Source organism: Bactrocera dorsalis, chromosome 1 (assembly GCF_023373825.1).
Source record: "Bactrocera dorsalis isolate Fly_Bdor chromosome 1, ASM2337382v1, whole genome shotgun sequence".
Classification (NCBI taxonomy): Eukaryota; Metazoa; Arthropoda; class Insecta; order Diptera; family Tephritidae; genus Bactrocera; species Bactrocera dorsalis.
The window spans coordinates 7,808,421-8,340,980 of record NC_064303.1 but is presented as its reverse complement, the minus strand read 5'-3'; the positions used below and the strand labels follow the sequence as shown (position 1 = coordinate 8,340,980).

Genomic DNA, 532,560 nt, shown 5'->3' with positions numbered 1-532,560 from the left:
CTTAAAACATAGTGTGTAAAAATTTGTGCCACACGTAAATATATCTATACTTATTAAAATGCATTATATTGCATACTAGCACTCGACTCTTGCCAACGTCTTACGTACAAAGAATCTTAAGCTTCACAGGGTGTACCTTTGATGAGCTCGCGATTGTTGCCACTCAAAACGCGATAGTTCACTGCTGAGGGATCTAATTCTTTGTACAAATATGTTGGCATCTTATCCGACAACACCCACACAGTACCTTCATTATCGATTTTCATGTCGTTGGGGAATACGAGTGCGTGTGAATCGGAATCGATAAGGCCTTGTGATTCCAAATCATATGGGCGTTTCACATTCCAACATGCAATAGCATCCTTATTGACTTGTGTATAAAATATAACACCGGTATCTTTGTCATACACTTCCGCGGTGGATTGTCCATTCATGCCACGGTCGCCAACAAATTCGAAGTCATAATAAGCTGCTGGACTCGTTACATGTGTTTCATTTTGTAGGACGCGATTTGAGACTTTGAATTCTTTGGTGCTGGCTAAAGCGTGGAAATAAATATCTTTTGTGTGATCAGCTTTCAATGGACCAACCGCCAGACCGAATACACCATCTGTCCATTGGAAGTTGACGCCGCCAACATTGAAGTCACCTTGTAGCGGATCGAAATGGAAGAAATTGTGCTTAACACGATATGAGCGATCGTCGCGGAATGAGTAAACCACCAGCCCGTAAGCGCCTAAATCGGGTATGTATGCGTAGGCGTCGTTGCATTCCGTGCGTTCGGCATCAATCACCTTAAAGTAATGTAATGTATGTGTTGTGTTAAGCCTTAGCAATCTGCTCTTATGTATTCACTTACAATATTTGCGAAGAAACTGTCGTCCTTTATCTGATCTTTTGGTATCGGGAAACGGCGCAACACTTTGTCAGTTTTTAAGTCGAAAATAACAATGGAATTGGGCGTGATTTGCTTGGGATTGCCCAGAATGTCTGCTAGTCCAGTATCCAAAACCCATAAACGATCACAGACGTCGGCTTGTATGCGGAAAGTCGAAATAATTGTGGCATTATCCGTCAATGTGGTTTCTACCGATTGCGGCTTGTCAGCATCCAAACGACCACCAGCTGAAGGTTTGGCTTCTTGTGGTTCTACATCGATGGGTAGTGTATTTGCTTCCCAGCTTGGATAGGGACGCAATTTCGGAGATTTATCCGTAGTCTTAAGATCAACGTAGTTGAGTGAAGCTGCTACTCCGGCCCTCCATCTAGAAATATAATAGGAAGCTTTTATGACTACCCTTATATATAAAATATTATATGGTACGTAATGCTTTTGCAATTTTTTATTATTTATTAATACCCATTGGTTGTTTTTTTTTTAATATTTAGTGTTTTTATATGCTTGTAAATTGTATAGGAAACCGTTATTTTATTAAAAAATTGTGAAACAAGTCATTTAAAATTTTATATTAAAATCAATAGATGTCACTCAGCACAGGGTGATTACAAATACTGACAACAGAAATCGGAAGTATAATTATAGCATAAAATAAAATTTTAATGAACAAAATATTGAAAATAAAGTTTTAATGTGTATGTGTTTCAACTTTTTTTTATAAATCTTCATATTAAGCTACTAAATATAATATTTTTGTATTTTAAAATTTTATAAATTAATTTAAATTTATATGTACATGTATTACTGGACTGTTTAAAATAATTGTATATAGTTAAATATTAAATAAAAAAATTAAAAATGAAGATTAAACTTTTAAATATTAAAGATATTTTTATAAAATATTATTAATTAAAAATATATTATTTTATATAATATTAAAAAAAATAATAATTTTCAATTCGCTAAATCCTCCATTGAGAAGAAAAAAAAACAACTATTAACACGCTTCACACAAATAAATCACGTTTCCAACGAACTCTTTCGCAACCAAAAGAAAAAAACTCAAAGTCACTACAAATTAACCTCAAATCGGTTGATTATTTCGCGCCGCAATTGAGTTGCCCATCAGATTGAGAGCTGCCAATAGTATAATTAACTGTTTACGGCGATTGACTTGGTAGTTTTTGTATTTATGTGTGTACTTGTAACGTTATGTAATTTGCCATTGTAAGCTATTACAAGAAAGAATCGCTTGCAAAAAGCTTCGGTAATATCTACTTTGCATAATTACAGTTAGAATGTTGCAATTTAATGCGCACAGCAACAAATTGCTTTAAGCCGCGTAGCCAAAACCACGAAAATCAAATTAGTTGGTACCAAGCTGGCAGCTAAACTACATAAACGTTTCTTCACTCAAACATAGGGTCTGCCTAAAATTTCGGTTAAATGGGGCATCAATGGTAAAGTGGGTCAAAACATGTTTCCCATTAAGTTCAATTACATTGAACTAAGCTCACTTACGCTGTCACGATGATAATTAGAAATTTAACGGTAATTGAATATAATATTACATTACTTTTGACAACATTGGTAATGGCGTTGAAAATTGTTTAAATGGATTTGTTGAATGAATAAATGCCATAACTGAAGCTGATTATAAAAGATATAGGCGAATTAATCGCAAAAGCCCTCAAGCATGTTAAATAAAGTTTGAATAATGTATGAAATAACAAAGCAACAATTGATTTGACAGAAATATGCAATATGTACATACATGTGTATGTACATGCACATGCATGCATATACATACATATGTAGGTCCTGTTATGTTTGTTATGAATGCTCGTAATGACTCAGCCATTTTATATACATATATGTAGATGCCTTTTAATTTATAATATAACGCCAAAATACAAGTAAATGTGGAAAAAGTACTCAAATATATTTAATATATGCATAATGAAATTTTTTCCCATTTAATTTAAATTAAAATTCTCTGTTAAATTTGTATTTACTTTTAATAACTACCGTTTCCTCTGTTGAGAGAGCGTAGCCATCAAAATAAACAAACAAACAGTTATTAGAACTCGTTAATCTCTGTTTACTAGTTATGATTTTGCTTTGCGGCATTTTGACAGTTCGAAATTAAATTCAACAAGAACGCGTAAACAAATGCAACTGCAGTTGGATTTCAATAATTTAGTGATAAAAAGTGTGCATATTACAAAATAATATGCTAAAACATAAACGCAAGCCCTCAGCACTGTTTTAAACTTAAAAGTTGGAAGCAATTAATGTAGGTGATAACGTTCACAAGACTGCATTTCTTGCAGCGGCGCAAGTGCCACATTTTTAGATTGAACCTTGTTTAGGGACGCGGAGTGGTGGTTAAACTTTACTAACCACAGGCAGGCGATAAACATCAATTCTTGTGTTGAAATTAAGTAGTATAACGACGAGTTTCTAACAACAAAATAACCTAATATAAGACGTACACGTTTGGTTGCTATAATCGGAAATCCGTGTGTGTGCGGGCATCTGTGACGCTTAGAACGGAAATGTCGAAGTGTAAATTCGAATGTACATGTGTATGTATGTAGACATCTGGGTAGCAATTACATACATATGTGAAATATGCGTAAGGCGTTGCTTCTCATCTCTCGCTCTGTTTTCAGTTCGCGCTTTGCATTTGAAATTTTGGCAAAAAATATTAAGCAAGTGAATGCTATGAAAAATAATTTGGATAAAAGTGCAAAAAAGTGGTGTTTTTAGATAAATATGTATAAAATGTGACGTGCTTCATGTTTATACTCCAATAGGGGTCAGGATTTGATTGTGGAGAAAAGTTTTAACTTAGCTTAAAAAAGTAATGGTTACCTGTGTGAGCTTTAAATGTGACGTTCAAAAGTAATTAAAAAACGTAATTAAGTAGTGTTCACATTATAGCTATACAAATGTAATTGTATACGGCTAAATTGATTATGAGGCATTCTAAATGTGATAATTGCTCTGCGCACAACAAGGTGAATGTTATAAATAAATACATGTATATAAATAAATAAGAAGTTAAAACCTAATTGATAATATATCGAAAAAATAAGTTCAGCCGTATACAAATAAAATAAAAGCGTCATAATTTCTAGCTCCTGCGGCATAATAGAAAAAGCGGTTAGAAAGCCGAAGAATGTGCTGGTTTTTGTTTCGAGTAGAATTCCGGTATTTTTTTCTACAATGCGTTATGAACAGAAAAGAGAAATCTAGTTACTAAAGAGAAAGCCAAATTCTAGTAAAGGAAAACTTCAAATACTTAGTAAAAGTAGTGCAGCAGGCAAATTTGCGTTGCTAATATACATACATATATACGTACATCCATTTTTTTCAAACGACAAACAAACTTTTCTAAACAGACAGACATCAACACACTAAAAGACATAGTAAGAGCAAACTTCTCACGAACATAAAAAATATTATACTTATTTGGAGAAAAAATGTTTATCGATTCGGTGTGATCATAAATAAGAAATGTGTGAAAGTCAAAATTAATTGGAAATTTTGTTATCTAAAAAATAAACTAAACACAATGAGGGACTCACAACTTGTCATGACGCATCGTAAAATCATAAAATCATGAATTTTTACACTTGTTTAAAAAAATTGTTGTTGGATTACATACAAAAATGAGTTTACACAATTACAATTCCTAACGCTATCTTTTCGGCTCAGTATAACTTACAACTTTATGAGACTACCATAAAAATATATAAGTGAGAAAATAAAATAAAGCGCAAAAAGTGTTCTCAAAGCATTTAATCTTAAATACATGCAAATTTTAGCTGTGCAAGTTTGTGTAAACGATATGTTTGAAATGCAGAGAAAAATGAAGTTGTTAGGTGTTAAAGTTTCACAAAATGCCCTTACATATAAAAGAAGGCACTTAAAGCCTTAATTAATCTTAGATAAGAGAAATTTATAAAGAAGTCTGCCGAAATTATTAAAAAGTGAAATGTTTAAAATAAAATTATTTGATTTTTTTTCCTAAATATCTAAAATACATATTTTATGTATAAGTCTGAAGTATACATACATATGTACGAAATATGCAATTTGAAGCCTCCCGTATGCTAAAATATATGCAAATTTTGGTGGGAAATTGTGTGTTAAAATAAAAAGAAGTTAAAAATGCAATGAGAAAAAATAGGACAGTTCGAAAAAATATCTACAGAAAAAATATTTACAGAAAAGATATCGCGAGAACCAGTTACAGATATATTAATATAAAAAGCAGGAAATGGGTAAGTGAGGAATATTTTTTTGTACAAATTTATTATTTTTATTTCATAAACATATTAGTTTATCCCCTCTAATTCACTATGTTTTTGAAACATATTTGATTAAAAATTATTAAACTAAATGAAATTTGCAATAACAAGAAAAAATGTTAACTTCAGATGCATCGAAGCTATAATATTGATCGATCAATACTGACAAATGAGTAGCTCTTCGAGAAAAGAATGAATGCAAAATTTCAGATCGATATCTCAAAAACTAAATAATTACTACACATGTATACAGACGGACATTTTTAAATCAACTCGGCTCGTCACGCTGATCATTTATAAATGTACTTTCTAGAGTCTCCCATGTTACCTTCAGGGATTTACAATCTTCATAGAAACCTTAGCCCTCTGCTTATTATAAACTGTAAAATGTTTGCCCATATTTACCGAATCATTGATATACCCGCATACATATGTATATAGGCTAACTGTTACATATAATTACATATATATAGGTGCGGTTCTTACTGCTTTGCTTATCATGAACTTGACAAACTAAATCTATGACAAAAAACCGGTAGTGAAAACTAGTTGGTTTACATTTCTGGCTTTCGGTTAGTTGCTTTTTTGCATAAATTAAAACCGTTTGGTATTAAGAGATTTCGCCAAACATTTGTTGTATGTGTCATAAAAATTACCGTAGAAAACAATGACAAATAATAAAACAAGCTTTAAATTAAAGCAGCACGCTTTTATAATTTTACTTAGAAAGCAGATAACTATTATTTGCAAACAAAAACCGCAAACAATTAAATCAATGCACCTTATTAAATGGTAAACAAAGCTAGTTTCCTTTTTTATATTCTGTTGATACAACCAACCTGCAATTAAATTCTATACACAATTGCAGTTTGAATTTATTCAGAATTCATTTACTTTTAAAATTTCTCTTCATATTCAAGGCACACAAAATCTAAGCACAACCACACCAATGTTGCCCATATTGCACAATGCGTCATTGACGTAATATTTGTATGTCTTTCAATTAGTGATATAATTTAGTGTGATTTCACCTTTTGTGTAACCATTACCTTGGCACAGTGACAAACAATTTGTCATTCCAACGCTCCAAGCCCAAAGGCAAATTATTCTCGGGCACATATTGACCCTTGCTGATAGCCTCTTGTTCAGCTTGTGCATTTGGCCATTCAAACTCCAGTTGTTTCCACGAAAATTTCTCCTCTAACTTAGCTTTACAGGAGATTATGCCTGCACAGAGCAGTGTGGCGAAAAATAGATACTTCATTATATTTTTTTGTCAAACAATTTAACGTATACAATTGATTTTGTTTTTTTTCCGCAAATTGCTCTGAGTATTCGTAAATTCAAGCAAGCCGTTGCCGTTGAAATACACGCTGTTATCGTCACTCGCGCCGCTTTTACACTGCGTTCGATTTAAGCTTGACTTTGGCTTTTTATTAATTGATCGGTTTGGTGCTGTTGGCTCGGTCAGCCTATTGCAAAACATTTAAAATGAGACAGAACTTGTTGGTTAGCACAAAACCGTTTGTCGGCTAATGCTTTTCCGAAGTACTCATCTCGTATTACTTGTTTGTTCTGCAACATTGTCACTTGAGGCTGTCAACATGTTGCTTGGCTTTATTGTTGGCATTAAAGAGGCTGGAATACATGCATTTTTATATGTTGTAAGTTAGGTTATGTTACGTTATATTCTACGCTTGATCTCCGAGGCTGGGCTCATATATAGATAGATCTGAAGCTATGTTGTCAGAAAACTCTTGAAGTTGGATCTCATGTAAACGATAAGTGCATTGAACCCAACACAAATTTCGAAGATCATATATTTTGATTCCAATTCTTTTAAAGGTGTAGACATATTTGAAAAATGGCAAATGGTTCATAGTGGAAAAGTGACCCTTGGTATAGTGCCTAAATTCAGTACCCCTAAAAGTCTTACAACCAAGTTAAATTGCCAGCTTAGAGGTCTTGCTGGAATTACATCTTTAACATAGCTTAGAATTTTGCAAAGTTTCCACCATTTAATTAATCAGTTACTGGTGAGATTTTAAGCTTCATATAACCAAAAAAAATTCGGGGTAGTTGAAAAAAAATTACAGCTGTTCAAAAATTAGTGAAAATAATGAAGAAATTTTTTATATTTTGAAATTTTTGTATAAAAAAGGGAAGAATACCACGCAAGCCACTAATGAAATTTTTGAAGTTTACGGAGACCAAGCTAAGTATATCAGTTCGTTTAGCACAACAACGGTTCACTCGCTTTCGTTCTGGAAATTTAGATGTTAAAGATGCACCTTGCTCTGGTTGACCTATCGTTGAAAAAATCGATGAAATTATGGAAAATATTGACCGGAATCGCCACATAAGTAGCCATGACATCGCTAAGGAACTTAACATTCATCATCAAATGGTTTTGAACCCTTTAAAAAAGGCTGGCTACAGAAAGATTTTTGGGTACCACATCAATTGTTTGAGAAAAATTTAATGGACCGAATTAAATCTGCGATTCTTTGCTGAAACGAAATGAAATCGAATCATTTCTGAAACGAATGGTAACAGGGGACGAAAAGTGGATCAAATACGACAATAATGTGTGAAAAAGAGCATGGTCCAAGCGTGGTGAAGCTCAACAAATGGTCGCAAAGCCAGGATTGACGCCTCGAAAAGTTATGCTGAGTGTTTGGTGGGATTGGAAAGAAATCATCCACTATGAGCTGCTCCAGCATGGTCGAACGATTGATTCTACATTTTACTGTCAACTATTGATGAGATTGAAGCAAGCAATCGAATAAAAACAACCAGACGGCCAGAACTGATCAACAGAAAGGGCTTCGTCTTCCATCAGCACAACGCTAGACCACACACATCTTTGATGACTCGGCAGAAGCTGGGAGAGTTTGGTTGGGAAGTGTTGATGCACCTACCATATAGTCCTGACCTTGCACCATCGGACTACCATTTGTTTCAGTCAATGCAGAATGCCCTTAATGAAGTAAAGTTGGCTTCAAGAGAAGTCTGTGAAAATTACTTGTCGCAGTTTTTCGCCGAGAAACCAGAACAATTTTAAACTGATGGAATAATGTCTCTAGCGGAAAAATGGCAAAAAGTGGTTGACCAAAGTGGTACATATTTGGTTCATTATAAATGTAAAAAAAAATAAGTTGAAGTTTGATTAAAAATACCTAAAGACTTTTTCGACTACCCAAGAACTGCCGATGAGACAGGGGTTTATGAGATTGACATACAAAAAGTCAACAATCATCGAAATGGAACACGTTTTCAGTTGATTGAAGAGATAACAAAATTCGCTGATGAGGCTGAAGGCTATCACAGAAAGTGCTTAAAAAGAATGTTGTCATAAGTGTATTACATCTGGTGGGACTACTTTGAAGGCGACAAAATAAATATTGATGAATAATTAAATATTTTACGTTTACAATTTCTGGGTACTTTTTTGTCATAATGTATATTTCTACAACTAACACATCACCGCCTTAAATTCACTTCTCCAGACATTATACTTGGTTGACAGTTTTGGCTTTAATTGGTTAAAAAAAGGTAAATTATACAATTTTACAGTATTTGTCGCTCATTATGTAATTACAAAACGGTTCTGCTTACAAATATAGTATGCACAGAAAATAATTTGCATATTAAATGCACCTTTTTACATTACACTAATTTTAGTATTATTAACTTTTGCTTTTGTGTGACACTTGGTGAGCTTAAATACTGCTGTCAGTCAGTTCAATTTTAACTTTCGATATTCAATTTTATTTTAATTTCATTTTATTAATGATTACCAAGCGCGTTTTTTTCGGTCTGTCTGAGCTGTCGCGGTTTTTGTTCTTGTGCAGTCAATGAAATCGCACAAACAAAACATAACAAATATAAAGCGGCTAATAATATGACAAACTGATGGCATCATTTGTACGGAGTGTGCTGTTTACTGTCCGAATGACAGCGGTAACGTTCTATTTGTGGAGCGAACCATAAATTTTGGCATGAGCAGCGACCGTCAGAGTTGATTTCGTTTATGTAAATTATATGATTTGCCAGTCTTTTATGTAAATTAATATTTTTTTTTGCACGAAAGTTAGTCAAATGATAACCAAATGTACGATAAATTACATTTATAGTAATTTGAATTTGATTGACAAGTGAAATCAAATTGATTTATTTTTTTTTTTTGTTTCCGTGAAAACAGTAACTTTAGTTCTTTGTCCGATGTTGGTTTTATAATGTTTCATTATAATATTCATTTAAACATGATTTTATTTGATAATAGTTATGAAATTTCAGCAATAAAAAGTAATGTAGCGGAAATTCATATGAATTAATGGAAATAATTATTTTCTGTGGGAATTTATTTTCTATAATAAATATGCTTTTTATGTCTCTACCCTTTTTTATTTTCGTTTTTTAATATTTGATACGCAAATATTGCCAAGGGATATTGTTGACATTATCATACATAAAGGGTCTACCAACAAGAGCGACGTGACGTTAAAATTAAATAAAACAGTCAAACTTCATCAAAATATCATCTGTTGTTTTTGTTATCCAGATAATTTGAACAAAATGTCAGCCAAATGGTCACCACAGCTTCGTTTGCATATCTCCACCCATTTTCGATGACCCGGAGCAGCATCGGAGATGGACTTCTCCGAGCCATTCGATATCAAGCGAGGATTCAAACAAGGATGCTACCTATCGTGTGCCTTCTTCAATTTATTGATGGAAAAAATATTGCGAGTTGCAGAGCTAAATAGATAAATAAGATGAAGACTTCCACCCCGTTGGGAAGACATGGTGAAGAAGGATATGGCTACACTTGGGACCTCGAATTGGCGCAAAAAGGAAGAACTATTGGCGTGCTGTTGTAAATTCGGCTATAACCACGTAAGTGATGTCTAGGTCAATAAAGAAGACGAAGGCAAGAGAACGCGAATTTCAAAAGGCACAAAGATCAGAATATTCTACAACTGCTTGCGAATCATATGTAGAATATTCTCTTCCGAAACTATAAGAAATCAAGCGCTTTGAAGTTTAACGAAAGAGGAACCTGTACTGAAGCAAATTTAGCGCATAATATGCCATGATCTAAGGGAGGTTTCAGACAGTCTTGAAAGAATGTCGCTTAACTGGAATCCACAAAGAAATCGCATTCGATTAAAAGAACAAATATCGAACTTATCGATTGGACTATCACAGTATATATCGAACTATTTTAATCGACCTTTCGGTTGGATTACTGAGTTCTTTGAGTTTGTTCAAAAAATTCGAATTTTGTAACTTCATTTCGAAGACCTTGTTTTAGAACTATCCTTTCAATGTTTGATAATGTAAAATTTGCATAGTTTTTTTTTATAAAAATAAGCGAATTATAAGTAATACATAATAATAGCTAATCAAACGCAATCTCTAATACTACTCGTAATAAACTGTTTAATCTGTACATTTTCGTTTCCGAGTCTCCAATAACGGTAATAATACCACTATAAAGCTTTGGTTTTGATTACCAAATTTTCCGTAGTTTACTTCCCAATCCATTTAGACTTTTTGAAAGAAAAACCAGTTTGGCTATTGAAAAAAACACTTTCATTTCGCGAACAAACAGCACAACAAACATCATACAAAGTCAGACACCATTAACTTTGTTGTTTATTATTCTTTGAAATCGCTTGTGCTCGCGCTTCTTTGTTTATATTTTTGAATGCGGCATTTAAAGCTCAAATCGTATGCATGACTCACACTTGAAACTGTATGGAATTTCTTTTTGATTGGCTTCCTTATTTACAATTCTGGTTAGTCTATTTGTAATGAATTTAACGCGCTCGTAACGCTTGTTTTTGTTTGACGTTTTTACGTGTCGTCAATTTTACTAATAAACGGTAATCAAAACTCGAAATAATGACTGAGGTATAAAAGTGTGTAATATTGTTGTTTGGTTTTTAGGGGGTTTCCAAACAAAATGTGTTAAGCAAGCTTATGCCAAATATTTTTTGCTTTTCATTGATTCGGAATAAAGTTTTCTACAGTTCGACCAGTTATGCTAATTTCATTCATTCTAATTCTTTGTATGCAACATTGTGGTTTGGTTTTTTGGTATATATAGTATATTGATTAAGTAATTCAGATGTTTATGAACTTTGCAATTGATTTGGAGTAATTTTGGGGTTAAATTGCCACAAGTGTAAATGAAATTTTCTATCCATAATAAACCTCTGGTGTATCTTATTTCGATTTTCTTACTACAAATTCGAGTTGCCGAACTTCTCCGTAGAATTCCATCCCATATAAACCTCAGCAAGATACTATAATTCTCAATTCCATCTTGCATCTATTTAATCTCTTTCTAGAACTAATCGGAAAAGCCTTATAATTAATCTACATACAGCCGATGTTTTATTTAATCAGATACTGGGACAAGACGATTGTGTCCAAATCGTCTATATTTTTCTTCGTAGGTAGGTTAGGTTGGATTAGATGGCTGATCGAAGATCACCCATAGGCTGGTATATGTAGTACTTTGTGAAGCCATTAAAAAAAGAACTTTTATGTTCGGACTTATAGATTAGCAAAACGCTTAGTAAGCAATGCATGTTTGCATAGCCGTTTAATTTCACCTTCTGCCAGTTTGGCGGGATGTCTGAAGGTATGCGCTTTCAAGTGTTTAAGTCTTGACCTTCCAAACGCGGGACATTCAAGATGGAAATGTTGAGTTGTTTCCACCGAATCTTCTTCCATACAGCTTTTGCAAATGCGGTCTGGTAAGATTCCAACCTAACAACATGGGCACCAACAGCTCCTTAAGCCCTCTCGTATTCCGGCCCCTCTTCAATGCTGTGCAGGTTATTTTTAAAGCTACCGGTTCCTTGTTTTGCTTCCAAAATACATTGTAGTATGAAACATGCATCCGGTATGTTTTGAAAGCTAACGTGAAGATATAAAATCAACTTGTTTTGAAATAATATTAAGTACATAAGCGGTTCTGCATTATCCGAATCAAGTTTACATATCATATGTATTTTATGTTATTTTTGTTATTAATTCTTTTATGAATATTTATATGTTTTAAGTGCAGGCAAGTGTTACAAAAAATATAATTTACGGTGTTTTAATGTGAATCGCGTGTCGATATCTCAAAATAATTTACTGCAGTTAAAAACCTTTAGAAGTACTGACAATAAGAAATGAGAAAGAACTTGACACTTGCTTCATGTAGATACTAATACATATCTTATTAATATGTATAACTGATTCCTAATCTATATATTTTTGTTTTTATCTATCTTTGATTAACCATTATTCAGCTTGCTATCTTTGCGTATTACTCTTTTTATAAGAAAATACACCTAAAAGTAATAACAAAGTTCCAAACTAAAAAACAAGGTGCGAGGTGGGGTATTCTCTGCAAAACTAGATACCAGAATCGCCTTCCACCTACCAAACCACTACAATATGTTCCAAGCGGAGATCACAGTAATTAGAGAAAGCCTTTTTGTTCATACAAGAAGTGTGCTCACAACAATGAATATTTTTCATTATTATTATTAGTATTATTTCATATATACAGACAGTCAGGCGGCTTTGAGATCACTAATATTTCAAAGGTTCTTGTCTATGGTAAGATAGTGAAGGCATATTTTGATCTCTTTGTGGAACAAGTGTCCTACTCCACGATCAACCTGCAAACTGTTTTCAGAACACAGTGATATTCCTACAAACTGTCATCTGCTTCACAGTCTGTAAGAATTAGCCAGAAGAGGCAAAGTAGACTTCGGAAAAGAGGAACTTATATGTCTCTGGCTATTTGTAGATATTGAATTGACAAATATCTTATAAATATAGATGAGTCATGGTGGAAACAATGCTTGACTTGCTCAACAAGCAGGCAGACGTGGCATGAATGGAATATAGCCGCATATGCCGACTATTAAAATTTAAAAGAAATTATATAAGAAGTAGGAGTGCTAAAAGGTCACTGTCTAATTAGTAGACGTGCCAATAGACTAGGAACGAACTATTATGGAAGATGTCAGAAGGTAGAAGAGGAGGAGACCATTCAGCATCTTCTATGCGATTGTAAGGCTATATATAGGAAAATAATCGCAACTATCGGTTCCTTGTTTTGCTTCCAAAACATTTTGTAGTACATGCATCCGGTATGTTTTGAAAGATTGCAGAGTTCAAAGCAGAGAATATATAAAGTCGTATCTTGTTTTGATTTATAATTATTTACATATAAGTATACATTATCTGAATCAAGTTTACAAATCATATGAATTTTATGTTATTTTTATTAATAATGCTTTTATGAATATTTATGTGTTTTTAAGTGCAGGCAAGTGTTGCTAAAATTATAATTTACGGTGTTTTAATATGAATCGCGTGTCGATATCTCAAAATAATGTTCCGCAGTTAAAAACCTTTAGAAGCTATTAACATTTAAGGTACAAAAACTGCTAGCTCTAAACGCGTCATAAAATTATCTTTTGTCAGAATTGCCATCACCTTTCTCCAATATTTGTATTATTCTTTTGTTTGGGCGTCGAACTGAAATAGTAATTATTGCGCAATCTAAGATGCGACAAGGTGAAAAGCCGAAAGGAAATGATGACATTGTAATGCAGGCAATGCACCAGCAGTAATTGTAACGATAATAATAGAAGCGGCAAAGTGAGAAAGGTGAAAATATTGAGTTCATTTTGTATACAAATCGCAAGAGAAAAGAGAATAGGAATGTTGGTAGCGACGAAGGTGAAAATGTCTAGAATAACAAAGTAATACTTGTACAATAGACTCTTTAGTGGCGAAGGGCATCTAATTGTGGTGTTGCTGTTTTAAATATTAATTCACAGATAATTGAAACAAAGTTGTTATTTATAAGCTCCTTCTTCGCCTTTAAATATGTAGATATTGAATTCTAAAAAAAAATCATATTGAATTGTAGATATTCTCTTCTGTCGCGTCGTTGTAGGCATGACAGCTCTTCGATTTTTTCCATTCTGTGGAGGTACTTTTTGAAGTATCCGTGGCCGGATAGCAGTTGGGTTCGTGTCTCGTTTAGGCTTTTATTAGTCTCCTGTCAATTCATGCTTATTAATATTCATCTTGTGTTATGCCATCTGTGCGTGCTTCTACGGCGGATTTCAATGACTCTGTTGTCGTTAGGAGCTTTTATAGTTGGCCATTAGTCTACTAAGTTGGCAGGTGATTTTGCGGTGTACTGGATTTGTACCCAGAAGGTTAGTCTGGGCTCCACTCTTACGTCTAGATAGTTTACTGCTTTTTGTGTCCTTAGAATTTTCGTATTTGTTCGCATACATATTTCGGAAGATACATATGTGCTTATTTGTTAGCAGTAGAAGCTCTGTTTTTCGTTAGAGAGCTGGATGTTGTGTGAGTTGAGCCATGCTTGCTTCCGTATCTAGCATGCATGGTGGGCGGTATGCTGATGACAAGTTGGGATCTCCTTTTCTCTTACTGATTAGTATTAACCGTTGCTGTTTCCAGGGTTTAGGGAATATTCCGGCTTCGATTCAGGCGTGGTACATATTATTGCCAATCACTCTGCAACGATTATTTTCAGGATTTCTGCTGGGATCCCGTACGGGCCTGATGATTTGTTGGCCTTGAGCTTGCCAGTGTTTAGTGACAGCTCTTCTAGGGTAAACTGGGGGATTTGCAGAAATCTTAGAGTCTGTTCTGGCTCACTAATCATTATTTCATGTGGGGAGAAGAGTGTATTTACGAAGTGATTAATTTTGCCTGCAGTTGAATCAGCTGGCTTTGCTCGAACACGTAGTTTCTTCATTACTAATTTATACCCAAGTCCCAGAGGTTTTTGTTAATATCCTCGGGTAGTTCTTTCCACTGTGTCTTTTTGCTATCATCGGTGGCACGTTTCAGCTCTTTTTTTGCTACTTGGCATTGCTCGGCTTCTCGGGATGCGGCTCTTCTGTGCCTGGATATCGTGTAGGATCTGTAAAGGCGGAGGCCTGTGCGTCTGAGTTGGGCGATATTTTCTGTCCGCCAGTAAACTGCTGCTTTATGTTTGCTGAGGGAAGCCTTGGGCATTGATTTGAAAGGCTCTTGTGTTATTAAGTATTGTGTGTTCGACAATTTTCCTTGCATTTTTTGTGGAGCTGCTAGATGCGTTCTGGTTATCTATGGCGGATATTATTTTCGAAGTATTTAGTTTCGAAATGTTCCACTATCGTGTTCCAATTCCTGTGGGGTTTAGCTTTTGTTTCGATGTCGATCGTGAAAGAAATGTACTGATGATTACTGCTAGTGTAAGCTTTTAGGACTCTCCATTTCTTTATTGAGCCTGCCATCGCGTCCCGGTCTTCTAAACATATCATTCGTATTAATCACTATTAGACCAAGCTCTTGAGTCCTTTTATGGCATACCCCATTCTACGGCTTTCGAATTTAGGTCTCCGGCGATAATTAATTGAGTTTCTATAGACCTGCCTGTTTCCTGAATATTGTCGAGCTTTTCTTGAAATTCTTGTATGCTGTCGCTTGGTGCCAAGTCGCTGCTAATTACTGTGAAAAGGTCGCATCTGGCCCAAACGAAACCGTTAACGTTCCTTTTGTTTATAGTGTCAGCGTTACTGAATGGTGGTAGCCACATACCGGCGGTTGAGCTGCTATCTTTTAGCCGGGTATCCCTCTCATTCATTTTATGTTGCTCACTTATGATAATTCAATCGCAGCCGTTCTGTATCACCACTTGCGAGAGTAGTACGTCAGCAGCCTTGTCAACGATCGGTAAACCATCAAAAAGTGGAAGAAGATTGCACACTTATTTCATTCTGTGTACAATTGCAAGGTTTGAGTATGTCTTACTCCATGTAAATCTCGTAAGACTTTCTGACTTATGAACAAGCTTTCGTGCACAAACTTGTTATTCACTCACCCAATCCAAGCATTTGGGTAATTGAGTAATAAGCTTTAAAGCATCCTGGGTGCTTTTCCCCTTATGCCTCGTGTCAAATGGCTATACGTTTCCTTTCTTATTGATGCAGTATTCAGTGTGATAAGGCAACCGCCGCCGCTCACTGCACATAAATTAAGAATTCATATTGACTACATTTTCGTTTGTTTGCCCGTACGCCGAAGTGCATGTTAAAAGCTTGCAACGAGACTAAAGCAATAAATTTGATTTATGATTGCCCACGATTTTCAAAAATCAAACTTATGCATATGCTCGTCGCACACATGCACACACGAACTCTTACAGACAGCCTCTCTTTCCGTATCATCCATGTAGTTTGGTTTGGCTCTAAAAAAAAATATGCAAAAGCTCACAGGCACTATCAAACTAACGACGTTTTGGCATACACTCAAGTGATTTATTTTATGCACTTTTCCCTCCTGTTATTATTTGATAGTTGCATTGTTATGATTGTTGTTATGCCGCTTGCTTGCCGGCTGGTTATTGCCGCTGATGCTCATATTTATGATGATGATGATGATGCCTTTGCTGCTTATGTGCGCTTCAGACATTCTTATGATGTGATGATGCGCATGTGTATGTGCGTGTGTATTTGTTCTTTCTAGGTTTGTAGGTTGCATTGTGGCAAATATGAATATGCAAGTTGTTATGTGCTGATAGATATTTGAGTACTTGACGTAACTTCGAATTTGCTTACGCTCTTCACTTTAACGTTTCTTTTTATCGCTGCCAAAGCGCTGATTTGGGAAATAAGTGATTTTTCTTCAACGGCGCATTATTTTGAAATTTTTGTGGAAATATTGAATGCTGCTGTGCTTTGTGTCGGTATAAATTGATGGTATCCTTGATTAACTACTTGCTTTAAGTGTGTGATTTGTTCGAAATGTTATGATGTGCAGATTGAATTTACGGTTGCTTGAATTTTATGATTTCTATATATTCGTATAGTCTCATTTGATGGTTAGAATTGTTAAAATTTAGTCTCCAGGGAATGACTTTTTATGGCATCGAGAACATTTCAGACATAGCGGCGGAAAGGAAGAATAATTCGGCTATAATCGAGGTGTCTACGCCAATGAAGAAGAAGAAGAACAAGAAAGATGATTTTCAGTTTCGAAAACAGAAGTCTCAGGGACCCAATCCTGGCGAGTACGGTTGCTGAGCATTGGCGCTCGTTTTGTGTTTGGCGTGTTATCGTGGTGGAAAATCTGCCCACAAATTTGGTTTACGATGGGTTGCTTAACGTAGACGCCTCAAAACGGCCAAGTGTTTATTTACCATTTGATCCTGTGGCATAAATTCGAGGCAAACCACTCTACGATAATCAAAGATAACGCTGAGCTTTCTCTGAAGCTGGAACGAACTCGGATTTTTATCCGGCCAAGGACTGTCAACTCGGCAAAATTCTGTTACAACACCGACAAATAACCTTCCTCTTGATTTTTCACCGAATGTGACGCATTTTTTCGGTTTCGCCGCATTTTTTGGAGCTCTAATTGCTGGATTGTTAGACAGTTTCGTTGTTATATCCATAAACCGAAGTTTCGCCTACAGTTATTATCCGTTTGATAAGTGTACATCCTCAACTATGTTGTCATGCATCTCTGTGGCGACCTTTAGGTTAGGTTAGATGGTTGATCAAAGGTCGCACGTGGTCTTTAATTTCCATTCTCGCCAGCTTGGTGGCTGTCTGAAGGTCTACGCCTTCAAGTGTTTAAGTCTTGACCTCCCAAACTCGGGACAGTCAAGAAGGAAGTGTTGAGTTGTTTCCACCTCATCTTCTTCCATACAGCTTCGGCAGATGGCGTCTGGTAAGATTCGCAGCCTAACTACGTGGACACCAATGAGACAAGGGTCCGTTAAAAACCCCAAAACTAGGGAGAGGTTAGCAAAGAGATCACTACATCTCTTGCGAACGATCTTTCGGCCAAAAGGCTTTCGCGATAGCGTATGTACTGACGGTGGCTTAGCATTGGCCTAGCTTTCGCGAAAGCGCAGCTATCTAGTAGTAGAACAAGAGAGGATACGGCATTCTACCGATAGCGGTTCTCGGGCGCTTTACAGTTTCCAGCGATTCTGCAGTGGCTGTTGCTATTGATAGCGAAGTTAGGCACTCTTTGATCAGCCCTGAACGTACTGGTAATGAGTTCAAGGCTAGTATCGCCGCTCTGCTATTTGAGTGGATGGTAATTTCTCTGAAGGAGGATTGCAATAGTCAGAAAGTCTGAAATTCGAGTTGGTAGAGAGCTAACCCCTCTATCAACCTTCACTCTAAGCTTTGATCCTTCAATGAAGAATCTCGCTACCTCTCTCCTTCTACGGCTTCTACCCACCCACAACACCCTCGCCGGTATATGGGTAGAGAAGGAGCCGCCAGAGTTCGGTTTGGCGACTCCTTGATCCAAGTGATCCGGTATGAAGTCAAAGAGAGTGAGAATTTCCGAGGGTTCAGACACGAGTTCTTTTAGAAACCCAGACACTCTGAGTCTGAAAGAAACTTTCGCAGGCTAACCTCCTTTTTGCAAATAAACCTAAGGTCTATTATACCGTTTCATCTGTCAAATATATTCACAAGGTCCAGCACTCTGTTTAATACTATGTGTTCTAGGAACTTGCGGGCGGCTATTGAGGTTATGTGATCCTATTCACATAAAAGGATCCAAGGTTGCATTGCTGTGCAATCTAGAATCAGGTGCTTAGGAATTTCTGTTTCCATGTTTTAAAACCAGCAGTTTGCATAAGAAGCCATTCCTATGTTGTTGAGCCTGCAGTGCCCAGCAACTCCTTTATGGTGTGGGATCCCACCGTAATACAGAGTTTTGTACTCATCATACAGAAGCCTCGTCAGAGCGGGCGGATCAGGTATACACGGTTGCAAACTGAGAGGCCGTTCAGTCTTCTCTTCACTAGTTGCGATAGTTGTGTTGGAGATTTATTTCTGTTAGGTAATTAAGAACCGGTCGCCTGATTGCCTTGTATGTTGTTAACAACGTTTTTTTTGTCTTTCCTCTTTTGCTACCGGTTAGTGACTTGAAGATTTTGTTTCGGCTCTGTACTTTGGCAATAAATGCGGTCGTGTGAGGAGTGAAGGAGCACAGGCTGTCGAATGCCACACCGAAGAGCTTAGGGTTGTTGATAGTCGGAATTTTAACGCCATCGAGTGCAATACGAAGGTCAAGTCTCTACTCCTTCGTCGTATCGTCGTTGTGGATTTAGTGGCGAAAAGTGTTAGGATCCTTGCAGCGATTAAGCGAGAAAGGTCGGAGAGATAGCCATTTAGGTTTGTTCATATGACATTGATTTCATTGCCGACGTCATTATCATGCAATTATCATAATAAAAATACACTCTAGTGGTTGAGAAAGTTTCGATTCGTTTGATTTAAACGGCAACGGGGAGAGGATTTTCTCAATTTATAATTTTGTACCTCGAAATAGTTAGGATGATTGCCGAACGGTCAGGTAGTTCGTAGTCCACCTCTTCAGTCTTGGAGAGAGCGTACATTTTTCGAAGTCCTCAAGTAGCGTTTTGTGATTTACTAAGTCAGAGGCTTTTGATAAGTCGTCGTCCGTCGAGTCTAGGGCTTTAGTATCAACATGTTAATTCCATTAGGGCGAATGGATTTGGAAGATGTTGCCTTGTTGATGACACACTTGGAATCCAATTTAGTCAACATGACTCCTCTGATTAGACAAAGCCTTAACAGTAATCGAAACTTAATCACGCCGGTGGAGAGGTTGCAAGACTTCAGGTGCTCTATCCATTTTGTCCGCTTGTGTTGATTTAAGATTTGCTGAAACTCCAAATTGTGATCCCTTATTTGGGGATCACAGGAATCGGCATGGCGTAAGGTGTCTTCCGAATATTTATACTTTAACTATGATATGATGGAAGTTTCCTCCACACTAAAATATATGTGTAATTATAATAAGCCAAGAACTCACCTCCCCACGTAGACATGTACCCGCATACTGGTATATAATAAAGAGATTATATACCAGCTATATTTATCGGCTACAAACCTATACACACCTGTGAAATGCTATGTGAGAGTACATGCTCGTATATCCTCTATTGCCCACAGCCACGCTGACCGTGAGCAACACGTGTGCATGTTCGCAAGTCAATTAGAGTAGACCCTGAAGTTGGCATTGCTGAGAATAAATGACACACAAAAAAACTTATAAATTTCACTAATATAATCATATCCATTATACATATCGAAACATAGTGTAAATAGACTTATGGTTACCATGTCACTAAGCTGCTCACTCGGCTAGTGGCCGGCTCATTGTGCCGTCAACACGAACAACCCGGCAAATTTAAGTGGAGCCAAACCCGATTGCAACGAAACGAGTACACATCTACACATACATATGTATATGCCTGTATGTGTACACCTGAATTTATGTGTTAACGGTGTATGTATTTCAATATCCTTGTAAATTACTGTACTCATATATTATTATTACTGGCTGCCATTGTCAGTGCCGCAGCCGAGTGAACCGTTGTTATAGTCATAGTGGCAACCATAACCGAATGCCACAAGTGGGACCAGACTGTACGGTAATGATTTCAACCTACCGCAACACTAGCAGCAACAATAAGGACTACAACAACACATACTCATATTACTTACTTCGATGAGTTTGTATGTGTTGCTTAAGTAGGTTTGAGTTGCCACAGTTTAAGGTAGGTTATGCTTAGGTAAACACCTTCATGCCGCACTAAGAAGCACACATACACTTGGCGACATAAATATACGTACAAAGTTGTATAAAGTACCTTCATATACATATACATATGCCACTGCTCCTACTGGTGGCAATTGCCAACTTGTGGCAAGTACATGTTAGCAAGCGTTGTGACGATATTTCCTGCTTAAGTAGACTTTAATGACACTCGGGCACATACGAGGCGTATGCCGTGCATACATACGCGACTATTTATCTCTGTACATACATATAGTATTACTATACTTACCACCAACATGCTAAAACCAGTCGAACCTATGAGAGTACAAGTAGTTTGACTTGCAAGTTATTTCTACTTCTTATTTTGAAGTGTCGCCACGGGAAGCGCAAAGTTACGCCAATGTGTTGCTTTCGAAGTTGTTTTTGAAAGTTTCTCAAGTGTAGCACACCAACACACACATGTGTCTTCGCTACACGTTAAAAATATTGCTGTACTTTGGCGCGGTGGCGTGTAAAAAATAATGGGCGCTGAGCGAGTGGTGTTGGTTGAAATTTAAATAGAATAGTTAACACAACAAACACGATAGGATAATTGCCGAGATGCGGAAAGTGAATTTCGAATGTTGCAAGTTCAACTACGCAAATTTACCTTGTAAACTTTTAGCGCATTAAATCATGTGGCATGCTTATTTGTTGACATTTAAGTATATCAGGAGAAAGAAAGAGTTAGTAAGTAAATTCGTTCATTGCAACGTTATTATACAACCAAGAACATGTTGCCACATGAAGAATTAGTTGCTACTATGACTAAAAGGCTCATATAATTTCCGTTTATCATTTTAAAAGTTATAAAGTTCTACCACCGAGGTAAAAATTATAATGCATGTCAGACAAAGTCAAGCAAAAACAAAACGAATGCTGTTATTGGGCCAACGGGTGTCCACAGAGGGGTTCTGCGTCAAATTCTCTCAGAGCAGGAGTAATTTCGTTCATTCTCTTTCTCTTAATTCGCCGAACTATATCAATGCCGCAGCTCATCGTTCCGTCGACTGCGGTAATCGCCGTTCCCAACGCGCAAAAGACCATAAATCTTCCACAGAATCTTGAAAACTCGTAACGGCGACTCATCAGATGTTGTCATCGTCCACGCCTCTGCGCCACATACCATAACGGTGACTTGAATGAACAATAAACTTCTTCAAATTGAATTGACCAAAAATCAAAAGCTGGTTGTAGAACCTAAAGGTACTCAGCACGTTTCCGATATATCATCTGATTAAATTAGTCCCAGACTGACAAAAAAACACTAACATTTTGTTTAATAACAATCTTTATTATCGCCTTCAAATAGGCTCCTGAACCAACACTAAATTCTTATTATCCAATGACTGGATATACATAAATCTCGGCTGCGGTGGCTTTCGATGCCTTGTGGGACTTTTGATTTTTTTTCAGGTTTGGATTATTTTTGGAGCGCCATTCGTTAGGTTGTTACACACTTTCAACCCAGTCTAGTAAAAGCTGGGTGAAATAAGAAGAAACCTTGCTGCACAGAGGCGGGTACGAATCTTGGCTGCAACGTGATAGCGGTCCGAGTCGATGTTAGGACCTCGGAGCGTATGCACGTCTAAAACGCTTCTTCCATCTATAACAACAAGATCGATCTGGTTGGTAGCTTTTCGATCCGGAGACAGCCAGGTAGCTTGGTGAATTTTTCTATGCTGGAATCTAGTACTACAGTTAACCATTTTCGGGTCCCGGCGAAGTCAGTCAGCCTCAACCCATTCGGGGATGTTTCCTCGTGGAGCCTGAATTCACCAACTCTTGTGCCAAAGATATCTTCCTTGCCCACCCTGGCGTTAAAATCGCCAAGCACGATTTTGACATCGTTGCGGGGACAGCTCATATAAGTGCGCTCCAAGCGCTCATAGAAGGCATCTTTGGTCACATCGTCCTTCTCTTCTGTCGGGGCTTAGGTGCAAATGAGCGATATGTTGAAGAACTTCGCTTTGATGTGGATTGTGGTTAGACTTTCATCCACCGGGTTGAATGAGAGTACTCGGCGACAGAGCCTCTCTCCCACCACGACTCGCACACCGAATTTGAGCTATTTTATATGGCCACTATAGTAAATGCCACAAGAACGTACTCGCCTCAGTTCTGATGATTTGAGCCTTTGCTCTAACGAGGACATTAATAAGCTGGGCAACGGAACCTTCCCAATTTAAGGGGCCGGACATTCCAGGTGTAAGCCCTCAAATCGTAGTCCCTATTTCGTTTGCCATGGACGTTATCAAAAGGGGGCCTCTCATCCGAGGTTGTGGATTAGTTCTCATTAGTACTGTTTTTTTTTACCCAAACTCAGTGTACAAACACGGATGTTCTTAGGCTACCCAGTGGAAACTTGGTCAAAGACTGGAGGTCGAGAGCTGTTTGAGCCATATGTAAAAGAATCGTTTCTGGCCACTCCCAAGTGAATGGCGATCAGAAAACTTTCCTCACTTGCGTGAACTTCTACACGTGACTCCATCCTCCACAGGGATGCAATTTAAGTATATTTAGAAAGCCCTTGACTCTCTTCGGTAACTAGTAACTCAACTCACACGCAAGTAATCACCTAAAACTCTATGTTCGGAACTGAATGGGCGTTACTAAGTATTGTTGACACTAAAAAGCTTTAACGTACGAATCCATTACCGTACTTAAGAAACTATTTCTACCAATAATTCTCAACAGATTTAGAAAATTTGCATTTCAAATAAAAACTGCAAGTAAATTTAGTCACACCAAGCGTCCTATCTACCCAATATTACTTTATTTAAGTCAAGCAGACACAGGCATACCAGCATCGACAACCGACAAGCGTTGACTTAAGAGTGTTACTGCAACTGTACTTGAGTAGATTTTGACTTAAATATTTCATTTCCATTAATTCGGAGAAACTTGGCAAAGCGCATCCATCAGAGCTGACCACAAACTGCAGACACTTCTTCTTCTTACTACTTCTACTTCTTCAAGTAGGTCGGTAAGTGCACGATGGATTGTGGCACATAAAGCGCGGATGAGTGAGATGAAGCGGGTTTAAGCGGGTTGATACTTGGCCCTTTGACATTAGACACATATTGACACAGACATTGAGCGTAGTATGAGCTATGTTTGTATAAGGTGTGTGTGTGCCAGCTCGTTAGACTGCACTAGATGTGTAAACAGCAGAAAACCGCATACAAATTAAACCTAAATGTCAATATACACATACCAGCAGAGCCTTGAGAACTGCTCGGTTGGAGGAATTCGTCACAGAGACATATATATACATGTGCACAAATGCAATCACTCTTGTGAGCGAGCGCCGGCAAGCAGTTAATGCGAGAAGCGTGAAATTATCCTTTTTTAATAGCAAACACATGAGAAGAACAAAGCAAATGAGAATGAAAGTCAGGCGAAGAAAAGCCCTCAGCTGAGCAGCAGAGTGGGTGGATAAATTTTCCAAAGTCATGACAGCGTATAAATTGAGGAAGCATCGGATGCAAAACTTAAACTTAAAGCGGAACCAAAATAACTAAAGGACTCGAACACACACACACACATTTATATATAAGTATACTTATATAATATATGAGTTAGAGCCAAGTAAGCCACATGCGCTATATCCACGGTAAGCAACTGCAAAATGACTAAAAATAAGCTTGGCAAGCTGCTAGCGGTACGTCGACACGCAACGCCGGATAAATGACAACGGTTGTCAAATTAGTCAAGTTGCATAAAGGAGCTCGTGCTAAGCGCGCACCGAGCGTGGAGAGTAAACGCCGCAAGTGACAGCCATAATTAGCAGTCAGATCACTTGCAATTAGTGCTGACAATTTGAGTAATTTAAATTGGTGCAACATAATGAGAGCGACAAACAATGCGAAGAATGTCAAGGGTACCCAAGCCGCCAAAAGCGACTCGACGACACTGACGACAGACTACAAAAGTGCATTTATTTTTAATTGCCACAAAAGTGCTGAGCGCGTAGGGGAATTCCTTGGGAAAACTATTTAAAGGTGCATATATTTGCTTTAGTAGATACCGATGTGCGTATATGGCGGTGTGTCATTGAAAATACATACCAAGGTGCTTGAGTGAAGTGGTGGATTTGTGTGTATGGACTTAAGCAAATATGGCAAATCCTTCATGGCTTATGATTTACTCTTAAGAGTAGAGCGTATGAGCAGAATAAAAGAGATTGAAATTAGAATTGTTGAGGCATGTTGAAAGAATAGATGCTTCTAAGGACTGGGAAGTTATTGCCAAGCTAATTGTTTTAGCGTTAGAGGTCGTTAGTTAAAAACAGTGAATTTCATGTGGTTTCTTAGGGTTCGGTGATAATGAAACTTCGATAATATATCCAATTCGAAATAATCAATTTGTTTAAAGTACAAACACAGAATCTTCAAATTTAATGGGAAATGTTTATTTTATTCGAAGAACATTTTTGCATTAATTAATTTTTGAAGATTATCAGCTTCTCAGTTGATCCATCTGTTGAGTTCAATTTTCGATGTTTCGTTCGAGCATTTCGACTGGTAACTAGCCAATGACACGCGAGATGTTTTGCTCCAAGGCTTAAATCGTAGCGGGATTGTCCGCATAGACATTAGACTTTACATATCCCTACAGGCAAAAGTGGACTGAGCGGGTACACCATATCATTCACGAATATTTATGTATGAGAATACTCTAAGCAAGGTGGGTGCCACGCGAGCTCACTTTTGACCAAAAACGATGACGATTTGGAGCAGCGTTTGGAGATGTTCCAGCGTAATAAATCAGAGTTTTTTGCGGTGATATGTGACAATGGATTAAATATGACTTCATCAATTCAGTCCGAAGTCTAATCGACAGACACCGCTTCAAAGCGTGGAAAAACTCAACAGTCGGCTGGCAAGGTTACGGCGTGTTGGTGGTGTTAATGCTGGTTCTAAATAGACGAAATTATCTACAACTTCAAAGTTATGACTGTCAGTGACGTGAGTGCCAAGTCGCGAGTGCGACGACTGTTTGTTTGATGACAGGAGATATTTCGTCTTGCCCTCGTTCACTGCCAGATCCATTTGCGTTGTGCTTTCCTTGTTCAGTCTGGAGAAAGCAGAACTAACGGCGCGGGTGTTGAGACCGATGATATCAATATCATCGGCATACGCCAGCAGCTGTACACTCTTATAAAAGATTGTACCAGCTCGATTCAGTTCTGCAGCTCTAATAATTTTCTCCAGCAGCAGATTGAAAAAGTCGCACGATAGGGAGTCGCCTGTCTGAAACCTCGTTTGGTATCGAACGTTTCGGAGACGTCCTTCCCGATCCTGACGGAGCTTTTCGTGTTGCTCAACGTCAGTTTACACAGCCGTATTAATTTTGCGGGGAAATTCAGACATCGCGGCATAAAGGCAGCTCCTTTTCGTGCTGTCGAAAGCAGCTTTGAAATCGACGAATAGGTGGTGAGTGTCGATTCTCCTTTCACGGGTCTTTTCCAAGATTTGGCGCATGGTGAATATCTGGTCGGTTGTTGATTTACCAGGTCTGAAGCCACACTGATAAGGTCCAATCAGTTTGTTGACGGTGGGCTTTAATCTTTCACACAATACGCTCGATAGAACCTTGTACGCGATGTTGAGGAGGCTAATCCCACGGTAGTTGGCGCAGATTGTGGGGTCTCCTTTTTTATGGATTGGGCATAGCACACTTAAATTCCAATCGTTGGGCATGCTCTCATCCGACCATATTTTGCAAAGAAGCTGATGCATGCTCCTTATCAGTTCTTCGCCGCCGTGTTCGAATAGCTCGGCCGGCAATCCGTCGGCCCCTGCCGCTTTGTTGTTCTTCAGGCGGGCAACTGCTATTCGAACTTCGTCATGGCCGGGCAATGGAACGTCTGCTCCATCGTCATCGATTGGGGAATCGGGTTCGCCTTCTCCTGGTGCTATGTTCACTGCCATTCAGCAGGCTGGAGAAGTGTTCCCTCCATAATCTAAGTATGCTCTGGGCATCGGTGGCTAGATCACCTTTGGGGGTTTTACAGGAGTATGCTCCGGTCTTGAAACCTTCTGTAAGTCGCCGCATTTTTTCGCAGAATTTTCGAGCATTACCCCTGTCGGCCAGCTTATCAAGTTGTTCGTACTCACGCATTTCGGCCTCATTTTTCTTCTGTCTGCAAATGCGTCTCGCTTCCCTCTTCAACTCTCGGTATCTATCCCATCCCGCACGTTTGTGGTCGATCGTAACGTTGCGAGGTAGGCATATTGCTTCCATATAAACTGAACACATATGTAGTTACTAAAAGAAATGTATCTGTGAAGGGGTATATTAGCTTCGGTGCAGCCGAAGTAAACGTTTTTTCTTGTTTAAATAAACAAATTTTTTACAGTCAAAAGTTGAACGATTTGTAAAAGTTGTTCAGGCATGTCTCTACCTACAATGCTTAATATTGCGTATTCAAGTTACTGCGCATCTGAGTCACCCTGTATATTTAGAATATAACTTTGTTACTAAGCACCTATCAAATATGCTTACACTTATGCATACTCTGTATCAAATCATATTTAATATGCTTGAACAGCCGCAATTATTTACATTATAAGCGCATTCAGGCAGGCATAAAATACACGATGTAATCTTAATTATAGCAAATTTGCAAACATAAATCCCATGTAAGCGCATATATAACAAGCGGATGCATTCTATATATGTATGTACATATAACATACATATACTATATGTTGGCATGTTTGCTTATACAAGCTGAACAGCAGCTGTTTCTCTATGAAATTAGTTAACGGTAACAAAACATAAATATGTATGTATGCATGTTAGTAACGGTATTTAAGTAAATAGCCTAGAACATACTTATGTAGGCTGGTACTATATTACAACAGCAAACTAAGCGCAAGTCAATATTTGGGCGACGCTTGTGGCATTGTCTCGGCCATAGTTAAAGTGCATAATAAACATCCGTACTAATACCTTATGATAGCTGCTTATGCAATCGATAATATTTTAAAGACAAGAACACCAAGCGAATATACATATATGCAGTACCGACACTCTTTTGTATATGTGTATGTGTGCGGGCGACCGCATAGCCTGCTGACATTGTTTTCATTGCCTATACACATTCGCCCGTTCGTTTATTGTTGTTGTTGTAGTTGTTTAATTCAACTACGAGCCATAATTAACAGTAGCCGGTAGTAGTAACTGCAAGCTAACCACAACAGCCACCATACACCTACTAACACACACGCATGCCTACAAAGCTCTCTACCACACACACACACAGAGCCATTTCTGCTTGACAATGAATCGAGTTAAGGAAGTTTGGCTTAGGCATTGGCCTTGCTCGCTGTAATTTACTATGCAAATACTATGTTGTATACATAAACATACATACATACACCTATGTACATATATGTGTGATATTATATATAGTATATATACAAGTGCATTGCAATTGCTGTTGTGGTGTGATGTTTGGCGTCAATGTGTGGATGCATCCTTAGTTTGCCAATTCAAACGGAGTGATATACATACACACATATGTAAACATGTATATATGTATGTCTTTAAATAATGGCAACGGAAACGGATGTGGAAGTCATTAATAAGGAAAATCAACGTACATTTATTTGCGGTTACTCATATGCTTCTATGCAATAAATAAAACAACAACAACAACAATGCAACACAGTGTTGCGTTTAAGTATGACACATAACGGTATTAGTTTTTTGATTTCTTGGGTTTAAACCAGACCGGAAGTCCTCAAAAATTTTTTTGTAATGTAGATTGTTCATGTAATAAATATGTTACTTAAATGGGCTAGACCTCGACTGAGAAGAAGTATAGCTTATGTCGAAGAAACTGAGCTGTTCTGTATTGCAGTTTGATGATGTAATATGCCACTTAGCTGGGCTGAACCACTTCTGAGAGAGATTATAGCTTATATATAAGCACCTGAGCTTTCTTTAACAGCTGATCAAAATTGACCCGGACTAAAAACATTATATTTATTATTATCAACTTCAAAATAAGTTTCTTTTGAGCCAATGATTGATGTTGTAATATGTATGTCACTTAGCTGGACTAGCCCTCGACTGAGAGAATGTATAACTATCTAAGCACTTGAGTTTTCTTTACCAGCTGATCAAATTCATCATCATTGACCCGGACTACAAATATTTACTATTATCGCCTTCAAATAAGTTCTTTTTGGGCCAATGATTTGTGATGTAATATGTATGTCACTTAGCAGGACTAGACCTCGACTGAGAGGATGTATCTATCTAACTATCTAAGCACTCTATCTTTCTTTACCAGCTGATCAAAATTGACCCGGATTAAAAATATTATATTTATTATTATCACCTTCAAAATAAGCTTCTTTTAAGCCAATGATTGGTGATGTAATATGTATGCCACTTAGCTGGACTAGACCTCGACTAAGAGGATGTATCTATCTAACTATCTAAGCACTTGAGTTTTCTTTACCAGCTGATCAAAATTGACCCGGACTACAAATATTTACTATTATCGCCTTCAAAATAGGCTTCTTTTGAGCCATTGCAAGCATGGCAACAATTATAACCAATTTCCCTGCAGCCTCAACTAAGATGGCCTTCAGTGCCTCCAACGAATTATGGTTTAGCGGGTTTCGCTCATTTTTCGGATTGCAATTCGTTAGATAGACAAGTGCCTTTGAAAATGCTAAAAAGTGAAAAAATATAATATTAGGTTGAAACATATCGGAAACGAAAGCTAAAATAACATGAAAAGAAAAATAATTTACGAGCAATCTAGAAGAGGAAGTGGGCAAAGATCTAGAAGGGAAAGGGGAGGAGGTGTGTGGTTGAATTTTTAAGAGTTAAAAACGGTTTATGTGGCTTTATGGCAAAACTACAAGTTCTATTGAAAAAAGTTATGTGACAAAGTTGTAGGTAATGAAAAGATCTACAATATTTGTATCAAAACTTTTTAGATATAATGTCAAAATTTAAGTGAAAAGTTCAAATAACCAAGTTAATAAGTCTTTTATTTAGATAACATTAAATTTTATATTTTTTGCTTTCAGGAAATTTAGTGTAAACTCGCTTTTCTATGTCACTGGAAAACTATAATTTTTTAAACTTAAAATATTGCTTTTTGTTTTCAAAAATTATGTACCCGTATCTAAGATTACTATACAGTTTCGATGTCGTATTCATAAACTCTTCAGTTACATTGTCAGTTATCCCTTTTGTGATCTCTACTCGACGTGATATTTGCAAAGTATTCAGATTCATAGAGTATATGTAGTATTTACCCAAAACATTAACCAATACGTTAACCTGTACATTAATCAATACATTAACCAAAACATTAACCGAAACATTAACCAATACATTAACCTATACAATAACCAATACATTAATCTATACATTAACCAATTCATTAATCAATACATTAACAACAACATTAATCTGGCCTCAACAGCTCTTATGAATCGATTTAACACATTTCGGTTAATATTTGCTATATGTTTGGTGCCAACACGATGCTTTTCAAGCACTGTTTCTTTAACTTTTTCGCTGTTATTGTCATTAACAGAGATGGGTGAACGACTGGCTTGAGGCAAGTTTTTGTTGACTTCACGACCCTCCCTGAATGTTTCATGCAGCTTAAATAGTAGTTTACATGATAAAGTAGACTTCTCAAAACTCTCCGGCAATATTTTCATCGATAGTGTAGCCTTAAATCCATTCTCCCCACAAAATTTCAAGTAAACTGGTGGTAAAATTTTTCCTTTATGTTCAAAATCGCTTTTTGCGGCGTAAATAAACAACTGTGAAACACTTACTACCTGAGTTATGGAGATCAAATATCACACGAATACTTAAAAATGCTGTATTAATTTAGGAACAAACTCCTTATCGACCAGTCCGGTTCAAATTTGATCATGTGGCGCTGACATCAATTATGTTTACCATATGCTATTTATAAAACTCTTCTTGATAGTCAAATGACAGAAAACAGAAGATAAAGCTGAACGATTTGTAAATGTGGTTCAAGCATTAGTCTTTTTATGATGAAATGTCAAATAATGCTGAACAAAAATAACATGACAGCTTGACACGACTCACACGTGATATGTCATAAAAAGGCTATTGAAAAAGTAACTCTAGTTGGATAACCCATTAATTGGTTACAGTGTGAAAAAACAAAAACCTTTTAATGCGGCTAATAGTGAATGAATACTTTTTTTTGGAATTACCCTTGAAAAATATGCGCACAATTTAACTTACATACATATGTATCAATTTATTAAATAATTATAACAGTTTATGCTTCCGTTTTTTGTTTCCGCACGCATTTCATATCAACAATCGAAAAACACACACAAATCACCAGCATTTTGTTCAAACCAACCACTTTGCGCCTTCGGCTGCCATAAGTACTCGTGCATTATGCTCGTTTACAAAATTGGCGCTGCGGTCTGCGGTCATATTTTGCACTGTTTTAATTGTCTTTAATATGATTTTTTTCTAACGCATAATTCCATATAACCTTCATATTTTTATATTATATATATGTATATATTATATAATATTCGAGTTCATATATTTAATCTATATTTTTTAACTCCATACTTTGTAAAACCACTGCAAGTTCAAGCCTTTTGTTTTTGTGCATTCCATTTTGCTTTTGCTATGCGTAGTCTCTGCTCTTTGGTGCTTTTTAATTAATTGGTGTGTACAACAACAAAAAAATTATGGTTTGCCTTACCCATTCGTTTGCACTGAACGTTGGGGTTTCCTCGCTTTAATTTGATTCGCACTTGTTTTTTGTTATTTTATTTTTCGTTTTTATATTATTTTTGTTTTTTTTTTTTTGTGTTGTTTCGTAGTTACATTTGAGTTTTGCGGTTTTCATGTACGTAAGCCGTGACCGACTGATGACTCTAACTAATTGCATTTATTAATTCCGTTATTTAATGAGCCGATAATGTAAAAATTTCAAAAAGATGAGGGGTGAAAGAGAAGTGGCAGCGTTGATTTTGCAATAATCCGCTATAAACAAGTTAAGTTGAGTATCAGCGTTAAGTACAAAAGGGATTAAGTAATGTAAATATGCAAACGTATTGCATAATTATTTTTTATTAATCAAAAAATTATATTTCACAATATGTAAATGAACTCTTGAATGAAAGCTTTGTGAGGTCAACACAAAATTACATGCAACTATCAATTATTTTTAATGGATCTCCAAAAGGTATTGTTTGTAACAACTAAAAGTAAAGAAGTTATTTAAGAGATATTTAAGAGAATGACGAAGGGTGGTTGAAATCAGCAGAACTATGGACATAGTGGAATCCTAAACAAGCTCAACGTTAATAAATCAGACTACATTCTCCCAATGCTGGATTTCAATAGACACTTCCAGGTGAGGATACCCTCTAGACGAGAAAGGAGAAGAGTCTATACCGTCTATACCGAAGGGTCCAAAATGGACTGCGGAGCAAACACGTGGGTATTTTCCGTTGATCTAGACATTTTTCTCTCTATCCGTCTACCGATTTCGGCTAGCATCTTCCCAGCGGCAGTACTGTGCATAGAAATACCTGCGAAGCTCTATTGGAAAACCACGAGACTATACGTAAAGCAGCAATATTAACAGAGAGCCAGGCGGCGCTCCTGGCCTTCTCTTCGCCCATGACAATTTCAAGTATAGTCCACCATTGCAAGAAAGCAATAAAAGACAAGCTCCACCTAGACTTGATATGGGTTCCCAGCCATAGAAACATTTTCGGCAACTAAAAATCGGACGAATTGGCAAAGGCAGGAGCTTTCCTTAACGAATCCGAGGTGGAGCTAATACCAAGCCCGCTAGGATCGATCAAGAATGCGATCAATAGACAATTTCAACAAGTTGCAAATAACAGATGGAAAAAAAAAAATGCAACTTAACTACACAATTATGGCCAACATATGACAAGAAAAGAACTAACGACTTATGAAATAGGTTTAGGAAAAGTATCTACAGAGTAACAGCTACCATAACAGGGCACTGGCCATTTGGAGAACATGCGTCCAAAATGGGTATGCCCTACATACATATGCCGAGGCAGGGAACAAGGAAACAATTTTCCACTTTTTCTGTGCATGCTTAGCCCTATCACAGATCAGACACAGAACACGTGGAGTCCATCAAGCACCAAACCTTGAATGGATTTCTACTAAAAGCATATCGGACATAAGTAGCTTCATCGAAACCTCAAAATGGTTTCAAAGAGAAGGTGAAATGTGATAGTAGAAACAAAAGGTCTACGAATAGTGTATCAAAATGGTACAGTCAGTGCTAATTGAGCCCGAAAGACAACAGGGCTGCACTCCTACCGACCTATCTAGAATGACAAAACGTATTGAATATCGGATTTCTGTTCGTCTTGAGCTCTGTTTTACCGTCTTGATTCTTTGCTTAATCACAGCATAAAGTCTCTTGATACCTAGCTTGACTTTCTTTGCTTCGCTTCACTTAATTTGATTTAAAACTTTAACTAACACAATCTTGTTGGTTCATTGATTTGATCTAGTACTCCTAACTTGAACTTTCATAAAATCTAACTTTTCCTTGCTTGACTCTAGCTTGACCTGCCTTGACTTGCAGCTTGTCCTACCTTGATCTTTACCTTCAACTCCCCTGATTTCTAACTTGACCTCGCTTGACTAGAACTAAGTTCATCAACTCTTTAACCCTAGTTTAATCTCATAAGACCATTGGCCTCATGAGCCTCCAACTTGAGCTCCCTTGAGTTAGGTTAGATAGCTGATCAAAGATCGTAAGTGGACTGCTATATGTAGTCCTTTCTGAAGCCAAAGAAAAGAAGTGCTTCTGTGTTCGAACTTATAAATTAGCAAAATGCTTTGGAACCAATACAAATTTGCACAAACGTTTAATTTGCACTCCGCCAGTTTAGTAGGATGTCTGAAGGTATGCGTTCCCAAGTGTTTCAGTATTGACCTAAACGCAGGACAGCCAACAAGGAAGTGTTGCGCTGTTCGAAGTATCTACAGATGGTGTCTGGATTCCCAGCCTTACAGCATAGACACTAATAGTATAAGGACCTGTTAAAACCCCTTTTACCGGGGAGAGGCTAGCCTTACTTAAGACAAAGAGATAACTAGATCTCTTGCGATCGATCTTGGGCCAAAAGGATTTTGCGACAGAGCATGTACCAATGGCGGCCCAGCCCTGGCTAAGCTCCCGCGAAGTCCAGCTATTTAGTAGTAGAGCACAAGATGATACGAGAGCACCGATCCGCTCCCATTCTACTGATTACAGTTCTAGGGTGCCTTTTCTTGCTAACTGATCAGCTTTACAATTTCCTGCGATTCCGCTGTGGCCTGACACCCATACCAGTCTTATCACAACACAACCCTGAATGCACTGTTGATGAGTTGAAGGCTAGTATCGCCGCTCTGCTATCTGAGTGGATGAACGCTTTTCTGAAGGTGGCTTGAACTTCTTTAACCCTTAGCTTTATCTTGCTTCACCCTTAGCTGGATTTTCTTGGCCTTGCACTTTGACCTACTTTGACCTTTAACCTAAGCTTCCGCTTGACTGATTTGAAATAATTTGAACTCGTATCTTGCCAAACGTTTGATCCCTAGCTTAATCTTGATAACCTCTTGACTTGACCTCGCTTGCTCGGAAGTTGAACTCCATAACCTCTATCTTTTCCTATTTCAAGTTTCTTCACTGCTTCTTCTATTTGGTTTCTCCAGCGCAGACATGGTCTACTTCTACGTATTTTATCACCGACTCTCGCAATGAAAACTGTTGCAAATGGAGCGTATTACAGCATCAACAAAACAAACTAGCGCTTCCGCTAGATATTTATTGGCTGGTTAATGTCAATGTTTGGTTAAATGGTCAAAAAGATCCCACTTTGACCGTAAAATAAAAGTCCTTTGGGAACCCAGAAACCTACTCCGGTTAGATTTCATGTATCGAGAACTTGTACTCTTCATTCATTTTCATTCATTTTCTCAAAGTTCTTGCAAGCTCATGAGCTTTCTTATTACCCGAGATCCTGCTTTAATCAGGCGCCCATACTACTCTTCACTTATATGGAGCGTACGGTACGGGCACCTGACTGGGCTGGGAAGGAAAGGTTTTTACAATTGATTTATTGACTTCATATACTTTCGTAGTAATTGCAGATATGTTTCAACTTTTTTTCTCAATATTTAATACTTACATTTTCATGAGCATCACGAGCATCACGACTAGCTAAAATAACACACCTGCCTCTGTGCACGAAGTTTCATTTGCGTTGCACTAATTTAAGTACTACTTGCGTATACTAGCAATCAATGAGTATCAAGCATACATACATATATGTGCATGAATTTGCATATACGAATATTTACTTATGTCAACTATTATAATTATATTTAAATAATGGCATAACAACCTGTGGCGCTAATTAGCACAGCTGCGGCGTTGATATGTGGCGAATTGAAGCGCGACCACCTGCGGTTCGTGTGTGGGCTTTTGCTGTAATTTGATTTTACATAAATGCTTTATATCACATTTAATTACACATCGCTTCATTAATATACTTAAATATTTGTAAACACATACAACACTACAAATTGAATGTGGTTGGCATGCTAAGAATTTGTAAGTCAACCGCGATAACGAAGGTAGGGAGTTTGGGGTGCGATCTACAAAGGGGAAGAAATTTGGCAAAGATGCGGCATTTGATTGAATGAAAGAAATATTTTTATTTTAAGAATACTCAAATCATACTTTGCTTCTCAACACACTTTGAATTGAATTTGCAGAGTTTCATATAGCAGAAAGGATTTCCAGTCACTTCAAACACATAAGTTGATATTCTCTGTAACAGAGCTAGCATTTGATATTGCTCAAAGCATTTTCTCTCGATATATATTTGAAGAGTATTCGATGATTCAATTATGAAATGCCTACTGGAAAGTCAGCGAAGAGTAATAGCCATAGAATACGCTACAAAATATTTGTGACTTTACCTTTGGTTCCCGGATACCATGTAGTATTTTTAGCTAAACACATTCTTCTTCTCTTTTACAACGCTTGCACGGTTATAGCCGAGTTTACAACAGCAAGTCAGTCGTACTTCCTTTTCACTATTTGGCGCCAACTGGAGATTTCAAGTGAGGCCATGTCCTTCTCCACCTGGTCTTTCCAACGGAGTGGAAGTCATCCTTTTGCTCTCTTGCTTCTCCCGGCGGTTACTGAGTCGAATACTCTCAGAGCTGGAGAGCTGGCTTTTCATCCATTCGGACGACAAGAACTAGCCAGCGTACCCGCTGTCTCTTAATTCGTAGAACTATGTCAATGTCGTCGTATATCTTGTACAACTCCTCGTTCCATCGACTGCGGTATTCGCCGTTTCCAATGCGCGAAGAACCATAAATCCTCCGCAGAACCTTTCTCTCGAAAACTCGTAAAGCCGATTCATAAGATGTTGTCATCTGCATTATATAGCAGGACGGGGATGATGAGTGACTTGTAAAGTTTGGTTTTTGTTCGTTGAGAGACGTGCTACAGAGTGGTAACCAATTAGACTTTATCTTGCTTGGCAGTAGATTTGGGAAAATACTCCAGCTGCACAATGTCTCTTAAGTTGGAGTAATGAAGAAGATGGAAGATATTCCATCTGAATCAGCTAAAGGCTGAGTATTCCCAAAATTGTAGTCCGCAGATTTCATTTTACAAATTTTTGAAGGCGTGTGGCACTGTGGTGAGCTCTATAATGTTTCTTAGTTGCCTCTTCCTCAAAAATAGAAGCTTTCTAGTTTTTACCCCATCGCCACTACCCCAAAATACGTTGGTAGCATGCCCTGTGTAGCTAGTACAAAGACCTATGAGTAGCTGTAGGGTTCATTGTTTCGAGCAATCCTTGAATTAGTTGAATGGTCTAGGGCAACTTAATGATTAAAATTCTCTTTCTTGGTGCCGATAAACACGTCTGCATTTTCTACTTACTGCCTTCTATACTTAGATGACCTAGATGATTTTGACCGAGATTCCGGCTGAGAGTTTAGTTTGTGCCTTCCCAGTAACACTTAGTCCTACGGATCTACGGTTCTACGGATTCGGATTACTACTTGGCTGTCCAACACACACACATTGGTATATTCTGTAATGCCAACAATTTCGGCCTAAAAGACTGAACTGTAGTCACTAAGTTCAAAGCTAGCTGGAAGACTACAGAAGAAGTTCGCTCTTATTCCTATTACACCCTTTGATCCATTGGTGAATACAGAGCTTTCGCCATTGGAACTCTTCATCACAGAACTATTGGTCCATTTTGCTTTACTGGCAAATAAAAACGTTGTGTTTAATTCTTCATGGGCCTTCTTTTTTCGTTCGCATGGCAAATTAGCTCGAGTTCCAGACCTTGTCTTTTATATCTGTTTCTATATATATTATAATACCCTCAGAGACGAAGAGCTAAGTTCCAATGGTCTAAAATCTTTAGCTGGCTCGCCGTAAGCATTGCATCTTGCTGCCTAATTTCACTTGAATAGGTATTATCCGGGAATTACTAATATCGAGGATAATCTCTAGAGTCTTTGTTGAGTTAGTTTTTAATGCGTCCGTAATCCCCAGCAAAAATACCCGCTGCTGTTTTTCCAGGCCTTTAATTCCGATTGTACCATAAATTGGTTACTTGGAATTTAAAAATATTTCTTCCTAATAAATTCGCTACCCGGCACAGTTGCGGTCTATTCTGAAACTATTTTGCTTTAATTAATTTGTCCGCTCACTTTGCTGGTGTTCGCCAAAAGAATTTCAAACAAATTTGAGTTCAAACCCAGCCACGCATTACATTGGTTAAAAGCGTCTTAAGTTTGCCAGTAGGCAAAGCGCCAACACACACACACACACATTCGCGTGCCATGCAGAGCCATTCGAATAAACAGTTATTCGTACATATGTAAACAAATTCACACTGCAAGGGTCAGAAAATCGGCTGGAGGCAAGCGAAAGTGCGCTTGCAGCGCCAAACAGTGCCAGCAGCTGACGCATATACACACATATACAGGCATACAAGTGTAGAAAAACATGTGCTTACATAAACTTGTGCAAAGGACATGCCACAAAATAAAAAAGTGAAAATGGTTCGTGGCAATTGTAAACGCTGCAGGACGTTTACTTTTGTGTGTGTGTCTGTAAGCCAGCGGCTTTGTGTACACGCACATTTTTATGCCCTTGCCACACGTTGCTACAGGGTATAATAGTTTAACGGTTGACTGTCTGTCTGTCCGTCCGTCTGTGCAAGCTGTAAATTGAATAAATATTGAGATATCTCGATGAAACTTGGTAGACGTGTTCCTTGGTGTAAGGCGAAGTTCATATATGGGTGTATTACAAGAACTCCTTCCGACAATCTGAAAATGAAAGAAATCGGAAGAAAACACCACTCACTTCCCACATAAGTTCCTTAGTACCGTATATGAGTTGAGTCAAGGTATCTCAGCGTCGTAATAAATTGGGCAGTCGGAAGTGGTCTCGCCATCAACCCAAAAAAACCGAGTTAGTTTTATTCACTAGAAGATACAAGATCCCGGTGCCACCGTTGCCACAAATGCGAGACATCCGTCTGCAATCGGGGGATAGAGTGAAATATTTAGGGTTCGTCGTGGATGGGAAGCAAAAAAGGCATGGTTCACTGTAGAGGAGTCATTGGAAAAATGTGGAGTCTCTTATCGAAAGTGGTCCTCTGGCTCCATGACACCATAGTCAAGCCCATTATGTTCAACGGAGTGTTTATGTGGTGAAAGGGCTCTAAAAAGACCACACTTGCAAATAAACTTGAGAGCGTTCAACGGGTGGCGCTCATCAGGATGTGTGGTGTATTAAGGTCCACGACATCTTGCAGTTAGTGCCCGTAAATATTTTCAGAAGGTGTATGCCTGCGAAAGTTACTATCAGACTCAGAGAAGCTGAGTTTATAAAAGAATACGTGTTCGAATACTCGGAAACCATCACACAATTTGACTTCCTACCAGATAACTTAGATCACGAAGTCACCAAACTGAACTCTGGCGGTTCCTTCTATACCCATATACCGGGGAGGGAGTTTTGTGTGGTAAGAAGCCGTGCCAGGAGAGGCTCAGTGAGTTTCTTTATGGATGGATCACAGCTTGGTGGAAGGTTGGTGGAGGGGTTTACTGTCAGCAGCTCTCTATCCACTCCAGCTTTAGACTTCCTGACTATTGTAGTGATTTCCAAGCCGAGGTTGCAACCATTAAGGTATATTAAGTATGTATATTTACAACGTCGGAGTGCAGCCTCCTCCAGAAAAGTGACCATCCACTCAGATAGCGGGGCGGGGATATCAATAAACTCATTAACAGTGCATTCAGGGTTGGTCAAGCAGTGCCTAACCTCACTGCCAATAGCACCGAGTCTTTTTGTGATAAGACTGGTATGAGTGTCAGGCCACAGCGGATATACAGGAAAGTTGATAAACAAGCAAAGAAAGGCGCCCTAAAATCGTTATCAGTAGAATGGGAGCGGGTCGGTGCTCGCGTATCATCTTTTGTCTGCTACTAGATAGTTGGGCTTCTCGGTGGAATATGGCCAGAGCTGGGCCACCATCGTTACATGCGCTGTCGCAAAATCCTTTTGGCCCAAGAGCGATTGAAAGAGATCTCGTGATCTCTCGGTAAGGCTTGTCTCTCCCTAGTTGTGTTGCTTTTAACAGGCCATTGCCCTATTGACATCCATGTGGTAAGGTTGGGAATCTTACCAGACACCATCTGCAGCAGCTGTATGGAAGAAAACGAGCTGGAAACAACTCAATACTTCTTTCCACTAAGTGTTATGCCAATTTATAAGTTCGAAAACAGAAATTCTTCCTTTCTTCTCCGATTCTCTGGTAGACGTTTTACATCTCAAGGTATTTCCCAGGTTTTGATTCCTGCAAGTTGCAAGAGTATAAAATGTCCGTTTGCACTCGTACTCAATCCTTCCTTACTTGTTTACTTTTGCATGCGTGTGTTTGCATGAAGTACCCGCTTGATTGTTGCTGGCCAGCGGCAGCCGGAATGTGGTGCAACAACAATAAAAAGTGCTAAGTTTAAAGTTGAAGGCTAATTTTGCAGCAGCAAGCGACCAAGGGAGTTCTGCGTAAGTGCCACAGCGCTTGTGGGTGACGGTGCACGGGGAGTTGAACTACTTGGGCTATTGTTTATGTGTGTGTGTGTATATGACTGCTTTATGCAAAATAAACTTTAATACTATTTATGCGGTAGTAGCTGTATCCCTTTGTGAATATATATATGTGTGTGTGTGTCTGCCATTGTTTCGCAGCAGTCAAGGACTGTTTGTCGAGTTTCAATGTTGCATGTTGAATATGGCACGCACGCACTCATACTTAGCATATGGCTATTTGCTGGACTCATAATGCCTTGCAAAAGTACGTACCGCGCAAACATAGCAATAAAATAAAGAATGGAAATTAATGAGCATGTGTGAGTGCGAGGTTATGCACTTTGATTTGATGGCTCAGCTGAGCGGCTAGTGGTGCATACCAACTATTAATGTTTAACTTTGAAAGTTAAGGCAGAAGTGCATACACTCTTTTATATTAAAGTTACAGGGTTATATAAGATTATATGAGTAATTAGAAATTTACAAGCAGACATATATACACAATATATAAACTTGTTGCAAGCTTAGTCATTAAGACCACTATAAAGCATAAAATATCTAAGCGTCAATGTGTTACCGTTATATTTTACTTTCATCATACATATTTTTTTTAATCACGTCCAGTTGCTTCCCAGAACTGTCCTAGCGCATAAAATAAGCTTTCTGTCAACATAGCAGACACCTAACCTCAAACTAGTATGCCACATTTTGTTGCAAGCTCAGTGCAATGTGTGCATACCTTCATCCTTTCTATTCTCACACAGCAATTGAACTTAATCCTTATTATGTTGTGCTTATGTGACTACTTACGGGCTTAAATTTATCCATAAACATGACTTAGCATACGTTGCATGCCACACATGAACTTTTTTTTATGTGTTGCTGTAAAAATGTCCTGCAGTTGCCATTGAAATTTGCTGCTATTGCAGAAATTTATAGTGTTGCACATATGTTTTTGCATAATTGTGGTCAAGTTGGACGAAAGACATTGTTGGAAGATGTAAATGACTGCCACATAACAAGTCAATTGAAAAGTTCCCGGTTTACTATGGTAAAACACATTTTTTTGGCAAAACTCGTTTTCTTCCTTCATTTGAATCATGATTATAGCGACCCTCCGAAACCATTTGTGTTTTACGATTTGTCTCTGGCTTCAAAAGAGGCCTCAGTTTCAGCGATCTCCTCTTAATTCGACGAAAATTTCTGCTCAGCGAGCATTATTTTGGGATCTGAGGGATTTCCTGCCCTCTCGTTGAAGGCCAGTTTTGGAAAATAAAGTGAATCCCGCAGTAATTTGAAGCCGAATTCATGGGTTTTTGCTATAGTTTTTACTGACTTACAGCATTGTTGTTGTTATAGCGGGTACCTAAGTCCCCTTTAGGATAGAAAGGATTAGCTAGGTTGTCGTCGACGTCATCAACCGGAAGGTGCAAGAAACGTGCTGTTTCGACGTGGTCGGACCAAATGTTGAGGGGTGTCAGATGAGTAGAGTTGGTGGGGCATGCAAAGAGGTGGCCAGTGTTATGCGGGGACTCATTGCACGCAGGATGTATATTGGATATGTCTGTCTAGTCTGTTCTGGATAAGTAGCAGTTTTACCTGCTACAGAGCGAAGCTGCGCAGAGAGCACTTTGGTTTCTCGCGGCACTCGAGCTTTTCGTCTGCAATTTGTGGTGGTTTGACTCCGAGTAAGCCATTTACTGAAAGTGAGTCGGTGAAGGTGTTGATGGCTCCATTGTGAATTACGGCATTGCATGTCGGAAGTTAATTGTATCCGAAGTCTGTTCGACGAATTCTAATTTCGTCCACGTAGTTGAGGAATGACCTCTTGATACTTCTAGGAGGCAGTTCCGCTCCAAGCAGGTGACTGCCTGGAGAAGATTTCATTATGCTCCTTAACTGGGAGCATACGGGCCTAACTCTGCAGGTGTTCGATAGTAGACATCAAAAGACATCTTGTCGTAGTTCGGAGTGTAGGTCTGGAGCTTCCTCCTCTGCGTTTCACTGCATCCAGGCGACCATATTGGTGCGGCGTAGTTAAGGACCGACTGGCCGATTGCCCTGTAAGTTGCCAACAACGTGTCCATTTCCTATGTGCTGCCGGCTAGCGAGGAGGATTTTATTGCGGCTCTGTACTTTGGCGATTATCGCGGGTCGTATGAGAAGCAAAGGAGCACATACAGTCAAAAGTCACACCTAAAATTTTAGGATTATTGAAAGTCGGAATCTTGACGCCATCGACAGCAATATTAAGATCAAGTTTGTACTCCTTCGTTCAGTTTGTAAATATGGTCGCTGTGAATTTAGTGGGGGAGAGTGTTAAGTTCCGTGCAAAGAGGAAGCGAAAGAGAGATATCTGTACGAGGTGATAGAAACCCCTCTGTTGACTGTGAGAGTTTCGTGACATGAAGTTATTCAATAGCGGGGAGAGAACACGACCCTGCAAAACCCATTGTTTAATTCCTCTCAGTTTTGAGTTTTTTCCTTGAAATAGTACGGATGATTGACGACCGCTCATGTAGTTTACAGTCCACCTCTTCAGTCCTGGAGGAAGCGTGGTTTTTTCGATGTCCTGCAGTAGCATTGTATGACTGACTGTGTCAAAGGCTTTTGATAAGTCCAACATACGAGGATCGTTCTTTCACAGGGTGCTTTCTGGTTTAGGCCACGAACTATATGGACGTTTATGACGCTATGTGCTAAGTTGGTACTGTGCACTTTTTGGAAGCCATGCTGGTGGTTTGCTAGGATCAGGTAGTGAGTGAAAGTCGGGAGTAGCAAAGCCTTAAAGTGTTTTCAATACTGGGGAGAGGAGAGTTATCGGACGATAGGACTCTCCTCTGTTGTTGGGTTTCCCAGGTTTCAGTAAAGCGACCACTCTTCCGACTTTTCACACATCGGGTGTTTGAAGAGTGGTCAGCAACAGGTTGAGGATCTGTGGGCGAGATAACTTACTCTCGTCGAGTCTAGATACTTTAGCATCAGCATATTGAATCCAACAGGGCGAATGGATTTGGATGATTTCTTTCTAGCCGACTGTGGCGAAAAACACCACACGCTTCGGAGCGGGCACTTGCGCGGTACCCACTTTGCACAGAGTTTTCTCATACTCCGATATTCGTGAATAATGTAATATACAAGTTCAGTTGATATCTTTAGAGTGTCTACTAACTCGAAGAGCTTAACGTTCGGGTAACTCAAAATTAATGTGGACTTTTTCTTATGTTTTCGTTAATAACAACCCATTTAGGCGTCCACTACATTCACCGTCTTCGGCGATCATTTCAACACGTCTAAACTTAGCATACCAATCCTTGATGGATGTTTTCCTATGGCAATGTCCGGAAACTCGTCATAAAGCCAAGTTTTTGCTTCAACTCTATTTTTTCCCTTCAAAAAGCAATATTATAGTAGCTCCACCTATGTGTTTGGCCGGGGCGTTTGCATTAAAGTGAAAATTTCATATAAAGTCGGTGAATGGTAAGTTGCGTGTTCCAGGGTTAATTCTTTAATGAATTATCCAACATTACATGTATCTATTGTCGACAGTGGAATCTCTCGGGAATTACGTCATCGAAGTTCCGCTTTACGAAGGGTTTGTAATTACTTCCTATATCGAGACTTACTTAATCTTAAAGTAAGCTTAAAGCTTTCATAAAGTTAATACGGATACTATGAGGATGGTCAAATCGGAACCTTGATAACCAGAACAGTTTTTGAAAAACCAATTTCATGTCATCAAGACTTGTAATTATTAAAAAGAAAAAAGTTCATGAAGTAATCTTCGTACTTCCGGAAATTGAAGACTTTTCCACTATACTTCCGGAAACTGAAGATATTCATTAACCACATATACTTTATAAATCTAGAATACACATCAGCCAAAGCGTCGCCTATGTCTGACGGCAAATGGACAAAAAGGCGTTACTCTTTTTTCTAAATAAAACTTCAGCGAGTCTGTTGTATAAAGCAGTCGTGAAACTAACAATGTTCGCAATCTGACAAGAAGTGGTTTTGAAATGTCAGAAGGCAACAAAAAAAGCAACAACAAGCAAATAACATGAATTAACGTCACTGCAGCAATAGGGCGGTTGGCGGCAAAAGTGGCAACTATAGCCCAAGCTGGGAGGCAAAAACGAAAGTAAAAAACAACATCAACAACAATTAACAGGTAAAAGGCTACAGCAAAACATTGCCAAGGAAAAATCACTACACTTTTATTTGTCACTTCCATTTGTTGGACACAACGTGTGACCGCAGCGAAAAGAAAAGCGCGCATATGGCGGCAAAAAGGCTATAAAATAGCAGACAGCAAAGAGTCAGCAAAAAGTCGAAACAAGGTAGATAAGAGTATGCGCAAAGGTAGAAAAATGCGCATAAAAAAAACAAGAAAAAACAGGAAAAAATTTAACTTCGCCTTATACCATTCACAAGTATGATGATTACTTACAACTGTGGTCGGATAGTTTGTATGGCAGCTATATGCTATAGTGATCTGATTTGAACAATTTTTATGGATATTGCAGCGTTGCTCAGGGTAATCATCCAAGCCAAATTTTGTGAAAATATCTTCTCAAATGAAAAAGTTTTCCATACAAGCACTTTATCCCGAACGTTCAGTTTGTATGGCAGCTATATGCTATAGTGCTCCGATCTGAACAATTTTTGCGAAGATTGCATCAATAGCTTAAAAAGTAATTCCTGCGAAATTTCGTGAAAATATCTTGTCAAATGAAAAAGTTTTCCATACAAGCTCTTTATCCCGAACGTTCAGTTTGTATGGCAGCTATATGCTATCTTGATCCGATCTGAATAATTTCTTCGAATTTTGCATTAATAGCTTAGATAGTAACCCATGCAAAATTTTGTGAAAATATCTACTTAAATGAAAAAGTTTTTCATACAAGCACTTTATTCCGATCATTCAGTTTGTATAGCAGCTATATGCTATAGTGGTCGGATATCGGTGTTCAGACAAATAAGCAGCTTCTTGTGAATAAAAAGACGTGTGTATAATTTCAGGCTAATATCTCAAAAACCCTGTTCAGGGTATATAAAATAGTTTGATATGTCGAATTGAAGGCACACGTGAAGGTGAGGTATACGCCATGGCGGCAAAAGCGGGATATTGCTGAGAAGAGCAACAAAAACGCATATGTAAGGATATGTACATGCACTTAGACGTATATATGTATCGTAGTACGGACACACATACATATTTACACACACCTATACAAGTAAGTGCCCCACTAGTGGCCGTTAGAGTAGTGCTTTCCGCCGAAACCTAGTGACATGCAAATAACTCGCAACAAATAGGCGTGTCAGCGGATGTGAGTGCTTGTTGCACTCACTTGTGTGCCGTTTTTTTGTTCTAGCAATTTTATTTTTTTTTAAGTATTTTTTTTAGCACTTTTTATTTTTTTTTTAGCACTTTTTATTTTTTTGTATTGTTGGTTTTGTTTTTGTTGCGCGCACTCTTAGTTGACATTTTAAATTTCTGTGTTGATGTCATGTCAGTTGAAAACTGCCCTCATCGCGTTCGCTTCCAAAAGCTCGCATGGATGTGCGTGTGCACACATATACATACGTATCACATGTACATACATATATATGTACATATATATATGATGGCGCAGTGCCATGTTAGTATGTTTGAATGCATGTTAGTCACTGCCTGGCATCTTAATGCACTTTTAGTTGATGTGCGTTCTGATATGTTGTTGTTTGTTGTTGTTGCGTTTTTTGTTTTGTTTTTGCTAAAGCTTTCGAGTGCAGAGTCATTTCCTCTGACATTATTCGGACACAACGGATGCATTTGTGAACACGCGTCAGCGTTGATGGCATGAGACGGATGAGAATAAAAATGTGTTGCATTCAAAAGATTTCGCTCGCAATGCGTTTTATCTGTGGTTGTCTCCAAAAAGTGGAAGGTGTAATGGAGTCGAAGGAAATTTTTCGTATTATTTTATTATTTAATTTTGTTACTTTAATATTAAAAAATAATAAAAAGAAATCCAATATTTTTCCAACAAATGACTTTAGTCATCACGATGAACCGGCGAAAACCGGCGGTGATCAAGCTGGGATTGGCGGTCAGGAAGGTTTTTCCAAGTCGGTTTTTGTTGGCTCGGCTATTGCTCCTCTACCGCTAGACACATAAATCGGGCCAGTTCTGTTAACGATTGGACGTCTGAAGGAAAAAATTGCCCAACACTGCCAGCTTTGGCTAATGGGATATGAATTATGTTCCATCAGAATAACGCCAGGCCACACATATCGATAGTCACTAGTTAGAAATTTCGGGAACTTCGTTGCAAAGTCCTAATGTATCTACCTTATGTCTGGGCTTCGTTCCGAGTGATTATTATCTCTTTCTGCTTATGGCGAATGAATTTGCGGGTAAAATTTCGTCTTAAAAGATGTGAAAATCGACTGTGCCAGTCTTTTTGATAATAGAGGAAAGGTTTCGAAGAGTAATTCTTTGTTTTCGAAAATACACTCCATAAAGCCAAATAAGACAGATAGTTGTGCTAATGTTACCTTCACGCTGCCTGTTGAGCTATGACAGTTTGTCCTTAGCCTTATAATTAATGCTCATTAACCATTTGAATTGACTACAATAAGTTGGTGCACAGGACAAGCGAAAATCCTGGAAAAACTCTTATATTGGATTTGAAAAGACCTATGAGGTGGCGAGTCTTAGGAAATTGTTAAGGCCCTCCTCGCCCGGTCTAATACGCAAAAGTAGCGGAGAGTGGATGGACAAGTACCAGGACTCATTGCAAGACCTAGTTAGTGTGCACTTTCCAGGCTATAAGAACGACGGAAGTCCTACCTATGAAGAGAGTAGTGCGGAAACGTTGCCGATTACATCTTTACGGAGAATAAAATAGAATTGGCAATCCGCTCATTCGACCAATTTAAATCTTTTGGTATGGACGGAATAATTCAAGCAATGCTACAGAATATAAAACTTAACAGCTGAAAACGCTAGAGAAAATCTTGGACGCGCACATTAGTGCCGCAGCGCCTCCTAGAAGCTTGTCCAAGTCGCATACACGAAGGGCAGATCAGTAGAGACCGCACTCCATGCACTGTCATTTTACATTGAAAAGGCTCTTGAATGTATGGAATACGCTCTTGGAGCATTCCTGGACATTTTTGGAATGTTCAACACCATCTTTACAGAATCTCTTCGGAATAGTATTCCGTCAATAGGTGTTGATACCGGTATGCAACGCCGGATCGGAAGCCTCTTGACCTCCAGACAGATAAGAGAAGAATGGAACGACGCTAAAATTACCAAGGAAGTCCGTCAAGGTATTCCGCAAGGTGGAGGGCTATCTCCGCTTCTATGGACATTGTTGGTGAATAAATTGGTAAGGAACCGGAATGGCAAAATAGCTAAGGTATTGGCATATGCGAACATTGGGGCTCTCCTCCTCTCTTAAGTACTGGTGTTACACAGCTATTGTAAGACAAATCTGCTCTACGGTGCAATAGTATGATAGGCAGGAAATCCACTAATCGGAAGTCAATAGAAAGCGTTCAATGGCTCGCTGCGCTGCGGCGGCTCCTGAATTGGTACCAAACCAGCTATCTATAGACTTCTTCGCTGAAAACTGCGCAGCAAAATCGGTGGGACGACTACTGGCTGCAGGAGAATTTACATAAAGAACCTTTGCGCACAGCTCGGTGGGTAATGGCGGTTGGGCAAACACCGACTACATGATCCCACTTTTCAACTGGGAAAACAGGTTCAGAGGTGAAATAGAATAAGATGGCTGGTGTAAAGTTGGCTCTAAAATGGACGACAGAGTTTGTGCGGAAATATATTGTACACAGTTAGGCATAAAGCAGCCTTTTAAGTTGACGGATCACTGCAGTATATAGTATTTCAAGATGGGGTTTTTGCTTTTGTGAAATCCGCGGCGTTGGCCTCTAATGTATCTGGCGGCAAATCCAAAGTAAACTGATACGTAGACAGCCAACCAGCAATCAAGGAAGTTACTTGACAGATTGAGTAGACTGGAAATGTTTTGAGCAAAGTACCAGGGAAGCAAGGTATCGTATTAGCAAGACTACGCTTTAAGCATCTGTGGTTCCCACGGTGTAATACACTTGAGGAGGTATCGATAATGAGGCCGCAAAGTCTGTTAAAATTCGCGTCAAGCGCAGCCATCCTAAAGAATGACTACTCCTCATGGATCTAGCAACTGAACTGCTAGTTCACTGCTTGTGTGAAAATTATTAAAGATCTCTTATAGGCCGGATACTATTATTTGGTACTAGTTAGTTAAAAGAGCTGCTGTATCTTTGAAGTGATGAGCCGTTACTCGTTTAGCGCTCGTTTTTCTTAATGATAAGTTTCGTAAACTGTCGGCCTAGCGGTTTCTTAATATTTCTTTTGTTCAGTTTGTGAAAGAACTGACCTTAATTTTCCGTGGAAGCGAAACTCACTAAAGAACTGTTCATTTTTCAATCAGAACAGTCTGTTTAAACTGAAGAACTTCAATAATATTCACGTGCGCATTCCGCAAAAGCGATAGGAATTTTTATTTACTCGTACTCTCTGCTGCAGGGCATGCAACTTACCGACGCAGACGGCGCTGCCAGCGCTTCATTGTGTGCGACATTGCTCGCATTTTTGAAATATTTATCGCTCAACACTCATTTCGGCGGTGGTCCCATATCATTCACGCTGACATTTGGCATTTTCACATTTTCCCCATTTTCACTTTTGACATTTGGCGACATTCGCTCGCATTGAGCTCATTAGCATTACACGCTCGGCGATGGCGGCGGTTTCGGCGAGTTTCACGAGTGCACATTGCATAGAATGCGGTGCTTTACGACCGCCAGCCAACGCCGTTGACCCGCCGCCAGCAAATACCGCGTGTGCGTTGCAAATTGCGCTAAATTGTAATGAATGTGGTGTGGTGAGTTGTGGTGTATTGTGGTGGCAGCGGCTCGGCTTGGTGGAATGACGCAAAGGCGGTTCATTTCGCTACGTCGGCCACGGAAATCATTTAACTTTGCGAAATTGAAATTGGAAATTTGTGCGACCACAATTGCTGCAGTTTCTAAACTCCAGCACCACGCTGACGTGACACGAACTTGCACATAGCTGTGGCAACATTATCATATTTGCATTATTAACTTTTGCCGGGTTCACCATTGTCGCAGTTGTTGTCGGTGTTTGTTGTTGTGCGCACACCTGTTTGACAAATTATCGAATGCAAACAGCAGTAGCTTTACCATAAATGTATACATATCTATATATTTATGCATATATGTAGGTACGCAGGTATGTATGTATAGCTACTTCACTGCCGCAATCGTGAGTTTATTACGTTCTCGACTCCGTCTCAGTTGTGCGAATGACTTTATTGCCGTTCGCCGTTTTAACTGGCTCTATTATATGTAAATATGTATGTATGTAGGTATATGCTCTCAATTTTTATATAGAGCGCACTTTAACTTTCGCTTTAATTTACTAGACACCTTCTTGCTGCACTTGCATATTAATTAACCTCGTCACCGGCAATATTCCATTATGTCGTATATACAGTCATGCTAATTAGTATGTCGACTAAAATGTTTTTAGAATTGATTTATTATTGTATGTACCCACCTGATTGGATAGATTGAATTTCTAGCTCATGAAATTTGAATTTCGTGTACTCGGACGGAAGCATGAATGAGATAAAAAATCATATCTTTGGAATGTATTGCAACTAAAAACAAGTAAGGAAGGGCTAAGTTCGGGTGTCACCGAACATTTTATACTCTCGCATGAGAGATTTACCGATATTTTCGTTGAAAAATTAGGTTAGGTTAGGTTAGGCACTGAGTTCTTCGTGTTCGATATAAGTGACCTTGAAAAGTTATAGTCCGTTCACGACAATTTTTCCACAAGGGATACCTCAGCTCAAATACCGTATTTGTGTAAAGTTTTATTCCGCTATCATCATTGGTTTCTAATGTATATATTATATAGAGAAGGCATCAGATAGAATTCAAAATAGCGTTATATTGGAAGAAGGCGTGGTTGTCAACCGATTTCGCACATATTTCGTAAATGTCATCAGGGTGCTAAGAAAATATTATATATCGAATTTAATTGAAATCGGTAGAGTAGTTCCTGAGATAGGGTTTTTGGTCCATAAGTGAGCGACGCCACGCCCATTTTCAATTTTTAAAAAAGCCTGGGTGCAGCTTCCTTCTGCCATTTCTTCTGTAAAAATTAGTGTTTCTGACGTTTCTTGTTAGTCGGTTAACGCACTTTTAGTGATTTTCAACATAAGCTTTGTATGGAAGATGGGCGTGGTTATTATCCGATTTCCTCCATTTTTTAACTGTATATGGAAATGCCTGAAGGAAACGACTCTATAGAGTTTGGTAGACATAGCTATAGTAGTTTCCGAGATATGTACAAAAAGCTTAGTAGGGGGCGGGGCCACGCCCACTTTTCCAAAAACATTAGGTTCAAATATGCCCCTCCCTAATGTGATCCTTTGTGCCAAATTTCACTTTAATATCTTTATTTATGGCTTAGTTGTGACACTTTATAGGTTTTCGGTTTCCGCCATTTTGTGGACGTGGCAGTGGGCCGATTTTGCCCATCTTCGAACTTAACTTTCTTATGGAGCCAAGAAATATGTGTACCAAGTTTCATCATGATATCTCAATTTTTACTCAAGTTACAGCTTGCACGGACGGATGGACAGACGGACGGACGGACAGACAGACATCCGGATTTCAACTCTACTCGTCACCCTGATCACTTTGGTATATATAACCCCATATCTGACACTTTTAGTTTTTAGCAACTTTGTTGCGAGGGTATAAAAAGATGTTAGCTCGAGAGGGAGCCTAATCAGAATGATCGCTTAAAGCAATACAAACAATGTGGATCTTCAAAAAAATATATTTTTTCTTGTTTTTTTTTTTTTTGTCAAAAAGATCGTAGCTCAACAAAGATAACATATTTAGATTGGTCAATAAGCCTATTTTGCATTTATTTCTTTGGCACATACATTAAATTTCAAATTTATCTCACACCTTTAACAATTCTTACTTCTTTGTCGATATTTTCAAATCTGGTTCGTCAAATAGTTCATATGATGTTTCTGGCTGCAATAGGCCCTGCGGTACCGGGCCTACATCGCGACCAGAAAGTACTGGTGGCGGCATATCTTATGGTCATTCAAATATTTCTTCATCATCATTATAAGTAGAACTCCAGAACTCTGATCGCTCGCTTCGACCACAATAAATTATAACCGCTTTGCACTGTTTCTCGCCTTCCTAAAAATGTGGTTTTCATAATTTTATCTTGAAGACTATACAATCTTCTCGGTCAGACTTTATTGGTTTAAAGTGTGGTGCAGAAATGTCCACACCTGTCCAATAAAGGGTTAAAGTTTTTTATTAATGATCTACCGTGATGAAAATAATTCATTTTTAACGGCTAAAATTATGAAGTTTATCACAAACTTTTTTTAGACATGTAAACCACGGTAAACTTTATAAAACATTGAATAATTGTTCCATATATCATTATCGATTCATAGTTGTTTTACATCGAAACAAAATTATCTAAAACGAAGTAGTGAATAATTATGCAGAAACGGATATTATCCTTGCTTGTAGCCATTGTGGTTATTCAGGTATATACATAAGTTATTGACCTAAAAATTAGGCTTATAGCCTTTCCTCTTAACAGTTGGTAGCTGCACAGTTTTACAACTATGGATACCGAAATGAGCCACCGCCTCCTTTACCAATGACAGAAAGACCAACAACCTACTCACAGGAAGGACTACCACCACCAAGAAAACCATATCCCTACTATAATGATGAACTAGCGGCTGCAGAAGTATTTGATTGAGCACAAGAAATGTCGTTACCAGAACTTTCTGGACTATTGTTCTCAGAAACATCATATGAACCATTTGACAAACCAGATTTAAAAATATTTACGAAGAAGTGGGGCAAGTAAAAAGTGTGAAATAAATTTGAAATTTAATGTATGTGCCAAAACTAAATGCAATATAGACTTTTAGACCAATGTAAAAATAAAATTCTTTCTTTGAGCTATGATCTGTTTGACAAAAAAAAAAAAAAAACAAGAAAAAAATATTTTTTTTAAGATCTATATTATTTGTATCCGGGGCTGTTTTCTACATTTCATTGTGCGTGTTTTTACGTGGCGGGTCCCAAATCCAGCGTACAATCCTGGGGAGGAATGTTCGCCTTCTCACTTTACCTTGCTTCAAACGGATGTTTTTTTGGCTACCCTGAGAATACTTGGTCTAAGACCGGAAGTCGTCATATGTACAAGAATCGTGTCTGACCATTCCCAAGTGAATGGCGCTCAGAGAACTTTCCTTACTTGCTTGAACTTCTATACATGACTTTATTCTCGCAAATAAGGTTCTATCGTACTGTGGGAGAGATTAAAGCCCAAAGTCAACAAATTGAGTGGACGTTATCAGTATGGCTTTAGGCCTGGAAAATCAATCAACATCACCATGAGCCAAATCTTGGAAAAGACTCGTGAAAAGAGGTGTCTACGAGTACGACAGTAAAGAAAAAGAAGATTTCCAAAGTAAACAAATAAATCTAAAGAAATAGTCTTAGCTTCACAAAGTGTGATGTAAAATAACGAAGTTCCAATACAGAAATACTATAATTGTATGACAACTGACGACATGAAATTCCAGACGCCAACCAAAGGATTAAATAGTGGAGTTTTATTTCATTACATGTAGCGCCATCCTTTCCTTTTACATAGTTTTTTGCTTACTAAAATATTGTGTAGAACATGAGTTACAGCGTTGTGAACAACCTCACCTTGAAAAAAATGAGTTCTTGCTTCCTGTACTAATCTGGCTGATTGGTTTTTTTAGAAACAAAAAAGCATAAGTGGGGCTTTAATCTGTAAAGCTAAGTGCACGGAATACATTATTATCAACAATTTTGGTAGACATTTGCGTTTTGTTTTTTGTGTTTTTCTAAAACTTCCCTCGATACGATTACTTGCTCGCTCACGACTGCCGCGATTCGGGCCCTGGAAAATCAACAAACGGCCAAATATTCACAGCTTCTTAAAAAAAGGCGTGTTTAAATGTGTAGAATGATCCACCATTTGCCATAATTGTTGCAAAATTAATTCAAGAATCGAATTTTTCGAGTTATGAACTCAATTACCCAGCTCAAAAGCTGGGGCTCTCTATTGAAGAGAATATTTCTTAACTGCTTCAGCACGCTACATTCTTTTCGAGTTATGGCTTTCTTACTTGAAAGCAATAAAAATTAATGAACGGCTTATTTTATACGAATATTGATATACTTCGTAGCTAATTCTATTAAATGTCTAATTATATATGCTCAACATCCTACTTTACTTTTAACCCTTGTAAAATATTCACATAAAATATACATGATGTTGCTGAAAGATTACAAGTAGGAATATCAGACGTGATTAAATGAACTCAGTCTAAAAAGAATATCGTTACGAATATATTTTTTAGAATGCGCACTGACTCAGCAATGTCCTGAAAATTTTGATAGTTTTTATAGTCCTCAAAGGCAGTTAGATGGTCCGAGCTCTGATCGCTTTTCGTCGTCTACAATAAATTTTTAACGTTTCACATTCTTTTCATAGCGCAGGCATCATCAGATCAACATCTGAAGTAATTCCAATTTCAAAAATCTCTCTCAAGTTGGATCTCCATGGGTGAGTCGAAAACTACTTAAATACTTGTACATATATAGCAATCAATGCCTCTCTCACTCTTTTCTCAAAATTCAACTTCTAAGTAATTCACGTCACAGAGCAAGTCGAGAGCCTTCTAATGTAGGAAGGGGGCATAACCGGTTATTTACTCGTATACCTCCTAGTAAATAAAAGCAATTTAGTTTTATTTGTATGGACAGCGAAGCCGTTCGTTTCCGCACAGCTAACAACTACATACATTGAGAAGGTAAACGGTAGTTAGGAATTTTCCTTTAACCGTGAGAGCAGCATCATCTGCATAAGCTATCACTCGACAGTCTCGTCCTTCGAATTATCTTTGCAGACCATTTACAACTATGATCCAAAGTAAAGGAGACTGTGTCTATTACGTTGTCAAATTTGAATAGGAAATGTATACACCCATGCGATAAAGGGTTAAAGTTTTCATTGGTGACCTAACGTTATGAAACAAATTTAATTTTAATGGTTATGAACTATGGAAAAATATATAAAATGCTGTTCTTTGTAAATAACTGTTTCATTATCGAAAACGCAAAAGTCATAATGATGCAGAAGATATTATACTTGCTCGTAGCCATGGTGATTATTCAGGTAGATAAATTATTCACTTAAAAACTAAGTTTATAGCCTTTCTTCTTTCCAGTTAGTAACTGCTCAGGATAGGGGAGGAGCCAAGGGCTGGCCCATAATACCAGTAGAACATATTAAGATACTTGAATCATGATAACAAGCTGTTTTAATTCTTGTATCTATTTCAAAACTGAATAAATAATCTTACGAAAAATATCGAAGTTTTAATATAAAATTTCAGTCAATGCCAATTATAGGTTATGCGTGTGCTGAAAAAAGAAAGAAAACAAAAATTCATTGTGCAGTCCTTTTAGTTATCAAACCCGCTAGTGACAGAATCGAGATTCTCGATCAATTGCCTTGTAACCAAAACATTTGAGGATCTCTAAGTTCTAACGCCACTGCAGTTAAATTAGGATTTATTTTATGAGAAACTTTTCGTTGACCAGCTTTTGTGCGACTACGAGATCCTTCTGATCTAGAGTAGAACGCAGGAGATCTATTGAACAACTTGCCCTGATCACAGTTCATCTCACCACTACTAGGAGTTTTTACTAAACATTGTCCAATAGATATTACAGCCGTAAGGCTAAAAGTTTTGTTGGACCTTAGTCGACAACATTGTATGGATGAAGGTAAGGTGGAAACAGCTCGACACTTTCTCCTCCATTGTGAAGCCTTTGCATGACTGAGGCTGAAACATCTCGGTAATATTACTTTCAGCAAACCATAAGGCATCGACTATGTCTATGTGATATAAAGCCTACAAAGGTGGTCCAGAGATCCTTATTAAAAACGTAAAAGATGTGGTGCTTGAAAATCGTAAGAAAAGTGCTAGAGCTCGACACCTCTAGCGAATCTGTTTAAATGATTTTGGTGGATAATTTCTGCATGAAATACGTTCTTGCTCGATTTGTCCAAATAAAGCTGCCGGTAAACAGGTCTCTTTGAACATGCCTGACCATTCAATCCCACTTTCAGTTGACCGAATCTAAAGCCAACAAGTAGGGAAGGGCTAAGTTCGGGTGTCACCGAACATTTTATACTCTCGCATGATAAAGTGATAATCGAGATTTCCTTATCCGTCATTTACATATTTTTTTATTTTTTTGCTGTAAAATTAATTAGAATTACATAAATTCTGAGAGATTTACCGATATTTTCGGTGATAAATTTTTTCCAAAAAAATTACGTCCAAATATGCTCCTCCCTAATGCGATCCTTTGTGCCAAATTTCACTTTAATATCTTTATTTATGGCTTAGTTATTACACTTTATAAGTTTTCGATTTCCGCCATTTTGTGGGCGTGGCAGTGGGCCGATTTTTTCCATCTTCGAACTTAACCTTCTTATGGAGCCAAGAAATATGTGTCCCCTATATCTGACTCTTTTATTTTTTGGACTTACAAACAACCGTTATGTGAACAAAACTATAATACTCTCCTTAGCAACTTTGTTGCCAGAGTATAAAAACAATATCGTTACAAAAGCATCTTCTAAAAGACCTAATACTATACAATAACTGAAAAATATTGGTTGCTTTTATATTCTTAAAGCCACTAAGTCGTTCTCGTCGACCATAATAAATGGCGTACAAAATGTGGTCTAAAGTTTTAGAAATAATTCTCTCTCTCTCTCTTCTCAAGTTGGATCTCCTCATATCAGTTAAAAATGTATGCTTGAATTTGAATAGCGGTGCAGAAATGTCCACTCCTAAGCGATAAAGGGTTAACGTTATCATAAGTGACCTACCGTCATGAAACAAATCTAATTTGAACGGTTAAAATTTTGAAATCGACCATAAACACTTCTACGAGATGTGAACTGTGGAGAAACGTATAAAATGCTGAATAAGTTACCTATAGATGTTAGTACCAGTTTATCACTATTATATATATTTACAAAACCATCTAAAACGTAGAAGTGTATAATGATGCAGAATGCGATATTAGCCTTGGTCGTAGCCATGATGGTTATTCAGGTAGATATACTATATTACGCGACTAAAATTTAAGTTTATAGTCTTTCCTCTTTACAGTCAGTAGCCGCGCAATTTATACAAAGTGACGATCAATTCATACCGATAAAGATGTAAAAAACCAAGACCACAATCCCAAGAAATGGAAACCAGACATTCTACTCACAAGAAGGACTATCACCAATAAGAAAAAAAACACACACAAAAAAACCTAAATGATGACTTAGCGACGGAAGATGTGTTTGATGGACCAGATTTAATAATTATAAAGTAAAACTTTAAATTCATTGTATGTGCATAATAAACTGATGAACATTATAAGTATAGACTTTATTGTATTATATATGGAACAGATAAATTTCAAGGATCATAGAAACATCTTAAATGCAAAAGAGTTAAGAGGAAATGCCTTAACAACCCTATTCGGTACGAGATGAAAGTTTGAAAAGCGTCTTTAGCTATTATCGCATAAAATTAGAATCAACGGGTAAGAAAGACTAAATTCGGGTGTAAACGCACATTTTATACTCCCTCAATCTTTAAAGATCAATTTCGGAAAATATTTACAGGTACTGACACAACTCTATATTAAATAATAGCATACATTGTTTTATTCCATATATTGGTGCTATAACTCAGACTAAAGAATGCTCAAGATGAGCCAATTCAAAAACAGACATCACCAGCGATAGTGTCATGGAGTGTAATGGGGTATAATCGTGCTATAGTTATTGGGCTATACCCAATTCCTACTCTTGCGTACTCACCGTGCACCCTGCAAACGTAAGAAATCCTTGTGAAAGTAAAAGCGGCGGTGATGTCCAAGAAATGCACGGGACGAGCACGAAGCTGAGTAGGTCTTGTAACATTTACTAAAGCGGCCTTATAAAGGAGCGCAAATTGGGTGTGGGAATCGTGGTGGGACAAAGACTCAGTCATCGAGTCCTGGCATTCATTCTGGTGGATCAACATAACATTGATTTGAGATATAGGACGATATGATCAAAAATGCCTATTATGAACGTCTGGACCGAGCTTATGACGGTTGCCCTCGTAAAGATGTCAAAATTGTGTTTGGCGACTTTAACGCCAGGGTGGGCAAAGAAGGTAACTTTGCTCTGATCGACTTCGCAGGGACCCGAAATATGGTTGTCTGTTCTATTAGATTCGAGCACAAGAAAATTCATAAAGCTACTTGGCTGTGTTCATGATGCGACAGATGGACGACATGTCTCCGGTGTCCCTGACGTGTATACGCTCCGAGCACCTAACTTCGACTCGGACCATTGTCTTGCTGTATCGAAGATACGCGCGTCTCTGTACAGCAATGCACGCTAGTCAACAAACGATGTCTAGAAGCTAGAATCACAACTAAACGGGAGATGACGAACCAGATTCCCCAGTCGATGTTGATGGAATAGTTGTTCCATTGCCCGACTATGATGAGGCTCAGCGGCAGGGTTCGATAGATTACCGGCCGAGCTATTCAAACACGGCGTCGAAGAACTGGCAAGATACGTGTATCAGCTTCTTTGCTAAATGTGGTCGGATGAAAGCATTCCGAACGTTTGGAACCTAAGAGCGCTCTACCCAAAATGTGGACCCCATCATCTTGCCAATTATCGTGGGATAAGCCTCCATAATATCGCATATAAGATCTCGAGCGTAGTGTGTAACAAACTGAAGCCCACGGTCAACAGTATGGCGTGGAAAACATCCATGAAAGGAAGATCGACACACATCACCTCTTCTTCGATTTTTAAGCCCCCTTCGACAGCACGAAAACGAACTGCCACTTTTCCGCTATATCTGAACTTGGTAGCCCCGCAAAGTTAATACGGCTGTGTAAACTGACATGGTGCAATACGAAAAGCTCCGTCAGGATCGGGAAGATACAATCTTCTATAAGGGTGTACAGATATTGATATCATTGGCCTCAACAAACGCACCGTTAGTTCTACTTTTTCCACGTTGAACGAAGCAGCAAAGCAATTGGATCTGATAATGAATGAGTGCTGGACGAAATATCTCCTGTCATCAATCAAACTGCCAACGCATTCGCTTCTATCCTTGAACCAGGATTAATACTTGTACCAACAACAACGTCAGCCTTGAAATAAAAGGCATAATAATTCTTGCTAACAGGTGCTATTTCAGACTAAGTAGGCAATTGAGAAGTAAAGTCCTCTCTGGACGAACAAAGACCAAATACTACAAGTCACTCATCATCGCCGTCCTGCTAGTTGAGGCCAAATTGATAATATTCGCTGGAACCTTTCACTTTCTGCTGAATTTTCTTTATCAGTTTTGTCACTACTCCCTGAAATAATAATTATTCCTGACAATTTGATTTCCCAAATGCGCAAATTGTCAGTGTTATTTTACTTAGCCACTGACGACATTGTTTCGTTTTAGAGCAGAACACACTCCATTGTTGCTGCCGAAATGTTTGTTACCGATATGCATTTGTCTCAACAACCTGCTCCTCCAACACACGACCAACAGAACTCTCTCCGATACTACTTTTAATTTGCAACCATCGTACACCACTTTTTCTCAGCTTCAGTGTTACCACCCGCAACGCTTGTCGGTCAGCACTCAGCACTGAGCAGTCGTTAACATATTTGCATACGATTTTAATGGCACTTTTCACTACCATCGCCTTAATGCTGCACTTGCCGTCATCGCCTTCACCGATTATTTCACCGATTGCTTTGTCACTGTGTTTGTTGCTGTCGTTGTTTTAGTTATTTTGTTGCCGCTGTCATGGTAGTGATTTGCATTGGTCGCCCAGCCGTCCAGTCAGTCGGTTTTTCTTTTATTGTTCCGGTTGTTTGTTGCTGCTGCTGCTGCTGTTGTTCGGTTGCTTTGTGCCACTTTGGTGAGTTACAAGCAGTTTGGTGTTCTTGCACTTGTTCCGGGTTTGGTATTGCTCTTCCACTTGTCGCTTGTTTTGCCATGTGTTGCTGCGCTTAACAATGCTTTTGCAAATCCAATTGCGCTTCTCCCATGTTGCCACTTTTTCCGGCAATGACATTCATTAAAAATTTCGTCTCTCTCCGGTAATGATGTTAATTGAATTTGATTTGATATGCTGCCCTCTATTCATTTTGTTCTCTTGTTGTAGCGTTTGTCAGCGTCGTTTTGTTATTGCTTTTGCCTTCTTTACTTTGTTATTGTGCACAGCTCTCTTTTATTGTGTTTTTGTTTTTGGTTTTGTATTTGCTTTTGGTCATGTTCACTCGTGCCATTTGCATTTTTCCATTTGCCATTACGGTTCGGAAATTTGTATGCATTTCTTGCAAATTGCGCCATTCATTCGGGTGTTAAATTTAATTGTCGTCCTTCACGTTTGCCAACTCAGTGACTGTCGCTCTCGTGCGAAGGTGTACTCGCTGTGACAGTTGGGAAATTTATGATCGCACCAATTTGTTTAACTTGACACAATGCAAAATAGTAGTTGACATTGATTGGTGTTTGGCCAATGCTTTGCTGCTTGCAAAGAAATTTGAATAATTCATTGCTTGTTCTTCTTCTTTTGAAATTTACAACTCTTCGTGTTGATTGGTTGTGTTGCGAAAGCGCATTGCTTTTGACAGCAAGCGGATTATAGAAGGTTTTGAGAGTGCCAGCTGCTTTTGAATTGCAAACTTAAGATATTTTTGGTTTTATTTCTTTGTGAAATAAAATCGATTGCCGCGTGAAGTTGCTTGTTAGGCAGTAGCTTTGAATAAACGCCTTAAATTCAAATTAAATGCGTGGGCTTTGAACCTGAGTAATGGTGAAAAGTTATCGGGAAAGAAATTGACGACATTTTGTTGGGTGTAAAGAGATTGTGTGAAATGTAGATCTGATCTGAACGATGGTTCAAAACATAGGCATTAAAACTCTCTATGTATTGAAAGTTAGGGTTCGGAACTTAGGTAATAATACTCTCTATGAACTATTCTAGTTCTAAAGTCTTCTCATATTTCTTGAAATTTGTAGATTCCCTTTCAAAAGAAATGCGCTGTTTTGGCGTTCACGAATGAATCAACTAATTTTTGATACTCTATTTTGATGGCACTATGAACGGAGTAGGGTGCTCCTATGGACTGTGTAGGCAATTGAAAAGTAAAGTCCTCTACCGACGAACAAAGGCCAAACTCTACAAGTTCCTCATCATTCCTGTCCTGCTATATCGTGCAGAGGCATGGATAATGACATCAAGTGATGAGTCGTCCTTGGAAGTTTTTGAGCGCAAAGATTTATGGCAACGGCGAGTACCGCAATCGATTGAACGAAGAGCTTTGCATCGAGATATATGGCGACATTCATATGTCGTTCGCTAGGTCATCTCGTCCCGACGAAAAAGAAGACTCCAGTTATGAAGATTCTCGATTCAGCAACCCGCCGCTGGATGCAGATGAAGACATCCGCATCGATCGGAACAAAGAGAGAGAGAATCGGAGTCAGTAAGGGCATTAGGTGAGTGAGACAAAACTTCTCAACCGCAGTTTACAAATTTCCCATTAGTATATTCGCACGTTTTTAGAAGCTTATAATACAGCACGCCCTACTGATTGGTATAAAGATCGATCGACCAAAAGAAAATGAAAATATAGACTAACTGACAGTTGCCTACGATCAGTAAGATAAGATAATATAAATAGATGAGGATTGTACCGCGACCTTAGCTCATATTGATAGAGTCCAATAAACTGCTAGGTGCTAGTGAGGCGACGTGATCCCTATTTGGAAATATGGATCCCAAAACATTTATTCTGCGTCTGCATACTGCATATTTAAGCATGCTGAGATTATAACTGCTCATTAGCAAGTTGATGTGGCGCACACTCCTAGCGAATTGACTTCACAAGCAGGGGTGCTGTAAGTGCCGCTGGACTACCACTTGATTGTACTAACCTTAAGCAGTAGCTCGAGAGGGGAATCATTCCATTCAGCCTTCTTGTTGAAGTTTACGCTTTTGATAATGTTGTCTCTTGGGAGAAGATACACAGATACAATATTACACAACTTAATTCTTTCATCCGCTGATATGAGATTACCTTACCCTTTCCACATCCCTCTGATATCATTTGGAGCAGTGTGATCCCTGACCGATTACTACGCGAAGTGGTGTGAGCTCAAGCATGACTTAAAGTGCTGACGTCGATCATGTGTACGAAGCTTTTGAGGCCCAATCCACCGCCTCATACGTGATTATTGATCCCACGGTTAGTGCTTTACTTGTTTTGACCATGATCAGATCGACATGTTGCTTATATAGAAAAATGAATTCCAGCATGAGACTAAGATATTTGACCATTGGTCAGCTCTACCTCTCTGTCACCGAAGGCTAGGTTCCTGAGGCCGGGCAGTGACCTTCGTCTCGTAAACGGGACGATGGTCCTCTTAGAGGGATTGATGTTTAGCTCAACCTCTATACACTATCCTTTAGCCAGGTTTAAACCCCTTTGTATTAAGTCAAAGAGAGTGATCTGCCTGCTCTGTAAGCATGTTGGTTCACATGCACGGATGTAATTTTCAGCGCCTTCGACCTTAATTAATGATGCTCGGTATTTTCCATACTTTTTAGCAAAGAGGAAGTTTGACTAAATTACCCTTCCTTCCTAACTTGGGTATAAAGATCACATTCGCGATCCTTCATTTTTCGGGAATATACACCAGTAAGAGGCTATCCCTCATCAGCCGAACAAATTATGGCAGTAGAACTTACTCTTCCTGTTGTAAGAGTGCTGGAAAGATACCATCCAATCCCGGAAACTTGAATATCATGAACGAAACCACAGCCCGCTTGATTGAATCCGCAGTAAACTGTTGACTTGGGACTACCCAATCTATTCGGGATGCCTTTTGTTCGACTGCAGATAGATCTTCCCGAATTCTTTACGGGAAATGCGCCCGCAGAAGTACCGTAGCTCTTTCTTCCGCGCTGGTCGTATAAGACCCGTCGCATCTTTTGATTGCCAATACTGTACGATTAGTAGCTATTTGTCATGTAAAATGGAAACTTTGGTGTATATAGTTGCCTAATGGCTAATATTAATGGTCAATAGATGAGTCAAAATGGAACGGCTGTTGTGAGCTTTACAGGTTTTAGATATTTACGGAAATTTTTTAGAAAATTTAAGTCCAATTCCAGAATTCACTTTTCACAATGCGCTCTGAGCAAATCACGTAAGAGAGCTCAAGGTCAAAGCCAACATAACCAAGTTTTAAGCTCAAACTAATAGCCGTTTATAAAAAATCTGAATTGCGCAACGATTTAGTTGCCTTATCGTAGTAAGGATTATTAATAGTAGAAATTTTGTCTGTTTGAGAGCCATGTTATCTTTCAAATGATATCACAAAGTCAATTGCGGAAAATTTCACCCCTTCACAGCCACATATGTCAGTATAATTAAGAAAAGTTGTTTCCCTCAAATAAGTTCCACATACAAATTGTTTCCCGCTCATACTCGTCGACGCTTTGGAAACTTTGTTCAACCATATTTCGAACCCCATATTGCCAGAGGGTCCACAAATACACACAAACTTACACGAGCTCTCGACTGCCTGTTTTTGAATCCCTTCAGCTCAAATATGCTTTCCTCACTATCTCTAACAATGGCCATTAAAAAAAAAACGTATATTAGCAAGCAAATTAATATGTGCTCATACACATGATTTCCCCCATTTTGCTGTGCTTGAAGATGCTCTTCATATAACTGTACTTTTTTCCACCAGCGGCATGCAGATTGTATTGCAGCGCATGAGACTACTTTTGCTTTTGTAGTAAAGTTTTTGATATTGGCAGAATATTAACCAGCCACCAGTACCAGTTTATATTATATATACAAATACCCCTTCCCCTACCAAGTATATTATGAGCATTCTTCCTCCTCTTAAACACGAAACATGAACTTCGAAGTATGAAAATAAATTTTAGTTATAGCATCGATTAAGTAAGTTTGTATGCGTCTCTAAGGGCACGAATATCAAAAACAACATATGCAGACACAACAACAACAAATCCACCAACACGCTTACTATACTCGTATAGTGTATGCTCGCAAATGATGGCTGCTTAGCAGCTTCTAGCTGCTACAGACCCCTTACATACATAAATGTTATGGCGTCGGTTCTCTCTGTGGGATTAAAAGGAAAAGAAGAAGATAAATGTTTTTGTTGTTGCCGTATGTGGTTGTGGTATAAAATAAAAATAAATTACCATTTAATTTGGTAGCATTGCCCTCGCTTGCCATGAAGTTAGCTAATTCCCATGAATTTGTAGTAGCTTTTGGCAAAATAATCGCGGAGAGACGTCAGACGCTGAACGACGCAAACTATTTCCATTTTTATGGGCTTAAAATTAAATTTCATACCCTTTTTATCCGAGGAATGTAGGTCTTTTAGTCCTTTAAGCTGTCTAAAGATTACTTATATATTTTTGTGAGCAGTTGTTTTGACCCAGAAATATACGCAGCAGCTTAATAATGTGGGGCGATGGTTGTTTGTTGCTTAAAAAAGCACACAAAGCTCCATAATCACCAATTAATTCCATCCAGAGAAATTTCTCCGTTACAATACTCGTAGTACATAAGCTGAAGAGTTATTTGAGCCTAAGAAGCACACAGACATTAATTAGATGCTTTATTGGGAACTACATAGTACGAGTATATCGACGACGTTGCTTGGTCGTGTTTTCAAAGATCAATATAAAGATGATTAAGGAATTATATCCACTTGTGAGTCAAAAATCTGTATGGTAGATAATGTTCTTGGATCACCGGCGATTCATTTTAAAAAATTTTGTATTACCGTGGTCCCGTAGATGATCTCCTGGACTCATAAACAATCTGTAATGGATTTCCGTGATCCAATAGCTGATCTCCTTGAGAACCTTTGAAAAATGTGTCTGGTGGTTCGAACGTTTTTCCTGCTAGAAATGAACTCAAATCCAAAAACAAAAATTGTTTGGCTACTTTTTTTATATATTCTTAATAAAGGGCTTAGTAAAACATCAGTCTTAATGGTTAAAATGCGTTCTCTCAACGGATTTACTGGCTCCATAGCCTGACTCCTTCTTGTCATTGCGGGGACGACGTTCTCTGTTGTCTCTGATATTTGGTAATGAAAGCGATACAGACCCGTGGAGCAGTACCCTAATACCTGCAGATGATACCGGAGCCTGAGGTGACCTATATGAAATCACACAAGTCGTCTAAGTTTGTTTCCGGCAAATCCGCCTGTTGAAGATCAGACTCTTGATTACAGTGACGTTTCTGACTGGTCCTTTTCTCTTTCCATAGCACTTCTCGTAAAGTGGAAAGTGTTTTATATCGAACTCTTCTCGAATCAGCCTCGCCTGTCGGAGCTCAGGCACTTGATTCCAGCAACTTTTCTTAATAGTCCTTTCCTCTATCCATAGAACCCTCGTAAAGTGAAGATGACGTCTCTAGAAAAGAGACTCTCTCCAATGACACTCTAGTTTTGAGCGCTTAGAGATTGTCTCCACAACGCTGTGGAGCGAACTGAGGTTCAGAATCAGCTCTAGTGTGGCGGTTAGGCACGTGCACATGGCACCGGTGATATAAATGCATGCCAGATTCTGCAGTTTCGTCAGCTGTTTCTCTCCATAAGTCACCATTGGTATGACTATCCTGGTGTTTATCAGACCATTGATCTGACTATCAAGCGGGGTATGCCTGGTTCGTAAACCCAGATTCTATCTACTAGGCGGTTGCACACCATGAAAGCTTTCATGGCTTTCGAAATCGTGGCATTTTATTTCATCAAAGGTGACAGCATTGCTCCCTGACGGTATCTCTTTGTTGTTCCGACCTGAAAGTTACGTGAGCTTATATTCAGCGATCCTCGTTCTGAAAACTGCGTCCACCCACCCTAAATGCTTCTTCTATGTCAAAATAGATATGGTATCACTCCTCTTTTACAAAAGAAAGAATCCTCAATGTCGGTAACCAGATTATATAGAGCAGTGTCCGTGGATGTATCAGCTCTTTACGGGTGCCGGTTGGATTTTTTTTTAAACGCATTTGTTCTGATGAAGATACCAACTAGCTTCTCTATGCCGTTGAGTAGAAAGAAAGTAAAACTAATCGGCCTGTAGGTTTTGTCAAGAGAATAGTCTCACCTCCCTACTTTCGGTATGAAAATAACTAAAACATTTCTCCACTTCTGTGAACTATATTCCAACGTAAGGCCCTCCATCAATTTTATAAAGTGCATTCGAATCTACTACCCCTTCTGGAGTAAGGCTGAAAAGCTCCATTGGCACCTGGTGCTTTAAGCTTGGTGAACATGCTAATAGTCCATCTTACCAAGTTGTTAGTGAAGTTACTCCTAGCCAGTTTCCAGTCCGCTGGACCGGGTCTATAATCGGTGGTAATGATTGCTTGTTCCTCAGGGACAGAGATAGGGTAGTGCTTTAATAGAGCTTTCGCGCTGTTTTTACAAAAACGCTCGTATTTCCTCTAATGTACTATGCATTAGTTGGATCAACTCCAAATTTTCGAATAATAGTTCCAAATATATAAACGTTCGATAAAATAATCGATTTTTTGAACTTCACAAGTCGATTAAATCCTTTAAGGTAGTCGAGACGTTAAAATGGCTATTGTAAAGCTTAGGTAAAGTTCTCAGTTTTATCGTTAGCTGAGCAAAATCGTCATTAATGAAGAGCTTAGTCATCTGAGACTGTTTACATGTTCTAGACCTAATCATGACAATATTTTTACCTACATGTGACACTTGATAAGTAACACCCTACTAACTTTGACACTTCTATCATTCTTAATTTTCTTCTTTCCTTATTTTTTTCGCATGACATTAACACTCACTTTACAAGTTGTCGAAGAAACTGTAGTACACAGCTCTCTTTTCAATATTGTACACAAAAAGTTATATCGCACTTTGCAAGTCACGTTCTACTCACTCTCTTTTTCATTTATTTGCCGAATGCACACGCTGACATCACTTAATTACCGCCTGTGTACATGGCGAATGTAATTCGGTAGTTTTGATTTTCGCACGTGTTTCGATTACAACAAATTACCTGTATTGTATAAATACTTGTACTTTGATAGTTCAGGAATTACTACGCTGTCAAGGGAACAGTAGTGACAGTATCTTGGAACTGGTACTAACGATTCGCAAGCTCAATGACGGTAAAGTGTAACCAGATGACAACTGACAGATTTAAGTCAAATATACTAGTTCAAACAAGTTCACAAAGGCTTCAGGAAATTTAGTGGAAAGGGTCATAGAACTGGATTGGAACTATAATCTGTAAGAAAATCATGGCATATTACTTAGTATGTATCTTTCTTCTAGATTTTCCGAGCAAAAAAAAGATTTCACTTCAATGCAAAAAACCTGGATGAGAAAATTTGTTTCTAACATCAAATATACATCAGCCTAGACCTTTTCGAACTAGTCCATTTTTACTCCGGAATGTCCAATTGTAAACCTGTATTCACTCTGACTGGCTTCATATTTCACTATATGGTACATTTGAAGAAGCTTACAACTATTATTGCCAAAGTCGCAAGTTGATCATTTAATAAATATACTCATATACTCATATATACATACAAATATATATATATACATACTCGTATATGATTTTTTTATAATAGGATTTTCATGCATTAGTATTTGACAGATCACGTGGGATTTCAGACATGGTGTCAAAGAGAAAGATGCTCAGTATGCTTTGACATTTCATCATGAATAGACTTACTAACGAGCAACGCTTGCAAATCATTGAATTTTATTACCAAAATCAGTGTTCGGTTCGAAATGTGTTTCGCGCGCGTGTTTTTTTCAGCGATGAGGCTCATTTCTGGTTGAATGGCTACGTAAATAAGCAAATTGCCGCATTTGGGGTGAAGAGCAACCAGAAGCCGTTCAAGAACTGCCCATGCATCCCGAAAAATGCACTGTTTGGTGTGGTTTGTACGCTGGTGGAATCATTGGACCGTATTTTTTCAAAGATGCTGTTGGACGCAACGTTACGGTGAATGGCGATCGCTATCGTTCGATGCTAACAAACTTTTTGTTGCCAAAAATGGAAGAACTGAACTTGGTTGACATGTGGTTTCAACAAGATGGCGCTACATGCCACACAGCTCGCGATTCTATGGCCATTTTGAGGGAAAACTTCGGACAACAATTCATCTCAAGAAATGGACCCGTAAGTTGGCCACCAAGATCATGCGATTTAACGCCTTTAGACTATTTTTTGTGGGGCTACGTCAAGTCTAAAGTCTACAGAAATAAGCCAGCAACTATTCCAGCTTTGGAAGACAACATTTCCGAAGAAATTCGGGCTATTCCGGCCGAAATGCTCGAAAAAGTTGCCCAAAATTGGACTTTCCGAATGGACCACCTAAGACGCAGCCGCGGTCAACATTTAAATGAAATTATCTTCAAAAAGTAAATGTCATGAACCAATCTAACGTTTCAAATAAAGAACCGATGAGATTTTGCAAATTTTATGCGTTTTTTTTTAAAAAAAAGTTATCAAGCTCTTAAAAATCACCCTTTATATGCACATATTTATAATATATATACATACATATAATTACGTATACTTATATCTACTCATTTTATGGAAATATAATTTTATGGTAATAGTTTGTGATGCGAATCGACTCTTTGGGAAAGAAAGGAGCAAGGAAAGCAATAAAAACTCGTTACTAACTTAATGTTCTAACTAACTACATTTATGGGTGTGCTGATGTCACCCTCACCACTGCATTGTATGCAATAAAAAGCTGAATCAGCACTGCTTGAAGAAATTCCACTTAAATATAATATTATACAAATACGATATTTAGTATTCCAGGTAGCGCTAATATTACAGGGAAAGTCCGCTTGTTGTATTTTTAGAACGCGTTCGTAATAAAAATCTCTTTGACGAATATCAAAGGCCTTACAACGGCAATGATAAAGCTCTCAGCGTATTACAATCATGAAAAAGCTTCTTGTTTGACATAACAGCAGTTCAGTGGTGTCTTAAATGAGCTCTCGGCGTTTTACTACTTGTGTGCTCGGGGTGTTTGGGTTTCTCTTTCAATAGTAAAGATTTTCAGCTCAAAATAAAATGTAGAAACCCACGCTAACAAATGTACATATCGTCACCTGAAATGCAAAATAACGTATCATCAAAAAATCCGAAATTGAGTGTCTTTTTGATTACACTTCACTACTTCAAATTACACACATAATATTACATATGTTCAACATTTTCAGGTTCTGCGGTCAGATATAAACCAGTTTTAACCAATATTAAAATTTTGTTTCACTCATGTTCCATTTTATTTCGTGTTTCATTCATGCCACTTTAAATTTCCGAAAATGTTGTTACGTTATTTTGCATTTCAGGTGACGATATATACTATACTATACGAAAGTTGATATTTTTGCAAAAATTCGACCGAAGGTGGCTTTAGTTTTACAAATATTTTTTAGATATAGTTTTGAACGCGGACCTTTTGAGCCAGTTTTACTTTCACTACACTATATTAAACATGGATTCCAATCAGAAGCACCATTTTTTTCCAAGTGCAGCACTGTTTATCAACAAATAGTTTGGATATCAGTCCAATCTATCCAGAAACACAATGTTTTCAACGTTGTTCCCTCTCCAAACGCAGTTCTCTTTCTCTAGACTTACAAGTAGTTTGAAGCCAAGTACAATCGAGCAAAGTACGCGCTAAAGTTTAGGGCAGCTGAGCATATGAAGAGGTCTGATCGAGAATACGCAAAAATTCCCTCCTCCTTCACCGCATTCATGAAAATTTGGATTACTGCGTCGCAGAGGCTATTCGTGGCGGCTTTTTCTCAGCCCATATTCGACGATAGATACAGGTATCTGGATATGGAAAGGAGTCGCTGGAGAAGCGGTGAGTTTTTTCACGGATGGGTCGAAACTAAGAGGGAAAGTTTTATGGGGAGTTTTCTGTAAGGAGCTCTACGTAAAGTCTTTAGCCTGTTGAACTACTGTAATGTATTTCAGGCAGAAGTGGCTGTTATAAGGGTGGCGGTAGGCGGTAGATGTACTGTTAGTAAGTACAGACACTTTTATGGAGGGAGCGTTCACTCCGACAGCAGAGAGACATTATTAAGGAGGTGAGCTTTCACTTCGACAACAGAGGCAATATTAGCGCGAAGTACGTTAACTGTGCGCCCTAGGCTAGTCAAGGAGTGTCTGTCCCGTTAGATATAGCATCAAGGTATTTCATCATCCGACTCTTTTGGTAGTGGAATCGCTGGCCATTGTAAAGCCGATGAGCTAGTCATAAAGGCACCCTTGCCCCGCTCACATCGGAACAGGACCAATGGGTCTCGCTTATTCTTAGCAGCCGCTGGTCGACGATCAACTCCTGAGCAATATGCTGTTGGCCTAGAATAGATTGCAGGAGATCTGCTGAACTACCGAGGTTGAAACAACTCGACAATCCCACCTTCGGCGAACTAGGAGACTTAGCCAAAACTGACATTAGTCATGTCAACAAATTTGTAATTGGCTAAAAGGACTTTGTTCACTTGTAAGGGTTTTATGATCTATTATGAGTATAGGAGTTTCAGGTAACAAAACGGACCGCATTCTAAGTTATAGAAGTGAGATCCCTGTTAGGATCGACCTCTTAACCTAACATAATCTAACACTCGAAGCACAAACCCAATTTTTGGGCATGATCTAGCTACAGTTAATTATTATTTGGATTACAACAACCATTATTAGAATACCAAACATTTAAAGTAAATAGGTTTTGGAGTCATTAGGAATTCTTTATATAAATATGTCATTGTAACCCTAATTTTCAGCATTTTAATGTGATGAGTGGATATATTAACTATGCCAGTTGGTTGTTCGATCCATTCCTTTCAAGTGAACTGTAGACAGCCATAGAAAATCGTTAAAAAAAAGGCATGGAAATTGTTAAATTAAATTCTCAGACTGATGGCATCTCTAACAAAAATGACACCGTCTTAACTACATAAAAATGATAATATGACCTTGCGTATCATTCAATGTTTGTTTCGAAGTTTGTTTAATGTTCTTTTGTTTCAATTGATGCTCTGCAAATATTGTCTGTGTCCCTTTTTGACTACTTGCTGAATCAGTAATAAGAATAGTAAGCAAAAGATGTTATTTTAGCTAAAAATAGAAAACCAATTTATATGAGTATTAACATAAGTAGAGACAAAAACGGTTAGCCGTTTATAAGAGAGTAAAAGTATTTTTTTAATGAGAAAATAAAAATATGTAAAACATATTAATAGTAAATTGGAGATAAAGCGGTTTTATTGTGAATAGTGAGAAGAGTTATGATTTTATATCCACTTTTCGTGATTTTTGTTTAAAGAAGTATTTAGTGTAATAAATAAAAATAATTTCTAACAAAAGCGTTGCTTAAAAAAGCCGTTTTTTGTATAAAAAATAATACTTCAGAGTGGTTTGGAAAGTCGAAATAATTATCAGAAATATTTAAAATTAAATCGATGATCTGACGCATACATACTACTGTGATCAAAAATAAGGTGGAGCCGTCAAATAAATTCAGGTAGTTTTTTTTCTAGGTTAGTAGAATTGCCTATAACATTTGCCAAATATTAAACGTGTTTTTAAAGGGGTTTTTCAGTAGGGCACTACAAAAGTAGACCGATAGGGATAGCAAACAGCACCATATTTCACTCGCTCTTTTGACATTTCTCTTCAGTAAAGTTTGCTATTTCAAGATGTATGCCATGAAGAGATATACAATCCACAACGAGTCGAAATTATTAAAATTGACTACCGAAATTCAAAGTCAGTGGTTTCAACTTTAAGACAAATGAACAATCAAAAGCGATTTTATTTTTAGAATGGTAGATTTTGTTGAGAAATGAACTTCTATTAAACTTAATGCCTTTGTTCGATGTGGCATAAAGAAACGTTTAAAAGTGGTACAACGAGTTTAAAGAGGAGCGAGAACGCATTAAAGCAAATCGTGCTCTGGTGAACCATAAACTTCTATCGACAACAGCCACGTTCAAAAAATCAAATATGTGGTGTTTGAAAATCGTCGATTGCCATTTAGAAACTTTGCGGATAGCGTTCGAATATCATTTGGCTCGGCTCAAACCATTTTGAAGAATGTTTTCTGAATGGTTCTATCATTATGATAGTGCATACTGTATTGGTTTCTTCACGACTTTTTGATAAAAATTTGACTAATATCGTTTCACTATAACTCTAATCGCTTCACTTGGCTTTAACTGAATCGAAGAATGTCTTGAAGACTATACCGGAAAAAAATTATTTCCACTGTTTCGAAGATTGGAAAAAGCTTTGGAAAAAGTGCGTTTTTTATAGACGGAGACGGAGGGAATGAAATTGATTTAGCAGAATAAATAAAGAGTTCATATTTTATAAACAAATTCACCGATTCGATTTTTATTCTCTGAACAGGATATATTAAGGCTCTTTTTACGAATAGCATTAAACACAAAAACACTCAAGTAGTATTTCTTGTTGACAGTTTGGCCGGTTGGAAGGAATACGGAGTGCACTACATCTCGATAATCGAAGAAAACTGTCAACATAACCTTGATTTTTGACCTGCTTGCTGTGACATGATTTTAACGGCTTCGGCTCACCTTTGCTACGAAATTCGGCCGATTGATCATCTGTTTCCGGGTCGTAAGCATAGATCCAAGACTCATCGCCAGTAATAATATGTTTCATGACAACCTGGTTGTCGGAAAGCATTGTTCCACCGAAGTTAACGCGTCGCTGTTTTTTGAAAAAATTGAGTGATTTTGAAACCAACCGACTGTCATCTTTCTTAGGCCCAAATGATCTTTCAAAATGGTTTTCAATGATCCTTACGATATTCCAACGATGCCAGTAAGATCTCTGACTATTAATCGTCGATTCTCAAGCACCAATTCCTTTATTTTGTTGATGTGTTGATCATCAGTTAATGTTGATTGCCGTCCTGGACGTGGTTCGCCATCAACGCGTTTTCGACCCGCTTAGAATATTTTCAACCAATCAAAAACACTTGTTCGCGGCAAACAATTATCACCAAAGACTTTTACAACATTCTGAATTTTCGGCATGTATTTCAGAAAGGCAAATGTATATAAAATGTCTTCTTCTTTACTGGCGTAGACACTCCTTACGCGGTAATAACTAAGTTAACAACAGCCCGTCAGTCGTTTTTTCGTCATATGGTGCCTCTCGGAGATTCCAAGCGAAGTCAGGTTCTTATCCACCTGGTCTTTCCAGCGGAGTGGAGGTCTTCCTTTTTCTTTAATGATTACTTTGATACGGAATTTAGTACAGATGTCCGCCACAGTCATATCAAACCAGAAAAAAAAATATTTCGACAAATGGGTTTAGGTGTGAAATTTAAATTAAAAAGTCTTACTATTTTTTGCCCACAGTAGTATGTTCAAAGTTGATTTAATTTCTTAAGTGCTTATTAGTAATAATTGCGAATTCAATAAAGTGTGGTTAAAATTTGGAATTATAATGATATTTAAGAGAAAAATTCAGCTTGAAGTACTTTTTGAAATATACATTGTCTCTCTGAACAGGAAAAAATGATCACTTTAATAACAACCTTTAACATTAGTATATATGTATGTAGGTATTTAATTTTTGATTTTTTTGTTTTATCTCTGGCAATGTTTACTTGGCAAACATATAATTTCCTAGGCGCAAATAAAAATATATGCACCTTTTATTTTACATGAAGCAATAAAACGTGACGTGACTGTTAAACGAGAGCGCCTAGTGCGGTTGGAGATAAAGCTAATATGTATAGACGCGCTTGAGAGCGGAAATTCCTCTACTCGTAGTGTGAGAAAACGTGCGACGGTATTTAAATATACACGCTAATTTTAATGCTCATTTTACCAATTAAAAAGCGTTGATTAATTTAAAGCAATAAAAGTGGCTGTGCCGTGATTTTATGTATGAGATTTCGTAACATTTTTCATTAAAACGTATTTTAATTCCGATGGTGCTTTTAAATAAAATGCGTTTTAATGAAAATTGTTACAAAATTTCATGAATAAAATCACAGCACATCCACTTAATTGCTTTAAATTAATCAAGCGTCTTAAAAATTAACTTGAATTATGTTATTACCAGTTATTTCTACTACTGCTCTGCTCTCTCCATAAAATAAAGTGAAAATATTCAATTTTATTCAGAGTCTACTTACTTTTAGCCCACCCTAGTATGCATAAATCCATATTTTTATCACAGATTTCATATATTTTGCTGGCAACTACTTCAACTCATGTAAGCAGCTTTTTGTGGTTGCATTAAGCGCCTTAAAAATATATGCAAACATGACGTTTTTCAAAAATATAAAATTTTTATTCAACACTTTCCCCTTTTCAACGCCTTTTAGTGCTTATAAATAAACTGTGAGCGTAAAAAATAATTATCACACAAATATAACACTTAAAAGCGGCAAAACTTGCAAAGCTCCCTTTTGCAAAGATTTTCCGAGAAGAAAAAAGATTTCGCTACAAAGCAAAAACCTTGGATGAGAAAAACTTTTTCTAACAGCAGCACTTGCAAGCAAAACTAACGGCATATAGTTACATATATTTAGCATGCCACAACCTACGCGCTTCCGCAGCGCCACTCAGCGTCCACTACTTGTCTTTAGTGAGTGTGCGAAAAATTAGCAGCGGCTATTGTTGTGGCAGATAAATAGACTTCGGACTGACTTTGTGTGCGTGAAAGTAAAAGAAAAGTAAAGTAAAAAAAAATAATATCCTTCATGTGGGCGCTTCAAGGCTTCACAACAAATAGCAAAAGATTAAAATAAAAAGTTGCAAATGAATGTGTGGTAAATTCTCAAGCACTTGGGCATGTGTGTTTATGCTTGTGCCTCGTTGAAAGTTAGCTCACTCATTCTTATGCGTTTTTTATTGTTTCCTTCCTTTCCTTGCGGTGGTTATTTGTTAAGTGCAGCAAACATTTAAAATAATCCCTTTTTCGCCTTTTAGAGAATACTTAAAAGTGCGCTAAGTTATGCCTCAGCTGACTTACATTAAGCTTAGTGGCTTATTAAAAAATAATTTTTTTGTGGCAATCTAAAAAGAAACTGTATGCATAGAAAAATGTTGTTAAAACACGTGTGTATATGTAGGAATGTACTTTTTCTAGCAGCTCAATTTAAAAGTACTCGGCCTGACACATAGATGGCGCTACTAGAATTAAATTCACATGATTTTTAGTTAGTCCCAACTTTCAAAAGGCTTGTGTATATATTTGACAACCGTTGGATCATTAGTTTGTAAATTATATCATTTTGATTGAAGCATCTTTTGTTATTGAGAAAAAATGGTTACAAAGGAATTTCTCGCGTTGATAAAATATTATTTTTTGAAGGAAAAAAATACAAACGAAGCAAAAACTTAGTTTGATGACGAGTTTCCGAACACTTCCCCAGGAAAATCAACCATCAAGGATTGGTATGCTAAATTTAGATGTGGGGAATGAGCAGCGAAGACAGTGCATCGGACGCACCAAAGACAAGGATTGTTGCCGACGAAAGCATCAAAAAGTCCACAAAATAATTTTGGATGACCACAAAGTAAATTTGTTTGACATAGCAGGCACTCTAAGGATATCAACTGATGTGTCCAACCTGTCATTCACGAATATTTGGGCATGAGAAAGCTCTGTGAAAGCTGAATGCCACGCGAGCTCAGACATGTTGTTGATTCGAGGCAGTGTTTGGAGATGTTAAAACGTAATAAAACCGAATTTCTGCATCGGTATGTGACAATAGATAAAACACGGCTTTACTCCAAAGTCCAATCAACAGTCATCCGAGTAAACTGTACACGACGAATTCGCTCCGAAGAGTGAAAAATTCAATTGTCAGCTGGCAGTATTACTGCGCCTGCACTTTGGGATGCGCATAGAATAATTTTTATTGACTACGTTGAAAAATGAAGGATTATCAGCAGCGACTTTTACATAGTGTTATTGGACCGTTAGAAATCGCCGAAAATCGGTTACATTTGAAGAAAAAGCAAGTGTCTCATAAGTCAGTGAAAATAATGGCAAAAATCCATGACTTGGGCTTCGAATTGCTTCAGCATCCACCGTACTTTCAAGATGTGGTCCCCAGCGACTACTTTCTGTTCTAAGATATCAAAAGAATGCTCGTTGTGAAGAAATTTTCGTCGAGAGAATTGTGATAGTCGTAACTGAGATCTATTTTGAAGCAAACCACAAGTTGTGCCACAAAAATGGTATTGAAGAGTTGAGAGGTCGCTATAATCAGTGTATTACCATTGAAGGGAACTATGTTGATTAAAAATAAAGAAATTTAGCCAAAACGATATATTTAACTATGATAGGCTGGGGACAATCTCTCAGAAATGCCAGCTTCATCGTGAACTAATGAAAATTATTATATGTAATTTAATCCCGCGAGACCGTTCGAATTATTTTTGTGGATATTTTGGGCATAAAACGCATTCTTGTTGATTCGTCCCGATGAAGCTGATTTTTTCAAAAATAAATCGTAAACTGATCTCTTTAGACATGCTTGATCGTGCGAGTTTCGATCCCACCTTCATGGATAGCATTATAACTGCCGATGAGACATGGGTTTATGAGTTTGTCATGCAAACAAGTCAACAATCATTGGAATGGGAATGAGAAAAAAAGAGCCGAAACAAAAAAAAAAATCACGCCAAAGCCGCCCCAAAATCAAGGAGATGCACATTGTTTTTTCCTTATTCCTAATTTGGTGCATCATGAATTTCTTCCGGGGAGACAGACACCACGACAAAGCAGGTCAAAAATGAATGTTATGCTGCAGGTTTCCTTCGATTATCGAAGTGTGGTGCACTCCGAATTTCTTGCGACCGGCCAACCTGTCAACAAGGAATACAATGAGTGTTATGCGACATTTTCGAGAAGGTATTCGTAAGAAGAGGCCGGAATTATGGGCCGATAAGGCACAGCTGCTTACTGCATTGATTTTTCGTTATTTTGTTCTCCAAAATTTTAACCAACATCTTGTCGAAAGCACCGTATTCGCTTGATTTCTCTCCGTGAGACTTCTAGCTATTCAGCAACTCAAACGTTGAATCAAGTGAATACATTAAATGTGAATCGCTACGCGGATTGAAGGCTATTCGGGAAATTTGCTTTAATAACTGTGTCGAGGACTGGAAAAAACGTTGGTCAACAGTGTATTGGGGCCAAGGGAGATTACTTTGAAGGCGACGATATTGATTTTTAACATTATGAACAAAGTCTCGCTATTTTTTGCTCATATTAAGTATATATTATATTCCGAGATATTATGCTGCGAGAATAGAAAAAATCTTGTTTTAGTTTTTGAAATCTTTGTGTTGAATTAAAATTAGCAATCTCGGAAAATCACAGCACATTAAGTTATACTAATTTGTACTTGTATATATGCTACTTTCCTTATATGTTCTTCTTCTTTATAAATATCATAAACTACCAGAAATGTAAGTTAGAATATTATCCAAAATTACAAGTACATATGTCACTTTAAAAGCACAAAAGCATATAAAACACATTAAATGAAAGCATTCATCAAAATTTAATACGTGAAAGCATAAAATATATCAATTTATAATATGTGTGTAGGTACTCATATACTTGTATATATTTGCATGTGTACCTGTTTGCTGGTATTTTAAGCTACTTCCAGGTACACGTGTAAATTTTCTTATCTCTCCAAGGAAATAAGTTCAAATTTTGTTTTGAGACATGCACATATATCACAAACATCCAGGCACCTATATATGCATGTTAAATACAGGGTTTTTCAATAGGGATGATATGATTTATAAGTGTCGTTTCGACCATTTTTAATATGAAGTAACATTTTTTTGGTTGTTTTCAGTCCTGTTTCCTATTTTATCATGGAGAAATATACGCCAGAATAACGTTTATAAATTAGATGAGGCTTTCACTCTCAACTGAGTTAAGTGAACAAAACTGTCGATTATAGTGCGAAGAAAATCCACAAACTATTCATGAACAACCATTACAGTTAACTAAATTGTGTCATTGAATAGCCTCCAAGAAGTTGTGATTGACATCACTAGACTACTTCTTGTGGAGTTATTTGAACTCATTTGTCTTTATCCATAAACCAGACTCTCTTCAAGCTTTAGAAGTCAATAATGAAAGCGATATTCATGGCAGATGACTTGATTTAGTGGAAAAGGTACTCCAAAATTGGGTTCATCGAGTTCGTTCCTGCAAAATTAATAGTGGAGGTCATTAGAAAGATGTTATATTCAGCACTTCATTGTATCGATTGTGAATTAAAGAAAAAAACATTTGAATTTCCTTAACAATTCGTATGTTTTTTTTTAACAGAAATTATATCACTCTTATTGGAAAACCCTGTGCATATCTCTCAAACACATTTCTAGTATTGACTGCTTCTCTCTTCCACTTCCACATCCCACATTTTGTCAGCTAAACTCACTGCTTGTTTATATTTTTATGCCGCTCATCTTAATGCATATTCATAATCCCCGAAACATTTTTATTTACACTTGTGTATATGCCCACGTGCTTACGTTGTAGCAGGTCTTAAAGACACAATGTCGACGTGTAACTAAATTGAGAACTTTTTGTAAGTGTTGCCTTAAGAAAATGCGTGTTTGGTATGCTATACTCACAGGTTTTGTTGTCAAATGTGAAATAACAAAAGTTTTCGCCTCAACTATATTCACACATACAATCACATATAGAATAGTGCTTGCTATTCGTTTCTGTCGAAAGAAATTATAAACTTTTATTAGCAAAACTTTTCGCAATAGACGCATTGGTCATAAACCGCCTACTTGGATTGGAATAGGCTAATGTAGATATACATAAGTGGCTTTTGAAACACATACTTGTTTTCTTAAAGCCTAAGGTCAATGAACTAAGGCTGTAGTTATAGATATAAATTATCCGTTTTGTGAAAAAAATTTGTTGAAAAACTTAAAAATGTTCATAAATTAGATTTGTGCTTAGTTTGTGTTCTCTTGAAATTCCGCTTGATTCTCTTTCACATAGCTGGTGATTGCGAAAAGTAGTTTATTTTTATATGGTTGTGGATAAAAGTGGTGAGATTTTGAAAAAGATTGAAAAAATTATTTTCAAATTATTTAAAAAAAAAAATCGATAAAATAGTAAAAATCAAAATCGATAAGTAGTATCGAAAATATTAACATTGTTAATCGAATTATAAACTTTTACACTATATTTTGAAAAAAAAATGAGAAAAACGATTTTCAAAAACGTTTTGAAAAAAATCGATAAAATGTATTATCGAAAACATTGAATGTTGTATATCGAACTATCAACTTTTACATCATAAAGGGTGATTTTTTAAGAGCTTGATAACTTTTTTAAAAAAAAAAACGCATAAAATTTGCAAAATCTCATCGGTTCTTTATTTGAAACGTTAGATTGGTTCATGACATTTACTTTTTGAAGATAATTTCATTTAAATGTTGACCGCGGCTGCGTCTTAGGTGGTCCATTCGGAAAGTCCAATTTTGGGCAACTTTTTCGAGCATTTCGGCCGGAATAGCCCGAATTTCTTCGGAAATGTTGTCTTCCAAAGCTGGAATAGTTGCTGGCTTATTTCTGTAGACTTTAGACTTGACGTAGCCCCACAAAAAATAGTCTAAATGCGTTAAATCGCATGATCTTGGTGGCCAACTTACGGGTCCATTTCTTGAGATGAATTGTTGTCCGAAGTTTTCCCTCAAAATGGCCATAGAATCGCGAGCTGTGTGGCATGTAGCGCCATCTTGTTGAAACCACATGTCAACCAAGTTCAGTTCTTCCATTTTTGGCAACAAAAAGTTTGTTAGCATCGAACGATAGCGATCGCCATTCACCGTAACGTTGCGTCCAACAGCATCTTTGAAAAAATACGGTCCAATGATTCCACCAGCGTACAAACCACACCAAACAGTGCATTTTTCGGGATGCATGGGCAGTTCTTGAACGGCTTCTGGTTGCTCTTCACCCCAAATGCGGCAATTTTGCTTATTTACGTAGCCATTCAACCAGAAATGAGCCTCATCGCTGAACAAAACACGCGCGCGAAACACATTTCGAACCGAACACTGATTTTGGTAATAAAATTCAAAGATTTGCAAGCGTTGCTCGTTAGTAAGTCTATTCATGATGAAATGTCAAAGCATACTGAGCATCTTTCTCTTTGACACCATGTCTGAAATCCCACGTGATCTGTCAAATACTAATGCATGAAAATCCTAACCTCAAAAAAATACACCATATTTGTGTTTATTAATTTTAACGCGCACAAAATTTAAAAATGCTTTGCTATTTATTGACTATTACCTCCCAATATATCGAAATAATAATATCAGTAACCAAGATTATCGGCAGTTATCGATTTTACAAAAACGAAATGTCGACTTTTGTAATAGATATAATCGGATATATTCTAACGTTTGATTTTTTTCTTATTTGCGAAAAATGCTGAAATTTAAATGGAAACGATTTAAGGAACGATTTTTGTCGATAATTAATGGAATATTTATATATTATGAATTTTTCATCGGAAAACAGTGTTATCGATAGTAATTGAACATACATACATTAATAATTTTACATACATACATAATTTTATATATCCACAGTAATAATATGGTATTATCGATACTTTGGTTGCAATATGTTCAGACTGTCACTTTTTTCCTTAAAAAATACTATCGGTGATATTCATCAAGTAAAATTTATCGATATATTTGGTTTAAGTATTTATCGAATAATATTTTGATACTAAGAAAATAGCAATATTTTTTTATTATTATCGATAGTTATCGAACTTAATGTGTCTATATATCGACTTAGTAATGATCGAAATTTTTCAGACGGTATATTCACACAGCGATATTTTATCGTGATATGTTCTATGAATGATATTCATCAAGTAAAATTTATCGAAATATCTGCTTTAAGAATTTATCGAATAATATTTTGATACTAAGAAAATTAGCAAACATTTTTTATTATTATCGATAGTTATCGAATGGTATTATTGAAATATTTCAGGCGGTATATATGTACATACACACAGTCACTTTTTATCTTGATATATTTTATTGATGATATTCATCGAAATATCTACTCTTAACATTTATCCAACAATATTTTGGTACTAAAAAAGTTAGTATAGTATATTTAGAAAAGTATAGATATTAAATGTTCTTTATTTCTGTAAAATGCATGTTATAACACTTAAACTTTCGATTAAAGTATTCATCGAGTAATCGAAATTTTAAAAATATATATATCAATCGATAATTTATTTCTTAAAATTGGAATAATAAGTCATAAGATTTCCGTTTTCTCATAAATTGTTTTTTATGAGTTATCGATATTTCGATAAAACGAATTTTTCCAACTGATTCTAAGGCTAAAGTGATCGGATTTGGAGCGACTTTCTTGCACAAAGATTTATTAACGAACGAACTGAGTTTAATAACTTGTATTTTAATTTTTAATAACTTTAATTGAAAATCGATAAATCGATTAAAATATTCCTCGAGGAATCGAAAATTTCAAAACTTATATCTATCGATAATTTTTTTACATCTGTATTGATAAGTCTTAAGATGTCCATATTCTCGTACAAAGAAAATTTCATAAGTTATCGATAAAACGATTTTTTCACATGATTTTAAAGCTGGAGTGACAGGTTAAATTTATTTGAATAATTTCTTATTATAGATAGAAATTTATTACTTGTGTTAGCATTTTTAATAACGAGATAAAAAGTAATTGAAAATCGATAAACCGATTAAAATATTCATCGAGTAATCGAAATTTAAAAAAATATAAATTCATCGATAATTTTTTTTTTTTTAAACTGGAATGATAAGTCTTTAAATACTTATATTGTCGTAAAAATTACTTTTTTTCATAAATTATCGATAAAAAGATTTTTTTTCACTTGATTTTAAAGCTAAAGTAATAATTGAAAAATAAAATTTTAACTTCTTGCAACTCTTTTTCTTAAATTCCATCACGACTAAATTTACAAAAGAACCTTAGCGACACAAATCTTCGTCAATTTTAAAATGTTATTTGCTCCTTCAACAAACTAAGTTGTCCTCAATTAAGTTTTTCCAAAGTACCCTCTTGAATTAGCTGCCATTGTTAAGAAAAACTGGTAACACTTGAAAGTCAAATGGAAAATTGAGAAAAATTTTCATAATTCAATTTAAGAAATTCTGTAAACTTAATAAGCACTTGAAGAACTCATGCCACGCGCACACCAATACACTTACACAAACGACAATTGCGACATTATGAAACCCCAAAAAGCATTTAAATGAAGGAAAAATACAATTTCACGATTGCCAAAGATTTTATATAAAATATATTTTAACCAAACATAAATTTACATATTTGCATATTTCATTGCCTGCTTTGTTTGTGTATACAGGCGTATGTGTGTATGTGCGTGGGTTAAAGTCGGCGGCGTGAAAGTGTTGACAGTAGACAACCGCAATAATATTTTCTGCGCTCGACTTGGCGTGGCGGTTTGCGGTGACGCCTAAAAGCAGACTTCACGCATTTGCATATATACGCTGTGAACTTGCTTGCTGCTTCACCGTCGTTTTTTGTTGTTGTTGTGGTTTACACTCGTTTGCCTTCTTCACGCGGCTGCCTGCTTGATTGAAATGAAGCGAAAATCCCGAAATAACATTTGCCTTGGTTTTGATGTGATTGCAAAGCGTCTGTAGGCAGGAAAGTTGTGCCAAATACACACACAGATACACACATACACACGTACTAACCACACCAAAATATATATAAATGCCTACGTTTGTAAATGTCTAAACATCGCCATATTTATCGTGCTTACTCGTGTGCGTACCGCTCTTTAATTGCGCGCCCTAACCTCATATGCGCCCAAATGTATGCTACAAAAATTGAAAATAACTCGAAATTGCGCAAAAGACAAACATTCAGACATTTCGCTGTTTACCGGTTTTCCCTTTCGAGTTAATACTTTTCAATTCAAACTCGTTGCCAACACATATACATACACACATACACTTACAGACAAAAATATATATTTATATGTAAACGCGCCATGTAATTGCAAGTCAAATTGTGTAGCTTTCGCATATTCGGCGGCTTTTATCACTTTTGTGCCACAAATATGCTTACATAAAGAGCACATGAAAACCGGTTTGTAGACGGTGATGTTGCTCTTTCAATTTAGTACCGCTTGGCGGCGTGTGCTTTTTCAAAATTCAATAGCTGCCATATTGAAAGCGTCACTGAGCGAAGTCAAAAAGGTAAGGGAATATAAAAAATGGAAATAAATACATAAAACTCAAATAAATATATAAAAAATATAATATATAAAGAAGATATATAAAAAACATATTGAAATAAACCAAAATGGATTTGTGTGGCGGTCAAAGTGTGTAACTGCTTTTGAGCGCACGTGCACATTGATTGCGGCTGCAAATTTTGTATTGAAAATCTACTTATTTATGCTCATGAAAGCGAAAGTTAACACAATATGTCTTTTGATTTTCATATTATTATTATTGTATTTGCACGATCGCAAGCTTAAGGAATGGGGTTGGGTAAAAAAATCGTAAAGAGTATATAGGGGGTATAAGGGGTTCAACCCATTTTTGACATATGTACATACCATTATAAGAGAAGGATTATACCTTAACTTCAATTACACATCTCACACATTGACCGATATTTCTGGTGAAAAGTCAACTATAGGCCTTGGAGTCCACATATTCGGTACCTAAAGGCTGAAACAGTTTTTGTTGGACTTGAACAACTTTTGGTCACAAGGTGGCTTACTCTAAAGGGATTATTCGTGCTAAGTTTTATCCCGTTATATTAATTGCTTCTTGATTTGTACACGAGAGTCCTTTAAACTACTCCTTGATTCTCACTTTCCAAGGAAGCAATCTACTGACGAAATGCCGCTCGAAGGGCTTCAAGTAGCCGGTATAACTTTCTTAGATCTTCTGGACGAGCGCCACTTCACATGAGCGTTAAATTCGTAAAAACCGTTCAAGTCTTCGGGACCTGATGGCATCAAACCTGCGCAACTTCAACGCATGGTAACCATGTCATGCAGCTGATTGGCGCCATTTATATGAGCTATGTTAGATAAGACCATATTGCCTGGGATTGGAAACAGGTGAGGGCGACGATCATTCACAAGGCTGGTAAGAGCCCTCATGCGATTATCAAGGATTTAGGTCTATTAGGCCTATTAGCTATATCCTTCCTCCTTTATGGAACATTTTTCGACATTCAACAATGTGAGGCTGGAAGCAGTCATTTGTGCCCTGGATGGATTTGAGATTGAAACGAACCTCAAGCAACTCATACACTGTCCTCTCTCCGACAGCATTGTTGTGGCAGAGTGCAGCAGGGTTCACGCCATACGAAAGGTCACTAGGTTCATCCGTAAGGTAGGCTTCAGTCTCCTTTACTTTAGATTTTCGTAGAAAGTGATCTATCAAAAGATTTCGAGGGATGGGGCTGCCAAGTAATAGCTTATGCAGATGATGTTGCTATCATGATTAACAAAATATTCTGAAATACCGTTTATCACCTCAATGTGGTTATTAGCTGAATGGAAGGAAATGGCTTCGCTGTCCATATAAATAAAAAAAATCTGCATTTATTTCCCAGTAGGTATAAAATATCGGATGTACCCCTACCCTCATTGGAGTGGTCTCGACCTACCCTGTCGAAAAGGTGAAGTACTTACTTAGTCCTCATTCTTAATAGAATGATATAATGGAAGCCTAATGCTGAGGAGAAAGTGAGGAAGCATATCTCCTTTACAATAACATGGTTGACTTATGGTTGCCTTATGTTGTTGTAAAGGAGATATTGGGAAGTGGTGGGATCAGTACTTTTCTGTGTTTAGTGGAGGGCATTCGGTAAGACCATACTCGCTAAAAAGTGGGTTATAATAGGCATCTATTCTGCGTACAACACTAACGATGTTGATTAATTCCATTCTACATCTAGCATCCGTGGACATTACCGGAGAATATGTTGCTGAGAAGGTTGCTATCGGATTCCGGGAAGCCGAACACCTTATGGGTTTCAGAGTGGGATATTCCGAGATCCTTTTGCTTTTCGTTGGAATCTCTGATAACTTGGACCACTGCGCAGCGAGACCTGCACCTAGCGGCATTTTCTCTGCACTCATATGTACTTTCGAGAGATATGTGGATAGGACGCAGTCACTTGTCTGGGTGGTTGGCCGCAGTGGAATCGTCGGAGTTCGTAAGGATGGGAACTTGCAGGTGTTAACCTGTATTCGTACATTCGGGCACTGAATCTATGGACCTCGCATGACGTCGGTAAGCGTTAGTCAGCAATCAGCACTTGTGGTGTTGCGATTGCCTTCTGATCCAGAGGTCCATGGAACTACTATCCCATAGCGAGATAGGTGTTCTAACAGGACACTGTCACATTGCATTCACGCGCTGAAGCTAAAGACTGCGGAGTACACAACTCGCCAAAGTTGCAGGGAGGAAGATAGAGTGGAAACATCTAGAGACTTTCTCTTTCCAGCTGTCGCTAGACTATGGTTCAAACATCTTGGTTGCCATAGTTTCTAAGAAGCCATCGAATTGGCTAGAGGAGGTATTTTGCAGATATACGACGGTACCTTTGAGCCGTACCGTAGGAGTTGTGGGCATCACAACGAACAAGCGTCTCTAGCGTAGGTAGCGAATGGCGATCCAAAATTGAGTCGAAACCGAAAAATCCACATCAAAGTTAATCAAAAATCAAGTGCAGTGCATATTTGTATTGTTGTTGAAGGGTTTTATTAAAATACGTTATAAAATTTGTCGGTCCGGGTCAAATTTGATCAGATGGTAAAAAACAAAAGCCTCGAAAATTTTTGAGATTGTAGAAAAAACAAAGTACGATTTTTGTATTGTTGTTAAAGATTTGTATTAAAATATGAGAAAATGTGTGTTTTTAGTCAGTCCGGGTCAAATTTGATCAGATGGTAAAGAACAATTTTCGAAAAGCTTCGAGAAATTTTGAGAATATAGAAGAAATATAATAATAATTTAACATTGCTTACACTGTTGTTAAAGAATTGTATCAGTCCGGGTCAAACTTGATCAGATGGTGAAGAACAATTTTCGAAAAGCCTCGAAAATTTTTTAGATTATAGCGTAATAATGGTACGGTATAAATGAGGTTTGCTCGACTGCAACAGATTTCGGGTGCTCTTTAGCTGCAAGCAATTTTTATTATTTTTTTTGTGAATATCTTCTCATCAATATACAGTATTCTCCTAAAATTCGAAACTCCATACTAGAAAATTCTTGCTTATTTCCACAGCGACTCCATTAAATTTGTATGTGAGTTCCTTCCCACCCGGTCCGCTCGTTCCTTCCGTTATCGCTGTCGCATACATTTTCCGCTCTCCCATTTATCCTTAACCTTTTGCCAGCGCATTTCTCAAGTGTTGACACATAGCTACAATACCGCACTTACACCAGCACATGAATGTACATTTATATGGCTGTACGTGTCTATGTATGCATTTCCGTGTATACTCGTATGTGTGGCTTTGCTTGCCGTGCGCATTCAAGAATGTTGGTTTGGAAAACTTTTCCTGCTCTTTTCCATTCCATATGCAAGCACACATATTTGAGTTCCCACTTTGCACGTACCTTTTTTGTTGCAGCACATTCGTAAACATTTTGTTTTGTTGCATTTTCTATGCACACACACATACACTTCTTAGCATAGAAAGTGTGCTTCACACGCACACACATATTATTTGCATAGAAAATCCGTTAGCATGAAAGTGCAGTCGTGATTTAGTTGCGAGCAATTCCTGTAGCAACAAAAACAACACAACAACAAAAGCAGCAAAGCAACCAGAGTGTGGATTGCTTTTGCATTTTCAATGCGTCAGAAGTCCGTTTTTCATTTCCGTTGCAGCGTCCATGTGCTCGTCTGACCAGCAAAGCGAGCAAAGTGAGTTAGGCGAAGCGAAGGCGAATGGCGAGTGGTGAGCGCATTCATTTATTTGGCACAGCAGCGCATGGAATGGCATGGCACCGCACAGCACGCGGCGTATGTGAATGCGAAAGCGCAAGCAATGGAAAGTGAATGCGTTTTGTGTAGCTATATACTATGTATATATGGATTGAATGTATATATATAGTGGCTGTATGCATCTGTACACCTTCAGCAGGATATTAATTTTGGTCAGGTAGAAAGTGTTGTTGGCAAACAAAAAACATTGAAACACTAGAGTGTGAGGAATTTGAAACGAAAGTATGTGCCGGTGCCCATGCATACTTATTAGGGTGTCCATTATGTTGCACGTTGATTTTTTATTCCCTGATCAGAGAATACGAGTATTTAGTTTGCCACGAAGTTAGTAATACCCAGATTGAAACTTGGGAGACACTATAAAATGTATCTTCTTCTTCTTGACTTGCGTAGACAACGCTTACATGGTTCTAGCCGAGTTAACAATAGCGCGCCAGTCGCTTCTCCTTTTTGTAATGTAGCGCCAATTCGATACCAAGTGCAGCCGGGTCCTTCTCCACCTGATCTCTCCAACAGAATGGAGGTCTTCTACCGACTGAATACAAAACCTTTAAAGCTGGAGTGTTTTATTCCATCCGGACAACATGATTTATCCATCGCAACCGCAGTCTCTTAATTCGCTGAACTATGTCAATGTCCTCGTATATCTCATACAGCTCATCGTTCCATGCGGTATTCGCCGTTGCCAATGCGCAAAGGACCATAAATCTTCCGCAGAACCTTTCACTAGAAAACTCGCAACGTCGACTCATCAGATGCCATCGTCCACGCTTCGCTTTCTTATCCAGTCTGGAGAAAGCAGAATCAAAGGCGCCATAGATTGAAGAAGTCATACACTAGGGAGCCCCCTTGTCTGAAAACTTGCTTGGTATCGAACGACTCGGAGAGGTCCTTCCCGATCCTGACGGAGCTTTTGTTGTAGCCCAACATCTGGTTATACAGCCGTATTAGATTTGCGCGGATAGTGACATAGAAGCAGCTTCCTTTCGTGCTCCTAAGACCTTTTATGCGATATTAAATCGGCTTATCCCACGGTAGGCGCAGATTGTGAGGTCTCCTTGTTTGTAGATTGGGCAGAGCCCACTTAGATTCCAATCGTCGATCATGCTTTCATCCGATCATATTTTGCAAAAAAGCTGTATTGGAATAGCTCGGCCGGGTAATTTCTATTCGAACCTCATTATAACCGGGCAACAGAACATTTATTCCGCCATCACCAATTGGGGAATCCTGTCCGTCATTTCCAGATTTTTCACTTTCACATCGTTCAGCTGGCTAGAGAAGTGTTCTCTACACAATTTTAGTATGCTCTGGAAATCGTTTATTAGAACACCTTTGGAGGTTCTACAATAGTATGCTCCGGTCTTGAAACCTTCTGTTAGTCGAAGCAATTTTCGTTGAATTTTCAAGCATTATCCTTGTCGGCCAGCTTGTCAACCTCTTCGTACTCCCGCATTTCGCTTCCCTCTTCAACTCTCGGTACCTATCCCATTTCGCACGTGTTGTGGTTGATTGCAACGCTGCGAGGTAGGCAGTCTGTTTTCTCTCCGCTGCGACACGGCACTCCTCGTCGTACTAGCTGTGCATTTTCCGAAAACCAATGGACGCCACAGAGGCGGGTGCGTATCTTGGCTGCAACAAAATAGTGGTCTGAGTCGATTTTGGAACGGACGTCTAAAACACTGGAGATGTGTGTTCCGCCTAACACAACATGATCGATCTGGTTGGTGGCTTTTCGATCCGAAAACAGCCAGACGTCCATCCACCGTGGTGAATGACAGTACTCCCACACCGAATTAGTCGCCTCAGTCCTTGTCCCGTCCAACGTATTTCTTAGACGGTGGTGATGGTTGCCTTCACTCTAACGAGGACATTAACCAGCTGGGCAATGGTGCCTTCCCAATTAAGGCACCGGACATTCCAAGTAAATGCCTTTAAAGTGTTATCCTTGGTGCGTTTGCCATAGTCGTCACTAGTAAAAGGGGAGTCTCCCATCCGAGGCTGTTTTTTAATTTTCATTGGGGGCGTTCTTAAGTGGCGGGTCTCAAACCCAGCGCACAACCATGTGTAGGGGACTTTTCGCCTTTTCACTTTAGCTCGCCTTCAAACGGATGTTCTTAGGCTACCCAGAGGATACTTGGTCTAGGACCAGGAGTCATGAGCTGCTTGAGCCATATCTAAAAGAATCTTCTTATGTCACATACATGGAAATATGCTAAATAATTTAAAGATTTAAATTGAAAATAGAGAGTTTGTTCACATTGAATAATATTTTTCTAGGCAAAACATCGAAATTTCAGGTTTTTCAGGTTTTTGAAAAATAGTTCAACTTGTGAAATAAGGGTCACCCATATACTCATACACATATATACACGAAATGCATCGTATGCACCGTTTCGTTTGCTCGTAATAGCGTTGTGCTATTATTTCATTTTGCTGTTTGTTTTGACTTTGGCGCACTTCAATATTTCAACACGTTGATTTGCCGTTAGCCGACGCAACTAAATGCTAAGTGTTGGCCACTTGCATATGCAAAGCATTTTTTCACGCGCTGCTATCTGCGTCATGCGAGAAAAACTCCACAAAACACGCTACAACACACGAAAAAACTTTGGCTGAAGCGCTGAGAAGGGGTTGGCCAGCTTGTACTTTGGTTGACCTCGCCTAATTTCGCGTACCGCTTCACGTACATCAGGGCGCTGCTTCGCTTTGCATCATTTGTTTTATTACAAAGCATTCTTAACATTTCATACCCGAAATTTGGTGTAAAAGGAGGGTTGTTTTTAAGTGAAATGTGAATGCTCATTTGGGTTAAATAACTAATGTGCTGAGAATTTTTTAGTCCCCTTATTCCTTTAATTTTGGCTCTCGTAAACATCCATTTAAACCTTGTTTTATTGCAAGACTACAATAAAGTCAAAATACGTTGCCTACAATTGGGCGCTTTATTTTAATTTCATCACAGTCGCACACCTGGTGGTTGTTCATGCTGGAAGCTAGTGGGAAGCACGATCTGCTTAATTAATTTATAATGTTTGAATGGATTTGATGATTGTAAATATAGAAATCTATTAAGTCAAAAATACCGAAAGTGATTTCATATCTATAATTTAACAAATAATGAAGGGTTAAGTTCAGGCTTAACCGTACTTTTGTATCTTCGCAATTTGATAGGATCTTAGATGAAGAAATACTTCTAGCTATTGCCAAAATCTTGTCCGAAAATCTCATATTATTTCCGCTCTTTTACACTCTATTCAAAAGTCACAATGAATAGAAATTAGTATATGGGCTATATAGGGGACTAGAGGAAGTAGTAAATCAATTTTGACCATTTTGGTTTCAAAACATATTATTTCTATGACTCGGATGTTTTAGAATCTTTATATTAGATATCTGGCAGTTATGGGAAGTTTTGGCCAAAATTGAGCCAGAGATATATATTTAAATAATATATCTCACGGATTGACATTTTCGGTAAAAAGTAGGTCATAGGTAATGTGGTCTATGTATTCTGTATACTGAAGACTTGAAGAGTTATTGTCTGGTTTCGTCTACATTTGAATATAAGATGGCATAACTTAGAGACACTGCATACAACAGGTCATCTAAAAAGTCCCTGGCCTGACACATAGATGGCGCTACTAGAATTTAATCTATATGATTATAAGCGCTAACCTTCAAATTATAAATTTGACAGCTGTTCGATCATTAGTTTGTGAATGTTATCAGTTTGAGTGAAGGAACTTTTGTTATTGTGAAAAAAATGAATCCAAAGGCAACATGCTTCACTATGTGACAATGAATGAAACATAGCTCTATAATTTTACTCCGAAGACCAATGAATAGCTGTTTCCCCAAAACAATGCATCGTGTCACAAGTCAGTGGAAATGATGGCAAAAATCCATGCATTGGGCTTCGAGTTGCCTTCGCATTCCTAGATCTGGTCTTCAGCTGTCAGATCTCAAAAGAATTCTGGCCGGGATGGAATTTTTGTCGAAACTAAGATCTATTTTGAAGCAAAGGTCAAATCGTGCAACAAAAATGGTATCAAAAAGTTCAAATCGGTGTGAAGAGAACTTCTGTGTTGAATAAGAAACTCGAATTTTGCCAAAAAAAAAAGTGTTTTACTATAGTAGACCGGGGAAATTTCAATTGACTTACTACAAATTCTACTAGTGCTTGATTTATATTCTATAAAATGAGAAGTAGACGTGGTTTTAGTCCGAATGTTTCCGCGCCAGTGAGACAAAGAAATGCTCGTAGAGTCGACAATATTGCTGCCGGTAGCGCATCAATTGAGAAAGACCAAATAAGTCTCTCACACGTCATTCTCAAGCGTTGGGCATATCTCTGACGTCGTTGTGGCAAATTTTTAGAAAAAATCTTAGCCTACATCCTTACGAGATCAAATTGATGCAAGAACTGAAGCTGCTTGACCATCAGAATCGTCGTATGGTCGTGAATTGGGCTGAGCAATAACTTGAAAATTATCCGGTTTTTTATCGAAAAATCATCTTCAGCGATGAGGCTCATTTCTGGCTGAATGGCTTCGTCAATAAGCAAAATATGTGTTGTTGGTAGTTACCATCGCACCTCGAAAAAATTACGGTTTTGTGCGGTTTATTGGATGATGTGGACTTGGACAATATGCGGTTCCACCAGAACGGCGCCACAAGCCACGCAGCGAATGTCAAAATCGATTAACTGAAAACGAAGTTTGGTGAACGAAATGGCCCGGTCAATTGGCCGCCTCGGTCGTGCGATTTGACGTCGTTAGATTATTTCCTGTGGGACTACGTCAAGTCTATGGTCTATGCCAACAAGCCAGCGACGATTGATGAACTTCGTACGAATATCGAAGGTGAAATTGTAGCAGTATCGGCCGATTTATGCTTGAAAATCGTCGAAAATTGGGTTCAGCTTCTTGACTTCTGAAAGAGCGCCCGTGGTGGTCCCGCAAAAGAAGTAGAGTTCCATACATAATGACATCGAATGTACTTTCACAGAATTTCATTGATATCCCAAATTGTTTTTGTTTTATTTTAAAAAAACTTTTGTAGCCCACTTATTAAAATATATTATTTGGCGGGTCAATGCCTAATTTTTTAACTCATACAGCCCCCTCTACCGCCATCCCTTGGTGTCCTAATTTAGAGATTAGTTATAAAATTTTATAATTTTTCGACTACCGGAGTTTTTTTGGGGCGCGTCAGTGGTCGGTGTCCGCCAATGAAGACGTTAATTAGGATATCTTCATTTTTATTCAAGTTATAGCTTATATAGATGGATATACGGACGGGCCCGAACAGGCAGTTACCCGGATTTCAACTCGTATCATCAGCTTGTCATTTACACAGATACAGGTATAAGACAATTAACCGTTAGGTTACCAAAGTAAAGTAAAAAAAGTAAAAAAAATGTCCCTGCTGTGCGGTGAACGCACAAACCATCGAGTGGTAATCACGTTTTCGTCAACGACGTGTCACATAAACATTCCCAACTAGATATTTAAATTTTCGCAACTATGTTACGAATACAAATAACGATATTTAACATAAACATCGCAAATGAAGTTAACTAAGAAGGAGTACGAAATTTTGCCGCAAACCGCCGGAAATATTATCAACATAACTAAAAGTTCAAAGCACCAATCTGTTTATTTGCTTAGGAACCTGCAATTTTGGCGACTGCGTGAGTAAGTGAAATGGGGCCAGAGCAAATTAGCAGCGCTGCGCAAAGTTTCTTCACCTTTCGTCGCACTTTCGGCAAACAAAACACACAGCAGCGAGCGCACGTCGTTGCGCCGAACAATAATGCAATTTACTTACTTTGACATTCTGTTTGTGTTGTTTGTGTTGCGGATGAGCACGCAGTTGTGCGCATTAACATATTTACATAAGCATGAATATTTTCTGAGTTGCCAGCATACAGGCTTATGTACATCATATGTATGTACATGAGTATTGGTCGCTTAGTGTGCTGTGAGTGTGTAAGTGCCTGGGCGTAGGGACAATGCGCTAGAAGCAATCAGCTCAACGCGTTATACAAACAAAACTATGTGCGTGTGGTGAATTGAAATAATTTTGAAAATCGCATGTTTTCACATAAGGAAATCATTTTTAAAATACTTATGTGAGTGAGCTAGAGTCATTGAGCGGAAATTCGCAGGTACGCTTTTGTGGTTAATTAACAAAAGGTATTCTACTCTATAAATTAAAAAAAACCGAAGTCTGATTTTTCAACTGTTTCGAAACTCAAAAATACATCTAGCAGTGCAGAAAATATAGCAGTCATAGCTGAGAGATTCGGCTCCGTTTTTAGCAACTTGGACTGGCGTATGGAACGACTTGGCGCATTTTTCATCGAGATCCTAAATGAAAGCGTACAAACAGCAGCTTGTGCAAGAACTGAAGCCGCTCGACCTGCCTAAGCGACCTCGATTCGCTCTATAGGCTCTTGAAAAGTTCCAAAAAAAGTTTCAAAGGATGAGACCAATTTCTGCCTCAATTGGTATGCAAACAAGTAAATTGCGCCATTTGGGGCGAAGGGCAACCTGAAGAGCTCCAAGAACTGACATTTCATCCAACAACAGTTTGATGTGGTTTATGGTGGAATCATCGGCTCATATTTCTTCAAAAATGATGCCGGTGTGAACGTAACCCTCAATGGCGACCATTATGTCGCCTTGATAACCGACCATTTGATGCCTAAAATTGAAGCTCGTGATCTTGGCGACATTTGGTTTCGACAAGACGGCGCCACTTCCCACACATTGCATCAATCAATGGATTTACTGAGAGAACACTTCGGGGAGCAGATAATTTTACGTTTTGTGCCCGTCAATTGGCCACCAATATCGGGGGATATCACACCGCTAGACATTTTCCGCTTCGATTCAGTCTTTGGATCATAATATCACGCATGTCATCCGCCAGTTATCAGTCAAAATACTCGAAAGAGTCATCGAAAATTAGACTCAACTGCTTGGGATATAAGCAAATACATTTCTAACTAATTTTGGGTATAAGATAAAATTAAGAAACCCATAATAACTTGTTTATTTGCATTTTTCACATAAATTTTAAGCTTATATGAAAAAAGCCTGTAGACAAAAGTTATAGACCATTTTATTACCTACAACATTGCCATACAACATTTTTCTATAGGACTCATAGTTTTGTCAGAAATCAGGCTAAACCTTTCTTAAGCCTTAAAAATTCAGCCACGCTCTTCTTCTTTGTTTCCTCGTCCTCAGATCGGCTATAAATTATTTTTTCCTGAACACTTGTTGTTTTTATTTTTCTCTTCTGATGGGTTTCAGCCTAGAATGATTTTTTTATTTTCAAAAATTATCTACTCTGGCCTAATATGATATTGATGAGGCCGCATAACTTAATGAAAATTTATTTAATGATATTTTTGTGTTTTTTTTTTGTTTTTTTAAATACACTGTTGGTACCCTTGAGGTGTGAATAAACAAATGACAAAAGAATTAATAGTAAAAGTACCGAAAGATTTTCTTTTCATCAACTGCCAGAAAGGGTTGAAATTCGGACCTATAGTTTATAATATTCCCTTAAGGAATGAAAATTATAATTTGCATAGGCTTTAGGCTAGTCTAGAATCTCTAACAATTCAATTATTAATTTCTGGCTCAAAGTATACTTGAAGGTTCAAAAAACATTGCTTGATTGGTAGAATAAAGAAAAGAGAAGTTTTCATGTTCAATTCGTTGTATTGTCGAAACGTCCGTGTTAGTCTTCTTCAACACGTAAAACTTTTCAAATGATGTTCGAAGACTATAGCAGGTATCCACATGATATTGGAAGACTCATTGGTGTTTCTGTTGGCGTGATTTCGAAAATAAGAAAATCAATGAGCATTTTATCCATAAACAAACACTCCTGGACGAAAGTTCATTTTGAATGCTACACTGGAAAGGCGCATTGTTAAGCAGATGAAGTTTGCAGTTTGGATGAATAAAAAAAACACTTTTGACAAAACGACATCGCAATTTGAGTCTCCTATTTGTAAAAAACTATAAGACCTATACCCAAAAGGGCAGGATGCGAGTCATATGTTCTGATGAAACAAAAATAAATCGTCTGGAAAAATATGCGCTGCAATGGATTTGGAGAAAACTGCGTGAACCTTTGACTAGCTGTAATGTTCAACCAACGTTGAAGTTTAGAGAGGGTACTGTAATAACATGGAGATGAATGAGGATGGAGGGGGTAGGAGAGTATATAAGAATTGACTGATTAATGGATACCAATCAATATGTTGATATCCTTCAATAAGGTGTTTCGGTTTCTAGAATTATGGGGCAAGAATGTGTCTGACGTCATTTTCCAGCAAAAAATGATGCGAAACACTCTTCTCGTGTAACTAAAACTTGCGTTCAAAACAACGGATTTGAAGTACTCAAATGGCTTTCTCAAGACCTTAAGCCAATAGAAAATACTTGGGATGAGCCTCGTGGTGAAATGTGTGGCGAAAACGGTGAACGGCCAAAAGAGGTTGTTACAGACGAAAAGATCAAAAAAGACCACAAAATAATTTTGAATGACTTTAAAGTGAAGTTGTTCGAGATATGCTAGCAGGAACTCCAGAGATATCAACTGAATATATCCATCCTATCATTCACGAATACTTGGGTATTAGAAAGCTCTGTGCAAACTGAATGCCGCGCACACTCACTTTTGACTAAAACCACGACGAACTGATGACACGAAGCAGTGTTTGGAAATGTTCAAGCGTTTTATAATCGTGTTCCTAATTTAATGGATGAAACATGTCTCCATCATTTTACTATGAAGTCCAATCGACAGTCCTCCGAGTGGACTGCACACGATGAACCTGCCCCAAAGTTTGGAAAACACGCAAAAGCAGGCTGGCAAGGTTATGTTGTTTAAATTTTGGGATACTCATGGTATAATTTTTATTGACTACCTTGAAAAGGAAGGATCCTCAGTAGCGACTACTACCTAGCATTATTGGACCGCTTCAAGGATGAAATCGCCGAAAAACAGTGGCGTTTGAAGAGAAAGAAAGTGCTATTTCGGCAAAACACTGCACCGTGTCATAAAACTGTGAAAACGATGGCAAAAATCCATGAAATAGGCTTCGAATTGCTTCTGCATCCGCTCAGTGTTGGCCCCTAGCGATTATTTCCTGTTCTCAGATCTCAAAAGGATGCTTAATGGGCAGACATTTTCGTTGGCTGAATAGGTGATCGCCAAAACTGAAGTCTATTTTGAAGTAAACTACTAATTTTACTACAAAAATGGTATCGAAAAGTTGGAGGGTCACTAAAACTTTCTGATTAATAAAGTTCACATTTTATTTGCTTCGTAATTATCAAATATAATCCCCATTAAAGTCACTGAACTCATTACTTAGAAGTTACAGCAAAAAGTAATAATTTTCATACATAACTACACAAACAAATACTGGCCAAATGCCAAATAAATGGCCTTAAGCCCATACATATGCACTGTTTGCCAATAAATGAAGTAGTTTTGTAGTTGTCAACCTATTTTACATTTTCCAAGCATTTATTTTATCAAATTTACATTGGCAGTTGTTGAATTTGGGCTTAAAGGCTTTTAGTGGCAGCTTGCTAGAATTTGCAAATATTTTCGACTTTTGTTTCATAATATATATTGGGCTTACTTAAGGCTAAATTTAGCATTTGATTTTTGTAATAGTGTAAACGCAGAGAAGCCATTTACTGACTGGCTGCCAATTATTTTGTTTGCTTATGGCATTAAATAACGAAAATTTGCTTTAGTGGCATTAATAAATATTTTTGAATGAAATTTAATTTTATTGAGCTAATAATATATTGCAAAATATATCTAAAACCATAAAATATACAAGTTGTAATTAATATATTCAATAACTATTTGATTTTTTTTCTCACATATTAACTTCCTCATTGTGAAGGAGGTGTAGTAGAAGAAATTATGTATACATAGAAATATAAATTCCATATTAAAATATCTTCATTCCACTCTTGTAAAGTCACTCTAAAAGTAACTCCGACCCCACTCTTCAGCATCTATCTTTATCTTTATTCACCGCTACCCTCAACCTTCATTCCCACCGTCCTCATTACTGTCAATTCACTTACTGTGTTTTTAGCCAAGTCGCACACCTGCCATCGTTACGCTGCATTGCCGCTCATTTGCAATTCAACTAAAAATAGTTTTCAGTTTTAACTTTCGCGTTTTAAGCTTTATTTGCGTCACATCTACTTTGCAAAATTTCTATTTACTTAACTGACAAATTGTTTTTGCTGGCATTTTTCATATTTTATTGACGCGATTCTGTGGTGTAACAGCTGCGGTTCGCCATCATATACAGTTAAAACTCAAAGTTTCCAAAAAAATAATAATATTGGCGAAAGTTCAATTAATTCTTTCCAGTACATCCATTTCGAGGTTATTTACTTTTTTAAGAAAAAATACACAAAAACTTCAATTTTAATTAGTAATATTTATTAGCATTCGAAGGCACATGCTTTGGCATTTATTTTTAGAAGATTCTCTCTTTAAAAGTTGGTCTCAGCGGCCCATCCGTTGAGTCTAATATTCGATGACTCGTTCGAGTATTTCGACTGTTAGCTGGCGAATGATATGAATGATATTTCGCTCAAAGATCTGAAACGAAGCGGGATTGCCCGCATAGACTTTGGACTTTACATATCTCCACAGAAAAAAGTCTCACGATGTGATATCACATGATCTTGATGGTCAATTGACCAGCCCAAAACATGAAATTATCTGTTCACCACAGTAATCTCTCAATAAATCCATTGATTGATGCAATGTGTGGGAAGTGGCGGCGTCCTGTTGAAATCAAATGTCGCCGAGATTACTAAAGAGTTCTATTGCTCAAACTATGGAGGAATACTTCATGAATTTTTCACAATGATAATGCACCATCGCACGTTTCTGACCGAATTTGAAGCCAAAAACGCAATGAACACCAGCGGTCAACCACTGTATTTGATTCCGTGTGATTTTTTCTTGTTCTCCAAACTGAAATTGCTTCGCTGTGGAATCCGTTTTCAGTCGATCGAAGAGATAAAACAACATTCGCAAAAGATGCTGAAGGCCATCCGAAAAAGTGCTTCTGAAAAGTGTTTCCAGGACTAGAAAAATCCCTGACATAAACTGGTATTTTTTTGATAGAAAAATCTTTCTCACCGCAAAGAACATTTTTCAAAGGTCCTTTTGGACCGACTACGGAATCAAGGGAATCCAAATCTTTTTCAAAATGAGTCCCTAATTATTAAAGTACATGGAATTCGGTATATACGAGTATACATTTTTATAATTTATTAATTAAACATTCTGCCTTTTTAAAAAAATAATAAAAAATTTGTTTTTCTGACTTGCAAGTGTATATGTATAACCCCTTATTGAATCCATTTAGCTGGCCGCGCCGACGAAACGAATTCAGATCTTTCTGCAGTCATTTGCATGCGGCTTTCAACATATGAGTATGTTTGTGTGCACAAAAAGCTTACAAGGTAATATTAAGAAACATGTAATCCAATTTCCACACATGCACATACATTTTGCATATATGAGTAAAAAAATAAACATTTACAAATACATGCATAAATATGCATATATGTTGGTATGTACACCGACTTAATTAGGCCGCTGCAGATCTGGCAATACTGGCAGGTGGATAATCGAATGTCAGCATGGCAAGGAAGGCAACGAAACGAATATTGCAGATAGCGCACACACTTATACAAACAAACAAAGACAAATATATGCGCCAATAATAACAACAATGTTGCATAAAATAACCGCCGAAGCAGCGCAAGTTAACTGTAAGGAAATACAAGCGCAACGGTAATGCGGTGATATTGTAAATGCCGACGTTGGTGGCTGCAGGGAAGGCGGTGGCTTGACAGAAAGTAAAATCAGCAAAAGAAATGCAAGCCGGCAAGGTAAAATTTCAGCAAGCAAGCAAGGGATACGCTTGAAATGGCAATTGCGTATGAAATGAGATAACAATGCGCAACTGTATGTATGTATGTCAATAAATGTCGGATAATTTGCACACAAATGCACATACACACACACATGAAAAAAGAAATGTGATGTTAAGACGACAGCAATACATGACAGGCTACGCGATATTAATTTAAAATTATTGCTTGTTCAAGAAATTTCTTTTTTTTTCTCAATTTCAACAGTTGGAATGAAGCGTAAAGCGTGCGTAAGGAGAGACAATAAATGCGAGAACGAAAAATGCTTTATACGCTGCTTTATCACATTACAGTTAAATTTTGTTGCAACTCTTTGTACGCAATTCGCCTTTACTCAACTATTTTTGCTTGGTGGGTGGGATGAAGAAAAACTGAGATTTAAATAAAAATATAACGAAAATATTAATAAATTTTATTACTAAAAATTATTACTTTTATATTGTTGGTGTGTGTAAATATTAAATCTTTCGGTGGTTAACAATATTTTAAAAAATATTGCTAAAAGTAGTTACTCATACGCCCAGGTGGTTGCGAGGTTGTATGAAGACACATACTCAATGCAATTGAAAAGCGCAAATCTGATCGTCTCAAAGATAATTCCTTGACGTTACACACTATACTCATTACAGTAGCGTTCTATAAGTTTATATATTGTGGCAAAAAAGTACCCGTAAATTGTAAATAAAACAGAAAAATTTATGAATAAATTCGCTATATTTTGATTTTTTTTTATAAAAAAGGGAAGAATGCCGCACAAGCCACCAATGAAATTTGTGAAGCTTACGGAGACAATGCTGTATCAGTTCGTGTAGCAGAACAATGGTTCGCTAGCTTCCTTCTGGAAATTTCGATGTGAAAGATGCACTTCGCTCTGGTCGACCTATCGTTGAAAAAGTCGCTGAAATTATGGAAAAGATTGATCAGAACCGTCACATAAGCAGCCATAACATCGCTAAGAAACTTAAAATTCATAATCAAATGGGCTTCAACCATTTAAAAAAGGCTGGCTACAAAAAGCAGCTCGATGTTTGGGTACCACATGAATTGTCTGTGAAAAATTTAATGGACCGAATTAACATCTGCGATTCTTTGCTGAAACGAAATGAAATCGAACCATTTCTGAAGCGAATGGTAACAGGAGATGAAAAGTGGATCAAATACGACAATAATGTGCGAAAAAGATCATGATTAAAGCGTGGTGAAGCTCAACTGGTCGCAAAACCAGGATTGACGCCACGGAAGGTTATGCTGAGTATTTTGGCGGGATTGGAAAGTAATCATCCACTATGAGCTGTTGCAGTCCGGTTGAACGATTGATTCTATAATCTACTGTCAACAACTGATGACAACGAAGTAAGCAATCGAAAAAAAAAACGAACAGAACTGATCAACAGTAGGGCTTCGTCTTTCATCAGGACCACGCTAGACCACACTCATCTTTGATGACTCGAAAAAAAAACTGTTAAATCTTGGCTGGGAAGTTTTGATGCATCCACCATATAGCCTTGACCTTGCACCATCGGACTACCATTTGTTTCGGTCAATGCAGAACTCCCTTAATGGAGTAAAGTTGGTTTCAAGAGAAGCCTGTGAAAATTACTTGTCGCAGTTTTTCGCCGAGAAACCAGAAAAGTTTTACACTGATGGAATAATGTCTCTAGCGGAAAAATGGCAAAAAGTGGTCGACCAAAATGGTACATATTTGGTTCATTAAAGTTCATTATAAATATAAAAAAAAATAAGTTGAAGTTTGATTAGAAATACGAAAAGACTTTTTCGACTTTCCAATATTTGAGATTTTTTCGTGATAATTTCTTGGAAAAAGTCAAAAACACATATTTTTTAAATAAACTGTTACCTCTTCTTCACTTTTCTTGGTTAACCTTTAAGACTCACTTGGTAATTTGCTAAGCTAACTGCTTTCATTCGCTTGTCACTTTATTTATCTTCTTCACGCATTTTTAACTTGCTTGCATTTCTGCAACAAACTCACTGCCTCACGCTGTCGCAAGTTCGAGCTTTATTAATTTCTGTGCTTAGCGCTTGCAAGCTGAAGCCACACGTACGCTCGCGCTCGCTTATTTATGAACACTCATTTCCATGCACACACACACATACATAGATATACATGCTCAATAGCAATTCATTTCCGTTGCAGATTTTTGCTTTTAATTTGTATATGTTGAACTCACACACACATACTCACTTATACATATTTGTAGTATATATATGGATGTATTCATAGTTCAGCTTTCCAGCGCAAAAAAAAAGTAAGAAAACGTAATTTTCGCATTTATTTTCGTCGCAGCACTTAAATGGCAGCTATGCTTTCCCCGCACCCCCAACCGTAACGGTTATTTGTTTGCGCTTTAAAAGTTTTTAATTCACCGTAATAACAGCAAGCAAATGGCAGACAAGCAACAGCGACAGCGCTGAGCACAGCAATAGGCACACATGTATTCCGCTTTGTATATATATTTGCATATATGTTTATGTGTTTATATATATATATGTGTATAACTGTGTGCGCCGCTTCATTTTCACTCCGCACATCCGTTGCGGAGTATCGTTCAGCATCTGGCGGAAACGGAAATTTGTGCGCTGCGCATGTGATTAATGAAGTTTAAACGATGTGCGTACGCGACGTGACTTTGTCGCCGCAAAGCGTCTTAACGCAACGACTCGCGTGCGTCCATACTTACCGTAAAGCGGCAAACACTTTTAACGTTGCCAGCACAGAGTCAGCTGGCAACTGTGTAAACAAAATAGCGGAAAATGCCATTTCGGCGCGCGTATGCTTGAGCTTCGTCAGCAAGTGAAGCGGCGCGCACGAGCATCTTACTTATGCGTGAAAGTTAATTTTGGCGCTCGAAATAAATTTTCCAATTTCCATATTATTCTTCGCCATTTTCCAATGATTTTCTGCGAAATTGTCGGCGTGTAATGGGTGTGTGCGTGTGCCCTTATGCGTAGTCCCTTCAGCCGGAAACGCGTTGAAAATTAACTTTTAGTGATTTTCAGCAGTTATTCGAGAGAAAGGAGCGGCGCATTTTTTCAGGCTTAACTTTGTTGTCAACGACGGTTGGGCGAAGTCGGGTGTCTTTTTCAGTTGAAGTTGTTATTGGGTCTCGTTTATTTTTAATGCTGCTTACGAAAATTGCAAAGGAAATTGATTTTTTACTTAAGTTGTAGTGCGTGCTTCGTGGCAAGTAAGACTTACGATTTATGTGAGTATTTAGCAATTTGGATTCAGACTATTTTAAAGGGTCCTCTTGACTTGTAAATTAAAAAAAAAAATTGATGGTAATTTATATAGGAAGTTTAGTAGAGACGCCGTCACTGAGTCCTGGCGTTCATTCCGGTGCATGAACGTCTAGCCACAATCCGCATCAAAGCGAAGTTCTTCATCATACGACGATGGAAGAGAAGGACGATGTGACCAAAGATGTTTCCAAGAGCACTTAAAGCGCACCTATGAGGAAGACCTTCATTTCTTTAGAGAGAACCTGGCTGCGCTTGGTATATTGTATTGGCGCTAAATAGTGAAAGGAAGGGTCACCTGGTGCGCTGTTGTTAATTCGACTATAGCCACGTAAGCGGTATGTACGCCTGTGAAGAAAAAGAATCTTGACTGAAAATCTGTTGATAGAAAGTAAAGAATTAGCTCATTGACCTTTTTGCTTCTACTTCTCTTTTTAGCATCCCTCCATATACTGGTATTTGATGGGATGGTCTGTTGCAGAAGAATATGATTTTTTCTATTTTTTTGTGATTGAAAACCCTCATTCTTTTTGATTGTTGCTGTTGTTATTGTAATGGTAGTAAATATATCCGAAATAATTTCAGAAAACATCCTTAAAGTCATTTAGAGCAATGCTGCAGAGTTGAAAGTCTTGGACCGGAAAAAAATCCAGGTCCGTTTCCATTACTTAGTGTCGATTGTCATGAGAGCAGGTATAATGCATAAAAATCTCGTTTGTTTTTGTTTCTTAGACCCGACTTAACTGGTATCTGTCAAAGTTCTCGTCTTATTTAATGCTTCTACAATTTCTACACACAGTTTTAGATTCCCAAAAAAGTATGATATCATCAAAAGTCTGGAAGTAGTTTCATTTCGAATTGAAGATTGATGTTCAGTAGTGAACGTTGTTCAGTAGTCACGGAAATTTGTTCACAGTTTGTAAGGTTTTGTCAATCTTTTATCGATGCTACAACTTTGGGCGATCGGAATCTGATATATAGAAATCTAAAAATCTACTAAGATTTTAAAATATAAAGATACTTAACTTAGTTAGGGCCTCTAATTCTAAAATAATTTCTCTTCCATTCAATATGATATCAGCCTTACCGTCTAATTCTTCTCATTTCAGTTAGTTCTTCTAAAATAGTTATCCTTATTTGCAAATATTGAAACTACAGCTTAATAATTTCATATTTAATTTAATTTTATTTATTTATATTTTTTGCTTTCATTTCGTTTAATATTTATTTTTATTGCAAATTTTATTTTCTTTGTTTTCTTATTCTAACATTGTTTTTGTTGTCTGTTTATTTTCAATTCAATAAAATGTGCGATTATTCTCTGTTGATTAGTTTCAGTATTTTTGTAGTTTCTCATTACTCTTTTTTTTCTGTTGACTGTACTCTTTTGTGGCATTTTAATAGTTCATTTAATTACATAATTCGTTTCTTCAATTTGCTGTGGATTCATAAGTTTTCATGCAGTTTATAATATTCGGATTTTTTTCACATTTTTGTTTTAAATTTTCAGTTTTGACTGATAATTGTTGAGTAGCCTATGTTTTATGTTAATGTTTTCAAACGTATTTTAGTTCTTATTATAATTTATATTTTTTTATTTATGTGAGTTTAGTCTAGTTTTCATTTACTATAATACAATAATTAGCTATGCTAATGGTTTTAGTTTTTGGTTCTAACTCTAACGCACGCAATGTTTGGGTTAATTATTTTAAATATATTTATTTCTTTGAAAGAAAATTATAAAAAAGTGGGTTTAAAATAGTTTATTTGAAACAAATTATATAAAGATAACTTTCACAATAATTTTCGGTGAAATATTAGTGGAAAAAAATAGTTAAAATCAATATATTTTTATTTCATTAAAATAAAATAGTTTTGAAACGCAAATAATACTATAAATAGTTATTATATGTTTTTTAATATATCAAGATGTAAGATCAATTGTTTTTAATAAAAATAATATAATATATACAAACTAATTTTTTAATAAAAATATGAACACAAAAATTCAAATTTGCAAACATAAAAAAACATCTTTTTTCATTTTCAATATCACCTATTTTATTTGAATGAAATGCTATTTAAACCTAGACTGGAAGCGGCGATCAACGCAGCTGACGGACATTCCCCCCAGACAGCATCGTTTTAGAGCCGGCAGGTCAACTCTAGAAGCTATTCGAAGCGTTATTGAAAGAGTAGAAGTTGCACAACGTAGATGCCACAAATATCAGGTTCTCCTGTAGGGATGATAAGATTTCAAGGTGTCGTTTCGACTATTTTTAATATGACATGATCTGTTATTTTTTAATTGTATTCAGCAATGTTCACAATTTCATTAGGTAGGATACACGCAAGAACAATGTTTACAAATTATTCGTTTCTCCAGCTGCAACTTTTCGTGCGCTTTTCTTTTTCCGTCCATCTCTACCCGCTATTTGTCGAGTTGTTGAAAATTTCGAGCTTACATTTTCTTTACATAATGTTAAAGTGACAATAAGACAAAGTGTAATGAAACTATTGCTGCCATTCAGGCATGTGTTGCTGAAGACCGCGATTTGTCGACTCCAAGACGTTCTCAAGAATTGGGACTGTCTCAAAATGCAACCTGACGGATTTTGAGAAAGGATTTGATTAGGAACTGAAGCCATTGGACGTAAACGTCGTGAAATTGCTTATTTTTTATTGGAACATGATGTTAATGTTATTTTCTAAACTCAATTGTATCGGTTGTACTTCACACTAAATAAAAATAGAATTTCCTTCAGAAAGTATGCTTTTGTTTTCAGGCGCATACCTGTTGCAGTTATGATGAAATACTTGCAGTGCCAGAGGAATCTTATTTAATAGTTCCGCGGTGACTGTAAACGGTCAAAACGTGTTCATTAGCTCAAGATGGGCGGATATGATCGCCACTCGAGAAAAACAATTAGACTCCCCGATTACCTCAATGCTGTGGTGCGCATCTATCATAGTAACGAGAGTAAAGTTCTGTGACAGACTACAGAAGGATCTCGGCAAATAGAAGTTACGCCAGGAGCTGCACAAGGGTCCATTTCAGGCTCATAACTGTGGAACATAATTTATAATGAAATAATAAAACTTTAACTTTATGGAACAGATATTTGGGTAGAGGTAGGTACTAAAAAGCAAAACTGGCGTAAGGTATTAGCAGCGTATCACAGTCCTCAGAGTTGCAGTAGCTTACCCAACTGTGTCAAGTGACGCGGTATTGCCGCTATCGAGATGAAAATATAGCACAAAACATCATATTTGATTGTTCCAATAAGCAGATTCTTAAACCACTTTCCAAACCGAATAGGTTTTGAACTAAGTCAATATCCGAACCCAAATTTCTCTATATGTTTTATTACTATTAAAAATATATATATAATAAAGAAAAAAATAATAATTCTAAATACTATAAATTTAACAACAAGATAAATTGGGGATATATATTTTATAAAATTTCCTTAAAAAATTGGAAAAAAAATTTTTATAAAAAAATAAGAACATAAAAAAAAAAAAATTAAAGAAAACATTAAAAAATAAAAATTAAGAAAAAATAAAAAAGGAAAAAATTAAGATTTTTTTTATTTTTAAGAATTTTTTTTTTTAAGTTTAGGAAAAGTTTGGGTTTTTTTTTTAAGTGAAAAAGTTGTTCATATACAAAATACTTGAAACTACAAATACGTTTAAAAAAATGAAAAACAAAAATTGTTAGAAAACGAAATTTTAAGAAAACAAAAAAAAAAAATAAAGAAAAAATGCATTAAAAAATAAAAAATTAAGAAATTAAAAAAAAAAAATGTTAAGAAAAACCCAAACAACTTAAGATTTAATTTATTTTATTTAAAAAAAAAATTTGGTTTTTGTTAAAAGTGACATAAAAAATATTTATAACTATAAAACTATAAATATGTTACAAAAAAAAAATAGAAAGCAAAAAAATTAAGAAAATTAACAAAAAAAAAATTAAGAAGGAAATATTTAGGTTTTTTTTTATTTTTTTTTTTTTAAAAAAAATTTTAAGCTATAAATATGTTAATGTCGTATACAAAAAAAAAATTTAAAATATATAAACTTTATTAAAAAAGTTTTATATAATTTAAGAAGTTATAAAATATAAACATATCTGTTCATTATTATAAAAGCCTCTCAAAACAAGAAACAATAATGATCCGGAGGCATTTTTCTTTACTTGTTTCGAAAAGAGTGTAACACTAATTTAAATTCAATTTAAAAGGTTATAAAACTGATCATTAATTATAATACAAATTTATCAAAATTATAAAATAATAATTATAATGCAAAAATAACAAAATATGCTGCGAAAGGACCTTGTTAAAATCAATGAATTGTGGTACTTTTAGTATGAAAAATTTAATTTATCTTATTTTTTTAATTTTTTATCTATGCATAATTGTTCACTCTTGCATATATTTGCCTAATTATATTCACAATTCAATTCAACATTTAACTATACTAATTAAAATTTTAATTTAACTACACAAATTATTTACTCAAACTTTAGGCTAGGCTTAGGACTAATTTAACCATTAAATCTACTAACATCTTGTCACCAGCGCTATTCTTATCATTATGGTATATACTAGTTCTTAAGTTGCCACAGTGTTTATATTATATGTATAATTAGGAGCTAAATTTTAATTAACTGTATTTGGTTATTTACAACATTGTAGTACCCGTGAAGTCGCGTTTATCGTTTGGTCTAAAATTACAATTCTCCTCCGTCTACTCCCTTTTGTTTTTTTTCTTATTTTTGCTATTTTCTCTTTATATTCTCTATGCTATAAATACACGCTCGAAATTTATTTATATATTTTTTTGTTTATGTTTCGTAACTTTCTTTAATTTACATACATGTCCAACAATTTTCGTTTACTTCTTGCATTCATAATTATTTTCAATTCAAAATGCATTTATTTTTAGCGTGAGTGTTGTTTAGCTCACACATTTGCATGTTTTGCTTTAGAATTGTTTAGCAACATTTTCTGCTTTATTTACTTAGCAATGTTCAGATATACATATGTAAGTGTGTTTATATATGTATATCATTTTTGTTTTATGTTTATTTTTATTTTTTTTATTTTTGTATTTACTCAAAGTCTTTCATTTCATAGGAATTTTTATATTTTCATAATTCGCTTTTTTGTGTTATTGCTGTTGTTGTTTTTGTTTGTTGGTTCGCGAGTTTCGAATTTAAATGCTGAAGTTTAGCCAGTTGCTGAATTATTTACATATTTTTTCGTGTTAAATTTTTGTTTTTACTCTGTGGTATAAAAGTCGCAGTATTTTGTGTCTCATGAGTATTAGCATAAAATTTGTGGAAAGTTTCTCCTTTTACTTGCTATTTGTATGGTACATGTTTAGTTACATATATGACAGTTTTTGGCGAAAGTTGTTTGTTAGTATAGTTAAAGAGTAAAATTTTAAGTAAAATAATTAAAAAAGAATTAAAAAAAAATTAATAAAAATTATAAAAAAAATTAAATGAAATTAAAATATAAGAAAATTAAAATCAAAATAAATATAAAAGTAATATTTTAAGAAAAAAATTAAAAAAAATTAATAAAAATTAAAAAAAAAATTTAAATAAAATTAAAATATAAAAAAATTAAAATCAAAATAATTATTAAAGTAATATTTTAAGAAAAAAACTAAAAAAAAATTAATAAAAATTAAAAAAAAAAATTAAATACAATTAAAATATAATAACATTAAAATTGAAATGCAAAAAAAATTAACAAAAACTATTGAAGATGAGGGCTCGGCTTAAAAGACCGGAAACATTCAAAGCATCTCGGCTAACGTGGTGAATAAATGCCTCCTCGGATTAATCATCCACAGCCCTAAGGGGCTGCCTTGAGAGAATACGCTACCTACCTACGAGAGGGAGGCAACAAAGCGACGCGGGATGCTACAACGGAAACCAATATATAAATAAGTTACACTGGCCATATAAGGATTGAGACCACTAAGATCCTGATTAAGGTATACTGGAAGAACTTATATGAACACTGTTATTTCCATCTCGTTAACACCCTGACAGGTCTTCAAGTACGTTCTAAACACGTTATCATAAATTGGCCGTACATGTCCAGTTGAGAGTCCTCCTAATTAACGTCTGGCTAGCTCTGAACACAATCTTTCATGAGGGCTTGTGCCAACACTGACTGACCTACCACATGTGTAGATAACCAAGGGCCCTTCGACAGCGCGACTGTATAACGTATGGCGATAGCGGCTTGAAGCGGAGACTCAATAGAAAAAAGCACACACCAAACAATAAAACCTGAATAGTGACGGACCACCATAGCAAGAAGAACAAAAGCGAGGAAAAAAGCAATGCTTTTCGCAGATGTAGTAGGGTTCTGCGATCACCAGTGTTACGATTAATGTCATGTTACAGGAGAGCGCACCTGCCAAGGAAACATGGTACCGAGCAAATCTGGTAGGATTATTAATGAAACAAAACACATCAGCAAAAACAACCTCCACCCCTGTTGCTCTCATCGATATTATTGAAAGTTACCGAAGGAAGTGGATAATGTCAGTTAACATCAACAACCAATCGATCGCATATATAGGCTACTAATCCAAAGAACACGCCTATCGTTAGTCACAGCTTCTTCCCATCTTTCTGGCAAAACTCGAATACCATTACTACAAAAATCAATACATTTTTCGATGCCGTCTTGTGAGTGGAAATGCTTCTAAGCCAGACCATATGCATCAAACGGAACAAAAAATAATCTGACGTTTTAACGGACTTGGGTCGAGTGCTGGTATGTTGGTATGTTAGGCATAATTACTTTTTCATGCCTGTTCTAGTGTTGGGATCATAAGAAACCCGAAATCCTTCTTTCTGAACCATTTACATCGCATGTAGTCCCTTTGAAGTGAGTTGATGGGCGACTCACAATGTTAAATTAAGATCTTCATGCGTTTGACTCTAATTCATAGTCTTCGAAGGTTATTGGCCTTCTATCAATGGGAAATTAGAGATTAGTACACTTTTAGCGATCGCATTATATTCAAGTTAAATGCTACTCAAACACGACTCCACCTACAGACCCTAAAACATTTGACCCAGACTTCTTTCAAGAAGCTTTTAGATCCGCTACTCTTCTCGCTAACCAAACTGCCTTACTGCGCTTAAAACAGCGATTGTCAGGAACATAGACCCTTTTAGCATCCCTTTATGCATCCAAGAAGGCTGTTTCCCAACAATTTGAAAGAGGCATAAACTAACATTACTGCCAAAACCAAACAATCCACTGACAAACTCGTCTCACTACCGACAACTCTGCTTGTTAGACTCTGCGGGAGAAATTCTGAAGTGGAACATTTACCAACGTTAAATATAGCGATTGATTAAGACGTCGGTCTAACCCCAAACCAATTTAGATTCAGGATTGGATTCGACGCGGCCTACTTCTCACTCATCATTTTCATAATAAACTCTTATCCGTGTTATCTGCTCCGAGTTTCGTACGGTATCTGAAGATGCTGTCCTAGTAATTGCGGGCTTACACCCCCTACACATCTTGGCTAAAGAGCTCATATACCCTTTGAATGATGGATTAACACCCACAACTCTAAAAGAGAAAGCCAGAGCTGATACGGTGAAGTGCTGGCAAAAATAATGAGAAGACTGTTGAAATGGTCGCTGGACATAGAATTAATCGACTAATACCCAATATTGAGCCCTGGCTTAATAGATCGATCGTTAAAGTAGACTTTCACTTTAACCAAATTCTCACAGGGCACGGATGTTTCAAATCATACTTGAAGCGATTCAAACACGAAGCCAACGACCTATGCGATTATTGCGGAGGCAAGACCAGCGAAAATGTAGAGCACACTTTGTTTCATGGGGGGTTATGGGGGGAATGGTACAAGACAATAGGGAGTTTAGTGCGGAGGAAAGAATGGTAAAAAAACTGTATGTGGCAACGCAGCTTCTTTTTCAAATGTCTAGGCAAAGATTTTTCTTGTTTTGCATATATCAAAATGGATTACCACTAACTGCTGAGCCATCTCTAGGCAAACAGTAGGAGCTTAATAGCGGATCTAATAAAAAATTAATAATTAAAAAAATATGAAATAATTAATTTTTCATATTTCAGTAAAACAAAAAAAAAAAAGAAATAATAGTATGAGTTCATATATCTAATTTGTATATTAATTTATTAAAAAAAAAAAAAAAAATTAAACAAAAAAAATTTATGTGTAATAATAAAGTTTATAATAGTATGACTTCATGTATCTAATATTTAGACACTTTTAGTTTAGAAACAGCTTACATTTATTTATTTATTATTTTTAGTTAGTCTACTTAGTTTTCATTGTCTTACAAATGTTTAGAACATTAAGTTATGGCATTTTTGTGTTCATTTTTTGTATAGTTTTTAGTTAGTATTTGGTGGTAGAAAGTTTTGTTTAGAAAAGAGAAAACGCACGATTCCATTTGCTTAACAACTAATGACGCAATTTCCGTTAATAACGCTACTATTACATACAACTCATCTAGTACACTATAATATGCGTCTACATTTACCTAAAATTTATCTAAAACTATTGCCTAGCAACACTAACACTAATACAGACTAACACTAACAATTGCAGAATTGCTTACAACAATTTCGTTAATTTATCTTCATATTTAGCTATTTACCAACTAATATAAATAATATATATATATATACATACATAAATACAGACACAATTCTTTTTGAAAACACACAAATCTTCTGCTTTCCAGCTTTAAACTAAAATTCTGAACTTTTCACGCATTTTTTTTTATAAACTTTCATGCTTTGTTTTAGTTTTGAGTAATTTTTTTCGTTTTTAATATTTTTTTTTTTAATTTTTTAAATATTTTTTAAAATTAATTAACTATATTTTTTTTAGCTTAACACTTTGTGTTTTTCTATTTCTATTTCTGTTTTTCCTTTTCTGTTTTTGTTTTTTTTTTTGTTTTCTGGTTTTCTGCTTTGCTCTCACTTCAATAACTTACATTCGCAACATTTAGTGTAGTTTTAACTCACATATTTATATAGTTAAAGTACTTAAATTTACCGCTACATTAATATCAATTACATACACACATATAATTGCTACTTACTACTAGGCTTACATTTAACTTTACACTTTACTAATTGCAATTAGAATTTGTACAGTAACGTAGTAATAACTAGCTTCAATAAATTTTTTCTTTCGTTTCTCTTGCATATTTAATTTAATTTACATATATTTTACCTATCACGAGAAGGAAATTGACACGTTTTTTCATGTATGATGATCATGGGTATCTGAAAGAGATAGCAGAGGGGTGGGAGAAAAAAATTGAAATCATTAGTATGTATGCAGGTAAAATTTTATTAACAGTACACAGTTAAATATATATAGACTTTTGCACGAAACAATAAAAAATTGTGATTTAAGCGACGTTGTAAGTAGTTTGCTTTAGACATGGACCAAAAATAATGTGATCTAGTCAAAAAGACATTGATAAAGATAGATTTTAAACGCTAGTAGCGCTTTAATAAACATTTATAAGCTTAATGAGCATTGGTTTCAAAAATTATTGATAGACGCGGAATATACCACCACCTTCGGTTTAATGTACCCTAAAATTATCAAAAATTATACCAAATGCTTGTTTTAACTGAACCAGATTCATAAACATATTCCTAAAACATTCCTTGTATAAAAAACCGTAAAATATTGTGCAATCCTGTAACACAATACGAGTCTATAAAACTTGTTATATTGCATAACTCATTCTATTTCTTATCTTCCGTTTTTACCTTCCTGAGTTGGGTCTACCATTTTTGTTTCATCTTAGAAAATTGTATTCTTTCAAAGTCCTCAAAAAATCAATCAGTTACATGGTATATTTCAATCTATGAAGGTTGGAAATACAAATTTTCCTGGAGAGATGGCTGTCAAGTTAGTTGTCAAAGTAAAATGTATATCTTAAACAGAAATGCCATGAGTTCGGTTGTAATATTTGTCAAGTTAGTTGTCAAAGTAAACACATTCTTATCGCTGTTTCATAGTTTAATCTAAGATCATTTTATTCACCCCAAGTTCTCTATAAAACAGTCACAGACATATGTATATTTCAATACTAAATCCACAGAAATACCAGTAGTCGCTTGGAAGTACAAAATTTCATCGGGGATACTTCTCAAATCAGTTGTCAAAGGAAGCCCACCTTTATCGATGTGCCATAGATAATCTAAGAACATTTTATTCACCTCAAGTTCTCAAAATACAGTCACATACATACATATATTTCAATATTAAATGCAATAGAAATGCTAGGAGTCGGTTGGAAGTACAACATTTTTTAGAAGGATACTTGTCATATCAGTTGTCAAAGAAAATTTTGCTGTACCGAGTTCTCAAAAAAATAGTCATATACATATACATATGTATTCAAATCCTAAATGCGACAGAAATGAAATAAGTCGGTTGAAAATACTTATTTTTTTTTGAGGAATACTTGTCATATCAGTTGTCAAACTAAATTAATTCTTATCAATGTCATAATTTCATCCAGTAACATTTTATTTTGTTCAAAACATAAAAAAAAAAACAATTTACTTCTCAACTTTTCATTCAATGCCCCGTAATATAACACCCTTAATTGGGCGGCAGTAATGTTAAGAGTATGTTGACAGTACAAAATTGACCAGAGGGATAGCTGTCATATTAGTTGTCGAAGTAAATACGCCTTTTTCGATAGTTCTTGGTTACATCTCAGAACATTTTATTTGCATTTTTAAGACCGCAAAAACAAGTCACCTACCATACCTCAACTCTTGGTTCAATCCTCCATAATATATGGAATATCCCTTATTTATTGACAGAAATGTCACAAGTCCAAATTTCTTGCTGTGATAGCTGTCAAATTAGTAATAAAATAGTAATTTACTTAATAATGGGTCTTACAAGTTGTTCCTTGTCTGTGTAGATTCGAAGTAGTGGATATTTTAATTACTAAAGCATTTGCTGAGCTTTTAGTTGCTTGAGAAGTATAATCTGGTCTCATAAAATTGCACCGGAAGACCTTCAAATAAGTAATAAGGAATCTAAGAGAATTTTATTTTTTTCAAAGTCCTTAAAAAAGCAGGCATATTCATACATATATCTTCCCTGATGTAGTACTCAAATTTTATAGACAGAAATGCCACAAGAACGTTGGTATTAAACACATTTTTTCTAAAGGACAACTGTCAAATTAAAAGGTGTGTTCCAAACTAAATAGGACTTTTTGAATCTAGCGCCCCCTGATGGTGCCGTCTATATGTCCAGTGAGAATTTCATGACATTACATTGATTGGAAGTGAAGTTATTGCGTTTTAAGTATCACCTCGTAAAAAGTTAATCTTGTGATTTATGACTCATTGAAGTGATGTGATATATCCATATAAATATAACAAATCAATTCGATATAGGACGTTGTGATGTGATTTGCCGTGCGATGTCATGTGATGTGATCTTTAAACAAAATAATGCGAATGATGGCATCGAAAATAAGGTGGTATGTGATTTGTTTTTAATAAAAATATATTTCGATAAGCGATGTGATGTCATGAAATATGATCATATGCATATATGATTATGTAAAATTCTCACATATATGGCGTAATTCTATTATTTACTGAAGTTCTATTGAAAACCACAACGTCTGTAAACATAATTGTTAAAATCAAATCAAATCATCGATATTGAAAATATCATATGATAAATATTATAAAGTGCTGTGCATGTGATATGTTGAAGTGGCTTGCAAGAATAATGTGGCTATGAGATGTAATGGCGATTGATGTTCATAAAATTAATCAATGTAAAATCAAGTTGACGTAACAGTCGTACTTGTGATAATCAAGTCCTCGCAAATATGGTGTGATGTGATTACACGAAGTCCTTGATACACATGATGTGATGTGATGTGATGTAAATATTTTGTGTTCAATAATCGGCTATGTAATGTAATGTCAAGGGATGTAACCATTTGTGATGAAAGTCGATGTAATAATCGATTATGTGATGTGATATCAGGTCATGTGATCATATGTTTAAAATTTAATTAAGTTCTCGCGTAGTCAAATATTGGGAATATGGTTGTTTTGTATTTTTAAAATCGCATATTTGATGTGATGTCATCTGAAGTAATCACATGATCAAAATTAAACAAGCCTTGAGAGTGAATATTTTTGGTTTAATAATAAAGACGATGTAATAATAAAACATGTGATGTGATATTACGTGATGTGATCATATGATCAAATAATCAGAATATAGTGCGATGTGATGGTTTTTTTTATAATCGAATATGTGATCCGTTATTTACATAAATTAAATTAGCATGTGGTAATAATTTTGCTAAATCCATCTCTCAAGCGGTGTAAAGACATGATGTGATCATCTGGTGAAAATTAAATCAAAAGTAAATTAAAAAAAAAAATGTGATTTAAATTTCATTGGAAACCACTTTTATAATGAAATATGAAGAAAATTTGTGAAATATTCAAACAAAATGCAAAGTATTTGAAGAAAAAGTGCGAAAGTGCTATTACTCTAGCTCGTTTTTTCTTAATTTTTCAATACAGTTATGAGTGCCTCAACAACAAAATCAGCGCGACACATTAAAACATGGACTAAGCGCACTTGCAATTCAACTGACAAGGACATTGTGCTTTTTCAGTGTTAGAATATTTTTTGAAAAAATTTACCAATTCCGCAGAAAATTGCAAGTATTTCTAGAAAAAAATAAAAGAAATTACATTTTTTATTAAAAAAAGAAGCACACCATAGAAATTCTAAAATATTTTCATATATTTAGCACAGAACTTTCTGTACCAGCACGCTAAGTGATGCTAAAGCGCAGCCTATGTACACGCCCACAGCTAAAAGCAGCAACAACAATAGTCTACAACAATGAAAGCGCACACCTAGTCATATATACGCGTTTTTGTGCGTTACGCTACCAAAAGTATGCGTACCAAAATTCTCAAACACCCACTTGTGCCGCCCACGGCTATATCAATAGACCTGCCTGCACGACCCACACTCAAAGGTAATTATCGCAGGACTCCAAAGCCATGGTTGGGCTCTTGCGCGTTGCGCGTCGCAGCTGTGTGTAATTACCGCTGGCGCACAAGCCTATGGCATCATCGTGCTTGCTTAACGGCGTCGAGTTCGTCGTATCGACATCGTGGGCCAGCCAAACCAGTGAGTCGCGCTTGATAGCTTTGCAATTGAAAGCTATGAAATTCATTTCCGACATTGATGTGTTTAGCAACATGCGATTTTTATTACTCATGCTATTATTGTTGTTGTTGTTATATTTACCAAATTGACAGCTAGTGCTCGCACTATGTGCGATTGACTTGTGTTGGCAATTACCTTGTGTTATCGCTAATGTGGCGGCAGGTGTGTTGTGCTGTGAGGAGGACGTCGTTGCTTGTAGATTGAGTGAATTGTTGGTGGAACCCGAGCCGGAGCCGGCATTGCCGCCGCCACCACCACCACCCATTAGCGTTGCACTCATGCCACCGCTTAAGGAATTGACGCTCGCCACGGGCTGATGATGTGTGGCAATGCCGCCCATGGAAATGCCGTTTGTGCCGTTGCTGCCGTTCAGCTCGCCGCCCTTATGCGTGGCCTCCCAATCGACTAGGCGTTGCTTGAGTATGCGGATCTTCTCCTCCTTCTGTGGATGGTTGGATGGTGAAATAAGAGAATTAGAAATATTAATAAATTTAAGGGATTATTAAATATTTTGTTGAGTTTTTAAGTTTTTGTGGATGTTGCAAAAATAAAAACCCATGATCGAAAGTAGGCAGACTGGACTGAATAGGAAACCAACTCTAATATGTTATATAAATCCTTCATAAGGAATTTTTGAGATTTTATTGTAGTTTCTTTCATTACACCATAATCCTCAAACCTCGCGACAATGTTTTAAAAGAAGGAGACTTTGGAAACCCTTTAAACTATATATACAAATGATCAGTGTGATGAGCTGAGTTGATTTAGCCATGTCCAGTTTTTCAAATACCAACCTGAAACTTTTCACCGTCCTTTTCTTCTCATTTGACGGAACCGTCGATATCGGACTACTCTATAGCAGCCATACAAACTGACAGACAAAAATTAAGTACTTTTATGGAAAAGATGTCCGAAACGACTCGCTGCTATAGAAAATAGTTCTAATAGTCAGGGATTCGACTACCTCAGAGCTCTGGTGTGGTGCTATCTTAGTAATAGAAAACTGCTAAACCAAATTAAAGAGGGATCACGACAGATGGCGATTGCGTTACATGCAGCACAAGAAACCATTTTAGGCCCAGATCTTTGAAACATCAAGCACTGATACTATAAATAGCACTTAATTACCCCTTGAAATAAGTATGCAATCTACTACGGATACTCCAAGAACACCAAAAGCAGTAAACTACGTAGGCGTAAGACTGGGCCCTGGTTTAACTTTCTGGGTAAAAAGTCCGCACGCCGTAGCAGACTAATGGCCCAATATAGTAGACAGCCAAGAAAAACGATGACGATGGAGCACACGTTTCATTGCCCGGCCATGAAGAAGTTCGAATAGCAATAACCCGTCTGAAGGACAACAAAGCTGCGGGGCCGATGGATTGCCGGTTGAGCTATTCAAACACGGCGGCGAAGAACTGATAAGGAGCATGCATCAGCTTCTTTGTAAAATATGGTCGGATGAAAGCATGCCCAACGATTGGAATTTAAGTGTGCTCTGCCCAATCCACAAAAAGGGAGACCCCACAATCTGCGCCAACTACCGTGGGATAAGTCTCCTCAATATCGCATATAAGGTTCTATCGAGCGTATTGTGTGAAAGATTAAAGCCCACCGTCAACAAACTGATTGCGCCTTATCAGTGTTGCTTCAGACCTGGCAAATCAACAACTGACCAGATGCCACCACCACCATGCGCCAAATAGACCCGTGAAAAGAGAATCGACACACACCACCTCTTCGTCGATTTCAAAGCTGCTTTCGACAGCACGAAAAGGAGCTGCCTTTATGGCGTGATGTCTGAATTTGGTATCCCCGCAAAACTAATACGGCTGTGTAAGCTGACTTTGAGCAACTCCAAAAGCCTCATCAGGATCGGGAAGGACCTCTCCGAGCCGTTTGATACCAAACGAGGTTTCAAATAAGGCGAATCTCTTTCGTTTGACTTCTTCAATCCGCTGCTGGAGAAAATAATTCGAGCTGTAAAGTTAAATAGAGAAGATACAATCTTCTAAATCTGTACAGCTGCTGGAGTACGCCGATGATATTGATATCATTGGCCTCAACAACCGCGCCGTTAGTTCTGCTTCCTCCAGACTGGTTAAAGAAGCGATGCGTATGGGTCTGGTTGTGAACTAGGACAAGATAAAGACTCTTGTCATCAAATCAACAGTCGTCGCAGACGCGACTGGACTCCCACGTCACTGTTGACAGTCATAATTTCGAAGTCGTAGATAATTTCGTCTATCTTGGAACCACCATTAACACCAACAATGTCAGACTCGAAATCTAACGCAGAATAACTCTTGCCAAAAGGTGCTACTTAAAACCAAACTCTATAAGTCACTGTTCGAGAGAAGGCGACATTGACATAGTTCAGCAAATCAAGAGACAACGGCTACGCTGGCTAGTTGATGTTGTCCGGATGGAAGAGAACACTTCAGCTTTCAAGGTTTTCGATTCAGTACCTGCCTGTGGAAGCAGAGGAGGAGGAAGAACTTCACTTCGTTGGAGAGACCCGGTGGAAAGGACCTGGCTGCTATTGGTATCTCGAATTGACGCCAAATATCGAAAGGAAGAAAGAATGGCGCGCTGTTGTTAACTCGGCGGAGTCAACGCCAGTAAAGAAGAAGGAGAAGAAAAAGAAATAACATTTGCCACTAATTTTCAACAAGCACAGCATCAGAACTAGCAACAACGTCAAGCTCAATTGCCAGCTGTTTGTCCAATATCAAGAAAGGAAGGAGAAATAGCCAACCGTCAAGAAGTGCAAATAAGTCACTCTGGAGAGGAGTCCAAAGGCAAGAAGTGATATGTAATACACAAGCCGATACTTTTTTACATGTGTAAGTGTGCATGTATGTGGACGTATTTAGTTCCGTAATATAATATGGAACTTATGTATCCCCTTCAGCAAACCACTCGCCTTTCGTATAGTATGTATGTGCGTGAATGTGGAAAATCTGAGAGCTGCTGTAGTTAATCTTGACTTGTTGGTCCTAAGCGCATACAAGCTTATATAAACACAAATATATAACTACGCCAGTTTACAAGTTTACAAGAGATTTCTCCCGTTTTATTGGTAACAACTTTTCCCCGTTGCACGCGCAAACTCACACTCACACATTTTCATTTTTGTTGGCGCTTTACTGCAGCCGGCTTTTGCCCACGCCACCAGAGTTCCGGAACGCTACAGCTCACTGCCAGCTGCTGCACCGGACATACGAGTTGCACGGTGATATCTCCTCCTCATAGGCTGCATTCTTCTGCGCGTCTCACCCCGCTTCCGACTACAAGCCAATCCCACAACTATCCATTGTGGCATGTAATTGCTATTGCGAACGTTGCTGTCGCGTTGCCAACCATGCTAGCATCAATGGTGCGTTGCCGCGAACGCGCAGAGCAATTCATCTTCCTCTCTTCTGCACAGCGCAACAATCGCTATTGTGGGCAGTAAGCACATATGTCAGTATGTATGTATTTGCAATGGCGAGTGTGGGGGTGTGTGCGCCGATGCAGTTCTGCGTCTGACATGATGACATGGTGTAATCCATATTTGTCAATTCGCACCCTGATGAGCACTAAAAATATTGATTGTATGCGTTGTACACACTACCCCCCACACCCGCACATATACGCACACTCACTTGCATGCGAATTGCCGTTGCAAGCAATGCGGCCACACTTCACTCGTCTCTTGCCATATTTCTCTTTTGCAACTTTGCCTTCTTTTGCGCTGCGCTGTTGTTGTCCAAATGTAATCAGCGAAAATTCTTCAGCCAACAAAAATATACATACGTACGTAACCGTAACGGTACATATTAGTACATCACCGCTGCTGTGATAAGAATTTATTGATTGACTCGTGCATTCATCTGGCGCTCAGTGCGCGCGGCCAAAAATTGATCTCTTAATGTTGCTCGTTTGTAGTTTCGCGTATGAAGTCGAATATTTTTCGTAATTCTCTTCCATCTTCGCACAATTGAATTAAATGCACTTGCCTGCACTGCGGCACTGAGGCGCAATGATTTAATTTAATAACTTTTGAAGAAGCATTCAACTCATTTAATGTGCGAAAGAGATTTAATTGTCGAACATTCAGTCGTGATTGAACTTGTTTGAGTGTATTAAATTAATATTGAATCATTTTGAGTTGTGAAAAAATACAAATTCAATGAAAGCTCAGAGTAGATCCTCGAGAAAGTAGATTTAGCGCTCTTTGGTTATGTATTGTACCACACAAGGAGCGAAATTGAGAGCAAAAGAGAGAGAGAGAGAGAAAAAATGTGGATCGGAAACAAAAAGCTTACAACCATGGAACCCTATCATATCCACTGACTATATGCTGACGGAACTCTAGAAGAATGGAAGCCGTGGAATATATTCCGTCTCAACTAGCAAAAGACTGGGCAGTCGTAAAGGCAATATTTTAGTGTCGCATCAACCTTCGAGCATGCTTTCGATTCTGCCCAATTCTTCTTCTTCTTTATTAGCGTAGATAACGCTTACGCGGTTATTGACGAGTTTAGAACAAGTATAATCAAGTTCTTCTCCACCTGGTTTTTCCAACGGAGTGGAGATCTTCCTCCGCTTTTTCTGGTGGCTACTGCGTCGAATAATTCCAGAGCTGGACTGTTTCGTTCTTTCGGATGACATGATCGTTCAGTGTAGCCGCATGTCTTTTAATTCCCTGAACTTTGTCAATGTCTTCGTATATCTTAGACAGCTCATCGATCCATCGAATGCGATATTAGGAGAATGGAGTCATGTGAGAAGTTCACGCAAATGAGGAAAGTTTTCTGAGTGCCATTCACATGGAAGTGGCCAGAAACGATTATTTTACATATGGCTAAAGCAGCTTATGACTTCCGGCCTTGGACCAAATATCGTAGTCAAAGAACATAAGTTTGAAGGCGAGCTAAAGGGAGAAGGCGAACCATCCCTACCGTTGCGCGCTCGGTTTGTGACCCGCCACATAAAAAACAAGGTGGGATGCCTTGGGTAGATGGCTTGTGGTAACCTCTACCTCGTTACCTCTGTGGTACGAAATGTGTTGCTGCTTGACATAATAATTTTTACCGAACTTTCCACTGAGAGTCTAGTAATTTTCTCCCTCCATAACCTAACACAGTGAGACTTAATATAGACTTTACAGATAGCCTTAATTGCCGCTTGGCTGTCCACCAGAAGGTTAGTGGACATGCTGAATGAAGCAGAAGCCCATTTGACGCCTTTTGTTATGCCAACAATACCTTCACCGACTCCCTCTCAGCGAATGGCGTACTTGGAGTTAAACTGCCCCCCGTTGCAGACGAAGAGCTTTAGTTGTCGCGAGAAACGAGAGTAACCCTTGCGCAGCTTCGTTCTGAGTACAGTAGCGGGCTATACTCCTACTTATCCAGAATAGACCCCAACAAATCTAATATATGTCCTACGTGCAATGAGTATCCGTATGCAACTGTCCACTTCTTCGCGTGACCCACTAGTCCTACTCATCTGACACCCCTCTCTCTTTGGTCCTACCCCGCCGAAACAGCACGTTTCTTAGGCCAACCTATACAAAACTATTTTTAGCTATAGGCTGTTAAAAAGTTCTTTTCCGAAAACAACGAGAGTTTCACGATGAGAAAACTTTATCTCTTCTGTCTGTTTCTAAACTTTTTTCTTCCACTTACCTGTGATATCAGTCGTTGTAGTTCCTCGTTTTCAGTAACCAATTTCTGATAACGCTCCTCATCCTCTTTCGATATACCAGAGTCGGGATTGTACTTTGATTCAGCTTTGTCCTTTGGATGGCGTATCACTTCAATGACCTGTTCGGAGGATAATTAAGTAAAATGTGGTTAAAAGTGGTAATTAGAGTTTCCTATTATCAACTATAATATAATAACTTAGTAGAATAATACGATTTTTGATACATCGATACTAGCGCCATCTACCGTATCATACTTTTCTACACAAATGCTTTGTGCGACACGCCACTCACCTTTGGCACAAATATCAGCAACATACTTAGGAAACAACAAAATATCACAGCCAATGCAACAAATGCAAATGAGGCATCCTGTTGCGATGCGATGACCATGCCCACAGGCGCTGTGATTAAGCACAGCACAACCACATTGTAAATGCTCATGCCTACATAGCGGGAATCATTGATTTGCTTCACCTTAATCGAACGCGTTTCGTAGGCCAGAAAGAGGCCAAACACGAGTATTAGGCCCTTGAAGCCGTAAACGAGGCCTGAAAAGAGGTGGAGGATTGGATATGATTATGGGTTTGAGTATGTCAGCTGAGAGGATATGTGTTTTCTGCTACTCAAATATTTCTACTCACCTAACCACATTGAATTGTGATGACTTTCACAATGTTCCAGTTCTGGACGAATTTTTATATCATCGGATGTTAATACAGGGTCTTCGAGTGGGAATGTTTCAAGTATACGCTGTAACGGATCAAAAATCTGCCAGGCGAATAGTATAACTAAATCTACAGACAACAGGCCGGAGACCATGGTGTAAAGCTTCCATGGTTCGACTTTTTTCTGAAAATAAAAAAGAGCATATATTAATAAAAAAAATAAATAAAAAAAACATTTTTATTTATAGTAGCTTAAGAAATGATTTGCATTTAGTGCCGTTGCCATCTAACACGAAAATGAAATGAAAAAGAATTATTACAGCCTAAGCCATTTCATTGACATTAACAAAAATAATCATGTTGTGATTTAAAAATTTATTTTTTGCAACTTTTTGTAAAAAAGGTTGCCAAATAACTTCAAAGTGAAGACAAATTTAGTAATCATAAAAAATAAAAGCAATATTATTACTGATAAAATTAAAAGAAATGTTTCTTAGGTTTTAGCGTACATTTTTGTAACTAAATTTTTTATAAAGAGTTGCCACATATTCGAAACAAGTCAAAAAATACTGTAACATAATGAATATAAACGTGTTTTGAAGTAAGTGAAGACATTTTTATTAATTTGATAAAAAAATAATTTTTGTAGCGTTGCCATCTATATCGAAAAATAAATTAATATTATTATTATTATTTTTTTTGTTAAAAAATTGAGATTTAAAAATAGATTTTTTGCAATTTTTTGTAAGTAGGTTGCCACTTAATTTCAAAGTGAAGCCAAATTTAGCAATATGTAAATAATTAAAAAAAAATATTATTTTTTGAGTTTTTAAAAAACATGTTTAGGGTAAATTGTAACTAAAAATTTTGTAAAGGGTTGCCATATATTTAAAGCGAGCCAAATAATACTTTAATATAATGAATAGAAAAGTGTTCGAAAATAAAAAAAATATTTGTTTTTTTAATTTGCTAAGACAAAAATTTTAGTGGTGTTGCCATCTATTTCGAAAAATAACGAATCAAAGTATTGAGATTATGCATAAAAAATTATATTTACATAATAAAAAATATAGTAATGCTGTGACTAAAAAATATTTTTGCATTATTGTGTAAAAGGGTTGCCATGTAGCGTCACAGTGAAAACAAAGTAATATGTAAATATGTAAAAAAAAAATTAAAACTAAACATGTTTTTTGATATAAATTGCAATAAATTAAATGAGGTCATAATTTAATATATCGCTAAATTTTTTTTAGCGTTGCCACTGATTTTTATGAATCTGTTTTTTTTAATAATTTCAATATTTCGTATAAATTAAATTATTTTAGTATTAAGCAATATTTTAAAATGTATATTAACATTATATTTAAGTGGTGTTGCCACTTTTTTCTTTGAACTAATTTTTTTATTTTTTTTTTAAAGATTTCAAACCTCTTTTCGAACACCTGACCTTGATTTTTTTTTTTCTCTCGGTTGGCAACTTCAAAGTCCTTTTAGCACAATCGGCCTTGCTTTTTTGTTTTTTTGTTCTTTGGCAACCCCCAAAGGTTAAGCACACCCATGCCTAGCGCCAAATGTGTGTGCATATGAAATGTCATATGTGCCTGCCGGTGCACCTGTTTGTAATTAGCTCGACTGGCTTGCCGCTCGCACGCCCCTTTTGTAATGCGCGCTGATTAATTAGTTTACAGAGTCATCATCATCAGCAGCATTGTCTGCGGGGCCCCTAACACTACTCGCTCGTTCGAATTTCCAACCAGCTATAACCAGGTAATGTAATGCAGTGCTATGTAATTGTAGTTCACACGCATGTTACACATACTAATGCAAGGCTGATTGTCTGTTTGACTACGCATAATGTTTAACCAACTGGCAGGCAGTCAAGCATCAGTCATGTGCCACACACTGCAGGTGCAGTACACATACATACACATGTATAGCTGTGTGGGTTTAACTATACATGTATATATGTGTATATGTATATAGTATGTATGTGTGAAGCACACTTATACGTAGCTCCCTGGTTTGCTAACAATCATAATGCGCATTAGGGAATACTAAATGATTATATGTGTGTGCTTAAGTGCCACGGCTAAGCATTAGTGCGGCATTAATGCAGCATAGTGTATGTGTGTGCGTGTGTGTGGCTTTTACCGGTGGCCCCTGTGCATATTTATGACCTCTAATTGCGGTTTGCCTGCGAGTATATTATGCTGCCTGCCATTGCGGTATTCTATGGACTCAATTGAGCCTATCATCGCAGTTGCTTTGTTTCAGCACACTCATACATCATACATATATAATAGTATGTATATTTAGTAGTGCCGTTATTGCTCAATTGTATAACAATTTGTTTGAAATGAATTTGACGCAATTCTTCATTTGTATTCGCATTGATTGCCTGCGTCTATGTTGCTTCAGCTCTGTTGGCTGCTGAATTCAATTGAAAGTGCTCATTAGCGATCTCATTTCAATGGCAGCTGCTTTGTTGCAATGACAATGAAATTGGCGTCAGCTGAATTTGAAATCTCGCGTGTGCCGTTGAAAGCCAAATAATTTTGACAAACAATGAAATTATGATAATTGCGAAAAAGCTGGCATATTTCATGTTGTCTGACAAGCTTAGAAATAATTTTTAGTCAAATCAGTTTGTAATATATTTCGAACTTTGATCGAAAAAGTGATGATATCTTGCAATCGTGTCCACTTTAAATCGATATTATATGACTTTAAGAGATATGCATCAGTTATTTTCATTAATTTTTCGAAAATGTTGTAGAAAATTGCAATAAATTAGAACTTTTACCAGCGTCATCTGTTGGACACATATTTACGAAGCGTAATGCCACACTAATGCTTTGCAAAAATAAAACTCGAACAAAATTTAGGAGGAGCAAGCCTCAAAAAAAAGTTCGATAGAAACCTATTAATGGAATTTTGTTGAAACGGTTTGATTTTGTAGGATTATTAAAAATATATCGTCACCTAAAATGCCAAACAACGTGTCATCAAAAAAATCGAAATTGAGTTTCTTATTCCTTACGATTCACTACATCATTTTATATATACGCATACATAAAATTTTAGGCTTCCGTTACTATTATAACCGATATATAACCAATATATAACCAACATATAACCTATATATAGGCAATATATAACCATTTTATAACCAATTTATAACCAAAACTCAAATTTTGTTTGAAAATGTGTCGTCTCCATAATATCGTTTCTTTCGACTTTAAACTCATAAAAAGTGAGTTTTCTCAATTTGCATTTTGGGTGACGATATGCAAAAAGATTAGGGACTATGAGCCTTGAAAATATATTCATAAATCTATCCAATGGATTTCGATGTCTGCTTATCCAAATTTGTTTTACTAAAAAAGTGCTTTATGGAGACCACCGTAGAAAAGTACTTGACCAGCTTTTGTGAGGTTATCAGGTTTTATTCCAACCAAAACGGGTGATGTTTTTCTTATAAAAAAGCATAAAGGTGTGGTGAAAAGAGGGAGATTTTGAAATTTTTCTAAACTAAAATGAAAATCTTTTTTATTTTCTGGAAGCACAGATGGTTCTATGAAAGACTCACATTTTAGAGTCAACACGGTAGCGATCTGTAAGCGATCCAATCTTAAAGCTAGAAACCTACTAGCTATTAAAACTATTTTTGTTTTGATCGTACATCGTTTGTATGGTAGCTTTATGATTGCAAAGCTCTGCTACGCTCTCTGGGAATGCCAAAGGTACTGGATTCGCAATGAAAACCAGGTACAGGGCAAAACCCGGTAAACTAGATTGAAGACGAAAGCTATATACAAAGCGGCGATTAAAGTTCATGACAGACTTAGCTGCAAGTCCATTCGGACGAAATAAGAAGGGCAAATGTTGGCTTGGGCTAAGAGAAAAATTGAGGAAAGCCGAGCTTACTAAGCTTCGCAACTGCAATTCTTATCTAAGTATTCGAAGTTTCCGAACCAGATCGAGAAAGTAATCGCGGCCAAAAGGCACCTGTCCACCCAGAGCGAAAATAGGGTCAGCCAAACGGGCGAAGTAACCCCCAGGGCGGCAGAAATATTCTGTAAGGTAGCCAAGAGGTACTTAATGGTGATACTCGTAGAAATCACACAGGAGCAGTAGAGCTGAAAGGGCTGGATCTGCTTTTCGCAAACATGAATAGAGACACGGTCACGCCTATGTTCACTTTTGGGTGTTGGCTGAGTGGAGTCAAAATCTTAAAATATAAGCACGACCCCACTGTATTACGATCATTCCGAAAGTAAATGTACGGCATGATAAAGCTGGGGAATGCACTGTGACTGATGATATCTTGTATAATAACTAGTTTTCTATGCAAGGACTTGATTTTGATCGATCAGTTTGTATGGCAGCTACATCTCTTAGTTTTCCGATGGTTTCGACAAATGAACTGCTACTTGGAGAGACAAGGACGTGTGATTTATCGAAAGGAAGTTAGCAAGTGTCGAAGTTTTTCTGAAGTGGTAATGGGTAATATCGTTAGAAAAAATCGGTTACCCCTTCAAAAAACTATTTCGGTATTCGCTGTAATGTACAGTTCATGCAATAGTTCTGATAATATTTTCTACCATGTGTGCCGCTCTCGGCGTTAAGTGCTTTCATTTGAAATCAATTTAAACTATTTAAGCGCTCGAAATTAAATGAGTGATCTACGCTTTATAGGTGAATTATATGTGAGATTATTGGGCAATGTATTTTGCTTGTTATTGCTGCATTGCGTTTCGCTATATTGAATTGATTGGTTGGTTAAGCACTTGGCCACAACTGCGTGAATTAATTAATATGGAATAAAGCGTTTATATTGGCCAGACTGGAGTTGTATTAATGCGATTTAATCGAGTGACATGCGTGTGACTTATGCGGTGTTATTGTATTTAAATAAATTTGCTCTCGAATGTACATATGTATATGTAAATAAATATTTTTATACATATGTGAAGCAAGTGAGCAGGAATTTGCTAATTTCATGTTCATTTTGCTATAAATTTAGGAATAAAATAAATATATTTAATTTTGTAATATATTTTTGTATAGAAAAATTAGTAAAAAAAATATTTGAGCCTTTTTACTTGGAAATTCAGAGAAAACATTTTTAACTACTTTTTGATATTAAAAATAATACCCGATTGCATTTTAAAAATTTTTAACTAAATCATTTCGTTTACTTGCTGCATTACTTACTTTTGGATCAGTTTTTGCTTTTGTTGTAAAACGATGCACACGCCAGACTTTGCTGAACATAGCACCATAGGCTAATGTAAAACCGGTGGTTAGAAGCCAAGCGCGCGCTTGACATATCTGCAAAGAAGCACAAGAGAGAGAGATAGAGAGTGAGAGAGAGAGAGAAAATATACAGAAATGTTGAAATAATATAATACGTGCGGAACGAAGCTTTTTTATTTTTAAAATTTAATTTTTTTTCTAAAATTTTTTTTACGATATTCTCCAGAAAATAACGATTGAAATTTTAACTACCCTGATCATTAAGTAATTGGTCGCCAGTAAAAGCTCTGGATAGCTTAAATTAAATAAATGAGGAATGCACCGTGACCTTAGGTCTATTGTGTCCTCTCAAAAATCATAAAGACTCACCTATCCCCAGCATATTGATAAAGTCCAATATACTGCTGGGTGCTAGCGAAGCGATATGATCTCTATTTGGAAACATGGATCGAAGGGCTTTTATCTTAAGAGTTTACTAGTAACTTCAAGAAATCCTATATATTTAAGTTCTACCATAAATATGTATATTTCAAACTTTTCAACACTTACTTTTGGATACTCTTGTGGACTGACAAATCGCCCATCCATACCCAAGAGTATGACTGATGCCAGACATATGATGACTCCAAAGAGCATTATGGTATTACATACAGGATGTGATGATTGTATGACTCTGTAAAGATATAGAAACAGAAAACAACAACTTTTTACTAATTCATTAAAAGAATATAAAAAATAGTTTTTAATCATTAAAAAAGTAATTTTTGCTTTGATAAAGCTATTTGCAAATAATTCTCTTAAAATTTGTTTGTAAATTTCTCAACTAGTTTGGGATTGCCGTGGCTTAGATCGAGTTTAACACTAGAAAACAGACTAAGGCCTAATTTTGTAGTAATAAAATGATAACATAGCTTTTGTTAATACTTTTGATTAGGTCTGATATAATTAGTAATCACTATTGATGATAAGAGTTAATTTATCTATTGACAAAATACGAAAAGACTTTTTCGACTACCCAATATATTGCTTAGTCTTCCAAAGTAACCATTATTTCATAGAAATAATAATCAATACAAATTAGAAAAACTGCTCAATCGCACATAATTATTTGCAGCGAAGAATAAGGAAATAATTTTGAGCACAAACAAAAACAAAAAGAAACACTATGCTGCTTAATAATCAGATTAACGCAGCGCCACTCTTTTGTAAGCGGATAAAAAAGCTTAGAAGTAAATGTTTAATTGGCGGAAGAGAGCAGAGAAGAGCGGGTTATAAGTTGATAGGGAGTGAGAAGATTATCTGCTTTTAAGCACACAGGTGAACTTAATTGTCTGTAAGCGAAATTGCAATTAAATGACGATTCAATCAATACAAGCGAAAAATAATTACTTATACCACATGGTGTACTTAATTTGCATTATTAAACGTTTGTGATAGGGTTTTTCATGTAATGTAAATGAGATTTGTAAAAGAAAGGGAGTCAAATTATAATTGATTCGATTTTGGATGAACACAGATTTTTGAAAATATGCTTATGAAATTATTTTAAGAAATATATTCACGAGTAGCAGTTTAACTATAATAAAAAGAAATCTCCTGTATGTAAAACTTTTTTATTTGAAAATTTTTCGCCACGAAATTTGGAACAGCGCGTTCATGAATGAAATGCTATGATCTCTGACAATATTTTTCAGATCGGTCAACTATAGCATATAGCTGCCCTGCAAACTCAACGAACGAAATCAAATACTTCTATGAAGAACTTTTTTCTTTGTCAGTTTACTTTCATAAAATTTCGCTTGGATTACTCGTATTAGCTAAGATAATGCTAAAATTTCCGCACATTTCATTCAGATCGGAGCATTCTAATATATTGCTGTCATATGAACTGACCGAGCGAAATGAAGTTCTTGTACGGAAACATTTTTTAGTTGACAATATATTTTTACGAATTTTGGCATAGATTATTGTGCAAAAGATAAGTACAATCTCCGAGCATACGGTTCAGATCGGACCATTATAGCATATAGTAGCCTTACAAAGTAGTCAATCAAAATTAGGCTAAAATTCTTTTTACACCCTTTTATACTATAATATTGCATCTGTGAAGGGTATTTTTCTTGTTTTATAAAATTTGTAAAATTTTTTGTTGATTAGGATTTTTAGATATTCCCTAGATTGCTTGCTGGAAGCTGAGCGATATTTTGTTTTTGTTCCCTGTGACCCTTTGGTCAATAATTTATATTTCATTATAGATTTTCTTGCTTCGTTACATGCACTTTTGGGAGCTCATGACTCATATATTCTGTAAAATTTTCTCTAAAATTCAAGTGCACGTATCATCAGAAATTTATGCTCTTCCACATTTATACTTCAGTGAAAGCCATTACCACTCTTTTGTCCATTATTCTTGGAAGGACATATCATACAAACTTATATTAAAAAGCTATCTGTGCTAAGAATAAGTAGCTGGTTAAAATGAATATTGCCTTCCTGTATAAAAAATAAGTTCTTTTGATACCTGAAGTGGCCCTGTTAAGTTTATAAGAAAGTCTCGGCAGCTAAGTAAGTCTGAGTAGCTAAGCCAAAGTAAGTGTAGTTTTCTAATTTTGCTAGTAAGTTTTTTCAAATTTTTTTTATTTTTTCGATTTTTTTTATTTTTTTTTGGTACTTTTGCACTTCCATCCTGATACTCTATTCTCGCATTTCGCGCATTTCCTTTTCATCTTTGCTTTCATCCTTTAATGCAATGCCTGCGCGGCGCTTATTCACTCATGCAGTCAACGGAAAGACAATGCTTTCTGACCACAATACTGTCTTACACCCACTAACATACGAGTGGATATATGTACATATATCGTTACATTAAATGCAAAATAACGTAACATCACTTTCCAAAAGTTAAAAAAACACTAATATTGGGACAAAAATTGCATTATGGTTATAAAAGGCTAAATTTCGGTTATTATATCCGACAATTCAATTTTATTTTTTTTTTTGATAATACGTTGTTTTGGTTATGAAACGGTTATATATTGGTTATTATATCTGACAACGATTTTCAGTTTTTTTGAAGATACGTTATTTTGGTTATAAAATGGTTATCGTACATTAATATTTAAACAAAATTGGTTATAAAATGGTTACATATTGGTTATCATACACACATATTGAAACAAAATGGAAGTTTTGGTTATAAAATTGGTTATCATATCTGACAATGAATTAAAATTTTTTTTGATGACACGTTGTTTTGGTTAGAAACAGTTATATATTGGTTAGCAATACGTTATAAAATAGTTACATATCGGTTATCATATTCGTTATTAAATGGTTATATATTGGTTATTATATCTGACAACGATTTTTTGGTTATTATTTTTGGTTATAAAATAGTTATCGTACACTATACTGAATCGAAATTGGTTATAAAATTGTTTAATATTGGTTATCATAAACAAATATTGAAACAAAATGGAATTTTTATTTATAAAATTTGTTATCACATCTGACAATGATTTTCAGTTTTTTTTGAAGATACGTTGTTTTGGTTACAAAATGGTTAAAAATTGGTTACCACACACTCACATTGAAACATTCAAATTTTCGTTATAAAATGGTTATATATTGGTTATTATATCAGACAATGGTTTTCAGTTTTTTTTATGATACGTTGTTTTGCATTTTAGGTGACGATATACCATACTTGTCAGCTTCTTTGCACTTTCTCAGCATTGAATACTTTTACTTCGTATTATCTGCCGCCTTTTGTTATGCTAATTTACTTGGCGCAGTCTTGCTAGAATATCAGTAGAATATAAAGGCAGCGCACTGCGGCGACGGAAGTATAAAAGTAAAATAATCTTCTATGGTTCTCTTTTGGCCGGCAACATCCTGTTGCGCATTGTGTGCGGCTGCTGTCATAATAAAATCGCTTTATTTTCACAAGCAAAGCCCTTGTGACTTTTGTCACAGCAGCGGCCTTACTTCGGCTGCCCACACTCTTTACTTTGTTACAGACACTACGCAATGCCGTTATCCAATATTTACACCCACACACACAAATACATATATGCTTTTGCACTTAAGTCCTGCCGTCGTCACGCCAACTGCACACCTCCATCCGCTTACCAAACATCGTTAGTGGTCGCTCAACAACTTTAGTCCCCGTCGTCGTCGTCGTCGTCATCGTCGTTGCTCTGGTTATCGTTTTTCGTCGTACCTACGTTGACAGACAGCGCCGCACTGGCAATTGGCTTATCTCTGTGTGTCAATCAATTGATGCCATTTAATCCGACAGCTGCTGCCGCCACTTGGGCACTCCTGTCATTCGCCTAGTGCGCTTCGACTATTGTCAGCCGTGTTGGCCTCAATCCCATGGTTGTTGCTTGCTGCTATTGTTTTTGTTGTTGTTGCTACTGCTATTGTTTTTGTTGTTGCTGCTGCTGCTTGAAATATCCTTTGCAATTGTAATATGAATGCTTTCTTCCCTATCAATTCTCTTCGCGCTTTTGTTGCCTGCTTTCAGCGCACTTTGAAGTTCTGTGCAGGATATGAAAGCCAAACGCACACACACATATATACTCGTGTAATTCATGCTGTCAGCCTTTTGGTGCGCTGGGCGCGTCTTGTCAGCTTGCCGCTTGTTTTTGTTGTCGCGCCAGCGCTTTTGTTTATCTACTTTCTTTGGCTTAGCGCGCTAGTCTTTGTTTACATTGACATTTAATGGAAAAAGGTATTGAAATTTTACTATAAACACATATACATTGACACAGCCGCACACATACATTAACTAAGGTTACACATACATATACACATTACCACCTTTCTCGTCGTCAACTGGCTTATCGTCATTTGCGGCGCTCACGCTCAGCTCAGTGCAGCTTGTTTTTCACTTACTAGCCTATATTGAGCGCTTCCCTCACCCACTGTTGCCCACCCTTCAGCTCCATTGTTTGGTTCTCTTTAATGAGTAGTATGTTAAGTAAATTTCCTAACTTGTTGATAGCTATCAATCGTTTGGCTTAGTGAAAATTGTTTAATTGTCTAATTAACTTCAATTGATTTTGTGAGCTTCTAAAAAGTTCGACAATCGTTGGGGCAGCAGAGAAGGCTGTTTGGAGAGGAGTTCAGTTTGTTGTGGGAAGAGTTGAGTGGCGCGCTTTGTGTAAGTCGGCGAGTGACTTCAAAGGCATTTAGCAGATTATGTTATCATTTAATTGTGCTTGTCTTGTCCTTAGGTGATTTTTTGTAACTTCGGAAAGTGTGTGTTGGCGCTTCATTTTGATTAGCTAACTAAAGTAGGTCACTCATTGGAGTGGACAAATGATGGTTGAGTAGAAAAGTGGTGGCGCAGTATTAATAGTAAAAATTGTAATAACAGAAAAAACGTCGAACAGCGGTTAAAAGCGCAAACAGATAATAATACTACGAGGGCTATAACTTTTTGTTCTTTTCATTGGAGGGTTTTTTACGTGGCGGGTTCCAAACCCAACGCGCAACCCTGGTTCTGATAGTGAACGAGGACTAATATGTACCGTCATGAAACAAACAGTCACCGCACTGTTGACAGTCATAACTTTGACGTCGTAGATAATTTTGTCTTAGGCTCAACGGCTAAACCTCAAAATGGCAATGTACATATAAAATGTATTCTCCTTCTTCTTTGACACTACAACGGTGGCTCGGTTTGGGTCGAGAACACAAAATTTTGGACATTGCCTCTATCCTTTGCTAGGTCACGCCAGTCGTCCCAAATGCAGATAGGTCGCTATCCTCTTGGTCTTTTTATTGGATGCTTTTCGCTAGAGCACTTTCTATACGAACCAAAGCACCACATGCCGTCCTACAGCTCAAGCAGTTTGTGGTTCCATCTTCTGCGATATTCATTGAATACGCGGACGGCTTCAAAGATCTTGCATAGAACATGACCGTGGCGCTTTTAAGAAGCATCAAAATGGAAAAGTCTCCAAGCGGTAAGCCTGTATCTAGAAATCCATCTGCTACAGCAGTCCGCTTAACGAATTTAGAAGTGAAAAGTTAATCTACCAATAATAAAATGAATTCTATAGCAGATATGTATATTTAAGGTCAACGCCAAGTTTTACGTTGAAGTCTTCAAGAGACTCAAACGAAGGGTCAATCGGGTCCGACAATACATCGCAGCCGATTGGAAGTTTCACCACGATAACGCCCCGGCTCACACCGCCTTTCTTGTGAACAGCTACCAAACCAAGCATGGCATCCCAACGCTTCTGCAGCCGCCCGACAGCTTCTATGTGGCCTCCCGTACTGTTTTTTGTTTCATTGCCTGAAAAGGCCGATCAAAGGGGATCCATGCAGCATGCACCTCGACTTTCAAGGCTATTCTTCAGAATGCCTTCCGTGACGCCTTTAATGCTTGAAAATCGCGCTGGCAGCGGTACATCGACGTAGAAGCAGCCTTTTTTTGAAAGTGTTTAAAGAATTGTAACGATTGGTTCAATAAATTTTTTGAAATCGACTCAGTCCTATTAATTTCTGAATTTTTGGACAAACCCTGTAGCTATTTTTAACTGCACGACATATTACTTGTAGAAAAAGGTGTTCTCGGAATTTCTTTGGGATTCTCTTATTGATTGGTATATATTATAAAATCAATCGAAAGTACGAGAATTTAAATTGTGATCAACAAGTGCACGGAAATCGTTATTAAATTCATAGTTGAAAATGTTGGAAAAGGCTTACGATGATGCAGTTTTATCAAAAATACAAGCCCACGAGTGGTACAAAGTCTTCAAAGACGGTCTGGAGATCGTTGAAGACATGCCTCGTCCTGGACAACCTACGATCTCTTAAACTGATGAAAACATTAAATACATGAAGGAAATGCTGCTTGGGCAGCAATCATCGGAAGAAAGCCAAAATACCACGCCAAAGTCGCTCAAAAATCAAAGAGATACTTGCTAAAGGAGCTGAAGGCCATCCTAAAAAGTGCTTATGTTGCGAGGACTGGAAAAATCTTTTTTAACACATTTTTTTTAGCTTTTTTTAGACTGAACAGTTTTTTTTCTCAGAAAAGAGAACAATATCTCTGTTATATCAGTATCATGCAGTGTTGTTAAAAAGTATATTTTTAGCTCATAGTGTCTATTTAAAGCCCAGCTTGTGTAGTAACAGCACCTCTGTGAAATATAATGCAACTCACCCTCAAGTCAATCCTCTTCACATCACCATTTTTTCATAATTAACTTGCCTTTTATTGTCTTTTTAATTACTTTAATACCAAAAAGTTAAATGAAAATTATTAAAGTCCATATTTCCGCGCTTCCTCGCTACCTTCACGCATTATGGATTATGAAGATATTGCTTTATTGTTGTTTTCGCTCGCCTCACTCACAAATTTCCTGACATTTTCATTATTCACCAGCGTCATTGCTGTCAACAACGTCCGTTCAATTAAAGGTAATGCCGTTGACAAACGCACACAATGTCTGCACAAACACAAACAAGGCTATGAAATGACGTTAAGCACAAACACACTTACACATAGCGGAAGGATTACAAACACATATGCGAAGACATATAGCATTTTTGTAAATGTGTGTGCGAGCACTGGAAGTAGAGCTGCCTTTAAAGAAAGTGGATGAGGATGAGTATGGAAATTCGATAAACGAGGTATATATATTTGTATATATGTATATGCATACATATGTATGCATATGTAAATGTATGTCTGTACAGACAAACAGCTTTACAATAAATGCAAACATATTGCCCCTTTTGTCCACCTCTGTAACTGTCAAGCAGACTAACAAGCGCACATGCATTTGTTTACTGTATGTATGTTTGTATATATGTGCAGGATATGTGTATGTGTATATGCATGCATATATGCTTGTCTGCCACATTGATAAAGGCTATGACAGTTTTAACACCACAAACAAAATGATTGATTACGAAATTAAATTGCAAGGAAAATATGCATGAGCTCTCACACGTACACACACACTCACGCACACAAAACAACAGCAAAAGGCAAAAAAAAAGAAATTAGCACAAAAGCTTTACAATGCCTGGTTGAGTGTAGCGGAGTGTCATATTGGCTCTGTTTTGAAATGGAGCAAGAATACGTGTCAAGTCATTGTATTAGAAGAGCTAATGTTTAACAAAAGCATCTCGTGCGGTTCGCTGTAGTAAGCAACGGCACGTCGCTGCGTATGTGTGTACATTTGCGCTTAGTGGAGTGCACTGTGTATTGAGCTGGGTGTGACATGGCGTATGAGTGACATGTGATTGTTTTCATTTCGTATGCGTGAGCGTTAATAAAAGTGCGGCGGCAAATAAATTGCCATAAAAAAAGCGGCGATGAAACAATTTTCATGTGTTGATTAAAATACTTTTAGGTCATAAAAGATTTGCATTAGCAATATGCGCGTAATGAAATTTGACAGGTCGCTGGCATAAGTTGAGAATTTTAAGAATTTAAATTAAGCAATTAAAATTTTAAATTTAATTAAATTAATAAATTAAATTATTTAAAATTTAAAATTAATTAATTAATATTTTTAATATCAATTTCAAATTTTTTTGCGCTATTTTAAAATTTTAAAATTAATTAATTAATTTAATTGTAATTAATTTTTTCAAACTTTTTTAATTTTAATTAATTAGTTTTATGCTAATGAAATTAAAAACAATTTTTTAATACAAATCTTATAATATAAATGTTGAATTTTGGGCTTGCACTATTTTTTAGTTTTTTTTATGCTATAAATAATTTAAAATATTAATATTAAAATTTCTCAAAAATGTTCAAAATTAATTAATATTATATAAAATTTAAAATCTTTATTGTAATAAAATAAAAATTTTGTCTTTTCCAAAAATTCTATTTTGAAGATTTTAAATTTTATATAATATCAATTAATTTTTGAAAATTTTTAGTATTAACTCAACTATAATTAAAAAAAAAATTAAAAATAATTAATCATCTCTAAAGCTTTAGAATTTTAATTAATCAATTAAAACAATTTGGCAAAATAAGAATTCCATAATTTAAAAAAAAAACTCTTTAAAAAATTTTATCTATGAAATAAGAATTCCTTAATTAAAAAAACTTTAATTTATGCATATTTAAAAAATATGCAAAATATTTTAATTTAACATTTATATTCATTAAAATTAAAGTTAAAAAAAAATTGATATTCATTAAAATTTTTAAACAATTAATTAATTCGTTAATATTAAAAAAATAATAATTTAAATTTTTTTTAAGAATACATTTTCTTATATTAAAAACTAAAATCTTAAAGAAATTTCTTTTTAACTTTTTAAATTGCTGAAAAAAAAATTATTGAAAGAAATTTAAAATTATGAACGCTCGTTAAAGTTTTAAAATTTGAAATTATTAAAAACAAAAAAAAATATTTTTCAAAAACAAAAATTATTTATTTTAAAAAATCTCAAGTTGGAACTTGAAATGAAAATTTCTTTAATATTTTCTATTCAATAAATTTTAAGCTTAAAAAAATAAAATTTTAAAGTTTAAGAAAAAATTTTAAAATAATTAATATAAAAAAAAAATTAAAATAAAACTTTTTCTTCTGGTCTAAGATTAAGAAAAAAATTTAATATGATTAATATTATTAAAAATTTAAAAACATAATTTTTTTCAAGAATTTCTTAAACTTTGAAGCTTAAATTTTTTTTTTTCAATTTGAGAAAAAATAATAATTTTTAAAAAATATTAATTTCCATTTGAAGTTTTTTAATAATTAATGCAATGCAAATTTTTTAAAGCGGATTTCAGTTAGAAATTAAAAAAAAGGTAAGCCCAAAAATGTAAAAAATCTAATGTTAATTAATATTTAGACCTTTAAATATTTTTTTTTAATTTCATTACAAATAAAAATTTTTAATATATTAATTATAAAATTTAAAAAAAATTTTAAAATTCAATTTTAAAAATTTAAAGTCATTTCAAATTTATTAAGCGCAATTTTCCACTTAGTTTGCGATATACATATAACATAACATTTAACACATGTCAACGCCATTCTCAACTTACACTCATACTTATTGCCTTTCATTTCTCAGCTTTCAAACTTGCATGAGAAATCGCTGATAGCGCACACTCCACACGAGTCATTACCACTTTACTCCAGTTTCAACGCGCTGTTGGCGTTACTCATACGCCCCGCCTCCATTGCAATGGCGAAACTTAAAAGCGCATCAACACGCTTTACCCTACTTTGTGCTACGTGGTGCATGCATGTATGTAGGGGTGTGTGCTTCCTTTGCATTTTCAATTTGCTGCAAATTGTTATTTTTTCCTTTGCGCTTAAATTTTAATTAATTAATTTATTTATCACCACCTGTGGGGCTTTAAGCACCCGCGGTTGTTTGAATTCAATTTTCATGCGGTGCGGCTTGTGGCGAATAACGGTGCGATAAAAGAGAATTTTAAAGCGTTAAAATGATGAGTTTCTTTTTAAAATTAGCGTTCGAAGTGTGGGGTTTCGGTTTTTGGAAAGTCGAAACGAGTCGGGTGTGAACGATATACGCAGAAAGGTGGTGATATTGCAAGCGGGAAGAGATAATTATCGAACAATATTTATGCAGCAAGGCTTAAGTGCCAATTATTGCAAATTACATACCCTTATAGTTAGTTTTCTTGAGCTTAAAGCTATTCGATTTTTCTTTAATTGGCTTTGTGGTTAGTTTAGGTTAGGTATTTTGTTTAGGTTTAACTATAGTAATTGCTTCTAAAGTATTTCTATTACAAAGTTATGTTTAGTTAAGAGAATGTATTTTAAAAAGATAAGTGTTTTTGGTAATGATTTTCAGAATGGAAATATGAAAGGTAGAGATGAAGATTTGCGGAGACGAACAGCTAGACGACGCAAATCATGCCATTTTTTAATTCCGATGATGGAAAGAAGCACGGAGGACATTAGAAAGCAAGATTTGAGGACTCAGCTCGGAAAATGATAATCAGCGAAGAAAACACTGAGCGAAATTGCCTCTTATGTGGAATATATATAGTACTTCTTCTTTATTGACATAGACACGGCTTACGCGGTTATAGCCGACTATGTACTACGCACTAGAAAAGAGAGATGGGCAGTAGGAAATCCAAGCAGCTTGATGCAGGCTACAAAAACGTAGGCATCATTGAATGCAAGAAGAGTAGAAACTAACTTGTAATAGTTTTATCTAGGAAACATTGTCCTGAAGTAATGCGAAAGAGGTCTCGGTCTGGACCAAATTTAATACATTAATCATATAGTGGAGACATATAGATATGTATTAATATTATAGTTTTTTCAAAAAAATTAATCAGAAACTAACCTTTTTAGTGCATTGAGGAAAGTTTCTGTATCAAATTTGTTATAATAATCATTTAGCCGAGACACACACCCCACATAATACATGATATTTCGCTGAAGGCATAGGAAAGTAAATGTAAATATATTATTAATATTGTTGTCCTTGCTACATTGACTAATTTATTATTGAAATTGTTTCAGTTAGAAGAAAAAATTAGCTCCTGAAGTTTATCTTTCAGACATCAATTTGTATGCCAACCTGTTTAGTTAAGACACACTCCAATGGTAAGAAACAAATCAAAGTGTAGAATCTTGATATAATTTTCTTCATATATTTTTCTCTTTGTATGCCCTGAAGAGTTTATTTGAAGTTTTCCATGAAGTTTGTAATTTAGTATAATATATACTATATATCAGTGATTAAGGTGATGAGTTGATACGATATTGCAATGTTCAATCGTCCGTCTGTATATACGTGAGCTGGACCTTACGTTTTCAAGATATCGATCCGAAGTTTTGCATACGTAACTTTTTTCTTAAAACTTGCTCATTTATCGGAACCGCCAATATTGGATGACTATAGGATAGAGTAACCACTAAACTTACCGATGAAATTGAAGTCCTTGTAGGGAAAACTTTTTTATTTGTCAAGATATCTTCATGAAATTTGGCATAGATTATTATCCTATACAGCGCTATGATCTCACAAGAAATTTTTGAGATCGGATCACTATAGCATATAGCTGTCATACAAACTGATAGATAAAATTCAAGTCATTGTATGGGAAAGTTGTTTATTTGTCAAAATATCTTCGAGAAATTTGAAATAGGATGCTCTACAGGTCATCGCTATAATATTCGAATATATTGTACAGATGGAATCATTATACGATATATCTACCATACAAACTAGTGAGACAAAATCAAGTTCTTATATGGACAACTTTTTTATTTGGCGAGATATCTTCACGAATTTTATGCGAATCATTACTTAAATCAACAATGTATTTTCCCCAAGAAACTGATTAGATCGGACCACTATAGCATATATCTGCCATATGAACTGATCGATCAAAATTCAATTCTTTTTTGGAAATCTTTTTTATTTGACGACATATCTGTACGAAATTCGGCGCAGATTATTGTGTATAGCAATGGTAAAGTTTCTGATAAAAATTTTTTATAACGGATCCTATAACATATATCTACCAAACTGATCGAGCAGAATCAAGTCCTTTTATGGAAAACTTTTTGCTTTGACAAGATAATCCTTCAAAATTCAACTCAGATTATTTTCTAGAGAAAAACTACAATTTCTGAATAAATTATTCAGATCGGACCACTATAGCACATAGCTGTTATATAAACCGACCAATTAAAAGCTAGAAAATTATCTTATCATGCCTTTTATGCTTTTGAAAATGCACTTGTGTAGGGTATTATAGCTTCAGCGCATCGAATTTAATGCTTTTTCTTGTCTTCTTTAATGTTGTGTGCCAATATCTTCAACCTTTTAATGAAAATCTTTTCAATACTATTCGATATTCTATTTGCCTGCAGGTGTTACTTTTAATCTGCGGCATGCAACACGAAATAGTGTTAATAAGTGATTAATACTTAAGTGCACAGCGGCGTGTTTAGCAAACTCTAGTTACTGAAAGCATAAGCAACAGGTGTAACAACAATGCGAGCAATCAACTGCCTGTCGGCATAAATCTGCACAAAATTCAATAGAACGCAGAGCTTTTCATTCTTCAATTTGCTGTTTGCCTTGCAGCGACTTGCCTGTACAATAGATGCCACTATGCGCCGGCAGCGAGCGTGCATTAGCTGAGATATTTTGCATTTTTTCATATTTTTTCTTGGATTTTCCATTTTCCATACCTTGCATTTTCATTTTTTTTCTACTCTTCACATTTCCATTTTTTATACGCTCTCCTCATCCGAGCATTTGCTATTGTTTGCATTCATTTCTCTATTTTTTCGCCATTGTTTTGCGCTAACGTTGCAAGTTCATTGCAAAGCAAATTGAGTGCGAAGAGATATGAAATTATGTTGCTGTGAGTGAGTGCGCGCCGGCAGGTAAGCTCGTTATTGTTGTTGTGTGCATGGTCGCAGTAGCTGCCACAGCACCTACAGGTAACTATGCAACATTTTCTTCTCATCTTCACTGCCTTTTGTTCTCCTCGCGCTGCCTGGCTACCTGTTTGGCTCCCCAGCTGCTTAGTTGCCCGCTTTCCGCTCATTTCCGAAACACCCACTGTCATTGTTTGGTTTCCTTTCACGTTTGGTGCGTCGTTTTTTTCAACGTCGGTACATTGTTGCAATGCAACAGGAATTCTCTTGCGCTCAAATGAACCCAAAGTCATAATAACGAGGCTGCAGCTATTCGCGGCGCGTGCGGGTATGCTGTAGTGTGCTCGTCTGTTGCGTGGCGTTTACTTCGTAGATTAAATGCTTGCACGCAGGCATGCACAGACACACATACACTAGTGCATGCACTGAATAGCTGTAATTTGTCGAGCTTTGTGGGTTTCATAAATTTGCTCATGTGCATGAACTTCAGCGCTGCATTTGTGCGTATGTGCCGTTATGTGCTTACTAAAACTATTGTGGTTATTTGAAGCTGTCAAGCTCTTACGTTGCTTGTGTGGTGATTCATTATATGGTTGCATGAATTTTGTTAGTGCTGAAAGTACACGTGCTTTCATCTAGCTATGCTATGTATTGTACTAATTTTGGTTTTCTAATATTTCCATGTTCCTTAAATACCTCCTTTAGATATTTATTTTTTCCTCTAAAGTATTTCCAATATGTAAATATTTTTAAATATTTGTGTTCCTATAAAAATATTAATGAAAAACTTATCCATAAAAACTTTTTTTCTATAAAATGTTTTCCTATAATTTTATTTTGCGTTAAAGTCTAACAAACGTCCATAAAATTTTTTTTACCTTAAACATGTATTCTTTTTTCTAAAGTACAACTGAACTTCCCTAACTCGAATCACCATAATCCGCAAAAACCCTCAATGTGCATAAAATTTGATCTCTATAGCTAGTTCAACAGTTCGAGTTACAGAAATTCATGTTATGGAAAAAAATTATAATCTTCTTAACAAAACTTTGTCTTTTAAACCACTTATTCTACAATTTTAGTTTTCCTATAAAAAATTTTTCTATAAAAACTTTCCTATAAAAGTACTTGTTTATAACTTTTTGTATAAAAGAGCAACAAGCTCCTATTAAGGTTACTTTCTCAACACTTTTTTCCTAGAAAAGTTCTTTTGGAAACAAATTTGTATCTAATTTGACTTTTATAGCAAATTCTGGAGTTCGAATTATTTATAACTTCGAGTTATGGGAGTTCGATTGTATTTATAAAAAAATTATAATTATTTTTAATAAAAAGTTTTTTAATTCAACTATTCGACAATTTTAATTTTCCTATAAAACTTTTTTGCTATAAAAATCTTTCCTATAACTCTTTTTCCTATAAAAAGTTTTAACTAAATCTTTTTTATAAAGGAGCAACAAGCGCTCATAAAATTTGTTATTTCCACACCTTTTTCCCCATAAAAGTTTTATTTTCTCATAATTTTTCAATAAATGTTAAAAGATTTCCTTTCATATTATTTTTTTTTCATATTTTAAATTTTCTTTAAATATGTTGTCTATAAAAACTTCTAGTATGGTTTTTTATTCTTTTCCAAATATATCCTATCCTAAAAACTTTTACGAAAAACAAACAATATTTAAGAAAAATTTATAGACAAAGCTGGTTACCTATAATTTCTTTTTTTTTTATTTAAATAAAGTAAATTTTTTTTTATTTTTTTTTCTTATACTTTTCTATAAAACTTTTTTTTCCTCGTAAAATATTTTTCCTTTTCAAACACTATTTTTCTATAGAAAATTTTTCCATAATTTTGTTTTCTATTAAAAATATAATTTTTTCTTTGAAGGTTGGTTGTTATCATATTTTATGACTTAAGCTTGTCGTCTATTTTTCAATTATTGTAAAAGATGAAAGGAAATCATATGGAAAGTACTTTTTGTATTTACTTGTATGTATAAAAATTGTTATTCTTTGCATAATAGAATTTGCTATAAAAAGGATATTTAGTATCGTGGTATAAAAGTGTTCTCAAAAATGTTATAATAGTCAAATTTTGCAACAATTTTTTCTGTAATGTAAGTTTTATATAATTTTTCTTACAAAAATGTCCTATAATAGTTTTCCTATAAAAGTTTTCTTATCATACTCGTTTACCTTTTACAATTATCAGTATATATCATTAAGTTTGCAACAATTGTTTTTTGTCAAGTAAGTTTTCTATAATTTTTTTAAATGTCCTATAAAAGTTTTCCTATAAAAAATGTTTTCCTTAAAAAACTTCAGAAATATTTTTCTTAAAGTTTTATATTTTGTTGAGTAAACTTTTGTTATAAAATATATTGCAAAATTTATTGAAGTTTTCCTTTAACTTTTTAAGAAATGTTTAAAGATTTGCTTTGAAATACATTTTCTACAATTTAATATACTTTTTTTAATATTGTGGATTACGTACTTATATTTCTGTAAACTCTTTTTCTATAACGTTTTCCTATAATGTTTTTCCTAACATACTATACATGTAATATCAATTGATTTTTACGGATAATATGTTAGTATTGCATTTCGAAACAATTTAACAGTATTTCAAAATTTGATCTGTTCAAAAATGTTAAAAAGAAAGCTTTAATTATCGGTTATTTATATGGAACTACAAATTTAAGTGCTTTGATACTTCATTTTGCTTCCAATAAAATATTACAGCAACAAACTTTTGAATAAAGTGTCTGTTCATAATTGAGAAATCGCTTTTGTTACCATATAACACACATGTGCCAGGCGGCAAGTGCAACATCACAGCTGCGCACCCGTATGCCAAGGCGTATGAGTTACCTGTAACTTGAAAAACTGCTTCACTACTAATTAGTTGGCGTTTAGCTAGAAGTTTATGAGAAGTTGCAGCTATCAAATAACTCTGTTGTAAACAACTATGTACATGGATACAAAAAGGATGTAAATACATATGTATATTATATATATGTATATACTTGTATGTATGTACATACATCTACATGACCACATATGCATGAAGTGTTTCTTGCAAATTAAGGAGCTGCAATTTATGCAACAACTTATAGGAAGTTCAAGCGTATACGCACAGCATGCAGTTATTTTGTTTATTTTCGAAGTAAACGCAAAAGTTTGAATATATACACAAATATATAGATGTATATAAACCTATAAGTAAACAAATAGTTATGCTCAAGTAGGATTGAAAATTACTATTTATTTCAAGTGAGTAAAGTGATAAAGTAATAGGGGGTTTTTGGAGCTGTTTATCTTGATCAGAAGTACCAAAGTTTAATCGAAGTAATACTTCCATTTTTTATAGTAGGAACAGGGTTAGTCAAGTTCGCCATGAAGTTTATTACACCCAGAAGGAAACGTCTGTTCGTCTGTCTGTATATAGGGGATCCAGTCCCTCACTTTTTGAGGTGTCAGCCTGAAACTTTGCCCACATCCTTTTCTCTACAAGAAGTTGCTCCTGTGCGGGAACCGACGATATTTAGCAACTATAGCATATAGCCGCCATACAAACTGAACGTTCGAAATCAAGAGCTTGTATGGTAAACTCTTGCATTTTGCGAGATACCTTCACGAAATTTGACATGGGTGGTTATGTAAAGCAATAATGCAATTTCCGAAGAAATTTTTTAGATCTAACAACTATAGCATATAGTTGTCATACAAAATTAACGATCGGAATCAAGAGCTTGTATGGTAAACTCTTGCATTTTGCGAGATACCTTCACGAAATTTGACATGAATTGTTGTGTAAGACAATAATATAATCTCCGAAGAAATTGTTCCGATCGAAGCACTATAACATATAGCTGCCATACAAACTGAAGGATATTCTAGCTTTGGTGCAACCGAATTTAGCATTTTTTCTTATTTTGAGTATATATGTATATGCGCCATAGTTCCTTTAAAATGTAAAATTAGCTTCCAACCCCAACTACACCACATTATCAGCGCAAAAAGTATGTTACCAATCCAAAATACATGAAAAGTGTACGCACTCAAACCAAAAAAGTGCAACCAAAAGACAACACTTTGGATAAAAGCGATTGTATGCTCACATATCTTCCTAAAAATCAACATATGCATGTGTATGTCTGGTGGTTTTAGAAGCATTTACCAATGTGTTGCTGCTTAACAATAGCTACTCTTGTGGTTTTGTGGTACTCCCCCAACTAGCAACAACAGCTCGCTGAGTGCAACTTAAATGCATGCCAGCGCCAGGCAGGCAAAAGCAGCATAAATGCCCACACATACATATATACAAGCATATGCATAATTTCCCTAAATCTCAGCTGCTCACCCTTGAGCTCACTCTAAATACAGGTGAGCGCTGTAGCACAAAGTAATCCATCGAAGCGTAAATCGTGTTGCTTCGAGTTGACTTTAATAGTGGCAGGTGTTGCAAGCACTCATTTGTTTCATGAATACCGACCACTTTTTGGTTAGAGCTGTGTAGTGCTTATGTACATATGGTTGTTCCTTGCATTTGCGGGGAACTCCTTTGTTTTAACTACAAAATGCTTGTTCATGACATTTGTGCGCTTGTGTGTGTCGTCTGCTCCTTTTCTTTCTGTAATGGGTTTGTTGCTATAATCACTTTTGAGTTACGAACATTTTTGTTCCCCTTTTGTTGTCGGTTGCATATGTTTTTGTTATAAGCTGGTGGGGTTGTCTGTTGAATTCGCGTAAAAAATGCGATACGCTGGAGTTAAGTGTGATTGCTCTTTAATTATTTATTTCTAATTTAAAACTATGTCATATATGAAACCGTACTATATTTCTTTAATATTTAAGAAATATTCAGAATTTCGAAATAAGTTTAGTTTTATATTGAGTTTTCTACACTATTTCACACCTACTCTTATTATATTGACAAAAAACATATTCCTAATTATTTCGGAAGAGTGAAAGAGGGTTATAGGAATAGAGAAAGAGTTTGTGTGAGAGAGAGAGATAATTTTAGAGAAGGAGAGAGATAGAGAAGGTACAAATATAGATATGGAGGGTTGTTAGTGATTAGAGTGAGATCGGGAGGGTGATAATAAAGAGAGGGACAGCATGAAAATAAAAAAAAAACTCCCTCTTCCTTTTTCCCTCTACTTTTCGCTATTTTCATTCTAATTTCATCTTTCTCTTTCAAAAAAGCCCAAATTAACTCATAAGACTTAATATATAGAAAGAGTGTGGTAGAGGGGGAGAGAAATGTTGTGAGACATAAGAAGAGGAAGAGAGATTGGGAGAGTAAGGAAAATTGTCTGTGTGTGAAAAAAAGGAGGTAGAGAGATTGCGATAGTGAGAGACATTGTCTGAGCAAGTGTTAGAGGAGGGGATAACTTTAGGCCAAAAAGAAGATTTTTTATTTACTCGGAAGAGTGAGAAAGAAAAACACAGGGAGTGAGGACGCTAGATAGTGAAAGATCTAAAGAGGCCGTGTGATGAAGAGAAAGAGATCAAGAAAAATAGAGAGAGCGGAAAAAATAGAGAATAAGTAAAGGTGTATGATAGACAAAGAAAGTATGAAAGAGATGGTCTGAGAGACAAAGCAAAGTAGAGATATAGGAATTGTGAGACCAATTGTCAGAGTGTGCCTGTGATGAAGAGAGAGATAGAGTGGAAGACAATTTAAGGGCAAGATTAAGAATTATTATATTAAATCAGAAGAGAGAGAGAGTGTGAGGGAGCGAGGAATAGAAAGTGGCAATAGTGAGCGATAGAGAGACTGAAAAAGAGAGAGGTATAGAAAGCGACGCATCTAAAGAGCAAGTATACCAAAGAGAGGGATATTGAGAAAAATAGAGAATGGGAGAAATAGAGAAATCGGAAGTGAGGGAGATAGATAGAGTGTGGCGGAAACAGACAGTTGAGAGAAAAAGAGAGGGAGAGATAGGGAGATAAATAGTCAGTGTGAACATGAAAGGGACAGAAAGATATTGAGATGTGAGAGATAACGTAAGATAAAATTGAGAGAGAGAAACAGATTGAGAATGATATAGAAAGCTAAAGTGATGGGCAGAGAGACAGTGATCGAGGGGTTGAAAGACGCAGAAGCATTAAGAAATACACAAAGAGAATAAAAAAAAGGGACAGAGAGTTATAACACCAACTTTATCAGATTTACTCAACGTGTAAGGACAGGATCAGGCATAATTTCTCGTCTCCCTTCAATATGAATAAAAAAATGGAGCAGAGAGATTGTGTAGAGGGGTTGAGAGAGGTAAGAAGATTAACAAATACAGAAAGAGAATTGGAAAGGAACAGAGATAACATCAACTTTTCCTCAGTTTTGCTCAACTTGCTGGGACGGGACTGAGGCGTCATTTATGCATAGGTAGACTTCATGCAAATATAAAGGAAATAATTAATTCTTGATTACAACAACAACTTTTTATTTTACTTATTTTTAGCTCAGAATATTTCCACTTAGGATTGATACCATAATTTACCACCTCAATCTTCAGGTTCAATTCTTCATACAGAAATATTCTATGGTTTTCATAATAAAGCTATCTATAACATTTTCAAAGATAAATTCGAAATTCCCAGAGAAATTTTAAATTCAAAACACAAAAATGTGCCTACTTCTAAGCATATACTGAACTTATATTGTCTCCTTGGGCACTCAGCTAAGAGTTCCACACGTCGTATGAGTAACCGCAGTTTCAATAGCGTTCGTCAGCATCTAACTGTATTTGCGGTCTTTATGTGTAGCAAATGCACTCACTGCTTAAGTAAATTGCAAGCAATTACAATCTGGACCTCCTGTACTATACATGTACCTATGCCCCGCAAATAAAGCTGTTGCCCAGTGACTCGCTCCTGCGTGCTACAAAGCTCACAATTCAAGCATACAAATTAAAGTCAAATGCAACAATGTGCTTGTAATTTCTGTCAACATTGTTGCATTACATTTCTATTTCTAGTCTTACTTGCCGCCGGAATTGGCTGCAACATCTGAAGTTAGCAAATATTTCTTTTACTGCGTTCGTTCGTCTTCCTATCACTTGTACGCTTCCATTTAATTAAGCACATCAACGGCAGCGCGCTAATGAAAGGAAACAATTTAAACAGCGTTAAGCATTTGCACTAGTCGCCCTGCCCGGGTGAAATGTAGCTGAGATTAGCTGGAGAATGGAAAAATTACGTTTGTTGTAGAGAAGATGGCTTATTGTGATATGTTACTTGCTGCTTATGGCAAGCGAAGTGGGGGGAGAGAAATCATTGTAGTGAAAGTCTGAAGCAATTTAAGAATTCTTGAAATAGAAATGATCAGTTGAAGGAAGTTTTTATCTAAAATTAAGATGGCAACCCTGTAAGGAGCCGTTCGGTAGAGTAAATGTTCAGAAGATGATATTTATTTAATTTTGTAATTCTACAACACAAAACTTGGCTAGTTTTTGGCGAGCTGGCAACTCTAAGAGAGGTGAAATTTTAGTATCAAGTCCTTCAAGGAATAATAATAATATCTGGGTAGTTCTTAAAGATTTCTTAAATAATTTTTTAGTAGGTGGCAACTCTATTTGCAGACTTTTTCTTATTGAAATTTATGAGACTGAAAACAGCTTTTGAGGAAAACTATTGTTGATACGTTTTTTAATAAGATCTTATATGCTTAATTAAATTCATAATTTTTTTAATAGGTGGCAACTCTACCCGTAACCTTTTTTTTGGTAAAATTTATAAAACTGAAAACAGCTTTTGAGGAACACCATTCGCTTTAAGCTTTTTAATAACATTTTAATTAAATTTAATTTTTTTTTAAGTAATAGGTGGCAACTCTGTTTGCAATTTTTTTTCTAAACAGCCTTACGCAATTTTTTAGAGCTTCTGAGAACATCCCAATCTTTTTAATAATTTTTTTAACATGCATTTTTTTATTCTTTCTTAATTTTTGTAATTCTCCACAGGTTTATGAAATTGCTTACTAAATTATATTATTTTTGGGAGCTGGCAGCTTTCCAAAAAAAAAAAATTCAATGAATAATTGCTAATAACATTGTATATGCTTAATGAAATTTAAATTTTTTATTAAAAGGTGGCAACACTGCTTGAATTTTTTTCTAAGCAGTCTTACTCAATTAAATGGACCTTTTTGGGAAACGCTAATAATAGTTTACATGCTTAATGAAATTAATTTTTAATTGATAGGTGGAAACTCTGTTTAAAATTTTTTTCTACACAGCCTTACGCAAGTTAAAAGAGATTTTTTCGAAATCCCAACCAATTTTGATGTTTTTTTAAATACTTCTTAATTTTTATAATTTTCCATGGGTATAAATGGCTTTGTTGCTCTACAGCAGTTTAGCGAGCGCTTAATTTAAGAACTCGTAGGTTTACTTTTTCTATGTTTACTTTTTATACACTTGGTACTTCTCAGTAGGTAGTATTATGCAGTATAATTTTTTCTTTATAATTTTAGGTCTTAAAAGCTTGCCTTTTAATTCTTTCTTGTTTTTACAAAATTAAAAACAAAAATATTTTTAGAACTTCAACGTCATTTTATATTTATAATTTAATAACATATAATTTAGTGAATAAGCAGACGAAGACATATATTATGTATAATTTAATTATACTAATAAATAATACTAAAATTTCTTTAAGTTTTTAGTATTTTCAGTGCAATAATGAAAAAAATATAAATCCAGCACTCACCTCCTATGCTTATTCCATATGTTGAATACAATGAGTGCTAAGGCTACTAATATACCACAACTTGAAATTGTACACATGCAGACAAATAATGGCAGCGATACTGTGCGTAAGACGCGACGTACAATTGTGCGATCCTGAGGTACCTGGAAGTTGAGAGAAAATATAAAAATATATTAAAAATGTTTTGGAGCTGAAAATGTGAAGAAAATTTGGGAAATATTTTGGAAAATTTATTATATTTATTTATATTTTACATGAAACATCTGATCAATATCTTTTTGGGAAAAATAATTTTGTTTTTTGGATACAACTAGACTTTGCTTATGTGATACTAGCCGTATACGTAACATTCATTGCTATCATTTTTTGCCTATTTAACCCATCATTATTCTCTGTCAAATCACGAAGACTCTCAAAATTCGCATACATTAAAATCAGTTACATATAAACTCATTAAAAATTCATCCAAGCGCCACACTTGAGCATTTGTTCCTCTTCCCAACTAACTGCAGCTCGAATAAAATTTATTGCCTGCCCCAGTTTAGCAAGAAGCAAGAAGAAGAAAGGAAAGCAATCGAGCGAATGCTGCGACCAAAATCAATCAATGCCTGGCGACTTTTGCCATTAAATGTTTTTGCGCAAACTATGCCAGTGAGATTTCCCAAAAAAAAAATAAAAAATGAGAGAGAGCTCTCAAAAATTAAAATGAAAGTGGTGGGGAAAGAGCAAACAAAATACCACACGAATTGGCACAAATTGGCATTCCGCAAAATTAGCATGCAAAGAATTACCTGCGACAGCAATTTAACTGCAATGCCATGCAGTTGTCAACCTTAATACATACACAAACACAAGAACTTGTGCGCAAAGCAAGCGGCAAAGAGTTCGCCAAGTCGCTGAGGTAGAGGCGGTTATGCAATATTTAAATGTGCAGCTGCCAGCAGAGAGAGAACGGCGCAACTTCGTCAGTAATTAAGGCAATCGAACTGTCATTGATGCTGTGGTGCACAAGTTCTCTGCGAAGGCGGACTGAAAAATGCCAAGGCGGCTAGTCAGTGGGGAAAAGTTTTGCACATGCAAAAAGGCAGTAAAGTAGAAGAGGCGATTAATTGCAATGTGCTGGTGACATCATGCGCTTCGTGAGCGCCGGAAGTTTTTAATGAGTGTGTAGTGAGTTGGAGTGAAAGAAGAGAGGATTTACTGTTATTTTCATTTTCTTTTTCAGTAGGCGATGTGGAAAGATTACTAAAGTTGATGTGAATGCATGAGATGTAGGCCAATATTCAATAGTAGCAGCTGAGATTGATAGTATTGAACAATTGTACTTGGAAAAAAAAAAATTCCATGAAAGTTGAAAACCACAAAAAAAAATATTTATTTTTAGTTCGTATATTGAAAATTGTGTTTTTTAAGAAAATCTTTTTTTTTATAGAATCTGTAAAATGTATAAAAAAAATTTCCGAAAAAAAAAAATCCGAAAAAAATTTTTTTCCGAAAAAAAATTTCCGAAATTTTCCGAAAAAATTTTTTTTTTAGTTTGTATATTTATATTTTTATTAACTATTTTTTTTGTGGTAAAAATTAATTTTTTTAAATTGGTAGCATGTATAAAAAATTAATAAAAAAGTTTTATTTTAAGAAATTTTTTTTTATAAAAATTAGTAATATGTGTTAAAAAAATATTAGCAAAAAAATGTGAAACTTTATTAAAAAAATAAAAAAAATTTTAAATAAAAAAAAAAAATTCACAAAAAATTTATTTCCAACAAACTAATAAAAATTATATTTGCAAAAAAAAAAAATAATAACTATACCGTTTTTTATTTGGTTTTAGTGTTCTTTAATAGTTTTTAAAATAATATTTTTATAATTTTTTGCAAAAAATGTATTTAAAAAAAAAATAATTAAGACAATATTTGAAATTATTATTCTTTTTTTTAAATTGTTTGCAAAAAAATATTGTTATAAAAATTATTTGCATACAAATTTGTATAATTTGTTCCATTGTTTATTCTGCATTAGAGTTTTTAATAGTTTTGAAAAAAAAAACGTTTTAATAAAAATTTAAACTATTTTTGTTTGGTGAATTTTATGCGTTGACAAAATTTAGAAAAAACGGCAACTCTCTTAAAAATATTTATTGCTTTGTGCACTATGAATACTGCATTTCAAAATTAAAGAGGGTTTGCTATCGGTTCGGTATAGCTCAGAACATAAAACTATATCGGTATATGGCAACCCTATTCAAATTAAATTTTTTCGAATAACGTCTGAAGAGCTACATAAGTAAGTCGTTTTCATTTCATTGGTACGGAATAACTCACATAACTGACTAATTACTTCGTTTTAAAATTTTTTTTTAATATGACAACCCTTTCCATATCAAAATATTAAGTTTATTCTCTTATTTTACAGATTTTCTGTTTATAGAAAAAATTTCTTCAAACGTTTTTTTTTTCAAATATGGCAACCCTGTTTATATGAAAAAATTAAACTTCTTCATTAATTTAATTGATTTTCGGTAAAGACTCAAAATTTGTTCAACAAAGAGTTTTGTTCCAAATATGGCAACCCTGTTAAAAATCAAAAAAATAAGTTAGTTAGTTTACAGATTTGTCGTTTATAATGAGAAGTATTTTTTAACATTTTTTTTATTAAATATTTTCTTAATATGGCAACCTTGTCCAAATAAAAAAATGAATGAATCTACAGCAGCGTTATTTTACATACTTACTGTTTATACTAAAAAAAAATTTCAAAAAATTATTATTTTTTTCAAAATATGGCAACCCTGTTGAAATAAAAAAGATTTAACCTGCTTATAAATTTAACTGATTTTGTGTTTATAATTCATATTTTGGCATAGCCAGTGCTTTTTGTTATATATAACTGCTCCAAAAAATGTACAGTTACTCTCCAAGTTACTCTCCATTCAACTGCATTTCACCTGTCATGAAGCTATCAATTCCACTGCCCTACCATTCACCGCCAAAACAAACCACATAATAACAATAATTAAAATTCACTCAACAAAAAATTACGTATACGCCCCACCACACCGACTACTAATGCCATCACTGCATTGATGCTCCACTCGTGTGTGCGAATAACCCGCAAAAAGCAATTTGCACCATTTTTCCACTGTAAATATATCATTCACACTCGGCTGCGCCTAACGTGCCACAATCGAGGCATACCCAAATGGAGCAGCATAATTTTTTCACGCCAGCAATTCAAATTCAACGTCAAATGCATGTAAATTGATACACACACACACACACACGTATGTATCACTTGTGCTACGAATAGGTGTGCGCACCACATTTAGTGGGTAAAATGGAAAAAAGTGAGGCATTCACATTTATAAATACGTTTTAGATTGCAGTTGCACACTTGAAATGCTTAACAGTTAGCGAACGATTCGATTTCAAATAACTGGCTAACGCTGCTTTGTGGGTGTGTGCATGTGTGTGTGCGATTCAGTGTGGCGGCGGTGTATGGATGTAATCAATTTTCACTCTGCATGTTCGAGAAGCCATTTTCAGGAACACAGAGGCATGCATACATACACATCTATGAAGATACATATGCACACACATACATCGACACTCAAGCGCCTGCCTGCTTTTCGCAGCAAGCAAGGCATTTCGTAGTCTCTTCGGCTGTCTAACTCTGCGCGCCTATTAAAATATCGACGACAAGCCGAAATGGTGTGTAGTGGAAATAGATAAAATAGGCGAGTGCCAGAGAATGTATATGTGTGTGTGTGTGTGTCTCTAAAATATGTTTGTGTTGGTGTTAGAGTCTACACAACGGCTGACAAATTCAATTCATTGCCCACTGGCGCTTGGTAAAGTGCACTTTTCACATCCATTTGCCGCACGAAATCAAATAATCCTTCAATTTCACGTATACGCCATGGCACACTCCTACTCAGCCAGACTTGTTCGCTCTCTTATACGCTTAGCGGACAGTTGTTGTGATTTCGGCGTACTTATTTTTTTTACATTTTTCAACACAATCTGAAATTGTAATTTTGTTGTTGTTGTTGTTGTAGGTTGGTGAATTTGCCTAAAAAAGCAATGATTTATTCTCAAGCACTTCCGTCAGCAAATCAACAGCGGCAAGTCGGTAGTGAAAAGGCTTTATAAAAGAGCGCCGACTCACTTTAGCAGAGTCACTTTTGGAATATATATGTACACATAAGTATATATGTATATCTGTGTATTCATCTGTCTGTGCGAACATCCTTTCTACCGCCTTAGCTTTGCGCATTGAAGTGAGCTTCATTTTATCACCTGCTCAAGTTAAGCGTTCGGCGCGAAGTGAGTGAGTTGTGAGTGTTGTTGTGAAGTGGCTGAGTGCTGCGCTCGGTCGCCGCCTTTGAGCGACGGTGTGAATTGAGCTGCTGGCTTATTTGAATAATTTTCTTAAATATGCAAGCACATGCGAGTCAAGGACGCCGGCACTTGCCTTTCATACATATTCGTTGTAGGCTGTGGCATTGAAATAACTGTGGACATGGACTTCCAATTGGTTGGCTTGGATGCTGAGTTGTTAAGTCAAAGTGTGGCGCTTTTTATTGCTGTAAGGCTGAGTGGCAGCAACACTAAAGCAAATGGCTAGCGCATATGATTGACTTTCACGTCTCATTTGTGGGTGGATGGAATCCGGTATTTGGAGTTTTTGTTGAAGTAGGTGCTAATGGAGGCTTATAGATTGAAAGGAAATGAAAAGCGAATAGTCCTTGCAGAATGTTTAGAGATTTCAGATAATACTTTAGCTTATTCTAGCTCTTATTAGTAGCCAAGTCAGTTATATTTTTCACAGTTCATCTTCTTGAGAGATTTAGGGAAGTAGCGAGGATATTCTCACATGAAATTTCATTCATTGTCGTAAAGGCTTATGTAGGTTTAGTTTTATCGAAAATACAAGCTTTCGAGTGGCACAAAGCCTTCAACGATGGTCGAGGGATCATAAAGACATACCTCATTCTGAACGACCTTCGATATCTTCAACTGATGAAAATATTAAAAGAGCCAAAAATAATGCTTGAAAATCGTCAACCAAGTGGTAGAGAAATGGCAAGAGAGCTCGACATCTCGTGAGGGTCCGTTCGAATGATTTTGGTGTAAATTTGGCGTATAAGACACGTTCTTTCTCTACTTATACCGATAAACCAGATTTTTCTTTAAAAAGAGTACCGTCAACAAGTCTCTTTCGGACTGGAAAAATTGTTGGCATAAGTGTATTTCACATGGTGGATATATTTTTTTAATTATTCTATTAAAAAGTTTCTATTTCTAGGCTGTTTAGAGCAGTTTTTGGCGGCGAAATGAAGAAAACACATTAAGATATTTTAGGTTGAAGAGTTAATAGTTATAATGTATACTCTTAGGTGGTCGATGTGGGTATTTTTTTCATACATTTAGTTTCTGCTTTTTCTTAGTTCCAATACTCTGCTTTTATGGGTACCTTTTATCATTAATTTGGGTCATGCTTTTTTCCATTGAAGTACATTCCATAGCAATTTTAAGTTCATTGATATGGATTTTTTTCTTAATCGTTGAAGAATTCTCAACTCATAGCTTTTCAGGTGTGGACTAGAAGGGGCATACATACTCCAATAGGGTTTGAAAAATAGTTTATTGAGGGGGGGAAATAGTAAGACATTAAATATAAATTCTCTTAGAGATGTGTATTATAACCTTGTGCCTTTATTCGCAGGGCTTTAGATAATAATAGCATAGGTAGAAGGAAGGAATAGTTTATACAAGATAAAAATCCCAATAAGAGGTAGTAGATTAAATATTTATTTCAAATTAAAAAAAAAACAGTATGAGATAGTCGATATGCATAACAACAACATAGTTCGTAGAGACTTTGTTTTATTTTTTGTCGCTATTTGGCTAACTTATTGAACTTCTGAATCAAAAGTCATATAAAAATTTGTTACGTTCAATAGAATTTTTAAAATAAAAATAGTTCATTTAGGAATTTCATATAATCCAACAACAATTTTTTTTAAACAAGTGTTAAAATTTATAATTTTATGGTTTTACCATGCGTTATGACAAGTTGTGAGTCGCCTAAATGAAAAATCAAATCACAAACAAAATTCATAAGATCTAAATTTTCTGTACTTACTTTTCCACCACTCCACTGCTCCATATTTAACCACGTTAAATTATCCAATTGCGTATCGTAATAACCCAATTTTTCATATTTTCCATTCACCATTTGTTCGATCTGGGTTAAGGCAATACGATCACCTTGCGAGCTGAATGCAACGACGCCCTGTAAAAATATAAAAATATATTTTTTTAGTTAAGAAAGAAATTTGATATATTTTATCTTAAAGTTGAAAAAAATAAGGAAGAGCTAAGTTTGGATATAAAGGAAGAGGTTAAAGCCAGGGGAGTAGCTACAGGTACATAAGCCCTGTTAGTTATATGGGTATAATTTTTTTTTCATAAAAATTATAAGCATTTCATAGATTTTTTTAGAAGGTTGTATGGGCGATTTGGCTCAGGCGATCACCATGATTTATATTAAAATTATTGAAAATATTTTTTTTCCAACTCGGATCAGATGGTATGGTTAAGACCATATAAATGTGAAAAGCCTTCCCATAAAACTTAAAAAATACCAAGTTTTCATAAACATATATATTGTCCTGTACCACTTAAGTGAATATACATCAATAGTATGAGTCAATTCGCCTAAAAGCATGCTATAAATTTGCTGCACATTTGCAGTTGCGAAAGTGAATGCATTAACGCTCGACACCTATATTTTATGCGCCAAACAAACTCGTTTTTATTTTTGCAATATATTTTTTTTTAACTTTTAGTTGCAGCAGCCTTAGTCTACACTATTTTCGCCCCTTTTTTTAGCTGGAAAATGCATTACCGTCATTATTTAGTTGTTAAAGTTACTTTTTATTTGAATATTATAGTTAGTCGAAGCAGTTTTTTTCTTTGTGGCAACTCTGCTTTGCATTCCATGAAAGTGCAAATGGTGTTAGTTGCTCAGGGTAAAAGCACTAACTGCAGCTTGCAGTTACTCAGAGTGGCGGTTAGTTGAGAAAAAAGCACTATTCTATTTAATGGTTGCTCTCTACAGATGAAGTTAATGGCTAACGCATTTTTAGCTCATATTGCTTGAAGGGGAGTATTCAAAAGTGTATATTAAAGTTTGAAAATCTGAAGAAAGTAATAACAAGTTGACCTTTATCGTTCTTTCCAGAACAAAATTCATTTTCGAAATTTTCATATTTTATTTCAAAATTAAAAAGTTCTAATCAGCTGTCTAAAAGAATTACAAGCCAAATATATAGATAAAAATATTCAACGTTTGACTTTTGATCACAGAAGCATCAACCTTAAGTGTGTGAAATTGAAAAAAAATAATATTATTTTTGATGCGCCTAAATGTAGGCCATCTTAAATTACTGCCTTAAGGAGCCCTTCTAGTATGAAAGTAAAAAAGAAAAACAAGTTTTTCTCACAGGTTATACCTATAGTTACTAACATACTGAAATTTTGAACCAATATCTGAACTAGCTCTCAAAAGTCATATTTTTTAAGTTTTCACACCAGGTTCCCTTAATCTACTTGCACTTTCTTCAGTGTCACTTAGAGTTAAGTTTTTAGACGTTCAAAATGAATTTGTGTCTAGCAATTATGCTCCAAAAGATGTTCATTTTAGGGTTAGTGGCTTTGCTAAAAAATCGATAACAAAAAAAATTGCATACTTTTAGGCGTTATGCTCAATTTATGCTTATGAGGAAAATTATTGATTGAATTTTAATTAAAATTTTAATCTAAAAATAAGAAAAATTAAACTTTCAATTAAGTGTTGCCTATTTTCAGGCTAATAGGTAGAACTGATTATGACAAATACATACTTTTAGGCGTGAAAAACATTTTTTTTGTACTTTCGGGTAGACATTGAATGAACCTTAGTACATAGTTTAACATAATAATATGAACATATATATTTTTAATAAAATATTGCCTACTTTTAGGCGCGAAACCCAAATGTTTTATTTCTACGCGAAAATAATGAATGAATCTTAGTACAAATTTACATAATATAAAACACATGTATTTAAAAAATATTTCAAATAAATATTGCCTACTTTTAGGCGAAAACTTTTTTCGAAGGTCTTTATAAATGGTTATACTCTTACTAAAACGGTTTTTGTGTAAAGTAAAGTATACAGAAAAATCATATATGGTATGCTTCACCTCGTTTTCAAAAAACCATTGCCTACTTTTAGGCCGTATAGCCGAGTTTTTAAACGAATTATTGCACTCTGCAGCTCCAGCTGCTTGCATAAAAGCTAACTGCCGAAAATATCAGCGCTGAAAAACACCTACTTTACAGCGCCGAACAATATGCAGCATTTTTAACGCAACACCGCATCTACCGCAGGCACCCGGCTAACAACATCATGTAACCACTAGACACAGCGGCAGCTTTCGACTACTTTAGTGCCTAGCAGAAGCAACGCGCATACAAGCATGCTGCTGTTGTCAGCCGAAAAAAGAAGCTGCTTCCCTGCAATGCCGTAGCGAATTGATAGTCTCGCCCCTTTGGAGCTTTAAGAAAAAACTAAAATAAACGGATGGCAGAAAAAAGAGCGCCATGTGCCACGCAACCGACCATGGGGTCCCGCAGGAGTGTTGGATATGCCAGTCCGTTGCTATGTCAAGCAGGAAACGGCACAGTTATCATTTGTTTGTTGCTATTGCTGTTGCTACTTAGTTAGCTGACTGTGCGGGGTGTTTGCGCGGCGTGGCAAGTGTGCAATTCACAGGGGCGCAAAAAATGTTCTCACTTGTGTATTTACGCATTGCTGACTACTGACTGCTGATTGCCGGTTGCCGGGGCTTCACTAGCCGTTGTTAGCTGCTGCCACTTTTTGAGTATTAACATACGGGGTCCATGCATTCGCATATCCCTCTTTGTGTGTGCATGTGTTTGGTGTTCGTTGCAGCAAATTTTGTTTTTGTGATTTCTCTTCAAAATAGCTGCTGTATGGGGTTTTTCCTAAAATGTTGCAAGCACTTTAACAAGCTCGGAATTTACGGTGCTTTTTCTGGTTTAAACGGTATGGAAACGCCTAGTTTTGGGTAAAATCTTATTTTTCGGTATTTACTCAATTAATTCGAAGCAAACATGATCTATAACCTTTTCTGAAACTCTATGCGATCGGATTAAAATCGCGCCCAATTTCTATTTGATTCAATTTTCAACTACCTGCTATGGCTCTGGTTCGTTTAAAAGATATAAAGCCAAGGTAGGGCTTATAAGGTGTGGCAACTCTAATATGAAAACGATCGAAATCGTATCCTTTCACGGCAGTCTTTCTTCCGCTTAACAGATTGTACTTAAAAAATATCAACAAATTGTGGGGCCGGCCAATGTGCATGGTTAATGGAGATGTCCCTTTAATAGAGCTTTAGATACTTAAGACATGTTCCAGATAGTGCTGCACAAAGAGATTGGATGTGTTCCAGCATCTCTCTTACGTTAACTACTCTGCACTTTCAGCATGTATCGTTATCACTTATGCCCATCCGGCTCGTATGTGATACAAGTAGGTTGTGATATGTAAAGGGGCCAAGATTCGTCCGGCAGTCCTTTCCAGACCGTGTGAGTAAAAAGCAAGCGAATTTTCCTAATGGTATCTTGTTGATCTTGTATGTACTTCAAGCATTCCATCTCACGCTGATCTGCTGCTCAGCACTTTCGGAAATTTCATTGTATATCGTTTTGGCCACTTACGTATTTTATGTGCTTCTTCGGTAGCCAGACGGATGACACTTTTGGCAATTTCATCAGCTGTTTGGTTTTCGGAATTCTTTTGTGGACTAGAATCCAGTACATATTTAGCCCCTTTCCGGCAACCGAAACATCTATTGTTTCCCTGCTTCTAAGGTCATTCTCTGATGCATTGCGATTTGAGAATATTGCTTTAAATGCTGCTTGGCTATCGACGTATATATTTATCTTGTTTATGTTATTTCTTGCGTTGTTAGCTTTCTCGGCCGCTGTCCCAACTGCTACTGTTTCCACCTGCAAGATACTGCTGTAATCCGGAAGCTGGAAGGATCGAGGAAGATCCAGCTTCGAACAATAGATTCCGGCTTCCACTTCATTGGCCATTTTGGATTCATCTGTGTAGATGTTGTTCGTTCCACTAGTGTGTCGCAGGCTTCTGTGCCATCCATCTTCCTTTAGTGTGACGTCTTAGCTTCTCATTCAACCAGAGCGTATGGGTATGTGATCTAATTTGTCCACCAGGCTCCCGCTTATTTTGAGCTATGCTTGAAGATTCTTGTAGAGATCTCACCTAATGCCGCTAAACTTGCAGCTATTTCTACTACAATGTCGATTGGTGGTAAGTTAAGTAACCTTTCTATTGCCGCTATTGGAGTGATTTTAGCGGACCTGTTATGCAGAGAATAGCGAATCGCTGTAGCCGTTCCATCGGTGTCCTGTATGATATTTTCTTCATAGCGATCCACCACACTAGAGCACTATAAAGTCAGATTGGCTTGATTACCGCTGTGTTACACCAATGCATGAGGCCACAAGTTGACTCTAGCATTTTTTATATGTGTATAAGTCATCACTGACCTTTTTCACTCTCTCCTCCACATTGAGTTTCCACATCAGTTTGCTGTCCAAAATTACTCCCAAGTACTTGGTATGCTCCTTAATTGTCAAATCAACTCCGTTGGGTCTCGGGAGTTTTCATGGCGGGATTTTATACTTCCATACCATATCTGACTCATCAGTATTTATTTCATTTTAATCTAACTCCGTCTTTACATTTTTTCATTATCATTATTTGCTTTTGTATTTCTTTTTTCTGCTGTCAGCTACTTCATGACACTTTCTTCATTCAATCGCACTTATTATTCCTGTCTTGTCCCCTTTTATTCACTTTGTTGTTTATGCATGTACTTGATTGCACTTTTGTGGCATCCTAATCGCATTTCACTGCTCAACACTTTGCATTTCTAATCGCTTTACCACTTTTTATTTATCTTTTTTTTTACATTTTCTTTGCGCACAAGGGTGTTTAGCCCTCATGAATACTAAGCGCTCTTAGTGGAGATACAATAAACAAATGTGTTTTTCTTAAGAAAAGTTACTCTTTTCTTTTTTCGTTAGCGCTCGGAGACATTAGATAGCTTCTTTAAGAAAAATAACTGTTAATTATATAAAACTTAAAGTTATGTAGTTTTCAACAAATTGAAGTATGTGTATTATGGGTCTCTGATACATTTCAATTCAGATGTGAAAAGACAATGGCATTTTATAAAATAGTTGGCTTTGTACGATTATGTCTTTTTAAGCAAATTTGTGAAGGTGGAAAAATTTTCATATTTTCCATTCAAGCGCGTTTCAGTTTTAACTCATATTCTTGAAAATAAGCCACATTCACTATTTTACTGATTCGGCTGGAATTCTGCCAGTGCCATTCAAACCGTTCGTAGAATATCAGTGTTTTCTCTTGGTGTCATTGCTATACTCCTCAGCATATTTTAGTCTCCTTTCGAAATCCTTTTACAGAAAATTCCTTCTTGGATTCATTTCTTACTCTGAGAAAGACCAATATTCAGTCTTTGTAGTGAGAATGATAGGTCCAACCATTACACATAGTGCTCATAGTGACAGATGATGTCAGCTGTACGGCTTGGTTCCTAAAAAAACACGTGTCTAAACACTCGGAAATCCTAACACAGTTTGACTTTATACCGAATCACTTGTATCATGGAGTAGCCAAACCGAGCTCTGATGGCTCTTTTCTTGTCCATATACCGGCGAGGGTGGGTGGGAAAAATACGTTAGAAGAAAGGCACAGTGAGCTTCTTTAAGGTTGGTTCAAAGCTTTGGGGGAAAGTGGGTAGAGGAATTTACTTTCAGGAGCTCTGTATCAACTCCAACCTGACTATTGCAGTGCTTTCCAAGCCGAGATTGCAGCCGTTAAGGTAGCAGTAGATTTACTACTCCGGAGTGCAGCTTCATTTAGAGAATTGAGAATTCACTACATATAGCAGGGAGGCGATACTAGCCGTGAACTCAGCTCAGGGTTAGTCAAGTGTCAAACCTTGCTACCAATAGCATCGAGAGTCCTTGTGATAAGACTGGTATGGGTTCCAGGCCACAGCGGTATTTCAGGAAATTGTAAAGCTGATGAGCTAGCACGGAAAGGCACACTTGAAACAGTATTAAGAAAATGCGGCCCGGTGCTACCATATCCTCTTGTGTTCTCTTACTACTACAATCGCAATGTCGCTAAGGACTCCAGACCGATCGCAAGAGATCTAGTGAAAGTGGAGCTTATTCAATAAAAATCGTATGTTCCACTCTGATTAAGAAGCACTCAGCGACCCTAATATATGCGCTGACAGCTTATCAATGGTTGATAAGCTCGTGCGAGCTTCATAGGTTCAACGCCAGAACACAAGAGAACAGAGAAGCATCAGTTTGTTCTGATCCTGAAAAACCTTGGAAAAAAAGTGCTCTTTATTGGCGGCTCATCAGTTTTAGAGGTTCCAGCAATTAAACTGTGCCCAGGCAATCAATCAAGTTTAGTATCGAAATAGCCTGATGTAGTGGGTATGAGGTCATACAATGTTTGACTAGCTTTTGTACGCTATCATTATTTGTTAGTCTAAATAGTCATAATTTTTTCCATGATCACGTCGAGAAGATAAAAGAGGTCAACTCGTTATGATTGCTGAGGAATTTCACAAGATATTTCTAGTACAATCACTTCTATATTAGTAGATCTCATGTAAAATTTTTAGAGTTTTAAAATATCATGACTCTGGGTCTTACATATATGAAGCTGAAAAATAGCTGCATTGGCAACCAAAATGTCTAGTCTTGCTTAAAAGCGGTCTTACTGGCTCCCATTTCCTATAAATTACGATGCGGATGAAGTTTATAATGGTTGATTTTTATTGTGGCGGCATTTACCCAAGAATTATTGAGGCTCCCACTTGAATTACTGAGAAAGAATATTTAATGCGAAATCGGACCTTTTAACTCTTATTTTTTTCAAGAAACTATACACCGGAAACATAGTATAGTTACCGGGACTCATTGGTAAGTCTAATGTAGGTTTCAAAGAAGTCTAGTCTTGCTTTACTTCACAAGACCAGCACACTGTCCGACTACAGTAGCCACACCTTCTCATTAAAACTTAAGCACTGTCCTTACAGAGTCCATTTTTGCAATTAGGTCTCTTGCTTGCCCATGACAGCTTGGCCACAATTTGCATTCACTTCACTTTCAAAGTAAAACAAAAACAAAAGAAGGTAAAAACAGAAAATAAAAAATAGGAAAATAAACACGTTTACCTTTCAAATAAACTTTTTTAAAAGACCAAATCAAAACGAATATTTTTTTATTTAAAAAAAATTGAAATACGAAACTCCAACGGCACTCTCTGACACTCAGCCGATAAGCGGCGTGAAAACTTCTACGTAAAACCACAAAAGTCGAGACCTTAACGCTGTCAAACTTTTCGTAACGAGCGACTACTAAATGCTATCCCTACTAATAAATCAACATTGCACTCGCACAAACCCGCACACATATATGTAAAATGCCATAAGAGGGCGCTGTGTGCATGAAGAAATTCGTTTTACCGCAAATAAAGTTTTGGAAAAGTTCAAAGACACACTTGTATCAGCTGAGGAAATTTGTAAATTTTTAGTGTCAAAGGTGGGCAGTTAAAATTAAGACAAGAAACCATTAAGTCTTCATGTAAATGAGTGAGGGTAAGATGGGTAGAGAGAGAAGGGGAGAGTAGAAGAGTAGGGAGACAGGAGAGACAAGAGAGAGAGAGAAGAAAACTGCTAAGTTTCTTGTGATTGCAAATAAATTACGCAGCGTCGGCCAGGTATTGCTTTGAATATTTTGTAAGAGTGAGTTGTGGTTAACAAAAAAATTTAAATTCTTGGCGATAACTGTACATTGCAAGCAGTACTGTTTCCAATTTGTTAGATTGACATTTAAAATTGTTCGAAAAATTTGTAACTGATACATTGCAAGCAGTGCCGTAGGAGGGCGGTGGTGTTACTGTATTTCCAATTGACACTGAATATATAAGGACTTGAACGAAAATTTCCTAAAAAGCGGCATTTAGGGCACGAACATTGATTCGTTCAATTGATCGTTTACTTTCGAAACCAAACCGCTAAAGTAGCTGGCGTCACTTATAATATGTACGCTAAGCTCCAAAGCCCAAAATCTTACCGCTATGTCCCTATCGTTAATGGTTTCCGTTAGAGGGCGAAGCCAATGAGTGTCCGTGACAAGTCTCTGAAATATTGTGTTTCCTATATCGACCAACACTGAATATATAATGACTTCACACTGAAATCGAAATTAGTTGATGTCAAAAGTTTAAAAAATACCTTTGTGTTTTACATTCAGCTCCTTTGTACGGAAGAGCTAAATTTTGCCAGGCAGTAAATATCGACGAACATTTAGCTTTTCCTAAGCAGATTCTGGCGATGGATACTTATACACAGTGGCCATAAAATCCCAGTCGATTACTTAAAACCGATTAACATTAACATAAACGCAATATTGAAACCAAACTTTCAGAGTTCTAAAGTAGCTAACCATTTGAGATCGTCTTCTCTGCTAAGTTCCAAATTCGTCCATCATAAATTAGACATCATTAGGTTAGGCTTGGTTATGTCGTAGGGGCCGATCCTTGTTACAAAGATCCCACTTGAACAGCTGTGAATGCTGATCCTTTTTGATTCCCAATACTTTTAATATATACTATGACGAAGCGTTAATATCAATATCAACCACATTCTTCGAAGGTCCGCCTATCGAGATTTTTTAATCTTAATATCAAAATCTGCACAGTTGAGGGGGAAGTGTAGATTATTCTAAAGGTTATGTAGCTTCTCAGCGTGTGAAACTATTGACTAAAAATAAGTAGTTTAGAAAACCTCATGCACTACACTTTGGGTCAGAAGGATTTTGTGCCGCAAAAGTTTTGGTGGTTGACCAGAGAACAAGAGAACAATCATATGAAATCGGTGCAAAAGTGCCCTCCTTAGCAAGCTCATCGGTTCATTCCGCTCAATTCCAACGATTCCGTTGTGCCCGGCAGCAAAATAAGTTGTATAACAAAGTAGCTTAATGTTACTGATAAGTAGATCGAATATTACTTAACTACTTTTGAGCACTCTGTCAGCGAACTTAAGGGCAGTATTGCAGTTCTCTTGGCTGAATGAATACACTCTTCGCTGATGAAAGCTGCACTCCAGAGCAATACATCTACTGGTACCTCGATGACAGTTGTCTCCACCATTGCTTTGGTACCCTAAATATGTAGTTGATGGAGAGCTGCCGATAGAACACTTTTCCCCCTACCTACCTTCAATTATCTGCGCAGAGAAGAAACCGCACGGTGAAGTTTCTCCGATGAAGTGGTCTGAGTTATTAGGTATGCGATCGTAGTAGCAGTGGAATTCAGAATGTATCCTCATATAGCCAGCTTCCCCGAGTCCAATAGCAGCTTTCGCCGTCATGCACATACAAGATATGTCACCAGGTGCTACGTATAGAATGGCATTTAGTGCTAATGTTGGTGCTGTCATCAGCCTTTCGTAGCAGCTCAGACTGTCGTATGGAACGACTTGACGCATTTTACGTCGAGATCTTAAATTTAAAAAGTACAAAATACAGCTTTTGCAAGACCTTCCCAAGAGACTCATTTCTGGTTCAATGGATATGTAAAAAAGCCAAATTGTCCCATTTTGGGCGAAGCTGTCATTTCATCCACAAAAGATACCGGTTATCTGTGGTTCGAGGCCCGTTGGAATAATCTGCCCATATTTCTTCAAAAATTAAGTCGGTGAGACCGTAACCGTCACTGACGATCGTTATCGTGCCATGAAAACCGACTATTTCATACGTGAAATTGAAGCTTGTGATCTTGACGATATTTGGTTTCAACAAGACGGCGCCACTTCCCGCATATCGCATCAATCAATTGATTTATTGAGAGAATACTTCGGGAAGAAAATTTCATTTTTCGGGCCGGTCGATTGGCCACCAAGATCGTGTGATATCCCACCATTAGACTTTTTCCTATGGGGATATGTAAAGTTTGAAGTCAATGCGGACAATCCCGCTTCATTTTACGCCTTGGAGAAAAACATTACGCTTGTTATTCGCCAGTTACCAGTCGAAATGCTCGATCGGGTCATCGAAAATTGGACTCGACGGGTGAACCATGTGAAACGTAGCCACTTAGTTTTTTATTATTCTGTAATTAGATGAGCTAAAAGTTGCTGGAGAAAATACCCCTATTTTATTAAAGGGTGTTTAGTAAAAGGTCCAAAACTTCTCTAAGCTTCCAAGTCTCGCATATTTGCTACGACTTTAACTGGTCATCCAGAAACTACTAGCATTCTCATGCATAAATATTACAAAGGTTCTCTTTTACCCAAACGAAGTTGCTTCGCTTTCAACTTCCTCGCCTTGCACAAAGGCCACAAATGACATGTAATTCTCTAATTTGCTGCCAATTTCAAAATTAATTAATACATTGTGTAAATTGCATGCCAAAGGCGCTGCCGTAAGCTTACAAAATGCAAAGCAAACATTGGCATCAAATCGACACATGGAGATACATGGTATAAAGGAGTTAAGCAACTACAAAAACAAATATCTATGCGAAAACTTTAAAGCGGCAAATGGCAACTTAGTGCTAGCTTCATTTGCAAAATTACATAACGTGAAAATATGAGAAGTTATTAGCTTTCGGCATATTCATATTCATTAGTTTCCATACGAATGGCTTTGTCGATGTATGTGAGTTTGCGGAAACTTTGTAAACTCTTGCATGGGAGTTGGAGAATTTTCAACAACACTTAATTGCAATTAGTTGTGCATAAGCATTGACTTTCATTTGCGGTTCGACTTTGTGGAGTCATTGTATACATACATACATATAGTATATGTACATTGCTTTTAATTAATACCGTAAAGTAAATTTTTAAAAAGTTGTAGCCTTTGGTGTATATTTTGAATTAAAAGAGGTTTGCATATGAGTTGAGTCTAAAACTAATGCGGGTTTGATTTTCTATTGTGAATAGCCACTATGATTGCTGGAGCGAAAATGGCTTGTTAACTAAGTTTCATCGAAAAAAATTAATATATTTGAATCCCAAAGTATATTTTGTTACATTGCGCACCAAAAACATTTCGGGATCCCGAAGTGAACAGTCCCGAACTTTCGGATTATTAAGATTATAAAAGTTTAAAGCAAACCAAGTAATTCGAAATGGTGGTTGGAATGAAACATCACTTTCAACCGAAGTTTTCGTGATCCCGAAAATAACCACTCGAAAAAATTCCCAATATTCATCGAAAAAATTCGAATATTTTCAGCCTAAAGTACTTTTGGTTTACGATGCACACGAAAAAATTTCGGGATCCCGAATTTTTCATTCCCGAAGATTCGGGATTATGATGATTATAAAAGTTTAATCAAACCAGATCACGTGTTTGTGTGTCGTAACGTATGTTTAGGTATTACAGTACACCGAAAATTTTCGGGAACTCGAATTCAACAGCCTCACAATTTCGGAACTTTAAGATAATACATATAAGTTGAGATCAAGAAATGAAAATTAGTAATTAGTAGCAAAAGTGCGATCTGACCAAGCAATAGCAGAACAGTAGTGGCAATGTCGGAGATCAAAAGGACGGTTTCAGTACCGAGTATGGATCAATGTTCATCCCTACCGTAAGATTATTACGTCTTCAGTCTAAAAGTAAATTCTTATGCTGTCAGATATTACTATTTCGCACGTAAAAGCAAGAAAAACTTCGGGATCCCGAAGTTCTAATTTTTAAATCCCAAAATTTCGAGATTACTATAAAGCTATGAAGTCAGAAAAGCTGTATTGATCAGAAACATACTAACACTTATAAAGCAAAAATTTCCTTCCTTGTACTTAACCTTCACTGAAGACAAATTTCAATTTTCACCTCAATTCACGACTCAACTTTCCATTCGATTGATTCTCCTCAAACAGCCGCCAGCCGAAGCAGCACAAAAATGAATTGTCTACAAAACCACAGCGATTCAAGTCAACATTGCCTACGGAGCCACTTGCAACAAAGCTAATGCTAACGCTTGCAAATCAATCAACAACAGTCAATATGTAAGTGAGCTCACAAGCTAAAACGCTTGAATATGGACTTTGCTTTGCGTCTCGCAACTGTCTGTGCTGAGTCAAAACTTTCCGTATAGCCCTTCAGCTACATTGTTTGTCTATTTGCAATACCGCTTTCCTGCATTTTAGCTTACTTACCGATATGCCAAGGAACTGTGTAGAATTCATCGCCGCATAAATTTCATCGGCAATTTCCTTGTCTGTGTATGTAAAATCTCGTAAGGATTTCTGTCGTTGCTTGAGGCGTTCCATTGTCTTATTGAATGCCAGCGCCACACTCCAGACAGCATCGTAGGCCAGCGGCGCCTCTTGATAGCCCTCCGGATAGCGATCATGATTGATGTCGTAACCTTCTTCGATAAGCGCATGATTCAGTCGTTGCCTGCAATGAGGTGAAAAAATGATAATAGTCATGGTACGGACAATTTTAAAAGAATATGTAGTAAGCGTTCCTTAAATAAAAACTCAGGTAGAAAGCGGCTGAAACTCTTCCTTTTAGATAAAGAACAGTGTGCTTCGAATTAAAGGAATTTTTGACACGAAAGTAAGAGCAATACGGTATATTTTTGTGTTATGTGAAGAGCTATGTTGCAGAAACTGTGGGTTTGGTTCGGAGTTCATTTCGATTCTGAGGAAGATTGAAGTCGCTTTTTACTCTTTCAAATTTCTGGGACGAAACAAAGCCTGTATTCAAAAGCAGGGTTCTGGGAGTTACGAGCTTGGAACTTTTGGTATGAACTTTCTATTTAATACTTCTTCATTTTCGGACGATCCATACAATATCTAAAGGTAAGACTAGGAGGCCTGGCGGAGCCTTTTCATTAACTGTAAGGCTGGTAGAATAAAAGGTGGTCTCTTGGTGGATTTGGTTTTTCTTTATTTAATTACAACTTGTACTACTGCTGCGATGGATAAGGTTTCTTCAGATAGGTGTGAGATCAAATCGACAGCAGAACTGCCTGGTTTTGATCTTTCTGATAGTACGTTGCAGAATAAGCAAGGTCTGAAATTTTTATCTGTGCCATCAAGCTACTTTGTTATGCGGCCGGGCACCTAGGTCACAGAGAAATTACTGAAAACTGCAAAGTGTTATTGTTGTAGCGGAAAAATTCTTCTCCTTGGCCGGATAAAGGTGCGGTTCCTTTCCGGTTACGTAGACCCGACTGTCATGAGAATGGGAAACTGCAAAGTCGTTGAGCTTGTTGGATAAAGATCCCAATTTTATTAGTTTGACAACGAGTCAGTACTCCGCTATCTTATTGCGCTTTGACTTTGTATCTATAGAGCTCTCGTGAGCTTGAAACCCGTTAATCAACAACCAAAACTTGTGCAGTTAAATATATCTTTCTGATCCAAAGTGAAATGCAAGCAATCCTCTGAACTATTTGATCTTAGCAAGCTTCATTTGGCAGCCATGGAAGTAGACGAGGTGTTAGCTTTTGCCAGACTGAGGTTGTATATATCTGGATGGGATTGATATTAGTCACCTGAAACAATTTTTGGTATGTTCAAAGCGCTTGGTCGATCTATACAATTTTTTGGTGATCCTTGTTTACGAGTTCTGGGATATACAAGAGAACAACTTTCATGGCCTTCCTGTGGTATCCTTTGCTGCGAGGATCTGTGCTACTACCTAACGATCTAACTAAATACTCGATTTTGAACATTTTACTTTAGTTATTGCCAAATCCAATCAGAAGAAAAATTGGCCCTTACATACGATTTTACTGAAAGCAAGGCCTATAAGAAATAGTTAGTCAAAATGGAATGACTGAGATCCTTTTTCTGTGAATTCCTTCAGATTTATGTATATGATTGGACCTAAAATGACCGAAATGTTTTGTCATCCACGATTGGGTCGTGGTTCAGAAAAAATTATGCTTTGATCTTCAGAATGTGAAGGTGGTGGGGGTATTATCTGATACGGTAAAGGTAATCACTGAAGATGCGACTCAAATCTTCTCCGTTTCTGACTTGTTAATGATTACTAATGATTGCGGAGTTTTGGGGTTCCAGAAAGCATTTTGAAAGTCTCATTTTGTATTTTGGTTAAAGCTTCAATTAAATATGGTCAATTTATTTCGAATACTTTCTGAAATAGCAGCGCCATCTAGCGGATTCACTATGTCTACAATTTAATTAATAATTTTAATTAGCAAAAATTTAGTTATTTGAAAACCCCCACGTTTCCTCCAAATACCTCATCAGATTTCTAAGATCTCAACACACGAACCCCTTAAAGATTTAAAACTTTTCTAGCATACTTAGCAACCTGAAACACAGTGCCTCTCGTGAAATAAAAACGCAAACTCACCGAAATTCCTCAGCTGTCATGCCGGAAATTGTCGTTTGATTGTTCTGATTCCACATAAGCGCTTCCGTTGTCAGATGTCCTTCGGCCGCAATGCGCATCTGTTCTATCGTGCAAGTGATACCCTCATTTTCCAAGTTCACCTCGTACCAATTGTCCTCGTACCAGCCTAGAAGTAGATGAAAAGCAGATGATACCCATAAATACCGCCAAAGCATATACATACAAACGTTTACATATACGTATACATACATATATAGTATATGTGAGTATATTTTCTCAAATAGTAGCTCCTTAAGTCCTTAAATAGCGCTAGAGATAAGAAAGTCACCGCAATTGATGCCTTCAAAAGTTCCGTTATTTATTTGTACAAACACATATACAATTCACACAACCCAATACATACATACACTCACACTATTGACTGGTGGCGCAAAGTTTTCGCGAAAAATACGCGCACTTTGCTATTTCCAAAAGTTAAATGCCACACACATACTCATATAGTTGACCGTGAGTGTAGAGGATGCAAAGATTTGCTGCTAGGAAGGAAGTCAGTAAGTGACGGAGCGGTTGGTGTGTAACACAATGACATTTGTAACGAAAAACTTTGCAAAGTTTGCTGATAAATGCTCACACCGCACTTTGGTCTGCATGTGTGTATGTATGTGTATGCTTGTGTGAATGTATGTATATGTATGTGTCTGCTTTTTGTGCGCTTTTCTTCCTGCTTGCGCAAGCATGAGATGATGCTTTTGTTATTGAAATCGAAATTCATGTAACGATTCAATGTGGCAATATGAATATGCGGGCAAATCGTAGCATACACAAAGGCGCATGCATGTGTTATGCCATTAGCAGCGTTTGTAGGGCGGGTGTGCTTGCATGAATGCCGAAATAAATCTTAATAATTTAGTTTTCATGCATGAAATTTAACTTTCAAACTGCTGATCGTTTGTTATTGAGCGAAAAATTGAAAACTTGCTTGCTTACATTTGTGAAATACGGCTTTCGTTACAAATGTTTGTTTTACAATTTGTATTTATTAGCAAATAATAATATTATTACTATTATTATTAAAGTTTTTTTTCATAACAGCTAACTTTTAGCCCTACTATTTGTTTATCTGCCATTGTAAGGTAAAATTTAAAAATAAGAGTTGCCACCTGTATTAATTTTTTTTTAAATAATCTTAATATTTATTAATACATCAAAAAAGGTATTTATGGCGTTTAAAATATCAAGAGTTGCCACCTGTATTTCTAAAACTGAAAAACCAAGAGTTGCCACCTGTATTAATTTTTTTCTTCAGAAACTTAATATTTGTTAATAAATCAAAAAAAGGTATTTCTGGTGTTTAAAAATATCAAGGGTTGCCATATTTATTACATTTTATTCTAGACTGATCTTCATATTTGTTAACGCATCAAAATAAAGTATTTCTAAAATATCAGGGTTGTCACCTATTATAAATTTTTTGCAAGAAAAAATTAAAAAATTTTAAAAAGATAATCGAGGCTTGCCACCTGTTTTTTATTTTTTTAGTAAAAAAAGGCACGGGCAAATCTACTTTCTACCATAACTAATAGGGGGTTGCCATTTTCTGTAAAAACTTATTTCTCGAAGATGAATATCTTCGCAGGATATTTAGCCAAACTAAAAAGCTTAAACATTTTTTTAGACTGTTTTGTAGTTGCCACTGTTTGTTCTAAAATGAATAATAAGCTAAACATTTGTATTAGAAGTTTCGTGGAATGCTGTAGCAAATAATGCTTGAAAATCCGCCATCCGAAGATATTTCTAAAGTTTAAAAAAATAAGGGTTGCCACATGTATTAAATTTTTTTTGTGGAATAAATTGAAAATTTTGGTAAAAAAGGTACGAAAAAACTTCTTTATACTAGTTATATCTCCACATAGAATTCCAAATAATAAAAAACATGAAGTTGCCACCTGTTTTAAATTTATTTTCTTGAAAATTTTGTTTATTTTAGAATGTATGTACATACATATGTACATATTTAGTAAAAACGTGAGAGTTAAAAACTTTTTTTTAGAAAATTTTGTAGTTGCCATTTGGAACCAATTTGTACGTAATATTATTTAACGTCGCTATGAAAAATTTTCATCTTCAGGTTTTTACAATAAAAAGGAGTTCAAAGTTGCCTTCTAGGCACCATTAATATAATTTTTAGTTAAAAAATTTTGAAATGTGGCAACTCTATAAAAAATAGAAAAATTGCAGCCTTTTTGAAAAATGGAAGTTGAAAACTGACTTATCACTTTTATTTTAATATGTACATATGCATGTATGTATGTAAATATATAAATATAAATTCCTGTAATGGATAATCCTTATAAATTAATAGGTGGCAGCTTTTATTGATAGCGGCTCCGATAAAAATGTGTATATTAAATATAGTAAATTTAGTTTGATGTTTTTAAAATGTTTGATTTTTTGTTAAAATATTATTGAAAATTTGATTTGAATAAAGAAATCTGGCAACGCTATTTGAAACTATCAACTGCAAAACTTCTTAAACTTATTTACTTTAATAAAAATATTATAAAATTTGCGTTGCAAGTAATATTCTTTAATTAAAATCAAATTTTTAAAGGTGGCAACATCACTATGATAAACTTTCATCTTCAGGTTTTCACAATAAAATTAGTTCAAAGTTGCCTTTATATACCATTATTAATTTTTCAATAAAAAAATTGTGATAAGTGGCAACGCTGTAAAAAATAAACAATTATGGCCACCTGTTTGAGAAACGAAAGTTGCAAATTTTTATAAAATTTGTGTAGCAAGTAAAATATTTTAATAAAAAATTTTCAAGGGTGGCAACCTCACTATGAAAAATTACCAATTTCAAGTTTTCATGTTACCTTAAAATATTTGTTAATTAAAAAAAAATATCTAAAGAGCCCACATCTTTACAAAAATTTCAGTTTCGTTTTCAGGTCAAGGCGCCAATTTCACTCCAGAAAAGAGAGAGTTTCCTTCTAAGAGGCTATTACCATACATATGTATGTATGTATACAAGTAAGTCCGGCAACTTTTGGCTAACATTTAACTCTGCTAATTTCTTTGCTTTTTGCCTCCAAATGCACCTAGCTAAGGTAGTATGTATGTATGTACTTCCTATGCTTCCTAAAATTAGCTCAGATAAAAAGTAACAATATTTGTATCATCTATAGTTATTTTTATTCAAAATCCATGTTCACAAATCAGATTAACAATTTTCAGCAAACTTTTAAGTTGCTTTACAAGCATTTCTAAGGCTAAGCGTATATTTCAGCTGTAAGTGGAAAAGTGAGGGAAGGAACGCGCAATAAAAATATCGCTGCCTGAAAAAAAAATTTTTGTTTACTTCGTTTCTTTGCACTAAGTATACTCTACTAGGTACTTAGCCTCATATGTCAAAATTCAAATTCGAATTCAATGTTACACGAATTACTTTGAATTACTTTAAACAAATCGGATTAAAATTTTACGTGAAACTTTAAAGTGCTTCAAGTATTAAGAACTAAATTTTATTATTATATATACAGTTGAGTAACTATTTTGTGGCTTTAAGGCCAACGCTGTCAACACATTTCATTCGCTTTACAGCTCAACGAAAAAAATATTGTTCGTTGTCAGCCATTTGCACTGTCGAGTTGCCAAATTGATTAAACACCGAAAATGCATTAGCATTGAAATGATTTTATTTCGAATCTATGCTAAAAATAGAACTTAACTGAACTTATTCACTTTCAGATATTTTCGTACTTAATTCATTTTTCCACCTTTATTGTTGGTGTGGAAGTGTCATTAAAAATAACATTCGTGTTGTTGTGCACTCACAGTGTTACTAATTGCAAATTCCTAGAATTCTTAATGCAAATTTCGTTTGCGGTTTACCGACGCCACAAATTTAGTCAACTGCAAATAACTTAAAGGCCGCAGCAGTCAAATTGCATTTCAGTGACGTCACTGAGCGACGGAAATAGCATTGGTATTTTTGTATATTTGAAATAATGGAAGTAGAGGCTATTTTTTGAATAGTTTTCAATATGCTAAGGATACAAAATTAAAAATTTATCAAAGTAAATTCAGGTTTCAGGTATTTATTATTAGTATAAAGTCTCCAAAATTTTATGGAGGTGTAAGTTTCCTAGAGGGATAGCTGTCAAATAAAATATACTGTCAAAGTTAACTTATGTTTTGGTTATTTATTATCAGTAAAAAATATCCACAACAATTTTTGACAACTTAGAGTCAGCAATAGCAATTGTGTATATTTTTTGTGAAATTTTGGAAATAGAGGGTGTTTTTTGAGCGGTTTGAAATATCGTAAGGAGATAGATAGATGTCTAAGTAAGTCAAAGTGAATTCATGTCATTTTTAATCTCCAAATTTTTTGGAGGTATCAGTTTCCTAGCGGGATAGCTGTCAAATGAACTGTAAAAAGCATGTCATATTTTGGGCTTTGAAATATCGTAAATAGATAGCTGTCAAACGAGCTGTCAAAGTAAACTCATGTTAGTTTTATTATCAGTATAGACCATCTGCAGAAATTTTTGGTCACCGAAAGACAGCAATAGCCACTGTATATATATTTTTTAAATTTTGAAAATATACGGAGTTATATGAGAGCTTTGAAATATACCAAAAGGTTACTTGCTAACTAAGCTGTCAAAATACACTTAAGTTTTCGATATTTTTTATCAGTAATAACTATATAAATGTCCTCAAAGTTGCGGGACAGCTGTCAAACAAGCTTTAGCTGTTTTCTAAGCATATTCTCAGAATATTATAAGACTATCTCCAAAAATCTTACTATTGAGAGTTATATGTATAACCTTATTTCAAATTATAGAAAAATAAACCTTTATTTAATGATATTTCTGTAGAATTTCTTAGAAGGTTAGCTGTCAAACGAGCTGTCAAAGTAGAGTTATGTAATTTTTACTATCAGAATAGACTATCTTCAGAAATTGCTGGCCACCAAGAGTTACAAATAGCTGCTGTATAATTTTTTGAAATTCTGGAAAAATATAGAGCTTTTTTTTAATGATTTTGGTAGAAAATTTCTTAGAGGGATAGCTGTCAAAGTAAATATATAGTCAAAACAAAAATTAATTTCCAAAAATTTTTAGTCATTGAGAGTTAAAAGGATTTCAATTAAGCAATTTTTTTAGTTATAGAAATATGGGCTGCTTCCTGATAAGCTTAGAATATAGAGTGTCAAAATGATCTCAAGTTTTAGGTATTTATTACCATATAAGACTGGTAAAAGGATTCAAAAAATTTGTAGGTATAGCATTTATTTGAGGGGTATCTGCCAAACAAGCTGTCTCAGTAGTATCGATGCGTTAGAAACCTCCACACCTCTATAAAATCACACCATTTTAAAAATATCAAAAAAAAAAATCCTTCAAGCTAGCTGCCTCTCTGTCTCATTTTAGTCTTCAAATCGCGCACTTCATTCCAATTAAATATTTTTTAAGCTGCCTTACAACTTGAGCGCCATAATCCCAGAAAATTCGCTCTACTTACGTTCAGTGCTTTCATGCGCTCAATAAGTTTTCTTGACATGGAAAATAAATCTATTTTATATAGCAAATCCTTTTAAGCCGGATTTCCAGCAATAAAACAGCATTTTTGTACAATTAAAGAAAAGTTTTACATCCGTTTCCCTTTTAGCATCCGCTCGGCTTGTTTGTCAGTTTCTTTGCTTTGCTTTTTGTCTACATTTTATACTGCACACTTTGCCGTCACGCTGCCATCTTACATAGCCGTGAGTTTCTTACACAAATATAACTTGCGTCTAAAATAGGAAAATTTAATCCTTTTAGTGGCATTTCAAATTGTTGGTGAAAGCAAATTTATTAGATATTAATAAGCAGGCACTGGACGGATATTATGAGTTGCAGTCAGCTTAATGGACAGCTGTGTGGACGTACGAAATTATGGTGGAGCAGAGACATGCATACTGTTATAAGAAAGTTGAGGAATGTTAAAGATTTTCTTATAAGAAAGTTGTGGAAAGATGAAGATTGGCTGTAGGAAGTTAATTGGCTGGTTGAGCAAGTAAAAGAACGAGTGAGTTCGCTGACAGGTTTAGAGGTAAGTGGAGTTCATGCAAGAGATTTGCTTTTACGAAGGATCTGTAAGCTTTTTGTGTATGGTCTTTATATGAGAGAATCTCTATCTTTTATCTGATGTGTGAAAGACTTGAATCTTAGAGCTAAGGGAGGACTCTGACTTATTCTCTTCTAATTCGCAGTTACTGCCATGACTATTCTAGAGGAAACAGTGTTTTATTGCGGATGCTCTAAGGTCGGAAAGATCTATTACATCTTCTTCTTTTGTTCCTCCCAAACTTGTTAGGATTTTTCTGCTTACCTATACTCGTACAGGTCTGACAAGGCCAAAATAAATCACTTTCGAACGGATGGAAGCCAGTGGGTATGGCGCCAAAAAGGTGATTGATGAAACACGTAAGGCCAACCTGTAAAATTTTGGGCAGTATGAATTTAAACGTGGTCGCAGGAGCTTGGAAAATGATGAACGTCCTGGGCGTCCAAAAACTGTAACCACTAACGATAACATCGCTAAAGTTCATCAATTGGTACTAGACGACCGCCGGATTAAAGTTAGGGAAATAGCTGAGATTATGAAGATGTCAAAAGAAACTGTTTGTCACATATTAAACCAAGATTTGGGCATGAGAAAGCTGTCCCCGCGTTGGGTGCGGCGTTTTCTTACGCTAGACCACAAAACGTGCGCGCATGAACATTTCCAGCGCTCTGTTGGCTCAGTTTAGAGGCAATAAAACCGAGTTTTGGCGCCGACTGATAACTGTAGGCGAAACTTGGATTCATCATTATACGCCCGAAACAAAAATGCAATCTAAACAGTGGATTGAAAAAGGGAACCAGCCCCAAAAAAACCTAAAGCTGTGTATTCGGCTGGGAAAGTGATGGCGAGTGTTTTTTTTGGGACAGCCATTTTATTTTTTTTATCGACTATCTTGAAAAAGGAAAAACTATAACAGGAGCATACTACGCATCATTATTGGACAAGCTAAAGGAAGAAATTTCGAAAAATCGGCCACATTTGCAAAAAAAGAAAGTCTTGTTCCACCAAGACAACGCACCATCTCACACCTCAACAGTCGCCATGGCGAAAATCCACGAATTGCGGTTCGAACTGCTTGACCATCCACCTTATTCACCGGATCTAGCACCAAGCGACTTTTTTTTGTTTCCTCAACTTAAAACTGCGCTCGGCGGCCAGAGATTTTCGTCAAATGAGGAGGCAATATCTTTCGTGAACTCGTATTTTGCAGACAAAGACGCCAAAGTACTATTTGGAAGGGTTGCAGAGATGGGAACATCGCTGGGAGAAGTGTGTGGAGTTACAAGGACACTATGTAGAAAAATAAAAAAAAAAAAAATTGGGAAAAAAGTCGCGTGCATCATGGTTAGGTCGGTTATTTATCGGACAGCCCTCGTAGCTGTCATACATACTAAGCGCTTAAACTCAAGTCTTTGTATGGAAAACTTTTTTATTGGACAAGATATCTTAACTAAATATGGCACGGTTTATTACTTTAGACAGCGCTACATTTTTCGGATATATTGTTCAGATCGGACTCTATAGCAAGTAGCTGCCATGCAAACTGACTGATAAAATTTAAGTCCCTATAAGGGAAACTGTTTTATTTTACAATGTATCTGTATGAAATTTGGTATAAACTATTATTTTTAGCATCACTACAATCTTTGAAGAAATTGTTCAGATCGGCTTACTGTAGCATGTAGCTGTCATACAAACTGACCGATCCAATTCAAGTTCTTATATAGAAAACTTTTTAGTTTCAGTGGATATTTTTATGAAATTGCGCATGAGTTAATATTTAAAGCTGTGCTATAATCTCTGAACGAATTTATCGAATCGGACCACGTTAGCATATAGCTGGCATACAAATTTGCCGTTGCAAATCAAGTCCTTGTATAGAAAACTTTTTTATTTCAACAGATATCTTAACGAAATTTGGCATGGATGATTATTTAGAAGAATACTACAGTCACTGCATATTTCGCAAAGATCAAATTAATATAGCATATAGCTGTCATATAAATTGATCGATCAAAATAAAGTCCCTGTATGAAAATTTTTTCTATTTCATCAGATATCTTCACAAAATTTAGCCTGAATTATTATCCAAGTCAAAGCTGTAATATGCGAAAATATTGTTAAGATCGGAACACTATAGCATATAGCTGCCATAGAAACTAGTTTGTTTTTTAGTCATAAGTGCTTAGTTTTGAAATTCTGATTAGACAGTAAATATTTTTTCTTTTTCACGCTCTAAATATGTCCTAGAGATCTCTCGAACTTTCATAAAAATCGATTTAGCAGTTGGTATATACTCGTAGATATGTATGTATACGAGAATGTATGAATATGCTATCGAATCCACTTGCATTGTAAACATTTTCATTGAGCGCAACCACAACAACAACCACAAAAACGCACTTTTGACAGTTTTGCACCACAAATTATCGCCATGCCAAAGGCAGCGGCACTTTGAAAAGAAATCACCCAATTGCGGTGTTGCACACAATTGGTGTAAAAGACCGACCCGACCAACACAAACAATTCGACTCGAACAGCGACGCGCCGTCGTGGCCAAAAGTGCTCAAAGAAAAACGGCAAAGTTTAAACAAACAAATTAAAGTTTTCGCCAAGTGAGCAATGAATTTGTATTTATTTGCAGCCGCATACTATTTTACAATCGACACTCGCGACACACAAGCGCACACACCCACACATACGCACAGCGTTGCTTGGTGTGACTTTCGGCGATTTCACTTCCGTTAACTTTGACTTTGTTGCTGCAGCTTAAATTTGATGGCAAATAAACAAAAGTTTGCGCAATGCCGTTGTTGTAGTATGTTATTGTTGTTGTTGTTGCTGTTGACTTTCGACTTGCCGATTGTTCGCAGTCATGGCTACAATTGCCACATTGCTGCTGCTGGCAATATTTGGTTACTACTTGTTGTTGTTGTTTGCCGAATTTACTTTTGTTGTTGGTGCGATTGTTATTGTTGTTTGCGTGTTTGTTGTTGTAACTAAACTTTGCTGCAAGAATTTGGCGCTGCTATCAGCAGCGATTGAGACTTTTGCCACAAATGAGCTGGTTGGCGTTGTTGTTGTTGTTTTGCGCTGATTTTCGTCACCACCACATATACAATATATATATTCACTGTTATACTCTTCTTCTTTAACATGTATATATGCCACTGTTCATCCTTTCAGTTTGCCCCCTTTGACCCCGCCGTCACTTTGCATCACTTCCATTTTAATTATTATATTTTATTGTTGTTGTTATTGCTGTTTTTCTCTTTCTTTTTAGCCTTTCGCTTCGTTTTGTTTCAACTTTTCTACATTTCCTTTTGTATTTCCGTTGTGTTTTTCCGCCAGTTGCAATTGTTGTTTTTGTTGTTGTTGTATGTGTTTTTGTGGTGCAGCTGCTGACTGTCACGTAATTTTGAGGTTAGGGTGAAAGGTTTGATTTCTGGCTTTTGTTAATTTTTGCGCTGCCCCGGCTAAGCGGCGCTGCACATTTCATTTTCTCTTTTTCTTCTTCTACTTCTTCTTCTTTTGTTGCAAAAGTTACTTAAAATTAAATTTCTTCAATGTTTTCATTAAAATTCAGGTGAAACACAATGGAAATTTCATTAACCGTCCTTTGTTTGGCATAAACCGTTATTCGTGTTTATATTTGTAGGTGTCAGAATTTGACATTGTAATCTTTGTTAATGAAAATTAATTTCCTGTGAATGGACCTTTGAGTGCTTTTGTTGTAATAAATGAGACGTAGCGATTTCATAATCGATTTGTGTTTGTTGAGGTGGAAATTTTACACTTATCAGCTGATTTTTCATTATAGTCTCGGATGGAATGCAGGCGCTGAACCCAATTTTTGATGGGTTTTAAGCATAAATCGACCGGTACTGCTGCTATTTCCCGTTCGATATTCGTACGAAGTTCTTCAGTCGTCACTGGCTTGTTGGCATAGACCATAAACTCAACGTAGGCCCATTGAAAATAGTCGAACGGCGTCAAATCGCACGACCGATGCGACCAATTGACAGAATCATTTCGTGAGATAACACGTTCACCAAACTTAGTTTTTAATAAGGTGGCCAAGCGGCTTCAGTTTTTGCGTCAATTTGATCTTTTCAACATGAAGGCCAAGATCTTTTCGCAAAATTCGTCACAACGACATCATAGAGATGCCCAACGATTGAGAACGACGTGTAAGAGACTGATGTGGGACTTCCCAAATTGATGCGCTGGCGGCAGCAATATTCTCGATACTACGGGAACTTCTTTGCCACACTGGCACGGGAACATTTTGTACTGTGCCTGCGGATTTCAATTTTTCCACTATACGCTCAGTTGTTGAGCTGACTGGACGATTATGATGACCAAAAATTGGACATAGCGCTCTTTAAGTTGAGGCTACTGACTCCGAATTTTGGTATTAAATTGTAATAAAATCTATATGAAAAAATTCAAAAATAAGACACACCAACACAAAAGTGATTTATTTTATAAGGAATGTCGTCGAAATTTTGTTTCCAAAACATTACCTTATTTCTTATGCTAAGCCATGAACCGAAGTCCGAGCCACCACTTGAAATATTAGTGATAGCCAGAAGCCATGCCTTTGATAAGAACACTATGGGCAAACATGTACAATGCGTGTTTAGAAGAAGGGATATTCCCCGACGTGCGAAAAATCCAGCGATTGATTCTACTTCCTAAACTAAAAAACGCTTCCGAAGGAACCTTCAGCACATCGATCTCTGTGTGTACTTAACACAGTTGGCAAAATATATGAAAGCATAGTAAGAAACCACTTGGAGTAAACAATTCAGAAAACCGGCGGTTTATCAGAAAGACAATATGGCAATATGAGGTCCACCGTTGACGCACTAAACAATGTCGTTGACACTGCGAAATGCGCAGTAAGTGACAAGTGATGAAAAGGCGGAATAAATAATATTGCGCGCTTATCTCCGTGGATGTGAAGAATGCCTCCAACTCACCAGAGCGACGTAATCTAAGCTCTGATGACATACGCGCTCTTCATTGTCTTATAAAAATTATTATGATTTATTTTGAAGACAGGTGACTATTATTCGGTACTGATGAAGGCACCAAGAGCTCCTTTTCGAGCGTATTACCGCAAGGCTCGGTTCAGAGCCCTCCTCTATGGAACCTTATGTATTATGGTGTGCTAGAGAGGATAATTTCATACACATACGACCATATTGTTGCAGCAGGTCTAGGTATTTATCATCTAGATAAGAAAATGCAATGAGTGCGTAAACGGTCTGCGCCAATGGTTCTCCTCATCGAGTTTAAACCTGGCAGAGCAAAAGACAGAAGTCTTGCTCATCAGTATTAGAAAAGTGGAGGAACGTATATCTATCATCATAGGCACAACTAGAGTATTTGGGAGTAATAATAAACTCAAGGCTCAAATTTACAACAAATAAACACAGTGCAAAAGCTGTCGGCATTAAAAGTTATCAGTTTCTTCCGAACAATATCAAGCGATGCTGCTTAAGTAATAGTCAGTGTGATGCCCATTCCATTGACATCCAAAGTGAGGAATACGAGCGGGTATACACGTTATCAGAGCCGTCTATAGGAGTCATAAGAGAACAGTTAGTCAAAAGCTTAACAATATGACAGCAGCGATGGCAAACCTCATTGAAGCTATTAGTCCGTATTAGGCCGAATTGTCCGACGTCTTTATGGTTCTTTGAAGACTCTTAACATGTATTTTTTTACTGCCCTTGATTTTTGAGTACAAGAGATAAACATAAATCTAAACTTGGTGGTAATAAAGCTGAATTTTTTCAAAATAGTACCGTAAACATGTCTCTATGGGCATACTTGATCGTGGGAATTCCGGTGTCACATTCATGGAGAGCATTATAACTGCCGATGAGACATGAGTTTATGAGTTTGACATTCAAACAAGTCAATAATCATCAGAATGGAAGAAAAAACGAGCCGAAGCCAAAAAAGAGATCAGCCATTGTGTTCACCAGTTTCGGCTCTATGTGATTTTTTCTTGTTCCCCAAACTGAAATTGCCGTTATGTGGAACCTCTTTTTCAGACGATCGAAGATAATCAAACAAAATTCGCTGAAGAAGCTGAAGACCAAAAGTGCTTACAAAAAGTGTTTCGAGGACTCAATTTTGAGACACCGAAACTTTTTTATTTGACAAATTATCTTTACGAAATTCGGCATATATTATTATTTAAGGCAACACTTTAATATCGGAACAAATTGTACATATCGGATTAATGTAGCATATAGCTGCCATATAAACTCAACGGTCAACATGAAGAAAAAGATCTTTTGATGTCCTTTTATGCAATAAAAAAGGCACTGGTGAAGAGTCAGCTCCACCGAAGTTAAAGTTTTTCTTGGTTTTTATACAGATATACGAGTACAGTAATACAAATACAACACGAGTTAAACCGCATACGTTTGAGATAAAATTTTTAGTGTACTTATGTAGTAACTCATCAAATTTATATGTGCAAAACATAAGTAATAATAATCAACATAACGATGATTATATATGAATATACAAGATCGCAATAATAAGCAATACACATACACATGCACATATTTACACACATACACAGCATGATTACTGGCTATAAAAGAGCGAACGACACAAGGTGGGCGAATTATGAGCGGAAACTTGCCGCAATGAGTGCAGTTGGCGATACTGTTATACAAAAGTTAAAGTGAGCATACTTTTATATAGCGCTAATATTATATATACCGTTACAGTTACGTTTGTGGGTAGCTGCCGGCGCGCATATGTGCAGTTGTGAAGTGGAAAAGTTTTGTCTAAGCGAGTAAAACAAACGAAAGAAGTCCCGAGCATACAAAGCGGGCTGATTATGTGGCCTGTTGAGAGTGTGGGGCGAGGTGAGAGTAATTGAGGTGCTTGTGTGTGTGTTGCAGGCGTACAGGGATACATTTGATGGCGTACATGTTATTATTTTATTAGATTATATATAGTAGATACAGATGTTGCTAATATAATGTTGCGATACATATATATGTATACATATATGTTGATATACATTAGTTTCGTTTATTTTATATGTGTAAAGGTGTATATGTGGCATATGATGTGTGTTTTCTGCCAATAAAACTTTCCTAATCCAGAGTTTCGAAACTTTTTACCGCAACCTTGCGCATCTGCCACATTTTAGTGAAGATATTTTGGTGCTACGTAATAATGGCATTTATCTTGTACGCTTTACGCAATTTCTTACACATACATATATAAATGTATGTGAAGAAATTGCACGTAAGAACTGACGAATTTTGGTCTGCGCTTTTTGCTTAGCTTTGAATGGCTCACCAACGGTATGTGAGTTGTTTTACGCGAGAATTTCGTCGATAAAAGTTTTGCGGTTAAACAAAATGTTAGAAATGTTTTTTGAAGTATCTATCAAAATAGAAAAAATAAAAAATAAAAATAAATAAAAACCTAAAACTTAGAAAAAAATAATAAAAAATATATCTAGCAGCCTTGAATTATATTCTTTGCCGAATTTTAAGAAGATATCTTGTCAAAAACGGCGTTCTCGATTCAAGAACTTAACTTTGATCGGTCAGTTTGTATGACAGCTATATGCTATAGTAGTTCAATCAGAATGATATCTGCGGATATTAGAGCATTGTGTAAGTCAATAATCTGTGCAAAGTTTCAAGAAGATATCTCGTCAAATATTAAAGATCTCTATACAAGAACTTAATTGTTATGGATCACTTTGTATGGCAGCTATATGCTATAATAACCCGATCAGAGCAATTTGTTTGGATAATGTTACATTGCTTTGGAAAATACTCCGTACCAAATTTCGTGAAGATATCTTGTCAAATAGTGAAGATCTCCATACAAGAGCTTGATTTTGACTAGTCAGTTTGTATGGCAGCTATATGCTATAGTAGTTCGATCTCAAGAATTTATTGGGAGATTATAGTGTTGCTTTGGGTAATAATTTGTGCCAAATTTGGAGAGGATATCTTGACAAATTGCATAGTTGTTTATATAAGAACTTGACTTTGATTGGTCAGTTTGTATGGCAGCTATATGCTAAAGTAGCCCGATCAGAGCAATTTTTTCGGATAATATTACATTGCTTTGGAAAATACTCCGTACTAAGTTTCGTGAAGATATCTTGTCAAATAGTGAAGATCTCCATACAAGAACTTGATTTTGAGCGGTCAGTTTGTGTGGCAGCTATATGCTATAGTAGCCCGATCAAAACCATTTGTTTGGATATTATAGCGTTTATTTGGAAAATAATTTGTGTCAAGTTTCGTGAAGATATCTTGTAAAATGAAAAAGTTTTCCATACAAGAGATTGATTTTGATCGATCAGTTTGTATGGCAGCTATATGCTATATTAGTTCAATATCAGCAGTTCCGACAAATAAGCTGCTTTTGGGAGAAAAAAAAGACTTATGCAAAATATCAGTGTGATAGCCGAAAAATACACATAAAAATATGACATATATAGAGATAAAAAACGAACTTTTGAATTCACGCTTTAAATCCTTTCTGATTGACCTCTCACAATAACTTAAAAATTTCACTTCAAAACTACATTTACCCTACATACATATATTTCAACAATTTAACATACATCACACAGCATTAAATACTCATAACACACTTTTATGGCGCTGACCTTGCCATCTTATCACCACATTCGCTCTCAATCATTTGCTGCGCATCCCAACGACTCCACCAAAGTTGTAAATTACCCACCACAACACTTAAACTCCACGTAATCCTTTACAATTTTATTTGTTTTCCGAATTATTTATTGCTGCCATTAATGCGAAAATACCTGAAATTACTTTGTCGCCGGCACTAAGTAAAAAACTTGCGGCGAAGGTAGGAAAGTGCGAGAGACAAAAAATAAAGCGTTGGAAAATTGCGAAACAGCCATTTGGCTAACAGCTGGGCTAAAGAGCGCATATTTCACTCTCGCTTAATGGCGGCAAAACAATGAAATCAATTTCTATCGATTTTTTCTTGGCGACTTAAACCATTTGTCGGATTTCGTATTGTTAACTGTGACCCGTGCGCTGTTGTGTCAAACTTGCCCGATGCGTCGGGGTTCAGATGTTAAATGTTTGGCAGCGATCGCTTAAATGTATGGGTGTTTACTTTATTTCAGCGCAGTATGTAAGTGACATTTACAGCGGAATGATCAAGCGGTTAGTAGTTTGGCGTAGAGAGGGCAGAAATGTGTCGAAGAGTGTTAATTGAGACCGGGAAGTTGTGCGAGTGAGAAGTGTACTCCGGAAGGAGTCCATACAGTACTGAATTGGGCATCGCAAGCGGGTCTGGCGTTGAACCTCGGAGAAAACGGATCTGCTTGTCCGATACTACTCTTGAATTTATAAACAGTGCGTTCAGGATTGGTTGATGAGTGCCTAATCTCGCTATCAATACTATCAAGTGTCTTAGTGATGAGACTTGTATGAGTGCTAGACCAAAGCGGTATCGTGAGTCGACTCAGCACTTTTTGGTGATTGTTTTGAGTATGAGGCGTGTCAATATAAGGAATAAAAATTACTTGTACTGAGGACCCTGCAGTCATCAAACGCATGATAACTATTGACGAGGCGTGGATTTATGAATATTTCGTCGAAACTTTTCAACATTCTAATGCATGGCCTTCTAAAGATAAGTCGAAACCGAAAAACCCAAAATCCCTGAATGCTTTTAAGTATTTTTTTTGCCAGTCCGGGTCAATTTTGATCAGCTGGTATTAAATATTTAATATTAAAATTATATCATAAAATAATATTTACTTTCGTAACTAGTTATTAGACAAAATACTTAGTCGAAATCAGCCTGAATATATGCTAAAATCTTTATTTATCATCATTCATATGTAACTTTTTAAACTCGTTGCCTACATTCAGGCAATTTTTAGACTGTTTTACCTTTTCGTTTGACCTTTTTGAAAAATTCGGTTTTTCTGATTGAAAAGTTGAAGTCCTTTTTTATAGCTACCATATAAAATATTATAGCATATGATGTCTGAAAAGGACGATTTGAAGATAAAAGTTTTTCCAATTTTTTGTCGGTTGTTTGAAACCTAAAATTATTGTAGCGCATTGTGCGAAGTCGCAAACCACTTTTGCAATTTATAGTTTCTCTGAGTGAAGAGTGGATGTGATTTTTTAGTAGCTACTGTATTAAAGAATATAACATAAGAAGATTGTAGGGGGTGATTAGAAGTTAAAATTATTACTAGTTTTTTTTTTCTTGTTTAAAATCTAAATTATCATATCACTTTACATTTTGTTCTTCATTAATTTTTTTAGAAAGAAATTTATGTTATTAAAAATTACTTTGAAGACTTCAATGAAGGAAAAAATTTGGCATAATTAAGTACCAATTAATTACTATTGTTAAATAATATTATTAATTTAAGTCTTTTCTTAAATTCTATAAGTACCAAAGTCCTTCTGACTAACCAGTGGTCAAAATTCGAAACCCATCTACTCTAACTTCAGTAGAATTCCGCTACTCAAATGCATATATGTATGTATTAAATTTCTAGCGAATTTGAAACTAATTTACCTGCTCTTGAGCACAAATTGGTAATTTTCTACTACTCATTTGATTAGATTTCAAATAATTTTAAACCGCTTTCAAGTACATCACTCAGGAAGTTCAGCATTTGCTTGCGGTTGCTGCCATTAAAAGGCACTTGAGCTATAACTAGAAACAAATATATACATATATATACATATACATAGATACATACATACAAATATATATAAGTATACTTAGTTATGTTTGTGTGTGCGACTGTGTAACCGCATTTTACCGTTCACTTAAGAGGATTGCCAAATATACATCAATCATGTCACACAAAAAGGTAAATTTATTAGTGAGCAATTTAAGTGAGTTCGAAGAGAATTGAATAAAAGTTTTCGCTTGTTTTTCGAACAACAATAAAAGCAACAACAATCGCACAGGTAGCAGATAGCCAAATATTGTGATATAGCGAATAATAACAATGAAAACAGGACAGTGGAAAGCAGAGCCACACACAGTGAGTAGCAAAAACAAACACAGCAAAAAAATACAATAATAATGGAAAAGGCAAAAAATAATAACAACAACAGGAAAATAATAACAACAACAACAGCAACAGAAAACTATAATAACAACAACAATAACAACAACTTTCATTAGCGTAAAACGACTCAATCCAATAAACGCGGAAAACGAGGTAAAACGATATAATATAGAGAAGTTTAGCTGATAGCCGAAACGAGCTCTGAAATTTAGAGCAAAACAACAAAAAAAAACATGAAAAATGTTAGCTTCGACTGTTACGAAGCTATAATACCCTTCACGGCTGCATTTCTCATATCATAAAAGGGTATAAAGAGATCTTTATTTTGGTTTGGTCGATCAGTTTGTATGACAGCTATAAGCTATAGTAGCCCGATATCGAAGATTTCGACAAATAAGTAGCTTCTTAAGGAGAAATGAAAGTATGCAAAATTTCAGATCGATATCTCTAAAACTGACTGTCTAGTTCGCGTATATACTGGGCGACATCCTTAACGAATTCGGCTCAGCTCGTCATCTCCTAGGGTCTAGGATCTCCGAAGTTTGCTTTTAGATTTTTCAAACCTGGTGACAAATTTAATACATCCTGTATAGTATATAGCGAAAGCAAAAAACTATGATATAAATTGTTAGTAGGAAAAAATGCGAGCTTTTAAAAGCTTACGTCGAGTTTCGGATATTACCCTAATGTAAGTATACATATATATTTAGAGGATAATATCCGAAATATATTGGTTTGCTTATACGAGTATATCTATGCATACATTGTACAGAGATAACTCACTCGCCTCCTCCCTTCCACTGTTTCCCGCGCATAGCAAGGTTAATTTAGAATTTTATGCGAAAAACGTGCGGCACGTGACCAATCGAAAAATTAGTGGAAGCTCCAGTAAAAAATAGAAATTTTAACACTAAAGTTTACCCTTAGCAGCGCAAGTGAAATGAGGCATTACCGGATTGTAATGTCAAGAGCAGTAGCAGCTGGAACGACCCCGGGCAAGGTAGCAGCGAATGTTATCGCAAGCATTTTTCGAACGAAAATAGTTTTCATTATTGCGTCGAGGGCTTCTATTCTTATTGTGCTTTTTATATTTTATTTTGGTTGTTAATTTTATTGTTGTTGCTGTTGTGTAGTATGCTGGAATTGGTGTGTTGTGAAGGTATGTTGTTGGGCATGCCAGCTTTGCACGTCCATTTTCGTTGGACTCGCACACATAGAGTTGCCAATGCTAGTTTTTGAATCGATAAAATGTTGGCTATTAGATTGGCACATTCTTGTTTCATGTTCCCGTGAAAGCTTGAAAATCAACCTCACCTTCGCGCGGTACCCCCTGTTCACTACAAACAAGGCTCAGTCGACCGAGAAAACGCGGTATAACCTTAGCATGCGAGGAGGAAGTTACTACGCTATTGCGGAACTAGGCTCGGATACAGAAGGTTAATCACCTACATTCATTGGACACATCATTATTGAACGTATGGAACGTAGTTTTATGAAAAATAAAAAAAAACCAATGCACGCTGAAGGCACTGAAGGCTATCACAGCCGAGGCTTATACCAAGTGTGTGTAAAATGAGGTTAAGCATGGCTTTGGAACATATTTTGAAGGCGATGGATGATAAGGACTCATATTGAATCATTTGAGAAAGATTTTTTTTGTCAATCCGGGTCAAATTTGATCAAGCCGCAATACATTTTTAATATTAAATTATCTTTACTATCATTTTGGAACTGGCAGATCGATGACATTATTATATCACAATCTGAATATTTTGAAGGCGATGATAAGGACTGTTATTGAAATACGTGAAAATGTTTTTTGTTAATGCGGGTCAAATTTGATCTTTGGTTGATTTCTGTTCTCTCTTAAATAAAGCTAATACTTTAAAGTTTTCACTTCCTTACTTTAGTACGATCATATTCTTTAATCCCGATAATGATTTATATTGAATCACATGAGAAAGAAATTTTTTTATCAATCCGGGTCAAATTTGATCTTATGTTGATTTTTGTTCTCACTTTAATAAAACCTTAAAGTATCAAGTTTTCACTTCCTTACTTTAGTACGATCATATTCTTTAACCTCGCGAGATTTCAGATTTTAGTTTCTGTACTATAAAGGCATTTTTACGTAGAAGAGCTTAGAAAATTCCCACAATAGCCGGTCTTACGTTACCGAAATTGATCCCAGATTTTGTTTTGGAGATCTAACCCCATTTAGGTCTGTAAATCTTAGTCTTAGAAAACTGCCTGTCTTTGAGATGCTCTAAGATAAGGTTTATTAATTTTAAGTTGTGAAAATTCTTTGGATTTCCTTCTTTCTCTTGTGACAAAGATTATTCCATCTAAGCATAATTAGAGGAAACGAATCTGGTCATCAGCGACAGATATTATGTTAGATGAGAGAGTTCATGGCTCTTAAGAAACAATTCTAAGTTATATACGGATAATCTTTGGCCCTGTCAACTGTAAGATTTGATAAAAATGGTAAGTCTTTATCTGGAAGAGGTGCCCTTCCAACATATTCAACTAGACCGACTACATCCATATGAAGTTTCATTATTGATGTTTCTTGACATACTTGAGAGCAATTTGTTTTTAACTAGCTATCTTCAGGTATGATTTCATGATAATAAAAATTGCTGGCAACTCTTCAAATAACAGCACACTCTAAATTCGCGGCGTGAGAGAATGTGCGAGAGGATTAGTGCTCTAAAATGGCATTTACCTGCCAGCTAAACTTAAAATATATGCAAATCGTGGCATGAAGGTTAACTATGCGCTTTCGTATTAAAGTTGGGCATCATAAAAAAAAACAGCAACAACAAATAGTACAGTAAATATAAAGGGTCGTAAGTAGAAAAGGATAAAGTGGAAAATGTGACAAATCAATTTGGCACTGAAGGTATTTCGGGTCATTTGTCATGGCAACAACTGTGGAAGGGAGGGCAAGGGAGCAAAGAGAGCAAGGCAAAAAGTGAAACAGAAAGTGATTGGCAGCGCGTTGTTGGGAAATTAGTAGCTAATGGTTTAGTGGCGATTTAAGGACACACTTTCGCAAAAGCTTAATTGGATTTTGAGTGAGAGCGTAGAGATTAGAGAGGAGAGTTAGAGATACAGATAGGAAGGGTTAATGATTTATTTATGAGAAATGTAGGAATTTTAGTTTAGAAATAAGTTGGCATTTTATAATAATGATGTTTTAATTAGTAGCCAAGTTCAAGTAGAGGAGAGATTTATTTTCCATACAAAAAGGTAAATTGTTATGTGATTTAGAAATTTAAATTTTTATTTTTAATATTTTTTTTTCTATTAAAATTTTTTTATATTCACTTTTATTTATATTTTTTATTTATTTAATTTTTTTTTAAATTTTTTTTTTTTAATTTTTTTCAATTTTTTTTTATTATTTTCTAAAAATATATATTTTTTTATTAATAAGAAATTTTTTTAACTTAAATTAATTTATTTGCCAATTTTTTTAGCTTTTATGACTCACCAATAAAAAACCACACATGCGCTCGTCCATACAGTTGTTGTTTGTACATTTCGCAGAGCACACGTCGCGCGGCTACGACATAGAATAGACCGACTATGATGCGAGCATCTTGTCGGCGTAGGTTGCGTACCGCATCTGTTGGATCGGATAGAAATGATTGTCTTGTGACGATTTCGACGCCCGCTTCCATGCAACGATTTTCGAGATCTTCAACGGTCTGCGAAAGAAAGAAATGAAAATTAAATATTTTTGTATACAAAATTATAAAATAATGAGTTGTATGCATATATAACACATAGGTATAAAGTATTCTTATTATATTAAAAAATAGTTGCCTACTTTTCAGCGCCAACGAACTTTCTTTAAGTTATTTTAGATACGAGTGATAGGAATGTAAGCTGACAGCAAAAGCTCTTTTATTGGTCCGAAAAAATTTGAAATGTTGCATACTTTTGAGCGGCATAAGTATGTTTAGTTATATGAAATTCATAACAATTGATTGAGGTAAGCTTTTAAGCGACTTTATACTATGCAAAATTCTGCTTAAATTATCTCTATCTAACTTTTATATATGTTTCGAGAGACAATTATTTAACTGCCAACAAATTCTATTGTATTTATCTGAAAAAATACATTTGCATACTTTCGGCATTTTCTTCTGAGTGTTATAAAACCTGATGGCAAAAATTGAACACCCCTTTTAGGTTATAAAATAAACGTCGGCTTACTTTAATAACCCTTTTATACCCCTATTAGTCAATATTAGTCACAATATAATAAAGCAACATGTTTAATCTATTATATTAGTGACTTAGCATCACTAGAAATGGCAGTCAAACTATTCCTGTAAATGAATGCCTTCAGCACATAGGCAGTCTTAATCTATCAATTAATATTCGCCAGCCAGCATCTATTGAATCAAGGATTATTGAATTACGCCTAAATGTGTGCTATCAGAGAAAGACTGTTAAGTGCATTGAATATGATTACATGTTTTCGTATTTACCAAGTCAACAAGTAAAGGGATTTATGTGTAAATATGTATATCCATATCTATATATGCGTATTATATATATAGAAATGCTAGGTAGCTCAATTAACTACATTCGGCTTGCTTCAATTGTTCGTTGCCAGCTTTGACGCCTGCGGGTATGCTTTTAACTAGCATAAACCAGATTCATTGTTGCGTTGGTAAAAGTTGCAATTTCCACAAAACGGCTTACAATCAAATCAGCTTGCAATTATGTAACAAAATTAAACAATGCTACAATGGAGATAGGTGAAATTGATAACGTTGAGCCGTAAAGTATGCAAATGCTTAACAGAGATTGAATATAAGCTGACTGATAAATGAAATAAATGAAATGTAGTGTTTGCGCAGAACTCTTCTCGTAGTTAAAATTATAATTTCTATTATATTGTGCATTGAAGTTTTCGCTATATGTGTATACAGCTACTGTTTTATAAATAGGAGCATTCGATAAATAGATACGATTAGAAATACGGGTTGAATTTGAGTAATTTAGTTCGAAAACGGGTATTATGGCATATTTATACCTACACTAGTAAAGATTGTAGAAATAATCTTGCTGAAGGTAATAAAACTTGTTACGATGGAATACAATGGGTGAAGGTTAACCAGAAATGCCAGAAACTGGAAGTGAAAAATCATTGGCCCGCTGCTTCTTACCCAAAAAGGATCTCCTGTAGAAGTTTCAACACGATTTCAATTTCTGCTGGCATCTCAACACTAATTTTTATTTGACTAGGGAACTAAATATAAAACTATCAACTTTTTGAAGAAGTTTGGAAGAAGAGGGCGTGGAAAAGTTATACCCAAAGGGCAACAATACCCTTCTACCTTCTTTTGGAGAAGCTGTTCCTCAGGCCCCACCTTTCCTACACTATATGGCATGACACAATGTGATTGGTAGCTCTGAATATATACGATTTCAACGAAATTTATTGACAAAATACGAAAAGACTTTTTCGACTACCCAATAGTTTGTAAGGAATTAGAGTGAGAAAGGAAGATAGATAGAGAAAGAGAGAGTAGAAGTCACAACGCTGAGTTATGTTATACCTAACTTGAGAGAAAAAAAAATATGTATATTGACGAAGAGAGTGAAAAATATATACTTAATCACCAATAATATATTGAAAGAAAAAGTGTGGAATATACTCAAGGCATCGCAACACTGACTTATCTGTACTTGACTCGAGAGTGATATTATCAGAGAAGATTTCGGAGAAGGTTCTTAAGATTTGGAAAGAGATCAGAAAGAGAGAGAGAAACATATGTATAGAAAGAGACTGGAAAAGATATATGTAGTGAGGTGTATAAGTAATAGGAGGAACTTTCTTGAAGATTTTATTATGGTTCTTGAAATAATTTGGAAGAAGAGAGAGCGAGAAAGATATATGGAGTAATATATTTGAAGAAATTGGGCGAAATATACTCAAACCCTTACACCACTGAATTATATTTGACTGAATAACCAAAAATTTTAGAAAAGATGGTTAGAGCTATTAGAGCTTTGTACAGGAAGGAGAGTGGTAAAGGAGAAAATATTTATAGAGAAAGAGATTGAAAAAGACATACAAGTATTCAAGGTGCAAAAACACTGATTTATAATTATCGGGAATGCTTATTAGAGCCTTGGAAAATGCGAGGGACACATATTAGATACATATTAAATAATATATAGTAGGAGAAAGGAGAGAAGATACTCACGGTTTCTCAATACTGATTTATACATATGTCTCGAGAACTAAACTATCATATTTTAAAAGGTCTTTGCTAATAATTTTAAGGTAATAGAGTATGGGGAGGAAGATATAGAGATAAAGAGTGAAAGAGAAAAATAAATAGAGAAAGAAAGAGGAGGAAATATACTCAAACGATCACAACACTGACTTATGTATATCTGATTCGGGAACTATATGATATTACTGGAAAATTATTCGGAGAAGCTTATTAAGGCTTTGCATTTTTGGAATAAGAGAGAGTGAGAGAAAAATATATAGAATAATAGAGAGCTATTTCTCTTTTATTTCTCAGAAAAAGGAACACTCAAGACTTATTATATTATTTATTATTATTTGAAAATAGTTTGGTACGAGAGAGAGTGGAGAGTGAACGAGAAAGATAATATGGAATCATACAAAAAAGAGAAAAAGGAGGAGATATTCTGTAGGCGTCACAACGCTGACTGAGAGTTAAAGAAAAATATAATCTTGAGTAAAATGTGAGAAGAGAGAGGATATGGGAACGCTGATTTCTAACTGACTCGGGAACGAATTTCATAATAATTCATAATAATTTTCATAATAATTTTTGCGAGGAATTTGTAAGAACTTTCTAAATTGTTTAAGCGAAGAGAGAGTAAGGGAGAATTTATATGGTTTCGAAGAAGAAATAGTTTATAACTCTGGAATTAGTTTGAGAAGAGAGAGAGTAGCAAATAAAGATATATAGAGAAAGAGAGTGAAATATGTATAAAACTCAAGATTTCCTTTATCTCCTTGGGTTTAAACGCTTAGAAGCTTTCCAGATCATATCAGGGTTCTAATTTCTTCAGAGCTCAGATTGGGATCGAGACCACAAAAGTTGAAGATTTCTTTTATGTGACTGTTTTGGCTCTAATGAAGTAATATTCTTGTATTGATATGCCTTTGGAGACTATGAGGATTCTAATGTTCTGGTGATTGATTTTTCAAAAGCATTATATTAGGCGAAAGAAACTGAGTGAAATATTAAAAGAACTAGTTCATCTCACTGCAGTTTAAGAGCCTTAAAAGCTGACACACAGAAACATTTTGTGCTCAAAAACTAATAAAAAGCATCTAAGAAGAATGGGCTCAACACCACACCTATTGTCAAGCCCAATTTCTGTTTATTTTTAATTTTCTTTCTGCTACATTCTTCGCTCTACTACCAGCGCCCATCCCCTGCCTCCAATAGTGAAAAAATAAATCCAAAAATAAGCTTGCAAGATTATACTTCACACTCACGCACACACTACCAGTCAAATATAAAATAATATGAGATTTGCGACACTCCTTAACGGCTGCAAAATGTAGTCGAGCAGAAGTAGCGCAGCTGCTCAAGGACAACGCCTTCAGTTTGACAGTTGCGCCGGCCGAAGTTGAGTGAAGGCTTCAAAGTGAGAAGTTTATGAAATATGCGAAGTGAAAGCCTCACACTCACACACGCCCACGCTAACAGTCAAATATTGTGGTTAAATCTGTGAAAATGTGTGTCTGTCTGTATGTGTGTGTAGCAGATTCTCCTTTTATGGAAATAAGGCAAGCGTAAAACTACCCATAAACCAGCCGAAATCTTTATGATTTCCAATGCTTGAATGCTTGCAAAGCATCAAACGCCAAAGATGTTGGGCGTAAGGGTTTGCCAGCGCTGTAAGATGATACGGAAAGTGCTTGCTATTTGACGCAGCAAGCAGCTTGTCTTGGCCAAGCTGTGAATGAGGAAAAGTTGAGTGAAAGCTGAAGGTTGAATGCCGAATGCCGAATCCTTCAAGTGGTTTAGGAAGTGGTAATGGGAAATGGGACTAAACTGTTGACGTTCAGAAAGTTTATAGATATTTTAAAAAAAGTTGGATGTAATATGAGTATACGCACACAAATACATGTATTTTGTGAATTTGTTTTTATTATGCGGCGCACTTCAATATATATGGAAATCATGTTGCGAAATTGAAAATATCAGCACAATTTTCTATGTTAATGTATTTGAACGATTGACTAAGGTTAAACTCGCATTTATTGTAAAATTTATGTATGCGGTAACATATTAATGCCGATTTTGTTGATAAGCAGGCATACATACATACATATATGTACACATATGTATATGTAAGTTGTTATGTCTGTAAGGGGTTGTACGAAATGCAGGCAATATTAAATTTATATTATTTTGTTTGTAATGAGAGTAGTATTGTTGTTGTTTTAACCCTGCATTTTAGTGTAACCTCAAAAAATTTAACTTATGTCGCATGAAAGTTACTAACCATGTTATTTGAATTAACATGAATATTTTAAACCAAAAAATTTAAAAATTAATATAGAAAATTTTTATGAGAAAATTAATTATAAACTGAAATAAAACAATAATTTAAAGGATTAAAATTAATTAATTAGTTGAAAATCTAAAATTAATTATATTGTATATTTTATAATTTATTAAAATTAATTAATTTTAATAATTTATTAAAAATAAGTAATAAAAATTAATTATAAACTGAAATAAAACAATAATTTAAAGGATTAAAATTAATTAATTAGTTGAAAAATTAAAAATTAATTAATTAGTTTTATAATTAATTAAAAAATTAAAAAAAATTATAATTTTAATTTATTTTCTCATAAAAAATTTTTAAAGTTAAATTTTTTAAATTAATTTTTAATTAATGAATTAATTTAAGTTAATAATGTATTCGTTATAAACTTAAATTATTCAATAAATTAAATAACTAAAAGTTAATTAATTATTTAATAAAAAAATTAAAAATTGGGTAATTAATTTATTTAAATTCATAATTTATTTTCTCATAAAAAATTTATAATTTTAATTTTAAAAAAATTGATCATTAATTAATTAACTAAAAAATTAAAAAGAAATTAATTTTTTTAAATTTATAATTTATATGCTCATAAAAATATTTTAATTTTCATTTTTTAAATTATTTTTAAATAAGTTAATTAATTTAAATTTATAAATTGTAAACTTAAATAAATTAATAAATTAAATACTTAATTAGTTAATTAAAAAATTTAAATTAATTAATTCATTTATTAATTAATTTATTTAAATTTATAATTTATTTAAAAACAGTAAGGAAGGGCTAAGTGTCTGGGTCGATTTTATACTCTCGCATGATAAAGGTGATAATCGAGATTCATTATCCGAATTTACATATTTTATTTATTTTGCTGTAAAATAATTAGAAAAATTCTGAGAGATAACCGATATTTTCGGTGGAAAATTAGGTTAGGTTATAAGGCACTATTCTTCGTGTTCGATATCAGGGACCTTGAAAAGTTATATTCCGATCACGACAATTTTTCCACAAGGATACCTCAGCTCAATACCGTATTTGTGTAAAGTTTTATTCCGCTATCATCATTGGTTCCTAATGTATATATTATACAGAAGGCATCAGATTGAATTAAAACTGAAATAAATCAAGGCGTGGTTTAAAGAATTCGCCCATATTTCGTACATGTTCATCAGGGTGTTAAGGAAATATTATAGAATTTCATTGAAATCGTGGAGTAGTTCCTGAGAATGGTTTTTGGTCCATAAGTGAATTAACACCCATTTTCAATTTTTAAAAAATAAGCTGGTAACAGCTTCCTTATTTCTTCCGTAATTAATTTTGTGAACGTTTTTTGTTAGTCAACGCACTTTTAGTGATTTTCAACATAAAATTTGTATGGGATTATTATCCGATTCTTCCATTTTGAACTGTATATGGAAATTCTTGAAGGAAACGATTCTGTAAATTTCGTTACATAGCTATAGTAGTTTCCAAATGTAAAAAACTTAGTATACTTTTCCAAAAAATTTACGACCAAATATTTAATGCGATCCTTTGTGCCAAAAAGTTCACTTTAATACCTTATTAATTTAAACTTATGACACTTTATAGGTTTTCGGTTTCCGCCATTTTGTGGGCGTGGCAGTGGGCCGATTTTGCCCATCTTCGAACTTAACCTTCTTATGGAGCCATGTACATGTACCAAGTTTCATCATGATAGCTCAATTTTTACTCGAGTTACAGCTTGCACGGTCAGACGGACGGACGGACAGACGGACGGACGGACAGACAGACATCCGGATTTCAACTCTACTCGTCACCCTGATCACTTTTGGTATATATAACCCTATATCTAACTCTTTTAGTTTTAGGACTTACAAACAACCGTTATGTGAACAAAACTATAATACTCTCTTTAGCAACTTTGTTGCGAGAGTATAAAAATTAATTAATTTACATTTATAATTAAATTTTTTAATTAATTAATTAAATTAATTTTTAATTTTTTAAAATTTAAGCAAGAAAATTTTTATGAGGAAATAAATTATAAATTTAAGTAAATTATTTAATAAATTAATACATTAATTTTAAATTTTTTAATTAATTAAAAAATTGATTGATTTAATTAATTTTTCGAATTAATTAAAATTTTTAATTTATATTCTAATCAAAATGTTTAAATTTTAATTTTTTAAATTAACTTTTAATTAATTGATTAATTTAAATTTATAATTTTAATTAAAAAAATTATGCATTGTAACTTTAAATAAGTTTTAGTTTATATTAATATGGAAAATCTTTATGTAAATGAAGTTTTTTTTTAAGAAAAATTAAGGGCATTGGCGTATTTAGTGCTTCAAAAATCGTATTTTTTCGCTTAAACTAATTATGCTTAATAATCAAAAAAATAAGCTTCAACTTAAATTTCATTGCGGAGAATTGTAAGTGAATTTAAGCTTATATTGAAGCCTACTTTCCGGCTCTGCTATAGCTTTTCCAATTGGCATGACAAAAAATTTTGACAACCTGAATCGTTATCCTGCCTGGAAATATCTCTTTGTCCATGTTCGACTCCGAATTTATTTCTACAATTTTGTTTTCGAAGAAAAGAAGGTGAATGGGGAGTCTGTAAGATCGTAGCCTACCTTAGGGAGTCCTACATGAGGTTTGAGTAAATAGTAACATATTTTTAAGCGCGAAATATGAACATTCACATTTACTCTTCATGTTAGTCTAGGAAGTAAGAAACTATTAACGTTGCCTTTACAATAGTAGAGCACTTAAAAGAGTTCTGGTGTTGAAATATTAAAGATGTATTGACCTCTGCTTAAATTTAGGTTTACAAAAATTTAAAACACTGTAATTCCAAGTATATTTTGAGGAGCATATCCAGTATCTGAGTTCCTTATGTGATTCCTGACCTTGCCGCAGTTCTTTTTGAGTGGACCATAGTTTAATATAAACGTACCTCATAGCCTATAGCTTACTTTTAGGCGTTGTCGCTCTTACAAACCTTTTTATTTATCAATTTCATTACTTCAAGGCATTCAATATATTTTAAATTCGCTCTTCTTCATTGCTTTCAACTACAAAAAATGACATATCTTTGTTATTTTTCTCACGCTCTCTTCTTCCCACTTCAAATAAATTGCTGTATCGTTATAAATTACACCCTGTGCTTTGTGTGTCTACTCATTTTTTGCCTTGGCTCGCCACTTTGTCTGTTTGCCGTATGTATCTACTCGCACGAAATCTTCTTCATTTATTACATTTCCGCATGCGTTGTCTCCTGTGTGCTTTGTGCGTGACTAAATGTCCATATACGTCGTTAAGGTGCACATATTCTCCGTAGAATTTCAGCAAGCAACAACTCTGTTGCTTTCTTTGCCTTATCAAATTGCTACCTTAAAGCACAAGTGGTAGTTTGTATATGCTGTTTTTGCTGTAAATGTATAGTATATGTAATGTTTATATAATTTTTTATGCCTTGCCAACGTCTTGTTATACGCCCTCACACACACTTACACACACATGCTCATAACTTTTGACGTCATAATCCACTTTGAAAATGTCGAAATGTGGCAGTTCAGCGCTCTGCTTAGTTATGCACATAACTGTAATCATATACATGTACATATTACACGCACGTCTCTCCAAGCTAATACGTCATATCTTGTCGCCGCCGCAGTCGCTCGCGCTGTCGCATAGTAATTCTTCGCGTTGCCTCCAAGGTGTCTATGCGAACGACAATTTTCTCAACAACATGCCTTGTTATTCTATTTTACAGTTTTTTATTATTGTGTTAAAATTTTTACGTGCACCCTGCAGCGTTACTCTCCAAGGAGCAAGCGACAGTAGCAATACTAAGTTGGGTTACTCATACGCCAACGCACACCAGGTAGATATGATTTATATAGTACTCAGAATGAAGGTGTGTGTGTATGTATGTTTGTGTGAAAAACGTATATCATCTGTCTGTCGGTGAGATAGAGTATTGTTGTTGTAATGCCCTTTACTCTCCGAGGCTGACTTACAAATATTTCCATGATGCTATGAACCTTTTGCTTTTGAGGAAGTTGCAATTTTTAAAGTTCCTTTAATGTGGTACTTTGTAGGTCTCTGTAGGTTTTTGTAGGTAGGTGTATTATTTGGTCTCCTAAGATTTCGATCAACACTTTTCTTATGAAGCAAAGATGTCTTTTTCTGAGAATGAAAGTCACTGGAACACTTGTTAGGTGTGGGGATCTTGCGTTGTCTCATGAGTCGCAGAGAGTTGTGAAATACCATAAAAAATATTCATGTCGAAATCCTGAAAGTGTAACAACTTGGTGAATATCTATTTGAAACTAATCCCTCAACATGAAAAAAAAACTTTAAGATATCTCCTGAAACATCGATGTCTTAGTCTCGATTTCTTAGTCTTTCACCAATAGACAGTGTTACCATTAGAACAAAGAAAATAAAATTTGGAAATCCTAAAAGAATAATGAAATATTGAAATGATGGAAGTACTATACCAAAAGGGATTTCGAAAAGTCCAAAACATTCCCTGAAAAATTGTATAGATATTCAAAATAAGATTCGGTGGCAACCATGGAAGCTACTTCAGTCGTTAAACTTTCTAATGATATGTGTCATTCCTGATTGCCATAAGGACTTCGAAATATCCCTGAATCAAAGCAAATAATTTTAATGACAGTCGGGTCTACGTAACCGGAACAGACCCGGATTTTTGTCCGGTCAAAGACTCTCATTTGGCCATAACTTTTGTGTAAGAAAAGGTAGCGAATGAGGAGAATATATGACTAAAGCATAATATTAGATTAGTTCATAGAATTGATCCAAAATCGATGGATCTCATCAGTTGGATAGATATTCATGCATTGTGTTACCTATAAACTCCGAAAAGATGGATCACCAGGTCTTCAATTGATGGACGCAGCGATTTGTGCTCTTCGCAAAATTTATAAAGGCTGTTAACATCAATCACAGCCACTTCGCTAGATTCGTCAAAAGTATTTCTATTGAAATATTTCAATCTCAGTCTGGCAAAAGCTGGGCATTAGAGAAGGAACTGAAAAGATGATGACACCTCGCCCTCTTCTGTACAGCTTTGGCAAAGAGGGTCCGACAGAATATCTAGACACACCAGGTGACCTGTTATGGTGCAAACAAGGCCAGAAGAATCTCGCAGTCGCAGAAGTTCTAGTCGTTGACCAGCGTCTGCTAATCTCACTGGAAGTATAAGGATCAAAGCCTAGAACGTAAGCAGACATTGGAGAACCGACTCGACTCCAAACGGAGGAAATTGAGGACAATGTGTCCTTCCTAGCCTCTATGAAGAAAGGAAGTCGCACTCTGGAGCAGTCAGCTCCGTTTGAAAGACGCTATAGTGGTCTGGTTGTATACAACTGGAGTTGATGAAGAGCTACTCCACCACCCACTCGATCGAGGAAAGGGTGAATTCTTTAGCCCCCCCTTTTTGAACAAGCGATAGCTGCTTAGTTAGTGTAATTTTTTCAAGCGCCCTTCGCCAGAGAACGACATCATTGGCTTAACTATGGTTTCATATAGCCAGAGAAACATTTTGGGTGAGAGACTCCGTTTCTTTCCAATGGATCATCTGTTAGAGTCTGCAGAGACGGGTACCTTTTTCACTCTATCCTCCATATTTGGCTTCCACGGTTTTATAGAGCTACCACTTTTGTTGAGAAGGCCCGCCTCATCCCAAGTGGTTTTCTACAACAGTATGAGGAGACCGAGGTCGCCATGTTTGGCTTCCATGAAAAATTTCTATCAAAGATAAGCCCAAGATACTTCACAATATCCACCCAAATATCAAAGAAAAGGCCTTCCCATAGAGAGAGGAGAAGCAACTTCAGCAATTTTTTACGCCTAATAAATAAAACTAGTTCACTTTTATTTGGACTTATGGTTAATCCTTTTCTCGCTACCAACTTGGTAACGCCATTAAGATACCCTTGGATCGTAGCCCGGTGTTCAGGTATTTTCCTTTTATCAAAAGGACCTCGTTCATAAAATTCTTAGAAAAGTTATGAAAAAACTTGATAAATGATTGACAGCTGTCAGTTGATTTTCGTTTTTTTCAAAATAAGTTTTTCTAACTTTTACTCTTTTGAGTTTATTTAAATTGTCTAACAACATCATATGAACTTTTTTGTACCAAATGTGTCATACTAATAAAATTTACATGCAAATGAGAAACACCCTAATACACGTACATACAGTTTTTGCTTTTTATTTACTTTAATTGAATTGATTTCAATTTTATAGCAATTGGCTTACTATAACAGAGCAATATTTCAACTACAGGAGCATTAAGAGTTGCGTATACACATATGTACCTACAAACATACACACTATGTAAGTATATCGCACAACCAAACACTCATGTAAAAATACGTCATTCGTCACCTACGCATTCAAGTCGACAACTGTTGGCTGCCAACAACACACCGCAACTCGCATGCTTTACAAAGACAATATTTTATTTTCCTCTCATTTGCCTTCGGGCGTTGTCGGGCTTTTAAATTTTACATATCTGAGATTTAAATTTGCTTTGTTTCCGTTATTTTTTTGCTTTGCTGCAGTCGGTTGGAAGGTGAAAGTTGAATGTACGCCTTAAATGGCAAAGTAAACTGTATGCTTCTACGCTTCAATTCATACATACACATACACACCCAGACACATATGAGAACACACGAGTGTATTGACATCTTCTATTCGCCAATTCATGGCATGAACTGTAATTTGCGAATCCTTTTTGCATGCAAATGCGTCAGTATAGACGAGTTTAATGTGATATCGTTGGCTGCTGCTGCTTCTTCTTCTTCATTTCATGCGCAATGTGCGATAAAAGTATAAATTAGATAAAATGATAAGGATTTGCGATTTGCGCTGCGTAGGAATTACATTTGGCAGCGATTTAAGTGCTTAAGTGGAATTGGAGAGATTTAGAATTTTTTTATTCAAAAAGCTTCAATAAGAATAAAGCTCTAATTATAACAAGCTTTTAAAAATGCTTTTTTTTTAAGGAAAAGTAAAGAAAAATAATCACAAAATTTCTTCACTATAAGAAAAAATTTTGTGGAGACTTTCAAAAATATCAAAAAAGTTTATTCACCACAAGAAAAACTGCTGTGTGGACTTGTAATTATATCAAAGAGCTTTTTTCAATAAAAAAAAATTACAGTGGAGAGTTCGAAAAATATCAAAAAGCTTATTTTCCATAAATAAAAAAAAATTATAGTGTAGACTTTGAAAAATAGCAAAAATGTTTGTTCACCGTAAGAAAAATTACTGTGTGAGCTTTGAATAACATCAAAAAGGTTCCTCAACATAAAAAAATTACAGTGAAAACTTTAAAAAATATCAAAAAGTTTATTCATTATAAAAAAAAGCTGCGGAGACAATGAAAATTTAAAATAAATCTGTATCAACATAAAAAATTAACTATGGAGAGTTTGAAAAATGCACCAAGCAAATAATTTCAAAACTTTGTTGCGAATTGTTTTGTCTCGTTGGTAGCACAGGTATCCTTTTCGAATGCTGAATAAATTTTTAGCAGCCTTAGTTTCCTTTACAATATCAAAGAGCTGTTCGGAGACTTTGCTAAAATAAAACTGATAATTTTATTTAATTTAAAGTATTTAAATTGCAAAAAAATTTCTTCTTCAACATTTTTGTCACCACACAACCCTGATTTTCGCTGCACCTGTGCACCGTAACATTCGCTTTACTTTCTCTCCATTCTTTCTTTACCGTACAGGCCATTCGTTTGCCATCCGCTGAGCTCTGATTGCACATTTCTTTTAACCTCATTTAAGGCAATAAACATTTACTTCTGTTCAACTGACATGGCATTTGGGTAATAAAAAGAAAATGTTACGGAAATTGTATTTTTAATTTCCATTGGGAATTTTCTTACATTGTCTTGCTGACACAAGTTGTTGTAATGTGATTTTTTCCGCTAGCAGTAGGTGGAGTAGTGACAGTAAAATCCGTTAGATTAAAAATAAGAATTAAAATATTTTATTGGTTTTTTATATGGGTGCATGAAAGATTAAATCTCAACCCCTAATTAATTTAAAGAATTTAATATAGTTAAGGAGACATATAAAAAGAAACTTTTTGAATAAACTTGGACTTTTAAATAAATTGTAATTTTGTAGAAGTTCGATTACGAGTTAACCTTAGTGTAATTCGTCTTCATTTTGGCTCTTTCTGCTTTTGGAGACTTTGAAATTGTTTTAAATTAATGAAATATCGCTTTCTGCAAACACTGCTACGTAATAATTTTATTTTATTTAACATTTTCAAAAAGTGGAGACTTTGTAGACTTTTCAAAAAACACTTATAGTTACCTAGTTAATATTGTGATGTCACTTTAATGTGTCCCGAGGGTATATAAGCAACAATTATGTGAATTTTAGCAGCTTGTAGGCATTTTTTTAGCGGTAGGGGCTATGTAGACTTCAGGATGTATATAAATATTTGATAACTAGATTTTTTCAAATTTAAAAATTTAGAAAAATTTTTATATAAAAGCTTCATATGAGGTTATTAGAGACTTATGGTTAAAAAATACTAAATAAAATAGAACAAAATTTTAAGCTTTTCGAATTACATATTAATTTTTATATTAGTTTTCGTATACCCTCAAAAGATCAAAATAAATGATCTAATAGAATTCATAGAACGTATTTAGTAAAGATGGAGACTTTTTGCCAAACCATATTTTCTTTTGAATTGCACGAAAGGTGTTAAAAGTGCTTTAAAAAAGGGTTTAAAAGGTTTTTCAAAATATTTTTAATAAGATATCGTTTTCTGGAGACTTTGTAGACTTTTAGAAAATTATTGAAAAAGCTCGGAAAATATATTTTCACTTGCAGAAAATTTATAACTATATAAAGGTTTTTTTGTGGAGACTTTGTAGACTTTTTGAAAATTTTTTATAAAGGTCCACAAATATATTCCTATTACCAGAAAAATATGTATAATAATTTGTTCAAATTATTTTTTATTTGTGGAGACTTCCAGCAAATCTACCTTTCCACCACAAAACCGTATTCTGTTCCTTTGCCTCGTTAATTTCACTCTGACTGCATTCCAAAGCCATGCCGCATATGACACTTATCACAGGAAGAGCCGCTGACATGTGTTATACATGTCTGTCGCCATGCGCCCAACATGCACACTGTTTTGCCTGCCAAAAACAGCTTTTGCCAGCGCGCATCACCAATAAAGGAGCAGTCAGGCGAGTTGCCGCCTCTATGACCTCTCAGCAGCTGAGCACTTGCGCAGCTGACGCCACATTTGTCAGACAATCTCATGCTTTCAGCAACACACCTCGGTGCATTTTCTACCTGCTGTTTACCTGTCATTGCACGATTCAACCTGGCTTGTCATGCTTCTTCTTCTGCTGCTGCTGCAGCAACTTGTTTCGAGAATGCATATTGCGTTGTGTAGTTGGCCGCAGCTGAGATGTTCAGCCACAAATACATCGAGAAATATGAAAATTTATTTCATCGCATACACACACACACGCACACAGCGGCAATACAGGTAGCACTTGCTGACAGAGTATAAAAATACCTTTGCGTGCTATTTAAGGAGTAAGCAAACTGTGTCTTTTTCGCATTTCGAAGCCTTTCTATGCGCATAATTCAGAAAACTCGGTGCATGTACAATTCGAATGTAGTTGTATGTGTGTTCGCCTCTGTGTGGTGCTTGTTTATCTTTGCGCATATGTGTTTGTCACTGCTGTCATTTATGTTGTCGCAAGTACCACATAACGTGGCACAAATGTCTTTCACCAAAATGTAGATAAAATGCAAAATGAAAACAGTGGCATGTTTGTAGAGATCCGTTTGCTGCTTTGAGTAATTGAGTTACATTGCTGTTTGTGCTGCTTACGCGTCGATGGTTTCATTTGTGTCGTATATGAAGGTGTTTATAGTTATATAAAAGAGATGTGTAAATATGTTGTGTATTGTATATACATATGTACATACATACATACATACATACATACATACATACTAATAACAAAAATTAATATTTTTGATTGTTACACCAAATTCTTCAATATTGCTTGAAAAGTTAAGCATTATTTATGAAAGATATAGAGCGTAAAGCAAAGTTTGTGGAGGTATATGCATATTTTTTAGTGGAGACTTTGTAGAGTTTTCCAAAACCTGCGTTATATTTATTTTTGAAGATTTTTCTTTAATTTATAAACAAATTAATGCTTTTAAGATTTTTTATTGCTTCATATGTATATTCATATTTTAAAAGTGGAGACTTTTAAAAATGTAAAATGTGTATACTACTGACGTGCTAACACTAATTGTATGCTAAAAATATACAATTTAAAGCTGTGGAGACTTTGTAGACTTTTGATGAAAAACTTATAAAATCACTTGTCGTGCTCGTAGATATCAAGATTTTAAGGAAACGCTTTTCTTTAATTTATAGATAAATTAATGTATTGAAAATATTTTGTTGCTTTTTATATCCGTATTGTAGAAGTAAAGAATTTTAGATATGTAGCTATTTACTTCTCACGACACCACGCTACTTTTACGCTAAAAATACAAATTTAAAAGCTGTGAAGACCTTGTAGACTTTTGAAAAAACGTGAAAAACACTTGTGGTGCTAGCAACTAAGACTTTTAAGAAAATGCAACGTTTTCCTGTAATATTTAGATAAGTTAGTACTTTAAAGATACTTTGTGGCTTCATCTATGTATATCCCTTACTTAAAAGTGGAGACTTTAAAAAAGTAAAGCATATACAATTATGACGTTATCACACAAATTTTACTCTAAAAATACAGAATTTAAGGCAGTGGAGGCTTTGGAGACTTTTGAAAAAACTTGCAAAAGTACTTGTCGTGCTAGTAAATACCAAGATTTTTAATAAAATGCAACGTTTTTCATAATTTTTAGATAAATTAATACTTTCAAGCTTATTTAGTTGCTTTATATAACCTTATTTTTGAAGTGGAGACTTTTAAAAATGTAAAGTATGTATACTTCAGACAACACCACACTACTTTTACGGTGAAAATACAGAATTTAGAGCTGTGGAGACTTTGGAGACTTTTGAAAAAACTTGCAAAATTGCTTGTCGTGCTAGTAAATATCAAGGTTTTTAAGAAAACTCAACGTTTTTCTTTAATTTTTAGATAAATTAATACTTTCAAGATATTAGCACAAGCAAAGATTTTTCTTATACACATACAATATCTAGTGTTCGGGTTTACAAAAATGTTTCATACATACGTCATACATATGCACAACATACATATATGTACATATTTTTACTACCACTGAATTATCCAATTACAGCAGTTTGCAGTTTCAATGCATAATCTCGTTTATCAGCATTCCAACCGCAAATTGAAAAACAATCAAGTGACATATTTTAGAAATGCAAATTTCGCTGTCCATATAGTAAATGCAGCTGATAGTGTTTCTAAGGTTCATTGAAACTGAAAATAAATTTGGAATAATTTTTGGGAAAATAAACAACAAAATGTATGCAGTAATGTTTGTAGTTATGCTTGTGCGCAACCAAGCGCGTGCACGTTAATCGCTATTATACAAAATATGTATACGAGTATAAATATATATGTATATATGTATGTGTATATATATGTGAGTAAGCATGTAAGTTGTACATACTATACATATGTATGTTTGGTTGCGTACACGGCGAATGGCTATTTCAGTTCCTGTAATGCAATCAATTCGATCGCCTGAAAACAATAATAAACTGTATAATTGAAAGCCATAAAAACAATATTAAACGGCAATAGTGAATACTAAACGAAATTTAGTACAAATATTGTGTATGTAATAGTAAGTGTTTAGATGATGGAGTAATAATGCAATAGTAGATAAATAAGCGCGGACCGTTAGTCAATAATATGAAATAGTTTTGAAGTTGATGTGTATGAAATTTATAGCAAAGAACAAATATTTTATATATTTAGAACTGAAAGCTTTTGTAAATTTTTTTTTAGATTTTTGGAGACTTTGGAGACTTTTCGGTTTTGATAATTTACGTAATTAATAGGTGAATTCTTTGGATTGAGAAGTTTTTTATATTCAAAATGGATTTAATGTGTATTTTACTGTAGTGTAGAGTTTGGATATGGTTTGATTACACATATTTTGTTGTTCCAGTGAACTTGCAGTGTTGAATTGTCATTTTTAAGTTTTTTGCTGCAGTGGAGACTTTGGAGAGTTTCTCAAAATTCATATTTTAAGTCTTTCATTACGCTATTTTAGTTATAAGTAATTTATTCTTGTATAAGTCATAAAATTTTATGTTTGTAGACTTTTCAAAAATAAATTTTAGCTTCCTCTCACATTTGTTTCATACATAGCAACAGCTTTAATGTTAACTTTGTCCTTTACCTATGCACCTTTACTTCCATCGCAACACATACGCTATACTTTTCGCTTTAAAATTTTATTTCTATCTCTAAGCTACACTTTTCTCCAAATAATTGCTGTTATTTTACATTTCCATATAAAATTTGTCAATTAATTATTTGCTTTTCATTCCGTATTGCTGCACAAAATTCGAAAACAAAAACAATGCATGCAGCAAATATGTAAGCAAAACAAAACTATGGAGCGTAAACACACCAGCACAAAAACGAGTCAACAATCATAACACAAAATTTACTTATACTTATACATATTTAAATATTCATTTCGTTATTTGTAAATAAAAGCAAATTTCGAACATATGCCACACGCGCACACCCGCACAAACATTTATGCAAATATTTAACCGTTATGTGCTTATAACCATTTACATATGCTCAAATTAAAACACATTTTATTGCTGTTGTTGTTGTTGCTGTTGTGCGCATTTTAATAAACATTTGGCAATTGCCAACTTTCCTTGTTTTCACTTTAATACAGTTAACTGTGTGCGGTGGTGCGGTTCCATTGTGTGGCCCAACGCTGCGTATACGTAATTTCTAAATGTGCAAATGGCATGCATGCATGAAAATGCGTTTGTTCATGCATGTGTGGGTGCATGTTGCTCCAAATGCTGACTAGCGACTATTTGTGTTTGCGATTTAAATTTGTTTACATGTTTTCGCATTAAAAGCAAAATAATCAAATCTCGTATTAATATTGATCGATACATTTAATACGCATGATTATGCAGGTCCTTGTTGGCGGAAAGGAGGGCAGTGCAGTATGCATGCAATGCGAAATTATTTAATATTTTCATTGTGCTTTTCGCTAAACGGATTTGCATATTCAATGCAGGGGAGAAAAATTAAATTAATCAGTAGAGAATGGAAATCAATATTTTGAACGGAAAATTTGGGAAATATTTTCGTTGAATTTTCAATATCTTTTTATTTTTTGCTATGATAAAAATATAAATGTAACTATATACAGACCTTAGCTGGTGAAAATTCTATGAAAATATTTTTAAAATTTTTCTTAAAATTATAATTAAAAATAACTTACTTCACACAAAATTTTTCAAATTTTTTGAATATTATTTTTAATTTCTTTGTTATATTTTTAAATATTTAGTTGTTTCTGTCTTTACACACCAACATATTCTCTTTATATTTTCAACAAATTAAAAATATTAGATAATATTAAGGGGAAGAATTAGTGTGAATTTCTTGTAACATCACCATTAATACGTGGTGAACCCGATTCCCCAATCGATGAGGAGTAGCAGACTTTCCATTGCCTGATTATGAAGAGGTTCGAATAGAAATAACCCGCTTGAAGATCAAAAAAGCGTCAGGGCCCGATGGAATGCCCACCGAGCTGTCCAAATAGAACGACGAAGACAAGGTGCATGTATAATCTTCTTTGCAAGATATGGTCGGATGAAAGCAGACCCAGAACCTAAGTGTGCTCTGCCAAATTCACAAAAAGATGAACCTCACAATCTGCGCCAATTACCGTGTGATAAGCCTCTTTAAAATCGCATATAAGGTTTTACCGAGGGTACATATAGGGTATGAAAGACTGAATATTACCGTCAACAGACTGACAGAACCTTACCAGTGTGGCTTTTGAACTGTAAAATCACAATTGAACAGATATTCACTATGCGCCAAATTATGAAAAAGGAAAGTAGGTGGACACACATCATTGATTTTAAATCCCATTTAAGCCTCAACAACAGCGCCTTTAGGGCTGTATAATGAAGCGAAGCATGGGTAAGTTTATGACTCGAACAAGTGAAAATATGTTCCGTCATAAAACAAATAGTCATCGCATTTTCAGTTGGCATACAACTCATTGTTGACAGCTTATCAATATATTAGTACTAATTTTTGTTTTTAATTGCAATTTTAGCGAAAATTGTTATCGTTTTTGGCCTGTCAAATTTTAATTTTTGATCAGTTGAGAGAATTTGTATGTCTTTGTATAGAGAGATTATGGTGTTTTATTTATAGCTCCGCTGTTTCATATGGATGTCCTAAAGTAAGAAATCCGAGGTGTTTTAACCTTGATCTGTTAAAGCTGAAACGTTCAAGGAAAAAGTATTGAGATGATTTTATCTCATATTTTTTCAAACAGCTGATAGTTACAACTGGCTTCAGGTTAAATATTGAATCTTGTCACAGGAATCCTTATTGAATAGTGTCCCGTTAGAACTTCTACAACCACTGAAAAGAGCGAAGAGTTCGTTAGATCTCTTTTAAGTCACCCTAGACTGGAGGGACTTCATTACTGCATAACTGCTAGTAGCTGACCAACACTTGTTGAGATGGTCTGAAGCCCATCAATTCAATAGTGAATCACAAGAAGCCAACGATGTTCCCGCCGGTTCCTATTCGGCAGTTATTGAGACTTTAGTCCTTGTTATAGCAAGCTCATCAACCTTCCGGTTTTCTGCAATACCGCTGTTGTCAAGCAAGCCAGTCTAATCGTATCGTAACTCAATGTTAGATATAAGGAGTCTAGATTTCACTAATCTTGTGCGCACAGGCAGCTGTTCCTATTCTGACAAATGTTGCAATCTGGAGCATTAGATTTTATGACGTTAATTTGCACTTCGGAGACGCTGCAGTGGTGAGAATGCTCAAAGGGTGAGTTGGTAGGTGGTTTCAAACAGTTTACTCCGCTACTAATCCTCCACGCAAGCCTAGATTCAGATTTAGATTTGGAGGAGTTGTTCTTTCTAGTGCCTCAATATAAGTTATATGAGCAGAGATGCGATAGCTGGTGCAATAGACGCGCTTAAAATTAAAATGTTCATAGAGAGTTTAAAAATAATTGAATGGAGCTGATTAAATAGAGCGGCTTAATTTTAGAAGCCTGTAACTCAAAAGTTATTCAAGTTATTCATTTAAAAGTTTAGTATGGTAATTCTAAAGACACATAAATCAGCAATATACTCTGAAGATGGTAAGATTAAATACCAAATATCACTTCATTGTTATCTATAGACCTATATATTATTAAATTTTCTTCCATCTTGATTTTCTCGAAAAAAACTTCCATTAAATTATTGCACCTAATCAACCTTGTTTTTAAAATATTTTGTTATATTTGAGGGTTGAATAATTTACGGTGGCCTACATTTAGGATGATATTCTATTCTGTAGTCGTCGAATGAGACCAACTTTTAGTCTTTATTCTCTAATTCCATTTTCTCAGTTTTCATTCTGTATAGCGAAATCAATACTCTCTAGTATATACATATGCTGCTAGTCGTCAGCTTCTTAACACTTTTCTGTAATATAATAACTGAAGTCTTCAGCATACTGCCTCCACTTTCTATAATTTAATCTGGAATATCTAGTGTCAACTTATTTCTTCTCCTTATAATTTATTCAGTGACAATGTTTAAAGCTAAAGTTTCTACATATCAGTTGCTCTTTCTATTTTCTAGGTTATATTCAATAATCAGTAGTTGCTCTGCTAACTAGTCGGGTATACTTAGAGCGAAATAAATCTTGGTTAGCAAGTCTTTAGCTAACCAAGCGAAAACTGGCAACAGTGATTGCTCAACTATGCTCCAAAAATGTGTAAAGCTCGATTTTCTGCATCTCATCATCTTCTTTTCTTTCTTTTTTCTTGCCTATATCCAATAATCAGTAGTCGTTCTGCTAACTAGTCAGGCATACTTAGAGCGGAATAAATATTATAGAACAAAGTCTTTGGCTAACCAAGCGAAAATTGGCAACAGTGCTCGCACATCTATGCTCTAAATAGGTTATTAATTGCAAGTTCTTGCTTTCAAACTTCAATCCTTAATCTTGGTTATTTCTTCTCTATATTCTACCTTTTCAAACTTCACTACTTTTCCTATTTTACACTTCGATAATGTAATGGAATGTTGCTCTCCAGAACTAATTGCCTCTCATCCTTATTACATATGAAAGAAATTTCATGAATCCCTTCATAATTTCTCGCTGACTCCTAATAAGTACAAACTTTCGCCCATAGCAACAGCTAAAGGCAAAACTTTGATTGCATTTCTGCGGGCAGCTGCGCTCCGGCAACTTGCAACTTGTGGCAAATTAATAGCTTTCCTCAAATTAACAGCTGAACGCTGAAAAGCGCTGCATACAAAGAAAGGAAATGCCGTTACTTTTCATTAATAATTTTGACCTTTCACCGCAGGCTTTTAGAATCGTTTCAATAGCCCATCAAAGTAACTTTGCCGCAAATTTGCAGTGAGGCACCACTGTTGCAAATTTCACTTCAAGCGCTAAACGTTTGTGCGATTGAGTTATAAATCAAACAACAACAACAAACAGCTAAGCATTAGCAGATGTATCAAAAATTGAGTGCCGCTTGGAGGGAATTGCAAAGCTTGCAAAGCTCGAAATGCAAATTAATGCAGGCAACAAAGTGGCGCAACCATATTTGCTTTGAGTATTTTCGCTTGTTGTTGTACGCATTGTTCCAAATTTTCCAGTTTGGCATAGCAACAAAATCGGCAATGAAAACAAAATTTTGCAAATTTCCCCAGCTGCAGTTGATTTTCTAGCCAAAAATTTAAGCATTTCGTTTGCTCGTAACTGTTTTTTGCATACTCTCTCTGGTTGCTGTTGTTGCTGCATTGGTGTATGCCGTGCCGGAACTGCAGCAAACGCAACTGCCGCATTGTTAAGCTGTTTGCATAATCATCTGGGCAACTGAATTGCTATTTTGTATGTGTGTGTGCGTTGCCTTTGAAGAGATAACAAACTACAACAACAATTTTAGGCCTCTGCCAATTTAGAGATTTTGCTGGGATAACATGTGGCGCCTACACATTTTGCTCATTCTGCTTATTCATTGGCTAACATTTTGGTAGCAGAAGTGTTTTTGCAACCTTTTAGCTCATCTGTAGAGATTTATCTCTGCTTAGCCAAATAAAGAACGCTCAATTGAATGCAAAAGGGATTAGCTTGAGATTCTTTTTTGAGAGGCAGGAAATGGTTGGATGAATAGCAGAAAGGTCACAGTTTTGAGGTTTTATTAAGCTTCAAAAGAGGTCCGAAACTTTATGTGGTACATTATGTCGATAAACCAATATATGCAAAATTAATCATCTAAAATTGGGTTGCCAAGTTAGCGTAAAAAAAAAATATATATATAAGAACTATCATACTAATAAGTAGCTATAGTTTTGGTTGTAAAACAACATTTTAGAGCATTTTGTTTTTCAGAGTTGCCAGATTTCTTTTTAACGGAAGCTGCTTTTATTAATGTTTATGCTTTTGTGCACTAATTCTTTCTTAACTTATAATACATAAAAATAAACATAAATTTTTAGGATATAGAGTTGCCATATTGCTTAAAAATAATTTTGAAAAAATATTTCATGAAAGCCAATTTTATATCAATTTTAGTTTTAGTTCTAAAATAAAATTTTAGAACATTTTTATTTTTCAGAGTTGCCACATTTTTGTAATAGCAAGCAGCTCAAAATGAATTTGTAAATGCTTTTAGTTCACTCACTTCCTCTCAGCTGAGAATACATACATATAAATATAAATTTTTAGCACATAGGGATGCCACATTGTTTTAAAAAATGTTTAAAAATTATTTTTCGGGAATTTGGAAATTCCGGATATGAAATTCACTTTATTTTATAAAAAACTGCTTCGAAGAACCCATGAAAAAATGTATTACAGAAGGTCATAGAGCAGAGTTGCCACCTTTTAACAAATATCTAAAAAGAACATGTGAATGAAAAAGAATGTGTGAATGAATTGCATATTGAGGTAAGTTTTGCGACTTCGTTATATGCGGCTGACAAACTTGATTTTTTTGTGGAAAAGGGTTGCCACCCTTCGAGAAAAAATTACATACGCTAATATAATGTATAATAAAATCCTGTCATGAAGTTCACGTTATTTTATAAAGTAAATGCCACGAAGAAGCTACAAAAAAAAAAGAATAAAAAATTATTTTTCCAGAGTTGCCACATTTTAACAAAATATTGGTTAAAGAAAATTGTCTTAAGCAATAATATGTAAAATTTAGTACAACCTTGCCCTTTATTGATTATACAAATTTTTGTTTTTTTTTTCTGGAATAGGGTTGCCAAGTATAAAAGAAAAATATACAAAACAATTACATATGTAAATATAATTTTTTATAAAGCTGCAAAAAAATGCATGATATTTCTTAAAAAAATGCTACACGGAAGCCATGAAAAAAATTATAAAAAATCCCTTAAGTAGAGTTGCCACCTTTTTAATAAATATAAAAAAGAACGCCTTTAAGAATAGTGCAAAAAATTTAATAAAATTTCAATACTTCATAATTAGCGTAAGATAGGTGATGGCATAGAGTTGCCACACCTCTAACGAATACTGAAAACAAAATTAAAATATTGGAGTAGAGTTTTAAACTGCATTATTGATTTGGCGACGAAGTTCAGTTTTGCAGAACACAAATAAGTTTCTAATATTAGAGTTGCCACCCCGCTTTCATTGAGTTAATGATTAAAAGCGTTTTTTGAAAGTTTCCTTAAGATATTATTTCGATAATACATATGTACATATTTAGAATATGTTTAAAGGCCGTACTTCTGAAAAGAGTTGCCACCTATTACAAGCGGTTTTAATTTGACATAAAAATTAAAGGTATTTTTTAACGTTGTAATGGGTTATCATGAGTATTAATAGTTATAATATATTTTAAAGCAAGTCATCTGAAAAGGGTTGCCACCTATTTCAAAAAGTAATAGTTTGACATAAAAATTAAAAATGTTTTTAAACGTTGCAATAGGTTATTTTGAGTCTCAATATTATTTATTTTAAAGCAATGCATCTGAAAAGTGATGCCACCTTTAAAAAAAATTGGTTAATGTAAATAGTGTAGTAATATTCAGACAATAATTTGGAAATATGCCTGTGAATTAGTATAAAATTATTTGGTGTAAAATTTCCATTAGTTTTACTATAGACTGCAAAGAGTTGCCATCTAATGCGTTTTTTTTTTTAAAAAAAGTTATCAAGCTCTTAAAAAATCACCCTTTATAAGCAAAGTTAAAAATAGCATAAATTTAGAAAATAAAAAGAGATAATGGTAATAAATTTAATAATAACGGCAAATTAATCAACGCGCGTTATAACAACTTGGTAACAAAGTGATGAGGTTGCCATATTTTTTTTAATTTCAAACACTTATAATTTGCTTCCGTAAGGTTATTGACTTGAACTGTTCGCTAATAAGCAATTTTGTAATTATCATGCAAGTCTATATATGCTTAGTCAGCCAATTTCGTAAACTTATTATTCCAAAAGATTTAACAATTTACCTGCATTTGCATCTACATATGACTCCCCGCATAGTTCAATAAATAATTTTACTTGACAGAAATATCCGCAAAATACCGGAAAATAGTGAAAATCAAATTATGAAATTTGTGCAGAAAAGCAGCAAAGTTACCTGCCATAAGCACGCGCTAATAAGCAAAAGCAGTCAAGTACTTAGGCGGAAGTCGATGACATGGCGTATACTTGACATTAATTTAATATTTTCAATTTCCAGCGCAAGCGACAGAAGCACACATGCTTAAGTATTATAGAGGTATAAGTAAGTTAGCGATGTGTTAGTATGTGTGCTGGTATGTTTATGTGTGTGCTAGTGTGTTGGTGTGTGTGCTAGTATGTTGGTGTGTGTATGTCAGGCTAACATTTAACCGTTTTGCCGGCATATGAATGATCAAAGGAAATGAGGAAAACGTTGATAACGCACAAACTTTCAGCGCATAAGTAAATGAAGTGAAACGATTAAGCAGAATTGAGTAGAAATGCATTTCACGCACACGCAAACACACGTATATGTATGTGCGAGTATGCAATGCCATGCCACTTGGCTTACCGCTTATGAAATGCCATAAATTATAAGTCGAAAGTTGCGCTTGAACGGCGACACGAAAGGTAAACTAAAAGAATGGTGACAAAGTCAAAGCGTAGAGCGTTAGAAAAGCTAGAGAAAGGATGGGAAAAGAGGCGGTAGAGGGCGTGGAAATAGCAAGCAAACGCTGAATTAATTTGCCGCGCAGTCAGTGGAAATAGTTTTTCATTGAAATTCTTGACAAAAACATAATTGGCCACTTGATGTCAGCGAAAAGACAGCGCGAAAAGGGTGGAGAAAGAAGAAAAGGCTGAAGGAAGAAAAACAAGGTGGAAAAAGAGGAAAAGGCTGAAGGAAGAAAAAACAAGGTGGAGGAAGAAGAAAAGTGTGCAGAAAGAAGAACAAACAGCAGCGCTTGCCTTGGCACATGTAAAGTGAGCTCAACAAATTCTGCCGCCAAGCAGTCAGTCACCGCGCTCATAAAGACCGCCAGCAAGATGTTAGTTTAAAGGTCTTGCCAGCACACACTTGGCTTGCCAATCAACAGCAGCTGCAATAACAACAGCAACAACCACCAACTTAGCGAAAAATTCAATTAGTGGAAACGTTTACATTTGCGGCCAAAAAGGTAAGTGAAAGAAAGTAAAAAGAAACGCGCTGTGTGGTGACAGCTGACGCAGCAAGCAAGTGATTGCCTCGCGCAACCTTCGTGAGTGAACGATATGCCTTTCCGCACGGTAAAACCAATTGACATACGGGGCTCTACTCAGCTTATGGGTATGATGGGCACTACCCGGTGTGATCTCGCTTCGATGTGTTGTGTTTATGTTAGTCAATCAAATGGAATGATAACGAAGTTTTTGTGGTGAGGTTGTGGTGGTGCATGTAATATAGCACGCGAAACCACTAAAAGGTGGTAAAAGTAAAATTGTTGCAATAACTTTTATTAATAATATTAAAAACAGAAATAAACTTAAACCACAGCTGCAAAAGTGCATTTCTTATGGAATAAAAGGGTATCCAAGGATTCTTAATTTGATTTTCATCGGTCAGTTTGTATGGCAGCTATATGCTAGAGTGGTCCGATCCGAACAATATCTTCGGATATAGTAGGGTGGAGTAAGATTGTAGACTATACTAAATTTTGTGAAGATACCTCGTCAAATGAAAAAGTTTTCCATACAAGCATCGAGTTTTGATCGGCCAGTTTGTATGGCAGCTATGTGCTATAGCAGTTCGATTTAAATAATTTCTTCGGAAGTTATAGCACTATTACCGGTAATTTTCTGTGAAAAATTTTGTAAAGATATTTCGGTAAATAAAAAAGTTTTTCTTACAAGTACTTGATTTTGATCTTTCAGTTTGTATGGCAGCTATATCCTATAGTAGTCCTATATCAGCGGTTCCGACATGTAAAGAGCTTCTAGATAAGGAAAAAATGTGTGTGAAATTTCAGATTGATAACTCGAAAACTTAGGGGTTTGTTCGCTTGAATACAGAGGGTTACGGCTCAATTGACTCAGCTCGTCAAGTCGATTATCCATATCAATTTTTATCGAATCGCCGATGTTATTTCTGCATGTTCAAACTGCGTATTACTATTCGCAGCTAGCCTACTTAGCATAGGCCGTCCAGTATCCGCCAGCTGTGATTCTGGTAGTAGTCTGAGCTCAGCCTTACCAACAGAGCCAAATGAATACACCACAATAACAACAGAAAACCCAACAGAAAGAACAACAAAACCAGGATGGTCAAGACGAGGAATACGGAGTGGTCTTCTGTAGAAGCGGTAAGATACTTAGATCCCTTATACTGATCGTCACTCCAATAGAAATTTTTAAACAAGTGGCAGCTTTCCAAATTTGTTTTAAAATTATTAAGCGATGGCAACTCCGTTAAGAAATGTTTTTAAAAATAAATACTCTCAAACTCTTCTATTTAATATCCATATCAATTAAATTTATTTGAAATTTATGACAGGTGGCAAGCTTCGCAAAAATTATTCGATTTTAAACCATCACACAGCTATATTTAGACACCTATGTACATATGTTTGTTGTAGTTTTCATTTTAGATTTTTCATTTCTCTACATTGAAGTTCTTAAACAGGTGGCAACTTTTCAAATTAGTTTTAATATTTTTAAGCGATGGCAACACTGCTCATAAATTTGATTGAAAATAAGCACTTTCAAAACTCTACCACTAGATATCCATATCAATAAATTTTTTACAAAATTTATAACAGGTGGCAACCCTGTCAAAAATTGTGTTATTTTAATCCATTATAAGGCTATGTTTAGAAAACTACATATGTATGTTTGTTATAGCTTTCACTTTAGATTTTTAACTTGTGTACATTAAAATTCATAAACAGGTGGCAACTTTCCAAATTAATGACGTTATATGAGTAGCTATTAACTCGTATACATATGGTTTATTTTTTGAATATTTTCAGTGCTTGTTGCCTTGATTCTAGTATTGAAATACATTTATAAGGGTACTATATACATACACACATACTAATACACCCATACACTCCTACATATTGTACATAGGCCCACATGAGTGCTGCTGGTTTTCCACATCCTTCTTCCGTTTGTGCAATCGTCTGCCTAGAAAACTTGGTAATTAAGCCGAGCTATGTTATCAAGCAGCAGCAACATGCACATGTGAGCACAACAACAGCAACAACAACCGGCAAATGTGGCAAAGGAAATATAGCTGGCGGCCCACTCATTGGAAATGACTAGCCATGCGTAGATATAATGAACAGCAAAGCGGCCACAATAGTGGCACACAACAAGCACAACAACAACACATGTAAGCTAATAGCATTAAACAAAAGGTCAAGAGCATTGATGCGTAGTACAGTTAGCTGTGCACACTCGAAGTGCTCAACCTCTAAATCCAAACACTAAAATGCATGCTAACACACACACAAATACAAATACAATATGAGTACATGTGTTGGTATGTATGTGTGTGTGCTTGAAATTCACTATTTTCGCTTCGCAATGCGAGCTCTTGAGCGCCTTTCGGACCTTACACTTCACTAATAAGGTTTTAGTGTTGTTTTTGTTGTGCCCCAAGTGGCGTTGGCGCTGGCGCTAGTTTTTGATACACGCCTCAACTCAGCGCGCCTGTGTATCCGGCCCTCTCGATAATGCTGCTGTTGATGGCTTATAATTGTCGGCTATGAATGAGTTCGGTTCAGCAGAGTTGAGTGGCGTTAAAGTGTTGGTTTGGCGTTGACTTGCCTTTGATTGAAATTTAAAAGGCGCAAGGCATGGAGCAGCGAATGATTAGCTGTAGCTAGTTGTTATGCCTTTCGAAGTTGGCTGTCTGGCTTGCTATTGCAGGCCGTATTTCGTTGCTGTGCGTTAGAATTGATCTTTGATGATTGCTGGCTGAGTGTGCTGTCTCTTGACTTGTTAGTAGCTAAGGTTGGAATAATTTTGGACACACGCAACATAATTGGCATGCGTCTGGAGTATATCGCATCAGCCTTTTTTATTTTGTGTATTTTGTTATTTGTTCCTTTGATAACAAAATTAAATGTTTTTTACAACTTTTGAACTAGTATTATTTATTAAATTTTTTCATAACTAGTCCGCAACTAGTTACAAAAAGAACAATATCGAACTAGTTACTTTAGGACAAGATTTTATTTATTTAATTTCTTTGAATTTCATATTTATTTTTTCTACAAAGACTCGATACAGTACTTTGAGACAATAGTTTCTTTAAACAATGAAAATTTATTCTATGTAAATACACTAAAATTCTTGAACTGACTATTTGAAAACTAGTTACTTTAGGTCCAGTTTTTTAATTTAACTAATATTAAATTTTTATATATGATCTCGTATTAAAATTTCATAAGTTTTCTGAAACAGTTATTTGAATCCAATATTTAACTAGTTACTTTAGGACCAGTTTTTTATTTAACTAATATTTTTATATATGGTCTTAAATCCATTTAACAGACCGAACTTTATACTACAATTACAGTATCTTTCATAACTAGTTATTAAAGGAACAATAGTGAATTAGTTACCTTAGGAGTTACTTTAGCTTTTATTTATTTAATTCTTTTGAATTTCACATTCTATTTTTCAAGGAAAAGTCAATATTTCTTATTTCCATAAAATTCGCCATAATTAGCACTCTTCAGTAAACACAATGGATTCGTAAATACACACTTGTACGAGTACATATGTATGTATTTATTATATTAAAAAACATCTTTTTTTGTGTTAAAAATATGTCGGGAAGCCGGAAAATTCCCAGTAAAGAACTACAAAGCGGTATTCAAGGTTGTGCTTCATTTGCACTTGACTTCAGAAATTCTGTTGAAAAATTATTTCGCAGAAAAATCGCAATTATTCTCTGATTTACATAATTTTTTCGCAATAAATTCGTTTGAATCGTGCACAGACTTCACAAAAACAAAAGAAATCAAGCAAAGCAATACGTTGAAATTGTATTTTTCTGATAGACAGGCACATCATTAAGATAATAATGTGTCAAAACTGGACACTAAACTGGAGTGACGCAGGGCGGACTGATAGGCGAATGCACAAGTGGAACAAAGTCGCAGTATTGGCAATTAAACGAAAGAGAGGCGTTGAAACAATTCACCGAATTCAATGGAAACGTAAAAGCCTGAATAGACAAAACAAAGAAAATATAACGAAATAGGCACAGGAAATTCGCCTTTATGGTTTGAGTAGCGCAAATTATTCGGCACGTGTCATTAGCAAGATACTAATTTGTGAAAACAATAATTTTTGTTGAACATTGGTAAGGGAAGAGTGTGTTATTTCAGTGAGAAATTTTTAGTAATATATTGTTTACTGCTAGGATTTGGTTTAGTTCAGAGAAAGGCGTAAGAATTACATATTTTATCATAAGTTTTGATTCAAGATATTTTTGAGCCTGTGATATTCCACCTTGTTTCCAGACTTTTTTCTATAGGGGTATGTAAGGTCTAAAGTAAGTATATGCAGACAATCTCGTTTCGATTCACGCCTGTCCTAAAATGGTCGAACGAGTCATCGAAAATTGGACTCAACGAACCATCTGGGACGTAGCTGCGGTTAACAGAGAGAATCCTCAAAAAATGTTCTTTGGAATAATAATAAACATTCACATTGAAATTTGAAGTAAGGGAATCTTGAAATGCATCACTCTTTCCAAAGTCCACTTGTTGTTCGCACTATGCTTCGCCACTGCGTATACGTAATAACTGATTCGTATGCACTAAAATTTTGATTCTTTAAAACTTAATTTAATATGAATAATGCAACAAAATAGTTTCTTATAAATAATAACATAATAATTTACAGTGTTGCCACCTTTTGTAAATTTTGTGTTGTTTAAGCCTTTCGTCTGTCATGCCAGAATCGCTGGTAGTTATTGAAAGAGATAAATTCAAAAAAGTTAAAACCAAGGTTGCCATATTTTTTAAAATAGAGAAAAAATTATGAAAGCTTAGATCAAAAAAACCAAAATAATAGTTATTTAGGTGTCCCAATAATTTTATATAATATTGAAAATAAATATTTTTTGGTTATAATATTATTTACAGTGTTGCCACATTTACCTTTAATACAACTTTTCAATTCTTTAAAGCCTGAGATGTTAGAATCTTTACAGAGATAGTTACTGAAAACGATAAATTCTAAAATGCTAAAACCAATGTTGCCACATTTTTAAAGACATTGAGAAAATTTTTTAAGGTAGGGTACTAAATATTTATTTAGGCGTCACTTTAATGTCATTCAAAGTTGCATATAAAAAATTTGTAAATACATACATACATACATATGTATGTATATGGTAAAATATTTTCTTACGAGGTTGCCACTTGTTTTATTATAAATTTTGCTACTCTTGAATGGTTTCGTTTCAGATGTCAGAACCACTGAAATATCAGTTATTGAAAATGATAAATTTTGAATGTTTAAAAAAGAGTAGCCATCTTATTCATAAGATAGAAAAATTAATCAAAAGTAAGAGTAAAATTACAGAAGATTTTTTGCAGTATTATTTGCCTGTTCTGCCCTACATTCGGAATGTTTTTCAATTTCAGAATAATTTTTTTTTTGAATGGAATGTTAATTATTTATGATTGTGATCAAGATGTTAAAAATTTTAATATGGTATTTTTTAAATTCTAAAATATTTCAAAAATATTTATTTGGAAAAATTATTGCCAAGAAATTTTTTTATTTTATTTTTAATTTAATTTTAATTTTAAATTTAATATTTATTTTAATTTTATTTTTAATTTTAATTTAATTTTAGTTTTTTTTAGATTTAATTTTAATTGTAATTGTTATATAATTTTTGTTTTAATTTAAATTTAGTTTTTAATTTTAATTTTGATTTTATTTACAATATTAATTTTATTTATTAATTTTAATTGTAGTTTCAATTTTAATATTTGGTTTAATTTTAATTATAATTTTAGTTTTAGTATTAATTTTAAAATTAATTATAATACTTTTTTTATTTTTATTTTATTTGCATTTTTGGTTTTATTTTAATTTCAATTTTAATGTTTATTTTAATTTAAAATTTCAATATTTTTCTGTGAAAATTTTACCATAAATCTCAAATACTCTCAATTTGCAATTATGTTTCCACATGTCACTTCTTAGTTTATAAATTTAGCCAATTTATCTTCTCAATAGCTTGCAATGATGACGATACTTTATTATTGTTCTTGTGGCACACTGTCAAAGTGCACAAAATTATTAAACAGCAAATTACTCCGAACACTTAATGCCACTTGAGTTGCAATAAATTACATATTTGTGCACAGTTGATTTGCCGTGAAAGTACTAAATTGAAATAATTAAAACAAGCACGTTGATTCAAATTGAAAATCTCCTGTGGAAAGCACAGGGCGTATACATAATATTTTGCTAGCATTGAAAACATAGCATATATTGCGGTGCTTAGAAGAATTTCGGTGACAGGAAAAGCTTTTACCAAATCTCTCAGACAAACACACACATAAACAGTAATTTAAAATGCACGTGTGGATGTGTGTGTGTGCATTTATGTAATTATAGTTGAAGTGCCTTGGCAGCAATTGCCTTTTTTGCCACATTTCCGAGCTCACTTATTTATTAATTCATTTTGTGGCTGGCACTGCATTCACCTTTGGCATTTTAAGTACTCATTGCATGAGTAAAATGTGTAGACACACACATACATAAACATATATGTGTAAATATATTACATTACGCTTTTGCTATTTCGCTTATTCATTCGCTCTTTCTTTCTCGCCTTGAAACAAATGCCACTGATGGCTATCTACCGTAATGACTGCCATTTCATTATACTCACCGATATGAAGACCTCCTCGGCCTGCTGCAGTATGGCCACACGTGACCAACCGAATTTTTTCATTAATTTTATACGTGTCGGATTGTGTACCGTTGCGGAGGGATGTGTGCGAAATAGTGTTGGAAAGCGACTGCGATCCGAGAGTGCCGGACTCGAGGCACCATAGCAGAGCTGAAATACAGTAGAGAAGAAACATACATATATTTAAAATCTGTGGTGCAAGCGCGTTGTAAAATGTGTGTGTGTTGAATTGTGGTCGAAAGTGGCGAAAAACCACAGAAAATGTTTTTGTTTTTTAATTTATGTTTTTATATATAAAAAAAAAAATTAATAAAATCTTCACGTATCAGCCACTGCATATGTGTTGTTAATGCGCTTGAGTGTGGTTGCTTCGTATATAAATGACATTACTCTGTGCTTTTTGCTCTTACGAACTCTCTTTCACCTCTTTGTTGGCTTTTGTGGCTGCACTTGGCGCTTTTTTTTCACCAGCAGCCACATTGTATATTTTGTGGCCAAAGTGCAGTTAAAAGATTTTCAAGTAATTAATTTTGTTAGACACAAATGGCACGCGAGTGTAAACAAAGATCCCTGTAGGAAAGAATTTTGTGCTGCTGAATTTTTTTCGAATTTTGGTTTATTGGAGTAAGTTTTGGTGTTTTTTCTGTTAATATAGAGGCCTATAGTTGTTTTCAAGTAGTTTAAAAAATAATATTATACTACTCCGAAACTAATTACTTTTGAACTAGTAAGTTTTTACCTAATAATAAACTAGTTTGTTTCGGATTAGTTTCGTTTGCTCCTACAAAGATGAAAAAAACTATTTTTTGTTAGTATTATAGTCAAAAAAACTGTTTTTTATCATTTCAAAACAAATTACTTTGTATCTAGTAAAGTTTTAAGTAGTCTGAAACTGGTATGTATCGACATAGTTTCGGTTGTGCTTACTTAGGTAATAAAAAATAATTTTTCATACTCTTAAATTAATAATACTCTTTTTATGCTACGCCAAAACTAGTTTCTTTTGAACTAGTATATTTTTATATAAACCTAGCTTTTATTACGGTTTAGTTTAGGTTGTGGTTATCAAATAATTTTTAGGTTTTAATATTTTCTGTATTCACTAAAACTTTTTTATACTATATCCTAACTAGTTACTTTTGAACTAGTATATTTTTATGTAGTCTGAAACTAGTTTGCTTGTGATTGGTTTAGTTTGTGTTTACCAAGTTGCTTCCTGAGCAATTAGTGCAAGATTAAATAATTTTACGAAACATTGAAATTTTCGTTTAAATTCGCACAAAACTTTGAATTAACTACCTGAAAACTAGACTTGGATAGTTACTTTCTGAACAGTTTATGGTTTAATAAAGTTTCAAGAATTAATTAAATTAATATTAAATTTCTTTTATAACTAGTTCTCAACTAGTTGCAAAAGGAACAATATCGAACCAGTTACTTTATAACCAGCTTTTATTTGTTTAATTTAGATTTAAATTTCAAATCTTTTCTGAAAGTAGTTACTTGAACCCAACACTGAACTAGTTACTTTAGGACCAGTATTTTTTATTTAATTAATAATAAATTTTTATATGCGGTGTAAAATCTATTTAACATACCGAACTTTCTATTTTCGAATGTTTTCTGAAATTTGATTTTGCCCAACATTGAACTAGTTTCCTTAGGACCAGTTCTTCTTTCTTAATTAATATTAAAATTGTATATATGGTGTTAAAAGATATCAAAGATTTCTGTTCCTTTCATATGCTGGAATGTTTCTCACTCGCTATTCTTACTCGCTATCTTAACGCGCTTATTCCAGTGCTTTTCACTAATTTTTTTTAATTATCCTGTTCCTTGCATATGCATTTTATCTCATTAGCACTAAGCTACTTAAAAATGCTCGCGCTCCCAGTCAGCGTCCATGCGCTTGGAATATGACAGCACTGTCCCGCAGGTGATACTCCGGCGCACATATGCACCGCCATTAGCCTTAATTAGCCCGCAAGTGCAACCAACGGGGAGGCAATATGAAGCATGTAGAGCAAGGCAGTTGGCGAGCGTATATTTAATTCCGGCGCAAATGTAATTATATTCTTCGTTTTGGGAGAAAAACAATTTATTTTAATTCCGGTAATTTCTTCTTCGTCTATTTATAACAATTAGTTAAGCAGTGGCAATGTTTTAAAAATTATGTGTCTACAACACATAAGAACCCGCCGGTGTTAATTTTTAAATTCTGAGGAGAGTAAGCACAAATGAGAGTTAAGAAAATTGTATTGCTTGCCATGAAGAAATGTCAAATACTGGAAAGATTTTTCCGTGCTTCATTTATTTTTAGCTTGTCCTAGCAATTAGACTTCAACTGTTAAAAGTTAAATTGTTTAAATTTCTGGTTGTTAGATATATGGAGATAGGACCTTTCTTAAGTACGAGGTATGGTAAATATTAGGTTAGATCGAAGGCATGATTCTCACAAGGAAGCTAACCTAGACCTTCCGCTTGACCAACTGTGAACTCAGGTCATTTGTGATCCCCAGCATTCATTGCTTTGAATCACCAGACTTTTATAGGTGATTAATATCAAACCTAGACGCTTTGTGAGGTTCAACAAAAGTGAACCATCAAGATAATTTCAATTGAAATTTAGTCTCGATCCGCCGAAAGGAAAAAGTATACAGGGAATAAAAGAGTTAACATTATTAAAATTCCATTCAAATTCTATATCAACAAGGGCAGATTTTGAGGAATTAAAATTGTACGAATACATGCAGCCTTATGGACTATGGGTGCTGAATACAGTACCAGAAAGGTAGTAAAAAAAGTAAAGGGCGGCCTCTTCGTCGAAAAGACCAATAGCAGAGGTATTGAAGTACAATTGTCGTTACGAAGTAGTGCGAGTACTCACTTTTGTAGCGAAAAATGTATGCCATAGTTGTGGTTCGGTCAGAAGCACTAAGAAAACCCGCCGACTTCGAAATAAGGTGCCCGGGAGGATTACGAAACAATCTTTAGCTCATTTGGGCAAAAAACAAACACTTCAGATGTAATGTAAATGTAATATAAATGTAAATGGAATGGATTCAAATATTATCGGTTTTAAGTTTTAAGCCCCTACATCAATAACAGCGAAACAAAGTATGAAAGTCCACTTTAAATGGTTTCAAGCGACAGAAGACTAAACTAGATATACCCCATGAAGTTCCTCAAAGCAAGTATATATGCTAGAAAATACTTTTCAAATACGTAAAGTCTTGAAAAAGGCACAGAGGCATCGCTGGAAACTGCAAAACCGATGAGCTTGCTCGATACCACACCCTTAACTCTAGCCCAACCGATTCGGAACTAATGGGTACTCTGCTGCCCTCTCGTACTCTTTCTTTGTCTCCATGGAGTTCTCTTGAGCTTTACAATAATTAAAACTTGTGCGGATAAGAGAATCTTCTAGTCCAGGGCGGCACGCAAAATGTCCTCTGTACTTATTGTTCTTAGCAAGGTTCATGCCACCGCTATGAAAGATGTTAATACTGGATAATTTCCAGTAGGCCCACCAGCCTTGAGGGTCAATACATTGTGGAATGTAAATTGCAGTATGGGAGGTGAAGTGGAATTATCGAGACACTTTCTGTTGAATTGTCTAGCTTTTGCCACACTAAGGGTGAAACAACTTTGAGTGAACCTAGCAAGTTAGCTGGGATTGAAATTTTCATAAGGGTCTGATCATTCGTGTACAGAAGTTTTGGGAGCTTATAAAAGACCAGCAGTGTTCACATCTGACTCTTATACTCTTAGTGCGAGGATCAGCTCAACGGCCAAACAATGGAAAAGTTAGCTCGGTTCAATCTCAAATTTGGGAGTACGAAGACTTTTCTGGAAAAAACTGGCAAAAGTTCTTTTTGAGACAAAATAGAATGTGTACGGTCACCTTTTTTTACAAATACTTCTTCTTTGTTGGCGTAGACAACGCTTATGCTATTATACCCGAAAGGATGGAGAAATGCGTAGAAGTTCATATAAATAAAGAAAGTTCTTTGAGAGCCCTTCACTTGGGAGTGGCCGGAAATGATTATTTTACATAAGGTTAAAGTAGCTCCCGACTTCCGACCTTAGACTAAGTATCCTCTAAGTAGCGAAAGACCATTTGAAGGCGAGCTAAAGTGAGAAGGCGAACCATCCCTTCCCACGGTTGTGCGCTGGGCTTGGGATCCACCACGTAAAAAAACGCCTTCAATGAAAAGATCAAAACAGCCTCGGATGAGAATTTCTTGGCAAGAATTTCCCTTTCAAAGCTGTTGTGTTCTTTTTACAAAATCCGTGGACCCCAAAACCAAAAGATGAATATATATAAGCTATTAGATTCCAAATTTGTGAAACGCCAGACTTTCTTGCTAAATTTTCTCCCACCGAAGTCAAAAAAATGTAATCTCCAGTTAATAATCTCCACTGATTATTTACGCTCTTCAAAGACGCTGTAAACACTCAGTTGCTTCAGCGCCATTAAAGCCGAAGCCAAGTCTAAACTGTCAACCGGGAATTGACCAGAAGCAGTGAAGCGTAAAGCTATCAGGCTTTATGCACTGCGGCAACAACAAGTACGAGTAAGGCAAGTGATTTAAGCCAGAAAAAGGCAAAAATAATGCAAGAAAACTGTAAATAAGCAAAAATCAAAGACACACACACACGCACGTACACAAGCATAAACCAGCGCATTGGCCAGTGAGCAATTCATTGCCTTCTTATTTGCTGCACACACGCTGTCTGCATTTTTGTTGTTGTTATTACTGTTGGTAGCTGTGTGCACTGACATTGCAATTGTGCCATCACCGTTAACATCTGATTCCAACTGCGATGCTGGCTGCCGCTGACCGCCGTCGGTGCAGTCAAGCAAAGCGCAACAAGCGGATATACAACGGATTGCTGTTGCTGTTGTTGTTGCATTTGTATTGCTGCAGACAGCTGTGTGTCAGCAATAATGTTAGCAACGCATCATCAACATTTGTCGACAGCAATAAGCATTTACAATGCACATGCAACACACACACATACATATACATGAAAGGCCAGTAGCTGTGCGATTATTTGTGTTATTTGCTCAATCGCATTGTGCTTGCGGAGAAAAATCGCAAATGAGCGCAAATATTCGGTTGCACAAAGTATGCCGTTAGCAGTGTGTGAATGAATTGAGAAATTTCAGGAAAAAAACAGGTACAAATGATACTGCTGATGTGTGTGTGTGTGTGCTGCTTTCAATTTTCCACTCTACTGCTTGTATTGGGAAATTGTTGCTGGTGACCCTCTAGGGAATATGTGTGGTAATATAGTGGTTATAAAGTATTATGAAGTGTTTTTGATATTTTAAAAGTAGTTTACTTGAAGTAAGCAAAGTTATCTGAACTAGTTACATTTGAGTCGAAATGCAAACTAGTTGGTAACTGGTTATTTTTTTTACTAGTTTGAAGAAAACTTTCATTTTTAAAATAAAATATTTAAAATTTACTTAAGTTTGCCATTAAATTACAAATTTTGCAGAATTTTTTTATGGAAAATTTTATTAAAAATATTTAATATAAAATATTTTTGCTTTGAAATTTTAATTTTGATTTTTAAGCGATTATATTTAAAACAACAAAAAAAAAATAAATAAATAAAAAAGTAATACTATCTTTTTTTAAATACATATGTATATGGCAACCCTAAAAATTATAAATAATTTTTTTTAATAAAATTATTTTACTGTTAAATTAAATTTTTTTGACATTTGCAGAAAAAATATTTTGAGAGATGCCACATCTTTCAAAAATATCTTTAAAATTTTAAAATTCAATTTTGTAATACGAACTTTATTTAATTTTAAAATGTTATTTTTAATCCTTAAACTAATTTTAATTAAATTTTTTTTTACATTTGGAGAAAAAATATTTTTAGGGATGCCATATGGTTATAATAAATATATATTATAAAGTGTATTTTTATAGTAAAATATATAAAAGTAAATTAGAAAATAATATCTTAACTAGTTCCAATTAGTCAGAAAAGTAAACTAGTTAATAAGTGGTCCTTTTGTTACTAGTTTAGGGGAAAAATCCGCTTTTAAAGTGCAGCGCATTAAATTTAATTTTTTACAAATATTTTATTAAATAGTATTTTACATATTTATTATTTTTTTGTTTAGGAATTTGATATAGATTTTTAAGCGGTTATTTAAAAAAAGGAAATGATATTTTTTATGGGACGAGGGCCTAAGTCGTCAGTTCATTACTTTTCTATCTGTTAATTTTTTCAGAGGTCATACTTAAATAAAATTAAAAAATTTAATTTTTTTATAACCACATGGCAACCCTAACAATTTAAATAACTTTTTTTTAAATTAAATAATTTTTCAGTAAAGTTAATTTTTTTGACATTTGAAGAAAAAATATTTTTAGAGTTGCCATATGATTATAAAAATATTTTGAAAATTGTGAAATTAAAATTTGTTATATTTTAAAATCAAAATTTTTATCGTGAAATTAGTTAAATTTAAATTTTTTTTTTGAACTAGTCAGGAGATGGTTACATTTTAACTAGTTGAAAATGTATACCATGTCGGACTAGTGAGAAATTTGCCAAATTTAAACTAGTTAAATAAATATAAAAAATAAAAACCAAATATTTTTAGAAAAAACTTAAACAAAAATTGCATAATGTTTAGTTTTGTTTATTGTTTTAAGTGAAAGTAGCATTTTTCAAAAAAAAAGAAGAAAATTTAATATTATAATTAAATGTTAGCACATTGGAATTTTTGTATAAAAAGACTATGTTTATTTCGGAAGTCCATTTATTCCCTGCAAGACTCTTTTATTCCGCTCTCTATATGTACATACATATAAACTTGTATGTTTCTTTATGTCTAAATACGTATGTATTCAAGTTAATTTTTTGCCCAACATTGTAGCAGCAACAGCTGTTGCCAATTTTATTTTGCAATTTACAAAGTTGTTCCTGTTCTCAATTACCAAATGTCGTCCATTTTTGTTTTCTGTTGTTTTGTTCGCTTTTTATGTTTTTTTCTCATTTTTTCTTATGTTTGCAGTTGAAGATTTTGTGCTTCGTGCCTCCATTCTGTTTTGTCTTTTTTTTGTTTTTTGATACACTACAAGAAACACTCGATTTGTGTTTTACAAATTGGTCCTGAAGGATATTGCATTTTTTGGTGAAGGTACTGTTATCGCTGATACGTTGATTATTTCACTTCTAGATATGTGCTATACATATATGTATATATGTACGTTATATATACACATGCAAGTGTTTAATTAGTGCTGAGATACTTTCTGGAAAGTATTATATATAATATTAGAGGACCTGTCCATGCTTCACTGTGGCTGATACATAGATAATACTACTACTGCCATCTATATGATTTCTATTAGTTGAATTATAACTATGAGTTAATGAGATATAGCATTTCTGTGAAGCAACTTGTGTTAGTTTACAAAAAAATGGATCATAGAGCATTTCTTGTGTTAATAAATCATTTTTGGAGGAAAATACTGTTGAATTTGGGCTCAGAGAAATCCATCGATGAAAAGATATTTGCTAAGCTGGAAACAGGCGAAATGAGCACCGAGAACAATGACGCCCTAAAGAGTCGAAAGCTCTCTGCAAAGTGGGTGCAAGTTCATAATCCAAAAAAAAAAAAACAACGAATAACTGATTGTGAGAAGTGTTTGAGTGGTCTCTAAACGGAATAAAGACGAATTTTTGCGTCGGTGATAGAAACATAGCTCCATCATTTCCCACTGGAGTCCAATCGACAGTCATTCTAGTGGACTGCACATGATGAACCGGTAAGTATTTTGAAAATCAAGTAAATTGAAATTATTTTTATTGAGTTCCGTCATCCTTTATTAAACAACTGAAAGGCTGGACTAACAAGGAACACTTTTTCAAAAAGAAATTTTCTTCCACGCTGCTTTAAAGCGATGGATGGCGGTTATCTACAACTCTTCTGCTGACAAATTAATTTTGTGTGTGTTTGTCGCTTATGCGTTTGTAGGCGTGTGTCACCTGTCTTCGCTTTCACTTCCGCTCACCATTGGCCATATTTGCTTTTAATTAACTCAGTAACGTAAATATTGTAGCGCTGCCATTATTTTTAACACAAACAGCCACGAAACAAAGGCAAAACGAGTAGCAAACTACAAGCGCGTATGAAAAACAACAACAGCAATAACCATCATCAATCTTGTCAGTGGCATTTATCGCCGCGTCGTTACTTTATGCTTCGTGTTTCCACATGTAAGTGTGTATGTATGCTTGTGCGGCCGTATGTGTATGTGTGATGGCAATTTCCTGCCGGTAGCGATAATTGCAAGCAATTATTTGTAGATCACACTTGCTAACGCACATATGAGTGTGTATATGTGTGGGTTTAATGCTATATTTCTGGTATGTTTAAGTAGGTATATATGTATAGGTATGTACACATTATATTTAATTTAATTTTTTTTTAATTTTTACTCACCACTATTAAGTTCCACATTTTCGCCGCCTCTGCCACGGTGGTGCAGACTGTGCTGCAGCCGGCTAGTAACATTAATTTTTGTGGTCTATTATAGAGTAGATTGTACATAACGCTAGCGCCCAAGCCGGGTTCACACTGCAATGAGAGAGAGAGAGGGGTGGGTGGAGAACCAATTAGTTGGTTTAAAACATTTCAGCAAAATATACATACGTACATTAACGAAAATTAAGAAAACTAACTTCTCAACTTCTCAGTTGATTATAAAAAAATTCGAAAAAATTCGATAGATTGCTATTTATATTGCTCAATTATTAAACAAAATTAATGTCAAACTAAAACAGATATTTTTCTTCATACTCCTAATGAAGTTCTGCGTTCGAATTCATCATTGAGATCAAAATATTTAATATGGCTCCTTCAAAGCAAAATAGTATTTTTAAAAGAATGGTTTAAAAACGGCGTATCTAATTTAAAGTTATGGTCAAGATTTTAGTTTCACTTGTATTATAAAAATAAGAAGTTCTAACATCTTTTATCAACTGACTGCCACGACTTCTTCTTCTGCTTTATTGGCGTAGACACCGTTTACACGGTTATAGCCGACTTGACGACAGAGTGCCAGTCGTTTTTCCTTTCGTTGTTTGGCACCAATTGAAGATTTCAGCCAGGTCCTTCTCCACCTGGTATTCGCAGCATTCGCCATGACCACAAATCTTCCGCAGAGCCTCTCTCTTGAAAACTCTGAAGGTCGATCCATCACATGTTGTCATCGTCCATTCCTCTTCACCATAAAGCAGGGCGGGAATAATGAGTGCTTATTGAGTTTTGTCTTTGTTCGTCGAGAGAGGACTTTACTTCTCAATTGTCTTCACCGACCGAAAAAACACCTGTTGGCAAGAGGATTTCGAGACGTTGTTGTTGCTGTTAATGCTGGTTCCAAGATAGACGAAGTTATCTACAACTTCGAAGTTCTGACTGCCAACAGTGACTGGGGAACCTAGTCGCGAGTGCAACGACTGTTTTTTTGTTGACAGGAGATATTTATTCTTATTTTCGTTTATTACCTGACCCATTTGCTTCACTTCCTTATCCAGTTTAGAGAAAGCCGAACTAACGAAGCGGTGGTGGAGGCTAATGATATCGGTGCATCGGCGTGCGCCAGTATCTGTACACTCTTGTAGAAGATTGTACCATCTCTATTCAGCTCTGCAGCTTGTATTATTTTCTTTAGCAATAGATTGAAGAAAACACACGATAGAGAGTCGCTTTGATTGAAACCTCGTTTGCTATACAAAGGTTCGAAGAGGTCCTTTTAAATAGCTCGTCCGGCAATCCATCGGCCACCGCCGCTTTGTTGTTCCTCAGATCTTCATGGTCGGGTAGTGGAACGTCCGCACATATGTATATCATCGATTTGGGAATCGGGTTGACCACCGCCACAACTAAATTCCAGCCGAGAGGCAAATGTTTTTCCTGCTTTTTGCAGCAATTGGGGCCATATATCAGCAATAACAAATATTATTTTACAAGGCGTCAATCGTCTCGGTGTTATCTGCGTAGACAGTTGACTTCACGGGATCCCGAAAATCGCACAATCTTGAAGGCCACGTCACAATGTCGCAGTCGCCAAAAGTTTTCTTCAGTAAATTGATTATTTCGTTGGTTGAATGTCGATTCGATAACCATGGAAGGTAACGGATGCAAAGGCGACAACGCATCAAATGGATGAACCAAGTGAATACCAACATATACTTGCATCCGTTACCTTCTATAGCTATCGAATCGGAGGATTTGGCTTTTTCCATCATCTTCAATATTCATACTTCTTAGGGAAGGTCTCGGGACTTGGGACATACACCAAGCGTGACCTAGCAACGGACAGAGGCAAATGACGAAGTTAAGTGTTGTCGATTCAGACCGACCAACGGTTGCAGACACAAAAAAGAGACTTGGTAGATAAAGTTTTGATTTAAAAGTTTGGAAAGAATTCGGTCGGAAGGAATCCAGATTGCACCACATCTCGATAGTCGAAGAAAATTAAGACCTGCTTTGATGTGGTTTTTTGGCTTCGGGTCACCTTTGGCACAATATGAGGCCGATTGATCGTCTATTTCTTTACCGTAAGCATAGATGCAAGACTCATCGCTAGTAATAAAATGTTTCATGAGTCCCGGATATTTAGAAGGCATTGTTTCACAGAAATTTACGCGACGCTGTTTTTCGAAAATGTTCAGTGATTTTGGAACTAATCGTGCTTTCACATTTTTTGAAGCTAAATGGTCTTTCAAAATGGTCTTCATTGATCCATTGATTATTGACGTGATGATCATCAGTTGTCGTTGATGGCCGTCTTGGATGTGGTTCGTCGTCAACGCGTTCTCGATACTTTTTGAATAATTTGTACCAATCAAAAACACTTGCTCCCGACAAACAAGTATCACCGGAGGCCTTTTCCAACATTCTGAACGTTGTTATTTTTTCAATTTTAAATTTTGTGTTTTATAAATATATCATATGTATGTACATCAAAAATCTCTTTTTACAATCCTCAACAAAAATCAATAATTTTCGTCCGTACTCTAATCGTGCAATCATTTTTCATCCAAAAATTAATTTAAGCCAATACAGAGAACAACAACACAACAACTGTGCACAAATAATCGTCGGCAACTCGACATTCATATTCGCACATTAAACTAAATGGCCAGTCGGCGTGTTGACAGACATTTAAAGTGCGCAATTTTCATGAATATTTCTATAATAACCGTTAGCAGCGCTAATATGCCCATTTAAAACTGTTATACGAAACTGGCAATTTGCCGCAACAACAACAAAAGCAACAAGCAAAGCAAAACAAGAAATAGGCGAGCATAAAAATTTGCTGAAAATGTGGCAAGCCCAAAAACAAAACCAAAACCAACAAAAAAATAGAAATTAAAAAAATAAATAAAAACAAAGCTAGCGAAAGAGCGGATAAACCGAAAGCGGAAAAGTAAAATAAATAAATGCCGTTAAAAATGGCTACACTGCATGTGTGTGTCTGCATGTTGCATGAAATTAGCACATAACAGGCTAAGTGTTGCTGTTATTGTTATTGTTGTACTTTTTGCACAAAACTTTGCAGTTTTGCTTTAGTCACTCTTGTTGTTGCATATTTGCATGCAAGTGGCAATTTTTCACACATTTAATGTGGCATGCCACTTGCGTGTTGCAACACACAAAGGCGACAAGTTTGCACCAAACGCCACATACTTTAGTTAAAGAGCTGAGCTTTAAGTGCAGGCGACTTTCAAATTGCTGGAATTGCGGTGATTTGTGTTAAATCAAATTGAATGGAGCGGAGTACTTGTGTTTGCCGTGTCCAGCGTGTGGCACGCGAAGGTAACTGGGTTGTCAAGTGAGAAATGGTTGAAATTTTGATTTATCAGTTGATAGGTTGTTTTTGTTGTTGTATTATAATATTATTTAGCTTGAAGTTGTGCTATGGTTGTTGTAAATACTTCAGGCTCAATGAGATAATTCACTAAATGAATACTATGCTGTGCGACGGCTTTATTTACCGTTTATTTACCGTCCTACTGCCTATTTCTCTTCTTCAATTCACATACCGTTGAAGATATCGAAAACGAAGGCACAAATTGTGCCTTTAAGGTACATCAATTTATGTTCATATGTTGTTGAAATCGGACAGTGACTTTTCAAGACCACATATCGTCACTTAAAATATAAAATAACGTAAAATCACTTTTCATAAATTTACAGGCAAAGGAAAAACGATATAATAGAAAGCAGTCATACTATTGAAACAAAATTTGAGTTTTGGTTATAAACTGGTTATATATTGGTTATATTATGGTTATATATTGGCTATATTTCGATACAATAGAAAGCAGTCATATTGAAACAAAATTTGAGTTTTGGTTATAAACTGATTATATATTGGTTATATTATGGTTATATATTGGCTATATCTCGATATAATAGAAAGCAGTCATATTGAAACAAAATTTGAGTTTTGGTTATAAACTGGTTATATATTGGTAAATATTATGGTTATATATCGACTATATCTCGATATAATAAAGGCAGTCATATGAATCAAAATTTGTGTTATGGTTATAAACTGGTTATATATTGGTTATATTATGGTTATATATTGACCATATTTCGATATAATAGAAACAAGTCATATTGAAACAAAATTTGAGTTTTGGTTATAAACTGGTTATATATCGGTTATGTTATGGTTAAATATTGGCTATATCTCGATATAATAGAAAGCAGTCATATTGAAACAAAATTTGAGTTTTGGTTATAAACTGGTTATATATTGGTTATGTTATGGTTATAAACTGGTTATATATTGGTTATAGTGACAGCGGAAGCTGAAAGTTTTATGCTACATATATGAAATAAGATATAGTGAATCGCAAGCAATAAACAACTTAATTTAGATATTTCTAATTATGCGTTGTTTGCATTCTATGTGACGATATACTGAATATATGGACCCCAGTGCATACAGTAGATTCTTTACCAAAAATATATGTCACCTGTGAGGTATCTTAATGAAACTTGGAGAGCATCTTTTTGCCAACAAATTGATAATAACGAGTAAATACTATCTCTAACCAGAGTATACCCGATATCCTTAAGCCGAGTATAACCGATATTGTCCCAGTTAACTTAAACCGATTGTCGCCAATTTCATTCTTCAAAAGGTCCAATAATGCTATGTAATAGTCGCCGTTGATAGTCATTTTTAAGGTAGTCAATCAAAATTATTCCCTGCGCATCCCAAAATACAGATTCTATAACCATGCCAGCCGACCGTCGATAATGGGTAGGGAGAAGCACTGACTCCTCGACATGCGCCATGCTATTGGAATTTATCAATTTTCTGGGGCTAGGTGAGACGTTATAACTTAGGAGAAGGCTAAACAGAGGCTAGGTCGCGGTACAATCTTCATTTACGTATCTAAGCTAATAGGTGGTGCTTCACCGTCTTCCTCTTGTCAACTTTCCTGCACTTTCTTCATCTATGCCATCTAAGAAGGTTGTGAATTGTCAACAGGGCAACCACCGTCCGGCAGGCTTTTCGAGACCGTGTGAGTAAAAATCGTGTTTTTCTTCTGCTCCCTTGCGCAGGATTTGGCGATTCTGTCTGTCCTTAAGGCATTTAATCTCACACTGATCTGTCTGTCAGCTGTTTCGAAAACTTCATTCTGAGTCATTTTAAAAGGCTTTTGTATTTCTTGTAGCTATTCGGCAGCTAAGTTGATAGCACTTTTAACACTCTCATTTTGTTTCCTGGAACCAGTATATATGCAGTCGTTTTCAGGCAACCACTACAACTACTGCCTCCTTGCTTCTATGGACATTCTCTGAGGTCTCACTATCTCCATACATACACCATGAGACACCATTGCATTACGAAAAAGTTTCGCTTTGGTGCGATTTATGCGTCGGCGGCGTCATTGGGCCGTACTCCTTCCGTGTTTATCAAGACCGGCACGTTACTGTAGTGCGATCGACTTCTTCTAGTAGCAATTATGTATTTTACTAAATAGCTCAGCTATGTATCTACAAATACTTTTAATATTACCTTTAATGAACTTTGTTTTTAATTACTGAAATAAGAATTCCTCTAAATCTACAATTTTGCGAAATGAGAACAAAGAGCGCATTACTTCAACCAAATTGTCAACCACAAAATATTTTCGCTCCGTAAACACTTTATCATGACTAAAATTCCACACCACCACTCATCTAACTCAGTGTAGGTCTAGGTCAGTCGCGCCTTTGCCAACATATACTAACACCCACACAAACAGCCACACAGCTGACGAGAAGGCCACCGCATATCGCACATAAAACACACTGAGTAATGAGCAGCGAAGTAATAAAGTGCAAACATAAAGCAAATCGTGCAACAAAGTAGCTTTCACTATTATTTAAAGTGTAGTAGATGTCGGCGCTTATGTAAGAACGCTATGCAAATTAGTTGGCACGAAGGTGAAAGCCACGAAGTTGGCGCGCGAGGACATGGCAACAGTTGTGCAAAGTAAATGAATGCGAAGACGAAGGCAAAGGCGAAGGTTGCGTTTAACCGCCGAAGAGGTGGGGAGAATTGAGTGCTGTAAAGTGCTTCAGCCGCTGTGAGAAGGTGAGTTTTTTTAGTTTTTATACCCTGTATAGGAAATATTAAGGTAGTCATTGAGTTTGAGATAGGCAGACCTCATAAAGTGTATATAATATATGTATGTATATGTAAGTGATCAGCGTGACGTGGCTCTCTGTCATTCAATTTTTGAGATATCGATCTGAAATTATGTATACATCCATTTTAGATCAAGGAGCTGCTTGCTTTTAGAAATCGCTGATATCGGAGCGCTATTACTGTACAAACTGAATGAACCAAAACTAGTCGTTGTAGGGAAAACTTTTTTATTTGAAGAGATATCTGTCCTTGTACGGAAAACTTTTTTTCTTTTAGGAGATATCTTCACATAATTTGGCATGCATTTTTCTCTTTCACAAAGTTAAAATTTCCGAAGAAATTGTTGAGATCGGATCATTATAGCATATAGCTGCCATACAAACTGATCCATCAAAATTAAGTCCTTGTAGGAAAAACTTTTTCATTTGAAGAGATATCTTCGCAAAATTTGGCATGGATTATTTTCTAAAGCAGTTTTACAATCTCCGAATATATGGTTTATATCGGAATACTACAGCATATAGCTGCCATACAAACTGATTGTTCCAAACCAATTCGTTGTAGGGAAAATTTTTTCTTTTTAGAAGATATCTGCCCAAAATTTGACATGTCTTATTGCCTAAGATCACGTTACAATTTCCGATCAAATTGCTGAGATCGGATCACCATAGCATATAGCTGCCATACAAATCCACTGATTAATATTAAGGCAATTGACTTTTATGCTCTTTTTCTTATAAGAAATGCACCTGTAAAGGCCATTATAGTTTCGGTCGAAGCTCATAACACCTTTTGCATTGTTTTATTTTTCTTTTTTCCATTTTGCTTATTTATTTTGTGGCTAAAATAGTGGAGCGCGCCATAAAGTAGGAAGTCATTTGCGTTTCGACGCCCAAAAGTTGGACGCGCATGCAATTTCCTCACCACAATAACAACAATAATAACAGTAGTAGTAACAAATAACGGTACACGTAAAAATACCAAAGGCCCCAACGGTGTCGGAAACAACGGCATTACCTGCACGAGTATGTTTGTATGTAGTAGCGCAAACCAAATGGTGTGGCATACTACTGGGCGCTACTAAAAATGCTAATAAGCACAAAAGCCAAAACGCTTGTAAGCCAATGCGCACACACACACAGCGACTGGGAGCAAGGGCAGAGTAAAGTCAAAGGTGTTGTCTGCGCGGAATTGGCCCCTTGGCTAGCTGACATGGCGCTAATGTGCCAAATATTACCAACGGCGTTATTACAGCTGCATATACATACATATATGTGAGTTGTTGTTGTTGTTATAGCGTTTTACTATTTTTTGTATTTTCTTCGTGTTTACTGCAACTTGTTGTTGTTATGGTGGCTATGCCGCTTTGCTAGCTGCCATTTTCTATGTATGTGTTGGTTTCTGTGTGCATGTATTTGTATATATGTGTGTGTGTGAGTGTGATCAAGTTTATGTTCGCTTGCTTGCGCCTTTCCGTTGCCGCATTTCATAAACAATTTTTTACGCTTTTGAAGGCTTTGAGCAGCGCGTTGACTTTGACGCCTAAATGTATGCAGCGTAATGGTGCTCTACTCTCTAGAGCAATGACTGTAGAAAAGTGTTTACGGTAACAAGTATGCGGTGTTGGCGAAACGAAGTGACCACCAACTGTGTCTGCATTCATTTACATATATACATTACAACAACACTTAAGTACATAACCATAAACAAATACACACACTTCCATGCACTTTGGCGCACACAAAATTACAGCCTTTGGCATATGACGTGACGTAATACTCGCATTACTGCCAACAACAGGTAACGCCATAAAAGAGCAACAACTGGCGACATCCACACGCACTCATACACTCATACGAGCGCGCACTCTCACATACAAGTGGTGTTTATTATTGCCACCGCTATCGCTGTTGCTGTTGTAATCATCATCAAAGTATATGACCATGACCATAACCACGACAATGTTGGCCCATATGACGCCAACAATAACGGTAGTTTTATTGTAGCGGACAAAACGCTCTTAAATGTGTATGTATGTGTGTCGTTTTTAAGGCAAATGTGAAATTGGAAATAGTGTGTTGAACGTAATTTTGTGTTTTTTTTAGTTTGGTTTATTGCCTTAAAAGATGTTGAATTTTGGAATCGATTTTGTGTTTTTGATATGCTTCCTCATTTTTTTTAATATTCTTCAATTAAGACGTGGGTTAGTTTAAAAGGAAATGATAATAAAGCTAGGCAGAAATATTGCGTCTATAAATAATAATGTATGTTTGTATAAAGTAATTAAAATAAACGCAATGAATATAGTTATATAATTTAAAGAAATGTGGCAACAGTGCTTAATCCCGAAACATTAAAAAGGAAAAAAGTACACTCCTCCAAAAAGTCCCAAAAAATACATTAAATACTTCAAATTATAAGGTAGCTGATATAAATACATTGTGTTAAAGAAAATTGGCAACAGTGCTTTTAGGAAAAGTAAAAAGGAATCAAAAGTGGTATACAAACAATAGTATTATTTAAAGTATTGCCCATCTGAAGCTGTAACGCTTTAGCGTCTACAAATTTGTGAAATTGTAACAAAAAAAAAATACGAAACTACTAAGTATTAGTGAAGCCAATTTTTCATTTTTCCCTGTTCTTATGTGAACCATATTTCATTGAGGACGTTCTGCAGCTACCGGACAACGTGTTAGTCAGAAGGGACAAGGTTCGAGATGTACAGCGAATGAAATAAAATTCTGAAGCGCTATTGTTAAAACAGTTGTTAACCGATCTTTTAAAATACAGCTGAGCATTGTCATGATAGAAAAATCTTGCCGCGTGTCTAGTCGCAATTTTTTCTGCAATCGCTCGCTTCAATTTAATGAACTTTTGTCAGTGTGATCGTCATTATTGATATCAGCCAGTTTGAGAAGCTCAAAATACAGTATGCCCTTCTAATTCCAATAAATATAGACGTTTACCTTTGAATAATGAATATTCTGCTGTTGATTTTGCTGGTTGAACAGGTTTCAAATATTGCGTTTTTTATTTGTCGTAATGAAGCCATTTTTCAACAGCCGACACAGAAAATTACATGAAATGATCGACTTTTTCATCACTCGACAAATATTTAAGCTCTGCATTACTATTGAAAATGGATTGGTTTTAAATTCGAACCACTCACCAGTATAATTAATTCTAAATGGCCATCTAAAAGTAATTGACATACCTGCTTATCTTTCTAATAGACATATGGATTGGGAGGATTTCAAAGCTGTGCTCGACAAAAGTATTGATTGATATTGGATATAGTTCATACATTTTCGAAAATTTAAATCTCAACATTCCAGAATCTGTCAAATTCATCGAATAACAAGCATAATAGAAAATGCGATGGAAGAAAAGCACATTTGCCCAGCTGTTTGACTTGACTTAACCCGCGTTCGATAGAGTAGGGCACCATGAGTTGCTACATACGTAAGTTAAGACTTTTTTTTCCACAGTATCTAACTGACCTAAATGCCTTTAACCTGAGCAATCGCTACTTCATAATCAAGCACGGACAATTATATACTACGTTACTGCCAATAAAAGCAGCTACACCCCAAGAAAGTGTCCTGAGACCACTCTTATACATGTTGCTTACTAGCGACATGCCTATCATATTTTCTTTCTATATTTTATCCATATTTTTTCAATTTATTGCAAAGTCTTTTAAAACTTCAATAACCACTTTTTTTATCCGCGAAATGTAGGCAACACTACCTGTTATTTATACACCAACACTCATTAAACTCCCATTGAGCAAACAATTATTGAATTTCCCACTTAAAGTGCTATTGTTATTGTTATTGATCGAACAAGTGCTCTCAATGTATCGGCTGTATCTGTGCTTTAAGCGCAATCCACTCGAATACAAATTTGTATATGCAAATTGTCACAGTTAAAGGCTTAACAGAAACTTTTCTGAACGAACCTCTAGGAAAGTTGTTGCTTCCGGTTAAGTGGACTATACTTTAATGCTGAACTATTTAATTGAACAGACCGAAACCCAAATCATCGTCTTCCGTTGACTCCGACAGTAATAGTCATTTATATATGGATGTTTTCGCATAATATTGTTTTTAAATTTTTTTTTTTATTTTTTATTGATAGTATTTATGGGAAATTTTATAGAAATTCATCTTTCATATAAACCTTAAAGGAATTGATGTAATAATTTTGGAGATATAACATATTGTAAAGAGACAAAGGCAACGGACAAGCAGTCAGCTGAAATTATTTCTGACACGGAAAAGAGAATTTGACATTTCCGAAGGCTAGTTATATTGACTGACAAATTTTCAAGAGTTTGCCAAAGAAAAAAAGTATTTTCTTATATTTCTTTAAATATTTCTATACTTTTTCCACAACAGGGATGATCTTGGCGTATACATAACTAAATTTACTAAATTTTTTTTGGAACTGATATATTTTTTTTTTTTTAGGGAACACCATTCATACTATCCTTGCATTTGCGTGCCAGCGCTTAAATATTTCGTTAATTTAATTTCATTATTTAAATTTGTGCCAACTCGCAGCGTGCATGTTCTCAGCTAATTTCTTGAATTTGTTAAAATATTTACATTTTATTGCGCAATTACCGTAATTACAAAAAATGTATACTATAGGGTGATTTTTTAAGAGCTTGATAACTTTTTAAAAAAAAAAAACGCATAAAATTTGCAAAATCTCATCGGTTCTTTATTTGAAACGTTAGATTGGTTCATGACATTTACTTTTTGAAGATAATTTCATTTAAATGTTGACCGCGGCTGCGTCTTAGGTGGTCCATTCGAAAAGTCCAATTTTGGGCAACTTTTTCGAGCATTTCGGCCGGAATAGCCCGAATTTCTTCGGAAATGTTGTCTTCCAAAGCTGGAATAGTTGCTGGCTTATTTCTGTAGACTTTAGACTTGACGTAGCCCCACAAAAAATAGTCTAAATTCGTTAAATCGCATGATCTTGGTGGCCAACTTACGGGTCCATTTCTTGAGATGAATTGTTGTCCGAAGTTTTCCCTCAAAATGGCCATAGAATCGCGAGCTGTGTGGCATGTAACGCCATCTTGTTGAAACCACATGTCAACCAAGTTCAGTTCTTCCATTTTTGGCAACAAAAAGTTTGTTAGCATCGAACGATAGCGATCGCCATTCACCGTAACGTTGCGTCCAACAGCATCTTTGAAAAAATACGGTCCAATGATTCCACCAGCGTACAAACCACACCAAACAGTGCATTTTTCGGGATGCATGGGCAGTTCTTGAACGGCTTCTGGTTGCTCTTCACCCCAAATGCGGCAATTTTGCTTATTTACGTAGCCATTCAACCAGAAATGAGCCTCATCGCTGAACAAAATTTGTCGATAAAAAAGCGGATTTTCGAACATTTCGACATTTCGAACCGAACACTGATTTTGGTAATAAAATTCAATGATTTGCAAGCGTTGCGTTGTTCATGATGAAATGTCAAAGCATACTGAGCATCTTTCTCTTTGACACCATGTCTGAAATCCCACGTGATCTGTCAAATACTAATGCATGAAAATCCTAACCTCAAAAAAATCACCCGTTATTATACATATTTACAATTACTTGAGTGCCGCTATCAAACATTTAAATACAAGTTCTTGTATGCTTGAAGCTTGCCACTTGCATGTTATTACTAAATTCTGTACCCTTAAGAGCATTAGCTTAACAAAAGAGGCGTGTCGGTGTAAGTATTGTAAAAAAGCTACTAAGTGAGTGGCCTAGACCGGCTATATACATACATATGTGTCACGCAAACATACTGAGACTAGCCGGCTAGAAGGTTTACATATGTGAATATTGTAACTACAAGAACAAAAAATTACTTCGATTATTTTTATTTTGACCTTTCGATTAGGTTAAAAGGTCGATCTAAAAAGGAATCTCATTTGATCAGCTGAAAACGCTGCTCCCTTGAGAAATACGAAGTACTATCGAAATACTAGTAGCTAACTTCACCTAGCGAGATTGTGCGCAGGATTTGGTACCCGCCACGTCGAAACCACTCCCAATGAAAAGGAAACATTAGCCTGGGTTGAAAGACCTCACTTTTGATGACAACCACAGTAAACGTATTAAGGACTACGATTTAAGGGCACGCACTTACAATATCCGGTCCCTCAATTAGTAAGGTGCCGCTGTACAGCTGGTTGATGTCAACGTAGAAGTAAAGGCCGACATCATCGCCGTCAGTGAAATGCGATGGACGGGAAAAGGACTGAGGTGCGTAGGTCCTTCTAGCATTTACCACAGTGGCTATATAAAGGAGGGCAAATTCGGTGTGGCATTCGTGGTGGGAGAGAGATTCCAACGCAGTAAAGAAGAAAAGGATATTCGAAAAGACTATTAAAAAAGAAAAAGTTTGAACTTGCCCCAAATTTTTAAGAGGACTAATATCAATTCGGCATATGACACCAGGTTGGTCTATATTCGCTAAACAGCTGGTACGTGTTCAACGAGCGGATCTTATTGGCATAAGCGGTGCACCACGTGTGATAACAATGACAATACTTATTGCTATTATACATTTCGCACCCGTCGATTTAGCCGGCAAATGCATTGCTGCCAAGGTTCCTATCAGATTTCGGAAAGCCAGGCACATTAAGAGTCACAAAGTGGAATTTTCCGAAACTCTCCTCTCGCACTTCGCGGAACCAACCCCTAGCGATCTCTTCTCTGCACACATACCTCCGAGCGATATGTGGATAGAACGGAGTCGCTGTAGAAGAGGCGCAGTGAGTTTTTTCACGGAAGGATTTGAATACAAGGGGATGATTGGAGGCGGAGTCTTCTGCCGGGAGCTCTCAAACAACTCTTGTTTCAGACTTCCAGCCTCTGTAGTGACTTTCAAGCAGAAGTGGCAGCTCTTCAGGTAGCAGCAGACGTACTTCAACGAAGTGCAGCCTCTTTTAGGGAGGTATTTATCGACTTCAAGAGCACAGCTGCTATACAGGCTTTGGGCTGACTGACAAGGGATGAAGCTATTTCCTTATTAAACTTGTCTGGGTGTCAGTTCAAGCAGGTGCTCACCTATCGTTGTGCACTCGGCCGCTGGATCTATGGGCTCAGCACTTGTGAGACTGCGAGAGACTTCTGGTACAGAGTAAAACGTAAATGATTCATATTAACAAGGTTCACATGGCCACAAAGTTATGTGATCTACTTGGATATTGTGTCTAAAAGTTTTGAGGATGCAACTTGTTGAAGTTCCTAGGAAGAAAATAAGGGGGAAACATCGGGACATTTTCTCCTTCACTGTCCAGCTTTCGCCAGACTAAGGTTGATCATTTTGACTACTATACTGCAGATCTTGATATCTTCAAGAGCTTCAAGTCCACTTTGTTCTCTCTCTATCTATTCGACAACGTTTCAAAGCGGCTTTTTCTTCTCTTTATTATTATTCGATGAATTCTGGTCGTATACTAGATATATGTACTAGATTTTCTCATATATCGTGCTATGACGCATATTTCAATTACAGTTAATTTATTCAAAAATCATGCCATCCCAGCTGATTATTACATACATCAAAATTAAGTACACCGAAGCAATGCAAATATTAACGAGCATAACCGAAAACCCAACTAAGAAATACGAGCGGAATGTCAGCTTATACAAGTGCTTATTCGCCACACCGGCCGTTACAATATTCGCTGAAGCGCCAATCAACGAACCGTTCCCGCCAAAAGCAGCACCCATCACCAGCGCCCACACGAGTGGACCCAACGGCAAGGCCAAAGGTTTAATTTGTGCTATGGACACGACAATGCGCACCATCATCTGCGTAACCGGATTATTGTTGAGAAAGCACGAAGCAAACGCGGTAACCCATAAGATGAGCAACAGCGCCACCAATAGTTGAAAATCGTGTGGCGTACTCTTGATAGCTTTGATAATATTCTCGCCGATCAAGTCTTCAAAGCCCAAACGCGAAAGCACTTCGATCAAAACGAAAAACGACGACAGAAACATCAATGTCGACCATTCGATGCGACATAAAAGACCCTCATAATCATTAATGTCGGCCAAGATGAGCAGCAGTATGGCGCCGAGCAGCGCCGTCCAAGAGAAACCGATAACATTGAAGAAATCAAATGAACGCAACATGAAAATCGACACGATGAATATCAGGACGATGGCGCATTTAATCAACAAAATCTTATCGATTACACCGTGATGCTTCTTCAACTCGGCCAGTGTGTGCTCATAACGAAGTGGATCAGGCTTGGGCTTTTTATAGTTGCCCTTACCAGCCGCACGCATCTTGTCAACCGCACGATTGATAACACCACGCAGCTTACGATCGTCAGCCAAAAAACTACCGATCGCCGACGAGGCACGTTCCCAACGCTTTATGCCACGATTGACTACGTCCTGCTGTATGGTCTGCGATTCATGGTCGAGTAGCTTGGAATGTTCCGTATAGAAACGCAATTGGAAATATGTCTGCAGCAACACTAGAAACGTGCACGGCGCCATATTCAGCACGAATACGCCGAAAGTGATGCCGTGATCTTGCAAAAAACTATTGGTGGTAATAATAACATTCGGTGGACTGCCGAGTGGCGTAAAAGCGGCGCCCACATTCGCACATATCATCAAATAGATGAGCACCGAAACCGGATTCATGCCGGAAACTTCACACAACTTAATCGTAATCGGTGATGAGAGCAACATCGTTGTGCTGTTATTGAGAAAGGCTGACACCAAACTAATGAAGAAGCACAAATTCATGATCAAACGATAAACGCTACCCTTCGATATCTGATAAGCGTAGACGGCGATAAAATCGAACATGCCCGCATCGGATATGATCGCTACAATGATCATCATGCTGAAGAGCAATGCCAACATCGGCATATCGATCCATTCGAGTATGGTATCGAAGCTCGGTTTCGGATTCAATATAGAGAGTATGGCCAAAGCGAATGTGGAGCATATTAACGATGACAGCGTCGGATTGGTTATTTCGAAAATGAAGAGTCCGTAAAGTAGTACGAGTACGAGTAGCGCAAAAAGTAGACCCTTCTCTGTGGGCACCGGTAGCGAGTCGTAATTATACTTGATCGTTACGGTTTCATTGATATCGGTGTGCGCATTTAAAAACATGCGTGTATAATTATCTTTCGAAACATTTTTCCATAAACTTAGCAAAGCCAGACGTTCGCGTGGTTTGATCATGTCGATTTCCATGCTTGTATCCAAATATTCGCGCCACAAGTCGGCAATGTTCACCGTTATAATCTCTGTCATATTCTCATCGTAAAATGTACGCACCGCTTGTATGAAGACGAAATTCGCTTCGCTCTCCCTACCCGCATAGATCAGTTCACCATCTTCGAGAAAGGGTCCCTTGATAGACATTGATATTGCCGTGGCCGTTATAGCGGGCACATTAATTACTACCCGCTCGCCCGCATGTAGTGAGACTAATGTCGGATTACGCGGTAAATCTCTGTAGATAATAAATTGCACGGTGAACATCAACCAAACTAAGGTGAGTCCAATTGGTTTTAACCATGCACGCTTCACTTGTATAATATCTTCAATATGCAATTCTGGGTGCTCCTGTTCATGTTCGGGTTTCTTCATCATCCCTTCGAATTGTCGCAATACCGCCTTTTGTGCTGATGTCAAATGTATGTCCTCTTCAATTATCTTATCTACATTACTTGTGGTTGCCAGCAGACTCACAGTTCTCTTCGACTTTACACTATCTGTGCGTCGTGCCGGTGGCGCTTCTATATCGTCTGGCTGCAGCTGCTTTTCTGCGGACAACGGTAATATTCGAGAGATAGTTCTCTCGGAAGGCGCTGGCGTCGGCAGCCTTGATCTTTCACCCTCTACTTCAATTTTTTCGTGATCAGGCGGCGCTGCGTTGACAAAACTTGCTGTTTCTGTAGGTTCTATGGCAATCGACACATCCGATTCCACTGGTGTGACTTTCATGGTGTGTGGTTTAACGATTTCTTCAAATACTATTGGTGTATCTGCTGGCGACGCTTCTGATTCCACTGGTGTGATTTTCATGGTTTGTGGTTTAACAATTTCTTCAAATAATATTGGCATCTCTGCTGCTTGGGGTGGATTGTATTCTGGGTTTTGATTTTCTTCGGGGTTTTGATTGTTTTCTTGTCTTTGAGTGATCTCCGTGTTTGGATTGTCATCAGGATTTTGATTGTTTTCAGGATTTTGCTTGTTCTCCGTGTCTTGATTGCTTTCTGTGGTCTGATAGTTCCCCGGGTTTTCACCGCTTTCTGTCGTCTGATTATTGTCCTCATCTCTACTGGCAATTTCGTTGGTTGTTTCTTCTCTCACCGCTGGTTTGGGTTGATTTGTGTCTGGATTCTGATTATTTTCGTCAGCCATGTTAGTTTTTTGCTGCTATGATTTGCTGCCAGCTTACAAATTATTCACAGTAATATTTTCTTCAAATTGTAAGAAAGTTTTTTTTACAAATGTAGTTGAAGACAGATAGATCCAGAGTAGATAAGATGCTCAAAATATTCTTAAAGTTTCGAAGTAAAAGTTTTCGGTTTTGCTGATATGACCAGATAGAGGAAGGCCCGGAGTTGTGGCCCACTTGAACTTTGTTCATGGAAAGAAAGTCAGTAATTTGGATTATTTTTCTTGAATAGCAACTTCCTTCAGCTAGTTGATGTCCACTTCGACCCTCGAAGAGATCAGAGGTTTTGAAAAAGGAAACAATTTATTTTTTAGATTACAGTTTGTGGTTTAGGAGAATCTTTGAGCAGTAAGATTTCAGACCTTAGGAACTAGTTGGAATCAGGCTTGGTGTCACAGAAAACTAAATTGGCAATGCAACCAATAAAAAGAGATTTGTGGCAATTTAAATATTGAATGAGAGTACCAATGAAGAAAACTATGTATTCGCCGATGGAACAAAGCGCGAATTAGAAACAAGGGAGGACTGCTTCTGTATTAATATATACACAGAAGGTGCATAGCTTTAAAAGAAATGACTACACTTCAGTCCTTCAGGCCGAAATTGTTGGCATGAAAGAAGGTGCCAAGTGAGCTTCTGCTGTAAACAGCAAGTTCATTGACATTGGGATGGCCAAGCGGCAATTAAGAATATCTGCAGTGCCTATGCTAAGTCTCACCAGATTCAGTTATATAAGAAGGCGAATACAAGATTCTTGGGGAAACTCGGTGAAAATCATTTACATCAAAGTCATATAGGTACCTACGCAGGACTGGAGAGTAATAAGACTGGAGAGACTCATATCGGCAAGCACTGATACTGCGGAGTTCAACGGTCCTCTCAGCAAAACCAAGGCAGCCATAAGCTATGGGTTTGAAAGAGTAGTCCTTAATGTACTCCTGACGAATGCCAGAGTTGATGGCGCCCAAGTTGCAAATGCTATGGGTAAGGCGGACGTGGATGGTAGTGGTCAAACGGTCATGGATAACGATCCGAGTTCCTCGGACGTACTGTGTTCTGGGGTGGTTCGTCAATCGGTGACTCCGTCTTCAGCCTAGAACAACTGTTTGATGAGGTGCTGGTCGAATAAGACATAACCGCTGAACTAGCGCTTCTGGAAGAGAGTTTGAAAGATGAAATTCCTACAGATTAACCTCCTACACGCGAAGGCGGCCTCCGCCAGTTTACTGCTTCATCTAGAGCAAGACGGAGCCGATGTAGTCCTGATCTAGGGACCGTGGCTAACTAGTAACGGGATCTCTGGATTGAGAACGAAGAGCCATAAGCTACTGGTGACCAATGATGCAGGTAGAAACAGAGCCTGTATGATAATCCAAAATGAATTAACAGTATTTCTTTCACTCGATTTCAGCAACACTGACGTAGTGACGGAAAAACTGGAGTGTAATGCCGGAGATGTCTGACTAATTTGTGTACATGCCGCGCGACGGTAGGGTGGAATCGGTTCTTTTATTGTTGAGGAAGACCTTGGCTAAAGCGTCAACAAGAGGAACCGGCGTCGTCATCGGTTCCGACGCCAACTCGCGATATTCAATCTGGGGTAGCTCGGAGACTAATAATAGAGGTGAGGCGCTCTTTTATTTCATTGTTAGCGAAAATCTTTTCATCTGTGAAAGAGAAACTCTCCTACTTTTGTGACTGTAGGCTAGGAGGAGGTTTTTGACCTTAATTTGGCCTCATAAGGGTGGTCCCGTTGATCTCAAACTGGATAAAGAGAACATCTTCTCTTCCAACGACGAACTGAAAGGCAGAAACTGCTTGTGGAACTGTGATCATTTCTTCAGAATTTTTTTCGAGTAAAGACGCAGAAGCTTAATTCGAGAGTTTCTTCGAAGCACATCAACAATTTTGGACCAATAATATTTTATTTACACACACAAATTAATCAACAATAATTACGCAAAAACACTCACTCATACTTCGGCGGATCGTGCCACTCGAAAATCACATGACAAAAAATTAAATACAACGAAGTTACAACAATATTTGTCAACATAATGGGAAAGCCCAAAATAAAGAACGAACAAAAAGAAAAACGATAACCATGTTGATTCGCAATGCCGGCGCTCACCACATTCGCCGAGGCAGCAACAAGTGTGCCATTACCGCCAAAACAAGCGCCCATCGCAAGCGCCCAAACTAAAGGATGCAAGGGCAGCTGCAGCTCACGATCCTGCGCCATCGAAACCACAATTGGCAACATCATCGCAGTCACCGGTATATTATCGAGAAAGGCCGAAGCGACAGCCGAAACCCATAGTATTAGCATAATGGCGAGACACAAACGATATTTCTTATCGACCAACATTATCCAGTCCTGCACCTCCTCGCCAATTATGCCGATCATACCGATCTTGGCCAACACTTCCATGAGTATGAAGAGCGAACCGAAAAATATCAACGTCGACCATTCAATGCGTAGCAGCAACGCTTCAAAATCCGTTATGTCTACTAATGCGAAGGCCAACAGCACGCCGGTGAGAGCAGCCCAACCGAGCGGCAGCTGATGTAAGTTATGAAAACTGTGCGATAGAAATAGCGTGAGCACGAATAGAAAGCAAATAGATAGCTTAATAAGCAACGGTTTGTCCTTAATGCCATACATGGACTTCAGATTGGCCAAGACGCGTGGATATTCCGGTGTATATTTCAATTGACGTTCCAGTTGCATTAAAGCTCTTTCCGATTTACGCTTAACACTTGCGGTATTGAAGTCTTTACCGGCGGCAGAAGCCATCTTCGTCAAACGCTCCGAACGACGTGCCAAACGCTGTATACTGTCAATCAGGGCGCCATGTATATGCAACTTACTCTCATCCCGATATATGTAGCGTAAGAGGAAGTAAGTTTGTAGTGTGACCAATGTGACACATGGTACACAGTGCAACATGAAATTGCCGAATGTGACGCCATTGTCGTGTATATAATCATTCGTAGTTATAATAATGTTCGGTGGATCACCGATGGGTGTGCAGGCGGCGCCAATATTCGAATAGATTACCATCAGTGTCAACATCAAAACGGGATCGAGCGTTAAAGCCTCACACAAACGTATGATGATCGGCGCGACCAGCAGCATCATGGTGACATTATCCAGAAAGGCCGAAACCACTGCGGTAAATAAACAGAGGCTCGTCAAAAGCGGCCAAACGAAACCTTTCGATATTTCGTATGCGTAAACGGCGAAGAAATCAAAAATACCCGAATCAGCGAGCATAGCAATCAATAGCATCATGCTGAAGAGCAGCAACATCGTCTCGATATCGACCCACGACATAATCATGTCCAAATTCACATTATCACCAAGGCTGATTAACAATGCGACAGCGAGTGTGGCACACAACACCGACGCTATGGTGCGATCAATGATTTCCGTCACGATCATGGCGTACATAAGTATCAAAATCAATGCACCCGCCCACATGCCCCGCTCACGGTTCGCAGTATATGCGTCGACTCTCAATTTGATGGTCACTTGTTTGGTTGTCGTCATGACGAGCCACAAATTTGGTCGTTCCTCCGTACTCTTTGATTTCGCATTTCGAAAGACATGTACTTTCTCTATTTTTGTCACTTGCTCGGGATCAGCTGTTTGCAAGTATGTCAGCAAATCTACGCTAGTTTTCTCCTTACCCGCCGCATCACTCGCTACATTCATGGTGACCACATCGGGCACTACACCATTTTTTATTTCCTCTCTATCCGTTTCCTGGAAGGGTCCCCAAATAACGATACCAATGCGTTCGGCCACATGTTGTTGTGGTATCTTATATGTACGCGTTTGATTCGGTTCGAGTGTGAAGAGCCGCGACTCGTCGACTGGTGGCTTTGTTATAATCATAATTACGACAATGACGAGCCAGAGTAGTATGAGGCCAAGTATCTTGATGCTGTTCAACAGCGCTCTCCATGAGAAGTCGACGCCATTATCTGAGGCAATGTAGTTCAGCAATTGTCGTCCAAAAGTAGGCCTTTCGAATGGTTCTCTCTGTAGACCAGCCTCTAATCGGCTGTTTTGTGTATTATGCGTGTTGTCGTTTTTGTTGTTATATTTAACGGAATTCGAATTGAAATTGTTGTTGTGCCGGTCGTGGTTACGCGCTATGCGTATCGTTGTTGTGGGTAGTTCTTGTGTCATTTTCCGTAGTACTTATATGCTCCCAAATTCTTTAGCAGGCCAAAGAGTTTCCAAATTCTTGCGCGCTGCGCAAAAATATTTTCGAAAATATTGAAAATTGTTTTTGAAAAATATTTTTGAAAATATTGAAAATTGTTTTTGAAAATATTGAAAATTGTTTTTGGAAAATATGCTGACTGATTACTTGAAATACGAAGCTTACTGCCTTATGCTTTATGCCATTTGTTCTATATATCGATTGGCTATAGTGTGAAATCAAAAGGAAGAGTACTGTTAAACGGTGAAGTTTCAATAAATAATAATAATAATAAAAATGATTTAAGTTTCTCGTAAGAAATTTGAATTTTAGTGATTCTTGTTTTTTTTGATTTTTTCTCTATCTTGACTTCTAACTCTACTTCTACTTCTACTTCTACTTCTACTTCTACTTCTACTTCTACTTCTACTTCTACTTCTACTTCTACTTCTACTTCTACTTCTACCTCTGTCTCTATCTCTAACTCTATCTCTATCTCCATCTCTATCTCTATCTCTTTCTCTATCTCTATCTCTATCTCTATCTCTATCTCTATCTCTATCTCTATCTCTATCTCTATCTCTATCTATATCTATATCTATATCTATATCTATATCTATATCTATATCTATATCTATATCTATATCTATATCTATATCTATATCTATATCTATATCTATATCTATATCTATATCTATATCTATATCTATATCTATATCTATATCTATATCTATATCTATATCTATATCTATATCTATATCTATATCTCTATCTATATCTATATCTATATCTATATCTATATCTATATCTATATCTATATCTATATCTATATCTATATCTATATCTATATCTATATCTATATCCACCTCTATCTCTTCCTCTCTCCTCTACCTATCTCTGTATCTCTCTCTATGAATCTTTATCTCTCTATCTTTACCTTTATATCTTTAGCTTTATCTTTATTTTCATCTTCCTCTTTATCTTTAATTCATCTTTATCTTTGTTTTTATCTTTGTCTTTATCTTTATCATATTCTTTAGATACGTAAGTCATCATTTAACTCTCGCAATAAATCTTCGACCAACTGACATTGGATTAATGAGAGGCATTCACGCAAAGTATTTAAGGGCGTGTTCGGTTGACGGCGTGTGTTCGTTTCTACTCGTAATTGGAATAAACGCGGATTGTGGATAATGATGGTAAGCACGTCGTGCAATTAAGTGTGAAATGTTAATGAGGTCAATAAGTCAGTGAGGTTTGCTATGACATAGATAATTCATATGGGGTTATACATACCATATGTTTGAATATATGCAAGTATGTTTTTAATTCTTTGACGAATCAAAGGCATAAGTGGAAATGAAAAACTTTTTTAATTCTCGTACATATTAGTGTGAGTTGCATAAGCAATCGCGACAAGTCTGGCATAGTAATTGTGCATTCATGCAGAGGAAGTGCGTTGAAAGAGCTCACTAATGAGCAAGTTGTCTTTGTGGTTTCTGTTCATACATATTATCCATATTATATTTTTTAAAAGTGTGTACACTATTTGTCCAGTATGTCCATACACCCACACATCACTTATCCAGTATGGTCGTAGCACTAACATTTTTGCTGCTCTCTGGTTATTTAAAAAAAAAATATTTATTGTGGCCATAAAGCGTCTTTCCTAGAACAATAATTTAGCATTTACATTACAGTTTTTTGCTATAAACTAACAATTAACTGTCAAAGGTGGAACGTATAATTAAGCAACGAAGGCTCCGATTCACGCAGCTTAAAATCTTCAGCCAAGCTTTACATATTTCAAAGTAGCAAGCCTGAACTCATCAGAAATTGCACTTTTTGAAGCCTAGTTTTTCTGTACACTTTCAAATTCTGGTTTTCTTGAATAAAAATTGTTTATAAGCCCGGATCTGTGTTATCTTAGAAAGTCTGAAGTTCACTTTACTTTCTCAGGATCACAAATAAGGTTCATTCAATTGATTTTGGAGAAAGTGTCGCTGTTCAGCTGTACGAAAATTAGAAAAATCTTGAAATCTGCAGGACTAAAATATTCAAATAGAATATTCTCTCAGTTATATTTTGTGTTGTAACATGTTGTAGATTATGAAAAAGCGGATATGAGTCCCATCATATATCAATAACTTTATTTAGTAATGAGTAAATTTTACCAGATCGCTCGTGATTCATGCCAAGCTGTTAAGCCTGAACAACGTTTACAATTCGTTCAACTTTGTTATGAATCACCCATCTTGCAACCCAGCGTTCATTACCGAATAACATTCGACCGAATAGACCACGTCCAGAACACAGTAAAGAAAATATAGCAGCCGTAGCTACGAGTGTAACTACACGAATACTGTGGAGATTCGATTCGCCAACGTTCGCAGCAACTCAGACTGACGTATGGAACTACTTAGCTCATTTTATCCCGAGATCTTAAATTGAAAGCTAAGAAAATACAGCTTGGAAACAGAACTGAAGTTGCACGACCTTTCCAAGTCATGTCTATGACTATTTGACACTTGAAATTGAAAGCCGTGATTTTAGCGATATTTGGTTTCAATGGATTTATTGAGAGAATACTTTGGTCACCAAGATCGTGTGATATCACTTTTTTCTGTGGACCTATGTAAAGTCTAAAACCTATGCGAACAATCCGGCTTCGATTCAGGCTTTCGATCGAAACATCACGCTTGTCATTCGCCAGTTGTCAGTCGTAATGCTCGAATAAGTCAACGAAAATTGGACTCAACGTTGGACCATCAGAGACGTAGCCATAGCCAACTTTTGAAATAAACAATCTTCAATAAATAAATGCGAAAAAATGTTCTTTCCAATGATAATAAACATTGCCCATTGAATATGAAGTTTTTTTTTTTTTTAATAAGGAAAGTTGGAAATGGATAACCTTTAGTAACTAAATCGATTATAAAATAAATGCTAAATTCAAGTGAAAGTCTGTGAAAGACTCGTCATGAAAACTTTTGACAGTTTATCTTAAACCCAAAAAGTTAAACTCGATTTTTAACAGGACACGAGACTGCTTTCAGTAGGCTAATGGCCCCTTGAATGGCAGATTTTTGGACTTACTGCAACTTGTATCAATTCCGCTGCGTCTTTTCCTCTCTGAGAATTGTTAAACAGAGGTGATGATTATCGGCTTTAAGCCATTTCAAGCTTACTAACTTAAATTCCTCAAATTTAACCAAGTTCCCCTTTTTATTACCATAAAATAAGGCAAATTATCGATTCTTCTTACTCTACCAGTGTAAAATTTTACCCGAAACTATGAAAAATTTGAGCAAGCAAAACAATAAGAAATGGCATAAACTTGCCAACTGGGCCAGCCAAATACAAAATGCGGTAAACATGCTGGTAGGCGTTCGGAAACAATGTCAAGGACATTGTCAGGATACCGTGAGTGCAATGCAATGTCAACAAATACCAACGCGAAAGCAACAAAACAAAAGCCGTAAAAAACAAGCCAACTACCAGCAGCAACAGGAATTAAAGCACAAATAAAGGAGAGTGAGTAAAAGAACAGAGAAAAGCGAAACAACAACAACATATACGAAATAAAAAGTAAAGAACATAAACGGAACTGCACGCCATGACAATGAAAGCGTGGAAAAACATAAACAAAAGTTGCAATGAGTAAAGTGGCAACACCTGGCGGAATTGTACTCGTACACAACTCTTTGCACAGGCGTGTGTGTCTGTGTGTGTGGTGTAGCCTTGCGCTCGTGTACAACTTACAAAATGATACGACGAGCATTGTAATGAAACTGTAAACATGGAATTACAGCGTTGCATGACAAGGAAATAAAAATGCGAGCACAAAAATTACTTGAAATGGATACGCAATTCTGTTGCCAAGCTAAAAACTGTGGCAAATAAAAGTTGAGCACTTTAGTAGCGAGTGGCTGTGTGGAGTGTCTCATACTGGTGGGTCTTTATTTACATAAGTAAGTTTGAGAGTAATGGTAATTATCCTCAAAGTAAATGTAAATGAAATTTCTTATTCAGGTGGCATTGAAGTACATACATGGAGTAATCTGAACTTTATTTGAGGAAAATAATTACCAGGTGGAAAAGGACGCAGCTAATCGAGTGGGATGGTTGTCTTTTCAACAAAAGTAGACAACAAATTGGCGTCAACAAGACCATTTCAGTCTATGCCAAAGAAAAGAAAGCCTTTATATTTTCCACAAGCCTGTATTCTGCGTGCCTTTCATCGGTCTTTTTAGGCAAGCAAATAAAAAAGTCCGTGGGGCACACCTGGACTGAAGGGCGGCTGCGGAAGTGTTCAGATGCCAGCCTCCGCACCGGTCGCGCGAAAAGTTTATCCTGACTCTCCAGGAGCTCGGAGACAACTGACCCGCCGCTCGTTACGCTAGGAACGCCCTCAACAGAATCCAGTCGGTTGCGCGCATGATAAGATGTACAATCGCGGTGGAAGAATATCAGTCCTGCTCGCCAATGTGTTATAAAGCTTTATGCTACTCTCCTAGGGAGGTTGTTGCGCTGGGTTTTGGGACCCGCCCCAAAGAAACATCCTCGGATGAAATATACTCCACTTTTGTTGACGACCAGAGCGCTACATTGGACTGAGTAGGCAATTTAAAAAGTAAAGTCCTCTTCCGACGAGCAAAGACCAAAGATTTATGGTCCTTTGCGCCTTTGAACCTGCGAGTACCGCTGTCGATGGACCTATGGACTATGGAGTCAATTCCTACTTCCTTAGAGCAAATAAACGTGGCATGAATGGTATATGGGCCCGCATATGCCGACCAATACAATTCAATAGGAAATTGACATAAGAACACCAGTAGATGTGCTATCAGGTACTGTGTCATTGGAAGACATAAAGAGAGGCAACTAGAAAAACTATGTGATGGTTATTGTAGAAGTTTTGAGGAGTAGAAGAGAGGAGACTCTAAAGGTCTTTTATGCGAATGTAAAGTTCTGAATAGAAAAATAATCGAAATTATCGGTCGCAGGTTTCTTGAAGATATTTCGTCTGTTGAACAGATAAAAGTTTTTGTACTGATGAACTTCATCAGGAGCACGGAGTAGTTTCAGAGTGGAGATAATATAGCGAGGATTTTAGGATCCGTTCGTTACACAGCATCGTCAGACAGCCACAATACCAACTAATACGGAAAAATATCTTTTGTGAAAAGTCTTGATTTTACTCGGTCATTTTTGTAAGGCTGCTATATACTATAGTGGTGTCGAAAAACATTTTGAAGAATATAATTTTGGCTTGATAAATAGCTATACCAAATTTCGTGAACATATCTTGTCAATACAAGAGTTTTCTATACAGCGATTGTATTTGGATCGATGAGTTTATATAGCAACTATATGTTATAGTGATCCGATTTGAACAGAATCTGTATATGGCGACGAGACATGGCTTGATGATCAAGCTGGACACGCTAATCCATTAATGTATTGTGATCTGAGTTCAAGGTATAAAAATTATAATCAGAAAACCAGTAAAAAATCATTGTGTTGAAAACAAGAGATAAGAAATGTCCTTAAGGTCCAAATATAACTAACGTAAATAAGTATTTGGAAAGGGTTTATCTCTGGCGCTTTGAAAAAATTTTAGAGAGTATATAAATCTGGTAAATACCGGCAGAGCTAATAAAAATTTAGTAAAAGAAACGTTTGAACAGTTCAATGTTTCCAGGACCAGTCCAGGAGTCTTTACTAATTGAATTTTGTATGCAGCCTGAAGGTAGACAAAGTTTCAATTTGGATATTACTTGTTCGGAAATTATTTTGCGATATTACCTTTCAATTTATGTCTTTGAAATTGGTGAGCTGTAATATTTTATAAATTATTCTACAGAAATTTTGGATTATCTTATATTGTTCGCATTTTTATTAAAATACGATTTCAAAAATTGTTACATACAAAACACTAACATGCCCAGTTTTAGTTTTTAAAATATATTTTAGAAACATTCACCTTGTAAGAATCGAAATAATCTTGCTTGGTGTGCGTCTTTGTTAAACTAGCATACGTATTTGCCTAAATGTAGGCAACACTTTCCTGTTTCTTTGTAAATATTTATACACAATTGCATTCATTGCAACATCCTAAAAAACTGCATATTTTTAAACAAATCTGAAATCAAGTGCATTCAATAAATCAAGATTTTGGTCAGCAATTTTCGCTTGCACTCATTCTCTTCCTCACCTCCTGTCTTCATTACCAAAGTACAATGACCGGCTTGTTTCGTAGCACAATTGCAATTTGTATGCAGCCATGTACTCGTTCCACAATCGGTACTTTTATTCGACGAGATCTTCAAATTGCAAGATTGCAGTTTGCCACAAAACAAAAAATAAATAAAAATAACAACAAAATCCGAAATTTATTCGTACACAATTTGCGCGTAATCAGCTTTTCATCTATTCCATATACACACAGACGCACTCATGTCGATTTATTTGGGTGTATGTATGTGTCTCACATCCTTCACCTTTTCAATCTAATCTTTTGATTTGCCCTCAAGCCTCAGCTGGCGAATTGCTTTCCATTCTTGGCGAAGTTTGCAATGCAATTGCGTTCTTTGTTTGTTGTTATTGCTTTATTTTACTTATGTTTTGTGCTGTTGCCAATTTGCTCGGTCCGTTTGGCCACTGAACACTGAACAATGGAGAATTTTATAGCATATTGCAATGCTTTTTGTACTCCAGTAATCAACAATCAAACACAATATTGATAAGCGGATTTTATTGTACGTAGACTGTAGATATATATATGAATATAATTCATAGTATACATATCTTCATAGTATAAATGTATGTATATCTTCAAATTCTTTTTTATATATTTGAAAATATCTCTAGTAAGAGCACAATTTTGCTGCTATTTTACTGCTTTTTTATGCATTCGGTTATTTTTGTGGTTAATGCTCGCAAATTTGAAAAATGCTCTGAATGCAATTTATAGGGTTACCAGCTCTTTGGTTATTTCTAGCAAATAAACGTTATTCAATTTGTAAAACAAAAAAATATAATTTCTCGTTTTGGTAACTTTTTCGGGTGAAAATTGTGCCTGTTCACCCACTGCTCACTGCCTTCATTACATACCGAACAGGGACTTTTTTAGGTTTAGATATACACCAAGCAGTCACTCAGTTTTTGAGTTATCGATATATAATTTTGCAGACTACCTTTTATCGGAGAGAAGCTGCTCATTTATAGCAATTGCTGATATTGGATCACTTTAGCATATAACTGCCACAAGAGCTGATCGATCAAATCCCAGTTCTGGTATGAAAAATCTATGAAAACTAACAACGTAGCATCTTAGGAGGATCTACGTTGTTCCTTTTTTTTAGTTGCGGGTAGTTTTAGGTAGTTTTGAAAATTCACAATGTTGCAATGGAAGATCTGAATCAACTGCCTATATCGAGTCACCATAGCTGATCGATCAAATCTTATTCCTGGTATAAGAAACTTCTCTTTTTGGCAAGATGTCTTTTTATTTGACAAAATATATTCACGAAATTCTTTTATGAGTTTTTTCTTTCTTCATTAACCTTAATTTAAGTAATGTGGATTTTAGATAGTGGACATCGGAATATCTTTTCCATTATTTCTACATGTCTACTATACTTTCTCAAACCCAAAATTTTGTTCAACTTTTGTTTGTTGACATCAATTATTGATATTTTTCTTGACTTTTTGCTTTGTCATAGGACCCAAAATCTATGGAAATTGACAACGTAGCAATGGACGATCTTATTGCTATGCTGTCTCTTTTCCGAGGTTGCAGGGAACTTTGAAAATTGACAACATAGCAATGGGAAGTCCGACTGCTTTGTTGCACATTTTCATAAGCTGTGAATTGTTATGAAAATTGGCAACATTGCATGGGGGGATCTAATTAATCTATTGTACATTTTAGTAAGTTGCGAATTGCTATTAATTTCGAGGTCATATTATAATTTACTGCAATAGAAAAAGTGTATTTAAATTTAGTCTCATTTTCCATAATGTTTCTATTCTAAAAAACGGACAAACTTCACGTAAGCATTACCTCTATTCATAATATCACTTTCTTTATAAATTTTTGATTCTTTAATGAAATTAAATACAAAGTTCTTTAATTTCCAGCAACTTTAAACGAATTGCTACACAAATTAAGTTCCCTCTTGGCATTCGGTGCGCCACAAGCGGTGGCCACAGGAGCGCTCAACCACATAACGTTGTCTCAGATTTTTTTTCGCAATGCAACTCAACCCTACTTAAACAAACAACTGCACAACCAGGCGCACCAGTTCAAATGGGGTCACCCCTCGATGCCTGTTGGCTTTCCGACCAATCTGGCTGCTTCCAGCCGTTTGCTATTTGCTTGTCCGACGCGCTACCTGCTGGCAACTGCTCGCTGCAGCAAGCACAGATCAGTATTATTGTTTTTATTGCTTGCACATCGCTGCCGTTTCTTATTGCTTTGCTGCTCTTTATGCATGTAACATCGTTCTGGGCATTCAACCTCAATATGCGAACGTGCGCTCGAGTGCTGACGTGCAACGCTGTGGCATAGTGTAGTGTAGGGTTGTCTTGTTGCGCCCTGTGGTTGTTCGTTTGCTTGTTGGTTTGGTTGTCTATAGGCCACCAACTATGCGCGCTGTTGTTACTGTCACTCCGCGGCGCTGCTGGCACTTGTCACATTCCCTAAGCAATTTAATCTGCATGCGTTTAAGCGATTAGTATTGCTGCTTTGCAGTTACAGTCTTAATGAGTGTGAATTGCGTGGGTTTGAATAAATTTGTATGCAAAGTGCATAATTTTAAGCTTGAGACAATGATGATTAGGACAGAACTGTTGCCCTCCAAATGTCCTTTATTAAATGAAAGAAAATTTGAACTGCAAAAGACACTGCGGTACTTCATACAAAGAAAACTATTAACTAAGAAAACCACAGAGCACCTTTAGTAAAAAAAAAATGTTTGCCTCTGACTTCGAAAAGAGCCACAACTTAAAAGGACATAGCGATTTTATTTATTTTTGTATATTAAAGAAATCTTAGTTAGGATCTCCATTCGACATTTCGAATTTTCTACAAGTGTGGACCAGTATTCAGATGCTCTCTAAGAAGAAAAATGATTCTCAAATAATAACAATCAGATCCGAAGATTGGAAAGGTCGCATCAGTAGTCCATTTTCTTTTAGCTCACTATGAGAAACTCCAACCCGAGTAGCCAATATTACGTACCAAGTCAGAGCCATGATCCAAACTCTATGTAGTATGAATTTTTCATGAAAACTAACAGCATAGATATCAGATCTCCCATGCTATGTTGCCAATTTTCAAAGCTACCCGCAACTTGGGAAAAAGAGCAACATAGCAATAGGTCTTCCACTGCTACGTTGCCAATTTTCATAGATTTCTGGTTTTTATGGAAAAAGAAAATAGAGAATCTCGAGTTTTCTTAGACATTTAGTTCTTCATAATGAAAGAATATATTATTGAAATTCTTAATACATGCTATTGCATAACGCCTTAAGATATATATTGGAAACTATCGGGAAGAGAAGAACTATGAAGAACATTACATTAAATAAAGAATTACCAAACCAATTTGACCCGACTGATAAAACATATAAATCAGTAATATTGCCTTCCAGATAGCCTTCTATTGAGTACAAGCTTACCAACTTTTATTTCATTTTTGAAATACTAATATCTATATTCATATCAGTATCAGTATATATATATCAGTCTCGACGTCATATTCATAAAGACACGTTTCGTTACCCGTTTTCTGACCTCTACTCGACCTCGTTCCCGCAAAAAATTCAGTTCTTTTCATATGAATTATGGCTTGAACTAGAATTGGCTCACTCGATCCATAAGAAATTGTGAGATCATCTGCTCTTTCTCTGCTGCCAACAGTATCGTATTCAAATCGATATTTTTCGATGTTATCGTTATTAACAAAGTTGGATGCACGAATCGCTTGAGGCAACTCTACGATGTGTCACTTAAATACATGTATTTGTGCTAAAGTAGACTCCATGAGACTCTCCGGTAATATTTTTACCAATTCCGTAGTCTTAATTCCATTGAAAATACAAAATTTCAACGCAACTCGTTGTTACATTTCTTTTCCTTGGTAAAAAATCGCCAGGAAAACTTTTTAACTTTGCGGATCGGCTTCAGTCCTTGCAGAAGTTGGATTTGATAGTGTGGGCTATGAGTACTGGGTGAAACCTTCGTTAATTTTTGATTGATTTTCGTTAAAATTTTTAATTTTTTTTATCAAGAAAATAAATCTGTATAAGAAAAGGCCTTGATTTCAATTTAAGGCAGAAAAACATATGTATACATTCATACCGTGTCTGAACCACCCTGTAAACTGCAAATTACATTTCTTCAATCAGAATAACATATCTATCACACATTAATCAATTTCTGCACCGCCGAACATGTCCAATCAGCCGAACAAGTAGAAATGATTAAAGGGTTTGCAGATTTAAATTCATCAATCACGGCTATGTCAAGGCAACGAAAATAAAAATCCGAACAGCTGTTAAACCGCAAAGGCAACAAATTCAAGGAAACGCCGAAGACAAACGCCAGTTCGACAGTGCGACAGATAAGTATACATACAACTATAGTCAATCGCATTTTCTGCATCAGTGGCCATATTTAAATGAGTTGGGGTGAATACGGTGGATATGTAAAATTATTTCACGAAATGCTTTGTTTCTTGCTGTGCATGTGTGCGTGTGTCCCAACACATGCTCTACTGTCGCAGTGCCGAGTGAAATTACGCACACTCACACACATATATTTACTCTTACCGCCATTTACTCACGGTTGTCAAGCATTCAAGCATTCGAACATACAATACATATATTTCTCAACACTAAATCACAGTTTGACTCGTCAGCTTTTGGATATTCGGGGTTTCTTACTTTTTCTTCTTACTCTGCCACCCCTTCCCTCGTATTTTACGTTATCACTTCTACTCCTACATTTCTTACTCCTTTTTGTTGAATTTAAAATGATTTTAGTTGCTGCGAATTTCCATAAATGATTGAGTGCGTGATTCATTGGAAATTCATCAATCGCACACTTACACAAACTCGAGCACTACCACATATACATACAAATATTTGAATAGGTAGATGTGTCAGTTTCGGTGTTTAAATCTACATTCCACGAAAACTTCTTCCCAGCGAGTATATTTTTGAGATCTGAGAACAAGAATAGTCACTGGGAGCCAAATGTAGGGATTTCGGCGTATGCGGAAGCAATTCGAAGCCCACTTCAGGGAATTTATGACATCTTTTTCACTGACACGGTACGTTGGCTTTCTTTCTTTTTCTTCAAATGCGGCCGTTTTGGGCGATTTTGTCCTTTTGTCGATTTTAATTGTCTATTTTGAAAACGGAACCATATTTTCAAGGTAGACAATAAAAATGATTCTATGCGTTTCCAAAAAACTGACGCCATAACCTTTTCAGCCGTCTCTTGCGTTTTTCCACGCTTTGGTGCGGATTCATCGTGTGCAGTCCACACGGATGACTGTCGATTGGATTTCGGAGTAAATCATTGTTTTTTAATATCGCTAGCTATGTGATCTGTTATTTTCATAAACTTCTTTTGAGGTGAATTTTTCACCAGCAAAAATCATTTGCCATTGACAGGAACCACTTGGTTTGAGGTTTATATTATAAAGAAGATGCCAGTTAATTTTAAAACCTATTTCCCTGAGTTTCTGACGAGGCCTTATCAATGTGTGTATCTTTGATTTTGCTGCTGAAACTTCTATCTCCTTATCGCCAAAGCCGGCGAGTAAAATCATGGTTCGCAACAGTCTACCGCGATTCAGTAACGGCCATTTTCCCGTGACGTTGTCGTAAGAGAAGTACCTTCATCATCAGTTACCATCCGTTGTAGAAATGGATCGTTGGACGATGGGACTCGATGATCTTCATTATTTTGGTATATACATCTTTTATTTTATAAAGACCGGACCTTATTCGAAGAAACCAAAATTGCTCCTGATGGGCTGTCATAGTATAAGGAAAGTAACACTCTTAACATATTAAACACCCACTGAGTCAAGCTACCACAAAACTTTCTGCGGATTTTTTTTTAGTAGAAGAGTTCCTATACCGTATAAAAATTACTAATATCATCTATTGACTAAATCAGGAATTTTCTCACTAGGCCTTATACATGGACGAATATGATATGGAGTTTCGAATCAACTACATAGCTTACACAAGTCATTACAATCAAGTTTATCGATTTCTCTCTTCTCTAACTTAGGAACCTATAAGATGGAAAAGGTTCCAAACTTGATACTTAAGAGTACCTCCCTCAAAGCTCAGAGTAATATTGTTTATTTAGGAACCTGATCAAGGAGGAAAGACCTGTAGCCGTTTATGCTGTCCAACTTAAGTTCTTTAGTCTTCTTATATTAACTTATGCGTACTTCTCCTTACTTTTCTTGGCGAAAGATCACCTCCATCATTCCTTCCCTCCTTTAAGTCATATCCGCCAGCCCCATACTACAATGTTATTGCAGAACTCACAGTCAAATCAACTTTTAGCTGTTATTGCTTGAATTACATTAATAATTACCTAAAGGTATCTGCATAAAATTTCGTATAGGTATACGCAAATATGGCAACTACTAATTAATGAATATTTTAGAAATTCAGAACGCGTTCGCATTCTGTCATTTCGTTAATTATTACTTTGTCCAATTCAACAGGGAAAAGTGCAGCTTTCAACACAATGCATCTCTGGGGACCGTGGCTAGCGCAATATGCAATAAATATTGAAATTTTACAAAAACAACTAAATAAACATACATTTCAGGTTGTGGTGTTAAAGTCGCATCCGGTAATGATGTGCAATTTGCTGCATTCGCTTATTAAATTAATAATTTAGTGCGTCCAGTATGCGATATGAATACTAATTAAAATGCATAATTAAACTTTATGGATATGTATGCTTTAGCGGAAATATGATATTTTAAAGTAATTAAAATAAATAATTGCAAGTGGAATAATGCAGAGAGGGGTTAACTAAATTTCATTTTTTTTTAATGTACCGAATTACGGTACAATATCTAAATTTATCTATTCCTCTCATATATTCACGCTTAATGTTGTTTCACTGAGATTTTTGCATTAAAAGAGTGTACCGAAATACGGTACAATGTTTTAATTCGTCCATTAATATTAAGTACACATTTTTAATGGCTTTCCTTCTGGAATTTGGAAGAAAGAAATGTACCGACTTTCGGTACAAAACCTTAATTGGTCTATATCTCCTATGAATGCACTTTCAGTGATATTCCATTAAAAAATTTTGTAAGAAAAAATGTAGCGGGTTACGGCACAGTATTTTAAATCATATGCACTCTTAATGTTGCTCCATCAAGAATTCTGCATTAAAATAATGTATTGAATTTCGTTACAATATCTGGATTCATCCTTTCCTATCATATACATATGTATATACTATACATATGTACATACATATGTATATGTAGTCGTAATGTTGTTCTACTGTGATTTTCGCACAAAAAAATGTACCGAATTACGGTACAATATCTAAGCTCGTCATTTCTCCCTTATGTGTATTGTAGTAGCATTCCATAAAGAATTTGTAAGAAAAAAATGTACCGAATTTCGGTACAATACCTTAATTCGTCTATATCTCCTATGTATGCACTTTCAGTGATATTCCATTAAAATTTTTTGTAAGAAAAAATGTGGCGAGTTACGGTCTCTTTACATTCATATATTTCTCTATAGTATTTCCATATTTCCTCCAAATTTTATAAATATCTTTCAGTATACGAGTACACATTCTTGGAAAAATGGAAATGTCACTCCTTATTTGCTCAAAATGACAATAGCATAAATTTTCATATAAATCACTTGCAACTATTTATAGCAAATGAATTGTTATGGAAAACCACTTGTCCACTTTATTGGTCATATTCAATTTTTATGGTTATTTATTTCCTTTTTTATTTTATTTCACCCTCATGCCACAGAATGTAGCATGCAACGAGACTTGTGTATACTACATACCACCCAAGCAGTGATTTACAATTTGTACTTCAGCATTTAGTGCTCGTACCTTGCAATTGGTCGCAAGCAATGCAATAAAATATGTCTTCCAATGCTGCCAATATGCTTATTGCTTCAGCTTTAGGGTGGTACTTTAATGTGATTGTTATGTTTTTTAATACCTGCTTCACTCTTCCGATTTGTCTTTTATAACTTGAAATCTTTGATGGCAACTTGCAACTGAATATTTCACATATTCCCCAGGAAGCGACCTGAAAGTATGTTATAGAACTCATACGTATATGAAATATATCTTTGACGCTAATATTCTTAATATTTTGACTTTCATCAAAGCCCAAACATTCTCTAAAGGATTGGCGTCTGGTGACTTAATGGCCAATCTGAAGTAACAATTCGGATTACAGTTTTCTTGCAGTATCCAATCATGGCTATTTTTGACACAAAGATTTTCAGCTGACTTCAGTAAAGACTTTTTGTAGAATTTAATTATTAAAACAGCATTGAGATTTTCTGTGAAGCCCTCAAAATACCAAAACCATTAGGAGAGATTTTGGCGGTGCATTGTATTCTTAGCTAAACACTTTCTGAACTCTCTCCACTGTGTATAACATAAAGCCGACTGTCTTACGGAATATAATATTATGTTGTCATAGAAAAATTCGACGGAACAATGAGCTTATTCGTTCTTGGCAACAGGTATCCATCAGATGAAATGAGTCTTCAAATCCAACTTTTTAAGATTTGGAAAACTGGGAAGCTCCTTTCAACTGAAAACGCCGAAAAGAAGGGAGAAACCTTTCTGGTGTACTATACATAGAACTCTCGGAATCCACAAGGTTGAGTTCTCTTCCTTCTTCTAAGAATCCTGTTTCTTAACGACCTGCTTAAAAAACTTGAAATTCGTGGCTGCCACGAAAAAAAACACGTGTTTGAACACTTGGAAATTCTCACTGATTTTTACTGCATACCGGATCACTTGGATCATCAAGTTGTCAAACCGAACCCTAGCGGCTACCAATATACCGCCGTGTGTGTGGGAAGAAGCCGTTGGAGGAGAAAGACAGCGAGCTACTTCACGGATGGTTCAAACCTTGGGTGGAGGGGTTTACTGTCAGAAGCTCTCTATCAACTCCAGTTTCAGACTTTCTTAGTATTTCAGTATCTTCCAGGCCGAGATTGCAGCCCTTAAGGAAGTAAGGAGTAGATTTACTGCTATGGCGGGCAACCTCCTTCAAAGAAGTGACCATCCATTCAGATAACCAAGCGACGATACTAGCCTTGAGCTCATTTACAGCGCGTTCAATAGCATCGAGTGCCTTTGTGATTAGACTGGTTTGGGTGCCAAGTCACAGCGGAATCGCAGGAAACTGTAAAGCTGATGAGCTCGCAAGAAAATATACCCTAGAATTCCAATTAGTTGAATGGAAGCGGGTCGGTGCTCCCGTGTCCTTTTGTGTTCTACTACTAACTGGTCTTCGTGGAACCTTGGCCAGTGCTGGGCCACTATCAGTATATGTTGTTCCAAAAGCCTTTTGCCCCAAGATCGATCCCAAGAGATCTAGTGATCTCTTGGCCCCCAGTAAGACTAGCCTCTACTTAGTTCTGGTAGTATTAAAGGCCCAATTGGAATCCACACAGTATGGTTAGGAATCTTACCAGCTGCCATCTGCAGAAGCTGTATGGAAGTAGGTGGGGTGGAAACAACTCAACACTTCTTTCTTGGTTGTCTCGCGTTTGGTATGTTAAGCCTTAAACACTTGGGATTGCATACCTTCGTCCCACTGAGCTTATCGGAATGGAAATTGAACGTATAGTATGTGCGAATTTGCATTGTCTGAAAAGCGTTTTGCTATGATCTCACAAAGGAATACATATAGTAGTCTATGTGCGATCTTTGATCATCTAACCTAACCTATGATTTAGGCACATTTCGTCCAAGCTATGGATTAAATAACATTCGAAGCAAATACAATCACCTTCAAGCTTGTAGCTCTCACTTAGAGCCCATAATATCATCATAATTTTCATATATTCCTAATATAGATAACTGAAATGTAGTGGAAAGTGATGCGAAAGCAGTAATAGTAATTTCTTTAGAATATTTTGAAGACCTATATATAATACTAGAGCCTTCTACCAAGTTTTTCGGGAGCTAAAGTTGTCTACTGATATCAACCGATCAAAACAAGAAATTCTCAGGCGTAATCTCTTACTCTTTACTTGAATTACCCAAAAGTCCTTCCGTATCACTATTAAGCTCCTTAAACTGAACACTTTTGTGTAGTTATATCCATCGACATATATTTTTATGTCGTTTAACAAGCACACCTGCCTCTTAGCCGCCGCTCTGCACTGTTATCCGACCTGTTGCAAGCCGCAAACAACCTTAATTGATTTTAAGTCACACAGTCGGCACTTATTTACATGACAATATACGCAATCGGTTACCAGCATTTCCATAAGAAATGAGCAAATGAGAATCGGAAAAAGTAAAGCCAAGCACATGCATTTACACACACATCCTTATACAATATATAAGTATGTACCTGTAAGTAGTGTAAATTTGCAGGCTCGTAAGTGCGCATATGAAAAGGCTTACAAGTAGCCCTACGGCTCTGCTTTCACAAGTATCAACAAGAGCTCTTAAGTGCTTCGACGAATATTCATAAACAAGTGCGCACATACTTACACACATGTACTTACTGACATATGTATATATGTATTGTATATAAACTTTTTGTGGCTTGTAATTAAGTGCACTGCGCTTGAGAACCGCACAACCTGCACATCTTGCAGCAACCACTAATGACTATTTACGATGCAACGAAGTTCAGGTTATTAAAAAATATAAATTTCTCGAGGCTAATGGCATTTTAAATAGCGAAGGATATTGGCAAATGTGTGCAGCTGCAGTGTTTGTGGTTTACGCGAGGTGGAGTGACGTAGGGATGGAGTTAAAAAGCAAGAGAAAGAGGGAGAGAAAGAGTAGTTTGTAGAGAAAGTATAAACATAGTAAGGTTTCGTTTAATCGACTACGTAATCGATTTCATTCAATGGAATTTGTAATAAGTTACAAAGCTCTGAGTTATTGATAACCTCATTCGCTACAAATGTTGTTGTTTCTGGAAGAAAAATAGATGAAGGAGCTTGTTTTCAAGACGCAACAACATTAGAAAGACAGATAGATTGGGCTTGAGTTATAATTATGTGGTTCCTTGGCAGTTAATGCCAAGTTTCTCTTCTTATTTCTGATGGGTAAGATCTTTAAAAAACCAAGCATATAAAAGCTCTGCATAAGAGGTTTCTAGGGTAAAGGTTTCTAGACCATTCTTCGACTCTCGGGTGTCTGCTTCTTGTATAGTCGTTATTGTTGTTAATAAAAATTTAAAATTAATTATAATTATTGTAAACTTCCTGAAAAATAGAACTTTAGTTCGTCTACTCTTTGAATTCTTAAAACTGAGCAATAGAATCGACGCTTTTATCACTAAAAGTCTTGAAATACACGATGGTTTAGGTTGGTAAGCAAAAAAAATAATGAGACAAAAGGAACATTTGTGAATGAATAAAATGAGACAAAAGTAAAATTTAAGTGGTTCTTATCAAAGAAGATCTTACTTTGATTGTCGAAGTACAGATTTGTGAGTCCAATGCTTGTCAACAGAAAAATATTTTCTTAAAATCTTATGAAATGATTATTCAGACAACATGAAGCCCTCCAAAAGTACAGCATAGTACTTTGGAGAATTCGGAGTGTAGCGCGCAAGTCACCTGTGTAGTCAAACATAACTCTTCCAGCAAACCGACGTGCTTAAATCGGACATTTTATCGACTTAATATTCAAAAATCATCTCTACACTTCACATAAGCAATGGAAAGTGAAAGAGAGGAGAATGATATCTACACTCCACGTAAGCTAAGGAAAATATTTTTGATTGATGGATGCAGCACTGTCGAACAGAACCCTTTCAACAAACCAACGTACTTTAACCGGACATTTTTCCGCTTCAAAGTCCAACAAACTTCTCTACATTTCACGTCAGCAAAGGAGCAGTGGCTGCCTAGCAGAACTAGCACTGATGAGTAACAGCTTGCGCCATAATTTAAAGCATTTTTCTGACTGAGAGCCACAAAAAATAATGAAATAGTTTTTCTTGCTGAAGATGCAACTCAATCTCGTTGGGGAGTATTGAACTTCATTAGCTTTAAATTCATTATCGAATAGATTTTTTCTCTGTGGCCTTCAGTGTGCTTATTAACAGTGAGGACGGCATTGTGAATCTAGCATACTTTATATCTTTGGTGATCTAGTCCAGTAAAGGATGAAGATTTTTATCGACCGCTTTAGGAGTAAAAATTCATATTTGTAAGAGAGAGGAAGAGTGGTTGGAATGGAAAAAATAGAAAAGCAAGATTGGTTCAAGTAAATACAGCTAGCGGAAGCTAACCATCTAATAGAGGATGATTGTGAACTATACAAGGTCAGTAGTACATTTTAAAAAGATGTCATCGAATTAGTTATCAATGTTAATTTATCATTAAATTTGCACTTATTGTGACAAAAAGGTACCCGGAAAATATAAATAAAACAAAAGATATTGAACTATATATGGGTTGTATGGATTTTCCCATATACCGTTTGATTGTGACAAAGTCTAATCTACCAAAGAGTTCGGTCATTTGCTAATCACTGACAGATTGGATAAGAATTTACTTAATCGGATTAACTAAACTCATCAATTTAATGGAGTTTGCTTAATAATTTCCGTATGGAAAATACAAGAATAAGAGTGTGTGCATTGCACGCCAGGAAAAGCTCATTTTATCGTGATATTTTTTGTGTTTTTTGAAGAGACATAATATTTTCCTACCCTTGATCTCGTAGCACACATCCAGGAACAGCTTTTTACTATAGATAAATGCAGGTAATAGTCGAAGGGCTGGTCATGATTTGGATTTTTTAAAAAATTAGCGGCTTTTGCCGTTTCTTGTTTAAAAATAAATTAAACTTTTGAGTGACTTAAAAATTGAAATAATTATCAAAAATCACTTTCCGTTTATCATTAGCCGGAAAATATGTCTGAAAAGGTTGTCTAAAAGTATCAAGTTGATCGATGTAGTCATTTCGGGGAAATTTTTCTCACCATCTCTGAAGGCAATGTTTCGAAAAAACGCGTTGAAAGGTTTGGAAGTCGATTCCACTAAGTTAAAAAATGCTCACAAATAGATTCATATTTCCTAACCATCGGCCAAACTTGAACAGAAAACCTAACTTGGACTTGAAATAGGAGAATATTTTCAAATAAAAATTTTCGATTTTTTGAAATTCTCAAGCTATAAATTAAGCAGCACAGATGAATTCATCACCTTTATAGTTCATCACCACCATATCCATAGTGCATTTTCTTGAGAACCCCCCTATTGACAGTAAGAGAGAGAAGGAGTATCAAGTATTATCAAAAAAAATCGAAATCTTAAGCAAAGTTCTACAGAAGAATATTCCACACATATTTACGCGCTTTTTTGGAAAAATAAATCGACCCACTCTAACACACACATATCCAACATACCAACCAATATTACAATTTCACCACGTTTTTACCCAATTTTATTGCAATCGCCATAAAAATAAAAGTTCGGGCAATAAAAATTGGAAATGTCATGAAACAAGTTAAAGGTATTTCGTAGAAAAAGGTGGAGCATACTAAAATGCAAACGTTTTGTGTAGCAAAAACAGCAAAAAGAGGAATAAAAAATGGCAACAAATGGCAACGCCAAGTGACGGAGCTGCTAGAGCATTGAAATTGTGCGCGCAAAATGTACAAGTGACAGCCAGCAACACAACTTCAAAAGAAGTTACAGTAAAAAATGAATTAAGAAAGAAAAAAAACAAAGCAAACAACAACAATAAAATAAGAGCAGGCAACACGCACGGTAAAAGCGCCAAAGCGGCAGCAGCAGCGCAAATCGAACTTTTCGATTTCAATTTTTTATGATGCAGAAAATTAGAGAAAAGTTTGCTGGCGTTGCGCTGCCAAAAAAAATAGAGGCAGGAATTACGAAAAATGTTGAAAAAAATTACTTTTCTTATTTGCGCTGCTTTGAATGTTCAACTGATTTGTTTTTGCTTGCTGCTTTTACACGCTGATCTGTTTCATTTCTGTTTGTTTTTATTTTATTATTTTTTTTTTTTTTCTTTTTTACTTTGTTTTTTCATTTTTATTTTGTATTTTTTTTATTCTTCATTTGTTTTTTTTTTTCATTTTTATTTTATTTTATTTTATTTTTTTCATTTGCTTGTAGTTGTTTTGTATTTGCGCCTGTCACAATATTATTATTATTGTTTCGTTTTGCTGCTGCTGCTCGATTTTGTCATATTCACGCTTTTAACTGCCTGCTGCTGGCTGCCACGGCTTTTGTTCCAATCTGCATTATTCGTCGAAATTGCTTTTCAATTGTTTGCTTTGCACGCCACTCGTGTTTCCGGTTGATTCGCTGAACTTTGCCATTGTTATTGTTGCCATTTGCTAACTGCGATATTTTGTTATTCACGTACAAAGCTTTATTGTTTTGTTTTGCACCTTTTTGCTTCAATATTTTCAGACTTCATTTGACAGCAAGAGCCGACGACGCATTGGCATGCGTAGGCAATAGAACGCCAGCGAAATGCAACAGAAGAAAATTAGAAAGTAAGGCAACCAATTAAGGAGACGTGCCCACATTAGTTTTTATTTTCTATCTGAAACATTCAAGAAAAAATGCGTAAATTTGTCAAAGGAAATAATTTTTTTTCATAAGTGTTTAGCTTTGTTTTTTGTTTGTAGTAAGTAGTAGTAGTAAACATTTTTTCCGAAACTGTTAGCATTTCAGAATTCTTTATTGTTTGTCGAGTTCAGGATTCACTTATATGTATACATCGTTACTTAAAATGCGAAACAACGTAACATTAAAAAAGTCGAAATTGAGTTTTTTATTGCTTATGATCCACTACATCAGATTACATATTATCTCAGACATAACCAATATATAACCATTTCATAACCGGAATTCAAATTTGATTCTTCATGAATGGTTTCTATTTTATCGCCTTTCCTTCACCTGCAAACTTATAAGAAGTGATGTTATGTTATTTTGCATTTTAGCTGACCATTTGTAAGTAATTTGTCAATACGAGCCATTTTGTTTCGCTTTTATGATTCAAAAGTACATTTTTGGAAGATTTCTATGATGATTGATTAATCATATAGAGATTTGTGAGAAATTTGAAAAAAATTGTTACTATTGGTTAAGAAATATTTTTGCAATAAGAAGTAATCCTTCGAGTAACACAACCTTATGAAATCCAGTTTGAGCAAAAGTTCTCAAAAAAGAGTTTCTCACAACGATTTTTCTTCTACAATAGTAATGTTGAATATGGAACAGTGAATTCCTTCACAAAATTCCTATAAGAACCGTTTTTAGTTTACGACCGAACGAAATCTATGAAATATTTACTTCACGAATCCACAGATGCCACAAAAGAAATAAATAAAATCTTATATAAATAGCTCAGCCCAATAGAAGAAAGTGATTAAAAACCTCCAATTGGTATTTGAAATAAACTACAATCATCGCTTTTATCTTTGGAAGATTCTGAAAAATGTAAGATAATTCAGAGCTAACTCTAATAAATTATGTGATTCGGTAATTACTTTTGCTTAATATTTGGCTATTTAGAACAGGGTAGAAAATTTTTGAAAAAAAGTTCTGTGTGGTGAAACCCATTGGAAACGAAAGATTTCAAACAAAATTACGTGGCCTTTGGAAAAAGTTGTATGACAATGTGGTGGGTAATGAAAAGATCAATAACTTTTTTAACCGACTTTTTTCAAATAACCTCAAAATTAATGTCAAAATTTCACATAACCAAGTTTTAGGGTTTTTCAGTTTTATCTCGCAGAAACATGTTTTTCATTCACGAAATTTGGTGGAAACTTGCCTTCTTCTGACTTAAACACACTATATGATTTATAAAGGATATTAACCTTATATCGGAAAAATTCTCATTTTCAATCAAAAAATCGCAAAACTCCGGACACTACAGCAGATCACTAAAAACGTTGAAAGAGTGAATGCAATTGTTAAGACTGATAACACTGTCATGTGTTAATATAGCGAGTAGCTCCTGCCATGAAATTTTTTTAATATTTTGGATATGAAGAGCGTGGCAATTAAATTTGTTTCAAAATTGATGAATTTTGAACAAAAAGCATCCTGACTTATTAAGTCCGAATAAGGCTCGACAAGTGCGTTCGAAAGCGAAGATTATGCTTACGCCTGAACAACATTTACAAATCGTTCAACTTTATTAAGAAAATTCACGTTCTGTAAAGAATGTGTTTCGCGCGCTTCACTCACTCTGTGGTTAACATAATCCGCCTACTTAGCAGACTATTCGCAACACCATCACCAATCTTGAGACCCAACATTCATTATTAGATAATATTCAACCTCATAGATCACGTTCAAAACGCAGTGAAGAAAATATAGCAGCTATAGCTGAGAGTGTACACAAAGACCGTGGAGAGTTGATTGGGCGCCATTCGCAGCAACTCGGACTGAAGTTTGGAACGACGTGGCCCATTTTACGTCGAGATCTTAAATTGAAAGCGTACAAAATAGAGCTTGTACAAGAACTGAAGCCGCTCGACCTTCCCAAGCGACATCGCTTTGCTTCGTAAGCTTTTGAAAAGTTCCAAGAATACGACGCTTTCGAGCTGAATTTGTTCAGTGATGAGGCTCACTTTTGGATCTATGGGTATGTAAGCACGCAAAATTGCCGCATTTTGTACAAAGGGAAATCTGAAAATATTTAAGAGCAGTCATTTCATCCAGATAAAATAATGGTTTGGTGTGGTTTGGAGGCCAATGGCATAATTGGTCAATATTTCTTATTTTTTTTACGTTTTGAGCCAGTCGATTGGCCACCACGATCGTGTGGTAACACACCGGAAGACTTTTTTCTGTAGAGATTTGGAAAGTCTAATGTCTCTGCGGATAATCCCTCTTAGATTTAGGCATTGGAGCAAAACCTCGCGCTCGTCATTCGCCAGTTAACAGTCGAAATTTTCGAAAAAGTTATCGCAAAATTGGACTCAACGGGTGGACTATCTGAGACGTGGCTGCGGTCAACATTTGAAAGAGATAATCTTCAAAAATTGAATGCCAAAGGATGTTCTTTCGAATGAAAGCAAACATTCCGCGTTAAGTTTGAAGTTTCTGTGTTTTTTCTTTAAATATATAAGCGTTCCACACAAGTGCTAATCAAGGACTATATCATATCATGTAAATTTTTACAGAATCGATTAAAAAAAATCATATATTATTTTATAATCATACTACAACTTCCTACTGGTCATGTACCTAACTCAGCATACTGTTAATTTTTCTCTCTGTCTCCCTCTCACCCCCACACTCACTGCATGCTGAAGGCGTCTAACCAAATATAATGCAATAAAATCCCTGACATTTCGAAAGCGATAAAGATTGCTTGTAATAACAACAGCAGCAACAGAAAAAGCAGGAGCAGGAGCAGCAGCAGCTGGGGCATTGCTTAGTCCAACCAACAAGAGTAATAATAAAATAAAATGTTTATATTCCATGCTCGTTTTTCCGACACTCGCTTTGCCCTGCCACAGCATTCCGCTCGATTTTCAGCACCTTTTAATCGGGTTTCGTTTAAGTCGACAAGTCGTAAGTGTTCATTGTACATATGTGCTTTTGATTCCTACACACAAGCGCATGTGTGTGTGTGTATATGATTATGTCTAGATGTGCATTTGCGCTGCTGGGGTTGCATTAGTTGGAAATGCTACAAAACACCTTCGCTTTTGTTTTATAAAAGTCGCAAATTAAATTTCGTTGTAAGTTGCATATGTAAGTGTGTGTGCGTCAGTCGACCTCATAGATGTGTGCGCTTACATGTGTACGTGTGTGCCCCCTATTGGCTTTTAGCTTTATCCTTTGATTCTCTCGTGAAGTTTAGCTGTCTCAAAGCTTGTTAGTGCGCCGAGCGAACACATTTTTCTCCACTTGCTTGTTTCCTTCTGCGTTCGTCTTGTATTTCGTAAGGAGATTAACATTTATTGCGCGCATTTAAATTGCATTTCAATGACTTTTTAATACGTCACAGCTTTTGTGTGTGTATCTGAGTGCGTGTGTGTTATATGCATGTGTGTGTGTGGTGCTTAAATGGCGTGGAATTGCAGCATTCTTTGTCAGCGAAATGCCAAATAAATTGCATTAATTGGAAGCGGGAGAAAAAACGTTGACAGTTAAGGCCAAAAGTTTTGGACGAAAGGGGTGCAGTACACGAAAATGTAATAACGATTAACAGAAGGGGAATATAATTTTGTAACCTATTTTGATTATTGACTTTATCAGTGAGCTGTAATCGAATTGTATGCTGCGTAATCTTCTCATAATCTTGTAGAAGGACGAAAGAGGGTTATTCGAAATATATCGGCACCTATAACTCAAAACAACGTATAATCAAAAAAATTGAAATTGCGTTTTTTATTGCCGGACCCAAACTACGGCAGAGGTTTTGGTTGGCTTCGAACACAATCAAAGTGGTTAGTGTGTCTATTCTATACTGCTAGTTGGTACTGAAAAAAGTCTGGCATTTTCAGGATGCTTATCAACGTATTGATTTGATTCGCTACGCTCTTGAGTGCCGTGGCACTCTCAAATTAGTTAAATAATCCATCGTAGCCCTCAATGGATCAGAAGGACTTCAAAACTTTATTTCACCCCATCGAAAGTAAAAAGTACGGATTTGGCTTTTATCCTGAACAAGAAACGGAAGGTATCCGTTGCTTTATATTGGTGTAAAAGAGCTATTGAGAAGCTGCTTTAGCTTTACGAAAGTGTGGTAAGTGAAGCTATACTTGACAAACAGCAACTAAGCGTTGAACGCGCGGCTTTCACTGGCTTCTGTGGGGCGCTATGTATAACATCAACGATGCCATTCTACAAACAACTCCGGTAAATACAGTCGATATTTGTATGACTTCAAAGGTTGCTTTGAGACTCTAATAAGACGAAATCTTCTGTTTCTTCCTGATGATGTACTGGATCACTACAACTGAGAGCTTACTTCTGGCGATCTCTTTATGGCATTCGTACATATCTGTCAGCTTATTTAAGGACGATTCGAAGCTCAAGAGTTCGAAAGTTCGAGCTGGAGTCTACCGTAGAGAGTTTTAAGCAATTCTTGCCTCAGTCTGATACCGCACTGTAGTGTCTTTCGAAAGAGAAGTGACAGCTATCAATGTAATGTAGTTTAGCAGTAGATGTGGTATATTGCTCGAAAGTGTAGCATCTTTTAGTGGGGATTCAACCTTAATCGATATTAGACATATTTGATGCCTGTTCATACCGAAATCGCTGGGAAATGGAAAGCAGACGAACTCACAAGAAAAGGTACATATATCCCATTCACACAAGGGTGGTAAAGACCTGATTTTTCACTGTTCTCTTCCATTGTAGCGCTGGATCTTTGGACCTCGCGATGGCTTAGCAAGCAAAGCGCTTGTCAGCTACCTTACATATGCTTATCTGAAATGCTTCTGACTTACATATAGTGAAATGCAAGAGGTCTAAAAAATAATAGTGAGAAAAGGTATCTAGTAGAATTTGTGAATTCATGTCATATGAATTTAATTCATTAACGCCAACTGTCAATGTTGATGGAAGTGGGCGAGTTGGAAACGACTTGATACTTTTTCTCTACAGTCCACTTTTCATGAGAGTGATAGTGAAGCACCTCGACGGCCACACATTTAGAGAATTATGTGAATTATGCGAAGTTTTTAAAAGAATTTGAGCCTGGGTGAAGGCACTTTGTTTATTTATTATTTTTTTATTGTTATAAAAATTTTTTTTTTTTTTAATTTTAATATATTTAAATTTTTACAAAAAGTTATTGAAAAATTGTTTTAAAAAAAATTTAAAAATATTAAAAAAAAATTGTTTTAAAAAAATTCGGAAATTTAAAAAAAAAATTTATAATACGCACATACACACATATTATAATTTATAATTATAATTTATAATTTTTTTTAAATTATTTTTATATTAATATTTTTTTTTGTTTTTTCTCATAATAACTTTGCAATAACTACTGAAGCAGCTAATATCAGTAATTAAATCACATCAGCCCCTACATCACTTTCAGCACAACTTTAGCCATATTCTTACGCTAAAGAATGCATAAACTCACTAACTAATCAAATTTGTTAGTTAAAGGCATGCCCGACTAATCACCAACTCGTATGCAAATTAACTGGAAGTACAGGAAAAATTTCTCTCATGACATTTTGCCATATCCAATATCGCAGCCATATACAATATATAATATCTGAATATATCAATGCTTTGCCTTGCATAAATACATGTGTCATGTACTCATATATACATATATACACGCATGACTTAGAAACGAAATAATATTTACACATTTAATTGGCAGTTACGTATACGCAATAACGCACCAAAACACTACAAAGCAGTGCGGAGAACATGAAACCCTACAAATACTATATTGTAGGTAGATTGCAAGGCATGATAATTTATATACACGTGTGTAACGGTAATCTACACACCAACTTCACCGCCGTTAAGCAAAGGCAATACAATGAGAAATGAAAACGGTAAAATGCAAAAGCCAAAAATGAAAATGTGCCATGCGGTGGTAGTTACTGATAGAGATTATGATGAAAATGTTGATGGCTACGCAAGCGGTGGCGGCAAACAAATTAACACAGGTAGAAACAGAGAAATATTAAATAACACGTAAGCACATACACACATATAAATATCTACAAGTGTATATACGTGTATACAAGTGTATATATGCCCCACTGTGTCCCTGCGCATTGTTACTTTCATATATATGCGTGTGTGTATTTGCTTTTGTTTGCTGTTAATTGCTTTTGTATACACAGAGTCAAACAAAATTTTCGTAATCAAATGTTGTGTAGATAAATATTTGCCAAATAACGGTGGTTGCGCACATTGAAATGGGTCGCTGTCAGTTTGATGTGTGTGTGTGTGTAAGCTTATGAAAAGGTCGAATAACACAATAGCAAAACTTATCGCTTGTACTAAATTGTGTATTGGGATTAGTGAGAGCTGTAATCAGCAGTTGATGTGCTGAGATATGCTTCTGTAGTAGTATTGGTGTGGCACTGATTACTAGAACTGCGCTGAGATACGTTCAGGTAGTGCTTGCACTGATTACGGTAAGGCCAACCTCCAGCTTAATTATTATAAATATACCGAGGACACTATACAAATGAGCTGAAGGTATAAACATTTCACTGATGAGCAGGTGAGAGTAAAAGTTACTATATATTGGGTAGTCGAGAAAGTGTTTTCGTATTTTGTCAATAGATGTCGTTGCAGTCGTATAACTCCAGTGCTACCAATCACATTGTGGCATACCACATAATGTTAAAAAGATGAGAATTTAAGCTTCATTTAAATAATGCACCTCGCTTTGGTCGACTTATCGTTGAAAAAGTCGATGAAATTATGGAAAAGAATGACCAGGACCGTCACATAAGCAGCCATGATATCGCTAAAAACTTAACATTCATCCGCAAAAAGTTCTGAACCATTTAAAAAAGGCTAGCCATAAAAAGAAGCTCGATGTTAAGGTATCACAAGAATTGTCTGTAAAAAATTTAATGGGTCGAATTAGCATCTGCGATACTTTGTCGAAACGAAACGAAATCGAACCATTTCTGAAGCGAATGATAATAGAATACGAAAAGTAAATCGAATATGACAGTAATGTGGGAAAAAGATCATGGTCGAAGGGTGCTTATGCTCAAAAAATGGCCAGGATTGACACCTCGAAAGGTTATGCCAAGTGTGTGGTGGGATTAGAGAGAAATCATCCACTATGAGCTGCTCCAGCCTGGACAAACGATTGATTATACATTTTACTGTCAACAACTGATGATGACTGTCAACAACAAGCAATCGAAAAACACGGGCAGAACTAATCACCTGTAAGGGCTTCGTATTCCATCAGGACAACGCTAGACTACACATATCTTTGATGACTCTGCAAAAACTGGGAGAGCTTGGCTGGGAAGATTCGATGCATCCACCATCGGATTACCATTTGTTTCGGCCAATGTAGAACTTTCTTAAACAAGTAAAGTTGGCTTCAAGAGAAGCCTGTGAAAATTACTTGCCGCAGTCTTTCGACCAGAAACCAGAAAAGTTTTACACTGATGTAATAATGTCTCTAGCGGAAAAATGGCAAAAAGTGGTCGACCATATATACCATTTTGATTCATTAAAGTTCATTACAAATATAACAAACATTACAAATAAGTTGAACTTGAAATACGAAAAGACTTTTTCGACTAACCAATATATCGGTTAGTGTATGAGTTATATATAGTATAGCTATATATAAAATACATAATCTACCTTTCGTTGACATTTTACATCATAAGGTATTTTCCTGCCTTTGATTCTTGCAATTTGGAAGAGTATAAAGTGTTCGTTTGTACCCAAACATAGCCCTTTCTTCCGTAATTTTTTTTAATTTTTTTGTACTTAAAATATCTTTTTAAATCAAATCTAAGGAGTTTGAAGAAAATATTATAATTTTAACGTACAAAATTTTTTTTTTATTTAATTTTGTGCTTTTGTTCAACTGCCCGCGTGATGTCTGTCTCTATATACTTGCACTCGACCAACGCACTATTCATTTTATTTTTCAATATTCGTCCTTTTTCAACATTTTTTTATTATTATATTTTTTTTTATTTATGCAGGTATGTACATATATGCATCCAAGCATTTGTCCATTTTGCTTGACACAGACGTGCTCAAGCAGCCGCCAGGCATGTCCTTTTTCAAACCCTCCCATACATTTTATTTGATTATTCGCTTTATTGTTGCTATTCTTATTTTTTCATGCATTTATTTACCTTCCATGTTTGTTTAAGCCACAGATTTATGGCTTAAGCGATAAACACAGGCGGGGATGGTATATGTCTACTAGGGTGTGCATTATTTTCCAAGTTGATTTTCGAGCAAATAGACCTTTAAATTTCTGTTTTGCGCCTTAAATCATTAGCCAACTTAAATAAGTTTCTTCAATTTAAAATTGAAGCGTGCTTAAATCATGATTCTCTGTCCATATATATAACAGTAGACTTTTTGATATTTCGCAATAAATAAGCCAACCTATACACATTTGAAAAAATTTAATTCTGGCACAAAATAGTGAGCTCTTCAAAATGTTTGATTGATTTTTTTCCATAAAAACATTATTTTAAAAGTTATAAGCAAATAAAATTATGCATCAAATGACCTGCACCTTCATTCAAGGTATTCATACAGTATGTGTAGCTCATACGACATGGTGTACCATATGAACATTGTGGATTTGATGCGTAAATTTAACTGCGTATAATTTTTAAAGCAGTGGCTTTATAAAAAAATTGCCTTGACCGTTTTTGTAGTGCAGAAAATTTTTAATTAGAATATCAGCTTTTCAAAATTATTGGTTTATATGTTTCGAAAATATTTTTTTGTTTTTTTTTTGATATGAAATGAAATTTTTTTGCAAAAGCTCAAAAACGACCATATAAAAAATTTGAAAAAATAAAATGAATTAGGCACAGTTTAAGTTGAAAGCAAGGCAACTGAAAATCACGTTTGCAAGAAAAAATTTAGCACACCCTATTGTATACAGACACATAAATATCCATAATTTTTTGCACACAATTTTTATGCGGAAAAAAAGAGTTTCTGTTTACAATGAAATTAATGCGGACAAATAAAACAAATTAAAATGAAAAAAGGGATTAAATAAGGTAAATAAAGATTAACTGCATTGCTGTATATACACAAGGGGTTGGAATACATATACATACATATTTATTTATGCTCGTGTAACTAATGAGGCAGTGGGGAGTATATGAAGTGGCGGCTCATCGAGATTTTTATATTTTCAAATATGCTTGTTTGAAGACTAGTGGTTCATGCCGAAGAGCTGTATATTTTTAAGTAAAAAATAATATTTTTAATAGTTTTATAGTTGGAAGTTTGCAAAAAAAGAATTAAATTTAAATGCGTTTCTTCAAATTAAGCAAAATTACTTTTTGCCACACCAACATATGGATTTCACCCATATTCCATTTAAACTGCGCGCTGAACCCAAACTTATAATCAAAATTTTCCTAAAATGCAACAACATACATATTTGTTGTACGAGCAAGATTCGAAATCCACGTGTTCAAATCAAGCAATTTTTATCATGAAAAAGAAAAATTGAAAAAGGAGTTTGCCTGAAATTGTGTATTTACAATGGAATTGCGGTTAAGCAGTCATTGAAAATGTTGTAGAAGTCTTTTACAGTGTCCACTTTTTCGCAAACATAAGTAGGTGAGTACCTCATAACATTGTATAAAGCACGTGAGGTCATCGAAAACTGAGCTCAAGCGAGCTGTCCATCCATCTCTGCTCATGATAATAACAACGAAAAACTTTAAGGAACACTACTAGTCCTATTGACATCAGAGCAATAGCAAAACATTTCAACTTCTCTCATGAAACGACTCAAGACATTTGGATTAATATTTTGGCTTCATACCCAAAGTAACGATGTATTTAAAAGCATTTTTTAAAGAGAACTCTTAATAAAATTTAAGTTTTGTTCATGAACTTTGATATTAAAGCCTGATTGCGTCTGAATGTGAAAGGAAATACAATACAAAGACTTAGGTGAGGGATGGGTTGTGAACTAGGCTAGGTTGTGAACCGGGCTGAGTAATGAACCATCAGCACTTTTCTCCTCAAATTGAACGATATCTGTCATTATATTTAGCATGAGTCAGTCTTTCTGCTATCGTAATCCTATACAGTCAGATTGCTTTTGACAACGATAGACGTGATATTGACAGTTGATCGCGAAACGTCTTTTGATTATTAGTAAAGTCCAATGTTTTCTCTGATAATCTATTTTTCGAAACAATTTTGATTTTTGGCATATTAAGATTGTGAGTATTTTGTTTTTGACGTTTCTCAAATTGCATCATAGTTGGGTTGTGAACCGTTTTCGTAGCTATGTTGCGAACCACCTTGATAGCTAGGTTATGAACCACTCGTATTTAATGCTAGAGTTATACCAGAACTATCAAATGTCATTGCATATGTTAAAATAAAGTGTATTTATGCAATTTTACTCCATTTGTGTTACGTTCAGGTTTATTTATTTGAATTTTTAACCTTACAAACAACCTCGGCGGCACCAAAAAAGGCTGCCTATTCCAAAGGAAGGAACTTTACTAACTACTATTACTAAAAACAATTTCTTGAAAAAAAAGCAGTAAGAGCAGCTGCCTGTAAATATGTAGCCTATAGGGTTACGCTGACCCGTCACGTGAACAAATTTGTCGACCATTTCACGGATATTTCTACAGTCCGTGATGTTGATTTGTTTGAAACATTTTGTTCACATTGTTGCATTTTAAAGTAATACTCATGCACACACATTTTCATTAGAATTATTGCTATTTATTCTACAATTTATTTGCTTCATTTGTTTCACCAAATCACCGTTAATTATGCGGAAGCTCTTAATGACAAGCGGTTGTGCTTCCTCTTCTCCTAACTTTTTGCTTACATTGAATCTCTAATTATTCATTTGGCATGTAATGAGGCATGCAACATGTGCATATACTACATATATTTATATATATATGTACATATATTTATATGAATTAATTAGATATAAATCATGCATGTATTTGATATTTGCGCGCTTCAAAAGACACACTCGGAAAGTGTTTTGTATTTGCCAGCTGTTTTTAATGCGAAATTGTCATAATAATTGTGAAATCACGCGTTGAAAATAACAAAATTATGAAATATGAGCTTAATGCTTGACATACTTGCTTAAATATTTATGTATGCACGTGTGTATGCTTGAATGAATGAGAATGAAAAGTTTTTGCTGTTTTAGGTAAAATAAATGCAATTAAATAGAATTAGTTTATGCACAGTTTGGTGTTATAACTGTTTATATATTACATATGAACTCTAGTATGTTTTGCTGGCCAAGAGTATAAAAATGTTTAGTTTTGCCATGAGGAAACGAGACTAGAGTAAATCTATGATCTTTATGAACATTAGACAATGGACGATCCCTTTTATATTTTCCTAAAGTGCATAGATTTGCTCTAGTAGTGCACAAGAAAGTCCTAGCAGGCAGCAAAACACGCGTTTTGTGATATTTTTTCGTTTCATGTAATTTTTTTCCTTCTTTTCTGTTTCATATTACCAGAACTCCCGAAGTTACAGTAGCATAAAATTGTTTTTTTTTTGTATTAACATTAGAAAATAAATTACGATTACAGCAGTGGGGTGATATTTAAAATATCATATTTTATACTTCCAAAATTCAACTTTACTAAAAATTAACTTTCGTTAGTTTGTAGGCCCGCCTCTGTTCTTTATGCCACACTTATTATCTCGTGCCATACAATCTGCTATATTTTGGATTATACCAAGAGTAAATACGATGTATCGCACATTTTCCAGAAGTCAAGTCAAGCTTTCCTAGAGTTTTGGCTTTCCCTTTCGTTCTTTAAACTTTGAAATCCTCATCTATTCATCTTAAGTAACTCGATTGGATCAGAGCGACGTTGTTGCCTGAGCAATCCAATCCACCCTTTACTCAAATATTTTATTACAATAATCAGCCAAAAACCAACAAAGATTAAGCTTGGCATAAGCTGAGCGAAACAAATCGGTCAATCAGTTTGTTTACAGCAGCTGCTTAAGTCGGTACACCTCAGTAGTGTGTTGCCATTTTTACAAATGAAAGATATCGCACAAAGAATTTGTCTAAAATTTTGTATTTCTAATTAAATTTTGTTCGCATAATCGTTGGGAATGTCGGAAATGATTTCTGGTGATTCAGTGTTATCAAAACCACAAGCCTACATGTTTTACAAAGCATCCAAACAGGGTCCAGAGATGGTTAAGGACATGCCTCGTTCTGGACGACCTCCTCTTCAACTGAAGAAATTATTAAAAAGTGAAGAATATGGTACTTGGAAAACGCCACGCAAATGTTAGAGAGACGACAGAAGAGCTCGATAGCTTTCTTGAGTTCGTACGAATGTTTTTTTGGTGAATATTTTGGGTATGAAACGCATCTTTGCTCGACTCGTCCCAATAAAGCTAAGATTTTTTTTTTAAATAGTGCGATTGTGACAGAATTTAAAGCCAAAAACGCAATGAATATTATCGATCAACCACCATATTTGTCACTTTTTTGTTACAGTGCATGTACAACAAGAGAAAAATTCACTTCAAAGAACGGTATAAGATTTCCAACCTGCTTTGTTGTCCAGATTTTTTGTGATCTAATCTAATTTACACTCAAATCAGGGTTGAGGAAAAGATATAAAGGTATTATTCACGTGTAAACATAGAGGTTGACTGACGGTCAGTGATACATTATGACAAAAAAGTCCCCGGAAATTGAAAATAAAACGCAAAATGATTAATTATTAATCAATATTTATTTAGTCGCCTCATAGTAATCCCCACCAGATATAATATAGTTATGCTAACGATTATTTCGGTCCTAGAAACACTGTTCATGAATACCTTTTGGGATGGCGTTCAGCTTCTACAGCGAATTTTGTTTTATCTGTTCGGGTGACTATAAACGGGTTCCACGGAGCAGCAATTGCAGGTTGGGGAACAGAAGAAGTTACACGGAGCCAATTCTGGTGGATATAGATCGATGCTATTCATAGCGTTTCGGCTTTAATTTCGGTAACAATCGCAATTTTTTTGAAAAAATTTCGGCTTTCATTTGGCGATGTTTATGCCTTCTGTGATAATTGTTTCTGGCTTGTTCGTATTTGATTGATACCAATCATTCAAAAAGCGTCGAGAATGTGTTGAGGGAGAAACACGTCCAGGACGGTCAGCTGATGATCAACACGTAAATAAAATGAAAGAATTGGAAGAAAAGTGAAAGCACGATTGGTTCTAAAATCACTCAATTTTATCGAAAAGTAACATCGCCTTAAGGTCTGCGAATAATGCCTTCCTAGTACCAGGCTGAAACATTTTATTATAAGCGAGGAGTCTTAGATCTGAGAATCTGACTCGGAAGCAGGCGATCATTCGGCCGAATATCAAGGGAAAGATGAGCCGAAGCCGGAAGTACCACATCAAAACAGATCGAAAATTAAGGTTAAGTTTACAGTTTTCTTCGATTATCGAGATGTGGTGCACTCCAAATTACTTTCGATTGGTCAAACTCTCAACAAGGAATATAATTTGAGTATTTTGTGTAATTTTGCTGAAATGATCACTGCGAGGAAACTGTTTTGAATCAATTTAGGACATTTCTCTAGGATTGAAGAAATCGTTGACTTAGTGTATTGGGATCAAGAAGGGATTATTTTGAGGAGAACGACATAGATTGTTAAGAATAAGTTAAGAGTTTTAAAATTAGTCTTACTATTTTTTGCCCATAGTTGTATCTATTCAATTATACAACCTGTCTTTTAAGGCAAATCAAGTAGTATAAAATGAGATAAATATATATTTAAATCTACCTCCGCAGCATATGTGCTGCTTGTGTGAAGCCAAACAAATAAAAATGTATGCCACAATGAAAAAAAGTATTAAATTTCGAAAAACAACACAAACATAATATTTATTTGATAACAAGCATTGCTTCTGCCAAAGAGAGTTTATGCACACACACAGCTACAATTACCTCCAACATAAACATTTCTGCTAACTCACAGCATACATATATTGTATATATAAATATTTCTGCCAGCTATGGCTTTACCGAGCGAAAATCTCTTGCATGTTAGGCGGCGCATAAGCACAAGCATGCTTTTCCCAACATTTGCACACGGATACACATAAACTTTTTGACGCATATTTGCCGCGTGTAATGCGAGAGCGTGTAGCATACGCACTTTTTATGGCTGCTGCAGATTTTCAAGGACTTCGTTTTGCCTTTGGCTGGCTTGCGAAAAGCAGCTGTTAACAAGTGTGGGTGAATATCTAACTAAAAAAAAGTACGTAAAATAAAAAAATGCTTATACAAAAAAATATATATTTATTATATATATATATTTAAAAGATCCGTATACATATACATATATGTATATAATAATATATATGTTTACCTTATGTATATATGTAGCACGCGAAAGGATTTGCAAAATTATTACCGTATAAAAGCGGGATGAGTGCGGGGCAAAAATGGGTTTATTTCGTTTCCAAGGTTGCGCACACCTGAGCGTACTATTACATGTAAATGTGTAGATAAAGGTAACGGTAGGCACGCAAAAATTGTATTAAATAGCGGCACCGCGACTTTAAGCCTTTCGTATTGGAAAAAGGATATGCGCCACAGAGGAGGCATAAAATTTACATGAAGTGTATACCAAATACGCATGAAATTTAGACGCTGAATAGCTAAGGAGGTGTGTGCGAAATTTTTGCTTCAAAAATATTTCGTACTCTTTTTTAATGCAGTCTAAATGCGTCGCCAGCCATTTAATTTGATATTTTGCCAGTTTGATGCCGCTGATTTGCTTTTTATGCCGTTTTATTTTTATTGTGTTGTGCTTTTTAAGTCGTGTTTTTGTTATTTCTAGCGATTTTCTGATTAATTTTGATGTTTTAAATGACCAAATTGCCTGGATTGAGCATAGATATCCATTGAGTATCATTTTGCTACTTTTATGTTAAGCTTGAAATTTAATTTTCGGGTTTTATGTCAATTTTATTGCGTTTAAATTTTTTTTATTGATTTAAAAATATGCTTATATGTGTGCGTTTTTATTATTTTAGCATCTTTTTCACATTTTTTTATTTAAGTTCAAATTTATTGCGCATGTATTTAATGCAGCACACACCAAGCAAGTTAATATAGAATGGACGCCGTGGCGTATAAGTAACCACTCGTGTTAAATCCTATTAAAAATTTTGAATATAATTTTGTAAATTTTATAATTAATAATTAACATATATAAATATTTAACACTCCTTTAGTACACATATTAACTTTTGTATACAAATTAAACTACAGTTTGAAACTTATACGAGTGAATAGCCTGGCTTATTATACTTGTATATTCTATTATATTGTACTCGTATATAGTGGACTAAGCTCCAAAGCTGGTTTCTGGTAGTGATACTTATTTATAATCAATTTCAACATTAAAATTAAAACTCAAACTTAAATAAATTTTATTAATTTTTCCAGAAAATTTAAAAAAAGGTTGCCACATTTATTTTTTTTTTTGTTACAGTTTCCAAAGAAATTTAAAAATTTTTTAATTAAGTATGTATACAAAGTGAAAGATATTTCTGCACTGTTGCATATGTACATATAATACTGGGTAGTTGCCACCTTGCTTAACACAAATCTATTTTAAAAAGCGCTGCTGAAAGTTAAAACTAAGTCGCAAACAATAATGCTTTAATAATTTTATATCAACTTATCAATTTCTGATAAAGAAAAGTTTGAAGAGAGTTGCCATATTTATTATTTGTGTGACATTTTAAAGTGAAATTTAATAAAATTTCAATTATTTTTATTCAGAAAATATATATATTTTTTTTTATTAAAAAAAAATATTTTGTAGAGTTGCCACCTATCTTCGAAAAAAATTTAAAAAGTTACTTAAAATGAAAAGCAAATATCAAAAGTATGTGTAAAAATTAGCTTTTAACATGATCACTCGAGCTATATGTTGGAGTGGCCACACTTATACAATAAAATAAAATAATTTATTTTATACATTAATGAATTGATTATATTTACATGCATATCTGTATATTTTGTATATTTTATATTACTATATACATACATATGTACATATGTACATATGTAAATGCTCAATTTATTTTGTGGAGTTGCCACTTAACCTTGAAAAATAATTTTTATTTTTAATTTTGAAACAAATAAAAGTAAACATCAATAGCAAGCGTAGAAGCTAAAATTTTTACTTTTTTGGTTGAAATATATTTTGGTATGGCCATATTTATTTAATAAACTTAAGTTATTTACTTTATACATATATTAGAAAAGATAAAAAGTTAACAAAGCATATACAGTTGTGTTCAAAATAATAGGAGTGCATCACAATACAGAATACAAAGTTATGTTTTTCAATAAAAACAAGAATTTTATTAATTTATCTTTTATCCACGAATTGTTCATTTTATGCAGTCTTATTATGCACTTTTAAATTTTTAGTAATACACAGTAAATGAAAAAAAATAAATTATTTAAATAAAAAACTCAAAAATTCGGTGTTCAAAATAATAGGAGTGCATCACAAAATGCAATAAAACTAAAAAAAAATCAAAAAATTGGAAATTATGACTAGTATATAAGTTAGTTTAGTTAATATTTAGTAGAGTAAGCGCGATTTTTTTTATTACTGCAGCAGATCCGCGGAACATGGGATCGATCAGAACACGACCCCTTTTCATCAGGATTGGCTGCCATTCCTCTTTGACTGTGCTCCATAATTCCCTTGGATTTGATGGTCTACGGTCAGCAACAACTTTTTTAATATCTGCCAATAAGTTTTCTTTTGGAATTAAGGTCAGGCGACTGATCAGGCCACGACATAACCTCAACTTTATTGACCAGCAGCTATTCCTTTACAGATTTACTTGTATGTTTCGGGTCGTCATCTTGCTGAAACAGCCACTTTAATGGTATATTCCATTCCGCCTATGGCAGCATAACTTTTTTCAATATATCCACATACACGTACTGCTCCATGGTTTCTTTTATCAGATGGATTGGTGCCACGTCGTTGTACGAGAAACTTTCCCACTATGCACCACCATGTTTGACGGTCTTAAGAGTGTATTGCGGCTTATATTCCGTATTTGGTGGACGACGGATATACTGCCTAGACCCTGTGCCACCAAATAAAACTAACTTACATTCCTCTGTCCACAAAATATTTCTCCATTTCTCCGGTTGTCAGATGCCATGTTCCTTGGCGAATTGGTGCCGTGCTCTAATTATGTTACTTTGTCAACTATGGAACTTTTCGCGGCATCTGCGCAACTAAATTATATTCCAATAAACGTCTACGAACTGTTACGTCACTAACATCGATATCTAGGCGTTTTTTTATTTCTCTAGACGACGTTTTAGGATCTATTTTAAACGACTGGAATATTCGTCGATTGATTTCTTTAGTAGTTTTGCGTTTTCGTCTTTCGGCTTTATTTTTGTAGGATAGGGCATTTAATATGATTTCATCATATCACCTGAGTATTTCTTTAATTTCTCTATAAGTTTTCCCATTATTTTTTTGTATGTATATTACATTATTTTACTCAATACGGCTAATTTATGTTGCGGAGATGCCACCTAACTTCGAAAAAAAATTAAAGTTATTTACTTTATGCACCTGAAAAAAAATTAAAAATGCAAATATATTGCATTATTTTACTTAGTACTACTAATTTGTTTTGCGGAGTTGCCACCTAATTTCGAAAAAAATTGTTTTGAAAACAGTTGTTTGAAGAATCTGAATACATTAAAAACAGCAAACATATCACATTATTGCACTCTAACGGCTAAATTATTTTTTGGTGTTGCCACTATTCTTAAAAATAATTTTTTTTAATTGGTAGTTTGAAAGCACCATAAGCTGCATGTGTTAAAAATGTCTTGAATTACTGACGGAATCTAAACTTGTAGTGCTGCGTTTGAGCTTATGAGTATGGTAATTACACCTTCCAGCGCTTGAAACCCAAATTAATTGGGATAACACAACAATTTTATTGCAATTCAAGTTTACCGCACCCAATTAGTAAAAACTGTATTTGCTAATTGGTTGACTTGACTAAACAAATCATTTATTTTTGAATTGCTAGCGGCAATTTCGTATCTGTGTGGCTATTCTGGAGCAAAATATCTAATGTCCAAAAACAAAAAGCTTCATTGCCTGCCTTTGGGCGTGCTTTGAAGGGGTGTCATAGAGCAACAAGTGGGCAATATTGAAATGTGGACCCAAATGTATAATAAACTTTATTTTAATAAAACACGTTATTTGTGAACTCTTCTTTTCCATTGGTCGGGCCGTGGCGTATGAGTAACTAAAATAAGCCAATACTTCAGCAGCCATCAATCAGTGAATTTCTTGCAGTAAATATTACCAAGACTACGTTGCTGTAATCAATCAGTGTAATGCATCTTTCTTCGCAAATATTTCAAGCTTTTTAAGAAAAATAAGAATCACAAACAACTAAAGTAAAAAGTCACTCATACGCAATGTGCTACCCAAAAATTGTAGATACTACCAAATCTCTGTTTATACGACGCTGCAAAGCTACTAAACGTCAAACTAGTGCATAACTCTCACTTTATACAACCGGCACACCACTTTCCACCATTACTTCATCATATTTCCCCACTCATAATGGAAATTACATTTTTCATACTTCAATCCACTGCACTTAGCAGCGCTCAGCAGTACGACAAGTGCCTGCCAAGCTGGCCAACAATCGGCTGGTCGGCTGCTCGCCTGGCTTGGAAAATGTTTATGAAGCGCAAGCAAATTAGGCAAAATGTTATTACAAGAGATTTTGCATAAGCAGCACACTGGACAAATAGACAGCTTGGCGGCGTAATGGATGCGGCCGGAAAGCAGCAAAGCTGAGTTTGCTATGCAGAAGGCTGGCAAATGCGCTAGATAGTGTTGGAGAGTGCGAGTATGAAGGGTGGTTTGTAAGCTACATATTTTGGCAAGCAAGCAGGCTGGCTGCTAAGAAATATAGAGCGGTTTATGGAAATGTAGAACAGCAATGGTTTGAATAGTGCTTGAATTGGCTTGTTTGGGCTGATTGTTATTGCTTTTGTTGCATATACAAGCATGTGTAGGTATATAGCTATATTTGGTGCAGTCAATTGCGGTGAGCTGCTGGTCAGCATGCAGTCAGCTAGTCTAGCTTTGATGCAAAATTTTAAATTTTCTATTTCTGAGTTACTTTATTTGTACAGCTGATGGAGTTGCCAGGTTATAAAGGGTGATTTTTTAAGAGCTTGATAACTTTTTTTTAAAAAAAAACGCATAAAATTTGCAAAATCTCATCGGTTCTTTATTTGAAACGTTAGATTGGTTCATGACATTTACTTTTTGAAGATAATTTCATTTAAATGTTGACCGCGGCTGCGTCTTAGGTGGTCCATTCGGCAAGTCCAATTTTGGGCAACTTTTTCGAGCATTTCGGCCGGAATAGCCCGAATTTCTTCGGAAATGTTGTCTTCCAAAGCTGGAATATTTTTGCTGGCTTATTTCTGTAGACTTTAGACTTGACGTAGCCCCACAAAAAATAGTCTAAAGGCGTTAAATCGCATGATCTTGGTGGCCAACTTACGGGTCCATTTCTTGAGATGAATTGTTGTCCGAAGTTTTCCCTCAAAATGGCCATAGAATCGCGAGCTGTGTGGCATGTAGCGCCATCTTGTTGAAACCACATGTCAACCAAGTTCAGTTCTTCCATTTTTGGCAACAAAAAGTTTGTTAGCATCGAACGATAGCGATCGCCATTCACCGTAACGTTGCGTCCAACAGCATCTTTGAAAAAATACGGTCCAATGATTCCACCAGCGTACAAACCACACCAAACAGTGCATTTTTCGGGATGCATGGGCAGTTCTTGAACGGCTTCTGGTTGCTCTTCACCCCAAATGCGGCAATTTTGCTTATTTACGTAGCCATTCAACCAGAAATGAGCCTCATCGCTGAACAAAATTTGTCGATAAACACATTTCGAACCGAACACTGATTTTGGTAATAAAATTCAATGATTTGCAAGCGTTGCTCGTTAGTAAGTCTATTCATGATGAAATGTCAAAGCATACTGAGGCATCTTTCTCTTTGACACCATGTCTGAAATCCCACGTGATCTGTCAAATACTAATGCATGAAAATCCTAACCTCAAAAAAATCACCCGTTATATATAGGTTGGTGTAAGCATATATGTATTGTATGAATAAGTATGTTTATTTCCAAGCATATATAGAAGTTGAAAATTAAGATACGAAAAGAGAAAAGTTAACGTATTCATTTCTTATACCAAAAACATACAACACTTTCAGCTTGATTTCGGTAGCTCAGTTTGTATGGCAGCTATATGCTATAGTGGTCCGATCTAGAATTTTTTTCCATGCATTACAGCGTTGCCTAAGGTATCGATTCATATGAATTTTCATGAAGATATCTCGAAATATAAAATAGTTTTCCATACAGGAATTTGATTTGAGCGTTCAGTTTGTATGGCAACTATATGCTATAGTGCTCCGATCGAGAAATTTTTTTCTAAGTATTACATTATTGCCTAAAATATTAATTCTTACCAAATTTGGTGGAGATATCTCAACAAGTAAAAAAGTTTTCCATACAAGCTCTTGATTTCGATCGCTCAGGTTGTATGGCAGCTATATGCTATAGTGATCCGATATCGAAAATTTCCGCCATTAAGCAGCTCCTTGTAGAGAAAAGTACGTGTGCGAAAATTCAGACTGATATCTCAAAGTTGAAGGTCTAGTTCGGGTGTATATAGCCAGAGAACCACAGAGGCGTACCTGGCCAAATCGATTCAGTTCATTACGCTCTTCCTCTATATGCAGTATATATACTTTATAGGGTCTCCAACGATTTCTTTTGCGTACTACCAACTTCGTGACGAGCTCAATATAACCTGTTCATGGCTTAAAAATAGCACTTCCAGTCTGATATAAGACCCATATACCAGAAATTGCAGCAACTTCAAAGGTGAGAGATGAACAAATCTCCAAAATTTCATATCTAAATATGTAGAAAAGAAAATATATTTAAATATACCTCAAATGACAACTTCAAGTGGCGCTGCGCCAATGCCAGCAATTCGCGTACGCTTGAAACCTGATTTAGAAGTAGCCACAAACAAGGAAGAGTAAATAAATGAGAGAAAATGCAAACAAAGCCACGCCGGCAAACAAAAAACATACAACACAAAGAACACACACCTACATACAACTAAGAAAAAAGAACAGTTAATGCAAGCATGAAATTGCAAATGCAAGCAATTGAGTGGGTGACAGCCAGCGAGCGAGAAAGAAAGGCAGTGAAAAAGAAAGTATATTTATAAGTGCATGCGGCAGCGGCAACTAAGGAAGATGAACAGGATAAGGCGTATTCAGCTGCAGCAGATGAAGACGATACTAAAAATACAATACAGCGACACATATATATGTGTGTGTGTGTGCATAGCGCACACTGGCTGCCAGCCACTGCAATTGCGGAGCTAAAAACCCATTAATATCCTGTGACATGACCTCGATAACAGCGCAGTTGCAGCAACAAAGCAGCAGTTGCTGTAGCGGCGACGGCCAACGGGCGTTGGCGGTGTGTACGAAGATGCTGTGCAGAAATGCAAGACAATAGTTGGCAACGCTGAAGGTGGCTGCGGCGCAAAAAATGGAAATAAAATGCAGAAAATCGAGGAAAATGCTGTGCTGAAGCTGGGCAGTTGTCCAACTAAGTCAGCGAGTGCGCACAGTTGTATGGCGCAAATTGTGGGGTATCATGTGATAGTCTGTGATAACGCCTAAAAGTATGCAAATACTGAGCGTCTGCTTGACTGGCGACGTAAATTTAGATTTATATGCAATACAAGCAAACGAATTTATAAGCAGCCAAGGACTGAAGAGCTGGCATGAAGATACGCATATATGTATGTACATATATAAATATGTATATATACAAAAATGTACATATTCCCATAAATATATAAACATATTTATATACAATATATAGCATACAAACATACATTTATGTTAACCAGCGTTGCTAAAGGTTACCTGGACGTAAAGTTGGGTTTGGAGTAGTGAAAAAATATATTTATTTTATGGAAATTTTAAATGAAAGTTTTAAAATGAAGCTGTAGTTTGTAACTGCTGACAGTTATGTACCTGCAAATGTTGGAAAAAATGTCCAAAAACACAGAAACTAAAAATTTTCTATAAAAAAAGACCATTCAGCAAAACTATGTTACAACATGCTGTCTAGCCTGCAGTGCTGGAAATTATTACAGGCGCATTGCGGTTTATTACACACACAGGTTTCACTGCAGAAGAAGATGAAATTGAGTTTCAAATGCAAGGAGAAGTTTGGAGTTCTGAAACATTTATAGTTGAGTGAATTCAAACGTCAACTTCTAAGATGTCGTTACATATTTACAACTTTTATTTGTTTAGCAGGTTTTGGTTTACTTAATTTAAAAGTGTCGTATCGGTTCATAGTAAATTAAATTAAATTAAACTAAATTAAATTAAATAAAATTAAATCAAATTTAATTAATTAAATAAAATAAATTAAGTTAAATTAAATTAAATAAGATTAAATTATAATTAAATAAAATTAATTTAAATAAAATAAAATAAAATTAATTTAAATTAAATTAAATTAAGTTAAATTAAATTAATTTAATAAATTAATTTAAATTAAATTAAATTAAGTTAAATTAAATTAATTAAATAAAATTAATTTATTTTAAATTAATTTAAATTAAATTAAATTAAGTTAAATTAAATTAGATTAAATTAAATTAAGTTAAATTAATATAATTAAATAAATTAAGTTAAGTTAAATTAATTGAATCAAAATTTAATTATTTTCAACCAGTTAGCAAACAATATTGCTGGTATTGCCATTGTGGAGCCCATCCAACGGATCATGCTTGCCAAACTGGCAATTTTATAAGCTCTACAAAATTCTACAGAATGCTGCTGATGAGGAAAGAAAACTAACTGCATATTTTGCAGACCCAAACAAGCATTCAAAATCTTGAACTAATGGCTTGTTGAACTAAATTACTTATTGATGCAATGGCCAGCCCAAAGTCCTGATCTCAATCCGTTTGAGAATTTGTGGTCAAACGTCAAATGAAGGTTAGTGCAACACCGATCAATTCCCACGAATCTGAACGAGTAAAGCTCAAAGACTCAACTCCTATAATCTGTAACTAATCAACAGTCTTTCTCATGTTTGGTGAGGTTTTTTAAGCACCAAGCTGGAACATTTGAAATGCTAAGAGTTCACAAAAAATATTAAAGCACTACGTTCTTTTAAAAAATATGTATATATGTATATTTGTAATATAACAACAAATATTCACAATAAAGTTTCCGGGGAAATTGTCGCTACTACGGTCAGAACTTTTTTTTATTTGTTCTTTTACACAAAGTCAATAAATCGTAATCGGTGTGCAATCAATGGCTGACCGCTTTTTATTTTTCATTACGAAGTTAACGCTGGGAGGCACACCTGACTCCACATGGCAGAATATGGTAGCAATACGCATCAAAATAAATCTATGTGCACTACATTTGTATATTTTCATATATTTTCAGTACATATATATACGTATATACATATATACATTTATATATCTGTCTCTTTGTAGCTTTGTTGCCATACGTACATCCATATTGTTTACGAATTGCCACCAAATGTATGCAGATAAATTGGAATCTCCACACACACTTTCATATGTTTGAGTGCTTGCCCGCTTGCATTCGTATGCAAATGCAGTTCATGCCATGTAACTTCATAAATTTTGAGTTAACGGGTTTTTATTCAACATAGCAAGCAACTAGCTTACCCCATCGAGCACACGGTTTAATGTTTTCTTTGCGTGTTTTTGCTTAAAATAAATGTATTTTTATATTTTATTGATATGTATGGATATACTAAAGGGTGATTTTTTAAGAGCTTGATAACTTTTTTTTAAAAAAAAACGCATAAAATTTGCAAAACCTCATCGGTTCTTTATTTGAAACGTTAGATTGGTTCATGACATTTACTTTTTGAAGATAATTTCATTTAAATGTTGACCGCGGCTGCGTCTTAGGTGGTCCATTCGGAAAGTCCAATTTTGGGCAACTTTTTCGAGCATTTCGGCCGGAATAGCCCGAATTTCTTCGGAAATGTTGTCTTCCAAAGCTGGAATAGTTGCTGGCTTATTTCTGTAGACTTTAGACTTGACGTAGCCCCACAAAAAATAGTCTAAAGGCGTTAAATCGCATGATCTTGGTGGCCAACTTACGGGTCCATTTCTTGAGATGAATTGTTGTCCGAAGTTTTCCCTCAAAATGGCCATAGAATCGCGAGCTGTGTGGCATGTAGCGCCATCTTGTTGAAACCACATGTCAAACAAGTTCAGTTCTTCCATTTTTGGCAACAAAAAGTTTGTTAGCATCGAACGATAGCGATCGCCATTCACCGTAACGTTGCGTCCAACAGCATCTTTGAAAAAATACGGTCCAATGATTCCACCAGCGTACAAACCACACCAAACAGTGCATTTTTCGGGATGCATGGGCAGTTCTTGAACGGCTTCTGGTTGCTCTTCACCCCAAATGCGGCAATTTTGCTTATTTACACAAAACACATTTCGAACCGAACACTGATTTTGGTAATAAAATTCAATGATTTGCAAGCGTTGCTCGTTAGTAAGTCTATTCATGATGAAATGTCAAAGCATACTGAGCATCTTTCTCTTTGACACCATGTCTGAAATCCCACGTGATCTGTCAAATACTAATGCATGAAAATCCTAACCTCAAAAAAATCACCCGTTATAAGCAGATATACGTGTGTACAGTAAGCAAATATTCATACATGTGTGTGTGGGCAACCAAATATATTTACACCACTGATAGCAGCGAGCATGGCTTTTTCTGTTTTATATCCACGAATGCAAATATTTGTTAAAGTTCTGGGTTTGCATGAATGGCGTTAAAAATACTCAACGCGTAGCTTCTTCATGGTATTGAATTTTTATGCATTTTATGCAATTTTTTTGCCCACAATAATTTAATTGCAACATTTTTAAAGAGTGGCAACCCTTTTCAATTCATGTTTTGAATACACAACTCAAAATATCAAAAAAAAATGTAAAGTCAAGCGTTGTGTAGGGCAAACCTTATTGAATTACTAGTATTCTTAACTTTTTTTTAATCTAATAGGTGGCAACCCCTTTTGAAAGTTTCTTTTGTAATTTGCTTAAACTTGTCTTTAAGATTTTTTACAATTAAATCTTGGTTTTAGAATTATCAATGTTGATGGAATATACAAATTCTAACAGGTGGCAACCCTGATCAAAAATATATTAATTTCACTGAAGTTAGTGTTAACCTTATTGAATTAATATTACTTATTATATTTATTAAATAAACAAATTCCAACAGGTGGCAACCATTTTCGAAAATTTATTTTGAATTTTGTTAAAAACTTTTTTAAGATTTTTACTATTGAATTATTGTTTTCGAATTTATAATTTTTGTTGAAAAAAAATTCTAACAGGTGGCAACGCTTCATCAACATTACTCAAAAATATTTAAATTCAACCGCAGTTTGTTGCAAACCTTATTGAATTAATAGTATTTATATCTTTTATTAAAAAAATCCAGCAGGTGGCAACTCTTTGCAAAAAGTTTTTGCATCAACATTTTTGTATAAATCTTCTCTACTATACAATTTTTTGGTTACGAATTTTGAAAATATTTTGAATCATTAATTTATAAAAGCTGGCAACCCTTTTCAAAAAGTTTCTTTTTTATTTTTTTCCCATAAGCCGTTGTTTACCGATTTTTTTTTCTGTAGAATTTTTACGCTTCGAATTTACAATAAAATTAATTTTATCAGGTGGCAACACTCCTTTTAAATTTTTTTTTTTCTATTTTGCCTGGAATTGTTTCTATAGATATTTTTACTATAGAATTTTTTGGTTTGGAATTTCTAAATATGTGGCAATCTCATTTAAAAATAGTATGCAGTTTAACTTAAAAAATACTTCCGATGAACTTTTTCTATTTGAATTTTGAGGTACTCAGCAATTTCATACAAAAAAACTTGTGATTAATTTTCTTCGGACACGTGTTATTGTTTATTAGAAAAAATCACACACTAAAGAAATCTGCAAAGTTCTCTGTCTCCAGTGAATGGCAGTTTAGGTATCTATCGACTAATATGACTGCGTATATACATACACACACTCATACGTAAGAGCGTATATACACTCACATAGACTTAAAAATTTTCTTTCTCCGAGATGTGACATATAAAATTGTAAACAAGCAATTTGTACACCTGAGTAGACACTCGAATGCACTTCACAGCAGTTGAAATAAACAGGAAGCGCACAAAAGTATACTATACATACATATATATATATATTGTATACTATAGAATATATAAATATGTGCTTCATAAATAAGTACAGAGCTAGTAGTCACATTTACACACATGTGCCAGCAAGCAAGAAGTTGAAGTGCAAAGCTTAGCAGCTTCATTTCTCGCAGAGTGAAAGTATCATTGCGGAAGGAAACTGTAGCAAATAACATTGGAAAATCTTAGCAGTTGCCCTTGGAGAGCGTCGTTTGTTTGCTTGTATGTTTGTTTATCTACTTGCTGCTACTTTTTTAAGTATATTTGAGCACAAAATGGCAGCCGATAGCATCACTGGTACATTGACAATAACATTACGGTAATGCACACATACATACAAGTATAGTAAGTAGTAATACATGTCTAGTAAACATGTATGTATATGTTATGCTCATACAAAGCTCACGGCAACATCCTTGTGACAGTTGTAAAGTCATCGTTGACCTTCACTTAACGGTTATTGTTCTTACCTGTAAAGAGAAAAAAGAGAGTAAGTGAATGAAATGTGGAAGTCAATTAGTTAGGGGGTATTTGAGTGGAAAATAGTGGAAGAACTTGTATAAGCACTGGTATATATGTATGTACATACGAAGATAAAATAAAAGGAAAAAAATAATTCAATAAATAGACAGTATACCTTATTTGTAAGTATTGAAAGAGAAACTTCTAATGATTCTTTTACAGGTAATATGCTTTTAAAGCTAGAGTGGAGATTTTTTATGACGTTCATTTTAAGCCTAAGATATATATATAAATCGTCACCTAACATGCCAAACATTGCGTCATAAAAAAATATAAATTGAGTTTTTTATTGCTTACGATTCACTATATCACATTACATATAGATATGTAGCAATAAATTTTCTGCTTCTGCTGTCAGATATAACCAATACATAACCAATATATAACCGATATAACCAATGCATAACCAATACATAACTAAAACATAACCAATATATAACCAATATGTAACCATTTTATAACCAAAACTCAAATTTTGTTTCAATGTGTGCAGTTTCTATTATATCGTTTTTCCTTCGACTATCAACTTATGAAAAGTGATGTCACGATATTTTGCATTTTGGGTGACGAAATATAAGGTTGAGTTCAAAATTTTATACAAAAAAAAGAAATATATATACATATTGATACTATACCGTTCTTCTTTTATTCTTTCCTACTTACAGCAAGCAGTGGTTGATAACCCTGAATAAATTAAGCTAAGATAACTTATAATCAATTAATTTATTTTAAAACACCAATATTCCTACGTAGTATAATCTATTCTATGAAAATACAGACAGTTTTAGCATTATAAGCTGACCCCAACCAGTTTAATTCTAAATACTTGTAAGGTAACATAAATAATTACTCCAGCCACTACCGACAAGACTCGATCTTAACCGCGAGCTCGATTGTGAAGTGCTTCGATGTCTTATGTGCCGTCTCAATGTTTACTCTTGAAAGCTGATATCCACTGAAAATTCAAAAAGGCAAAGGGAATCCACTTGTTGAAAACGGAGCTGACTAAGGTCAACTTCTTCCAACAAGAGACCGTAGAAGTGGCTCTAGTGGCGACCGGACACTGTGTAAGACACTAGTGGCTTTATACAAGTCCGAGTTAAAGAAAGAAGCCGAGGTAAAAGAAGTATAGAGAGCTATTATAAGTTATCAAGATTGAAACACATTCTAGCGAAAAATCCTTTTCCTCTGTGGTATGTAAGAAATACTGATGGTGAATGAATCGTGAGCAGTGAGTAGTCATTAAAACTATTTCCAGACACTCACTTTCCGTTCACCCATTCCGCTGAAGAAGTAATACTGGGAGAAATTCGTGAGGACTGTACAATCTTTCTAGACCTTCTGGACGAACGGCACATCACCTAGACGTTGAGTTCGATCAAGTTTTTTAAGTTCTCGGACTCTAATGGCATCATACCGGCTCAGCAGCAACAGACGGTGTCATCCAGCTAGCTGACCACCATCTACGCGAACTGTATTCAATAAGGCAATGTACCTAAGACTTGAAAATTGGTTGGAGTGTCGTTTTTACCGAAGGCTAGAAAGAGCTCTTACTTCGTTGCTAAAGATTTCAGGTCCACTAGACTATCATAATTTCTGTTAAAAACATTGTAAAGGCTCATGAATTTGTATATTGGGATTAGAATACCGTGGGATAAACTGTTAAGGGCTAACCATGCTTATAGCAAAGGCAAGTTGCTCGACATGCTCTGTTCGCTGTAGTGGCATGGCTGGAAGCAGCACTTATGAATAGGCACTTTTCTTGAAATCGAAGGTATGTTTAAAAATTTGCGATCGGAGGCCGTTAGGAAGATAGTTTAGAAGATGAATTTTGCAAAGAAGAAGTAAGGCAATAGGCCTCTTCCGCTCGATTTGAGTTCGAAAGGATTTCGTTATTGCTTAAACACAAGAGAACAGCGAAGCACCGACTTTTTTCTGTCTGATGAGTTTAGGGTAATGGAGCTTTTTTTTGCGAACTCATCTAGCTTACATTTTCTACCAATTCCGTTATGACCAGACGCTTCTTGAGTAAATTAGATTGCGATAGGAGCAAAAGCCAAATCCATTTAAGGGCAAGTTAAAATAAGAAGGTGAACCATCACTGCACAGGCTTGTGTATGGGCTTTGATGTCCTCGTAACAGTGAAAGCTGGCATTACCGCCGTCCAAGAAATTCGATGGACGGGACAAAGACTAAAGCAAGTAGATCCTTGTCGCATTTAGTACGGTGACACTATAAAGGAGCTGAAAATCGGTGTGGGATACGTGGCGGGAAAGAGACTCCATCACCGAGTACTGGCATTCACCCAGGTGGATGATCGTCTAGACACAATCCGATTCAAAGTGATGTTCAAAGGGTCTTAACTGGTAATGAATCATTGGTTTATGGTTTTGACGTGGAAACCAAAGGTCACTCATCCCAATGGAAGCTACCGAAAAAAGCGCGTAAAGTTCGGTCGAATTTGAAGGTTTTGTTAACAGTATTTTTCAATTTCAGGGGCGTTGTGCATTATGAGTTTTAGCCAAAGTGTCGTACGGTTAATAAAGAATATTACCTGCAAGTTATGCATAATTTGAGTGAAAAATTCAACTAGAAACGCTCGGGCTTGTGGAAAAACAAAAATTGGCTTTTGCACCATGATAAGGCATCGTTGCTTATGAGCGAAGTTTAAAAAAATCTGAACAATCTCTTGTATGGGATGTAAAGATAAAGCTGGCAAATTCTGACAAATGATCAATAGAAGATCAAGATGCACCTACGTATGTTCTATTCGAATATCTCAAAAACTGAACAACGAATTTTTGTAATCCCTAAAAAAATTTGGCTTAAAAGTCGCTGGCTCGATATGGGATTTAGACCCATACTTGTAGTCTCTGAGGCAAAGCTGTTTAAAAAGAGCCATAGAAAATTCCCGCATACTCCATTTTTCCAGTTTTTGGCTCACTGTAAATCGAAACAATCTATTGTATATACTATCTTTATTTTTTATTTATTGTCTTTTTGCTTTTCATTTATTACAAAAATTACACAAAATTTCTTTATTGGAAATATTTTCGCAAATTTGAAAAATAAAAACTTTATCAGTAACGCATAAATTAATGAAATGTATTATTTTCCGCGTGAATGATTTGTTTGCTCATATATCATTCATCGAATACCTTGACATAAGCCAAAAATGTCAAAAAAGAAACCGAAAAAATCCAAAAAAATATTCGCGCATACATTTCACACGCCGAACATATGAAATGGCGCAGCAATGGCAGCAAAGCGGAGCAGCGCAAGTCAAGTTCAAATATTTTTCAAAATTTTGTTATTATTTCACTTGCGTGTGCATTAATCACTTTTATGGCGCGCAAACACACACACATACACAAGAACGCACGAACATTTTGTAGAGCCACGAAATGTAAACGATGTGATCGCTCAATTCGTGGAGCGCTGGAAAAAACGCCCGTAATGTGGCAGCAAATGTGGCAGGCACAGAAATGGAAAAAAAATAGCAGTTAAACTCGCAAAGGACAAAGCGAGGCATAAGAAGCGGAGCGGTGCGCTCCCATTCACTTTCCATTCACATTCACCTTAACCCATAAATAATAAATTCTAACAACGCTGGTGACCCAGTTCGAGGGCGCGTTAGTGTGTAGGGCGCGTGCCCACGCACACAAACACACCCGCAAGCACACACACACACCCTTAAGCACATACATATACAGCTGTGTGTAGGCAAATAAATAGTTGTTAGGGCACAGGCACAGGTTCCTGCAATTCAACTGTAAAGTGGGCAACCAGACGCCTGCAGGCTCGCCATTTGTTCGGTTCAAGTTATGAGGGGAAATGATTGTGTGCACAATGCCGTAACCCCTTTTGCGGTGAATTCAACATTTTTCACAAATTTGCCTTCTTTTGTTCGTCTGGCTGTTCGCGCGAGTAGTGGATGTGGGCGTAGAGCGGCTGGCAAATAGCAACGCAGTCGTGGCAGGTGAGAAGCGTGCGAAGGCGCAAAGCGAAACGTATTGTCATATTTTTCATGCGATTTGTCATTGCTGCCACACACATTTAACGGCAAGGAAATCGGCTCGGCGATGTGGGTTAGTGTGCTCTATGTAGTTGGAAATGGCATGAAATTTGTTGTAACTGCTTAAAGCCGTGAGTTGTTCGCTTGGCATTGGGAAGCAGCGATTTTCGTGGAAATTTGTTTTCTAGACCACTTCAAGTTTCTTTTTGAATGAGATTTAAGATGCGCTGTGTTTAAAAAGTTTGTGTATATTTAATTAAATGCTATTCATTAAAATTATAATGCTTTTAAAATTAATCAAAATTATTAAAATAAATTAAGAATTAACATTAGAGATCCAAATACGAACTCGGAATATGATTAAGTCTGTTATAAATAAGGCTCAAGCAGCGCACGGGTTCCGGCCTTAGACCAAGTATCCTCTGAGTAGCCACAAAACGTCTGTTTGAAGACGAACTAAAGTGAGAAGGCGAACGATACCTCCACAGGGTTATGTACTGAGTTTGGGATCCGCCACGTTAAAAACACTCCCATTGAAAAGGCTCGGCTATAGCCACGTAAGCGGTGTCTACGCCAATATAGAAGAAGCAGATAAATTAAACGTGTGGCAAGGTTGCCGAGTTGCATTAAAATATTTGAACTATTTAAAATAATATGCAACAAAATTTTTTGCGCTGCCATCTTTTCGCAAAAAAAATTATTCAAACAAATATAGTGTTTGGAATTTTTTTTGAAACAGAAATATTTTTTTAAATTTTATATAAATAATTATTTTAAGGCGTTGCCATCTGTTTGTATAAAAAAATTTTTATGCGCAAAAATTTAGGTCTTTATTTATTCAAACAAATATAGCCTTTTGAATTTTTTTTTTAAACAGAAATATTTTTTTTTAAATTTTATATAAATAATTATTTTAAGGCGTTGCCATCTGTTTGTATAATTTTTTTTTACGCAAAAATTTAGCTCTTTAAAGAATTTTTAGAAAATAAATAAATTTGGAATAGTATGTTAATTGTTACAAGATTTTTTGGCGTTGCCATCTTTTCACGAAAAAAATGCTTTTTTAACGCAAAATAATAGATTTTTGAAAATTCCTTGACAAAACTTAAATTTTAATAATTTAATAAACTTAAACTTAAATGCAAATAAATTTTCGTGGCGTTGCCATCTTTTTCTTAAGCAAAAAATTGTTTTACCACACGAATATAAGTTTTTGATTTTTTTTTTCCTTTGTAACAGACATTTTTTTAAATTTCATATAAAAAATTAATATAAGGTATTGCCACCTTTTTGTATAAAACATGTTATTTTGCTCAAAAATGTAACTATTTGAAAATTTTCAGACAAAAATTAAATTTGAATATGTACCTGTTTTGCAAAATTATGCTATAAAATTTTTGCGCCGTTGCCGTCATTTTGTATAGAAAACTGTTTTTCTCTTCAAAATAAATCTTGATAATATGTATTAAAGACTTATGTTTGGCTAAATTAAAAATGCATAATTAAAATTAAGGGGCTGCCATTTTCTTATTTAAAAAAAAATGCAGTTCTAGCGAATTTTATATTTTTAAATATTACGTCAAAACATTTTTATGGCAGTGCCAACTTTTTGTAATTTTTTTTAGTTTTTGCGCCAAAAAGTATACCTTTTTGAAAATTTCTTGTCAAGAGCTAGCAATGCTAGAGATGCATGAATAAATATTACAAATAAATTAGTTGCCACCTTAAAAAATATTAATTTTGTCAAATTCAAAATTTTTTTCCAGTTCTTGTAAAATAATTAATTGACTTATTTAAATTATTTTAAAATTTTACGCTACTAAGTTTTTTTTTGGCGTTGCCACCTTTTTGCGTAAATTTTTTTTAAACAAAAAATAAAACTTTTAAAGAATTCTTTATTAAAAATTATAACAATATATTTGAAATATTTTGAACTATATGTCGATTAAGTTTTTATGGCGTTGCCATCTTTTTTTATAAAAAAATTATAAATTTTGAAGTTTTTGGCAATTTCCACATGTGATATGTGTATATTAGAATAAATATTTGAAATTTGTTTCTTACGAATTATATATATTAATTTTAAACAAAATATATTTAAATATATGTGTCACATATTTTTATGAAAAAATAATAAAAATTTTTGTTTCCACCTTTTTGTAAAAAAATATATTTTTTCTTAAAAATATAGCATTTGGAAAATTAATAAATAGCTATTTTGTATAATAAATCTAAATTTTTAATTCACCTTATTTTATTACAAAAATAAAAATTTTTCGAATGCAAATATAGTTTTGTGAAAATATGTGGCTAAAAATTTTATATTTTTAAATATTATATGATTGAATGTGCATGGTGTTGCCATATTTTTAAGAAAAAATAATAAAAAGAGAAAACTGTTTCCTCAAAATAAAAACTTTTTTCAAATATACATTCATATGTATGAAAATTAATCAAAGTATTTTGAGTTAATATGGGGCTAAATGTTGGAGACGTTACAACGTCTTGTATTAAATATTTTTATGGAAAATAGAACTCTTTGAAACATCGTTGTTATATATATAAGCTTCTATTCCCGTAAATACATATGTATATATTTATCACTTTCCAAGAATTTAAAATTTTTCAAAAGGTCTTTCGATTTTGCTGTTTTCTCATCTTAAACTGAATCTACGACCGTGGTCCAAGAAATTGTTACCTGATATCAATATGTCAGAGCCACGCACATAGCCCTTACCAATAATCTCTGTGGCAATTTCCACGTAGCGAAATGGAAATATTCTGAAAATTGTCACAATTTTCAACCATCTTTCTTTCATTGCAATTCTGTGAATTTATTATTTCTTCGTGTTCTTCATTTCCCGGTATCAATAAAGGCGGAAAAGTTGCGCAAGTAAATTGCAGAGAGGGCCGCATTGTATGCGTTGCGCAGTGAAACGCAAATATTTTGCCAATTTTCTTTTGTTGAAAGAGAAAAAACGAGAGCTGCAGGAACAGCCGCGCTGCGACAAAGTAATAAAGCACATGTCCATTGTGCGAAATGGGTAAATGGATGAGTGGAAGGAAGAATGAAAATGCAAAATATTATCTGTGAGCATCCGTTATGCACAGCGGGATATTGCGGTCAAGCCGTGTGGGTTGAAAGGTGTCCTGGATAAGAGAAGATATGATTGCTTTCTTGAATATGAGGTGAGGATCAATACTAAGCTAAGGCTTTGTGGTTATAATCTAGGGGCTTGAAATTTTGAATTCCAATAAGGATACGACTGGCAGAATGTCCCTGAAAATTGAATATGGATAGATAAATAGAGAGGTAAATTTCAATAAAGGGAGCTCTTGATAACCAGTGGTGGAGCGGTATACTTTCTTTGAATCTTCCTCTAAACTTCACCAGAGCCATCATATTCTCAGCTCAGAGCTACTTTTTAGCTTATCTATTATTATCAACATTGCTGCGAAGGTCACTGTAAGACTCAGGGATTCAGTCTCCTGAGAAAGTCCACAAAGGGACTGAAGTTTTCTACTTCTTACATTGTTTTTCTGAAAACTTAGAGCACTGCGCCGTAGAATATCCTTCAGGGATATGTGGTTGGTTCAAAGTCACTAGACAAGACGCATAGTGAGTTTCTTCTCCTACGAGTCGAACTTAATAAGAAATGTTAGAGAGAAAGTTTTCTGGTAGAAGCTTTCCACTGCGCGATCCTTTTGGTCTAGAGCAGAAGGCAGCAGATCCACTTACTTCATCCTTTTAGCAAGCTTTATTTTGTCACAACGTGTCTAGCTTTAACTGTCTTCAGATACCCAAAACACTAACCAAAATGCGTTGTCTTGGTCCACAAGAGATTTTGAGACTCTCTGCTATCTCTCTGAAACGAACAAGATTATTGATTCCTTAACATTTTCGATATTATTGTCATTTAGAAAAGTGAATCGACGCTTAGCCTGAGGAAAGTGTATATATCGATTCAGTTTGCCAGTAGTCCGGGTCAAATTTGATCAGATGGTACTTTAGGTGTTTTAGGTATCACAACGTAACGACGATCTCTGCTTGGCTTAATTCTATTAAAAACTCGATCTTTTAACCCAAACTAACCTATATGAGTGTTATCGACAACGAATAATTCTTGATTCATTCATTCCCATATGACAATAGTTTCTTATGGACCCTACTTGGTTATGAATCCTTCAGCATCTCATCTTTTACAACTATCTTATTCACTTAATCAAAATGCCTCTAGGCATTTTAGTCTGACAGCTTTAATTATAATAACATTTCTTACATACATACATACACATACACAAAGACATCTGCATATCTGCTCTGCATACTCGATATTTCAGCTCAATCCGACTCAATTACAGTTTTCTGGCTGCATAAATGCTGAAACGTATTAATGAAGTGTAAATGATAATGTCTTTTCAACTAATTTAGCTCAAGGCACACCATCGATGCTTTCATTCCAACTATTCTGCACACATACATACACACTTTTTAGTGGCGCTACGTGCTTTATATTAATTAAATCCGTTTCACCTTTACAAATTTTCACTCCAATAATTTTTCGCATTAATTAATTTCAATATTCGCTGGTGGCAACAAAACTGACGTGAAAATGCACTAAATTGAGTCGATGGCGTCCACACACACAAACCAAGCCACCAATAAACTCACACGGACGGCTGCTTCATTATAGGCACCTTGTGATATACATATATGTGCGTGTGCTTGTGTGCGTGTATGTGGCACATGACATCATTGAAAATTTATAAACAAGCGGCGCCATTTGCCTTGTGCAAGTATTTGTGGCTAGATAAACTTGCAACAGCTGCAGCTGCAACTTCGCCGCAAATACTTAACAAGCTTATATGGCTGCGCGTGTGTGTGTATGTGGTGGTAGATTATCGGTTTACAGCCTGTTAGCAGCAGTCGCTTGCATGGCTGGTGGCTCGTAGTGGCGATGTCAGTAAAAAAAAAGTTCTGTGTCATCATATTACCTGCGAAAGAGTTGTACACAGTAGCCGTTTGGCTTTGTGTGGATATGCATTTGAATGTGTATGTGAGTATGTGTGTGATGAAGAGGTGTAGTATAGTGTATAGAGCAGCCCTGTAGAGAAATTATGTGGAAGAAACTATTTTAAAGGGTTAATGTGCATAACAACGCTTTTTAGTATTATTTTATCTTATAACTTCTTTTGCAGTGAAATTTAGTACTATTTCAGTATTCATAAAAATTACTTAGAACTAAATAAAAGTTTCAGTCGAACATTATATTAATTTTAAAATAAATTTAGTACTGATTTAGTACTCAAAAAAACTATTTAGAACTTAGAAAGTTTCTATTGAATATTATTCTAACTATAAGACTTATAAATTAATTTAGTACTAATTAAGTACTCATAAAAACAGTTTACAACTAATTGAAAGTTTCTGTTGAATATTATATTAATTTTTAAATTTAAAAATAAATTTAGTACCAATTTAGTACTTTGACATTTTATATATCGATGGAAATTGCACTTTGAAAATCTTTTAGATGGAGGAATTTTAAAATCAACGTGTATTTTGTATCATTTTTATAATAAGCTTTTTAATGAAATTTAGTACAAATTTAGTGCTCGCGAAACCTATTCTAGTACTCATAGAAACTAATTTAAAAGCAGGACAACATTTCTGGTGACACTAATATAATTTTCAACTTCAAAAATATATTTAGTACAAATTTAGTACATCTTAATATTGTGTATAGTTAGCTTTGCAATACAACTTAGTACTACTTTCGTACTTACTGAAGTTATTTAAAAGGATGGAAATGCTTTTGACGAATATTATGATCATTTTAAATTTAAAAAAATTTAATACTAATTTAGTACAACCACATGTTCTTTATTAAATACAAATTATGCAGTGAAAATCATTTTAAATCGTGTAATTTTATTTTCAACGTTTATATTGTGCTAATTATTTTTATTGTTAGCTTTGAAATGAAATTTAGAACTATTTTAGTACTCACAATAACGCTTCTGACAGACATTGTAATTATTTTAAAAAGTAAAAAATAAATTTAGTACTAATTTAGTACATATACCTATGATATATATAATGAAATTATACACTGAAAAACATTCCAAATCTGGAAATTCAATATCAAAGTTTATTTTGTACCAATTGTTGTTTTATTTAGCTTTGTAATAAAATTTAGCACCATTTTAGTACTCACAAAAATCTACATACAACTTTAGACTAAAAAGCACTTTAGAACTATTTTTGGTACTAAGAAGTTAAAAAAGCCAAGCCAGTCTAAATTTCAAAACATTCTTTAATCAAATTTAGTACTGCCGTCTATAGTTTTGAGTATTTTTTTCAGTGTTCAAATATATGTATATTAATTTTTCCTCTTTTCCTTGAAGGACGTATCTCAACTGATGTCACTGATGATGTTTGTCAAATTTGATAAGGCCTTTACAAATACTTTACAAAATACCTATTGAAAACTGTGTATAACTCAAAATAGTACTCTGAGCGACCAAAAAATATTTAGTACTCTTTTTAGTACTAAAAATTTCAGCAAATACTTTCCTACCGACTTACCTCTGAACAGATACTTGTCAGCGCCGGTGCTTCAGTTTTCATGTCATTAGGTTTTCAGTTCAGTTGTCAAGTGAATTAGCACAAAGACAGCACCAAAGCACGATGAACCGAACGAGAGCGCAAAAAATATGTGAAGAGTGGATAACTGTACATATAAGTGTGTAGGTATGTATGCAGACGAGTGTGCATATATGATTGTGTACACATATGTGTGTGTTTATATACATGCGAGAGAGTAAAGCAAAGCGAAGCGTAAAGCAATTGCAATGAAGGTTTCATATAGCAACACCACAAGCTATCAGCAGCACTGCCATTACTATCCACCAATATTTTACAGCAACAAAGCAGGCGCACGGAAATGTGGCAGCTGTGCGAAATACTATACGCAGTAAGCGATTTACTTTGACTTTAATGCCGCGAGCCACTCATATGCCGAATCATTGCGTACAAAGTGCGGCATATTACAGCTTAAGTGTGTATGTGTGGGTGCTTGCATATGTTTGCGTGGTTCCATGCTTGTATGTAAGTATGTATGCAGATGTGTGCGTTTTGAGTGCGTACTCTAATTTCTTTGAACTTGAATACGCTGGTAATGATTGCCTGACTGTCGATTATGTAGCGTGTTAGCATTGCCATATATCATATAAAGCTTTATATTGTATATGTATTGTATACAGATGTATATAAAGAAATAAAATATATGCAAATATGTGCATGTGTGCGTGCGTGACTTTTAGCTCAAGCTTAGCAAATCGGCCTTTGTAGTCATTATGACCTCGAGCCATACAGATTAAGCAAATTTTATTGTAATCGCATGTGGCTCACAACCACACACACACACATTTCTATATCTGTATATATGTATGTATATATAAATATAGGTGCATGTTTTTGGTAACGTATGGCTGTGTGCACATATTACAATAGCCTCCTTCGCCTCTGGCAGCTGGTCTTTTATTCGAAATTTATTTAGGAAGGACTTGTTAAAGGCATACTTTAGCAGGCAAATGCATATTGCGGAAGGATATGGTTTAAAAAGTAGCTAAAATGTTTCTTTTTTCCAAGTTTTTTTTCGAAAAGTGTTCAAGAAGGCACGATGATCATTTATGAGCTGTGAAATTTCGCATATCTTTTTAGATTATGTTGCTAATTTCTTAATTTTGTGTGAAAATTGACACTGGAATTTGATAGGAAGTTGAGAATAATGAGAATGTAAATATGATGTATTTTCCACCCATCTCGAGAGCAAGCATTCATTATTCTATAATACTTGTATATAGCAGTTGTAGCTGAAAATATATATGAACACAGTGGAGAGTCGATCCGGCGCCGTTATAACGTAACGTAACGCCGTAACGCTAACGTATGGAACGACTTGGCGCCTTTTAAGTCGAGATTTTTAATTGAAATACAGCTTGTGAAAGAACTATAGGCTCTTGAAAAGCTCCAAGGAGATTCGACGTTTTCGAGTCAAATCTTGTTTACTGATGAGCTTCTAGCTCAATTGGTATGCAACAAGCAAAATTACCGCATTTGGGAGGCAGAGCAACCTGAAGATATTCAAGATCTGCCATTTTAGTCAGAAAAAAAATAATGGTTTGATATGGTTTCTAGGCTGGTGGAATCATCGTCAATATTTTTTCAAAAAATTATGACGGTGGTAACGTAGTCGTTCAATCGCGACCATTTTCCCGTTGGTTAAAATTGAAGCTCGTGATCTCGGCAACATTAAGTTTCAACAGCCGACGATTCAGACCTTGAAGCAAAACACAGTAGGCATGCCAGTCGCCAGTTATCAGTCGAAATGCTTGAACGAGTCATCAAAATTGGACTCAATGGATGGAACACCTGTGACGTAGCCGCGACCAACATTTGAAGCAGAATATCTTCAAAATACCAATAATTTTAAATGCCAAAGAATATTCTTTCGAATGATAATAGTCATTCCCCATTATATTTGAAGTTTCTGTGGTTTTTTCTATAAAAAAAAGTATTGACCTCGAAATAGACCACCTTTTATAAGAGATCCGAAATGATGTTGCATTAAAATTAAAATGGTAAACGAAGTAAACCAAAATATTAAACATTACCTCAGAAATTGAAGTCGATAACCACCTCCGATTGGCCACTTTTACTTTATATAGTGCCTTAATAACTAAAAATTGTGATATGAGAGCGCAAGAAACCGGCTCTAACTTTTTCTCAGTATGCTTAACCTAAAAACTTTAGTAGAAAAGCCTTACATGATTTTTGCAAAATTACCTAGTCTGGAAACTTTACGAATTTTTAGAAGTTTGGTTGATGAAGTAGATACTATAAGTTCAGACTATCTATTTGGAGACGGTTTCTCCTACAATTTGAAATTTTCTGAACTTAGATAGTGATTATTTTTTTGGTCCATTTCGAAATTTAATTTCAAAAAGTAACTAAGTTTCAATAGTGACTTTATATGACGAGAAAACGTCCTTAAGCGGAGAAAATTGAGATATTTTATATTACAAAACATAAACTTTTCTATTCATTCTATTTATTTTAAGTAAATAATATGCGCTTCAGCTCCTCATATTCGAGGTCCGATGGGCCGATTTGTATTCCTAGTGCCCACGATCATCCCATAATGGCTGATATAAACATTAATATTACCAAGAACTTCCTTGATATCTTAACTGCAAAAACATATTGTTGAAAAGCTCAATAAGCGGAAACTGCTCATAAAAGTCTGAGGCCTCATTTCGGAGTTTAGCAAAGTGACGAATTTGTGTGGTTATGTATACTTTTACCCTATACAGGGTTAAACTTGATTTAAACACCCCAAAAAGGAAAGTTCGCAGATCCTTTAATGTTTACACTATCATATACTCGTATACATTATCAGTGTGACAAGCTGAGTCGCTTAGCTATGTTCGAAAACTGACCAATCCAAAGACTCTAGTCCTTGTATAGCAAACTTCTTTATTTGGCGAGATATCTTCACAAAATTTGACACGGAGTTATGGCCTAAGACAATGCTACAATATCCAAAGAAAGTTTTCAGATAGAACAATATAATTACTATAGCTGCATTTCAAACTTAACATGCCATACGAAAACTGATCGATCGAAATAAGACAAGGATTTATGTATAACCTTTGATGGCTTTAAAAATCACTTCTTTTATTTGAAAATTTTATCTTAGCAAGCAAAAGAAGCAAGCGAAAGAATGTATAAAAACTATAACTTGGCTTACATTTCCTTGAAACTGCATGGCAGCTCTTACAAATAAGAAAACTAAAAAATACGTAGTCTGCTTATAGGCGCCACATTATGCAGTATTACTTGTACAAGCTTTGATCGCCAACGCTTTTACGAAAATATTTAAAACTAGTAGCCCTAAGCATAACTAGACTTTCGGAATATTTGCCGAAAATAACAGTACTTTCACAAATAGCAGTACTTTCTCACGTACTCACACACGCGTCACAATTAGCCAAACTTTTTAATGGTCGCTCCAATTAGTCCACACTCTCAACAGCTGCTGCTGAGTGTGCCCAGCATTGTTCGTTTGTGGACTACAACCGCAAGGTTATCAGCTCATTCAGCATTGTCCTGCTCATTAGTCGCTGACACGTCGCATTGTCAAACATTTTTTTCGTCGTTTTCTTTATCATAATTTTTTTTCGCCACTTTTTTCACACACCAAGGGCTGCTTAATTTTTTTGTTTGTTTATTTGCTTGCTTCTACTCATTTTCGTGGCAATTTCGCTTGCCACTTGAGCGTGTATAATGGCCACTGTCAACGTGTGTTGTTGCTTTTGTTGTTGATTCATATGCGCCGTTTATTTCTTATTATTTCTGGTCATGTCAATCTGCACGCAGACATGTGTGCCTCAACGCACACAAATACATGCAGCTATACTCATGTATATCTATATTAAAGTGGCCACATCCTTGCGCGCTTATCTCGTGCATTCGACAGCTAAATTAGCGCTGGTCGCTGACAGGCACACACTTTTTGTTTGCGCACTCATCAACTTTGTCCTATTTGCCCTTATCTTAACTTTTTCTGTTGCCTTTGTTTGCGCTTCGCATAGGCTGAAATGAGGGCGGGGATTATAAATAGCCTAAAAATGTTTCGTTAGTGTGATGTGAACACGTGATTAGCTCAAATTCACCTAAGAGTATGCTTCTCCGATGTGTGATACTTATCTGTTGAAGAAATTGGCCACTTCAATTTGTTCCTTTGGACGAGAAAATGTTTTGCATACATTTAGGGTGGGGTTACTTTTGCATTTTTCTGACAAATTGTGGGATTTTGAGACAAATTCTTGCCTAGGCTGGTATCAAATGGTTTTTTAATTAACACAGAATATAAAACACTAACTGAGACACCCTGTATTGGATGTAGAATGCAATATTTGGACTAATAATTGCTAAGCAGCTGCTAAGTGAATGTAGAAGGTCTACATTTAGGGGCAGATGTAAATTAAGAACCCCTCGCTGTCTATTATAGGGGCTGTCCTAATCTTTAGCCTTCTATGTGAACTAGAGACTATTTGCTGCTCTGCTTTTTATATTCTTAGAAAGTAATATTCTGTTTCTAAATCATTGAACTCGATATTCTACTCGCTCCGTACCACCAATGTGATTGAAATTGAAATTAGGTGAAGCCATAGTACTTGTACTTGTTATTACACAACAATTGGCGTTTCTTTGAGTATTATGTGATCGTTATTAAGTATAGAGCAGTAATAGAATTTTTTCGGGAACCTTAAAAGTTGGAGATTGGAAAATTTGGGTCAGAGTAAAGCTTAAAATGATAATTAACTAAAATGTACGCAATCGAAATATTACCATGCAAAAAATTTATTTTTCTGTAACCTTACAATATTCTAAATTTTCGAACCAAATCTTCCAAAAAAGTGGCAACCCTTACCAAAAATACTTTAAGTTGAATTATTTCATCTTTTTCTTTCTTGGATATATTGTTGCATATGAATCGCTTTTTCAATTTGTTGAAAAATTAAAAAAAAACATGTGGCAACCCTTATCAAAAATATTTTCAAATATAAAATACTTACACCTCTTTACTGTAATCACTGTAGGGAAGTTGAATATTTATGATATTAATTTTTTATATATAAAAATCTCAAACATGTGGCAACCTTGTTCGAATAATATTCCTACTGAAGTCCCCCCGTCCATTTGTGTTTGCAGTATTTTGTATCTTATCATTATTTTTCACTAAAAATTTACAGTCCGGCTTAGAAACCTGAAACGGTTTGCTTTAAGTGAAATGAGCATTATGCCAAATATTCAGCAATTCCTACAGGTGGCAATCTTTTATAAAAGTGTTTCAGAAAAAAAATTTTCCAACAATATTAGTTTAACAACTGTTCTGCATTCTCGTAATATGCCATTTTTTCTATCTATTTAATCGAAAATCAATTTCAAACAGGTGGCAACTCTTTTCAAAAATAACTTAAACTGTACGCCGGCTTGTACTTTTTTTCTTGTATTATTTGCGTTTTCTTGCTATTTTTGTAAAAAAATTTTTGTTCAACCAGGTGGCAACCTTGAATTTTTTTTACTCCCACAAGTTTTTTTTAAATCTAACTTAAGTTTGATGGCCTTATAGTGTTATTACATAATTTTACAAATTATTTTGATTTCCAATTCCTAAACAGGTGGCAACGTTATCTCTTATTTTAAAATTCTAATTTTTTTGAAACTAATTTTTAAAAAAGTTTAGCGTTCAAAATATGTGTAAGAAAAGTCAGTATTATCCTGCATAAAATCACCTTTCGCCTCACCTTCCGGGAGTGTTTGGAAAAATCCCACCACTAACACAAAAATTAAAAATCCCTTACAGTAAGCAAGTAAGCAAACAGAAAATTTACGAAATTACTTCAACTTGCGTTGGGTGAGCTTTGCTTTCAATTTTTTCCGACTTTCCTTTCACTTCTTTTGTTTGTTTACAATTTACCGCGGCGAGCGATTTATAGCGAAACCACTTAGCGAATCGAAAGTTATGGCAACATAGCCTTCGGTATATGCATACATAGCAGATGGGAGTAGATTAGAAATGTTCCTTTCTAGAATTTTGCGGATCCCGAAATTTCGGGGTTGAATAATAACAGTTTCGGGATCCCGAAAACTTTTGGAGCATTTCTGTTCTTTTTTAGCAAACACAAATACGTGTAAAATTTATAAAAGCTATTTTAAGAATCTCAAATTTTCGGAATTGAATATTAACACTTTCGGGACGTTCCGGTGTTTTTCGTAACCACAAATGTAAACAAAGTTAACAAAATAAAAAGCAAATTGCTTGATTTAGCATTTGCAATACATTTTATTTATTCCGAATTTCAGATTTGAAAAATTACACTTTCGGAATCCCGAGAAGTTTCGGAACATTTTTGATATACTTTTAACAAGCCCAAATGTATGAAATTTGGAATAAAGCAAGCATTTTTAAAGAATTTGAAGAATCCCGAATTTTCGGAATTCAAAACTTACACTTTCGGTATACAGGAAACTTTTCGAAAATTGTAGTATTATTTTCAAGGAAGCAAAAATATAAAAAATATCATTTAAATAAACCATTTCCAAAACATTTTAAAAAGAAGAATTGTCGGTTATAAAAAAATAGAACTTCCGGGATCCCGAAAATTTTCGGAACATTTTGGTATTTTGTTATAACCAGTACGAATGTGTGAAAAATCGATTTAAACAAACATTTTCGAAGAATCCCGAATTTTAGGAATTCAAAAAATTCGGAATACCGTAAAAGTTTCATTATTTGTCCTAACAAGCACGATTGTATGCAAAATCAGTTAAAGCAAGCATTTTCAAAGAATTCGAAGAATACAGAATTTTCGGAATTCAAAAATATTTAGCACTTTCGGGATACAGGAAATTTCCAGAAAGGTTCGGTATTACTCTAGAAGAATCACAAGCATAAAAAACCTCGATTAAAGAGAACATTTCCAAGAGATATTAAGAAGAAAAGTTAGCGGGATTGCAAAAGAGCACTTTCGGAATCCCAAAAATTTCGGAAAATTTCGGTATTTTCTTCTAACAAGTACAAATGATTACAAAATGTGTTGAAGTTAGTCCTTTAAAAATCCCGACTTTTCGGGATTGGATAATAACACTTTCGGGTTTCCTAAATTTTTCGGGATTTTAATTAATCAAACGCACATACATCTGTGCAATCTTCTATACTTTCTAATGGATTTATCTTGCACCAAAAAGCATGCTGCGACCCAAACGAACGAATACGATGCACAACACACATTCCTTACTCGCTACCTCAGCGCACCTTGGACGCAAATCTGTTACCTAAGCCACAGCACTGCTTTTGATGGAGCGCATATAAACCAGGTAGCTGCTACTGCTACGATCGTTGCATGGCATTTAAACCGTTTCTGATAAGCGAAGGCACTTTTCAATTTCACTAAGTCATTGCTGCAACCAGCACTCTCCCTGCAACACAGACTCGCAATCTCCTGCATGCCATCATCTTTCAGTGTACGTGCGTATTTTAACGTTGTTGCTGTAACAGCGTTTTCGTATTCCTGAAAAACGTTCAATTTGTCATGCTTGTTGGTGCAGCGGTGACTCCAAAGCTCCTCCATGTTGTGTGTTGCACGTTGTTTTAGACCTTAAAAATCTGCTTCGTTGCGACACACATAAAGACACTAGCACGCTGTGTTGCCTGCACTCATATGCATACTTGATTGCTGGCCGCGTGGCAGTGTTGCTGCTACAACGGATGCCAGCAATAAAGCTTGCGCTCACATGCAACGCTGCGGCCGCTGTGGCATGTCAGCATGCCACCACAAGTATTAGCCGCAAGCTGTGGCGAAATTTTGCCGCTCAAATGTGCACGAATTGTTAGCGGCTGCCTGGGCCACGGTGGCGGCGCCCTCAGCTGCGCTCTGTATGGCTGGGTGCATGCATAACTGTGCTGACAGTCCAGGGGCACTCAATGTCGATTAGGCTTTGTGGAGCTTAAGGCATCGCTCAAGGCGGCGGTTTGTACATCGGTTGATTTGGTGTAAGCAAATACAAGAAATTTAGTGTTTGTGGTGCGATTGCTGCGAGTTCCTTGTAATTGGCTTAGGCGCTCTGAGTTTGTGGTTATTAACAATAATTGAGATTTGCGGTACCTGAGCTGGGTCGGTGAGTTGGGTTTAATTGAAGATAATATTGATTCGATAGCGGAAGGAATTCGTAATAGTTTGTGCAGAAGAGCAATTTCCACAAATTACTTGCTGAAATAAAGATTTTCGAAAAGCCACATATTTCAAGTGAAATTTACAGTGAAATTTGGTCTTCACATTCTGTGTGGTATTTAGTGGCGCTTTTTCTCAAATGAAGTGCTTAGTGGTATTATTTTGACTTACTGCAAAACTTGCGGTTATCAGAGTTGTTTTTCATGAGTTGTTGCTAACTGCTGTGAGCTCATTACTTTTATAATAAACAGTTCTTTACAACTTCCTTAACTTTCTTAACCGTGTTTCACACACAGAGTGCTGTAAATACCAGCAAACTTCCCTACCAAATTTGCTTTATATATTTTTTTCTTCAATTCCATTCAAAATTATAGGCTTAAAGAAGGTTCGTCGATAAATATCATTTTCTACTTTTTTTTTAATTTTTTTTGTTCAAAAACTAAGCTGCAGTGGCAGAAAGATCTTACTTATTACATATAGTCGAGTTCCGCAGCCATAAAAGCACAAATTTTAGTCAAGCTCCCCACCAAGCAGTTGTGGTTATTTTCTCGTCAATAAATACATAATCCGTCTGGAAAAAAAGGTCTCCACTCTCCTCGGTCCTCAAGCAGTATTGGAAAATATTAAATGTAAAGTTACGTTTCCGAATGGACCAAACTGGCCCAAAAACTTTTTAAACGAAGCCATTTGACAGTGCTAAGTTCATGCATAGGTCTCAAATCGACACCAGTGCCCTTTGTCATTCTTCACAAATATTTTTTCAACTTTTTTATGAAATCCTTACCACATATTCAAGTTTCAAATGGCAGCTATACAAATAAATCAGATTATGTACGTAAAATTTTTGTCGATCTTCTGTGAAGTAAATCTTCATTTTCTTCGCACAGACCACAAAATCCTTTGAGGCTTTCTTAAACCTTCAATACTCAATGGATTCGGTTCTGGGCGCACTGCTGTGAAATGTAAGCATCTACATAACTACCCATCAGCCGCTGAAGTACCTAGGCATTGCAATAGTCGCGGCTCAACTACAAGAGACACATCCAGAAAGCATGTCAAAAAGCGACGCGAAAAACAATGACAAATATGATCAGACAACGGCAGAGCAAGCAAGTACTCGTACTACTCGTTAAAGTAAGTCAGACGGCGCTAATGTATTATATTTGATAGAACTGTTCTCTGCAAGACCTTTAGATTCTGCCACATGAGCGATAAATACCGAAGGAGATGGAGCATATGAGTTCTACAGTGGCATTAACAAAGCTAAGCGCATAAAAATCCAACGAATGCGCTGTTTGGGCTATGTCGTTCGTATGGAAGATGAAGCTACAGTGAAAAACTCCTTCGTTTCAAGACCTATTGGTGCATCACGGCAGAAAGGGTGCCCATGAAAGGCCCAACTGCATAGCGATCTGTCTTTGCTTAGAAAATCCATGCCAAAGCATAGAGACAACTATTGAAGTTTTGTGTTCTCGGCCCAGACCCACGCACGGTTGTAGCGCCAAACAATAAGAAAAATGTAGAATAAAACATATAACAAAAAAACTGTGCAATTAGATATATCAGATACAGATAGATAGACAATAGAACTCAAAAGAGCTTACGAAAAATTCAGAAGCATCGGACAATGACTCACAAAAGAAGGGTGGATCGAAAAAATGCTGAAAATTATAAATGTATACATATAAGTTAATGGAAAATGCGCAGGCCTGATTGGCGACGGCCAGATTGATCACTATCTGACACAATTTTTGAGCGGATAAGGTTGCTTTAGAAAACATCATTGTAAATACGATAATGGGATAGATTGTTCTTTCTGCTGTATCGGCAACGAAAGTGTGCAGCAGATTTTCTTTTTCAAACCGAAATATGAAGTAGAGTGAACAGACTCTTTATAGACCTTTAGAAAAGATCATGGGACTCCAGAAAATAATGTCTATCACATAATAAAATATAAATTTATGGTAAATACATATGCAAAGAAAGAAGAAGAAGAACGGAAAATATCATCCGTAATTTCTTTCCAGGAATTGAGGAGAGACGAAGTGAAACACAGTAACGAAAACACAAGAACTAACGAAGAGTTCTAAAGAGCCAATCCTGGCTGCTTTTAGGACCAGTGAAATACAGATAGAGTTAAGGGTAATATCTTGCTTGTAGGTGTTCTGTAATGCAAGTTTTGTGTGCTAAGACAATACTTAGTCGACGTGGTCCCAAAAGAGCTGTACTCTTCGAAAATAAAAATGTCGCTAAGCAGAAATCAAAGTAATTAGACTAGTGCAGAAGCCTTTAGAAATGATAAAAAAGAAAGGAATTCATAGTAGATTAAAGCTCAGCGTAAATTAAAGATAAAATAATAAAGGAGTAAAATAATTTACGGTCGATCTGAGGTCATCAAAAGAAGGAAGGGAGTATGGTCGGATTTTTAAGAGTTAAGAATGGCTTAGCTCGTTTTTCAGCGAAACTATCACTGCTAGAGGAAAAAGTTGTAAGGCGGTATTGTAAGTAATGAAAAGGGCTATAACTTTTGTATACGGACTTTTTTTACATAACCTCAAAATTCATGTGAAAAATTCAAATAACCGAGTTTTTAGTTTTTTTTATTTTTATGTCGCAGACAAAAATTGTTTCTTCTACAAAATTTGGTGGAAACTTACCTTTTTAAGTCCCAACAAACGGTGTTATTATTATTTTTTTTTCTTATTTCTCGACACATTGATCTTTTATTTGAGATGGGTTTGCGTCTTCGATTAATTTTTTTTTGCTTTTAAAAATTATCTACCTTGGTCTAAAAAAAGGAAAACTATAAGTTATAACTGTGAAACAACTTCCTTCTTTTATATTCGCTCTCAATTCTTCAAGAACTTTATTTTGTCTCTCGCTTCTGTATGCGCCTAGCCTTAGGTCGCAGCAGGAAAACCAAAGAAGTACACTCCGAAGTGACATAAGGTCAAAGCGCATGATAAAAATGGTTAACCCATAATAACAGTACATTAAAAATAACAGAGAAACTGCAATAAAAATAATAACAATAAAATTCATTCACACCATAGCGCACACATAACCTAAAAATAACTACACAAAGCATAAATGGCAGATACTTTGGAGCTTCCAGGAAAAGAGTATTAAAAATAAAGGATAACTGTGAGAGTCTGCAGGGAGCTGGCGGGCGACGCAAACTGCAGTTTGAACTTTGGGCGATGCAAGTTGAAAACAAACAGACATACAAATACATATATACACATGTATACATACACTTACACATATACATACATCTATTTAGAAAAGTGTTCTAAAAGAGCGCGTTGGTCGCCGCTTAGTTGCGCGGACGCTGACTGTTATTACAACTGCTGCTGACGTCGAACGTGTTTGAGCTGCTGCCGGCTTGCTTTACAGCAAAACGTTTTTAGTTGTTTTTTGCAGTTGCCGCACGGCGCGCTCGCTCACTGGTCACAGAGTAAACGACCTCTGGCGCTGGCATGTTTCAAAAACTGCACACAGAGGCAGGCAACGTGTGGCAAAACGCCCGGACCCATACTGGCATAACAGTACAAACGCACGCATACAAACGCAGAGCCGCAACAAATCTCATTTTTCAGCTTGGCGAAGCTGTGCGCTTAGCTTGGCAGTGTGTTCGCGCTTACGAAAAACCAGAACACAGTGAAAAAAAAAAAAGAAAAATAAATACAAACACAAAACTCGAAATGGAAACTTGTGCATTGCAGCTGCAACTGCCGGCGCCACATTGCTGTTGCGACGTGCACAACCGCTTTGGCCAACGCCGCCTGCCACTGCCGTCCTTTCTTCAGCGCGCTTTGCTACTTGCGTTCTGGTCTATTTCCACGTTTTGTTGGCCAACTGTCAACTGTCAATGCTTGACTGCCCGCAGCACAAACGCAGGCTGCTCGCTGTTGTCGCTACGCAAAGGCGTGCGGCAACTTTTTCTTTGAGTTTTCTCTGCTGAAATCTTTTTTTTTTGGGAAATTGCAGAACTTTTGCTTGCGTTTTGTAAGCTTACGCGCTTCTTAATTTAAAGTTTGCTGTTTACTGCATTTACTAATTAATTGTTTATGTTTTTTTCGGGCACTTAAAGCTATTGAAATGGGATTAAGTTCTGCTGGTAATCTGTAATTAGTTTAATTACTTTTTGCTGATTAATTTTTTTATGAGAATATATGGTATGCCCAATTATGGGAAGTACAATAATATTACACTATTTACAGCTTCACAAAACGATATTATGTTATGTAATCATTACTCATTAATTCCAATTACTTTTTCAATAAGCAGTAGGATTAAAGTACCATTTTTAAATACTACGTCTATTTATGTTAATTAAAAATAGTATGAAACAGTTACTTTATTTTTAGTAATGTCTTATATGTAATCATTACTACATAATTACAATTACATTTTAGTAATTAGTAGGCTACACTGGCTATTTATAATGATTTTTAAAATTTATTAGTTTGTATTCATTACTTAATAATTATGATTACATTTTAATAATCAGTAGTATAATAATTTAAATTTTTATGGAAAAAATACATGTCAATGTAATGGAGTATGAAACAGTTACTCAATTTAATTTTTCAGCAAAAAAATTTGATAAATAAAGTCTTATGTAATCATTACTTAATAATTACAAGTACATTTTAGTAATCAGTAGGATTTGGTATTTAAATGATTTTAAAAGTTTGGTATTATGTAATCATTACTTAATTATTATGATTACATTTTAGTAATTAGTAATATATTAATATTAATGATTATGGAAAAATAATACATTGCAATTAAAAAGAGTATGACACTATTACTCTCTTTAAAGTTTCCCTAAAAAAAAATTATGCATGTAATTTTATGTAATCATTACTTAGTAATTGCAATTACATTTTAGTAATCAGTAGTAGTGGATATGTGTAATAATTTCTAAAAAATAAAGTTATCAGTACTAAAATCATTACTTAGTAATTATAATTACAGTTTAGTAATCAGTGGTACGGTGGTTACGTATCCATATGTAATTATTATAGAAAAATAATATACGTCAATTAAAAAGAGTATGAAAACTTTACTGTGTTTACAATTTCCTCCAGAAAATACTAAAAATTTTGTTTTCGGTAAACATTTTTTAGTAATTATAATTACATTTCCGTAATCAATAGTATATCATTCCTAATAACTCTGGAAAAATAATACGCGCCAACTAAAAAGAGTATGAAACTATTACTCTATTTAAAGTTACCCGAAAAAATGTGATAAGTATAATCGTATCTAATCATTACTTAGTAACAACAATTACATTTTAGTAATCAGTAGTATAGTAATCGTAGTTATTGTGGCAAAATAACAAAGTTCAATTAAATAGAGTATGAAATAATTTCCCTGTTTACAGTTTTCCAAAAAAAAAGTAATTTTAAGTAATCATTACTTAGTAATTACATTTACATTTTAGTAATCAGTAAATGTTCGTACCTATAATTATATCTAAAAATGCAATGTTATGTAATCATTACTTTTTAATTACAATTACATTTAAATACTCAATAATTTTTCATTCATAGTTACGGCGGAAAATAAATATATTTCAATTATGTAGAATTCACAACAGTTATATGTACTTCTCTCTCTTTACAATTTCGCGTAAAATATTAAAAATGTAGTATTATGTAAATTTCACAACAATTAAAATTAAATTTTAGTAATCAGTAATATATAATCCTTAACAAACTCGAACAAGTAAGCACTAAATAGCAGTCATTGATATGACATTCGCTATCAATAATAATTACCATTATATAGCTAACAGTAATAAACATTAAAAGTAGCGAATTATTGCATTAACTGCCAGTCAGCGATCCACAATTACTGTGGCCACCAGTCAACGTAATAGTCGCTAGAATCCAAACGCAATACGTAATAATTATAAAAAAAAAACAATCAAATAAAATCACAGTAAATTCATATAATTACATTTTATTACGTATTGGTTACTTTTTCCTTATGAGTTGCAATTATAATTTAAGTAATTAGTAGAATTAAGTATTCTTAATGATTTCAGAAAAACAAGTATTAGAACCCAGTAATTGATATGTAATCAGATACCAGTTGTAATTATCAGCAATAAAGGTTAACAGAAATCGACAACAAAAACGCAATTATTGTACTAACTCCTTGTCAGAACTCTGCAATTACAACAGTCATCAACAGAAATTACTAAGTCCTCGACACGCAACAAAAAATAATAATCACTAGTAATTAAATGTAAAACGAAATAATCATTTGTTTGAAATCTGGCTGGGAACGACAAAACTGAATGTCTATGTCGCGAAAGTAATGCTCTATATTTGGTTGAATGTATTAAAATTGGATAGATTCATTCTTGGCCATTAAGCCAGCGCTATTCTAATGGGATGGAATCTACAAATTGCCACAAAGACGGGAAAGTGCTGTAGCTTTGGAAAATACTTTGAATTTATCATTTTTTGCTTTCTTTTTTGAAGGAAAAGTTCAAAAAAAAAAAAATCACATGACTATAGTTAAAAGTCCAAAATATTTACTTATAATCAATATTAACAACATTACAATATTATATTGTACTGTGTTAAACGATTAGGTTAGGTCGATTCGAATGGGGTCTCAGGAGCTGCTTATAACACCGGTCTAACTCCACTTAGAACATCTATATATTGATAAAATAAGACCCGCATGGATCAGCAAAGTCTTCAGCTTATCATAAATTTGTTGAAAAGACCAAATCAGTTTAGGTTATGGTGCTTGGTTCGAAAGTAAGTCAACTGAGTTTTTTTAGTCTCAGTCTTGCAAAAGCTGGACAATGGAGAAATTGTGCCAGGTTCTTTCCATTTCACCTTCTTCAATTCAAATTTGATAACTTTCGCCCGAAAAAATATTCATTTTACTGCATCAATGCCTATTAGACAATGACCAATAAAAACTCTTATGATTGGGGCAAGAGAAATTTTGCTAAGGAAAAGTAGTTCTGCAGGTTTCCTATGTTATGTCGTCGACCAATGCCAACTTGGCATATGCAAGGTTCATTGGTCTTGTGTTAGAACGGAATATGACAACGAAAATCCAACTTTCTGCCATTGTCATGTGAGCAAAGTAAGGGTGACGCCCTTGCTAGCTCATTGGCTTTGCAGTTTCCAGCGATTCCGCTATGGCCAGCCATCCAAATGAGTCTTTTTACCAGCATCAAAACGAGTGGGATAATGGAGTAGAGTGATGCTAAATCTAGTGAGGTTAGGCACTATTTGACTAACATTGACTGATCAGTTTAATATTGCCGTTTAGCTCCTTGAAAGGAGCTGCACTATGGAGGTATTCTTCTAATGTCAGTTTACTGGCAGCTGCTTTTGCCTGAAAAACATTACAGTAGTGGGCCAGGATAATGTTAAGCTCATTTCTTATAGAAGACTGCCCTTCCTTCCTAGATTCGACCCATTAGTGAAAAGGCCTACTGCCTTTCTTCTACAGCGATTTACTTACATTTTTTAAGGCCGTAAGGAGGGTTTAAAATGCCTTCGCACCGTATAGGGATCGTCATCCTACGTGAGTGGTGTACCCACTAAAACATTCCCCCCTTCTGTTATGGATTTTTTTCTACCCCGGGACTGCTTTCGCACTACTTCAGGTTTAGTACTTAGTTCTCCGAGCTTGTTTTCTACAGTCCTTCATGCTTCTTTCCATCGGTGGCACTTGAATTAGATTTATCCACATTCACATACAGCTCAGTCAATATGTAAGCGGCGAAACAGCCATCAGCAGCGGTCATTGCGACGTAATGTTCTTAGCATTTGGGTATTAAATTGAAGGAGGAGTAATTGTAATCGATTACGGCTAAATGAGTGCATAGTGTTATAACTTAACAAGATTTTTAATCACAAACACCTTATTTTAAATGCAACATGTCGCCTTAAAAACTAACACTGACTGACACTACTGTCTACTCACTCTATAATACTTTAGTTACGCACGTGCCGTCAAACTAGGCAGAAAAACAATAGCTTTACATAACCAAAAAGCTTAACAAAATTACTTGAAGAAGAAGTTCTGTGACTATACCCGAATTAGAAGCATTAAATGCGCGACAAGTATCATTAAACAATAATGAATTACTTAAAATACGCAATTGACAACTAAACACACAAATCTCCACACAATACACAGCGACAATTGAAATTCGTTTTCCAGTAAACGCAATGCCAACGCGACGCTCAAGCAGCCTTTCAATATTTATGAGACAAATTTCGTTGAACAGTGAATGGCTGAGCGATCAAATAAACTTAAACGGAATGAAAAATAGTTAAACGAAGCAACAACAAATAAATGAAATGTAATGCAATTGTATAAAATAAATGGAAAGCATAAATATGCATGAGTGAGTCAACGAATGAGTGAAGAAGCGGTAAGAAACTCGCACAAAGCGCCAAGTGTGTGAGGTGCACACATAAATATTATATAAACGAGTATGTATGTATATGTATTAGTAAGTGTATAGCGCTGTCATGCGTCTATTAACAAATGTCAGTGACAACGCGCACAAATTTCAAGCAGGAAACTTAAAACAAGGCATATTAAATGTGTGCTGGTGTTACTACGCCGAAAAGTATGCTACTATGTTAATTAAAATTTAATTAACAAAAGGCTTAACATGCGCGCCTGCACATAAACAGTTAACTAGTAGCAAGTAAATATACAACAATAATGAGCACTTGCTCTGCAACCCACCTCCGCGTGCTCTTACCCCTCACCTCCACTCATGCTTACTTTGCATTCAGCATAAGCACTCAAAATGTTTTACATGCGAGTTTCTAGTTTTGTTTATTTGTATGTAAGCATGTATTATAATATTTACATATGTCTATCAACAATTGTTCTTTTGGAGCGTGTGTATGTATGTATAACGCAGGCAGTTCATGGTTCGCGGCACATGGCCCTTGGCTGTTGGCTGTTGGTTGAGGGCTTACGGCTCGTCACTCGTGGCCTCTAGAAATGTACCTTGCGTGCAATGACACAGTCAGACATTTCATTCCAGTTCAGCTGCCACTCCAAACGGTACATTGTACGCGTTGCCAACCACAACCGTCGCCCAACTTATTTTGTTTGTGACAATATGACATTGAAATATTTTACCATTTCGGTCGTGAAAAATGATTTCAAGTGCGTCTCATTTGAATTTAATAGAATAGACAAAGCGTGACGGCGAATTTCCATGAAAAGTTTATTGTCGACAAGCAGGCAAGGTTTAGTTAAAGGGTTGGAGGTGTAAATATTAAATGAGGGTGTTTATTTACTGTAAGGACATTTGTGTAGCAAATAATTTAGGTGGAGTTAAGTTGTAGAGAAGGTGTGAGGGTATAGTAAAGGTTGAGTTGGAGGTTGAAGTTAATGCTAAACTAAAACTTTAACTTCAGCATAAACATAAACTTAAACTTAAACTTAAACTTAAACTTAAACTTCTTATTCTTTCCTGGCTTAGACATTAACATTAACATTAACATTAACATTAACATTAACATTAACATTAACATTAACATTAACATTAACATTAACATTAACATTAACATTAACATTAACATTAACATTAACATTAACATTAACATTAACATTAACATTAACATTAACATTAACATTAACATTAACATTAACATTAACATTAACATTAACATTAACATTAACATTAACATTAACATTAACATTAACATTAACATTAACATTAACATTAACATTAACATTAACATTAACATTAACATTAACATTAACATTAACATTAACATTAACATTAACATTAACATTAACATTAACATTAACATTAACATTAACATTAACATTAACATTAACATTAACATTAACATTAACATTAACATTAACATTAACATTAACATTAACATTAACATTAACATTAACATTAACATTAACATTAACATTAACATTAACATTAACATTAACATTAACATTAACATTAACATTAACATTAACATTAACATTAACATTAACATTAACATTAACATTAACATTAACATTAACATTAACATTAACATTAACATTAACATTAACATTAACATTAACATTAACATTAACATTAACATTAACATTAACATTAACATTAACATTAACATTAACATTAACATTAACATTAACATTAACATTAACATTAACATTAACATTAACATTAACATTAACATTAACATTAACATTAACATTAACATTAACATTAACATTAACATTAACATTAACATTAACATTAACATTAAAAAACATTAGTAAAATTAAAATGAAACCTAAATTAAGTACAAAAAATTATATGTTTAGTGTATCTCATTTTCATATATTCTTCATTAAATTACTACCTTCCCTAAAGAATCTGGCACATATTTAACGCTAGCCATATTTGGCTTGGAGCAAATGAAAGAAATGCCATTTAATCACTCAAAAATGTCTCATTTATTTTTTACTTTTGTCTATTTGGAATACGTTTCTTGATTGTCACAGTCCGTAGCGCTAATATTTCGCAATATACTACACGAGCCTTCATTATTTTTTATTACGTCTCAGATTTTATTTGGCACATTTCTTCTTATCACAAATAGGTCTTAAGCATAACTGAATATTTCATGTATTTACAAGTGCATACTTAATATTATCGCCAGCGAAGCGAAATTTTGCGCCAAATGCCTTTGTGAATGACAATTGTAGGCAATCAATTTATGAGTTTAACCTTCAAAATGGCCCACGCAACAACAAATTGGCTGCGAGCGCCAGAAGAAAGCAGTAAAAATAAAAATTTGCGGCGCTTACTACTTGCATTATTATATAAGACACAATGACCCACTGCTTTGAAGTACAGTTAAGCGCAGACAGTTAGACAGCAACAACAACAACAATGAAGCGAGAACACAATAAAAACAAAGTAAATGAAAAACAAGCAATAAACAGTAAGACACTTGAAGACACTTCAAGAACAATTGAATGCCCAACTCACTTTCAACAAAACTTTTTAATAACAACAAGCAATGTATATGTAGAAGTATATAACTGTAAACATAATAAAAATATATGTATACGAAATGGAGAAAAGGATGCTGGAAGTAAAAGAGTAGCAGCAGCCACAAAGAGAGCGTGTAGAAGGGAGAGTTTGTAGAAAGGAGAGCGCGGAGTAGCACATTATGTGGGAACCATTGACAATTCAATAAGCCAAGAGTTGCTAACTTTGAATATACTCATAAAATTTATGTTACAAATGCAACACTGATTGAGAGACGCACTGTTATGAAAGCGAGAAAGAAGGAAGAATACGGCTAGTAGCAGCATAAGCGCTTGGGTAGCTTGGTAGCGGCTATTAACTGACTTTTGCAATGGACTTTTCAAATTGATTATGCAACATAAGTGTCCCCACAGCATACATGTGTGTGAAAAAGCAATTTAGCAAGATTCTAAAACATACTTTTAGGCGGCATAAGACATAAGCCGCAAAATAGGCGCACGCTTAAGCCATCAATCTAAGCGGAAAAGGATTCAAATTGCGCAACAAGAATAAAATAGATATTGTATAACATATATATATATATATAGAAATTATATCATATTGTACATATGTATTTAGATATACATACATATACTTATATTAGGGCGGGACAACATTTTTTTGTTTTTAATTTTAAATTAATTAAATTGATAATGAAAAATAATTTTAATAATAAATTAAAAAAAAAACAAATTATTGATAAATTTCTTTTAAAAAATAATTGAAAATTTTTAAATTAAAAATTAATAACTCAAATTTTTTTTTAAATTTTTTCAATAAATTTATTTTTAATTTAAATTTGTTATTATTAGCTATATACATAACTATATATTAGGGTGGCACAGAAATTTTTTTGCCTTTAATTTTTAATTTAAATTTTTAATTAATTTAATTGTTAATGAAAAAAATAATTAAATTAAAAATTAAAAAAAAAATTTCTTGAAAAAATGTAAAAAAAATTTTAACTGCTAATTTTTAAATAAAAAAAATTTTAATAGTTTTTTAAAATAAAGTTTTTCAATAAAGTAAAAAAGAATTTTTTCAAAAATATTTTAATTTAAATTAATTAAAAATTTAGATTGATTTAAAATAATTAAAAATTTACAAAAAATTTACATTTAAAAACATACAAAAAACATTAATTATTGAAAAAATAAAAAAAATTTAACTATTGAAAAATGAAAAAATATTTTTTTAATTATTGAAAAATATTTTTTTTAACCTTATTGAAAAAAAAAATAATAAAAATTACAAAAAAAAATTAATTATCGAAAAAATTAAAAAAAAAATTAACCATTGAAAATTGAAAATTTTTCTCTTAAAAAATAAATAAATTTTTTTTAATCCAAAATTAACAATTGAACTTTTTTAAATTAAAATTTTTTTTAAATAAATTTATTTTTAATTCTTTTAATTTTTATTTTCACAGTCGCAAATATCGTTAGTCATTTCGGGCAATAATAAAAGTCATACTTGTAAATTAAAAAAAAAGTTTTATTTTAATTTTTTTTGACCCACCCTAATACGTATGTATGTGTGTATCTAACAAATAAATACTCACCAATGCCAACTGTATTACTTGAAATATGTTTGTCATTTTATTACTGTCACAATTCTTATGCCTTCTCCTCTACTTTTACACTCGTACTTCCACCTCTACATACATACACACACACAGTTTTACATAACACACCCAAATATTGTGAAATATTGTTTATTTCTGCGAAGATTTATGACAAATGCGTTAAGCTTTATGCACAATAGCAACCATAATCGACGGGCTTAGGCAGCGCTCCCAAGCATTGCGCCTAAAAGTTGTTTACGTTGGCACAGAGCGAGACATAAATACGCACACACAAACATCTATTTTGCGGTCTTCGCGCTGCTTCACGCATTTGCCACTAATGTTTAGATGTATTCCATTGCGTAACATTATTTTTGGTGGACTTAAAAAGTCATAATTATTATATATTGCTCGGCATATTTCAACGAATTTACTACTCTTGTTTGCCAGTCTTGTTGTTGTTATTGTTTAAAAGTCGTAATGAAAATGTGTCCCTTCGGCGAAATTGGCGCGCTCGTAAATTTTAAAGCGTAAGTATTTTTCACATAAGATTTATATTTGTTGACAGGTTAATGGCGACTTAAGAGTCTTATACGACCAATGTGGAGGATGTGGGTTTTAAAGTATGTAGTACAAATGGGGGTATGGAGTGCTTGCAGATTGATAAATGTGGCTTTTAGACGGTTTTGATGGAGAAATATTATTTTGAAGTGTGGGTGGATCATATAATATATATATAAAGTATGTGAAGAAGGAAGATTTCCTAAGAGTAAATGGTTTGAGTTCTCTCTCACAGCGCTAATTATTTACAATGGGAAATAAAACCTCTCTTATCATACGTTTTAATGATTAAAGGTAGTTTATAGTGATCTAGAGAAAGTTTAATATTGTGAGTGTTTGTAGTTCAATCATTTACTGCAACAGTATATGCTATGTATGCCCAGATAGATTTATTCCTGTAAAAGTATATTGGATGCCATTATGAATGGAACTCGACTTATTTTGCGATAACGCTTGCAGAAGTCCAGACGCTTAACACAATTTCCGACGGGTTTCATCGGTTAATACTGCTTCAATTTCACGTTAGATATTCCTATGAATTTCATCAATCGGCTCTGGCTTGTTGACATAGGCCATAGACTTGACGTATCTCCGCTTGGTTTTCAAGAAATCGATAGTGACATTCGTTCTGTGGCTTGTGGCGCCATCTTGTTGGAACCACACAATGTCCAAGTCCATATTATCCGATTCCGGCCAAAAATATTGGGACATCATTGAGCGGTAGCGATTCGCATTCACAGTAACGTGCCGGTCTTGATCATCATGGAAGAAGTACGGCCCAATGACGCCGCCGGCTCATATACCGCACCAAACCGTAGCTTTTTCAGAAAGCAATGGTGACTCATGGAGTACGTGTGGATTGCTGCCTGACCAATAGAAACTATTCAGCCAGAAATGAGCCTCAGCGCTGAAGATGATTTTTCGATGAAAATCCGTATCATTTTGAAGTTATTGCTCAGCCAATTTATGAATATATGATGATTCTGGTGGTCAAGCGACTTCAGTTTTTGCATCAATTTGATCTTTTAAGAATGCACAACGACGTCACAGAGATGCCCAACGCCTGAGAACGACGTGTGAGAGGCTCATTTGGGTCTTTCTCCATTGATGCGCTAGCGGCAGTAATATTCTCGGCACAACAGACACTTCTTTGTCTTAATAGCAGAGGATAATTTTTTACTGTGCCTGTTCAAATTTTTCACTAAACGCTCAATTCTTGATCTGACAGGACGATTATGACGACCATTAATTGGATGTAACGCTTTTAAAGTTGGGGCCACTATCTCCGAATTTCTGTAGTAAATTTTAATAATTTTGACTCGTTGTTGGATCGTATATCTTTATATGATAAAACGGCGTGGCAGAAAATAAATACAAATTTCGTGCAGCCTTGTAAATATATTGACAAATGCCACGGCGATTACAATGGTTGTGGAGCTCTACACCTTTAGTAATAAAGAAATGCAAACTTGTGTATTTCTTTGGAGATTATCATGGTATCATTTTTTGAGATTATTGTCGAGAAAGTCATCCTATAATTGCCTTTGAGGTTTTTAAGCATAAAACTGAAGGTGTCTGAAGTTTCAGTCTTATTAGTAAAACACATAATATTGAGCATATAAGTCCTTTAGAATTGGTTTAATGAACTTATGCATACATTAAGGCGAATTTAGATTTTGGATTAGTGTTTACTAACTAAGGAACTACTCAATAACGAAATATCTAAAATTTTATTTAGAAAGAAATGCTAAAGAATTTAAGTAATGGTTTGGCCATTGGTTTCAAAGAAATCAAAATAATCCAAGACCTTAGAAAAGTTGCGGAGTTAAAGGACATTTAGTCAAGACATATAAGGTAAGATTTGAGTACAAAAGCTCTCATAATTTATTTTGCCAGGCTTCCTAGCATTTTTTAAATATTTTTCAATAATTTTTACTGCCTTCGATCCTTTTTTAAAGTCGTTGGAATGTGTCATAATTTTTTCATTCTTTCTCTTTTGACTTTCCAGTTCAGTACTTTCTTTCGTAGGTCAACTATCTGCCAAAAACACACTCCAACTTAACCCTTTCGCAACTTTGCAAATTTTTTTATATAACTTAAAATAGGATACACCGTGTATTGATTCGAATATCCATTTTGTAACACAAAAAATTTTATTATTCTAACCCGTTAAGCCAAAATACTTGTATGTTTCCCTTTCTATTCGCTTACTATCGCTTCTTTGTAGACTTAGCAAACACAATCGCTATTTATTTTACACATTGGTTTTCTTTATCGACAAACAAAAACTCAATAAATGTTGGCATTTACGTGGCAACGCATGAAACTTGATTAAAAAATTGATATGCAAACCTTTGCGGTTGGCTGAAATGGCAACAGAGTAGACAGGCTTACAATTTATACCATGTACCATATATGTATAAATTATATATGCGTTTGTGTATTTATATATATTTGTATATATAAATTGTGTGTAAATAAACCGTTTTGATTAGTACGCAGGTTTGGTTTTGGCGTCTTTGTTGTATCTACTTTGTCAATGCGCTTTAAAGGCAAGGTTGGGTTAGATTAAGGGCATACATACCTATATATAGTATGTTGGGGTGAGCCGATAAGACCTAATGCTTATGAGTTAAAATTGATCAACATACTAAGGAAAAATATCCTTGGAAGACAGGATTCTTAATTTAAAAAAGTGCCAGCAAGCATTTAAATGATGTCATATGAAAGTAATAGTAATTTTCAATACTCATTAATATACGAATTTTATTTCGTCAATGCAACGTATCATTAAAAACTCGAAATTGAATTTATTATTGCTTACGATTCTCTACATCATGTTACATACATGTAGCATGAAATTTTCATCCTCCGCTGTCATATATAACCAAAATGTAACCTATAAATAACCAATATATAACCTATATATAACCAATATGTAACCTATATATATCCAATATGTAACGTAAATATAACCAACATGTAACCTATATATAACCGATATGTAACCATTTTATAACCAAAACTAAATTTTTCTTTCAATATGAGCGTTTTTTATTACAAGGAAAGGAAAAAACGCCTGTAAACTTATGAAAAGTGATATTACGTTATTTTGCATTTTAGATGGCGATTTGAAAAAAATCCCCGGAAATAGTTTTTTTTGGGAAAAAATTAAGTTCCATTCAAATGCATGGAGTAAAACAATGTATCCCAAATGTTTCTGAACATATGTTATTTTTGATAAAATCATATTTTTGTAGGTTTTTCAATTGCATGACAAACGGCCGGTATAACCAAACCTAACCTAAATGGCAACTATAACTCCTCATTGTCACCTTTTGAAAATAATCAAAAAATTGTGCCTTGTAGTATTACTTTCTTAGTACATACGTTCTTGTTAACACAAAATTCAGTTATAATTTTTTTTTTGGCTCACCCTAATATATATAACACTACATACACCTTCATAGTGCGTCTACAAGTGTAGATTTTTTTCTTTACTATATACATATGTACATATAACATTGAATAAAAAAATTCCTTAAAGCAAGCGGGTTATTTATATTTACTTAAAAATTTAGTTGCTTTGTGCTTGTGCATTCAGCAGAAAGTGAAGATAACTATGTAAATAATATTTTGCAATATTGTATTTAACATTACAAAGGGCTTTTTCTAATTTTTTTACTTGATATCAGTTTAGTTCAAATTGTGTATATTACAGTATTATTACTATTTTGCCGATAAAAATCAAAGTGTTGAACTAAAGCAAATACAATTTAGAGAAAAACGACGCTGAGGGTAAAACGTTTACGGGAGCAAAGCGTAAAATACTTTATCTTATGGAAAGGTAATTTTTAATTATAATTTTCTGCTAGACTAAGTTTTATCATCGTTTTGTCACCTATTGTATGTATAAATAGAATAACCTTACGTATTTTGCGGAGTCTACTTTATGACGAACACAAGTGGCTGAGTGACAGAATGTATTTAGTGAAGATTGTAAAGTCATCGAAAACTTGCTTGCCGTCCATGGATCTTTATTAATGGCGATAATATCTCAAAGTTGGCAAAAGATAGATTAGCATGTCTTAAGATGAACTCTACACATTTTGGTTAATGTTTTGGTTATGAAATGCTAGAATATTACCAAAAGACTTGAGTCTTTTGCAAATACGACGCCTGGTGGAGGTCGAAAAAGAAATGCTTGACAATATTGCTGAGGAGCCAACATACATCAATCGCTTCATTACTGGTGACTAGACGTAGGTTTATGAATATGACTTAACTAACCAACATGACTTAACTAACCAACAATCTAACGAATAGCTCTTCAAAATGATCAAAAAGTAGGTCAAAAATCAAAACCTCAAAAGTTGCTAAAAATTTTTCTTTGAAGGCTTTGTAGTGATTCAGCATGAATTCATACAATAAGATCAAACAGTTTATAAGAATACTACTTGGCTGTTTTGAGGACTCTACATAAAAAAAATCATCGACAATCGGATTTGTGAGAAAAAATGTGATGGATTTTTCACCAAGACAATGTGCCGTCATATTTTATTCATGTTTGTAGCTTTGATGGTTTGGAGAAACATAAAACGAGAGTCAGAAATTCAGTCACAATATTTGCCAGGTTTGGCTCTCAATGACTTGTTTCTTCTTTCTAAACGAAAAAATCCGTATCGGGCCCTAACTATAAATTCATTGAAGACAACATTCATTCGTTCAAGGCACTGAAGGCTTATGCCTGCTTGTATTGCCTCAAAAGAAGTACATTTTGAATAATAATAAAATAGCAAAACAGTTCTGCTGAATAAATTTTTTTTGTGATAATTACCGGCTTTTTGTTGTGTGTCAAATTTCCTATAATTTGTGATATAAAAAATCCCACGTAAAAAATTTTGTTACTTTGAAGGGTTTAGTTTCGAAGAGCTTTCTCACTAAATCCATATTTCCTAATGACTAATTTAGCAAAAATTTAAAAAAAAAGAAAAAAGTTAATATCGGAGCCTTCTAACCCAACCCACAACTCGATTGAGGTCTCCTCCTGCCTTCACCACTTACCCCTCCTTCATAACTTTGACAAACAACGGCATGATATTTCCAGGCATTGTCTTCTTCCAGGCCAAATTATTTGTTTTGCTGATTTTTATTAGGCCATAGCGCGCACTGGCAATAAAAATCATGCAAACGCAAACAAACACACACTCAGTTATATAGAGAAAAGCGAAAAAACAAAATCAATGCGATAGATAATAAAATCCAAAAACGTGTTTATAGTCAACAATGGCGCATAAGCACCGCCAGACCAAGGAAATTAGTTCCGAAAGTCATTGGAGTGGAAGGCGGCGCAAACTTGGCGTTGGCACAGCGAAAGTGAAAGCAGCCGAACGTGAGCGTAAGCAAAGCAAATGGCCGCAGAAAGTGAGTGTAAGAAATTGTAGTGGCCACTTCGCTGTTGTGCTGCACCCTCGCCGCCCGCCAACCGGTGGCCTTCGCACAAAGCTAAATTGGTAAACAACGCTGGAAAACCGTAAAACGACGGCGTGTGCAAATCAAATCGTAAACAGCAAACAAAAAACAAAAACAAAACAAAGTTGTAGAAAAAGCGAAAGCGGAAAATTTTTACTTGTCTATGCGTCTTTGTGTGGGTGTGTATGTGAGTGTGTGTGTGTGTGTGAGGTACACTTGGAAATGGTCAAGGCAATTAAGTTGCAAAGCAAACTAAATGGCAGACTTGCTGACGGTCACAGTTTGCATTTAATAGCCTTGTTGTTGTTGCGCTTGCTATTTTTGTTGTCTTTAGTTAGTGGCTGTTCGTGATTCAAAGGTGCTCACGTTGGCTAACGCTGGCATTTTGTTGTGTGTTGTAATAAATATTTACGCTTTAAAGCATTTAATATGATTTCGGTGTTTTTTGTTTAGGAAACTTTTGTTTCGAGTTCGAGCATATTTTTGGCAATTAAAGCCAGGAAGATAGGGCAAATATATATTATGGAAAGAATTATAATAATATAACCTCAAAATCAATGAAGCCAAATAACACACTTTTCAAAATAAATTTATTCCTAAAATAAAAAAAAATATGTTTGGTTTTCGAATGATGTCTTTAGTTTTCAAATTCAATTTCCAGAACTTATAAAACTTTCTTAGCTTGGGTTAGAGAGTTAGCTGAGAAAGTCGAGCCTGTAACAAAAGCCTTTAAAGATTTCATTTGGAAAGCTGAAGGCGCCGCTCCGTTGTGAACCTCCTAAGTATTGATAATAAGTTCTATCATAAACGAACAACATCAACTTCATCGAAAGCTGGATAATAGCGGAGAGAAACCTTCTTACTCCGGCACTCGAAGTGTAATTAAAAAAGACATAAATTCGGTTTGGAAAACTATTTTTATTTATTTAAAAGTACAAAATGTGTGAAAATAATCATAAATTCAGGACCAATTCACTTTTGCTCGATGTGACCACCTTTTGCCTTAACTATGGCCTTGAGACGGTCAAAAAACGAATCGCAAGCTGCCCGAATGTGAATTGCCGGTATTTTGGCCCACTCACGGACAATGGCTTTCTTCAGCATCTCGAGACTGGTGTATTTTTTACTTCGGACCTTGCTCTCCAAAATGGCCCAGAGAGAATAATCCATTGGATTCGCATCTGGTGAATTCGAGAGCCATTGTGTGGTCGTAATGAAGTTCGGAACGTTGTTTTTCAGCCATTCTTGGTTCACTCGCGCTTTGTGAGACGGTGCTGAGTCTTGTTGAAACGTCCATGGTTTGCGACCGAAATGTTTGTTTGCCCAAGCAGCCTCCAGAACACTTTCCCGATAATATGTCGCATTTACTTTGACGCCAGGCTCGATGAAAACAATTGGAGAACGCCCATCTGCGGTGACAGCGGCCCAAACCATTATTTGTGGCGGGTGCTGCCTCCTGGTGGCCAACCGATGACTTAGATTCTCGTATGAACGGTCGGTCAAGTAAACCCTATCGTTTTGAGAGTTTACGAATTGCTCAATTGGAAAATTTTTTTCGTCAGAAAACACAATGTTCGGAATTTGACCGCTTTCGGCCAAGCGAAGCAACTGCTTCGCTCTCTCAAGTCTTACTTGTTGCTGCTTCGGTGTGAGATCATGGGCCTTTTGGAACTTGTAAGGCTTGACCTTGAGCTCATTTTTCAATATGCGTCGGATGCTGCGGTCGGATATTTTCAGTTCTTTAGCCATTTGATTGGCACTTCGTCGTGGATTTCTCTCAAGTCTCAACGGTCTGAAGTTGGTTAGCCTTCAAGTGCCGGACTGTATCAGGGCTTTACCTAAGAGTTAAAGTAAGTAAGAGATATGTAAATGATTTCATTCGTGGGAGCTGCCAATAGAAGAAAGAGCTTTCACTACAGTGACGACTCGAGAATGAATGTGTTATCCACCAAAATCATTCTAACGAACTCGCGAGAGATGTGGAGCTCGCCTACTAACTCTGTAACACTTTTCTGACGATTTTCAAGCACCGTATCCTTCACCTTTTTTAATACTTTCATCAGTTGAAGAAGTCGAAGGTCGTTTTTTCACCGTGAAGAGACATTTTTGGTGGGTTTCGCTGGAATCAACTGCGAATGGCTGAGATTTTTATTTCAAGGAAAATGACAAAATATTAGGAAAAATGCTTTTAACCTTTTTAGAATTGTTGGATTCAAGGAATCATCGAGATTTTAAAATATTTTTAATACATAATAATACTTTAAGTATAAGGTACTTTTTTATGGCACCAAAAATTAATTTTTGTTTTGGTTTTTAACAATATATTGGTTTGCGAACTATCTGTAGCAAAATGTGCAAATATTTTGTTGTTGTTCTTGCTAATTTTTCAAAAGGTGTTTCTTCCCTCAATACTACTAATAAAATTAAGTGTACATATGCTTCTGCAAATACCCCATTTATACCGGATTACCTCCGAGGGATGTTGTGTGGCACTCAACAGAACACGTGTCAATATATCCACAGGCTTAGGCGGGAGAAATACAACCCAGAAACAGCACTAAGATCAATATATATCAATACTAACATACACACTTATATTGGCATATGTATATAATATATATACTAGAACAAATATATGTACGTATGTATGGATTGGTGTGTGCTTGAGAAATGTTTGCTGGTAAGACATAAATCTTGCTTAACGCAATTTTCGCACATTCATTTCAATCTATTAGCTTAAGTGTCACACGCATAAGCGCACACACACACACACACACTTAGACGAGTAGTTACGTATATGTAGGTTAACACACACAGGTAAAAACCGCTTCATATGAAAAAAGAATTTCCACACACGCGCGCAGCTGTCAAGCGAAGAAATCTATTGCCATTGTGCGGGCACAGAGCAATGAACTAGAGTGTTTTAAGGCAGAGTAAGAGAGCGAAAGAGCGTAAGGCAGAGTGAGAGAGGTTGTAAGACAGAGTAAGTGCTGCTGCTGCGCAAGGAAACAGTTAAGCCGGGCTGGCAGTTAAGTGCTAAGAATCCCTTAATGTCATTGACAATGGTTTAAAATGGAGCATAAAAGTCAAAGGCTTTGAGCAGCTACACATATACAAAGACATTTAATGCTCATAACAGCAAAATAAAGACCACACTACATGATAACACACACCCACACAGTCACATTTTAAAGTGTTAATATTGTGGCGTGGTGGCCAGTGCGTTAGTTGAGCAGCTTATAATGTGCAAGCAAAGCGTGTTTCGATGTTTCGATAGCGTGAACGCGGAGAAGCAAGAAGCAAGCAAAAAGATAAATAAAAATCAGCACTTAAAATGACAACAGCGGGAGAAATAAAAATCTGCTAAGGCGATCAATGTTGCAAACCGCAATAATGACGCTTCAAGGCCGCAATTCTTGACCACAAACACGTAAGCTCCCCTTTGCCACTTGAAATGAGTTGGAGAGGGAGCGAATTTTTTGCAGAGAGCAGACAAGTAAATCCTATTAACTCAAACCGCTTTGGCGTGTGGCAAGCGAATATTCAGTAGAAAGGTGTTAAATTGATAACGGTATTAAGTAGGGGAAAATATTTTGCGGTTGCAAGCTGACACATACACAAATGCGTAGCGCTTTTTTTGTGCTGAGTAATGTGATGCTGTATGGGAAACGTTGTCAATGAGTTTTGTTTGAGTTATTAGTTGAAGGAATTTGTAAAAATAAACAAAAAAATTGTTAAAGACATCAAAGTTTTAGCTTAAATGCGCTGTTTCAGAGAGAATTTAATCGTAGGCCTACAACCGAGTTCATTTTAATTATTTAGTAATAATTTAATTAGTTTTTTTTTACATAATTAAATAAAAATATGAAAAGGAAACAAGCAAAATGTTGACTTTGACTACACAGAAGCTATAATCATCTCTTCAGGTGCAATTGTTATAGCATAAACGGGTATAAAAGGTTTTATCTTGTTTTTTTACCGGTTAGTTTATATGGCAGCTATATGCTATAGTGAAGCGATTTGAACAATTTTTTAGGAGAGGGCATTATTCTCTTTGGCAATGATCCACGCCAAATTTCTTGAAGATATCTCCTGAAATGTAAAAGTTTCCCATACAAGCACTTTTTTAAGATCGTTCAGTTTATATGGCAACTATAAGCTATAGTAGTCCGATCTGAATAATTTCTTCGAATATTACATTATTGCCTAAAAAATAATAAATGCCAAATTTCTTTAAGATATCTCAAGAATTGATAAAGCTACTCATACAAGCACTTGACACTAATCGTTCAGTTTATATGAAAACTATAAGCTATAGTATTCCGATCTGAATAATTTCTCCAGATATTAAATTTTTACTTTAGAAAATAAGCCATGCCAAATTGTTTGAAGATATCTCGTAAATTGACAAAGCTTCTCATACATGCACTTGATTCTGATCGCTCAGTTTATATGACAGCTATCGGCAAATGAGCGGCTTCTTGAGGACAAAAGCGCGTACGAAATTTCAGAGCGATATTTCAATAAGTAAAGGCTCTTGGAGGTACTTTATACAAAGGAGAATATTTTTGCGGAATAAAATTGTTATAAAAAAAATCACAAAAAGCACTTAAATATTATTAAACTCTTTATTGAAGATAACTTCAAACATAACTGTCTTTTCTCATTTCACAATCGAATATTTACCAAAACCGACTTTCAAAAATTCAATGCGCCCAAAAGTATGTAATGAAAATAGTATTGCCTACCTTTTGGCGCATTGGTAAGAAAATGTTGGTGGAATCGAATGATATTTTTTGACTTGTTGCAGTTTCATGAAGTAAATAGTAGTATACTAACTTCTACTCTGTTCTTTTATTACGTTCTTTCGTTAGTATTGTGAAAGCTCTAAGTCCATTGTTAATAAGCTAATTCGGCTTTATAGACTAAAACCAGAGAGCAGAATAGACTATACAAGCCGTTATTTATCCGACGACACAGTGTTAGACAGGGCGATTCTCTCGTACAAAGTATTCAAGCTTCATATATAGACCTTAACAAGAGAGCCGCCAACGCAGCTTTCTCCAGCCAAGAAAAAAAGGTGAAAAAGGCATGTAGGCCGTTCCCCCGGTCGGGTCCAAGTAACCGGACCTAACCCAGATTTCTCCATGGCCAAAGACTGCAAACGCGGCACCATTACTTTAGGAATCTTGAAAACTACACTCTAAAAAACATTCCGGTCTTATTATTTGGCATGGAAACAGACACGATGATAAGCCGACATGATAAAGCATATGGCGTATTGGAAGGAACAGTGCTCCGCAAGGTCTTTGAAGCCAACTGCATGATCTATGATTACCAAACAAGACAGAACCACGAACAATATGAACTCTAAGAAAACATTGATATAGTTATGTTCATTAAGATCCAATGAATGCGCTGTTTAGGACATGTCGTAGGCATGGAAGACGATGTTCCATTCAAAAGCTTTTTAATTTTCCTTTAAAGAATCGTGTTCTGTGGAAAACAGTAGAAAGCGCACCCACGCCTCCAAACGGAGATTCAAGGTACATGGGAACCTTGCAAAGAATACTGGAGCAGTTTTGGTTTCTTGGCACAGACCGACCTACGGATAAAGTGCCAAAAAAGAAGAAGACTTATAATATAAAGCATGTATACTCTTCTAGCGTTTTCACTGCTCATCCACTCTCAAACTTAGTCCTGACTCACCCAGCTGTGTCCAAGTCTAACTTTATTTTACTTTTACCGCAAATAAATACCCCAAGTTACACATAGTAATAAAATCTCATCGTCTCTTACAGGCTTGCTGTAACCAAAAGTACCGTAACAAAGTGTGACAAAACTAGTTTTGATATTTATGAAGTGCCGTTAATAAATTGGTAAGTAGCGTGAAAGCAAACACCTAGAAATATACAGTTAGTTTGCAAGAAAACTCTCAACCACAATAACGAGAGAAGTTGCACTTATATTTAAGTAAACAGACTGCCATATAAGAATATATACATACATATATATATATCGGTATGGCTATATAAATTTACTGCCCAGCATAATCAAAAATGTTGCTTAAGAAAAGCAAACATAAAAGTTTATCAAACAAATTGCAAGCCATGGCGAAGTTGTGCTTTGAAAGTACACATTTTGTCACTTCTATCTCTGTCTCTTTTGCTGTTGTTGTTGTCAACGCAGATAAATGCGCAAAGTTGCTATTACTTGGGTAAAAAATAGCGGAATTTCAGTGTCTCGTTTTTGGCTTTGAGAAGCAAATGTCCTGCAGGAAGCCGAAGCAGCGGTAAACTAAGCTCGTGCAGGTAAAAAATTGGACTTTAGCGGGAAAGTTTCGGTTGAAATATGCGCGAAAACAAAATTGCTTTATACGGTGTTTCATATCAAAATGCTGTTATTACTTACATTACAGTGGCAAGCAGCAAAGCTTTGGATTTCTTGAAAGTTTCGTTTTATATTCGAAGAACTGATGTTGAAAAAGTTTTAATAACTTTTAGTAGTATCAGTTTTGTTAGAAAAAATTTCGTGGATTTTAATTTTAAACATTTCTTTTTAAGAGTTAATAGTAAATTTTTACCACATTGAGGGAATTCTTGAAATTTTTAGCTCATAAAGCTCCACCTCAGTGAAGAAAACTTTGATTATTTATATTTCTTATAATTCATTATTACATTTAATTCGACTTCGAAGACTCATGGACTACTTCGGCAAAAACTTTCTAGCGTTCAATAAAAAGCGTGAGTCACAAAAGTGTTATTGATATTGCTTGCTGTAAACTCGACTCAACTAGCACAGCAGATACTTACTAGAATCAACATAAATGCAAACGATTTTCTTAATTACACTAGCTGTATTTAAATTCGATAATTTTTAATGGTAACAAAAATCGATAACACAGAAAATGTTATCGAATTTTGATTTTTTTTAATCGATAACATAGAAAATATTAACGATTTTAGTTTTTTATCGAATACTAAGCACAACCTTTAGCTTTACCGATACTAATTTTTATCGATAACATAAAAATATTATCGATTTTTTCATTTTTTAATCGATAACATAGAAAATATTAACGAATTTTCAGTTTTTTATCGAATCTAAGCACAACGTTCTGTTTTACGATAATACTTTTTATCGATAACATAAAAATGTTATCGAATTTTGGTTTCTTTAATCGATAACATAGAAAATATTAACGAATTTGCAGTTTTTTTTTATCGAATACTAAGCACAATCTTTATTTTTACCGATAATACTTTTTATCGATAACATAAAAATATTATAGATTTTTGATTTTTTAATCGAAAACATAGAAAATATTAACGAATTTTCAATTTTTTATCGAATACTAAGCACAACCTTTAGTTTTACCGATAATACTTTTTATCGATAACATAAAAATATTATCGATTTTTGATTTTTTAATCAATAACATAGAAAATAGTATCGCATTTTGAGTTCCTTTTCATAGATTATTAAGCAAAACATTTAACTTTGCCGAGAGTGCTTTGATAAAATTATTTTTAGAAGAAGTACAAATGAAGAATATCGGCAGATAGCTTGCGGTTTTACTAAATATTAGCACCAGCCTATATAAACGGATTGTTATTTATTCGAGGGTTTGTTCGATATCAGCTTATGTTACAGCAAATTCGCTTTGTATAGAAGAATAAAAACCGCATAAAGACAATGAATCCCAACATCTGCTGACTGAGAGTCGCAATTATTGTCTTTCAGGCTAAGTAAATATTGCTTAATCTGTTAATATCATTCCTAAAAGTAAACTATATGTTCTGTAGTTAACCAGACTTGATAGCATTTCTGAAAAAATATTAAAATAGAGATCTATTTTATTGAAAAATAAATTTTATAGGGATGCTCAGAAGGCAAAAATCTGTTTAAACAAACCAAAAAACTTCCGAAAAAAGTAGCATTTTCCAAAACCATATTTTTTGGTTTTTCATACTTAATACTTTCGTAAAGAACTTTAACGACCAAATTTTCATTGCCTACTTGCAGGCGTAAAACCATTTTCAAAGTAGCAACTCATGATAGCACAATTATCTGCACCGCTTACTAACAAACTAAATGATAGTAACTAATGAAAGCTTAATGGAGGACAAAAGGCAACAAAATGAGCAATATGAAAGTAGTTGTATGTATGTATGCACCAATATATGTAAGTAAAGTTATTGAAACGTGTGGGGCAACAGAAAGCCAACACAATAACAAGAAGTTAGAACTATTAGCTTCAAGCAGGCAATACACAGCACAAGTTCATATGAATATGAGTATAAGTATGTATAAATATGCATATACATATATATATGTGTCTATGTATGTGCTAGTGCCCGTGGAAAAGCACAACGAATGTCAAAATGTACATATGTATGTGTATAATTGGACGAATATGGCATGCCTGTTAGTAATGCAATAAATGGCAAAAATGAATAGACACTTCAAAGGCAAACCACTCCCACACATACACGCATAAAAAGCTAAGCGTGTAATCACGAAGACCGACTGACCCATATACACTCATACATACACACATTTATTCCTTTACCAGCTTTTATTTTCTGACTTTTACCCCAAAAGTGAGTATCAACCAGCACAACAAAGTGAATGAAATCAAAATAGTGGCCAGTGACAAAAACAGGCACATGTACACTAATGTATACACACCTACACACACACATACATAATTTTATTTGTGTCTGGAAGTAAGTATTTTCCGCACTCAAGCGCAGGCAAATTTCACTTTCACGGAAAACTAAAACTAAAAGCAAAATAGATACGCTTTGATGTTGTAGTTGTTGTTGTTATAACAGTTGTTGGCTTTACCAATATCTAAGCACATTACTTGAGCTTAATGGTCGAGGACGAGAGCGCAAGTGCTAAAGACAACGGAGAGGTGGTCAAATGCTCATGCTTACACAACGAAGGTATACATACAAATACATATACACATTAACATATATATATATATGTATATGTAGGTACACAGCCTTACATCCACCTGTTTAGCTTACATACCCTTATTTGTCCGCAATCTATTGGAATGGTTTCAAATAAGTGCATAACTGGCAGTTAACTGTCGTTTTCGTTGCCAGCTGTCAAATATAGCCAAACTCGCCAACAGCCGATTTGTAAATGCTTATTGTATTTGAGAAAGTATTGCTTGCATATGTCCAAATAGTTGATTGTGTTCCGAAATTCAAATGCATAATGCTTGTTCAGCTCATTAAAATGTCACTTACGTGTGTTACTTGAAGTGACACGAGGTCAGCACGGCCAGAAATTGAAGAAATGAAGATATAAAAGAAGAGAAATAATAAAAAATAAAGAAATAAAAAGAAAAAATTGAAAAAATTGAAAAAATAGATAAAAAAATAGACCAGAATATTTTTTTGTATTTTTAATTTTGTAATAAGTTGTACTAATAATAACAATAACAATAAAGATATAATATAATAATATTGGGTAGTCGAAAAAGTATTTTCGTATTTTGTCAATAGATGTCGTTGCTGTCTTATAGCTGCAGTGCTACCAATCATACAGTGTTGGAAAGAAGAGATTTTAAGCTTCATTTAATCAAAAAAATAACTAAATTTGGGGAAGTTGAAAAAAAGTTTTAGGTGTTCAAAAATGAGTGAAAATAATAAAGAAATTCACTATATTTTTTTTTACAAAATATATATATAGGAAATTTTGTACAAAAAAGGGAAGAATGCCATGCCTGCTCTCTATCTGAAAAACGGCAAAAAGTTGTCCACCAAAACAGCACATATTTGTTTATTTATTTATTACAGTAAATATAAAAAAATTGAAGTTTGATTATAAATACGAATATACTTTTTCGACTACCTAATAACATAAGGCCATAAATGATATTCGAAAGGACTTTCATAAAAGTATTTAAGTAATAAAAAATGTCTTACTAACTCTTCTTGGGGAGAAATAGACGTATGAAAAATTCGAGTATATGCTATAAAGAATGACAGGCGGACATGAGAAAAGCTGCCCATCTCGTCACGAGGTTTACTTATGTGTTCTACTTTACTGTGGGCAAAAAATAGTAAGACTTCTGAATTTAAATTGCGCACAAAATCCATTCGTTGAAATATTTTTTTTCTACGTTAGTATGACCGCTAGAAACATCTGTGCCAGTTGTGACATCAAAATAATTCTCAGCTTTTACTATACGCTAAATGCATTCGGCGATTCTCATGATGAGAGAAATTATTCAACAAAGAAGTTCCATTAAATTTTGTGAGCGAAATTAAATTTCCGGTGCCGAAACGTTCTGAATGTTAGAAAAGACCATTGGTGATAATAGTTTGTTTCGAACAAGAATTTTTAATTAGTATAAGTTATTTAAAGAGGGTTGAGAACGCGTTGACGACGAACAACGTTCAGTACGGCAAACCACAGCTACTGCTGATGAACACGTCAATAAAATAAAGAAATTGGGGCTTGAGTACCGACGATTAATAATCAGAGATCTTACTGACATCTTGGAATATCGAAAGAATCAGTGAAAACCGTTTTGAAATATCATTTTGCCCTAAGAAAATTAAAGCACAATTGGCTCCAAAATCCCTAAATTTTTTGGAAAAACAGAGTCGCTATAACATCTGTGAAACAATGCTTTCGGACTACCAGATTGTCATGAAATATATTATTGCTGGTGATGAGTCTTGGATCTAAGCATACGACCCGCAAACAGACGATCAAGTGGCCGAATATCGTGGCAAAGGTGAACCGAATCCGAAAAAACCATATCAAATTAATTAAAAAATTAAGGTTATGCTGAAAGTTTTCTTAAATTTTCTTGATGTGGTTGAAGACATTAACCCTTTGTGACCGTATGTCTACTCTTAGCCACCAAAGCCAAGAAAAGAAATAATGATCAGGCGATTATTAGCTTGGAAGGATAAGCGAATAGTTACCATTTTAAGCAACTACGATGCCTCACGTATGAAAACTATTCAAAAAACGTTAACAGTAGGTAGCACCCTCAACATTAGCAATCCAAAAGTTATCATAAACTGCAATTTGAATATGGGAGGTGTCAATAAGGCTGATCAATATCCAAGTTCCAATTGTTTTATGAGAAAATCATGTAAATTGTGGAGAAAAATGTTTTTCTGGGGTTTAGTGATAAGCGCAATCAATGCATACATCTTATATAAGGAGTCAGCAACAAGAGAAAACAAGAAAATTGGTGGAACAACTTGTAGGTGATTTTCGCAATGAAATATTTCCAATGGTTAAAAAAAGTAAAGATTGTTCCGCATGTTTATACAGAAAAATTTCCGGCAGCAGACGCCAAACTAACTATTTTTCTGACACATGTTCTCGAAAACCATGTCTTCATATTGGAGGCTGCTTTGAAAGCTATCACATTTATTACCTAATTTTCGAACGAGTGTACAGAGTCCGAAAAGTTTCCCTGAAGTTCAAATTGTGAAATTTTTACATAAAATTATTAAATAAATTAAAATTTAATCTTCCATATCTCTATTGATCGCAGTAATTATGTTCATTTGAAACCACACCATCATAAGTATGTCTTTCTCAATTTTGTTTGTTATATTTACTCGGTTGTAATCACGAATGACTTCAATTGACTACTGTTGATAAGGCTGGATCGATTTTGTTGATGCTAAGTGAAATCATAACAAAAATGTTTGAAAAATGTTTTTATTATGAAATTTTGTGTCTAAAATGAATATTTACTTACTAGACTACATATATTTTGAAGTTTCGAAGCATTTCTTGTACAATTAAGCCTCTATAAACTTCATACAAAGTTTATTGCAATAGTTATACATACTTAATTTTATTTCTAAGGCAAAATAACGTCAAGGAAACTCGCTCTCCCATAACAAACAAACAGTCAATCTATCATAAATATATATTTTAAGAAATCAAAGTTTTTAATTGCTAGGGACACGCATGTTAAGTGAAAATATTTTGACCTTAGTTTAGTGAGCAAATTCTTCATTAGGTCACCAAAATGCTTTCTAAAACCAATTTTCTTCAGCGCACATCACAAAAGCTATAATTTTGTAAGACTTCTGCCGCATGTCCTTCTTCACATATTCTATAAATAGTATGAATACTTCAAAATATGTTATTTATTTTCCTTTTACCTTCCTAGTATATACAACTAATTTCCTCGTAGAAGGACATTGCTCTGGCATTATGCATTTTTCATGTTTCCCTGGACAGAAACGCACCCGCACACTGGCAGTGGCAAGGTTAAATACCCGTGTTGGCGTTAACAACGTGCCACACGTATACATACACACAGTCAGTAGCGTACATATGTACATAGCTGTACCTGTCCATATCGCACGGTTCATTGTGTTAATTGTATTTATTTGTAGTCTGTCTGAGTTCATTTTCATTTGAAATGTTTTTCATGTCAATCAAATTCTCATTTTACACATACGCCAGACTATGTACTGTGAGCGTCGTACGCGGGACTGACGTGTTCCTTTGTGCGCGGCAGACAACCAAACATACTTTGGCCATTTAGCTATTTCATGGTCGTGGTAAATATTTTACGCTAGCACAAGAGTGTATCTACTATATAATTTGTATCAGTATGTGTATATGTATGTGCGTGTTCTTGTAGGTTAATTCGTCCAGCTAATTTGTACTTTGAACTTGAGCTAAAATTAACGATATGGTAACCATAAAGCGGGAATTCGTGAGATATGCTTGTTTGGAATGATTGTAGACATCGTTACCTAGAATGCAAAAAAGAGTAACATCGCTTTTCATAAGTTTACGGCGACAGAAAAGCGATATAATAGAAGCATTTCATATGGAAAAAAAATTTGAATTTTGGTTATGTATTGGTTATGTATTGGTTATGCATTGGTTATATATTGGTTAAGTATTGGTTATGTATTGGTTATGCATTAGTTATGTATTGGTTATGCATTGGTTACATATTGGTTTTATATACCTCATAGCGAAAGCTTGAAAATTTTTGCATATGGGTATGATGTATGGAATCGAAAGCGAAAAAAAACTCAATTTCGATTTTCGGATTATACGTAGTTTTGCGTTTTAGGTGTCAATATGTACTTATCAAAAGCCAATAAGTGGATATTTTCTTGTTGATTAAACTGAAATTATATTTGTGTATCTTAAGCAGACTATAATGTATTTCTTTGTGGTTTTATTTAAAAATTTCCTGTATTTTACTCTTATAAGTCAATATTGCCTTCCCTTCACGAGAAGAGTAGGAAAAAGGCGGAATGAATCAGGGCGCTGGGATAAGCATTTATGCATATTGATCCAAACAAGATAATCAAGTCAAAGATAGTACCTTTTCAGCAAAATTAGACACCAAAATAGGGTCTACAAGACCACTGCAGTGTCCTTCAAGCGGACCGTCTACCAGTATTCTGATAAAGACTGTGCTCAAAACAAGGAACATATATGTACTATATGTATATACAAGTCGGTTTCTTGGGGTTTAATCAAAGGTAGTGAAGGAATGGCTTGATCTCTTGGTGGATCCTACTTCACGTTAAATCTGCAATAGTTTCGGGAACATAGTGATTTTCTAGTAACTGTAAAAGAGATGAACTAGACAGAGCAGGCATCTCACTACAATTCCGAGTTAACAATAGCGTGCCAGTCTTTTTTTGTTTTCGCTGGCCCCAATTTGGGATATCAAATGCAACCAGATTCTTCTCCAACTAATATCTCTAACGGAGTGGAAATATTCCTTTTCTTATGCTTACACCGGTGGGTACTGAAACGAAAACCTTCAAGGCTAGAGTGTACTCTTCTTATCGGGTCAGCCTTTGGATTGGGCAGAGTACACTTAGGTTCCAATCGTCCGATATGTTTTCAATAGAGACGTTTCGCCCAGCTATCACAACATGATCGATCGGGTTTCGAACTTTTCGATCCAGAAACAGCCAAGTAGCTTGATGGCATTTCTTGTGCTGGAATCTAGTACTACAGGCAACCAAATTACGGGCCGCTGCGAAGTCGATCAGCCTCAACCAATTTGGATAGTTTTCAGCCTGTTAATTTTCCGGTGAACGTCGCATGAATGAAATATATACCGCACATACCGACCATTAAAACTTAAAAGGACTGAAAAACTCTTTGGTGATATTTCAGAACTTGATCCAACAAAACTTTTTGTATTGTTGAAGTTCATCGAAAGCACGAGGTGGTTCAGAAAGGAAGCAATTGATAGAGTGTTGTGCATCTTACACACAGTGATTTTACAATGGACCTTTGAAAGGCTCAGGGGAGTCGTCAGACAGCCACTCTACCAACAGATCTATCTACTTTTACTCGTTTTATATTTGAAATGAAGTAAAGTATACACCTATAAATTAATTATGCGCCGAAATTTAGACTATGTTTTCATACTACCAATTTGTCTGCAATAATAGCCCACATTCGTGATTGATTAAAGAAAACTTCGGGAAAAATTATGCCAATTTCATTTAAAGTGTTTCACTCTAAAGCTTCAAAAATTTCAATTTTCGGTAAATAATATCTTCTTGTCAAAATAAGTATATAAGAATTTGAATTCAAAAAATTTACTTACAGAATATTGCCTACATTTAGGATGATTTGAAAATTTATTAAACAACCGGTAGAAAGTTCCGCGAGTTGAGTTTTAATAAAAAATATGCTAATAAAAAAATTAAATTCATAAAAAAAAAAATTAATAAATAAATATCTATGATCTTTTGGCTCATTATGGTATTTTGGTGAGAACATATTTTGTGAATAAATTTTCTGAAGAAATTTTTTGACTGATATTCTCCTTAGTTAAGAACCATTTGAAAGCTGTTTTAGGACACATTTTCTATAATTTTTTTCACCTTAATGTCATTTGTGTCAGTTCTATACATTTTTCTAATCAAACGGCAATTCTATTGTTCATACTTTCGATTTGCTCATTTGCTCTCACCGTTCTCCCACTTGTGTTACTTTTAAATTTATATTTAATCGAATATTTTGTTTCAGTTGCCCTTTTCGACGCAGCCGTACTAAATTCCACAGCATAATCCATTATTTATTAGTTAGCCATACCAAAACATAAACAACTGCGCGCTATAACCTATACAAATTACAATCAACTCAGCCACAGGCCGACGCAACGTTTCGGTGCGTTTCATTTACATTTCGTTTTTATAACGCAAATTGTTTTAATATGCTAATGAGTGTCAAATTACGTTTCTATTTCAATGCAATCATTGTATGGTATGCTCTGCATTCGCTTGCCATTTTCCGCAACTAATTGCGCGCAGCTAAGAGCCGAGCTGGCTAATTGTTACGGCGTTGCGGTGTGGAGGTTGAAAGGGTGGCTGCTGTTGGGATTACAGCTACAGCTGGCGTTATGGCTGTAATTAGTTTAGTGATATGCCGAAATACAGGGATATATAGTGTACTATTTGTATAACCTTGTATATTATATCACCTTATATATACAGGTATATCTATATATATTGTAACTCCAGCTATATATTTGTCATTTGTTGCGCCCATAATGCGCGATTTTGGCTGCCCAGGCATTAAACCGTGCAACCACTATGCTTGTGGCTACGACAGTCGCCTGTGGCCCGTTCTAATTCACAGTAATCAAACTGTACAAATCCATAGCGTTGCCACAAGCCGTGTAGACTATTATGTGCTGGCTTATTATAGTATACATTTAGGCAGTTCTATGTATAATGTTTGTATGTATATATGCATGCTTACCTAAAACGCCGAAAAAATTAACCTGCAGCACAGTTTCCTCTATTTCTCATGCATAAATAATTCACTCACACAAATCTCAGGCAGCTTGTAAAAAGTTTATGTATGTATGTATGTATGTATGTCGCCTTTAACCTTACAAAGCACAACATGCTATAAAGTATGTGTAACAGGTTAATGCTATTCCCAATATTGACCTAACTTGCGGTAGCGCTGCTTATATGCGCCTAAATGTATGCTTCTAAAACAGGCGCCTAAATGTATGCTGCTAGAACAACAAACGCCAGCGAGTTAAGTGAATATGTACGAGCATCAAGCGCCAAATTTTGGTTGAGACGCAGCGCCAGAGCACATATAATGCCATTATTTACAACAACAACAACAACTAGCAACAATAATTACTTATGTGTCCATGCAAGTATATATACCTTACAATATATGTTGGTACATAGATTCAAACACAATTATATAACATCATCTACTTGTTTACCGTTGTTTTCTCCCTTATATATTACGCCACATACATTTTGCCCACTGTTGCTTACCCTCATTAATTATCACCGTTAATTGAAATTAATACTTGCAGCTGGCGAAGATTAGGCCCGTTGACAGGTAAGCGACGGCCTCCAAAAGCAACATAAGAAAAGCACCGTTAAGCGTGCGCACCATAAATAATGCATGAGAAAAAATGTAATTACGGTTGATTTCGGCAAAGTCGCCTTCATGGATTTCTTCGTAATTTCTTATTGTTCTGATTTAATGTGATTTCAATGTAACCCCAAGAAATTTTCCAAAAAAAAGAGTCCGCAAACTCGGACTGTGCGAATGAGCAACGAAAATATTGTAATTAAATGGCAAAGCAGGCATTCTTGGACTTGATTGACATGGCGAGGTTAGGTGTCAGGAGGTTAGATGAAAGAAGGTTAGGGTGGCAGGCGTTTACTTAGGCTGACGCATATGCGCAGCAGGTTTGGTTGCTGGACTGAGTGATTAATTTGAAACACAGAATTTGAGACTTTTGAATTTTTCATGAAGAAAAGTGTAGAAGAAGTCAAAAAGCGACTCAATAATGAATAACTGTCAGACGAAAAGCTATACATGTATACAAGATGGTTGTCACTCTGAACAAAACAATATAGGCCAAAACAATGTAACCAAATTGTGCCATCAGAATGCCAAAACTTCATATGATTTTTTATGTTTACATTAAACAGTAGAATCCATCGTCCATTAGAAGTCAAAGAGAACTAGTTTTATTCAGTCAAAAATTAAGTCTCTTTCAACTGAGCCACAATTGTTGGCATGCGCTGAACTTAAGTTAGATTTTGAGGAAAATTTATGAAAACTTTGTGAAGGATATCGTGCTTGAAAATCGGCAGGCACTTGTTAGAGAGATGACAAGATAGCTCGATAACTCTTGCGAGTCCGTTGGAATGATTTTGGTGGATATTTTCGGTATGACGTTCTTGCTCAACTCGTCCCGGTAAAGCTGAACTTTTTTTTCAAGAAACTGTGCCGTAAGAAGATCTCTTTGGACATGCTTGATCGTGCGAAAGCCGATTCAGCATACATGGAAAGTATTATAATTGCTTATAATACTTGGGTTAATGACTTTCAGTTGAAAAAAATCAACAATCGTCGGTATGGAGAAAAAACGAGCCCATACCAAGAAAACCACGCCAAAGTCGCTCACAAATCAAGGAGATTCTTATTATTTTTTCGATATTTGTGCTTTGATGCATTATGAATTTGTTCCGGAGGAACAGACGGTCAATAAGGGGTTCTATTTGGAGGTATTGCGGAGTTTGCGTTATAATATCGTAAACGGCCGGATTTGTCGTAGAATAATTCATGGATTTTATACAATAATAATGCGCCATCGCAGCGACCCCTGATTGTGACTGAATTTAGAGTTAAAGCATAATGAATAAAATCATTCAACGACCATATTCACCAGATTTGCCTCCTGTTACTTCTTTTGAACAACAAATTTATACGATTTTCAACTATACCAGAAATCTGTTACTCATTTAAGTTCGCTTAAAACCACATTTTTTCGAATTTTATTAGTGAAAATAAAAATTTAGAATTTGAATTATAATATATTGAATTAATTTTCACTGAGCCAACTTTTTTACAGTGTAAACTGTGCAACTCTAAATTTTTTTGGTAAAGTAGCGAGCATAAAGTCTGCCATTGAGTGAGCTTAGAATAAAGCGAACTAGTACACAGTTAAAAATATCTCTTCTGAAACAATATTCGCTGCAAATCAATTAGAATACAAATAGATATTTGCTTTAATTGCAATTTGTGTGAGCAAAATAAGTGTTTTTAATTCCATACTATATGAAAAAGTTTCATTACTCATACGCCATGTAGTCTGCAGTGGTCAGCTTCACAGTCAGCTACACAGGAGCGTAGCAGTCATTGTAGTAGAATATTGAAGTTTTTTTATTACGTGCATAAGTTTATATAAATATTATTAAATATTGCTGGTTTATTGCTTGTAGCTTTTAATACAACAAAGTTGCTCATACGCCATGTACCTCAGAGGTAAGTAAGTTAACCACGTATTTTAAGCTTACAAAAAGGTTTTGGAGCAAAGCGGCAGCTAAATTTAATATTAGAAAAATAGATAAATATTAAAAGTGAATAAAATTTCAATATAAATGCATATAAAATATAAGTCAATAGATAAAATTTTCAAATTTGTGGACAATTTTTATTTAATAAAATGTTTAAAAAATGCCAAAATAAGACTGGGTCACTTTTATTTCATTTATCTAACTTTTCATAGTACGAATATAAAAACGAATATAATAAAAACGAAATAAACAAAAATCAGCAAGCAACAAAGCTCAGATCAATTACCCTGAAAAGCACAGCCATTTAACCATACAAACATACATACATATATGTAGATGTGGAACATTTCCATTGATTCCACACAAAAGGCAAAGTATTTGCCAAACTCTGCCACATATGATTGCATTGCGCTACATACATATGTCTACACCCAAATGCATACATTTTTCTCTTTTTCGTAAGCATGCTCACTGGCAACTATTTACCACAGTTAGGCAGGCGGATGTAATTTGCTAGCTTCGCAAACGTGTTTGTGTGCGTCTATGTGCGTCCGTGTGTGTGTGTTGGGATTAGTGCGCGCCAATGCGTGCTTTAAATCAAGTACTTAGCCATGCACAGTTAAGTAGCTTTGCTGTCTCCCTTTACATACGCATCCTTCCGCAATCGTTCTATTGCTCTGTGCGACGCAGTGATTAGTGATTGTAGCTACGATTTTGTTACGTAACTCTAATACTTTTGTTGCTTTTGTATGAAAGCCGGCCGTTTGGTAATACAATACGCACACAGACCTTACATTTTGGCATTTGCGTTGATTTTTTGATTTTTATTTTTGTTTTTTTCTCTCTCTCTTTTCTAATGTTTTCTAATGCCAGCAAATGCTTAAAAGCGACACTTAAACGCCCAAATGTATGCAATTGCTTTAAATAGGCAGTTTGTTGGGATAAAATCCCGCTGTTCAGCGATTTTGTTGCTGAATTGGTTTGATGTTTTGTGGATATGAGTTTGATGGTATGTGCAGTATGTATAATTTGTAAGTTTTATAAATGGCAAAGGGTAGTGGCGACAAAAAATATCATTCCAGTCCAGACATTGATGTATTCCAAAGGAACTATTTGCATTTATTTGCAAAATCCTGTTCAAAAACCCCCTTAAAAAGTGTTTTAAAGACCTAATCATACTAAAGTTATATTTTTTTGTGAATAATTAATTAACAGCCGATTTTTTTCATAACAAAAGTCCAAAACCTGCTTTCCTGGAGTCATCATTATATGAAAATTTAATAAAAAAAAAATATTATGTTAAAAAAATTAACTAAAATTAGCAAAATAAATAAAAAATATTTTACTATACTTCAAATGAAATACTTAGTATATATGTATTACATACGACTATATCATTTCAATGCGTGCGAACTACGCGCTGTACAACGTTTCCATTGACCCAATGTAAGACATCAAAAACTCACCTGGAAGAAAGTAAAGAGAATTATTAATATTTTTCGAGTCTTAATTTAGTTTTTCTAATTAAAATTAGATATTGTTTTAATGTGATGGTGGCTTTTCTGTTTTAAGGAGCTTAATGTTGATTTTTTGAAAAAATTTAAAATAAATTTTTTTTAAATAAATTTTTCCTCCATTTTGATGGGTTATAATCTTAAAATTAACATAACTAAATTTTAAACCGATATCTCAAATAAATCCGTTTTCTATCAAATTGTTTCTGTATATTCTGCATATATGTACAATAGTTCTCTATACAATAACATACCAGTTTTTTGATCTGAGCAAAAATCGAATTTCGGCAGGCCAATAATGAACAAAATTTTATAAAATTTTTCAAATATTTCTGATTAATTTATAACATTTCAAAGCACCCCAAATCAATATTTCCACACACCCCAAATACCATAAACACACGAAATTCCATCAACTGCATGTTACGTATACGCCATGTACCACACACAGCCCACTGTATAAAATACACATGTACAACAGCAGAATAAAATAGAACAAGGCGTAAAACAGCAAAATTACAGTCAAAACCAGCGCTCTCGAAACAAAATTAAACACAGCCATGCAGTGAGGAAGAGCAAGAAGAGTAAAACAGAGTAAAAAAAGAGTAAAACAAGTTTAGTATCACACTTATTGGGCATAATTTCCAATTGTTATTATGCTTATCAGCGTTGCTTGAATGAATTTGGCTTAACAAAAACAACAAGCGAACAGCAATTATTGGCTGGCTGATTGACTGTCTGCGAAGTTGTTGAGGGTTAAGTATTTGACAGCCGAAAATGTGATAAAAAACACATTAAAACGAGCGCGTCGGCAGCGCAGCGAATAAAGGCCGAAAGCGTAAGCCAAGAAAATCAAGACTGAAAAGCAGCTTTGTAGAAAAAAAGTGAAAGGCGGCAAGTGACGAGCGCTGGTGAAGGCAAAATTTATGTAGTGGGTGTGATTTTTGGCGCCGCTTGTCAAAGAGCTACAAATTTCTGGCAAGTGGAAGGAGAGTATATAAGGTGATCGATTTTTTTTTGGCTTAGAACAGTTTATAGTCAATTTTCAGCGGCTGAAGGTAGCTTTCCTTCCTCTTTTTTTACTAAATATCTACAGCAACACGCTTTGGCACATACATGCTCGTTTCCTCGCTTTGGTTTAGCTACGTTTTATGACAAAATAAAATTTTAACAACAATTCGATTTTCTCCTGCAATTGAGTTAGGTTGCCAAGGCGCTGTTACTACGAGTACTACCCCAGTTTGGGGTGCTTTAAATATGGGAGTATGAAAAAATTATCGCTAAAATGATAAATTGTCTGGTTGCTGTGGTTTATTATGGGCACAATGAGATAAAAGCGGGTAAGGCTTTCATTGAGGTAATTGCACGTGTTAAAATGGAAATTGAGTTGAGTGTAATTGCGGGCCAATCAGCGTCTGGCGCAATAACGTGTTGAGAAATAGAAATTGATTTTGCTTTCGAACATTTTGGCCGCGTGGAAGAGAAATTGGTTGGGTTTTTGGTTAACAGAAAATTTTTCAAGCGAAAGATAAGTGTTTCACAATGAGTTTTGGGGGTTACTTTAATTTGATTGTTTTGTCTTCAAAGTGAATGCATGGCTGTGCGATTGAAAATTGGTTGGTTAAAAGGTTATTAGAATCTTAATGTGTTTATCTTAGTAAAAATGTAATTTCATAAAGTTAATTGTATGGAGTTGGTTGATGTATTCGATATTAAATTACATATTTTCCTTCATTTTCAAATGAAAATTTATCGGCAAAAAATATAATATTGAAAAAATATAACTTAAGTTCAAACAGGATTTTTTAAATAAATGACCTTTAAAAAAACAATAAATTTATTTCTGGAAAAAGGCGTTCGTGAAAGATATAATCTATTAAAGACGATCTAAACATTAAGGAAACCCTTTAATATTTTACTTTTTAACAACTCTTAATATTTTACTATTTTAACAAAAAAATTCGAACAAAAAAAAAATCAATTTGAATTAAAAAAATTGAACAAAAATAAAAACTAACTTTTCTTAAAAAAAATATGATTTAAAAAATTCAATTTAATCTAAAAATAAATAAATAAATAAAATGTCATATATTATATATATCTTTGCTAATTGAAAAAAAAATATAAAAAAAATATTTTTTTCGAATTAATAAAAAAAATATTTTTTTTCGAATTAATAAAAAAAAAATATTTTTTTCGAATTAATAAAAAAAAATATTTTTTTTAATTTTTTTCTAATTTTTTTTTTGTAAATTAATAGCACATACAAAAATTAAAAAGGAAAATATTTTAAGCAAAGTTTTTAAAATTTTAGTTAGGAAAAATTTTTTTATAAAATAAGAAAATATTTAAAACAAATTGTTGTTGTTAAAATTGATATAAATCTTAAAATTTTTGAAAAAACACAAAATTCGCGATACTTTTTGAACACACCTCGTATTCCATATTTTATAACTAATTAAAAAAATTTCTTTTCTTTTGAGAACTCTCCAACTACGTCGAATTAACTCAAGCAACATAATTCCACATAATTTATATGGTTTGCTCAAAGTTTTAAAACAACGCCGACAACTAAAAACAAGCACTAAAACTAACTCCTCGGCATTTGCAGTAAAATTAGAAGCAGCAACGACAAAAACTGTAGCATACATTTGAGCGCGCACGCTAAGCACCGTCAATTACACGAACATTGCTTGGCGGAAAGTAGTGACATAAAACAGCGCTTTAGTCGGGCAGTTTTATATAAGCGCTTAGAAATAAAATTAATTTCAGGCTATCAAAATAAAAGTGAGAAAATGGAAGGATAATAGAGCAACACATAAAAGGCAAACTTAAGCCAGCGAGCAAAGCGTGCCAGTCTATAAAGGCGTACACCATACAAACAGCTATAAGCAGAGCGCTGATAGACTACGTTAATCGCACAGGCATGCGTTGGCAATTTTGCGCTCTGACCCAAACACATTTCCGCTCGTTTTTTGTATAATGTTAAATTGCTCCTCTTATTTGAGAAGCGCTGAAAAAATACGGGGTAAATTACGTCTATTATGGATTAACTACTGGTGATAAATAAAAATCCGCGCAAAGTTTTTCGTTAGCTGAAGCCTCATACGCCTCAAAGGCGTTGTTGGTGAGTGGTGGTTGCGGCTTGTGTGTGTCGATGCGCCTAAAACTATGCCTGCATTATTGATGATTGCGCATGCTTTAAGTTTATGTAGACTGCTTCCTAGGCTATTAACTCAACTCGCATTTTATTGGAAAATGGCAGCGCTTTATATGTTGATCGCCTGCAATTACCCTCACAACAACGGTGATATCTCAAAGCGGATACAGGCATATTATATGCCTGAACCCTGCGTGTTTTTATATTTTCTTATATAAAAAATTACTGAAATATTTTTTAAAGCGCTTTCTTGGTCGATTTTTCATTAGTTTTGAAGGAGATGAGTTTCTGCCAGCAAAGGCAATGTGGCCACAGTGCGAGCCATTGATTCAGTTGATACATATTTTTCTCATAATATCAAAGTCTACTACCAGAACTCGACCCCACATGTTGCGTAGTGCTAGAAGTATTTCTATAAGTCATATAACATCCAATTATTTTCACATTTAAATTTCATATTATTCAAAGAAATAAAATAATATCTTCAAAAATATGTCCGATAGATGGCGCTCATGTCAAAACGGCTGTCTAATGCTCCTGAGACATACATATTTCATATGTTCGATGGATGTCGCTGGTGTCAGATCAGCTCTCACATACTCTTCAGATATTTCTCGTATGTTTCATTGATGGCGCTGGTGTCAAAAAAGCTCTCTAATGCTCCTGAGACATCTTTCAAATATTCGCTGGATGGCGCTCGTGTCAAAACAGCTATCAAATTCTCTTGAATAATCTTTCGTGTGTTTGATGGATGTCTCTGGTGCCAAAACAGCTCTCAAATACTCTTGATATACCATTCATATGTTGCATAAATGGCGCTCGTGTCAAAACAGCTGTCAAATCGTCTTTATATTTGTTAGATGGCGCTGGTGTCCAAAAAAAGCTCTCAAATGCTCTTGAAGCATATTTCAAATATTCGATGGATGACGCTGACGTCAAAATAGCTCTCAAATTCTATTAGGTATCACTGATATGTTTAAAGAAACTTCATTACGTACTTTCTCCTAATAAAATTTGACGCTGATATGAATTTATAATAAAGTGCTGTTTTCATTATGTCAAATTCAATGACAAAATACTGACAGTATTCCAAATTAAATGGCATGTGTTTCTGCATCGAGAAAAGTTATTAAAAGCTTTAAGATTTTACTCATTCATTTACAAAGTTTCTAATTCGATTCAAGAGATATTGCCTTAAAAGGCTATAGAATTTATACGACAACCAGGCTCAATTGTTTGGTTATCACTGTCAGTGAATTGGACACAAAGAGAGCGGGACATAATAAAAGTATTATATAAATTATCATTATCATTTATTGAGCATAGAATTTCAGGAAACTCCTCCTCAAAGTTAATAAACAGAAACGGTGAAAAATTGAGAGCCATGCGCCATTATCAATAAGTTTTTTTTTAACAATAATTATGGCAACTTGTTGATAGCAGTAATGACAAAATAATGGCAATACTGACTGCGATAAATAGAATGATATTGGGCAAAAGCATATTTTTAGTTTAGACCCAGAAAAATGAAACGAAACTATCTCTCATATCACTGATTACTAATGGGCAGTTAATTTGACAGCAATAATGACAAAGTTATGACAGTTATGACAGCGGAAAATAGTCGAAGTTTCGCCGATCTTTTTCTGGTCATACAATATATATTAATATATGCAAATCTCTTTGTGTTTATAGAATATTGATATATTAACCACAAAATGAAGAGGAATTTACGCAAATACCATCAAATCTAAATGGGCCGTCAATTTGACAGCGATAATGATAAAATTATGACAATTATGACTACCGAAGATAGTCGAAATGATCCTTCCCTGTTCATTCGAAATAGATTATTGTATATGAAATGAATAGAAATTTACGCAAATATCACCTATTCTAAATAGTTTGCTGTTTCGACAGCAATAATGAGAAAACTATGACAGTTATGACAACTAGAAATGGTCGATATGGGAGTACAGTTTCTGTGTTTTCACAAAATATAAAAAACCGGGAGAAACTTTCGCACTTACCACCCATTCAAAGGGATTTCTAATTTAAAATTTTTAAAATTTTGCCGACCTTACTGTGTTCATAAAAATATGATTATTTTGCTTAATGCTAATGACTTTACTAGTTATTTAACTTAATCTATCCTATCAAGAGGTAGAATAAATTCCTTAAAGTCCAGGATTAATATAGAAAATCGTCACATAAAACAGTCATTTAGAGAGAAACATATTTTATTATCATTACTATTAAACAATGCCACCAAATTCATATTTCTATACAAACTATTGTCCATATGTATCTACCTAAATATGTAAACATACATATCAAAGCCCGCTCTCCGCACAAAAATCAGCATACATATTTTATGGCGCAACATAATGCCGCTGTCAAATTGCTACCACTGATTTGAATCATAAGCTAAACTCGCATAATAAATAACAATTTTCCCGACAGTGAAAAGCAAATTTCCGATTACTTATAAACCATAAAATCCCAAAGTCAGTGCTGGTAACAATAGAAAATAAAACTGGAAAGGATTTGGCAAGAAAAAATAAAATAAAAGTAAAAAATGAAAACCAAAATATCTGTATATCACTCCCAATAAGGGTTGCACGAAATGAAGCGTAGCTAAAGATAAGTGTAGTAGAAGCTTGGTAAAATAGAGCAGAAAGAGAGTATGAAAATAATAATGAAAGTAAAGCCAGCAGAAATACTTGAGAAGAAATGGAAGAAAAAATCGAAGGCCTGCAAATAAGTGTTGCACAATACAGAAGCTGTTTGATAATTGTTTGCGACAATGTGGGCAAGAAAAGGCTTAAGCCATTAACACTACGCACAAAATGTGTACCTATTAAATACAAAGAAATAATATGAGAGGAAATTATGATAAAGTATAAGTATTAGTGGTACAAAGGCTATTGACTAACAAGTGATCTTAAGAAAAATTCAATAATATATTTGTAAAGCTGCAATAAAATGATATATCAGCGTAAATTAGTATTACCTAGCCTACCTTTAGGCGTACAAAGCATTTTTTCATATTTTATATTCACTTTATTTCCTGCCCTCATTCTCCTTTATTGGCGTAGACATCGCTTACGCGATTATATTTCCTATTCTACACACAAGTATAATTCCTTATTACAATTTATTTGCCATTAATAATCGGCTGTAATGTTTATAGCGGTCAGCAAAGCTGGCGGCTTAACCTTCGTTCTTTGATGGTTTAAATATGCGCCCGCATATATCCAGATTAATGTGTGACGTGATACTTATTGTAACTTGTTGTAATATGGACTAGTTGCCATATGTGGGTGTTGGCGTAAAGGTTTTGTTGGTAAGCCAGTCGATTGTTTATGAACATGCTTTTGCTTAAGTACGAATATAATGAGTTGGCATGAGCTGAAAGTCGAATTTAATCTTTTACATACATATGTATGTAATGGTTTGGAATCTCTATATTGTTCTTTCGGGATCGAAAATTTGCAGTGCCGAAAACTTACGGCAGTAATTGAATTCATATTTATATTTTTACTTTTAATTTTCATGTTATTAATATGAAAGGCCCTTATAACTTAAAAAGAAAGGGTCCCGAAATAGCAGTACCGAAACTTTTCGGGACTAATTGAGATTAAATTTTTAACTATATTTATATTTAAATCATTTATATGAAAGGTTGTGATATAGGTTACATATAATTTATAAAATAATAATCCCGAAGTTTCGGTATTAAAAATTGACAGTACCGAAAATTTTCGGGACTAACTTAAATTTTATTTTTCTACTTTAATTTTTAGTTCCTTTATGAAATACTTAATTCAAGTAATGAAAGGCTAATCCCGAAATTTCGAGATTCCAAATTGAGAGTACCGAAAATTTTCGTAACTAATGAAATTCTGTAATTATATTTTCGCTTTAAATTTTCATGTCATAACTTATAAAAAGTGAATCCCGAAATTTCGGAGTCGTCAATTGGGGAATAATTAAAATTTTATATTTAGTTTTCATTCTATTTACATACATATGTATGTATACTTGTATTGTGCAGAAAATAAGTTATGTAAGGTTGATAGGAGAACTTCGGGATCCAAATTTAGCAGCACCGAAAATTTTGGAGACTGAAAAAAATTTTATTTTTCAGTATTTTAAATTTCAGCATATTTATAAGAAAGCCTACATATTTACATATGTATGTACATATATAAGTAAATGGTCAATCCCGAAATTTCGGGATTAGAAATTGATAGTACCGAAAATTTGATTAACGAAATTCTATATTATATGCATATTTGATTTTAATTTTCATGCCATTCATGCGAAAGGTTACACATACATAAGTTAAAAAAGTAAATCCCGAAAATTCGAGATCGTAAATTTTCAGAACTAATTGGAAATTGATTGTTAAGTATTTTTATTTTGATGGTAATTATTTAATAGGTTAAGCCATACGCAGTATATTTGTAAGTTAAAAAACGTTGATCCCGAAATTTCGGGATTTAAAATTAACAATACCGAAAAATGTCGGGACTAATTACAATTTAATCCCCAATTATTTTAATATCTTGATACGAATTATATAAAAATAATCCCGAAATTTCGGTATCGCTAATTTTCGGGACTAATTGAAATGTTGGTTTTAATAAATCAAAGGAATGCTTGAGCCAATTTTTGCTTATTAAATTTTCCTTGCACACCTTTTACTAATTTTCTTTGTTTTCTTTGTTTTGTTTTTCAAATGTCAAAAAGCAGTCAAAGATTTGTCGACAAAATTGTGTTCATTAGCACTAATTATGTGGAATTTTATTAATAAAATAAATTCCAATGAACTTGAATTTTCAAATAAGAGGCAACCGCCTACATTTGCGCCTGCTTCACAGCATTTAAGTCGCTGCTACAACACGCTCAAACACGAATGAGCCTGTAGTAAACAACACACTCACACGCTGATAGCAACCAAATTATGCTTCACGCAAGTGGCCAACAATTAAAATCCAATCAATCAGCGTCATCATAAACGCCCACACCACGCCTGCTTGGTGACCGATTTCGAAAAATTATTTCAAAGTGTTTGTGAAGCGCTCAAGCACTGCGCCAAGTGGCAGTCAAAGGCGAAAATGGAAGGTGAAAGAGACGTCGAGCAAAATATTATTTTCCAATTGTTTGTATTGCAGGTCACTTTGTGCGCACAAAAGAGCCATAACGGCCTGCAAAATGTCTGGCAATGTCTGTAAATGTTTCTTAAGTATGTGTGTATGGGTGTGCGTAACGGTAAGTGTCTGCTGCCGTCGGTGCGAACGCGACGAGTAGGCGCTAATTAATGATACGCATGTAATAAATTTATTGATTTCAAGTGAAATTCCGGCAGCGCCCACCTAAGAGCAACCGAACACAAGACGAACAACATTGAAGACAACAACAACAACAATGCATTGCGAAGACAGACAAGCAGCAAGTCCAATTAGCTTGTACATTGGCAGCGTCGTCCATTAATATCCACTCATACGCAACGGCCGTCAACCAGCATAACTGAGTGGTTGTATGTATGTGAGTATATGTATATGCATGTATCTATGGGAGTATGCGTGTTCGCCCTTGCAATATGGCTAATGAAAGGCCAACCATTATGTAGTTGTGCGCACTTATACATACCGGTATATGCTTGAACGCCTAAAAGCATACATCATTGATTATGTTGAGTGTGTTAGCCTGTGCTTGTGCATCTCTGTATATGTGTCTGTGCTTAGCAAGAATATTGTGCCTCCAGTCTTTGCCTTTGAATAGAGATCACTCGCGCAGCAATTACATTCCATCAACACAGCTCGGCCCGGCCGTCCAGCCGTTGTGCAAAGGCTGAAGTAGTTAGCAGCAACACAAGCCTAGCAGCCAAGCTGTTGCGGTGAGCGTGCAAACAAACCAAGAACAAGTGAAATTGTTGCTTGCAGCTGTGCACGGCATTACTTTTGCTCCGGCGCTGACGAAGGGCATTCAATTATGTGCTTGCGTGGGAAGGTGTATTTGTTGGCAGTTGTTGTGCCTAAAGTTGGCGCAATATATTACACGGCCTTATATGCATACATAAACAAATATACCGTTAGAACAGCTGATTTATGCATCCGTTAGCAGAACTTATTTGTATTTTTAAAATAAATAAATAATTAAATATGGAGATTTGCAAAATTTTGTAAAAATAAAAATCTTACTATAACAGTGTTGCCACATATTTTTAAAAATTATAGAAAAGCAAGAAAAATATTAAGTTCGACTGCTTTTCTGGATTTCTTGTGGCATTAAAGCGTATACAAAGATTTTAATCTCGATTTTGATCGAAGAGTTTGTATGGCAGCTATATGCTATAGTCGTCCGATCAGAACAATTTTTTCGAAGAGTGTAACGCTACTTTGCGGAATCAACTGTACCAAATTTCGTAAAGATTTCTCTTCAAATAAAAAAGTTTTCCATACAAAAACTTGATTCCGATCGTTCAGTTTGTATAGCAGCTTTATGCTATAGTAATGCGATTATAGTGATTTTCGCACATAAGCAGCTTTTTGAACAGAAAAGAATATGTGCAAAGTTTCAAATCGATAGCTCAGTAACTGAAGGACTTTTTCGCATATATGTACATTTACAGGTAAAAGGATTAGCCATCAATCGACTCAGCTCGTCATGCTGTCCATTTACTGGTATATACGGTTATACTTTACATAATCTCCGATATACTTGCATATTTCTGTGTGCTACAATATAAATAATATTCAGTGCTCATGGTATAAATATAATTATGCCACTTTTTTTTAAATAATTAAATTAAAATTTTTCATGGTATATCTGAGAAAGTTGAACAGTTGACAACAGTAGTAGTAAATTTTTATTTTATACTTTAAAATTTAATATATGGTGTTGCCACATTGTTTTATTATGACTATGAAATAACACCATTTGACCAAGAATATAGAATAACAATATATATTCTACTTATACATCTGTAAAATACATTTGAGGTACAAGGCTGCCGGTTAATTGCCTATGCAGACGATGTAATACTCATGATCAAAGGAAAGTCAAATATGAGTACCGTGTACGAACTAACTCAAGAATACCTCAGCAACGTAATGAACCGGACGATTGAAAGTGGAGTTGCCATAAAGCTAAGTAAAACCTCAACTTTGCTTTTCTTCGCTAGAAGATGTAAAATGCCGGCGGTAGCTCTACAGCTGGAGAGAGAACTTTTCCTTCAGCTTACAGATATAATGACGTATTTAAGGCTGATCTAAGAAAATGTAAGGAAGAAAGCTTTCTTGTAGTAGTCTTATACGAGTATCGAGGAAAAATGAAAAAATAATCAATTGCCTAGTACTGTAGTAGAAAAGATATTAACACAAGAGGAAGTCTCCCACCCTAAGTGTTCTAGTGACTCTACGACACCATAGTCAGGTTCACTGCATATTTTGCGGTCTTTGTGAGGAATTTGTGCGAAAGCTGCCCTTGCTAAGGAACTAGATTCAAGTAGTCACGCTCATCTTAACGCATGTTTTGATTTAATACCGGACTATTTGGATCGACTTATTTAACGAAATAAGTTCTGACAGCCCTTTTCCTATATATATATATATATGATGGATATCTGCAATAAAATTTGAATAAGAACACGTACTTCAAAGACAGAGATAGTGAACTTCTTTAGGCATTATTCAAGGTAGCAGTGAAAGGTTGGTGAGGAAGTCTACTGCCGGGAACTATCTCTAATACTTACGTCAGGGATTTCAACTATTCCAACTGCAATAAAAGAACCAATCTCCTTTAATGAGGTGACTATTCACAGCAACCTCAAGAAAAAGGATAACTCTGAAATGTATAACCTCACCATCATTTTCATCTGGATATTTATAGATAATTCTTATTTTGGTATTGGACCTTAACGGAGTCGTAAGGACCTGCAAAGCAGATGAGTTAGCTAGGAAGAATATGCGTATATCTTGTTATTTAGAGCGGGAACGGGTCGAAACTTCGTTTCCCTCTTGCGGGTTCACATGGGGTAGCTGAGCCTGGCGGAAACGGCGAGAGCGGTGTGTCAGTGTGGTCGCAAGATCTTTCAAGCGCAAAATAAATCGCAAGAGATCAAGCAAGAGTTTTGCATTCAGCAAGGTTATGTTATCTCTAAATTTAAGGATTATAACTGTACCAAATAATGTATAGTGAATTGTAAATAATGAATAGCGGATAAAGAGTATTGAGTAAAGAGTAATGAACAATAATAATATTAGGGGATAGTGAACAATGTTTATATAGTAAAATGTAGCTACTAATGAAAAATTGGTAATTAGTAATGAACAACAAATGAGTAATGCACAATAAGTTATGAGTGAAGTGTATTGAGTATCGAGTAATGATTAATAAATAATACATCATGGGATATGAGTAATGTGTAATCAGTTTATAAAGTACTAGTAGGTTATGATGAATAATGTATAATGAATACTAACTACTAGTAAGTAATTACGAGTAATGGATAATCAATTATGAGTAATGAATAATAAGTAGTGATTAACAAATAATGCATAATGATAATGATTAATAAATAATGCATTATGGGATATGAGTAATGGGTAATGGGTAATGAATAATTAACTACTAGTAAGTATTGATGAGTAAGATTAGTAATGGATACTTAGTTATGTAATTAATGCATTAAGTAATGATCAATAAATTATGCATTGTGGGATATGAGTAATGGATAATGAATAAATAACTACTTATAAGTATCGATGGGTAATGGATAATTATTTTTGAGTAATGTGTAATATGTAATGATTACTAAATAAGGAATAATGGGATATGAGTAATGAGTAATGAATAATTAACTACCAGTAGGTATTGATGAGTAATGGATCATTAATTATAAGTAATGAGTTATAAGTAATTATTAATAAATAATGCATAACAGGTATGAGTAAGCGTAATGAGTAACTAATCACTAATAAGTAATGATGAGTAATGGATAATTAATTATGAGTAATGAGCATTAAGTAAAGAATAAAAAGTACAGAGTAATGGGATATTAGTAATGAGTAATGAACACTGCATAATTAGTAATGTTTTATGTGTAATGTATAACTGATAACGAAAAAATGTTAGAGTATATTCATAAATGGTTTTCATTTTCTGGCAAATGCATGAAAATCGGATTTTCTCCAACGGTGAAACAAATTCAAAATTCAAACTATATAAAAAATACACAATTTGATTATTTACTATTTTTAAATTACACTTACATACTCGTATTATATATCCTCATGTCACCGTAGACATTTTTGTATAAATTTGTTTAAATACATACAAGGAAATGTTCGTATATGCATATATATGCACATTATTACATATTAAAACATTTATCAAGGGACTTGCCAACCGCACGACCTATATTGGCTACTCATAAATCAAAGTCCTCGAAATTCGATATTTAAATTAGCCATGCGATGCTTAGCCTTGCGTGTAAAAGCTATTTTGTTTTACGATCTTAATTTCCCCTGCTATATTGTGATTAAATGTGAAATATTTGTGGATATTTTTTCTTTTTTTTTTAACTCAAGCCAAAAAAGTGTGTAGAGTTTGGGTAGGAGAGTATTTTTTGGATACTTACAGAATCGAAAAAGAAGTATACAGGTTTTAATTATAATAGTATATTAGAAATTATATGCATATTTAATATTTTTTATTTGTTAAATAGTGTACTAAATACATTTTATAGAATCACATTTATTGATTTTCATAATATTTTAAAATACGAAGCCATGTCGACCTCATTTATACTTGGCAGCGCAGGCAATTATGTACACATTATGAGATATAAATATATACCTATTACTATATATAAATATATACGTGTAGATGCCAATTGTTTATATACATATTTGGTATTATGATGAGGTACACTGAACTTTTGTCAACTCGCCAGCATTAGAATTTTGGCAGGGCGCGGCTTAGTTGTTTTGAGGGAAGTTATGTATGTATAAATATTTTTTAATTTTAGGTATGTCTCTATGTAGTATACAGCCAATACACACAATTTCAAACAGTGAACACACATTTCAACACGTTGAAGGCTGTTCATATGAATCACTCAAATGTTACGTATACGCCATGGTATGCACTGAATTTTGTAACATTGCTAATATTTATAATTTGATACTGTCTTATGAAATTGTATGAAAAAAAGGGGTGAATAGACCTATTTCTGGACGATCTTCTGAAGTATACTAATTCCTTCCAGTAGTCTAAGCTTTAATGAATACACAGCCATACAGAAGTGAAATATACAGCCACAGTTCAAAAATCTATAAAACACATTCTTTAAATGATTTATTCCACAAATTGACGGCGCCTGTCACACAATTCCACCAAATTGTGTAATGCCATTAGTGATTTACATATAAACACACACTCAAACCCTTGCAAATATTCATACCCTCACTGAGTTATTGTCTCACGCGGTGGCATAAACAATTAAAATGCCAAGCAATAAACTTTTTAAATACATTTAATCGCCCGCAATTGTTGCCATTACACATAAAATGAGTGAAATTTATTTAATTTTTCATTTTATGGAGTCAAGTGCGTACAACACGCCTACAAGCAGAGCGCCTGCAATAACAACATATGTAAGTGCCATATTTCAAAAGATAACCGATAAATAGCACTTAAATAATTTATTTGCAACAAACAGGAGCAATTGCAAACACATTAAATGAATAAGTATTGCCCAAAAGCTATAACAGCCTGCAAGTATGCAATAAAATTGACAAACAATGAATTTAAAAATATTAAATTGCAAATGTGTGCACAAATAAATATTAATGGCAGACAACGTGCCACTTTAATAACAAATCAAATTACACACAATTTTATGTGTATTTCACACCAGCAATCGGTTGTCGCAGATACGCGCCAAAATGTATGCTTTAATATTTAATAAAAGCTGACGCTAATTGTGTTTAATTAAATGACATATCGCGGCATAGAATGACCGCTGTGAGCGCACGGCTAAAATCAGCAGCGCATAAACACTTTCGTTAAACGCCTGAATGTAGGCTAGCGAAATTTGACTGTCACAGAAATTGCTATGAATAACAGTTTGAAATTGATAAATGAAAAAATGGGCAGTTAGACAAAATAAAAATTTAAACAAAATGTGATTGTGACCTTGCATAAAATGAAACACACAAAAAATGCTATTACAGTTACAAAAATACAAAAATAAATTTTGTTTTCAATATCAATACCAATTACAATAACAATAGAAATACCGAAACCAATGTCATTACCATTACTATTACCAATACCAATAACAATACCAATACCAATACCAATGCCAATACCAATACCAATATCAATACCAATACCAATACCAATACCAATACCAATACCAATACCAATACCAATAGCAAAACCAATATCAATACCAATATCAATACCAATACCAAAACCAATACCAATACCAATACCATTACCAATACCAATACCAATCCCAATACCATTACAAATATCACAACCAATACCAATACCATTACCAATATCAATACCAATACTATTACCAATAACAATACCAAAACCAATACCAATCCCAATACCATTACAAATATCACAACCAATACCAATACCAATACCAATACCAAAACCATTACCAATACCAGAACCAATACCATTACCAATACCATTATCAATACCAATAACAACATCAATACCAATACCAATACCATTACCAATACCAATATCATTACCATTACCAATATCAATATCAATACCAATACCATTACCATACCAATACCAATGTCAATAATACTAAATACTAAATAATAATTTCTAATTATGCCTTTCAATGAAAAAAAAAAAACCGGCCGACAGGCAACAACTGATTATGGCAAATTATACCGTTAACAATTTTTCCCGATTTATTTGATTTCAAGTTACACAAAATGCTACGTTTACCGCTATGCGTGTGGCATAAAGTAGTTTTTGTTATTGCTGCAGACAGAGACGGGCCCCCCAAGCCCCCAAGCGGCATATGCGTCGCTCTCCTGCGTTAAATTTTAATTTTTAATATCAGCCCAAAAGTATGCAATGGGAAATTCAATTTGAACGCAAATAATTTTTCGTGCCGCATTTTTTACGAAATTTACGACGCGCAGGGGTGTGGCGTGTTTTGTATAACTTGCCGGTGGGGAAAATTTACATGCGCCGCTTTATAGAATATTTATGCGTTTAGTTAACTGTGTGAGGTCCACATTGCTGGCAACCTTTTTTTCAATTTTGGCGGAAATTGAAATTTCGCAGCTACGTTTCAATTATTAAAATCGGTAGCCTCCAATGTCCGACGAACTTTGCCACACAGCCGAGGTAATGTGGCGACAGCAGCTGTTTATGGCAAAGTGGTGTTGCTACCTGCGCCTATTTATATGCTTGAATCTTGGTCGCAGTTGTGGGCGTGAAATTTTAAAATTTATTTTTGCGGCAGGCGGTTGGTCGGAGAACAGCCAGAAGTTTACCGCTTTAAACAGCAAATGTTGCCTATCCTTAGGATCATTGTTTTATTTTAGCAAAGTTGCACACCAGGCATACATTGGTATTTTTTGAAGACATTTGAGTTGTAATTAAAATTCACTATTATTTGAGACCATTTTATATATATAGAATGTATTTATGAGATTTTATTCCGAGTTGAAACTAATTAGTGATATTGGAAATAGGAACTTATAGAAAACTTTTTCGATAAAGAGGTCCAAAAATATGCAATAAATTAAAAAAAAAAATAAAAAAGGCATACTTTTAGGCGCAAATTTCTGAAACTTTAACTTTAAGCAATGTATTTAAATAAAATTTTATAGAATTCAAGATTCATGAATGCCAAGAGAAAAACCAACGACTTTCAGGCCTAGAAAATACCAAAAAAAATATAATTCGAGAATTAAAAAACAAAAAAATATTAAAATTTTGTTTTGCCCTTTCCCACACCACAGAAACTTTGCTGTAATTACACTGAATTTGATTGCGGTGACACTTTGACTATTGCAGCAGGAAATTATAAGCTGAAACAGCAAACAACTTCCGCTTTTCACAAAAAACAATAAAAAATGTTTCTTTCTGTTACCATTTTCTTCTCCTTTTTACAGCACACATAAAAAAGTATGGGTCGCGGTAATGAAAACCGCGTTTGATGTTAAAAATTTCGCAGAATTCTAAAAAATTACTTCAACAAAATTATGTCACAAAAAACTGGCGGTAAAAAGTGCACAAACTGATAATTTATGACACTTAAGATCGCATTTAACGCAGAGGTCAGCAGTGGAGAAAGTGGCATTCCCACAAGAATGACCGCAGCACGCGCACTGTCCAACGTGGGCTGTGGGTGTCATGAGAAAAAGTTGCCGCAAGCGTATTTGTTTTTTTTTTCCTTTTTTCTATTTAAATTTTTTTTTTTGTGTTTCACTTTTGGTCAAACAGCGCTTGGTTGTGTTTTCAAGTTTCATTGCGGGCGGTTAATAGGATTTACTCGCTCGAATAGGATGCTCGCTCCGTGGGTGTGGTGGTAAGTGTGGCATGTGGCAGCATTAGTGAATTATATTCTAATAGAATGAAAGAGCAATGGGTGTTGTGAAGTGTTGTGCAACATTATTAAAGGTGTTTTCTTTTGAGAATTAGATAAGCAGTGTGTTGACATCAAGAAAATATGAACCAGATATTTTGCGAATATATCAATATCAATATCAATATCAATATCAATATCAATATCAATATCAATATCAATATCAATATCAATATCAATATCAATATCAATATCAATATCAATATCAATATCAATATCAATATCAATATCAATATCAATATCAATATCAATATCAATATCAATCAATATTTAATATCAATATCAATATCAATACTCTCCTATCAATATCAATATCAATATCAATATCAATATCAATATCAATATCAATATCAATATCAATATCAATATCAATATCAATATCAATATCAATACCAATATCAATATCAATATCAATCAATATCAATATCAATATCAATATCAATATCAATATCAATATCAATATCAATATCAATCAAATCAAAGAACACAGATTAAAAAATATCTGTAGAGTGGTATTGTATGAAAAAAATCAAGAAAAGAAATAACAGTAACTTACACATTTATCCTTATAACTCATATACAAAATTCGTTTTTCAAACTCTCCTAACCATGCCTTAATCTTTCTTGAATTATTATTTTTTTCTTTTAATGTCTTTACTTTTCTTGCTTTGAATGTCAATATTATAATTTTTATTTTTTAATTTTCTCCTCTCTTTTATCCTAGCTACCATGATTTCTTAATTAAACGTTGTATTTGGCATTATGTTTACTTTCAATTTCAATTTTCACTTAATGGAGCTCAACAAAGTAATCTACGCACATGCCGAAGTCAAGCGGAAATTGCAAGAGGAAAGAGAAAAATTAAAATTAAAATAAAGCAATAAAACGAAAAAACGGAAAAATAAATCAAATACTGAGGAAGAAAATAAGCAACAAAAAAAGAAGTTACAGTATGCTTAGAAGATATAAAAAGAAGGAAAAAAGATAGTGAGGGAAGATGAGGATTAAGGAGGATGTGAGACACATATAAATTATGTATAAAATCTCAGCACTTTTGGATGCCATTGTAAGCAGAAATTATATACATTTATATGTACTACATATGTATATAAGACGGTCCTACTAGAGACTGCGCTACTTCTGACGGATATTTTAAATCCTTAATGGCAAATAATTTTTTTTATATTTTTCTCATGCATTTTTCTACGGTTTAGTACCTAGTTATCACTAAAACACGCATTCTTATTGACGGACGAACTTGAAAACTATATTTTTTTAACATCAAAATAAAGCAAAACAACTGATTTTGACGATATGAGTGAGTTCGGGCAAGGCTTTTATCTGAAGATACACGTAATTCCAAAGACTGTCATGCTTTGCTCCACTAAAATTGCCGACTGTCAAAGTTCCGACTGCGAGTCTAAGATTACGGCTGATGAGTACGACGATGATGATGATAACGATGAGGAAGACACGTTCAGTTATTAGGCGAATGAGTACTAAGCTTACTATTTCATATATTTATTCAAATATTATGTTGGAGGCGTAGCAATTTTTTTTTGTTGTGGGCAAAAGGCATAAGGGACAAACCACCATCATTTACTAAAATGACAAAAATACCTGTATTTACCTGAAAATTTTGGAGATAAACTCGTAATCAAAACACCTTAAATACCACATAGAGCTCTTAGCACATCAGTCGCAATTTTTTCCTTTAGAATTATTGAGTAGTGTTATTATTCAGTCAATATGTATTTAGTTCTTGAATAGAAATTTTGTACTGATTTTATTGCAATCTCACTTGAAAAAAAGTATTTAAAGTGTGTTCCGATTTAAAAATAGATTTAGAAATCCCGCCATTTTTGTAGTAAAGAGTTTACAGCCTTGAAAAAAAAAAACAAAGTAACAGCGGCCAATTTGAACTTAGTAAAGATGGAGCCTTACACGATAAAAAAACGTCTCCTCATTATTAAAAAATTGTTAAAACTAAACGAAAACTTATTAGCCTGATTTTTCGAGCAAAGTCATCCTAAGTGGGGAGGCACATTCTCACCTTGATGTGTTTGTTTAATGCCAAAAATGCCGCTTTTAGGGCTCTGAAAACCCACACGTGAGTATCAAAAAACCGATACATCTACAAGGTGTCAATGTTGGGTATAGACTTTGGGGCGGAGGTATAATTGGGCCTTATTTTCTTGGGAAAAAGATGGTCAAGCAGTGACTGTTACTGCTACATAATATCGAAGTATTCTAAATGCAGTTTATTTGTCGAATTAGGCTGAGATTGATGTGGACAATATGTGGTTTCAACAAGACGGTGCCACATATCATGCAATCCCTGAAACACTTCAATTACTGAAATGTTTTGGTGAATAAAATTGACTTCCTAGAACCTTAGCACCTTCTTTAGCACCATTCGTTATATTTCTTATGAAATTATTGATTATATTCTCTACAGCTTTTAGGGCAGTAGTTGGTTTGTGATTGTGTAGACGAGCGATTAGGAAAGTTTCTCTAAAACTGCTGGTTCATTGAACTCATACGACGCTTTTAGATTTACTTGGCTAGTAAGGCGCAAAGGAATTATATATTTTTGGTGAAGCTGCCGCTACTTAAAAAATCAAAATTTTGTCCAGTTCTTCAGTGCTTACTTTGTATTCTTCTATTGTAATAATACATTTTTTTGGCTTTCGGATTTCTTGGGTTCTTCTGAGGTTCGTGTACGAGATACAGGGAATACAAGATTTTTCGAAATGAATCAGTTATAACTAAAGTACATTGAAATGTACGTTTTTTGACTTCTTAATAAAAAAAAAATGCCTTCTAAAAAATAGTGAAAAAATATGCGATTTTGCTGGCTTGCAAGTGGATATAGTTCCTTAAGCCACTTCTTCCGTCAGTTTTTTTCTTAAATTACTAAAAGGCATCTTACTAGAGAGCCGTTATGTTTAATTTACTAGTGAGTCGTTAATAAGGTAATACGTTTTTTAATTAAAGTGTTCTTGCGTAATAAATTACCAATTTAATTTAATGGTCTTAGCTGAGCAGCTCTTCATTTTTACCTTACCACACTACTGTACACTTGAATAAAGTCACTTAAGCTCTTAATGAATAGTTTCGCCAAATAATTAAATTAAATTATACGTCTCTATATGTCTTCTAGAAGACAAACTACTCATAAGTAACACATACACACGCAGACACATTACAGCAAATTTGCGACACACGTGTTAGTGTTACTATCTCTTCTAAATACACAAAATAAGCCTAAGCACTGCTACATATATGCCTATAATATGCACAAACTAAAGCAAAATTAATGCGGTTTGAGTCATTTCAGCTGTAAGTGAAGCTGACAGGTGTATTTCTAGTCAATGGACCAAGTAGAATGTTCTATATGTGCGTATGTGGCAGCCAAAAGTTCAACCACCGTCGAGCGAGTGCGTGAGTAGAGCGCTTGACAGCATCTTAATGGTTATCGATTTACAGCGTTTTAGACACATTATGTGTGCGCTTTTAATTACCGTTAAGTGCCGTTAATATGTAGGTTAATTTATTTAAATGAAACATGTGCTCTGTACCATAAAGGCACTGGAAATTTGGGGGCGTATGAGTAATATTTTGTAGTTTCGGTTTGCAATTTAGTTGGTTTTGCGGTTTATGACGAATTTTTAGTAATTAATAACAGTGAAATTCGATATGGATGAAGAAGGTATTTAATATTTTAGTTTTCAATTTAAAAATTAATTATTAAATTTATTCTCTTTTTTTAATTAAATTGATGCAATATTGGAATTAAATGCAATGTATGAATACTTTATTTCTGAAAGTTATTTTTGATATAATATATATTTATTTTATTTATTTATTTATTTTTTTTTATTTTAATTTTTTTTTATTTTTTTTTTTATTTTATTTTATTTTTTTTATTTTATTTTATTTTATTTTTTTTTATTTTATTTTTTTTATTTTTTTATTTTATTTTATTTTATTTTTTATTATTTTATTTTATTTTATTTAATTTAATTTAATTTAATTTAATTTAATTTTATTTTTTTTTATTTTTTTAATTTAATTTAATTTAATTTAATTTAATTTAATTTAATTTAATTTAATTTAATTTAATTTAATTTAATTTAATTTAATTTAATTTAATTTAATTTAATTTAATTTAATTTAATTTAATTTAATTTAATTTAATTTAATTTAATTTAATTTAATTTAATTTAATTAATTTAATTTAATTTAATTTAATTTAATTTAATTTAATTTAATTTAATTTAATTTAATTTAATTTAATTTAATTTAATTTAATTTAATTTAATTTAATTTAATTTAATTTAATTTAATTTAATTTAATTTAGTTTAATTTAATTTAATTTAATTTAATTTAATGTAATTTAATTCAATTTAAATTATTATATTTTAATTTATTATAATTTAACTTAATTCAATTTAATTGTATTTTATTTTATTTAAATTTTTTTTTTAATTTTCTTCTATTTCATAAAATTTTTACTTCTCCTATGCTCATTTTTATTTTTTCATAATTATTTTCCTTCCCCTTTTCACATTCTTTCATTTCAGATTGTTTGCTCAAAATTCAGTTAAAATTCCGTCCATCCACGATACTGTACCGAAAGATTGTAATATTTGCAATAACAAAAACAACAATTCCATACAGCACTTGTCACATTTCACTCACATTACACACACACACTCATTACAAAAAGTTATATTTTATTGAAGCGCTCAAACACAGTGCGACACACACACTCACAGCAATAATGTAACACGCACACACACCAACAAACAAATAACAAAACTCAAACCAGTTACCGGAATAGTTGGATTTTCGCAGCAAAAGTAAGTTATTGCAGTTTGTCACAATCACAAACACACTCACACATTCACGCATGCACACGTGTCCAGCATCGCTTGTTATAACTGTATTTTCAGCAAATCTTATCGACACAAGTATGTGTGCGGAGTGTTGCCAACGGTTATTTGAGTTGTGCAATGCCACATTTGTAAATTTTCGTGCAACATCACCCGACATGCTGACTTCACTGGCGATTTGAGCGCGCAAGAGGTGAAAGAATGAGAAGAAGAGGCGGTGGGATTGCGCATAAAAGCAATAGCCGGTGAGCTTGGTTATGAGTGGTGAACTTGCTTCAAATTGGTGTCACCAGTAATTCACATTCACCTGCAATTTGTATGAAAATACAACTGGAATATGTAAGTGAGTTGCCAGGTGAGGCAGCAGCAAGTAGCTGCTGTACAGAGGAAAAAAATAAATAAATGAAATTAAGTCAGTGAGTCATGTGTTGTGAGTGTGTCAGCGCATGGCACTTGTTATCGTACACGTGTGCACAGAGATACAATTTTTTGTTGTACGTTTTTTTTTTCGAAATTATTCTCCAAACTAAAGAATTTGAGACATTTTAGGAATATGGTAAAGTAAGTTTTTTTTCAAAACATTTTCAGAATGAAAAATCGAAAATTTACAACAATATGTTATCATAAACTTGTCTTGGTTATGTTATGACAGAGTTTCAGTAATATTTTGCATTTTTATGATTTTAAGAACAACAGCAAGTTTTATGATTATCGTAGCACAGGCTTTTATATTCACTAATTTAAACAGTTGAGATTAATACTGATATGGAAAAGTATATATTTTAGGGATCTTGTGAAAGTAGAATAATTTGGGTAAATATTTTGTATTACCATTTTTAACTTTTGCAAGTGTTTCCATACTTTTTCTGTATTTCACTTTATCTGTGTTCAGGTAATGAGATAAGGACGAGTTTGCCAAGATTGATTTAAGCCTAACATCCGAAAACGTGATCAAAATTGGGAAACCCACGCATTCGCTACTCCATGATCAGGCAGAAGCATGACAAAGAAGTTTGAAACCTGATTTACCGGAGGGCAAAAATAATAAGTCAGGGGTAAAGCAGTAAATGAGGAATATACACAATTAATCTCAGCACTCGAAAGAAGTGTCTGTAGAAACATATTTTGAATACTCCCAGCCTGGTGGTGGCACACGTCTGCAGTAAGAGACTGTTGGATCGAGAAGATTGCAGGCAACGTGAAGAGCAAGACAGCATGAAAGCAATGAGATATCTTGTCTCCACTTGTGACACACTGTCAGCGCAACGCTTCAAGCATTTGATGCCCTACGGTAAGAATACTGGAAGAGTTATTGTTACTGAGGCTACAACCTGTTGAAATTCATGTCAAGCGCTGGCATCCTATAGGAGGACTGCTACTCATGGACTACATATGTGATGGCACTCCTTCTGGTATCGTTAAGGATCAACCTGCTTAATGCGTGGCATATTAGTTTGCCAAACCAACATTAAGTCTAAGTAGTCTGATATAATCTAGTTATCCATAAGCTAGACATGTAGTACCCAAAATTATCACACTAGCATGAGTATTATCCAATAAAAAAATCAGTTTTCCATTTTTCTCAGACATGTATTTATGGCATATACTTTCAAAGATGTTGCATCCTAAATTTTTACAGAATAAAATGTATCGATTTCCTCTTTAATAGGTACATTTGTGCATTCCTTTCATATATGCACTCTCAATGTTATTCAATTGAGATTTTTACATTAAAAGAATGTACCGAATTACGGTACCATATTCAAATCATTCTCTCATATATGTACATACATATGTATCTACAGTAGTATTCCATTAAGATGAAAAAAAATGTACCGAGTTACGGTACAACGTCTTAATTCCACCATTCATTTTATATACATATACACTTTTAAAGGCGTTTCATCTACAATTTTGGAAGAAAAAATGTTGTACCGAGTTACGGTACAATATTTAAATTCATCAATTCCTCTCATAAGTGCACTCTGAATGATGTTCAATTGAGATTTTTCCATTAAAAGAACTACGAATTGTACCGAATTACGGTACAATGTCTAAATCGTCCATTTCTTCCATATATGTTCTTACAGTGGTATTCCGAACAAAATTTTGAGAGAAAAAAATTTACCGAATTACGGTACAATGTATTAATTATTCCATTCATATTATATATACACTTTTAAGGGCGTTTCATTTATAATTTTACAAAAAAAATTTGGTAACGAGTTACCGTACATCACCAATCATATACCTTTTTTTCCAGAAGTGACAAAGACTAACCAAACTCTTTTACAGCAGATTTGAAACTCACATACTTGGATACTGAATTAGAATGATTAGTAGTGCAGTCATTAAGAGTGTAAGATAGTGATAAAAGAAGAAAATAAAAAAAATGTAGTCAAATATTTTTAAACTGGCGGAGGCAATGAAGCCATGTCAGTATATAAGTGAGTTTTTGAGAAATCGAGCCGAACATATTTTTTCCTAGGAAGTTCCTCATTCGTCGGAAACGCCGACATCGGAACGCTGGTGGACGAGGCTGCTATAAAAACTCATTCATCAAAATTAAGGCCTGGTTTTAAAATTTGCTTATTGGATAAGTTATCTTCTCGGATCCTTCTTATATTGGGAAACACATTCTCTATATATCTAACTTCGGATTTTCTATTTGCAGGCCAACCTGGGAAAGAAATTTCCCCCACCATAGCGTCCCCAACCACCTCATCGCAGCTGCTGTCGAATACCAATCACTTTATTAAACACTAAAAGTCAAATACTCGCCACAAAAGAACAACAACAACTTGTTCACTGAAAAATTAAATGTCTTCTCAGACTAAAAGCTCATAAATTACAAACAAGTACATAGCATTATACTATATATGTATGTACAAGTATATGTTACAAATAATAAATAAGTACAAGCATTTGTTAGCTGCCAAGACATGTTGACCTCATTAGGCGACAAGTGCTGTAAAGTGCACAAGTACAACACAACAACATAACAACAAACATAACAACAAACATTGACATAATGCGCTATATATGCATATACGCATAGTGGCAGCAGTAGTGAGCTTTTAGGCGCACCCGCAAGAAAAACGCAAGCACAAGCGAAAGGAAGCACTCATTTATATGCTTATTTATGTTAAACACACGCGCAACAAGCGGCAAAACAAAATGCTAAAAACTATAAAATGAAATGTTAGAAAACAACAACAACAAAAAGTACAACAAGAAAAAATAAAAAATAAAAAAATATAAAGAAAATAAAAATATAAAAAACTGCAAAATAAAAACAAAAAAAATTAAAAAAAACTTAAAAGGCAAAACAAGGCAAAGCATGTTGGCGCCGACCGTTAGCTGCCATGCAACCAACGCAAAACAGCAAAAAGTGCAGCGGAGGCTGTAAGCAGTACATGCACAATGACCATAACGTTATGACGGCACACACACGCACACACTTATTGCGCACTTTTGACATTGCTTTTACTCTAACTTTCGCTCTTAGACATTTTTCTCTTGCGCACTTTCCATTTCTTACATCGTCGCTTTGCCTTCACATGCACTGCTTTTGACCCTCCGCCACTATTTTCATGTTGCTTTTTGCTCTCCTTCCGCATTAACACGTTGTAAAGTAGGTTGGTGCTGCTGCAACAGGGGCGTAGACTGCTTGCAACAGCACTGTGCATTATTTGCTAAAGTAAATGCAGCTAAGGCGCAAACAACAACAATAACTATAAGTTTAAACTGCAATCTAGTGACGGCAGGGATCGTCTGTACTAGCGCCCTACTTACGGTTTCAACGTCGCGCCAGAGTGCAAGTGTGTGGTTAAGTGAGTTCATGGCAGCAGCCAAAATGTGAAAAGTTACGCTGTTTGAGTGGCTTCCATTTGCTTTCGTTTCGCTTAGAAAACTAGCTAAATGAAGATGTTTATTAGTGAAAATTAAAACATTTTTTCGAGCAAGTTCAGGGAAACCTATGTCGATTTTACACCGAAATTTTCTGAAAATTCTGAAAAATGGAGCCAGAGAAGCTAAGATTTCACTTCTTGCATTTCAGAAGGAATATTTGTCGTTAAAAGAAATATTTCTTTATTCGTTTACAATAATGTCATCGATCTCAAAAGGATCCCCTCGATTCCGGCCATTTTTTCCAGATTGCAAGCAAGTGCAGACCGTTCAACTTATAGGTAGTACTCGCTATTGACCATTAACCTTGAGAAAATAATTCATATTACACTATGCCATTAAAATCGAATACCAATCGAAGACATAACATTCACGTTCAAACGCATTTGTAGAACCTTTTTCGATTTTGGGGGCCAGAATACTTTCACTGAGTCGAATGAGCTTTAATTTCAACGAAATTTCCATAAACCAATGTTTCGTTACCTGTTATAATCTATTTAAGTAATTTTTTTTCGTCATTGACTTCATTTAGTTATTTCTTTTTAGCAGCACATTCGAAAAAAGTTTCATTGTGGATAAATGTGCTTCATCCCTGGACCTTAACATACATACCACACTACCACACAACATCGTCTCAGACTCACAACACTGATACGCAATCTTCACCACACTCACCATTGACAATCCACATTCTACACTACCTTCTACAGTACCACACAACGACAGCCACACGCAAGTACTCCAACCACAATCACACCACACACATCACACCGTCTGATAAAAGGACCGGCGAGAAGATCTCGTACACTTCTGTTTTGATATCAGCAGCGATCGGTACGGGCTTTCGCGCTATATCACGTCGCGATTGACTGGAACATCTCTTTTCTCTCGTTCTATTTTGCTTTTCATTTGATGATGTTCGCTCGGAAAGATGTTTTGCCAATTATTGAAAATAAGAAGACAAGACAAGGTCTGTTGGGGAGAATATAATAATTTAGACTTGGTGATTTCGCAATAGTGCTTCTTGACAGGCATTAAATTATCTTAAAAACTTTTCCCAACTAAGGTCAGTTTTTATATATGGTTTTGAGGCGATGGCCACAGCTTGTACTCCTTTCTTACTATTAGATTTAATATTTTTTATATTTTTCCTAATAAAATAATAATAATATTTATGTTTTTAACCGGTAAGAAAATTATCTTAAGTAGGCAATCTTTGACAGTCTTTCAAAATGTTTGGCATTAACTAGTATGCTTAATTTATGGCTTAAAAATCTTGCTTCTTTAGCGGTTTGAAACTTCTTCTACCTCTTGGGCGCTACAACCTTAGGTCGATCTTAGAAGAGACTATGAAACTTCGGCACTTGCCTCTATGCTTTGCGAAGTCACAACAGTTGTACATCTCAAGTGCAGACAGGCCTTTCCACTGGATGCGGGGCCGCCCTTGCTTTCGTTGCCCAAGCATTGGTTATAAAAACGAAAGAGCTTTTCGCTGGAGCATCATCTTTCGTGCATACGATATGTCGAAACCAAAGATACGTTGGGTTTTTAAGTGCTTAACTATATCTATAACGGCCTATAGCTCAAAAAGTTCATGTTTCCATATCGTCCGTACGCATCGATCACGCTGGTGTTTCTAAAGACCTTGCGGATAACACCTTTGTTAAATGCTCTAATTGTTTTCTTATTTTGGTTTATCAACCATGTTTCTGCGCTGTTTAATAGGATCAGAATGATAAGGGACTTATTCGTTGACTGAAATATTTGTTCTCTAGCCCGCTCATCGAGACAAGGATCTGCTTTTCAAGTACCTATTGATCCGAAAGTAGCATCTGTTAGCAAGTGGTATTCTTCTTCAGATTTCTGGTAGGTAGGTTAGGTTAACTTTTTAGGCCAATAAGCCACGAATAGACCAGTTTTGGTTCTTTGCGATACGAGATGGGAGTTCAGTTGGTAGGTCCTCGAATTCTAACAGACTTTGCGGCCTCATAAGCGATACTTTCTAATACAGTGAAGACCCCAAATGCTTACAGCGTAATCTTGCCATTGCACGACAACTAATAAGAGAAGAAGAAAGAAGGAGCAATGGAGTAGCTTCTCTGGTGGCCTGTTCTAGGCATTTTCTGCAATCTTCTCGATCTCTCAGCCTCACCCTGCGAGCGTATGTCGCCACCACACAGTGACCACTTAGTATTCCCATGATGTTCCTACGTTGTTAGATTGTAAGTGATATTTATGCTGGCAGCTTGAATTTGTAGGGAATAATATTCCAGTAAAATCAAACTTTATGCACCACTTGGCAGATCAAATTTTATATTATAGGCTCTGAAATATTTTCCATTCACAGCGTGGCTGTAAACTTGAAATTATAGTTATTATACCGTAGCTTTTACGAGAATAAAAGTCAAATCAGAAATATGCATATGACAAGCTTTTCGAGGAACACATATAAAAAGCTATAAATAAATAAAGTAACTCCATGAATCCCCGTGGTTAGACCGGATATTTCGGACATTGAAAAAACTACGGACATCATATTTTCTACGGGCATATAGGGCAGCAAGACTAAGTCAACAAAGCCAAGCTATATTTTCAATACAAGAGTCACTAATTCAGCCCTAAATTAATGCTATCTACACTTTTGGTGTAATACTTATTTAAAAAGTTTAAAGAATTCCTTTAGAAGATGGATATTAGGAAGAGAAAATAATCTTTAAGTTATTTTGAAGGTTGTAAAAGGTTAAAAATATAGTCTTTGAAAGAAGAGCATTCATAATTCTTTTATTGTGTGCATATTTCCCATCAACACCAGTTTGCTTTAACGCTCTGAGAATTGTGGAATTCGAAAATTGAACTAACGAAACGTGCAATTTGGTTCTATTTCTTAACCCCCTGAGAATTGTAGAATTCGAAATTTGAACGAACGAAACATTTACATTATGGCCTTAAAATATGCATGGTCATTTCATGTGTGAAGAAAATTATTTATTTAAGACCTAGGACTCCAATATCTAGTCTTCCTCTTAGAATAGTCTATATTGCCAACACAACATATACTGGGTGTAATCATTTCACCTCAGCATGAATTTTGCGTTTTCTACTAGCATTTAACTAAGAACATTTCACTTAAATTTTAAACCAAGAGCAAAACTACACTGACCGGAACAAAGCACATAGCAAGACACACACATATACATACATATCAAATCAAGTTGAGCCAAGCAGCTCGCATAGCAACTCATCAGTAGCACCGCCAGCGAGCAGATGAATACGAGATGAGCGCCGAGCATGAATTGAGCAGTCAGTGACTTGGATTGTGTTGCGGCTAACACACTTTTGTGTAAATTCTACAATTTCCTATGCATGAATGGCTGAATGAATTGCCACACGGAGCTGACCACATGCAGTTATAACACACGAGGCACCGACGCACACAAACAAGCATTAGCATGAGTGTGTGTGTATGTGTGGCTGCCTGCATGTGAAACTGAAAATTGCTGCATGCTTTCAGGCGTCAGTCATTGCTGCACTCTACACTAAGTTCATTAAACCGAATGACTTGTGTTAAATATTGTTGTTGTTGTTACTTTAATTACACACAGTCGAGTTGTTGTGCCGCACAACACATGCACCGTGTAATTGCAGTGCTCACACACACACACACACATATACAGCAACAAGCATTTACAATTATGTTATGGACATACATACTTTGCGGTTGTAGTTGTAGTGCTTGTTGTTGTTAAATGTAAGTATTGTTGTTGTTGCCACTATTGTTTGTAATATTATTAGTATTATTACTGCTTTATCTCACTGTGTGGTTGTTGTTGTTGTTGCTGCTGTGTGGCTCTTAATGACAGTGCCATAATATGTTCGCCGCTTCTTGGAATTTGCTTTTCATTGCTGAGCGCTGCTCTTAATGTGCCTTGTGGTTATTGTTATTGCTGGCTTCAAAGTGGTTATTTATGCCTTATTACTGCTTGTTACAGCATCTGGACGTGTTGTCACTCACACAATAATGATGGATATTTTTATTAATATGCTCATTTAGTAGCACATTTAGGTGCCCATTCTGGTTATGTTTATGGTTTAAATGCGAAATAATATCTTGTCTATAGTTATGTATTACATTTGTTGTTGTTTATGTGTTGTCATAAATTGGTAATGATATTTTAAATCCTACAGAGCATTTTTATACTGATTTAAATCACTTTCAGGACATTGTTTGTAATTGAAAATGTTTTTCTTTAGTTCTTATTCTAGTTCTATAAATATTCAGATATTCAAACAATTTTAAACTCGCTCACCAAAGGGGAATGTGAAATTATTTCACAGCCATAGTGGAAGTACCCTGTCACCACAATGTGGCAACAAAGGAGCAAACTTCATGCGAAGTACGGTGAACTCACAGACTGATTCTGGACATACATTCGTGGATAGATAGACAATATGGGACATGGATTTCCACCTGACCCAAATACTCAGTGCCATGGGTTCTTCAGAAGCTACCTATACAAATATTGTCATGACTTTAGTTCATATTTTCTGATGTGTGTATATGGTAGAATACTTTGAACACATCGAAGGGGGCTTGACCACATAAACTTTAGGCTTTACATATCCTCACATGAACAAGTCTAGTATCACATATCACACATTCTAGGTGGCCAGTCGACCGGTCCCAAACGTGAAGTTATCTGCTCACCAAAGTGTTCTGTCAATAAATCTATTGATTTATGCCAATGTGTGTGAAGTGGCGCTATCTTGTTGAAATCAAATGTCACCGAGATCACGAGCTTTAATTTCAGGCCTCAAATAGTTGGTTATCATAACGCAATAATGGTCGCTAATGACGGTTCCGTTTTCACTGGCATCATATTCGAAGAAATATAGACCGATGATTCTCCCGGCCTACAAACAACACCAAACCTTTTTTTTGGGATGAAATGGCAGCTCTTGAATCTCTTCAGGCTGCTTTTCGTCCCAAATGTGACAATTTTGGTTGTTTACATACCCATTTAGCCAGAAATGGGCTTAATCACTGAACAAACTTTGGCTCGAAAACGTTCGACGATTCTTGGAAGTTTTCAACCCATACAGCGAAGCGATGTTGCTTCCGTTCTTTCACAAGCTGTATTTTGTACGCTTTTAATTTAAGATTTCGACTTAAAATGCGCCAAATTGTTCCATACGTCAGTCCGAGATGCTGTGAGCCGCGCTGAATCGACTCTCCATGGTCTTCGTGTACACTCGGCTGCTATATTTTCTTCACTGCGTGCTGGACGAGGTTTACTCGGTTGAGTATTATCCAATAATGACTGTTGGGTCTCAGGATGGGTGATGGTGTTACGAATAGTAGGCCCAGTAGGCCGATTATGTTGAACGTAAGTTGAGTGAAGCGCGCAAAATACATTTTTTACAGAACTTGAATTTTCGTAATCAAGTGGAACGATTTGTAAACGTTTATCAGGCGTACGAATTTTCATGATAAAATGCCAAACAATACTGAAGAAAAGTAATTGGCAGTTTGATACGACTCACACGTGATTTGTCAAAAAAGGGTATTGAAAGAAGTTCCACGGCATCCCAAAATATACTCCTAGTGGCTTTGGCACTGCTCACACAGCGACTAGAGTCCTCGACTCTTGTCCTCTTTACATAGGATTAGGACGAGCTGTTTCCAGGGACAATGTCCGATTGTTCAAGCGGTGGACCAGAATGGACTACACGTTGGTTCACTACTAGTGACTGTTCCGAAAAAAAACTGCACACTTTCCATTCAATATTACTCATGAAGTAGCCATTTGATCAATTTGCGGTTGGAATGCATGAGTGCATGCCTGATGCAATGAGTTCTGTTTCTATTGCTTTTACTTTCTCCGTCATTTGTAACATAATTTACAAAAGTATTACAAAAAAGTTTAAGGAAACCAGTTCTCTTAAAGATTTGTCAAAAAGTGGGCGAAAAAATATCCTAGTGATCCAAATCTTGAGCAAAGTGTAGGTCTTAATAAACAAAAAAAAAACTTAATGTCTGCGGGCGATTTTTCGAAAAAATCTAAAACAAGTGCAAATAATTTAAAAACTTATCGGAAAGATTAGGAAGAATCGGGAAAACAAGTCTACGGAAGTTGTACGTATACTATCGTTTTCCAAAGCATTCTGTTGAGTTTACTGTAATGGACAATTAAGCATATATAAAAATGGACTCAAAAACATTACCAGGTCCCCAATTCTATACGAAACCAAAAGATGGTACTGTCTACCAGTCTGTGTCACCGATTGGAATAGAAAAATTTGGCAAAAAAATACTCATCTGTCAGGGTATTTGCTCTGGCGGCCTTACGACCACGCCATTTTTCACAAAGGGTACTAATCGGCCGTCAATTATAAGAAGGAGTGTCTAATCCGACGCCTTATACCATTTTATAAGAAATACATTGTGTTAGCATTATTTTGGCCTGATTTAGCCACTGTACTTTGCGCTCATTCTACTTTGGCTTTGTTGAAGGAAAATAGTGCAAAATTTGTTAAAAAAGAGGAGAACCCTTCCAAACGCACCAAAATTTCGCTCGAATGGAGAAGTATTGGGCAATTGTCAAATGGAACGTACAAAAGGATCATCGAGTTGTCGAAAACTTAAGGCTTAAGGCAAGTGTTGCCATTGCAAAAGAAAGTGTGCGGGATTTAATGAAGGGAATGAAACGAAAAATTTGGCATAAATTAAGAGACTATTTTTTTTACTATTTTTAATTAAAAGTGAATAAAAATTCTTATGTTTTTATTAAAAAAAGAGTTATTAGAAAAACCCCAATATTTTTCTCTCAACCCAACTTAACCTAAGGTTCTATTGAATTTTCATCCTTTTGCCTAGTGTTAAACGAAAATATGAAATATTCCATATATTTTTAAAGCTTTTCTCTGAGTTTCATTAACGACATATTAAATTACTATTTCATATTAAGTCCAGCTGTCAAACAATTTTCCCTTTTATTCAAAATATTTAGAATGCCTGGTGTCCACGTCAATGTAGCTCATATAAGCATATAAAATATTTTTCCGTATATAAAATTGTCACAATATCTCCATAAGGCAAACAACAAGCTTGACAAACTAAACTACATTTTTCCTAAACAAAAAATATCATTCTATATATGTATACAAAAACATATATGTATATTCTACATTCACATACTCTATACCATTCTTATATATACCACATTCATATATACCATATATAAATATATAAATATATTTTCGTTTAATTTCACATTTCAATTTACGCTTCACTCTTCATATTATGTTCCAACATATTTTTAAAAGCTCTCGGAAAGCCGTAACTGCATTAAATAATATCAGTCTCTCTAACTTTTATGAGTTGAAAATTACCAATTGAATTAGAAGAGATTTTTCAAGTAGCGAAATTTTATGAAAAATAACGAGATTTTTTTATGACATATGATATATATATATATATATGTACATATATGTCACTAATATTTGTTGCAATTCCACTTGCAGCAGTGACGAGTATTTTTCGTCGAATTTTAATTTAGTTTTCCTCCATTTTTGCACTTCACTGTGCTCGCAAGCGCGAAAGTGTGCGAAATATTAAAAAAATATAGAGACTCGTAAATATTTTTGCTGGCTGCTGAGAATGCTCCAAAATATATTTCTACATATTTTTGTTATACAAGTGTGGGTGCCAAATATGTTTACAATATTTTAATAGAGCTCAATGCGCGCAACACTGCAACAACTACGTGGGATGCGCTTGCAAACTAAAGGAATGAAAAAATTCTACAAAAAAATAATATAAAAAAAAAACTTACAAAAAAATTTTGAATAAAATTCAAACTGAAATAAAAATAAATTACAAACTGGAACAGCGTGTCTAAAAGCAATCTGCGTCAGAACACATGCACCAAATTGCTTGCAACACGCCAAAAATAATCAAAAACGGCCGAATTTCAAGCAAAGCATTGTCTAACTAAACTCCACAACAGCTGCGGCAAATACTGGTACAGCAACAGAGCATACAAAAATTTGGCGAAAAACAATTAACGCGACTCAACTTGTAAAGCAAATACATAAACTCACACAATAGCGCTGAATATGTGAGTATTTGTGGTGTGAGTGCATACATTTAGGCGCAAAATATTTCTTTTTTTTTCGTTAGAATAATACAACAAAAAATTTACAAAATATATTGGTATAAGGATAACGGCGAAATTGAAAATTGTGAGCTGAGTGGAGAGGACTGTCCTTTACTGATTGCGGGGGAGGAATTAAGGTGGGGTGGGAGAGTAAGTGAAGGCAACGCACAAAAATTTGCTAACTGTTAGGGATATTTTTATCCATATATGTATGTGTATACATTTACGGAAGTGCTATTTCCACATCGTCTACTTCCATACGACTGCTGCAAATGGGATCTGGTAAGATTTCCCGTCATATAGTGTGGACGCCAATAGAGTAATGATCTGTTAAAATCCCAAAAAGTGGGAAGAGAATAGCCTTACTGAGGGCAAAGAGCTCACTAGATCCCGAGCGATTGGTCTACTGCCTTTCCATGCTAGCTCATTACCTTGCCTTTCTTTCTCCAGATTCCGCTATGGCCTGGCACTCATATCAGTCTTATCACAAAGATACTCGATGCTACTGATAACGAAGTTAGGAATTCCTTGACCAACCCTGAACGCACTCTTAAATATTTCAAGGCTAGTATCGCCGCCTTGCTATATCACTTCTCACTTCAATAAAAGAGTCTACACTCCGGAACGGTATATCTGCTGCTAATTTAATCCCTACAACCTCGGCTTGGAAACATTGCAAAAGTCAGAAAGACGAAAGTTGGGATTGATGAGAGCTCCTGACAGTAAACCCTTCCACCAACCTCCAACCTGCTCTCCTCCCACGGCTTCTTCCCACTCACAACCCTCTCGCCGGTATATGGGCAGAAATTGAGCCGCCAGAGTTCGGTTTGGCGACTCCATGATCCAAGTGATTCGGTATGAAGTCAAATTATGTCAAGATTTCCAAGTGTTCAGACACGTGTTCATTTAAAAACCCAGTTTGTTTGAGTCTGATAGCTTTTTTTAGAGCCCTTCACCACATAAATACTCCATAGAACATAATGGGCATGACCATGGTGTCTTAGAGCCTGAGAACCATTTTTGGTAAGAGACCTCAGCCTTTGCCTATAGCTCCTCTATAACAGTATAAAGCAATCGATGAATTTTTTGCTATCTCTTCGATATTCGGCTTTCATCTAGCCCTACGAAATACATACTTCCCTGTATCCGCTGGTTGCTGACGTATGTCTCCCATTTGAGACAGCGATGCCACCGAGAGTACAGTACAATATCGCAAACATAACTTGCGAAGAAAGCGCACTCACATTGGAGAAAGTAACATTTTATCAAAAGATATACAAACGTCGATCCAGGTCTTGTATAGAAAATGGTTTCATTTCTAAGATTATCTTCACACAATGTCACAAAGATTATTGTCCAAGGCACTAGAGCCCAAGGCCGGAAAACCCAAGGTAAACAGATTGGATAAAGCAAAACTGTATCAAATACCGTGGTTTGATAAAAAGTGAGAACGAAGTAATAGAGAAGTAAGAGAGACTCCTACCGAGTGTCTAATATTGGGCTTCACGATAAAAGAGAAAACTCTATAATGTAATTTCGTTCGAGTTCGAGGCTTTCTAAGGTTAACATTATTATAAGCCAAATGTGACATTTTTTCGTGCCTATAACTTTACTTATGGTATACTAACAGATATTTTTGAAGACAAAACGAAAACAGAAAATTAACGGGACTCGACAATTTACTGTCAACTTCCACTTTAGTTATGTGCTACGAAAACATAGCGCCCGCTCCTCTCCCCTTCCATCCACTCACAAATCGTTGTCCTGTCACAAAGCTTACGAACAACTGAGGCGTATTTGATTTACAAGTGCGACGAGACAGACACGCTTCGCTGTAATACATTAGCAAAGCACAGGCTAAAAACTCTCAAGCTTACATACACACACAGTTGAGTATTTGTAGGCCTAACGGTGCATGCTAAAAGTAACGTTGTCGCAACTAATCCCGGACATATGGCTGAAGTCAGCTTTGAGCGCAGAGACTCCAGCGCAACATTTGGGGAGTTACAACAACAAATTTGGAGTTACTACCACAAATGTGAAGTTACAACAACAAATGTATTGCCATAACAACAAATGTGAAGTTACAATAACAAAGTTTGTGGTAAAACAACAACAACACAAGTTAAACAGCAAAAACACCAAATGTAAAGTGACACCAGAAACAACAACAATAACAACAGAAGTGGAGTAACAACTACATATAACAATGAAATAACCGTATACCAACAACAACTGTAAAGTAAAATAGTAAACTGCGTAGAGAAACAACAACAAAACTGGGCATGCAACAACAACAAAAACAATGAAGTTACAGCAATAAGTTTTGAGTTACAACAACAATAATAAAAGTAGAATAAAAGAAAACAAGAACAAAGGAAAACAACAACAACAAAAAAAGTATTGGTACAACAACAATACTAAAATGACAACAACAACCAAATAACAACACCAAAAATCGAATATGTGAAAAAGGAAAACAGCAACAACAACATAAGTTTTGGTACAACAACAACAACCAAAGTAACAACATCTAAGTTGCAACAACTAAAGTCGAATATGTGAAAAAAGAAAACAACAACAACAAAAGTTTAGATACAAAAACAATGCTAAAGTAACAACAACAACTAAAATGGAATAAGTGCAAAATTAAGACCAACAACAACAAGCCTATATATAACTAACGTAACAACAACAACAACAACGATGTATGCAAAAAACAGCAACAACCACAAAGAAACAACAACAAAATATAGTAACAACAACAACACAAAATTTACAACAACAACAGTAAAACTAGAACCACCACCTCCCCCAATCACCAGTCCACTCAGCACCACCAAAGCCGCGCGGCGATTGTGTCCATTCATGCGTGTGTGTTGCCAGGCAAATATTTCACTTGCCTTCGTGTGTGTGTGTGTGTGTGGCAACGCATGGCAAAGCTTAGCTGGCGAGTGTGCGCGTGTTGCCTTGCACTGTGTGCGCATTTGCCGCAAAATTTATTGAGTTGAATTGTTTTAAGGCATTTAGCTCTGCTTGTACAGTTGCTGCCGCAGCCATCACATACACACGCACACATACATGCAAACAGCAACCACTTCAAAGCATACCAACTAGTAAGTGCCGCGGTACTCATTGGTGTGTTGTTGTAGTTGCTGGCTTTGCGCAATTGCATTACTACGTTTGCTATTTGTTGTACACAAACAACCAACAACAATGTTGCTGCGCGTTAATTGTTGGTTTCTGTGAATTGTGTGCGTGTGTGTGTGTGTGCGTCAATCGCTTTCTGCTCGCTTGCATGTAAGCTGTCAAATTAAGATCCATTCAAATGTTTGTCTAACCTCGTGAAGCGCGGCAAACAAGAACAACAACAACAATCAGCATTGAACTGCCAAACACAGCTTCCATCCCTCCCCCCAGCAATTACAGGCACAAACAAACACTCCAAATGCCACAAAATATTTTTTTTCTTTTTTTTGACATTTTAGAGCGCAACGAGCAGTTTGTTATGCTTTTGTGTGTGTATTCGTGTGTGTGTTCATTTATTGGCGAATCAAACCGTTGGACTCTCAAATATGTGTTCGACACTTTGGGCCGTTTAACGGGCGTTTTGGGCACTAAGCGTTCAGTTGCAACTTGCCGAACGCATACATACGCAAACACATTTATATACATACATAATACAAACATACTCATTTATATGTACACCTACGCACATATATTCAAACATCCGCGCCTGAAATTGCTTTGCAGCGTTCGAGCAAAACTCGCAGAAAAACAAAAATAAAGCATACATTCAGGCGCCAAATCACATAGAACACTGGATTAACCAAATAAATTGCTCTAAATTCCTGCAGGAAATCATACATGTGTACATGTGTATGTGTTTATGTAATTAAATTTGGGGCTTAAAAGTTTCGGCGTGTTAATTTGCTTAGCGATTGCTGCGGACGACCGCTCAATTCAAATATTTTTTTAGTAAAATATATTTTTTAAATTATTTTAAGGATAAAAATGGAATATCGTTAGGCATATATATATAAATAAATCTACAACTGTATATAAAAGTCAAGTTTTGCCACTAACTTCGCATATTCATAAGAAGAGAAAAGTGAGGATAAACGTTATTTTTTTTTGAGAATTTTTTTAAAATGTATTTTATTTAAAAAAAAATTGATATAATATGCATTTATAAAGATCAATTCACTTTAGTAAGAAGCAATTGTTTTTGAATAATACTTGAGCAACCAAAGACCAAAATGATCTTCCGAAGAATGTGTCAGACGGTCGGGAAGATTTTTCTGATTTAAGTTACCACAAATCCAAGAGGAAAAATATTATTGCGAATTATAAAACTGGTGATGGTGATGGAAAGACTAGTCAAAAGTTTGATTAACGACAAAATGGCGGCTTCCAAAGAAAATCGCTTATTTTGTCGTGATGTAAAGACAAGATTTTTATCGAAAATTTTTTAGCTTCAGTCTTTAACTGACGAATATATGTATTTAAGAACATTCTGTGAAAACTTTCACGAACCACTTCTAGGCATTTTTTTTCATCGACTCTGAAAACAGAGTTTCAAAATTGTTAATGAAACTTTAAATATTTAATTATTCAAGAATATTTATTTTGTCGCCTTCAAAATGATCCCTATCAGTTGTGATACATTTATGCCAAAGATTTTCCAGTACTCAAAACACTTTTCATAAGCACTTTTTGGGATGAGCTTCAGCAAATTTTGTTTTGTTTCTGTGATCGGCTGAACACGGGTTCTTCAGAGCGGTAATTTCGGCTTGGGGAATAAGAAAAAATCACATGGAGCCAAATCTGGTGCATTATCATCGCGTAAAATCCATGAATTATTCTTTCACAATTCCGACCATTTCTGACGAATGTTCTCACGCAAACGCCTCAATACGGCCTAATAAAACTTCTTTTTGACCGTCTGTCCTCCTGGAACAAACTCATGATGCACCAAAGCGATAGATATCGAGCTCTCTTCCTATCTCTCTTACACTTGCTTGACGATTTCCAAGTCCCATATCCTTCACTTTTTTTAATGTTTTCATCAGTTGAAAGTTCGAAAGTCTTCCAGAACGAGGCATGTCTTTAACGATTTCTCAACCGTCTTTGAATGCTTTCTATCCTTATTTCAAAACTGAGGCACAGTAAGCTTTTCCCAATATTCAAATCTTCCCAAGGATTTGGCAAACCTATGTCTAGAGTTTGGCAACTCCCAACTTAATTGTAAAGTTTGACATTCTTTGTATTATTCATACTCAGCGTATTCTGACATACGAGAGCTATTTGTGTGGTCTACAGTAACTTAAAATGTTCATCTCGGCCAAAAAATGAAATTAAAACGCTAACATTGTCGAGCGACTACTTTTAACACTTTTCGCCGCTGATTAACTCAACAACAGTGCATTACTAAATTTTATAAAATTTTTGATTTAAAGCTTCATCAAAGACCAGTTTTTAGCGTTGGTGTGGTGAATTCAATCGAGATTGTAGATCTCTCCCAGAACGATTTCACGAAGACCGTCCAAAAACCAAATTTGTTCTGCCAACTATTGATGCTGTATGCAAGATAGTTCAGAGATAGTGAGATTGAAACAACTATAGACATTAGTGGGACCATCATACATTCAATATTGCATTACATTTGATTTTATAAAAATATGGTCGGTCGCTCAAAAAAGTCTCGTGCTCGGTCATGTTAAAAGAATATTGTAGCAGAACTTTGAAACACGTCCATGACAGGTGATGAAGCGTGGAATGCCTTCTTTATTCCTACCTTACTCAAATCAACAAAATATGTATCCATGAATAATTAAATATTTTACGTTTAATTTCCAATTTTTTTGTCACAATGTATCTAAATACGGCATTTCAACAAAGATTTTAAATATTTTTTCACAATTGGATACAACCCCTTAATGAAAACATATTTCAAACAAAGCCCACCATCTAATTGAATTCTCAACACAATAAACAAAAAATATATATATTTCAGTTACACAATAAAAAAAATATTCCATGCAATTTTGGTGCGCAATAAAAAATGTATTCCTGCGCAATTTTTCAATACTTTTTTTAATTTTTCACTTATTTTTCAATTTTTTCCCGCGTTCACACTATCAATTTTAGCAATTTCCTACACTAATTGAATCAATTTAACCTTTGCCTTGCAGCAAAAACAGCACCAACAAACACAAACAACCTTTTTGCTCGAGTTGTTTTCGCACGACTTTCATTAATTTTGTGGTTTTTCACTCTTCGCATAGTTTGTTTTGCGCACTCATGGCATAACGGGAGCAACGAAACTAGGTGACATTTCATTAGTTTAAATTTTCGCCTGTTTGCAAAGCTTTTTTCCAATTAGTGGAGCCCAGCGGGATCTTTCAGTGGATTTCGTTACAATGAGCATTTTGGTAATGAAAGTGACTCTGCTGCAGGTAAAAGTGAAAATTATTGAAATAAAATTAAAATATTTTTGAAGCGGAAGAAAAATTCTTTAGAAAAGTTATTGACAGGGATAATTTTTAAAGATGTTAAAAAGGGCTAAATTCTGCTTTAATCGAACATTTTATGCGCTCCAAAGTGCATGTTTCAATGTCAGGGCAATACTTTAGGGTTGAACTTATCCGCATTAAATATTTTTGAAGGAAATAGTCTACATTTCGACCAACGGTTAAACGCTAGTTGAAAAGCACAAATACACTATATCGGGCATATAGCGTCTTGGAGAAGGTTTAGGCTGTTTGTGTCAACTTTGGGCTTTGAAGAATGTCTGAAATATAATTGACGGAATGGGACCCATAAAATTTATGAAAATACTTGTACGTTTAACTCACACACTGACCAACATATTCGGCATAAGGTTTGCTGGAACTAGGAAAGTCATTATATATACCATATAGTGTATAGCAGTTGGGGTAATTCGAAGATCGAGTTCACTCATTTTCAGCTTTGAACTAAAGTACAACCAAAATAATACATTCACCTAATTTCACTTAATTTTGTTATGATATCTTACATATTATCCGGGACTTACGGTATAAGCTAACCGGCACATATGGTACTAACTAACCGGTAAATACGGAATAAAATTAACCAGTATATACAGTATAAGCTAACCAGTACATACGGTATATGCTAACCGGTGCTTACCGTATAAAACTAACCGGAAGTTTGAAAATCTTATAATGGTGTATGCGTTAGTATTGACCCGACTCTATGCATTTTTGATTTTATAAACTTTCCCTGAATGGCATTTTGTGGGTGTGACATTGTCCGATTAGGTCCATCAGTAATACCAATCTCTTCATATCGTAAGTACGTGCAGAGTCAAATTGTTGATGTGATATCTTAACAAAATCTTATGAAACATATTGAGTGCAAAAATAAAGGAAATCGAAGTTCTCATACAATACCAGTTGAGTAAAGCGCTGAATAAGAGAGTGCTTGTTAATATCGACGAAACTTCTAATGAAAAAGGAATAGAGCAAGTCTATACAGATCCTCTCAGTAATTTCGTCTTTCTACACACATTGAGCTTAACAAATTAATAGCTGAATAAAGTGCTGAATAGGATATTGCTTAGTAATTTGTTTCTCTATATGGAATTTTTGCTATAGAAAGAGAAGGTTGACAAAACCTTTAGGAATAACGAAGGACTACATTTCCTTAACAATCTTTTGGATTCTTGGTTTTCAGAGTTTATTTTGCCCTAACAAACATACCTGAGAACCAAATTTGGTATACGGTTAACTCCGGCATGAGTATCATTCTGCTATAGATGGAGAGTACAGAAAAAACCTCCAAAGGAAATACGAGTACAGCAAGACTCTAATAATCTTGTTAGTCGTCTCTTAAGGCATACATTCAGCTTAAGCTGAACAGCTGAATATAGCGCTGAATACGTAATTATTAGGCAAGTAAAGCTGAATAAAAATAAATAAGCCTATATTTAGCTTAATATGAACAGCTGAATATAGCGCTGAATACCAAATTGTTTAAATATATGGAATTTCAGCTATAGAAAGAGGAATTCGACAAAACCTTTAAGAAAGATGAAGGACTGCATTGCCCTCTCAATTTTTTAGATAATTTTGTCATTCAGCGCTTCTTTTGCCTTAACAAACCTAGTACAAGGATGAACCTAGACCTTCGTCTTTTAGCTGAACAGCTGAATACGAAATTATTATGCAAGCTGAACAAAAATAAATAAGCATATATTCAGCTTAAGCTTAACTGCTTATTGAAAGAGCAGCTATAGAAAGAGAAGGTCGACAATATTTCTAGCAAAAATGAAAGCCTCCACTTCCATATCATATCTACCAGGCAACCAAAGCTGAATACAAAATGAAGAGCCTAAAAAGGTTGTCAAATTAAGCATGACGTTCCATTCTGCTAAAGAAAGATAAAATCGACAAAACATTCTATAAAAAGCAAGGAATGCAAAATTTTCCCGGTTTTCTTAGACGGTTCGGTTTTCATCATGAATTCACCTAACCAACCGTTTTCACAGATCACTAGAATTGAGGTCATGACACTCCAACTTCTGACTATTCTTAATGACTTCAATCATATGATTTTCTATATACCATTATCCGCATAAGCTTTAGCCATAATCATATCCGACTCACTGAGATTTCACCATTGCTAAAACCATATTGAATATTGATTCAAACATATTGAACTATTTCCCTTTGAAAGTACACCTTTTCCACCAACCTCCATCGACACATACCCAAATTAAACTTGCCCCAAATATATCGCCAACAGATCGCCTCTAACCTCATTTATGGCACAAACCATATTTACCCGTGTGAATTATAAAAATTCTGCGAATATTTTAATGAAATTAACATTTTGACATTATCGAGTGGGCGAGGTGCGCGGCTGCCAACGCCAGTGGCGACAAAACGTCAGCTAACGCAATTGTAGAATATTTGCTAAAACACACGACGCAACTGCTGTGACCACACCCGCAACAACAACAAAAATACCAGCATGACCTGTACACCACTGCCGTGCACAAACAGCTGACGCGCTAGGTCGCCAATCAACGCAGCCTCGTTGGGAGTAATGGTGACCTAGTCTCAGAGGCGGGGCTGTGTTTTTACTGTGTGTATTGGTGAATTTGTGGTTTCAAACTGATTTTATTAACATGCTTCGTGAAAAAAGTATATTTTCGGTCACAATTTTAGCCAAATGAACTCGTTAGCGTTAGTTCAGGTGGAGAGGAAGCTGCGCTTACACCGAAGGAAATTGCTTTGGATTCGTGTGACCGCAAACAAAATTTTGGAAAATATCAGCAAATGCTGGTGATTATTTGTAGCAGGAATGCTTTACCTGTGCACGTGCAAACATACATTTACGTAAGTATGTATTGGTGAAAATTTATGTTTGCTATTACCGTGAGAATTAAGAAAAATGAGGGAAAAGTAAGAGTTCAATAAAAGTTGATGAAGGGGTCGGCAAGTGGAGTGTTTGATGAATAATTTGGAGAAGTATATACATATATATAAATATGGAATATGCATATGAATATATATATATATATATTAGGATGAGTAAAAACACTTGTCTTTTCCCATACTCTGAAAAGTTGGTTGGTAGACACCTCTTAGAAAGACTCTCCAAGGCTACCGCACCAAGATCGTCAACCTGTCGCTGGCTACTCTTCAAATATCTGATTTGTGGAAAATCGGAAGACCTTCTTTCATCTCTAGCGGGAATTTCTATCACCTCATACGTCGATGATTGCACGATAATAAGGTCGGACAATAGAATCGATGACATCTGCTCAAAAGTAAAGGGTCAGAGAGGTACCTTTCACGCTTCTTCTCTGCAAGGAGCCTAACACTATCCCCCATTTAACTTTAGTATTGCAGTCGATGACGATGATCCCTCTCCATATGGTACGACCAGGTCGAAACCCCAAAGGCAAAACAGTTGGTAAATGTACATTCCGCTATAGAAACTTTCAAAAAGAAAGATGAAAGCACTTTTTAGCAGTCTTTTCGGTATTTTTTTTCCTTCAGTGTTCATTCAGCTTAAGCATATGTAGCGGAATATAGTACTAAAATCCAAAACCGTTGATAAACCTGGTACAGAGTTTGCGGTGAGTATAGTATATGTAAAATGTGACAAGCTCGTCAATTCAGCTTAGCTGAATAGAACACTGATGGTTGAAAAAAAGATAATGAACCCAGTATAATTACGAGGCGATAATACTATATGTAAAATATGGTAAGCTCTTCAATTCAGCTTAGCTGAATAGAACATTTATGGTTGAAAAATCTTTATAGACATAGTTTATAAGTTTCAAGCGACAATACTGTATCTAAAATATGAAAATACTACAATTCAGCCCAGCTGAATAGAACACTGTTGGTTGAAAAAAGTTGGTAGATATAGTATAAGTTCGAGGCGAGAATACTATATGTAAAGCATAGTAAGCTCTTCAATTCAGCAAAGCTGAATAGAACATTTATGGTTGAAAAAAGTCGGGAGACATAGTATTAGTTGGAGGTGAGAATTGAAAATTGTTAAGCTAATTAATTCAGCATTGCTGAATAGAACATTGATGGTTGAAAGAAATTCGTAGACATAATATAAGTTCGAGGCGAGAATATTATATGTAAAGTATAATAAGCTCTTCAATTCAGCAAAGCTGAATAGAGAGTTGAAGGCCACACACGGTTGATAGACTTAGTGTGGAGTTTGAGGCGAGAATACTGTATGTAAAATATGGTAAGCTCTTCAATTCAGCATAGCTGAATAGAACATTGATGGTTGAAAAAAGTCGACAGACATAGTATAAGTTGGAAGTGAGAATTAAAAATTGTTAAGCTATTAATTCAGCACTGCTGAATAAAACATTGAAAGCTAAAAAGGCTGATTAACTTATTATGGAATTCGAGGCGAGAATAACTATTATATCTAAAACGTGGTAAGATCTTCAAGTTTTTAATTTTATAAAAAAAATTTTGTAAGGGATGAGCATTTATCGTTGATGAACTATGACCTAGAAGTTACGGTAAACTTTTTCCTCTTAAACTCCTCACAAATATTTCGCTGCATCGTAAAACTAATATAAGCACATTCAAAGCAGACCCTTCTTCATTTGTACGTTACTCCTCAAAATAAAGGAATCCGCAAAAGCGTTTTATTGAAGCAGCAAAGCATCTGCTACTAATTTGCAGCATCAGCGTTGGTCAAGTCATAGCCACAGCAACACGCCAACGAAAGTGGAAAGTTCGCGCACAACTGTACGTGCGTGGCACACCTGATAAGTGAGCTGAATCAGGGGATATATGTATGTGTCGCTGTGTAAGTTCTCGCTCGCCACACACTCAACCGCTAAAAGACCAACCAATTTTGCTTTAAAGCAATGCTTGACCAACCAAGCAGAAACACAAACCACATAGAGAGCATATTGGTCATCTCACTTTTATTTATGGACACTGCAAACACTAGCGGGAGAGCGCTACTCATTTACCCACTCTAAAAGCAAGCGATCTCATTTGTATGCAAGAATTTTCAGATTTCAACGAATTTTATGCGCCACTGTAGTTTCAACGAAATGTATGAGCAACATAAACACACAAAAATACACGCACACATTTTACAAAATCATACTTATGTGTGTGTATGTGTATATCAGCGCGTTATAACTTCATTGCGAAATGTTGCGTATACGCCTGGCTGCACAAAGCGCTTATGCGCGCAACAGCTGCACACACACATCCCTACAAGTGTGCATAAAATTTTCATTTCATTTGCTCGTAAAAATAAATAAATTCCTTTTCTTTATGCGTGTACGTGTGCTGGTGTGTGTGCGTGCCATTTCAATTGCTAGTTTAAATAAGTACAAAAGCACAGAGTGTGAGTTTGCCGAATTTGAATGTTTTCGAGCACTTTTAAGTGCAGCCGTGATGTGGTATGCGTGCCTTGGAGTTGAGCGCGTAGTGAGTGTGGGTGTGCGCGCACAACTGTTAACTAACTTTGGTTAGGTAATTGTGGTAGTTTGTGTCGAAATTTTCCAAAATTTTCATATACACACTTATTTTTGGTGAAACTTTACACAAATTCGGTCGCTTGTTATGGACGCAATAACTTTGTGTGAAAGCATTTGTAGGTTATGTTTAGGGTGGTGTAGATTCAGGTGAAGGAAGTGAGATATTTCGGCGCATTTATTTAAAGAAAGCAATTGAAAAAGGGAATTTCAAGCTTTTAATACAAAATTTATGTCCGCTTGAGTTACTAGTTAGGTTATGTCGCTGGATGAATCTAAAATCTTAAAAAATGAGGCTCTGAAAGACTTGATATTTCCTTTTCCATAAGCTTTTTTCCGTTAAAATCTCCTTTCAAATAAAAAAAAATTTCATACAAAAACTTGATTCCGATTGTTCAGTTTGTATGGTGGCTATATGCTATAGTACACCGATCTTAACCATATCTTTGGAGATTATGACTTTGACTTATCTTATTATCTGTGCCAAATTTCGTGAAGATTCCTTGTCCCATAAAAAATTTTTCTATACATCAACTTGAATTTGGTCGGCCAGTTTGTATGACAGCTATAAGCTATAGATAACCGATCTGGACAAAATCTTTGAAGATTATGACACTTTCTTAGATAATAATCTGTGTCAAATTTCGTAGAGATATATTTTCAAATAAAAAAGTTTTCCATAGAAGCACTAGATTTTTATCGGTCAATTTGTATGACAGCTATATACTATAGTGCACTGATCTGAACAAAATCTCTGGAGATTGTACAATTACCTTGAGTAATGATCTGTGTAAAATTTCGTAAAGAAATCTTTTCAAATAAAAAAGTTTTCCATATAAAAACTTTATTTTTACGGATAACTTTGTATGACAGCTTTATGCTATAGTCATCCGACAAAAAATGATCCATACCAAATTTTGTGAAGATATCTCTCCAAATAAAAAAGTTTTTCATACAAAAACTTGTTTCTAATTTTTCAGTTTGTATGGCAGCTATATGCTAAAGTAACCCGATCTAAACCATATGTTGGGAAATAATACCGTTATTTTGGGCACTAACCTATACCAAATTTCATAAAGATAACTTTTCAATTAAGAAAGTTTTCCCTACAAGAACTTGATGCTGATGTCCCCACCTCCACTTCATAAAAGCAGACGACCTTGTCAACTTTCTGGTGTCAGCATAATCTTTATATAGTATCTATAGTGATAGTAAAGGTATATTATCTTCCCAACAAACCTTCTTACGCTCCAATGTGAAGCATATTCAGCCTTTAGACAAAACTTAAAGTTATACATAATTACAGATCCAGTCCAGATAACCGCCCTTCTAATTCGAAAAGACACCACAAGCTGACTAAAAACACTGCAAGTAACAATTATGACCATTATTTGCTTCATTTAACCCCATTTTGCATGATCTCAGTGAAGCAGGAAATCTGAAAAAGACATCGCATGAAACTGTTTCCAGCGGTTGAGACTATCGTTCGTAGTTATCTCAAGAACTAAAACAATTACATAAATTTTTCTCATTTTAGAACAACAGAAAGCCAATTTATGCAGAAAGACATAAGTAAACTTTGACGCCAAATATCGAAACGAAGAAACGGCTGTAGTAATCTCGGCTATAACCCCGTAAGCAGTTCTACGCCAATACAGAAGAAAACTATGCTATAAATACCCTTTACACCTAAGATGAGTGGTAGGTTGCCAATAAGTAATGCAAACTATGTACGGCCTTACGGTCCGTTAAACCTCCTCAGACAACTCTGATTCAGATCAGATTTCAGATGTGTGGCTTCATGATTTGATTGAATCGTGGACTAGGACTTTGGGTTCCTCATATGAGTGTGTGTCAAGCCTTGTCTTAGTCTCTTAACACAGATAACTTAGAGACCATTAAAGGCGACTACCTACCTGGAGTTAGCTGATGGCTCTGATCGGCTCCCAACAAACATGAATCAACAATCTAAAGAAACGGTTTGGATGAAAGAATCGTTCTTAAAGCAAGGCAGAAAAAAATATTCCTTGAATGTGCGGTTAACCTCAAGAAGAGATGGTAAGCCAGTTAACTGGAAATTTATGTACGGATAAGGTGAGAGGCGGAATCGCTCTCACTGGCAGAAGAACCTCCGCTAGGTTCACGGGGGCTTTGGTAATATTAAATTTTACAGACAACAACAAGCGAGGAAGTTGATATCGGACCGCCACATAGTAGCAAAGAGCTGTGATGACAGGCGGACTGTTCAGGAATCTGAGAAGGATGTCAGTACACTTGAATGACAATGAGCGGGGACGGAAAATTAAAGGTTACGCGTGAGTCCCAACCTTTAGAAAAGCGACTGAGGTCATATGAGGAAACATCTCAAGCATCAAGGAAGAGTTCTAACCTTCTTGTGAGGGGGCATCTTGTTAAGAAACCTTGAATGAGAGCAACACTAAAGTTTCAGCGAAATTGCTGAGGTGCTGCATCAATTGTAATGGCGATGTGTGGACAGTAAGGAGGATGGAATGCTTTCCTTAAAATCATGGAGTATTCTAATAAGAACGTGCTCTGTAAACAAACTTATGCTTTGCACTTATCACAAAGACTCCACCACCTGCTTGACCACACCAAGCATACATTTAGGCGCTTGTTATATTAAAATTTCATTAAGCTAAGTCAACTTTTACGCACAACTCAAAAGGTTTGTAAAATATTTAAATATTTTTCCATCCCTCAATGTTTTCAAACGTTTTACTTCACCCCGCCTTAATATGGTTACTCATGCATAAATTTTTAACTTTATATACCCTCTTTTACTTTCAAATAACATCACCCACCCTTATAACATTTGGTTAGCTAAACGTCATTATGCAAATAGTAAAGGACCCTCATAGTTGTGGTTTAGTTGAGTTTAAGTTGAATTCAGTTCAAGTTTAAGTTGCAAAACCGAAAATATTTAGTTGGTCCTCAATAGTTCGGTTGCGCAGAGAATGCGTTAAATTAAAACGCATCAAACTATGAGTTAATTAATTCAAATTTGCTAAGCAACGTCGCCGCCTACGAATTAATAATACAAGTTCAGACCAATTTTGTGGCTTAACTCAGTTGTTGCAAGTACATGAAAGTGCGGTTTTTGGTGCTGCGGTGGGGTTGCCACACACATGCGCTATTATAATGGGCGTATGAGGAGCGTGTTGAACACACAAACGCATAAGGCTGCCATTCACTTTTGTTGAAGCATATTAAATGCGAAATAAATGCAAATGTAAAGACTGAGAGTTATTTAGTTATGAATGCTGTGCTGCCAGAAACCATATGAGCAATTCGAAAACTCATTTACTGCGTCCGCTTTGATTTCTGATGTGGAAGGATAACACTAAATTTCTATGAAAAATGTTGAAAGAGCTACTGTTGAGGGATTTTTACTGTTCACTGAATTTTATTTGAGGTCCTTTTTGCAGCTTTTTAAGTATTAAGATTTATGTTTATTAATTTTGCCGTGAATATTTTATAACACATTTTTTATGAATACATATAATATTAATTGAGTTACATATATAGTACTTAACTTTACATTAAAGTCTGTATACGAGGTATGGCAATTAAGTAATGAGACTGATTCCATAAAAACCGTATATTTGAAAATTATTCTACAACTCTGCCATCCCCTTCAAAGTAGTCCCCTTGGGCAGCTATACAGCGATTTCAGCGCGTTTTCCATGCTTCGTAACATTTCTGGAACGCTTCGACTCCGCGAGTACCCTCGTCATGGCCGCCTGGATGTCCGTAATCGACTCAAAAGGGTTCCTTTGACCATCGATATTGTTTTAGGAAACAAAGAAAGTCACAGGGTGACATGTCGGGCGTATAAGGCGGCTGTTGCAACACGGCGATCCCTTTAGAGGCCAAATAGTGGGACACGCTGAGGGCGGTGTGGCACGGCGCGTTGTCGTGATGAAGGATCCAGTTACCAGCGATGTCTAGGCGTACCCTCTTGACTGGTTTTCACAATCTTTCGAGTACTAGTCAATAGTAGACTTGCTTCACAGTTTTTCCCGGTGGTACGAATTCTTTGTGAACGATTCTACGGCTATCAAAAAAGGCAATAATCATCGTTTTCACCTTCGACTTGCCCATGCGAGTTTTTTTCGGGTGGGGAGCGGGCGGAGACGTGAGCTTTGGCACGATAAGAGCAGTATCACCATACACTCGATCAAGCAGCGTACTTTTCCGAAGCAGTTTCGCCCAATCTGTCGCAAAATTTTATCGCGACGCGTTGCTCTTGATTTCGTTTTTCCATTTTCGTGACGAGCACTACAAACACACGTCTACTCAACTTGACGCAGCAGGCGAACTAAACAAGCTAGAGCGATGGTACATATATCAATGGAGAGAGGAGGGATGCCGAAAAAAGAAAAAGGGAATTTCAAGGTCACAGGTTTACCACAAGCGCGGCAATAAAATCAGTCTCATTACTTAATTGTCAAACCTTGTATATCAACTCAACTCGTCATGCTGATCGTTCATGTAAATATTTTATAGTGTGTCGTGGCAAACTTAATATATACATGTCCATGTCCTTTGTCTGTAGCAGCCACTAAGATTAGACGTGTTTCTATAAGCTTCGTGATTTTTAAAAGTGAAAGTGAAGTGAAATAATACAGAACACATGCCACGATGTTCATATTCGCCAGACATGGCCCTGTGTGACTTGTTGCTAAGTATTTCCATAATATAAGAGAACCTTAATGAGCCGTTGTTTTAGGAGTAAAGCTGACGTTAAAGGCACATCGCTAAAATAGCTAATGGCTATCTAAAAAGTCGAGTGGATAAGACGATAATGAATGAAGCTAGATGTATAAATAAATGCTATTTTCAAAAAAATCAAAATTTCCGTAATTTTTGAGTATAGCTCGTATATCTTGTTAGTGTATAAAAACTATACAAAATGTCATTTTCATTAAGATTCAAAATATTTCTTTTAATAATACTCTTTTTTTTAATTAAAAAAGCAATCGAAATGGTTGTTAAAATGCAAGTAAATTTTCAAGAAAAATTACAAAAATATTTTTCTAAAATTTTTTTCAAAAAAGCATATTTTTTTTAAAAAATTAAAATAAAATTATAAATTTTTTAAATTAAAAAAATTATTCAAAAAAAAATAAATCAAAATTAAATTTTTCTAAAGACAATTTTCAAAATGCAATTATAAATTTTGAAATTCAATATGAAAAATATTTAAAATTGGAATATTTTAAAATTAAAATTATTTTTTAAAAACGCTTTTTTTAAAATTATTGAAAGAAAATTCCAAAAATAATTTCGAAAAATTCAAAATTATATAAAAATTATTTATTAAAATTTAAAATTATTTTTATATAATTATTTTTTTAAATACTCTTTTTTGTTCAAAGTTTAGAAAGCAACCGGTAAAAAATAAATTTCCAAAGAAAAATTCCAAAAATTATTAAAAAAAAAAAAAAACAAAAAAAATGTATAAATTATGTTGAAATTAAATTCAAAAAATATACAAAATTCCAATTCTGGTAAAAATCGAAATATTTTTTTTTTCAAATAATTTTTTAAAAAGTCTTTTCTTCTTTAAAATTTAAAAAGCAATCATTCGAAATCAATTTCAAGGAAAATTATAAAATAATTAAAAAAAAAGCACTTTTCAAAAAATTAAATAAAATTTAAAAAAATTTCAATTTTTATTAAAAATCTAAATAATTTTTCTATAATCATTTCCAGGTTGTCCTTAAATTAAAAAGGCTACCAATCCAAAATAAATTTCCGAATAGTAAAATTCCAAAATTAATTTTATTAAAGAAAATTTTCAAAAATTCAAAATTTTCATTTTAAATTTTTTTGTTTTCATAAAACTTAAAATTTATCACGAAACCGTTAAACAACCAGAGAAACCAATAACCAACTAAAAATTAAGCAACTAAATTAAAGTTTCCAACCAAGCAAACACGCGCAGTAAACACCAATAAAATCAAAAATGCATGAAGTCAACAAACTGTAAATTTTAGCAAACACTTTTGGCTTTTAATTTGGCTAATTAACAACAAAATGCGCATATTTGGCAGCTAAAGTGGCTTTAAACACTGTAACCAACTGCGTGTGCATATGCTGACCACTTGTGTATGTATAGGAATAAGCACTTACACATACACAAACTAAATTAGGGCTTGCACCAACACATTTACCGGCTGCCAGCGGAAAGAAACGGCGAGTTAAAAGTTTAAATTAAATGTTTGCTGAAAAATAAACAACGCCGAAAGCTTTGTAGGTGACTAAGTGTGTATATATGTGCGTGTGTGTAAGTTTATGTGTGTTTGTCGGTGTATGTAAGCATGCATGTGTATATAAAAACCGTTGTTTTGTTAGTTGCGCAAGCGTTGCGTTGCTTTGTGCCTTTGTTGCTGTGTTTGGCACTGCAACGTGTCCCCTTTGTTTAACGGCACCACAATCGAACGCCCATAAGTTGTCGCTGCAACACAATGCCACGCCCTGCACTACCTCACACACACTCAGAGTGCACTAGAAATTTCCCAGGGCAGCCATATTTATGCTTGGCGTGGACATACTGTTTACTTTTATCGCCAAGCCACTGTTTATAGTACGATTTTTTAGCAACATGTTTGTTGTTGTTTTGTTATTTGTGTGGCTGTGTGTGTGTGATGGACACTTTGGGGCATGCAACGGTGCCGCAAAGCGCATTACAACGTCAACAGACTATTAATAATCATTTTAAATAAATTTAAATAAAATTGCACTGACGCTACAATGCATATATATGCGTGTGTATGTGTGTGTAAATGCTTGAGTATGTGTGTTTATGTCAATATGCAGTGTAATGGCTTACAATAGCGTTAAATATGGCATACAAGCGACCATTAAGCGCATAAATAAGTGGTCACTCAGCCGTAAAGTAGACTACACTTCAGTCTATGCAGCGGGCTTTGGTGGTGTGCGTGTGCTGTCATTGCACTGTCACTAGCTTGGTGTCGCTGCCAGTGGCTGCACTATACAATTTGCTACGATTGTTGTCCATTATTTTTGCATTTATACCATTTTACTGGCATTTTTCTCGACTTTTTGTTCTTCAACGTTGGCGTTGGCTGTCGCCAGTTTGGGTCTTTGGGGAAATTATCTAATGTAGTTGGCGACTTTAAAGAATAGCCATGGACAAAGCCACACGCGCTCATTGACACACACACACATATACATATGTACAACTATACGCACACACATCTATAAAAACTAGTGCATTCGATGAAAGTTATTTGACAGCGTGTTGACTCATCGCCAAAACAGCGTGCGACCACAGAGACACTCTATACAAATACACTATGCATTTTGTGCTTGCCACTATATCTGGCTTGAGTCTATTGTTTGGCACTTCGGAAGCAGCCTTTCGTGCGCCTTGTCTCTCTGGTTGTCTGCCTGCTGGTCATTCGGTGCCGCTAACTGCCCCCACTTGGCACTTTATCAGCTACTTTGCCAAACGTTTGACTCGCTGGGCGCAAGAAAACCACAAAAAACTTGTGCTGGAGTTTTTCGCAGTTACTTCATTGGCACAGTGTTTCTGGTGATAACTCGACTTCAACTTTTTCTCCATTTTCATACCCTAAAAAGGGTACATTAAATTTGCTACGAAGTTTGTAATATCCGGAAGGAAACGTTGGAAATCGTATAAAGTGTATATATAAATGATCAGCGTGACGTGCTCAGTTGATATGACGATCTTTCCATCTATCTTTCAATATATAAGCCAACTAGTCCTTGGAAGATGGACCATGTGTGACCATGTGTAGAAGTTCATGCAAAAGAGGAAAGTTCTCTGAGTGCTATTCATTTGTGAGTGGCCAGAAACGATACGTATAGCTGAAGCAGCTCACCACATCCAGTCTTAGACTAAGTATGCTCTGGGTAGCCAAAAGACATCCATTTGAAGGCGAGCTAAGGTAAGAAGACGAACCATAGGGTCCTTGTGACATTTACTGCAGTGGCTATGTAAAGGAGGGCAAATTCGGTGTGGGACTCGTGGTAGGAGAGAGATTCCGTCGCCGGGTCATCCCGATGGATGAACATGTAGCCACGATCAAAGCGAAGTTCTTCAACATATCGCTTCCTTGCGCTCACGTCCCGATGGAAGAGAAGGACGATGTGATCAAAGATGTCTTCTATGGGCGCTTACAGGGCACGTATGAGAGCTGCTCCCGCCATGATGTCAAAATCGTGCTTGGTGACTTTAATGCCAAGGTGGGCAAAGAAGTATCTTTGGCACAACAGTCGGTAAATTCAGCCTCCACGTTGAAACATCTCCAAATGAGTTAAGACTAATCGACTGCGCCGGGGCCCGAACTATGGTTATGTCTAATATTAGATTTCAGCACAGAAAAATTCATCAAGTTACTTGGCTGTCTCCGGATCGAAAAGCCATCAATCTGTTCGATCATGTCGTAATAGACGGAAGACACATCTCCAGTTTTTTAGACGTGTGTATGATCTGAGGTCCTAACATAGACTCGGACCACTATCTTGTTGCAGCCAAGATTCGCACCCGCCTTTGTGCAGCAAAAATCCACGTCAACAAACACAAGGAAGGTTCGGTTTCCAGAAGCTGTAATCACAACAGATAGTTGAACTATTTTCTACACGACGTGAACTCCTGCTCTCTGAGAGCGCTCGCCAACAACGCGGTATAAGGGAACTGTGGGACGGAATTTCAAGCTTCTGCAAACGAAACCATTGTCTTTCGGAAAAGGCAAGAGAACAGCTAATACGATGAGGAAAACCGTGTCGCAGTGGGAAGACTATCTATCTCACAACGTTCCAATCGACCACAACCCGAGCGGGATGAGATAAATATCGAGAATTAAAGAGGGATACGAGACGCAATTATAGACAAAAGAGAGAGAGGCCGAAATTCGTGAGTATGAAGAGCTTGACAAGTTGGCCGACATGAAAAAAGCTCGCAAATTCTACGAAAAGTTGCGACAACTGAAAGTTTCAAGAGCGGTTCATACTCTTGTAGAGTTCGCAGAGGTGATGTAATGACTGAAGCCCAAAACATACTGAACTTATACAAGGAACTCTTCTCCAGCCTACTTAATGGCAGTGAAGGCATAACATCAGGAGATGGCGACCCCAATTTCCCAATCGATGACGATGGAACAGACGTTCCATTGGCCAACCATGAAGAAATTGAAATAGTAATTACCTATCTGAAGAACAACAAAGTGGCAGGAGCGGATGGATTGCCGAGCTGAGTCGGTAAGCTATGGCAAGAGAGCAAGGCATATGAATTCTCCCTCAACTGCGGAAAGTATAAGAGTAACTTAATTCAATTATTTCCATGAATTTAAGACACTTCTTTGCACGATTTGAGAATATAGAGGAGATGCAGGGATATTTTGAGAAAAACTCCGGCTTCTTCATGAACTACTAAGAAGGCAGCTTAATACCCAAAAATTCTTTCGGAAACAATCAAACAATTTAAGTAGTTAAAAACCAATCAGTTTCTAATGAAATACAGTTTTTATTAACTTCCTTCACCAAATCGACTTTAATCACTATCCTTCCTTGAACTGAATTTAAACTTTCGACTTTCCGCCACTTACTTATAACGTCAATAAGCCGACCTTTGCCCTATGTGTTTGCATAAGTGCAATCTCTTGCTCACAGTTTGACCTAAAAACCTCTTTATGGCCACTGCAAAATATTTACACACAGCCTTTCACGCTTTCGGCCATTCGGCCAGTTAAATTGCAATCGAATTATATTTTGCACATTTGTTGTCTGCTTAAAACCCAATTAAAATGCAATTAAGCCTAAAAGGTCCATAAATATCAACTGTTGTGTGTTGGTAAATTTCATTTTGGGGCAGGCATTTCAACACGTTCGTTGCAATCGAGTAAATTAATTCTTTATTGTGACACAAACGCATTTTAAATTGCTTAAGCACACACAAGTGACTACTTACATCTATGTATATAGAACTATATACATATTTATATGGCATATAAATGCAAATGAGTTTACTAATTGCCATCAAATTAAGTGTTGTTTGTTGTCTATTATTTTTTGTTTAACGATATTCATTACAGGAGCAATATTTCATATTTTCTTCCTACTTATTTACTAAAGTCAATTCTCAACCGGTTTGTTGGCAATTCAAAAAGTCCGGAATTAAGTCAATTAGCTTTATTTTCTTAGAAAATACTGTTAGGCAAATTTACTACATTATTACTGGACTCAATTAGTATTATTATAGCTATCATAATAAAAGAAAAAACTCTCATGAGAACTTAATTTATTAAAAGTTGGACCATTTTTCGATTCCTTTATCCACAGTTTCGATGCTAATTTACTAAAAGCAATCCTATATTGGCTTGAAAGCATTTTAAACAACTTCTTAATTTAGTCAATTAGCTTAATTTTCTTAGAAAAACGACTCCTTAGGTTAGGTTAGATTAATCTGGTAGGCCAGTAAGCCACGCGTAGATCAATTTTGGAGTTCAGTGTCTAAGAGAAGAAGATACCTGCGCTTGTCGCGAATTTTAATAGACTCTGCGGTTTCACTATCGATATCTCCACCAGTGTACCATACCATGGGACCCCAGATGCTTATTTCCATTGTTTCCCTGGTGCAGTCCTGCAGTCTTTTCGATCTGTCAGCCCCATCCTGTGGCCGTGAGTCGCCACCAGATAGTGACCAGTTAGTATTCCCATCATGTTCCCACAGTCTTTTCTATTGAATACCAATAGGAGTTTTATGTACCTCCGATATACCGTTTTGTACATGACTTTTGCAGGTCTGCACCCACGTAGCTTGTTCCATCGGAACTTGATTTTCTTCATTAATCTTGATTTAGGTCTTTAGCGCCCTATTCAGCTAGCTAGCCTCAGCATGTTCATAAATTCCAAATTTCTGCTGGGTGATAGCAAAACGATGTGATATCTATTGGGAAACATGGATCGAAGGACCTTAAACCTGCGTCTGCAAACTGCAGTCAGTTAGCAGGTTTTTGGTTTGTCAGGTTTATTTTAAACCTGCTGAGACTGTAACCCCCATTAGCAACTAGGCATGCCGCATGCCATATAGTTCTTGCCAATGCCTCTCCCTGCTTACTTCTCCTTCCTTGCGAAGCAACCTCTTTATTTTATGGGGACCGACACCAGTGAAGAGTTAAGGTCCTACCATGTTAGTGGATGTTGCGGAGCCGGCGAGCCCATCAGCCAGTTCGATACTGGCAATAGATGAGGTGTACACGGTTATGTTCAGCTACGTTTATTGCGATAGTTGCCGTGGAGGTTTATCTCTATGACTTATCTCAATTAGACTTCTACTTGAAAAATTCTCGGAAATCTTCCCATATGTATGCAGAGTTTGGTGCGTGGTCCTGGGACCCCTGCACTGCTTCCCTACAACTTTTTCGATTCGACACTTGGTCGTACTTTCCTTAAGCAGTAGCTCATTCTTCAGTCTTGCCGCCAAGGGTAACTTTCAATTTCTTCATGAAGTTAATCCTTTTAGAATATGCCTATGTTGGACAAGTGCTTCCTGAGCCTGCAGTTCCCTATATAGAGCACGACAAGGAGACGTAATTTGTCTCGGCGAAAGTTGATAATATCTCTAAATCTTGCAAGGTTGTAACCTCGCAGTGCTATTATGACGATGTCATCGGCATACATCTGACATCGAATCCCATTGTTTGTCAGCAACTCAAAGAGCACATATACTACTAGGCTCTGTAGTAAGAATCATAGTACTTAACCCTGAGGGCTGCACACTTAGTTAGTACCAAAACAAATCTTACTCTCCCCCACAGTGGTTTCAGCTATCCTAGTACACAGTCCAGCCGCTATCCATCTGCATGTTGGAGCCACCACATTGCTTTTCTCCAATGCCTTAATGACGCTTGCGTGCGACGTATTATCAAAAGCACCTGCAACATCAAGAAACGCACATATCGCAACTTCGCTATTATTCAGAGGATTCTAGAGTTCAGCCGTGAGTTGGTAAAGAGCAGTGTTAGTGGATCTGACTTCCCTGTACGCCTGCTAACTGGCGTTTAGAGGTTCGATTTTCAGCGCTTTCGACCTCATGTAGTTATCTATAATCTTTTGGCCAGCAAGACCTCCTACCTTAATACCTTGGGAATGAAGATTACCTTCGCTATTATACACAGTTCTGCGATACACACTATTACAAGGCTATCCCTCATCAGCCCAAAACGATGTGGTAAGATATTTTGCATACCTTGTTGCAAAAGTGGTGGAAAGAGGACGTCCGCCACTGTTCACTTACAGTTCGAGAAGGAGTCTAGTGTCTACTTGGTTGAATATGCAGTATATAATCTATGCTCTATGTGCGACCATTGTTGGAATTTGGTCAGATCGAACCGTCGCCGAGAAGTGTGAAAGCTGGAGTGCCTTTGGCCTGTCCTCAAAATGGAAGCGAATAATGATAATTTAATTTGAAAAATACTTTTGCCCAAACAAAAATTATTGCAGATTTTTACGTTTTAATGAAACTTTAATAAATATTCCATACAAAATTTTATTCCAAACTTTTATTAAAAATAAAATTTCTTCGCACTCACCTCACTATCATTGCTGTGCAGTATGAGCTTGAAGCCGGGCAACAAATTCGGCTCCTTATTGACATCATCCAATGCCAGTCTTGCAGCTGGCATGCACGCCTGTCCGCCCTGCCATCCTCCGGTGCCGGCAATCGGAAATATACCGCCTATATGCAGTTCATCGGGTCGGCCGCCGTTCGTTAAATCGGCGTTGTGTAAAATTAATGAAAGCAGTAAAAATATCCAAAATGTTACAACACCATCACATGTCATATCCTGCGAAAGCAAAGCAAACACACAAACAAATTCGGTTAAATATAACGGTGAAAAAGGCTGAAAAAGGTTAACAAGCAAAAACTACAAAAAGTTAATTGCGAATGAACAATGCGCATCTGAGCACACACACTCACACATATGTATATGCAACGCTATGTGCATTTGTGTGTGTGCATAAATTAATTAATTTGCATTTAACACATTTTAAACACCTTAGTGCTGTGTAAATTATTTTATTTTACACAATAAAAATGCGCAAACGCTTAAAAAAATTAAGTGCAAATTACGTCACACATTACCGTTATAATGTCAATGTTTTTCAATGTGTGCATTGAAACAGCGCACGTATTGTTGGCGTTGTTTATACAAGCTGCTGTTGTTTCATATGAAAAATATTGCAATAAAAATATTAAAAGAGAAGAATAATATTAAAAAAAATAAAAAATTATAAAATAAGTAAAACTGTTAACTTCTGCGGCACCGAAGCTATAACAGCCTTCATTGTTGCAGTTTTCAAAGCAAAAAAATATATAAAAAGTTTGGAAAGGCTTTTGCCGCTGATTTTTTATGGCAGCTATATGATATAGTGATCTGATCTGAAAAAATTTTTTGAAGATTTTACCGTTACTTTGGATAGTAGTCTATGTTGAATTTAGAGAAGTTATCTTGTGAAATAAAAAAGGTTTCCATACAAGAACTTCATTTTAAACGTTAAGTTTGTATGGCAGCTATATGATATAGTGATCCGATCTAAACAATTTTTTTGGAGATTACACAGTTACTTTAGCGAATCATCAGTGCCAAATTTCTGTAAGATATCTATTCAAATGCAAAAGTTTGCCATACAAGCACATGATTCCAAACGTTCAGTTTGTATGACAGCTATACGCTATAGTGGTCTGATATTGGCAATTCGGACAAATAACAAACTACTTGAGTAGGAAATTACGTCAGCAAAAGTTCAAATCGATATCTCAAAAACCAAGCGACTTGTACGCGTATATAGTATGGCACTTACAGGACATGGATAAATCGACTCAACTATTTCAAAATCACGCTAATGATTTATATATACATTAAAGAGTATCCAATAATATCCAATGTTTACTTCTATGTTATTTAAATCTCGCGACATACATAATATTTTCTCTACAGAGTATAAAAATAATAGTAATATTAAAAAATAATAATAATAATAATATGAAGCCGAAAAAAAAAATAATTATTCCAAAAGTATGCGTTATTTTAAAAAAATATTCTCCCTCAGCTAATTTATTAGTAATTTATAGCGTAAGAAATTACTATATAATATACATAAATATTGACATTTCATTATAGTTGCCAAACAAAAGCATTGCCTGCAAACAATACCTGTGCTTGTGCAGCTTGCCACATGCCACCGATTTGCGCGCCTGATTGATTTACCACACCCCTCACACACTGCTTGACGCAAAAAGTGCGAACAGCACTGGCAGCATGCAACCACGTGCTTTTAATTATATTGTTTCTGTTGTAGTTATACTTTGTAGTTGTTGTTGTTGTACATTTTGTTGTTTTCGCATTTTTGTTACATAGCGGGAAGCTGCTTAAATTACGCTGATTTCATAATAATTAAATGTTTCGCCACATTGTTACAAGTACGTATACTAGGGTGGTCCGTAAAATTTCTTATTTAAGATTTTTTTAGTCTCACACAGTTACCTAGATAAAAATGCTACAATCGTAAATAATATTACCCTAGAAGCTGGAAGTTTTGAGTTTACATAAGGGTGATCCTATCTTTCACCACCGTCTTCATGTGCGCTTAAAATATTTATATGATAATTTCAATATGTAAACTTATCTTTTTACGTAGCTTTCGTTGGAAAAGGCTTACGACGATCAAGTTTTATCAAAAATACAATACGGAGAGCCTTCAAAAACGGTCAATAGTTGAAGATATGCCTCGTTCTGAACGACCTTCGAACTCTTCATCTTCTTAAATTCTGACCCAATTTAAAGCCAAAAACACAATGAATATCATTAATCCGCCTTCACCAGTTTTGGCTAAGTGTAATTTTTTCTTGTTCCCCAAACTGAAATTGAAGCTCCGTGCTCCGTTTTCAGTCGATCATGGAGATAAAACAAAATTATCAGAAGGTGCTGAACGTCATCCCAAAAAGTGCTTATGAAGGCGTCAAATTAACTATTGATGAATAATTATATATTTTGTATTTTACATACAATTTCCGGGGACATTTTTGTTACAATGTATATAACAATTTCAACTGTAGCTCTAATCGAAATCAGTGAAAGTATCGGAGACATCCATTTTTGAAAAAACTTTTCAACATGCTGTAGCGGCCACCATTGTGAACATTTTTCAAAGGCTTTTTAGGGTTCAGACGGTTATTCTTCGGAGTTTCAAAGAAATCAGAAAACCACATGCAAATCGCTATTTATCTGCCATTATCTTACGCAACTATATGTGCCTGAAAATGGTCCCCCAATCAGGTATCAGAGTCAAGATCTTACCATATCTAAAGCAACATTTACTGACATCCATAGTGTATACTTATTTAGCATTTTAGAGATTTAATATGACCGTTTTCAGTGCTGTTGCTAATATAATATTGTGGAGGGTGAAGAAAGTGAGGTGTAAACACGAAACCGAGAATTTTGATTTGATAAAAGTGATTAAAGACTAAACTGAGATATTTGCTTGAGACAAGTTATGAAGTAGTTCGGAAGTTATAAAGTAATTCGGAAGTTTGATAGACTGTAGTTGGAATGCAGTTATAATCTCTAAGGATACAGTTTTATGTAAATAACATAAAGTTTTAGCAGGGGCACATTGTGAGCAGCGGTTTGAAACCTAACTATCATAGATAAACTCGAACTTTAAGCTTAAAAATGACCGTTCTGATGAATAAACAGCTGCATATATCACTCTATTACATAAACTATTTATTTTGGAATTCTGTAATTAAAAAGTACACCCACTATAATCTAATGACTGACGTGAAAATACATTGAAATATGACTGGTTTTCTGGATGTTTCTTTTTCATAAACTTCAGCGTTTAGTATAGTGTCAGTTAACCTGTAGTTCCAGCCATTTTTACATAAAAAAGTTGCCTCGAAATAATTATATTAAATATGAAGTACTTTTAAAGATCCGACATTAGCTTTATGTTGGAAGCAATACTGAATGATGGGTTTTAAAGTTCGTCCACAAGAAAAAATTCATTGTCAGCTATTTCATAAGATTGATTAGTCATATTTTTTTCCTCTTTGGTTCAGCGATAGTTCCTGGTTCAAAAATTGTGTTTTTAGCGCTTTTATATATCTCTTCATTCTAAATGTAAGCAATATTTAATTTAAATTGAAATTTTGTGAAATCGCGGGAGATAATTTCACCCCTCTCCGAACGCGTGCTTGTTTACCGCTTCACCGTTTTGTTTGCGTTTATATTTTAATTATGCCACGTCCATTTAAATGTGCAATGATGCATAATATTGCGGGCACATTTGGCAGAATTCATTTTCGCTATAACTACATAATTATATGCGCGCATACAGGGTGTTACGTTTATGACGGGCTTTACTGAATATTATCTCAACAAATAATGACTATACAAATAGTCAACTTGTTCTCAGGATCTGTGAGATGAGCTAAGAATACCAGTAAAAATCTGAGAGGATGCTAAAGTAAAACTATATTAGACCTTTTCAGGAACATTATATCAACAAATACGGTCTATACAAAGAGTCAACTTGTGATCTCTGTGTGTGAGGTCTGTGAAAAGAGCTCCGAACATCAGCAAAGATCTGAAAGTAGGTTAATTCGCATCCTTAGATGACCAACTAATATAATACCAAAAATTTAGTCTCAATCGTTCCGAGGAATAATATAATTTTTCAAGCACTCAAAAACCTCTATTATAGATAAATGAATACCTGACATTTATCTATAATAGTTCCTACTTTTAAAATATCTAGTTAGCAGCAAACAATTTTTTATTATCGAAGACATGAACCCGAGTACACTATATTTGAATATATTATAATATATTTTTCCTTATTGCTACACCCTTCAAATACCCGCTTTCATTTGTTTATGTTTACATATAGTTAAACTGTGCCCAATATTTCAAGCATGGCTGCATACTTTTCTGATTACATCGAGCGACATGCAAGCAATTAATATGTAAGGTTGTATGGGTTAGTGGCTGTAAGTGCCGCTCGTGCAGCTTCCAGGTTAATTAGTCTGGGCTTAATGCAACTAATTGTATTTCGCTTATAATAAACAACACATGACTCACTACTATTTATGCCATCAGGGGAAATATATTTACATATATCAGCCGACTGAAACGAGTTCGGTACAGGGATCATGAAAATAAATACATATAACGAGAGACACATACTACTAAGCCTTTATCTCAACACATAGAGAGCAAACCGTATACTATTTTAGATAATACTATTTTAGATAATAATATATAGCCTTACACTACCTAACCTGAAAAGGAATGGGTAAAGATTATAAACATATAAGAAGAGAAGGAAGTGAATACATTAACCCGTCATCTTCTCTCAAGCAGAACGAACTATGAAGAGACTAGCTTTACAGAGATCGAAAAGATCACTGAATCTCTTGCAATCGATCTTGGACTGAAAGGCTTTTTAGACAGAGCATGTACTCGTACTAATAGTGGCCCAGTGCTGACCAAGCTTTCGCGGAGCCCATCCATCTAGTGGTAAAGGGTGATTTTTTAAGAGCTTGATAACTTTTTTTAAAAAAAAACGCATAAAATTTGCAAAATCTCATCGGTTCTTTATTTGAAACGTTAGATTGGTTCATGACATTTACTTTTTGAAGATAATTTCATTTAAATGTTGACCGCGGCTGCGTCTTAGGTGGTCCATTCGGAAAGTCCAATTTTGGGCAACTTTTTCGAGCATTTCGGCCGGAATAGCCCGAATTTCTTCGGAAATGTTGTCTTCCAAAGCTGGAATAGTTGCTGGCTTATTTCTGTAGACTTTAGACTTGACGTAGCCCCACAAAAAATAGTCTAAAGGCGTTAAATCGCATGATCTTGGTGGCCAACTTACGGGTCCATTTCTTGAGATGAATTGTTGTCCGAAGTTTTCCCTCAAAATGGCCATAGAATCGCGAGCTGTGTGGCATGTAGCGCCATCTTGTTGAAACCACATGTCAACCAAGTTCAGTTCTTCCATTTTTGGCAACAAAAAGTTTGTTAGCATCGAACGATAGCGATCGCCATTCACCGTAACGTTGCGTCCAACAGCATCTTTGAAAAAATACGGTCCAATGATTCCACCAGCGTACAAACCACACCTAACAGTGCATTTTTCGGGATGCATGGGCAGTTCTTGAACGGCTTCTGGTTGCTCTTCACCCCAAATGCGGCAATTTTGCTTATTTACGTAGCCATTCAACCAGAAATGAGCCTCATCGCTGAACAAAATTTGTCGGACGTAAAGCGCGAAACACATTTCGAACCGAACACTGATTTTGGTAATAAAATTCAATGATTTGCAAGCGTTGCTCGTTAGTAAGTCTATTCATGATGAAATGTCAAAGCATACTGAGCATCTTTCTCTTTGACACCATGTCTGAAATCCCACGTGATCTGTCAAATACTAATGCATGAAAATCCTAACCTCAAAAAAATCACCCGTTAGAACACTCTCTCTTCGATATTCGGCATCCATGAAACCCTCCTATCCAGGCTGAGCCCTAGCCATTTCAGTGTATCCATCGGATGCAGACAGATGTCTCCCATGTGTGACAGCGGTGCCACCGGGATCTTATATCTTGTATTAAATAAAAAAACCGCGGTTTTACTCGTATTTTGGTTGATGGTGAGACCACTTCCGACTGCCCAATTTGTTACGACGCAATTGGTACACAGTACTCAGGAACTTTTTCTTTATAAATAAGTGCTACTTACATCATATGGATAGGTAATCACCCGACAGCCACATTTAGTCGAGCACGAGCGTTGCCTCATACCGTTTCAATCGCTCTGCCAGGAAGAAGACAGAGATTTTGGTGTTTGAGGTTTGAATCCACTCCAAGACCGTCCAGAACAGTAACGAATGCTTCCGGCGGGACGTTACTGAAAGCGCCCTCAAAATCAAGGAAGGTGCCAACAGCGAATTCCTTAACCCAATGGCTTCCTCAAGCCATGACTCGATTGTACGCATGACAGTATCCACTTACTTGCCATCACAATAAGCATGTTATGCTTCTGAAAGATTTGAACTCGGAATGCGCCTCCTTATGTACCAATCCATCAGTCTCTCCTAAGCTTTTAGTAAAAAGGAGAAGAGGCTAATCAGCTTAAAGATCTTAGCGGTAACGTGGGAGCTCCTCTCAGCTTTCGGCATGAAAGTAACTCTGACTCGTCTTCCAGGTTAATTCGTTCGCATAAAAAGGTGACATCCAGTTGCATGACACCAGGGTCTTGAAAGGTTTGAACAAATTGATCACCCAGGTCAAGTGCCGTTCTTCCAGAAGGTAGACAAAGGCCGCGCAATCATCTTGCAGCACTCCGCGAGATATCCATCCAGACGAGCCCGGGAAGTGGGCTTCAAGAAGCATACGAGGTGAATCTTTACTGCTTGGGGTTCAATTCCTATTTTCACCGTTAAGATAACCCGGGGACACGGAGTTCTGTGCGAGAATATACCTGAACTTAGGGGACTCATGGTGATAGAGGCTAAGAAGGATAATAATTAGTAATTTAATGTGGGTGACTAGGTAATATTATCTAGAGAGCAAACTTTGGATAAGTATGAGATTGAGGAATTTGAAGAGGGGAATATATTTTCTTTATTATTATCAGAAATCTTGTGTGTAGAAATCTAGAAATGGGTTACAAAACAGCATAAAACTATATTCGAAATCTACTTATATTATACTAGGATATATTGTATGAAGTAAAGATTTTCTCACGCTAATGAGAACCTCTATGAATTCCATTAATAAAGTGAAGCCTATGGTAGGTCAATTCTTTGATGAATTCTGCAGTCAGAGCTTAACTTCTAGTACTAGCTCCACCTAAATGTCTAATCAATTTTCCTCAAGTAACCTGAAACCACTAACCACTTAAGCAACTCAAAGCCAAATTTGTTTACTTGCAGCGAAATAAATTCTCGGAATATGATTTTGTGCAAATAGCATATGGGTTCCAGTGGAAAATTCTGAAAATTGAGAAAACTTCGAAGGTCAGCATTTACTAAAAGGAATTTGAATATTTACTCACCTGCGGCTAAGTGATTGAGGTTAATTTTCTGTCAAGAGCAGCAGCTTTTCCCGCTTGCTGCTGCTTTAAATGAATTTGGAATTCAAAAAGAACCTGACGATGGCAATTTGATACTTCAAGGATGCCAAACGAATTCCTTTGAATATGCAAACGCGTAAATGTAAAAATAAAAGGCGAAGAATGGCGCAAGAGAAGGAAACGGAAAAAGGAAAGAAAAACAAGAAAACATAACGAAAAATTAAAAATAAAAATTAGAAAAATATAAATATTAAATAACTGAAAACAGCAGACAGTAAAGGATATATTTTTCATAGCTGCAATACAAACATACCGAGAAGCAAATGATACAAACATACAGAGTTGTATTTCCGAATCTTTTTCGCCGACACAACACGCACGTAAGCAAATAACGGAAATTAAAAGGGTTGTAAAGCAATGAATTTGTGATTTGCGCAATTTTCTATTTTCCCTTACACCCTTTTTTAATTGTCCAAATTCGTAGAATGCCTCAAAAATTAAAGCAAGAAATTTTAAACAAAAAAAGCGCTTTAGATTTCTACGCAAGCGATACGCACAAATTAAGGACGAAGACGAAAGAGAGAAAGTAAAATGTGCAAATGGCGCACAAAAAGTGCAAAGTGTACAAAGTGGCAAGTGAAATGCGACCGGAAAGTGGAGCGAGAGTTGGAGCGTACAACGAGTGTAGATCAAATTTTAATAGGGGCTCGTTTGAAGCGCAAACATGGGACACAAAAATAATTAAATGGAGAATTAAACAAAAAAGGAAGGGAAATAACAAAAAAGGGGTTACAATTTCAAAGTGTAAATAAATTTAGTTGAATAAATAAAATTTTAATTTGCCCTTTTCACAAAAGCAATAAAAAGTAGGGAGAGATGTTGTATTGTGTGATAAAGCAAGCAAGGAAATTTAAAGAGTAACAAATGAAGATGATTTTGGAGAAATAATTCCTGAAGATATTGGCAAAAAAAAATTTACTACAGCAAACTCATAATAGTAGTACCATAATGCATATTTATTATCATAAGTATTCGGCCAGTACGCAGATAGCAACAGTAGTTAACTCTAATTCAATCAAATTTCAAAAATATATCATAAACTATTTTCCCAAAAATAAAATTACATTTCTTTTTCTTCTTCTTCGTCGACACCGAATTTTATCTAACCTCACAAAATCAAAGCATAAAGCTTGAGTCGATCTCATAACTCTTTAATATCATCTATATCTCTGAGTATCAGCTTCTAATGCACTATATAAATCACAACCGGACTAAGGTTAGTATATAAAATCAATTGCTTTAAAAATCTCAAATAATTTTTAGAAAAAATGTCTTTTCAGATTAAATATAATTGACCTCCTATTGTTCATCATGGAATCATATCAGCTGTACAAGTGAAAGTTAATTGAAGCGCGCGCTGTGTGACGGAAAACAAATGTGGATTGTAAGCGATGATATGTTGAGTGTGGTGAAGATTGCGTATCAGTGTTGTGAGTCTGAGTCGATGTTGAGTGCTAGCGTGGTATGTGTGTTGATGTCGGGGGATGACGCTCATTTAGCATTCATCTTTTAATCTTAAGACTATAATATCAGCGGGGTTATTTTAAGAAAGTACTAAAATATAGATTTTGGTTTTTGGAATTTAAGTACTCGTATTCTATTATTATTTTAACAGGTAAAACACATTTTTTGGAACAAAATAGTTTTTTGGTGGTACACTGTTTACAGCAATCCTCTAAGGATATCATTTTTGTAGTACGATTTGTCCTTTGCTTCAAAATAGGGCTCAGTTTCAATTCCTCGAAACTTTCTTCGCACCGAACATTTTTTTAATTTCAGAGTATAGCAAATAGTAGCAGGGGGCCAGATGTGGAGAACACGGTGGATGCGAAAGCAATTAGAAATTATTCAAAGCAATTCGAATCACGGATTTTTGTCAGCGTTTTCATTGACATTGGACATGGTACATTGACTGTCTCGGGACTCATTACAATGCCTTGGTGAAACAATACTCGCTTTCTGTTCAAATTCTCATATCGACGCAAAGGCTCTCGAGTTTACTACTAATTAAAAATCCAAATCCCAAATAATCAACTCGGCAGGGTTTTTGGTCAAAAGTGAGCTCGCGTGGCACCGAGCTTTCTCATTTCTAAATATTCATAAATAATACGATGTACACGTTCATTTGATATCCTTAGAGTGCCAGCCATCTCGACCACCACTTTTTGGCGTCCACTGCGTTCACCGTACTTATTTCACAACGTCTAAACTTCATATATCAATCCTTGAAAATTGATTTTTCTGTGGCAATGTCTGGAAACTCGTCATCAATCAAATTCTTGCTTCAAGTGTACTTTTCCCGTTCAAAAAACAATATTTCATCAGCAAACAAAATTCCTTTTTTTAATTTTTTCACAAAAGTCATATTTATATACACACTTTATGAAAGTTAGGGTTAACTGACAGTTATATGGATTTAATTCTGGTGGCGTCATCTATGTGTTAGGCTGTGGCCTTTTTAATCGATCTTTTATATGCATAAATTTATAAGTTTCCAAGGAACGGCAGCAACCCATAAAAATTTTCAGCTTCATAGAAGAACATATCGCTCATTTGCTGCAAGACCGGCATAAGTCAAAAAAATCGATTCTCCAGAAAACGTGTTTAAACTTTTCAACTGACTACTACCTTACACGGTGACTCCAACCTTACACCTCTTCTCAAGCGGAGCATATAAGAGGTATTCATATGAATTTTTCACTCAACATGAAGTATGATATAACGAACAATTCTGCAGCATTAACTCAAAAATCACTTTTTTTGATTTATGCCGGTCTTGCTGTAAATGAGCGATATGTTGACACAGAGCACAGGAACTTTCAGTCCGCACAAGACAATTATGAGTTTTAGGAACAGCTGTCTTCAGATCACGGCATTTCTCAATTATTTATTGAATATTTGTTATGAGCTCTCAATTATACTTTTTGATGGCATATGTTAAATGGCATGGAGTAAAATTTGTTTCTCTCCAAAGTGATAAGACAGAATATTAAAGAGAAAACGGTAAACAGATAGGATTATACTTGTACCAATTCTTTCTATCCTATCTTAGCAACATTAGAAGACATCATTCTAATATGTAAGCACAACAGTCAGCTCTTTATTTAAATTAGTATAATAAATATAAAATTAGTTTCCAGCCAGTTGCTAAAACAAGAAGTGATTTGAATATCAGCTAAATGTTTAGTCAAGACGCACACCGTCATTTGTATGAAGAGACTGAGAAGCGTCAGCTCATCAAATGTGATACGGTCTAAAAAACAATTACATTTTCAAATATTTGAATACAACTCTTTGTTATCGCCTTTAAAATAGGATTTGGATCCAATTCAAACAAGTCAACGCTTAATCATATTAAAAAACCCATGTCTTGTCACCAGCAATTATGAGTTTGATGAATATAGGGTAAGCATTTCTCAAGCAACCGCTACTTGTCGTATTTTTTGCAAAATAATAAAGTCCATACAAATTGTGTTGATTCGATCCATAAGATCTTCTACTATGTGTACCTCTGATGCCAACCCGACTCTCTTCATCCAAACATTCTGATGCCAACACGCCATTTTCAAAACTGTTTCTTTAATGTTTTCGGTATTGTCGTCATTAATAGAGATGGATGGCTGAATCTCGTGAGGCAAGTTTTCGATAACTTCCCCACCCTCTCTGAATGAATTGTGCCACTCAAATAATAATGTTCGTGGTCAAGTGGACTCCTCAAAGCACTTCTACATCATTTCCAGGATCATACATCAAAATGAGATAAAACATAGTGAAACCAATTTAGATGAAAATTTTATTGACACGGTTTTTACAAGCTCACTGACCTTATGCCAGTCGATAAAACTCCCCCTTTTCATAAAATGATGTAAGTAGACCAATCTTGAACTTTCATTCATTTTGAAAGTCATTTTAATCAGGTATGATTTATCCTGTTTAAATATGTCAACCCAACGATTCAGCTGGTTTGCAAACCATCTAAATATTTAGTCAAGACACAGACCGTCACTTACGTTCTTATAAAACATTTTTATAGCCTGCGTCTATATCTGCTTAACTCACAAATTTGATCGAAATTACGTAACACAAGATTATTATGGAAAGTTGTCTGTGCCAGTTGAGGTCCGCATCTAGAAACCGCTTAACACGTGTTAGAGACTGTGAGTGATAAGTGTAGAACAAATTGAATAGGATAACTTGTATTTGAATTGAATTCTTCATTTTCATTTCATTCAAAGCAACAAAATTATATTTAAGATTTTAATAGAAAATTTGTAACAAATCCTCCAGCTATTTGCAGCATCTTAACGATTTTAGCCACCTTTTTTACGACTCCCTTTCCTTCTGTTTATCCACTCCTTTTCATTTTCTATTTTAGCAATAAATGAAAATAGCGAATCCGTTCCTTCCCCCTTCTTTCCCTCTCACCCTCATATGTACTATTTGTTTACTTGTTTTGGGCACATACATGCCTTGAAAGGTGCATCTTGAAAAAGGCAAGTATCCTTTCTAATTTAGTAAGTACACATCGGAGATTGTGATACGCTTTCGCTTTGCTTTCTTCGATTTTATCGTTTCGTAGATTTCTTTCAATTTGCCTATAATTTTATGCATGAGTTGTGCAGTAAAAGCGGTAGATAGTAGATAGTAGCTGCAGGATTCTATATTCTTTTGCGTTGACACTAGTGTGCCATATCCTAAGGCTCTTTGAGCTGGCTGTTTAACTAGCAAACACATTTTTTTGTTTGTTTTTGGAGTTCTTCACAAAATTTCGGGAACGAAAAAGGGGAAAATATATTTTTTCTGTGCTTTATTGTTGTTATTTTTTTTTATTTTTTTATTTTTTTGCATTTCTATTTTTTTGTTGTGTCGCAATTCTATTTTCACTTTTGTCAATATTTGGTACTGTTATCCTTTTTTTTTGTTTCTGCTCCCAACTGTCGGTCGTTAAACCGTTAGAGAGAGCTTAAGGGTTGCTGGTCCGGTTCTGATATAATGTGATTTAATGAAGTATGTGCTGACCAATTCGGTTAGTGGGTTGGGTTAGGTCAATTCGTGGAAGCGTAATGTGCTGTGATAAGAGGATAGAAGGATATTGATGCTAAAGTAAGCATTGTTGGAATGAAAGGCTGGCAGAAGAGCCGTATAATTTTTATGATAACCAGCGGCCTTAGATTTATGAGCTATAAATCATAAGGACAGCTGGTAAAAAAAAAATAGAAAAATAGTGAATTTTATTTGTTTTAGTAATAACGGTTATGTTGTATGTTTTTTTTTCTAGAAGCTGAAGCATTTACTGAGAACTTCTTTGGCTTTACCAAAATTGGTACTTTTCTGGCCTCAAATATTTTCAAAACCCATAAAATGCTAACGAAATGTACTCAAACGAAATACAATAAAATACAATAAAAATTGTTGTTGTTATTATTCACACTCCTCTCCTACTCTGCTCTCTTAAACCCCTTAGTTTTGCCGACATGTTCCTAAGTCTATGGAATTTTTATTTACATACAATAAATTTGCATATGTCCAGCAAGGATGCAACCACTTGTCACATGTCCTTGTATAGCACGCCATAAAAATGTAGAAATATTTAACTTGAGAGAGGTGGGAAGAGTGTGAAGCTGTTCGAAGAGAGGCAACAGAGGCAAGCGGTGGCAAACTTATCGTGTCGCAGCTAACAAAATCTCCATGAGCAATAGAGGACTCTGCAATACCAAGGTCTTCTAATGCTCACACTCCTCTAAAGCTCAGCTCCTCTTACGCTCTTCTTCTCTAACGCTCTTCTTCTCTTACGTTCTTCCTTTCTTACGCTCTTCTTCTCTAACTCTCTCCTCTTCTTACATTCTACTCCTCACCCACTCTTATTCCACTCCCTTCTGCACCGGCAACCCACACCCCAGCAATTTTGCATAAATTAAAGTCCGCTTTATTGGCCTAGAAAACTGCTCTTTTGCTTCAACGCACTCACGATGACAGCGAATTCAAATGAAGACCAAGTAAGTAGAGAGCAACACAGCAAAGCCAAATAAGTATGCAATAACCAAGCAGCAACGAGAGACATTTCTTAGAAAGACTACAGGCAGGCAGCAGGCTTGATGTTGGTGTGCGCGTGTTGGTGCCAGGCGCAAATATGCAAAAAGGACATGCTCAAAGGACATTCATGGACATTCAGGCAACAAAATTACAGCAGCAAAAATACAGCAGAAATAACAATAAAGTAAAGGTATATAAAATAATATGAAATGTAAGAAAATAAAATGAAACGGAGAGAAATATTTAGTCGGTTTGGCACTTGGCACTTGTAAATGCAAATATGCGGAAGTAGTTGCCATGCCTTGCACTAGTAAAGTGGGTAAGGGAGCTGGGCGGAACATGCAGGCGGGGGGAGGCTAGTTTTATCTTTGCCAAAATTGTGGTTGGAGTTGTATAGCAAAGCTGTAGACCTGCGGGCTGGGAATTAAATGTGTGGCAAAACATTTCGTGTTGCTGACATTTGGGTTGCCGGCGCTTGGATTGCCGACGCTAGGACCCAGTCAACAAGCAGTGCGCACAAATGAATTTAACGCAAGTATTTGCTGCTAGCATTTTGTTTACGTATTTTGATAACAAATTGTTGGTATGCCATGGTTTAAGATGAAAGTGGTAATTAGTTAGAGGATAAGGGTTGAGTGAGTTATGATAAGTATCTTTGAACTAAGCTTGGGATGTTTTGATACATAGGTAAATGAAATGGATAGCTGAAAAGAGAAATTAAATATTTAGATTTAAAAATGGAATAAAAATGCAAAATTAAAGCAATATCTGTGGTTTCAAATGAAATTATGGAAATAGAAATAAATTTTTTATTCAAAAGTTAGACATTTTTATAACATCAAACCTGCTCAGAATGTTGTGGATCTCGGCTAAAAAAAATAAATAAATTCTGAGTGATACACCACCACTTGCTTGCCAGTTGTCTTTCGAAAAATCAGGAAAATCAACCAACAAAGGCGGATCTCTCTTCACCACGGCAATGCGAGCTCTCATACATTGGCTGAAATAATTCCATTTTAAGGCCGTCAAAACATCGATCGATTTTATAAGTCATCCACCGTAAAGTCATGACTTAGGACAGAACTACTTCATTTCTAAGAAGTCATCGTTTTGCGACATCTGAAGAGGCGACCAATGCATTCAAAACGAATGCTTTAGATATACCTCAATAAAAGTGACAAAAGTTCTTCGGCAATTGGCTCAAACGCATCCGAAAATGTATAGGTGTATTGAGAATATCTTGAAAAACAATTAAGCGACTTTCGATGATTAAAATGCTTTGTGCTTTAATCCCGAAATTTAAAATACAACCTATGTATCTAGCAACTAAAAGACGCTACAGGCTCTCAATAACATATAAAGTACCTAATAAAACACCACAAACTGATAGTAAGTTTTTAATTAAAATAAGATTTTGTCAATCATTAGTGATTATTATAACTTTGAAAGGACGACTCATTCGAAAATCGTCGCCACATTTTCGAATAATATTTATAGAACATTCCATTAGGTAAACTTTCACACTCTTCGGCTGATAAATAACAGAAACTATTGTTGGAAGTAAAGAACTCTGTTACCTTCGGTCTTTCAAAATTATATACGAGTCCTTCAAGAGAGCTAAACATATTTTCCCAGGTCGAACAACTTGTATAACAAAACTATTTCCGCTCCTTTGTAAGCTCACGCCTTCAACCAGTAGATAAGATTAAATACCTGGGGCTTATCCTACAGAGAAAACTTCAAGGTGGCCAAATATTGCGGAAAGGGTCAAGAAGGCATCGATTGCCTTATACTGCTGCAGAGAAGCTCTAGGAAAGAGGTGGGGACGCTCACAAAAAGTAGTGTTTTGGTTCTACGAAAGCAGTAAAGTCCAAAGGTCGGCTCTCTCTGCGGTGCTCTGAGAACTACACCAACAATAGGCTATTTCCGACAGGTTTATTGCCGCGAAAGTCGATCAAAAGCTGAGTGCAGCAAAATATTTTAAGATATTCTAACAGGATCATGCCGAAATTCACTCTTCTTTTAATTGTATCCCTGCAAAGCTGCACAACTGTTTTGAAAAATCTACTCCTGATAGCTACTTCCAACGCAGGATAACTCTTGCCAACAGGTGCTACTTCGGACTGAGTAGGTAATTGAGAAGTAAAGTCCGCTCTCAACGAAAAAAAACCAAACTCCTTAAGTCACTCATAATTCCCGTTCTGCTATATGATGCAGAGGCTTGGACGATGTCAACAACGGATGAGTCGACGTTGCGAGTTTTCGAGAGAAAAGTTCTGCCAAAGATTTATGGTCCCTTGCGCGAATATCGTATTCAGTGGAACGACGAGCTATACGAGATATACGACGACATTGACATAGTTCAGCTTTTGGCTGCTGGCTAGGTCATGTTGTCCGGATGGACAAAAACACTCGAGCTCTGAAAGTTTTCGACGCATTTCCCGCCGGGGGAAGCAGACCTCCACTCCGTTGGAAGGACCAGGTGGAGAAGGACCTGGCTTCTCTTGGAATATCCAATTGACGCCACGTAGCGCTGTTGTTAACTCAGCTATAATTGCGTAAGCGGTGTCTACTCCAGTAAAGAAGAAGATGGCTGCTTCACCGCCCGCATAGCGACGGGGAATATGTGGCCGGAAACAAGCCGCTGAAGAAGAGAAGCTGTGAGCCTTTTCACAGATGGGTTGAAGCATGGAAAGGTTTCAAGGTAGTTTTCTATAAGCACCTCTTCATTAAGCTTAACTCTAGGCTATCGGAACTGTAGTGTTTTTCAGACAGCAGTGGCTGTTACTAAAGTAGCAGTAAATTGACTGCTCCGAACACCAGTTTCTTTCAAGTAGGTGAGCCTTCACTCCGACAACACAGCACAGTAGCAATACTAACATTGAGCTCGCGAACTATGTACTTAAAGTTAGTCAAAGAGTGTCTAAACTCACTAGATAAAGCCAAAAAATCTATCGGACATAAGTTTTCAAAGTTTTGGTAAGGTGAAGTGGAAACATCCTAACACCTTCTTCTCCACTGTCCAAGAGTACGGTTAAAACATCTCGGTTGTCATGTCTTCGACGAACCGGAGACATAGCCGAAACTTTTATCTTAGTAGTAAACCAAACCAAAAGATTTAGACAATAGTAAAAAAGTAATTTCTTCGTTTTTCGAAGTTAAAATCGTAATGCTTCCTTCGAAAGTCGAAATTGAGGAATTATTAACTATGGTATGTAAGATATTGTATTAAAAGTGAAAAATAAAATAAATATGGACATATAAAAATCTAACTTTTACGCTTAAGTCCATTACGTACTAATCATTTAGCTAGGTATTGGAGGTTTTGAAGTCAACCTAACATTTTTGCAGTCACTCTGCTCTCAAATCTTCCTTCAGAAATACAGCTACTAAAAAATCGTATTAATTTTCAAGGACCTAGTACATGGAAGCGACCTTTCTCTGGTAATAGAAGAAGGTATTAAATATTATTTTAATTTTAGAAGGTCTTCCTGACAAAATAAAAGCCGCTGAGACTGCTCGTACGCAACAAAATATTCCAATTTTATCCAAAATTTTCTTTATTTCTTAACTTTTCTTTTTCTAATACAAGTAGCCCCCTATAATGAGCTTCTTGCTTGAAAACTAAATACTAATGAAGCGAAGCTAATTTATCTCTCATCCACTAACATTAAAAGTAACAACTACCTCACAGCTTACTCTTCTATTTATTGAACTTTAAGGTCCGTACACTCTTCCCACACCAAAGAAGGCCGATGGCTGCATACAAAAACCAGCAAAAAAATCGAGATTTCTTTTGGCACGTTGGATAAAATTGCAAAATACTTAAAAATGAGAAGAAAAAAACATTCAAAAAATAAAACTGCGTAGAGAAAAATGTCCTCCCAAAAAATTCGCAACCGAAATGAAGAGAAAGTCAATCAAAGCCACAATATGGCATGCACTGAATTTTTAATGAGATCTCCAACTGCGACGCATGCAGCGACAGTCACAGCAGCAGCAGCACCAATCTTCACAGCGGCAAAAGTTTATTCATTACTGACCTGCGGAATGTTTAAAGCGCCATCATAAACTATGTATACCAACCACCCCCTCCTGCACCCCTGCTATCCCTTATTAAATCGATAAGAGTGAAATTTGTATTGAACAGCGGCAAAAGCGAATTTTAGCCTCACAACTTGTGAGTCCCCTGACTCCTGCTGGCCCACACACTGCCTTTCCACTCGATTGGCGACTCTTCTGCCAGCTGCCAGCGTTGCCATGTACCCGTAATTGCGCTCTAACGCATTAAGTCTTATCCCAAGGATTTCTTTTTACATAAGTTTAAGTTTTTTGCTGCCGACTTTTTCTTCATACTTAATGTATGTGTATAATATGAATGCTGGTATGTGTATGTGTGTGCTGGCGTTCAGTATGCAGTTCAGTCTGTCAGTTTAATGAGTTCTACAAGTATTAGCCTTCAGTTTTGCTACAGTTAGTTGGTGGGACCAGCGTTGGGGTGTCGTGGCAGCAGCCAGTGAGCTTAAGTTCTCAGTCGATCAAAAAGTATTTGCAATTTTTTAAACTGCAGACAGCATGTTGTTGACAAATTGCATAAAATTAGGCGCATTAATCAAAAGTCTGCGAAATTTCATGCTAACTATTGAACATTAAATGAGCTTGAAAGTTGTTGTAAACAGCAGAAGATAAGGAGAAAAATCAAATCATGTGAATGATAGAGCTTGAGGAAATATGATAACAATAGTTTGCTGGTAGCATAATACAGAGGAGAAATAAATAAACAGAGTTCAATTTTTTTAGCTTAAACAGGGTATACGCTGTTTGTAACAACTACAAGAAAACGTCGGAGATTCTATAATAGATATGCATACTATCAGCCTAACGAGCTGGGTCATTTAAGCCATGTCCATGTGTCCCTCCATCTGCTTTATACTCTTCAAACTAGTCTCATAGTTTTTGAGATATCGTTCTGAAATTTTCACCCAGTTTTTTTGTGCCTAAAAAGCTGCTAATTTGTTTGAATCGCCGATATCGGACAACTATAGCATATAGCTGCCATACAAACCGGCCTATCGAAATCAAGTTCTTGTATGGAAAACTTTTGTGTGTTACAAGATATCTTCACGAAATTTTGTATAGACTATTTTTGAAGACAGCGCTACAATCTGTGCACATATTGTTCAGATCGGACTAGTATAGCCTATAGCTGCCATACAAACTCTTCGTCGAAAATGAAGTTCTTGTAGCGAAAACTTTTTAATTTGGCATGATTGGTATAAGAAATGCACCTATGAAGGGTATATGGCCACGGTGCAAACAAAGTTAACGTGTTTTCTTGGGAGAAACTAATCCAACTTCACTGCTAACATCTTTCCACAAACAATAATTATGTTTGAAGAAATATTCTCTTTGGAGTCAGGTCGAAATGAACAGTTCGCTCAGTTTTGCAATGTAACTTACGCTGCTGAGATGCTGCTGGATCTGACTCCCTAAGGTTAAAATAGTCCCTACCATGGCTTCCAGAAAACTTCTTTTTTGGCGACTGTATTTTTTTGACCAGTTTCAGTGATATTTCTTTTTCCCTTAAGCGGGAGGTTTTCGGCTGATCCCTGAGGCAGACATCACACAAAGAATATATGTTTAAAAGGCCATTGCGGTTCCAAAAAGTCCTAAAGAAATTTTGAAGCTCTCCGGTAATGTCAAAACGCATCGAACCCATGAGATTTCAATAAACTCTAATCATTTCCACTTCAGTCAGTACGCCTGATAGACTAAAGGTATGAAATGAAAGGTATCCTAAAACTGATCTCGAAGAACGGTAAGGACAAAATGCCACGAATCATCACAATTCAAAAAAGCCTAATGATTTCTTCGTCAGTTAGTTTGTCTGAAAGACTAAAAGTATAAGGTGTGAGGTATCTTGATGTGATTGCGCAAACTCTGAACAGTCAAGAAAAAAATATTGAGTTGATTTGGGCTTGTATTCTTCCAAATAACTTCAACTTAAATTGGCATCTCGCAGATCTCCTGCAACCAACGATAGAGAACCTTGTCGAGTACCGAAAATGCACTGGACCTCTCGCAACTTACTCAAGGTCAAAAGATCTTTGCGATAACGTAAGTACTGATGGTTGTTTCGGAGTTATTGGAGGTGCAGCTGTCAAAAAAAAAAAAATAGAGCCGTATTCCCTTCTCAGCCTGATGAGAAATGAAAAGATTTTCTTGTAAGTTCATGATTTTAAAGATTCCCTTTAATTAGGCTTTACCTGACATTCATATAAGTCCTGGTTGAGTGTTTACAGAGAGCTTCATTTCAATTTTAAGCTCAATAACATTGTATTTTTGACTGCAATCGGTATTTGGTGGTATAATAAATTCCAAAAATTAAAAACACAATAAAAAGAAAAATTTAAAAAAATATATTTAAAAAATGTACCTATATAAAAAAAAATAAAAGAAATTATAAAAAAAAATTGTAAAAAAATTTAAAAAATAGAAAATAAGAATTATTAAATAAAAAGGTTTCTTTTTTTTACTAATTTCCAAAAAATTTGTATGAAAAAATAAAATAAATGAAAAATTAAAAAAAAAAATTTATAAAAAAAATTACAGAAAACTGTTTTTTATACGAAGAATTAAAATCTTGATTTTTAATGATTTTAATGATAATAATAATAATAATAAAAGTCTTTAAAAAATTTGTCTATTAAACAAGTTATTGAAATATTGATTTTTAATATTTTTTGAAAAGAAAATAATTTAGAATTGCTGAATATTTTTTTTTGTAAAAAAGTATATCTAAAAACTTCCAGTTTGAAGCAAAAATTTCCGAAGTCTTATTCAGCTTTTCATCCTTAAATTTTTTATTTTCCCTTATGCATACTCAAGTCATAACAATTCTCGTCTTCTACCTTGGAATTAACACATTAATGCAAAAAATAATTACTCATACGCACTGTCAACCTGCATGTACTTATAAAACATCATCAAATAGACACCATGTAGAGCAGTAACAAGATCTCATATTTACCTATCAACGCTGAAAATGCTACTCAAACGCTTAATTACTGTCAGCGAGAAAAAATATACCCCACACACATGCATTGCACACATTTGCTGCTTGGCATGTAATTGCATATGATTTGTGAGCACGTAGCGAACGTGTGCAGATGATCAAACTCAATAATAACAACTTGACGTGTTGTTAAGTAACGCATGTAAGTAAATATACATAAACATACATACATACATACATCGATATGAACAAAGATATATAAACGCATGTACATATATAAGAAGATAAAAATACAAACACACATACCCATATACATATAAACTCACACCCACATATGGAGTTCCTACCATATTTAATATGTAAGCGCGCAACATGCGAGATGGCAACGTTACAAATGATACACAGCTGCGTAAAAAAATAAATTAGATGCGAGATAAGTGTATATTTTGCCTGCCATAAGAGCTGACTAATTCACTTCTATCATGGCAGGTATCGTTTCGCTTTTATGTTGTTATATTTCGTCATATTATTTCTATGTTTATTTGATTTACCTGCGCGAAATGTGTGTGTATGCGTATGTGCGAGTGCATGTGAGTGGGCACTTCGCTTAGACTAATGCTTATCAGCTAAGAATGTACACGTAATAAAGGTGATTTGTTTCAGAGTGGTATTTGTGAGGTTAAGTAATACTCAAAGCTGAAGTGTTTGTGCCGCAAATGTGTGCAAACATACATATTTGAATATATATAGGCACAATAAATGTATTATACTTTCACTGTGTTTATTAAAACTGCGAATAACAGCCTGTTTAAGTAGCCTTAAAGACTTTGGTTGGTATAATATTAGTACTGGCTGTGGGATGAATATTTGCTTTTAATGAAAGTTGTACCAAAATAATACCAATTTTTGTGCAACAACAGTATTTTGTTATATCTTAACAATAATTTAAATTCGACTATACCAAAGTGATGACTTCCTTCAAAGGTATGACATAAAAGGGTATAAAAATATTTGTGTATTAATTTTGATATACCAATTAATCTTGCAGCTATGTGTTACAGTGATCTGAACGGAACAATTTCTTCGAAGACTGCACCATGGCCTTAGATAAAACCATACGTCATATTTCGATAAGATATTTTGTCAATTGAAAAAGTTTTCCTTACAAGGACTGGATTATAATCATTCATTTTTAAATTCAGCTATATGCTATAGTGATTTGACATTGCCCTAGACAAAAACCCATGCCAAATTTTGTGAAGATATCTTATCAATTGAAGAAGTTTTCTATAAAAGGAATAGATATTGGTCGTTTAGTTCGTATGACAGCTATATGCTATAGTACTCCGATTTACACAATATTTCCTGTAATTGTAGAGTTAAGTAAAATAATAATCCGTGCGAATTTTCGTGAAGATATCTTGTCAATTGAAAAAGTTTTCCCCACAAAGACTGGATTTTTATTGTTCAGTTTATATGGCAGCTACCTCATAAAGTTGTCCGATATAAGCGGTTCTGATAAATTAGCAGCTGTACAATTTCAGAACGATATCTTACTATTTGGTATACCTGCCATATATTTAATAGAATTGTGTTATGAGGAAACATATTTGCCCTTAAGTCAATCATACATACATATGCCTGTGAACATACTATACTACATGGCGTATGAGTGACTTGTGAGCATTATGTTTTCTCATGTTACTTTACTATTAAATATAGGATACTCCTATAGTATATTTTTAATAAATTAGATAACAATTTTCTCAATTTTTTTAACAAAACTATAAACTAGTGAACGAATAAGTTCAGAGTGCCTTCTACTCTATGGTTTTGCTAGGCTCATACAAATATTCTCATCGCACTCAACTCAATCCGAAAAACTATTGAAAATGTTATTTGTAATATGGTATGTAATGTAATATGTCTTTATGATTTAGAAATAATATGAAGAGCTACTTCTTCTCAATGAATCTTTGGAAATTTTAGTATTTTTCAAAATCTCTAGGCACAGCAGCGTTGTGTGGTATTTAAGGGGGGAGCCTGCTTTAGAGGCTTCAAAAAATCGATTTTTTGAGGATTTTTTTGGGAGGGAAAGAAATAAGTGATTAAAGCGAAATTTCTAGGGTTTATAGTTATATATTTAAACATCATTCACAAATTTTTTGGATACGAAATCTTTGATATTCTGCCTTTGGGAAGCAATTGCCCGATGCATCTCGCATGTGCATTTGTCGGACGGCGGGCAGCATACAGGTTGCAATTTCTATCGAAAAAAAAACTTTAAAGAGACTCATATTTTTTTATAATTTATATTCAAGTTAAACTAAAATAATTCTAAAAAAAAGTATAAAATTTTACAAATTTTTTAAAAATTAAAAAAAATTTGGTTTTTGACCAAAAAAATTTAACTTTATGTGGTTTAAAAATATGTTCAAACTTGACTTTTCTTAGTTTTGTTAGTTTAAATAGAAGATAATTTAATGCCAAAGATAATAAAATTTGCCTCAATTCCATACGACGCACAGTGGCATTTCGGCGGAAAAAATCATCATCATTTCATCAGGAGAACTCAATTAAGAAGTGTCCCGAATTTCAAGTCCCTAGGTCCAAAAATAAAAAATTTGGCAATTGCAGTTATATGGGAGGTGGGTGTGGCAGTGGGCGGTTTTCCAAGATTTTTTCAAAATTTCTTAATTTATTCAGAGAAGTGTTTCTGCAAAGTTTCATTGTTGTACGACCACTCCTTCTATTTTTTTCCAAGAAATGTATGGAGCGGTGCCACTGTGCGACGTTTAGTTTTTTTTCTATCCTGCCCGCCAATTAAGGAAAATCGTAAAAATGATAAACCGAGAAATCGCGCGTCAAAGTTTTCGCTATTTTCTATAATTCCGTTTATATATAACCAAAACTCTAATGAAAATGTGTGCTTCATAAAAATTCGAGTTGACTTGACGACATATTATAGTATATTATAGGGTATAAACCGGTTGCATTCCGGTTATAAATAACCGATACCAGATGTCCTCCTAAAAAGGTTATTGTTGTTTTTTTGTAGCAACTCAAAAATATTTAATTTAACACATTCGAGTTGACATGACGGTGTACTAAAGGGTATAAATCCGGTTACATTTTGGTTATAGATACCCAAAACCCTTATGAAAACATTCGCATTTCACAGAAAATTGAGTTAGCTTGACGATATGTTATAGGTTATAAATATGGTTCCATACCGGTTATAGATAACTTATACTCTTATGAGGCCGGTTACATTTCGGTTATTGATACCCAAAACTCTTATGCAAATGTTTTTTTCATAAAAAATTATATATTATTTATTTTGATTGGGAAAAAATTATTTTTCATAAATTATATATAAGAGATTTTATAGTGATTGTTTCAATTATAAATTTCTTTAACATTTCATAGGGAAGTTATTGGAATATATTGTAATTCCTTTAGTCCAAATTTCATATTCAAACTCAACTCTTCACATTCAACTTCCACCTTTCACATTCAATCACCACCGATAGCATCAAGAGCCCACACAAACACACCTTCGCATGCATATTTCATATCCACATAACACCTTTCACAGCTTTTAATTGCATCAAATTTTTTTCTTAAAAAATTCATTTTCAGCCGTTAAACTTTTATTTCGACTTGCTCATGTCATTTATTTTTCCCTTTGAAAAATTCCCACGCATGCCGCACTAACACCAGCAAAGCTGCAAATTATTTGCGAATGCGGCAGCAAATGTATCAAGATATAAATATTTTTATATGAATATATATGTATATAAACATATGTGTGATTCTACGACTGTGTGTGCGCTTACTACATGCACACTCTATTATCAGGTTGCAGTTGTTGCCACACTATCGCAATTTCACTCATTTGTATGCTCAATCAGCAAAGCCCAAACCGCAGTCGAATTGCTGTAATCCAGCATAATCCAATATTTTCACACACCCACACACATGCAATACAAATGTAACTGTACTTCATTTTCTTTATTGTAATTGCATTACACAGCACATGTTCGTCAGTGTGTGTTCGCATGCCGGCAGTGCAATGTGAGTAAATAAAGAGTGTGCAAGAAAAAATATTTAAACACAACTGTATTGCTATGTAAATGTAGTTATGTGCATGTGTGTGTGTGTGTGCGGCGCATAAATGCTTGTCATTTTTTGTCTTCGACATTTTCGCCCTTTTTTCGCATATTTTTTCTCCTTTGCTTTCGGCTTTGTTAGCCAAATCATGGCGCCTCACAGGCAACGCTTGTAATTGAATACTTTATGACATTAATTTTCTTTGTTTTTGCTTTCGTTTTTGTTGCTACTTTTGTTTTTTATATCTGTTTCTGTTTTTGCTTTTTATATCTGTTTCTGTTTTTGCTTTAAATATTTGCTTTTGTTTTTGCTATTATTAACCATGCTTGTAAGCATGCTTTGCGCCGTGTGGTTTGCCCTTGCAGCAATTGAGTGATTCTCTTATTTTTTTCGGAATTTTTTGCCTTTCCAGCATTATGCCAATTATGTAGCTCTTTAATCAGCTGGATTTACCTTTTTCGTTGCGTACACGGGTGTAAAATTCCATATTTTCAGTGTTAAAGCAAATACATAGTAATCTCGTGGCATTAAAGGTCGCAAGCGCTTGTTAAAGTGGACCTTTGGTATTCAAATAATCCACGGCAAGGACGCTGAGCACCAAATAAATGAAAATTGTTTTTCTTCTTTTTTTGTTTAAAAGAAATCCTTTATATCTAACGAAAATCTCGTTATATTATTAAAACATTGTGTGCGTATCAAATTTCCTTTGTTATTTGTCTTGTTATCTACCTTTAGGCGGCATAGCATCGGTTTAGTTCAGCGTGCGGTCGATAATCAACCGTATTCTATTGGCCTGTGGTGACTCATCGGAGGTTTTTGGAGCTATTTGTACTTAGCAGAATAAATATTTGTTCAGTAAGTTAGGTCACTCTGTGATCACTGGTCGAAAGCTGTACATACATTATACAATTCCCATTGTACCTAAAAGGAATATACGATCTCATGTTCGATACCAATCAATCAGCACTCAGTAGAATAAATTTCTCTTGATTATTAAGAAGAAATATTGGTCCTCAGGATTGATATCTTTGAAAGTGTTTCCCGATCCATACCCCTTTTATTTTATTTGGTGTTTCTGTAGCTCGTATCATCTTAACACCACTTCTTGTCTCGTTTTTGCAACAAAGAAACTGTTTCAGTGACTTGTAAAAATTGATCTCGATTTCGGATCGGATGGATTTCGAGTCTGACATTGTTGTTGGTATTAATGCTGGTTCCAAGGAAGACGAACTTATCTATTATTCTAAAGGTATGACTGTCAACAGTGACGTGATAGCCAAGGCGCAAATACGACGACTGTTTGTTTGATGACAGGCAATATTTCGTCTTATCCTCGTTCACTGCAGAAATACTTAGTACTGGGACCTCGGATCGTACGCACGTCTAAACACTAAAGGCGTGTCTTCCATCTATCACAACATAAGCGATTTTGTTGGTGGCTTTTCGATCCGAATACAGTCAGGTGGCTTGATGGGTTTTCCAATGGTGGAATCTAGTACTAAGTACAGATAACCATTCGATCCACGGCGATGTCAATCAGCCTCAACCCATTTGGGGATGCTTCATCATAGAGTCTATATTTACCGACCGTTGTGCCAAAGATACCTTCTTTGCCTACCCTGGCGTTAAAGTCTCCAAGGAAAATTTTGTCATCGTGGCGGGGGCAGCTCTCATAGGTGTGCTCCAAGTGCTTCGCTTTGATGCGGATCCCGATGAGAGAATTTCTCTCCCACCATTATTGGCCACTATAAAAAAATTCCACAAGGACCTACTCGTATCAGTTCTTGCCCCATCCGTTGCACATTTTGAACGGTGGTGATTTCAGCATTTATTTTTACGATTAGCCAGCTGGGCAGCGGAAACTTCCCAATTAAAGGTCTGGTGCATGTCTTTAAAACGTAATCCTTAATGCGTATGCAGTGATCGTCATCAAGCGGGGGTCTTTCTTATCTTCATTGATAGGTTTTTATACGCGGCGAGTTCCAAAACCAGCTCCCAACTCTGAGAAGGAATGTTTCACCTTCTCACTTTAGCTTGCCTTCAAACGAATGCTCTTTGGTTATGCATATGATATTTGGTCTAAGAGCGAAAGTTGTTAGGTGCATGAGCCATATGTAAAGTAATCCGTTCTGGCCACTACCAAGTAAATGTCACTCAGAAAACTTGACTCCATCTTCACTTCAGACATTCAGTTAGTACAATTAATTGCTTTGACTGATCACTTTTAGGGTAAGAATCTTTTATCAACACTTTCTCCTTTCAAATTCGTTATTTCAAGAATTTTTACTATTTACGAGCATTGTAAATACAGTTAATGAATGAACATGGCGCCACTTATCAGGATATTTCTCCCAAGTTAATTACTGAAAATTACGATTTTCATGATAACTCAACTCCAATGCCACCCAGCCGGGTAATTTTTGGTAAAACTCTAGATAAGATTATCAAAAAATTTTAGTCGGGCACTTCATTTTACCGGCGCTTCACAAATAGTTATTGGAATCGTAGGAGCAATATTAATTCATAAATACAATGTAAGATTTTTTATTGCTAAAAAATTGTATTCCAAAAAATATGGTTTAGCCGAATTCTAAATAATTTTTAAATAAAATTTTCGAAGCTCCGTAAAAAACTGCATAACAAATTTAAGGCAAAGGAACTTTAAAAACAATTTGAGAGTGAAAAAAATATAAAATTTTTTAAGGCGAAAAAAATTACAACTTTTTGGATACATTTTTTCTATATTTGCAAAAGTAAATAAATATAAATCTAACATAAATTTCAGATTATATGCATATAGCAACAAGATTGTCATACAAAAACCGTCGTTTCTCTAATAAAATCGGATTTACTGCCGCCAAAAACAACTATCAGTTGCATACATTTGAATATCATTTGAATTTGTTCATCGGCTATACGCCCAGGCATATATTAAGCCCATTGAACTGGAGATGCTAGGCAATTAATAAAGCGAATAGGAAGATAAAAAAAGAGAAAAAAATTTATGTTTTCACCACTGTGAAAAAAATCTCGTTTACATATCAAAAGGAACCAAAAAAATCAGTCAACAATAAAATATTTACAAATTGTGTATTTCCGGTTGATAAATAAATCACTGGTTTGGCAAAAAAAATAAAAATATATATATATAAATTTGTATAATAATATCACTCGCGTAACTATTCAAACAAGATTAGGAGGGAGGCGACAAAATAAATACTGTTAGTAAGGGGATGTGGGAGTGAGAAAGCATGCCAATGCGATTGGAAAAGTGTTATAGACTTAACTAATGACAGCCACGGAACGCAATTTTCGATTAATGATCGAAAGAGCGTTAAAAGAATGGATGAAGAGCTTTATGATTATATTTCGCGTTCTTTTTGACTTGAAAGTGGATATAACCACAAAAGCAAACAACTGAAAATTCCCTGGTTTATAACAGTAAAACATCTTTGTTTGGCAAAAATCGTTTATTTTCTATTCAACGCAGCTTCTTTCAAGGGTGGAACACTGACTATACAGCGATCCTTCAACTTTTCGATATCATTTTTGTTATACGACTTGTAATTGGTTTTCAAATAGCCGTCAGCTTTGGTGATCACCTTTTCATTAGACAAAAATTCATTTCCAGCAATCATTCCTTTGAAATCTGGGAACAGAAAATAGTTGTTAAGGGCCGTATCTAGAGAAAACGGTGGATGTAGAATCAATTCGAATCCAATTCAGCGAGTTTTGCCATTGCTTTTACTGACTTGTGATACGGTGCATTTTTTTGGTGAAACAGCACTTTCATTTTTTTTTTTTCAAATAATGCCGATTTTCCACGATTTAGTCCTTCAAACGATCTGTAAACGGTATGTTATATTCGCTGCTGGTGATTCTTCTCTTTCTAAGGTAGTCCATAAAAATATTCCATAGGCATTCCACATGCAAAATTCATAACCTTGAATGGCATTTAGATGACAGCCGATTGGATTTCGGAGTGAAATGATGGAACCAGAACCAGAACCAAAACCAGAACCAGATTTAATGCCAGTGGCCCCGTGTAATTGTCAGGCCGGTGACTTTTCACTTTACCTGTTGAGTAAGTTAGTCGATTACCACCTATCTAAGCTGTATCTACAAATGCATAGGGTGTATATAATATGCTTTTTATATATCAAACACCACAGTAATTTCAGCATTTCCTCTTTTTAACGCACATAAATTTTTTATACTTCTGCCTGTACTCGTATACATATCTCAATACTTGCTTAAGTGTAGAGCATAACACCCACTTCTACACCACAATTGAGGAACAAACCACAATGCAAAGCACTAAAATTGACTACTCGCACAATAAAACTGAGAAATAGATATCATTCTTTTCATTATACTCTTTGCTTATATTCTTCGCTCTGTTTTTCTATGCTATTTCTTGTTTACTTCTGTTTTTGCTTTGCTTAAATTTGGAGGTGTCGGCAATTGCATTAAATTGTCTACTTTCACAGGAATAAAGCAAAAAGAGCCTGCCCGCCAACAGACAGTACAAAATGGAATTAAAAGGGACAGTGTATTACTACCGAGTGGTATTTTACTGGATGTGAACAGAGATATACTCATAAATGCCAGCAAGTGTTCAACGACGTATCAAGAAGACACATTTATTTTTGCTGAAGTAAGATTTCAGTATTTAAAATATGTTGAGGGCTATATAGTAATTAATTTAACCGAAATATTCATTAAGTACTTCAATGAAAAATAAGGCAATTGATAACGAAGGTTGTAACTGAGGTTAAGTGGCAATCAAAAGTCTTGATTACTCGGAGACAAATAAACCAATCCAAACCGATTTCGACTAAATTTAGTACGTATCATTTTTTTTACATTCTTATGTTACATTCTTCCCATATAACACAACTTTAAATTCCACTTGATTCGTTCAGTTTAAAGTATACAAATCAAGAAGCAATATATATAACGTTATAAAACTTTGCCCGAAAAATTTCTTTAGTGTGTGCTACTTCGCGACCAAAAATTGTTCAAATCCAACCAAAACTGTTCAAGACCCTAGGTACCGAATATGTGGACGCCAGTATCCGTAGTTGACTTTTGATCGGAAATATCGGTTAATGTGTGAGATATATAATAAGAATTTATAGAAAATGCTTTTCTGACAATGGTATGTCTGTATGCCAAAAATTGGTCGAATCGGGCCAATACATCCCTAAGTCCCCATATACCGTATATAAAGATTTTCGAAGTTCCAGTTGACTTTACGCCGGATATATCAGCCATTAATTATCTCAATAAAATTAAAAGAGCGTGTTTTAATCATAACGCTGTATCTTTGTGCCAAAAATGTATAAATTTGAGCGAAAACTTGACCTAGCTCCCTTATAAGCATTACCAGGATTTTCGAACATCTGGCTGATGATGATTTTGTGATTATCTCTTGATTGCCAAAATTTATTTATTGGAAATGTTTCCAGTTTCATTAAAATTATTAATATTTTTACAAAAACTTGTCAATACTCACCTAATTACTTAAACAATATATTTTTATTTTTTTCTTTTTGTTTGGCTCTTAATTACAAAAAGTAACATAGACGCTTTCAATAATATTAACATTCTGTTAAGTAAGACACTTTAAATAGCAATCAACGACCAAAAAATGTTGATTTATGTCTCGGAAAACTTCGGCATTACCGCAATGCATTTAATTTTCATAAAATTATTTACAGTTATGTCGAAAAAATTACCACATTGAAAAAACAAAGCGCAATGCGCATTAAATTAAATTGAACAGCCGCCAAAAGCGAATGCTTTTTCTTGGCGCCCACACATGACCGAAAAAAATAAACAAAAAACAAAACAAATATAAATACAATAACAATAAAAACATTAAATAAACCAAAAAATATGAAAAACAAGTAATAATCCACCCAACCACGCTATAAAACAATTCAACGCCGCAGCGCTTCTTTTCTGTGCTTTTTGGCAGCTTTTTTCGTGTGAGCTTTTCAATTTTTGCTCATTTTGAGTCATAATAATGCAAATGAATGGCTACATTTGTGTGCTTGAATTCGACTTGAATGCCATTATTTATTTTAACAATTTTTTAAACACACTCAAGCATGTGTTTACACATACATACACACATCTAAGTGTTTATATAATTTATTAACTGTTGTTTTTGCACGCTTTTCAACTAAAAAAATCTTTCGCATGCAAATTTATTAGTTTCGAGCTACACATTTGCCATGTTGACCATACTATAACTGTATATTTAATGCAAAAAACTAGAAAAAAACTCGCTCAAATGTATTTGAGTGGTTTTTCGTGTGCAAAAAGCCGCTGACAGTTCGTAAATTGACGCGGTTGCTCGTGATATATGCCGCCACTTTGATTGTTTGCGCGAATTCAACATGCTTTCGAAGGCGTTGAGTGGATTAAGTTTTTACGGCATTAGTTGTGTAGTTAAAACATAAATAATGCAATATGTATAGAGAAACAATATGCTCAAAGGCATAACTCGGCGTATTATTTGATGCAATTAAATTAAAAATTACAAAAAATTGCAACTTGAAAAGAAATTGCTACACAAATATTTGTGTAAATCCACAAATAGTTGTTAAAAAAATTTTTATTTATTTTTTTTTTTAACATATAAATGCTTTTAACTAAAAAATTCTTAAAGTGTCGTAATTAAAATTGTTATTTTGGACACTTGAAGCTATGTGTCAATGTCAATTATGGTTTTTGTAATCCTCAAACATGCTATAAAATAGAAGGCGAAGAGAACAGAAGAGCTAAATATTACCTTAATTGTTTTTTGTCATACCTACATTGTGACGAAAAGTACAGAGAAATAAAACTATAAATATTTATTTTGTCGCCTTCAAAGTAATGCCCACCCGATGTAACAAACATATGCCTACAATTTTTCCAGTCTTCGAAACACTTTTCATAAGCACTTTTTGGGATGGCCTTCAGCTTCTTCAGCGAATTTTTTTTATTTTTTTGATCAACTGAAAACGGTTTCCATGGAGCGGCAATTTGAGTTTGAGAAACAAGAAAAAATCACACGTAGCCAAATCTGGTGAATACGGTGGTCAATCGATGGTATTCATTGCGTTTTTGTCTTTAAATTCGATCCCAAATATGACTCAATGCGAGTTGCATTATCATCTTGTAAAATTCATAAAGTGATTTTCACAATTCCGCTGATTTTTGAAAGATGTTCTCACGCATAACCTCAATACAGCCAAAGAGAATTCGTTATTGACCATCTGTCCCTTTGGAACAAATGCATGATCCACCAAACCATGAATATAGCAAAAGACAATGAGCAATACCTTGATTTTTGAGCCTCTTTAGCGTGATTTTTTTGGTTTCGGCTCATTTTTTTCTCCATTCCTTTGATTGTTGACTTGTTTGCATGTCAAACTCAGAAAGCTATGTCTCATCGGCAGTCTCCATCAATGTAAACTCGGAATTCGTACGATCAAACATGTCCAAAGAGAATATGTTTAAAAAAAATTTTAGCTTCATCGAGACGGATCGAACAAGAACGCGTTTCTAAACCAAAATATCCATCAAAATCATTCTAACGTACTAGCGACTGATGTCATCTGTGTAACACTTGCGTGACTATTTTCAAGCTCCATATTCTTCACTATTTTAAAATGTTCTTCAGTTGAAAAGTTCAAAGACTCACATATTTGGTGTACAGTAATCCTTCCAAAAAGGCCGATCCTGCTACTATAGCCAACAGAGATCTTACTTAAACAGCCTAGAGCGCCGGTGCGTTGTGAAACTTAAAACTCCCATATAACGATCAAAAAGATCTTTATAGTTAATTTGACAAAGCATTTTGAGCCTAAGACAAATTTCTTAAGGCGTCTAATATCAGTTTCAGCTATGTCGCCTGGTCCGACGAATGTATGACTGCCTAGATGTCTGCACCAGAATCTAGCAAACGCTTGACAATGCTCGAGAAAGTGCTTGGATGATTCTACCTCACCTTCATTCATGAAACTTTGGCAGCTTCAGTCCGATGAAGGAGTCTAATAAGATATTTAGCATTGCCGAATGGCACCTATTGGACAATATGTGATTAGAATTCCTACAAGATAAACCTTTCTGAGAGCAAATGATTCAGTAGATCTCCTGCGTTCTTTACACTGCCAGAAGGTTCTCACCGTCTCATAAGAGCTTGTTGTTGATCAATGCTTGATTGCGCAAGCGAGCCCAATAGCTCCAGTGCTAGAACCCAGGAGAACAACGGGCTACTACCATATCCGTTACCATGAATAGTGAACGATCAGTGTCAAGTTCTTATATGGAATTTTTTTTATTCGATAAGAGAGCTTCACAAAATGCATGGATTCTTGTCCAAAGCAACAATACAATATCTGAAGAATTTCTTTAGCGTGAGCTTCTAGAAATATGTACATCTATATAGCCTATAGCTGCCATACAAACTCACCGCACAAAATCAAGACAAAATAATCAAAACAAATCTTTCCCCTTATTAAGTAACCTTAAATCGTCTTTTAGTGGTATTTTGATCAAAGAAGTTGGCGAGAGAAAACTGACAAAGCATTTAAAATACGAGGTTTGACAATTAAGTAAAGAGACTGATTTTGTTGCCACGCTTGTGGTAAACCTGTGACGTTGAAATTGCCTTTTTCTTTTTCCGTCATCCCTCCCCTCTCCACCGATATATCCATCGCTCTAGTTTGTTTAGTTCGCCTGCTGCGTCAAGTTGAGTAGACGTATGTTTGTAGTGATCGTCACGAAAATGGAAAAACGAGATCAAGAGCAATGCGTCGCGATAAAATTGGGCGAAACAATTCGGAAACGTACGCTAAAATTGTAAGAATGTATGGTGATAGTGCTCTTAGTTGTGCCCAGGTGTTTCGATGGCACTAAGAGTTTAAGGAGGGCCGTGGAAGACGAGGCGCGGAGTGAGAGACCAGTCGAGGTGCGGACTGACGCCGTGGAATCGTCCACAGAGAATTCGTTCTACCGGGAAAAACTGCGAATCAAGTCTATTATTGCCAAATATTCGAAAGATTGCGAAAACAAGTCAACAGGGTGCGCCCAGACATCGCTCGTAACTGGATCCTTCATCACTACAACGCGCCGTGCCACACCGCCTTCAGTGTGTCCCAGTATTTGGCCTCTAAAGGGATCGCCGTGTTGCAACAGCCGCCTTTTTCGCCTAACATGTCACCCTGTGACCTTTTTTGTTTCCCAAAACAAAATCGGTGGTCAAAGGAACCCATTTTGAGTCGATTACAGACATCCAAGCGGACGTGACGAGGGTACTCGCGGGCATCCCAGTCGAAGTGTTCCAGAAATGTTACGAAGCATGGAAAATACGCTGAAATCGCTGTATAGCTATCCAAGGGGACTACTTTGAAGAGGATGACAGAATTGTAGAAAAATTTTCCAATATACGGTTTTTATGGAGTCAGTCTCACTACTTAATTTTCACACCTCTTATACCTTGAAATGTGAAGCTAACAGTGTCATAACCGTATCTTGTAAAGTTTAATAATTGTGTTTGATCATGTTGCTAATTTTTTCTCCACTTAAGTATTAGCAATGAGACCACTTACGCTAACCTATATACATATTTTGCGACCTCCTTATTTTTTTGCAACGAAATGCTTGAAGACTTCACGCATAAATGATGGAGCTTCTCTTGAGAATCTTCAGTAATATTATTCTAAATTCACTTGAAATTAAAAAAACTCTAGTCTAGCGATAGCTGAAATGATTTAACATTCTTCCACAACTAAATCAGAAAAAAGAGTCTACAAATATGACAACTACTCATGCCACTGGTGACCCCGTCGCATTAAGTTTTATCAAAAAACCGCAACAATGCTGGCATAATGAAGCGGCATTAAGTCGCAAATGCCAAACTAGGTAAATATATACTTATATATATGCTTATATACTTATAAGCTCATATTCGTGCATCTACATACACATATTCAATTTGAGCACACTTATAGGCGCAACAACTTTAAGCGTTTTGACTTAGGTCATTCAAGCAGCACATTCTTTCCGCCCCTCTTTTTGTATTCAACACAATGCAGCATCCTTAATTGACGCACACATGTGAAGCGTAAATGAAACTATGATTATTGCTAAATGCACGCACACAAAGAAAATGGAAAGCAGCGCTATTCAGCCAGCTCAATCGCACATATTTACCGTGCGTGACTGGCTTTTGTTATCATCTCACTCGTTGACACACACACACGTGTAGATATTTGAAAATATGGGCGATATATAAGAGCCGTTATGCATATATATGTGTACTTGTAGTAGATATATAGCTAAACAAGTACCGTTATATAGGTGATTTCACTTTCTAAACATTCACTTTCTCGATTTCATCGTCTACTCATGCTGCTCAGTTTTATTTTTGCGCTTCTTCATTGGAACGGCGCATTTATATGTATGTGTCTTCATATCTATATACTAGGGGTGTACATTATTCTCCAAGTTTTTTGATTATTTCTCCAAAATTTTCTTAAGGAAAAAATATTTTGAATTTTTAAAGACCTCTGCAAACCAAAAAAAAAAAATTACTTCGAAAATAATGCACACCCTAATGAATATATATATACATAAGTATAGTGGCCTGTAATGGATCTCCTGTGAGAGCATTTGCTCATTCATCGTTTTTTTGTCAAGACATCACCGGCTTGTCTAACTTCCGGTGGGCACAAATCACATAAGCGCACAAACACACATACATACATATATATGTACATATCAAACACACACATACATACAGTCACACAAGTGTATGGCATTATTTGTGCGAAGCTTGTTTAGAAAGCTAAATGATAATGCAAAATGCGCACAAATACGCAATCAGCATGCGCCGCTCTACGTGCCTACACGCCTATAAGTATGCAATAGCAGCTACTTTTCACTATCTATTGTGCTTCTTTACTTTGCTTTCTTTATTTAGCATGCACACATGCTTAGAACGGAGACCGTCTCACATGTCGACGACACATCAACAGCAGGCCAGCACAATTTATCTCCCAACCGCTTTAATGCGCCCTCTTTCCCACACCGCAAGCCAGTCTCTTGCCGCTGCGCCAGGCTTCGCTATAATCGTGCTTTTCTCAACGGTGATTGCGCTCATTTGTGCCTGCTGTTCAGTATGCTCTATTCATGTATTGCTTAATATATGCCCCTATATATGTATATATAAGCCACGCTCACAGGCGCACCTTAATAGTTGTGCATAGATTTTTTATGAGTATTACAAGTAATTTAAATGCCTAGCAGGCTGCATGGAAAAAATTATGCGAATACTGGTGACAACGACTGTAAATAGTGACAGCAAAAGTAGTAAGGAAGCGTAAATTCGAAGGTACCAAGTGTGAGTGCAGGTTTGTGCATATATTACTAGGGTGGGTGAAAACGAAACAGAAATCGGCAAAAATAAAAAAGTATGTACGAATAGATTAAATAACAAACAATAAATAGTAAAATTGAAACAGTGCAAAAATTAACTTTTTTTATTTTTCAGAGTTGCCAGATATTTTTTTTTAATATAAGAATAACAAAGTGGTTTAGTGAAGGAAATGACTGAATATTAAGACTACAAACGAAATTTTTGACGTAAATCTAAAATAGAGTTGCCACCTGACAAGAATTTAATAATAAATAAATTTAAATATACATAGTATGTAGATCTTAAATTTCATAAAACGATAATATTTTTTTTTGGGTTGCCGGATTTTTTGTTTTCAATATTCAAATAATGACAGGGTTTCGTAAAAAGAGCGCAAACTAAAAATTTAATTAAGATTATAACGAAGATTGAAATTAGAAAATTAAAAAAAAGAAGAGGAAAATTTTTCAAAATTAGAGTTGCCACCAGAATTGAAAATATAAATTTTTAAAGCTCTTACACTTGATAATTTTTGAAAGAATGGGGGTATAATTTTAATTCTTTTCCACGACTATAAAAATATTTGTTTTAAACTATTTCAGAGTGTAAAATAATAAAATAAAACATCGAAATATTAAATATAGAATATAGATTATAGAATAAACAATATAGTATAATATAAAATATAAATAATATAAAGTATTGAATATGGAATTTATATTAAAGAATATAGAACATAGAATAAATAATATATAACATAGAATATGAAATATCGAATTTATAGAGCGTATAACTTTAATTATTTCACGTAGAATACGGTGTAATACAATATACATAACAAATTTAGAACAAAAAACATAGAATGTACAAAGAATCCAAATAATGTTAAAATGAAAAGGATAATTAAAATAAAGAGAGCGCAAAACATTGAAATCAGATTTAATTTGAATTATTCACAATTTAAAAGATGCCACAGAATAAGACATAGAACATCGAATTCGAAGTAATGTTAGAAACGAAAGAAAAGTTAAATAGTGTAAAACATAAAACATAGAAATCGGAATAAAAAATACACCACACAAAGATATTACGAATCCAACACATAGAATATAGAACATAGAATCCTAAATTTGGTAAAAAAGGAAGAAGAATTTAAACAGGTATAGTGTAAAACATATAAATCGATATGGAAAACATGTAACACAAAGATATTACGAAATCAACATATGTTTCATAGAACATAGAATCCAAAGTAAACGTTGTATCTTAGGTATGTATGTTGAAAAAAATAATTAGAATCAGAAGGCGAATGCATAAAACGTGGAAATGATATTGAGAAATATAACAAACACAATGCCACCATATAAAAAATAGAATATAGAATCTAAAGTATGATGAAAAAAATTAACATAATCAGAAAGCAAATGCGTAAATCATAGAAATTATATAAAGAAGTAAAGCTCACAAAAATATTACGATACCACCATAAGAACATAGAACATAGAATCTAAAATATGTTAAAAAGGATTAAGAGAATCGTATTGAGAAATGGAATTGAGAAACACTGCAAAAAAATATTATGATGCTACCATAAAAACATAGAGTCTTAAGTAAGTTAAAAATAAAAGGAAATGATAAACATAGAATTCAATAAATCTTTAAAAGAAATGAAGAAAACGAGAAAGAAAGCCCACAAAATATAAATAAAATTGAAAAATATACCTCATGATTTTATTATTATGCTCCGATATAAAACATAGAACATAGAATTCTTTATGTTTATGCAAAATGTACAAAACCAGCATAAAACTCGTATTTAAATAAATTCCACTGCCACCAGCAATCATTAAAACATAATTCTTATGCATTGCCATAACATTTCACACCACTGTACCTAACTGTCATTACCCCAGCGTGTTATTTGCACCATTACATATGCACACTCAATCAGAAAAAACGCAAAACTCCCTCACCAGCATTTTAGCGATTTTGAATATATGTAGGCATTCCCAGAGCCACAGTTGGTTGACTGACCCTGCCCAGCCTCCACAGGTCACACAAACACACATACACACATAGCATAAAACAGTATATGCTTGCCATACAAATCACACCATTCAAGCGGCAGTGAATGTAGGACAAATTATTTATAAGCACAGCGTGAAAATAGAGAAAAGTGCGAGAAAAAAGGGAGCATAGATAAAAGCGAAAGTGAGGGCATGCAGATGGACACAAACACAGGCGTATAGACACTGTCAGATATGGCAGCACTGCCATGTTACCACGATAGGCGGCCACACAATTCAACGGTGCTCATTGTTGGCACTGAGTTTTTGAATTTCGCTCTCTCAGTATATGCTCCCTCAGTTTTATTGTTATTTTTACTTTCATTTTTGCTTTCTTTTTTTATTTCCACTTTTACTTTTATTCTCTCTTTTATTTTTATTCTAATTTCCTACTTGGCTGTTAATTTCTTTACGCTCGGTTTTTGGTTTTTGCATTTTTTTTTATTTATTTTTTTTTTTTTGTTTTTTTGCTCGCTTCTGTTGACACTCGCCGATTTCGTGCCGCTTTCCGCCTCCGCTCTGTTGCCATTTCGCATTTCCTTCTCGATTTGCGCCTGACATTTCGTCTTTTTCATTTAAGATTTTGCGGTTGTTGTAATTGTTATTGCGCTCGTGTACTTCTATGTGCGTATGTGTGTCGAACTTGCTAGGCTGCAAAGCAGCTTTATCAACAAAGCAAAAAGAGGTCATTCAACGAGGAATAAAAAGCGAAATAAAAAGCATTGCCGCTGCAACGCCGTAAAAATCAACTTGTTTGAGGGTCTAGAGGGCTGTCACTGTGTCTGTATGTGTGTGCATTTGTATGTTCATGCGTGTGTGTGTCTGCTGGCGGAAATAGCTGCAACAGATTTTTAGATTGAAAACGTAAATTGAAAGTTTCGAGTGGCTCACTGAGTACCCGGTGCTTTAAGGCTGAGTGTGGGTCAGCTGGCTAGCTGGTCAGCAACTGTAGCTGTATGTGTTTATGTGTGTCTATGTGTTTGCTGTGTGTATATGGTAAGTGAGCGATTGCTTTGCAGTGTGGCTGAAGTGCAAGCCGAGGTGTGGGTAATTCAAATTGGTTATTTGGATAAGTGAATTCGACAAATAAACACAGCACACACACACACACACACATACAAGTGATATGCGAAGCATCCTTTCGTGTTGCTGTGTGTACTGGAAATATTTGCAGAAGTTAGCAGCTGCATTTTTTGGTAGGAAAAAAATGTTGAGGAAATAGTAAATAAAATTTGAGCGCAAATTTTGTGTAGCAGTTCTGCATTTGAAATGTTTTGCAATTTTCGTGGTAAATAAAAATTTCTTTGAGTAGTCGATTTTGCTTTTCCCAAGGGAAATGTGCCGTCAACAACAGCATGTTTGTTGTTGTATGAAAATTAAAAAAAAAAAATAGAAAAACGTTTACTTTGGCTGTACTAAAGCTACAATACTCTCTCTGTATGCCGGCTATATGCTAGAGTCTTTGGATCAGCTATAATATCATTAGAAAGTGCATTTCTTAGAATCACTTTGTATGGCAGCTATATGCTATAGTGGTCCGATCTGAATAATTTTAACAGAGTTTAAAACCTGGTTTTGGAAAATAATCTCTGCCGAATTTTGTCAAGATATCTTTTGAAATCAACAAGTTTTCTATACAAGAACTTGAATTTTATAGTACAGTTTGTATGGCAGCTATATGCTGTAGTGATCGGATTTAAATATTTTTTTCAAGAATTATAAAATGGGTCATGAAAATAATAACTGCCAATTTTTGTGAAGATTTGTTTATAAATAAAAAAGTTTCTTCCACAAAAACTTGGTTTTGATCGGTCAGTTTGTATGGCAGCTATAAGATATAATGGTCCGAAAATGGCGGTTTCGACAAATGATGAGTCCTTTAGAAAGAAAAGAACAGTTGTAAAATTTCAGATCGATATCTCAAAAACTGAAGGACGTGTACGCATATTTACAGACTGAAGGACAATATATATATGGTATATACTCTACATACATATACTTAATAGGGTTTCTTTATGGGTATTACATGCACTGATTTTGAATAAAGCTTCCACTTAATAAACCGTCTCTGTATGAAGAATAATAAATATGTAGTAGTTAAAGCTACTGAGATCATTTTAGAAGTTTTACTTTTCTTATTATCACGTTTTAGGTTCCTTCGCACAAAATTGCGAATTTGGCTCTACATTGAGACTTACAAAGACTTAACGTTCGGATACTAAATCAACGCCTAAGCGTAACTTTCAAATTACTATTCCAAAAAAATCGGACGTCTTCAATTGTGAAGGATTTGTTCTTCAAAAGAACCTCCTACCATGAAACCGGTAAGACCAGGAAGGTTAGATTTGGTGGCTGATTCCAAACGACGGCCGAGGATCATACTTCGAACGCTAAATACAGTATTTTGGAAAGCCATAGGAAGACGGCAATATGGGTTTCGGTCTCTTCGACTAAGCAGCTCAACATTACAAATAAGAACTCTTGTATTTGCATATTAACTCTCGAAAAGGCGTTCTGAAGCTCTCACAAAAAAGTTTAGGGACTTTATTTCTATTACCACCATTTCAATTGAAAGGCAAGTTGATGAGATCTCTTTTTTGCATTGATCTCGCAAGGAAGAGCATTCGTGATGGAAGCGTTAAGATTATACAACCTCATCTTCTGCTAAGCAACTAAGTAAGTAAGTGGCAGTTGCAACCGGTGAAATTTTTCATCTTATCGCACGTATCTCCATCGAGATGTCCAGTTGGTACTCATATAACTAGAGAAAGATGGTCTTTGGGGCGAGGAACTCACTAGACTTCTTACGATTTATCATAGGCCTGAAAGACTTTACGATTGCACAGCTGCTAGCTTCTTCCCAGCGGTTGATACCCAACTATCCAGCAGTGAATTGCAAGAAGTCAGGGGAGCTCGTACCCGTTTTTACTCTGCAGTTAATGAGAATGAAGTACCCGTTTCTACTATGTAGCTAATGAGACTGAAGTATCTAACCCAACAAGCTTATCAGCGTTGCAGTTTTCTGCAACTTCGCTGAGGCCAGGCATCAAAAGCAATCGAATCATGAATATCAATAACTTGATACTAGAGATTAGAAATCGGAAAATCCCTCCAAGCTCAAGGCCTACAACGCCGCCTTACGTTCAGAGTGGATAGTCAATTCACCGATATAGCCTACCTATGGAGCTCAGGGAGTGGATAGTCACTACTCTAAAAGAGACTGGCTCTGAAACATTAGATCTGTTTTAGCAACTTCTTCATTTGACTTTTCGGAAAGCTTTATAAAATTCCAAGTGGATCCTCTGTTTAGCTCAAATAAGACCATTTGTCTTTTTGGGGTCAGATTTCCTACTCTTAATAGTGTTTCCAAGATCTTTCAAAGAATACGACTTAAAATATTATGATCTTTGCGGCTATCAAGGCAAGTTAGACAAGTTTAAAAAAGTTTTCGAAACTCAAGATTTCTTTTAAACTAAAATAAACAACTATGAATATATTTATACCCTGAACAGGGTCTACTAATTAACTACGAAGTTTGTAACACCCAAAAGGAAACGTCATAGACCCTATAAAGAATATATGTATATTAATGATCATAATAAACTTAAAAATGAAAATGTTACTCTAAAATTAACGAGAAGCTTTCCAGCCAATCATGTTCTAGGGAATGTTAACTTAGAACTGAAATTTGTTTAATTTAGTATTGCTAAAAGCATTATATTGTGAAAACCCGTAAGTGGTGTCTACGCCGATAAAGAAATAATAGTTTTATATTGTGTTGTATTTTCCCAGGAGACTAATGCCGAAACCTGAGAGCTTGAGTCTAAGCCTACTTTAATAAGGTCTAAGACAATATTCATGAGGACAGAGACGTTTAATTGACTTTTGAAGGGCAAAAAACTTAAAGAGAAATGAAAAGTGTCACTCCAGAAAGAGCATAAAATATTTTGGCATTAATCCTCCGGAGTCCTGACGTATCACAAATGTCAAGCGCCTTAGCGTATGTCAATCGCTTATTTACTCGTATAAGCGTTCGCTATTTTCGCTTATAGTGCTTACCTAACTCAAAGTCGCTAAGAAAATGGTGGAAAACTGTGACGAAGGAAGAGCAGATACACACAGGTTTTTGTCTGCGAAGCAGGTATGCAAATTATATGCTGACAGAAAATGTGTGTGGTATACCTTTAGGGGCAAACTAAATTTAAACAGCATTATTGTCAGAGGTTGTCTTCAGTAGTATTGCTACATAGTATGTATTGGTTAATATATACTGGAATTTTGAAAAGTACTTTCAAAAGCTCGTTAAAGTCGAGAATAATTAATACAAAAAGCCTAAAAGTGTGCTTAAATCACCTTTAGTAGTCTAGCAGCCTAGTAGTTACCACCCACTGGGAAGAAACTAGCAGCTACAAATCATAGAATGGAAAAACTGCAGCATATATACAAATAACAAACCATCCATCGATTAACTGCGTTATTCCCGCAGAAAACTAGGAAAGGAGCAAAGAGGACAGGCATAAAATCTGAAATGAAACAGGATAAGTGTAGAATTGGAAACTAGAAACGAGTGTGTATTGAAATAAGCTGGAGAAACACTGCTGGTACCCTTTAAGCGACACTTTGCTACGTAGTTGTCAGCAAGCATAGCATACATATAGGCTTAAAATAGTCAAAAAGCGCACAAAAGTAGGAATACATACCGGTTCACTTACACAGCGCACAAATTTTTGTAGAGGAGTGAAAATATTTTTTAGATAGCAGGCATTTTTGCGAAAAACTGCAAATTTTACGCAGAGTTTACAGGCGCCTTGACGTATGCCAAACGCTTATTTATAAATGTTCGCTATTTTCGCTTACAGCGCTCACCTAACTCAAAGTCACCAAGAAAACAGTGGACAACTGTGGCAAACGAAGAATAGACACGCGCAGTTTGTTGCCTCTAAAGCAGGTACGTAATTTATATGGGGACAGAAAATGTATGTGGCATACATTTAGGGGCAAACTTAAGTTAAACGGCATTTGTGCCTAATGAATGTTGGGAGTGGTGCGTACAACAGTTTTTACTCGCAACCTAGCGGAGTTGTTGTTTTTGTGCGCACTTGTTGTTGTATTTCTTTCCTTTTTTCTTTTAAACAAACAAAAAAGCACTCAAGTCGCTTTACAAGCGAGTGCAACAAATGAAATGAAAGAGTTTTTTCTGCAATTCCTCCAGCGCGACCCTTAACCTCCGCTTGCTCCGCTCTTCTCCGCGCAAATACGCTGTGCGTTGCAGAAAAGATAGCTACAGTAATTGCGCAACGATGTTGACAGCGACAACAAAAAAAAGTAGAAGAAACCCAACAACACAAACAAAGCATTTTGTCAACGAAGAAAAACGCAACAAATGCGAGAAGAGATTAATGGCGTAAAAGTGTGCCAAGAAAAGGTGTCGTCGTTGATTTCCTACACACATACACACTCAAATGTATACATATACCATTATATGTATATACATATGAGTGCACGTGTCTGTGTGTTCATTTACATGCATGTGTGTGTGTGACTGTATATTTATTTGACTGTTGCGTGCGGAAATTAACGACAACAATGGGCGTAAATGACATTTCAACGAAGACAAAGCCACCGAACTGCTCCACACATAGACACACATACTAATACAATATAAATTTATACACACACCGTCACACACACTCATCCACTTGTATGCAGCTACACCGTTTATTGGTTGGCAGCGACTACAAATTTGTTGGGCGTACATTTAATTAAAGGAAAAATGCTGAATGGTAGAAGTCGCAGAAAAAATAACAACAAAACCAAAGAAAAAAGGAAATTGAAAATCCGCAGGCTTGTGACACTCAGACAGTGATTTAAGGTGAGCTTTCGTGATTTCGCATGGGTTAAGAAAATTAATTTCAATTTCGGAAACAGTTGGAAATGTATGCATTACTAGGCGTGGCACGAGAAGTTACATCAAAGACATAATTGGAGAGCAGAAGAATGAAAGAGCAAAGAACACGAGAATGCTCAGTGAAAGAAATATTTAATTTAATATTAAAATTGTACGCATTCCTGCAATTATACATATTAATTAAGAAATTGATAAAGAAGAACAAAATTTAATTATAAATTATGTGGCAACACTGTATAAAAATAACATATATATTATATGGGAAATCTTTTAAAAAAATTTAAGAAAAAATTACTTCTTTATTATAAGTTTTATGTTTTCAAAATGTCTTTGAGCTCATGTACATTTTTTGTTAGGTGGCAACTCCGTCATTAAAACAGTAGCTATACAAACCAAAATTTTTAATAAAAATTTTGGCAGCTTCGTTTAAAAGCTTTAATAACAAAAAAATGTTTTTAATTATATGGCAACACTGTACAAAAATATTAAAAACTGTATGGCAACGCTCTAAAAATTTCATTTTTTCATTTCTTTGCTGATTCAAAAATATTTTTAAAAACATTTAATTTTTGTTTTAGGTGGCAACACTTTAATTGCAGCAGTAGTTACAAAAACTTAACGTATTATAAAAAATTAAAGTTAATTTATTGGTTATATTTATACTCATAATAAAATAAATAAATTTATAATCGTAAATAAATAAAAAACCTAGTGGCAACACTCGCTTAAATCACTGGTGTATGTACTTAGTTAACAGAGAGGCTGCATGAAAATTTCCTGCCTGAAAAATATCTCTTACAATGTAGTTCTTTCCTTCAAGAATTTACATAATTAAAGCAAAAATTTAATAAATATTTATGAACAGTGTTCAAAAAAATCTGGCAACGCTATAAAAAAATTTAGAGAAAAAGTTTCGTTCTTGCAATTACCAAAAAAAAAATTAATAACGTCTTATTTTTTATTTTTGATGGTTTTTTCACATTTATTTCATAGTTATTTAATAATTTTGAAAGTGTGGCAACCTCACTTAGTAACTAATATAGTTTTTTACCTCAGAAATCAGTCTCAAGCCTCCCATCAAGAAATTGGTATTTTGATAAGCTGTTTCAAAATTATTTTATAATTTAGAAAGTGTGGCAACATCATTTACCATACGAAATAAATTGTAAACCTCAAAAATATTCCCATTCCTCATACCAAAAAACAAATTTTTCACATTTATTTCATAATTATTTAATAATTTTGAAAGTGTGGCAACCTTATTTAGTATATAATAAAAGTTTTTTAACCTCAGATATCATATTTTTAATAATACGGCATATTTTTAAAAATAAAGACTTTTACACTTTACTTACTTACTTTAGAATAATTAAATAATTTTGAAAGTATGGCAATCTTATTTAGTAAATAATATAAAATTTTTACATTAGAAATCTGTCTCATGCTTCTTATCAATATAGTAGTTTTGGTTATTCATTTTAAGATTATTTAATAATTTTGATAGTGTGGCAACGACATTAAGTCGTAAAAGTATTGTATATGAAATAAATTTTATCCCCAGAAATCACTAAGAGGCATGAGAGTGAAACAGGTTTTTCACATTTATTTCATAACTATATAAATTTTTTGAAAGTGTGGCAACCCTATTAAGCATCAAATTTAACCCTTGAAGCATGTATTTTTATTTTTAAACATTTTTTATTTATGAAAATCTATTTTCGTAAGCAAAAACTAACAATATTCAACCAATAAATTTCGAAAAATATGGCAACTCTAAATCTTTAGCAAACATATAAATACATAAATGTTCTATACATCCTTATGCACATGCTTGTAAACATTTTTATAACTCATTTGTCCTCCTGAAGTGAAATAAAAATCATAGCGCCCACAAATATGCAACGAAATTCTTAATAGCTTTCGTGAAAGTACTCACACAGCTGGCTACATTAAAATAAAACTCCAATTGATCACTTAAAAGTAGCAATTTCAAAATGTTCTTGCTACTTCAGTGCTAATATTGAAAGAATGACATAATGGCGCAATAATACCGACGCTGCTTAACTACATACTAACCGCGCGAATGGCGAGCAATAACCGAGAGATGAGAACAGACTATAAAGGAATCGGAATTTTATTGTTTCCACAATGCGCTAACAAATGTATGTACTACATGGCTATTTGTGTGCATGTGACCACTTTCGTCCGCAAACGACGCGTCAGAGCAGACGCAGAGAAATTTGCATAAACTATTTATAGTTGGAATCTCGTCAGCTTGCTTTACGATGGCGTATGTAAGGAGATGAATAATGCTCAGATAAATGTATGGTTGTTTCGGCGAAAAAAGTATAAATTTCGGGTAATTTACTGTAATGGAATTTATGGTGGAGATATGGATATTTTCTGCTTTCGTACATCATACTTGTAGTATGGGATTCATATTGTCTTCATGGAATCAGAGTTTTTACGACTTATGGGTCAAATTCTAAAGCTTACTTTTGAGAAAAAAAGAGTTAAATTTATAACGTTACTGCTAAGCCTTTACTTTTCGATCAATGTTCCTGGTTTGACTTCGATGGATTTATGCGCGCCAAAATGTAGGCAACAAATTTTTTAAAGTCATTTTTAGTGAATATTGTTCACTTATTAGTTGCCAATAATGACAAAAACTTTCACATTTCATTCCCTAAAAGCATAACGAGAAATTTTTTACGCTCCTAAATGTAGGCAACAAATTTTTTAAAGTCATTTTTTTTAATTTTTTTCGTTTATTTTTCATTTATTTTTCTTTTTTAGTACTAATAATGACAACAGCTTCCATATTTCATGTACTACAAGCATTGCGAAATAACTTCTAGACTCCTAAATGTAGGCAACACATTTTTTAAAGCTATTTTAAGTGAATATTTCTCCAGCTACCATATATGCTTAATAAAATATCTATTAATTGTTATTATTCTTAATCTTTTCAACCCCTCTTCAGCCACTTTCCGCCTTACTCAACTGATTTACGCTTATTTGCGTATGTTTTGTCCAAATGTCCTTAGCAAATATGCAAAAAAAATTGTTTTTCTATTTTTATAAATTCTTAACTACTTGTGACATTTTGTGTACACACAACCACACAACCACACATACACTTCAGACAACAGACATTTTAGCGACACAAAAGCGCGACGAGACAAAACCAAGCCAACGCCGTACGACTGGCTCAGCCAAATGGGTGACAGCTAGTCAGGCAAGCGTTAAGCGCAGTACACATATGCATACAAACATATATACACATGTGTGTTTATATGCAAATATGTGTGTTTGCGCAAGCCTCACAAGCACTTTAGCGAGTTCATGGTCGGCAAAGTCTTTGAGCACATCTTAACCCCAACACAAGCAGGTCAGCGTGACACAATATGTAGAAGAGTGAAAATAAGTGAAAATAAACGCACACTCATGCAGCTATGCATACATGCGTACATGTGCACATATCATTTTCATACATCGCTGTTTACATTAGTTGGAAATTTGGATACATTTTCGCAAAACTTTTTCGCCGATTTTTTTATGATTTCGGCAGCTTCATAAATCGCGTTTCTGTTTATTTGCGCTTTGTGACATTTCCGTTACACATTTGTGTTTGCGAAAACAGCAACAAAAATAACAAAGTTTTGTCAGTTGACATTTGCAAAAATATTTTTATATTTTTATAAGCAAGTTGGAGTTTTCTTTTATTTTTTTGGGAGCTTGTGGGTACATTAAAAGCACATATGTATATGGTATACAAATATATGTAAATAGCTGATAATGGTTTCTCAGTTTATGAGATTTCGTTCTGAAATTTTGCATTAGTCCTTTTCCACGCAAATGATCTACTCATTTGGCGTAACAGCCGATATTGTCGCACTATAGGATAAAGCTGCCATACAAACTGACCAAGGAGAGTCAAGTTCTTATCTGAATAAGTTGTTTATTTCAAAAGATATCTTCACGAAATTTGGAATGTGTGCTTGCTTAAAGCAACGCTACAATTACTGAATATAGAATTCAGTTCAGACCAGTATAGCATATAGCTGCCATACAAACTGTTCAATCAAAGACAAGTCCTTGTATGGAAAACTGTACTGTTTGACTACAAATCTTCACGAAATTTGACACATATCATTCTTTAAGTCAACCTTACAATCTCTGAAGAAATTTTCTGGATCGAACCACTATAGCATATAGCTACCATACAAGCTGAACGGTCGGATTTAAGTGCTTGTATCGAAAACTTTATTATTTGGCAAAGTATCTTTATGAAACTTGGTATAGATTAATATCTAAAGCAATGATACAATCTTCAAAGAAATGGTTTAGATCGGAACACTATAACATATAGCTGCCATACAAACTGTTTGATCAGATACAAGTACTTGTACGGGAAACTTTTTTATTTGTCAAGTCATCGTCACGAAATTTGGCATGAATTATTTTCTAAGTCAACACTATAATCTGTGTATATCGTTTGAATCGGACTACTATAGCATATAGCTACCATACAAACCAAACCAACAAAATCGAGTTAAAGACGTTTTTATAACCCTTCATGCTATTAGGAATGCTCTTGTTGAAGATATTATAGTTTTCGTACAGCTGAAGGAAACGTTTTGTCTTGTTTTTCGGTTTTTTTTGTTGTTTTTGTTTTCGTAGTTGTTTTCTTATTCTCAGTCTTCCTCCAATAACCAAGGCATAGCCGGCAAAGCTATTTTTATTTACTAAAAGCAAAACATTATATAAACACATTAATGAACGAAAAAAGTTGCGTCTTCTGCTGCCGCTCCTTCTGCACCTCCTTCCTTGCTCATTCTTACTTCCTTCTGTAGATACTTCTTCTTTCCTTCTTTACCTCCTTCTCCCATTACTTCAGCTTATGCTTCTGCACCTCCTTCTTCACTTCTTTTCTACTTATTTCTTCTCCTTCTTCCTCACTTACTTTTTCTGCTTCTTCTTCACCTACTTCTTCCCCTCGTTCTACCCTTACATCTTCGCATCCTTCTACCCCTTCTTCTACTGTCTTCCCATTTTATTTATTTTTTTCTTACCAAACAACATTATCTTTAGTTGCCCTTTGCAGCCAGCGCCTAAAAGGTTATGGATTTCTACAGAATTTCGTCGCAGCTCTCATGTCAATCTTGTTGTCCACCCTCGAGCAGCACAATATTTTTGTGCGAAATCATGCAATTTATGTTATTTATTAAAATTGGCAGCTATTTTAGGATTATGCTCAGCTGTGAGATAGGCCAAACAGCTTTAGGCGACAGTGTTGCCAGGCGCATGTAAAACATACATTTCCCTTTCCTTTAGCTGTGTTTAGTTACAATTTAGGTAAGGTAAGAGGAAGAAACGACTGGTGCGCTGTTGTTAACTCGGCTATAATCGCGTAAGCGGTGTCTACGCCAATTAAGAAGAAGAAGAGGAACTATACTCGTTACTTCATTGACGACGGCATTACTATGTAGTTGTTTTGGTTACTCAAAGAGTTCTCACTTTTGTTTTGTCAAATGTGTGTAATATATCCGTGTCTTTCTCTAAATTGTTCAGACAGGATATCAAGTTTTAGATATCGATATTTCAAGAACCACATTTGCTTCCAGGGTCAACCGGTAGTTTTTCCTTTCCACTCTGTTAAAGGTATAATAAAAATCTTTCAATGAGACCCCAGAAATTAGGTGTGAAGATGATCTCATGAGAAGACAAAAACACCTTAATCAGTTGCTTAAGTTTCTATGTACAGAATGACTACTTTTTCTAGATATTTGCATTAAATTATACTAAAAATAGTATCTTTTATTTATTTTACAAGCTCAAGTCTTATATTTCGGGGTTTTACTAATTTATTTGCTATATTTTTGCGCTCCGAAATGTAGGCAACGTTGCTATTAAAGCCATTTTTAAAAATCTCATATTAATTTTCACATTCACCGAATTTTTGTTTTACACTCCCAAATGTAGGCAACGTTTTCGCCAAAGCCATTTTTGAAATACAATAAATGCGCTTACACCAGATTTTTCATTTATATTTTTGTTTACTCATGTTGATTTAATGCTTTGAAAATAATAAAATGTTATCGTTTCCATTGAAAAACGAAAACATTTTCATTTACCAGTAATTTCGTGCTGAATAAGCAACGATTACTTAAATCTTCTTATGTCCAAAATTCAAATATAGCATTTCGTTAAACTTTCATAAATACGCATTATTTTTTATTTTATGATTTCTTTGCGCTCCGAAATGTAGGCAACGTTTTTTGTTAAACCGCTTCATTGAATATTCTAAACATAATAAAATATTAACCTTTCCATTAAAATAAAAAAAACATTTCCATTTAAAAGAATAATTTTCTTTCTCAAAATCTGTCGTGCATGTTCGTGCCGCATAAGCAACGTTTTCTTAAATTTACTTATATCGAAAATGGAAATATACTAAAAATAAGAAATTTGTCTCATATTAACATATGCTACGTAATCTACTTCAAATATTATGTTTATTGACAGGAAGTGCATAAAAGACAAACCAATAAACCAAAACAATGAAGAAGGTTAAACTATGAACACTTTTGCGAAGTTTTCACTGAAAATAAAACTTATTTTTAAAAAATTTTAATAACTCAAAATCAGTATGGAGTTATATAGAAGTATACGAACGCCAATGACTTCTGGTTTAATTGCTCAAAGTCACTGTAAAAACTGCGATGAGTTTTCTGCGCTCCCAAATGTAGGCAATAGATGTGTTAAACCTTTTCTTGAAAATTATTTTAATACTTACGTCACCTTATATGAAAATAGAAAGGTTGAAATGAATTAAATAGAAGTTGACGCTAAGAACAAAACCCACTAATATTTTCTTATTAAACATAGTTCGTTGATCTATTCTTGAAATATATTTTGGTGATCTATTCTTGAAACATATTTTATGATCTATTCTTGAAACATATTTTGGTGATACATATTTTGTCATCTATTCTGGAAAATATTATTTGATCTATTCCTGAAATATTCTTGAAACATATTTAATGATCTTAAAGCTTGTACTAACCCTTCAATCCGTTTTGTAAAGCATATATGTAGATAATATAGTATATTATCTTTTTCCTTGGCTTTTTAGGTAATCGCTGATCATTTTTGATGTACTTGCTTATGCAGTACTTGGTTTGTTCGGTACGCTCGTTAATTCTTGTAAACTTTTGTAGTTTTAGCTCAATTATTTTCTCGACAACATTTCTAGCTTTCACTCAAGCTATTTTGCTATTATTTTCTTAGTTTATAGCTGAAATTGATTACAAATCTATTCTAAAAAGTTATTGTTCTGATCATATTTAGTTTTAGAGCTAGATGTTTTACGGTTCTACTTAGTATATAGTCTCATTTAGGTATTCAAACGTGTTTCTATTTTGAACTCATTAAGGTCTCATTTGCGTAGTCAAACGTGTTTCAGCTTTAAGCTTGCTTTTTGTCTGAAAATAGTTTTGTTTCAACTTATGTATGTACTGAAAATATTCTTTATGGACTCTCTGCTGTCTTGCTTTAAAGGCGAGCTTGAAATACTTGGAAAATATATTGTTTATGTGATAGAGAACTGATACACATTGTGACAAAAAAGTACCACGGAATTGTAAATAAATCGCGAAGTATTTAATTATTCATTAATATTTTTTTTTTGCCTTCAAATTAACCCGCACCGGATGTAAAAAACTTATGACGATTTTTCCAGTTCTCCACACACTTTTCAGAAGCACTTTTGGGATGGCTTTCAGTTCCTTCAGCGAATTTTGTCAATTTGATAAACCTTTTTGCTTTTAGTAATTCTCTCCTTCTATATGTGCTCTTTTCAAACATTATATACTCTCTGCTTTTCCTCTAAAATTTTTTTCATTTTTGAATTTTCAGAAAGTATATTAATATCGAACCATAGGTAACGTTTTTCGCTATTTTATAACCTCTGTATGGACCAATATGCCATTACTTTATTTTTAAAAATTTCTAATGAAACGCTACTAGGCTGAATTGGCATCTGAAACCGAAAATGGAGAGCCCAGTTACACAGAAACTGTTTTTTTTATCCTTTTTGCAGCGCGAAGACAACCATAGTGAGGTTTAGCGTTTGGTGTTCGGGTCTATGAGCACTATCACCATACACTCTTACAATTTTTGCATGCGTTTCCGAAGCTGTTTCGCCCAATCTGGCGCAAAATTTTATCGCGACGCGTTGCTCTTGATTTCGTTTTTCCATTTTCGTGACGAGCACTACAAACACACGTCTACTCAACTTGACGCAGCAGGCGAACTAAACAAGCTAGAGCAATGGTACATATATCAATGGAGTGGGATGCCGAAAAAAGAGAAAGAGAACACACAGGTTTAAAGGTCACAGGTTTACCACAAGCGCGGCAATAAAATCAGTCTCATTACTTAATTGTCAAACCTCGTAAATAATCAGCATAGCAAACTTAGTCGATTTAGCTACGTCAGTCTATCTGTCTGCCACTCAGTTTTTGATATATCCAACTAAAATTCTTCAGTCGTCCTTTCTACACCAAGAATCTGCTCTTTTGTTGGAACCGTCAATATCCTATATAATTATAATATATATGTAGTAGCTTCCATACAAACTGACTGATCAAATTAAGTTCTTGTATGGAAACTCTCTTATTTGATGAGATATCTGCACGAAATTCGGCACAGATTATTGTAAAAGAAAAGTTTATAATTTTCGAGCAAATTGTTCAGATCGGAATACTATATCATATGGCTGTCATACTAACCGACTAATCAAAACCAAGTACTTGTATGGAGAACTTTTTAATTTGATGAGATATCTACACAAAATTCAGCAAGGTGTATTCTCCAAGGAAACCCTACATTATCTAAAAAATTTTCCAGATCGGTCTGCTATATCATGTAGCTACCATACGAACTGAACGATCGAAGTCAAGTTCTCATATGGAAAAATTTTTTATTTGTCAAGACATCTTCACGAAACTTAGCACAAATAATTGCCTCAGAAAAATATATAATTCTCGAGTAAATTTTTCAGATCGGACTGCTATAACATATAGCTGCCATACAAACTGAACTTTAAAACTCAAATCTTGTATACCATAACAAATGCGCCTGGAAAAGGTATCATAGCTTCGGAGCAGCCGAAGTTAACGATTTTTCTTGTTTTATATATATTTTTTATATTTTTTTCTTTACTTTTGTTTTCATAAAAACCAACTATTATGGCTTACTGGGTGCACAATGCATTGCAATCAAATTCATGTGCACACTTTTAGGCACTCAGGCATTTCTCATAAATACGCATACGCTTGCATATTAATGTAAAGCCGTCTCAACGTTTCAACTTTCGTTTGCATAGCAAAAAGACACGCTTGCTAATACCGCCCATAAGTCATGGCTATATGTATATCCTATAAATATATATGTATTTGCTATAAATGTAAGCATTATTTTGCTGCAGAGTGCAGTGCATTCGTCTCAACCGAATATTTAATGCATAAATTTATTTGCCACATGCATATATATTTGGCACACACACACACACACTCACAATAAATGCATATTTCTTAATCGTATTTCATTGTGCCTGCTTCCGCTCACCTAGCCATCCACCCACACAGACATCCTGTGCACTGCCGGCTCGGCCGTGTGCACGAAGTGTGAAATGTATGCGCATAAAGGAGTGAACACGAAAATATCGAAAGCATTTATTAAATACTCGTATATAAGTAAATAAATATGAGCATATAAATATCAATACACACACACAGATGTATGTATATATTGACAGCCCATGCATGCCTGTGTTGGTGTGCGTGCGCTTGGTATTTTCGGAGAATTTAATATATTTTGGCAGCTACGAAATTATTTGACACATTTCAATATTTTTTGCATATGCTATGCGGGACAGCAGCTGCCAATTGTTGTTGTTATGCTGTTGTTGCTCAAGGCGATAACGAGTTGCTGAAGCAGAAATTGCTGGCGCTGCGCTCATATTGACACGCAGCACGCAGTCGTTGCAAGCAAAGCAGGCAAATAGTGACTAATAAAATGCAGTGCAAAAGGGATGTAAGTAGTTTACGGTCACATCACATAACGGCAGTAAATATAATATAGTAAATGTATTATATACAAGTAATAACGGTGCATGTATTTTATTTCGCTTGAATATAAATTATATTGAAGTGGTTGAGTGTGACGTTTTTGAGACGATACTGCAATATTTCGTTGCAGAAAAGTAATAACTTTTCTGGCAGCTGCCTTTGAGGAGTACTGGTGTGGGTGTGCGTAGTAAATTGCTTTTTGAAAATTGCGTCTTTATTGAAATTTTATGCTAGTGTTGTTGACTAGGTATATACATTTTATAATATGTATAATTAATGAAAATTATGGTCAAGATTTTTCACTTTGTGTGTAAACCTCAAACTGTGCTCTTAAAATCATGAGAGACTTCATACAAATAAGCTATGTTTTAAAATCAGCTGTTATACGAATGGCATCCTAAAGGTATGCTATGTTTCAAAATCAGCTGTTACACGAATGGCATCCTAAAGGTATGCTTTGTTTTCTGCTTTTTTGCCAACACTGTCATGATGACAAGACAAGCTCCATCATTTCTTTTGTTTCTTAGTTATGTTTGAAAACCCGACGGAGTACTTAAAGGAAATATAATTATGTCTAATTATACCAATGACAAGTGATTCATCAAACGAAAATGACCACTAAGCGTCTACTGAACTGAAAGTTGGCCAACCCTTCGGCTTCTTAAAGAGTTATAAAACTTCTGCAGCTAATCAGTACATATAACAGGGTAGTGCTCGAAATTTCTATTAAAAGAAGCATCGACTAACAGAAGGTTTCAAGACCGGAGCATGCTCTTGTAGAACTCCCAAAGGTAATCTAGCAACTGATGCGCAAAGCATACTAAAATTATGGAGGGAACACTTCTCCAGCCTGCTGAAAGGCAGTGAAAACTTGACACCAACTGATAGTGAACGCGATTCCATAATCGATGACCATGGAGCGGATGTTCCATGAAGAAGTTCGGATAGCAATTATCCGTCTGAAGAACAGCAAAGCGGCGGAGTCCCTTAGAATTGCCTACCGAGCTATTCAAAAACGACACTAAGAACTACGGAGTATGTGGACATCAGCACTTATAAGAATAGTTGACTTTTGACCGATGATATCGGTCATTCTATAGGAAAAACAATTGAAGTGCAGAGAGAAGTTTTTCCTGATAATATTAACTCTGTGTACCAAAATGGGTTGAAGTGGGTCAATACTTCCCTGAGCCGCCACGTACCTAACATCAAAATTTCGTACTTCCGGGTAACTTTATACCATATGATGTGAGTATTTGAATACTTTAGGATACACAGGGATTTCAGTTAATTTTAAGTAGAAAAATATTGCACTCCACCTGACACCGTTGTCCGGAGGTCCATCCGGAGCTCGATTTGAGAAACAAGGGAATCCAAAACTTTAAATAAAAAACTGCCTCTTCGAAGAACAATCATAAAAAAACGCCTTCTTTCGGACTTGAAAGTCTATATAACCTTTATAGCGATCGATATTTTTGCTGCTCGATTCTCTTGTTTGAATCCAACCATTTGGAGCATAATTTACCAGTCAAGAGAGTGTCTCCATCAATGCAAGATAGTAGCTGTCTTTCCCAAAGTCAACATCAAGACTCTTAATATTTTTTTTTTTACTTCATATCTCTTACTATTTTGTTTATGAAAAATGTATAACTCCACCCTCTACTATCATTGCAACCAAAGAAAAGACAGTTGAAATGACAGCAACAGCCTTTAGTTATGCTAACATCAAGCGACAGCATTCCCGTGCGCAAACATGCACATTTCTCTCAAGCAAAAAGTGAAACATTTGCTCGCACCCACCAAAGCTGCATAAAATTTATTTGAATATATTCGCAATGCAAACAACCTGACAAGTTTACACATTCTTACGATTGCGCGCACAAAAGTATGCAAACAAAATAGCATAACAGCTGCAGTGTGACAGCAAAAATGGCAGCGCATAGCAGCGCAGCGGCGAAGGGAACGCAACAGCAAAGAAAATATGCGCTACGGTGCTGCAGTGGCGGCAACTATTAAACATTTTGCCTGCGAATGCTGTGCGCAAGACAACAACAATTGCGGCTGCTGCATGCTGCTTTAGCGCATTTAAATTGACGCAATCAGCGTGGGGAATTTTTATTATCTGCCAGGGGTTTTGCTATTTTAAAGCAGCATTTTGTTATTCATGCGATCTTTTTTGGCTTTTTTGTGGTCCTTTTTCTGCTTCTTCTGTTTATTTTCGCGTTGCACGCCACTTGCCACACCAACGCCATTTTTGTATATTTTTTCACATGTTGCACGTCATTCTTTCTTCTTCATTTTTTTCTTGGTTGCTTTGCATATTATTTTCGTGCACTTTGCTGTATTATTATTTGCCAGCTATTTTGTCTTTGTGGTTGTTGTTGCGCTTTATTATACACTGAGCTGGTTATATTATGGTTGCCACGAAGTTTGTTGTGCCCAGAAGGAAAAGCCAGAGTAGCTATAACTTATATAAATACATAAGTGAACAAAAGGAAGAGCTGAATTTTTTGGAACAAGATGTTGATTTGTCGGAATCACCGATATCGAACTACTGTATCATATGGCTGTCATGGAAACTGAACCATCAAAATTTAGTTCTTGTATGAAAAACTTTTTTATTTGAGAAGTTATTTTTACCAAATTTGGCTCAGATTATTTTCAAAAGCAACGCTAACATATTTGAAGATATTTTCTGAATCGGCTTACTATAGCATATAGCTGCTATACAAACTGATCATTCAAAATCATGTCCTTGTATGAAAATATTTTTTATTTGACCAGATACCTTCACAAAACTTGGCATAGATTATTTTCTAAACTAACGCTATAATATCCGAAGAAATTTTCCAGATCAGATAATTATATCATATAGCCACCCTACAAACAGACAGATCAACATCAAGTCCTTATATGGCAAACTCTTTTATTAGCAAAGATATCTTCATGGAATTCGGCAAGAATTATTGTCAAAAAACACGGTATAATCTATGAACAAATTGTTCAGATCGGAGCACTATAGCATATAGCTGTCATACAAACTAATCAATCAAAAACGGGTTCTTGCATGAACAACTCTTTCATTTGGCAAGATATCTTAACGAAATTTCGTTCCAATTATTATTAATGACAACCAAAAAATTTTAGAAAGAATTGTTTAGATCGGATCACTATAGCATATAGTTGTCATACAAACTGATCACTCAAAAATAGGTCCTTGTATGAAAAACTTTTATATTTGACGAGATATCTTCATTAAATTTCACACGGATTATTATTTAACGAAATGCTATAACAACTGAAGAAATTTTCTAGATCGGGTAACTATATCATATAGCTGCCATACAAACTGAACGATGAAAATCAAGCTCTTTTGCATTTGTGAAGGACATTATAGTTTTGGTGGCACCGAAGTTAACAATTTTTTCTTGTTTTTGTTGTTGCTTTACTATTTTGTTATTTTTGTATTTTTTCATTTTGTTCTTTTTGCACTTATTTTTGTTACGCAGCCACCGCAACGCATTAGCATATTAATATAAAACCAACGGCAAAGGATGAAAGCGCAAATAAAATGTGTGTGTGTGTGTGCTGTGAAAGGGAACCGGAAAAGCGCATGCAACATGCCGCAAAGTGCGGCAGCAGCGGAGAATACCAAGAAGCGCGCATTAAAAATGCAACAGAATGCTGCCGCAGCACCATTGGCCACCGCTAAAAAGCAACAACACTCACTTATAAATATAAACCAATTTAAATGCCATAAAATATGCTCAGCGCTGCAGAAAAAAGTAACGCGCAATTGCGGCAGTTAATCGTGAAATTACTATCCTCCAGTCACAACGGCCGCTACGCTTGTGCGCCAAATCGAAGCGACGCTACAGCCACCAATTAAATAGGCCGCCGCTATGACAACGCAAAATCCCCAGCAAGTCACTTGCGCTTGGCCAACGACCTGCGTATGAAATGGCGCCAGACAATTGACTGCCGGCGCGGCAATACCACCGATCTGCCATGCAACACGCCGCCGCACACACTCAATTAAATGTTGCATGTATGTGTGTGAGTATGAGGTGCTTAATGGAAAAAGTGCAGCTGCAGCTGCTTAACCGCTGCGCCGTAAAACTTTCACATTGAAACGCTTGAAGTACTTTGACAGCGTCAAGGAGGCGAACACCGAAGGAGAGGAGGGAGTAGAGCGAGAGCTGGCACGATAATTTAATGCCGTCAGCACTGATGGCGGCTGCAGTGATGGCTGAAGCAACAGCTGCAGCTGGCAGTAGTCAAGCCAACGTTGCAGGTAGCTATAAGGTTCGCTGCTGCCCTAACACCCAAGCACACCCACTCACAGCTTGGCAACCAACAATTGAGATGGCGAGCTGAGAGCAACAGCTTGGTCGCCGGCATTGTTGAGGTTGGCAGCGCAGGAAATTGTGAAGTTATTTGCACGAATCATTGAAGACATCCAAGCCAATCAGTTACGCCAACATTCAATGAACTGACAGCTTGCACATACAGGGTGGGGTGGAGAAAAATACTGGGAAAAGAAAAATACTGAAAGAAGAAACAAACGTGTATTGCACTTTGGTTGCACCGATACTTTAGTATTCTTCCGGCATGCATTTCTTATAGCTTAAAGGAGTATAAAAAGATTTTTTTCTTAGTTTTAATCGACCAGTTTGTATGACAGCTATATGCTATAATGGTCCCATCTCAACAATTTTTTCGTAAATTGTAACACTGCTTTGAAGAATAATCTATGCCATATTTCATGAAGATATCTCGGGAAATAAAAAAATTTTCCATACAAGAACTTAATTTTGATCGTTCAGTTTGTATGGCAGCTATATGCTATAATGCTTCGATCCCAACGATTTATTCGCAGATTTTATCACTGCTTTGGAGAATAATTTATGCCACATTTCCTGAAGATATCTCGAAAAATAAAAAAGTTTTGCATACAAGAACTTAATTTTGATCTTTCAGTTTGTATGACAGCTATATGCTCAGGTAGTCCGATCTAAACAATTTTTTCAGAGATTATATCACTACCCCAGAAAACACTTTATGTCAAGTTTCGCAAATATATATCTACAAATGAAAGAGTTTTCCATACAAGAACTTGATATTGATAGATCAGTTTGTATGGAAGCTATATGCTCTAGTTACGCGATCTCGACAGTTCCGACAAATAAGCAGCTTACTGAAAAGAAACGGACTTGTGCAAAGTTTCATAACGACATCTCATGTTTTTCGATAAATCCAAAGCAAATATTAAGCAAAGTATTAATCAAACTTGCGCCTTACTGTAGGCAACGTTTCTTCTACTAACTGAAACAAAATCCTTGCCTACCTTTAAGCTTGGATTACAGCTATTAAAGAGAGCAGGCAGTAAAACTTATTAAAAATTTATTTTTTTAAAGAAAAAATACAACAAAAACCAAACAAAAATAATTTCATTCATTATTCCAGACCACCCTTTAACCTCCACAGCGCGAGTACGAAAATTTTAAGTTGAAACTTTACGCAAGTTTTAAAATACACCATATATTTATACTCGTACATACTTACTATATATATCCACAAATACTCTTAATTTACTTTTTCCCTTTTTCAATGGCTTTTTATCTCCCCAACAACACACCCGCAACAAGCTGTGGCCTTTCCGACGCAGCTGCTCTTTAATTGGAAAATACGAGTGGCATTCAAGTGTACTGAGTGTGTGTGTTGCTGCTGCCACATGCAGTCGGGAAAAAAGAATGCATATGACACAAATAAGCAATGAGCTCGAAGTGACTTATAAGTTCCGGATTTTTTCATACTCGGAATTGCTTAAGTGTGGGTTAGCGCTACGTTGAAATATTTTATTTTTTTTTTTGGTGGGAAAGGAAGTGCTGGGTGAACGTCCACAGATGTTTAAAAATTCAGTTGAAGTTTGCTGTTGATTTTTTTAGAGATTCAATTTCCGTCTTAAGCGCTGCGGGCGGTCCACAGGTGGATGCCAGCAAGTTGTGCGGAGTTTTAGAAATTCAAAATGAATATGATTGTTTAAAGCTTTAAATGATATAACTAATGTGTGTTGGAGAAGTTACACCCTCTTTTGCTTGCAATGACTTTAGATGGTCTACCTTTGAGTTTGAACAAACTTCTTAAAGCAAAGTTGCTGCTTTCGTAACTTAACTTTACCAGCAAAGTCGATATTCGCTTCGCCTTAAAGTTGATCGAAGTCTAAACATAAAATTAATAGTTATTGATGACTAGCCTTTCTTGAAATTTATGATATTTTTGAAATTAATACAGTTTTTGCTACCCATTTTCCTATTTCTCTTTCATCTTCTAACTCTCATGTTCCTATTTTGACCCTCATTCTCTATTTTACTTTCATTGATTCTCTCTTCCGCTCTCTCTATCTATTGCTCAAGTTTACTCGCTCTCACTTGTTAATATTACAGTGCACAGTTGATTTTATGGAAATCTAAATAAAAAATAAATAAAAATTGAATTGAGTTATTAATGGTGTTAGCATTTGTCTTGATTATTGCTCTTTTCACTCTATAATAGTGTTTATATCCTTCATTCTGCCTCTCTCTCATACTTTCCCCTATCTACTATATTTCCCTCAATCGCAAATTCTTTGTAGCGTAATCATTATATCTCTGGCTCTTGATCTCTCTCGACATGCCTCTCTCTCTACAATAGCGGATCCATGCATTCTCTGTCTCTCTCTTTATATAAAAGAAGTCAAATAACTTTGCAGTTATATATTAAATAGACTTCAGCGAACCCTTAAACCTAATATGTTGGAATAGCTCCACTCTGAAGCTTCTTTCTAGCCGCGACCTCAAGCCCCCCACGGGTTGGCTACCGTCTCTCACACAAGAGCTACTCACGTCTGCAGGGTGTGAGGAGAGAACGCAACAGTAAAAATTGAATATAGTCATACGACTATAATTGCTTACCCAGAAGCGTGACTATACCTAATTACACTTATCGTATACCCAATTACACTATAGGTATTTGAAAAAGTAACGGAGTTTTCTGATTTCTTCTTCTTCTTACTTACTTTTACTAATATTTTTTTCTTCTACTTATCTCTCTTTTTTTCATCTAATTATTTCTCCCTCTCTATAATTGTTTCTCTCATTCTCTCTGTCAAAATTATACTCCCTATTGCTCTAGCTCTCTCACATTCTACAAAGCAGTCCCCTCATTCTCTCGAGCTCTTTCGTCGTATATATTTTTGTAACTCTCCCGCTCTTACCCTCTCAGTCTTTTTCCAATCAACTTTCTCTCTCTCTCTCTGTCTCTTTAAAGTAACTGATTCGTTAGTTTCTTATTCTCTCTTTAACCAGCTTTCTCTCTCCTCTCTCTCTCTCTCTCTCCCCGAAGTAACTGATCCACCCGTTTTTGATAAATTTCTTTCCCATTCATGTCGACTTAAGTCTTAGAAGAACTAGCTTCGTCAAACAATTTCTTTCTTTCAAAAACTCGTATTTTATTTCTGACGAACTGCCCAGTGGTCTCAAAAGAGAGTTTAAAGAACACCTAGGACAATTCTTTATTTTTTTCATAAATTATCTTTTTATTTGGTAGTCGAAAAAGACTTTTCGTATTTTGTCAACAAATGTCATTGCAGTCGTATATCTCCAGTGCTACCAGTGTTTAAGGAGGCCTCAAAGGAATCATTTGCAGAAAATTCATTTCGGGTGCTGCATAATACCGGGTCTTCTTTTCAATAAACTCAAATTTGCTTTGAGGACACTAAAAAAACTTTGCATTGTCGCAATACCTAAGAGCTGCTTGGAGCAAGGGACGCACCCTTCACTCTCAATATACTTTTTTAACGTGGTTTTTGCTCTCGATAATATCGTAAAATAAAATTTTGGAGCACAAATTGAAATTCGTCGAATAAAAATTCGGGAGCCGTTCTGGTTACATATGTCGTCCCGACTGTCGTAGGAACGAAAACTAACCTCTTCTTTTTGCTGTAGTGGCAGAAAACATTCCAGAAGTAATTTCGAGGAATGGTGACGAGTTGACAGTATCCATATAAATTCGAGGAATGGTGTCCACTTGACAGTCCTTGGTCGGATAAAAATTCGGATCCGTTACGGTTGCTTAGATCCTGCTATCTCGAATAACATCCCGGTACGTTCCGGCTACTTAGACCCTACTCACAGGTAACAATCGGTTTCTTAGAAAACTTATATAGTACATAAGGCTCTAACAATAATATATAACAAACACTTTCAGCGGTTCCTAGAACCCTCAAGGTAGACTTCGATGAAAATCTCAAACTGGAATAAAGTTTCTTTAATATTTCAGAAGCCACTAATGGTCCATTAAACAGATTTCCATCAGCTTCCATGCTCATTCCACTGCAAAATCATAATTCCCTTAATAATCCCATAAATTGCCGTTATCACTTTCATCGGTCGTTTATTAAAAAAACTGCTCGTAAAATGCTGAGCAAAATTCAGCAAAATAAATAAATAAAAGACTCTGGCAATTACGAGGAAATTTCGGTGAAAAACTGACGCACATTGGCGTAGAGCAGCGCGCATAGTTGACCCAAAAATCTAAATCTAAAATGTAAATAAGGACATAATTCACAGCATGCAGAGGAAACCCACACACATACGAGTGCACAAACACACACATACATCTACATTCGAGTCTATACACACACATACACAACAGCAGCAGCGTGGCTTAACGGCAGGCAGACCAAATTTAGCTAACTACCAAATGAAAAAGCAGAAACGAAATGAAAAAGCAAAAAGGAAGGCAAACAAAATTCTCGGAAAAGAAAAAAATCGCAAAAAAGACAAAAATTCTAAGAAAATAAAAAAAATCTAAAAAAAATATTTCTCAAAAAAAGGAAAAAATTTCTCAGAAAAAGCTAGTCAAGCCATAAACGCATTGATGGCGAGGCTGTAGAGCATCAACGCAAGAGAGCGCGTAGCGATGGCGAGCAACTAAGCAGCAAAGTAAGGACACAAACAGCAGGTAAATAACGGTAAAGCAAAGAAAAAATCAAAATATTTTGCAAAAAATTCCAAGTTTCGCGATAATTTATGAGTGCGCACGTGAGCGCCCTCAGAGAGTGTGGGACGCTGAAGAGAAAGCCGGTGTGCAAAATTGTGTGTGTGCGCGACGCCAAAAATGTGTCGCAAAGGCAAAATGGCATTTTGTGCGCACATAAATATTAGGGCCGGGCAAGCAAGGTGCACAAGTTATGCCTTTGGCAAGCGCGGCGCACAAATGCCACACGCGCCCAGCTGCAGTTGACTCTGCCGTTGACTTCTTAATGTGTGTTGTTGAGAATTTTGTGCCACTGCTGCTGTGTGTGTGTGTGACAAAATCAACGCGATAAATAATTATGTTGATGTGTATGTGTGTGTGTACTGCATACATAAAGGCTGCCACCCCACTTATTGCCCGCTTCACCTAGCCCCGGGTGCGCCACCTTCGGTGTCGTCGGTTTACGCTTGTGTCAACGTGTGGCTGCTGCTTAGTGGCATTTTTATTGCTTGCCAAGTGCATTAAATAATTTTGCTACCTCCAACTACACGGGCGACATGGTTAATGGTAAAAGCAACAAAAAAAACAGCAACAACAATAATAACAACAAAGGCCGCTATAACAGCGCCAGCAGCATACAACTAATAGCCGTTTGCTAGCAGTCACATGAGCCGCTGCAGCACTGACTGGCAGCAATGAGCCTCATATACACACACACGCTAACATATTTTAATGTGTATCACATAAATAACAATAACAACAATAATAGCTCTACTTAAGTCTACTTTACTCCACATAAACCGCAGCGCTAGCGCCCCCTTCCTTGTCTTGCCTGCTACTTTGCTTCAGCTACTTCTTTGTTTCATCCCTTCCTTCTTTTCTGCTGCGCTGTGGCAGCCTTGCCAGCTTCTGTAACTAAGTGCCACACCCTCTACACTTGCATGTTTCTGAGCATCACTCACCTCCGTTCACACCTCCACACTCGCGCCATCACCATCAACACCACCACCGCCATCAACAGCCGCAACACTTGCTGCCTGTCTCGTCATCTACACTTCACCGTTGGCATTACCGTTACCTGTGCTTCCTTTCACTCACATCCTAACACATTGTTTATCACCGCCACCACCGCCACTTTGCCTGCCAACGCCTCTAACATCTTGTGTTTCTAGTTGCCAGCACGCCCAGCACACCAGAACACTCTCCCACTCTCTCTCATCTTTCATCTACCCTCTTTTCTCTAACCTTTCATCTACCTCTTACTTCCTCGTATACTCCGTCAGCTCCTTCTAATTTTCTTTACATTTTCATTACACCAAACATCGTTGCCAGCAGTTCATTTTATTGTTTTTGTTGTTGTCGCCCAATTTGGCCCACTTCCATTACGTCTTTTGTGACTTTCCGTTTTGTTGCGGTTGCTTTTTTGTTATTGTGCAGGCTGTAGTATTTGCTGCCTCAGCAAATAAATTAAGTGAAACGTTTCCGCTCTTGTAAGACATAACTTTTGCATGTTTGGAAGTATACCGCGGCTCCGTATTATCTTGGCGCTTTACTTTTTGGCGACTCTCAGCGAGCTTCTCCCTTTTACAGTGGTGTGAGTTTGCTGAAAACTTTGTAACTTGCGAAATTTATTTTTCATTTTTTTTGCTTTTCATTCAATGGTCGATTAATCACGACTTTAAGTTTGCTTAGTCATTTCTTGGATTAATCCAAATAATGCAATTCATCCTAAATTCCTAATTATATTATAAAAAACACAAATTATTCTGTTAAGTTTAACTGAAATCGCATGAATTATAAAATTTTTAATTACAATTTGCATTAGTCACGACTTAATTAAGTTAGTCATTAATTAGTCGTTAGTTATTTGCTATAAATTTATTTTTTTTCTCTTTTCATTCAATGGTCGATTAATCAGAACTTAAATTTGCTTAGTCAATTGTGAGATTAATCCAAATAATGCAATTCATCCTAAATTCCTAATTATATTATAAAAAACACAAATTATTCTGTTAAGTTTAACTGAAATCGCATGAATTATAAAATTTTTAATTACAATTTAAATTACTCAAGACTTTATTAATTAGTCGTAATTAAGTAAATCCTTCATTGGGACTAATCAAAAATAATGCAAAAACATGAAGTCGAAGTGATTACAAAAGCTTTAAAAAAAAAAAATTCATTTAGTTAGGACTTATGTTTGGTTAATCCTTAAGAAAATGACTTCTTTAATTTTTATTAAACTTTGAGAATTCCTAATCCCAAATAGAAGTAAAAATAATTTAAAGCTCACAATTTTAATACATGAACTACAAATATTATACTTAATATTGACTTAATTCAATTAGCCCTAGAAATCATTGGATTTCGGAATTGAAATCTTAATTTTTTTTAGTCAATGAAGTTTAGAAATTGAATTCTTTCAATTTTTGTAAGTCAAAATCATTACATAATATGTAAAGAATTGTCAAACCTAAATGGTTATATGGGTGACTTTATTGACTTGGCAGTGACCTTGACTATTTTGAAGTGTATTTATGACAGATTAATTAACAGCTCAATTCATTATTTCTTCTCATAATGATGCACTTTTTATTTGATACTTAATGTAATCACCCAAATCAATCTAGTTAAGTTTAGGTCATTAACTTAAATCAATGACTTAAGTCATTAGTGTAATTTGTTTAAACTTCTCGGAGCACTTGAGAACCTTGTATGCAATAGTTGTAGACTACAAATCCTAAATACACATATATCACTTGTGAAGGTTTCTCAATCATAAATGCGTGCATAAGTCACTTGAATGACTTAGGTTCAACTCTAAATCTTTTAAATGTACTTGTTACAGTTTATTTTAAAAGTCACGTCACTTGTTTTTTTCTAATGGGTCCATAAAAATATTTCGCAAATATTGCAGTCATTTAGTTACAATTGGATTTACGTCAATGACTTAAATCAGTATTGCAGTTTCTAAATTTTTTTTTAGGACACAGAAACCAGTCTAAGTAGATAGTCTACAAAATACTTAATTCACATTTTACAATACATGAAGATCTTTCATTAAAGGATAAATAGTGACTTTCATGAAGATATTTTGATTCTAAAACGTGAATAAGTGCTTGAATGACTTAAATTTGACTTGACAGATCCTGTATCCAGTAATCATTCGAGGTTTAGTGTGACTGTAATCTTAAGTTGAAATTCGCTATTTTTTCTATTTACTCTAGTTTTAAGTTTACTTCAATGTATATATACCCAATTTATTGGGGAAAACACACCACTGCTTTGATTTAATGAAAATATCTGTATTTTTACATATATGTATTGTATTTAAAAACTTTATTTAAAAACATTAAGTTTGTATTTTAACAATTTAATAATTATGATGTCGGTGCTGGTCGATCAAGTTGCTTCGGATCGTGGTCGATTTGCATAATCCGGAACATTAACGAGACAGTATCCGGCGCTTTAGAATTAAAAGCTGAGCGTCGCGCAGGATAGACGGCGATCGAAGTGCACAGCTGTAGCGCGGCGGAGATGGGTGGTGACGATGTCGAACGTTTTTGTTACAACTTAAATGCTGTGCGTGGGATGGATGTCGCAAACCGAAAGTTTAAGTGCTGTTGCTAGATGTGTCCGAAATGTGTCTGCTTTTGTTTTCCATCCTTTTTGATGAGTTTGTTGGTGTATAGGCATGGTGAGTTGTGTGGTGGTGTTCTCAGCAGTGGTGAACTAAGCTGTCTTATTAGGGTGCTCTAGTTTTTCCCGGGTAGAGTGGGTTGGAGGCTTAAGTCATTTAAACACTTTCAAAAGTTAAGGGTGTATTCTAGTGTAGAAATTTGAAAAAATCTAAATTTTTTTTTATAATTTGATAGTTCAGATATTAAAAAATATCTCCCTTAAAGCATTTTTCAAAAACTCAAATTATTTTTAAAGTTATAGCCATTTTAGTGACGTGGCAACTAGACCAGTGAGCGAATATCGTATAACGTAAAACTTTAAACGCGTTTTTTTCTCTCAAAACTACTTTTTGTGATGCGGTCGCCATGATATCTCAAGTTCTAATTAGTCAATTTAATTGAAATTTGCACGGAATATTCTTTAAATGGTATCTGTATCACCAGAAGCAACAAAAATAAAATTTGAAATTTATAAAAATTTAAAAAAAATCGACGAAATTGAAAAATTAGTGAAAAGTCGACCTTTTTTTTTGAGTGGCCACCATTTTATGAAATTTTTTTTTTTTAGTTTTGCTGCTTCCATGACATAGCGACATTCGTACTCATTACGAATCTGTCATTGTTTTATTTTACAGATGACGTCAAGGGTAGAAAAATCATGGCGATGAGGGACACGGCCTTTTTTTTTCAAGGACGCATAACTCGATGAAAAACAAAATTTTTTTTTAGAATTTATTTTGTGTACTCTTCTAAGTTCAATAAAAAAATGATAAAAAAAACGGATAATAAAAATGTCGAGTGCTCCTTTTTTATTAATGCTGAAAAAAAGCTTGAAATTCGAGCCTCTAGATTAGAATACCCCCTTTGACTAGAAATACCCCCTTAAGGTATTTGCGTTTTATCTAATTAGCGAAATAAACCATTTTTTTAAAACTAAAAATGTCATCGAATACTCCACTTCCCGCCTCATATCGCCATTCCTCACCATAAGCTGCTGATTTGTCGAAATCACTGATATTGTACAACTATAGCATATATGTAGCTGCCACACAAAGTGATCTTGTGTTTGAAATTGTGAGGAAAACTTTTCATTTGACGAGATACCTTAAACAAATTTTGCGCGGCTTATGCCTAAGGCAATGGTCTCCTCTCCAACAAAATTTATTTTAATCTCTTTACCAAATTTAGGCATTGAACGAAGTCTTTATACAGAGTAAACGTTAAAAATATGCATGCTCTAGCCATAAAAATAGATAAGCAAAAATAAAAAACTGTGAAAAGGTACTAAGTTAATGAAAAAATCTACTGAATAGCGCCAACACATCGTCATACACATATATGCATAGAGTAAAACCACATTTTCACATTTGGGTTAAGTGGGGAAAAAAGGAAATCTGGCTCATAAAAGAGAATGTCATTTTATTTATTTATTACTAACGCTGCTATTGTGGTCGTTAGCTGCCATTGTTGGCTCAGAGATATTTGTGCTCCCTTTTTTATTATGTGCGCAGCGCTTCCCTTTGTCAGCACTATATATCACACGCCTAGTCAGAGGACACCCACATTCCAACATATATATTTATATATGTATATATATACTAACACATGTAAGTGGCTGTCCAGCGCATAGCAACTTCATACACCAAAAATGAAAACAAAAACAAATATTCAAAAACAAAAACAAGCCTGTCTAAAGAAGCTACAAACAGCGTTGTACGTGGCGTATGAGTAACCTGCCAGAAAGTTTCTTTCAAATTTCAGTCTGCTGGCATGCTGGTTGTTGTTGTTGCTGCTGTTGTGTGTGTTGTTTGGAAATTTATGAAGTTTATATTGTTTTGGCGCAAGTTGTTGACGCTGCTATTTTGTGTGCGATTTCTTTAAGCTACTCCCACGTACCCCCCTCTGTACACTCCAGCAGTACTTCAGTACATACAATCAAAGATCACAATTGGCTTGAAAAGTTATGAAGAAAGGAAGTGAAGTATAATAGCATAGCGGCAATTGTATGCTAGACAATAAGCCAACGAAGCACTTCAAAACTGTATGCCATGGCGGCTGTGTTATTGGCTTTTATGTGCTAGCAGGACAGTTTGCCCACTTTTGCACTTTTTGTTCCAAAATTTTTTTTTTCATATTTTTGTTTTACTAGAAATATAGCGGAAATGGATAGTGATATTGTTTTTGTTATATTTTTCAGTTTCATTTCATATTTATTTTTGTTTTATTTAATTTTTTTTTTTAATTTTATTGTTCTCTTTTGCCTTCTACATCTACCTCTTTCTACCGCTGCCACCAAACGCCTCGTCGACTAAATGGCTTAAATACAATAACAAAAATATGCGCCAAATTCATCTCAAATATCGCTGCTCGCGCTTATGTATATGTAGACCATAAATTTGAGTTTAATGGCAAAGTTAGCTTTTTCGCCCGAAAAATTAAGCAACCGTCAAGTATGCTAAAATGTAGCAACTTCCTTACTTCTTTGCTTGTGGAATTTTAAAGTGGTTTTTGGTAAGAATTTTCGCTTTTTTTGGAGCAAGCTCCAGCCATACTTTCTTTTTGTGTTCTTGAAGTAGTGGAAGCAAAGAAGCGTGAAAATTGCGCCAAGTTTTTGTTAACTGGAGTCCATAAATATTTGAATGCACAGGAAAGTGCTTTTTGAAAATTAAGAAATTTCGGAAAATATTCCTTCTTTTTTCATATTTTTGTTTCAATTTTGTTTTTAGATTAACTTCTTGAATTTAAGTACACATTCTCTGGTGGAAAGTTACGTATACGTCATGGGGTCTGAGTGGTTTGTGAAGGCATTTTACTTACTTTATGCCAAATATCCCGCATATAACTTGTCAAATGAAAGATTTTTCCATACAGAAACTTCGTTTTGATCGTTCAGGTTGTATGGCAACTATATGCTATAGTAGTTCGATCTAAACAATATTTTCGTAGATTATAGAGATGCCTTCGAAAATACTCTGTGCCAAATTTCAAGTGAATAATTTGTTAAATAAAAAAGTTTTCCATACAAAGACTTGAATTAGATCGGTCAGTTTGTATGATAGCTATATGCTATAGTGGTCTGATTTAAACAATTTTTTCTTAGATTGTAAAACTGCTTTGGACAATAATCTGCACCAAATTTCGTAAAGATATCTCGTCAAATAAAAAAGTTTTGCATATAACAACTTGATGCCGATTGTTCAGTTTGTATGGTAGCTATATGATATAGTGATCTGATAACGGCAATTCCAACAAATGAGTAGTTTCTTAGGGAGAAAAGGACGTGTGCAAAATTACAGATTTGAAAAACTGAGGGACTAGTTCGCGTACATACAGCCAGGGAAACATGGACCGAAGGGCATGACTAAATCGACTCAACTCGTCGCGCTGATCATTTATATATATGGCTTATAGGATTCCCAATATTTTCTTTTGGGTGTTCCAAACATTTAATATACTCCATTCAGGGTGTAAAAGCTCCTTTCAAACTGTCAGTATATACTGAAGTGTTTTAATCAAGTTTTCCTTGTTTTTAATTGAACTCAATTTAAACTTAATTTACCATACAAACCGTATAAAAAATTAAATTTATAAATTTGTTGTGTCTTTTTTTTAGATCTGTTATCTAATCTGCTCTTCTGTGCAGGCGACCGATATTTCCTTAGCGAAATCCAACAACGAAGATAAAGTTACATCCGCCAGAACAATAAGGCGGCCGAGAATCTTCTGTACGCGAGGTTCAGGAAGATGACATGGGACGTGAGAAGCGTGTTCCCTCGCCTTAAAAACCGCCATACTGCGGACGGCAACCAAAACACACTGAAGACGGGTGAAGTAGAAAAGATTTTCGGAATAAAAGAGATCATGGCCACTTCACGTGTCCTACAGGAGGTGGAGGAAAGATGCAGTCAGCAGCCTGATGGTCAAAACTAAGAGCTGAGGGTACTCCAAATGAAGCTCCACAAGAGTAAGATCACCTCTGCCGAGCTTCTTCTGCGTTTAAAAAAGGGCGACTACGAGGTGTCGAAATAACTCTTAAGCTCCTGGCTCTTCATCCACTGTTGGTTGAACACGTTACCTACTGCCTACATCAGATCGAGTCTGACAACAATCTTCTATATGATCTAAGGAAATGTGAAAAGTCTTCACTAGAAAAATGTTAATGTTAATAAATTACAACTCAATTCAGTTTAAATGCAACAATATGATTGAGAAAATTCCATAATTAGTCAACAAACTGATTGCGTTCAGGTTTTAAAAGACCAAATCTGTTTGGAAGTCCCAGACTGATAGCTGCTAATTGAGTAAATTAGGCGAATGTTAAAAAAAAAATCCATATAATTGCATTAAAGTTTGAAAAATTGCTCTTGTATGATAAAGTGAGTTGAGTTCGCAATTTTATTGAGAAAATTTTAGTAATTGCGATTGTTAAAAAAATTTCCTTTGTAAATGTGTAATTTTTAACACATTACAACTCAACTCAGTTGAAATACAACTATGTAATTGAGAAACATTTACTAATTGTTCTATTAACTGATTAAGTCTATATATTATAAAACCAAATTGCTAACGATTTTACAACTGTTGTGTGATAATCTGAGTTGAGTTGACAATTTGATTGAGAAAAGCCCATTAGTACTCAATTAACGGCTTGCAACGATATTTTATAAGACCAAACCTGTTTTTCGAAACATCAAAAGTGATGCTGCCATTTTTTAATAGAGTTAATGAAGGGAGTGTTTGAAAACCCATAGACCTTGAATGTGTAAGCGTTAATTAATTACAATTCTTCAATGACAAACTGTGTATGGTTGAAAATTTAGTTGAGAAAAGCTAACAAATTGCGCAATTAACTGATTAATTCGATATTTTCTGATATCAACTGCGTTTGGAAGAATGAAATTGCCTTAAATGGAGACGAAATAATTTAAAATGTAAAAGGACCCTACAATTCGCACTATACTTTGTTCTACATCTTGACAACTTAGTTGAAATATTTTACCCTCAATTGAATGAAGGCCACTGGATGTGCATATTTTGAAGACTTGCAGTAATTTTAATCATTATAAGTATATCTGACTACTTAGAAATATAAGTTGATGTAGAGTTATTTAAGACATCCATAAAATTTACTACAACCTGTAGTATTTAAAATTTATGAAAATTCTGTGCTCGTTCTTGACATCTTACACTTCACAACTCAATAATTAAATTTCATTGAAATTATTTTAGCAAAAATCCGCACACTCTATTGCCAACAATTACTATTTTGCATAATTTTTTAATTAAAAATATTTTAACGACACTTGGAGTGAACGCTGAAATTAAGAAAGTTCTGAATTTACAAAATTTTACGACAGTTGAAAAATGTTGCATACATCTTGGCGCACTAAAAGAAAACAACGCTTTGTTACTGTGTGCCACAATTTTAAGAAAGTAAAGGATGAAGTAAAAATGATAAACGGGTTAAACATATTACTTACACACATACACACACACTTAAGGACAAACTCACTCACACGCTCTCGAAAACACACACAATTCCACATACACCAATAAATACTTATAATGTTACTTGTAAAAAACTTGTGACAACACGCTTTACTAACTGCGCACATATCATTATTTACACGCCAAACAGTGGATGGAGAAAGTACATATGTGTAAGTATATAAAAGTAGATGTCTTTGTGTAACAGTGCATAAAGTTTGCTTTGTTGTTTTTGCAACAAAATATTACAATATGCGCGTCTGTAGCAAATGCAAAGGCGCTGGCCATATGCATAAGCATGAACTCAAGGGACTGGCATAGTGCACACAGCTACAAACGGCACACATACACATACAGACGTTGCAACACTTTCACTTGGTAATTGACCTCATTAGGTAGCATCTTGACTTTTATTACCACACAGACTGCTTGTGGAAATTTTCGTACAGCAGATAGAGCATGCTGCACAATTTCTTTTTATATACTTTGTATGTGAATTTGAGTATATGAAAGTTAGAAAGTATGCCAAAGAATTCGACTGAATTTTGTTAATACCGAAGTTTCGGGATTTTGTTTTCATTGATTTTGTATATGAGTTTTTGTGTATTAAAAAGAGAAAGTAAGCTATGCACACTATTTTGAAAGAATTTTTTGAATCCCGAAATTTATGGAAGCGAAATCCCGAAATTTCGGGATTCAAAAAATTATTTCGAAATATTTTGTATAGCTTACTTTATTTATGGAAAGAAAATTTCGGGATCCCTCGTTTAGATTTCGAGATCCCGAAAATTTTAAGATCAACTTCAAATATAGTTTATAGCATAAATTTGGATTTAAAAGTTTATAGTTCCCAAAATTTCGAAATTAATTTTTAATAAATTTCGGCATCCCGAGAATTTTTTAATAAGTTACCAAAACGATTTTAAGCAACTGTGTTTTCGTTTTATTTTACCTGTCCCGAAATTTCTAGAGTTGGTCCTATCAGTATGTATTTAGGATTCCTAAACTCTCGGAGAGTTTTACTACAAAAACAGTACGAATAACCCCAAATTAGGGGGATTTTGGTAAATTACATATGTATGTATGTACATACTATATTGCATGGTCCATCATTTTTTAATAAATTTTGGAATCGCAATATGTTTTATTTAATAATTTTAACTCGTTTTCATAACGATTTTATTCAAATTTTACGATCCCGAAATATCGGGATTTTGTTATTATAGTTTTAAGGAGGAAAAGGGGCTTTAATTTTTAACCAATTTGCTTAAGGATTTCTATTTTTTTAATTTTAAATTCGGGATTTTGCTCGAATATGTTTTGAGTTTCCGAAACTCTTTCCGTAAGAATTTTATTGGAAAAGCTTAAAATGGTCCTGATATTTTGTAATTTCACTTGATAAGATTGCGGGATCAACAACTAACCGATGGCATGGAAGCTTCTACTCTGTTGAATCACGATATGGTTATTTAAAATAGTACTATCCCGAAATTTCGGGATTTTGTATGAAGTGCTTTTTTAATACCGAACTTTTTTGTCAGCCACTACAATGGTTTTCACCAAAAGTTTTCTGGATAATATTTTTATCAATCCCGAAGTTTCGGGATTTTGTTCGAAAAAATTTCGGGATCCCGACTTTTGTTTTCAATATAGCAATAGTTAAAAATATTACAATTCATGTGAATTAAAAAAAAAAAAACTAGTAGTACCGAAATATCGGGATCACACAATAAGTTGAATTCTTCCTTTAAACCAAAACATTATAACCTACAATAAAAAAAGAAAATTAAATATAATAAATAAAAAATGCCTGCAACAGCACTCACAGCAACCAGCACCCAGCAGCCAACAAGCACATAAATCTCTCAATTTCCGTCTCAACACCTCAACAACTGCAAGTGTGAAGAGTGTCAAGGAAAAGTATTGTTAAACAAATACAAAAAAAGAGAAATATTTTCTTCCACAAAATAAATACAAAATTTTCGCGCTTATCAACAAATTCGCATGCACGCAAAACCAACATAAAAATGATGGCCTTGAGCTACTACAGGCACATCACCAAGCCTCCAAAAGCATACACGCCGGCATGTGTGGCTACAAAAACAAACGTACACTATGTATTTTACGTGTGTGTGTGTGTGTGTGCAGAAAATTAAATTTCGCCTGCTTAGTCTTTCGCGAGACGCCTTTGGTGGTCTTATTTCACTTTGCATATTTTTCCTTTCACTCGCCCGCTCCCAAAGCCTTGCAACACTCTGCACACAGCGAAATTGAGGAATCTTACATTTGGCTGCCCTTTGGAAGCCGCTATCGCAAATCTCTCAAAAGAAATTAAGGCTATGCGGTGGTGGCTCGCCACATGCATGTAAGTGGCCGTGTATGTGTGTGTGTGTGTGTATGAGAAGAACTGTGCATAAATTTTGCGAGAAATTTTCATGATGCTGGCAAAGTGATAGAGATTGTGTTAAATGCGCGGAAAGCGCAGAATATTTATTAAGTATTTGCTCATATCTAGAAATATGGCGACTACCGGCAAGGCTAACGGGATTTTTAAGGTAATTTTATTAGCGTTCGTGTAATTTATGAGCTTCGGTTGAAAACTCTATGGACTCTCTGACTAATTAAAAGTGTTGTTATGAAGGGAAGTAAAGACCGTAGATACTTAACTTAAACTTAACATAAACTTAACTTAAACTTAAGGTCAAAATTAAAATTAAAATTGAATTTAACTATATCACGGTACTTTTGTTTATGCCTGAGGTCAATCTTTTGACAACCTGAAGGAAATTTAACTTTTTCTTACCCTTTGCAGACTTCCGTTAGTATATGACAGCATCCTAACTGACAAGGATCATCACCAGAAACATAAAACATACAACTTTTTCACCCATAACAAAATATATCCACTTGAATCGAATACCCTTAATTAACTTCCGAAAACTAGTTTGACTTCCTGTTATAACTATTTCCAACCCTTATAACTCTTACTTCTTACTTATCTGTAATAAGACACCGTCTTTTGCAAATATAACCCAAACCACTATCTTCGCTTTATTTTAGTTATACCCAACGGCCATTGAACAAATCAATCAAAACTGCTGAATATCTTCATCAATCAAATGCAATTATGAATGTCGACATTCGACGGCAGCCGAAGTGGACTGCGAAATATGAGCACTAACATGATGTTTAGTTACATGAATGTTTGTTTGTATTGATAGAGGATAGTTTGATTATGTCTTTTACTTCGCTTTTCGCTTCGTTGGCTTCGTTAGTTTTCATATTAAGTTATACACGCTTTGTATGTAAGCTTGTAGCTTTATTGATTCTTTCGCAAACTTGATTATTAAATAGGAGGAGCATACATTTAGGGGCTACGATGTATTTACTGTGATTACAGGTATATTTAGGAGACTTTTCTGCGATAAATATTTTATGTTCGTTAAGTAGTAAAGAAAAATTGTGGTTGTTGTTGTTTCTTTGCTTATTGTTGTTGCATTTTTAAACATGATGAAAACACATGAAAAAAAAAATTTTAATCAAAATTAAAATTAAAAAAAAAAGTTTAAAATTAAAATTTTTTTTTGTATGAGAAAATTTTCTATGAGTGCTGCTAATTTTATACAGTTACAGGGTGTTCCGGCAGCTTAAAACAATATTTTTTACTTGTGGTATAGTAAATTTTGTCACTATTTTGGCTAAAAATACAATTAAATCTTACGAAATTTAAAGTAATTTTGTTTAAAAATATATTTATTTTGGACCACCCTTTAGTTTTGTTGCGTGTGCGTACATTGCGTGTGTTTGCATTGTCATGAAACACAGACGACACGCCCATTCGCAATTGGCTCATTAAATATTCATAACATTCAAATAGAACTCGCTGCTTACGCAAGCAAGAATGCTAATTATTCATACCTTTCTAATCTAAAAATTGGACTGCGCTGGAAAATAAAGGAAAAACTTAGGCGAGACGGAAATTAGAAAAATCAAACAGACATTAAATTTGGAAAGGTTCGTACATACATACATATCTGACGAAAAGTAGAAAACTTAGCCATTCTCTTTAACGGCATTTACATAGATACATATGTATATATGTACATATTTGCTCACCCTATATATTCCTCTAGTTCTTTAATAACGAATTAGGATTTTAAACCACTTTAACTATACTCAAAAGTTTGAAAATATTAAAATTTCATTAAAAAAATAAAATAAAAATACGTGGCAACCCTGTGAGGTAATGAAAATTTTTAATCCGTTTTACAACCACGAGTTTTCTAATATTAAATAGTTTTTAACTTTCGTTAAGAGTATAAAAAAAATAAAATTTTATTTAAAAAAACGTGGCAACCTTGTTACATATTTTTACCACATATTTTACCTAAAAACTTAAAATTTTATTTTAAAAAGGTGACCTTGTTACATATTTTTACTGAATTTGTCAACCTAAAAAAAATATTTTTTAGAAGGTGGCAACCTCGTTTCACATGTTTACCAAATTTTTAATCTGCACGTGCTATGATAACTAATTTTCCGTTAAATTTTTAAATTACATCACAAAACCTACATATATAAGAAAGTGAGATGGCAACCCCACTTTATCTAAACTAGCCTTTTCAGATTTAAAGATTTTTAACCAAATTTAAAAAATTATTAAATTTTTTAAGTTGTTAAAATTTTACTTTACTTATTTTTTTTTATTTTACTTAAAGGTGGCAACCTTGCGTTCTGTATTTAACCCAAAAGCGTTTCTAATTACTAATAAACATTTTTTTTGCTAACAAATTTATTTTGTACAATATTCTTTAGCTTTTTCCGAAATATCGTTTGAATTATTTCAATAACTTTTTACATAAGTATTATATTGATACAAATTTCTTTATTTTATTGAAACTAGGATTTTACCTTCTGGCAACTCACTTTTAAATTTTTTAGTGCTTAAGAATAATTTTATAATTTACCTTACGTTTAGGATTATTATAATTTACTGTTTTGGTTTCAACTAAATTTTTAATAAAAAAAGTTTATAAAAAATAGCTGGCAACTCTATTTTACGAAAACGGTGTATTCACTATTTTTACACGTTTTATTTAACGCTTGAAAAAGTAACTGAAATTATTTTTGGATACATTACTCTTTACGAAGATGTACATACATACATACATATGTGGCAACCCTATAAATATTTTTATGTAAATAATTTTTTCTTAAAAATTGTTTAATTGGAACTTATTATTAATATAAAATTATTTTATGTTTATTATTTTTCACGAAAAAATATGTGGCAACCCTACGTATGTTTAAATATTTTTATGTAAATACTATATTTTTTCTTGAAAATTTTTGTATTATTATTTTTTATTATTATTAAAAGCATCGATTTTATTTTATGTTACATTATTCTTTACGAAGAATCATGTGGCAACTCTATGCATAAATATTATTAATATTCATGTAAATACATTTTATTGAAAATTGTTGAATTGTTACTTATTATCAATAATCAAAATAATCAATCATCGATTGTATTTTTAACATCCATACATACACACACATGTATATGGTAAGCATGTACCGTTAAGGGAATCTACTTTCCACGCTTGAAAAACACTAAAAATAAAAATTTTCACCTTCTAAATATCTGTCTTCCAGGTTATAATAATGACTGCAAATTTCTCACATTATTCCCAGCAAATCCCAATTTCCATATTATTATGTCACAGCGCCTAAATGTAGGCAAGCCATTTGTCTTCATCTATTTAAATAAGCGTTAATCATTAATGTAGCACTCATATTTTCCCAACCATTTGGCTGGAAAGCAATCTCAGTTGACCGTAACGTAATGTAAACGGTGAAAATATTGGGGGTGTTGACTACCTAGCATAGGTCGAAATATTACATAATGTACGCACCTGGACTTGGCATCTATTATATTAAGAAAAAAGTTAGCTAAGCGCACTCACAACAAATTTGACTAACGAAGCAGGAATATTTTTTCTTATTTATTTATTTTTGTTTTATATTGTATTGTATATACATGTACATATGTATGTATATGTTCATTGTTGGTGTGTATGTATGTGTGCATATATATGAGGGTGTGCGTGATTTTCCAACTTGATTTTTTTTTCAAACTTCTCTGAAATTTCATTTCTTGACCTTTTTTTAATTATGCAACGTATATTTATTTTCAATTTAACCCTTTCACTACCGTACTATACGCAGCGATGTTAAAAAAATTTAGGTCGTTTTTTCGGATGGATATAATCTTCTAAAAGAGAAAAATAAAACAATTTTTTTTTTCGTATCCTTCAGAAGGAAGATATGTCCTGGGATAATATGTCCCACTGGTATATTTACACGGTATTAATTGGGACTATATATCCCATTGGTATAATTTTTTGAGAATAATAAAATTTAGTTTTTATTTGTAACTCAATTTAAGTTTTATTTATTTATGGAACATGCCAAAACATTCAAAGCATAAGGGCTCTTTGCACATTGAACAAATGTAATACGTGCGTTTTTCTTTTTTTATTGAGGTGCATAAAACACAGCGTCTGCGGCGATCACCTTTTACTGGCATATGATCTCCCACGTTTAACATTTTTTTTGCCCTTTTAACCTGGGTCCTTTTGTTGTAGATGTCCTTTTGACTTTTGTCCCAACTCTTCCTTGCGCAATGAGCTGTTCTGCGAGTGGAACAATAAAATTTTTCAGTTGAAACTTTTTGTGGATATTTTCCTGATAAACAATATGGGCATTTACAATAGATGTCATGAGAAGCTTGAAAAATACTTTACGCCACCATTTGCTTGATTTTCTGTTCTGTTCATAAGTTTTAACCTTTTGATCAGATATGTCAACTCCTCCCATGTTCTCATTATAGAAAGCCAATGCTTTAGGACAGTTAGTAACAACCCTTGAACCATCTTTTTGCTTTCTGAAGACTACGGACATTGTAGGACTATGACAGTTACTCATAACAATAACTTCACGTGAGTCCTGCCATTTTGCTACCATTATACCGGTTTCGCTAATGCAAAATTTACATTCACCTTTCTTCAAACGGTCACTAATGGTTGGCAAGTTCTTTCTATTTTGAATACATGTTCCTACGCAAGCAAATGGCAAAGTTTTCATCAGATTATATGAGGTGAAAAAACGGTCAAAAACCAACACAGTATCTGGATTTCGAATAGTTTTGCACAATTTAAAAACGACTCTCTCCCCTAAAGTTCCTGATAATGTTGAGCATTCCTCTTTACCCGCATAAATATTAAAATCATATGTATAACCAGTTTTAGAATCACACCTTTGCCAAATTTTTATGCCACGTTTAGTCGGCTTCATCGGAAGATATTGCTTTAGAGAAGATCGACCTTTAAATTTTGCCATGGACTCATCGATGCTTTGACGCAAACTATCGGTACGAGTTTTGACAAACGTATATTTCAAACAATTGGTAACTTCTTCTATATAATAAAGCTTAGATGCTGCTTCAGGTTTCTCAGGGAAGTTAAAATATAATTTTGACATTAAGGTCTGAAAACGAGTTCGCGACATCGCCTTTTTTATGTACTCATTTCCCATGGATTCATTTTGGGACCAGTAATCAGAAATCTCTGGAAGTTGATTATAACCCATTATAAGCGTAATGCCCAACAAAATTTTAATTTCTGATGCATCAGTTGGTGCAATATTATAACTTTTTTGTTTTTTTAGAATGCTCAATCGTTCATTTGTGCACTGCGCGATAAAAATAAATAATGATTCTGGAAAAATGCATTTGAAGACTTCGAACTCAGTTGCATTCCTTGAAATTTGAGCCAACAGAATGGGCTCAACGTCTTCAGTGATAGAAAAGCGAGGACGAAATAAAACTGATGGTTCTCCCCATACTACTGGAAGATTGGAACTTTCACTGGATAACACTATTGCATTATCAATATCCGTTACTTCATCATCCTCGCTCGGAGACTCGTCTACTTCGTTCTCGGAATCCGGAATATACTCTGAGTCAGAAGCACTAAAATCACTTACGTCAGAGTCGCTGGAATTGATAATCGCCAAAATGTCGTCTTCCCTCATATTTCTGGCAGATTTTTTTCTATTATTCATTCTGTAAAATTGAAAGATATAAATTCTATGAATATTTCCATTTCGGAAATGTATACCAATGGGATTATGTGTCCCGCTTATTTGAATTATACAATTCCAATGGGATCATATATCCCAACTGGACAAAACCCCAAATAAACGAATTTATTTACAACATTTTGTTGCGAACTCACCTTATTATATTGAAAAACACTTATTTTATTCACTCAAATTAATTTAGTAAACAGAAACACTTTTATACATTTACAAATAGGCAAACACGTGCACATTCACTGAAGGTTGCTGTCGGTTAATTGCAATAAAAGGCAGTACAGTTATTGAACGAAACCAAATCAGCTGATATTGAACGAAAAATACTGTAAACTACCAATGGGACCTTTTCCTATCTAAATTGAGCTTGAATTGTATTTTTGACGATTTTTTAAATTTCTCTTGGGATGCATGATCCCCATGGTAGTGAAAGGGTTAAACCTTGCCTGGTATATCATGCTATTTTCCCCATGTAGCATGCGTTTTTTTGATATTTTGCATGAAATAAGTAAACCTACAACTGAGGAAAAATCGTATTTTAGTATAAAATTTATCGCTCTAAAAAATTGTATGAATTTTTATAAAATTTTAATTTTTTTATATATTTTTTTAATAATTTTTTTTTTAAATATTTTTAATTTTTTTAATACATTTTTTTTAATAAATTTTTTATAAATTTTTTTAGTACATTTTTTTATAAATATTTTATAAATTTTTTTTAATTTTTTTTTAACATTTTTTTTTAATTTTTTTATACATTTTTCTATAAACCCACTCCTTTAAAAGTTATTAAATGTAGGTATACAGTAAGTCTATCAAGCATGCTTGTACACCATGTCGTATGAGCAACGTATAATTTGCATGAGATCTAAGAGTGCTTAGTGCAATTGAGGCCTTACTTTAACTGCATATAACTTTTAAAGGAATAATTTTATCGAAAAAATTATTATGACCTTTTTTGTAGAGCGGAAAATTTTGTATTAAAATATTGCCTTTCTAAAAACATAGATTTACTTTAAGTAGTGAAAAATATCAAAAAAAAAACCTCATGCTACATACAAGGCAGAAAAGGAAAATTCAGGCACCGCTTAAATCGAAAACAAAGCGCTTTTTTACGTTGAATAAATTATTTTAAAGCAAAAAGTAAAAAGTAAAAATATCAACTTGCGAAATAAAGCACACCCTAGTGTACACATATACATATACTCTCCCAGCTCCTTCATCATTATTAGCGACCACGCGTAGCACGTTGTGCGTGCCGAAAATTTCTAAAAATGCGCCAAATGCACGAGAATAATAACCAAAAATATGTAATTCCAAACAACAAGAACAAAGAAAACAAAGCAAATGACATTTCCGTGTAAAAAAGTCGCAAGCAGGAAAAAGAAGCCTTGAATTAGCAACGCTTTGTTAGCGCTTTATTTTGCTTAGTTTTTTTTGGTGTTGGCATGCCTTTTACTCACTGCTCGCTTTCATTTTCATATTTTTATTTCCTGCGTTGCCTGGTTTCATAGTTTATTTATTTTTTTGTAATTTTTTGTTATATTCCGTTTTGTGCACAGCATGCTTTTAGGCGCGCTAATGTGACATTGTCGCATTTAGAAATGTGAATATAAAAGCGACAGCGTTACAACTTGACGACTTAATACGCGCGCGGCACCCATCGTTCATTTTGTTTGGCACATTTGTTAACAACAAAATTTTATGGATGTGTGTGTGTGTGAGTTTTAATGCGTTTACGCGCCTAAAACTATGCGCAGATTTTCGCGGAACACCGAACATAAAAGCCGTATTGCGTGATTTCCATATTTAATATGCAAACACAGGCAGGCACGCATACATATGAAGCGAATTTTACACAAAGACATATTTATACATATATAGTATACACAAACAAAGTGAAAATCTCATATGTGTGTGTGTGTATGTTTGTGCGTGACTTGCTTGAAACCTTGCAGCTACTTAGTTTCGCCGCTTCAAGGTAATTAAATATTTATACGTGAGTTTTGTACGCTTGAAAAATGCAAAAACAAAAAACAAGCGCACGCACACACACATACAGAGAAAAAATAGCATACCTACACGCTTTTGCATTTTAATTATGAAATTATTAAAATGTGCTGCTAAGTTATATTTAATTGTTGTGACTGTGTGTGTGGGTCTCTGCTGCGTAGCCAAATTTAATCCGATTATCATATATATACTTGTATGTATATAAATGTGTTTGAAGTGTTGGTTTGTATGCGTAATACACTCAATGTGCCGCACACATACCCCCCCGCCCCTCCAAACACATTGGTATATTTTGTTACTTTCGTAAATTAATTAAAATTTATTTCACAAACTTTGCTTATTATGTTTATGCTGCGCGCCTAAAAATACACTACGGAAAAGAGCTTAATTTTTTTGCATATTAAATTTTGAAGTGGTATTCAATATATAGTCAATACGTGCTTCACTTTTTTGTAGCGTTTGGTCAAAAGCACATTTGAAGTGTGGATTATATTGAAGAGCGCCTAAAAATATGCTATTAATAACTTAATGTGAAGTGAAATGCAATTTCTAATTGTAAGGTTTTCATAACAAAAAAGTTGTTTGCACAAAACGAAGCAGGGAAAAATAATTTAGTACAGAACTCAAGGATTTTCGAAGTCCTATAGAAATGAACTTTAATTCGGTACCCAAGGAAGGTATTACCTTCTAGAGCAGAGTGAAAAAATGGCCAGGTGGACAAGTATACAGGGTTAAGAAGCTATACGTCCAAGCTTTATAATGGAATGGGAGAAAAATTAAGAAAAATTTTATATTAGAAGCGCCTTTCATCTACCAAACTACTATAGTATGTGCCAAGTGGAGCTCACAGCAATTAATGGAAATCTTCTTGTACTGATAAGAAGTGTACTCACAACAAAGAATATATTTAGATATACAAGAAATCCTTCTTTATTTGCCGAGCGCGTTAAAATCACTTAAGTTTTTTATCGTTCCGTCAAAGATAGGGAAATGAAGTCTTAAACTCTTAGGTGATCTTATATTTTATTTAACGAAAAAGCTGCAATGAGTTCTATGCGAAAGTGATATTACTGATAAGTTAGTTTAATCTGGTAGGCTAATAAGCCACGCACAGACCAGTTTCGTCTTTTGCGATACCGGATAGCGTTCACTTCATAAGTCCAAGAGGAGTAGTCATCGTTTCACTCTCTCTGCGGCCTCACTATCGAATGAAATAGCCTTACTCAGACCAGCAACCTGCAACTAGACACCGAAAAAGTGAGAATGTATATGCCTCTGGCTGCTTTTAGATATTTAATCAAGAATAATGTTGAAAAAAAAATAATAGCTGAGTCTTAGTCAAGCTCTAACTTGTTCAACTCTGGATGGATGGAATACGGAACTTATGCGACTATTAAAGTGCAAAAGGAATGACATAAGAACTTTAGTTGAAATGCCAACACGTCAATGTCTAATTAACAGACTGAATAGCAGACTGAACGCCATATAATGATTATGGTAGAAGTTGTCAATTAGAAGAAGAGTAGACGTTAAAAACCTCGTCGATGCGAATGCAAATGCAAAGCATTGTATAGGAAAAGGACAAGGGGATCTTGACAATGTTCTGGATGTTGCATAGATAAAACGCTTCATAACAAAAAAGTTATTTGCACAAAATGAAGCAGTGAACAAGATTTTAGTACAAAATTCAGAGATTGAACTTCAGCAGAAGTACGGAGCTCATGGAAGAGACAATAGAGTAAGGGATTTTTGGTACGGATGATTTCACAATTGGCCTCTTAAATGTTGGGCTGTGTCCTTAGACACCCACTTTAGCTAGTTAGGTAAGAAGAATACATACAAGTTCAAAAAAAAAAATGTTGGAAAATAAAAATTTAGTACATACTAATACTTTGCAGCAAAAATATAAGGCTTCGTCCCCAAGGTGAATTACCTAAACTTGCTACTAAATATATTTTCCTTGGAATATTTGTGAATTTTAAAATTAAATTTTGTTTCTCAAAGAAAAAAATATTAATGACATAAATTTGTACTAAAAGTCGTGTACTAAAATATTTGTACTAAATTTTTCCAAAACATTTTTTATACAAACATTACAAAAACCATTTACTGGCATAAAAAATATTCATATCTAAAATTTTGTATTCACGATTTTGTATTAAAAAATTATTATTACTAAAGTTTTCAAAAATCATTTCTTCTTATAATATTTTGTACAAAAATCATTGTTTCTAAACCAAAAACGAAAACTTGTGTATTTAAAATTTTTTTTTTAATTTAGTACTACAACTAATAATTTATTAGTGATTTTTTGTTACTAAAATTTGTGTTTGCTAAGAAAATTTTTTTATACCTTTGTACTAAAAATTGAGTACTAAAATTTCTTTCAAACTTTTGTCCTAAAAATCCAGTACTAAAAGATTTGTCCTAGATTTTAAAATGTGTGTACTAAAAACTTTTCTACTTAAAAATTGTGTAGAAAATTTTTGTTACTAAAAATTGTGTGCTAAAATTTTTTTCTATACCTTTGTACTAAAAATTGTGTACAAAAATGTTTTCCAAACCCTTGTACTAAAAACTGTTTATTAAAAATTTTGTTCTAAATTTTATTACAAAAGCAACAATATCTGTACTTAAAAATTTTGTTCTAAAACTATTTAGTACTAAAAACTTTTGTACTTAAAATTATGCAGTAAAATTTTGTTACTGAATATTGGGTGCCAAAAATATTTGCCATACCTTTTTACTAAAAATTATGTACTAAAACTTTTATTCTAAATTTTAATACAAAAACAAAAGCTTTGGTACTAAAAAATTTAGCACTAGAAACTTTTGTACTTAAAATTGTACAATAAAATTTTGTTACTTAAGATTGTGTGCTAAAAATTGTGTACTAAAATATTTTCCCAACTTTTTTGCATAAAATTGCATGCTAAAATCTTTGTTCTAAATTTTATTACAAAATTATAATTTTAAATATAAACTCAAGTATTCTAAAAACTCCAGCGATTATTACTTTCTAACAACACTTCCAAACCTTTGAGCACAAAAAGTTATAAATAATACGAATGCATAAAAAATTTTAACGGTACATTTAATATTTTCCATTTCATTCCGTAACTTTCATACTAATATACCGCAAGTTTATATATCTTTTGCCCCAAAAAACACGAATTCATTCAACTAAGATAAATTTGGCATATTTATCTGCTTGCAACACCGAATAAAAGGCTTGCGTTTGAGGAGCGCTCTTGAGTTTGGCATACTTTTAGGCTGTCTGACAGCTGCTGCAGCAACGTGTGCTGCCTTGCAGTGCTATTTGAGAGCTACACACATACATACAAGCGCACATACCTATTTGCAGCCAAATTTAAAGTGTTCTACTTTCAATCCATTTTCGTTGGGGGCTTTTCGGCGATTTTGGTTCATCATTTGCGCTTCATTCAAAGACATTTTGGGCGCGCGGCTTTTGTTCTTAAATTTTGTGGCGCCAAATATTTTTTTGCCGTGAGTAGAGGGTGGAAGGTTGGTTTGAAGTGTATTGTTGTGTAAGTAAGTATAATTAAAAACCAACTTTTTTCGTATTTTTTTGCAATGAATGGTAAGTAGCAGCATTTCATTAGCTTTTACCTAACTTTAATTATTTGGAAATGTTCTTTGGTGAAGCAGAAATCATGAAATCATAATTAAAATTCTAATCAGGCAACAAAAATATTTTTATTTCGCCACATTTGCGTTGCTTTCCAACAGTTTCGTTTATTATTGTGCGTCGCTTTTGTCTCACGTTTCGCTAACTTTTAGCGCGCGAAGTTTTTATGTTGCATAATTAAAAATAAGGCACTTAAAACACCCTTATTTTACGAGCTGCTTCGCATAACGGAAGTTAAAGAAGTTGAGATTTTGTACTCTACACCGAGGCGATGATGCCGTTACAGACAATGTTGCAGCAAAAAGTAAGAAAGATTTGTTAATAAAACCGCAAGGCAGCCGGGTGGAGAAATGAAGAGATTTAAGAAAGCGTATAGTTGAAAATATTTATTCTTAGGGTTGCCACATGTAATAGTTTTAATTTTATAAAATTGATTAAAAAAGTTTATTTCTATGTAGATGCGAAACAAAAGTGATTTACAAAAGTACACATTCGAAAATATTTTTTTTGAAGGGTTGCCAATTAATTAGAATTTTTTTATTAAAATTTATAAACTATTATACTTATTTTATTATGACTCATCAATATGTAAAGGGTCTCATTGAAAATTAAAGTATTAAATATATTATTACTTTTCAAGCGTTGCCACCTATGAAAAATTTTTAGTCGACAGAATTAAGAAATAAGATAATTGACAAGATATGCGAATTATTTCTATACAGTTAAGAATCAAAAGCGATTTACGAATGTATTTACTTTTATGCGTTGCCAACTGCTTATAATTTTTAGTTTATTAAAAAATTTATAAAATACTATATTTATTTTATTATGGGTCATCAAGATGTAAAGTGTCAATATATTAAAAATAATTAAAAAGGCATATTATTAATCTTTAAGCCTTGCCACCTTTAAGAAATATTAAGCCGATAAAATTGAGAAGATACATAATTTAATTGAGTAGATAAATGAATTATTTCTAAAAAGATAACAAATTAAGGGGACTTACAAAAGCGCACATTTGAAAATACCATTTGCGCAGAGTTGCCACCTCTTTGAAAATTGTATTGCAAAAAAATTGCTGATTCAAAGTAAAATTATAACTTTATTATTAAACTGTGATAGTATAAAAGTCAATGAGATTTTTTTGAGCAGGGTTGCCAATTGCTTCAAAATTTTAATTTGATTAAATTAAAAAAGAAATTATTTTATATAACTGTGTATAAGCAGATATTGAAGAAACACTTAGATTAGAATGAAATTAATGTGAAGAGTGTTGCCACCTTTTTCGATAACAATATTTTTTAAAGAATGCAAATTGAACTATAATTGAGAACTTAAAATAAATTCTAAGTTATACATTATAAGATGATAATTTTTTTTTATTAGGGTTGCCAAATGCTGCAACATTTTAATTCAAAATTAATGAAATACTAAAATAAATTTTTTATGTAAAGTGCTTATTAAAAAAACTCCTTCAGTGGTAAGGAAACGATAAATTATTTTGTTTGGTGTTGCCGGCGTTGCCACATGTTTCGAGTAAAATATTTTCTATAGAATACACTGAAGCTAGCAAAGCAAATTAAATTACCAATCTTAAGAAAACTGCTAAATTATAACTTATAAGATTATATTTTTGTGAGTAGGGTTGCCAGTTGCTTAAAAAATTTGAATTCGAAATAAATAAATAAATATTAAAATTTTTAATAGGGTTGCCTAATGGTACAAAATTTTAATCCGAAATAATTTTATTATTTTAGATGTTTTTTAAACAAAAATGCCCCAGAAAATGTTAAAAAAACGAGAAATTATTTTCTTGGGTGTTGCCACCTGTTTCGATTTTTTTCTCAAAATATTTTTTTTCATTATAACAAAAAACTCATTGCTTCTTATTTCGTTACACATACTTCAAAAAATTTTAATTATACTTCTTTATAAATAGCCATAAAAATTACCAAAATTGCTTGCAAAATTACGCAACAAACTTATTTTGCGCTTAATATGCTTTGCAATTTTCCCTAATGGCGGTAAATGCGTGTAATTTCCAGCAACTTTTGTTAAATTCTTCGAATTTTTAAACCCGCCGCTGTTTTGTTAAATTTCCTCATTTTCCTCTATTGCGTCTAATTGAATTTTAATGGGTTTACACACGCTGATGGATGGATCGATGGGATAACTTGAAGGATGCCGCAACAAGAAAGAAAGAAAAATGCCACAGGAAAAAGCCAACTTAGCACAAATACATGACTGCATGTGTGTGCTTGTGTGTAGGCTTACAAGTACGCATGTGTGTACGGGTGTGTGTGTGTGTCAAAGAACGTTAGATAATACTTTAGAAGTAGAAAAACTTCAGCTAAGCTAGATTGAGCTATTGATGTGCCTATCGCACCCGTACTGCTTACATACACATATATATATACATATGTATCTGTAATCCTTTATGTACTTGCATGTGTAGGTGTGTGTTGTTATAAAAATGTACTCACTTTTCGTAAAACGTTGGAACGTATGCTGAAACTTTTTAACAGTTGAAAAACTTTTTCGTTGCTGCTTTGGCTTTTTTGTTACGCCGTTTGATGCTTGCGGGTAATGTTGTTGTTATTTAGTATTATATTATATTTTTTTTTTTTCTATGTGTTGAATGGAGCAGCAGCCAGTGATGTTGAAAGATTGTTATGTTTATTTTATTTATTTATTTTGTTTTTGGTTTCTTTTGTTGTTTTTTTTTTTTTGTTTTTGTTATTATTTTTGGGGATTTTTTGTTTTCTTTCTGCGTCACGCCAAGCTGCTGACGGCGGAAGTTTGCTGCTTCCTCTACTGGTCCTCAAATTGCGCTGATGGATTTACCGTTAGGGCTTAGCGCCGACTTGTAGACTACTTTAAAAGCTACAGCATAAATGCTTGTGGCGCAATTTTTGTGACTTTTGGGTTTTTTTAGTTATCTTAAATATTATTTTCTTCACTTTTGCTACACTTTTTCACAACTTCATTTCACACTTGATAACTTTTTATTTGATTTAAATTTTTTTTTTTAATAATATTTTTATTTTAATAATAATATTTCCATTTTTTAATAATAATATTTTATTTAATTTTTTTAAATTTTTTTTTCAAATATTTTTATTTTGAAAAATTTTTTTAACTCAAAAGTGCCCGTTCATATTTTCAGCACTGCTGCGCAACAAAAAATACAACAACAACAATATTTTTACTTTAGCTCCAACAATCAAATATACTCTGTTTACATATGGTACTTAAACAGTATATACCACAGTACACCCTGGCCTGCCTGCTGCGGGTGTGTGTTGCTGGAAGGAAGCGTTTGCTTATAGGGTTGTTTAGCTGCCCAGCATGCTCACATGCTACGCTGCTGTTGCTCTTTACTGTCTGCTCACAGCGTGTTTACGGAACAGCATATATCTATGCAAGCAAGTGTTGGTGCACCAGGGCGTATGAGTGATTTTGAGGAACTTTAAGCTGACACTTGATTTGGAATTATACATTGAAATGTAATTTATGGCAACATTTTAACAGTAAAAACCACGTAATTTTTGACCCAATTAATTTTATAATTAATTTTATAATTTTTTAAATAAATTTTTAAATATTTTTTATTATTTTGTTTAAGTTTTTTTCAACATTTGAAAATTTTTAGTATAGTTAAATTTTTTTTATTTGCATATTTTTAAGTATTTTCAACTTTTTTTAATTTTTAATTAATTTTATTAATTTTCTTTAATTTTTTTTTATTTTTCTTAATTTTTTTCTTTAATCATTCACAAGTAAGCAATTTTAAAAATTGCTAATTTCCAGCAAATAATTTGTTTTCACACAAATCTGCTCTAAATCACTTATTTCTCTTTCACTTTCGTTTTATTGCTTGCCATATAATCATCACTTATGTACATAACTGTAATTTTCTGCCACATCACTTATGTTTAACATGCTTTTTCCTTAACTTTTCTTAAAATTGCTTATCTTTTATTTATAACTTCACTTTAATATTTATTTTCATTGCAATTATTTTTACACACTTCTCATTTTTTCTGCAGCTCACCCGCTAGTCTAGTTCCACTCACTCAGCTTTGCATTTGAAATACCGTTTTGTTGCGAAATTTTTATTTTGTGTTTACGAACGCGTTGGCGTCTGCTCATCGCTCAATTGTTGGCTGCAATGCTAAAAATAAATTATTAACGGTTAAGAGCAATAAATATAAGCATTAATAATAAATATAAATGGAAATATGCGAACCAGGTAAATAAAATGTTAAAAATAACTGTAATTTTTCAACTGAAAATAGCTGCACTTTATTTAAATACATGCATGTATGTAAATAGCTGCTTCGGGAAACGGAAATTAGAAAAATAAATTTATTAATATTAATGCGCTGAAGGCAACATGTTTGTGTGTGTGCCTTAAACACTTTTGCAGATTTCTTCGGAAAAATATTTTTACAGTTATTTATTGCAAAAAATGTATTAATAAAGTGCTTCGAATACTAAAATTGCGTTTTATGCGGAATTTTGTTTTACTAAGTATTCAACGGCTTTAGTTAAATTTCCATATTTTATAAGGCTAAGCAAAAAAATTTAATTTTGTACAGGATAAAATAGTCGCCGATTTTTACGATGAGTAAAATTATTCAGCAAAGAAGTTCCATACAAGTTTAAGGGCGAGGAATCAAATTTTTGATGCCGAAACGTTCAGAATTTTGGAAAAGACCTTCGGTGATAATCGTTTGTCGCGAGCAAGTGCTTTCGATTATTCAAAGGAAGTCAAAACTCACATCCAGGACGGCTATCAACATCAACTAATGATCAACACGTCAATAAAATAAAGGAATTGGTGCTAGAGAATCGACGATAAACAGTCAGAAATCTTACTGACATTGTTTGAGTATTGGAAAGATCAGTGAACTCCATTTTGAAAGAGAAGTGAAAGCACGATTGGTTCCAAAAGTCGCTCCACTTTTTTTTGAAAAACAGCATCGGGTCAACGTTTGTGGAACAATACTTTCGAGTACTTGGATATCAAGAAACGTACTATTACTGGCGGTGAGTCTTGGATCTATGCTTATTACCCGGAAACAGATGACCAATCAGCCAAATATCGTGGCAAAAGTCAGCCAAAGCCCAAAAACTAAAGTCAAAGCAGATCAAAAATCAAGGTTATATTGACAGTTTTCTTCGATTATTGAGATTCCGACCGGCCAAACCGTCAATAAGAAATACTATTTGAGTTTTTTCCATCGTTTGCGTGTAACTACTTTGTTACTTGTTTATTATATTATTCCGACAAGAAATTCGAAGCAGAAAATGTTCTCGCTGATTTGGGCATCAACAAAATTCTCAAAAAGTCCAGCAACTACTCGATATTAGCTTAAAACTCTAGCTTCAACCTTTGTAGACAACAAAGTATATTATTTCAATTCACTTTGCTTATATACCAGAATGTTTATACATTTATGTGCACCTATTTGTTTATCCATTCTGAAACAGACGCTTCGTCCTTTAGCACTCAAAGCTAATGGCGTAAAATAATGATGACTTCCGCTCTACGTGTGCACTCAACACTTGCCGCACCACGCCACACTTTATCTATGTTTTGTCGAGATGGTGTTCACATACATACATACTCACATAGTATATATGTATATATAGCGCTTACTGGTCATATTAATCTTCGTCAGTCTGTCGGTTAGTCAATGAGTTTGTTGCTATACATTTCCGTTGCAAGCATCTAGCTTTGTATATTATTGTATATAGCACATACATTTGTATGTATGCAAGTAACTGTATACCAAAAGTGCAGACCAACACATTGACGTTTTGCTGTAAACACCACGCTTAATGTCCATTAAACTGTTGTTTTTGTGCAGTGCTTGGTGTGAGGCAGATCGCCTTTGATATGGTTATTGTTTACTTATTGTTGTTGGTGTAATACCAATTGTTACTATTGTTGTTGTTATAACAAAAAGTGAGTTTGTTGGCGTTATAGCAAGTAGTGTTGTTGTTATACCAATTGTTGTTGTTGTTGTTGTTGTAATACCAATTGTTACTATTGTTGTTGTATATCAAAATGTGTGTTTGTTGTCGTTATATCAATTTGTGTTGTTGTTTGTTGTTGTTGTTGTTGTTATAATACGACTATCGTTGTTTTGTTTGCTATACCAATTTGTGTTGTTTTTGTTATATTATTGTTGTTACTGTTGCTGTTATTGTTGTTGTTGTGATAATAACCATTATTGTTGTTTTCGGCGCAGGAGCTCCGGTTTCGTTGCACAAATTTGGTCTCAATATCCTTTGTTTTATTTGCCGTTATGTTGTTGTTTATTTTTGATTGTTATTGTTTATTGTTGCTTGTTATATACCGGAAGTTGTTGAACAAACTGTAGGCAATACAACACCAACAAACATTAACACGCATACAAATAGATTTAAACAACAGTTTTGAAGCGATACTGAAATGTGAGCCGCTTTCGGAAAAGTTCTTGAAGAAAGTGCTAAATACAAGTAGAAAACTTACCGAAAATTACAAAAAAAAAATTGTTAAAAAACTCAAAATGAAATTCTTAGAATATAATATCACTTTTCAAAACAAAAACATCCAAGTACTATGTCTGCCATAGATAAATGAAAGAAAAGTTCTTGTTCAAAGACTAGTCTCTTGTGCCCATCTTCTTCAAATTTGTTTATATATGTGGATGAACGAGCAAATTTGACCAGGCAAAAGTGAGTGTTCTCTAAACAAGCTTCAGTGAAAGTCTTTACATTTAAACAAGAATTCTTACCACTGAACAAGCATTACCATACATAAATACTTAGTACATATACCTTAGTAAATGGTGTAAGTCTTCGAGAAATTTGGTAAACCATTAATATATAGGCAAAGGTAGTGTCCAGGTTATGCACCATTATAGTGGCTAGTGCGTTTAGAGCGGTCTCACATGACGCCGCCACTATCATATCTGATCTTATGCCACATAATTTAATGGGCTCAGAACTTTGAGAGACAATTTGGGTAGGCAGACTTTCATCTGACGCAATTCTTGACGGGTCATCGTTATTTCAGGGAGTATCACCACAGATTCGGCCACAATGACGACACAAAATGTTTATTCTGCAGAAGTGCTGTTGAAAACGACGACCCTATCTTTTTCTTCTGCTCCAAATATGTAGTGAAGAGAACTACTATGGTACGAATAACAAACCAAAGGATGACGCCCGACAACATTATAAATCCCATGCCGCAATCGAAGCTGGTATGGAAGCAAATAACAGAGTGGGCTGCAATGGCGATCGAAGAACTCAGGATAAAAGACCGGCAGCGGAGAAGCATAAGAACAACTGAATAATACCGAAGGGAGTTTATGAAGAAGCATTCTTGCTCAGCTTGGTCCTGCCAAGTAATGCTTACCGGCGGTTCCGCAGGCCCAAATACAAGTTAAAGTAGTCAGGGTTAAGGGTTTAGTACCTAGGCGTACTCTTTCGCAAGTTTAGTAAAGCTGGGTAATACAATACCAACTTGGCGTGATCCCGAAAGAAGTGTATCATTAGCGGACTATATGAATCGTGCATGCTGCTTTTCTACAGCGTCAGCATCTTTGCGTGATTTCTTTGGCCTTTCTCCTTACAGCTTTGACAAAGATCGTCAGATAAAGTATTTAGCGCACCGCGTATGTACTTATTAGACAGTGTCCAATCGGAACACCTACAATTGTGGTGAAATTGAGTTTGCTAAGAGAAAGTAGTTCAGATTCGCGTTTAATTTGGGCCAGAAATATATCGCAGTCACACAAGTTATGGTTGTTGGTCAGCATTTGCCGAGCTCACTGGAGATTCATAGGTCCAGCGCTAGAACGCAAGAGGACATCGGAAAACTGACACGCCTCCAAGCGGATGAAATTGAGTAAAGGGTGCCATTTCTAACAAGCTGCAATTGCAATGCCCTAAAGGTTTTGGGTTTCATCTTGTATAAATAATATTTCTTAGGAGTATTTCGTCCGACAGCTCATTGAAGTCCATATATTGTTTTCTGTAGTGATCTGTCAAAAATTGCGCATACTGAACAAAGTCAACTACGATAATAGTTCAAATAACATGTTAAAAGTGAAGTCTAAGTCCACTCTTTGTACTTAATAATTAAAAAGTCCTCGGCCTGACACATAGATAGCATCAAATTTAATTTCTACTGCCCCAGGAAAACGAACCATCCAGGATTGCTGTGCTATGTTTAGACGTGAACAAATTTGCACTGAAGGTATTTAACGCAGTGGACGCCCAAAAGGGTTGTTACCGACGAAAACATCAATAAAGACAAAAAAATAATTTCGGAAGGCCGATAAGTGAAGTTGTTCGAGATAGCAGGCACTCTAAATATATCAACTCAATGTAAAGATCATATCATTCACGAATATTTTGGGTATGCGAAAGCTCTGTGCACATTAGGTGCCACGCCGGCTCTTTTTTGACCAAGAACAACAGGAGTTTTGGCATCGATGAATAAAACATGGCTCCATCATTTCACTCTAAAGTTCAATCGACAGTCATCCTAGTGGACGACACATGATGAGCCCGCTCAAAAGCGGTGAGAAAAGTAACAGTCGGCTGGCCAGATTATGGCGTATGTATTTTGAGATGCGCACGGAATCTTCTTATTTACTAACTTAGAAAAGGAAGGACCACAGCGACCATTATATAGCGTTATTGGACCGTTTTAAGGACGGAATAGCTGAAAAACGGCCGAAAGGAAATTCTGTTTCACCAAGGTAATGCACCATGCCACAAATCAGTGAAAAGGATGGCGAAAATTCCTAAGTTGGGCTTCATTCCTCATTTAATGTATTCTCCAGTGACTATTTATTCTTCTTAGACCTCAAGAGAATGCTCGCTGACAAAAAATTTTCGTCGAATGAAGAGGTGATCGTCGAAACTGACGCTTATTTTGAAGCAAAGGACAAGTCGTACTACAAAAATGTTATCGAAAAGTTGGAGGGTCGCTATATAATCAGTCTATCACACTTAAAGGGAGCAATGAAAAACAAAAAATGTCAAAAGAAAGCACGTTGGGAAGAACACCCTTGAAGGTAACTATATTGATTAAAAAAAATGACTTTTACTAAAAAAATATGTTTTACTATTTTAGGCCGGGGACTTTGCAAATGGCCTGTTATAAGATAATTTTGACTTCTGAAAATAGCTAACCACTTATATAACCAAAAACTTTTTTTCTAACCAAAATAGTTTGAGAAAAAAAAATATCTGACTAACATCATATGGAAAGCATCCGTCATTTTATTACTCAAACACTCATCGCCCACAGTTTAAAGTTCCATTTGTACTCTTATATGCAGGCAAAGATATTTTCAACAATTATTTCCCACAAAATGTATACCCTACGATGCAAATTACATGGTGAAATGTGCCAAATACATGTGTGTGCTATCTTTATGCCACACACTTGGCGTTTTATGATGCGCGAAGTGTTGCGAAGACGCAGCCGAACGCAGACACAAACAATAACAATAAACATGATCAAACACGCAGCCACAAATAAATATAGCAATAACAACAAACATGCACGCATTTAGCGCTACAACTTGTTAACGGTGCCTTGTAAAGACACCAATACATGCGAGTGCGTGTAGCACAACTATTTCCATGTACCACGCCCAAAAATATGCCTCGCTTGCATGATTTTCACGTTTTGCTCTGTTAATTTTGAGCGTTGACTTTTATGCGTTCACGCTGACTTCCGCTGCAAGCATGACAGACTTGCCTCGACCAACACATACATATTATTAAAAGCATATAAGCTTTGGTATTTGTTTTTGTAGGTGTTTGTGTGTGTGCGTGCCTTTTATGTTATTCATGCCTTTCGGCTTACACTTTTATGGCCGTTTTGTTGGGTTAAATGGTTGAACGGCGCTTTTCAAGCGACCTTTGCATGTCGAAAAAGTCCGCGCGCCTGTGTGTGTGTTGGTGTGCGTGGCTTGAGTTCGTCGCCTGCAATAATTTCGTGTTTCGTCAAATTATGTACGCTTAGTCATATTTATATGCTCGGTGCCTGCACTATTTATGTGTGCGGCCGCCTGTATATTCCGCCTTTGACCTTGACATGCTGACCAAAACGCCATTGGCGGCTAACGTAGCGGCATTCTAAGCCCTTTGAGCGCCATTTTGATTGACAGTTGGTTGCTTTTGAATGGGTTTAGTGCGCGGGCATTAGCCGTTTCGATTTTAGAATTTAAATGCGTTTATAATTTTAGCGATTTAAGGGAGTAAGGCTTAAGGTAAGAAGGTTGACTGTTTGCGGCTTTTTAATAGTATTGAATTAAAAAAAAATAATAAACTTTTTGATATTGATTAGCTATGTATGTATGTATACACAAATTTTATAAAATTTATGCCTTGAATTTTCGAAGTTTTTCATATTTAATTTTTTAGTTATTAAAATTAATTGATTTTGTTTTTATTTTTTTTTCGAAATTTTTCGGAAAAAATTTGTTGCAAACTCTTAATTTTAATTTAAAAATTCATTAAAAAAAATTCAAAAAAATTTCATAAAATAATTTAAAAAATTAAAAAAAATAAAAACAACTCGAAGTATCGAAAAATTTCCAGAATTTTAATTAAAAAAATCCAAGTTTTGCCAAATTTAATTTTTTATAAACTAAATTTTGATTTTGAAAGTTTGAAATAAAACTTCATAAGAAAGTTTTTAAAACAATTTTCCAAAAAAAAATTCAAAAAAAATAGTTTTCAAAAAAAATGTTTTTTTTTTAAATCAAAAAAACTCAAAGTTTCAAAAAAATTTTTGATTTTGAAAGTTTGAAATTAAGCTTCATAAGAAAGTTAAAAAAAGAATTGCAAAAAAAAAAATTAAAAAAAGTTTAAAAAAATATCAAAAACAATTCGAGATTTCAAAAATCTTCAAAAATTTAAAAAATCCAAGTTTTTTTTCAGATTTAATTTTTAGATAAATTTCAATTTCTAGAATTTTGAAAGTTTGAGATAAAACTTCATTTGGAAGTTTAAAAAAAAAAATCAAAAAATATAAAAAATATCAAAAACAACTCCAATTTAAGAAAAATTTCAAGAATGTTTAAATGTAAATATTTAAAATAAAATAAAGTTTTGTCAAACTTAATTTTGTAGAAACAGAATTTCGATTTCGATAATTTAAAAAGTTTGAAATAGAACTCCATAAAAAAATTTCAATAAATTTTCAAATATCAAAAACAATCAAAATTTCAATATTTTTGAAAATAAAATTTCATAAAACAATAAAAATTAAATTTAAAATAAATTTTTCGAAATTTCGATTTTTTTTGAAATATTGTGCTTAATTCTTTTTATTTATATTAATTTATTTAAAATATTCATATTTATATGTTTATATGGACTTATGTCAAAGAAAATATTTTCTATTTAGTTATTGTTTTTTTACTTTTCTAAGTACTTCTAAGTTAATATCAAAGATTCTAAGTATCTTTTAATATTTTAAAATTATTATTTTTTTTTAATTGTTAAAAAAAAGTATTACTTAATGGGATTGAAATTTTTTTAATTTTTTTTTTAATTTTAATTTTTTTTTCAAGATTATTTTTAAATTTTTTGAAAAATTTTGTGTGTTGTTTTATATCAAAAAAATATATATTTATATGAATAAAAAATTCACAAAATTATTTAAAGATTCTATAAAATAATTTTTAAAATATTTTTTATTATTTAATTAATTGTTTTTTGAACCAAAAAACTTAAATAATAATAAATATATTTTCTTAATTATTTTTGAAATTTTTTGCAAAATAATATGAAAATGCAACAAAATGCATCAAATTAAAAGCTGAACTTTCATAAAAACCAATTTTTTGCCCTTAATTAATTAATTTATTATTTTTCTTTTGTTTTAGTATTATTAAATAATTTTCTTTTGTTTTGAATAAAATCATTTTAATAATTTCTTTTTTATTGTAAAAACATTGAAACATTTCTTTCTAATTTTTATTATTTTTTTTTTTCAAAGTTGTTTTGGAGTTGTTTTGGTCCATATAATTATTAATTTTTTCTTCATCTCTTCCAAAAAAAATTTTTTTTAAATATTAGTTTTTATCTAAATTCTTCATCAAAAAATGTTCGCAAATTCCCTCATTTTTTTTGCATTATTGTTACTTATTATTCTCTTTCCTCTGCTTTACCAAAAATACCAAAAATTCATTCTGAAAATGGCCATTGTCCACTTTGCCATTTACCGTTACATCCATTAATCCACGCAAACTTGTCCACCACAAATTACGTTACCAACGGTTTCCGCCTCGGCCCTGTTGTCATTTCCAGTTGGCATCTTAAGCGATTTATTTGATGGCTTAAAATGTCAATTTCGCTGCCACAATGAGTGGCAAGCAAATCTGCCGTCCTATACTTTTGTATTCATATTCTCTTTTCTTCATCTGCTTTACAAACACTACCGAGTGCCTACACCACGCTGAATACATATATAATATTGAGGCAGCGTATGGCATGCCATAAGATTGGCGTCACACTTGTCATTTGTTTGCCGGCAGCGGAAGACAATTTTTTCTTATTGTTATTTTTGTAATTTCATAAAATCAGTTTTCGTTGTTGTTGATTTTTTTGTACTCTTATGTGTCTTTTGTTGTTGTTTGTTTGTTTTTATAATTTCATAAGTTCCCTTGTGCTTGTTGTTGTGATTATATGTTGTTTGTTGAAAACTGCATATGTTGTTGTTGTAGTTTGCTTTTGTAATGTCATAAGTTCAGAAGTAGCTGTTGTTGTGATATTTTTTCAATATTTAGTTTTTATTTTTGTTGTTGTAATTTCATAAAATCATTTTTTGTTGTTGCGTTTATTTTTCGGAATTTTTCAAAAGTTTATTTGCTTTTTTTTGTTTTTGTTGTTGTAGTTTTTGTTGTAATTTAACAAGTTCATTTTTGTTATATTTTTTTTACTTTTCCAAAGTTCATTTGTTATTGTTGTTGTTGTTTTTTGTTTTTGTTGTAGTTTGTTGTTGTAATTTCATTAGTTCTCTTGTTGTTGTAACAAATTTTTGTCGGCAACACCATTGATGGGTTCATCTATATTTATCCCATCAGCTTATTTGAGCTTATTGGCAGCCTCTGCTATGCCCATCACCAAGCAAAGCAAACTCCCTCAAACTGCACACAGTCTGCGCGTGTAAGTGTGCACCCAAAGTGAAATACAAAGGGGAGGCAGAAACGAAGCGAACCGGCAAAACGCTGAAATAAGAGTATTAGCAAAGTTTTGAGCGCGTGGAAAAAGGGAAATTGTGTCCGAAATGTCGAATTTTATTTACGCCTGGCGCACAGCATACATTTAGGCACTACGTACACACAGCTGACGACACACGCACACACGTATACTCCTACTTAGAATTCATATTCCCAGTGCTGACCTGTTTTTGCCGGATTTTTTTTTTTGTTTTTCCTTTTTTTGTTTCACATTTATACATTCCCTTTCACTTCCTTTCTGTGTGACGCGATACAAATATTTTCTTTTTGTTTTTCTGCTGAATTTCCGTTAGAATTTCGTTTATTCAATTTTGTTTTAATATCTGTATTGCCATACATTGTGCTCTTTTTGCTTCGTTCAACGGTTTTTTGGCACTTTTTGCTCTGGTCAGCCGCAAATGAAAGTAAGCGTCGCTCCCTAGTCGCTTTGCTGCCAATTCTCAATGCTCCCTTCTTCTCTTTTGTTGTTCGCCTACCAACTATCTCACTAACTTATCAAAATATTAAGAATTTTCTTGGTGTTTCATGCATCTTACTCGGAGTTGCTCATCAAAAATTATTCGAATTGTTTTCGCAAGTTGTTTAAAGTTTGGTCATTTTGTGAATTTTATTGTTGTTGCTAGTTTATAAAAGTTCAAAGTAAACTTAGAGTAGAAGTGAGAGCATGTCAATTTAAGAAATAATGTAAAGTTAAGAAAAGTAAGGAAAATATTAAATATTAGGATAATTAGTTTGGCAGAAGCTTAATCGATAAATTCAAATGTATTTGCCAGTGAGATACATTTGAAAAAAAGTAACCGATATATTGGGTATTCGAAAAAGTCGTTTCATATTTTGTCAATAGATGTCGTTGCAGTCGTATATCTCCAGTGCTACCATTGTATCATACCATATAGTGTTGAAACGGTGAGATTTTAAGCTATATTTAACAAAAAAAAATTTAATTCGGGAAAGTTGGAAGTTACAGCTGTTTAAAAATGAGTGAAAATAATGAAGAAATTGGCAATATTTTGAAATTTTTGTATAAAAAAGTGAAGAATGCCTCCCAAGCCACCAATGAAATTTGTAAAGTTTACGAAGACGATGCTGTATCAGTGTGTGAAGCACAACAATCACTACCTTCCGGTCTGGAAATTTCTATGTGAAAGATGCAGCTCGCTCTGATCGACTAATCGTTGAAAAAGTTCATGAAATTATGGGAAAGATTGACCAGGACCGTCACATAAGCAGCCATGACTTCGCTAAGGAACTTAACATTCATCGTCAAACCGGTTTCAACCATTAAAAAAATGCTGGCTTCAAAAAGAAGCTCAATGTTAGGGTACCACATGAATTGTCTGTGAAAAATAAGTATAAAGGACCGAATTAACATCCACGATTCTTTGCTGAAACGAAATGAAATCGAACCATTTCGGAAGCGAATGGTAACAGAAGACGAAAAGTGGATCAAGTACGATAATAATGTGCGAAAAAGATCATGGTTCAAGGGAGGAGAAGTTCAGCAAATGGCCGCAAAGCCAGGATTGACGCCTCGAAAGGTTATGTTGAGTTTTTGGTGGGATTGGAAAGGCATCATCTACGATGGGCTGCTCCAGCCTAGTCGAACGATTGATTATGCATTTTACTGTCAACAACTGCTGAGATTGAAGCAAGCAACCAAAATAATCGGCCAGAACTGATCAACAGAAGGGCATCGTCTTCCATCAGAACAACGCTAGACCACACACATCTTTGATGACGCGATAAAAACTGGGAGAGCTTGGCTGGGAGCTACATCCACCATATAGCGCTGACCTTGAACCATCGGTCAATGCAGAACTCCCTTAATGGATTAAAATTGGCTTCAAGAGAAAACTGTGAAAATGACTTGTCGCAATTTTTCGCCAAGAAACTATAAAAGTTTTGTACTGATGGCATATTGTCTCTAGCGTAAAAATGGCAAAAAGTGGTTGACCAAAATGGTACAAAGATATTTGGTTCATTAAAGTTCATTATAAATATAAAAAAAAAAGTTGAAGTTGGATTAGAAATACGAAAAGACTTTTTAGACTATCCAATATTACGCTAATTCGCAACACCATCACTCATCTCGAGACCCAACTTTAATTATTGGATAATATTTGACCATATTCGGTTCAGGACGCAGTGAAGCAATGATAGCAGCCGTAGTTGAGAGCGTACAAGAAGACCGTGGAGAGTCGATTCGGCGTCGTTCACAGCAATTCGGACTGACATATGGAACGGTTTGGCTCATTTTATATCAAGATCTTAAATTGAAAACGTACCAGCTACTGTTTCTGAAAGAACTAAAGGCGCTCGACCTTCCCACGCGACATCGCTTCGCTCTATGGGTACCAAGAAGATCCGACGTTTTCGAGCCAAATTTTGTTCAGTAATGGTACGTAAACAAGCAAACTGGAAGCATTTCGGACGAAGAGCAACCTGAAGAGATTCAAGAGCTGCCATTTAATGCAGAAGAAACAACGATTTGATGTTGTTTGTGGGCCAGTGGAATTATCAGTCCACATTTCTTTAAAAATGATGCCTATGATAACGTAATCGTCAATGTCGACCATTATCGCGTCATGATAAACGACTATTTGATGCCTGAAATTGAAGCTTGGGATGTCAGCAACATTTGGTTTCCCCAAGGCGGAGCTACTTCTCACACATCGCATAAATCAATGGACTTCTTGAGAGAATACTTCAGTGAGCCGATAATTTCACGTTTTAGACCTTTCGATTGGTCACTAAGATGGTGTGGTACAACACTGTTAGACATTTTCCGGGGGTTCATGTTAAGTCTAAAGTCTATGCCGTCAATCCCGCTTCCATTCAGTCCTTCGGTCAAAATACCACGCGTGTCATCCGCCAGTTACCAGTCGAAATGCGCGAACGAGTCATCGGCTATTGGACTCAATAGATGGACCATCCGTAGCCGTGGTCAACATTTAAAAGAGATAATCTTCAAAAAATAAATACCAAAGAATGTCCTTTCGAATGCTAGTAAACATTCCGCATTAAATTTCAACCTTAACCTCAGATCACGTTTTGTACTTGAATAAAAAAAACTCAAAGAAATAATAAAATATTGAAAAAAGTATTTATTAATAACTTTCTAACTCATTATTTAACTAAAATAAAGATTTTATTTTTACTTTGAAATACTTTGCATCACAAAATCCTTCGCTCATTAAAATAGCGCCGCAATTACAACAAATAATAATGACACTGCTGCAACTATATACAGTTACAAAGGGTCTTCTCAGTCAGCACTTCGCCATGCCCCAACAGACTGCCACTGCAGCGGGATCTGTCACACGCCGCACTACCTAAGCACAAAGACGACCTGCCGTCGATTTCTCCGCTACTTCTGCGTCTTCGTCGTCTGCTTTTCACTTGACATTTTTCACACTTACCAAACGTCAATTGCTGTCATTGAAAGTTGTGTGCGTACACGCGTGTGTTTGTGTGTGTTGCTCGCCTATTTTTCATTTTCTTCTTTACTCAATATTGCAACAGTTCGTCATTTATGTTGTTGTTGTTGCTATTGTAAGCTTCTTTTTAACAGTTGGCGGAGGAATATGGACGGATGTTGGCAGTTATTATTATCGTCATCGACATTCATCTTGCTTTGCTGCTTGCTGCTCGCTTGCTGCCGGCAGATGTTTGTCGGTGGTGGCATTGTTGTTGTTGTTGTTGGTGCTGTCGTTATTACAAGACATTTTTTTCTTTTCTGTGTCAACGATGTTGTTCTTGCTTTTGTTGTTTTTCGTATTATTTTTGTTGTTGTTGTTATTTTTATTTTTGTTGTTGTTGCATATGTTTTTGTTGTTTTTGCTGCTGCTGCTCAGTCCATTGTACACCGCTGTGTCGGTTTTCAAATTTTTCCGCTCACTTGTTGTTTTTATTGTTGTTACTGTTGTGCGCGCACGCATAACATCCTGTTACCCTTGACAACCATTGACATAAAGCACACCGCCCCCCGCCCGCATCCCCATCCATTTTACTCAACTTACCCTCATTTCACCTCGTTAGCAGCAGAAATACTAAATCTGCGGAATATTCGTCTAATGAGAGAGGCGGTCGCAATGTGAGTGTTTAGGGGGCGGTGTTGGTGGTGCGGCAAAGGGTTTCTTGTTTGTCATGAAAAGAAACGTGCTGGGCATTTCTCATTATAACAGCCATGTGTTTGCTGCAAATATAACATGGAGACTAAGAAATACATATTTTTTATGTCTCTTTAGATTTCGATCATTTGTTATTGTTGTTGTTATTGTGCTTAGTAACATCAGCTCTTCGTGATAGCCAAACCTTCTCTGCACATAAAATTCCAAATACAAATAATAAAAATAATCATAAAAATTGCGTGGTGGCTTTTTAGGCGCAGCGGCTTTGTTTGGCGGCTGACACCTGCCGGACATTGTCAAGTTTAGCAGCACTGACTGACTGTCCCCAAGACACAAAGAAAAATAAAGAAATTGCGTAACATGTGTGAGTGTAAAAAGCCACTGTGTGTGTTTATTGTTGTTGTGAAACCAGAAATTCGTTTGCATTGTTGTTATTGTGCGATGGTATAAATTTAAGATTCGCCAAAGCCTTCTTCTGTTACTGTGCGTAACTGTCATTTTCATTTCCGTTTTCCGCTGCCTTTATCGCACATCTTATCATTGCATACTTTTATGCGCCACAACTTATGCTCTCTTATGCTATTAAATATTTATGATTTTTAGATATTTTCAACTCAATGACTTCACCGGCCATATAGATGGGTGTGTAATAAAATTTTTTAAGGCTTTTATTTGTAATTTTCCTGATAATGTCAAAATCAAATCTCCGGAGAGAGCGTGTAAATTTTCTGATAATGTCAAAGGCCCATCTCTTGGGAGAGGGTGTAAAGGAGGAAATAGTTGACTTTTTCCGGTATTTTTTGTCAAGTAAAACAACTTATAGATTTTTTGGCATATTTCGTACTGAGCGGATGCGAACTTAGAGACTTAAAGAACGTTTGAAATTGGGTTCCCAGATTGCTACTACAGACAGTTAGTCCTTTCTTATGAGAGATAGAAATTATTTGAGTTTAAATATCCAACACTCGTTCCCTAAGTCTTTCTTTTATAATAGTGCTCTTGTAATACTATAGCTTTTCGTACCCAAAACATTAACCAAAACATTTACCAAAACTTTACCAAAAATATTACCAAAATATTACCTAACATAATATCCAATACATTACCCAAATTATTACCAAAAACATTACCAAAAATATTACCAAAAATATTACATAAAATATTACCAAAATATTACGCACAATATTACCCAAAATAATATCCAAAACACTACCCAAATCATTACCAAAAATATTATCCAAAATAATATCCAAAACATTACCCAAAATATTACCAAACACAAACAAAAAAATACCCAAAATATTCATCATTGAAAACCCATAATTTCAAGCAAATTCTTTATGAAATTTTTTTATGGTGAATATTACGAAGGTAAGATATTTGGAGAGGAATTATTTAAACTAGAGATGTATAAATTAAAAATTTCTTCTCAGCTTTTCTAGAGAGATCCGTATAAAGTTCTTTTCTAGTTAATTTTTTTCTCAACGACCGGATGTTGGCAGTTATTATTATCGTCATCGACAATCATCTTGCTTTACAGATCTTGCATTTGCTGGTTAAACAGACGCTGAAGGGTCTTACGGTAAGGTGAATTTATCTCATGAATCAATTGAATATAGATTATATTGATATGTTGTCATATAGATTATATTGAAAAATAGAAAGCCTAAAAACCATGGTGGATTGAGGTAGAAAGAGACAGTGACGGAAGCTGGAACTTTCTAATAAAAGGTGAACCATTTCGAAGTTCCCTACTTTTTTAAAGAAAAAACAAAGAAACTTCAAATTGAATGGGGAATGTTTATTATCATTCGAAAGAACATGCTTTGGCATTCATGTTTCGAAGATTGTCTCTTACAGATGTTAGCCGCGGCTATGTCTTAAATTGTTCATCTGTTGAGTCCGATTTTCCGTGATTCGTTCGAGCATTTTCTTAGGTAATAGGCGAACGACACGCGTGGTATTATGATCCAAGGCTTGAATCAAAGCGGGATTGTCCGCATAGGCTTTAGATTTTACATATCCACACAGGAAAAAGTTTAACGGTGTAGTATCACACGATCACGATCGGCCAATCCATCAGAACAAAACGTGAAACTATCTGCGCACCAGAGTGTTCTCTCAATAAATCCATTGATTGATGCGATGTATGGAAAGTGGCGCCATCTTGTTAAAACCAAATGACGCCGAGATCACGAGCTTCGATTTCAGGCATCAAATAGTCGTTTATTATGACGCGATAACGTTCGACATTGACGGTCACGTTATCACCGGCATCATTTTTATAGAAATATGGACTGATGATTCCAGCGGCTACAAACTACACCAAACCCTTCCTTTTTCTGAATGAAATGACAGTTCTTGAATCTCTTCAGCTTGCTCTTCGTCTTAAATACGGAAATTCTGCTTGTTTACATAGCAATTGAGAAGAAATGGGCTTCACGTCTGAACGAAATTTAGCACGAAAAGGTCGGAGAATCATACTGGGAATAATATCAAAATTAAATTTCTGAAAATTTTCTGTAATTAAATAAAATACATTTGAAAACCTACAAACCGGCTGGAATGATTAAAAACCTACAAATTATACTCAAAAATATAATCACTCATCAAATCAGCATCTATGTACATATACAATATTTAAAGATAAATCTAAACCTACAACAATAAACATACACATATGTACCACATATACACCACTATGCCACTCAAATCGATATTAAGCGCGAGTTATTTCCCCAGCAATTGGTTTCGCCAAAATTCAGTTCGATTTAATATTCACTTTTATGTGGAATTATCGGAGACATGCGTGGAAATTTAAAATGAAAATGTGCAAACAAGTTTATTTTTAAGTGAGAAAGCAGGAGAATGAGCACGTACTACTCTTCCTGGGCTGCATGCTAACCTTAGGTCGTTTCGCTGAAGCGGTTGCACCCCGCCCTCTGAGAAAATAAAATTAGTGCACTTAAGTCATGAGCCATAAAAATTGGTGCAAATGAGTACCCATAATAATATAAAAAATGACTAAGAATCATTTCACACCAAAAGAAAAAACATATTTGTACACATATGAGTGACAACAATTTATGACTCTCTCAATAGTAGACAAATAATTTGACTACTCACTTTTTTGAATGAAAGAATAAAAATAATTTGAATAATTTAAAGAATAAAAGAGTAAATTTCGTATCGTGCGCTGAGAAACTGTTTCGTTATTGTCTGTTTTTGTAAGTGTTTTAGTATTAATGGTTTTTTGTAAAGGTAAATATACTGATATTTATATATTATAATTTATTTCAAGTTGATCTAACACAATGGAGTCTACCGAAGACTTAGTGGGGAAAATTGCTACGGGTATTTATAAGCTCAGCAAAAAACGGAAGGGCAGAAGTGCTATTTGGGATATGTTTGAAGAAATATAGTTAAAGATGAAAATGATATTCAGGCAATTTCTGCATTAAAATTAAAGATTTTGGAAGGTATAGAAGGAACTTGGATTCCAAATTTGATTGTATGGCACAAAGTGGCTTATTATTTTTATCCTCCAGCGTTGCGTCTCCAAGCAAGCCAGTTAAAGGAAATTGAAATGTTTTGCACTGCTGAAATAGCAGATGTGAATGAATTATCGGATTCTTCTATACTTCATGAGTTTATCAGCAGGAAAATCTTCTTTAATTAACGAACGAATTTCTTCTTTCCAAATCTGTTGACATGTACGAATACTTCTTTAACAGAAGTTGAAAATGTGTCAGATGAACTACGTCGCTATTCTAGAGCAAATGTGGAGTTTCTCGAAAGTTTTGATGTTATGCAGTGGTGAAAAAATAATAGCAAACGATTCTAAGTTTGCACTTAAAGTTCTTGCCATTCCTGCTAGCAGTGCAGCATCAGAGCGAGTGTTTTCGCTTGCCGGTAGTATTATTACAGAAAAGCGCAACAGAATAGCGCCAAAGACAGTAGACAGCATTCTTTTCCTAAATTCAGTTTACAACAAAAAATTATAAATTTTTCTAACAAAACTTATTGGCCTTTATATGTACCTTTGTATTTTTTGTCTTTTTTTCAAGTGCATTAATTTTAAAATAAAGATTTATGAATTTTGTTAACGTAGGTTAGTTTTAAAACATGGATGATCTCATTTGGTTACTTTCAAATAAAAACTATTATTAAAAACATAAAATCGAGCTATTGGTTTCTTAGTAGTAACTTTTAAAGTCATACGAAAATTCTTCATTGTTGCGTATAAAACTGCATGAAAACATTATAAATAAGTAGTGAAATAAATTACCAACATAGAAATTATAAACGAAATAAAAAAGCAGCAAACACAAAAAATCTAAACTGAAAATACTCAAGTCACTTAAGTCATTCAAAAATACTATTGGTGTTTCTTGGTGCTTTGAATCATTTCACTTTGATGTGATTGAATTATTGAGTCATGAGAGAATGAGTACAATACCGGGTCGTATGAAAAGAAACTTACTCATTATTCATACTCTCGCTATGTGTACTTTGCGTAAATGTGTTTTTGTGGATATTTGTGTATGTTGAATTTTTATTTATATTCACAAAAACTCTTTTTTTTGTTATTCAACCAATAACTTAAAAAAGGGAATAATTGCAGATCTCTGTATGTACATATATATATATTGGTATACTATATATGTACGTATATTGTGCACTTGATTCCTTATTTCAAATGTGCGTAGAATTCCAAGTATTTTGAAAATCAAAACACGCATACCGATGTACTTTTTCATAAATTTTTTATGAATAAACTAGGCGATATCCCCCCAGTTAATACTTCAACCTCTTCGATTATTTTGAAGTCGAAGTAGTTCGCAAGAATTTTCGGCTATTTTTGCTATATACGTTGGAGTACGAGTAAATATATAAATTAGTATGAAAATATAGAGGGTTTTCCTATGGAGTGATATGATTTCTGGAAAGGAAAAATCAGGCTAATTGTTAAGGAAATTCAAATTCAAATTCAAATTTTTTTAGCGTGAAATACAATCGATACAAATTAATACTGATATGATATAACATCATTTAAATGGCATCCACGACCTCTCTTGCTTAAACGAATTCCATTAACCAAATTTTCGAGTACTTTTGCCCTTAAATCAAGGCGTATGTCATGAATTGAACGCTAAATATCGATTTCTAAAGCTTGAAGAGAGTCTAAAGACCCATAACTTGAAATAACTCCACAAGAAGAAGAAGTTTCTTCTTACTGACGTAGAGACAGCTTACAAGGTTATAACTGACAAGAAGTAGTTTAGTCACAACTTCTTTCAGGCCATTCAATGTCACATTTTCATGCAATAATCGAATCTCCAAACTTTTCTCGCAATAATTCGGTTGTTGCAGGTGCTGTGTGGCACGTAGCCCAATCTTGTTGGAACCAGTTGTGGTTAAGATCAACTACTTTCATTTATGGCTAGAAAAATTTTGTTATCAACAATCTATACTGTGCTCCATTGACAGTAACGGTATTCATTCCGAAAGAGTTACGGACCGGTGATACCACCAGACCACAAAGCACACCAAATTATCAATTTACGTGAATGTTATGGTTGTTCATGAATTTTGTGCATTTTCTACGCACTAGAATCGACAACTTTGTTTATTTATCACACCACTCAGCTGAAAGTGAGTATCAACGGAGAAGATAATATTATTTAAACAATCGTTATCGTTTTCAAGTCATTCCAAGGCAAAATCTGTAAGTCCTTGAGTGAGCACAATTTTATAAGGATGTAACTCTTAATGCTTTCTTAAAATCCACCAGATTGATACGATACGATTATAGTCCAAATCAGAACGTCTTGGAATGACAAATCATTACTTCAAGCAGTTCTTTGTCTTATTGGTACTTGAACATTTTGTATAGAAAATGGAGGCTTGAAATTTTTGACAATTCGACGAATAGCGAGCATAGATGGACAACTATTACCACCATAAAATGGCAAGAACGTGTGAAAAGTTGCAACTATTTTGATAATTGAACAATGAAAAAAAATTACAGAGCATGGCATATTAAAAATGGCAGGAACGATACTTAAAGTCATATCATCTGTATTGGATAACCCGGTAATTGCTCAGTAAGTAAAAGGCAATATTTTCTTAAAAAATTTAAGCAAATGTAAACAGAGTTCTTAAAATTAACAAAAATTAATGGCTTAAAGCATACTTTAAGAAGGCGGCCACCGTTCCCACAACCACTTTTTTAATTTTTTTTCTTTGGTGTTCAGAGTGGACTTTAGGCTTCTCAAAACATTATACGATTAGTAGGAAGTTAAAAAAATATGCTTTTAATTTATTCTATTTATTCAATTCGGGCCTCGATTTTTTTCCTTAAAGTACAATTTAGGGGTCTGAAAACATTTCCAATTGATAGAGTAGTGAACAAAAATGTTTTCTCTAGAAAGTTTGTTTTTAAAAAGAGCCCAAAAAATAGATTTAAGAGTCTTTAAAATACTTTCAATTGATGGAATAGCAAAAAGATAAATATTATCATTCGAAACTTCGTCTTTCAAATCGGGCTACTATGGTATTAATTTTTTATTTATTATTATTGCAACTTTCCATTTATTGTTCGTTTTTTCTAACAAAAATTTAATATCCTTTTACAAATCCTTTTTCATGAGTTCGTAGAAACGTCATTGTCCGTAAAGACCTTGTCAAAAAAGACTATGCCGAAGTTTAGCACCGTCGCCGCCATTTTGTATAAAAAAATCAATACAAAAAATTTTCTATATACATACTTAACTTATTAACTAATAGCTTATTAAAGCCTAAGGCAGCATAAATCGATTTTTTTTTCTACTGGCAGCACATTAGTTGTCTAAGTTAGAGCTCCAGACTAGCATAAGATCTTAAAAACCGTTTCCACGTTTAAAAGGCTCTCAATCTGTTTCCACTTTTGAACATTTATTTTTATCACAGTTCTTTATTCTTAATTATTCTCTTGATTTTCTTGATTTTATTACACAACTGGGTAGTCTCTCACCTAGTTACCAGAAAATACTAGTAACTGCAATTTGAGCAAAGTATTAGGTCTGAAAGAACAGAGCATATAATAATCATTATAAAGAGGACTAGAAAAATTGCAGTGAACTCTGCACCACACAACTTTTTCTATATTCTAAACAAAGTACACTAAATTTCCCAGGTTAATACCCAGTTTAACTGCCCAAGAGGTTTGAGTCTCAGACTTTTGCTGTAAAACCATGACTGTCTGTATACAGTAAACGATAACTTGACCCTCAGTCTTCGAGATATCAATCTGAAATTTTGACGCTTTTTTCAGACCTCGAAGTTGCTCATTTGTCATATCCTAAACTGAGTATATTAAGTTTCCCAGGTTAATACCCGGTTTAAGTACCCAAAAGGTTTGAGCCTCAGATTTTGGGTTATCGAATTGAAATTTTGTGAACATTTTGTTCACTTCATTCATTTTTTCTTATCCTAAATTAAAGTATGTTAAGTTTCCCACGTTAATACCCAGTTTAACGAACAAAAAGGTTAGAGTTTAAAATTTTTGCTAAGAAACCATGCCTGTCCCTCAACTTTTGAGCTATCGATCTGAAATTTTGTATATGATTTTTTCACCCCACGAAGTTGCTCATTTGCAGGAATCGTCGATATCGGACCACTATAGCATATAGCTGCCATACAAACTGGACGATCGGAAGTAAGTGCTTGTATGAAAAACTTTTTTATTTGATGAGATAACTTCACGAAAATGGGTATGGATTTTTGTGGAAAGTAATACTACAAACTCCGAAAAATTTTCCAGATCGGATAACTTTAACATATAGCTTGCATATAAACGAATCGAACAAAATCAAGAAAAAAATATTGTTATAACCTTTGCTACTGTAAGAAATGCACTTATGTAGGGTATTTTAACGGGGCTGCAGCCGAAATTTTTTATTGTTGTTTTTTTATTTTTTTTTTACATTTTTGATTTAAATATTGTTATTTATTTTAAAATTTTTTTGTTAATTTTTTATCAATTTTCAAACAAATAAAATTGAGTTCAGTGGTTCTTAAGCCACAAATTCTAACTAAAGACACCTCAATTACGCCAACTAGCTTCCAAAGGGTTTGTTTACATATTTTTTATTCAATTAGAGAGCGTCACAATTGTAAAAAAAAATCATCATCACCTAAATGCAAAATAACGTATCTTTAAAAAGTCGAAATTATTAAATTATATATGCTTGCGCTGTCAGATATAACCGAAAAATAACCAATATATATCCAATATATAACCGTTTTATAAACAGAACTCAATTTTTTTCAATATAAGTGGTTTCTATTAATTCGACTCCAAACTTAGGAAAAGTAATGTTAAGTTCTTTTGCATTTTAGGTGACGAAATGATTTTAATAAAGGCTGACTGTTTGTATACAAGCCGCAGAGTTTGCGTATCATTTCTAATAAAAACGCAACGAAACCATCTTGTAGCAAACGGAAATAAGCAAGCGGTACTGAAGAATGGTAGTAAAAGTAAATATAGACATTACCACACGCCAGCGCTTACTTTAAGTGGACTCAAAACACAAAGGCTGGAAAATTTTAAAGCGTATGCTATAAAAAATATCGAATTTTAACGATAATTGTCACAAAAATAAATATTTTGATGAGAAGCAAACACCTGCCAGCGCCTTAAACTACTAGGTGCCTTTATTGAAAAAACTCAACAAATTTTTTTTTTCGTAACTTTCGTTGCCGTTGGCAGCGCTATTAGCGCGCGCTTGATAACAGCGCCCGCGACGGCAATCATCAAAGCAATAAAAGCAAGCTAATGAATGTGTAAAATAGCTAAAGACAAGCAGACTGAGAAGGTGGCCAGCCATGCTGCCGCCATGCGCCCAGAACCCACACCGCGCGTCTGCAACAAACACAGCGCGTCCGCAACAAAACACACCCTCCCATTTGAGTAACCCAAATTAAATCAAGTTGCGGCACTTCAACAGCGCGGTGTGGCCGCGCGCGCTTTACCGCTACTGCCTACTTTGCACATTTACAGTGAAGAATATTTGTTTAATGCGCGCTTGTTGTTGTAATTGATTTGTTATTTAAATAATAAGAGCGCGCACACACACAAACATGTTACAGAAGCGTTTGACACAACAAAACACAGCGGCGCAAACATACCAGTGTCCTTTGCGCGGCAACGCCAGCTGGGGAAGAGGCACGGCGTAACAAACGCGTTACGCGTACACACGCGCCAGGCAAAGTGGACGCGCGCTAACACACATACACACGCATATAAGCACAACGCACTGACACGCGGTCTTTGGAGCGGCGTGGACGCGGACGCGTATGTGAACGCGGATACTACGCGACGTACGCGATAACGCGGCGTTAGGCGAGCGGTAGTGCGGGTTAACAAATGCTATGCCAGGCGGAAGGCGGTTTGACTTTGACGAAACTTTTTTGTGCTTGTTGTGCGTGTGTTTTTTTGCGTTTTGTTGTATTTGTGTTTTTGTTTTATTTCACGTTTGGCGCTGCTGCCTGCTTTCGAAGACGCTGCTGCAGAACTGCTTTCGTGCTGCGAATGGCCTGACGGGCCTGCCAACCAACAATTTTCACAATTTACACACAATTTTTTTTTTGTTGCACGCAAATTTTGTGGCACTCAATATTTTTTTTTTATTTATTTATAATTTTTTGGCGCAAGCCATACTTTTTTTAAAATAATTTGCTTCATTTTGTTTGCAACACATTTGCTTTGGGTGGAAATTTAGAATTCACTCCACATTTGCTTCTCAGAATTTGTGGCGTTTGGTGAAACACACGCGCGCAATTGTTCGCGTTCCAAATTGACCCGACGACTGGAACTCCATGACTGACGTTTGACATCGAAAAAATTTCATTCCTTACCAGCCGCAGCCACATGGAATCGGCGCAAGCACAACAACGCCGCTGCGCGCGTCAACGGCGGCGCTGACCGCGTCGTCAATGCCAACTGCAGCTGCAGCTTGCCACGGCGGCAGCTGTTGTAACGCACGCGCCACATACATACAAACATACATTGGTAACGCGCAGCAGCGGAAAAGCACAACCAAGCTCTTTACAACAATGCCACTTTGTTGTTTGTTGTTTAGGCCAACGCTAGCGTCGGCAGCGTCGCCATTACTCTCGTTTGTCCTTACATCCCGTCGTGTGGCACTTCGCTTGCCGTCCGCCGTGCGCTCGTGCAGCCGAGTTTGCACCAGCTGTGACGTAAAGTTTTTCGAAAAAGCTCTCTTGGCTCGGCGTACGCACACACACGCACACCTATACTTAACGGTACACATGCACAGGCGCGCTTATGCACGCACGGACAGAGTACACGCATTTCCAAAGTTCCATATTCTGGCGCCTTTCCAGCAGGTGTGAAAGTTCCAAAGTTCCAATTTCATTGACTGTGCAGACAACGTGTGCGACTCGGGGTTGCCAATGTGCCTTTTTGTGACGTGGAAGTAAATATGTAGTAATGATGAAAAGTATGAAAAAATGGAATGAGTACAACAGCGGCCTTTCTCTGTTAAACAGAAGTAAGGAGATGATCTATGGGTTCTCTACCTCTAAATTGTGAATACAGACACCCCTGAGAACATATTTTTTTCTCCAAAATGGTAATGTTTAATAAAAGTTTTTTAGAGTTTCGATATTTTTAAGAGGTTCAGATACAGACTTTAAAGAGTACTTTAAGAAACTCACACCGCACTGCGTCAGAGAATGTCCTTATAGTATAGTGGCTGCCGAAAAGCGGTTGCATATACACTATGTTCCAGGCCACAAGATGCTCCGTGTAACTGATGACTGATGATCCGCGTCGCTGATGAAATTGCATAAGGTGCCATTCACTACACTTAGAGGCCTTCTGGATCGTCAAAATTATGTAGGAGGGAGCGGAGGAAAAGCAGATAAGTTTTGTACTCACACGGAGACTGCAGAACTGTTGTTGGCCTAGTCACAATTTAGTGGCATGCCATACGAGCTGCAAGTGCTGAAAATGCAGGGAAGTACATAGGTAAGAGAGAGACGCTGGAACACCGCCTCTGCTTATGACCGGCCTTATCCAAAACAAGGCTTAGATATCTAGGAGTTGTGTAATTTCAGGGAATGATTGAAGTATTAGAATTAGATATCAATACATAGATTCTTAAAATTCGTGTTTTCTGAACCTCCATCTGTCATGACACTTCATAAAAATCGGTGAAGTAAATTTAAAATTTACAAATGTATGGCGTGACAGTCAGCCAGTGTAACCGTACCTTAACCTATTGACCGATGATGCATTTTGGAAAATTTTAGATTCCGCTGATCCCGTAGCGAAGCTCCAAGAGTATCTCCGAAAAAATATAGCTGACGATGAGGAAAATTTGTCTGCTTAAAATTATTTTGAATCCGAAAGAGACGCGCATAAATAATAATCGAGGGACACGCAAAATTTTGATTTTGGATAAAGTTCCGGCTTCCCAAAAATCATATTTCCCCAAAAAAAAGCCGACAAAATTCTGACAAAATTTATACTTCTTCAACAAGCCTTAAAACATCGAAATTATTAAGATCGGCTTCTTTCGATCACTATCTGACAATTTTTTCTAGAAGATCGTGTGAAGATTTTAAGTCAATCAGTATAGCCGTTTCGGAGAGATTTTCTTCAGGATTCTAAACACAAAACGTTTCTCGAAAACCTTGTATACAGTTCGGGAAACCGATTATGAAATGTTAAAAATTCTTACCAATCCATAACTCCGAAAATTTTTGCCGGTTTAACGTCAAATTTTCGAAAAATATGTTTAAGTTTATGAGCAAAACAAATTCAATTTCTTTAAATATCTTATATAAAATTTAAAATTATAATTGTAATCGTACAAATACTCGATTTTTTCAAATAGACGCTAGAGCTTTTACCCGGTTAAGCCTTCAAATCTCGTCCGAGACCATTTTCTCAAAATAGGCGCTGGTGATTTTACACGAAACCTTCAAAAATCGTCCGAGATGTGTTATCTCTTTCAATACCATATTACGGAGACATTCCTTCTTCTTTGTTTAAATATCAGATTTATACTATTTCCTTGGACGACTCGGACTTCATTACGTTTCTTCTCTTTCTAACTTACCTTTAGTTTAAAATCGTTTCACCAGAGTAGAATGCTACTCGACTTCGTAAAAATTCTTTGTTGTGATATTTGAGCATCCTGTCAACGTATTTAGCTATTTTGGGAACCCTGCAAAGGTGCGAAAAGCTTTGAAAGTCTAGACATAAAACCTGCTAATAAGCACAAAAGTTTAATCCTGAACTTTGAAAGCCTCCAAGGAGACTTGCGCAAACTCGGCTTTTGTAGAGTTTAGTTAAGGCGACCACCATAGGATTACAGTGATACTAAAACTGCATAGTGTTGTCATGTACCACACCTACAGTGGCTCTAAATCGAAACAAATATATCAAATTAATAAAAAAAAAATAACTCATCAAAAAATGTCATAAAAAAGAGTTCCAAATATCACGATTAAAATGTTTTTATTAATAATATTTTCAAAAATATTGAAAAAATATGAACGTAAAAGTTTTGGGTAACTGGCTTTCGGAATTCAGTAGAATCTCGTGAATGAGTGAATCTCCAAAATTTTTACCATTCTTGGAAGAATCTTAAACTTAGCGAAAGTCCATGCATTTATATTATCCTGAAGATAAATAATTTGATTTGTTATCTAGTTTGTATATTATATTTCAAAATAGTTTGCAATTAAATTAATTCAGAAAATAAGTGCTGCCAAGAAGAGGAATGAAAAATTAGAGGAAATGTATTAAAATTAATTAAAAAATTAAAATAATGTTAAAAAATTTAACAACTGCTGATAGTAACGGTTTCGAATTTAATATTTATATTTAAACATAT

The 532,560-nt window shown here is 35.1% G+C and overlaps 4 protein-coding genes and 3 long non-coding RNA genes across 9 annotated transcripts; 3 read left to right on the top strand and 4 right to left on the bottom strand.

Annotated features, from left to right (window-relative positions):
* Positions 1-6,638, bottom strand: LOC105221803 (protein yellow). The gene is made up of 3 exons (XM_011198915.4): positions 6,267-6,638; positions 860-1,265; positions 1-794 (listed from the first exon to the last, which is right to left on the bottom strand). The coding sequence occupies exons 1-3, from the start codon at positions 6,479-6,481 to the stop codon at positions 117-119; spliced, it is 1,299 nt and encodes a 432-aa protein (XP_011197217.1). The 5' UTR covers positions 6,482-6,638; the 3' UTR covers positions 1-116.
* Positions 6,639-51,626: 44,988 nt separating this feature from the next.
* LOC125776335 (uncharacterized) lies at positions 51,627-52,033 on the top strand. The gene is made up of 2 exons (XR_007421639.1): positions 51,627-51,765; positions 51,822-52,033. It is a non-coding gene; the product is annotated as an uncharacterized LOC125776335 (long non-coding RNA).
* A 2,343-nt stretch (positions 52,034-54,376) lies between these two features.
* LOC125778747 (uncharacterized) lies at positions 54,377-54,635 on the top strand. Its single transcript, XR_007422894.1, has 2 exons — positions 54,377-54,449; positions 54,502-54,635. It is a non-coding gene; the product is annotated as an uncharacterized LOC125778747 (long non-coding RNA).
* Positions 54,636-56,139: 1,504 nt separating this feature from the next.
* On the top strand, positions 56,140-56,732 carry LOC105221801 (uncharacterized). The gene is made up of 2 exons (XR_852416.3): positions 56,140-56,409; positions 56,467-56,732. It is a non-coding gene; the product is annotated as an uncharacterized LOC105221801 (long non-coding RNA).
* Positions 56,733-111,102: 54,370 nt separating this feature from the next.
* LOC105221829 (gamma-aminobutyric acid type B receptor subunit 1) lies at positions 111,103-505,974 on the bottom strand. 3 transcript variants are annotated; one of them, XM_049457025.1, is made up of 17 exons: positions 504,735-505,974; positions 415,953-416,207; positions 231,406-231,540; positions 222,900-223,070; positions 190,148-190,364; positions 169,431-169,596; positions 167,255-167,498; positions 155,019-155,168; positions 148,872-149,014; positions 127,321-127,444; positions 126,730-126,846; positions 121,486-121,693; positions 121,136-121,392; positions 120,825-120,962; positions 115,285-115,591; positions 114,612-114,638; positions 111,103-111,176 (listed from the first exon to the last, which is right to left on the bottom strand). In XM_049457025.1, the coding sequence occupies exons 2-17, from the start codon at positions 416,202-416,204 to the stop codon at positions 111,154-111,156; spliced, it is 2,679 nt and encodes an 892-aa protein (XP_049312982.1). In that variant the 5' UTR covers positions 416,205-416,207; positions 504,735-505,974; the 3' UTR covers positions 111,103-111,153. The 3 variants fall into 3 exon arrangements, 2 of the variants coding, with proteins under 2 accessions (XP_049312982.1, XP_049312986.1); XR_007422804.1 differs by lacking the exon at positions 114,612-114,638 and having other exon boundaries at positions 114,882-115,591; XM_049457029.1 differs by lacking the exon at positions 114,612-114,638.
* Positions 245,088-248,739, bottom strand: LOC109579236 (P protein). Its single transcript, XM_019988846.2, has one exon. It carries the CDS (start codon positions 248,044-248,046, stop codon positions 245,164-245,166), a length of 2,883 nt encoding a protein of 960 aa, XP_019844405.2. The 5' UTR covers positions 248,047-248,739; the 3' UTR covers positions 245,088-245,163.
* Positions 495,036-496,863, bottom strand: LOC125778607 (piggyBac transposable element-derived protein 4-like). Its single transcript, XM_049457129.1, has 2 exons — positions 496,733-496,863; positions 495,036-496,560 (listed from the first exon to the last, which is right to left on the bottom strand). The coding sequence occupies exon 2, from the start codon at positions 496,557-496,559 to the stop codon at positions 495,039-495,041; it is 1,521 nt and encodes a 506-aa protein (XP_049313086.1). The 5' UTR covers position 496,560; positions 496,733-496,863; the 3' UTR covers positions 495,036-495,038.
* Positions 505,975-532,560: the final 26,586 nt, after the last annotated feature.

Excerpts from the sequence above, each read along its gene's own strand:
- LOC105221803 (XM_011198915.4), bottom strand. The coding sequence starts at position 6,481 with ATGAAGTATCTATTTTTCGCCACACTGCTCTGTGCAGGCATAATCTCC. Across the intron at positions 1,266-6,266 it reads TTGTTTGTCACTGTGCCAAG|ATGGAGGGCCGGAGTAGCAG; the intron begins GTAATGGTTACA and ends TTATATTTCTAG. Across the intron at positions 795-859 it reads ACAGTTTCTTCGCAAATATT|GTGATTGATGCCGAACGCAC; the intron begins GTAAGTGAATAC and ends CATTACTTTAAG.
- LOC109579236 (XM_019988846.2), bottom strand. The coding sequence starts at position 248,046 with ATGGCTGACGAAAATAATCAGAATCCAGACACAAATCAACCCAAACCA.
- LOC125778607 (XM_049457129.1), bottom strand. The coding sequence starts at position 496,559 with ATGAATAATAGAAAAAAATCTGCCAGAAATATGAGGGAAGACGACATT.
- LOC105221829 (XM_049457025.1), bottom strand. The coding sequence starts at position 416,204 with ATGACATGTGATGGTGTTGTAACATTTTGGATATTTTTACTGCTTTCA. Across the intron at positions 190,365-222,899 it reads CCGAGGAGGTCTTCATATCG|ACCGTTGAAGATCTCGAAAA; the intron begins GTGAGTATAATG and ends TTTCTTTCGCAG. Across the intron at positions 114,639-115,284 it reads CACATTAGCGATAACACAAG|AAATACTTGCAATTTTCTGC; the intron begins GTAATTGCCAAC and ends ATTTTTTTCTAG.